General features: G+C 35.5%; 15 protein-coding genes across 36 annotated transcripts; 8 read left to right on the plus strand and 7 right to left on the minus strand.

Moving 5' to 3' along the window:
• Positions 1 to 12,654: 12,654 nt before the first annotated feature.
• On the minus strand, positions 12,655 to 13,456 carry LOC126777958 (uncharacterized). The gene has a single exon (XM_050501279.1). The coding sequence runs from the start codon at positions 13,375 to 13,377 to the stop codon at positions 12,655 to 12,657; it is 723 nt and encodes a 240-aa protein (XP_050357236.1). The 5' UTR covers positions 13,378 to 13,456.
• A 27,692-nt stretch (positions 13,457 to 41,148) lies between these two features.
• LOC126777878 (facilitated trehalose transporter Tret1-2 homolog) lies at positions 41,149 to 62,823 on the plus strand. 2 transcript variants are annotated; one of them, XM_050501162.1, is made up of 4 exons: positions 41,149 to 41,290; positions 58,328 to 58,648; positions 59,756 to 59,891; positions 61,469 to 62,823. In XM_050501162.1, the coding sequence occupies exons 2-4, from the start codon at positions 58,334 to 58,336 to the stop codon at positions 62,683 to 62,685; spliced, it is 1,668 nt and encodes a 555-aa protein (XP_050357119.1). In that variant the 5' UTR covers positions 41,149 to 41,290; positions 58,328 to 58,333; the 3' UTR covers positions 62,686 to 62,823. The 2 variants fall into 2 exon arrangements, with proteins under 2 accessions (XP_050357119.1, XP_050357118.1); XM_050501161.1 differs by lacking the exon at positions 41,149 to 41,290 and adding an exon at positions 49,037 to 49,184.
• Positions 62,824 to 65,315: 2,492 nt separating this feature from the next.
• Positions 65,316 to 71,890, minus strand: LOC126777912 (uncharacterized). Of its 4 annotated transcripts, none has more exons than XM_050501222.1 (5): positions 71,697 to 71,890; positions 67,432 to 67,731; positions 66,926 to 67,088; positions 66,167 to 66,380; positions 65,316 to 65,568 (listed from the first exon to the last, which is right to left on the minus strand). In XM_050501222.1, the coding sequence occupies exons 1-5, from the start codon at positions 71,781 to 71,783 to the stop codon at positions 65,451 to 65,453; spliced, it is 882 nt and encodes a 293-aa protein (XP_050357179.1). In that variant the 5' UTR covers positions 71,784 to 71,890; the 3' UTR covers positions 65,316 to 65,450. The 4 variants fall into 4 exon arrangements, with proteins under 4 accessions (XP_050357179.1, XP_050357178.1, XP_050357177.1 ...); XM_050501221.1 differs by having other exon boundaries at positions 65,317 to 65,583; XM_050501220.1 differs by having other exon boundaries at positions 65,319 to 65,568; positions 66,167 to 66,404.
• A 3,135-nt stretch (positions 71,891 to 75,025) lies between these two features.
• On the plus strand, positions 75,026 to 77,949 carry LOC126777959 (facilitated trehalose transporter Tret1-2 homolog). The gene is made up of 4 exons (XM_050501280.1): positions 75,026 to 75,056; positions 75,581 to 75,736; positions 76,306 to 76,451; positions 76,774 to 77,949. The coding sequence occupies exons 1-4, from the start codon at positions 75,026 to 75,028 to the stop codon at positions 77,947 to 77,949; spliced, it is 1,509 nt and encodes a 502-aa protein (XP_050357237.1).
• A 626-nt stretch (positions 77,950 to 78,575) lies between these two features.
• LOC126777888 (facilitated trehalose transporter Tret1-like) lies at positions 78,576 to 81,994 on the plus strand. The gene is made up of 4 exons (XM_050501178.1): positions 78,576 to 78,625; positions 79,014 to 79,149; positions 79,909 to 80,054; positions 80,469 to 81,994. The coding sequence occupies exons 1-4, from the start codon at positions 78,590 to 78,592 to the stop codon at positions 81,642 to 81,644; spliced, it is 1,494 nt and encodes a 497-aa protein (XP_050357135.1). The 5' UTR covers positions 78,576 to 78,589; the 3' UTR covers positions 81,645 to 81,994.
• Positions 81,733 to 105,985, minus strand: LOC126777825 (lysine-specific demethylase lid). 2 transcript variants are annotated; one of them, XM_050501007.1, is made up of 29 exons: positions 105,575 to 105,985; positions 100,167 to 100,244; positions 99,792 to 99,930; positions 97,785 to 97,963; positions 97,092 to 97,293; positions 96,815 to 96,963; positions 96,585 to 96,746; positions 96,398 to 96,514; positions 95,934 to 96,045; positions 95,319 to 95,455; positions 93,714 to 93,820; positions 93,192 to 93,344; positions 92,518 to 92,629; positions 92,176 to 92,370; positions 91,788 to 91,966; positions 91,536 to 91,707; positions 91,224 to 91,422; positions 90,965 to 91,080; positions 90,581 to 90,800; positions 90,027 to 90,409; positions 89,658 to 89,911; positions 89,416 to 89,537; positions 89,031 to 89,185; positions 88,677 to 88,846; positions 88,413 to 88,536; positions 88,085 to 88,303; positions 87,890 to 87,998; positions 87,390 to 87,497; positions 81,733 to 86,900 (listed from the first exon to the last, which is right to left on the minus strand). In XM_050501007.1, exons 1-29 carry the CDS (start codon positions 105,779 to 105,781, stop codon positions 86,752 to 86,754), a joined length of 4,728 nt encoding a protein of 1,575 aa, XP_050356964.1. In that variant the 5' UTR covers positions 105,782 to 105,985; the 3' UTR covers positions 81,733 to 86,751. The 2 variants fall into 2 exon arrangements, with proteins under 2 accessions (XP_050356964.1, XP_050356963.1); XM_050501006.1 differs by having other exon boundaries at positions 87,390 to 87,500.
• Positions 105,986 to 106,723: 738 nt separating this feature from the next.
• Positions 106,724 to 292,333, plus strand: LOC126777848 (calsyntenin-1). The gene is made up of 17 exons (XM_050501079.1): positions 106,724 to 106,979; positions 272,392 to 272,552; positions 279,573 to 279,694; positions 280,202 to 280,419; positions 280,768 to 280,914; positions 281,326 to 281,526; positions 281,992 to 282,072; positions 282,878 to 283,060; positions 283,460 to 283,587; positions 287,774 to 287,954; positions 288,034 to 288,498; positions 288,819 to 289,003; positions 289,288 to 289,404; positions 289,562 to 289,651; positions 289,747 to 289,867; positions 289,943 to 290,233; positions 290,312 to 292,333. Exons 1-17 carry the CDS (start codon positions 106,895 to 106,897, stop codon positions 290,377 to 290,379), a joined length of 2,844 nt encoding a protein of 947 aa, XP_050357036.1. The 5' UTR covers positions 106,724 to 106,894; the 3' UTR covers positions 290,380 to 292,333.
• LOC126777933 (isoniazid-induced protein IniB-like) lies at positions 178,798 to 180,149 on the minus strand. The gene is made up of 3 exons (XM_050501249.1): positions 180,125 to 180,149; positions 179,560 to 179,943; positions 178,798 to 178,859 (listed from the first exon to the last, which is right to left on the minus strand). Exons 1-3 carry the CDS (start codon positions 180,134 to 180,136, stop codon positions 178,845 to 178,847), a joined length of 411 nt encoding a protein of 136 aa, XP_050357206.1. The 5' UTR covers positions 180,137 to 180,149; the 3' UTR covers positions 178,798 to 178,844.
• A 6,305-nt stretch (positions 292,334 to 298,638) lies between the features above and the next one.
• LOC126777903 (fez family zinc finger protein erm-like) lies at positions 298,639 to 318,421 on the plus strand. The gene is made up of 2 exons (XM_050501203.1): positions 298,639 to 298,741; positions 317,080 to 318,421. Exon 2 carries the CDS (start codon positions 317,095 to 317,097, stop codon positions 318,211 to 318,213), a length of 1,119 nt encoding a protein of 372 aa, XP_050357160.1. The 5' UTR covers positions 298,639 to 298,741; positions 317,080 to 317,094; the 3' UTR covers positions 318,214 to 318,421.
• A 26,381-nt stretch (positions 318,422 to 344,802) lies between these two features.
• On the minus strand, positions 344,803 to 383,892 carry LOC126777940 (transcriptional activator protein Pur-alpha). 4 transcript variants are annotated; one of them, XM_050501253.1, is made up of 9 exons: positions 383,767 to 383,892; positions 373,279 to 373,326; positions 368,618 to 368,730; positions 363,751 to 363,915; positions 363,152 to 363,330; positions 362,516 to 362,639; positions 352,649 to 352,774; positions 352,140 to 352,196; positions 344,803 to 351,538 (listed from the first exon to the last, which is right to left on the minus strand). In XM_050501253.1, exons 1-9 carry the CDS (start codon positions 383,807 to 383,809, stop codon positions 351,506 to 351,508), a joined length of 888 nt encoding a protein of 295 aa, XP_050357210.1. In that variant the 5' UTR covers positions 383,810 to 383,892; the 3' UTR covers positions 344,803 to 351,505. The 4 variants fall into 4 exon arrangements, with proteins under 4 accessions (XP_050357210.1, XP_050357211.1, XP_050357212.1 ...); XM_050501254.1 differs by having other exon boundaries at positions 362,534 to 362,639; positions 383,767 to 383,889; XM_050501255.1 differs by lacking the exon at positions 383,767 to 383,892 and adding an exon at positions 383,328 to 383,745.
• Positions 383,893 to 386,170: 2,278 nt separating this feature from the next.
• On the minus strand, positions 386,171 to 426,946 carry LOC126777943 (trithorax group protein osa). 7 transcript variants are annotated; one of them, XM_050501265.1, is made up of 17 exons: positions 426,616 to 426,946; positions 406,262 to 406,894; positions 400,562 to 400,718; positions 399,112 to 399,243; positions 397,160 to 397,390; positions 396,655 to 396,848; positions 395,970 to 396,276; positions 395,693 to 395,879; positions 394,508 to 394,884; positions 393,808 to 394,023; positions 393,544 to 393,747; positions 392,227 to 392,377; positions 391,712 to 391,787; positions 391,423 to 391,499; positions 390,702 to 390,960; positions 390,445 to 390,625; positions 386,171 to 390,379 (listed from the first exon to the last, which is right to left on the minus strand). In XM_050501265.1, the coding sequence occupies exons 1-17, from the start codon at positions 426,651 to 426,653 to the stop codon at positions 390,257 to 390,259; spliced, it is 3,543 nt and encodes a 1,180-aa protein (XP_050357222.1). In that variant the 5' UTR covers positions 426,654 to 426,946; the 3' UTR covers positions 386,171 to 390,256. The 7 variants fall into 7 exon arrangements, with proteins under 7 accessions (XP_050357222.1, XP_050357220.1, XP_050357217.1 ...); XM_050501263.1 differs by having other exon boundaries at positions 392,227 to 392,380; positions 394,508 to 394,998; positions 395,693 to 395,882; XM_050501260.1 differs by having other exon boundaries at positions 392,227 to 392,380; positions 394,508 to 394,998; positions 395,970 to 396,291.
• Positions 426,947 to 435,635: 8,689 nt separating this feature from the next.
• LOC126777809 (endothelial zinc finger protein induced by tumor necrosis factor alpha-like) lies at positions 435,636 to 455,162 on the plus strand. Of its 3 annotated transcripts, none has more exons than XM_050500945.1 (10): positions 435,636 to 435,798; positions 435,873 to 435,976; positions 436,348 to 436,950; positions 437,181 to 437,271; positions 440,060 to 440,180; positions 440,253 to 440,355; positions 440,707 to 440,943; positions 441,184 to 441,318; positions 445,394 to 445,531; positions 455,106 to 455,162. In XM_050500945.1, exons 1-10 carry the CDS (start codon positions 435,691 to 435,693, stop codon positions 455,113 to 455,115), a joined length of 1,650 nt encoding a protein of 549 aa, XP_050356902.1. In that variant the 5' UTR covers positions 435,636 to 435,690; the 3' UTR covers positions 455,116 to 455,162. The 3 variants fall into 3 exon arrangements, 2 of the variants coding, with proteins under 2 accessions (XP_050356902.1, XP_050356901.1); XM_050500944.1 differs by lacking the exon at positions 455,106 to 455,162 and adding an exon at positions 446,041 to 448,015; XR_007670099.1 differs by lacking the exon at positions 455,106 to 455,162 and having other exon boundaries at positions 440,253 to 440,411; positions 445,394 to 445,515.
• Positions 455,163 to 460,770: 5,608 nt separating this feature from the next.
• On the plus strand, positions 460,771 to 495,722 carry LOC126777810 (hexokinase-1-like). Of its 2 annotated transcripts, none has more exons than XM_050500948.1 (11): positions 460,771 to 460,944; positions 476,469 to 476,655; positions 487,114 to 487,267; positions 487,983 to 488,094; positions 488,804 to 488,910; positions 490,014 to 490,234; positions 490,670 to 490,878; positions 491,967 to 492,104; positions 492,701 to 492,843; positions 492,951 to 493,084; positions 493,438 to 495,722. In XM_050500948.1, the coding sequence occupies exons 2-11, from the start codon at positions 476,488 to 476,490 to the stop codon at positions 493,525 to 493,527; spliced, it is 1,476 nt and encodes a 491-aa protein (XP_050356905.1). In that variant the 5' UTR covers positions 460,771 to 460,944; positions 476,469 to 476,487; the 3' UTR covers positions 493,528 to 495,722. The 2 variants fall into 2 exon arrangements, with proteins under 2 accessions (XP_050356905.1, XP_050356904.1); XM_050500947.1 differs by lacking the exon at positions 460,771 to 460,944 and adding an exon at positions 469,462 to 469,569.
• Positions 494,761 to 522,631, minus strand: LOC126777807 (epidermal growth factor receptor kinase substrate 8-like). 5 transcript variants are annotated; one of them, XM_050500939.1, is made up of 16 exons: positions 522,512 to 522,631; positions 508,217 to 508,531; positions 507,304 to 507,374; positions 506,694 to 506,911; positions 505,530 to 505,629; positions 503,091 to 503,653; positions 501,807 to 501,899; positions 501,419 to 501,568; positions 500,930 to 501,018; positions 500,662 to 500,786; positions 500,271 to 500,414; positions 499,912 to 499,951; positions 497,772 to 497,894; positions 497,318 to 497,436; positions 496,774 to 496,962; positions 494,761 to 496,100 (listed from the first exon to the last, which is right to left on the minus strand). In XM_050500939.1, the coding sequence occupies exons 2-16, from the start codon at positions 508,437 to 508,439 to the stop codon at positions 496,029 to 496,031; spliced, it is 2,319 nt and encodes a 772-aa protein (XP_050356896.1). In that variant the 5' UTR covers positions 508,440 to 508,531; positions 522,512 to 522,631; the 3' UTR covers positions 494,761 to 496,028. The 5 variants fall into 5 exon arrangements, with proteins under 5 accessions (XP_050356896.1, XP_050356898.1, XP_050356897.1 ...); XM_050500941.1 differs by having other exon boundaries at positions 508,217 to 508,509; positions 522,498 to 522,617; XM_050500940.1 differs by lacking the exon at positions 522,512 to 522,631 and adding an exon at positions 515,744 to 515,869.
• A 73-nt stretch (positions 522,632 to 522,704) lies between these two features.
• Positions 522,705 to 523,881, plus strand: LOC126777811 (Na(+)/H(+) exchange regulatory cofactor NHE-RF2-like). Its single transcript, XM_050500949.1, has one exon. It carries the CDS (start codon positions 522,781 to 522,783, stop codon positions 523,342 to 523,344), a length of 564 nt encoding a protein of 187 aa, XP_050356906.1. The 5' UTR covers positions 522,705 to 522,780; the 3' UTR covers positions 523,345 to 523,881.
• Positions 523,882 to 574,401: the final 50,520 nt, after the last annotated feature.

The raw sequence follows: 574,401 nt of genomic DNA on the forward strand, positions 1-574,401 counted from the left end.
GTTGTTTTTTATTTGTCTGCCTTTCTATAATAAAAAGAAAGATGTCAAAGAAAATAAGACATACCGACAATGAACCAAGGTGAAAATTAACCGCTTATATTTGTAAATATATGTATATCACGTTTTTAATACATAATGAGGAACATATAAAATTATATGCGACCTCTAAAGACGTTAATGAAACTAGCCGCTATTGAAGAAGCTAAAAATAATTCGTGAATTTCCCGTTTGCTCAGCCAAAGCCCAGTCCACTGTCTGACACACTGGCAATCGCACAAGAACGAAATGCTTAAAATAGACATTGATAAGAAGCTATTATTGTAATGCCTAATTTATACAATTCTAAGTTCGTTTCGTCTTTTATTCGTAACTTGTGAAATTATAAAAACCGATTTAGGGTGAGACGCTATTTTGACGCATGTATCATTTGAATGTTATAATCATTGTAGTAAATGTCGCACATCACTTGCCGACATTTCACAATCGTAGTTTGCTGTGAGATTCGAGTTCGCTCTTACAGATAGTCTACTCATCTGAAGTGTATCTTTCCGGGAATAGATTTTGCAAGCATGCAACATTTTGATAGATATATTTTTATATAATAAGTTCATCTGATGGTATGTGGTCACCACCGCCCGTGAAAATTGTTGCTGTAAGAAATATTAATAGTACCTTACATCGCCAATGCGACACCAACCTCGCAAGCGGAGATTCGATGTCCCTTGTTGTACCTGTAGTTCCCGGGATCATTCGCACATCAAACCGAAAACCAATACTAATTATTGCTCTTTCGTTAGAGGTACCAACCACCATGTTAGTGGTAACAATAGTTACTACAGTGGAACCAGCTTTTGCCGGCGACTTTTCCAAACCAATGTGACATAGAAACCTTCAAGAAAAGAGCGTACACATTAGTGAAAGACGCAAGTTCGATCCTGACCCCTTAATGCTATGGAATTAATTACACAAGCTTTCCGCTTAATTTTGGAGAAATGTGAATGTGAGTAATTCGCGAAAATTTCCTTTCCTTAGTTAAACAAAAACCATTAAGTCTATAACACGTTAGAATCTTTGTTTTTATGTAATTATATCTACACTGGCTCAGTAACAGTACAGTAACAGTAACAGCCTGTTAATGTCCCACTGCTGGGCTAAGGCCTCCTCTCCCTTTTGAGGAGAAGGTTTGGAGCTTATTCCACCACGCTGCTCCAATGCGGGTTGGTAGAATACACATGTGGCATTATTTCAATGAAATTAGACACATGCAGGTTTCCTCACGATGTTTTCCTTCACCGTCAAGCACGAGATGAATTATAAACACAAATTAAGCACATGAAAATTCAGTGGTGCTTGCCCGGGTTTGAACCCACGATCATCGGTTAAGATTCACGCGTTCTAACCACTAGGCCATCTCGGATTCTGACTCGGCCACTGGCTCACTCAACATTATTATTTGCGTTAGAATAGCTGAAGCTTCCAGTCATCCTGGACGGTTTCTATATAGAAGATTCAGCGCGTCACTATACCATTTTTAAATTACTTATGTAGAATTGGTTTGAAAGTAAATGACTTGTTTTGCAAAAAAATACGCAAATGACAAATATGTTTATCAATGTTTTGAAAAATAATTAGCACTGTGACGTAAATTGTTATTTTTATTCGTCAACGATTTATTATTTAACTGTAAGTTGATTATGTTTTCCTTGAGTTATATAATTTTATTATTTATTTTATTATATAAGATAATATGTATGTCTTAATCAATTTAAAATATACAGTTAAAGAGATTTATTTAAAGCAATCAATTTTGCTTTAAGTAACATAAATATTTATTTTGATTTAACGGCAATGTTAACATAACCAAAAATATTTATTTTACATCTTTTTATGAATTTTCTTGAATTGTCCTCATTTATCTGTTAAAATTATTACATTAATATTTGGAGAGAGTATGTGAAGTGTTGCTAGTGGTAATTTAAAATTTAATGTTTGACAAAGATTTTTAAAAATAATTGTTAAGTTGGCATATATAAATATTTTTCGCACGCAACTATTGACTAAAATCATTTTAACGATTTGTTTGATTTGAGTTGTTTTTCGATTGTTAAACGATTCAAAAACCTTTGTCTTCTACCAACGCCTCTTGGGATACATTTATCAACGATCTTGCACTCCACATGTAAATTGTTCAACATATTTTAACTAAACTTATCAATGAAGAAAATGTTCTATTATTCGGTTATACGAAATAGTTATTTACACAACTATAAAAAAGTATACAAGGTCCTGAAACAATTAACAATATTTTTTTTTTGGAAATTACCTAATATATACTTTTATTTCAATTTTTTTTAATTATATTTTTTTCATAATTGTCGATGAATACGGTAAATGCAATTGCAATGGCAACACTTGTTAAATCCATAAAACACAAATCTATTTCAACTCCACACCGGTTCTGCTAATGAATTCTAAATTTAAAATGCATTCAAATCGCTTAGACCAGTGGCGCCAGTGGCGTTAATGATGGCGCCGGCGCATGCGCTTGACCGTTCACTACCGGTTCTCTCGCTAGATGGCATTACTAAGATAATAAAATTGTATATCATTTGCTGGCACCAATCGTAAGAGGCATAATTTCATAATGCGCGTCCCAGTTATACCTGAATACCAAAGGTTTAAGTTGATTAATCTAAAGAGGCAGAGGAGAGGGAGTTTGACCAACATACTTGTCAATAACTAGTAATTTAAGTTTTAATATAAGCTTTAGATAAAATCGATTGTAAAAAAATACTTTATTTTAGTACGATTTTAAAATTTTATTGACTCGTCATTTTACAATTTTTTACATGTAATAAATATATGTTAATTAAAATATCTAACAGACCTTACAAAACATCTGAATTAATCTTTATTACCGACGTATGTTGCAAACTTATATAATGTATGTCTGTATGGTATCAGAAAAATAACAAATGCTAATGATTCGTTCACTGCGTTCAAATTCAAAATTTGAATTATTAAAAATCTGCATATAGATCGGAAGGAATTATCTCATCTTGGTTGTAACGGCGATAGATAAATTTAATAGATACGTACATATTAATTGTAATGTTATCGTATATAAAAATTAAGGTTATATTAAGGTATAACAATAAAAAAATATTTAAATCTGATATCCATACAAACAGACTTGTCATTAGCCACCCATTGATGCAATAGTATTCTTATTAAACTTGTAATGAATAGTATATTCGGCATTTGACCAAATATTTGACAAGTGGTGTGGCCGAATATCCGAATATTCGACGAAACTATTCGGCCTGTATTAATGCACGAATATTGGGAAAACGTTGATAATTCCTATGACTCATTAACTTCTGTTATTTTTGATAATAATAACTCACTTTTCAAGGCTATTACTTTAATTTAATTTTCTGATCGGCAAATAATAAGTATTAAGTTGTTTTATTTGCGTTTGTTGATTTATAACTAAACCACATAATAACTTACTAGTTGAGCATTTTGATCACTTAATATATATATTATTTGAATTGATTTTAGATACTTAAAGAGAAAAATTAGAGTGACGCCGGCGTTCAACAATAATTAACGTCATTTTTACCTCTGTTTTTAAGTATTCTTTATTCGGCCGAATAATGACTATGAGGAATACCAAATAATAACGGAATATTCGTTGCAACTCCGATACTTATAAATACAAATTGTAAAAAATATCGTACTTTCACCTTATTTTGTCAACATAACGTAACCTTAGACTCTTCAGAGAAACCGCAGTATGCTTTTTGTTGACATCAAAAAGGAGGTTGTCATTTGTCAATTCTATTGTTTTTTTGTATGCATATTACGTGATATCGTCATCAATTGTAAACCGATTTTAATACTTACTGTTTTTTATGGAATAGGTCGCAAGTCTAAGCAAGTCTATTAAGAAATAAATACTTTCTACATAACCAGCTGTTTTAAATAACTTTTTGGATGAGAATCATTTTAGTTCATTGATATTTTAAGGCATCTCACTGCCTCGTTGGTCTAGTGGCTTCATGCAAAGCCGCAGACCCGGAGGTCCTGGGAAATTCAAGGTCGGCCCAATAAAAAGTTATTGGGTTTTTCCGTCAGAAAATTCTCAGTAGCAGCCCGGTGTCTGGAAGTTGGAAGTATATACTGTTGGAATGTATTTCCGGTCGTGTCGGATTTTTCGTCCCATCGGATTACGAAAGTTAGGAAATACATAGTGCACCTGCGTTTGGGCACACACTTGTGTACTATAATATCTCCTGCGCAGTTGGCTAATCTCTCTTGAGATTGGCCGCTTTGGTCGAATCGGTCTGGAGAACATTATTATTATTATTTTAATCATCTTGATTCTAGAAGGTTCTTAGACTTCTTAACTTTACTGGATAAATTGTTTATTTATATTTCGAAACATATTTTTTTCACTTTAAAAGACATCTAATTTAGTAGTTAATCTTTAGTGCAAGCCCACTCAATGATCATTTTTTTTGTTTATTCATGACTTATTAATCTGCCTGTCTGTCTATATGAATAAAAAATATCTCGGAATAAGATCCTTATGTAGTAGAGGCAGCTAGTTTGTATATAACAAGATAATATTATATTATGTCATGTTACATAGCAACAACCTTGTTTAAACTATATAATTATGCCTAGCATTTCCATTTGACCTCTACAGCTCCATAACTTGAACTATTAATACAAGGGCCCTATAATTACTGTGGTAATGTTTGTCATAAAACTATTTTAAGAGCGCAGCTTCGTCCATGATAAGGCTTACAATTAAGGCGACATGTTTATCAAAATCATAGCCGATGGCCGATAACATGATGACCCAGTGGAAGAATACCTGAATCGTAACTAACGTAACGTGATTGTGGGTTCTAAATCATCTCGTCTCGGTTATTAAGGACATCGTGAACAACCTGAATGTGTCGGATAAAATTCTGTAAAAATTTTATCCAGCAAGTTGCATTGGAGCGTGATTGAATAAGCTCCAAAGCATAAAAGCCTTTGCTCAGCAGTGTGATATTTACAGGCTCTTATTTTTGGCCACATGTATAGCCATCAACCCAAATTAGAGCAGCGTGGAATAAGCTCTAAACCTTATCTTCAAAGATGAGGAGGAGAGGATACTTTGACGAAGAGAAATTTAGATACTAATTATTTCTGCTACAAACTGACGAAAGACTACACTAAGTTTCAACCGATGATTTTGGGTTCAGACCCACGTTTGCACGCAAAGATTTTCCTATGATTATTTCATTATATAGCGGTGATCACTTACCATAGTGTGCCATTTGTCTAACTATTTAAAAAATAAATTACAGGCTGTTTCTTTTATTTTACTTTATATATACCTTTTACAATTCTCGTGAAGCCGGGTTGTGCTCGTAATTACATAAAACCTACTGTAAATGCCCGACCGACACCAACCAGTTATAATGGTCCTTATACGTTGCACGTTATTTAATAGAAAAACGTTAAGCTGGTCTATAAATAGATGCGTATCATACGAGTCTTTGTAAGGCATTGCTTTGTATGAAGTTTATGGAACTAGAAGGCAGACAAGCCTGACGTTGGTGTCTTCTCTCCAGTAATATAATACGTAATACCTATATGTATAATTAGTAAAACAAACAGATATATATTTTTTAAGGAATTCTTGTTTAATATATATAGTCATTATAAATGCGAAAGTAACTCTGTCTGCCTATTATACTCTCACGGTTAAGCCACTGAATCGATTTTGATGAAATTTTGTATAAAGCAAGCTTAAAACCCAAATATCATAGGCTACTTTTTATACCTAAAACGTGCAAGCCCCCTAACACGCGAGTGAAGCCGCGGACCAAAACCATCGAGCATTAGATAAATACGAAAATTCAGTGGTGCTTGCACGGGCTTGAACACACGATCATCGGTTAAGATTCACGCGTTCTAGCTACATAGTACAACTTTATTTTTATATAACGAATGTTCTAATGTGAAGTACATATCAACACATTATTTTTAAGATATAAATCTATATTTATAGAAGTCCACGGACTTAAATATCATTGCGCACAAATAAGTTTTGATACAAGAACACTTATTTAAATTGACTACGAACATTTTGTTTATACTATCTTTGTTAACTAATTAACAAAGTTAGTGTTAACAAAATGTTGTTATACATATATATGTAAACTTTACTCTAGCGCCAAACAGCAATATGTATAACGTAGTATTGTTGCGTTTCGTTTTGAAAGGTGAATAAGCCTTTTTTTTTTTTTTTTTTTTTTTTTTTATAGAATAGGAAGGCGGACGAGCATATGGGCCACCTGATGGTAAGTGGTCACCAACGCTCTTAGACATTGGCATTGTAAGAAATGTCAACCATCGCTTACATATCCAATGCGCCACCAACCTTGGGAACTAAGATTTTATGTCCCTTGTGCCTGTAATTACACTGGCTCACTCACCATTCAAACCGGAACACAACTCCTACCTCTTTCCAACTTATAACAAAACCATATTTGTCTCCCTCCCATATTGATATTGGGATATCGTTCGACCAATCAACGACGACAATATTTTCGCGCCATTTTGAAGAAACTTCTAGAACGTGCGGCGGCGGCAGCTAAATAAAATATACATATGTGAAAATTCGGTGATTGGCCAAGGGAGCTTTTTAACATTTAGAAATTTAAAATAATGTTTGAGTGATCGAGAAGAACTGACTATTCAAGGCTGGGGACTATTTAAGCTTATAATATAATTTATCTATTATAATTACTCACGTACAATAGTGATCGGCATTTGCAAAACTAAATTTTATTGATAGCGCTCACTGGAATCCCATCCACGGCTATACCAAGGAAAATTTCTCCATCATATCCCGTTTTTTTTAAACAAACAAATAAATTTCCAAGAATAATTTTTGAACGCGTAACACGAGTACGTATTTACATATGCATATGTATAAAGCAATAAAAATTATCGGCTCACCAGGAGAGGTCGGCATTTTATTATGTTCGACACATGTAGCAGTCACGTGTAGCATTTCAAGTACATCGGAGATAATACAATTCATATAATATAAAACGTCATAAGTCGGAACAGGCAGGAACTTATGACTTATATAAAATCCATATAAAGTTACTCACCCCATACATTTTCCTTAAAATTGAGATTACCAAAAATCCTTTTTTAGCAGATGCTTAGGTTTTTACTGGTAGTAGGGGTTTGGTGCAAGCTCGTCTAGGTAAGTACCACCCACTCATCAGACATTCTACCGCAAAACAGCAGTACTTGGTATTGTTGTGTGTTGTTGTGTTCAAAGGGTGAGTGAGCCAGTGTAATTACAGGCACAAGGGACATAACATTTTAGTTCCCAAGGTCGGTGACGCATTGGCGATGTAAGCGATGGTTAACATTTCTTACAATATCAATGTCTATGGGAGTTGGTGACCACTTACCATCAGGTGGCCCAGATGCTCGTCCACCTACCTATACTATAAAAAAAATCTATGTTCCAAATTGCAGCTTCTAGACTGTCTGTGCGTTAATAGTCATTCAGGACTAATATATCTAAAATGTATCAAAAATGTTAACGCTCAAGTATCAAGACTGATTGTTCCATTGCTTGTGGAATATGGATATTATTTTATACAAAAATTGAAGTGTTTTTTTTATTAATTATTTTTATTGTTGATGAATACATAGTTTTGCATATGAATTGATCGGTTCATCGTTGTTAATTGGTTCATTATTAAATTTATATTATAGTAAAAACATTTTTAAAAACAAGCCTTTCTATAAATATTCTAAAAAAGAGAAAATAAAATATAAAGTAAGTAAAATCCATTATTTTGTTAGAAAAAACCATTTGATATTATATAAAAGCATTATCCGTGCAGTGACGGAGAAAGAATACATTTCACTGCCCCTCTCTTTCCCATGGGTGTCGTAAGAGGCGACTAAGGGATATCTGAGCGACCATCTGCTCATCTGGTGGTAGGATGCTAACATCCGCCTGGCTTGTTACCACCGTACGCATGGTGAAAAACTCGTGAAGTGGCTTGCAGCCGCGTTTCGAGGTCAGCCAGCGTACAGCCAGAGCCCGAGCGAGTATTGCCGCAATGGGTGTTGGTCCGGTTGGAGACGGCTGTTGAACCAATGCCGGGGGAAACTGTATTGACCTGCCGGTCAGGGAGACCCGAAGAAACGGCTGTTCCGCTGGCCGCCCGTGGCATAGTACAGGGGCCCGAGCGTGCCTAACCAGCTCGTGAGGCTGCCCCACCAGGCCACGCATAATCTCGGGGTGGACCGTCGTGCCGGTTGGTGACCGGTAGGTGGGGTCCCGGCGGCCACTTCCGGGGGGGTTCGGGGGCCCTTCCGTCCGGCGGGTCAGTGTATTTTTCCTTTTGGCAACCACTTGGGGAAACACGCCTCCACACTTTGCCCATCCCTATCGTGGCAATACATCGCTCGCTTCACGTCTCTTTTCCATTTCATTTTTCCCAAATGGCGCAACAAAAAAGAAATAACGGTCGTACAACGGTGCACACCCCCACCATACCCTCGCTGTTTGAGGTCGAGTTCTCTAACATCCGAGGACTCCACACTAACCTCAACGCTGTCCACCACCATCTCGAGACAGCACGGCCAGCAATTTATATTTTTATTTATATACTCTTTATTGCACACCAATATAGACAAAAATAATAGGAGTAAAACAAAAACAAAGAAAAGAAAAATGTACAATAGGCGGCCTTATCGCTAAAACAGTGATCTCTTCCAGGCAACCTTTAGTAGAGGAGAGAGATAGGATGGTAGGGGTGTACAAATTATTTAATACATAAAAAAAAATAGATACAATATATATATATGTATATATACGATACATAAATAAATATTCTATAAATATATAATTATATAATAATATAATATACATACACATTATAAATATATACATTTACATACTATAGATATATAGACTTCGAGAAGGAAGCCGATCGAAGAATTCGCTTGGGATGGGCAGCATTTGGCAACCTTCGTCAAGTCCTCAAGTCGTCTATACCGCAATGTTTGAAGACGAAAGTCTTCAACCAATGCGTCTTACCTGCCATGACATACGGTGCCGAAACGTGGACACTAACTGCGGGACTAGTCCACAAATTCAAAGTCGCTCAGCGTGCTATGGAGCGAGCTATGCTCGGAGTATCTTTGAAGGATAAGATCAGAAATGAGATTATCCGGAAAAGAACCGGAGTTACCGACAAAGCTTGCAAAATTAGCAGGCTGAAGTGGCAGTGGGCTGGTCACGTATGTCGTAGGACCGATGGCCGTTGGAGCAGACGAGTCCTAGAGTGGAGACCGCGAATCGGCAAGCGCAGCGTAGGGCGCCCTCCAGCCAGGTGGACCGACGACCTTAAGAAGGTGGCGGGCACCAACTGGATGCGGAAGGCGGAGGACAGGGAGCTTTGGCGCACCTTGGGAGAGGCCTATGTTCAGCAGTGGAGAACGATTGGCTGTTGATTGATTGATTGACATACTATAGATACTTACATAATAAATAAAATATTTAATTGCAGTATTTCTTCATGAAGCAAGATAGTGCTCTTTTATCATTTTTTTAAAAGAAGTAATAGTTGGTGCACGTCTTGCTTCTAGTGGAAGAGAGTTCCAAAGACGAATTGAATGGACTGTAAATGAGTCACTATAAAAAGATGTTGTATGAGGTGGTATTTTTAAAATCAAATTCTCTTCAGAACGAAGATTATGGCTATGTGAAGAACTAAGAAATTGAAAACGTTCTTTTAGATATGAAGGAGAAGACGGATTGAACAGAATACAGTACAGAAGTTGAAGGATGTGAGTATTCCTGCGAAGCCGGATTGGGAGCCACTTGAGCTTTTTACGAAATTCAGAAACGTGATCATATTTACGAAGACCAAATATGAATCGGATGCAAAGATTTTGGAGACGCTCAAGTTTATTAAGTTGCTCCTCTTTTAGATCAAGATAACATGCGTCAGCATAATCGAGAATTGGTAGTAGGAGTGACTGTGCTAACATAATTTTGGTAGGGATGGGTAGAAAGTTGCGTAACCTTCGAAGGGAGCCAAAGGCTGCAAAAATTTTTTTACTAACCTCACTTATCTGTGGTTCCCAAGACAGGTGCTGGTCAAAGGAAATTCCCAAATTCCTAGCTGTAGCACTGAACGGTATGTTAACACCGTTAAAGTGTACAACCGGGAGATCCGAAAAAGATATACGAGAAATTAATTTTGAACTACCAATAATCAGCACCTGTGTTTAATTTGGGTTTACTCGTAATCCAAATGCAGTAGACCACTTAGAAATATTTAATAAATCATTATTAACTAAATGTATAGTTTCAGGAAGGTTCGCAATTTTACTTTGTGAATAGATCTGAAGATCATCTGCATACAGGTGATAGAGAGAAGATATATGAGAAGTGATGGTACTTATAAGGACCGAAAACAAGAGGGGAGACAACACGCCACCTTGTGGAACGCCAGCAGTTATTTATTATATTGGGAGGATCATCTTACGACTAATGCAATCCGAACCAATAGCATCAGAATTTATTGCTAAAATGTTCTTCTTAACATCACTATCAGTAAATTGACTAAAGAAAAAAGGAGAATTTTCAGGAGTTGATTTAGCAGAAATTTCTTTTAAAGTATTAGACTTCACAGCAGTGTCGAAAGTTTGAGAGGACGAAAAATGATTATTTAATTCATTTAAATTAATATTGTGAGTATTTATATTTTTAGATGATTTTCCAACTCCTAAGGACTTGAGAAATTTCCAGACTCTAGCTGACTCCTCTTCCTCAGCTATAGATTTATGGATATGGCGTCGTTGACTATCTCTACATAGCCTGTTGCAGCGATTGCGAACATTCAGATACTTGTCGCGATTTGTGTCAGTCGGATTACACCTATACTTAGCCTTGGCAATATTCTTTCTTACTTGGAGCTTCTTTATTTCTGGGGTGAGCCAAGGTGCAGGAAGGTGTTTTAGCCAGACAGGACGAATTGGTGCATGTAAATCATACAGTTGAGTTAATAGGGAATTAAAAACTGTAACTTGCTCATTGACTGTATCAACATTTAAAATAACACTCCAATCAATGTTGGCAGCATCCTCCCGCAGACTATTCAAATCCATTCCACCAAAATTACGCTGCAGAAGAATTCTCGATTTTGCTTTGGGTGGTTTGATTTTATAGGAAAGATAAAGAAGATCATGATATGAAAAAGCAAGGGCGGAGCACTGCCCATGCTTTTCAACATGATCAACGGAAGAGACCAAAATTAAGTCGAGAAGAGAAGGGATAGAGTTAGGGAAGGAATGAGTAGCAGATAGGGGTAGGATTTGTAAATCTGCACTATTCAGTACAGATTTCAACAGACTAGAGCGATGGTCATTTTTTAAGAGACATGTATTAAAATCTCCCATAAGAATGGTATGGGCATACAACGGTTTAAATCGCTCTAGAAGGATTTCAAATGATGAAAAGTAATCGACTGTGAGGTTAGGACTATAGTAAACACCTAATAACATCTTAATATGACCAAAGATAACCTCAATAAAAAGGTGTTCAGCCCCTTCAACGGACAGAGGTGTCGATTGACTTATAATTGAAAATGGAATGTGAGAACGGAGATAGATCGCCACTCCACCACCTGCCCGACCTACACGGTCGTTACGGATCAAATGAAATCCAGGAAGAGAGTAGGAAGTAGAAGGTAAGCAGGGTTTAAGCCAGGACTCAGATACGAGGATAGCATGTATTTTATTGCAATCGAATGATGATAACATATCAGGATAATGTGCAGGAATACTCTGAGCATTAATATGGATAACATTAAAATATTTTAGACAGTCTGAGAATAAAGAATTTATAGTTTCACCGAGCGAATGATACTATGAAAGCTGTCATTACTGCTCAATCCATCAGAAGAAAAAGAAAGAAAAGTTTCGTCCAAATCGTCATTGTTTCTAGACATTTTTAAATTAAATATTCAGCAAATAAAATAAGTAAAAATATAAAGATAAATATATAAAATATATATGTAAAATAATAATAATATATATTAATTCTATAATTACAAAATAAAAATAGGTAAATGAATAATTATACGTTAATTAATTTCATATGAACACTCACCCGCCAATTGTCTAGGGATAATCACTTAAACACAAACATAACAAAATAGAAACAATAATAACATTAAAAACTAACATTAACAAAAAAAAAATCAGATATTTATCAGGCTGCCATAACAACAATTTTTACTAAAAAGGAATATTATTATATTATATCTATATTTATCTATTATCTATCTATATCGAATATGAAAATGAAGTAGAGACGATCTTTATAAATGTCTAGTATAGAACTAAAAAACTAACCATCCAAAGAAAGAAAACTATGGCGCCTGATTGACAAACGTCAGAATGACGTTAACTTTTAACTAAATAGATTCGTAAATAGTTTTACACAACACAAAAATTAAATCGAAAGCAGGTAGACAGAGAAATAGTTTTAAAATTATAGAAAAACAAACAATAATAAGAAGAAAGATAAATATAAAATAACTATTTCTTAACTACGCGCTTTGACCTCTGCAATACAACTTTATCGCTAGTGTTTGCCATGGGAATTTTTTGGACTGGGGACTTACAAGTTGAAATCGAGTCAAGATCAGATAAACATTCGGCACAATGTCTAGATCCATCTGGGGCGATAATGTGTATCAAACCGTCTCGTGTCCAACACTTGTTGATGCCGAACCGCTTCCTGGCCTCCAAAAACACATTGTGTCGGCTTTTCGTCAGGAACTCTGACTCTGTGACACCGGTGCCCTTCAACTTCGTTTTGGCGAACCAGACCTTATCCCTAATAGCAGTCTCGGTAAATTTGACCACTATAGGTCTGGGCTTGCTGTCCAAAGGTCTTCCCAAGCGATGACAAGATTTGATACTGCTGGTAGAAAAATTTGGCAAGTCCAAGTGCTCCGCAACAAGGCTGGTAACGCGAGCAGTGGCATCCTCGGATCTCTCTTCGCTAACACCATGGAAAAGAAGCACTTTTCGACGTCTCTGCATTTCAGTCCGATCCATTTCCCTGGCGAGAAACTCAATTTGTCGCTGAAGTCCACTTAGTGCAGTGAGAACAAAAGACTTAAAAGAATTGAACTCCGATGAAAGAGAAGGCACAGTTGCAGGTGTTGTTGTCCTCTGTAAGTCTTGCTGGAATTCATTCATACGGCTGTTGAATAAGTCGGTCATTGCAGCCAGAGACTCCTTGATAGATTCCATTGTTGTTGTGTAGTTTTAAAGTGACAAATAGTTCAAGTGATAAGTAATTTTAAAGAGGATTCACTATCTGGTGGGTAGAGTAGGTCATATACACATAATATATTATAAATTAACTTGTTTTAAATAAATATTTATACTATAAAAATAAAAAAATCTTTAAGAGCTTTTAAAAGTGGTGTTGCTTGTTTTTTTACTCCTACCCTTTTCTAGCAATGTTGTTTCTCACGGAGACACAAATACTCCGTCCTGCCGATACCAGCTACCTTAATTATCCCGGCTACACGCTTGAAGAATCCTTCAAAGCGAAAGTCGGAGTATGCTTGTTCGTCAGGACGGATGTTTGCTGTCACCGACTGCGCTGCTTGGAGGACCCCTCCTTCTCCATGTTGGTGGTACGTGTGGACCTGGTTCGTCAGAGCCGAGTCTACGTGTGCCTCTACAGATCCCACAATGGTGACTTGGAGACAAGCCGATTATTTGACCATCTTAGTCGGGTGGCAGATGCTGCGCAAGAGCAATTTCCTAACGCGGAATTGGTGTTTTTGGGGGATTTTAATGCTCACCACGAATCCTGGTTGAAATCCCTCAAAACTGACCATGCTGGAAAGACTGCTCATGCTTTTGCTCTCACACATGACTTGACCCAACTGGTTGATCAGCCCACCAGGATGAAAGGAAGGTGCTTGCCCATCAATGTCTGGGACATTGATGGGCAAGCACCTTCTCTACTGGACCTTCTGCTGACTTCTCACCCGGTGGAATATCAGGTTGTGGTTCAGGCTCCTCTTGGCTCTTCGGATCACAGCCTTATTTCTACCAGAGTGCCACAGGCCAAGCTTCCGCCACTAGCGGTATGCAAACGTCGCGTTTGGCACTATAAGTCGGCGGCTTGGGACGGTATGCGCGATTACTATGCGTCGGTCCCTTGGAAGGAACGTTGTTTCAGTGGGAATGACCCGACAGCTAGTGCCGCTGCTGTTGCTGGCGAGATCATGCTGGGAATGGAATACTATATTCCTAGCTCAGATCTCGTCAGTAGGAGTACGCGTAACCGTTGGTTCACTCGTGAATGTGCCGATGCTGTATCATCTAAGCAGGCGGCATATCGCAAGTGGATCAACGGCTGCATTAGCGGGGCATCTAACATTGACTCACTGAAAGCAAACTACAATAAAAATTCCAAGTCCTGTAGAAAGGCATACACGAGAGCGGATGCACAGCGCATTGTACAGATTGGTCATGACCTTGTTTCGCATCCTAGGGGCTCCCGTAGCTTCTGGCGTCTGACCAAGTCTGTGCAAAACAATTTCTGCCAACCTTCGCTGCCACCGCTCAGAAATCCGGACGGATCGCTAGCTCACAGTCCGCAAGAGCAAGCTGATCTCCTGGCTAAACTCTTTGCCGACAATTCCGTCATCGATGATTGTAGTGCACTGCCACCTACAATACCTGCATGTGGCCATACGATGCCTGACATTAAAATCAGGCAACGTGATGTGCGTGCGGAGCTGCAATCACTTGATGTACGGAAAGCTAGCGGTCCCGATGGAATACCAGCCATAGTGCTAAAGAAGTGCGCAGCGGAGCTGTCTCCTGTGTTAACGCGCCTGTTCCAACTTTCTCTCTCTTCGGGAAGTGTGCCGGAGGCTTGGAGAAGAGCTAATGTGCAAGCGGTTCCCAAAAAAGGGGATCGGTCTGACCCGGCAAATTATCGGCCAATAGCTATCACCTCAGTACTTTGTAAGGTGATGGAACGGATTTTAAACAACCAACTGATCCATTACCTAGAAGATCACTGTCTGATTAATGATCGTCAGTACGGGTTTCGACCAAAACGGTCCACAGGTGATCTTCTAGCGTACGTAACACACCTCTGGGGTGAAGCTATCGACAAGCATGGAGAATCGTTGGCTGTCAGCCTCGATATCTCCAAGGCTTTCGACAGGGTCTGGCACAGAAGTCTTCTCTCCAAGCTACCGGCATATGGTCTGCCTGCTCAGCTATGCACCTGGATTGCCAGCTTCCTACACAAGCGTAGCCTTCGTGTTTTAGTAGATGGTTGCGCTTCACAATTCTATGTAGTGAATGCTGGGGTCCCCCAGGGATCTGTGCTATCTCCCACACTCTTTCTTTTGCATATCAATGATATGCTCTCCCTTGGGAACATACATTGCTATGCAGATGATAGTACAGTGCATGGTGGATACCACGGACGCGCAGTGGCTGGGCGGGCGGAAACTGAGGAGAGGCGGGAGAATCTTGTCATTGAACTCAATAGGACGTTAGAGCTCATCGCCAAATGGGGCTCTGATAATCTTGTTGAGTTTAATGCCAAGAAAACACAGGTATGCGCTCTCACGGCGAAAAAGTCAACATTTTCCCCTCTTCCCTCCCTCTGTGGTACTCCGCTTGTGATGCAAAGCAAAATCGCCATGCTGGGGATTGACGTTCGCTGCGACCTTAGTCCAAGGGATTACATCGAGGCTGTTATAAAAACAGCTTCACGGAAACTCGGAGTTCTGAACAAGGTGCGGCGCTTTTTCACGCCACAACAACTGTGCCTGCTGTACAAAACACAGGTACGGTCTTGCGTGGAATATTGCTCGCACCTTTGGGATGGCTCCGCTAAGTACCTACTTGAGGCCTTGGACCGGTTGCAGCGACGTACCGTACGCATTATTGGCGACGTAAAGGTCACACCCTTGAACCTTTACAATTGCGTCGTGAGATAGCAGCACTGAGCGCTTTGCTCTGAGGAATTATTTTCTCTAATTCCTGCTTCCCCCTTCCTTCTTAAGTCCACGCGAGCTGGTTCTCGATGTCACCGCCTTACTGTTACATCAATTCCATCGCGAACAAAGAAATTTGGCAACTCCTTTCTTTGTCGCACTTCCAAAAAATGGAATTCCTTACCAGCTCACGTGTTCCCCTCCTCTTACAACCGGGGTTCCTTCAAACGAGGCGTGAAGAGGCATCTTGCGGGCCGGCAAGGCGATGGCGGCTAGTGCAGAACGTTTTTCCCGTCTGTACTGGCCGTCGTCGCGTTTGTACTCTACTACCACTTACCATCAGGTGGAGTAGAGTCATTTGCCCTCCCGGCGAATATAAAAAAAAAAAAATTGCAAAATTTCAGATCTTTAGGACAAATAGAAAAGAGATACTAAGAGCTTGCAAGATTATACAAACTTTCAAAAATATCTCCTAAAAGATTAAATACGTAACAAACTGTAAACGATCCACGTTAGAAGGAAATCATTTTTCTTCTATCAACCTGAACTAGGATAGCTTATTAGAATAACTCCGAGCCTTTTCGTTAAAAGGCGAGGAGGCCTTGGCCCAGCAGTAACATAGGCTGTTAATTGACATGATAAATTTTTTATGAAAAGTTATCACCGGTTTGGAATATAGATCAGGATTCTCTTCATCTTCTGTTCTGCTATTTCTGTTTTGCATAAATAATATAAAACTCTGTATAATACATAATAGCACGATTGAAAGTTATGTTTGATGACGTAATGATTAACATTTTAAAGTTGGTTGCACATCTCTGACGTAAGACTGGCTGTGGTTACAATCACATTGCAGAATTTAATTGAAGCTGAAGACGAAAGATGCTCTCGGTATTTGTTATCTTGAGTGGTCTTTATGATAAGTTTTAACATTAGAAAGAAATAACTAGGAGGATATCATTTCATTCTCAAGGTGTGCAATATATCTACTAACTCAATGATTGTACAATATAATAACCTTACCAAAAGGATGTATTTTGGATGTTTCCCAGGATGTTGATATATTTATACATTGCCTAAAAAAAGAGTTACTGAATTACATTGTGTTGCTACTCTAAGTCGCTAGTTTTGATTATATATTAATACTTTTTATACGTATTTAATATTAGAAGGGCACCAAGCATTGGACCCTACTCACATATAACCTTCTGGCGTACTGACAAATATATTAATACTTATCATAGACTTTAATATAATACTACGTTTCCGCCTACGGTTTCGCCTGTGAGTAGAGAGGTGATAGGTACCATGTGTTATGTTTATTAATTTACAACTCCGCAAAATAAATAAAAATGCATGTTGTGAGGTGTTCGTTTCGATACTTGGTAGTAGGGCTTCGTGCAAGCCCGTCAGGGGAAAATCTGCCGCCAAAAAACAATATTTATTATATCGTTGTGATGCGGTTTGATGGGTGAGTAAGCCAGTGTAGCTCCAGGCATAAGAGACATAACTTATTAGTCCCAATGGTTAATATTAATTATATCAGCTATTGTGATGCTATGCTAATTCCGCATATATTTTTAACAGCATCATTTATTAAATTAAAATAAGCATTATTTAAAAAAAATTAAGACATATTACTCAATATAAATAAAAATACGGAAAAAATATCAAGTTCGCATACTTCGATTACCACCATACCATACAACCATATAAACTTAATTGTATATATACATATAGTAGATTATATATTTCATTTGAGAAAAATAGTAACTACTGAGTTTCATTTCCGATTCTTCGATAAAACTACATTATGTGTTCGAATTTATTATATAACACTCGCCCTTTTGTGTTGTGTTAGCAATAAGGAAATGACCAACACAAGATTCGATAAAAATATCAAAATATATAAGCAATTGTTTCGTTAATTGTGTTTTTATATAAATTGATTATTCTCGTTTCCTTATAGCTTTTAAATTAGGCGTTTTTTTGTGATATATAAATTACGTCATGTTACGGTAGTGGAGTCGATTCGTGGTTTGTTAGAGTAATAGTTACTACTAGCAAAATCTGCGGCTTCGTTGCGTTCGTCGCACAGTTTGTGATGTGTGTGCCAATTTAACGTACAACAAGTACGTCGCCTGTTTGAATTGTACATCAATTAAAATATTTAAATTATTAGTTAGCAGCTGTAGATAAATTAAAAAATTAAATTATTTAGTTTTGGTAACTCACAAATAGTCATATAGACTTAAAAAGAGGCAGTTATTTTAAACTCACAGACAGAGCGTTCAATTTTATTTATTTCTATAGCTTTGTGTATTGACCGGCTATTTCTAGCTGGGCTGTTATTTGATTTAATAAATTGATAACTGTTAAGGAACTGGACTATTTATATAGTAAGCTAGGTTATCGTACTGAAGGCAAAAAAAAACGTAGTGTACTGACAGTATAATTTCACATCATATTTCTGCTATCGGCATTCAAGCTGATGTATTTTGCAACTAAATTTTGCAACTATATACAAAAACATGTCTTGTGGCGGGGATTGAATATATCAGTAATTGCATACACAAGTTGTGATGTCGCCAGGCAGACAGTCTACCGTAAAAATCTATCAAATATGTTTTTTATTTAAAATTTTCACGAAGTGGACCACCTATACATTAAACATGAAGTAGTTCTAGATTTTTTTTTTTATAATATCATCATGGAGAGTTACAGTTAGTCCTCAGAATAAAAATCCTATCTACTATATATATAGCCCCGGATTTATGCCTAGGCCTACAAGACATCGGCCTAGGGGCCACGGCAGTTATTCTAACCGCTTGGGTGGGCTCAAATATCAAATTATATAGCGTTGGTTCTCTAAATCCGGACTGCGTGGAATGGTGGGAAAAATGTTATCGTTTTCCAGTTAGGTCGCAATTCCGAACATCTGGATGAAAAATGACCCAGCTTTCCTGTCACCGATGGAGGCAATAAATGTGTTATTAAAAAAAGACTGTCCCACAAGTCGGATCGCATCTCCTTTTTGAAATGGCTTGGAGCTAACTCCACGGTGTATTCCTCACGATATATACACAAATAAAACATATAAATTTTAGTGGTGGTTTCTCGGGTTTGAACTCTGAATCATCGATTAAGATTCACGTCATTTAATCTAAGCCATCACGGGGTGTCTATAACCAACCAACTACAAACGGAACAAAGATATAATTTGGAGTTAGAGACGAAAATAGCTATTACTTGCACGTATAAAATAATAATATAATTGACTATGAAGCGCGTCCACTGTCTGGGTCCTGATTGAATTGCAAGCCTTGAAATAATTTTCCGCGGAACATGCTGAGTCAGAGTCTTTTCATAGATACAGTACTTGCTTCGCTTTCTGCCTAGCTTTATAATTCTGTTACTGGTTGTTTCTGCCGAGATGGCCCAGTGGTAAGAACGCGTGAATCTTAACCGATGATCGTGGGTTCAAAACCGGGCAAGCACGATTGAATTTTTATGTGCTTAATTTGTGATTATAATTCATCTCGTGCTGTACGGTGAAGGAAAACATCGTGAGGATACCTGCATGTGTCTAATTTCACTGAAATTCTGCCACATGTGTATTCCACCAACCCGCATTGGAGCAGCGTGGTGGAATACGCTCCTAACCTTCTCCTCAATAAGAGGAGAGGACGCCTTTAGCCCAGCAGTGGGACATTCACGGGCTGTTGCGGTTGTTTCTGAATAAATAAGCTTAGCGACTCTCCAACTAGTGGGTACTATCTCCTTATTATTTATGGGATTGTATATCGTCCGAGCTATTGTTTAAGCGTGCGAAATTTTAACTGATTGTTGGTAGCCGCAAGACAAGCTTGTCTAGTGTGGGGCCACTGGATGTTTTGTGACAATGTTAATCTTTTGTGTTAATAAATTTATTTTTATTTTATCTATTTTTCCATTTAGCAATTCCAATACGAAATAGATCAACTCAGAACAATAATAATAGAAAGATAGATAGCCAGAAAACCGGTCCTCCTCAGGGGCCCAGATACCTCACATCATTAAAAATAAGATATAAATAATAGATCTAGCACTATATTTGAAAACTTACAAAAGTATAATTTGATAATAAATTGTAATATTTTGTCAAATTGTAGACTTGTAAAGTTTTTTGGTATAAACCTTCTAGCTTTTTGCCACGTTAGAATATCTTTCATCCCAGGTTTATATCTACAGGTTTCCTCATTATCTCTTTTTAAATGCCTAGACTAGATGGATTACATTCATTCAATTAACAAATTCGTGGTACTCGGGTTTGAAGGTGCGACCTTGGAATTAGATCCACGTCATCAATTAGGCCGTCACGGTTCAACAATTTTTTTCGTCAATAAAAAAGTATTAAAACAACTTGTTATGCTTACAAAGATAGTTAATTATATCACCTATATAAATAAACGAGTCGACATAGCACAGTGGCTAGAACACGTCAATCGTAAATTAAAAAATGAGGGTTCAAATCCAAGCGAGAAATTCTGAAAGTTAACCCGCTCATGAATGTTTGTCACACGTGTATTCAGCATTGCAGCAAAATGGAACTGTAAACCTCAAGAGCAAATATCACTGGTTGTTTATACAGTTATAAACAAAATCCTACTCACTGTAAAAAATACTTTAAGGTAGCAAAATTAGAAGTTAAAGTACGATTAAACTTGTTACGAGTACATACATACACTAATGATGGCCTGTTACTAGATATCTATCATACGAGTAGGGGCGGTTTTGATTGGTTGTTTTTTTTTAGTTGGTGTTGCTACCTACACCTGTGGAACCGTCCACTTGTCCCTACAGATTTAATAATCGGAATCTCCATACGGTTAAGGTGCCCATTAATTTCGCTGCCCTAGGCCCGGATCTACAGGGAACAGCTTATGCAGCTACTGGGTAACTGCCATACGAGTCAACACGTCATTTCATCGACACGAACAAATGTAAATGACGATCATAAAAACACAACAAAATAAATGGGCTTGTCATTCCTATGTATATAGTTTTAATTCTCATTGAATTGTAAATATAATAAATTACGATACCTAATAAACAAAAACATCTTTGTATAAATCTCAGTGTAAAATATCTATTTGGTTTTTCCCACTTATATTTATACTAATATTATAAGTGCGAAAGTAACTCTGTCTGTGTGTTACTAAACCGATTTTGATAATACATAAGCTAAGCCACAGGCGAAAGTTAGTACTTAATAAAACGTTATTTTTCGAAGTTATTTATTTGTAATTTGTTACTTAAATGTATTAAACATAATCTCTAGACTCATTAGGATACAAAGTATAATCTGACCATATCCTTATCTATAAGAGCAGGACTGTATTTGTTTAATATATATACGAAGGCTGGCATTGTGCCACCTGATGTTAAGTGGTCACGACTGTCCATAGACGTTGGCGCTGTAAGAAATATTAACAATTTCATACATGGCCAATACTTGGGAACTAATATAGAAAATCAAGTAAGTAGACGGTATCGGACGGGCCCACACAAAGCCCTATCGCCAATATTTATCTTCTTAGCCAAACTTTGATTAATTCATGCAAATTAATTGATTTCATCATAATGCAAAATTTTAGACTTTTTAAGGACAGTGAAGTATGTAACTACAAAGCAGGACTTTCCCACTCAAAACGGGATGAATGGTCACATTATCTATGTATGTAATGAATCGTGTTTGTCACGCTGATGAAATCGCGTGTTAGCTATTAGATTATAAACAAGATAAGTGGACACTAATTAATATCGTTGGTAATTATTTTTTCTTTGACATCCAACATGAGTCATGTCATTGTTTGGTTGTTTGTACACGTGGTTGTTGGATTTTGTTGTTTGTTTTGAAACCTTTTACATCTGCGTCATGTATATGCTTTAATTTAACCGGTAACACATAATACTTTATATAAATACGATCGGAAACGTCTGTCGGAGCGCTTATTTGTAGTTCTATTTTGGCGATATAGATAATATCTGTGATTTAAAATACATCTTAACTGTATTTTTATTTAATGATATTTTATTAACTTTATCATCTTCGCTTATAGCTTGTGGCTAAATAAAATCTAAACGAACTAAATATGCTTTTATTAGTTTATTAAATATACATATAAAATAAAGAATAAAAATTCTTTCTAAGAAACTGGTCCACACTTCTGGTGACCCAAGAGCTGGCGCTTATTTAGGCGAAAGGCTGAGTCTAGCGGCGCAGAGAGGCAATATTGCCAACGTCTTGGGTAAAATGCCACAGGACTTTTAGACGGCGTCTTTTTGCAATAAATTTATAATGTGTATTTTGTTTTTTATTTTATTTTATATATTATAAAAATGACTGTACATAGTTACCTTAATAAACAAATAATATATTATTCATAAACAAAAAGATTTTTAAAATAATTACCTTATTTTAAAATAATAAATTATAACGCTCGCTAAGAAACACACTTGCAACACCTTCAATACAGACATTAATAATCAATTTATATCGCGTTTACACGAATCGATTTGGGTCGATCAACTACTAAATTGAAGGCGATATGAAATTTAAATAGGCTTTTAAATAAGCCAAATAAGAAAATGCTATATTTTAAATTACATTCTTTTAATTTCAAATTTTATTTTTGTTTGTAATATTTTTTTACTGGCCAGACCCTGGGAGAGCACCCAGGACCTCGGGATCTGCGGCCTTATAAGCTACCAACTACACCCACCGTACCGTAACCGTAACAGCCTGTGAATGTGCCACTGCTGGGCTAAAGGCCTCCTCTCCTCTTTTTGAGGAGAAGGTTTGGAGCTTATTCCACCACGCTGCTCTAATGCGGGTTGGTAGAATTCACATGTGGCAGAATTTCAGTGAAATTAGACACATGCAGGTTTCCTCACGATGTTTTCCTTCACCGTAAAGCACGAGACGAATTATAATCACACTACACCCAAGTGGCAGTCAAAAAAACATTATTACACAATCAAATTTTAATTCATTAAAATAATAATCTTTATAATCTTTTCTCATCGAAATACATTCTTCGCTCAACCTGATATAATATTACATTTATGTATTTTATTAATTATTTGCACATTATTGTAACTTGTAATACCCGGCACCATTTGTAACTCCAGACATTAAAAGAAGCAAAATTCATATCTTAGAGTTCAACCATCGATGAAAGCCTCAATATTACAGAATATAAATAATGTTGCCACGAGATTATGCAAAAAAAAAATACTAGTATTTATATTCAAGCATCTAGGATATGAGGCTGAATTCGAAGTTATAAAAACTGTTTATATTGCACGTTGTCAATGTGTCCTTTTCTAGTGTAATTCTTCTCAGGAAGATGGATAAATGGCTGGATTGATGGTGCAGCTAAAAGTCACCTCATTGAGATCGAGCGGGCCCAAGGACTGATTTTGTTCAGACCAAGATTATACACAACAACAGAGCTTTATAAATTGACATTTTTTTTCAGCTAGGCAACTGTTTATTCTGGTTGTTGTTCTTAGACAAAATAAAGTCTTACAGTTTGACCAAAATAACCCTCATGTCCCATGTCAAACAGAACCAGGTAGTCAGTAAAATTATTATATTTTTCCAAGGTGCTCGAATTTATAATAAATTGTTTGACATATATACGAACATATACAGGTATAACAGTAATAAAATGGCTTCTTATGCTTATATACGAGAACACAGAAAAGCTACTAAATAGACACATCTAAAATACTCCACCACAGACAAACACATACGCATACATACACACACACAAAAACAAGCTCGCGCGTGCTAAAACTATCTCGATATATTTATTATCATTAACAAATGCATTTGTTTTTTGAAATCCGAGAAAAGAAGACAGAGATATCAAAAATACAAGTTTTACTTATGCTCCTGTCTCTCTTCCTAATCAATTTTATTGTACAAAATATAATACGTGTTTTTTATATTTTAGTAGGTTCCACAGATTCATTATATTTATCCAATTATCTAAATAGATAGACTGTTTACGGTTCAGCTGCGTTTAAATGTCAAGAACTATTAATTAAAGTTATATTGTCTGTTTGTCTGACTATCAGTCAGACCGTGTCAAATTTTTTAATTATATTGTAATAATTTATATAAAAAACGATTGATGTAACGAAAATAACCCGTCGCGAACACTTCCTTGTTTATTTAAATGTCGGTTATATTTAAATTATTCTAAAATTGTTTTTTTGGTGATACTCTTTTTTCCCTCTTTTTAATAATTTGGTTAGGAATGTGGACGTCATCAAAGCGAAATACCGCCATCGCGGACGTTTTAGTAGATAAGAATGCCTTTTAATAAGGGAAGGTACCCTTGATGGCTTAAACTATTGGTTACATTTAACCTAAGCAAAGTATATTAAGATTGTTAAATTAAAATAAAGAAACATGTACATTGCAAATTATATAATATGTTTATTTTAACCTATTTTACCATAATTGGACGGTATTTCTAAATACATATAAAACCAATACCACCGTTATATAAACACATACATAGCCAATAAACACATAAATAACAGAATTATAATTACAAAATCTAGCTTGCAAGTAGCAGCAAACCCTCATTAAGTATTACTATAAAATAATTTTGCACTATCAGCTGTCCCAGATTGTCTGTCCGTCAGAACAAAGCGTTGGACTTTGTATCAGCGGTAGTTGACTCGCCTTATCAATTATTCCTTGTATTTATCAGTCACGTGACATAATATGTAAATAAGTAATTAATAAGGAATAATGATGTTCTATATTCATTATTATGCAAGTGCGCTTTATTGTTTCGTTAGTTTGACTGCCTGGTTGGATGAAGTGACAGTTCAGTGACGAATTATTCATTTATTTTGGAAACGAATCGGTATTATAACATTAAAAAATAAATAAAGAAACATGATTAAAACTTTACCAAAAACAGTTTTTGATATCATGTCGAATAATACAGCAAAGGTAATGGAATACATATGTGACATTTTCATAAAAATCCAACCCTGGACGGGCAATCCAACATGGTGTCAGATAAATTAAGTGCAGGGGCAACGGTTTCCGATGCATAATAATAATAATAATATCTTGGGACATTTCTCGCACACGGCCATCTGATCCCAAATTAAACTTGTACAAAGCTTGTGCTATGGAAACCAGACAACTGATATACTACTTTTCTTTTGTAAATACATACTTATATAGAAAATTACACCCAGACTCAGGATAAACAGACATGTTCATGCAAACAAATGTTTGTCCTGGGTGGGAATCGAACCCACAACCTTCGGCGTGAAAAGGCAAGTATCTATCAACCACGCCAAACGGCTCGTCATAGGAGTGTAAACACTATGAAATTTTTATCTTTAGGTTACTTAGAAAAACTTAGACAATAATATGATCTTATTACCGAGAATAGAACCAAAATCTTGCGCTTTGTACCCAAATTAAATAATCTAGCCACTAGACCAACGAAACTTATTAAACATACTAACAAACAAACAGGACGATCATAACAATTGCCTTTGTTTCCCGCAGTTGAGTTAATTATTAAAAAAATAATTAAATATTTAAAATTATTTAATAAAACAGTCGCGAACACAGCAAGTAAATAATTTATATACTCTAGAAAATCCGGAGTTCCATTTTTAAAACTTATATAATATTGCACATTACCTCATTCGCTTTGCAAGTGAAGCGTGAGACTGCGTAACACTCGTAATATACCTTAATAAAATCCGTTAAAATACAATCTGGACTGGACACGACCGTAAAAAGCCAAACATGTCAGGCTAAGCCAAAAATTAAATGATGGGTAAAACTAAAGCTTGACACCTGGCAACCAAATGTTGAATGCTAATCTAATGCTTGCCGCATTTAAGAGCACACAAACACGACACATGCAAGCTTATGAAGTTGACATTCGTAGCTTATGTGTGTGCGTGAATCGCCATTTACTATAATCTTTTTCACATATTATGCAAACCATGATCTCTGTGTAAGTCCATTCTACTTTTGTTATATTGAAATAAAAAGGGAGTATAGACAGGGATATCCAGATTTTAAATAAACATATTATAAGAAAAATCTCGGCTAAGCCGAGATGGCCTAGTGGTCTTAACCGCCGATCACGGGTTCAAACCCGGGCAAGCACCACTGAATTTTCATGTGCTTAATTTGTGATTATAATTCATCTCGTGCTTGACGGTGAAGGAAAACATCGTGAGGAAACCTGCATGTGTCTAATTTCACTGAAATTATGCCACATGTGTATTCTACCAACCCGCATTGGAGCATCGTGTTGGAATAAGCTCCAAACCTTCTCCTCAAAAGGGAGAGGAGGCCTTAGCCCAGCAGTGGGACATTAACAGGCTGTTACTAGAAAGAAAAATCGCTTCATTTACATTATAAATTATATTGTATTCTTAAACTTGACATATTACTTGGTGCGTGAATTAAAGATTTTAGAGCTTTTAATACTATCGATAAATTAGTTGTTATTTAATAAAATATTTGCAGACAACAAAGGTTGCATTAATGAATATAATTTGCCATGACTGATGTTAATTGACTCGAGTGGCGAATCGAGTTATTCATTAGATTTTTCATCTGAAAAAGAAATGTAATGTAAATAAATAAATAAATAAAAAAAATAAAATGTTATTTTATTTTTTTATCGTACATTTTCTCGATAATCCTAAGTGTCTTGTCTATTAGCAAGCATATAAGATCGCTGATAGCCTAAAATCGCTAATTTGCCACTAACCTCGGGAACTAAGATGTTATATCATCTGTGTCGGTAGTTACACTTGTTCACTCACTCTTCAAGCCGGTACACAACAATAATAAGTATTCCTGTTTGGCGGTATAATCTATGATAAGTGTGTAGTACTTACTCAGGCGGGCTTGCACTAAGCCCTACCACGAAGTAGGCTAGGGTAGTATATATATTGGTGAGGCAGAGGTTAATCAGTAGTATTTTATATAAATTAAAATATTACGATCTAAATGTGTCTATCTGTGCGTTGTGTATCGACGACCTCAAACTGGCCTTGCCATAGTATTGAAAACATCTTGTGATCAGTAGCAAACATCGTTATCTGTTATTGATTGTTATCTATGACTTTTCAGTGATTTAACCTTGTCCAAGTACTTAAAAAAATAGAGCAGACCTAATCATTGATTAATTGGATATGAAAAGTATATTACAATTTTTTATTGCAATAATCTGAATCAGGCCCGTATTAAAGATTAAACGCTCTGAGGCACTTAAACATTTGAGCCTCCATATTTCGAAGCGGTTAGAGTAAATTTATATTATTGTGGGTTGGTCTGATTACAAACGCTTTCTGTGGACGCTCTTTTTTCCATATTTGTTGTAGTACGTTATCTTCGGTTTCAGGTTGTAAACTTCGATAACAGACTTTTATTAATATAAACGATACAAAAAACATTTAATCGTTAATTAAGCCGAATATGATTTCTATGTATGTTTATATATATGTGGTATGTATGTATATAAACATTAAAATTGAAAATAACTAACTGTACAAGTCATGACCGCGTGGGATGGTAGCAAGAATATTAGCAGCATTCTCTCTTGAACCACAATTCAGAATCTCTAGTTACCATTATTCCACTCACCTTTAGCTGTAACAGGTGTTATGTGTCTTAGAACCGTAAATAAATAGACTTGGTTTCGAATCTTCTTCGAATTATAACAATAATAATGTCCTCCAGACCGATTTCGGCCACGGTGGCCAATCTCAAGAGAGATTAGCCAACTGTGCAGAAGATATTATATTGAACAAGTGTGTGCGCAAACACAGGTGCACTCTCTATTTCCTAACTCTCATTATACGATGGGACGGCAATCCGACACGAACCGAAAGAGTTCAGGCGAAGAACCAATTGGGCTTTACGTGCTTTCCGAGGCACGGGAGTGTATATACGGGAATGTAGTATGTACACTGCCAACTTCCAGACTCCAGGCATGAGAATTTTCTGACAGAAAAACCCAATAACTTTTTATTGGCCCGACCTGAGAATTGAACCTAGGACCTCCGGGTCTGCGGCCTTGCATCAAGCCAGTAGACCAACGAGGCGGTCTTATATATATGTATATCTGAAATTATATATGTATATCTAAGATGTAATAAAACCTCGTGTGTACTGAGCGCTTCCTACGTTTCGCCCATTAATGATTAGTCAATTGCTTAAATTATTGCGTAATGCTTTTGATGACAGATATACGCTCTCCTTTTTTATTGTCATTTAATGATAAGAAAACAAAATATTTACAAAAGTCAGTTTTTTGACGCTTTTGAACTTGAATACGATATCACGTGGTTAGTATGAGACTTAAGTTAATCGACTTGAAACTTGTCAAAACAAATCATTATACGAGTTTATTGGTTTTATTATCTTTGTGGTTCAGCTGTAACTGTCAATATACCTACGAATATATGTACATTTTGTATAAACCTTTGTTTATCACCTGTTGGTGTGTTCCACTCAACCTATTAATATTGACCTGACTTTTGGAAGTTATTATAGTATACTTAATATTAAATGCGAAATTATCAAACCTAAAACATTTTTGTTTTCGCTGGAAAAACGCGTTTACGCCTTTCCCCACTTGATATGGAGGGTATGTGGGACTCGCCGGCGCTGAGCATGCGCCGAAATACTTACTAAAAAACCAGTGGTTCCCATACCGACTTTTCGAGGGACGTCAAGGGATCGCTTGCGCATACTACCGTGACACCCCGACGGTTAGCCTGAGAGACGGTGGGCCTCCAAATCCTAGGGGGTTCTCAAGATACAGAGACCCCCTAGCCCCGGCAACACTTACTTACAACTTACACTTACGGAGAGAGTAGATGATGCGCGTAGCGCCTACATCAATCCTATAACCTGCCCTATCTCCCTAGTGCACTTAAGACAGAGTTAGGTACTTTATCATAAATATGATATTAATAAATATACATAGATAACACTTGATCTCGTTAATAGCTACCGAACCAAAAAAAAAAGGAAATCGCTACAAAAAAAGTACTTAACTGTTTTGTCTTTGCCTGTTTATATATAAATAAGAAAATGGGATCAAAAAAGAGAATATAACAAAGTCGATTTTAAATGTTTATCCATTATATAATATTATTATTATATTATATATTAAATAAGTTTTTTTATTGATGAATATCATCAATATTACCTATAACTATAAAGTGACATTTTATAATATTTACATTTTTAAAAGTTTCAAGTCATTTGTCATCCGTGTTTATTTTATCGAACGTGCGCAGGCGCAGATAGTGAGGGCCGGGACCTTAGAATAATTTCTTATTATAGCTGACTTCAAACGAAAAAAGCTTATCAAATCGGATTTAGCTTTTTATATATGTTCAGATTTCATTGATTATTCCTTATAATTTGGTCGGTTTTATATCGACGGTATTCACATTTAATACCATATTTATAGTTCATGTTTATAGTATATACTAAGAGATATACTTGGTGGTAGGGAATTGCGCGTACCCAGACGGTAAGTCCTATCGATGGTGGGAGATGGTGACTACTTACCTTCAGATGTATCATTTGCTATTTAATAAAAAAGCTTAATTCGCCATCCCACTCCACAGTGGATTGTGTAAACACGGCTCAGAATTTCTTTGCCCATTCATACATATACGGGGTTCGTTGTCCACCGAGGTCGAAATCAATTATAACAAGCAGATAAACAATATATAGTTTACTAGGAATTGAACCTTATCGGTTCCGCTTAACATCCACGAGCTCTATACACTGGGCCCAAACGTTAATTTTATGTTTATCTTTTAATTATTTCACCTTTAACCTTTCATTGATTGGAAAGTATAATGTAAACTAACTATATATACACATATATAGTATATAATGTTAGTGATGACCTCCCGCGAACATCTTTATCTGCGTATGTATGTTGGATCTAGTTTCCGCCCGCGGCTTTGCCCGTGTGTGAGGGGTGGGCGTTACGTTATGTATTTTCTTGTATCCCTGACAACGTTTATGCAAAATTTAACAATGATCCGTTCAGTAATTAAGACGTAAAAACGTAACAGATGATGATTTATAATATTAGCAAGGATTGATACTTCAAGAAATGGGCCGGATATTCGACCGAATATTTGGTTATTAGGCGAACAATATACAAACAGAACACATTTTATAGAATTTTATCACACATCCGTGATAAAAAATTTCGTAACAGTTGCCGGGCTGGTTGGTGCCGAAGATTGTGGGTTCGATTCCCACCCAGGACAGACATTTGTGTGCATAAACATGTCTGTTTGTCTGCTGCCTGGGTGTAGTTATCTATTTAAGTATGTATTTACAAAAGAAAAGTAGTATATGTTGTATATCAGTTGTTTGGTTTCCATAGTACAAGCTCTGCTTAGTTTTTAGATCAGATGGCCGTGTGTGAATAATGTCTCAGGATATTATTATTATTTTTATTACAGTACAGTAACAGCCTGTTAATGTCCCACTGCTGGGCTAAGACCTCCTCTCCCTTTTTTGAGGAGAAGGTTTGGAGCTTATTCCACCACGCTGCTCCAATGCGGGTTGGTAGAATACACATGTGGCAGAATTTCAATGAAATTAGACACAGGCAGGTTTCCTCACGATGTTTTCCTTCACCGTTAAGCACGAGATGAATTATAAACACAAATTAAGCACATGAAAATTCAGTGGTGCTTGCCCGGGTTTGAACCCACGATCATCGGTTAAGATTCACGCGTTCTTACCACTGGGCCATCTCGGCTTTTATTTTTATTAGTTCCTGGCTTACTAATCCTTGCTAGAACTATAACGAAATTAGATTCTATAGAATGTTCTTAAATACCAATAACTTAACGGGGAAGTTTTATGACTGATTTATATTAATCAAAATATCCGTATTTGAACCCAAATTATTTCACTAACTATTAAATTAGGCTATTCAATTTGATTGTTATCATTACCAAAATAAATTACCGAATAATTAACGATAATAAGAATTAAATGTCGCATTTATACAGACAAGTTTTGGAATAGGATTTTTTTTAACTAACCTTTACTAAGGTAAGCACGCGAAGAACATCCTTCTTTTATATTTTATTTATATAATAAAACAATAGCTAGCCGTTCCAGTTCGCACGTAGAATACTGATATACATAAAGCGTTTTAAATGTTTTGTTTTTGTTCCACGTTATGTACTTAGAACAGCTTACTAAAGTTTCATCATAATCCGATGAATATCTTAAAAACGCATATAAACAAACATACAAAGAAACAACAATTATATTTTATTAAGACTAATGAGATAGTCACAGAGATGAGTTAATGGCACACGCGATGATAAATTGAACGACATAATATTCTGGATCGATAAATTTCATCATTCATTTGTTTTATTAAGTTGAACCCCGAGTTCAGTTTATTTTATTATTTTTTTCACGTCGTGCGCATTTTCATCATGTAGTTACAAGTTATTTATATTCCACAATGAAAATAAGATAAGACACAAACAAGCGAGGCGAATCAATTCAAATCAACATGCTCTTAAATTAAATAAATAATTTATTTTTAAATGGAAAGCCCGTGTGACAACCGTAATCTCACTTTCATAGAACCTTTACTATAAATTTTCCGTGATTTTTCTGTCTTCAGATCGCACATGGGCGTATCTATTCGAGTTCTGTAATGTATGCAAGGGATGAATGTCATTGTCATAGGCAAGTCGAAATCGAAATGGCACAACAGCCGTATTTAAGCAATATATAGGGTGGTTATACTTCTATTTATCGTATCATAGTTAATGCTTAAAATGTTGCGGCGTTAGGGTGAGGCGTGGTTGTGCGACCGCCTAGGGCGCCAGAGATGAAGGGCGGCTCTTGTCCACGTATTCAAGAAGAATATTTTGACTAGATACATTGTTGGTGTTGGCTATTTCACCCACTTCTTCGAACTTCGAAAGAGAAGAAGACACATACATATAAAAAGTCGAAAACAAAAAAATATGTGAAGGGATGACAAAAGAAATGATTAGTGACCGAATATTGGCTACTTCGACCGAAACCTATTCAATAGATATTATAGTTCAAGTCTGTAGGAACAAACAAAGACATTTTACCCCACAGGCTGGCACTGGCTTAGGACCCATGGGCCTTATATTGTATATGAGATACACGAGTTTAGCAATGACTAAAGCTCTGCTGACCCAGCTGCTTAGACGTCAAAATCTATAACCGTATATGGATTTTTTTTAATTACGTTACATTTCACTTGTTTTAGACATTAAACATGATAAATGTATTACTCTTAAGTTAATTGTTTTGGGAATAAGAAAATATTTTAACATATTTGAGCCATTTCTGGGCGAGGTCTTTGTGATTTTTGCGAACACAACAAATAAGCTAGTAAGCTGTACAAGCACGGCTAGCCGAGATAGACGCCGCCAGGTGCCATTAAACATTGAATGTCGATTGACATGCCATAAATACCATAACTAGCTGTTACTCTCTTAAAAGTGCTAAGTGCGATTATAAATTTAGGTAAATATTATTGTATATAATAATAGTATAATTATATAATATAATTGTAAAACGTATAGTATATTTATAAAACGATCTTTAGTTTGTAGTTTCGTTTATTTTTAAACTATAATTTATATTATTTGTATATCTTGATAAATTAGCGGCCACGGTCATATTTTCAATTAATATCACGATTTGATAAGGAATTAATAATTTTATTGCAATAAAATAAATATTTACTGATTAGTTTCCTGGTTAAAGAGTGATATCATTAAAACGCAATAGCCAGTAACATTTGTCTATTATTTTAAAATAATAAGATATTTTGTTAATATGAGTGCAATAAAGAATATAAAAATCGGAACTGCAATTCAACAGGAAATTCTCTCACATTTTTGCTAACATCAATTTATAATAATAATAATATCCTGGGACATTTTTCACACGGCCATCTGATCCCAAATTAAGCTTGTACAAAGCTTGTGCTATGGAAACCAGACAACTGATATACTACATATACTACTTTTCTTTTGTAAATACATACTTATATAGATAATTACACCCAGACTCAGGACAAACAGGCATGTTCATGTCTGTCCTGGGTGGGAATCGAACCCACAACCTTCGGCGTGAAAGGCAAGTGTTCTACCAAACACGCCAACCGGCTCAAATTTATGATTTAACAATTATACTTATAAACAGACACACTGATATTTTTATCTTTTGTTTTATAAGATTTTCTGGAACGCAACGAATTGTTAATTTAAAACTCTTTCCTATCATATACATACCTGTTATAATATGTATTTACCAAAACATTATCCGTAAACACATTATTATTGAAAACGCTAAATAGCTTTTTGTTTGAACGCTCCAATCACTGGAACCATCAGTCGGAATTGAAAAAATATTCTTGCAATTGATAGCCCAATTATGGATCAAGGCTATTTAACATCACTAGGGTAGTAATGGGGATTGGGGATAAAATCGTGCTGTGCAGCTTTTATCTTTGTAAAAGTCTAGTATTTGATTTGCAAGCACAAAAGTTTTTTGTAAAGTTATATGTGATCTTATATGTGAGTCCTCACGTTGACACATGCAACGGAAACAAACATGTTTTACAAATTACGTTTACCAATCAAACAGTCAGACGCTGATCATTTTATTATCATTGAAAGTGGGCGTCGCGTAAATGAAAACAGATACTCTCTTTGTTTTATATTCTATTATATATATGCTTCAAAGAACAAGGCTTAGTCTGCTTAAAATAATGTTGAAAATTTATAGGATTTACTCGAGATATAAGACACACATAGATATTCTACATTTAAACTTCAAATTTGATCTTGCTATGCTCCGCTTTCAAGTGTAAGTAAGACAGTGTCACGCGCTCAAGAGTTACATCTTCAACGATTTATTCATGTTATAAAAGAGTTTAGATCACATGGCTTATAGTGCATTGATGATGTTAGGACATGCTTATATATTAATATTGTAATAAATAACTAAGGGTTAACTGATGGTGGGCCCATTTGCTTATCAAAAATATATGAAAATAAGAGTTTTGTCACTGTACAACTCAAAAAGCCACTGGCTGTCCACCTCAACTCGATACATTTTAATTTTCGTGAAATTTTGTGAAATCAATATTTTCATTTGTATAGAAAAACTTAAACGATAAAAAGAAAAGTCCAAATTGATAGATGTTATGGACAAACAGACAAACAGACAGAAGAACATTAATGTATAATTACGATCCGACCTTCCAAATCCATCTAATAGCAGGTTGAATTATTATTAGGATAAAATTTGTTATTTAACGAAAATTGAATGTGATAAATCTAAATCATACGTCATTTCCGTATTCTTAAAGACCAGCAGTAAAAAGGAGTTTTTAAAAAAGAATACACATATCAACAATTTCATTAATTATTTTAAACAATTAATAACTAGTATTAAAAAACAACTAAACGAAACGAATAAACGAAAATAGGCTATAACACCGTAATTGTAAGTATGTCCGAAACATATAAACTTGGCGCCAAAAAAGTAACATTTAACGTCTGTGACGGGCGACCGCGTTTTTTTTTTTTTTTTGTTTATTACACAAAGTATTGATACATTCGGTCAGAAGATTATTAAGAATATATACCCTTTTCTAAAACGAAGTTGACATCGATAATCACTATGTGAGTTTATGTAAGACGGTTTAAAACGATTAGCAGTTTATCAACGAAAACTCATACGATCGAACATAAAGAAATTGTTGTATCGATTCGTCGATTAAGTTTTTTGGTACAATTTAATACTTATAAGGATTGAACTTTCGATCTTATATCAAGTGATTATTAGTTTCGGTCTAAGTATGTCACGTACCTAAGCTACAAACAGCGCAAATTTCTCTCAATATGAGTGACGACCTTACCTTCAACCACAATCATCAATGTATAACTGTTATCAGAACGTACATACATACATATATATTACGGATCACACCACCTTTGAGTTATCACAAGACCTCAATTGATTTAATTATCACAATATACCTAAAACGTGTATATACAATTAAGAAATTAATCTTTAATAAATAATTAGTAATTATTTAATATTATGTAATAATATAAATATGTCAAATTATATATATATTATTTATTTGTGTAAGAGAGTAATTACCGTATTTCTTGTCGGATCTTTTCCGTAGGATCAACATTCCGAACCGGTGGTAGCTTAGCATTGAGTGTAATCCTGCAAAATGTCGATATAAATTTGTTGATTATATCAATTTATTTAGTCGATGAAATGATGAAAAATATATGGTGTTTATAATATTTATTTTTACATTTTTAATTACGTTTATTAATTACATATTAATAACGAAAAACTTTATTGAAAATTAAAAAAATTTTGATTAATATACCTAGTATGAGTTTTTTTATACTGTGTGTGTTCGGGGAAAAACCGGTTATTTCAAATTACTCATAAACTTGATAATACCGATAACTGCGACGCCATTTTAAAGGCACCACAATTCATCGTTCAAGCGCAATAAATTACGGACTAAATAACGAAAAAGTAAAGAGACTATTCATATTATGGTTTGTGTAGAAAAAACATCTGATCTCACTTCGTTAAGATTTTCAACCATACGGTATTTAGAACAGTTTTTTGTAAAGGTCTTCCTACCGTGTAGACAATATAAACTTCTCCTGGTCTTTTTAATACCAATTATAACTGCTCATTAAGAGTAATCGTATATATTTTATCTTAATTGCCTCTACTGATGACAGGAGGTCTGGCTCATTTTACGCCCAGAGAATTGGAATTGCGATTCATACCACGCATTCACGATTTGTACAGTAACTTTTTAATTTTTATTGGTATATATTTATTGGTACATAATTTTTATTGGTTTTAATGCAAATAAATCTGTTACAAATCTTAAATCTTGAATTCACGTATTAAAATATTTAATTCTCTTATTGTACTCCAAAGAACGAATCATTGAACCTATTGTTTTAATTTGAAGATTAAGGGATAGCGCCAGTAGCGTATTTACCCTATGTACGGAGCCACGTGTCCAGGGCGTCTAGTCTTGTGGTGGCATAGGCGCCTATCATAATCATTACCCATTTTCTGTTACTTTCTTTTTATAGAATGGGAGGGCGGACGAACATATGGGCCACCTGATGGTAAGTGGTCAACAACGCCCTTAGATATTGGCACTGTAAGAAATGTCGACCATCGCTTACATCGCCAATGCACCACCAACCTTGGACCCTAAGATTTTATGTCCCTTGTGCCCGTAATTACACTGGCTCACTCACCCTTCAAAACGGAACACAACAATACCAAGTACTGCTGTTTTGCGATAGAATATCTGATGAGTGGGTAGTACCTACCCAGACGAGCTTGCACAAAGCTGGTTGTTGAGTCAAATTTGATTATTCGAATTTTGAAAAGCTAAATCACCATCATCCAAGTAGTCCAACACTCATTATTAGTTACCTACCTACTCTTAATTAACAATAAATAATAATTATTCATATAATAAGCCTGCCTAAATTTAAGGGGTAGTTAAATAAATCTAAATTTAAGTAAATCTAATTTTATTGGTTTGCCTCCTTATTATTTAAGGAATTCTTCCTCTAAATCTCTATCCATATCTTATAGACTGTACGCTGATATAGTCAGATAGTCACTATATTGCTTTATATATATTTAAGTTATCCAATTCCTCGAATTGCCGAGACCAGAATCGGTCATGAGGACATTATTATACCTAACCCGAATCCCATATTAATGATAGCGTCGCTATTATTCATTCATAACTTCCCAATTGTCATGTGACATGTGTGTGTGTGTGACATGAGTTTTTATTATATAGGTTTATCCTCATAAAGTTATATGAATTGCAAATATATATTCCATTAACAATAAATATTTTAAATCATTTGAATAATTTATTTGGTACAGGCGAGATGGCCTAGTGGTAAGAACGCGTGAATCTTAACCGATGATCGTGGGTTCAAACCTGGGCATACATTACTGAATTTTCATGTGCATAATTTGTGATTATAATTCATCTCGTGCTTGACGGTGAAGGAAAACATCGTGAGGAAACCTGCATGTGTCTAATTTCACTGAAATTCTACCACATGTGTATTCCACTAACCCGCATTGGAGCATCATGGTGGAATAAGCTCAAACCTTTTCCTCAAAAAGAGAGAGGAGGCCTTAGCCCAGGTTTGGGACATTCACAGGCTGTTACCAATTTGGTTAAATCTACTTGAGGATGAATTTAAATTATATATGTACATACAATTGAAGTAGAAATATATAATGGAATTATTTTCAATAAATACTTCTTAAATGTTAACAACAACAACTGTCAAAAATAATTACGCAGAATCAAATATGGATCAATACTATCAAATTGTTACGTGCGTAGTGACGTCCCGATATTAGCGAGTAATTAGAGGTCAGGGAAAGCCAAAACTATATGACGACACTGCACTTAAAACAATATTGGATGGTATAGTGATGTGACATCAATATCGATATATTGATAATTAAATTGAGTTTTGTTTTTAATTAGGTTACAATTTAAATATAAGATTTGACTATCCTTATTTTTTGTCTTAATTTTTGTTGCAAAGGGATTATTAGAGAACTTTTAATAAACAATTTTAAGGAGAACACTGGCAGCACCTTGTCATATTGCTCATCAAGATTATGCAATCACCTTGAAGAAGTCATTTAAAGAAATTACTCTTAATGAGCAGTGATTATGATGGTTTTCAATTATTCACGTGAAATCTGTTAAATATTCAAATGAAATATGTATATGATACCAATATCATTTTAATTAAAATACATGATTTAAATAAACCTTTTATAATTATTGTATTATTGACGATCAAAACATGATTTCTTAACAACAAATTACAGTCACGACAAACAGCAATTCAAATATCAAGATTTGCAAACCAAGTCATGCTAATAATGACTAAAATTGATTACTAATTAATTTTATATATGTTCATTTATGTCATGTCAAGCCGAGATGGCCTAGTGGTAAGAACGCGTGAATCTTAACCGATGATCGTGGGTTCAAACCCGGGCAAGCACCACTGAATTTTCATGTGCTTAATTTGTGTTTATAATTCATCTCGTGCTTAACGGTGAAGGAAAACATCGTGAGGAAACCTGCATGTGTCTAATTTCATTGAAATTCTGTCACATGTGTATTCTACCAACCCGCATTGGAGCAGCGTGGTGGAATAAGCTCCAAACCTTCTCCTCAAAAGGGAGAGGAGGCCTTAGCCCAGCAGTGGGACATTAACAGGCTGTTACTGTACTGTTACTGTTACATTTATGTCAAATGTATATATTAATAATACATATATTCGTTTTTATCGATTTACTTACCATACTTTACTACTTTTTAAACATAGGTAGGTGGACTCGCAAATAGGCCACTCGATGATTTGTGGTCACCACCGCCCATAGACATTGGCGCTATGAGAAATATCAACAATTCCTTACATCGCCAATGCGTCACTGACCTTGGACCTAAGATGTTTTGTACCTTGTGTTTTTTTTAAATGTATGTATGTAGAGTGAATAGGCATATTCTAGGCAAGCGCGCTTCATCTTAGACTGTATCTCACTTTCCATCAGGTGTGATAACATTCAAGCGCTAGCCTAAACATTAAAAAAAAACCCTTGTGTCTGGCACATTGGCTCGCTAAATAATACCAATTAAGAATTGCTGTTTGGCGATAGAATATCTGATGAGTGGGTGGTACCTGGTAAGGCTTGCATAAATCCCCACCACCAAGTTAAATAAGACTAATAAATTTTAATTATATCAATTTAAAACACTTCATTTGATTCCTTGAACAATAAAAGAGACAATTTGATTGTCACGAAGTACAATAACAACGACCGATGCCAAATCTAAATGAACTATTTACATATATCATTCAAATTTCGTTTGTAAATCCTAGATTCCTCGTTCTCACGATTCAGTGGAAATTTTATTACGATTTAGTTCACATACGTGTTAATATATTGTTCAAATTAAAAACTTTATTTATTTTATATAAAATTGACACAATTTTAATTTTAAAATTAAAATTTAAAAAAAACTAATAAATCCTCTTTCTTTTAAAGTCTGTGTTAACAATGTTAGTCTATTAAGTGTACGAAAATGACAGCTACAAAGGAGTATTTAATGTCACGGAGCTCACGCCATTAAGATTAAGAAAAAACTTAAATTGACACTTCTGCATCGCCGTCCGCTGTCAACGAACACAATTTTTCACAATTTTATTACTCCATATTATTTTCTATATTGTTCGCTATTCACGATTCAAACGTAATATTATTTAAATACATATAAGTCGTCAAAAGAGTTTTACTTCCACGTACAAAGATACATTAAGCCACATGTATGGAACCTTGACGCCATAGTTAAATACATCATGCTACATCCATACTTTGACGCCATAGTCTACAGTCGGATAACATACCTTTTTATATAATTAGCACCTATATTGTTCTCCGAAAGTACACGTAAAAATTATAAGTCTAATACGTAGTTAAGAAACATATAACTGCTTCTATTTTGAAGTTGGTTAAGACTGTAATTAATTATTTCATTTTGTTAAGACTGTTTGATATAATTGTTTGTATTTAAATTGAGATTCAGGTTATCTAGCGGTGGGTTTACTTTAGGATATATATGATGCTCTAAGTTTATAGAAATAGTGACTTTTCTTTAAGACATATTATAATTACAGAGCGATTCTCTTGCAATATATTACGATATATCGCTTTCCAAACCTAGCCTAGCCTTAGCTTATTCTACCCCAAATCATAAATGTTTTATAATAATTTAAGTAATATAATCCATCACAAAGCATTTTTGCTCATCTGCAGTTTAGATTAATTAGAAAAGAAATTGTCTGATGAAGACATAACTAACAATGAAAACGTTGTAATTATTACGATAAAAGTATGCAAACATTAAAAAATATTTTTTTTTAGATATTGTATGCTAATATTAAAAAAAAATACTAGTAGTTAGTATGCTATGAGGCAGTTTGAAATACAAACTGCCGTATGAGATAATTTTGATTACTCTTTTAATTTACGTAATAACGTTATTTTTAATAAAACAAACACTCATATTTGCAGTGTTGTTATTTATTTGGGATTTATATCAAGAATAAAAATTTTATTTACCCCCTTATCGCATTGTTATAACAGAAACAGTGACATTGATAACAGAAATGTAATCAAATCTCTTTTCTCGACGAGATAATTGGAAAAAAAAGAAACTCGTTACGTATGCAGGTTGTATATATATTGTTGCTGGCAACTAACAGAGGGGAAATTAAAATTAGTCAATATTTTTCGAGTGTATGTGTTTCTTTAAAAATAAAATAGTGTTTTTTTTTTAACTTTGTGCAATTCGTTCTGTTTTTAAAAAATATTTTTGAATTATATATAAATAAATAAATGTAAGTATAAATTGGATATCCTTAATGAGTAATTGGGTTGCTTGTGCATCATATTCGTGTTGCATGGACGGTACTTCCGTGGCTAGTTTAAGCTTGACCCTGACAGTGCGTTGACCTTAACAACGTATCAAAAAGTCGTCAAACGTGTTCATTTATTTTACAAATAGAAGAAATACCGATTCAAACATTTACTTTGAGTAAAAAAAAAAGTAAAATAGGTGACAGGAAAATATTTGCATTTTAAAATTAGCTCATTGCCTCAACAAATAATCCTTGAATTTATGATATGTAATACATTTATTAAATTACAGTAAATATACGGGTAAAGGCTAAATCAATATCGATAAATGCATATATATCGACAGTGAGGACGTCACTAGCACTTGTGATCGCGAATTGCGTACAGCATCGTACGTTCATTGCGCGTATCAGTTAACGGGTTGTCGTACTCTGGCGCGTACGTGTAATATAAATACAGTTTTTTTTTATAGTGTTGTGATAAGTGGGCGGTTTTTTTTCGATATTTTGTGAAATATATTAAAAAGGTAATTTTTAATCTGCTTTAAATTGTTATTTTTATTATTAAAATAAATTCTATTCATATTTGTGAAATATTTAAATGTAGGGGTGTGTATTGAAAAATATATTTTTATGACATGGTTAGTAAGTTTAAGTGTAATGTCAGTTATTTATGGCGGGAAAGTCGATTTGTATTATTACGAAATTAAAATACTCAGAAACAATCTAACGTGCGCCTAGATTTTTCTAGATTAACGCTCGTCAAAAGTTTTGTAAGAATTAAATTTAGATTTTTATATTAAAAAAAATATTGTATTCATTTTAAAATAAATTTATTGTTTTGAATTAAATAAATTACATACATGTAGCCTTAAAATACGTCTAACATATAACAATATCCACATTTATAACGATCAATTTTAATAAAAAATATACCTTTTTTGTTATAGTAACTCAAAATTACATTATTCAAATAGAATTAAAGTTGTTTCATGATTGTCAAAAATTAATCACCGGTTCGGAAACACGTCAAACCTGAACGGAACCGGCAAAATATATTAATTGTATATAACTCAATTATGTAATAACATTATCCTGTATAAGATACCTATATTAGGCATATATATTATATATCTATTACTTTATATAATTTTTAATTTATCTAAACAAACAAATCTTTAAATACATATATGTCTCGGTTTCACAAACGGCTGTTACTATTTCGATAAAACTTAAAATATGATTTAGAGAATCTTAAATTTCAAAATAGATCTATTATTAATGGTGATGAATTGGTTGTCAACTTAAAAAGTTACCTCATTTATATACAATATTAAACATATTATGTACTTCTTATTCTTGTGTATTTAAAAGAGAATAGCTATTTCAAATTGCTTTATTCAATGTACAACTATTATATTATTTAATATTATTTTACTTGGTGATAGGATTTTCACAAGCCTGTCTTGTTGTGATCCGGTTTGAAGGGTGACCCAGTGTAATTACAGACACAAGACTAAATTCTTAAAGTTGATGTAAGAGATGGTTAATATTTCTCACAGCACCAATGTCTATGGGCGGTTTTCACATGGCCATTCGTCAGCTTTCCTTCCTATCAGAAGTAAAAAAATCCCTTTTCTGCGAATAACTAGAATGTGTACAGTTCAGTTTTAAGATATCGGTAAGGTCATTATGTATTACATAAAACCCTTTTATTCTGAATACAAGTCGTACATATATATTTATAGTGACAATTTATATTGAATATAACTCAATATTTCCTAGTTAATATAAAAAACCAACCGGACAGGTGTTATTCAATATATGTTTGTTACAATATTGCTTCTGTCAATAACCTTCCACAGACAAAAAATAAGGAAGCTTTTTCTCAATTGAGACTTATCTCTTTTGATTATTGTTATATAAAAGTGGAAGATCAGATAAGTGGACGTAGATATAACTGTTTTTTTTAATAATTTGAATAAAAAAACTTACTATATATAAAGAACGCAGCGCCTGTAAATCTCCCACTGCCGGGCTAAGATTTTCTCTTATTTTGAGTAGAGGGTCCGCGGTTAGTGTGTACGTAAGGTCAATATTCCTACGACATGCAGGTTTCCTCGCGATATTTATGTTCACCGGACTGACCACTGATTTGAGCCACATTGTCTATGCACTGGCTTATCTCGGCTAAACAAAAATAATGCTAACTATTTTGCTTACTTAAACGCATTTAAGTACAAGTTGAGGCAATAAGTGAAAGTAAAGAGAGCAAGTACTTGGTATAGATAGCAAAAACATATAATATATTATGAATCGATGAAGCTTTATAATAAGTTAGAATTATGTTGAATTAATAAAATATTGTCTATATTGATAATGTAATAAGATTGATTTGTTTTAGAGTTTTAAAATTTCATTATGCAAGTAAAAATAATCCATTATAATACAATGTGATAGTTTTTTTTGAATAAATATTCAAATTCAGGCTATTTATGTTCGGAGACTTTTTTTTGCTAACGGTAAAGACTGAATAAAGATGTGAATGTTGTACAAGTGAGATGGCAAGAGATTGCCAGCTAAGGAAAAAATATTAAAATAATGTATATTTATATATTTTCATGACTAAATCATTAATGGAATGCTAGAAAAATATATATTTTATACCGATGAAATATTTTTAATATATAAGAATGTTTTATATAGATTTTCGTCTGGTTTTTTTGTTGACTTGTTACATATATATAACAAAGATAAATACACATACAAGAACAAGAAATTCTTGCTTATCATATAACATGCTACAATAAAAGCGGTTGAAACTGCGAAACGCAGTTACCTGTATATTATATACTAAACCGTCACCAAAACGCGCTGTGTTATCCCGTATAAGTTTTATGTATATCGTTTTAGTAGTTATTGTAACTAAATATTTTAATAAATCAATATGTATTATGTCGATTTTCTGAGTTGCCGGGCCGTTTCTTCGGTAGAATCAGAAGTCTTCATTCAGAATCAGTTAAAATTAAATTTTAATTTATTCTTTTAAAAAAACATTCCGAAACTGCAAGTAGGAGCCTTCTTAAATAGAGTATAAATTGATTTTGACTCTTTGTTATCTAGAAGAAACTGGAATGTACCTGAAAACAAGTAGTAACCTCCTTGTAAAGATACTGACAACAAATGTTGACCAAGCATTGATTCTTTTTAATTCTGTGCCATTATAATCATTTCCACGGTTAAATTTACCGTACAGTGACCATCGGAATGTAGATTCTACTAAGAAGAACCGGCAAGAAACCCAGTAGTTATTCCTTACATATGCTGTATTACTAGCTCCTAGATTTTCTATAATTTACAAGTACAATTCTGTAAACTGTATAATAAAGATTATTTGTCAGTTTATTTTAACATGTTTTGAATATTGGTAAATTTAAAGAAAGTCACTTTACAGTTTATTTGTTACGTTTACTGGTGATAGGGCTTTGTGCTGTTGTGTTCCGGTTTGAAGAGTGAGAGAGCAAGTGTAATTACAGGCACAAGGGACATAACATCTTAGTTCCCAAGGTTGGTGGCGTATTGGCGATATGGACGTTGGTGACCACTTAGCATCAGGTGGCGCATGTGCCCGTCTGTCTAGCTATTCAATAAAAAAAAAGTCACGTACTGACGACCCCGTTACGTATTTATATACATATTAAGATTTCTCTCGCGACATCGCTTTTATACACGACGAAAAAATATATATTTAAATTTTACTCTAAAGTATTTTGTTATATGTGATTTGTGTTTATATAATATATAAATACTTTAAATACCATCAAGTAATTTATTCTTGTTAAATTTATTAACACTAACACACGCGGAAATATTAAAAGTGTCCACTTCCAAATTTAAGACCCGGGGTTCGAACCCTGGGCTTCGAGACCTACAGCCTTATAAGATAGCCACTAGACCAACGACGCAAGGCGTTACACTAGACCAAAGGCGGCGTGTTTTTTGTGTACTAGTAATGTTTTTGTAATTTCTTATTAAATAAAAACAAATTTAAATCAGATTAAGACTAAGTTTCTTGCCGGTACTTCGCGGTAGATACAATTCGAACCGGCTTCAGAATGACTTGTAACTTGCGAAATCTCTTACGATTCGGAAATGATTCTATGATATCTCTCTTAATGCATAAATAATATATATAATTTACTTTCTTGTTAAAAATAAGTATATTATTGTTTCCACGTAGTAATCGCGTTGGAAGGTTCAAGTATAAATACCACAGTGGTAACGTGTTATCGAGAAACGCGTTGTTATGGCAACCATCTCGCTAGGCGAGTTCGCGTTCGCTTCTTTATTTTTAGTCCATTATACTTGTGTATAAAAATAAGTACGAGTTATATGACAGTGAATACGTTTTCTTTGTTGTCAATTCAATCATTATTCATTATTGAACTCTATTTTATCATTTATAATGTGCTATAAAGGTGCTATGTTCTTAAAACATAAAACATATAAAATCTATTTCAACTTTTATTACATAGCAGCGAAGTCTAAAATAAAAAAAATGGTTTTTGTTTTGGTACCTGTCAAATAGCCATAAAATATATACATTAACTTTAAAAGTAGCTAATTTGAAATCACAGACACACTTCAATTTTATTTATTTTTATAGATAATCTTCTAAAATGACGATTGAGAATTGCTCGTAAAATTCGTATATTTATTTCGTATGTATTATATAGTAAAGGCTTTCTTTCATGAATATATAATATACGTACGTACATTGCACATATATATTTGAATAAATATTTCGTATTGTTTATTCACAAATCTCCGGTTTTGTTTGTACAACTTTATATTTAACAAAAAACCTGTCCCATACGAAACTAACTCTAAAGCCGTTAAAGCTTATAAAGACACATTCCTTATTACGCAACAGACACTATTTTCAAATGTATTTATTTTACATTGTAGACAATAACTATATACCAGAGTCGATTATTATTTTTTTATAATTCATCTCGTGCTCGGCGGTGAAGGAAAACATCGTGAGGATACCAGCGTATGTCTAATTCACCAACTCGTTGGAGCAGCGTAGTGGGATAAGCTCCAAAGATCCTCAAAGGGGATAGCCCAGCTGTGGAACACATTTCGTATTTATGGAACGACCAATACTAGACTGAAAAGAATTTAGACGTAAGAACAACTGCATTACGTACTTTCCGAGGCGTGGGAGTGTAAACAGAACCATTTGCCAAACTCCGTGCTGCTAATGAGGATTTCTCGTCTGAAAACCCGATAATTTTTCTGCGAGATCTGCGATCAAATAATCTGTGACTACTGGCCAGTGTCAGACATAAAGACAATTAAAAATATAATTCACGCTGAGCAGAGATACACGATGGCGTCGATCGCTTACACATTACAACCTGTACTAATATTATAAAAGCGAAGGTAACTCTGTCTGTCTGTTGTGTATTGACAGCTAAACCCCTGAACCGATTTTGAGGCGGAAGCAAGCTGGAATCCCAAAGAAGGATATAGGTTACTTTTTTATGTCAACACCTCCCCCCTAACGCGGGCGAAGCCGCGGACAATATCTAGTTTAAAATGTAAACATTAATTAAAACATCTATAATTCGTTCACATTTTTTAGAAGTTTTAAATAAGTAAGGCAGATTGATGATGACCGGTGGTGGCAGAGAGAATTGGCCGCCTGATGGTAAGTCGTCACCACCGCCCATAGACATTGGAACTTATCTACCTGTAGTTACATTGGCTCAATATAAAACAGTAACTATATAACATTCATAAATAAAATAACGAATAAAAAATCATTACTAACGTCAACTCACTATAATAAATTACTTACGAGAAAGAAAATAAAATAAATAATTAAATATGTACCTACAGATTAAACAATATTAATTACTGTACAATTCATGACTGTGCGTAGTGGAAAGAGTGTTGCTAACATTATCAGTTTGCATATATTTACTTTAAAGTCGAGATGGCCCAATGGTAAGAACGCGTGAATCTTAACCGATGAACGTGGGTTCAAACCCGGGCAAGCACCTCTGAATTTTCATGTGCTTAATTTCTGTTTATAATTCATCTCGTGCTTTTCGGTGAAGGATAATATCGTGAGAAAACTTGCATGTGTCTAATTTCATCGAAATTCTGCCACATGTGTATTCCACCAACCCGCACTGGAGCAGCGTGGTGGAATAAGCTCCAAACCTTCTCCTCAAAAAGGGAGAGGAGGCCTTAGCCCAGCAGTGGGACATTTACAGGCTGTTAATAAATAAATAAAAAATATCTTTACTAATATTATAATTACAAAAGTGAGACTGTTTGTTTGTTACTCAACAGATCATCGTAAAATTTTGTACAAAGTGTCAGATATACAGAAAAGGACATAGGGTATCTAAAACCTCCCAACCCTCACACGCGGGTGAAGCCGTGGGTGGAAATTAGTGAATGATAAAAAAAGCCGAGATGAACCAGAATAAAATAAGTGAATCTTAAGCAAATATTGTGGGTTCAAGTACGCGGGGAAGTTCTTATATCGCATATTATAATTTATTTGGTGCTCGGCCGGTGGTTGTCGAATTTCAATCGGCCACATGTTTATCCACCCGCATTAAAGTAGACTAGTGGAGCTCCTAGCCTTCTCTTCAGTAGGAGAGAATATTATGCCTAACTGTATAACAGGCAAGTTACAACAAGCAAAAATAAGTCATTACACCGTGATAAGTCACCCGTACTTTTTAATTAATTCCACTGGCTTACTCATCCTTCTAACCGTTACACAACAATAGAAGTTTTGATATTTTGCATAAAATAAATGTAAGTTGACTACCCAGAAAGACTTGCAAGCAACCCTACACCGGTATAATAATTAATAAATATGTATGTTTGTGTTTACGTTACAACATTCCCTAGAACGTGTAGACAATACCCTTTGTCTACTCGAACGCGGAAGCTCACGCGGTCATATTACAATTGCACTCGCCTTGACATTATTGACTTGTTTATCTAAATATATATTTTAATCTCATCTTTTATAAGTATAAACTACTATAAACGATGATGATGATGATGATGACTATAAACTATAGGCAGATGAACAATCTAGGTGGTAATACTTTTAAGCTATTTTAAAATTTACTTGGTGGAAGGCTTTGTGAAAGAAAAGTAGGTAGCTCGCAGCTCTGAGTGGTAGCTGAAGCTCTGGTTCCTGAAAAATCTCAGGACATTGCTGTCCCATCGAAATAAAAGTAAGGATATATAAAGTGGAGCATTATTTGCGCACCGTGATTTCTGTGCAGGTAGCTATTCTCCGTCGAGACTGATTGCCGTGCTTTTGTTTTTTAGGAACTATTGATATAGGCCATTTTGGGCATATTATTATCAGAAGCCTTTAAATTGCATTACACGTTAAAAAATATTCGCTTAAATATATTCAAAGCGTTTCAGAGAAAACTTAATTAAACGATGACTGGCAGCAATATAATCATAAAGCAATCGGACCAAGATTCGAAACGCCCGAAGTATAAAAAACAAAATAATAATTGATTAACTTCCTCAGTATACCGAGAATTAAGGAATAAACTTAATATCAAACAATCTAAAAAAAGTCGCATAAAGATTACCTGTGTAGAAGAAGCCAAAATCCATAGAAATGACATATGTATACACATATGTTTCTTACGTGATTAACAATTGTTGTATTACGTATATAAACACATACATAAAGCATTCGCTTACATTAGTGTATGCTAAACACCAATGGAATTTTCATGTACAACTGTTGTAAAATGACAATTTAAAAAACTAATTTGAACAAAATATATTTGAAGTCAGGTCATTTTTTTATACAGAATAAGAAGGCGGACGAGCATATGGGCCACCTGATGGTAAGTGGTCACCAACACCCTTAGACATTGGCACTGTAAGAAATGTTAACCATCGCTTACATCGCCAATGCGCCACCAACCTTTGGGTCTAAGATGTTATGTTTATGTCCCGGAACACAACAATACCAAGTACTGCTATACTGTAGTACTGCTGCTGCGGTAGAATAGCTGGTGGTACCTACCCAGACGAGCTTGCACGAAACTCTACCACCAGTAACTGTTGTAAAATGACATTTTAAAAAGCTAATTTAAACAAATTATATTTGAAGTCTGGTCAAAGTGTAAGAGCAGACATTAAATAAGTTTCTGATGTTCCATAAATATGATGAAACATCTTTCGTGAATGTGACGTAGTCATTATTTCGTATCCAGTGCCAAGAAACGTGAATTCGATTCTCATTCATAACAAACACATGTGGGTGGTAGGTGTGGTGCTGTCTTGTCACAAGGTAGTTCTAATTTTAAATTTTCACAATCACTGGGTAGCGACGCGGAACACACAATGATGGTAAGATAATTTTATTTCTATCAAACATTTTTTGTTCTCAAGCAAAACTAATTGATACTCAGCAACATCATTTAGGAATATTTTAGAAACCTTGTACTTTTAATTAAACCGTCTAGTCTAGTCTAGTCTAGTCTATAGCAATAAGCCGTACTCTCCGGTTTTTTTTAAGCAACTTAAGCATTTTTTGGCATTTCTCAAGCAACCGGTGCTAGATACTTGAGACTACTAATAAATAAAGTAAAGTATCTTGCTTCTAGATTGAATAAAGATCAACTTCATTTTATACCTTATTATTTTAATGTAACCTTTCTTTCTGTTAGAATTTTATTTCCAATGTTTTTTTTTCTAGAGTATATGAATTGCATATATTCATTATCATATTAGATTTGAAATATATAGGGATGAAACACCTAAGCGACAAAGCCTCACCTATATATCCTTGGCATTTCTAGAGCGATGTTTTTATTTTAGTGCTGTTTTCATGTGCCAATTTCACGTCCAAATCCATTTGATTACCCTTCCCTAAAACACTAAATACGCATTAATTATTATACTACGGAAACGTCAGGCATAGACCATAGCATGTTTTTTAATAATATATATACTAATCAGAGATATTAAGATCATCACGTATACAATTTACTACTTTTTAACTAAATGAACATATTCCTAACATTAAGGACTTTATCTAGAACAACTGACGTAGAATTATTGAAGAGATGGTGCCCTTCCCATTATTTACAACGAATGAGAACATTTTATTTATTTTAATTTTATTAACAATATTTTCTTAACCGAGATTAACAATCAAACAAATTAAAAGTTAATTGCAATATTTTATCAAAATATCATATAACCAGAAATTAATTTAAAAACCTGAATTATACCAGTTTTATTAGAAACATGATAAAGGCTATCAATTCTGTCCTTCAATATATTTATTGTGATAAGCGAGCTGATTTATTACTTTCAAATACTCAACAACGACAATGCATTTGTAAAAGATAAAACTTTTAATGATAATACACGTTAATCATTGTATTAGTCTCACAGCAGCATAGACTAAATTTTAAGAAGAGGTCAATAACAATACTCACCTTATGAATTGGATTATATATATTGCCTTGTTAAAAACTATATAATTACTAATAGTCATAATAATATAAGCGCTTGGACTGAACCATTATTAACATTTTATATACTGTATACTAAGTAGAACTTTGCGCTAGTCCATCTGAGTGGGTACCACTCGTCAGATATTCTACCGCCAAACAGCAATACTTAGTATTGTTGTGTTCACTTACCATCAGGTGGCCCGTTTGCCCGTTATTACCACTGAGCTATCTCTGCTGACTTTTTATCTATCACGGAGTAAATATTTTGTGCACATTATTGTCATTTTGATTATCATATATATTATTCCAGTTTTTTATGTCACAATCTTGCAATTGTCATAATTTAAACATTTGGAATTTCTTATATATTATCCAATATATTTGCATCGCCTTTTACTAAATAACTTTGAATATTATGAATAACTTGCGAAGTTTTAAATGATTGTTTTATTCTTATCTCCTTAGATATTACATCTTCATTAAATAAAGTTAATTTATTTTAAATATCCGCTATATTTACAATATATAACAAATAGTTATATATGATCACATATACGCAATGCAACGGCTTCACGTGCTTTCCAAGCCAGGGGACACAATTCCCACTTCCAGAGTCCGGGCTGCTACTGAGAATCTTAACAGATAACTCTAATAACTTTTACTTTCCCGACCTGGGGTTGAACTAAGAACCTCGAGATCTGCGGCCTTATATCTAGTCGCTAGACCAACGTGGTGGATATTTGTTAACACAAGCCGTTTTGTTATGGAGTATTTCCTAGTTAAATAAATAGATTACAATTAATAACATTATTTAAAATATATACAATATCATTCACGTTTCATTATCTTTTGAGAAACAGCGATTTTTAATACTGAAATAAGTTTCAAAGAACACTATTATGAACTGACAGATGAGTTTGCTATATAATACTCTCCAAGAATACTTTTTTCTCTGAAAACCTGACTCTAGACTAGTTTCACATTCTTTTGAAAGTCATGACCTTTGACTTTCAAAAGAATGTAAAACTATTAAATAATTTGAATATTATGTCACTGTTGTATGTATACTTGATTGAATATGCGACGAAGCGAAGTTGCATACCATTATATGTTGTTCATTTATTTAAATTTTACGCATTTTTAAATTCAATTTCTTTTTAATTAATTTTAGAATACATACTGGTAAATGACAAGCTGGCATGTGGTCACCACTGGGAACTGAGATATGAAAATACTATATAGAATGTGTCCTTATTTACTTTGAGTACTTCATTCAAAAATATTGCTACGGCTGAAAAAATAAGCAGCCCTTCTGTCACCAATGGAGGGAATAAGATAAAATTAAACTAGCCACCCATCCCGGCTTTGCGCGGGTCAAATAACTGTTGATTTACGAGGCGAACGGCACTAAAGCTCCTAATCGTTATGATTTTTTCTGACATCTTCAACAATTATCGTAATTTTTCAGTCAATTTACAAAAAAACTAATGAATTATATACCAAAACCTTCCTCATGAATTACTCTGTCCATTGATAAAAACCGTATGAAAGTCCCTTCGGTAGCTTATCGCGTTCAGACAGACAGACAGATGATCGCGGCGGCGATATTTTGTTTTATAATATATAGTGGTTTTTGTCAAATTCCCTTGGAGCATTTTAACTGCAAACGGATCAAAGATAATTATTATTTCTTTCGTAAATAACCGAGACAAGTATGCTACTGCTACTATTAACATAGTATCTTTGTAATATTAGTATCACATTGGGGATTTTGGCTAAAAAGTAACATTGTCATATACCGTTGACCTTCAATGAATTGATTATAAAAACTTATAATAAAATCATGAGACAATACAATAAATGATGAGACTCTTTATTCGAATTAATAACTGAAAACATCTACAAAATTAATATATATATATATATATATAACTAATATATATACCGAAAGACGCAGCGCATTTTGATTGCGCTACGTAACTTCAACCGCTTTAAATTTAGACAATTGTCGTGACAAGCGTTAATTTTATGACTTTGTATTATATACCTTAGTATAATATATGTTTTTCATTAATCAGAAATGTCAAATCATATAGTGTCAGTTAGAAATGTCTAAACTTTATATGTTACTGTAAAACATTTATATGAATACTTGAGTCAACAGTGTTTAATTTTTTTATACACATTTTTTTTCCTGCACTCCCTAAGGAGTCACATCCCACATTGTACAATACATATTCGTGTATATAAATAATACAAATATATATTAAACATTGTCAATATGATTGCTTTTTCGTTATTTATTATTCGAAAGAACGTCAGAAATATTTCGGGTAAGTTCATATGAGGTCATAGGTATATTCCGTGATCGTAAAATTACGCGTCACAACTTTATTTATGTGGTGGTTTATGTGTGTGTGTGCTCTGTATCGGCTCAATGCACATTGATGTGCTACAATATATTATCCTAATAATATACTTTTCATAAGTAGGTTCTTACTTATATTTGAATAATTAAATATTATGAATATATGATTAACGAATACTATATTATCACTTACAATATAATATATAAGTATAAATACAAATTAAATTAAAATAATTTATTCAATATAGAAGCGTAATGCTTCTAAGTTGAATAAAACTATCTTATTGATTGTCAAATTATGTAGAAACTGCAACCGGTTCGGAAAAGAAATACCCTGACCTGAGAATAACCGGCGAAGGAAAATCAGGATACAAAATTATTTATTCAATATTGAACGTGTGTTATTTGACTTATTGACAGACAAAATAAAAACCACTCAGTTCGGAATATATCCTAAGGATCACCGGCGGAAAAAACTAAACGATTTATTTTTGTCTACCATTTTTAATTTCTTGCATTATTTAATTCTCAATAATTGATGATAAGTTTTTGTTGAGAATTTGTTAGAAATAATTTCGATTCAAATCTCTCAATTAATTTTAATACGTGACTCGGCGGGACAGGATTTATATGAAAATGTTTAACAGGTTTAGCGCGAACAATAAAATAAACCTCAACTTGATTTAAGACATCATTTCATGAATAAAACTTTTATGTTTTAAAGAGACGACAATTTTCGAAATATTGTTTTTTTTTCTTTACTACGTAGGGCTTTGTGCAAGCCAGGTACCAGATACACATCAGATATTCTACACCTAAATAGCAATACTTAGTATTTTTGCGTTCCCGTTGGAAGGGTGAGTCAGCCAGTGTAACTACAAGCACAAAAAATACAATGCAATTTATAGAAAATCAGATGCGCTGGCGACTTTATTTTATAATATGTATTGATATACCACGGTATTTATCATCAATATAATATTCTACACCAGTGATGTAATAGTCTACAGCCATTCGCAATATCTAACCCAAAAAAAAATTGAACTAGTAGATTAACACGTTCAAACATTACAGCTTTATAATATTAATAAACATATAAATGCTTATATGTGTTATGGATATACATAAACGAATATATTATTCTCAACTAGGACACGCCACCCTCGCAATAAATGTGCACTTGAATTATTTATACTTCATTTAATACAATGAGTGATTATTATCTCGTGTCGGCACTACTTGTAATTGTTTCAAGGAGATTTAGTAACTCGACTACAATCACGGACAGACGGTTTGCAGCTAAACTAAAACACAAGACCTATCGCAGACTGCAATCATTTTCATTATCAACAAAAAAAAATGTCTATCATTTCATTGTATTATAAATAGATCGATTAGTATGCACTACGAAGTTATTTGAATATTGCGATTATACTACTAAATGAAGATGTATTTTGAATATTATAATTCACTATAATGGAGGGTATCATGACAATCTATTCTAATATTAAAAGTAACTCTGTCTATCTGTTTTTCACGGCTATACTACTGACTTTTATTTTTAATTTATATGTATTTATGTATTTGTCTGGTTTGTCGCCTGGAAGAGATCGCAGCATAGCGATAAAGCCGCTAAAGTTGTGTGCTATTTAGGTTATACCCATGTGTTATGTAACTTTTTTAATCTTTGTGGTGTAGTATAAAGTATATTCTATACATACCTAGCTTCACCTCGCATGTTACACAGTCCTCGTTTCTTAAGAAATAGGCTTTTTTCACGCTGGAAAAACGCGTTACGCGTTTCCCCCACGGGAACAGGGGGGGTATGTGGGGCTCGCCGATGTCCAAGGCGCCGAGTGCGCCCCGAACATCGGAATACCCACTAAAAAATCAGCGGTAATCTTGACGAGGAGCGCCACGGGATCGCTTTCGCATGCTACCGTGACGCTCTGACGATGTCCGTTAACCTGCGTCAACCTAAACGAGAGCATGTCACGTTTTCTTTTGACCTCGCGACTCAAGTGAGGATGTACCGCCTCCAATGTCGCAAGGCCCGCTGTGGGGGATCGCAGGTCCTCCTCCCATCGGGTTATCAGGGCTTGCTGGGCTAGAGCCCTGATCCGCCCGACTTCGAGGAAGAGGGGAAATATATTATAGTATCTTAAATGCTTTGCCAATTAAAAACAGAAATATATTTTTATTGGAACGACTAGACAGGCAAATGAGCTGACTGTGAGTCACCTTTACCAATAGATATAGACTATCACTATTAAATTCTCTCAAAGTTAATAAAAACGTTATACTAGCTTATTGATTAATAAATAAAATTAAATAGTGTTATATTTATATACTCAGGCTCAGAAAATCAACGAATATAAACTCTAAGGCTTACGTACGGACATTATGTTCGACATAACGCCCCATGACACTTGCGCTGCAAACTGCAGGATAAAAGCTGTATCCTTTATGTCACTAATTATATACTATTACACGAGACTAAATTATCAACAATGTCACTCAGCGAATGTAATATAGGCGTTGTATTATTATTAGGAGACGTAAGTAATTTTTAAAAACACTACTGCGTTACCAAGAATCAAGTTATGTTGCCTCAGCATGAAGACGATAAAGCTTAACGCTTAACCAGGATTATTTATGGAATTGCGTTACATCCTGCTATGGGATCATATAGGAAACAGTTGTTTGGTCTCGTCAATGTTAATTTTTAAAAAAGCTACTTCGATCTCGCGCAAACTTCTCCATCTTAAAAACTTAGTTCCTATAGAACATGGTGGTAGTTTCTCGCTGTGACGCACCTAAACACTTTCAGAATATTGTTGTTGTCATGGACTCACTACCCATTGCAACAATGAGACACTTCGTTTTCTATTGACAGCCGTACCCTGAATGCGATATTCAATTGTGTTCACATCCCGAGTGTGGCCCACAGACTGGCCCAATGACGGGCAATATGCTTAAAATACTTACGGCAAGGAATTAACATTAGCAAAACAAGAATAAAAAAATTAGAATCATATTTCATAAAATGGAGTTATTTGAATATATCCTTTAAATTACACAAAAATAAAATAAACTCGAAAAATGGCACAGACGCAAAATTATGGAGACAATTATTATTTCAAAAAAAAAAAAGCTTTAAATGTCTTTGAATAAATTCATTTCTAGTACCATGACATTTTTAAAACGTGTTTTTAAAAGACGACTAGATACTTTTTTAATATTATATATATATGACGTGTATACTTAGTGTATGCACATAGACAATTAATTAAGTTGCAAAATTTGCACACAATGTAATTTTAGGTCATGTTATATTAATCGTTGTAAGTAGTAAAATATTTGTTGTTTCAAATAAAACATTTTTTTTAATTTCAAACATGGGTTTTTTTACGTGGTAACTAAAAACATTATAATAGATAAACAAAGTATTACCATTATTACGGATGTTAACCTATAATAATACTACAAATGTGAAAGGAACTCTGTTTCATTGTTTGTTACGTTTTACCGGCTAAACCACTGAACCGATTTTCATTAAATTTGGTATTAAGTAAGCGTGAACCTAAAGAATATTTTTATACCTAGCACCTGATCCTTGTTAAGTACTTGTAGTTGTTGTTCAATGCATCTGCCAATACAGCTTTCTTTCTCAACAAAAGCATTTCCGATAACGATTGGCATCAGAATGACAATCAGTGTAAAATCCAAAGCCTGTTTCTTGAAAGTTCTGAAGCATAATATCGAATAAATACGAAGGCAAACGAATCATGATGGTTGTCTGTTCATGTCTTTCTATTATATTTTAGTACGCTTAAAATATTTGAATAAAGATATATTATTCAGGAAGCAAAGAGTTTTCAAATTATATTTCAAAACCGAAGTGCAGCGAACGAAGATATACAGATATAAATCATTTAACAAAATGCAAACACAATTTACCGTTGTTCCTTGTCATATATGTCTGATGCATAAATATCTATCACTCTCGCGTGATTGATTAAATGGATTAACGATTATTGATAGCAGCAAAGAAGTATGAAAACTTTAACGTCAATCACTAGTTTGATTGACGTTTCGAATTTCAAAATCATCATAGAGCGCTCTTTTATTATTGCCAGTTTCATTATTCGTATTATAATTTTAAAATCGTTGCTATAAACTTGTTGATGTTTTGTCTTTGTTATTTTAAATTCGAAATTGGAAGTTCTAAATTTGAAAGTTGATTTATAACATATATACTATTGTTATAATAGTTTTGTTGACGTTCTTTATTCTTTTACACTCTTAATCCGACATGATTGGTGTGACTTTTAAACTAAGCTCCTACCATATATTTTTCCGTCAGAAACGGAATTTGTAACTAAAACCTCGGGATCTACAGCCTAGCCATTAAATCAACGAGACAGTTATAATTATAATTTGAATATACCTAATTCTTTCTAGATTGGGAAGTAATAATGATTTAAATAATTCATTAACCTTCAAAATAAAAGTTACGGTGGTGGTGACAACTTACCATCAGCTGGCCTACTTGCCATAACCAAAGAATATCACAAACTTTGCATAAATTTCGCTCTAAAATATAAATCTCATTGTGCCCAAAAAGTTTCACATCACAAATCTTTTCATCTTATTATATAACGCATTTTATTTTCTGTCTATAAATGCTTAAACGTTAGAACCTTGAACTTGCTTCGTTCGTTAGTAATTACTTGTACGGTTTCTACGGAAACGCAAACAGTTGGGAAAGTGTTACAGAACGAAGGTAAACTACTTTTAATGAATGCATTACGTATGAATACCGGCTGTTTAGCTTGTAGTGCATATTATTAAAGCCACAGATTAATTAAACATAACATTAGGTTTTTACATATGAAATTTGCGTTTTGTCGTACTGACCACCTTGATCTAAAATATCTCCCCTTTGGTTAAGAATTCCAAATTCAAATTTATAAATTCATTTAGCTGGTACATTTGAGTTTTGAAAACAGTCATTCATTTGTTTTTTCCTCGTTATTTTTTTCTTTGGCGTCGCTTATTACCGCTCAATGGAAAACATGAAATATCGGTATATTTACGAATACGAATTCTACCGTGCTGCACCTGTGCTGCAGAAACAGCTCGAAGGATTAACGATGTGTACGGCACTGGTGTCGCAAAAGAAAGCACGGTACGTTTTTGGTTTCAACGTTTTCGTTCTGGAAATTTCGACCTTCAAAACCAACCCCGTGAATGGCAGGAGATCAAAGTGGAAAATGAAGAATTAAAGGCTATTGTGGAAGCTGATCCACCACAAAGCAACACGCGTCGATTGCTGTGTTACTTTGCTCAACCAACACAATAATGAAGGGATTTTAAATCGAATCATTACTTGTGAAGAAAAGTGGATACTGTACGATAATCGGAAGCGCTCGTCGCAATGGCTAAACCCTGGAGACCCAGCCTAAACGAAAATTGACTCTATACTATAACGCTATAAACGAACTTTATAACGCAGAAATATTTTTTCAAAAATATAATTGCCATCAAACAGAAAAATAAACAGTCTTCACCTTTATAATATTATTACATCGATGTAAAAATGCCAGGGTGACTAGAATATTCAAATAAATAATCTTCTAAATGTTCTTTCATTACAGATAAGTATGGGTGAAGATAGGAATGAAAATGAAGGAGACGTGACAGTCGATGACAAAGACACAAACACAAGAACAGACGAATCTCTGGAGACACCAGAACCAGACCCCGAAGATAATATGCAAAAGCAAATGAACGCAGCAGTCAACAAAGAAACGGCAATGAAGTACGCTGATAATGCAATACGGCAACGTGAGAACGAAAAGACATATATACAAAACATTAAGAATTCCAATTCAGGACTTAGTTTAGGCGATTTGAAGGAAGATGCATTATTAGCCGATTCTAAAACCGTTGCAAGATTCTCACCAGCTTGGAATCAGGTATTGTATAAAATTAATAATTTTATTTAAAAGTACCAAACAAAATGTAAAATACCTGATTCCATTATCAACGGGCATTTTTAAATCACGGACCCATTTCAGTCAATTTAATGATAATGTCCGTCATCTGAACAAATGAGCGCGCGAACAATCGTACACTCTCTATTCCTTCACTCTCATAATCCAATATGACGGCAAATCTGACACAATTAAAAAAATAAGTGTAACACTAACGGCTTCACGTGCTTTCCGAGGCACGGTAGTGTACTGCCAATTTGTATACTGCGAGCTGTTACTGATATTTTTTTGACATATAAATTTTTATTGTTTCTTCCCGCGTACTAAAGGATCTCAGAATCTGTAACTTTATTAGCGAGTCCGTTATTAAATCTACTTAATAATAACAAAACAAAGCTAAATAAAGAAACTGTAAAATATTAATAATATAAGTTTCTTAAACCTATTTACCTATATTATAATGAACATTTGTTAATAATATTTCGACTAGCTTACAGTATCGCTTGATTTATTGTAAACTGACAGTGCTTACAATTGTCCGATCGTCATATGGATTCTTATTTTTAATGCGTAATGATTTTCCTTTTTTTGGATATAAAATGTTTTTTGTTCTAATAATAAATAAAGATATTTGACAAATTGGCAAATATTATTCCAAGCTTTCGATGATAGTGGGTAATCGCTAAATAAATTATTTTATCAAGAAATAAATTATTCGTCTACTGTCATGACCCTCCGACAATATCTGCGCCTGCGCATGTTTGTTTAATATCAAAAGCATGTCAGACATATTAATCATTTGAAAGTGAAACTATATATAGTAAAACTGTTGTTATAAGTTTAATTGAACGAAAATCCAATTACATTACAGCGAAGTAGATGCTATGTGTGCTCGTATATGTATTTCTTTAGTTCTACCTGTCAATCCTTAAACTTATAAGAATAATAAGATATTGACTATTTGCTTAAAATTCCAAATTAATAGAAACTTCGAAAGTGACTGAAAATGAAAATAAGTTACCAATGAAATGTTAAAATCGTGTAAGAAAATGAACAACCATTAAAAAATTTGGATAATAAACTTTTCAGACGCTGGCATCTACCGCGGCAATTCTTATGACCTTCACAGCTGGTCTTACATCCGGGTACTCAGCTATCTTGCTGCCTCAGCTCAAGGAATCAGGCAGCTCCATACCTTGTGATGAAGGCACCGCATCTTGGATTGGTGAGCATAACCTAGTTGTAATTTTGAGCATTTATTTGTATTGTATCTTTGCGTAGTTGCGGCATTGATAATGCACAGGCCGTAATACATGTTCACTATATCAATAGCGACGTCTCATCGATAGACGTGATGAACCAATGCGCTCCGCAGTGTGCCTCTACAACCCGTCAACTTCCTTAACCAAATTGCATTCTCGCTGAGTAACCCTTAGGACGTTTGTCATTCTAAACCCTTACGCCGACTTTTCTTCACTGACTATAAGCAAATCACTATAAGCACTCCAACAGCGTTACCTGTCAAGGCAATTATCAACATTGACATACGTACATACAATTCCAACTACACAATAAACTGGCTTAATTATATGTTGATTAATAAATATGAACTAAAAGTCGTGGGTTCAAATCCGTGCGAGTTAATCCATGTGGTAGTTAGACTCTAAGCTTTTCCCTTGGAAGATTTTTGTCCAACGGGACATTCAAGGGCTTATTATACACAAGGTCTTATTTACTTACATTTTGTTGTTAAAAAGTTATTACACGAGTAGAAACCGTAAGTTATTCGCTTTTAAGATGTACATATATTATATTTACATATCATGGATAACAGTTTTACATAATTATTATACAGAAATTAGAGCACAAATAACGTGAAAAAAAACTCCTTAAATCTATTTCACTGATATAACTAAAAATATAGTTTATTATTCGTTTTATAAGTATTACAACAAAAGGAATGCTGGCTTTTGAACTCATAATAGCTCGACATTCTTTAACTAGCCGTCGGTAACTTGGCGAGGATTAAATGGTCGCCAATTCAAATCCGAATTTAACGTTTCCGATCGATCCGATCCGGACTCTCTGTTTAGTGTATAATTGTGCTGTGAAATTATTTTAGCGTGGAAATAGCCAGCACAAACAAGTAATTTACAAATGCTATAAAATATTTTGGCATCGTTTCTGTAATGTGCGCTATTTATAAATGTAATCCGGATTTATTTTCTCATATCAACCATATAATTGTCGACATTCATTGTAACCTTAAAATGTCAAATGTTTAAACTCAAACACAATTAAAGTTGTTGATGTTTGTCTATACATATTAGTTTAATATTTGAGATGAACCAGCAGCCCTGCTACCAATGGAGGCAATAAGATGTGCTATAGTTTTAATAGGTTTTAGTATAATTAATAAAGTTAGTTAAAGTAAAAGATTTAAATGTACCCACTGCTGGACTACTGTCTCTTTTGATGAGAAGGTTTGGAGCTTATTCCTCCACGCTGCTTCAATACGGATTGGGAGATACATGTAGCAGTATTTTAGTGAAATTAGGCACCTGTAGATTTCCTAACAATGTTTTCTTTTACCGCCGAGGAAAATATCGTGATTCATCAATTATAAACACAAATCATCAAGCAGATGATCATACAGTAGTGCGTTCTAACCATCTGGGCTATCTTGACTCAAGCCATTTTCATTGTTATAGTTTATTGAAATAAAATATTAGATATATACATTTATTGCTTAGTGAAATTTAGTGGAATTAAATACTATGATGATGTTAATTTGTGTTTCAGCGGCAATGGCTGCACTACCAATGGCTCCCGGTTGTTTGGTCTGCGGTTGGCTCATGGAGAAATTCGGCAGACGTAACGCCCACTACATAGTCTGCGCCCCGTTCCTTCTCGGCTGGATCCTCATCGCCTGTGCCAACAATCTTGCCCTCATCCTCCTCGGAAGATTCTTCACTGGGATGTGCGTTGGCCTGATTGGACCCCTCGGCCCTGTTTTCATCAGTGAGACATGCAGTCCACAATTAAGAGGAATATTCCTCGCAGCCATATCTTTAGCCATCGCTGTAGGTATTTTAGTATCTCACCTTATCGGTACATGGGTACATTGGCAATGGACCGCAATTATCTGCTGTATTTTTCCAATACTATCTGTCATTCTGCTAAGTGTAATCCCAGAAAGTCCAACGTGGTTAATATCAAAGGGTCAGATAGAAGACGGCGTGAAAGCTTTTAGCTGGTTGAGAGGATACGGCGACGAAGCCAGGTCTGAATTAAAGGCAATTATAGATAAACGTAAAGCCGCTGACTTAGAACCAACACCAACGTTAAGAGAGAAAATCAACAGTCTAAAGTCACCGGAACTCATGAAGCCGCTGTTCATAATGATAGTTTTCTTCGTGACTTGCCAATTTTCAGGAGTTAATGCTGTAGCATTTTATTCAATAGAAATAATAGAGAAAGCAGTTGGTAAAGGAATTGATCATTACGTGGCCATGTTGGCGATAGATTCTTTAAGAACTGTAATGTCAGTTGTGGCCTGTGTCACATGTAAGAAGTTCGGCAGAAGACCTTTATGTTTAATCAGCGGTCTTTTCACTGCCATATCAATGGTCGGGTTATCGATGTTCCTCTATTGGACTGATGGTAAACCAACGAATTTAACATGGATCCCGCTGTCATGTCTGATGGCTTACATATGTGCCATATCTATCGGACTCGTCCCATTACCCTGGATGATGTGTGGTGAAGTTTTCCCGACTAGAGTAAGAGGTCTGGGATCAGGAATCAGTTCTGCAACGACCTTCGTTTCCTTCTTTATAGTTGTTAAAACTGCTCCAGGCATGATGTCTGATTTAGGAGAGGTGTTCACTTTCCTCTTTTATGGTATTATAGCACTTATTGGTACTGGTATCCTATACTTTATTTTGCCCGAAACAAAAGGTAAAAGCTTGCAAGAAATCGAAGATAAGTTTAAGAGTGGAAAGATTAGCATAGCCTAGTTATATATTATATATATGTATAAGTGTGTAAGTATAAGAAATTCCATTGAAATTTACTCGCTCAAAGCGCAAATTATGTACTGTCTGTGATATTGTAGTTTTTAAAAAAGTAATAAATATACATATGTTACATTATCATTGTGATTTTTATTTCAATCTCTAAATTAATAAAAAATACACATAGAATTATATACCATGGGTTCAGCCACGATTAAGAGCACTCAAGAGGATAAGATGCCTATAATCAGCATAATTGGTTTTCTTTTCATAATTTTTCTTGCCTATAATAGAAAAAAAATTAGAACGAAGTATTTAATTTTGATCCTTTGTGATGTAATTAATTTATTTTTAAGTGTTGTATTAAATATTTCTTTTGTGAATCAGAAAAAGGTTTTTCTTAAAAATTATAGTAAACAAAAATAAGGTACATGTATATTGCATTTAAATTAAAAATAACAAATTATCGAGGTCAACTAACGCCTAACTTCGCTCACTAAGACGTAATCTGACCGTCGCAGAGCGCACTGACTTCCAAGAAATTCAACCATAACTTAAAAACATCACGACACCACAGCGTGATATTTAGCACTAGGTGCCGATACTACTAACAAATTGTCACTTTATCGACGTCGAATCGAAGCGTAATCGTTGCCGTTTAGCCGTTTTCCTATTCTTTAATCTAATTATCGACTTTTTTTTTATATAATAGGTAGGCGGACGAGCATATGGGCCACTTGACGGTGAGTGGTCACCAACGCCCATAGACATCGGCATTGTAAGAAACGTCAACCATCGCTTACATAGCCAATTCGCTACCAACCTTGGGAACTAAGATTTTATGTCCTTTGTGCCTGTAACTACACTGGCTCACTCACCCTTCAAACCGGAACACAACAATAACAAGTACTGCTGTTTTGCGGTAGAATATCTGATGAGTGGGTGGTACCTACCCAGACGAGCTTGCACAAAGCTTTACCACCAGCAATTTCGCATTAGCAACTAATTTAACACAGCAACTATTCGCATAAAAGTTAAGTTAACGATATAGAAAAAGCCAAGATGGCCCAGGGGTAAAAACGCGTGAATCTTAACCGATGATCGTGGGTTCAAACCCGGGCAAGCACCACTGAATTTTCATGTGCTTAATTTGTGATTATAATTCATCTCGTGCTTTACGGTGAAGGAAACATAGTGAGGAAACCTGCATGTGTCTAATTTCACTGAAGTTCTGCCACATGTGAATTCTACCAACCCGCATTGGAGCAGCGTGGTGGAATAAGCTCCAAGCCTTCTCCTCAAAAAGAGGAGAGGAGGCCTTTAGCCCAGCAGTGGGACATTCACAGGCTGTTACGGTTACGGTTAACGATATATATTGACAAAATATCGGTTCGGCTCCATCGTTTGATTTGGGAACGTATGGTAATCGTTATTGATTAGTAGAATTGGCCCCTGTTTCGTATGTCTTATTTCTTTTATTGTAAATGTACATACATCTTTAAGTAAACTACACACACATACATATTGAACTTCTATTATTTACTCAAAACCTATAGGATGGGTGAGGTACTTTTTTTTAAATTAAATAGACAGGCACACTAGCAAATGGGTAACACCTGATGGTAAGGTGTCAAATCGCTCCTAGACTTTGACCCTGTAACACGAGTATATTAACCATCCCAATTCGTCAATGCACCACCTATCTTAGGAATTAAAATGCTATGCCAATTGCGCCTGTAATTACACTGGTTTACTCACTCTTCAAATCAGAATACAACAACACTGACAATATTGCTGTTATTGGCAAAATATATGATGCCACTCATCATGCCCAGACGGGTCTGCACAAAGGCTGCCTCTCAGTAAGAATAATTTACATTAAGATTAGAAAACAATATTAAAATCTCAGAAAAAATAAATAAAGTTATTAATTATTAGTTTATGTAAGTTCTTTCGAATAGATTTTTTTCTATTCTCATTTCTAGTATTTTTTATTAATAAAAATAAAACTCGCCTATAACTAAAAAGCCTTAAAAAATTGTTTGACTAGCAGAGAAGAAATAAGAACTGAACCGTTTTTGCCTACCTTTATATACGAGTATATAATAGCTTAGTCGAGTATATAATAATTATTTTGTGTGATAGTCACTGAACTTCTAACCAACTTTACTGACTGGACCGATTTTAGTGCATGATTTTGATTTTACCCAATCGCTGCGATAATTTTTTTAATTACATCAAATTAATAAAATCTTATTTAACCTGTACAAAAACGGGACTAAATAAATTAAGACTTAATAATTAATTGATATTTTAATAAAAACCCTTTTTTATTTCTATAGACATATTTAATAAAGATTATTTGTAACAATAGGATATAGATAAAAAAAATATTATAATGAAAATGGCACTGAAATTATTAGTTATATTAAATATCAATATTTAAATGCAGACGGTACATAAAATAAATACAATAAAGATCATATTAAATATCTTAAAACACTTATGGCACGTACAAATTTAACAGCTAAATATTTAAAATATAAATTGAGTGTAATGACATTAATGAGAATTAATTAAAATTTATTAATATGATGATTTGAATAAATAGTAGTCGTTTTTCGACAGTTACGTAATTAAAATAATTATTAAACGAAATATTATTAGTGTATTCGGCCGTGAGACTTGAACAAAAATCAATTTAAAAGAATTGTTGGTAACTTTGCTGGTTTTCTTGCATTTGAGTTTGACAAACTGATATTTTTATTTTATTTAGAACGTGGCTTGACAAGTCTAGACGCTGGTGGAGCAAACTTGGCAAAACCCTGCTGGTCGAAGACTGGTAATAGGTCCCTCACCCGAGCCGACATAGTGCCACCCGTCACCCTGGAAGCATATGCTCTGAGAACAGAGAAATTAGTGGATTGTTAGGGTGCTGTTCTTTAACTACATTGTGTGTCGTGATTCGTGACAAAAATGACTTTGTGGTGTAAAACTATTAAAACGAGTGGTTTTTATGGGTTTGCTTTTTATGGGTTTGTTATTACTAAATTGCTATGATATAATCGAGATAATAGTAATATAGTTTTAAAATTGTCGTAATTACTAAAACATTGCTTGTATTGAATGGATCAGAATAGTACTGAATGATAGACGTCAAAGGTCGACAGCTTGTGTGCTCATTTTCTGGACGCGGTAGAATTTTGGAGATTCATTTTTGAAAAACGTTATGACGTCAAGTGTTATGAATTGGTGGATAAGAAAGCCTGTCGCGTTTTCTCCAAACAGAAATCTACAGCCTTTTGGCTGTAGATTTGTGTGCCTGAATCTTGATATTTAAAACTGATTTGATTCTGAATTTTTATATTAACTTGAAATCATTCAATAAAACAAGCCTAGCAGTTTACCAAATATATGTGTATAAATGGCATGGATACATTAAGCAGTATTTCCTTGTATTTGCAAGATCAAAATGTGATTTTACCTGCTAGGTTTGATCAGTTTAGCAGCTTGAGCAGGTGTCGCCAGTTCTGTCGGGAAGTACGTAGCGCCATAGAAGTCTAGACCATTATGCAGCAAAATGTTGGCTTCCTCGATGTTGGCTAAGGTCACACGCATTACACTGGAAGCCTCCTTCGGCACCATACTGCTGACCAACTCACCATCGATGTTGGTGATCGCACGGTTCGGTGTTTTTTCTAAAGGTTTCGGAGTAGAAGAACCTAAAATTATATTGAATACTTTTTGTCTACAGAATTAAGAAACTGATCTTGTTATAAAATATATATTTGAAAACATATTGACATGTAAATCGAAATTTTAACAGCATTTAAATATTAGTCTCTTAAAAACTTATTTTGTACTCGTTGATTTTCTTAATCATCTTAATAATACATGCGTAATAACAGATTAATGTAGAATGAGAGTTTTATTGATGTTGCTAGGTGTCGCTGTATGCACATTAAATCGCGATATTATTTGGTAGTTGATGTGTAAGAATGTAAAATTAGAATTTTAAATTTACTTTTTTGTCTAATTTTTTTATATAACTGTATTATCTTACAAAAACTTAGTTCAGTCAATATATACTATTATATATTGATTAAACTAAACTTTACTTTACTAACTAACTTTAGTTTTTCTTTCAGAACAGCAGTCGCTTCAATGTTATCTCGATCAAGTCATCGAAATTTATAAATCTTTTAGTATTATAATCAGCACCAATTACTTTCATTTAATGTACCAGTATTTCCATCACGGGGCGATCCTGTAAAATGCAACCGGACAACCTCTACCACAGAGGTATATTTGTAGAGAGCATGACGTACGTCCTCCTCTGGCACGTCGTCGGGGATGTCGTAGACGTAGATAGTAAATGTCTTCTGGGGTCGGCATGGTATGGCAATCTGAAAATAAGCCAATTTGACGCATATAGTAATGCTTTCCAGTACTTTGTCTTCTTAAGTAGTTTATGTAATTGTTAGGCTGAAAGCTAAGAGTGTCTGCGAATAGCTAAACGTTATATCAAAAAAGCAAGTTAGGATTATTTTACGAAAGATAATCTAAAAATCATAGTAAAAATTAAAATTAACATTAATGATAAGCTTAACAAAAATTTTAACTGCACATCTTTAATTACGTCAGACAACATAACTTACCTAGAATAAGAAAATAAGACATCATATAGGATAAGCAGTAGAAGAAGCAGCCAAGCATAGATGAAGGGCAGACGAAATTGGCTCATCTTACCTTTCTATAAAATCTGGAACCAGTTACTTTATGGAAACCTTTCTTGAATACCATTTGGTAATCATCGACGCTCGAGAACTTGAACAAGATGCCAGTAGCGGTCTTCGTGAGAGAGAAGCAACCTTTAAACTCCATTTTCTCGCAGATGGCTGAAGCCTTCTCCATACTGAGGCCGTGGGAGGGGGTAAGGAGGAAGGCCCCCTTGGTGAGGAAGTGCTCGGAGTCCGAGATGTCGGACTCGCTGTCTCCGCCCTTCATCAAGGTATGGATCTGCTCCTTCCACATATAAGGGTCAGACATCTGGTGAAGTTAATTGTTTGTGAGAATTTAAAAAAGTAACATTCAGTTAGATTTTGACAAAATAGTTCCAATACATAAAATTTAGACTAATATTATAAATGAGGAATTATCATTCTGTTTATTTGTTTTACACTGTACCACTGTACTATAAGAAAGAGGCTGAGAACAGTCGCGTAAATTATGAATTTACAGGAAAAGAAATGAGACACGAATAAAGTCAGTGGAAGCAGTACAGTACAGACCTTGTATAAAAGTATTCTCGCTGATATCTCGCTGATATTATTTATTTATTTTTTATTAGTATAAATTGTCAGTGTACTTAGTAGTACACTGACAATACGCATATTAAAACATTATAATTAAGAAAAAAAAACATTCACCAGAATATTATATGATGTATAAAAATGTAATATAGATAATTACCTAACAGTACAATGCATTGAAATACATAATTGAATAATATAATAACAGCTATGAAAATATGATATATTTATTCAAATAAGTACATCATTCTTTATTATTTTCATAAAATGAACACCGAATTCAAAATATTATTATTTTATTTAAATACGCTCATTATCACATTGAATCGTTACTTGTAATATATAAGTTACACGTAAGCACGTACAGCCGTTGGTCCTGCACCTCATTCCGGTCGTATCGGATTGCCGTCTCATCGGATTATGAGAGTTAGGGAATAGAGAGTGCACCTGTGTTTTCGCCATAATAATGATAAACTATTCATATTTAATTTTTATATGTGTATAAGTCGAGATGGCCCAGTAGTAAGAACGCGTGAATCTAAGCCGATAAACCTGGTTTCAAGCCCGGGCAAGCACCTCTGAATTTTCATGTGCTTAATTTCTGTTTATAATTCATCTCGTGCTTTTCGGTGGGTGAAGGAAAACATCGTGAGGAAACCTGCATGTGTCTCATTTCACTGAAGGGAGAGGAGGCCTTAGCCCAGCAGTGGGATATTTACAGGCTCTTACTGTATTAATAAGAGTCTAAACTAAAAATATTCAAGACTATAGAGTATCTGTGAGGAGATAACGAAATGGATTCAATCGAATTCGAAAGTACTTTGTAATAAAACAATGGCTGATAAATATTCGAAGACAGTAATGACCGGGAATCGACGCGGATCACTGGCTACACAACCGAAACATCTTCCCGATTATAATTATAGCATTGTTTCAGCTTCCGTTAAAAATATTATAAGTAGTTTTGATCGAAGACTATGTTACAATAAAATATCTATGAGCGTTTTTTAACAATTTAGTTTCGCTATGTAGAATCGACATTTACATAGTATTTTTTATAGTATAGGTTGGCGGACGAGCATATGGGCCACCTGATGGTAAGTAGTCACCAACGCCCATACACATTGGAATTTTAAGAAATGTTAACCATCGTTTTCATCGCCAATGCGCCACCAACCTTGGGTACAAAAATGTTATGTCCCTCGTGCCTGTAATTACAATGGCTCACTCACCCTTCAAACCGGAACACAACAATTACAAGTACTAATGTGTTGCGGTAGAATATCTAATGAGTGGGTGGTACCTACCCAGACGGACTTGCACAAAGCCCTACCACTAGTATAATGATGATGACGTATGAATAGTAGATATAGATACGTAGACAACTAAAGTAACAATTAAAGAGTTTCATGATAAGGACATCAAGACAGATGTTATTTTTGTAATTGAGAACAATACAGTTTTTAGCTATTTATATCAATTTATCAATTAGTTAACTAAAATATCACTTATTCAGCTTTGAAGGCAATTTGAAACAATACTCTATCGTCTAATCATTAGATCAACGAGACAGCTTACAGATGAGAATTAATAAGTAATTATTGAATAAAAGACAAACATACCGTGGAAAAATTTAATTGAATCTAATTATTGCGGAACTAATTAAATAAGAGATGCAATCAGAAGAAAGATGTTGACGGATCTATTTAATTTGGTTTGCATTCATAGATAATATTCAACGCAACAAACAGTAACCGAAATTACCCGACCAAGTTACAATAGGATTATTTAATTGTTATCAGTGGGCGTACAAGACTAATTCGATTGAAATTGACAGCAATTGACATCGTAATCCCACGCCGAGACACCATAACACCATGTTTGGTGTTGCAGTGGTCGAAGCAATTTACTTATTAGATCTTTAATTGCTTGTAAGGTTTAATTTGATGGGATTCCAAATAAGGAATGTATTGTAATCAAGCAGCTTTCAAAAAGTTTTTTTTAGTTTAATTATCACTACATATTAAAAAACAAGACTGCGTCTACTGCGTCAATCGGTCTAGATGCGATGAACTCAAAAACTATAAAACTGATTTTCATACGGTTTTCACAAATGGATACAGTTATTCATGAACAAGGTAAGTAAGTAAGGCTGAAACTATGATTGTTGAAATTGTCGAAAAAAATCATGCCGACTAGGAGCTATAATGGCGTGCGCCGGGTATACAATAGAGCTATACATATGTATAACGATATAAACGGTTTATGTGGAACCTTATTTAACCCGTGCGAAGCCAGGTTGGGTAGCTAGTAAGTTAAATAAATTAATAAATATATTTTTTTTTAATTTTACGTAATTTATCATTTATATATTATACTAATAATGAAATTGGAGTGTCTGTTAAAGTTTATTTGCGTGCGTTTTTCGTGTGGTAGATTCATCGGAATACACCGACCGATTTGGATGAATTAAACTGTATACAAAATGTTATATGGATAAATTTGTTCTATGTAGCTGAGCTTTTGACAGCTTCAGACAATCTGGTCAGCTTCTGTATCAGTTTGCATTTCTGGAGTCGCACTTTCATGTTATGTTGTAAAATTGCAATCTATTTCAAATTTTCGATTAATATTAATTGTTATGATCAGTTTAATTTTTTGTTACTACTTAATTTATAAAAAAATTAACTTTTTACAAAAACACATTAATATTAAATCAATATTAAAAACTATATTTTCGCGAAAAAGCATAACAACGACAATTTTACAGAATAAAATTAGTAGCTTAAAATTAATCAGCTTGGAGATGTTTTTACGTTTGTTGTAATTTGTAATATAATACACACCGTCTCATTCAATGAAATAGTTTGCTCTAACAACCACGAGCTTCGAACTCTTGCATAAGTACCGTTAGAAATGCCATGCAATTTTGTTTAGTAATCTTTTCTAATTTGTTCATTATCGTCGTTCATTCATTGCCGTTATATGAAATTAAAAAAACTCTGGGTGAAAAACGAACCATACCATACTTGTAGAAGCAATAATACAAATACAAAATTGTTTGTTTACTGTTACAATATGTTTATTGTAACATTTATCGGAGATATCGGTTTACACGGCCGATTTGGATGAATTAAACTGTATACAAAATGTTTATTTATTGATTTCTTTGCTGACATTCACTACTACAAACGCAAAAACGTCTCTAAACCGAATCGCATGTACCACGTTCCGTCGTCTGTCCTTATAACAAATTACAATTAATGAATTACATTATGTTCTTGAATCACCAATTATATATAAAGAAATAACCACGGAAATTTTCTTTAAATATATTATAGTATATAAAATAGTAACTACAATATAACAAATATAAATATATTAGCCAAACTGTTTATTCCTCGCTAATTCATAGTTCGTTTAGAGACCCAAGAGGTGGCTTCGAGTTCGGCTATCATCTGATTTCAGTGACAACAATGTTAAGGCTTAGTAGCCGTAGGCCTCGATGGAGTCGCATTGGTTACGATATTATTATTTATTTATATAATAATACTTTAAGCATCATATATAAGAAACAATTATAATAAAAACAAACAATAATGGGGAAGTGGTGAAATAAAAATTAAAAAATGTATTTATCATTTCTCTCCTCAACGATGTCGAAACGATTAAAATACACTAAATAAGAAAAAAAAAACATACCGATCCTCTTGGCTTATCTGTCTTCTTTTTAGAGTTCTCAGCTTCTTGCCTGTGTTCTGTATCGGAGGCGCCTTCAGCTAATGACATCTTGCGACTGAATTGCGCGTGCGCCGGTCCAGGGTATAGACTGCCACTGCACGGTCGAGCGTGCAACCGCGCCTTTAGAACATCGCATCTGTGGAGGGGCTACATTGTTTGTTAATTCGTAAATGATTTTATTACGATTAAATCCAAAATTGGTTTTTAAATGGCGAGTCCAGCATGCGCTTTGCAAAGGTTTTTCTTTATATTACATTTTCAGAAAAAACTTTTGCCAGAATAAATTATAATACAACATATATTTCAGTTAGAATATAAATAACTATATTGATTAGTAAAGTAACAGCCCATAAATGTTCCACTGCTGGGCAAATGTCACCTCTTGGGGAGAAAGTTTGAAGTTTATTTCACCACACTGCTTCAATACTGGCTATTACACTTGGCAGATTTTCACCCGACACATGCAGGTTTCCTCACGATGTTTTCCTTCAGCGCCGATTACGAAAATAATTGTGAACAATACAAATAGTAAAAAATAAATACACAATAACTCGGTGAAGTATGTCCTGGATTGCAGACCCAATCGTCAGTTCAGATTCTCGTGTTTTATCGGGCTATTGTTTTACTGAACCTCTTCGTAAACGAAAGTATATAAAAATTATTGTAAACCGTAAACATTTAAACACGTGAATATTATGGAAGTGCGCTATGTGTCTAAAATACAGATATTTATTTATGTAATTATTTCAATTTGTTAGTTTATTTTTTATAATGTAATTGCTTATTTGTTAATATACAAAAATAACATATAATTTACATTAATTTACAGTTTTATTATATCAGAATTGATTGACTAGAGCTAAAGCAATTCAAACCGTTTGTGTCTTAAGAACCGACTATAAGAATCTTCGCTAGGTAAACGAGTAAGTCAGCTCTTTAAACAGCTGTAGAAGATCACGGGTGTCAGGTAAATCGGGCCCTTGCAATAACTTCCACACCAAATACAATTTTAATTAAGATATGAGTATACGGTAATAAGGATTTGTGGATCGATTCTTGTATTGCTTCAATTAAAATAAGATTGTATTTTTGATCCCATTATTGATTGCTCTTGACCGCATTGACAATGTAAATAACTGTACTTTAAATTCAAGTGATCTTAGTCACAGCTTTTTAGCTATGACATACCAAGGTATATAGGAAATGTATAGGTACGTCAAACAACACATCTGATCCATGCCACTCTATCTAATTAATGATTAACTCCTATAACTCCGTGTTTTAACTCCAAGTAATGTATAAAAAGTGTCAAGTACTGTCTGTGGTAGATTTCACCACTTACCAACCAGTGGACCTCGACAGTTTACTAAAAATAAAAAGATCATACATATCGAGTTCCAAGCAATTGCTTTAATGCTTTAAAATAATCTTATATAAATAATCAAATATTTAACCAAAATGTATAACAAATCTTAAATATATTTTGTTAATAAAAATATTTATTTCAATGAAAATCGTTCCTCTCCACGGTTTGCTTGTTCTGTATTTTTATGACAGGAACTCTTGTCATCTTTGAACGAGCCTTAGGATAGACTACGACTATTTATCATTCATGAATGCTGATGACGCATAGACATTGTAGCTAAGCAAAAAAATCAAGAAGCTTCTCTAATTTCCTGAAAAAAGGGCAATTTTTTCAGTCTAATTATGCTTTTAATAAATATTATCAAGTATTAATAATTACACACTATTTAGACTTAATTTCAACGCATTAGGAAATGTTTCAGTTGATGATAGGGCTTTGTGCATGCTCGTCTGGGTAAGTACCACCCACTTATTAGATATTCTTCCGGAAAACAGCTTGTGTCTTTCAATTTGAACGGTGAGTGAGCCAGTGTAACTTCAGGAACGAGGGACATAAGATCTTAGTTCCCAAAGTTAGCGGCGCATTGGCGATGTAAGTGAGGGTTAATATTTCTTACAAATACAATGTCTATGGGCGTCGGTGACCACTTACCATCAGGTGACCCATATGCTCGTCCACCTATACTATAAAAAAGGTAGCAAATATAAGATAATATTGTACTTCCGGGTTGGATACGTTGTTTTATTTCGAAGTAATTTGCAGTGATTGGCAGCTAGGCAGATAATATGATATCGTTAGATTAAAATTTGTGTAGAAATGATAATTTCGCATGTCGTAAATATATCAGATTTACAATGTATTGAAAGAAGCAATGTCTAAAACGATACTTTAAATTTGTACAATAAAAACAAATATATTTCATAGTGCGTTTGGTTTACAATGGGATACAGTTATAATATATCACCGTTTACAAAGCAAGTGAGTTTATAAAATTATAATAAATATAACATATAACGTTACAGAAAAATAAGTATTGTGCACTTTAATATGTGTTATCAATTAATAAACGTAGTTCAAAGGCATATAGTTAAATGTTAGTGATATATAATTATTTTTTTACTATAAGTGTATTTATTTAACTAGTTGAAATATATATACATATTTAATATTTCTTTTTTCTTATTTATTTTAAAAAAGCTTAACTAAATTTATATAATGACATAATTTATAATTGCTATTTATTTTCTATATAAATTTAACTTTAAAGGACTCCAAAGCATTTCTATACGGGCATTTCATTTTAAGTTCTATATTTTTAGAGCATGTGATATATTATATTAAATAAAACTAAATGGAATACAAAAAATATATGACAAGAAACATTAATAAAACAAATTATATATTTTATATAATATTATCCTGGGACATTATTCACACACGGCCATCTGATCCCAAACTAAGCAGAGCTTTTACAATGGAAGCCAGGCAACTGATATACTACATATACTAATTTTCTTTTGTAAATACATACGTATATGGACAAATACACCTAGACTCAGGACAAACAGACATGTTCATGCACACAAATGTCTGTCCTGAGTGGGTATCGAACCCACAACCTTCGGCGTGAAAGGCAAGTATCTACCAACCACACCAACTGGCCCGTCCAATATGATACAAATCTAAATGACATTGCTGATATAGATAATTATACAATTTAAAACCCTGAAAAAATAGATGATCAATCATCATTGATTGAATTGGAACCAATTTTATCGTCGAGATATTTATATAAACAGTGTATATAAATATTATTATAAATTTAAAGAAACAATAATTGATCTTAGTAATATTTTCATTATGATTTTATTTACACGGAGGTGTAAAATCAAAATTAAGAACAGCTACTGTAGCTCTTGACACAATGTCAGCAAGACTGCTAGCAGCTTTTATCCGTTAAATCACAATTCTGATTATCTGGTCGAAAAATTACCCAGCCCTCCTAACACCAGCACAGAAAATAACCAATAAGACGTTACTTGTGTGTATAGAATTTGGATGCCGTTTTTACTCTATCACGTCTGAGCGACTGGACGGATTCCTGAACTAAGTTATGTTTATCTATCTGTATGTGCTTTCACGGCTTTGAGGAAATTTGGTAATTAAAAAAACACATAATCAAATATTTAAGCCAAGTTAAGAACCTGAACTAAAATACGAAATATATTATACAATTTAGTGCAGGTATAACAATCTCGTGTTAAAAATAAATAGTAGATAAGGCTTATTACACAATATAAGATTATAATTATGTAAGGATGATAAAATAGCGTTAGTATTCATTGATTTCTTTGCACGATATATATTTCTTTTAGTTGTTTATATCATTTCATTTGAGTATATTTGCGGCTGAAGATATTTTATTGTTTCACTAATATGAAGGAATATGTAGATCACGCATTGTAAGCACAATATTGAGTAAATCCGTTCTTTTGCCAGTGTTTCGTAACCGCCGCCGTGGGTATAAACATAATAGGTTTCGGCTGCATCTTGGGTTTCCCAGCCATCTTGCTGCCCCAACTGCATACCCCAGATACGCCCGTTCCGGTGACAAAAGAAGCAGAGTCATGGATTGGTAAGAAATTTAATGATCTCAAATCCAAGAATATACTTAAAACGTAAAATATGTGTATACACTTATTTTTCACATATGAACTGTGAAACTATATATAGCCTCCATGTCGGACTTCTGTTTTAACCCGTTCCTATACTATAAGCATTAGATCAAAAAATCTCCTACAATAATTAAATCGCTTCAGTACGATCTTTCTATAACATAAAAAAGTTAATTATATCCATAATGAATTGAAATAAATTTAGGATACATACAAAATCTAAGTTGTGTTTTCCCAAATTTCAATTCAGAATATTTAAATACAATCCACGTGTTCCATTACACCATCTCGGCTCAAACACAGCAATATTTGCTACAATTTGGGCATTTTCTTACAAAAATATTATTACGTTCCTATACGTTAAACTTTTACTATGTGTCCATTTTTTTTTTTATTATATTCGGATTTTTCTGATCAAGTAACTGGTCTGACTAATGGAGTTATCTCGTGAGCACAGACCTCGAATATATAATATACGAGTGGAAACATAATTTGTATCAATTAATAAAATAATCTTGTATTTACTTAGTTGCGGCGTTAGCTCTGAGTGTACTCGCTGGCAACTTTATCTCCCCACCGATCATGGACCGCCTTGGACGCAAGATGACACATTACGCGCTCACTGTCATTTTCTTGATAGGCTGGTTCACTATTATTTTGGCAACTAGTGTTGAGGTACATGCTTAAACTCTTGTCTAATTTAATTAATTTAATAAATATGGATTATTATACGTATTGAAATCCTAATTGGAGAACTTAGCACCTTTATTGGCCGCCTGGTTTTCACAAGCTCTCCAGGCCAGGCCAGGCATTTGTCCGTTAGTCGGTTTCGATTCCCCGCCAAATTCACTATACTGGTTATTGAGGAGCTGAGAGCTGATAGTTACACAAAAATGTATATGCCCTTATATATCATCTTTTAAATAATATATTAAATACTATTAATATCAGAAATTCATATTTAGTTTAATGTAACGTAATTATTGTTAATTTTTAGGCTTTGATCGTCGGAAGAATCTTGCATGGGATTGCTGGCGGTCTTCTGTCAACTTTACGGTCTATACTGATTGGTGAATATACAAGCCCACGAAATCGTGGAGCTTTTCTCACTATAGTATCTCTTTCACAAGCTTTCGGTATATTCATAGTACATCTCATTGGATCCTTCCTGAGCTGGCAAAAGACTGCATTCGTATGCGTATTCTTTCCGTTTGTAAGTCTTGTTATGATCATTTATACACCTGAATCTCCAAGTTGGTTGGTATCTAGAGGCAGATACGATGAATGCAGACAAGTATTTAAATGGTTGAGAGGAAACGAAGAAAATGACGAACTAGAAGACATGATTGAAGCAAGACTAGCGTTTGAACAGGCCGCTGTGAAAGAAAACAAGAATCAAAATTGGTTCTCTAAATTGGCTACAATAATACGAAAGAGAGAGTTCTATATACCTATAATTATCATGATCCACAGCAATATTTTATTGCAGTTCTCTGGTGGACCTATTATGTCATCTTATTCTACAGTCATTATGAACCTCCTAATGGGACCAAAGGCAAACGCATATTTTTGGATGGTCTTTATAGATACTCAAAGAATTATTTTTAACACTATAGCTATTTTTATCATCAACAGAACCAAAAGGCGAGTAATGATCTTCACAACAGGCTTGCTATCAGTAGAAAGTCATTTTGCGATTGCAATCTATGCTTACTGCAGAAATCACGGTTGGGATTATGATCCAGTCTGGTTACCAGCTTTGTTAATCAATTTGCAATACTTGGCAGTGGCTATAGGTACTGTGCCAATGCCACAAGTTATAGGTGGGGAGGTATTCCCTCTGGAGTATAGGAGTATAGGTGGTACGATTAGTCAGGCAGCAGGAGGAGTTGCGATGTTCGTGGCACTAAAGACTTTTCCCACGTTGTTAGATAAAACTGGATTACACGGCACGTACACATTTTACGGCGCTATTTTATTAGTTAATTTAATCATTGTATTGATCCTGCTGCCGGAGACGAAAGGAAAGACTCTTCAACAAATAGAAAATGAGTTCCGAGGACGAGCGCTGAAGCTGGAGGAGCTAGAAGCGAAGCAGTCACTTCAGTCAAATCCGATTGAGATCTACAAAAGAAAGGTGTCGGAGAGGAGTAGTAGTCCCGTTCTGCTTTAATTTAATAATTATTATTTACATTTTTAAACTTTACAAAATAAAATATATTTTTTACAAAAAACAAACATTTTATTTATCTCATGCCATAATTTCTTAAAATCAATCAAATTTATATTGTATGTTAAATAATTTAAAAAACCTTAAATATTATTATAACCTTATATATTGTTTTGAGAAAAATATGACTCATTATCTTAGTATTTAGTCAATAGCCTATGTTACACAGTATATCTAAATACACGAAATACCGAAATAAATAAACTACCGAATAAACTACTGTTGGGTTATTCTGTAAGAACAAACTCTGATATGCGACTTTGACCATTATTATAACATTTTAAGAATACACGCATCAAGATAATATATCACCACAAATCGTTTGTTAACATTTCATGGATGAATAATGTAGCGAGTTTTTACAGAATAGCACTGCTGTACTGTAGTGTATGAAAAAGCAAATAGATATTTCTATAGTCTAATCTAAATTTAATACAATATAAGATGTGATTGGCAGCTGCGCATTGATAAATCGATATCAGAAGATTAAATTTAGTTTTCTATCATCATTTTGCACATAAATATTTCATTTTAAAAGTACTTCCTAGACTTAACAAGATGTTGATAACTTGAACATAAAAACATGGAACAGAAAAAAATAACTCCTTTTCTAAAACAGGTATGTTCAAATTACATATTTATTAATAAATACTTTGGTCTTAATTTTTAAATGTCCTATGCCAAAGGTTGTCTGGAAATCGCTAGTAAGCGATCGCCTTTTGTGTTGCACATATTTTTGTTTCTGTTTTTTGCTTATTTTTAAATTATGTAATATGTTAAACAATAGAGTTAAAAATATATTTACTATAATATTTGATTCTTACATTGACTAAACGTTCCACGGAGTTTTTGAAGAGGTTCTGTAGTGGGAAAAATTGTGAGAAAATGTGTATCATAAATTGTCGGACGCTGACTGGAAAATGTCCTGATTTTGTGATTGTGACTGCTTTATCACTGGATTTTACTCCCAAACGTTACTTTTTGACACTTAATTTATTTTGTTTTAGTGTTTCGTAACATCAGCAGTGGGTATAAATATAATAGGTTTCGGTAGTGCTGTTGGCTTCCCAGCCATCCTGCTGCCCCAGCTGAAGGAATCAGACAGTTCTATTCCACTCACAAAGGAGTCAGAATCATGGATTGGTAAGTTATCTACAAATGTGCAAAGAAACGGGAGAGTTGATTTATTTATTTGCGCGAATTAGGCATATTACCAACAGGGCATCCTCTTCCAGTCAACGATTCGTCGAACAAAGAGTATATGGTGCATGTAATAATGTCCTCCAGACAAATTTCGGCTACGGCGGCTAATCTCAAGAGAGATTAGCCAACTGCGCAGGAGATATTATAGCGCACAAGTGTATGCACAAACACAGGTGCCCTCTCTATACCCTAACTCTCATAATCCGAAGGGACGGTAGTCTGACACGACCGGAAAGGGTTCAGACATAAGACCAACGGCTTAACGTGCTTTCTGAGGCACGGGACTGTATACACTTCCAACTTCCAGACTCCGGGCTGCTACTGAGAATTTTCTGACAGAAAAACCCAATAACTTTTTATTGGCAAGACCTGGAAATGGAACCAAGACTTCCGGGTCTGTGGCCTTGCATCAAACCACTAGACCAAAGAGGCAGTCAATGGTGCTGCGTTAAAAAGTAAATAAATAGTGAAACAACTAAAAACAGATACACACGCAATATACAACTTAAATGATATAAATGAACACACACATTTGTTGTAACAAGATAATAAAAACACATAATATAGCACCAACTAATTAATACATGTAAGTAGGTTTTTTTTTATGCCAAATTTCCTGATATTGTATTACCTAACTTTACCTACCTACGTATTATTTCCAAAATAAATTTAATTTATTTATTTCTTATATTTATTTAGCGGCAATTTTGGCTTTGAGTATGCTTGTCGGAAACCTTATGACCCCGCCCATCATGGACCGTCTCGGACGCAAGGCGGCTCATTACGCGCTTACCGTCATCTCTCTGATAAGCTGGTACATAACTATTACAGCAACGAGTGTTGAGGTATGTTTATAATTTCAGTTTTAATTTAATTACTTTGAATTATTATCTCATTTATATTCTTTATTTTGTTCTATTGTATAGGATAAATACGCTATAATTTTTTAAAATATAATTATAACGGATGGTAAAACTACTGGCACTGTAGAACATTGCATTTTTTTTTAATTGGAACTCCTGCCTTCCTGGTTTTACTCTTCAAGAACCTCACCGTGTCACCAAGAGTAATTAAAGGACATCATCTTCAAATCGTAATGGACGATATTCATGACAAGTGTATATGATATAGAAAAAACCAAATTCTTATTTTCATTTTATTTAGAAGACAAGTTGTAGCGAAACCAATTACCTTTGCGCCACCCAATAATTGTTAATAGAATAAGTTGAACATTATTTAAGCAAAAAAACTATTTTCAGGCTTTGATAATTGGAAGAATGATGTTGGGCATCGCAGGCGGTCTGCTGACCACGCTCCGTTCTGTTCTCATAGGAGAATACACGAGCCCTCGAAATCGTGGTGCCTTCCTCACCACCGTATCTCTTACACAAGCGTTTGGTATATTTTTCGTACATCTCATTGGATCTCTACTGAGCTGGCAGAAGACTGCTCTCATATGTGTTTTCTTCCCGTTTGTAAGTCTCGTTATGATCATGTATACGCCAGAATCTCCAAGTTGGCTTCTCACAAAAGGCAGATACGACGAATGTAGACGAGTTTTTAGATGGTTAAGGGGAACCGAAGAGGATGAAGAACTAGAAGACATGATAAAAGCAAGACTAGCTTTTGAGCAAGCGACTATTAAGGAACACGAGATAAATTGGTTTGCAAAGTTATTAAGAATAATTCGAAAACGGGAATTCTATAAACCAATTATGATTATGATTCACAGCAATACTATTATGCAATTTTCTGGTGGTACCACTATGGCCGCTTATTCTACCGTCATTATCAGTCTATTGATGGGACCAAATGCAAACGCACATTTTTGGATGGTCTTTTTGGATACACAAAGGATAATTTGTAACACTTTTGCTGTTTATATCATTAACAGGATTAGAAGACGCACGATGGTGCTCACTACGGGAGTTCTCTCCGTTGCGAGTCATTTTGCCATCGCCATATACGTTTACCGCAGAATCCATGGATGGAAATGTGACGCTATCTGGTTACCAGCTCTTTTGATTAATCTACAGTACTTAGCAGTGGCGGTGGGCACTGTTCCAATGCCACAAGTGATAGGTGGGGAGGTGTTTCCTTTGGAGTACAGGAGTATAGGAGGAACTATAAGCTTAGCAATGGGTGGAGGGGTGATGTTCTTGGCACTAAAGACGTTTCCTGAATTAATAGATAAAACTGGATTACACGGTACGTACACGATTTACGGTGGAATTTTATTACTTAACTTGATAATCGTGTTAGTGTTGCTACCAGAGACGAAGGGAAAGACCTTACAGCAAATAGAAGATGAATTTCGAGGGCGACCACTCAGGATTGTGGAGTTGGACGCGAAACAGTCGCTACAATCAAATCCAATAGATATATTTAAGAGAAAGATGTCAGAAAGGAGATGCAGTAGCCCTGCACTGCTATAAAATTGGCAGTATTGTAAAGCGACACTAATACTGCATAATGAGATTTGTTCCTGTTTTTAAAAAAAGGAAATCAAGAAAAAACCAAAAGTATTTTTTCAATAATTCTCTATATTATTTGGTACACATAACCGTCTCGCTGTCCAACCGTACTCGGTGATGTGAGCTTTCAAACTGTCAACAATATAGTATCAACATTAAAAGTTAAATAATCACTAACGCTCGGCTCACCGGTTCACTTGCACAACTGACCACTTAACTGATATCTGTACATTATACTAATGTTTATACATTCATGCTGGAATTATTTTTAACATCAGATCAGAAACAAAACTTAGTGACAGATTAAAAACCATAAAAGTTTTACAAGTTATTTTAATTGTACAATTTAGATTTATATATCTGGATGTATACGGAATTGTTTGTAATTCATCTGTGAAAATTTGGAATTTTAAATTTAGTTCAAGAGATAAAATAAATTCATTTTACATCAAATATATTTTTACACATTTTTATTACGATATACAAATCTGTACACACCCTTATAGAGTGAATGAAATGAACTTTATGTACACGGCATTAAGTTCACTTTATACTACATATTTATACTGAAGCAGAGATCGTACAATGGACCGTCTTAACTAACGAATTACAGCCATCTTGTAAATAAATAACGCAAAACTGTGTACCTTAATGATATTAAATATAAAAGTATTTTTCTTAATGAATATAATTCCGTTTTTAAAATATCTTAAAAATCCGAAGAAGCCATAGACAACTATGTAGATTGTTTTTAATATGAAATAAAAAAATCGGATTCCATTAGGTCGTCACAACTTTCGTTAAATGGCTGTACGTGTTCTATATAAGAGTGCCTAACGACAGCATAGTCGCGCACTAATAGAAACCAATTCATAAAAAATGCCTTAAAGATGTCCAAAATGCATCTAGAAAATTTTAAGTCGCAAAATTAATCATACTAAGCACGTACAATACATTACGAAATTTTTAAGAAGCAATAAAATTTATAGACACTTTATAAACTTATCTCTGACAAATTTGAGATTATTAGCAAATAATTATTAATAATAGTCCATTAAAAATAAAAACATCTGTTTCTAACTGAAGTAGAAATAACCATAATTAACATTGGTACATTATTTCCATAATATCTGACAATTGGGAGGACGGCACAGCTTAGTCGACCTCAATGAATGTTCCAACTACACTAATTAGACAGCACTAAAATATTGCTGTCTCTTTCTCATGTGCACATTACAAAGGATATTTATAGAGGAGCAAAGCAATACTGAACGCTTATTGGTCGCCGAATGCGTCATCGACTGCCACCGACCAATGATCATTCAGATTAAAGCTATGCTAATTAAAGTCAGATTTAATAAAAAATTCAATTTATTAAGTTTGACTTTAGTTAGCATTTGAAAAACTATTAAGTACTGTCAAATTAGTGAAGTGATTCTAAACAACAAATTCAACATCTGCAGTAAAAACTACCATTTTATAAGTTAACTATAAAAATGTTAATAATAATTAACATTTAACAATGGAAGGAACATAAAGCAACCGCCTTCCCCTTTTTAAAGGAACAATAAGTGAATTTAAGAATTATAATACTTTTGTTATATTACTTTGTTTGTTTAAAATTTGTATCCTGTATTAAATGACCCTTTGTAATAGTCCCAAGAGATTTTAAAATTAAAAGGAGATGGTATTGTTAATATGGATTTATTAAATAGACAAATATCAAATTACAACAATAATTACATACAGTTTGAAACAGAAGCACTTGGGGGTGATCCTTTACAATGAACGAACACAAGAACGACAGGATGCATACTTCATGCCCGGACAAATGACACTTACAATCATTACGTTAACATTTATCTAAGCAATCCATACAAAATCCGCACACACTCTACTTACAAAATTCAAGTTCTAAATACAATAGAAAAATTTCCTATAGATTTTCGTTTTAAAAAAATATTTACAAAATTTTGATGACCGTACATACTCTCTTATCAAAACCTTTTTTTTATAAAAACACGGACATTTCTGACATTTTCTTGCGTCGTCGCTTTTAAATTTAGAACAGCGCCGCTATCTTGGAAATGTCACGTCATTACATACTATACATACATCACAAATCGTTTTAAAGAACTTGTTTTAAACGTTCTTTATTTGAAATGTTCCATTTTATCGTCATAACCATTCCATTTATCTCAATCGTTATATTACTTCCTAGAATATAAAAAAAAGTCAAATTTATACCTACCCCCACCATACAACTTTTTTATTCTGCCTAAAACAGTATGTTACTGGCGACATTGCATCAAAAGCACCTCTTTCACAGTAACATTTCTTGAAAAAGTTGTTACACATTTGTTTCATCCAATACTCAAGTTTATAAAATAAATCAACAGGTTTTACTAAAACGTGGCCTTCATTAAACTAAATTAATGTTTTTTTTTTAATGGCAACATTCTTTCTTTTATCAAATTCAAAAAATTGTCCCTATTCCCTTTCAACGGTCTGCAAGAGGAAAGACTCTACATAGAACACTGATTACTATATGTGAGTGATTTAAAGTAGTAGTCACTAAACATCTTCGAGTTCATAAAAGAGAGCAGAGCGCTTGTGTGAACAGATGGAAAAAATAACAATTTATTATTATAAATAAACAAAACAAAACATAATTCAAATATTAGATGACGCGACGTCGTCTTACTTATGAATCGGTTTTTTATCTCTATTACCCTAATGGATATAGATTATATATCAAGATAAAAATTGATAACTAGAAGCTGACTGAAAAATATATAAATAGAAAAATATAATGTTTAAATTGGCTTTACAGCTCTCATAATTTAACATAGAAGTCAATTCAACTTTAAAAAATAGCATTTAAAAAAACTGTGTTATGTTATCAAGTTCACACCAACGCTGTATTATATTATTCTCCCATATAAACTCATCTAAACACCGATGTAACAATAATTTTAAAGTGTAACGAACAACATGTATTTATTCTATGAACTGCCAAAATTGTCAAAATGTCAACAACTAACAGCTTTTCATTTCACTGGACGTAAAACTTTAACATATAAGTAATAATTAGATTTTAATTTTGTAGATGAAATATTGTATCTTTCAATACACTATTTTTTATGTTATATAAACAACAATGTCGTTTAATGCCCATTTCATCCAACTAAAACGGTTCCCAAAATACATCCATAGAGTCTTAAGATTTTTTGAACCTTGTGGCATCTAGACTTAAAGTATACTTTAGCTCGGAACATTACAGCTTTAGGTGCAATTTTCCAGCCTATCTGTGATTGAGATTTTATTTTAATTACACAAACACTGTATTTTCTTTTATTATATTATAGAGCAAGCAACATTCATAGTTTTTCTAACATTTATTTATAATAAATAAATATTCGTATTTTTGTCATGCAAAATATTAATGGATAATATTTGTGCTATTTCAAGTGTAAATTGAATTCTAATACAAATCAGTTTTGTAAAGTGAAACGCTTTAAAATATATTTAATTAATTGTTCTTGAACATCAATTATATTAAACTTCATTATTGACGAAAATTGTGCAATAATCTTTGGTTATACGTGAAACAGCAATATTGAAAATACTTAACATTGTATTAAATTAAGAATCAATTTATGAATTTGATTTTATCAACATTACTAAGTGCTAATGTTTTTATATTCTCCTCAACGGGATCAAACAATTCACGATGTTTTATACTGTGTCATGTTTGTCTATCAATTATCTTGAGTAACAATCACATAGATGTTACTCGCTCGCAACAAAAGATTTTATAAACAATTGAAATAGTAACAGTAACAGCCTGTAAATGTCTCACTGCTGGGCTAAGGCCTCCTCTCCCTTTTTTTTTTTTTTGAGGAGAAGGTTGATTGAAATAGTATCTTATGTAAATGATATAGTCGAATAAACAAAGACACGAAAGTTCGCATTTTATTTTACGTTTTCATTTTAACATTTTATGATAACTTACACAAATATACGGAATTAAAATAAGAGTTATACTACTTTTTTTTTTTTAATTAAAACATTTTTAAAGTAAAACTTCTTCGAATTGTCTTTTTACTGTTTGGAAATTACCTTTGTATAAGCTATTATAAAATTACATGTGATATATTTTGATGTTTCATTCATGCTATGAGGGACTTAAGCGCTTGGATAACACTTTGCTGTTAACATAGATATGTCGGATCATCTACACGTATAGTGTGTCTGGGGATTGTAAGGAACATGCTGTTGGAAAAGACAATAACGGGGGCCGATATAGTCGACGTATCGATACAGACATAAGAACCACAACTTTTGGTAACTTACATTCTGAATCGATAGCTCGAACAAAATTAAATTCGTGAGGGAGAGCCAATAAACTGGTCTTCTTTTACTAGACTTCACGACTGAAGACAAAAGCGGGTCTAATAGCTCGTATTGCAGGTTATAGTTTGCGAAATATCTTTCATCGCTTGATCGTTAATGGTTGTGATATTAATTTTATAAACAAAATCCTGTGATTTGTTATGTTTGAGATTTTATGGACTTTTTGTGAAAAAAGTTCACCCAAATTATAATTAAGTAATTCGGATTTGCCTGCTCTTAGTTAAATATCGCACAGCGTTGATACATACATATCGTATTCATTTATATTTTTGTTCGTGATCGTTGAAACAGTTTTCAACACTGGTGACATAGTATTTTAACTTACAAAATACAGTTCAATTAAAAACATAGTTATAATGTTATGCCACTCGAGTGCAGGTCAACTACAAATACTTTACAAGATGTTTGACTTTCACAATCGCCTTTACGACATATCTCTAATGAACACAAATAATTGAAGCAGCTACCCGGGGTCACCGACGCATTGCCCACCCAGTGTATACATTAGAGACGGCACAGTGCACTCGGCATCGAAAATGTCCTTATAATCACTCTTTTATTGTCCGTATAGAAAAGATGTGAGCACCGTACGTTTGAGACGATTCTACAATTTCCTATATGATGTCCTACCATGCGGTAGTTAGCGTGGTGTTCAGTGTCGGTCGGCGCGGGACTTGTTCTCGGCGCAGGAGCCGCACACGTACTCGTCGTCCTCCCGCAGCGCCCCGCGGTTGAGCCCCACACAGTGCATGTGGAACCACTGGTCGCAGCCGCCGTCGCATTGCACCCAGTCGACTTTTCCTATTTAATTCAATCAATTGACGAGTTACATACATATTTATTAAGTATAAAATTGCCCTATGATTGCTGACGCCTACATTTTTTTATAGATTTATTTTGTAATAACAGTATAAAGAAATTCATAGAATACAAATTACATTTGTAATATTTATTTGAGTAATGTAAATTATTAAACTTTTAATTTTAAATCGAGTACTTGCAGTGTCAATTGATAATTTCATTTGCAAATTAATATCACTTTAATGTTTATAGAATACCGTTACAATGTAGGAGGATCGCGATTGTAGATATGATACATCGCTTTAAATACAATAAGTTGATAAGGACGTCGTGATAATGTTCAAGATTTTGAGGTAACTCGATAACCTACTGAGCGAGGAACGTTCGCATAACAAGTTACAAGGTGACAACGTGTCAAGGTAAAGAAGCGACGTGCTACGATTTGTGATGTGAATTGCCTCTGCGGGCCAGCGGCGAGCGCGCACGCACCTGTGGGCCGCAGACAGGCGGCGGCGGCGCAGTCCTCGTCGTCGTCGGCGGACGAGCGCGACGACGAGCTGCTGCGCCGCGCCGCGCCACGAGCCGCGCGCGCCTGTGCTGCTGGGGGGGGAGCTTTAGGTTAATGCTTGAATTTTCAAATGTCAGGATTTTTTTATTATTAGTCATATTTTTTGTAGACTATAACCAATCATAAAGATAAATGAGCAATGTCAAATACAATGTAGTTCAAAGTTTCGAAGTTGGCAGTGATGTCATTTTCAGACCTCGAGAAACATGTCGTCGGTTTTGAGTTTGAACTCTCTCCCGCTGTACCGGGTTGCCGTCCCGTTAGATTATGAGTGAGGTAAAAGACAGTGTATCTACGCACACACTCGAGTACAATAATATATTCTGCATAATTAGTTATTCTCTCCTGGGAATGGACGTCAGACATCATAATCTTACCGTCAACGTGACCAGTACCACCGTAAAAATATATAAGTCTGTACCTATTCTCGCCTGCCTCGCATGATGGTGCGCAGGAATGGCTCGCTTGCGCCGCTCCTGTCTCGCCATGTAGTGCTTGCGCATCATGAGGCCGGAGCCCGACGATACGCCCTGTCGAGACAATACACGAGTAAGTAAATCCATCTACACTACGTAAATTTAGTTCCGAGCGTAACGAACGAGCGAGTGACGCGCACCTGCTTCCTATTCAAGTAGTTGGTGGTGGCGGCGGAGGCGCGCTTCATGGCGGTCTTGGCGGCGCCGGCGGGGCGCGTCCGCTTGAGCGCGGCGTGGCGCGGCGCGGGCGGCGCGCGCTTGCGGCGGCCCGCGTCCAGCACGCGCGCGCCGCGCCGCCCCTCCGCCGCGCGCGCCGCCCACACCGCGCTCCACACGCACGCCTGCTCCGACAGCCGCACCTGCGCGCCCGGCGGTGGTTACGGAGCGGATCGGTTTCGAAGTTGCCGTCCTTCGTCAGAAAACTACACAAATATATGCATTGAATAACGATAGGGAGAGATTGATCACCTCGAGCAAATCTCCTTCCAGCATGAGGTCCTCCAGTTTCTGCAGCAGTCCGGGCGGTACGCGTGCGCCGGCGCCCAGCGCGCGCGGCGTGGCGCTGTAGGCGTGCTCCATGCTCGCGGACGACCTGCGTTTAACGTTGCTATAGTAGCATGGAATAAAATGTAATATAGCGAGAAAGAACATTTAAATATTTTAATAGTAGTCGATTATGTAGTACCCCATTTTATATAATAAATATCGACAAGTAACAGTAGTTCAGCGCACCTGGCGTGCGAGTCCTTGCGCTCGTGGTGCGCGCGGCGGGCGGGCAGCGCGGCCAGCAGCGGGCCGGCCAGCAGCGCGCGCGCCGCGTCCTGCCACGCCATGGCGCGCTCCGTCACGCACTGCAGCGCCTCGCCCTCCGCCAGCCGCACGGGCAGCTTCTGCAGCCACACCTGCCGCACCACACGAGTGTTACTTTCATTCGTCGAACGATTCACTTGTAACTCGCCGTTGACGATTTCTCTGATCTCTATATTATTGCTTGTATCATTTTTTGTTTAATGTCAAGGACGAAAGCCCCATTTTACCGCGAAGTGAAAACGTAAACATACGCACTATTACTAATAATGTACTCACCAGTAAAGCCAATATCCGATGTAGGCGCGGTCGCTTTGTACGAGTACAATCCGGGCAGAGAAATTTCGTCTCTGTGCAGGGGAAAGGAAGCTCTATCCTCTCTGGAGATTCCTCGCCCTCCTCTGTGTCGTCACGAGCGGACGCCACACATGATGCTGACACAAAAACGTTTACATTTAATAACAGTTGATAATAACTGTCTGATGTGAATTTTTGTACTGTATATATTTCTTTTGTTTCGAGACTGACTTTCAGTATACATCTGAATGTTATTTACGTTACTCCGAAAATGTTTAGACAAGTTTACAAAAAGTGCATTTAAAAATATATTTTTTTCCCATTTTATTTTCATTGATGTCTATAATGATGATGTTTGTGTACTTACCGTGGAACCAGTCCTTGCATAATTCGCACTGGTTCATAATTCCATACTGTCGCTTCTGACAAATGCAGAATGTTACTCCAGCTGTTGGTGGAGCCCTCACTTCTTTGCGCATGTTGCGAGCTCTGCATTATAATTTAAAAAATATATATATTAACCACGTGTTAATAACGATTTCCATCAGGAATGAAAGTACATTTATAATTATAAACATTTTATAATAGCACAAGCGTGTCCCGACTCACCGGAGCTCCTTGACGGCGGCCAGCTCGCGCTGCTCGGCCTGCTTGAAGGCGGCCACGATCTCAGTGGGCGTGGCGTCCTCGCTGAAGTGCCGCAGCAGCGCGGCCTCGGCCGGGGGCTCCCCGCGCGCGCGCTTGCGGCCCGCGCCGCCCGCGCCGCCCGCGCCGCCCGCGCCGCCCGCGCCGCCCTCGCCCTCCGCGCCCTCCCCCGCCTCGCCGCGCGGGGCCAGCGCCTCCAGCAGCGAGTACTGCCAGTTCTATGACGTAAATCAAAACAATCAAAATATGGCTTACGATTAAATTTGCGATTTTTTAATGGTTCCGCATTTCAAACACTGATAAGTAAAATTAAAGCGTAGTGCGATGCTGTACCTTCTTGAGGAACATGTCAGCTGCGCCTCGCTGCCAGTCTTGCGCGGAGGTGAGCGCGGCGGCGAGATGCTTCTTCTCTAGCAGCGCCAGCGGAATTTGCGCGCCCCGACGAGACAGTGCCTCCACGCTGTGCATGTACGGGTACAGCTCCTTCGACTGCATCTCCTCCACCTTCGCGAGCCAATCCCTCGCGTGCGTAGTCGCTGTGTGCAGCGTGTGGTAGGACGGCAAGGCTGCCTCGATCTCGTCTCCCTCAGCCAACAATGCGTCTAGTTCGGCGAGGGTGGTATGCTCGTCCGACTCGCTGAACGATTCTCTGTTCTTAGGTGTATTCGTGTCTATGAGAACTGCGCGTGCACGACGTTCCCAGTCTTCTACTTGTACTGTTAACAATTTTTTTTTTTTGTTTAATATGATACTCTTTAATATACCATAAATCATGCCATTATCTTTTTAATAAATATTTCATGCTATTTTTCATCATCTAGTGTTGTTGTTTCTATATTAGTGCCTCAGCGGTATTACTGGCTCAGGTGATAAAAAAAACCACTTACATTTGAGTTTGTATAACGCCGCCCTCTCCGCCTCAACGCGTCGATGCGGCACCACAGTCTCGGCTTCAGCCAGCAGCTTGTCGATGATTTCGGGCGAAAGTGTGGAGCAGTCCTCGCGGTGCGTGTGCACAGACACCACGAACTTCTCCTGTTGCAGGCGAGCTTGTAGCGCAGACAATTGCGGCAGCACGATGCAAAGACGAGACCCGAGATCTACCACCTTGAGATTGAAATGAAATATATTTTTAAATAATATTCATAAAAATAATATGAAGAAAGTATAGAGAATTTAGTTCTCTCACATTAATTATATAAGGATGGGATACTTAATGGGATATTAAGTAACGTTAATATTGTTTAAATTATCGACTGTGATCAACTCACTTCCTCCAACTCCCTGACAGAAGCCGAATCGCACTCGTCGAGCTCCTTACTCAGCAGCTCAGTGGCGCGGTCTTCGAATTCCGCGGTTTGTCGTAATACTTCTTTAACAGCTGAACCTGTACGTAATATTTTAACTAAGTTTTATAGTTAACGAATATTTATGACAAGGTGGAGTTAAGTCTAATCGTACAATTAAGTTTATAAATAATTTTTTTTAAGTTGTATACAGACATAAAAATGCTCGTTTATTTCTATTTACCCTCGGGCAGCACGCAGGCGAGTCCGTCGATCTCGGCCGCGAAGAGCGTAAGCTCGTGTATGGAGAGCCGGTACTTGGGGTCGTGGTGTCGCGTTCGCGTGCGCATCTTGTTGAGGTCGAGCTGCTGGATCACGGACGCGCATTTCTCCGCGTCCTCGATGGCCGTCTCCAGCGCGCGGACCAGCTCAGTCTTGTGCATCTGTACGGAATGGAAATAATATAATACAGGATATACATTGCTAGATAAATAGAGTTTATTCCGCTTACTTTCATTAGTTTCACTACAGGACTAACTTTTAAAATATATTATACCTTCAAATCATGCGCCCTCTTAAGATGTGCCCTCAATCCATCTAGGTCGCAAGTCTTGGGCGTGTCTGGATCGAGAGCATTCTGGACGGCCTCCGCCCACTCGCGGAACTGCTCAGACTTGCGTTTTAACTTTTCTAACATAGCGGGAAGCTCATCGAGAGTGTAGCGATATCTGTGAATTAATCACGCGTTAGACACTATTTAATATTGTATTTGAGTGCAGATTTTGTATTTTATAGTGCAGCACAGTACCTCAGTTTGTGCGCGGCGGGTGCGCACGCACACAGGCGGTCGTGGTGACGCAGACACGCGACGTGCGGCGTGCAAGTGCACGTGACGCACGACAGGAAGCACGTGGTCTTGCACTCGTGGCACTGTCGCTCGTCGTCCGGCAACAGCTCGAACGCCTCGCGTTCGGCCTCCGTCACACCCTGGGAGGGAGAAACGTGTAAATTAACAACTCATCGTGTCATGCACGGAGTTACTTATTAAATCAATTGGCGTATTAGTTATATTATTTGTAAAGATACACAATGTAGGCTTAAAATTATATAATAATAATAATGTTACTTATTGTAGAATATTTATTTAAAATAAAAAGAAAATGTCTGCGGCTAATTGATTACAAATAAAACCTTACCCAATCAAGGAGCGTCTTCCTCAGTTTCCTCTCATCGTGCAGCATGGTCCTCATGTCTCTGTAGGCCGCCAGCGCCACGGTAAGACTTAGTGAGTCCGCTTCCAGAGCCATCTTACACACGAGCTCGTCGTGCGAGAACACGCAGTATCGCCGCAGTGTGGAGTAGTGGGCGATACACTCGCGACCCATTTTCAGCTACAATTAATATTTATTTAATAAAAAAAAAAACTAACGAAAAGCGACTAATAGCACTAACTAAATAATCAAATTGAAAAATAAATCTTTAGAATATGGCTTATTATTGTTTTTTGACTATATTAGAATAAATATATAAAATATTACCCAATCGGCGGGCGTGAAGTTGACCGCCTCAGCGAAGTTGTATCCCTGGTTGAAGCCCGCGTGATAGGCTCGGGGGAACGTGATCACGAACTCGCCCGCGTGCTGGTCCGTCCTGACACATACGAGCAGCCATTACATTATTACACCGTTATTTATAAATAATATTATTCATTTCTTCGGACACTGAAAACTTGAGTCAATTTATAAATGAGATAATTCGACACCAGAAATGAATTTTACGCTATTTTAAATTATAATGTATATGCATAATTAGTAGTTATGTATAGTTAAATTATAATAGTTATATGTATATTTAACTTTGGCTTTTATGTACGGCTGTATGAATAAAAGACAAAATAATAGCACATGTATAATAGCATTAATATATATTACAAAAGAAAATCCCAAATGAATTATGATTATTCAATTTTTTTTTAATGGTATGAACGGTAACATTGTGAATGACTGGTTGACAATACTCCGGGTGTGTTAATTCCCAGAGGCTTTGACACGTTCGAAACAATACTAGGTGTGCATTGGTAACAAACTTATCAGTTATACTTCTGTTCAAGTCATCACAGATGTTATTTATTAATTTTGTGTCAAGATCCAGTCACATTACACAAAATATAAAAGTCATAAAAAAAAAAATTGAAAAATATATGTCATCTCACCTATACACGGGAACGCCTGCCTTCATGAGAACATTGGGGTTCATAATAGTGACCAACTGGTGCAACAGGTCCGGCTGTAGCTGGAACAGCTCGGGTGCTTCAGCTTTCATTGCTGCCTCAAACTGTTCAGCTTTCGAGCTAGGTACTCCATACCTAGAATGATAGTAAAGATTTTAAGTTTTACAGAAATGAACGTATACACTTATACTAATATCAGCAAGATAAAGTATTAATTGTTTGTGTTAATTGTTAATTTAACATAAATATATAGTAAAGTATAAAATAAATATTTTATCCTGTAATATATACACATATTTCATATCAATCTTAATTATCTAATTAAGTAATATTTGTTTACTTTAATGAAATAATAACACATATTATTACATTCATATATATACAAATGTTAGCATTATAATTAACATTTCAATGAAATGTTAAATATAAAAAAAAAATACAATACAATAGTTAGATTCTTCAAGACAGCGCAAAAATGAAAATAAACAATTATATTATTGTTACCATGTCTTGGGTTCACCCCAGTGCAAGTAGTTGATGGAGTAGCTCCAGTGATCTTCGTTGTGCCAGCAGAATGTCGCAAAGCACATTCCCACGTACAGCCAGGGGACCTGACAAACACAAAAATCATTGCATAAGTCACAACAATAATCCTTTATTTTATAAAATAGATATATAATAATAATAATATATATTTTTTTATTTAAAACTTGTAGGCATAGTGGCAAATTAGCCACCTGATGGTAAGTCGTCACCACCGCCCATAGACATTGGCACTGTAATATTAAACATCCCTAACATCATCATTGAGCCACCACCCTTGGGAACAAAGATGTTACGTCCCTTGTGCATGTTGTTATACTAGGTTACACACCCTTCGCGAAAAACGCGTCATAATTAAATACATATATACATTTCCATAATAAACCAATCCTATCCACGCCATAAATAATTTTAACCCATTAACAAACTCGAATGGTCAATCAGACCTAAGGCCCTTAAATATAAAACATTTATTTAATTTGGTTGTCATATGTAATATCATACATAAAAACTAAAAAAAATCAATTACCTCTACTTTTCAGTGTACTTTGCATTACCTCTATCAAACATGCCATAAAATTACTGAATATTTTATGAATATACATAGAAAATGAATCGTACAAATTTTATATGATACATGACTATTTATATAACTTTGTGCTTCATTATAAATTATGATGATTGAAACATATGATTGCAATGGGCTTGAATTATTTATTAATTATGTCAAAGTAACTCATATCCAAAACCATAAAATGAAGATACTCTGAAAATTTTTGTAACTGTGATGTTGTGTTATTTTAATATTTCAAGTTATGACTACAAACATCTTAAGTCATAGTGTGTAGGTATAATATCATTTTGTTGATAGAGTTCATGGCTGTTCAACAAAATGATAATGTAACTAACAGCAATCCTTGCTTCTAGGTTAATGAGAGCAATCATTTAACCTACAGACACACATACTTAATTTCACCGGTTTTTTTAATCACTGGTGATACCTGACAAGTGTAAAAATGGCTTATTTGTTTTTATTTAAAAAAATCTAATCCATCCTATGGCCTTGTTGACGGTACTCTGTCAGAAGTCATTACTCAAGTACCAACAATCGAGTATAAGAAGAGAGTCGAGAATATAAACGAAAGCAGTAATCATTTTAATATTTGTATGAAAATAAGATACCATATAAGTAACAGGTCTTAACCTCAAGTTTGTGGAACACTGTTCAAAGTTAAACTAACAAATGTAACTTAAATCTCAAAAGGTCATTGGCCGATGGTAAATGACACAATATTTATTTATTGGAAAATAAAAAGTTATAGCAATAGATAAAAACCAAATAAATTATCTGACATTGACAAAAGTTTCAGAATGTGGATAATGGTAATGGTTTGAGACATTTGTGCTGTAACAAATTTTAACCTTCGACCTGATGAAAAAAATTGGTAACAAGACCTGCCTGTACTTATACAGAAGCAGTTGCACTTCTAAGTAAAAAAAATCTGTACAAAATCTACCTAACTACTTATTGTACTGAAGATTTGAATTATTATAATCTTTGCTTACCTTCATTCCAGATATATCAGCATTGATGTGACCGAGCACAGAACCTTCTAGTACCGGCAAGTTGTTCAAGTTCCAACTGGATTCTGCATATTGTTGTTCACCCGGATACAGATGTGCGCTGGATTTTGTAGGGAAACCTGTTGATTGTTTCAATTATAAGATAACATTGAATATAAACCTTTTTTTATCACTGGAAAAACGCGTTACGCGTTTCCCCTACGGGAACAGTGGGGGGGAGGGGTATGTGGGGCTCGCTGGTGTCTAATACGCCGAGTGCGCCCTGAACATCGAAATACCCACTAAAAAACCAGCGGTACCCTTTTCGTCTTAACGAGGAGCGCCACGGGATCGCTTTCGCCTGCTACTGTGACGCTCTGACGATTGAATATAAACCTACCATAGGTTCCAAAAGTAGATTTTCATGTGAAAAACCGGCAAGTAATTCTGTAGTAACTTATTACACAAATTAAATAACTGTATATACAAATAAATTTATATGTAATTATTATGTTGTATAATATCATATATAAATATAAAAAAATCCTGTATCTCGACTATCTAAACAATTAATTTGGTTGTCAAAAATGTACTGTACAGCAAGTCCGAAAAGCTTACCCGATCCGTGGTCCATGGAGTGAAGGTCGGCGCCGTACTCCACCGTCACGTCTTCGTCGATGGAGCACACCACGCGCCAGAACTCGCGTTCTACCGTCGACGTGGGCACCATCTGTTTGGATGGTTGGCAAATGAATAAGACTGGCTTAGTTTTCACTACTCTGAGATTACACTGACTCAGTCATATTTAATTTTTCACACTCAGAACACAGCACTACAAACAAAAACTATTGCTGTATGGCGGTAGACTAAATTATAAGTGGTTGGTACTCTTTCAGAGTAGCTTTCTCAAAACTCTGCCATAAATCAAACCATTTAAGCAAACAATTGGTCATATCATGTCGCATCCCCTTTTTCTAAGCTACATGAAATATTTCTTAAACCGAATTACAGAAATAAATTCACATCTATGATAGAAACAATAATAATAATTTTGCTCAGCACGAGTATGCAATGAAACTCACATGGACTGGCATATTGAAGTAATCAGATTTAAACTGATCAGCCATCTCTCCGAACTGCTGCAGCGTGTACTCCCGAGACGCCTGCTCGAAGCCGAACGCCTCCGTCGGTTTCGACACCTGGACAGATAATACGCACACAGTTAAACATACGAGCGACCGGGAGGGGCCACGATGTCACGGGACGCACCTCCTCGGCGAGGCACACGGGGCAGCGCCAGTCGCCCTTGGGCACGTCGGCCAGCGGCGGCACGAGGCAGAACGTGTGGTACGAGTCGTCGCAGCCGTCGCACAGCAGCATCTGCTCCTCGATGTCGCCGCGCCCGCACACGTGGCACATGTACTTGGCGAGCTGCGGACAGGCGGGCGTTAGGCGGTCGCACGGCACGGGGGTAGGGGGGGGCAGGGAGGGGTACTGACGGGGTCGTCGGGGTGCAGCGGCGGCGGCGCGGGCGTGACGGACACGGTCATGTTGCTGAGGCGGTGCTCGCGCAGGCGCGTGGAGCGCAGCACGCGGGCGCGCGCGCCGCAGCTGCCCGCCGCCGACATCCACTTGTTCTCGCGCGGACCTGCCGAGCGGCGCGGTTGTACACAACACGTACACATACACGTACACATACGAATTCAAATTTGAAACGCGCATTTAGAAAGATTCTCGTTGTCTAGACTCTTATAAATGCAAGCTCGTGGCACTCACTCCGACGGGTCTCCCCGGGCTCCTCCTTGATGGGGGTCTTTTTGTCGTCGCCGGCGGGCAGAGCGCCCTCCGTGTGGCTGCCCTCGGCCGCCTCGGGTTCCGAACTCTTGAAGCGGCGCGCGGGGGGCGGGGTCGCCGCCGGGGGCTTGCTCGACCTCCGCCCTGCCTTCTCCGGCGTCTGTTCGCCTTTCACTTCAATCTTCTGTACAGAAAAGACATTGTATATGTTTAAAAATACTTCCCTTCAGTAAGCACAGGATATATATACATTTAGTGATATGTATGGTAACCATTTATTTTTACCATCAAAACATATGAAGTTTTCAAATAAATTGCATATTTATGTAATTTAATATGAAATCAATATTTATTTGGACAATTTGGGTTCTAAGATTGGGGTCGCAAGAGCAATACAAGGCTATTTATATTAACTAATAAATATTATTCATATAGCTCCACATATTTAGGAAAGACATGGCGACTTACCGATACATATTGTGCATTCTTCGATAAACAAGTGTAAATCGTACGATACGAGTTCATGTGACATTTGTACAAATGCAAGGTATCATATACATATAATGATAGTAATCTTGCAAAATGACAATTCAAAAGAGCTTGTAAGAGCCTACTTGAATTAAGTATTAACATATATATAAAGCACAATGTGGCGGTCGAAATAAAAAAACTCACCGTTTCTTTGTTATCACCAGCGCAGTTTACGGCGCCACTGTTCTTGAACACATCGTACGGGTAGAGGATGCGCTCGTAGTGATTCTTTAGTATCGATCCGATGCCCTTTCCCTGGGGGTGGCCCATACGCCGTGCTATCTTTGACCATTTCCGTTCCGCCGAGCACACTTCGAAACCACCTGCGATTTGTGGATAATTTAATACGGTGTACCTTGATACCTTATTGTTGTTACAATCATTCGTATATGAATTAAGAATTTTATTTTAAATGTTGTGTCTAATTGGAGTAATTTATGTATTTTTACCCATCCCTGGTCAAAGACGTCCCTTCCTCCTCAGATTGATGGAAACAATGTGGCAGTTTTTCATCTAACACATGCAGGATTCCTCACGTTTATTCTACATCTGGCGCATGTCATCGAGCGCAAGAATAAACACAAATCAAATATCTATAGCCTATTCCAACCACAAAAGGAGTAAACCCAAATAAACCACTTTGACACCGATACCATTGGTCGAGATCTTGAATAATCTATGATATTCACTATGGATTCGAGAAAAAATGGCGTTTTCAATGTCCGCGAAGTTGTAATCGGAACTTCGAAAGTTAAATTGATGTGTTTGTAACTAATTAAGTGGAATAGTGTTGTATTATAAATAAAGATAAATTAATCAAAAACTGTTTATAGTGCGTAATACAGCAGAACAATTAGAAAGTCGGATGCAATTTGTAAATATACGGTTTGTTTACATCAAAAATCAGCGATACTTAACCGGAATTGAAGTAATCTTCGGTTAAGATTAACGCGTTCTAACCACTGGGCCATCTTGGCTTTCGTACATCAGACTAAACCATATCGATTATTAACTTTAACGAATTTAAAACCATTATTATTAGACGATATGACCCAGTAAATACGGATCTTAGCCGAAAGTCACGGGTTTAAATTTCGTTAAAAATTTCCAGATATTCCTTTGAAAACCTAACTTCCAAATGCGAATTTCTGAATACTGCGCCATTTTATCTCTATCTGGTTTTAAATATTCTATTATAGTATTAGGCAGTGAGACAAAATTAACTGTGAAGTGTGTAACAGTGAGCTACATTTTTTCTTTATGTGAGTCAAAAATGAAACATGCCTAAGATTTTTTTTTTCTTTAATAGGTAGGCGGATGAGCATATGGGCCACTTTATGATGAGTGGTCACCAACGCCCATAGACATCGGCATTGTAAAAAATGTTAACCATCGCTTACATCGCCAATGCGCCACCAACCTTGGGAACTAAGATGTTATGTCCCTTGTTCCTGTAATTACACTGGCTCACTCACCCTTCAAACCGGGACAATACCAAGTACTGCTGTTTTGCGGTATATCTAATGAGTGGGTGGTACCTACCCAGACGAGCTTGCACAAAGCTCTTCCACCAGTGATAGAACTATGCGATTACCCTCCCCCGATTATCCTCCAACCGAGTGAATCATTTAAAAATAAAACTTCGGAATAAAATACGTTTCAACTATATATGCCAATGGAATGGAACATCAGACAACAGCCATATATTCGAAACCTCCATTGAACATAATTGATTACATCGCCTTACATAATGCTATTAAAACTTCCTCTTATTACTCCGTTTCGCAACTTTTATATTCGGTCAAAGATTATCCTCCTACGCTAAAATACAAGCTTGCGTCATTGGAATATTTTTTAAAAATTAAACGTAAGTAAAAACGTAATTTTTTTTTAATAAGAATGAAAATAGTTAAGACGCAAAATATTAAATTAATTTAAAAAAAAAACCTGATTGAGTATCAAATAAAAAAAACTTTAAACTAATTTTAACCATCTCTTTTTAAATATCCAAGGTTTTATCTTTATTTTTTAATTAGTTTACGGACCAAAGTGTAACTTAGTAAAATATATATCTAATAAGTCGCTTATAATAACAATATAATTAATTTACATAATATGTATTATATGAAATTTAAGCAATGAACATCTTACCAGCCTCTTTTACAATTTTGTGCAAGGCGTATAGATCTAGTGGTTTCCGTTCGACAGTGGGTATCTTGAGAACAGAGCCCTGAAGCTCCCAGAACTTGATAATCTGATCTAGGAAATTCAGCTTAACCCTTGTGATAGCCTGCAAAAGTTAATTTTATTTAATCTATGTACCAGTAACATATTACCATGGACATATTAACTATAAAAAAAAAACTTCTATTAAATTAGATCAATTTAGTAATGTGCATTTTTTTTTACATGTAGTTACATAGTATGTCTTCAAATGTTTTTAAATCATGATGTTTTAATTATCTTTATGCAGTATATACATACATACATATTATACCAATAGTTTATTGTGTTGTGCAAATTTACCTCTAATTCATTCAGCCTTTGTATTCTGGGCGTGAAACGCAGTCGATCCACGTCTACTGCAAACGGTGGCTGCCAATGCTAAACAAAAAATGGTTACTCGGTTTAATAATACACATTTTTTGTGTGAATTTAAAATGACCACAATCATTGCGTACAAAGTACTAAAAATTTTAATTTTCGTATTTCCTTGTGCCAATTTATTCCAACATCAAGAAACTTAAAAATTATATTTGAATTTGTTAGAAAAAAATAAAATAAGGTACCACAAATGCTTTTAATTATTTTAAGTTATGAAATTCCAAGTGAATTCCTCACCAAGCATGCAATATGTAATAAAAAAAATAAAGTAAAGTATTTTTTTATTTGAAGTCTTTTTACTTTTAATCCTCAAGAAACCTAGATATATTATGCAGTGGTTCATTTGTAATGTAACATAATGACCATGGAATCAAAGATCTACCTAAGACCTAATCTATAAACATGGTTACCAAGTGTTCGGTATTCCACTGGCCAGACTAATCAGTTAATGTTTTATCTGGAAATTACTAGTTATTTAATGATTGTGTCTAAGAAAGTTAATATATTCTCAGACTTATAAATATTATGTTTAATAAATAAACAGATTTTTTCATTTGTTTTCAAGCCTTTATTTTATAGTTATTTATTGGTAGTTTAGTTTGCCCTGAAGTTTCTATCACATCTGTTAATGTTGCTTCTGTTCAGTTTTTTTTTTAAAGTACATCTGCAAACCGTTTCTATAATAACTTTAAAGTTCAATGTTTGTACACATAAAGATCAAATTCATAAGAACATTCTTAAAAACAGGTGAATTTTTTTCTATAAATTTATTTGCTATGATTTTAATAATGCAAAAGATAACAAAAGATTAGGAGTAATATATATAGCATCACTTGTAGAATGCTTCTACTAAAATATAATTATTTAGATTCACCAACAATTACACAGCAGTCACCATTGTATCAATTTTCGTTGACAACCCTTTTTTTATATATACAAAACAGACCTGACACCAACAGTTATCATTACCTGTTGGTGCCTATTTTCCTTTTAAGGTAAAGCAAAATTGATTTCTTTATCTTATGTCAAATGTAAAAATATTTACACAACAGTGTCTGAGCTGGAATGTATTAATAAAAAGAGATGAGTTTGGAGATCGGATTATATGACAACATTACCTTAGATTGATCTGAATATGATCTTTGTATTTATATTGGGTATCTCCTATAGTATATACATTTATAGCAGTGTAGCAAACTTTGTAATTAAAGTTTATATATTATTATACAATATAATTTATTTATTTATTTATTATAATATCAACACCACCAAGAAGTACACTAATAAAGACAATTGATTCTTTAAACATGACCTTATACAAATCAACTGTCTCCTATATTATAGGTGTAGCAAAATATGTCAACATTTCGAGTGAACAAATAAATATAATTTTAAAAATCAAAATATTTATAACAAATAGAAAAGACATTAACAATTAAATTATTATAAAATTATCACTTGATTGGTATAAAATGAATAAAATATAAATATCTGAGAACATTTCAAATTTTTGAATATAAATTATTGATTAAAAGCAAACAAAAGTAAGAGATACATTAATACATAAAGAAAAAGATGTTAAAAACAAAAATTTATACATTATTTAATTGTAAAACAAGTTAAAGTAACTTGAAATTCCATAATTATTGAGATATTAATAACATAAAAAAATCACCATAGATAGCTCTTAGACACAACATGTGATCTTCTTGAGCAAGCAATGAGTAAACAATGAACCTCCATATGGTAATTGAATATGATCATAGGAAATGTAAGATATATTAATCATTAAATAGAATGGGTTGCAAACCACTAGACCTAAGACATAATGTTCCTTGTGTCTGTAATTAATTTTAATTTTCTCTTTTTAAAAGGACAAAAAAGAACAAAGCAACGCTTAGTAAAGCTGTGGTAAGTGTTGCTGCTCGGCAATGAGTGTACCACATAGCCCTACCACCAATAAACTACACACACAATGCAGATGGATAATGCTGCTATGTCGATTGTTTAACATGTTATTGAATTCAGAAATTTTATTTAGTATGTAAGTTGGTAGGCCGTTGTGCAATCTCATTTGGGTAGGTTCTATCCACTCATCTTTTATTCTTTGTCTAAATGGTATTTCTTAGTATTTTTTTGTTTTGGTTCAAAGTGAGTTAGCATAATATGGAACAAACTCTTAGTTTACATGGTTGGTGACGCATTAGTGTTGTAAGTAACTTACTTTACTAAAGTAATTGTTAATTTTTTACATTTAAAAAAGACATCAGTTTTTATTGTTAGACTTTAACACAAATATTCTTTTTTTTTTTTAAGTAAATGACAATAAGTCTCCAAGACCTTTTAGAAAGTGGAGAATGTATTGTCAAACTAAAACCACTCCAGAGATAGAAGGTGTCCCCCCTTTAGTATCAATATTTACACAGAATAAACTAACTACATATAACTAAAAACCCAAATAAACTATATTTGAATAAATACTTTTGTTCTAGCCTAATAGAATAATATTTATATAATTTGAAAGAAACATTGCATTTGCATAATACTTGCTAGTAATTCGTTTATAAAATATACAAGTATAAAATACACTGTGCATTTCTTATATTTTATTTATATCATTTTTTTTAATATATTTAAGATACATGGTGTAGGTACTTAATTACTAAAATGTGGTAGTCACACAATAATTTAATCCACTTATAAAAGGTTCTAAACCTCATAAATAATGTTATTAAAATGAGTTTCAAACACGTCTGGGTTTATTATACTAATACAACTTACATTTTTAAATATATCTTACACCATACCATATATTACAGTTCACAATTTTGTACACAATTATAACTATTCTCTTTTTCCTCAATTTCATAGCCCCATAGAATGGCCATCTTACTTTCTGAGCTAAGCTAAGCTTGACCACCAATTGACTTTTAATGGCCTGACAATGAGATTCAAACCTATTAAGTGGAGACATATAGCTCAATAAGCAAGCCACTAGACCTACAAGGTAGTTTGTGTATTCATGTTTGGAGTGACATGGTTTATTCAAATTTAACTTATCATATTTGTTGTACAATTTAGGCTAATCGATTAGTTTTGAATCTATAATTTAGTATTGAATCCGTCAAATGGTCACTTTAAATGCAGTAATAATTCTACTTTCCATTCAGTCTATAGATAATAGCAAGTTGAACATAATAATTTTTTTTTAATTTGCTAGTTTCGAATTGACAGATATTTTTGCACATTATATATGTAACTGTTAATGTGCTACAAACTTTCTTTCTGTAATTGTAAATTTAAACAATATTTAAATCTTTACATAAATTAAATGAAACTGCAATAGCACAAAAATAAACAGATCTAAAACAATGTTCAGAATAGAATATTCCACTCTAGTCTATTCCAGTCAGCCTCAGATCTATATTTGCAATGTAGGCAACAGTCTATGATTCCTGCAGCCCGTGAGAAAAACAAGTCAAAATAGTTATTTTCATGTATATAGTTGTATATTTATATATTTTAATTTGATGCTTTCTATTTTTCTTTTATACAATCAATAAATACATAATTAATTTAATATTAGATATATGATTATTGCTGAGATATTAAAATATTATGTTGATATAAGATTTCATTGTTTTCTGTCTATTTCAAATCCTAGGTGGCCTAGAGAAAGTGAGACTTCAAGACAATAGCCTTGCGGTTTCTATATGGCATAATCTAGTTATAATTTAATTTAGGCCTACAGATATATGTGGGTCAATTGATGTGGGTTAAGTGAATATCCCCATAGACATTAGTCTCGTAAAGACCATTTTTACAATAATCAACTACCCATGGGAATCATAATACAAAATAATGAAAAACTATACACATTTCTCATTGACTTTCAATTTGTTTACCAAAAGATCATGTTTTTTTTTTCAATTTTGTCAAACTTCAATCCAAATACATAATTGATTATGAATTTGTATGTAATTTTAAGAGATATAAAGAGTTTTGTATTTAGAAATAAGAATTTATAAGGGTTTGAAGCCATAGGATAATTTCCAAGATATTATTAAAAAAGAAAATTAATGCTAGGGATGGCAACTATAATAAGTTTTTAACATTTAGAATGTTTGTATTACAAAGAAATTCAAAAATTACACTTAGCAATATAAATTTGAGATTTGGTCATAATTAATTGAGGGTAACAGGATACCTACAGTAACTTACACTTTTTTTATAAATAAGCAATTATAGTTTTATATGTACACAATAGTACCAGAAATTGATACTTCAAAATAAATATAGAGTAAAAAAGCAAGTCTTTTGTATAATACAATTAAATTAGCACATTTTTTATACACTTATTTAAATTAGCACTCACTTAACATAAGTAATGTTATAGTTTAGGTAAGTGCAATTTACCAGATGAAAATTAGTGTGGAGAAACAAAAATTTCACATTGATAAAACTTGAAAGTTATTTATACAAGCAAATTATGGTAGTATCATAACAATTTTATATCTATTATCACAATATATCACAGTACTGCACTTATCATTTTTCTCATATAATTTGTTTATAAATAAAATTTAAAGGTCAATAAAAATTATGAAAATACAAAAAAAAACTTATTTACAATTGTATTTCTCTAGTTGATTGGTAAATACTGGGAAGTATAAGCAAAAGTACCCTCATAAATGTAACTGTTATAGCAATTTCTGTGAATTCATCATTAAAATAGTGTGACCTCATGCTGTACATAGCCTAACACAATATCCAAAATTATTACTTTGGATTATTGATTTTCTCTTTTAGGTATCTCCTAGGAAGGATATTATCAATTAAATATTTTAGAAAATTATTTTAAGTCCCATTTTATGATGCTTTAAATAGATTAATTATCAGTTTAATCAATATTTACCAGAAAAATGTGATATTTCGTGTAAATTTAATGTTCGTCGATTTAATTAAAACAATCAGGCGAAATAGTTATTTTTTTATCTAAAATATCGTAGGCAGAGGGCACGACACAAAATGGCAACCAGCCTACAGCAACAATATGCGAGTGCATTCGACGATAATTATATGCGCTTTTCAGTCAAAGTTGCAGTCGCAGGCAACTTAAACACGTATTATTTGTGGTTGATTGAATAAAATAAAACTTAAAGAACATACTAATTTGTCAAAAGAGTGTCCACGGTTGCATCACAAGGCATTCTAAGCATTTAAATTTAGGGTTAGAAATCCATAATACGATATCGTTTAACAAAAAGAGGACAAGATTTTAGAACAGAAACATAATGTTGCATCGATTTATGACAAAGAAAATAACTTACGGCGGGTGGTTTTATCTTGCATATACCCGACTTCTCAGCGATGGGCCTTATTTTGCTGATATACGCCAAAGGATCTAGGAACTCTTCAGGCGTGGGCTCGAAGACAGGAGCCTCAGGGGGTACGGTGAATGTAAAATTATCAGGTTTCATGGGGGACGCCGAGTCCCCCATACTAACTTCGACATTAGCTTCGTCACATTTTCCCATTTTTGAGAAAAAACCTATGCAGTTCTCACAAATTTAACTATAACTAACACTTTAACATCATCTAACGTTAAGGAATGAACAAAGCACGTCCACAAAGAAAAAGTAGCATGAAAATTTGCCTTTCCATAAGGAATCTCGAAAAGATAATAATTGAAATTATCACCAACAAATAACAGAGTTCACTTGCACGTCCGCCATGCGAAATTGAACTTTCGAAACTCCAGTGCTGCCATATTAAAAATACAGTCTTACATTTTTGACGATTGTGTTCATTGATTTATTTAAACAGGCTAAAAATTATAATGTAAAAATAAGATTTTCGTTTTATTTTATTAAGGATCTGGAACAGCCTATACAATAAAGTTTTTAAATTAAGAGATTTCATTATTTCTCAAAGTAATGTACAAAAAGTATTAAGTTTTTAATAAATACTTTAAATATATTTGGTATATAAATATAACTTACGAGTTTTTGTAGATATTAAGTTAGTTTAGTCGTTCATTATTTTCAAGAAGCTTATTGATTGTAAGTTGTATACGGTTTAACACTATAGAATTTCTTTTTCAGTACTCACATACATAAATAACTGTAGATTACGAAATATTTTTGTATCGAGTGACGTTAATATAAAAATTATGCAATGCAATTTAAATATTTCAAAAAAATATGTTTAATAATTGTGTCTATATATCGAAACGGATATAAGGCTACTATGGTCTATTAAAAGTCTAAATAAATATTTTTAAATAATTGTTACAATAGATTTTAAAACTAAATATGAATTAGTTTAAAACTAATTAAAAAGAAGCGCTTATTGATTTTATGAAATATAATATAAGTATATTTTGAATTAAGTATTGGGCAGATTATTAATAAATAGGTCTTAGTGTGACCAGAGACAAATAATTTTGACGCAAATAACAGACTTCACAAACGCGCAGACTCGAATGCAATCGATGAACACATCCGTCATCCTCCGCCATTTGCGAAAGAAAGGCCGATCGCTGCTCTGCAGCGCGAGTGTCATCGGGTCGACTATGTCGAGTGTTTAAAAAAAAAATTGTTATTTTCGAAAAAACTTGTGAACTCAGTGCTGTCATTTAAACAGTTAAAATGATTGTGAGATTTTTGGGCCTTCTGTGCTTAGGAGTTTTGGTAGCTTCGGCACACAACGGCGAGGGAAACAACGACAATGAAGGTAATATTTGTATGGCCTTTTAATAGAAAAAAAAACAAATGATTCACTATTAGAGTACCTTGGAGTTTTATTTATAATAATTATAAAATATATATATTCTAAAAGTAGAAAGGAATAATAAAATATTATTAGTAATAAAATGTCAACAAAGTTTAGCGGCGATATAGTTCGTAACATTTTATTTGTATGGTATTAATATTGTGTTAGTGTAGGGATGCGCCGGGTGATATTTTCGTATCGGAACTTTCGAAATTGTCTCAGATTATAATACGCGGTGCGATTGGTGTAAGAAACTGGTCGTGTAGGTGTGAGGTGAACCGGACTGACCACTTCTTGATGCACACACGACTCCGTGCTCCGCGGTGGGCGTGCGCCGCAAGATTTTGCAGTTGATTCATCACTGAAGTTTTCCAGATAATTGCGTATCTGCATATAATTTGTATTTTTAATTAGTTTCAGTGAGAGAAATACAACAACAATATTGTTGCCTGATAGATTTATATTTAATTCAATCACTTTTAAAATATGTATACATAATTATGTCAATAGAAAACTGATCGACACTGAAGTTATGAATTTTTTTATGACATCCTAAAATCTTTATTTCGTATTACGTGTTTCATTGCTAAAATAATAACATGCAGGTCTCACGTTCCGCAGGAAGTTTGGGGAGCTAATGATGTATCAATTAAGATGTTAATGTGAAAACTGAAAAGCATGACCGAATCTATGAACTGTTTGATTTTGACAATTAACATATTTTAGTTTTATTATGTTGAATTTTTTTCACATCTTACACATTTGTTTATTTATTATCCGTATTGTTATTTACATAATGTTATGAAATGTTTAACATGATAACATTTTACGAATTTTATTTAAATAATGTTATTGTTACAATTATTAATAGGCAGTAATGGGATGATAAATTAAAATACATTACATTATATAAAGAAAATATGTTTTTGTTGTCACTCTGAGCATGTATTCCATAAAAAACACTGTTGTCTTTAATGAAACTCCTAATGATGATATCTTCATATCATGGACCAATCATTCTAATATTATAATGTGCAAGTGTGTGTTTGAATGTTTGTAACATCAACACTAAAGGTCGAAATATAATGAATTTTGTTCTAATACCATTTTTATCCTTTATGTCGATTTTATCTTTCGATTCGACATAGCTTAAATAAATTCATAACAAGAAAAGAGTCATAAAACTTTCATTTCATTAATATGATCATAATCATTTAGCCAATTATAGGCTACAGCTTAACATAGGCCTTTCTTAAAGTGCGGCAAAACCCCCGGTTCTCCGCTTTCCGTACCCAGTTGGGTTCCGCCATCAACTTCGAAGTTCAAATCATCTGCCCACCTGGCGGTATGGCGCCCTACGCTGCTATTATAATAAGTTCTAATTAATCTAATTTTGCCATTATATAAGAGGGATAGCGCGGAAAACTGTATTTCGGATACGAGTCTACGTATCCGGAACACGCCAACTACTAACGAATAAAGGAAAAGAGATAGATTGTTGTTAGTTATTTTCGATTGAATGTACATACCGAATTTTCAGGATTAAAATAAAAATAAAGCGATCTCCAGACCAAGGACGCTGTAATTATTTGTGATGATATAATAGGCATATAATATATGCTTAGCTATACTGGCATGTAATGGCTTAGGTCATGTTTTTGTTCTAAAACTTACTCAGCGCAAGTACAATGAATCGAAGAATAATAGGATGATATCATAAACCATATTAATACTTGGATTAATCGGTGACTTATCATTCAAATCGCTGAACGGAGTAACAATTTAGTCAGACCCGTATTTCACATTAAATATTAATGGCAGGTCACTTAGGTTTTTGAATTCTAGCTATGTTAGGGCCATCCTTTTTGGTACGTCGAATTTTGGGCACGTTAACGTGACTGAATTAATACGGTATTTGCATAATTAGACTCTTAAAATGTTGGCCAGCGGGAACGCCTTTCAGTAATCTATTTTGGTAGGTTTTGTTTCACTTCACTGGAGTAATTTTTAGGTTTTTTTTTTAGTTTTGTAAGTCGAAAGAGAAATAATTTATTCGGACAAATTTTGAAGCTATTGGTTAGAAGATTTGAAAGGACGCAAATAAATAAATGGTAACGAGAATCAACTTGGATTTTAATTAACTTACGGTTATACTTTTAATGCATATATCTTTGAAACTGCTTACTATTGCTCCATAGAGATTAACTCTGTACGAAATCAAAATCATTACTTTCGTAGTTAATGCGGCGATAACCAACGTTGGAAGTTAAAACGTTATATCCCTTGGGTATGTAATTATACACACTCGCTCTGAATGAGCGAGCGAACCCAAACACAGCAAAAAAACGCTATTTGCGATAAATACAGCAGCTTGCAGAAAACCCTTACACCACGTTCACCGAATCGATGCGGTCCTAGATGGTCGCAGGTACACATCCATTTATTTAGGGCAACCTGAATTCCAAGGTCCGGAAAAGAAATAGCTAATGCATCTTTCGTTCGGTGTTTGATTTTCGCCTATAAGTGCAAGTAATGTTTTTTTTTTTTCTAATCTTCCCTTAAAAGCACGATTAATAGATCGAATAAAGCTTTATTGTGGTTTTAGTGTTTCTCTGAAGAAGTAATACGCCGACGAAGCTGTGGACATCCGATAGTTCAACAAGCTAGTTAAAATTAGATGAGGCACTGACGAGTTTAATTAGAGTTTAAAATACAAATAGTTTCATCCAAAGTTAATATCCTCTCATATTCATAAAGATGGAGGCGATTTAAAAAAAATTACAAGAATCTGAAGTTAAAAATAGTTTTAATTATTGTTATGAAGTTTATTTTTAAGTTTGTGTCAGTAATATAAATGAGTCATGTACGTATGACCTTATTATCGCAAACTCAAGAGTAGTATATTTAGTTAAAAATATATGATCAGAAGAGTGATATTCGTTGTTTATTCTTTTGACCCTTTCCAAGGGTCAAGCTCAATCATTGTCACTAAAATCGGTTTAGCAGATTAGTTGTAAAAACTTAACAAGCAGACGTAGACTCTTTCGCGTTAATAATTGACTTGACTAAAACCGAATAATAAGCATCGAAAAAGCATACTATAAAAACTCTGTTTATCTTTAATTTAAAACAAACAATGTTAAAAGCATACTTTGCTTATTAAATTATGAACGCATTTTAAATCACTAATTCGAAACTAATCGCAAATATTACGTAATATATGGTTGACTTATTACATCTACATATACATGGTAGTGTAATTAAATGCAAGGCGGAAAAATAGAGCCAAAGTACTCACTTTTGTTTCATATATTAACCTTTAGATTTAGGATTTAAACTCTGGGTTGGGTAAATGTCCAAGTCTTGAAGTTGGCGGTTGGTCCTGCGCCTTAACTCTTTCTGCATCGGTTTATGAGAGTGAGGTCATAAAGTGTATTTGGATTGATGCACACTTGTGCACTGTAATTGCTAATGTGCAGATTGCTAATTTACCTTGAAAATGGCCGCCGTTTGCAATTCCCACGGGCCAGCACGACTTACTTGTATTACGAGAACTGTTAAATAGGTATGCTTGGAAACAAACAACGCAAACTGAATAACCCTTATATATTATGTTCCTAATATTAAATAATAAAATATTCTAATGATCAAAAGTTTTGCATTACAATTTTATTTTACTTCAAATTAATATTAATTCTTATATTATGATTAAATACTAGCCACTTTCCTTCTCGAAGTTTTCATGCTTCGTCTAATTTATATAATTTCTTTGAAACTACATAACATTTAACATTTATATTAATTCTGAGTATAAACATTATTTGGTTTAATGTCCAAGCTATCTTCTGTGTTTAATTGTATTGTTTTTTTTTTTAAATATAAGATAAATAGTAACTAACCGCAACCGTACGTAGACATTGGTGCAGTAAGAAATATTAAGCATTACTTGCATCGCCAATGCGCCAGCAACCTTGCTTGGGCACTAAGACGATATGCTCTTTGTGCCCGTAGTTATACTGTCTCACTAACCCTTCATACCGAGATACAATAATACTAAAAATTGCTGTTTGGTGGTAGAATATGTAATAAGTGGCGGGTACAGACGTAAAGCCCTACCACCAAGTAAAAGTAAGAATAGAAAGGGAATTCCTTCAATAGGTGGTAAACATTTTAAATAAAATAGTCGCCCGGTATGTGATCTTTGTTTTATGTTCTATCTATTTACTTTAAATTTTGAAGACAATATAAAATATCAATAAATTAATCGGTACCAACCGCGGATATCACTAGATTCTTGCAACAGTGTAATCTGTTTGTTATTTAATATTAATAAATATATTTTATCTGTGGTATCAGAGTAAATAAAAAAAAATGATTTGGGCGGGGCTTTAACGATTGCTGATATAATCGTATAATTTGACACACATTGTTATCTTATCACGATTCCTATAATACATAAGTGCGTTGAGTGGTGCAGATTCTCGCCCAACGTGTAGGGGCCGTCACGTGTTCGTGTATTCATTGTTCTATTATAGACGATATGTAAGTGACATATTCCGTTACGGTATTATCGAAAAAATCTCTCTCAGCCCTATCATTGTTTACTTTGAGATCTTTCTTGTATTCATTAATAATTAATGGGAATTGTGATGTTTATGTTAACATCTTAGCCGTATCATGCGACTTCATCCGTATCCGATTTAATTTTCCTGTAAAAAATTCAGATCATTGGCTACCTCTGTCTCATGAAGATCAGTTCAGTGTTTTAGCCGCGATGACGTAAAAAACGAATATATAGAGTTGCTTTCGCATATACTACATTAGTCTAATATTTATGTATTCTAATAATTATATATTCAAACTGAGTAGAATTACAAAATCCAAGATAATAAAAAATCTCTTGTATTTTTATTTTACACCTATTTCATTATTATGAATAGAATATGATGCCTAAGAATAAAAAATAACAAAAAAAAAAGGATTATCGAAGCAATCTTTACTAAATTGCCAGAACTAAAAACCGTTTAATAAATAATAATCGATTCGACCACCAAGTCCAATTGTATTAAATTCATATTAAATTATATGCAATAGCGAGAACTGGGTACAAAGAAAAACTGATATTTCATACAGTACTGAATGCAGGACAGTTTGTTTTTTTTATTTATTGTTTACAATGTTTTCAACAAGAGCCGTGGAATATGAGAGCATGGTTGAACCCTTATTTTTTTCCCACTTGTCGGATGGCAGGTGCGTAGTTTTTGTTCACATTTCCGCAACGACCTGACGCTGAACGACATGTCCTTGTGTGTGCTTTTGTGTGTGCGTTTTATTTTAAAACGGGGTTGAGATAATTAGCGATGAAAGGCAGTTTGCTTTTGGTTGACAGCAATTATAATAAACAATGACATATTCGCTTGCATAGTTGGAAATAGCTCGCTGTTCGCTTAAGTCGACGAATCTCTCATTTATTCATATATTAACATACTCTACAAGCCTAGTAGGTGCTGACTCGTGATCATTATAAGGTATTTAGTTATATTACTTTGCAAATGCGTTGCCACTTAGTTTTCTGTCTGTATATTTTACAGACAGAAAACTAAGACTAACTATACATTACATTGAATGTTAAATAACGTTGACTTATGTACCAATGCAAATAACTAGTTTAATGGTGTTAGAGCTTTGTGCAAGCTCGTCTGGGTAGGTACCACCCACTTATCATATATTTTACCGGAAAACAGCAGTACTTGGTATTGTTGTGTCCCGGTCTGAAGGGTGAGTGAGCCAGTGTAATTACAGGCACAAGCGTCATTTTAGTTCCCAAGGTTAGTGGCGCATTGGTGATGTAAGCGATGGTTAACATTTCTTACAATGCCAATTTCTATGGGCGTTGGTGACCACTTACCATCAGGTGGCCCATATGCTCGTCCGCCTTCCTATTCTTTAAAAAAATGGTTATTAGCTTACGTGAGCCTGACAATTAAATTACAAGTAAATAATTATATTATCAGCTACATATCGCGCGGTAGACTTTATGCAGGCCAATTATTCTAGCGTCAAAATGTATTTCTATTGGTAAGTTCCGGTTTTTGAGACCGAGTGAGCTAGTAATTACATTGAGAGCACAAGCCGTACATAACGTTTTAGAACTTGATGGCGTATCGACGAGGTGAGAATTTGTTTATACTTGTGCTATATTTTATTTTTATTTTATTAATTCCAACAATAGTAATCACATTGATTTTTATTTTTAACACAAAAAAGCATTGTTATTTGGGTGCTACACAATCGGCGTATATAGCGTAAGTATAAATTCTTATCTCGAAGGTCGCAGATGGTCCTGTTGCTTCTCTGCCTCCGTGGAATGAATAATGAAAAAAGTTTCGTGAACTTACCACTAGATTCCGTCTTAACTAAACTAAATCTTTGACAGACATCTTGACGTCAGATTTGCTATCCCTTTAAGACACATCTAAAGAGAGAGAGAGAGAGCAATATCAATAAGTGATTGTGTATATCAAATAATCAAAGTTATTTATAATTCACGTTCTCAAATAATATAAAATATACCTCATACGTATGAATGTATCATATTTAAGCCATTGTTGAAAGTAGGTCATTGACCCGTGCTGGTTTATTAAAGACGAAACGGTTTTATTCGATTATTATGCTTAAAGTGTTCAAACATCTGTATCGGCATAAAATTGCCTACGCAATGTCCCCGTTGGCTGTGAGCCATCGTAATTAAAAAAAAAGCTATTAAATTTTAAGATCAACGTTTAATAAGTATTTCATCATTAATGTTATGAGTCTTAAATTTTAACTATATGATGGCTTCGCGCTTATTTATTATAATTAGTACACTAGCTACCCCTCCCGGCTTCGCACTGGTCCAATATAGACCTTCTATATGAATCGTTTACATCGTAAAAGATAAACGCGGCGCAAGCTAGTGTAGCTTACAGTCTACTTGATTTTTCTAACATTTCATATTTCAGACAATTTACACAAAACCATAATGAGATAAACACCTAAACCTTCCACAAGAATCACACCGTCCATTGGAGAAAAGTATATGAAAATCCGTGCGGTAGTTTTTGAGACAGACAGACAGACTGCCAGACGCTTCGGAGAGATATAAACATTGGATTTAAGACAAGATTCTTTGAATAAGATTTAAAAATAAGCTTTTTTTTAGTTGAACATACGCATGCTTCAGCAAAATTTCAATATACTCTCCTAAGACAATTGTTTTAATATATTTAAAAATGTTTATTATATATTACAAAAAAAACTTTATTTAATATATAATTTTCAGCTATAAATGCTTTCAATTTGTTTTCACGTTCATATTACTACATTCTTTAGTATTAGCAGGTTGTAAAGTTGTTGCAAAAAATATATTGTTTGAGGGATCACACAATTGAATGTATATATTTTTGTTCGCGGTAGCCACTAATGTTCCTATATATATAGCTTAATAAATTATTGGTATATTAGCAACCCTCGAGCTACTCACCATACCACATAAACATTAACCACATCCCATTGATATCACTAAAACAAGTAAATAAATAATATAGAGTACACGCAAAATTGTGTTCGTTTATTTAGTTTCGTCACGGAGCGAACGGTAAATTCGAATGAATTTTGTATTGGAAATGTAAATTGGAAGCGTTTGAAATAAGTACTATTTGTTTTTGTTGACATTGCGATAAACAATTATCGGTTTTCGTTTTATATCGACAAATTGTTTTTTATTTGAAACTGTGCACACTAATAATGTTCTCCAGACCGATTTCGGCCACGGCGGCCAATCTCATGAGAGATTAGGCTACTACGCAGGAGATATTATAGTGCACAAGTGTGTGCGTAAACACAGGTGCACTCTCTATTCCCTAACTCTCATAATCCGATGGGACGGCAATCCGACACGACCGAAATAAGTCTAGGCGCAGGACCAACGTCATTACGTGCTTTCCGAGGCACGGGAGTGTACTCACTTCCGACTTCCAGACTCCGGGCTGCTACTGAGAATTTTCTGACAGAAAAACCCATTAACTTTTTTATGGCCCGACCTGGGAATTGAACCCAGGACCTCCGGATCTGCGGCCTTTCATCAAGCCACTAGACCACCGAGGCAGTCACTAATATTGTTCGATAGAAGACATTGTATAACAATCAGCATGTATAAAAAATTTAAAAAATATATCGTTTTACCTAACAAAGGAAATTATATTTTATACTAAATTGGCCGATTAGAAATGTGTATTCGGTAACCTCCTCTCTTCTTGAGAAGAGGGTTTGGAACTTATTTCTCCATGCTGCTCTAATCCGTGTTGATAGATACACGTGAGGGAAAATTTCATCCGACACATGCAGGTTTCCTCACGATGTTTTCCTTTACCGCCGAGCACGCGCAAGTTAAAAAATGAATCCGCAATCTTCAGTTAAGATTCCTGTGTTTTAACCACTGCGAGCGCGGCTCATAATATTCTAAAGTGGACAAGAGGCCTTTTAAAATAGACGATATTTTATAGACCTCTTTAAAATCAATGCTAGCAAAATCATATATATATATGATGTTCTATATATATATATATATATATATATATTCTGATTATTATTGACTAAACATTATCAAAAGTTGTCATTGTTTTCGTTGACAATAGAACTGAAACGATTAGTGTAACAAAGGAGTGCGCTTCCAGCTGCTACAGGTAATAGAAAAACTCGTGCAAGATTAACTTTCCCCTCCAACCTTTCGTTTGTATTGATTCACTATGGTGGCGTAGGTGATGTGTGTGACCTACTTCACTAAGTTGCTGATTTGCTCCATTGTCCGTAACTCTTGACTATTACTTGGAAAACAGGAATTACCACAATCCGAGTTAACAAGGGGACATGGCGACGCTTCCGATGTCTATTTAGCCGACTTCAAATAAGGAGGTTATCAATATTGTTTCATTTTTTAAAGTGTATTATTATGTGCAATGCCTTCACCGATTGTTATCATATTTATTTTTTTATGGTTTTGTATATATTTTTAATAAATTATATCTTCTATTATATAAAGACGAATAAAAGAAAAACCAATTGAATTGTTTACTTACTTGACGAGCCGGTTGGCGTGGTTGGTAGAACACTTGCCTTTCACGCCAGGACAGACATTTGTGTGCATGAACATGTCTGTTTGTCCTGAGTCTGGGTGTAATTATCTATATAAGTATGTATTTACAAAAAAAGTAGTATATGTAGTATATCAGTTGTCTGGTTTCCATAGCACAAGTTTTGTACAAGCTTAATTTGGGATCAGATGGCCGTGTGTGAAAAATGTCCCAGGATATATTATTATTATTATTATTACTGTATATACATATTTTATTTGGTATTTTTACCAATTGTAGACCCGTTTTAACACAGAGTTACTTTCGCATTGAAAATATATAATATATAATGTATTTATATATTAGCGACACATTTAGAGTATTATGTAATGGTGAATATTTAATTTACAAAATTATAAAGTCAAACCCATGTCATATATCTCTAATTATATTACATTACAAGTAAACAAATTACAATTAAAACATGTACAACGAACTATTGTAGTGTTATGTGAACAAAAACTCATTTTAAAACTGTTAGTTGAAGATTTCAGCGCTGACGATAGCGTGTTTTACTTTTTAGTTTCGTTTCCAGGGTGTCACAGACTGTGAGTATATGACGTCAGAGTAAACCTAATATGGCGGTTGGTATCTGACATTGTAAAAGCAGTTATAGTCAGTATCCGTTTGTATTGTATTAACATTGTGTCCTCTAAAAATAAAGAGCACTTTTTTTCATATATATGTGTTTTTTTTTTTTAATTTATTACGTTTAGGTTAATTATTTATTTCCGTTGTGCGACTGAGATGAAAAACTAATGATCTATAAAAGAGCAAGAAACATTTATATCTTATCTTATCCTGCTGCGAAAACTCGGCACTTAATTTTAGACTTAGTCCAGACTTTATTTTTCACATTGCCTAATTAACTGTTACTCGGAGAAAAAATGTCCCGTTCCGTATTTTATTCCGAATTCTCTTTAGTCGTTTCCCTTGGCTTATATAAGGTAATCAAGAATGTATACTGACACAACTAATTGCCAACAGCACTGGTTGCATATTTAAAAGACAAGACTTACCTGTGCTTTTAAGTTCATCTATATTTAATATTACAACGAAGCGCATCGATGTTGATAACGTATAACGTTTATTATAATAATAATAATATCCTGGGTCATTATTCACACACGGGCATCTGATCCCAAACTAAGCAGAGCTTGTACTATGGAAACCAGACAACTGATATACTACATATACTACTTTTTTTTTGTAAATACATACTTATATAGATAATTATTATTACTATCTTTGAATAAATACATGTATGCCAAAACCATTGACGAATTTCCTCATTTTGCTAATTAGATGAATGATAAAGAAGATTCTTACAAGTGAGGCTGCTAAGTGATTCTCCGTTATCCTAATATATTTAAAATAGATAATAATGTAAAATCAAGATAGAGTCGCCATTTTGTAAACTGGTTAAATTATGGCACCTATTGTCCAAGTTTACGAATATGGACACATGCCAACTCGAGCGTATGACCTTTGATAGTCGTCTGGTTAAACCATTTATGGTTTCGCGTAGCACGAGCGGATTTCTATGATACATAAATGTAATTCTTTTTATTCCGTACGCAATATAGCTAATGACGAAACAGATTGTAGAATTAAATTTGGCAACATCCCCTAAAACTAGCACTCAACTTGAATTTTACCCAGATCCCTCCATACAAATTTCAAACGTAACAGCTATCTGAAATGTGAAATAAATTCAAAAGAGGTTTATATAACGACGCGTTTTATACTGTTTGTATGCAGTCAGCAAATCTGCCATTAATCTTGTTAGTCGCCAAAACTTGGAGACTTTTTTCGATGCGATTCACGCCTGAAAAGTGGGTGACGATAAATTATCCTTCCAAGACTAGTCGAATGAAGAGAGGGGAAGCCAATAGAAATAATAAAAGAAAACGCAAACGAGACCAAATTAGAAGCAAACAAACCATGGAAGAGAACGCTTGTGTGAAACTTTTTCATTTGGCAACTTTGATTGCCTCCGCTCGAATCGAAATGCCCCGCGAATATAAATTATCTTTTTTAACTCCCAAATTGTATGTTTAGTAGATTTTAAATGCATTACATCATGTTATGATTACATTGGATATCCAGATGTACCAGAAAAATATTCCTTTGATAGACCAGCTCTAGAGAATGCTGAAATTGTTTTCTAGCAGTCTCGGTATTTATAATATTATTGCATTTATTTGTTTTTATTTATATTGCTTACTGAGGTACTTGAAAATTATTGTTATTTCTGAATATAACATCAGTTATATTATACACATAATAGCTATTATATAAAAATCTCACTTTTAAAATATTATAGAAGGGTGAACCAACAAAAAACTCAGTAGTTACTCTTTTCCACCACTTAAAAAAGGGATACTAATAAAATACAATTCAATTAAAACCACCTTCTTGAAAAAACAAAACCTAATTCTGTTCTTTTTGTATTTAATATGATTTAATGATGAATTCTATGCTAAACAGCCGAGAAGGCCCAGTGGTAAGAATGCGTGAATCTTAACCGAAGATCGTGGGTTTAAACATCACTGAATTTTCATGTTCTTAATTTGTGATTATAATTCATCTCGTACTTTACGGTGACGGTAAACATCGTGAGGAAACTTGCATGCGTCTAATTTCAACTTCACTGAAATTCTGCCATATGTGTATTCCACCAACCCGTATTGGAGTAGTGTGGTTGAATAAGCTCCAAACCATCTCCTCAAAAATAGGGAGGAGGTCTTAGCCCAGCAGTGGGACATTCATGGGCTTTCACGATTGATACGATACGATACGACGAATTCTATGAGTTAATAAGTTTAGACTTCATCATAATGCAAACATTTTTCTACATACGGTAAAGAAATATTATTTATTCGACTAATTCATTCAAAGATTAAGAAGGACTAAGTTAATTTTATAGTTGTATTTCTCTAAGGTTTGTTTAACATTGAATATACCCGACTAAAACAATCAACCATATTCAGCACGTATATACATACATACATTTTAAAATAACATTTTATATATGAAGTTATTTGGAAGCTAGTTAAATTAAATAGACTATTCCAGCCCCAAACAGACATAGTGTTAGATACTTGGAACTGGCTGTTGACAGATAAATTGAACCCCGATCCTCGAATTGTTAGTTTAGGCTTTCCACTGAAGTGCGCATCTGTAATTTGTTAAAGGATTCAAGGACCTTACTACCTACGCGCTTTGCAACTTTGAGGCAAAATTAAAATAAATTATTTTACCAAATTAAAACCTTTATTTATTAATTTCAATGAACCGACATGGTCAAGTGGCTTGAACACGTGAATCCTAGCCGAAGATTGTGAAGTCAAACCCTGGCAAGCAACCTTTACTGGTGGTAGGGCTTTGTGCAAGCTCGTCTGGGTAGGTACCACCCTCTCATCAGATATTCTACCGCAAAACAGCAGTACTGTTGTGTTCCGGTTTGAAGGGTGAGTGAGCAAGTGTAATTACAGGCACAAGGGACATAAAATCTTAGTTCCCAAGGTTGGTGGCGCATTGGATATGTAAGCGATGGTTGACATTTCTTACAATGCCAATGTCTAAGGGCGTTGGTGACCACTTACCATCAGGTGGTCCATATGCTAGTCCGCCTTCCTATTCTATAAAAAAAACAACGTTTCCAAGTGCTTAATTTTTGTTTATAATTCATGTTGTGCTCAGCGGTGAAAGACCCTTCATGTGACGGATTAAATTCACTTACAATGTGAAACACAAACTCGAATTGATGAATCAGGTTCTAATATCTTCTTTAAGAGGAGGTTTTTGCTTAGCATGTAAAATAAATAATTATATTAATAAATTCGGTTAAAAAACATCACCTCAACGAAATATTAAAATCTTTTATATAATTGATGAATATGCTTCTTATCAATTTCGACCGCAGCAGCGGCCATCCTCGAGGGACACCAGCCAATTTGTGTATAAATTGCTTTCGAAATAATTGTCAATTAAATAAAAAGTTTAGCGTAGAGTACGTCCCTTTTAGTTTTCTATAATATAATATTCTTTTTAAGAACGATTCTTTAGCTCTAATCCATTGGTTGAACACTTCCCTTTTAAGAATTCTCTTATAAAACTAACAACTTTTACGTTGCTTTTTTGTTCGCGGCAAAAGTTCTTTTTTCCGATTAAAATGGTTCAGTTTCCAGTCTTTAAAAGTCTATTCTTTTAAGTTTTAAAAGTAGAACTTCTTGTGGTATAAATTTCCATATAAATTCCTTCTTCGAAATAACGTTATCTTTTTTTTGCGAATTTTAGAACCGAACTCATTGGAAGACACCGCCTTGAAATAAATAATAAAAAACCACAAATTCATTTAACCTCAAGATTGAAAATCCTAAAGCATTTGAGTTAAACAAAAGGAACATATAACAAACTTATCTTCGTTTTGTTCTATTAGCAATATATTAAATTTTCATAATAGTTGGAGTAAACTTAACAAAAATATCAAGTAGACTTTAACGGGTTTTAAATAATCATTATTACTATAATCGTATGTGTTATTGTAACATATTATTAAACATAGTAACACATTTAAACAATTTATTTTGACTGACTACAACATAACTTATATCCAAAACTACTGAGTATAGAAAGCTAAAATTTGGAACTTACGTTTACTTTATAAGAGAATTTTCGACCCTAATGTGAGGAGAAATAACTTAGCTTAAATTGTAACCTAACGAAGTCCAGCAATCGTTATATAATTGATAAGATTGTTATATTTTTTCAAAATAAACGTAGTTGTGTATCTGAGCGATTCTTCGCTCCCGTTTTATAGCCGGTCCCGTTATAGAGGTCGTCAATGAATCACCAATGAATGGGTCTAAGATCACTTGGTTCGCTGCCAGCGTCTATTTCACTGGAATGGTCCATCGTCACGCTATCGTCGAACGGCGTAAACATTATCGATTGTCTTTTTAAACTTTCGGTAATGTATGGATACCGCATAACATTTCCGTTTTATTTTATTTGTATGTCGATGACACTTGTTCTTGGTAATTTACACGTTTATATAACAATGATTAATATTAACAGGGAACATTTATGCTTTAAACAGAAAAAGAAGACGTAAAATAAATGATGAAAAAAAATCTTTGACAAACAATAGTATTCCGAAAAGCTAATACAAAGGCGCAACATTATATTCTGTCCAAGTATGATGTTCATTAAAATGGTTCTTAATTAAAAGCCAAAAAGCCTTCAAGCCAAATTGTCCGAAATGATTTAATTTTTTTTTTTTTAAGCGTTTATTTCCAGAGGTCAGAATCATGGACTTTTTACACGAACTACGTTGAGAGGGATTAATTTATAAATTATGTTAATTAAATCTATTCCGGGGCAGAATTATTTATCCTCTCGATCTCTAAAGCTAAGAGCAAACAAATCTTAAGGCTCGAACAAATAAACGCCCGATACCTGCATATTTCTCAGAATTAACATACACGCTACTATTGAAACTCGATTGGATATTTATTCGATTAAAAATTAATAAATATATTTATTTATTAGTAAGTCAACGTTATATACTAAGACATACATTTTCTTAACGCATTTATAAAATTAGTGTTACAAAGTATATACCAATTACAGGATAACATACAAATAAATGTTGTTGCTAACTTAAGTATACACTAATTACAAACACGAAAACTGTATTATATAATATAAACTGGTGAATAGTAATACGATCTTTTTTTATTTTTTGTTATAGTATAGTTAGGCGGACGAGCATATGGGCCAACTGTTGGTAAGTGGTCACCAACACCCATAGACATTGGCATTGTAAGAAATGTTAACCATCGCGTACATCGTGAATAACTCGTCACCTAACTTGGGAACTAAGATGCTATGTCCCTTGTGCCTGTAATTAAACTTGCCCACTCGACCTTCAAACCGGAACACAATAATACCAAGTACTGCTGTTTTGCCGTAGAATATCTGATGAGTGGTTGGTACCTACCCAGACGAGTTTGCACAAAGCCCTACCACCAGTAAAGTGATCTAACTATAAATCTAAAAATCAGAATTGAAATATAAATATGTGTGAACTTTAAACAGTGCGATATAGTAATTATAAAAAATTAAAAATTAAGAAGCACTTTATATATCGGTATAATTATAAAATCGTCGGTATGTTTGTCCTAATATATGAACGATTTATACAATATCTAACTAAACCTTTCCACTAATTACAAATTGACTAATCAGTAAACGCAAATGGAATTGAACTTTCACAATCTACGCTTACCTACCAATATTTCCAGTTATAATAAATGAGATAGAAAATTTTGACAAGTCAGACATAAAAGTAAATGCGTAGTGTAGCAATGTTCGAAGTTTATTTTTATATATAAATACAACCTGCGATTCAAGCGAGCAACTTGTGAGTTTATCTGAGTAACATTACCTACCTGGGCCTTTGTGTATTGTTTCATTATTCTTCTAACCGGTCTTGGCGTTCGCTGCATTTGTAAGTTCTTTAATGTTAAGACTTAAATCCAGCTTTGTGGATTTATTTCCTGAAGGTTATACGAGTGTGTGACGTCAACGTCTAAGCATGTTGTATAGGAAGAGGTTATTATTGAACAACTTTGCCATGATTCGTGAACTAAGATAGGTCATAAGAAGCGCCTATCCTTTTCACTTTCGTTATAAACATATCTATGCTACTTAATTGATGCAGGTAAACTATTGAGTTTCTTACCGTTTCTTCTCATAAGAACCTACGTTCGGAAATTTCCGTTCTTCACTTCAGGTGGTAGCGTTCCGTTTAATTTAATCTTGTAATATTCGTTATATTGTTTAAGTTCAAAAGTACCTTTGAGAGCCCACTTGAATAAAGTATATTTTGATTAAGAGTCTTTCTTATAATTCACGACCTTACTTGTAAACGTTTAGTGAGTGTTTAAGCGCTGTTTTCTTTTACTTTAGTCTATTATTCGATTTCGAAAGAACACAACGGACAACTTGTTTTATTTTTATATTTGTTTTGTTGTTTATTTTTTTATTAAGGAAACAAGAAAATAAAAACTACCTCTAACACTAACAATGTGTCGTCAAACGCGTGATCTAAGATATGACGGTTTGGCTGTATTATAACCGGCGAATGGGTTGGACCCATTCGGAAATGCCTGCACAACATTATACCGCTGGTATTTCGTCAAATGTTTCAATTACTGAACGCTCTCATCAAAATCATCTATTTAAATATTGTATATTTAATTAAGTCTTCGTTGCCGATTGAATTTCAAAATTCGTACAAAATAATTTGAATTTCTTCAATGGAGTTAAATCCTGGGATGAGTCTCAAGAAAATTAAATCAATCGAATTGGCCCTTTGCACCAACCTTTCAGACGACATGATTCTCAGAAGAGATTAATAAAATTTTCTTATCAAATTATTCAATAATGTTAAAATTTTAAATCAATAATGGTCGGGCGAATAATAAGAATTTGAAAAAGAGGTCGAGAAAAGCAGTTTGAAATTTTACGAAATGCTTATTTGATGAAATACCCAAATACGAGCGGAGGTCGTATAATAGACAGAACATGTGGATTTGGGCCAAAGACAATAGGTTCAGGGTATGTGCAAATGAGTGACTGAAAGCAAACATAAACAGGAGCAGGATCAACGTCATCAACGAGTAGTTTGGATTGGCCCGACCTGGGATTTAAACTCGGGAACTCGGAATTTGTAATCTTTTAAGCCACTAAGTTATTTAATTATCAGCCATATTAAATATTTATGAAACTAAATATATGTTATAATTTATATTGAACAATCTATTCTTTGAAATCATTGTAATGCAAATATCTTTAACAATAGTAAATTGACATCGCTTAGTTTCGCCCTTGCTTGTAATATTATCCACTTGATTGCGCAAGCGCATCTGTGCGGTGACCACAAGGTGTATTATTACAGCTGTCACAAACGATTGCAGTTTCTAAACATTTGATCTAGATTTTGCAGTGATTATATTTGCAGAAATATGTTTGTATATGTTAACTATCCATAATATGACCGGCTCGATTGATGTTAAGCCATGCTCCTCGTCAATGTCATTAGGTTTCTTCTATTTTTTCGTTTCAACGCGTAAATTATAATATATATATGTGTGTGCATAGCGAGCTGATATATAAAATATAATATATATTATTTAATTCGTAATACCGTTATTACGATTTGAGTTAAAGCCCAGTTAAATGAGCACATTGCAGACAAGATATACTGTGACAAAATAAAAATAAAAAAGTCTAAACGATATAAAAAAATTATAGCAATTGACTTAAAATAAAATTTCAATTAACAACGTGTTGTATGTCGTAAATCTTTAATTTAAAAATCGATTTTAATGCGATTTTTCTAGTAAAATATATTGTATTTTTATTAGTGCGATACGATTGAATACATACAAAATAGTTTTAAAAACTTAAGTTATTCAAATAAACATCTTAGAAAGGAGCAAGGCAAGAAATAATTTATCAGGGAAGTATTTCATCTGATTGTACAGGTGCTATTGAATTTCATTATTTTAATTGAGAACAATTACTTAGCTAGAATTGAATAGGGTCCATCGTATTAATTATCTTTAGCATTATTCGGACTGGGAAGCCAGCTGGGCTTCTGCATTTGTCCTGAACGTATAATCATTGGATTTATGACAGTTAAAATTGGAAGACAATTTGTTACAAATTTTTTTTATTAAACTTACCTTACACTTGTACTACATTTATGTTTGTAATACTTATCACGTTACTAAAAATGTAAATGTGTATATATACTCAATATAGTTCTGTAGGATTTTGTCGTCTTTTTTTGTTTGATCTAAGGTGGGTTCTTCGTCGCATATTTTCTCCCAGATATCTTCGGAAAGCTGAAAAACCAAAGCTTTTACATATAAGCTTAATATAATGTATATATTGTGAATTGATTTTTGACAAAATTGTATTATATCTATATAATATATATATAATTGGATTAAATGCTGTTGTGTACAAAATTACCTTAAACGTGAACGTCTCAAAGCTATTCAATATTTAAAATAGTTTCATTATATTAAATTTTGAATTTAATTCGCGAAAGGGCTTTGTGCAAGCCTATCTGGGTAGGTACCACCCACTCGTCAGATATATTAACTCTAAATTGCAAAACTTAGTGTTACGTTCCGGTTTGAAGGGTGAGTGAGCCAGTGCAGCTACAGACACAAGTAACAGTAACAGTAACAGCCTGTTAATGTCCCACTGCTGGGCTAAGGCCTCCTCTCCCTTTTGAGGAGAAGGTTTGGAGCTTATTCCACCACGCTGCTCCAATGCGGGTTGGTAGAATACACATGTGGCAGAATTTCAATGAAAGACACATGCAGGTTTCCTCACGATGTTTTCCTTCACCGTTAAGCACGAGATGAATTATAAACACAAATTAAGCACATGAAAATTCAGTGGTGCTTGCCCGGGTTTGAACCCACGATCATCGGTTAAGATTCACGCGTTCTTACCACTAGGCCATCTCGGCTTCAGACAGACACAAGGGACATAACATATTCGTTACCAAAGTTGGCATTACTTACATCGCCAAATTCTAACGGGCGGTGGTGATCACTGGTCATTTGCCCGTCCGCCTACCTATAACAATATATATATATATATATATATATATATATATATATATATATATATATATATATATATATATATATATATTTATTCATTGTCAGTTTTTAATAAATTAGAAATTTATGAAATAGGTATATTCCGAATTCGATAGTCCTCAATTATCCCGAAAATTTACTTAAGTTTTACTCCACAAAGACACTGAGTGAAAAAACATGATTTTATTAATAATTATATTAATAATTTGCTATATATAATATAATATTTTTTTGCTATATATAATATATTTTGCTATATATAATATTATATCATGTAAAGTGGGTGTATTTACTGTTATAATTTACTGACTTTCACCAGTGACTTCACCCACGTGGGTTATAAATTAGTCATATATGTATTTCTACAGTTTCCATATTTATGATAGTCTAATATTTTATTTCTTTTTAAACATTATACCATATTACTCCTATGAGGTCTGTATTTTGAAAAGGTTTATTTCTCCTCTTGGAGGTTTGATTCAAAAATTTGGCTCAAGTGTTTTTTATTTGCATTGATTTATAAGACAGTAAAGATATATTATTATAAATAAATTGAAACTTATTCGATAAAAAAAATCCTATAAATTCGTCATGGGAAATATATGTTAAACAACTACTTAAGAAAACTCCCTTACAATTCTTTTACCTATGACCCAACAATTGGTGTAAAAAATGTCATCAAACTCTTTTCCTCTATTCATAATTCTTAAATATTTAACTAAGTAGGTCATATGCCTTAGAAGCGAGCACGACAAGATGGCGGCCGACTATAAATCACGTTTCCTGCCTTTTTTGTTGCCATTTTACTGGCGTCCGATTTCACAGTGTCTATTTTCGTTAAGTACAAATTCGATGACAAATTGACGCGCCATTTGCCGCGGTTTCATGATCGATAGTTCCTGCTACATGTAATGAACATTGAACCAACAATTTTGGTCGGTTATAATCAGATCACGCCACAAATAACGATTTATATCAGCCTTCGGTATGTTAATCATTAAAGGCTTTATAAATTTGGTTCGTTTTTAATGAAACAATTTTGATAAGTGGCAACATTTACTTGAACAGCCGCAACACTGAAATAACTTATATGTTTTGTCATAACGCCATATACACAATTTTGAAAACCGATACAAATTAAATTAATAACTACGAAATGTCGAAACAACTGTAAATATATCTATAAATATACAAGTAAAGTATTATTAATATGTTTAAACTCTAGATGGTATTCAAGGTACACAAATGTATAGGGCTTAAAAAAAATATTAAAATGAAATATAAGTTCCGTGTGAGTATATTTTTTACGTACCGTATTTCCTATCTATTTACATCAATATTGATATTGGAAACATCTGCACGCTGAACAAAACGAAATGCTACACTCCGGTAATTGCCTATATGAAACAGTCTGCGGCGCAAGTTTGAAAACGTTTCACAGTAAACATACATAAGCGAAATATTGTTTTCCCTTTATCAAATGTAGAACATTGTTCGTCTTTAAAGAATTGGAATCTTTCAGAGCTATGAAATACTAGTAATATTTTTCAACGGAGTCTTGTCTCCTAAAAATTCAATACACTTAGACCCTCTGATCACTTGCGCACTAGACACTTGAAATGCTTCTACAGCAACGTCGTGAGCTGCTCCTTAAGCTAGGGTAAATAGGAAGAAGTCTCGGGGAGTTCGATCTGCAGAATAGGGTTCTCATTCAAATCATTCAAATTTGCTTTTTGAATGGTTCTCTTTCGCATTACAATTCCCTCGGCATCCAAAAACATAGGCTCCACAATCATTTGCGACAAAGCGATGTTCTACCCAATTTAAACTCTTTGCATCAGCGTGCAAATGAACAAGATGGAGGGGCACAGTTCTTCAATGTTTTTACATAGTCGGCGTGTTTTTCTTGTTTGTGTTTTTATGGCAAAAGTACTTTTTGACAGCTATACAACTTCGTCAATCGCTTTTTTCGCATAAACTTTCTGACTGCTCGTATTCAAATGACTGTAGTTCCAAAAAGTAAGTTATTTATATGATTTTTGTCAATTTTCATTTACCATTTTTAACACCTCTAGAGCGTACATTCTGTGCAATCTATAAACTAATCTTATATAACTAAAGACGAATTGTGAATGTATACCAAATTATTTAACTCTTAAAAAATACATACATCTCATGTGTGTTTTGTTTAGATCGTTTATTTAATCGTTTTTTTTAGATTACATAGAGTGTTACGGAAGACAATGTTATTTTATTTCGGACACTTGTATAAATACTGATTATATCAAATTCCATATTCCGTACGTAGTGCACGTGGATTTCACCCGAAGATTGATTACTAGCTATCTCGTTCTCAAGCAATGAATCAAAATATTCTTTATTCAAGTAGGCTTCTATAAGTACTTTTGAATTGTCATGCTACAATATTAAATATAAATCTTTGCGCCAGACGAAAAAAACCTCGTGCGAAAACAAACGAATGAGGCATGTGATATGTACATGAGAAATAGGTAACAAACACTTTTTAGAAGAATATGTTTTAGCCCAAGATTGGGACACGTCGAGACTGTACTGTATTGGTCCGTGTTATTGATTTAGAAATAAATTTGAATTGTAGTCTATTGTAAATTTCGCAGAAACCGTATAAACTATTAAAAGAAAGAAAAAGCCTAGTAATGTCAAACGCTCCTTCAAAATAAACTTATCCTAACTAAGTTGCAATACTTGTTACCACCCGTACATAACAAAGTTCGCATTTCTAGTTTTATTGTGTTTAGTTTCAAAAGCACCTCATTGTTCTTGAATTACCAACGACGGAAGATGTCAGTAAAGTTACAGAGCTAAGAATTTTAGATATGACACACTTAAACTTAATTTAACTTGTGTTAACGTAGAGTTTGAACGCTAGTGGGGTATAATGTTTCGAATTATTTGTTTTAATTTGTTTTGAGCATGTTTCTTCTATAAAAATTATCGGGCTTTGAGCTGAAACGTTTGGTCCGTTACCTTCCATTAATCGGTTAGTCTATCAATCCATATAAATGTAGTGTTGTAGTATTGCTGTATTCCGGTTTCAAGTGTTAAATGAGTCAATGCAAATATAAGCGGAAAGGACATAAAATCTTGGATACTGTAGCTAGTGGTATATTAACGTTGTAGGGAACGAATTATTCTTCTTCCAGTAGCTACATCAAAGAGCAAAGGTTATCGACTGCCACCGTGTGGTCCATTTATTTTTCTGCCTTTTTAAAATTAATTGCAACAGGTAAAATCACTTATCAGTTGTAGATACTATAATGTTATGATAAGTGAGGTACCTAATACATGTAATACGAGATGCGAATGACCTTGGACCTCCGAGAGAGATTGCTAACATTGAAATGTTAATGAGAATCTCATCTTGCGTCACTCTTGAAAAAAGTATGACGATGTAACCAAAAATACTTTACTTATTTATATTTAGACTTATGGGATGTGTCGATTATTTAATACATTAAGGTGATAATTAGCAATTCATTAAACCGCGCAAACTTCAATAACACGTTTTATTTACGAAACTTCAGGACCGTTTTGATTAAACTTTGCAAATTACCTGATGGTCCCGGCTGGGTCGGTACCACCCACTTATCTGATATTCTGCCGCTAAGCAGCAATACTTAGTATTGTTGCGTTCCGGTTTGAAGGGTGAGTGAGTTAGTGTAACTAAAGGCACAAGGAGCATAACATCTCAGTTCCCAAGGTTGGTGGGGCATTAGCGATATAAGGAATGGTTATTATTTCTTACCTCGCCAATTTCTATGGGCGGTGGTTACCACTTACCATCAGGTTTCTCATTTCCTCGTCCGCCTACCTAAAACCTAAAAAGATAAGTTCAGCCTTATAGTGAAGAAGTGATTTCGAACTTTACTTACGTCTAAATTACTTAATTCAATCCGTCAATTGTTGATTACGTGACAAATCTAGTACGCATATTATTCTTATACATTTTGCCCTTTTTAAAACGAAAAGATATTTTCCTCCTCAAGGTAAGCATTACGTAAAGAAATTGAAACCAATTTCTGTCGTTTTGAAGATTGAATGACGCGATTTTTCCAGTTAATCACTTTTCTACAGTCTAAAGAACGGACAAAAGAGGCCAATTATCGTTTTAAAATGGATAAAAAGGCGTTACTCTGAGTATTTGGAAGTTTACATTCCTTGAAGATAACCAGTAGAAATAAAGTGAGACATCGACAGGCGATTCAGCAATTTTCATTACTAATCGCCTTTACTCCGACGTGTTTGAAATACCAAAACCCGGAAGGCAGAGGCTTTCATACGTCAATTCATACCGTATAGCAGTATTTCGAAGTTTCCAACGTCCGCCACAGAGAAAAGCTTCGAAGACAATATCAAATAAGCTTTTCAAATTTTTTTAAATTATTTGTTTGTCTGTTACAATTTTGTCAATTAACCGTTTCGGTTGTGTTTCATTTTTACCTTTAAATACTCAATACTACTATTCTATTTATTACTGTACTATGTACTGAAAGTAAAAAAAGTTTTTTGTTCTGGCGAAATTTGTTTGGATAAAAGTATTTTTTTACTACATGTACATATTACTGGTGGTAGGGCTCTGTGCAAGCTCGTCTGGATAGGTACCACCCACTCATCAGATATTCTACCGCAAAACAGCAATACTTGATATTGTTGTGTTCCGGTTTGAAGGGTGAGTGAGCCAGTGTAATTACAGGCACAAGAGACATAAAATCTTAGTTCCCAAGGTTGGTGGCGCATTGGCTATAAGCGATGGTTGACATTTCTTACAATGCCAATGTCTAAGGGCGTTTGGTGACCACTTACCATCAGGTGGCCCATATGCTCGTCCACCTTCATATTCTATAAAAAAAATAATATATATATATATATATATATATATATATATATACACATATATATATATACACTGGCCGCCAAAAAAATCGACCCACCCGTATTTTTTTACTTACAAAGTTGTTATCTTAACTATGCGACGACCTAGGTGGATTGTTTTACTTATGGGACATACATTTAACATTTTATTACCCACTTGATATTGATTTGGAGGAGTTGTAAGTGTTATTGAGGATATTTGGAATATTTTTAAAGTATTGATAAGAAAACGTTACTTTGTGCACAAAGTGCATGGTTAGTTTATTTCCAGTTCTTAACGCGGAGTCATCTCGGTTCGATGTTTATTATTGATTAAGTGTATGAAACTTTGTTGAAACAATAATTTTAATAAGTTTAAACATAAAAAATGGATACTACTGAAGCAGAAGCTGCTCAAGTCGTAGCTCTTATTCATGAGGGGTTAAGTCAGCGAAATGTGGCTAGAACACTAAAATTAAGTCGTTCAGCGGTGCGAAGAGTGTACAAACGCTACTTGGAGACTAGGGAGTATCGCCGGAGACCAGGATCTGGCAGGGGGCGTGTCACGAACCCGACCGATGACCGTTTTATTGGTTTGACGTCTTTAAGAAACCGACATCTTTCGGCTGTTGACGTTCAAGGTAGACTCCTAGAAAGTCGTGGAGTGTCTGTGAGTGAAAATACTGTAAGAAAAAGACTTCGAGAGCAAAACTTAACCCCTCACAAGCCAGCAACAGGACCAAAACTCACAGCATCCCATCGACAAGCAAGACTACAATTTGCTAGGCAGCACGTCGATTGGACACTGGACCAATGGGAGACAGTATTGTTCAGTGATGAAAGCCGAATGTCTCTAGTAGGCTCTGATGGACGACGTAACGTCATGCGAAGGCCAGGAGAACGCTTCTTCTCAGTGTTGCATTCGAGAAACAGTCCGATTTGGTGGAGGCTCTACAATGTTTTGGGGAGGTATTTCTTTGACGGGACGCACAGAGCTGGTTTTTTTCCGTAATCGTGCTCTTAATGCTGAAACTTACATAACGGACATTCTGGAGCCTCATGTGATGCCTTGCGCTGGATATATTGGGGATAATTTCCAACTTATGCACGACAACGCACGACCTCACGTCGCTAGAATTGTTAAAGACTATCTCAGGGAAGTCGAAATTCCAGTTATGCAGTGGCCAGCCAATAGTCCGGACTTAAACCCGATAGAGCACCTCTGGGACCAGCTAAAACGTACGGTTCGAGCACGAAATCCAATTCCAGAAACCCTGAATCAACTGGAAGCTGCCCTAACTGAAGAATGGCAACGGACCCCACAGGAAGACCTTAAAAAGCTAATCAGGTCACTTAATAGGCGTATGCAGGCAGTGATTAGGTCAAGAGGAGGAAACACTCCCTATTAAAGTAAGATTTAGGCACCCAAATTTAAAAACAAACGGCATAATCGTTTTGTACACAAAAAAATAAAATTGCGTAAAATTTTGTGTTTTCGTGTTTTGTCACATATTTACCTAAAAACCTATTTTTTGCGCACTATTTCTGTTTTTGTACAATCCTACAATTGCATTTTTTCATTATCAATCTTAAAAATATAAATATGTGGTAGTTTAAAACCATACGATAGCTTTTTTACAAAAAATGTAGGTGGGTCGATTTTTTTGGAGGCCAGTGTATATACATATATATATATATATATATATTCTATAAAAAAAATAATATATAATATATAAATAGTATACATATATATACTATGACGTAACACATTATATATTATATTATAAGTTAATTTTCAAGGATATATGTTTTCCGGTTGTTTTTTGTAGTCTTATGTATGTCATTTTAAATACTTTTGTAGTATAATTTAGGATGGTTGTTATTTTAATCGACTTTATTATAAAAAACCTATTATTAGCTAGAAATATTTACAAATTAAATTAAATACGTTATTGAATTTTCCTGTAAGACAATAAAGATATTACTATGAAAATCGTAAACAAAATAATGATCCGAATATGAAATTAATAAGAAAGTCATTAATTTCAATTCCGCCATTAAAATTGAAGTCTTAAAGGAATCGCCGATAATTGTTCAAATTTCATATTTCACTGCGTAATCTAAGGTGGAAATACCTTGGCAAAAATCCTGAAAATACCTAAATAACTGAAGTTGTAATTAGATTTGGGACTGTTTGTCAAAAACATAACCTTCGGGGATGGGGACCTGTTGTTTATTATTTTATAATGAGAATTGATGAACGCCGTAGCTGACGATAATTATATAAAACACTGCCTCTTCAAAGTTTAAATTAATAAATAATATGAAAATTATATTTATTTATAAGAAGAGTTAAAACATCTGAACAATCGTATCCAAGATTACGGATTGAGTACCGGGGTAGCAATTATTTATTAATTTATGATAAATGTAATGGTCTTCGTTGAAAGAAAACATCTTTAAAAAAGGAAAGTGTAATGTGTGTGTGGAAAGTGTTAAGACACCCAAGACTCTAAATAAAGGACGGAAGCAATTCAGGAAGGCCTCCTTATTTCTTTACTCTCTTAATTCCTAAATACAGGAAAATGTAATCGTATTTATGAAGCTAGATAACTACGACCCAGCATCTCATTTTTTCGTTGATTGCTATTTATATTAATTGCCCAAGCGTTAAGGGCTAGAGCGAGCTCACGTTTTGATAGAATCGGTGCTATTCAAACAAGACTTGCGTCCGCGTCGAAGTGCACTCGAATTGAGTTTGGCAGATGATTCAGACTTCAGGACAGCCTCTTAAAATAAACAGATGAACCTAAATGCCTTCCATTCTTAAATTCTAAGAAATGTATTTTCTTTGGGCTCTAGATTAAGGAAAATGTAATACTCCTTCAGTTAAAGCACATTTAACTTTAGTAGCGCTAACAAGAAATTTATTAGCAACCTAACTTGTTTTAAATTATCGTACTTCTACGAGTACGTTTAAAATATTTAGAACTAATAAAGATTTAAAGTTATACCAGCTAATATATATGTCGTATTATATGAAACAAATATTTATTTCCAATAATTTATGTATTAAACTTATATGTTTTATAAACTTTAATAGAATTTCAAAAAATCTACTCGTTGAGCTGTTAAATTCGGATATTGTAGTCATCGTTTTTATTTGATTTTGAATCTTTAAAAACTAGTTACGTAACAAAACTAAGTATGTCTAATATTAGGAATAAAAAATATGTTATTTTAATTATTTTTATTGGGTTTCCTTAACATGTAAAAGAATGACTTCATTGTCCGCTTTTAGCTTTAATTAATGGAGTAATATAATACATCGCCATATGGCAAAGGAACTGGTTTATAGAGAAACGAGGTGTTTTAAAGATAATATAAAATTGATTTAGTTTAATTTTTGTGCTGTGAGATTTTGAGCCATAGCTGAAGTACTACACGAGGTACTAGTATGAACAACACTTAAGTCCGTTTGCTTTAACATTGAACAATGAAAAGTAAAGTACCAGCCCAGCCAGGCTTCCTCGTGATGTTTTCCTTCGCCGCTAAGCATGAGATGAATTCTAAACACAAATTTAAACTACGCTGCTCAAACATCTTGACCGTTTGGCTTTCATTGAACATAGAACATCGTTTTAAATAATGAACATTATTAAGACATGTTTCTAATACATACTTGTCTTATATGATGATTTTTGTAGATTTATTTATAGAAGTATATAGAAGCTTATATAAGAAAAAGCGTTGCATGTTCTGCGATAATTACCGTGTGATTGTTATAGATAAGTGAAAAAAAAACCTTTGTTTTGTTGATCTTTTCATTTGCAGGGATATTGTATAAGTTGCAACAATACGCCTGTTTCGTTCGCTCATTCAGCGTTTTTCTTTCATAGAGTGTATTCGTTCAATCGCTTACTTCTTCTTAACTAGGTTGTAATACTTACTATACTAATATAAATATGGAAGTGACTTCGTTTATTTGATAAGGACATGGATTACCGAACACCTCCCACTCTCAACGCGAGTGAAGCCGCGGGCGGAAACTACTATATATAAATAAAATAATACAATAAAATAAATTGTAGATAAATATCTGGTCTTAAACACTGTCACAACAAAGCTTCAATGCGGTTTGGTGAACAGACATATGTGGCCAGATGCAAATTTCCTCACGACGTTATCTTAACCGACGAACACAGAATGAACTATAATAATAAGATGAATCCTAACTTTTGCCCGTACGAAATCGTTACACGTTAAGAAATAATTGAATATTTTGAAATATGTTCTGGAAAATAATAATTAACTTCTCATATACAGATAAAGATGATTAATAGAGTAATTAGAGTTTGATAACTATAAATGTCATTTACCTTTAATTTTCTTATCTTTAATCATTCGTAATAACAAATTCAAAGAAAAAACAATGCGGAATAAAATTATGTAAAAAAACAAAAGCTTGATATTCGTTACGATAATGATTGTCGTCAAAACTAATACTTATTAATTACTGCATTTTTTTATTATCATTATATATAAATATATACTTTTAGGTTGTCTGTGAAATAATCCATATCACTTATTTACTTACTGTGAGAAAGCCACTTTAATTTAATATAAGGACCATAACATCGTGTAGGGGTCGCATTAACTATGTAAGAATTTATTAACATTTTCAGGTGTCATTTGCTATCGATATAGGCGGCATTCGGGAGGTTACGTCATATTTTTGAATCGTCGATCCCACAGTCGCTTAAGACCAGGGTCTTCAATCAGTGCGTTCTGCCTGTAATGACTTACGGTGCCGAAACGTAGACACTTACCGTCGGACTGGTCCGCAAATTTAAGGTCGCTCAGCGAGCAATGGAACGCGCGATGCTTGGGGTTTCTCTGGCAGATAGAATCCGAAATGAGGCCATTCGCCAGAGAACTAAAGTCACCGACATCGCGCGTAGAATTAGCTCGGTGAAGTGGAAGTGGGCTGGTCATGTCTCCAGGCGCATTGATGGTCGATGGAGCCGACACGTGTCAGAGTGGAGACCACGCTTAGGCAAACGTAGTGTGGGACGTCCTGTGACAAGATGTACCGACGATTTAAAAAAGGTGGCAGGTTCGGGATGGATGCGGACTGCCTAAGATCGGGATGGTTGGCGTTCAATGGGTGAGGCTTTCGTCCAGCAGTGGACGGCAAAAGGCTGAAAAAAAAATTGCTATCGTTCCTACATTGATTTAAGATAAGAGTTACATAATACAAAATTACTTATTGATAAAAGCTGCTTATTATTAGTGTTAAATTAATTGGTGGACAAGAGTAATCACTATTTTTTTTATTTAATGTTGTAATATGGCGAAATTGCTTGTATAAAAATATAGTTCAATTTTTTAAACACAGCAATCAAAATATATATAAGTCAAACGTTATCGAATTTTCCCGAGAACTAACCGGCCATCGAATATTAAGAGTAAGTCAAGGCTGACAAGCTCTCAGGCCTGTTTCTTTTTTTTATATAGCCTGGATATTATATTAAAGAGAAAGTGGATGACGGGATTCCAGATACCTGAATCATACAACGGTCGCTTGTGATATTTGCAAGTACGATTAAATGTTACGAGAAGTTCTTTCTGTATCGTTAATGTAGTTATTTTGCTCGTCAATATAGTTATTTAACAGCGAATCGATTTAATTTCGCAGTATTTTTAGTTGATTATGTTATTAAATATGTACTAATATCATTATTTGCACAGCATTCTAACTACAAATTATAATGTACTACGGACCCAATGACCGACCTACTTATACTGTCAGTATTATAACGCACCGTATAAGTTTGCCGGTGTGAAGTTAGTCGTAAGTGGGCGTAATCTTACTAAGACTAGAGCTGCGGTGACAATAAAGTATGTATGTATATAATCGACTATCATTATTATATAAATCGGTGTATAAGTAGAGACATTAGGTAAATCCATCTTATGTTATAATTAAAATTAAGGGTGGTCCGTCGATGACGTCTAACCACGATATGGGGGCTGCCCGTTTGACGTTCCGCCAGAGTGACGTAACAACAAAAAGCTATCACTCTCGTCTAAAATTCAATAGTCTATAATATATGTCTCGCCGAAATATATTATGTTATATTATGTATCAATATTTATTTCATATTTTATTTTGTTCATATTAAATGAAAACAGCTTAAAGTTAATTAAATTTAAGTGAAAACGATACGCAATAAATGCTGTTATTTTAAGTGTATCCGCAAATATAATTGAACAAATAGCACTCAAATTTTACTGAAATGTGATACCCTCAAAAGTAATGAAAATGTTTTATTGTTAAACCACCTTATTTATTTTACGTGTAAATAAATAAAACATATTCTCTTTCGATCTCAATGAAAAGTGTCAATTACACATGAGATATTATAGTGCTCGAGTGTTCGTGCAAGCCAAGGTGCAATATCTCTGTCATAATTCGATGGTACGGCTCTCCGCCAAGACAGGAGCGACCTTATGTGCAGGACCAACGGCTTTCAGCGATGTACGAGACATGGGATTGTTGTGTAGGCCAACTTTCAAACTTAATAATTTTTTATTGGCTAAGCCGAGGTTTGAACTCAACACCTCGAGATCTACAGCCTTATAAATCAGCGAATTATATACAAACACACGGGGGAGTTAGGAACGGTGGCGAAGAGGCCATGACGGCAGAAGAGAGAATCATGCTGTTTGCCGTCACGGCATACGAGTCGGTCTAACTCCCAAGGCAAAATGGTTTTATTGTCGTTAAGAATAATGCGATATACTGGTAATTTCCTAAATAACGCTACGTTATTCAAACCTGAGAGTAACGAAGCTGGCATTTGTGTACTAGACTTCTCCCTCCCTCCTACCCGTGGGGGTTCCTACCATTAATGCAGATTGCATGCACTTGTGGGGCGTACTGAATACTCTGGCGATTTGTCCTTGTTTAATATTCAATTTAGTTTTGGCTCCATTGTAGCCTCTAAATACCCTAACCATGTTATGTATAGTTTTATTTAAATTATATTCTTATATAAATTTTTAACTTAATATACCGCATTCAAATTGGCTCTTTAAAGCGATTTCGAGTCGACGTTTCACTATATTATATTTACTAATGTCAACAGCGGTTGGAGTATAGATTACACAAAAAACTAACAAAATCAGTAGTTACTCTAGAACATCAATTAAATATAATAGAAAATAATATATTCCACCTAAATATCAACAAATACTAACTAAATGTTTATTTAAAGTTAACTAAATAAATAAAGTATAAGCCTGTAGATGCCCCACTGCTGGGCTTAAGGTCTACGCGTTGAGGAGCAGGTTTAAATATCTGCATGCAGATTAAATGTCTGCAATGGAAATAAATAGAATTTTAATAATAAAATAATTTATGTTATTTCATTAAAACTTACGTAACATGAATTCATTTAATAACAAAGTTATTTTAAAAGGCACGCAATAAAACATTGAAATTTTAATATGAGCTGAATTTGTATTTCTACGGTGTTGTATACATATAACGCTTTTATTTGAATAGTTTTATATATTAATATTGTTATTTCTATTTTGTTACAGGTATGTACCATCGAGAATATGACAGAACAGAAAAAACAGAACTGACGTAAATCATTGAATCGTTATTAGAAAAATGTAATATGCAAATATTTTTTACTTTGTGGTAGAACACTGCATTGGTACGTAGGTGGGTACCGACTATCAAGTAATATTATTTCTACCACAAAACATCAATAATGTACACGTATTGCTTTGTTCTGATTTGGAATGTGAATGAGTCAGTGTAATTAAAGGCACAACGTATATAAAACGTCTTAGGATTCATGGTGGACAACGTTATTTCTAGAATAAATATAAATTATTATTTATTTTCTCTTACGATGTTATGTCCCTTGTGCCTGCAGTTACACTGGCTGACTTACCCTTCAGATCGGAACCTAACAATACTAAGGACAGCTATTTTGCGATAATGATAAAATATCTGATGAGTGGGTGTCATTACCCAGACGGGCTTGCACAATACCTACCCTATCACCAAGTGATATTGTTAGCAGTGTCCGAAATTCGAGTAGAAAAGTTTGAACGGATAAAACTTTCTTATTGACCCAATCCCGGATACGAACTTCGGAATCAGTGCCACCAACGAGCCACACGTATATACAGAATAAAACATTGATTAGACAATTTGAATTGTTATCCGCGTTCACATTAAAAGTCACGGGTAGATATTGTGATTAACAAATATGGTAATACCAATGACTTGTTTTAAAGGAGAAGTAAAAAACGCAGCAGGTGTGTTTTAGTCGTTCACCTTTTTATTTCTGTCTCGTTCAGCGACACGTTTTAATTAAAAAACTGAGTTGATTTTGTTACGAACTGTATTTTAATATTACATTCTATATAGACTTTGATCGAAATATATTAAGGTAAAAAATGTAAAACATTCGATATCTGTTTTTTTTAGTTTAATAAATTGAACTGCTACTTTGTATTCATCTAAATTATGTTTTTATTATTACTTATGATTTATATAAAACGAATGTTGAAATTATTGATTGTTCGTAATTTTTAAATTTTAAATTTGTCTCTCGGGCGCAGATCGTTGCTTCATTATTTTTAATTATCTTAAGATTTCATAAAACTATTGACACAGGGGCTGCCATAAACATCTTATATACATACTATCAGTTATATAATAATAATAATATCCTGGGACATTTTTCACACACGGCCATTTGATCCCAAATTAAGCTTGTACAAAGCTTGTGCTATGGAAACCAGACAACTGATATACTACATATACTACTTTTCTTTTGTTAATACATACTTATATAGATAATTACATCCAGACTCAGGACAAACAGACATGTTCATGCACACAAATGTCTGTCCTGGGTGGGAATCGAACCCACAACCTTCGGCGTGGAAGGCAAGTATCTACCAACCACGCCAACCGGCTCGTCAAATATATATATATCAAATATTAATCATGATGATTAATCATGATCAATATCAAATGTATATATATACTATCAGTACGCGAACCAAAGTATCAATGAGGTTATGCCTTTGGTTGTATACCGATTTACTTTATAATTATTATACCAATGTTATAAAATTAGTAACTAGTGAGTGTCTTGCCGATTCTTCATGAAATGTCGAGTTTGCTGATCAAATGTCTCCGAGCCTCTCGAGGATTAGGTTAAAAGCTTGTTCCATCACGCTGCTTCAATACAGGTTGATCAAATATGTACAAATTTATATTTCCCGCCCAACACGAGGTGGGTTGTAAATGTTGATGATGATATGATGTCGTTGTGACAAATTTCGGCCACGGCGGCCATTTTCAATGGAGACTAGCTAACTGCGATGGAGATGTTGCAGGTGCAGTCTATTCCCTCACTTCCATAATCCGATGGGACGGCAAATCCAACACGACCGGAAAGAGTTCAGTCCAGTACGAACGCACAGGAGTGCACTCACTTCCAACTTCCAGAATACGTGCTGCTACTGAGATTTTTTTACAGAAAGTCTCAATAAATTTTTATCGACTTGACCTGTGATTTAAACCCAGCTTATACCTAGCCACTAGACCAGAAAAGAAGCGCAAGAAAACAGTATAACAGTATTGCATGCCCGGGTTGACCCCTGGTAATAAGTTTGATCTTCTAGTAAGATTAACGTATTATTATTTGTCAAAAAAAAAACAAATACTTTATTTTAAAATTTAATGATGGATACGATGAACTCATGAACTTGTTTTTAAATTATCTTTTTATTCGAGAAATTGTAATTACACAATTACTTAATTGGCAGAGCACCTTTTATACCAAAGTGGTTTAAATTCGTGTTGTGTTTTAAAAAAAAAACAACACATCGGTCTCTTTTTGTTTTATAAATAATAATAACAAATATATGAAAATATTATCTTTTTTAGTTTTTAATTGAGGTAACGACAGATGCAGTCAGTTTTTTATCTTTGAAAAGTATCTCAGCTAGTTGCTGCGTTGTCAGGCTCATTTGTGATAATTGTGTTGACAAATTATATTTGTACCTTACGAAACAAATGATTAATATAACGGAGATAGAATTTACGTAAATGTGTTTATACCCGTGACAAGAATCCCAAGCAATATAAAGTACTCAGGCCTCGAACGTGATGATCTGGATTCTAGATAATCTGGAAGGAGTATAATTTGTCAAACGCCAACGCTGTGACGCCGAGTATGACAAATGATTAATTACCAAAGTTTTGTTTTTATTTATGTTTAAAATTTTTTTTGTCTAAGTACATAAGTAACGAATTGTCTTGCGCGCTTCTAACGTTATATCCAGTAATTTTATATAATTATATAAATTAATTCAGATTTTGACAACGATCACATATTACACGACAAAAGGCCTACCGCGCCTTTGTGTAAGCTCCACCCACTTAATATATTCTACCGCTAAACAGCAATACTTAGCATTGTGGTGTTCCAGTTTGAAGGATGAGCGAGCAAGTATAACTACAGGCACAAGGGACATAACATCTTAGTTCCCAAGGTTGGTGGCACATTGACGATGTAATGAATGGTAAATATTTCTCACAGCGCCAACGTCTAAGTGCGATGGTGAACTTTTATCATCAGGTAGCAAATTGTCAGCCTATTACACAAAGAAGGTCAACGAAATCTCTATTCATTTTATAAAACTGGAGAGTCAGTATGGTTGAACGATCTAATATCAGGAAATACTCGCACTAGTCCGATATCGATTATTCTTTGTGCGTTAGATTAACACTTTATTGAGGAAGTTTATAGGCTATAGAACTCAAGCTAGGACCCCAGGTCACAAGGCGCAGTAATCGTAAACGTTAATCAATGTAGCCAATCGTTTGGAGCAGGTGTGTCATGTATATATTTATATGAATCATATTTAACGCGATAGTTGCAGCTTGCAAGATATTTAGTAAAATATATAATATCGTTTAAGCGACTTAAAGCGGAAAGTCTTTATAATCTGATTGCTAACGGTCCATCAGAATATATTGTTAATTAATATGATCCGCAGATAATGTACAATTTTAAGATACATGTAATATAACTCCTAATTTGAGATATTCTTAAACACCGAAGTATTTTATCTTGATTTTGTCTTATTTATCTCTAACCAGAGATAACTTACCTACTTATTTAATCCGAATGTAATTAAAAATATCATTTTTTTTTGACTGAAACATAATGGTTTTTCGACATATTAAAAAACTAACTGAATGTGCTATTATTTTTTTAATACAATCCAGTTATGAATGTTAATCCGGACGAGTTCAATGACCAGCTAATTGTTTCTAGACGAAAAACCGGTACTAAAATGCTCTAGCTGCAATACCAAATAGAATACGATAACAAAACAATTATACGATTCAACTTTATTTTTAAAATAACAAGGTTTGTATACAAATAACAAATAAGGCTGTTATAAAACTTGAAATATGTTATATTTGCAGGATAATACAAAGTAATCATATAAAGTTTTATAGTGATACTCATTATATATATATATATATTTATTTATATATATATATATATATATATATACTTTCTATTACAGTTAGCGTGATAAATAATTTCAGAAAACATATTCGTGACGTCATGGTTTGCGTATATTTTATTCGTGAAACAGACTGCCTGCAAAAATTGTCTATTTGCATTTTAAAGAATGCCTACGTTGCCTTGACTAATGTTGACACACACGATATATTCTGTTGACTTTACCGTTTTATCGGTGAGTGTTTATTTTTGTATGAAGTGAGGTTAATTAAAGGATTACACGCTTCACTTCGTATTTCACGCATATTGTTTATTATGTATACAAAACTTCTATAGAAATATGAATACGTTTAAAATATATGTTTTCATAGTAAAATAAACTGATAGAAACTTTATAGTAAACATTATGTTTATGATGATGATGTAATAAAGCTTACAATATATAATAATTCAAATATCAGTGTTTAACTTGAAATAAAACACATATTTAAAATACGCACTTTACAAGTATGCTTAAAGTTTATATTTAAACAGCAATTTCGTTTTCATCAATTTTCTACCATTCGAACAGATTTCGTTCTTTTATAAGTCTAAGCTTAAGGCTCAGTAGTGATATCTGGCGTTTGCGCGGCATTTTTAAGTCTCATAAAGACTCATTATCTCAATATTTCTACGCAGAAGTAAAGTTAATTAGGTAGGGCTTGGGCTGTAAGGAATAGTTAATAATTCTTACATCGCCAATGTCTATGTGTCAATATCAATGCGGTGATCACTTATCATGTGTATTTGCCCGGATTATATAAACTTTCATATTTCCTTATATTGTAAACTGAATGACACCGTTCACAATTTTTCGTCACTTTACAATCTGTCTAGGTTTATTTATCCGTGCAGTGACGGAGAAAGAATACATTTCACTGCCCCTCTCTTTCCCATGGGTGTCGTAAGAGGCGACTAAGGGATATTTGAGCGACCATCTGCTCATCTGGTGGTAGGATGCTAACATCCGCCTGGCTTGTTACCACCGTACGCATGGTGAAAAACTCGTGAAGTGGCTTGCAGCCGCGTTTCGAGGTCAGCCAACGTACAGCCAGAGCCCGAGCGAGTATTGCCACGATGGGTGTTGGTCCAGTTGGAGACGGCTGTTGAACCAATGCCGGGGGAAACTGTATTGACCTGCCGGTCAGGGAGACCCGAAGAAACGGCTGTTCCGCTGGCCGCCCGTGGCATAGTACAGGGGCCCGAGCGTGCCTAACCAGCTCGTGAGGCTGCCCCACCAGGCCACGCATAATCTCGGGGTTGACCGTCGTGCCGGTTGGTGACCGGTAGGTGGGGTCCCGGCGGCCACTTCCGGGGGGGTTCGGGGGCCCTTCCGTCCGGCGGGTCAGTGTATTTTTCCTTTTGGCAACCACTTGGGGAAACACGCCTCCACACTTTGCCCATCCCTATCGTGGCAATACATCGCACGCTTCACGTCTCTTTTCCATTTAATTTCTCCCAAATGGCGCAACAAAAAAGAAATAACGGTCGTACAGCGGTGCTCACCCCCACCATACCCTCGCTGTTTGAGGTCGAGTTCTCTAACATCCGAGGACTCCACACTAACCTCAACGCTGTCCACCACCATCTCGAGACAGCACGGCCAGCAATGTTGTTTCTCACGGAGACACAAATACTCCGTCCTACCGATACCAGCTACCTTAATTATCCCGGCTACACGCTTGAAGAATCCTTCAAAGCGAAAGCCGGAGTATGCTTGTTCGTCAGGACGGATGTTTGCTGTCACCGACTGCGCTGCTTGGAGGACCCCTCCTTCTCCATGTTGGTGGTACGTGTGGACCTGGTTCGTCAGAGCCGAGTCTACGTGTGCCTCTACAGATCCCACAATGGTGACTTGGAGACAAGCCGATTATTTGACCATCTTAGTCGGGTGGCAGATGCTGCGCAAGAGCAATTTCCTAACGCGGAATTGGTGTTTATGGGGGACTTTAATGCTCACTACGAATCCTGGTTGAAATCCCTCAAAACTGACCATGCTGGAAGGACTGCTCATGCTTTTGCTCTCACACATGACTTGACCCAACTGGTTGATCAGCCCACCAGGATCCCAGACATTGATGGGCAAGCACCTTCTCTACTGGACCTTCTGCTGACTTCTCACCCGGTGGAATATCAGGTTGTGGTTCAGGCTCCTCTTGGCTCTTCGGATCACAGCCTTATTTCTACCAGAGTGCCACAGGCCAAGCTGCCGCCACTAGCGGTATGCAAACGTCGCGTTTGGCACTATAAGTCGGCGGATTGGGACGGTTTGCGCGATTACTATGCGTCGGTCCCTTGGAAGGAACGTTGCTTCAGTGGGAATGACCCGACAGCTAGTGCCGCTGCTGTTGCTGGCGAGATCATGCTGGGAATGGAATACTACATTCCTAGCTCAGATCTCGTCAGTAGGAGTACGCGTAACCGTTGGTTCACTCGTGAATGTGCCGATGCTGTATCAGCTAAGCAGGCGGCATATCGCAAGTGGATCAACGGCTGCATTAGCGGGGCATCTAACATTGACTCACTGAAAGCAAACTATAATAAAAATTCCAAGTCCTGTAGAAAGGCATACACGAGAGCGGATGCACAGCGCATTGTACAGATTGGTCATGACCTTGTTTCGCATCCTAGGGGCTCCCGTAGCTTCTGGCGTCTGACCAAGTCTGTGCAAAACAATTTCTGCCAACCTTCGCTGCCACCGCTCAGAAATCCGGACGGATCGCTAGCTCACAGTCCGCAAGAGCAAGCTGATCTCCTGGCTAAACTCTTTGCCGACAATTCCGTCATCGATGATTGTAGTGCACTGCCACCTACAATACCTGCATGTGGCCATACGATGCCTGACATTAAAATCAGGCAACGTGATATGCGTGCGGAGCTGCAATCACTTGATGTACGGAAAGCTAGCGGTCCCGATGGAATACCAGCCATAGTGCTGAAGAAGTGCGCAGCGGAGCTGTCTCCTGTGTTAACGCGCCTGTTCCAACTTTCTCTCTCTTCGGGAAGTGTGCCGGAGGCTTGGAGAAGAGCTAATGTGCAAGCGGTTCCCAAAAAAGGGGATCGGTCTGACCCGGCAAATTATCGGCCAATAGCTATCACCTCAGTACTTTGTAAGGTGATGGAACGGATTTTAAACAACCAACTGATCCATTACCTAGAAGATCACTGTCTAATTAATGATCGTCAGTAAGGGTTTCGACCTAAACGGTCCACAGGTGATCTTCTAGCGTACGTAACACACCTCTGGGGTGAAGCTATCGACAAGCATGGAGAATCGTTGGCTGTCAGCCTCGATATCTCCAAGGCTTTCGACAGGGTCTGGCACAGAAGTCTTCTCTCCAAGCTACCGGCATATGGTCTGCCTGCTCAGCTATGCACCTGGATTGCCAGCTTCCTACACAAGCGTAGCCTTCGTGTTTTAGTAGATGGTTGCGCTTCACAATTCTATGTTGTGAATGCTGGGGTCCCCCAGGGATCTGTGCTATCTCCCACACTCTTTCTTTTGCATATCAATGATATGCTCTCCCTTGGGAACATACATTGCTATGCAGATGATAGTACAGTGCATGGTGGATACCACGGACGCGCAGTGGCTGGGCGGGCGGAAACTGAGGAGAGGCGGGAGAATCTTGTCAATGAACTCGATAGGACGTTAGATCTCATCGCCAAATGGGGCTCTGATAATCTTGTTGAGTTTAATGCCAAGAAAACACAGGTATGCGCTCTCACGGCGAAAAAGTCAACATTTTCCCCTCTTCCCTCCCTCTGTGGTACTCCGCTGGTGATGCAAAGCAAAATCGCCATGCTGGGGATTGACGTTCGCTGCGACCTTAGTCCAAGGGATTACATCGAGGCTGTTTTAAAAACAGCTTCACGGAAACTCGGAGTTCTGAACAAGGTGCGGCGCTTTTTCACGCCACAACAACTGTGCCTGCTGTACAAAACACAGGTACGGTCTTGCGTGGAATATTGCTCGCACCTTTGGGATGGCTCCGCTAAGTACCTACTTGAGGCCTTGGACCGGTTGCAGCGACGTGCCGTACGCATTATTGGCGACGTAAAGGTCACAAACACCCTTGAACCTTTACAATTGCGTCGTGAGATAGCAGCACTGAGCGCTTTCTATCGACTGTATCACGGCGAGTGCTCTGAGGAATTATTCTCTCTAATTCCTGCTTCCCCCTTCCTTCTTAAGTCCACGCGAGCTGGTTCTCGATGTCACCGCCTAACTGTGACATCAATTCCATCGCGAACAAAGAAATTTGGCAACTCCTTTCTTTGTCGCACTTCCAAAAAATGGAATTCCTTACCAGCTCACGTATTCCCCTCCTCTTACAACCGGGGTTCCTTCAAACGAGGCGTGAAGAGGCATCTTGCGGGCCGGCAGGGCGAAGGCGGCTAGTGCAGAACGTTTTTCCCGTCTGTATTGGCCGTCGTCGCGTTTGGACTCTACTACCACTTACCATCAGGTGGAGTAGAGTCATTTGCCCTCCCGGCGATATAAAAAAAAAAAAAATTTAAACTAACAATCCTTACAGTTTTAAGGTAACATATACATATGTATTTTAAACGCGAATCGCGCCATAGGTAGCTTGTTTAAAATAATTATTTTAATATCTCTTTGTATATAGTATAGATCAAAGTCACTTTAATATCTTTAACTAATTTTGTAATTTTATGCATTTCGCTTAAGTTTTAATAAAAGTATATTTTTATAACGGAACCACGTAGCAGGATTACCATAATGCCGGAATGAAGCGGCCGATTAGCATAAAGTCGTTGGTCGACCGCGAGCGAAGTATAAGCTTAGCTTTAGCGATGAGGGCACGCTCAACTCGCTTAAGAGGTGTAATCCTACTAATTCTCTTAGCGATATTGAATGTTTTCTACTTTAAATATAGTATTAGTTGTGTCCTGTAGCTATGTTCAATGAAATTTGGAGAATTTCCTTTAATTAAAAAGTTTCTAGAATCTTCGAAAACCGTTGAAGATTGCAATGTAACTAAAGATGAGTTCGTGAATAATTCTCTGCTGGACGTAGCTCTCTTCTTATTTTAAGTATAAGGCTTACAGGTTATTCCTACACGAACTACATTGGTCACCGTCTCATGCTGGTTTCATTAATTATATCGGTCTGCGGAATTTTATTATAGGCATATAGATTTAATTTAGTATGAGTGTATTGATAAAATGTTCGTTAAAACGAGTTGTACTTTATTAAATTTAGGTATATCACCAGTCGGCTCTTACTCCGTCGGTTATGAATAATGAATGGGATTTAATTAGAAAGTTATCCAAGCAATTATACACTCAATTGATCGTGATAATGATTCCAGGAAGAGAGATAAATTATTGTTACATCCTCAGCCTAGATTTGAATCGGAAGATTATGTAACTGCTAAATGAGTACGCGTTTTGATTATAAATAATTGAATACGTATATCCTTCTCATTACTAATATTATTGAGTATGTTTGTTTATTTGTTACGCTTTCATATCTTAACTTTTCAATAAATAGGGTAAACCCCCCTGTCAAAAACGCGGGTTATAATAAATATATAATATGAATAGTTTATTATTATCCTCTTGTGATCCGTCGTATTTTATTTTAATCACACTTTAAAATGATTTAAGGAATCTTTATAAGTTAATTAAAGATATATTTTCAAATACCTTTTATAGAACGATGAACAATTTCCCCTTCGCTTCTTTGTTATAAATATATATCAATATGGCGTCACCAAATATATTCCCTATATTACGATATTATACATTTCATGATTCCATCGTAAACGGTAATGATCGTCAGATGCACTATACGATATTTGCAAACAGGCTAAAACAACTTAGACGACTTGGCAGCATACCAGTTGATAAGCAAATGCACGAGATCGCAAGCCAAGTTGTTATCAAAGTGTATTCAAAAAGTACTTTGTTGACGAATCCAAATATGATGCAGTCAGCATCCGTGAACTTTCGCATAAACTCGAAGCATTCATTATTTCGCATACTTCGAAGCTAAATAAACACTTCGAGAATCTGTTACTGCGATTTGTTCTCGTTGTGTTAGGTATAGGCGCTATTGTTTATAGTTTCTTCTTTTTCTTGAAGGTTCTTATAAGCACATACCAGTAGGTTAGATTATTTAAAAAAAACATACGGTGCGTGATATTACGGCCGATTGCGACGGACGCGAACCAGCCTGCACCGTCGCACCGTGGGAAGAGTATCGTCTGTGGAATCGCAGTAAAGTCCGTTAAGATAATAAAGCCGCTAGTCGGAAACTTTAAAGTTGGGAGAGCCGTGGCGGCAATGATAAGTACTTTTTCACTTTATATTTTGGACAAACAAAATGGCTTCGAATCTCAAGACCGACACACACTGGCACCACTGGAAGACCGTCTGTGCGGTGCGTGGGTGTCCTTGGTCCGCAAAATCACCCCGAACATACTACGGAATACCCACTAAAAACAGGCGGTACCCTTTCCGTCTTAACGAGGAGCGCCACGGGATCGCTTTTGTGTGTTACCGTGACAAATATACATATAGCTTATACCTTGACTAACGCCTGCAGGGCCCCAACATGCTCAAACGCGGCCGAAGCCTCGCCTAGAAATTAGATCAATAGAAAAGCATTACGCTTACTTATTGTTCGTCAAACAATCTCCCATCTGTATTGTTATAATAATGATGTATTTTACCGTCGACAAGAACATGTTAATCCTTTAATTTTAAAAGGAAAATTCTCGAATAATGGCTGTTAGAAAACTTTGTTCAGAGTTCGTAATCCATTCATACATAGATAATTTTTAACAAGTAAATAAAATAATAAATGAAACACGAATCAAGCTATCCTAACGACAGATAGGAATTATTTTCCATTACTAAATTAAATATAAATATAAAATATTGAAATATTATCTCGATTAAAACATTTTTAATATAGTAGAAATATTAATTTTATTCTATTTAAAATTATTTTAATAAACATATATGTAGTTTATCTTTTAAATAAATCCCTAATGAATATGATTTGTAAATAAATTGGCGATTATGAAATTAAGAAATATTATAATATGGAAACAAATCACCGCGTCTCGTTAGAGTGGCGTATAAGTTCCAATCCTTCTTTTCAAATAAGAAATATTAACAATTACAGAGCCAACATGCCGCCAACCTTGAAAGCAATTAGGATGTTAGGTTCCTTATTCGGAAGTAGGATGTACATGCAAGTTCAGACGTGCACAAAGCCCTTCATCAATCAATTTATTGTGAGTTGCAATTGGACAAGAGACATGTCAAAAAGTTGTGGATGTGTGGTATTGTATCGTCACCTGTATATAAATATCTTTTTTTTAACGCTTGAAAAGCGCATTACGCGTTTCTACCAAGCGGGAACAGTGTGGGGGGTGGTATGTGGGGCTCGCCCGTCGCCGGTGTCCCAAGGCGCCGAGTGCGCCCCGAACATCGGAATACCCACTAAAATACCAGCGGTACCCTTTCCGTCTTAACGAGGAGCGCCACGGGATCGCTTGTGCATGCTACCGTGACGCTCAATGATACCTCGTTCAACTCTCACATGGCACCGTACCTGTACCATTACCAAAATTACAGATAACGCTCCCATTAGAGATACATCAACTATTCAATAATCTATTTATTTTTCAATATCCTATAGAGGTTAAAAATATTCCGTTATAGTCTTTAAATATCCTACTGCTGGACAAAGACTTCTTTTCCTCTGAGAGGGTTTTTGGGCGTTTGCATTTACAAAATATTTAGAATCGTTATACGTTATACTTTAACAATATATAGATGTTTTTTATGTTTCCTTTCAAATATCACATTAATTTTATAACGATATAAAGAGAGAAATCAATGTTCAACTCTACACCCACTTTGTTAGAACCATCCAAAAGTTACACTCTGAATTCTCTCTTTCTAAAAAAAGAAGTTAAAGTATTGTATAACACAACAAGTATATACCACGATCATAAGTAAGGCTAGTTAGTCATTAATGGTACTACGTGATTTCTGTATTAACAATTGTAGTTATAAACTTTGTATCTTCGTTTGAAATAAACTGCTTCGTCGTGTGTATTTATCTTGTTTATGTACGTCTTTAATTAGACTGTAATTAAAGTTTAACGTGCAAACAAAATAAGCGTGATACAGAACGAATGACACGACTAATTGTTTTTACGATCGGATTAATTTTAAAGTCTGTGTCGTTTTTCCTCTAATTGAATTTAAAATTCTCTTTACTTAGTTACAATTCCGTTACGAAAGTATACAACTCGAAACTACTTTGTTTTATTAATTTGTTATTTGTTAGTTCAACTCACTCCTCGGAACAGGGTCACTTTATTGCATTTGCAAAGTAACCTTTCACTCGCCTAGAGTGTCAATCAAAATACTCGAAGATATTATATTTCAATTACCGACTTCGAAGGAGGTTTTAGTTATAGTTAACCTTTGTCTTATTCTGTACCCGTTTTCTGATCTTAGGTTGAGTAGTTAAGCCGTAAAAACAAACTCACTTTCGCATTTATAATATTAGTTACGATAATCTAACGTTTTATAATACATTGTCAAGCTCTAATGATAAAATTTCAAGTAGGAAACATTGTCTTTCTGCGAACACCATTTACATCAATAGCATTTCAGTGTACATAGTAATCATGTATTATATACGAACGGCGAGACCTTAATACAAGGAGCATAGAACCTATTTTTGTTCGTATCCTTCGATCAAATATTCAGGACGTCACGTCTGGGTCCTTGAAAAGAAAGCCAAGTCTTTGTTTCTCGGGAAATAAAACATCCCTGAAATTTATTGTTTCGTCCCTCGTGTAATTAAACATTTCTGTCTCTTCCTGGTCTATTTGGTAAGCTTCGCGACCTACGGAGTAATTATTTGGACCATTTTGTCATTTTGAAGTACAATGCCTTTCTTTTGGTAATTTAGTTTGTGTTCGGTCACTAAGGCCTATTCCTAGCAAATTTTAAATTTTAATAAATAAAATTGACACACTATATACGATGATACATAGAAAAATTTTTAGTCATCACTTCTCACGTTTCTTGCTAAATTGATGGATCTATATATCTATGGCTTGTATTGTAGCGATTTCGACACTGATAGAGTTGGCAGTAAATATCTGTTGACATCATTGAAGTAACCTTTATATATTCAAGGACAACATATACTTAATACAACAAGATCTTGACCTGATAACAGTCCTCGAGGGATCATTATTCAGACGCACCGTTCCCCACGACGACATCACGTGATTTTTGCCAAGTTTTCTAGTTTCGTATGAGTAGTGCGGTAAAGAGTCTTGACACTCAAGACATAACAAGTCCTCGTCGCCCTAACTGGATGCTTTTTTTGTAGCTACTTAATAGGTCGTTATGTCTAGATTCATATATTATGTTACGTTTCACGTTTACAACAAATACATTTTATTAATCGAGCATTCTTTACACTACAAGCTCAGTCAGCTTTGAGAAAAAAATATTTTGTATTTCAAAATCAATTATGTATTGGTTAATGTTAAATATAATAAAATATGTTAGATGTAATACAGACATGTTTGCTTTAGTTTCTGGATATGACGATAATATATTATCATTTGGGAGTAAGTGATTAAACTTTTCATTCATATTGGTATCGTATGAAGCTTATCGTATAAAAATATACCGTACATCATAAATGCAACATAAATCACGGGATCTAAGTTATTAGATTTTTATTTAATTAAAGAGCTCACCCATATTTCATAACGAATCTCAGCATTACAAAACGTTGCTAATTGGCGTTAAAAAACCTGCCGTAACAGCCTGAATGTCCCACTACTGGGCTAAAGGCCTCCTCTCCTTTTTTTTTTTTTTGAGGATAAGGTTTGGAGCTTATTCCACCACGCTGCTCCAATGCGGGTTGGTGGAATACACATGTGGCAGAATTTCCGTGGAATTAGACACATGCAGGTTTCCTCACGATGTTTTTCCTTCACCGTAAAGCACGAGATGAATTATAATCACAAATTAAGCACATGAAATTCAGTGGTGCTTGCCTGGGTTTGAACCCGCGATCATCGGTTAAGATTCCCGAGTTCTTACCACTGGGCCATCTCGGCTCCCACTGGGCCATCTCGGCTCGGTTAAAAAACCTGGTGCAGGTGGAATTACATACCAATCTATTTAGAAGGTGCGTTTTTTCTTATAAAATTAATTTCAACATTTCTGAATTTATGTTTGTGTATCGTAAGACAAGTTATATAAGTATATTTGTTATTATAAATATGTATCGTGAAATTTTATCAATCATTAAACAACCGAGCATAAACGAATTTAACTCATAAAGATAGTCGTTTCGGGAAACATGATTTGCATAGCGTCGATAGCAATCACAGCAATCAACTTTATGATGCGATTTGGTTTCAATTTTGCTCGGCAAATGTTTTAATGTGTTTTTTTCTCCTTTACTAGGTATATTAGTTCGTAATATATATGTACTTCCAGATTTATAATTATGGTTGAAATGGGACAGCTTTTTACTTGATTTTTACTTTGGTGCTAATATTAATAAATTAAAATACTAAAAATTTAACATTAGCATAAATATTTACCGCACGTCTAAACATTTAGAGGACATTTGGCATATAAGTCGATTATGTCATTAGGATATGGGGTACATTTTTGTTTAATTGAAATTATAAGAACTTGTCATACTTTAAATTGTGCTTATCGAAACGATCGTATAACAGTTACATTACGATAACTTTGGTTGCGAATGTCACAGATATATTCTTGGCATGCAAAATATGGGCAGACAAAGCGCAATATTTGCTTTGTGCAAACAAATATCGTCTGGCATCGAATCGAAGTTTCAATATGAAACCTTCGATTGCGAACGGTAAATTCACCGTACCGCTTTATAGTAAACACTTTTTTTCATTGATAATATTTAACATTATCTTATTTTAGATTTTTATGAAATGATCATTGGAATACATTTTAAAGTAGTAGTAATCGTTCCAGAGTTACTACACGAATTGTAAAAACACATTAAATCAAGGCACCTAAAATTCCAATTAATTTTCAGAATTTTCTTTCGATTATTGGTGAAGCTTCTTTTTTTTTATTTTTTTATAGAATAGGAAGCCGGACGAGCATATGGACCACCTGATGGGAAGTGGTCACCAAACGCCCTTAGACATTGGCATTGTAAGAAATGTCAACCATCGCTTATACAGCCAATGCGCCACCAACCTTGGGAACTAAGATGTTATAACCCTTGTGCCTGTAATTACACTGGCTCACTCACCCTTCAAACCGGAACACAACAATAACAAGTACTGCTGTTTTGCAGTAGAATATCTGATGAGTGGGTGGTACCTACTCAGACGAGCTTGCACAAAGCTCAATCAAATCAAATCAACAGCCAATCGTTTTCCACTGCTGAACATAGGCCTCTCCCAAGGTGCGCCAAAGCTCCCTGTCCTCCGCCTTCCGCATCCAGTTGGTGCCCGCCACCTTCTTAAGGTCGTCGGTCCACCTGGCTGGAGGGCGCCCTACGCTGCGCTTGCCGATTCGCGGTCTCCACTCTAGGACTCGTCTGCTCCAACGGCCATCGGTCCTACGACATACGTGACCAGCCCACTGCCACTTCAGCCTGCTAATTTTGCAAACTATGTCGGTGACTCCGGTTCTTTTCCGGATAATCTCATTTCTGATCTTATCCTTCAAAGATACTCCGAGCATAGCTCGCTCCATAGCACGCTGAGCGACTTTGAATTTGTGGACTAGTCCCGCAGTTAGTGTCCACGTTTAACAAAGCTCTACCACCAGTAAATTCTCCATATATTTAGTGTTGTTTCACATTAAGAATCGACAGTAAACGCAAAAAGTACTTCCAAGTCAGTCGCCGGACGTCCAAGGCCGAAACCGCAAAAACACTTTTAGAAACAAAGACGAAACTGATTGATCGATCGATATTAACAATTGTCTACGTCATTTTCTATTCGTGCATTGCTGTTCACACGACAGGCCGAACATAAATGTTTTGATGACTAACAAAGCCGTCGTTTAGCTGGATAAGTTTGTCTAGGAACGCTGATTGATTTTACGATTCACTTGCATTTGAATTCATGAGAAGCTCAAATCTTCCATTCTTGATTCAATATACGATAAATAGAAATCCTTTAGTCTTGATTTTATATATTTGCAAATAAAACATGTACTCAAAAGCGCACAACAATCCATTTGATTATTATAGCGATTCAATAACTACTTATACTCAGCTAGGCTCATGTTCGAGGGTTTATCGTTCTTCTGGTAATGGTAGTTGGAACACTTGTTGAATATTCTAAAGACGGTTTTGCTTATTGAACATTTCATAAATGTCATGAGATCGCGCTGAAAAGTGTACGGATTATTAAAATATCCAAGAGGTTGTTTGTGAAATCGTTATTATAGAAATTATATAAAATCGTTTACTGATGACTCTATTGAATCATCAATATGATGGTGGGTTAAACCCGGGCAAGCACCACTGAATTTTCATGTGCTTAATTTGTGATTATAATTCATCTCGTACTTTACGGTGAAGGAAAACATTGTGAGGAAACCTGCAGTGTCTAATTTCACTGAAATTCTGCCACATGTGTATTCCACCAACCCGCACTGGAGCAGCGGGGTGGAATAAGCTCCAAACCTTCTCCTCAAAAAAGGGAGAGGAGGCCTTTAGCCCAGCAGTGGGACACTCACAGGTTGTTGCAGATATTTAAATACATTTTTAAGATCTTATTACTTAATTAGTTTTAACAGTTTGCCATCGGGCGTGCTGTATATGTCTATTAATATATTTAAAATTATAAAATTAATTCATTCTAAAATACAAAAAAAAAATACATATAAATTGAATTTAAAAAAAAATAGTATGTATTTACTGTTATCAATTAAGTCTTTATTATTAATGGATATAAATATTTATTTATTGTGTAATAGTATTTATCGAAAATATCACTTAATTGTTTTTAAATATATCAAAATCTTTTATTCTGATGATCTCTTTTGGAAATTTATTGTCGAGGGCTTGATTTGTATATCGAAGAATCTGCTATAATTGATATCAGCTCTTTTTCACTTTTGATTTTAACATCACAATTATAATATATAGTAGCGATTTTTATCGTTTATTTGTATATAAATAAAATATATATATTATTAACCGTATAAAAACCGTGTAAAAACTATTTAAATAGTTTGTTTTGTCGTCGAATTGTACAAAACTATGCAAAAATAAATCAAGGCACCAAAAACGTTAAATCGAAGAGGATGCAGTACATTTTGCTCCATCTCTAATTGTTACATGGGCGAAATTCTCTAAATGTTTTCATTTTTTTATTTTCGGAGTTTCGTCGTCGAAATTCATTTAAAATACAATATGTTGCCTTCCAGATTTCATATTATCGTTTACCAGTTATTGTTGAACTTAGACTCAAGCATCACCTTACTTAGCTGATGATTGGGGTTAATTATCGGAAGTATTTATGATACTTTAAAATGAATATATGTACTTATTGTATATTGACATCAGTCTGCTTCTTTTTTAATTACAAAGAAAAATGAAATTATTATCGAAGTGCAAAGGACTGGTGTTCGGCTTATATAGAGTTTAGTTTTGAAACTTTTCTAGATATTGTAATAAATTCCCGACACGTTTCAGACTTCTCTACAGGATATGATTCTATCGTGCGGTTTGTGCATACCTAACGCATATAATATCATGCAAGTCCACGCTCGGATCAAATTTTGCGGTATTCTTGCACCAAAACTTTACTATAGACGTTTTGATAGTAAAGTTTGATAATTTGAATAGCAAAAATACTCTCAAAATCAAAGGTGATTTGCAGATATTTTATTGGCTTAGGCGTCTGTATATAAAAATCTGACTTAAGCATTTTCTTCTAAAAAATTGACTACGCCTATCGCTTTTTTAGTTGTAAATTTATCAGTATCATATTGAGGCAATAGATGCTTATTCTATTGTTTGTATATTTTATAATAAAAGCGAGACAAAATCGTGAAATACAACATGTAGCTTAGACTGGTACATCTTTTTAACTTGTAACATAAAGGAATGCAACCGCTTTCATAACAATATTTGTTTCCTAAGTTATCCGCCTTCCGTATTTATCTCTAACGATTTAGGTTATCTCAAACCTCAGGTGAACGGCCGATAAAATGATCTTTCCGTGACTAAAAGTAATTATATAATGAATCAAAACTCAAATTACAAGTCTGTCGATTCGTCTCAGTAACCGTGATTATGAAAATTTTGATTAATATATTCACTGCAAATATTGTTATCCTATAAACAAAAGCTTATATATATTAGGTCTTGTTAGGTTTGTAGAAGGTTTTCTTATACAGGTATAAGAAATCCTACTTTTTCTCTCACTAATTTACTTAACTATATTGTTGTTAGTTATCTCACAGTGCTTCACCACGCTTTGATAGTTAAATTGTATTATGTACTATTGTTACTACATTCAGATACTTTTTATAGCAGACCTGACAGCTATTTGCTTTCTTATGTATTTACGTAATGTGCTATTTTATAAGTACATTTATTTTCTATTTAGCGATTAACTTGTTCAATTTATACTTGAAATGAAATATAAATCCTAAAAGCGTCAAAGCCAGCCCCGGTCTTAGTCTTTTACGAGTTGTTTTTTAGAATTAATTGTAGAGTCCTCTTTCGGAGTATATTGGGAGGCATAGAGGCTGGGGATTTTAAAATTCACCTTCACTCCATACACAATATCCTTTGTCTAACGTTTTTAGAGATTTTTTTGCGAATTTAATTTTCAAAGTGAAACGAGTTAGCCGGTTATGTCTGTGTTATTTTCATTTTTATAAAATTACGTTTACATTATTATAAAAATCCTGTTAAATATTTAAACACTTAACATTTAAGCTGCTGGATTTATATTTTTATTAATTAATATATAAAAAAGAGTAAGTTTCATTTGTATATGGAATATCATAAAGGCAAACCATTTTTACCAAGCTTTATTAGACCTGATTAATAATGGAGTTCCGAAAGTAAGATACATTCAATTTATAGATTTAAAAACAAAAGAGATTTTCTCTTTCGTAATTCGTGACTTGTAATTTAAATTTAAACAAATAGATTAGTTTTTTTTTAAATATTTCAATTAAACATCATAACCTCCAAACCTATTCCTACCTTAAACATTCATAACTTGCTAACTTAAAATGATATGGAGTAATGTATATTTAAATAATATACAAAAAGAACTAATAAAAGTCCAAAATGCACAAGGAAAGACCAATGAAAAAATGAAAAGAAAGAACAGAAAGAAAGAAAGAACACTTAAAAAAAATTAAGACAAATCTTCTCATTATTTTTAGTGCCTGGCCTATATGTAGTATAGAAGCCGAACGCTGAATTGTGTGTTAATGACATCTCATGTTCTACGACCTAATTTTTGTTTTACGTTATTTTTTCGAACGGCCTGTATAAACGTCGTTTTTTTAGTTACGTTGCTAGAATGATACTTTAATTTGTGATTAAAAATTTGAATGTATCAGATTTAGTAGAATACAGCTACTTCCACAGAGGTTCTCATAAGAGCTCACTAAAGAAGTTTCCACTTCGTTATGCGTTAAGCACTTCCAACAACATTAGAATTTAAAATGGTGATTTAAGCTAATTTTTTTTATATAGAATAGCGAGCATATGGGCCAACTGATGGTAAGTGGTCACCAAACGCCCTTAGACATTGGCATTGTAAGAAATGTCAACCATAACATGAAATATGACGATTGATTGTTTAAGATGGCGGGCGCCGCGTAAACCAATCGATACTTATTAAAGTTACCTACATTAAGTGTTATTTACAATGTTATAATCTAACACTTTTTTTTATATAGAATAGGAAGGCGGACGAGCATATGGGCCACCTGATAGTAAGTGGTCACCAACGCCCATAGACATTGACATTGTAAGAAATGTTAACCATTGCTTACATCACCAATGCGCCACCAACCTTGGGAACTAAGATTTTATGTCCCTTGTGCCTGTAATTACACTGGCTCACTCACCCTTTAAACCGGAACACAACAATATCAAGTACTGCTGTTTTGCGGTAGAATATGTTATGAGTGGGTGGTACCTACCCAGATGAGCTTGCACAAAGCCCTACCACCAGTAATTTATTTAATGTAATTTATTTATTTAATGAAACATGTGTGTGCAGGCACAAACACACACTATTCCCAAACTCTCCAATCAGGACGGTAATCCAAACAAAAGCCGCGCTTTTCCACTAAGTAATATATGTACATTTCATCCAGGTTTCCTCACGAAGTTTTCCTTCACCGAAGAGCAAGAAATTAATTAATTACAAACACAAAAAAAGAAATAAAAATCAGCTGGAATTAAATCCACGTGTGTTATATTCATTAGACCACCTGTGAGCGATTGTTTCTATAATAATAAAAAAATGTATTCCTTCTATATCATATTCTTAGTTATATGTTTTATTCCCAAGCACAATCTCAATAACTCGACATATCGAGACATTTTCTGTTATTTGCTCAATTGCTTTTAACTGGTTCGAACCGGAATTTTCCGGTACGATTAGGTTTAATTTAGTTTCCTTGCAAGCAATACTAAACTTTATACAATTGTTTCAAGTTCTATTTTAGACGATTTCAACTAATAATTTACTATTTGCGGTTGTTTGTGCGGAGTGCGGAGACTAAGGTAAACGTAAAGGCTTGATAATAGACATAACTTTATTATTCTAGGCAACGAAGCATTGATGTGTACTGTGTAGCCTTAATATTTTTCTATTTAAATATGATTTATTGCTACATATAATATTGTGACGAATACGTATACTTGCTTAAACTGCGTTACGACACAATTAGAATGAAAATATTTAATGACATAATTAAATACCTAAATACTAAAATTAAATACTTAAATACCTAAATACTCTCTCGTAAATTGATTACATAACATCATATATACATAATAGTGAAATTGTGACTTAAACTGGTGTTGACTGATGTCAGTTCCTTCCATACAACCATATTGTGGAAACAGGAATTTTCCGGTTCGTACCGAATACGTGCAATTGTCTATATTCACGGGTATTTCGGGTTTAAGTTTTATAAAAATATCAAAGAAGAAACGAGTACTTACATATAAAGAATCTGCATTCAGTTCGTCTTTTACATTTGTCGTTATAATTAAAATTCAACATACGTAACAAGCGATTGTTAGTTGTCACGCAGCATGGACAGACGTCCGTGTAACCTTCTGTATATATGTATATACATATATGCGGGAAACACTCTTGATAATGCATGAGGATTGGTAATAAAAGTCAAATGTTAAAGCCCGATTAAAAGCGTAAAAAGACTACTCTAATCTATGTGTCGGATTGGTAATTTTTTTTAAGCTATCTTATAAACGTTGGCAGGTGAATGCTGTCTTTTTCTTTCGAATGTACGATCAATGATGACAGAAAGAGAAAAAAACAGTTTTTAACTAAAGAACCGCTTAACAACAACGGAATCCATAAAACACTCAATTTTTACATACGACCTTATGTAACTATATATTACTTTTTGTTTAATTAATAGAAGTAATTAAACAAAAAGTATTAAATTGCGAGATTCTTTCATTGGTTGCTCGCAGGTCCGAAGTACATATTTCGTGCCCAGTCGTCATAGATATTTGACAATAAATAGCAAACATAATGCTTCTATATTGAATGAATATTTTGCTTCTGTATAGTCTGTTTAAAATAAGCTGTCAATGACATCGTTTAATATTGATGTATCTTTTACAACATCATCGCTGTTTGAATCAAAGTTGTAGATGATATATATATATATATACATCCTGGAACACTTTTATAATTTGTGGAACATAAATTAAATAATGAATTGTTTTACCCAATTACCTAAATTCTATACGTCGTCATAAAAACAAAGAAAATGACTCACACAAAAAGTTCATTTCAATGAAACGTTCAATAAACGTAAATTTTCATACCGTTTCATTCGTTCAAACGGATATAACAATCTCTCAAATTCGTATTACCGAGCGTTTTGTCCAGAATCAGAAATAAATCCAGGGGTTTTGGAAGAAGATAAAATACATCATAAATACATTACACGATAATGTATTGAGGAATCTCTTTGAATCTCATTACAACGATTTAGCTTTTATATTTCGATATAACATATTGGAAATAGATTATTCCTACATATACTTGAGTAAATGACCCACTGCTGGGCTAAAGCCTTGTTTAGAGCTTATTACACCACGCTGCTTCAATACTTGTAGGTAGGAATACATTTGTGGTAGACTTTCATCCGTCACATGCAGGTTTGCTGATAATATTTTTCTTCATCGTCGAGCACGAGATAAAAATCCAAATTCTATGAAAATTCAGATTTACATAGAATCGATTAAAGGTACAGTATTGTATAAGATAAGTTCATAAAAACATTAAATAAACCATGTATAATAATCTCGTTTATCATCATTTACCGCAGGATATAACGGCCAGTCGATAGCAAACATTTAATTTCCCTTGCGGCCTATACAAGGCCTCAACGACATTTGCCGAAAGATCACGTCGAAAAGTAAAACATTTTGACGCTATATCATACATCAATATTGAAAATGTACATTTCAAAAACTATGTATTATCAATAAAGGGTGATGAAGTATTTGATTTTGCGACTAACGTAATAATTAAGGAAGTTGTATTCAAGCAATATCGAAATTAAAGACGAACGTTTCATTAAATATACTAAAGTATTACACATGTATATATGAGTGAAAAAATCTATCACATCAGACGCCTATAGCTTAGTATACCGAGGAGATTTGATGCAAGAAAATCAGCGGAATTATATCTATATTCGATTATTTACGTAGGCTCTTATAAAAAAATATGGAAACCTGACGTGTAACATGACTGTTACATGTCAGGAATAAATTAAATGAAAAGCTACATCCGTTTCGAAATACCGATTTTGCGGAAAAAAACTGACGAAACTAAGTACACATTCTTTTTTCAAATTTAATACGTATATTTATTATATTTATTTGACCTGTATGGAAATGAATGAATAAAAAAATTGCTATCACTAGAACTGACGCTTTAAAAATGTGTATTTTCTAAAATATCTTATTTTTATTAGGTCAGAATTTCAAGAGGTTTCAATAACTTAATTCAATTTAAGGCTGTCATGTAAATTACTGAAAGACATATTCGACATATTAGCATATACAAACAATTCATTCCAGCAAGAGCTCGGTTCACGATCCTATCTAAATTCCTAGCTGAAGTAATTATGTAATATGCATCGATACTAATACGAAGATAATATAATTTACTTTGCAAGTAAAGGAAAATCTTAAAGAAAATTATTAATAATAAATACGTACGAGTAATCCAAACAAATTCACTGAAATTATCGAAACTTAAGTTACCACTTAACTTCCCTTGATCTATTTTTTAAAACAAAAAACATAATTTCATATATATGAAAGGATCTGCTTATTCCAGCTGAATTTTTTGCTATTCCATTAATCATGAATAAAAATTAACTTGGAGCTGTTCCAACTGATATGGCAATTTGACAGATATTATCCTTCAATTTTCCTCGAAGTTTATCACGAACGGTACATCCATCACCTATGTGATGGATGGCTTGACGAAATGTTCTATTTTATAAAACGGAATTTAAAATTTTTAACAAACAATTCTTTAGTCTTTGTCACACTGCAGGACAGGAAAACAGTGATAAGAACTTTTTATTCCAGTTTGCAAGATAAATAAGAAAATTGAATACATCATGGTATATGTCCATAACCGCCATAGACATATAATGACAGTCAGTCATTGGTTGCCTCGTTAGTTAAGTGGCTAAAGCTGCACGTCCCGAGGTCCTTAATTAAGGAACCTGGACGCTGAACTTCTTAACATTCCCATGCCTTGGAAAGCACCTAAAGCCGATGGTCTTGCAGCTAAACTCTTTCGCAAACGTATCGCATTGCGGTTCCAGCGGTTTATGAGAGTTAGGAAATAGAGAGTTCATACGTAAATATAAGTGCACTATAATAAATCTTGAGCGGTTGGCTAGTCTTTGTTAAGAATGGCTAACGTGGCTGAAACCGGTCTGGTTGTTCTTGTAACAAACAAACAAACTTAAACCAGAACATAGAACAATTCCGTATGGTTATGGGTATGGTGATTAAATAACTGATAAGTTGGTATTGATATAAACAGTAACAGCCTGTTAATGTCCCACTGCTGGGCTAAGGCCTCCTCTCCCTTTTGAGGAGAAGGTTTGGAGCTTATTCCACCACGCTGCTCCCATGCGGGTTGGTAGAATATTGATATAAAATAAATACAAAAATCCTTACTTATGTTTTCATTAATGGAACTACCATTTATCCGGAACCATCTTTGAGCGTCTAATACAAGATTGAATTCAATTTATTTATAAGAATTTCTTGTAATTTAATTTCATATGAAACGCTTATCCCATTTTGATTTAATGGGTGTCTTGGAAAAATGCCATCGTTAAATTGATTTCAAAGTGTGCCATTTTTCCAATTTTGTCACGGTTCACTAAAAGTGTAATAAATGACGCTTATCCAGCTAGATTCATATTGCATTCGCTTTGGTTATTGGTAACCGCCGTACTAAAACGAGTAATAGGGCTGTCGTTTGTTATCAAAATATATATTTTAAAGAGCCGTGTCACAATGTGACTTTGTTGCTCTCGTAATTACAAACTACTACTATATACTATATATAATTTAACAACGTCTACTTATGTATAATATTATAATATAGTCTAACGTTAGATGAAATAGTTACAGCATAATAGAGTTACACAATATAAACTTATGTCAAATATAAACAATATGAAACTATATACAATGATGTTAAAACTTTCTACCAGAAATTGTTATTTATATCCAACGAATCAACGTACCTAATTAATGTTTCAGGAATTTATATAATAGAAGCGGACATGTGTTGTACTAGCTATATTTTATATTCAATATGGGAACTTTGAGCTTTGATACAATCACGTATTATGTAGCTTTTTGCATAAAAAATGCAAACCTACCCAATGAAATGTGTTAACTATATCTCGCTGGCATTAATTGCTTTTATCAATTTTAGGAAGATTGCAAAGGTGACGTATCTCTATCGCGGGATATGTTTAAAAGCAAATATATATTCTAACGACTCAAAATATTTGGAGCAGATTTGACAATATAAATAGACAAACATTGAAAATGTATCAAAATAATTTTGCTATATAAAAAGAAAATGTAAAGTATTTGAAGTTGACATGATTAATCCGATATAATAAAATGTCATGGTTGCAAGAAATTCAAACAAAAAGCGTTCAACTGCCAACCCTCTTCCGATTCGCCATCTTGCCGTCTCCAATCCACATGTAATCTATTCTGAGCGTCGACTCAATTAAACTGCCTTTGATGGTCTCTCCTTAGTGCTGGATCTGCTTTGTTAGTTGTTTGGTTGTTTGAATATTGATGACGTTTGAACAGAAATGATGAAGGGAAGTTCAAGGATAGCTTAAGGTTTATTTTTCTTCTATATTGTTACAAGAAGGGATAGGTGAGCGTCGATGGCACATGTATACGCTTTTACAACAGGATCCCATTTGAACGTTTCAAATTTTTTAATATTAAGGTTAAAAAACCGTCGAAGAACGTTTGTGTGCTTAAAGTTACTATAAAATTAACTACTTTTTATATATTCTTCTCACGTCTGTGGTTTTTCTATCCGAACCGGTGGTAGATTTTTGACGATAAATAAGACATAATGCTTCCTATATTGAGTAAGTCATAATCATTAGTTTTGAAGCATCTCCTATGTTGTTTATAATAAATGACGTCTTTGGCTGTTGAGAGATATATCGTCAAGAAACCTGCTCGTGTCGATGATATTCTGCCACAGTTGTATGCAATATATATCCAACATCTTCCTTAATCTACGGGAACCAAACCTCCTCATAATGTAAATAAGTTGATCCTCGTGTCTGTAGTTACACTAGCTCACTTATATTAAACAATACTAGGCATGCCTTTTAAGTTCTGTCGTTTCTATATTTCCCGGCAATTTTGAATTTGGAACTGTTCTATATTCGAATGTGTTAAAATTTTGAATCTCAAACCAGTTGAAAGTATTAGGATTAATGATATTGTTTAGACACAGCGTCGATTGGAATTTGTCAGGTTACGTACGAAAATGAATCTTTCTAAGGAAAATGTTCGAGCAATAATTTTCTACAACTTTAGAAGAGGCCTGACACGGTTTCAGTGTTTTGAAGAGCTAACATCTGTGTTCAGTGATGAAGCCCCATGTCTGTGGACTGTCGAACGCTGGTATTAAGAATTCTAGCGTGGACATACTAGTGTTTGTGACAAATCTCGCGAAGGACGCCCAAAATTCGCCTTCACTGAAGATAACATCATTGCTGTGAGACAACTAATTCTCGAAGATCGTCATGTGACGTATCGAGAGATAGAGGCTCTATTAGGCATCTCAGGGACAACCATTCAGAAGATCTTGCATGAAGCGCTTGGTGTGAAAAAGCTAGTTTGCCGTTGGATACCGCATCTGCTTTCCGACGATCACAAGGCGGCCTGCGTCAGATGGTGTAAGAAAACTCTGCAAAGGTTTAAACGAGGAAAGTCAAATCAAGTCTACGACATCATCAGTGGTGACGAATCTTGGATCTATGCCTACGATCTTGATTCCAAACAACAATCTACAATCTGGGCCTTTCAAGATGAGCCAAAGCCGACTTGTTCGTTGTTGACTTGTTCGTTCTCGAAGCACTTCATAGAAGATGGTAGCTACGTTGGTTGGAAAAACCGGCCATGTTGCGACTATTGCACTTGAAGATCGTAGAACGGTTAACGCTGAGTGGTATACCACAGTTTGTTTACCACAAGTCATCGCCGAACTTCAAAAATCTAATTTAAAGCGACGCATCATCCTGCACCACGAAAACGCAAGCTCACACAGCGCTCGTCAAACGATTGAGTATTTGAAGCAGGAAAAAGTAGAAATTCTTGACCATCCTCCGTACAGTCCTGACCTAAACCCTAGCGATTTCTTTACATTTCCTATAATTAAGAAAAGTCTTCGTGGTCAAAGGTTCTAGTCCGGTGAAGATGCAGTCGACGCTTTCAAGTCAGCCATTTTGAACACCCCCACTTTAGATTGGAATATATGTTATAATAACTGGTTTGAGCGAATGGAAAAGTGTATTAAGCTACGTGGATACTTGATACGTGAATACTTTGAAAAACAATAAAAAGTACTATAAGGTTCTAGTTATGTTTTTTTCTTCAAACGACAAAACTTAAAAGGCATGCCACGTACTACGAAGTAATCCTTTTTAGTAATTTATTTCCAACGTAATTATAGCAAAGACTTGATTTGTACGTTACGCATAACATTTCAAACAGTTTTTATACACACTTAAATCATTTTATCAAATTAAAATAATTGATCTTTTAAAATCGCGGGTTCTATATATCTGAGCTACATAGATAAAAGATAAAAAGCTAGTTCGTGTAGCTACGCTTTGAAAAAAATATATAATTAACGCAATAAATTTATGTGAGCACTTGAGATACGCAAGAGAATTTCGTCAAAGAATTTTTTTAATGTGTTTTTAACCTTGTTAGACGTCCTTAGCCCAAAGTAATATCTGCGTAATATTTCTGTAGTAATGACATTTTTTACAGGGCTCTGTGCAGACGAATTATGTTATATGCAGGCGGACGAGTAAATGGGCCACCTGATGGTAAGTGTTCACCACCCATAGACATCGGCTAGGTAAGAAATAATAACCATTCCAACCTTGGAAACTGAGATGTTATGTACCTTGTGCCTGTAGAAACACTAGCTCATTCACCCTTCAAACCGGAACGCAAGAATACTAAATATTGCTGTTTAGCGGCAGAATATCTAATGAGTGGATGGTACCCACCCAGACAGGCCTGCACAAAGACGTCTACTACACCACAACCACCACCAATATACATGTATTGCCACCAATCTATATGTATATAGGTACGAGAGTCATTTTGCTCCCATGGTGGCGAATCATTGACGTTTGAAATTAACTTCTCTTTAATAATGGAGTTTTCTTCATATAGCTATTTGTTAACATCAATTACGTTTTGATCTTTTCTAATTTAAATAGTGTTATTGCCACAAAAAATTGCTGCTCACAGAAGGAACAAGGTCCAGCACAAAAGGTATTGCGCAATATTACGTCATTTGCAAAGTTTCGTGAATGATCTAAGACTTTAGGCGTAAATATATAATTAAAAAAAAACATTTTATTACTATGAAGTTTAACGGCTTAATTAGAAGTTGTATTTAATGCTTTATTTTTTTAAATGATAGCGTTTAATAGAATTAACATTTACCAGATTTAAAAGTATATAAATTCCGTGGTTTATGGCATATTGACGTCATAAGAGGTGTTTTAATACTAGTGGTAGTGCTCGTACGCCACGTAGCCAAAGTTCTCGTCAACGTTGAAAAGTCTAATAATATTATGAATGAAATTTGTATGTTTGTTACGAAATCACGAGTTGTACGAATTGGACATATTCTGATCTTCAATTATATCTTCGCACGTCATATATCATAGAATACTTTATATTATTCAGCGACTAACCCACAGCTTGCATAAACTGCAATTAATTATTAAAAATACGACAAAAAGTTTGATTAGTATATTTCTAGATTATAAACAAAAAGGAATACGTATCATTTTACATTTACAAAACATTTTGCCAGTTTGCCAGTTCTGATGATAAAAGTTACGACCGTGAAACCGAAAGTAGCATGAAGCAGTTGTCAGGTTGAAGGTCTAAGGTTCAAGGTTGGACTCGTTAGGTGTCGCATTAGGCGCTCCTATTATACGAAGGTCGGACAGTTCCATATTTCGAGGATTGTAGCTCTAGCTCGCTTACACAAAGAAGTTATTGATATTTTTCTACATGTAAACAGTAGGTATTTATTTAATACAGCGTGTTTTTGAAATGTTTCTTTGTCGGCCGCTACTAAAAATGTTCTGAAGCGTACAGAAAAATTAAGGTCATTTAAAATATAACTCACTTGTGAATATAAATTTATGTATAAGTATTTTTTAACAACTTTATACTTATATGTTATCAACTCAAGGGTCCTCAATTTCTTTATAACATACAATGAAATGATACATAAAATGTGTTAAAATTATGTGCTTGAAAGAGATCTTATGGTATATAATACGTTAAAAACTTTAATATGCTAGGATTACAGATTTAAAAAAAAAGGAAATTAAATTAAATTTTATGATACATGAATGTGTTGATTAATAAAATTATATACATAATTCCCTTATATATAAATGTCTTTTGAGATTAAATTTATGAGTTGGAAATACCTTCAGGCACAGTATGTCTTTTGTTCCAACAATATTATTTTAAACAAAATTATGAAACTATTTAAATAAATAAACATGTAAAATATTAGTTATTAAACATGTGCGTCTACTATTTTCTATGTTTTGGTTTTTAATACATTACTTAGCGCGTGTAGCGTTATATCAACGTTGATTAATTAATTAAAAAATATGTTTACTCCTAAATGCGGAAGTTTTTAATTTAACTCCGATCAAATAATAAAATTGACATGTTTTATCTGAAAAAATCATCATTTTGTACTTCTTATCTGTTATCTTTTGTTTCAGCAAACAATTAAGCTCATTTTAATTATTTTGACGCACTTAAATCGCAGAACAATAAATAATTTTAAACAAGTCGCACGAAAAATGGTTGATACTGATTACTGAGTGTTTTCTTTTAAAGAATACCTTTTTATTTTGGAAACATTCATCAAAAATTTGTGAATAAGCATTTGAAATGATCAATAGGACGACGAAAAATTTAAGTTTAAATTTGTAATATAAAGCCGTTTTCTTCTGTCATGAATTTACAATACTCCGCAAACCGCAAAGTTCCGTGCTCGGTGGTGATATTTCACGTCCTTCGTATAAAAGTCGCGGGCCGTGTTCCAGGCTCTGTGGACCGAGTTCGGGGCAAGCCGTTCACTAAATGTCGAATGAAAGTTTGTAGACGAGTTACTTCGTACGAAATCACTACGTTATGTTTGTTATATACGCCGTGTGGAAACATTTGCGATTCCATTCTTAAGTTGATTTGAAAAATCGCCTTGTTCTAGAATTTTTACTATTTTAAAATATAAATGAAAAATGGCATCGAATAAGTGTTAACGACGTTGCTTCTGTTTCTAAAATATAAAATTCAGTTGAACCGTAACATGAAACTATGTTACATAAGATAAATCATCATATATATACGGGTTTTGAAAACATTTTTTGACGAGCCCGCATGTTATATTATGTTAGTTAAATTGTTATCATAAACAAACTTTTTTTATAAATAAATAAAATTTAATTTAAAATTTGCAGTATTCTGTGTTTAAAATCAAAATTAACTTTACCCAAGTAGACTGTTATAAGTAATTTATAAGTTTAACTATAATAATGTAAAACTACCCCCGATTCGGAATGTAGTATCTACTGAGTAAAACCTGGGTTTCTTACTCAGTAGTTCTCTTTATCATAATTCATAAACAATTAAATTCATGTAAAATCACGAATACTAACTTTTATGTATGATAGTTATACTTTGACATTATAAACGTAAACAAAGAGGCGAGGTGTTGTGACTTCAATTAGTACCTACTTAACATTGTCGTAACTAAACAGTCAATTCAATTGTCTGATGTCATAGTAACATCAAAATGTAATCATTTACGGCCTTACTTATCAACGTGGTTTAGCGGATGTTTGGTTAAACATTGATCCTCTCTTTCTGTCATCATTGATTTGACATTTGGAAGAAGTAGACAAAGCGTTGTTGAACAAATCACACCTCTAATCAACGTCTATACTTATTAATTCTATCAACACATATAATAATAATAAATTTTGCGCAAATTCCTTGCAACAGAAGGTGAACGGGAATTGCTTTAAAGGCTTAAGTTTTTAATAAGTATTTGCTCACTTGGCTTCGGCCCGTGAATACGACGTAAATCCCGGCTCTAAGCCGAGCTGTTAAGAATTACTAAATAATAATAATAATAATAATGTCCTCAAGACTGATTTCGGCCACGGCGGCTAATCTTAAGAGAGATTAGCCAACTACGCAGGAGATATTATAGTGCACAAGTATGTGTGCAAACACAAGTGCACTCTCTATTCCCTAACTCTCATAATCCGATGGGACGGCAATCCGACACGACCGGAAAGTTCAGGCGCAGGACCAACGGCTTTACGTGCTTTCCGAGGCACGGGAGTAAACACACTTCCAACTTTCATACTCTGGGCTGTTACTGAGAAATTTCTGACAGAAAAACCCAATAACTTTTTATTGGCCCGACCTGGGAATTGAACCCAAGACCTCCGGGTCTGCGGCCTTAATCAAGCCACTAGACCAACGAGGCAGTCACATATATAAAATTATCCAAAAAAAATCTGACACTTATAAAATTAAATAATTAAAAACCTATGGGGAGCTCCAAACTGTAGCCATCTCAGGAGTAAATAAAAAAATATAAATCGGAATTATGGCAATATAACAGAAGCAATATACATATAGTCTTTTATTTTTATATAATACTTGTAGTGCATTTGCCCAATATCTTTCCGTTTTATAAATTGTATAAATCTGCAATATTTAAGCATTTATGTTGTAGTGGATAAAACAGCTCGATAGATTTCCAACTAAATAAAAAAAAATATTAGTTATTATAATTATGTGTCAAATGGAACCGGTACATGGCATTACTTGATCTCGAGGTGTGTGATTTCATATAGAAAAATGATAACTTACGATTGATTAATACATAAATCTTTCTCAAAACGATTTCACTCTACGGATCCTAAAACGTGGTTTTCCACGAATATAATAATTTTGACAATAACTCTAACGAGAAAGTAAAACACCATTTTGAAACAAGAAGTAGTTTTTCTTTAATCCCTTTAGTCAAACGAATGAAATTGCCAAAAAGTCGGATTAATAGAATTAGGTGGAACTTGGTTAAAATTAATTAAAATACTCGACCCACATTTATTAACAATTAAGTTAAATAAAAGCTTGTAAAGTTGTAATCTATTAATACTTTCAGTTTTCTGAAATTGAATTATATTCTAAATGTTTCTTTTTTTTCCAGGTACGAAACTTCTCGAATCAGCTAAGCCTAACCGGAGTGTACGTAAGTAATTAGCCTCCCAGTCGGCGTCGAGGCGTGCAATATCTCATGCAGTAACCGCTGTCTCCGGTTAAATGCTTACACTTAATCTAAATGCCGTTTTTAGGCTACGTTCGTATGGTGCGATTAATAAACTGCTCTAATTTAACCGTCTTCTTAAGATGGGTTAGTTTTACTATCAGGCGTAAATATTAAAGATGACCTGACAATCAATTTGTTCTCTCATAAGTTTGCTTACACAATCAACAGCATTCAATTATAGCGTTCAGGTAAGTCAGTCAGACATACGTGTCGGAGGACTAATAATTTCAAACCACGCGGCGGATATAACTTAGACCTATATCTTAAAATGGCTGGCAGTGTCAACGATCCGAAGGTATGGACATACCAACAAGCCAAATGTTCATTAACCATATTATGTCGCTATAAACTATTTTCCTGTTCATAATTATAAATTTGATTGTTTTTTTTGCTAATTATTTTGGTATGAAATTTGGTATTTAAAACCCCAAACCTACTTTGCTTTGTAAGCAATAGAGCGAATTTCAATAATACGACTAAATCGGAAATCAAAGAAGGCGATAAGGGACGCAACAGTCTGTGAATATAGAAATAATCATTACAATAGACGACCTTCTTGAATGCTAATTTACAAGAAGAAGTAGACGAGCACAAATATTTATGGTTAGTCTAATTATCGCTTATGGCTTTTCGGAAAATGTATTGAAATACAAAATTATGTAATAGATTATGCGAGGGATAATGTAAGTAATGACCAGAGATAAAGATTATTTAAAAAAATTCTCCGCCCACCAAAATAAATGGTAAGGTCAAAGGTTTCGAGCTTATTCCCTCGCGCTTGTCTAATGCGGATTCGTTTGGATATGAATGCAGATATTTCAACTAATTAGGATGATGCAGGATTTCTCACTACAACTATGAAATATAAACATAAATTTAGGACATAGAAAATCGGCAGGGCTTGCCTTGTTTTTAACTTGCGATCTCTATTTGAGATGTACGCGTTTTAGCGACAGACAAATCTCTGCTCTTTATTCCTTGTAATTTGTGTAAAAATTGTGAGAATAAAACATACGTAAACATATTAACAATTATAAAAACTCATTATACTTTGTACTTATATTAAAATAACAATATAATACTTAACAATTAATGATTAAACATTTTATGTATTCATATATTTTATTATACATCATTCAAAGGCAAATAATCGATAATTTCCCTTTTCCCCTGTTATTGTTATTTATTCATGTAAAATGTCAATTCAATACGATTTTAAAAATCTATTTGATAGTGCATTTTGATTTTCATATTCATGTTTATACAATATTAGTTATTAAACAACAAGCCACAGTCGTAAATCCGGGCCGATCGGCTCGTAAAACTGTTACTAGCCAAATGTTGCCTTGACCTATATTTATTCAAGTTTGTATTTTGTAAAGCGACTTTTGTCTGATATTGCTTCGTCTCGTCTTTATTGACAATATATAATAAAACTTCAAACTAGGTCGGGTTTAGACGTGAAATATGAAAGCTGTTATAAAGAAGATAAAGAGTTTTTGAAAATAATAATGTTACCAACCGATATTGCTAGAGTATAAAAATCGAGTAGAGCTGGCCGAGCGGTTGGAACAAATGATGATAAAATTCTGACATAAGTGTATCCTCTAATCCGGATCTTATCCTTCTCCTCGAGAGGGGAGGAGATCTTTGCCCAACAGTAAGGATACCACTGAGAAATTTGATTTAGCTTAAATGAATTCCGGTAAATAAAAGCCTTTCCGGGCCGTATATAAATTATTGTTCTTTGTAAAATATTTTCACAACACACTCGATGAATCTATAAAACAGTTAACATACATAGAATGAGATACATTTTTGCCGTATATTTTACCTGAGAAGAGTTCTCAGCTGCATCGTTCAGGCTTATATAATTTAATTAAATTTACAAACCTTTTTGGAATTCCTAAATTATGCAGAATTTAAATTACGAACATATTTAAATAATAATTGGTTCGTTCTCGTATTTCTCAATTCACGTAAATTATTTGAAATGAAAGGTTAATTTTTTAATATAAAAAGCCTTTTCCATCAATTTATAGGCTGGAATTTAATTACCATTAACGTAGATCGAATATAAGTAGTAAAAGTGTTCACAACTGACAAATGTATTGAAATAAATTATTTTTGGAAGGCAGACGAGGAAATGCCCTCTTGATGGAAAATGGTCTCCTTTGACCAAAGCGATTGGCAATGCGAGAAGTATAAACCACTCCATACGACTCCAATGCATCACCAAAATCGACATCCAATACGTTATATCCCTTCTGCCTTACACTTAAAACCGAAGAGCAATTTGCGGTAAATGATGGGTGGGTGTTTCCCACGTTTCCCACCCAGTCTGCCCTTCCCGACATTTTCGGACCGATGCTATTGTACGACAGTTACGTCTCACTTATAAACGTTTTTTAAGCGGTGATTAGTTAAACAATGTTCCATCTTTATCTTTCGATTGTCAAATATAATGACAGAGAGGGATATTTGTGCTTAACTGGTGGTAGGGCTTTGTGCAAGCTCGTCTGGGTAGGTACCACCCACTCATCAGATATTCTACCGCAAAACAGCAATACTTGATATTGTTGTGTTCCGGTTTGAAGGGTGAGTGAGCCAGTGTAATTACAGGCACAAGGGACATAAAATCTTAGTTCCCAAGGTTGGTGGCGCATTGGCTATAAGCGATGGTTGACATTTCTTACAATGCCAATGTCTAAGGGCGTTTGGTGACCACTTACCATCAGGTGGCCCATATGCTCGTCCTCCTTCCTATTCTATAAAAAAAAAAAAAAAAAACTAAATCAAGCAACGTTTTTAAGTAGACGTTGATTAATAATTCTCTAATTATTTCTTATATTAATATATGAATTATTTATCTGTTGATATTACATTCATGATATACACTAACAGTAACAACCTGTTAATGTCCCACTGCTGGGCTAAGGCCTCCTCTCCCTTTTTGAGGAGAAGGTTTAGAGCTTATTCCACTACGCTGCTCCAATGCGGGTTGGTAGAATACACATGTGACATAATTTCAATGAAATTAGACACATGCAGGTATCCTCGCGATGTTTTCCTTTACCATCAAGCACGAGATGAATTATAATCACAAGTTAAGCACATGAAAATTCAGTGGTGCTTGCCCGGGTTCGAACCCATGATCATCGGTTAATATTCACGCATTCTAACCACTAGGCCATCTCGGCTTTTATTATTCCTGCTCTCCTCGGTAAGTTGTAAATACCTGTAATGACGTAGGTACGTCATGAGGTGAATTCGACTTTGACCAAATCATTCATGACATAATTCACTCGTATCAGATAAATATTGTAATATTGTTACGTTATTTGTACTTTTGGAGTGTAAATGGATCGACATGTGTTAGTTTTGTACGTAATAGTTTATTTTTGCTGGTCGTTGATGCCACTACTACAGCGCTATACTTTTTATTAAATTCGAAAATGTCTTTGTCAGTTAGTCGTTATAAACTATTGTTTATTGTTATACACATGTATTGTTATAAAATGATTTATTTCTTTCCATACTGTTATTTACTTCAGCGTTTGGAGTCTTTTTTTTTTGTTAAAGTATGTATTCTGTAACAAAGTTAATGCAAAGAAAATACTCACAAACGTAGTTGTTTGTAACAAAGTAATTAAAAAGGAAATATTTTTCTAAATACAAAAGGCTTTTAAAAGTTCCTTTGTACTCGATGTGAGATCGATATTAGCGATTTCGTTTGATCGTAACTAGTTTTATATCTGCCTACAGTACGTTAATATATATTTTTTTAATGTTGCATGTGATAATAAAACCAAACTGACACATTACACGTGAAATGTTCATGTCATAACGATGTCTGTCACAGCATTTGCTTAACCTTTCGATTTCATTACATTCGTGTATACATAACTTTGAATATATAATTCCAACAGATGTCCTATTAGAATTTATCCCACGATATTTTTTAAAGTCCCCGAGCACAAGACAAAGTTTTGAATACAAAACTTTTAGTTTAGGAATCATCGTGTCGAACTGAGCTATTCTGATACCAGTTTCCATGTATGGTAACCCTCCAACATGACACAGCCATCATTTTATGTTGCGTCGTATTCGCGTTGGACAAACTTTGGTATTTTAAAATATATATTTGAAAAAAAAATATGACAAGTAACGAAAGCAAAAAAATAATTAACGCAATATATTTACTTTTAATTGATTCCTTCCTACAATATCATTTCCTTGTAATATTTTATATGCTAATTAAAAGTAATTAATGATAAAAAATAACATATAATGCAAAATTATAGTTGAAATCAATTGCGTCAACATAATTGGTTTATTGAATTTATTTTTAAATACCAGATGTTTTAAAAATATATGAGTATTATACATTTGAGTTTGTATTTCATTTGAGAGAGAGTTAATAATGAGTTCTTTGTCGGTTCTTTTCGGTAGAATCTACATTTCTGTAACTGTACATTTTTTTAATTCATATCTTAACGGTACTGATAAGAAGCTTACTTGTATATTTTGATTTTAAGGAGAGGTAATTTTAGGAGTATTCTTTATTTAAATAACAAGGTTTTAAAAAAAGCTTTTTGTTCATTTTACATTTGCTAGTTTATTGCTAATTTAAATTTCTTTGTATTTTTGGAAAATAATCTTTTTTAACGTACTTTATTATAACATTTTAATGGAATTCCAGTTCTTTCCATACTTTTTATTCAACCTGTATGGATTTACGACGTGATATTGCTACAGAAATCCGCATCGCATAGGCTTAGCCTGACGTCAGTCTAGACCCACCCATTGCGACATAGTATGTCATAGTGCAGCATTCCTGGTAGATATATTATATATAATGATACAAATTCTAATAGAATTTTCCTTATGCGTCTCTTATATTTTTACACAATAAGCGTTGGTTACATTACATTACATACATGATTTGAAACCTTTCTTAGTAGTTTTAACTTAATAACATTATTTAGTATACTAGATTGTATGTACTGCACCAAGAGTTTTTACTAAATTAAAATAAATTTTATGGATGAAATTGGTTTCGGTACTAAGATGTATTAATACGGGTGAGCCACACATATAAACTTCAAATAAAAGTCAATACAAAACATTTATTTGCCTTTATTTATTTATTACGTATTTGGGCTCTCGTACCTCGCAGGTAAAAACAATGATACATTCTCTGATCTAAAGCCGGTCGTGTTCAAATTCCTGTCCGAATAGATTATGACAATGCATCTGTGTTTTCGAACAAACTTGTGCACTATGATTTTTTGAGCGTAGTTAGCTAGTCCTTTTTTTAACGCTGAAAAAACGCATTACGCGTTTCCCCCACGGGAACAGTGGGGGGGCGGTCTGTGGGGCTCGCCGGTGTCCAAAGTGCTGAGTGCATCTCGAACATCGGAATACCCACTAAAAAACTAGCGGTACCCTTTCCGTCTTAACGAGGAGCGCCACGGGAACGCTTGTGCATTCTACCGTGTACTCAGCTAGTCCTTGAAATTGAAAGTTGTGCCGAAATTATTTCTGAAGAATTTAATTCCTAATAAAATACATAGTGGATAAGTTTGTTATTTTTAAACGAAGTTTGTCGACGCCTACTATAAAAATCCTTTATAAGTCGTCAACTACTTTTCGTATAGATAGTGTTTAAATATAAGAAACCCTTTTAGTCTTTTTAATATTTATAGCCGTATATTTTGATCGTCGCCTTTATTTATATATTTCTGAATAAAATCTCAAACTGAAACTGGAATATTTGATAGTTAATATTTTGGAATTGAATATTAAAATTGAAATATTCTGTATATATAAATATAACCACTTGAATCGTCATGTTACAGAATAAATTATTGAATGCTAAACTCACACAACCGTCGTTAATGTAGATTTTAACGAGAAAAAACAAACGTAGTAATTATTGTTTTCTACTAAATAAATTTCGTATATTTAAATTAATATTTACCTTCAATGAAAATCAATGAGGAAAAACTCATATATATGTTTGTACGTAAATATATCTACCTCATTGTAAATAAAGACAGTGTGTGAGACAAGTTGCATAATGTCTTGGTAACGGGGCATTCAAGGGAAACCACGTTTACTGAATTCCAAATTAAATTGCACGCTGTATTGCATTTTATGTTTAATGTTTTTGCTTTCGTGACAAGTTAATAAAGTTTTCTTTTAAACGAAATAAAAGTTAATCGTCACTCTTTATATGCAATATTATATAATTGTTAAAAAAAAAATTAATGTGGGTTAATTAAATTTTACGGTATACTATTTATAGATTCTTGTAAATGTTCCGCTGCTGGGCTAAGGTGCCATTTTAAAGAAAAAGTTTGGAGCTCATTCCATTCCACGCCGTGGAATACTTGCAGGTTGTTACTTTTATCGAAATGATTTTTAATCGTGTTCAATTCATTGTTTTAATGGATTGTGGTTGTGCCCACGTTATGTATATTGGTGGAGATACGAACGACATGAACGGCGCAGTCGAGTTTACAGTATCAATTGAAAACACACATTGTAAAGCTAGTTGAAACTTTTGACGCTCGGTGATGTCATGTCATCCCAAAATGGCGACTCGTCAGTAGCGTGACGGTTTGAAGAATGTATACGTGTTAATCGACCTATTGTTGTATTTGTTTATTCTACTATCTGCCCGTTCCGACTTTACGGGTGAAAAATGAATCGTATATATTTAATTTTTTATGTTATACAAAAATCCTGGTACCCGATCGCAGGGTTACACGCATACACACAATATTTCAGCCGAGATGGCCTAGTGGTAAGAACGCGTGAATCTTAACCGATGATCGTGGGTTCAAACCCGGGCAAGCACCACTGAATTTTCATGTGCTTAATTTGTGTTTATAATTCATCTCGTGCTTAACGGTGAAGGAAAACATCGTGAGGAAACCTGTATGTGTCTAATTTCATTGAAATTCTGCCACATGTGTATTCTACCAACCCGCATTGGAGCAGCGTGGTGGAATAAGCTCCAAACCTTCTCCTCAAAAGGGAGAGGAGGCCTTAGCCCAGCAGTGGGACATTAACAGGCTGTTACTGTTACTGTTACTGTTACACAATATTTCACCAAAATCAAATGTTATAGATTCGTTTCAATTAAATTTTGACGTCGATATTTTACTCTCATCGCGGGAGAAAGCTATTTCATGTTAAGCAATATTATGTTGAAATTATCATTGAATTTTACCGAGTATGATGACAGGAAACAGAAAATATATTCATTTGAAGTTATGAAAACAAATGTTATATTTTTTTCTTAACGTAACTCTGACGTTATTGACGTGTAATTATATTTAAGATCAATCGTAATTCGTTCATATATTGGATACCTACATACACCCGTCAGGGTTTAACCACTTTTACAAAACTCTGTCATTTATAAAAAAGTATTTATTCCACTTACACATCCGTTATAAACGAATTGTTTTTGTATTAATTCTAATTTTATTAAATTTTTTTCTACTATCTGTTAACAAAATGAATCGTTTCACGAATATAATTATTTTTAAATATTTGTTAGTTTGTTCAGGTCAAATCTTACAAGCTGTATAAGAACTTCTTTCTCTTATCTTACGGTTCGACAAATGGACAATGCAGTTTTTAGGATATGTTTGATCTGATTCTATATAAGAAAGGAACGAACGAACTAACGAAGGAATTTCGCATCGCTCAACAGCATCGTCACGAAATTTTGTGTATAAAAGCTTATTTTTGTTTACTATTTCGCAAATTCCTTTATGTTAGTTCATATTTATATTGATTCCTAAATAAATTGATCAGGTACTTAAAATAGGTGACAAATATAATAACAATATCTTTCAAAAAATTTTTATTACATTAGAAATTACTTTGGAGTGAAGTGTTGCTAGAGCCGACCGTTCTCGTTCTGTTAATCTTTCTGCTAGATTCTGCTGACCTGTTAAAATATTATGTAAATTAGACCTTGATTTGGTGCTGCCTAATTAATTATTATTTATATTATATTTAAAATTTTCTGATATTATTAATAAACGAACATTTTTTGACGGCTTAATTCTCAGACTCTTAAGTCAATAACGTATTCAAATATTTCTAAATATATTTCACAAATTTAATATTTAATATGCAGAAATCGGATTTCATTCGTTGGTCTTAAGTTTTAAACATATTATAGGATTATTTTTAAATTATTAAAACAACATGTTTAACTTTTCAACTTGATGTTACTAAAACAACGCAAGGTACGAAAGCTATGTCATATAAAAGGACTTAATAGTATTAGAGATTATAATTAAAATACGGAATTATTCATTTTATCTGTCAGCAAATATTTTTATAACGTTATGAGTACTAAAATAATGTACATTTTATGTGGGATTTAGTAAAATCTACATTTCGAACCATTAGTAGCTCCACTCAGAAAATTACGTGTTATTTTTGTTAGCTTGTAAAGTGACAATTGCTTTTAAAAAATCCTACTCCATCGTAATACGATTTTGTATTAAAAATACATTTCAGAAGAAAGCTGGTTAATTTTTTGTCATTCTCTGCAGTTATGATTTTAAATATCTCGCGATCTTTAATGAATCAATGTTTATTATGTAAATAAAGAATATAAATTAAATCAGTTTACTCACATAGGGGCCTGGGTTTTGATGTTGTCCTCGATTGTTGTATCCTTGTCTGCTATGCTGATACTGCTGTTGCTGACGACGACCACTGCTCTCGTATCTTTGTACTCCATCATAAACACCTGCGAGGCCCAATCCGGCTCCTAAACCAGTAGATAATCCGGTTCCTACTCCTTCGACTAAACCACTTCCCAGTTCTGCCGCACCCAACCCTAATCCTAATGCTCCAAGTCCAATCGTTTCCACGCCATTAATTCCAAAACCAACGCCTCTACCAACGCCAACGCCAACGCCACTACCGATTCCAGAGCCAATTCTTTGGCCAAATAAACCAATTCCATCGTGTGGATACGCTTCGAGCATAACGGCGTAAGAGAAAAAGGCCAATATCTAAAAATCATAAACAGTTTATTTTAAACTATATACCATAGTTAAAAAAAGTTTATAACCATATTTTATATATAAATATGTTCTGTCTAAATTACAATACTTTTGTTAAATTTATAAATACTTACAATAATATACTAAAAATAAGGTATTTAACGAAAACAATTCATGTTTGAGTACTCACAATAAACTTCATCTTGCTGGCTCGTGTTTCGGGGTGCTGGTAAATTTTTCTGTATCACGACGCTTATATACTCACCTGTTAATTGTAACACATTAAATAATTATTAAACTTAATAGTCAAAGAATAATAGATTACTAATGACTTAATGTGCGACGACATGGATAATGTAATACAACTCACAACTCATTAGAGAAACCAGATTATTTAAAATTGTTATTTTGTAATATTAAATTCCATTCAGATCTCTCACATAATATTAGTACAATGTCACCCATATGCACTGATATGCAACCCGCATTTGGAGCAGCGTGATGGAATAAGCTTCAAACCTTCTCGAGAAGATAGGAGGCTTCAGTCCAGCCGTAGGCCATTCACATGATTCTAGACGTACACAAACATTCTTCTAAAACATAATCGAATTCTTGAAGGTGTGTCCCTCCATGTGTGACAATTGCATTATGTGGAAATATATCAAAGTTCTGTCTTTCGAAAAATGCCCCCTGTATACAAAGATTAATTATAGATATTTTGAATATTTCATGATATGATTATACGCAATATTTTTTTTGCATATATATAATATAATAATAATACTATAAATATGATTAGGAATTTTTTTAAGCAGTTTTACATTACTTTAATCAAACAAATGAAAGCTTTTCTTCATCCAGATTATCTTATTATAAATCAATGGGCTTATTATCTTAATCTCGATAGTATTGACATAATTGAATTCCTTCAACTCTGATCAAATCTGAGATTGTAATTGCTCTCCGAACGTAAGACAAACGTCCCTATTAGTGGAAGCAAATTGACATCGGAAAGACGGACTCTGAGAAATTGACTCTTTAGAAACGAAGAAAGTGTATTATAATGTTCTGTATTTGTGTGGTAGCTTTTAGTAGCAGTCCGTTATTATCTCGTGGATTGGCAATGTAGAGAACATTCTAAAGGTAAGTATCTGTAATTTTTCCATTTCGTAGTATCGTCCATGACACTTTAGCTTTTACATTACAAAGTAGTTTTCATATATGCATGCATATAACACTTTTTTCTTCAAAATGTTGGTTTACTCTCAATCAATGATATAAATACAATTGTTAATACGAATCACTGTTAAACAGTGATGTTCGTTGATCTTCCCGATCTTCGTTTAGTTTCTATTCTGGCTAATATTATAAATGCGAAAGTAAGTTTGTTAGTTTTTCTTGTTTTCTCTTTTGTTTCGTCTTTACTACTTAACTGATCATCTTGAAATATGGCATTAATGTATACATCAGAGGTACATTAAAGAACATAGGGTAGCTCCCACTTTCAGCCCCTCCACATATACACACACGGCTAGAAACTAGTCATTTTATAAAGTAAGCCTTATTATTTATTTATATATAAATGTTTATTTCTTATTTGCATCAATTTAGATAATTATTTATTACATTTTCTACATATATTTTAGTGTTTTGAGCCATAACGTTTAGTTTCTATTTTTCATATTTAATTTTTAAGTTTATTATTAAAAATTACACTTACTTATTTATTGTCAAATTAATAATAGATGACAAATCATAAGTGTTCTCTAAAAATAAAATCTGTGTTGTCTCTAAAAATGCGGATGCAGATAACTTCCATCTTAGAGGAAAAACTTCAACACACAATTTGGTCTACATAAGAAGTATCTGTTCTTCCTTCTGATACTGTAATTGGTACATATATCGATACATACGAATTTTTTTTGAAATTACAAGTTTAGTATATGTACTGTGGATGTGCCTTTTCAAATAAATAAATAAATATCTGATTTAGGTACTGTCGACAAGAAACGGCAATATAAGAATTCTTATATCCAATTAAAGTCAAATCATATTTTATTCGAATACTTGCAAAGACTTGGGAACTTGGTTTGTGTTGGAGGTTGGCCAAGTTTCTTTTCACTTTCCGAGTACAATACAATTTTCCATCATCGAGCTTCATAAATATCAGTTAGTCTACCTTTTAAACCGCGCATGCTGCGGAGTTGAGCGTTCCTATTAGGCACGATAAATGATGATTCACTCTACAAAAGCTTCGACTATAGCTTACATTAAGATGACAACAGCTCAATCGTATCGTAATCTTTGTTTTATCACTTTGAATATGGTAAAATATACGGTTTCTGTTGTGTTGGTGTTTGCCGATTTTTAAGTATTCGGTTTTTATATTCATTCTATATTTATAGTATTATCAGCAAACAATATTATATATATAATAATAAATAATAATATAATAATGAAATAAATAATTTAAGAATTCAGACAGGAATCATTTTAATTTATGATAATCTTGCTTTATGCTATGGCTTAAATTCCGTAATGTTTAAGCTTATAAATAAGGTCGTGTTCTACACGTGACAGCATTTCTCACACGCATCCTATGTTAAATGTCTATAATGCGCTATTCTCGTATCACGCGTTGAGTGACTTCTATTACGATAATATTTCTCACTATCAACAATAAAGTTTATACTGAAATTGTCGAAAAGTTAATTAAAGTTAAGATTTTAAAATCATATTTACTGAAAGACTCGGAATAATGACCATATGGAAATATAATTACTGGGATCTTTGTTTTAAATAGTTACTGTTGAATTGAAGATCTTTCAAGAGTATTTTAATTATTAACTTTATCTCTAGCCAATATAAAGCGTTGTTCCTACAGAATGGAAGGTAGGATTTTGATAAAAATGTTATCCTTTATGTATATAATATATATCAACAACTAACGGTATCAGGTAACGGTTACTTTAGCTTTGCATATGTATATGTACAATTTCTTAATGTTGAATACGTATTTAAGTAGACTCTACATCCTTAGGGATGGTATGGTATGTGCTACAGGTAATAGGTATTAGTTTAAAATAAAATACTTCTAAAATCTCTTAGAAATAGTCTTTAATTTATAATTTACATATTACATTAAAGTGAAGTGTAGTTTTCTGGGTATTATTGTTCTTTAGCCTGTTTGTTCTGCTTTGTTATCCACATCTGTCAAATAATATATAATGTCAATAAGACCGTCGTCGTTATTATAATAAACCAAAATATAAAAATGCTTAAATAAAATATTCAGATTTTCTCAAAAAAGTATACTTACAGAGGAGCCTGTGTTTTGACGTTGTCCTCGATTGTTGTAACCTTGCCACTGGTCACACTTTTGATTTGTGCTCCTTTGCCAATACCTGCGAGATTCAATCCAGCTCCCAATGCATTGGCAAGTCCGGTTCCTACTCCTTCGATTATACCACTTCCCAGCTGTGTCGCACCTAAGCCTAATCCTAATGCTCCAACTCCAATCGATTCCACGCTGCTAATACCGAGACCAACGCCTGTACCAATGCCATTTCCAAGACTAGCCCCGACTTCAGCGCCAAATTTTTTTCCAATAAAGCTAAGTCCAAATAATGGATGGGCTTCAAGCAAAACGGAATAAGAGAGGACGGCCAATAGCTGAAAATTACAAAACATTTTTGTAGTAATTGTTCAAGTTTGGTGGTCTGAATGTTTTTATTTTCGCTTGGAAATATCACAATTTAAATTTCAAGGTTACAATTGGTTTTCTTTTTTTATTATCTGTGTCTGTTGTTTTCCTTGTAATTGATATTAGCCGGATTCTTGATTCCTTGGCTTAGTTCTTTGGCGTAGTTTAACAGTAAACTATTTTACTGTTTGACTGTTTTAGTTACGATACTTTAGATAAACTTGGAAATACATAGAATTACTCGTGAAAGTTTATTAATTATTATTCTTTATTCAAACATTGATAGTCGCAATACTCACAATACACTTCATCTTGCTGGCCCGTGTTCCGGAGAGCTGGTAATTTTTCCTCTAATACACAACGCTTATATACTCACATGTTTAGTGTGTGAACACATTAAATACTTATTACTCTTAATAGACTTGAAGAAAAGTAGACTACTTAATGTGTGGTGCCATTGATAATGCAGAAGATAGGTAACTTACGTCTCAAAAGATAAACCATATTGGTACTAATATTATCATGTCCAAGTACTACATTTTACTTAGATTTGATTTTCTTTTAGAGATGTATTTAAATGTTTGTTGAATATAATGTTTCGATTTGTATTTAATGCAAGCTAACTAGTCAGAGAATTAATAGTTGACAAATGTTAAATTTGTTTGTTCACCTTATGCCTTTTAACCGCGAGAAATGTTAGTATAGCTTTATCTAAGTAAATGACGGTTTAAAAGTTCTTTTAAGAGTATATTTTATATTGTCATGGGCAACAAATACTAAAACATGAAACCTATGTATATAGCAACGTCAATGAACTTGTTCTTTCGTAAAGCGTTGGATTCATGTTTGTGACAAACATTTACATAAGTCGAGTATTGGCCCAACGTTTTTCATTCCCTAACCGTCTAGTTTTTGTTAAGTTTATTGGCACAAATATCTAATGACACTGCTATTGGCTAAGTAGGTGTATTTGAGTAGGTATCAGGTAGTTTCCACTTAAAATTGATAGCAATAAACAACGCCTGTAGTGGTCCAACCTGAATGATAAGTAAGGCATGGAATTTATCTTATACTCACAAGTAAATTTATTTAGATTAGCTTTGACAAAGTAGGTTGAACATTAAAAGTGTTTATTAACCACAAGTGATATCTATATATAAGGAAGTGGAGAGCGGTCGCTAAGAGGGAGCATGACGGCAAAAGAGAGCGTTATGTGTAAGCCTTGATCTTTTATGTTTCGCATAGAAAAGTTACGGTAATACAGTTAACCTTAGAAGTATTTAGTACCTAAATAGTACTTGTTGACATGAGTAGCATTAGAGTATATACTCTATATCAGTATATTTTTACGCAGATTTTCTTTAGAATAGTTCGAGGGGAACTATACCACTATTTATTATGTTTATATCCAAAATTGTATATATTGGCAAATCGCATGGAAGTTCTCAGGACGAAAATCGTTTTGCAAAAAATCCTCATAAATTATATACTCCTTGTGAATCGACTTGTTTATTCGTGAAACAGAACGAAAATTAACACGGTAGTAACAGACAAGCGCGAGCTTTGATACATATATGTACATATACAGATAATAAGATTTCTCACATCACACTTACGCCCGCGCCTATAAAATGAATTATTGATTGACACTGTGCTGAGTTTCTAACTAAAACTATTTATATATCTGTAAGCAAAAGTATTTACAATTTTTCTTAGTCCTATTTATAATGTACTTAGTATATAAATTGTTCACAATCCATATCGATTGTTCTCTAACAATTGTATTTATCGTCGATCGGACTAGATGACCGGAAACATCGGACACGGCTTTTCGTTATATGACGTGTGCTTTTAACTAGCAAAACCAGGCAGATTTGTTGTCTGCATAATATATTGAAAGTATTTATATATAAATCTTTTAGTCATCGTTTATAATTTTGTGAATTCATCGTAATTATATATATACGTCGTCGAGGACCTTTTGCACCATTGCTTTATTTACGTTATTAAATTATTCTCCAAGTAAAACCCTTTTATTTTAACTGAATAACATTTAACCCTATTTCTACCTAAAGGTTTATTTTAAATATTGGTAAAATATTTTTTGAAATCGGATAACGAGTTTTGAAAATTAGCATCTACATCATAACTTACAAGCATTATATATATTAAAACTATATTGCTTAATTTATTGCGAAATTTTAATTATCCGGTTCGAGTCGCTCGTGTCTTCATTATTGTATTTGTTATTGTACCTCGAAGGTACTATGTCAGAAACTTGCATACGCGTTTAAACAATAACTGTACAATGTTTCAACTCAGTCGGATGACCGATACATGATCGCGGTGTTGTCATTTGATAAAAATATGACAGTTCATTAATTTTAAATTCAACACTATTCACATTTTAATCTTTATACAACTAATTAAATAATTTAATTAGGTTAGGTTTGAACATAATAATATGACCGAGCCGAGATGGCCCAGTGGTAAGAACGCGTGAATCTTAACCGATGATCGTGGGTTCAAACCCGGGCAAGCAACACTGAATTTTCATGTGCTTAATTTGTGGTTATAATTCATCTCGTGCTCGACGGTGTAGGAAAACGAGAGGAAACCTGCATGTGTCTAATTTAACTGAAATTCTGCTACATGTGTGGAATAAACACCAATCGGCATTGGAGCAGCGTGGTGGAATAAGCTCTAAACCTTCTCCTCAAAAAGGGAGACAGGGCCATAGCCCAGCAGTGGGACATACACAGGCTGTTACTGAACAGAATAATATAAAAATTAAACTTTAACATTCTACATTTACGAAGTAATGCATATATATAAATCGATATATGTATATCCGTTTTTATTTGAACCATAGTTAAATATATATATATATATATATATATATATATGATTTGCCAAGTAATCCCCATACGTCTGTTTATTTATAAAATATTTGACGCCAAAATTGTTATCCTAATAGCGGTTGTCGACCAGATGCGCGTAATAGTGTAATCAAACACACGTTTCTGAGAAAAACCTTTTTGTAAAATATCCGAAACACAATATTCCAATAAGGCTAACCGGCAAACGAAATATTCTAAGTACTGATTAAGTTTTAAGATGAACATGGCCTTACTAATGTTATGTGTCTAGCAAAACTCGCGGCTTAGCGAGGTTGGAATTCAGTTCGTGTTTGTGCAACGTGAACATACCTATTTAATTAATAATAAATGGTCTAGTGGTTAGAACGCGTGAATCTTGATATCCACGATCCGCGTAATCGTGGGTTTAAACCTGGGCAAGCACCACTGAATCTTCATGTGCTTAATTTGTGTTTATAATTCATCTCGTGCTTGACGGTGAAGGGAAACATCGTGAGGAAACCTGCATGTGTCTAATTTAATTGAAATTCTGCCACATATGTATTCTACCAAACCGCATTGGAGCAGCGTGGTGGAATAAGCTCCAAACCTTTTCCTCAAAAGGGAGAGGAGGCCTTAGCCCAGCAGTGGGACATTAACAGGTTGTTACTGTTACAAACAGTGACTGTAAAATAATTTATTTTAAACATTTCCAAAGTTCAATCATGTAAACGCACAAGAGCGTTCGCATAGCGTTATACAATACATCAAGTATTAGCATCTAAGTGAATTGATTTATATTTTTGTTTTTCTTATAAGTCACTGTTACTTCAACTACTTTTTTTATGGCATCTCGTCAATAGCTTACTATAGAAATGATGGTACGATGTAAGGTATTTAGGTACTATTATAATAATAGCCCCCACTTGTCTAGACGATGTCTATATACTCTTGTCTTAAAGGTAAAATATAAGTAGCAGGACAAAGATCGCTCTATTTATTGCACACTATATCATTACCTTTTAAACCAGATTAAGTAGTTATTTATATCTGAGCTATAGTATGGAATAAAATTCCCAGAAACGCTGTATCTGTAACTTGGTTTTTCAAAAATATTAATTTACATTTACAATGTTTTTTTTTAAATGAAACCTTTGTGGATATACTTAATTTTGCTGCAAATATATTATGAAGACACTGTAAGCATTTTTTGTAAAAACAATCCGATTGGGAATTTCAATCACTAAAAGTACAAAAACTTTTTTTTGTATAAAAAATACAGTTTCTATGCCCAAGTGTTATTCAAATCACTATACATTATATGATATTAAGGAAAGCAAAGAGAATATACTGATAGAGTCTTATCAATGGCAGTTATTTGTCTCCTAACAGCGTATGTTGCGTAACCGAGACTACTAGTATGGGATGACAATTTTAAAGAACTATGATCTTTATTTTCTAACAAATTAAGCTTAACATTGAACGTATTTCTCGTCATAATTACTTCAAATTCTGTCTTTAAAAAGCAATAATTTTTCGTCATCAAATGATTTAATTGAGAGGAAAAGAGGACGAGTAAATATTGCTAATTAATATTAAATGTAACGAGATCCAGATTGTTTAAGAAGTTACTAAAAGATTCCGTTAATGCGTTTGAATTATAAAACGGATAAGACTTTAAGCCGGGTAGCTAATCGTGATCTATTAAATTAACATAACATCATAATGCAGCATCATTATATTGTACGGAGTTGAGCAGCTGGATGATGATATTGAAAATAATCATGCTATTAAAAAGCATACTATTTGCTACAAATATATATGTAGAAAGTTGCGTGCCTATCGCGGGCTAAATGTACTAGATACTTATAAAGAAATCATAACATCTCTAAAACTATGTTTCATGCAAATAAATTATTATTATTATTACGTAGTGTTACCTGCTAGTGGAAGTGGAGATTTTCAATATCGTACTTTTTGAAAATTAGCCAGCATGACTAGAAGGACATCGTTTTATTCCCAAAGTGTGCTACCATCTATGAAGTCATAGCGACGTAAACATGAATAACTAAAGACTACATCAAAAAGCGCGTACAAGTATAAATTTCTCATTCAGCTCCTTAGTTATTGATAATAAACGTCATTTATTTTGCATTACCCGAACAATCCAGATGAAGAGCTATTTATATAGGAGATAAAAATAAAAGAATTTAACCCTTAAAATACCAAAAGTATCTTTTTAGTAAGAATTTTTTATTATACAAATAGATTCCAACCCACACATATCAAGAAGTTACAAGCAATTTAAAGAATATATTAATAATAGCTTTCTCTGGAATAGTTTTCGAAAATATCTTCTCATCACCTCAGAAACTAAAGTATATTTAAACTACTAAAGCATAAACAGCAACCAATAACGACATGAATATAACTTTAGTCGCATATTTCGCCGCAGCTGTTTATTTATTATGTATTTTTGAAAAGATAATATCGTGTCATATTTGTCATCATTATATCAAGCATAAGTACAATTTTGGTCTTGGTTTTTAAATGTAAGATTTTTTAATTAAAGTCAACTAAATGGTATTTCGTCATTACTGCTGAATGCAGTGATTCATAAAAATACATCATTTCAAAAAATATCTAGGTCTTGCCCGGATTTTAATTCGCGATCAAATAAAAGGTGGTCTTCTAGTAGTTCATGACGGCTGTACTTATTTTACATTACTAATTTTTGTTCTTTTAAAAGTACGATATAATGTAATTTATAAATCTCGCAAAACATCTCAACATTTTCAATTATTTCCATTCGTGCAAGTGGAATTTCACAGAGTTTGACTGTGCATTTTTTTCTCTACGGTTTTTATATAGTACCTCTATATAAAAACGTTTCGTAAAAATTCATAAAATACCACGCTCTGTTTTCGTGTTTTCCCGCAGTATCAAAGTAAACGAAATTTAGTTATGCAGTTATTGCGTTCTATTTAAATATAGAATAAATTTAAAAACATGATTTAGATTATATTTGCGTAAACGTATTACATATTTCGCTTAAAAATGTATTCGAGATCAAAGGGTCCCTTCGACCCACCTCTAGCGGCGGAGTGTTAATTACAGTCGCGATGAACTCTCCTCATAAAACAGCATAAAATGAAGAGAACTCTACGAAATTGCGCTCCAAAATGTTCTTTAGCCATTTTCTTCCCATTTTTCACGCTATGGATTATGTTTCAAAGGAAATAAAACTCTCCTACTACGGATTAACGTTGATTTTTATGTGCTCCAATAATTTCAAAGAGACGTAGACGGTAGAATGTACATATGTGTAGAGTGTGGCGTTAGGACAGGTTATTAAAGGAACTTATTTGCTTGTTTTTTAAATAAGTATAGATGTGTGGCCGCGTTGGATACATATATATACTAGATACCAACTGCCTCGATTGTGTAGTGTCTGCTAAGTCAGGTCAGGATTGAACCTGCGACGTTTAAATCGCCAGACGACCCGTAAACCATTGCTCGATTGACGCTTAAGAATACACTTTCTTTGTTTTTTTTTTTATTTCAAAATCAAAATACTTCATTCAACATTGAAGCATTACTCTCGCTTATTGATAGTCAAACTAGAATCTACCACCGGATTAAATTACCATTTAAATCTTGTATAATGGCGATACAAATTTGATTAAAGTATACATTTTTTACTTACCGCATTGCGTGACAAACTATTATGAAAAACACCCTCGATCAGTAGAAAACCGTATAAATTCCCTCTACATACAAATGCCTAATTACTTAATTTCTTAAACACCCTCATTGTAGTACGTTTTTTGATTAACTTTAGGACATTGCATCGATTAATAATTAACAATGTGCGGTAATCGGCATGTTGTAACATGTCAAAGTGCGTTATGTTAATTATCTTATATATATATTTTATCAATCAATCAATTATAATAAATTATAATCATTCATTCAATCATTAATCGTGATTATACAAGATTGATACACGTTAAGCTACAACCGGTTCACACCGGTTGTAGCTTAACGTGTTAATCATCTTCAATCAACAGCCAATCGTTGTCCACTGCTGAACATAGGCCTCTCCCAAGGTGCGCCAAAGCTCCCTGTCCTCCGCCTCCCGCATCCAGTTGGTGCCCGCCACCTTCTTAAGGTCGTCGGTCCACCTGGCTGGAGGGCGCCCTACGCTGCGTTTGCCGATTAGCGGTCTCCACTCTAGGACTCGTCTGCTCCAACGGCCATTAATCATCTTGCATAGGGAAATAGGCTATCGAATACATGATATAAAGTTCCGTGTTCACCCTGTACATAAGGCTGTGAAGGTTAAATAACTAGTCTTATACAAATATTATCTTAGATTTATACGAATTTTATTGTTTTTTTATGATATAGTTAGGAGAACGGGCAAATTGGACACCTGATTTGAAGTGGCCACTATAACCCATAACCATTGGCGCTTAAAGAAATATTAAGCATTACTTAAATGCCAATGCACTACCAACCTTGGGAACTTAGATGTGGTGTCCCTTGTGTATAAGTATAGCTTTTTATGAGTGGATGGTACCTACGTAGACGGGCTTGCACTATGCCGGTAAATGAAATAATAATAATAATAATATCCTGGGACATTTTTCACACACGGCCATCTGATCCCAAATTAAGCTTGTACAAAGCTTGTGCTATAGAAACCAGACAACTGATATACTACATATACTACTTTTCTTTTATTAATACATACTTATATAGATAATTACACCCAGACTTAGGACAAACAGACATGTTCATGCACACAAATGTCTGTCCTGGGTGGGAATCGAACCCACAACCTTCGGCGTGAAAGGCAAGTGTCTACCAACCACGCCAACCGGCTCGTCGAAATATATATTCAATGAATTAAATGACACAGTCTCCCATCGATTCGCACAATTCGATAAGCGAGGCCGATTGGTCATAAATATAGTTTTGTGCCCGTAATAGGCATCGCGCTATGCACGGCGCCGCGCCGCCACTCGACGAATGAATTGCATTGATTGTTAATTATTGACTTGATTCGCGATTTAATTAACTTAATTAACTTCAAACTCTGAATCCGTAATATCGTTCGAGTTTTAAGAATTAAAATCCAACTTTCGATTTTAATTGTTAATATATTTTAACTTACATTCGCTGGTTTGTAATATTTTCTTAATCTGGTTTTAAAAACTCTTACAAGTGCATTCTTAAATATAGTAGGTACTGTAATGGAGATATCTTTTCATGTTACATATAGGTGGACTGGCAGAAATGCCACCTGATTTTACGTGGTCGCTACCGCCCATAGATTGAATATGATAGAATATGTGACGGGTGGGTGGTACTTACGCAGACGTGGTTTCACAAAGCTCTACCACCAAATAATTTTATTTTGATTTATCTTCATTTAAAATACATTCTTAATAATTTTTAAAACAAATATTCATTGTACTTCTAGAGAGGTGTACAAACTTGAATAATATATCCGAACTCTTAAACTTACTTCGCGCTAAAAGCAAAATACTGACTCGAAAAATCGGAGTTTCCAAACTTATAAGAGCGGCGCCGGCGTTAGCATTAACGCTACTTTATGTAATTGATACTGAGAACTAAGCTGAGAGCTTTATTGCAACATTTTGAATTTAATTTAACTCTGTTTATTAGAAGAAGAAATATTATTGTATAAAGTTACGCCTCGTTAATTCCCACGGCTGCATAAAGACCACTTCTCGTCATAAGGAGAAGGTCAATGGATACCGTCCTAGTGAATATAAACATGAAAGATTTAAATCCAGCATATGCAGGTTCTTCGCCTAACATAATATGAATATTAAAAAACAAATTATGCTCAAAAAAAACTCAAGCTCGCTCAGATTTAATCCACATATTAAGATCCACGTGATCCATCTATTGTCGTCTCGGCTTCTTTCGTTAATTATAGATTGTGGTTCTCTAAATAAGAAAAGATTTTTCCGTGTACTTTATAGTCATTTATACTACTGTGAAAAAATATATCAATTACAGAATGGGACTCCAATAATATTTTTGGTGTTATTCCAAATAAAATTAAATATTCCTCATATAATCTCGTTCTTCCTGATTCTTGGCTGCCACTCTACAATGCTACTATAATAATTCTATCTACTATATTAATATATTATACTATATTAATTAGTATATATTATGATATAATTTGCGTGGGAGGATATTTATTGTACGATTTGTGACCAACAGTCCGATGGGAAGGCAATCCAACACGACCGGAAAGATATCATACTCAACATCAATAGTTTTATAAGCTTTCTATGGCACGGAAGTACTTGTACTTAACTTACCACTGCCGACTACCGCACTTCCGGGCTTCAACTCGGAATTCCTTGATAGATAGACTGCAGAACTTTTCATTGGTCCTATTTAAATTTTAAGCTTATAGACTAGCCACTAACTGAACGAAGCGGTTAAAATACCTTTAGAGCTCACGATGTACCTCCTAACAGTAGTATCGGGAAACAGTCTCTACAATAATCAGACGATCTTGAATACGGAGAACTTTACATTATCTACATTATGAATCAGAAACATCGCTTCGTACTTACTAGTTCGGCTAAATTGTGGAATTAATAATCGGGTGACGGTTAGATATAGTGGAATCGAAGAGCATGATATCATCAGTACAAAGCGTTTAAATTGAAATTAGTTTTTATAAAATATAAAGCATTGCATTAAACGTTTAATAGACAATATAATAAGTATCTTCGACTTTGCAAACAAAGAACTCAGACCTGAGAAGAATCGACGAAGGAATGTCACAGGTTTTATTTCTATTTTTTTTGTTTACAATATTCTATAATATAAAAAGGTTCATCATCATCATATTCAGCCCACATTAATCCACTGCTGGACATAGGCCTCCTCACAGCCAGTTCTCCCGGTCCTGTGCTAGTCGCATCCATTGAGCACCCGCCATCTTCCTAAAATTGTCTGACCATCGGGCGGGTGGTTTGCCCACTGGCCTTTTTGCTTCTCTAGGCTTTGTTTTAATATCCTGTTGGATAGTCGTGTGCTAAATGTCCCACAAATGATTTAGTGACTCTGCAGTCCAGTAACACGTGTAATAAATTTGTTAGTACCTTGTATAATTGTTATGGGAATCATAATTTCCCAAAAAATCGTTAAGGGTTTCCGAAAGGTTATTACGTTAAAAGATACATGTGTGTGTGCGTGCGTGAGTCTATTAGTACCTTTGAATGCATAAGTTGTCATTTATAGTGCTACGTGTTTGTGTGTAGGATTAATTTGTTAAAATTATATGTTTGATGTTTTTATAATAGAAACGAATTTTACACAAAATGTTAGCTGTAAATATTTTTCGTTTGCTTTTAAATTATTACACTTATCACAAAATCATCTGTGTATTCATTTTTGTTTGACTTAGCTTCGTAAAAATGTAAATCTGTTCTTTGTTCCAGGTATGATTTTGGCGTGTTTCATGCGACGAAGCGGTTCCGAGTATTATTATTGCTTTAACAACAGCCCTATCTATTATAATATTTATGTCTGGTAAAACTTATCAGATATATAAGCTTATGCAATTATTAAGTACCATTCTTAGTATTATTCAAATTCGCTGGGTAAAATTTCAAGCTCACGTTTACAAATAATCACCTAGTGACCAGCCATAGGCATTGTTAAGAATATAAATATTTCTTTAATCCGTTAAAAGGATGCTATTTAAGATGTTATGCCCTATGTGCCTGTGGCTCTATAACAGTGGATCTCTTACCGCTTAAACTGGAAACACAGCTCCGGTTTGTCGGTAGTCTAAGTGATAAATGGTTGGTACATGTCGTAAGAGCGTTACACAAAGCACTATCACAAGATACCGTAGATAGACGACATCATATAGAGACATCGTTGCAGTAACTGTATCAATAATTATTTCCTCCATTCGAATTTAATTTCCTTTATGCAATATATAAGCAGCGGTTTAAAGCGGTAGGTGTTAGGTATAAAGTGTAATAGCCTATGTCCTTATTTGGGTTTTAAGATAGCTTCATACAAAATTTTATCAAAATCGGTTCAGTGGTGTAGCCGTAATAGATAAACAGAAATACTTTAACATTTATGATACATCAATACTTTAATAAGGGAGATTGGCTGTCGCCTTAGAGAGGGGATTTGACAGTCGCTCCGGGTCCCACTTGGCACAGAGGTTGTCCATTGCCATACAGCGCGGAAAAGCGACCTGCATTATGGGCAGCTTTTCGTCGGGTAGGAATCGGGAGGGACTATTTTAAAATTAAAAAATATTAATAGAACATTTATCTCTTGCAAAATATTGATTAAGTTTTATGATACTAGTATACATTATACTTATTGATAGTCTAAGTAAATGCTACCACCTGTTCTAACGGATGACCGAAATTCACCGAGTTTTTAATTTATATTAATCGCAAAATATATTTTATGTAAAGGCACTTCTCTATTATCATTTAAATTAATTTAGAATTTTCCATAGCAACAATAATAATACAACTTACCCCTTTAAAAACTATATCGCACACTACAACGCCATTGTAATATTATTATGGCAGATATTTAAAATTATAAATTTTCGTTTTACCATCATGAGCTATATAAGAATTAACTGTGGTCTACATGAAAACCATAACCAGGTAAACGATACTGTTACTGGGTGCTTATCCCGTGCTGGGTGCGCACATGGCGAGAAAGAACAAACGTTAAGATTTGCAAAGTATACTAATATTATTTATCATAATATGGTGTTCGCGTACGAACCGAGCGTAAATTGATTTGCATACGTCTTATGTATAACAGTGTGCATTGAATTGTGTTCCATAAATGTAAATAGATTTGGTGTGTAATAATTTTCTTATGAGTTAATTTTTTTCTGTATAATTTAAATTTACATTAACGCTGTTTCGCTTAATTATAAAAATGCTTACAATTAGATAGACACGTAGTTATTTGTTAAAAAAACTCAATTAAATCTTTTATTTTAAAGTTATCAGATATGTATTCTCCATGATAAAAATCATATTAAGTTATTAATGGCCTAACTTGATTTTCGCCGCCGCTTTGAAAAGCAGTTCATACCTGATTTGGTTATTGTCACACGTTTGTGACACGTTTGTGTCGTATTATAATCATTAGCACTCGATAGTACATATAATTAGGTGTAGGTAGGTGTATAATTCAACGGAGATACTGCAGGACTTTATGCTTATCGCAAAATCTACAAGTGTTGGAAGAATTGTCGCGACACGTGTTTCCCGTAATCCGCAGTAAAACTGCCGTAAATTCGCTTGCTTTAGGCTGTGCGGATTAAATTGCGTATCTCCTTCCGTTACAGGAAAAACGCCTCTATATTTTACTCGTAGTTAGATATTGACGAAAATTTTTATACTAAACTAGTTGCGGTAGTTAACCTGCTGCGGCTTCCGCGTGTTGGGGGAGGGGGTCAGCTGTCAAGTTTAAAAATAGTTTATGTCCTTCCTTGGGGTTCATACCAAATTTCATCAAAATCGGTTCAGCGGTGTAACCGTGACAGCTTAACAGACAGACTTACTTTCTCATTTATAATATTAGTATAGAAATACCCGGTAATGTTTAATAGTATTTGTTTCTAATACCTCGATACTGTCTATTCAATAATTCGTAATCGTTTACTTTCCTTTGATATAAACTTTGCGTAATAAGTTCTTATCATTGCGGAAATTATAGGTTATTCAACTTAAGGCTTTATATAAATAGATTTAGAAAGTTTATTTTATTATGTATCTATACTTTTAAAGCTATTAAATTATTTACATGCGATATTTAGTGAATTTATTTTAATAGCTTATTATGAAACGCATTTAAACTTGTCGTTATTTAAGTGCCATAAAGGTTGGCGCAAACTTAACACTACCCAAAGGGGCACCGACAATATTATATGTCATTAATGTATAATGCGAGGCCGATGTATCAACTTAATGGTAGAAATGTGTACAGCTATTATATTGAAAGATACCAAAAATATTAAAATTAGATTATAATATTATCTTAGTTCATTATTATCTTTTTTCAATCGACTCCCTTATTAAATTTTCTCTCCTTGAAATAATTTATTATTAGATCTAAAAAAATGTGATCTATAAAATATTTTTATTTCATTAACAATCGAAAGAAAAACGGGCCAAGATATTATATCTCTTAAGCCTTTAATTACACTGAGTCATTCAACATCCAGAACAGCAATATAAACGATTGCTGTTTAATGGTAGAATAACTAATTGAGTGGGTGGTACAAATCGGTTACTCGTATTAGTAACATATAATAAAGTATACACAAACTAATCATTCGATTGTATTGAGAATTTGTTAATAGAACCATCAGGGTACAACAGATGGCGCGCAAGTCGGTTCACTTTATATAATAGTTTAGTAGTAAAAATAAATTCGCATGTCGAGAACGACAAGTATTCGATGGTTTATTACATACTTACGTAAGCACATATTCTGTTTTAGATAAAGAATGCATCGTGTCTAAGATTTCGCCACTTCAGACGCTCGAAAGATTAATTAACTGAACACGCTGGCGCGATACACGGTCCAAGATCTGTTGAGTCTGAAGTAAGGCCAAAAACACATTCTTAAAAACGCGCCTTTTATGTGTCCGTGTATGTCTCTCGCCGAAAACTATGCATGGATTTTAATATAATTTGTCGTGGATAATCCTTATTCATACTGTATTCTTAATTTTTATAACTAGACTCGAAATGTTTTTATCTTTGAATATAATATTTATATAAGATTCGGCATATTATCATTAAATAGTAACTTTAAATTCTATTTCAATGTGAAATAAGACGCATAAAAGAGAAGTGTGTGAAGGAATTAATGGCGTATTAAAAAAAAATATATTTTCCAAAGACGATCAACTGCGAACTGCAGCAATGTGTAACTTTGAAGCCGTTAGCAAATGAAGGCTCATCAATATTCCTTGATTCCACGGAAACTCGCCTTCAACTAACTTGCTCTTAGTGTTCAAATAAACCATTTTACATTTCTTTTAACTTTATCAACGACTTAAATTTCTATCAAAAATATTCCTTCCCATTTTGTTTTTATAATATTTGTTATGCCTGTTAGTTTTTCATCTTTAAAAGACAGTTCAACTAATTTGCTATTATAAAATAAACGGCGTCAAAACTCATCGTCGTATTATATAATCTTTGATGCGTCTGTTAGTGATCATGGTACTGACTTGACAGTTTCACGTTATTCTAGTTATTCACACAATATATTTGTTTAGTCTAGACGATGGCTCATAGCTACGCTAGTACATATTAAGCATAAACATGATGGTATTATGAAAAATATTATGAAAGCTCTTGGACTGAATGCTATCCAAGTCAAAGAATGCAACAAGTTTTTATATTGAATAAGCCGTCTGTGCTAAAAAGGACGTCCCATAGAGTTCATTTAAATGTCATTTCCTATTTTTGTACATAAATAAGCTCATTGTATTTTGATGGTATTTGTGATATTGTATTTTTTGTTAATGATCATTATTTTTCAAATATGACAGAAAAACTAATTATGACGATGAAACATTGTTATTTAATAACGTTGAGCTACATGATGTTAGACAATTCTCAGTATAAATAATACTATGCAGTATTTCTAGGAATTTGTTTACAGACAAATTATTCCAGTAGATTTTACACAATTATATTTTCTACTAACTTTGTTTTATTTCATAAAACTAACCAAAACAAGCTCTAAAACAATTTTATGATGTTCGTTAATTCGTTCTTCTGTGTTTCGTGAAAGCGTAAAATAAAGACGGTCCCATATTGTACGGTTTGCCCTTTCAAAGTAAATAGGCCGTGCCGTGTCACAGCCTCATTACTTTCGAATGCTAATTGAATTTAACGAAGTTTTAAAACATTTTCTGAATTCATTGAGACAACTTTGCATTACAACATTATTATTTATAATAAGATAAAATACTAGGATATATTATGATGGAATTTTTGTTTTAGAGCTTTTAATATAAGGAAATAGAGGTCTAAAGTAATTCTGGAGTAAAACGTATAAATTGAGAATATCTGTTTATGTCCCACTACTGGGCAAATGCCTCATTTTCTGTTAAGTGGAATTTATATGTGTTGGAAGTTCATCTAAAAATGTACCTGCTTATACTCCAAGATGTTTTCTTTTCCATTAACCTTCAGTTAAGATCCTACTATGTTGGCCATAACACCTCTTAATATCAATATCAATCCTCTACTAAAGATTGGATTTAATTTAACTATTCGATCAATTTAACATAACCCCATGACATGAGTTAGTTTTGTAAGTGTAATTCTAACATTAAAAAAGCGTTTAACGAATATAAAATCAGAATGTTACATAAATAGTTTCCACCAATCGATTGCATTGCTAAATTATTCAATAACTGCATAAAGGCCTTGCAATAGATGGCGAATACCAATCAGTATAAATGAATCTAAATCGCCTTGAGTGTGTCTTGACTCAGGAATAGTGAATGTTGCTACAAAATTAATTCAGATCAAATCAATATGTACTTTATTGAAGTAGGCTCTTATAAGAACTTTTGAATTGTCATTTTACAATTTTAATTTTAATACAAAGCTACCACCAGCCAGGAGTGTACCTACTGAGAAGAACAGACAAGAAACTCAGTACATGTAATAATTATATACAATCATATTTATGTATTCATTGATGTATAAACATCAACGAATACTAACTCCAAGTATATATCGGTTACATAATTTTGTACAGTATAAAAAGCCTAATTTTTGTCAAACTTTTTTTGAGTTTTATTATGTAATTTTAAATATAATATGATCGGCATAATTTTGTTATAGAACCGAACTCCCAGCTCCACCAGTAATACAGAAACATTAACTTTGTGAAATCGAAAGCTTGGTGTTACAAGGTTATCATTACTTCTCGTGTTTATACAATGTTTATCACCGTTTCTATCAAAATTATTGATTTTATTATGGTTAAACATGATATTGTTATGTATACGAATCATTATATATACAATACAGTATGTACATAAAATTTGTCTGTAGTCATATGTTAGTTTATAAAATATAGATGATTATTGCGAAACTTTTCCTAACGGGAAACGGGGAGGGGCCTTATTGTAGGACGGTACATGCGTTGATATATTGGCTCCGTCTCATATCTGGGATTCAAAGGCCGGAGCCGACATGAAAAATACTGAAACGAAAAAGCGGCACAATTCGTCTATAATTCCAAATTATAACCATGTGTTGTTTGTAGTTGATATACTTAGAGGTTGGAGTGATGGTGCAAACATTTCTAAAACGTATAACACATCTTTTTATTTACGACGACGACGACGGCTCACGACGGCTAGTATGATTTTTCTCGCAGAGAATTGGAATTCCGATTAAACCGGGAAATAACATTCTTGCTACTATTCGCTCATTATACATTAGCATTGTAACAATTATTAACCATGTGGAAGTGTTGTTCCCATGTGTAAATACACGTTCCCACTGAGCATGAAATCTCTTCAAGGGATTAGTATGCCGTTTATTTTATTTACAAAAACTGATAATATTACGTTACTATGCAATTATTTATTTCAACTGTATCGTTGGCCTAATAATTTATTATATAATGGTTATCTTCTAACTAGTAAAACGCTTCTGAATCGTTACTATACAAAGGAAATCAAAATTCGTTAACAAACACATATCGACTCGGCGTTTGAATATTTACATTTTTCTAAATGATATCGTTACTTTTGTGCACGCTCAATATAACAAAGGTACAAAGATATCTGAACTCGATACCGATCGAGCGACGAGCGCCTGTACAAACTAAGTGCATTCGACGCGTTCACATTATTGCCTTTTATTTTTCACAGGCGTTTTGAATTCTTAAAGCATTGTATGAAGAAGCTGCCTGTATTCTATATAAAAAATACTGTATGATGTAAAAGATTTGTATATAATAGATAACTAAAGATTATGAAGTATAATTTTACCTTTCATTTTTTTGCTAAAAAATTACGATACCCGAAAACGACAAAAAAAAGAATTACATTATTCCTTTACATTACATTACCTTATGAAAAAGAATCCTACGCATAAATACAACATTTTACTCTAGAAAGATATGAAATGTCTACCATAATCTTATAACACTGTTATCAGTTATTTTTATGATGAACTGGTACTGTATATTATATGTATCTTAGCTGTTTATGCGTTATGTTGGCGTAAATACAGCGTAAATCACCGCAGAGATGTTCGTTACCCGAAGCGAGGCTATTAAATAAACGGCCGCTATTCACTGTGGTAAAGCTAGCTGGTCAGTCGGCGAGGAAGGGAGAGGAATACCATTTGAAGTGAACTCTATGGGTGCGTTGAAAATAATTTAGGTTGAGTTGACGCAAAATGGAACGTTAGTAACGTTTTAGTAAAACGTTTCTGACGTATAATTTTTTTTACTTCTGTTATGTATCTATACTATCCAAGATGTCGGAATCGACCATTTAATGGAGCAATCCAAATCTTCTTAAGAAAACTGAGACCGCAAAGTAATTTATTATATCAATTTTCTGAATACCAGTGTCAAATATCCGCCGATAAAAATGAATACTTTATATTCCTTCCTCAGTGCATTTGTCAGTGGCAACTAAGTAACAGCACGTAAATGTCCCACTGCTAGGATATGGCTATGTTTTTTTTAAACAGGGCCCCCTCTTTAAAATTAGCTTCACAAGTTGTCAGGTGCTTTCTCACTTTTGAAGCCATTTTCATCATTTAGATCCGAATATTCTATTCACTCGGCACGGCTTCGTGTCTATTATTTAGCATTGTAATTCAATAACGATATTTAAAATATTTAGTTTCGTAATAACGAGCAATTGAAGCACGTTTAATTGGCGCCAGAAGAGCCTGTTCAAATACATAGCAGACTTGAGATTGGATACGATTTTCAAATGTGACTAATAAACATGTAAGTGCTTACTTAATAGCAAGATTCATTTTAGGCTCCTTCGATATGAATATAGTGTATATCTGTCCCGTCGGCCCCATCTCCTAAACCGGCTGGAATCTTACAGTAATAAAACTAAACTAAAGGTTTAGTCAAAAATACTTTAGATTTACCCGATTTTCGATCGGTCAAAGGTTGACTGAGAAAATGAAATTTTAACGGTACGAGAAGAAGAACGGTAGAGAAGTCGAGATGGCCCAGTGGTTCTCGATGTTACCGCCTAACTGTGACATCAATTCCATCGCGAACAAAGAAATTTGGCAACTCCTTTCTTTGTCGCACTTCCAAAAAATGAAATTCCTTACCAGCTCACGTGTTCCCCTCCTCTTACAACCCGGGTTCCTTCAAACGAGGCGTGAAGAGGCATCTTGCGGGCCGGCAAGGCGAAGGCGGCTAGTGCAGAACGTTTTTCCCGTCTGTACTGGCCGTCGTCGCGTTTGGACTCTACTACCACTTACCATCAGGTGGAGTAGAGTCATTTGCCCTCCCGGCGAATATAAAAAAAAAGTGGTAAGAACGCGTGAATCTTAACCGATGAACGTGGGTTCAAACCCGGGCAAGCTCTGAATTTTCATGTGCTTAATTTCTGTTTATAATTCATCTCGTGCTTTCGGTGAAGGGAAACATCGTGAGGAATCCTGCATGTGTCTAATTTCATCGAAATTCTGCCACATGTGTATTCCACCAACCCGCATTGGAGCAGCGTGGTGGAATAAGCTCCAAACCTTCTCCTCAAAAGGGAGAGGAGGCCTTAGCCCAGCAGTGGGACATCTGCAGGCTGTTACTAGATAAAAGAGGTCTCCTCTCTTCTCGAGGAGGAGGTTTGGGGCTTATTCACCACCACGATTCTCCAGATGATGATCTGTAGATAGGTGGATGCTAATGTGGTAGAATTTCGTCTGATGCAGGCTACCTCACCAAAGTTTTCCTTTACCGCCGAACCGAGCACGAGGTGAATTATTACACAAATCAACCACGTCAATACTAAGTGTTGTTTTCGAGACAAAAGCGTTTCTCTAGTATATTGAGTATCTTCCAGATTATTATCAGTATACCCTACATTCTAAAATGTTTGCAGCAGTACGTTTTATTTTATCTTTAAAAAATGACTATTCAAACTTCAAAGGTATGAATGACTTTGAATGTGTTGAGCTTACGCAAGACCCATCTTGAAAGGTGAAAAAAAATGTCAAACGTTTAACGTTTGCAACGTTTGCGACAAAAATAATAATATTTATAATTGTAAGCATTATCAAAATCAGTACTTTTTTTGTGATATTTTACGACGAGATGTTTCAAATTTCAATCAATCAAATTTCATTTCATTCAAACGTTTTAACTAAAATTTCTGTTATTGACATATATAAAAGAAAGTGAAATAGAATTTATTTTCCGAAATGATCGCATTGCGTGCCGTTAATATTATGTTTATATTTTAGTCGTATCGTTCACATGCCGCGGTTGCTTTTAACTGTTTGACTTAGGAAGATAACATACAAGGCTGATTTTTACATAAATATTAGTTAGGTAGTAATACAATTATAAAACTGTAACAAGCCTTATTGGTTGAGCTCATGCTGTAACTATGGGACCGATTTTGATGAAGGGGTTTTTAAAGGGTTTATGCTTATCTTATCATGTTTAAAAACTGGTATGTCTCATATTTCGCTACGTTGACTTGAGTCGGAAATAAAATTATATGAAATGAGAACACTGTAATAAATTAAAATATATGCAGGAACGGAGGCTCGCGGGAATTTTAGTTTATAATGCAATCGCAGTGTACTACTGGACTGTGGCCTCTTCCGAGGCTCTTCTAAACTCGCAGGTCGCCTTCCGTATTCAGTCGAATCCAGACTCCCACCACCACCTTCGGGGTCGATGGTCGAACTAGACATTTGATACAAGTAACGTTGTTTTATATTTTCCGACAATACTGAATATTGCTGTGTAGCGTTAGAATATATGATGAGTGGGTGTTACCTACGCAGGCGGGCTTTCACGACGCCCAACCACCAAGAGAGACCTACACATGTTACGTTACATTCTGCTATAAATGTATCAATGAACCCTCAGAAGAGTAGTGGTGGGATTAAATCCAAGACTTCTTCAGACGAGGAGGCCCTCGTTCTGTGACGTCTTCAAATAGATTCATTAATCTACCAATTTATAATAACTCTACAATTGTATTAAATTTAAAACAAAAAGTTAAAATGTCCAAAGATAAAGCAGAATGTCCAAACTTAAAAAATATATAATCTTACAATTTGAAATTACCCCAAACGATACCATTAAACTTCAAAGTGTACAAAAATTAAAAACCTTAAGTCCTTTTGAGGGCTCAATGGTCATTGAGATCCGGGACAATTAATAGCAAGTTTTGATTGCAAGTCCCACAAAGTCGGAGGACCCTTCAAGTAGAGAAAGTGTACTCACAGTTGAGAAGTCAATGAAGAATTGTCGAACTGTTGTTACTTGGAAATATTTACATTCCTTTTCTACCTACAAATAAAAATCCAAAGATTGTTTGTACTTATTACGAATTTATTTCAAAGATAAACTATATGTTATTTTACATATTAGTATATGTATAAGGACTCGGCCGATTGAGATATATTGACGCAGTTAATTACATATATTCCTTTGGGTCCTGTGCCCGAACTCTTTTCGGTAATATTTGACTGCTATTCCCTAATTGAGAGTGTAAAGTGCACACACATTGTAATATCTCCTGCGCACTTGTTCCGTCTCCGTTGTAATTTGCCGCAGTGACAAAATTCGGTCAAGATGACGTCATTTTATGTTAGCTGTTCAACTAACTCTAACCTATGCTTGCGTCTAATAGATGGAGCTGCAGTCGCGTATTGTTTATTTAGATAGTTGCATGTACAAATTATAATTTAATTCAATTGCATTTAAGTTTAAATCAATGTATAATATAAATATATAAATGATTACAAGCTTAGAAGAATAACATCAAATATTTCAATGATTCCTTCATGTGTCTGTTGCCCGAGCGGTTACACTTTCGCGGTTAACATGACGGATCTGAGTTCGATTCCCAGCAAAGTGAATAATATATATTTCTTTAAATTTATATGCATGTTGCACAGAGGGTTGTCTTCATAGATTTCTTATCTGCAACAGCATGCTACATCATATCGGAAGAATATTTACGCGTCTCTAATACAAGAGTCGGGTTGTGTACACTTTCAACATGCATTTTTGACGTATATATAAGTAAATTTAACATTTTTTTTATTTTATTTTTTTAAATCATAGTTAATCTTGAATTAATGTTTATAATTATAGATAAATGGTGTTTTTCTTTATATGTATAGTTGTAAATTAGTTAAAATGTAATATAGGTATAAGGTATGCCTTAATAATATTTTTTTATTACTTTCCCTTAACAACAAATCGATGTGAATATTGTCGATACGTATTTTTTACAGTCAAAACATAAACATTGTAGAAGACAGCGGCATACGACATTATTTTTTTAGAATTTGGTTCATTGTAGAAACTGCTTCGTGTGTGAGAACGTCTGTGCGAAGTCTATTATATTGAGATATGCATTATAATTTGCATAGCGTTATCTTTGCCAAAGGCGGTTACTCACATAGTTTCCTACTTATGTGCTTTTCCTCAGGAATATAACCGTACCAACGGTATTTTTTATGTCAATATAAAATTCGAACGCAAGACCTCCGACGGGCTTGTATAACAATATGCATTACAATAGCTCAAGTAAAATGCAGTATTATAAAATATTGTAAACGAAACGACAAACAAAGTGCGAGTTGCAATATTCCGAAAACGATGTTTCCTTCGCGTATTCTGATTACAATATCCCTCTCGTCTCGGCGCCAATAAAAATGCTAACTATTGTATCGTATGCCTCGGATTCGCCTACAAAGCGATTGTTGAACAGAAATATAAATTTTCCTCCGCGTGCGATACATAAGGTCGGCTATCCAACGGATATCGCTGCTAATAATGCGATATCTCATCTGTACGCCTGTCTATGAAATTCTTCAAACGTGATTCTTAGTTTTAATTTCAAATCTTTAAAGATTCTGGTAAAAAACTGAAAAGTTTTTATAATTTTTATAAATCCTGGGACAATTTTCACACACGGCCATCTGATCCCAAATTAAGCTTGTACAAAGCTTGTGCTATGGAAACCAGACAACTGATATACTACATATACTACTTTCCTTTTGTTAATACATACTTATATAGATAATTACACCCCGACTTAGGACAAACAGACATGATCATGCACACAAATGTCTGTCCTCGGTGGGGATCGAACCCACAATCTTCGGCGTGAAAGGCTCTACCAAAATTATCTACCAACCACTCCAACCGGCTTTTCGAAAACGGCTCTAGTCTTCACTTGCTTAGTTCAATTATGTATAAAATAACTATAATTGCGTATAACACTCGAATATAATAATAACTTAGAGAATTGATTTACAATTATATAAAAGACAGTAGCACTCCGGGCTGCCACTGTGAAATACTTCTTAAGATAATTTTAAACTATCACAACACGGGCTTTGCGTTCGTCCTTAAGATCTGCGGTTTTATAAACTAGTCACTGTACAATAATGCAGTTAATAATACTAATGATGGTTTGTAATACAATACAGTTTTCCCAGTGTCAAAGTAGCAAGAAGTAGTACACAGAGTATTTTTTAAATGGTCCTCGACTACAAGGAATAGCGAAAAACGCTTAAAGGACTGATTTTGATAAAAACTAAAACTGTATTATTCGATTTTCAAATTTCGAACTAAGTCGCCGGCGAGAACCTTCTATTAATATTGATACGTTTCAAATGAATAATCGTTCTGCTGTACAGAGCGATATTAACAGTGGACAATTGACCTCAGACGCGATACAAGGGATTAGAATATCGGGCCTAAAAGACCTCTATTGAATTTTCAACGCTAGTTTCTGCCGATATGAATTCAAGGGTAAAACGTTAGAGGAAATTTCACGTCTTTATGGGATCAAAGGGCTTCGATGCAATATATTAACCCTTAAGTAATTCTAAACGGGTGCTTTTATATTTGTGGAGACGAATACGGTGGAATGAAAATATTTTGTTAAGACTCACATAGTGTCATGTTGGGCTCAGCAACATACGAAATATATTAAAAATATATGTTATTTATTTTGTTTTATAAAATAGGTAGGCGGACGAGCATATGGGCCACCTGATGGTAAATGGTTACCAACGCCAATAGACATTGGCAACGTAAGAAATGTTAACCATCGCTTACATCGCCAATGCGCCTCCAACCTTGGTAACTAAAATGCTATGTACCTTGTGCCTGTAATTACACTGGCTCACTCATCCTTCAAACCGGTACACAACAATACCAAGTACTGCTGTTTTACGGTAGAATATCTAATGAGTGGGTGGTACCTACCCAGACGGGCTTGCACAAAGCTCTACCACCAGTAAGTTTTACAATAAAGCCGAAGAAACAAAGCAATAAATGCCTCTAGAGGACATCGAACTCACGATTTATCGATCATTTCAATCCGACGTGATTTTTGAACGTTTTCTATAATTCTATGGATACATGAAACAATTCAAAATAATGTCGTAGTGTTATCCTCAAGTTATTTTATATTCATCTCGTGTCCCACTTGCGCGCGTGTAAGACGTATCGTTCGATCCCTATCCCGCACATGTCGATCTTATCTCTTATCTACTCTATTTGCAGTATTTTCTTTTTTTCCATAAACGAGTTTAGTTAAGGGTCGTTACATACGACTGTAACCATAGTAACCATGACTATGTCTCAAGTGTCTTAAGTGTCTTAAGGTTGTTTGCTATGTAAACTAAACTGACGTTTTACCATCGATCTCAAAATTCATGCACGGTTGTCGTCTTTTTTTTTGAATATGTTAAATTCTGCCGAGATAAAACTATAAGATACGCACTTATAACCTAATTTTTTCTACCAATTAAATTATATGGATATATGCTTTCATTACCCATTTAATACTCTTAGGGGATGAATTTAGTATAGTACAGCTGTTATAATTTGAATAGTTGAATTTTTATATATTGTATTCATTAGTTTTGTTGTAACGTTGAAGAGGGAACGAACAGAAATATTTACATCAACCAACTTCATTTTCATAAAGATCGGTACAGAGTAGGATAATATATTTATATAAATAATATAACAGAGTTGTCCCAAAATGGTACGCGTTTTGGTAAACATTATCTGTTGATCCACCTTTGTGTGAGGATAACTTAAAGATTAATCGAGAGATGAGGCTTAAGCGTTAACATTGAGTGTTTGTTAAATAGAAGAAAGAAATAATATTAGTAATTTGGGCAAGATAACTCGTGCCAGGCGTGGATAACACATTTGCATAACTTTCAAATCGCTATCGTCAATATTCAAGACTTAAAGCTCCAAGATGGAGAATGAGTATATAGGACAATTTTGTAAAAACTATTTGTTCATGGTTTTCGCGAATAATGCATTTTTAGAATTTTATCTGACCCGTCCTTTTTCTTTATTTGTATAGGACGGTATTCTGGGAATCTACCTTTGGAAAAGTTCTTTTGTCCATAATGTACCTTACATTACCTAATAAGAAATATCTCTATATCTGATGCCAAACATGAGATCTAAAATTTATTTTTTTGTTTTCAGGTAAGCGGTTATAGCGCTTCAAGAATTGTAACATTTTAAGGTAGTATAACAACATACATAAAGACATTTTAAAAAAAATATGTCTATACTGTTGCTTAAAATTAAAACTTTAATAAGTATGTTTAATCACACACGAGCTATAAATAAATTACATATATCGCAATACATCGATTGGTTTACGTGGCGCACGCCAGAAAAGCTCCCACTCGGCATGATTTTTTTCGACATCTTAAACAGTCAATCGTCATATTTTAATTTTCAACTATTTGAAACAAAACCCTAACGATTAAGACACCCTACACCTTCCTCGCGAATCATTCCGGCTATCGATGAAAACCGTATTAAAATCCGATCTGATATTTTGGAGTTTTGCGCGTTCAGAAAGACAGATGCCGCGTGAGGACTTTCTTCTTGAATATGTAGTGACAATAAAAATATTGAATTTTAATTCAGAAAATAGCGTTGAAAAGATGTACAAAGACGTTCTTATCGTTTAGAGAGCAATCTCGTCCACACAACGTTTGGATAAAAGAAGTGAAATTTAAATATGGAAAACGGTATGAACTTCACATTTTTTCATATATGTATATAAGATTGTAAGTATATAGCACTTACAATCTTCATTCAGTAGGATGTTCAGTTAATTACTGATTACTATCTGCCTGTCATCATTTAATATCGATGCGTTTCAGTACATAATATTATTATATAAGTAGCTGCGCTTTCCAGCCGCTTTATATTTATTTTATATATTTTACACTAAAATGCCCCTGCCCCTCCACTAAATTTTTCTATCATTTCTTAAGAGTATATAACATTACCAACGCAATGGATCATTGTTATTATGTTGCGTAATAAAGTTAGGTTTAAGTAAATATTTCAACGAACCCTCTCATAGCGGCTTAGCAAATACAAATCCACCATAACTGATAAGCAAACTAAGTTAAGATTAAACTGCCAACTTGTAACCGAGTCGACAATAATATTCGCTAATTCGTTTGCGGATTTTAGATGGTCCCATCTCGCCGACTATTAAACTTAGACAAATGGCTCGCTTGATTTGTGGATAAAGTTTCAATGATATTATTGCGGTTTTTTTATCTTTTAACGTATATTATAAAAAAATGTTTGCTTTAAATTAGTACTTATGGAGGTGATGTAAGGTTGAATGGTCGTCATTTCCATTTGTACGAAGTACAAACTGTGATTCTTATGTTTCTATAACTATCTTATCTATATCACGAATCAATAATGATTTTCAGATGTGACGTGCTGTACGAGTTTATACATTAAGATTTGCAAGTTTTTTTTTTTCCGAAAACTGCCTGTGAATGTCCCACTGCTGGGCTAAAGGCCTCCTCTCCTCATTTTGAGGAGAAGGTTTGGAGCTTATTCCACCACGCTGCTCCAATGCGGGTTGGTGGAATACACACGTGGCAGAATTTCAGTGAAATTAGACACATGCAGGTTTCCTTACGATGTTTTCCTTCACCGTAAAGCACGAGATGAATTATAATCACAAATTAAGCACATGAAAATTCAGTGGTGCTTGCCCGGGTTTGAACCCACGATCATCGGTTAAGATTCACGCGTTCTTACCACTGGGCCATCTCGGCTTTTTTTTTTTTTAAATAACTCCAATACGATTTGCCCACTATTGCACATAGATGGTACTATAATAGCAACCTGTGTATCTTGCGCACTTCAATAATCAACAATGACATTTAGGCTTAACTAATTATAAACACTTTACAACTAATGGATAACCATGGATACATAAAGCTAATACCCGTATTGCCTGCTCAAACATTTGTCACCGTCATTTTTGAAAAAATTACACACGCGAGCATGAGAATTCACGGTTTCTTTAAACTAACGTTGTCATCAACATTTTTTTCTTATGATCATTAAAATTAAAAAGGACGAAAATGGATGGACATATAAACCAGGGGTGGGAACACCGTTACCCACTAATATTTACTTTGATTCACTTACACTTCAATATGGAATAAAGCAATAAAACGGATTGCTACTTGGTGGTAGAATGTTTGATAAGTGATACCCCAAAAGGGGTTGGTAAAAACCACAACACGACCAGTTAATATACTTGCTGAAAATCCGTGACAGAAATTATTAATCCTAAACGCAATCTATATGCTGATGAATGTGTTAGGCACAAAGCACTGCCCTCCCCCCGTTGTAATTATAAGAACAGCGGGAGAGCGGGCGTGGCTTCGGTAAGAGCAAACCGCTGCTAGCTGGCGTGCGTTTGTTTTTTATTTGGAATGCAGATTACTCCAACCAAAATAAATGACATTCAATGCAATATTTGTACTAAACTTTAGGACTTTGTAATAAACTTTAGGATTTTAAATACAGATGTTAGAATCAATGTCTGTTTGCATTTATATTATTTTTATGACTACTTGGCTTTCCGACAGTAACAGTCTGTAAATTTCCCACTGCTGGGCTAAGGCCTCCTCTCCTTTTTTTGAGGAAAAGGTTTGGAGCTTATTCCACCACGCTGCTCCAATGCGGGTTGGTGGAATACACATGTGGTAGAATTTCAGTGAAATTTGATGCATGCAGCTTTCCTCACGATGTTTTCCTTCACCGTCAAACACAAGATGAATTATAAACACAAATTAAGAACAAAAAAATTCAGTGGTGCTTGACCGGATTTGAACCCACGATCTTCGGTTAAGAGTCACACGTTCTAACCTTGGGCCATCTCGGCTCTCAGCCTTCCGCCATCTTGGCTTCCTATCCTGGTTTAATTTTAAACGCTTTTAATACATTTGAATGACACCTAGAAAAATGAAGAATGAGATTAAACAGATATTGAACGACTCTTGAATTTTGAGCATGTACGAAATGAGTATGCTGTTTTCTATCAATATTTCCACAAAAGTACTACTAGTAACAGTTGTTCAATAATAGAATGCCTTTGTGCTAATAGTGACTACATTATGAGAGCACGGACATAGCCAGTGCGTAATTTACGATTAGTGTTTAGGGTGCAACAAAATTTGTAGAGCTTCCTTCCACTACGTCTATATACATATGTTACTTGGTAAATCTTGAAAGTAAAATAGACTGTAGTATATGAAAGAACAGTAATAGACAAATAACGGTATCGTTAGCAGTAAAGAAATGATTTCACCAGACAAGACAGCTGTTCACGAGATATTATCGACCACAAATGTCCGGCATCGTTTCTAACGCAAACCGTTTTTACTCCTGTCGCGTTTACTGAGTTTCAAACGCTTTAATACTTTTACTATTTATATATTGTTATTTTTTGTCTTTAGGTAGAAAGCTCATGCGAATGTTTCTCTAATTTGTTGAACGTGTTCCTGTTTCTAGTTTCGTACATTACACGTGATCGAAATACTTCACACGGAGTACATTACATCCCTCTCGCGTGATCTCTGAAACCAATTTGAGCGGTAAGTTGTATCGACCGATCGTGAATTACGTCTTAACTTAACATATCAACGTCGAGAACAGAAACCGCCGACATTTTATGCACTGAAACGCTATTAAATCAGTCCATGCCATTACACCAACTCTTCGTTCTAATACGAAAGGTATTGCCATTTTATCTACTTGATGATAGGGCTTTGTGCCAGCCAGTCTGGGTAGGTATCACTCATCCATAGCATATTATGCTGCCAAACAGCAATACCTTGTATTATTGTGTACCCGCACTGTACCCTCATTGTGTACTGGCTCCCTCTGCCTATAATATAAAAAAAATATTTAAAATGGTTTACGTGTATTGTGTGTATATCAGACGGCTGTTCTCTTTAACCTTAGAAATATACGAGAAATCCCATCACAATATCGTTGTTAATGAACAAAGTCGTTTTTTTTAAGGTTATGTACGATTTTTTTAAATATTATATATATTCGTGGAAACTTCGATGTTTAATATTTTTATTCAATATCAGTATAACAGTTGAAGGGATTTGTATAGATTGGGTTTATATAAATACGGAATTCGCGCGTATTTACATACAAATAAAACGTTAAAATATTTCGCGAAATTATTAGCTGCAGATCAAGTAAAATAATAATTGGTTCTGAAATTTAACCTCAATTAAAATGATTAATTATAATCCTTATTGGACTTTTAAATTGAAAACGTTGTTTGTTTATCGGGTGTTTCGTTAAACACCGATTTCTCTCTTTCTATTATCATTGATTTGACATAGGATAACACTGCTGACCTAAGGCCTCATTTACTTTTGAAGAGAAAGTTTGGAGTATATTCCACCACGCTGTTCCAATGTGGCTTGGTGGATCACATATGACAGTTTTTGTTTGTATCGTGTGTGCAACGAGATAAATTACGAAAACAAATTAAACACATGGAACACACACGCAAACAAAACTCAGCGATTTCCCGGGTTTGAACCCGCAATGTTCGAGTTAAATTCGCCTCTAGACCCGGCTTCTAACAAAATATAATACAATTCAATTATTCGCGTAGTGAGTTATAATTGTATCAATCAGGCACGTATTATTTCGGCAATGTCACGTAGACGGAAGGGCGTAGGGGATCGAAGCGGTCGAGATTATAAACGCAATTACATTTTGATGACAAACATAATGAGCTACTGATAGTGCAAAAAGTCGTATGTGCTTATTTAAAATTTATATTTTTATTTGAGTCGTAATCTGTAGGAATTACGTTATATATAATTTATTAAATATATTAAAACATACTTCACTTGTAAAATGTAAATAACAATACAGGCTTAGGTAAAGTCATAAAATGTATTGAAATAAAATATTATGTATTCCATTTATCATGTGATAAACAATCGAAGAGCGAAATTTATAACCGCTTCGACAATTGTCGAATGTTTTTATCTATTCCTTTAGTTTTGTTGATCTGCTGTTACTGTGACTTTATACAAACAAGATATCCGGGTGGATATGATAGTTTAAAGACTTTAACTTGGTTGAGATGTATAATGTTAAAGTTTTATATACCAAATTAAGAATACACTACAAATATTCCTTATTAGACTTTAATTAAACAAAAAAGAAAACACGGATAAGGAAAATGTATAAGAAGCGGCCTTATCGCTAAGACAGCGATCTCTTCGATCCTCTGGGCAACCTTGAGTTAAACGAAATAAAATAATAAAGAAAGGTCGTATTGATGTACGTTACCTACCAATACAAATCCTCATACCTCATTAATGCTTATCCCCTTTATTTGTTAATGATAAACCGCCTTACACGTCAATGTTAGCAAGAGTGACGGTCCCTTTATATTTCGTAAGGCACTATCATGTTTTATCTAACCGATGTTATTTAGTTGTTACATTCGATATCTGATATTATTATATCGAAGACCGTATTGCGGACCTTCGATTTTCTATTTCGAAACCGCAATCGGGTTGCAAAATACGAGATTGCTTACAAGGGATTTAGTTAATAAACCGACTTAATTAGTAACCTCGATGCTATTAAAATAAATAAGGGCTAATTAGTTGTATATACAACCAGACATTAAAATAGAAACAGAAATAAACTACACTATATAAAGTAGAGTACTACTATGTAAAGTATCAGGTTGAGGAAAAGGTTTGGAGCTTATTCCACACCCTATTGGATACATACGAGTATGACGCAGAGTTTTATACTGTAACTGTGACTTCCTACACAAATAGAATATCCAGATGGTAGGCTAAAAGTTGTTAGTATGTGACAAAACAAAATTACTAAATCACTACAATGGTGTTAACTAAAATTACAAATGCCAGCGTGTTCCCAACGTACAATGTTTGTTCTTTATTCACGCAAAAACAGAGCAAACGGTAGACGTGATGTTCCGCAAAGAGATAGTTTTTGGGCCGGATTGTAATATTGGCTACTTTCTGTCTCGAAAAACGCACGGTAGAGAATCCGCGGGTAAAAACTAGTAATTAATACGTACAAATACATAGAAATGGTTTTCCCCGAGAAACGTCAGAATATAACGCTGAGTAAAAAAATTTTAATTAACGTTGTAACATAAAAATCAACACTTGGAGGGGATATTTTGGCAATCTCACGCAATTCCATATATTTAAATAACCTTTAATAGCTACCAGTGGAACTATTTTAGTTGGTTTATTGCAAGTCTCATACTGTTCGAAGAGAAAATGGAAGTCATCAGCTTGTCGGTAGCCTTAGCGTTGGCGGTTCGTACGTTGTCATATTTATTTGTCGGTCACGACAAGACTTCTAAATTCAAATATCTTTAATTAATTTTATCTCATTCGCCATTAAGCCGATCTTTGTCATTAAGCTGATGTAAGTCGTGTAACTTTCATTACATTGAAATAATTGCAAAAACATTTATAATAATAATGAGTATCATATTTACATTGTTATTAAACGTATTTTAATCTTCCAATTATTAAGAAGCAATACGACGTCGGTGTTGTTGTTAATTAAGATGGAATGATCAATTAATGGACGAATCGCTCGTCCGTACTCAGTAACTTGTTCCCATATTAATGTCCGCTAATGGGTTTGCTCGCTTGAATGACAGGGGAATTACTGGAATCGAATATTTATATCGTTACTCCCGAGTTCCGTCCCATTGTTCAAGTTTTCGTTTAATTTTTCATCTGTGTTAACCGGGTTGTGTTTATTTTGGTAGAATGTACCTTTCTTTTTGAATTTGCGCTACTTATATTTTGGCAATTATAACGATCTACTATTTTACATAATATAGCAAATTAACATATCACATAAATATAATATATTTTATTCAATTGAACTTTTCAATTTTCATTTTACAAGATTCCTAATGTAGATTCGACCTAGACGATCCGGTAAGAAATTACTCTTTTTCGACGAATCAACAACCTTTTGCATATAGGTATAAGAGATTGATGAATTACGCTTGCTTAGTTAGATCTGTATATTCCATCAACTTTACTATTTTTATATAAAATAACCAGATACCTACATATTTTGAGATACACCGATTTGACCCAGTGGTTAGAAACCGTGTCCAAACCGTTGAAGCATCACTGAATGACGTTCTTAATTTGTGTCTATATATAATCATATCTTACTCGGCGGGAAAATAAAACATAATGATTAAACATGCATGTGTCTGATGACAATTTTATAACGAGTGTATAATACCTTTGGAGCAACGTGGCGGAATAAACTCCAGTCCTCCTCGCGGGCAGAGGAGACCTTAGACCTACTGCCCAGCAGTGGGACATTTACAGGTTGTTACGACTTTCATCAGCTGTTGCTAAATATATATATACATACAGTACATTATATTCGTTTCATTGCCGGTTCTTTTGCCCGATATTTTCACATAAAATTTTTGTTTCCTCGTATTTATTCAGGTTGTTAATGTTTTAGTAAACACGTCGGGCCGAGCTTGCTAATTTATTTATTTTTAAACATATTATATTTATTTTGTATCGTGTTATATGATTTTAAAATGTTTACTTCGTTTTAAATTTATTAAAAATATGCAGTGTTGCTATATTTTGATGCTGAAAACACACAATCAAGACTTAATATAGAAATTAGTAATAGTAGTAACAGTAGTTTCCATTTTACTACACTATATCTACAATACAAATAAACTCACACACTGTTAATATGTGTTATGTTATTTACTGTATTTTAAAAACTAAAATTATAATAAAACTGTAATATTAAAATAATGATAATAATAATATCCTGGGACATTTTTCACAAACGGCCATTAATTCCAAATTAAGCTTGTACAGAGCTTGTACCATGGAAACTAGACAACTGATATACTACATATAATATTTTCTTTTGTAAATACATATTTATATAGATAATTACACCCAGACTCAGGACAAACAGACGTGTTCATGCACACAAATGTCTGTCCTGGGTGGGAATCGAACCCATAACCTTCGGCGTGAAAGGCAAGCATCCATCAACCACGTCAACCGGCTCGTCCATAGTCGCCGTAAGCTAATTACTGTAAATAAATATTTACAATAATTAGCTTACGGAAATAAGTGCCCGGCAAAACCTCTTGTTAAACATAAATATTGAAATCTCTAGATAAGTAGAAAAATGTTCTATACCAAGTTATAAAAAGTCTTGTAAGATACCATCTAGCATCCACCATAAGATATTTTTTATGATAGTTTTAAAACCAAAACTCAATCTACTTGGTGGTTTTGTGCAAGCCCGTCTAGGTAAGTGCCACCCACTCATCGCATATTCTACCGCCAATATTGTAAATATTTATTACAGTGCCAGTCCTATAGCCGTTCTTGAACACTTACCATAAGGTAACCGCGTTTGCCAGTTTGCCTACCTTATATTTAAAGTATATAAAAAAAATTTGTGTCATTGACAAAGGGTAAATCCCTTTTCGGATATCAGCGAATGCTAACTCCATATTTTTTTATCTTATATATAATCTTATATTGAATAATAATAATAATTGCTTAAGTATTTTACTTTAAAAACTGACACTTCGCTCATGGAAGGGTGAATTTTCTTTAATCGTAATCGTAACAGCCTGTGAATGTCCCACTGCTGGGCTAAAGGCCTCCTCCCCCTTTTTTGAGGAGAAGGTTTGGAGCTTATTCCACCACGCTGCTCCAGTGCGGGTTGGTGGAATACACATGTGGCAAAATTTCAGTGAAATTAGACACATGCAGGTTTCCTCACAATGTTTTCCTTCACCGTCAAGCACGAGATGAATTATAATCACAAATTAAGCACATGAAAATTCAGTGCCCGGTTTTGAACCCACGAAGAGATCGTTTAAGATTCACGAACGCGTGAGACTTTCCGATGGTTAAGATTGACGCGTTCTTACCACTGGGCCATCTCGGCTTATTACGGAATTTTCTTTGCGGAGTGGAAACTGGATGTCACAACATTAAGAACACTTTTCTATTTCGAAAAGTATCATTTTTATTTATTTAAATCACGAAAACATTTACGAAAATAAACGCCAAATGTTTGAACATTCATAGTATTTTAAATGACTTTACTATTTAAAAGTTCTCGTTAAAGCTCGGTTAAAGGCTAATTGATTCAACTATACATGAAATTGGATTGGATGCAACGCGTTCGAAGTTCTATATAACGATCGGTTTTGTTTCAGGATAACAAATACATATCCGTGTTCAATCTGGGCATATCATATCAAATAATACCCCGTTAATCTACCACTGGGCAAAAGCGTTTTACCTTAAGTAAAATATACAATACATTATTCAAATAAACTCTCACGAGCATTTTTGATTCGTTATGTTACAGGATTAAATGGAATGTAAATATATCACTGTTTCGAAATTAAGATTCTACTAAGAAGAACCGGCAAGGATTCCAATAGATACTCAATAAATTCTTAAATTAAATTATTATATACAGTGGAAATACATATATCTTGTATGAAATTCAACAAATACTTAATGAACGGATTTTTATTACTTACATAACTTTCTTTTGAGTTATAATGCGATATTCGTTCACGTTTCCTCTATTTATATGAATTTATTAATTTTAAAAGTTATATCTTTAGCACGCTGCTGTAGTCCTAATGCTGGTTGTATAAAAATCAAGGCACATGCTACGCGATGATGAGTATAATCATAAGTTATACCCACCCCTAGATATTGATTCCATTTACAGCAAATGCGCTGCCAACCTTATCAGCTAACACGTCCTGTGCTCGTGTTCACTCTGGCGCGCTCACCCTTCAAACACAGAAATTCAAATTGTTTTCTCACAAATTTTTTTATTAACCGGCGACAATGAGGTACTTTATATTGATTGCAATGCTAGCATGCATAATATTGATGAGGCAGGTTGCCTGCTTGTAACTTCTCCCTACAATTTCCAGTTTATCTGGCATATTGATTATTCGCAACCATTAGCAAGAAACTAATGGGATTAGTTTTCGCCGTTAATGTTATAAGGTTTTTACAGGCTCGTCTTAATATGCTCTCGGATCGACTCGTTCATTCATTATTCAGTTGTGTACGAGATTGGAAATGTTTATGGCGAATAAAAAGATCATCATATAAATCGAAAAAGGTGAGTTGCACTTGACTTGAATTCTATATTACTGAACTGAAATTATGTGAATAATATAGGAAATTCTGGTTTAGAATATTATGAACTTTTATTTTAAATAAATGTATTTAGACTATTTTATGAAATAGGTAGGCACACCGGTAAGTAAGCCCCCAAAGGCAAATGGTAAGAAATTTTATATATTCCTTACATCGCTAGATATTAAGTCCCTTGTTGTGTAACTGTCTCATTCACCCTTCAAACCGGAACACAACAATGCTAAATGTTGCTGTTAGGCGGTAGAATATATGATATACGTTGTGACGTATATCGAAACAAAGAGCTTTACTTGAAAAATTGAGCAGACATGCGTATATTCGTCACTCCTCCTAGCTGGAGGGCGTCCTACGCTACCTTTGCCAAGGCGTAGTCGTGGTCTCCACTCCAGGTGACAAGATTATTACTTAGTAAATACCTACCACCAAGTGAAGTGTGCCTGACTATCCTCCTAAAATGAAATATAAAACACGAACAAAAAATAGTAAAGTAATTAAGTAAGTATTTATCTTAGTGTTTCTTCAATTAAAATATTATTGCCCACCTAGCTCAGAATTTTACATATGAAATTGATAGTGCTATCTACTAACGATTCTCTATATCTATTTTTTGCGATATAAGTAAAGGATAATTTTATATAAATATAAAATATATAATTTATAAAATTTGATACGGGAACCTCGCAAAATTATAATATCAAGCGATATATCCGGCAAAAATTAAGCGTAAAAAACGCCATTCGTCGTTAATATCAATATTCATAAATAAAAAGTAACAATTAATATTCATTCGAAATAAGTGTACTTCGTCATATCTCTCGAACTATACGAGTATCAATCACATACGTATATTGGGGATTGACGCGCTCGGGCGTGGTGAAGGATCTGTCGAATAATACGCGTTTCGCTACAAGCGGCTGAGTGCTGATTGCCAAGTGCTGTGATAAATATTGGAAAACGAATATATGCATCTCCTTCATATTGAACGCTAGATTACAACAGTGATACCCTCTCAGTTGGTGTTCGTACAATAGCTACCATGACGCCTCGGCGATTGGCGAGCTGAGGATGCCTCAGGGTATCGAGAATATCCTCAGGCCCGATTAAGCTCTTTTATGACAGAGGGAGTAAGTGCGCTTAGCTTCGTGTTTCCCTGATCTTTTGGGTAGCATGTCAACGGATGCAACTTCCTTTAGCGAGAGAACAAAGGTAAATAATCATTCAGCACACTGCTAATGAAAAATTATATATGTATATGTGTATATCCATATCCATAAACACAGAAACGTGGATCGTCCAGCAGCGAGTTGGGCTGCTCATCCATTAAGGCTAGTGCATGTCCCTGCGGAGACAACGGCTAGAGAAGGTTTCGGTTATCTGGACGATAATTATAGATATTACCCGCTACATCTATTGAAACGCTTTTATTCTGTCATCACCGAATTCAAATAAAATATTTAATTTGGGTCGATGTAACCGCGGGTCACTGGTTTTTAAACATATCCAATAATTTTACCGTTTTGTGACATGTATTCATATTCGATATATATATATATATATATATATATATATATGATCGTAATGATCTTATGTTTTATCCACTGGACGATTTCAACTGACCTCGTCACGTCATTATTATGTATATACATATAAGTCCAGTGGATAAAACATAAGATCATTACGAAATATCGCGGTTTCCAATCAGAGCCAGAACCACTGAGTAATCGTTTGCTTATTCTTTGTTTGTTAGTAACTTCGTACTCCACGGTAAAGCAAAATATTGCGGGGAAAAGGTAACAGTCGAATGAAAATTTGTCAATATTTACAATTACCCCTGACTGACTCGCCACCCACTTAATGTATCACATACTCTACAGCCATACAGCAATATTTAGTTAATGTAACTACAGTAACAAGGGACATACTATCTAAGTTCCCAGGGTTAGTGGCCTAAAGAAAATATAAGGGATGGTTAATATCACTTATACTGCAATGTAACAATGGCAGTGTAACAATCAATTAGCACAATTGTCAGTCTGCCTACATACAGTAACAGCCTGTTAATGTCCCACTGCTGGGCTAAGGCCTCCTCTCCCTTTTGAGGAGAAGGTTTGGAGCTTATTCCACCACGCTGCTCCTATGCGGGTTGGTAGAATACACATGTGGCAGAATTTCAATGAAATTAGACACATGCAGGTTTCCTCACGATGTTTTCCTTCACCGTTAAGCACGAGATGAATTATAAACACAAATTAAGCACATGAAATTTCAGTGGTGCTTGCCCGGGTTTGAACCCACGATCATCGGTTAAGATTCACGCGTTCTTACCACTAGGCCATCTCATCACTAGTGATGAGATGGCCTACATACATATTCTCAATTAAAAAATAATAAATTACCAAAAATTTAATCGGCTTAAAAATTGTTGCAATCCAAAAAAATATAATCGATCAAATTATACTCGAATGGACATTATAAATAATGGGACTGATCATTTCCATGATTGTCATTTCATTGAATTTGAAACACCAAAATTAAATTGACAAAAATCATTAAATTCACGACAAAATTAACGTCCATTGTATCCGCGCGTCGCAACGAATGTGTACGTAGCTAGGTACTAGTGAATAACAAATACCTTTAATGTCCTGTCTAATATATAAAAAATATCTCTGCATGTCTGTCATGTCAAATATGTTTTGGTTATATGAGATACTGTTTGTGTACAGTTTGCGATTTTAACGCATATACTCAAAATTCATTATCATTATTTAGCCAATCGCAGTTCACTGCTAAACTGAACTGCTTCTCCGCATGCAATCTGGTCCTGCCTGTCAAGTCTATCTGGCTAGAAGACGTACATAATTAATGGCTATTCCATTGTACTTGAAAAACGGAAAGGTTTCGCCGGAGTAAGTGTCCAAGTTTAATGTTTATTGAACCATTTCGGCTTCTTATAAAGGTAAGCTTATACAGAATATCAAAATTAATATAAATGTATAATATGTTGGTATTTAAGTCTATCTTTCCGAGTAAATTAGAAGCTCGGTAAGTCTATACGCAGTTTTGCCTCAGTTTAATTATTCTTTGCGCTGTTAGTAATTTAGAAGGTAGTGTTCGCGGGTTTAATATACTCGGCAGTATTGCATTCCCTTCACTATAATGACTACGAGTCGAAGGAACTCATTACTCGAAACTTTCTAGAAATTCCTGGAATCCTTGAAATTATCTAAGCGACATCGCGTTAAACTAAAATTTAACTCGAAATTGAGATATATTTTTATATTATTTTAAATAGTGCAACATATATTTCATATAAAAACAAACCAATTACATAATATATAAAAATATATACTAGGAAATTTGGTTCCTAAATGATCTTAGTATCGATGTATTATATATACATACACATCATCCAGTGGTCTGATCGTGTGCGGAATTCAGAAGTGCTGCGAAGAGCTAATGTAGGTGGCATTGAAACTTACCTTATGCGGCGACAACTTCGCTGGTGTGGTCACGTGTCAATGATGACGGATCAGCGTGTCGCTAAACGCATCTTTTATGGCGAACTTAAGGAAGGCAAGCGTAAGCATGGCGGACAACTCCTTAGATACAAAGATGTGCTTAAGCGGCACATGAAAAGGTGCAATATAAAAACCGCGCAGTGGGAGCAGCAGGCCGCCAATAGGGAACAATGGAGATCCACTATTAAAGCGTGGATCCAAGAATTTGAAGTGAGTCGCATCGCTGAGCTTGATGCCAGACGCGACCAGTTGAAAGCCCGACCACCCGCGGCAATCAACTACAATTATATCAACGGTGTGCTCACATGCCCGCTATGCGCAAGGATCATGAGTAAGAAGATTGGCTACATAAGCCACATGCGAGCACATGAACGACACCACGCAGGGAGTTGAAGCGGTCGCCGTGGCCGAAATCGGTCAAGAGAGTATTATTATTATTATACATACACATAAACTATTAATGTATCTAACGCACAGTGCAATTTTACTAAACTGACCGTATCTATAATTGAACATATATTATGGTAATATGTCTGGATGGAATCTGACGTATATAACGTATATAATAAAAAGTAAATGGGTATATTTTAAGCAGTCGCGAATTAAGCTCTTAACTTTATCTTTAATAAAACAGGCTGCTTTCGCTCAGCTATGGAACAATAGAAAAAAGATTTTTAATCATGAAGATGCGCCGGAGAGATTAATAAAAATTTTGGACAACAATATAAAATATATCCATAATAAAGAGACCCAATAGACAGGCCGGCCTAATAACATCTAGATCTGCCTAGAAATCCATACTGGACACGAATACGAAGAATTAACAATTTGGTTCAGTAAAGTCCCTCAAACGAGCCACCTATATTTCTTCACTATATTTCTTTTTTAATATGAAATGTAACTGTTTTATTTTGGACAATGTCCTGTGTATATTAGCGCGCTTCAGAACGACATAGCTATCGCATTTAATAATAGTAAAATAATAAATTTGTCGTCTAGTTTACTTTCAGATTTAATCCTCGTTTGTTACAATTTCAAATATGTTATATTCTAGTCTACATTTGTATGTTACACGACAGGTGATGTTCATATTTCAATAATAGTGTTGCATGGAAACTTCAATGGTTCCGCCGGTTTTGTCACAAAATTAATTTCGTTTCAAGTAATTGGATTGCGGACGGAGAAACGCAATTAAGCCGACAACCGCCGAGACGCGAATTTTAAAGGTAAATTTGCGTGATTTTACGTCAAATGTTTTATAGGTAATCTAGTCGAGATATAAATTGACGTTTTGTTGATTAATTACTCTCGAGGATAACAGGAAAGATGAATTCTGATTAAACATTTTTTTGTTTACTTTAGAAACGAAATGTTTCGCTGGTTAGAACGTAGATCTGAATTAAATTTTGCGTGTTCAATCCCGCAAATACAACATTTAACTTAGCAAGAAATGAGCGTGACATTGACATCATTCTGATACATGTATGTGTGTCGACCCTCAGTGAAGAGTACGAGTTTATTAATTTCCCTTACCGGCTTAATTGAGAGAAAGGCGTTGCCCAGCAGTGGGCACTTAAACTATGTATGCAAAATTCATATTGCTAAATATATCAACCAGTTTGAAGGGCGTATAAGTAAATTACAGACATTAAGATATAAGGAGTTGTTTATCCTTCTTACAGAGCCAGTGTCTTTTAAGGAGTGTTAGGTGGTCCATTTACTAGTCTGCCTAACTACAATATAAAAAAAAAATAAAAGAAATTATATGTTGCTAGAAACCGATTTTAATAAAAGGCTTAATACAATTACATACTTTGCTGCACATATGTGTTCAAAAGGCGAGCTCAATGCCACAAACATTTTCTACCAGCTAACCTTAAACGGACAAGAAAGAAATGTGGGCTGGCGTGCAAATTAAAAACGATTAAGAAAAGAAACGAGAAACAAAATAGTTTTTAACCTCTATCTCTTGTATCTTAAACAGATTGGTCTTAAAATTAAATTCAGACGCAAAGGCAGAGAAATTGTGCATCTTTTTGAAACACAATGATCGTAGCAATATCGGCTGCATTTCCCCTAATAAAAATGCCATAGGACATTTAATGTGGAAGTCGATAATCTATATTTCTTAACAACGAATGCCGTGGAGCTGTCTATTTATCAATCCATTGATATGAGGGCCCCGTTGCAATGTAGCCTCGATAGTGACAAAGAAACTCAGTAGTGTCTAAATAGGATAGCCTTTTAGGAGTACCCACATCCGTTTTCACACATTTAATATTTGGACAAGTTGTACATTAAGGTATTTTTATTATTGAACAGTAACTCACTGACACTATACATATATTTGACCAAATATAAAAGAGTATGATAAAAATATAGTACAGACACTATTTTTTTGTAACGCGGTAAAAAAATTATCATACAAAAGAGCACGCGAACAAATGGCAACATTGAGGGTAACGTACAACTCCATAAATAACAAACAAATCTAAATTCATATAGCGAATGAACATTTTGTTTTCGTACATCCACTTTTGTACTCTGTTTAAATTTTTAAAATGTATGAACGAATAACTAGAAAATGTTATATATTTTGGAGGTTACATAATTAATGTTGATTGCTTCTCTTCATTTTTGAATTATAAAGTATAAAGACCAATTGAAAACCAGTATGTGTTTAAAAAATAAGTATTCATTTTAGGTTAAGTGTATTGACGCTTTAATGACTTCAGTATTTCTTAATGGTATGGTATATGTATATGTACTTCGTGGCGTAGATTGGGTAGTTTTGCCTCGTGTTGGCTGAACTGGATCCAATTATTGTTATACTCGAATGAATTCGATGAATTTATTTATAATGTATTTTAATATATCGATAGATTTTTTGTCAACATACCCAACTACGCTTTCGTAACTTAGGTTGAGTATAGTGATTATTTATAACGTTTCATTCGAATAATATTAAATAATATAGAAACCAATATAGGTATATATTATATTAATATTTAATTAAGCAAGCAAATGATAATTAATGCCTCGTTGGTCTAGTAACTAGCTTATAAGTTTGTGGATCTCGAGATCAAAGGTTATTTGGTTTATCCGCAATTAAATTCTCTATAGAAATCCACAGTTGGCAATGCTTAAATTTCATTCAACGGAAAGCACATACAGTCGTTGGTCCAACGCCAGAACTCTCTCCGATCATGTTATCATGTTGGGTTGCCGTCCCATCGGACTTTAAGGGACTGTACATATGAACACGATGGTATCTCCTGAATAATTGGCTACTCATTGTGTAAATAAAACTGTGACTGACATCGATCAAGATGACATCATATCCAGCGTCGTATCTGGGGACTGGACATGCGGGCGGGAGCGCCCTTTGCAGACCAAACCTCTAGCTACGATACCAATCATATCACATAATTATTTGTAATTTCATACACTTTGTTTTGCCGCAGTCGAGTAAAAATGATTCTGAATTAAGATATTACGTCAAAGTAATGCTAAAAGTTTTGAAGAAGTGTTTCAGTCATTAGTTTCATCCCGAGAGCGAGACGTTGATTAATACGAGCCCTCGCGAACTAATTACAGCATCCGTAGCCGGGAAACCAACGGCCCGAAGGATCTTGGACTTACTTAGACTGATATGCAATATTAGGGAGAATGAAGGTAAAATCTCAAGGTACAATCTGTGTGCTGCTTTGTTATGTATAAAGTTTTAAGTGAAACGTATCTGACACGAAACAACATTAATTGTGTGCAATGTACATATAATCTATTATATACGATAATAGCCTTGTCTCAGAACAAGATTCTAAATGTGAATACTATGTCTCTCTTTTTATATCCTCAACATCACTAAGCTAATGAACCGATTGTAATGAAATTTTACATGTACATACCCTGGAACTTAGGAAGTAGGCGTAGGAATTACTCTCTCATCAGTCGTTCGCTCTTGACAGAGTGGTCGTGGTTGACGATGACGCATCGTTTTTAGCTATGTGTTGTCTCCATTTGATGCGGTCTTCAGCATCTCTAGAATATTGGACTATGGAGGTCTGTGTTGCTGCTTTTATAATGTCTATCCAACGCTTGGGTACTCGACCTCGCGACCGCTTGCCTTCCACTTATCCTTGGACAACAAGTCGTTCCATGGAGTGTTCATTTCGAAAAATGTGTCCGAAGTATTTGAGAATTCGTGTTTGCACAGTCGACGATAGTCTTTTTTTGATATTTAGTTCCTCCAAGATCGAGATGTTACTCCGAAATGCTGTCCAAGGGATCCGCAGCAGTCGCGGCCAACACCAAATTTCGAGTGCGTCAATTTTGCGTCAGTCTTTCTGTCGAACCGTCCATGTTTCTGCGCCGTAAAGAAATATAGGGAAGACCAGGCTTCTCATCAGGCGGACTTTACTGTAGGAATTACAGGATAGTATAAAAATATTGTATATATTAATAGCCTACGGTAACCTTTATGTTAAGTCAGTATGTAAGCTATCTCTATTCCAAATTTCATCCAAATCCTGAATTTATATATTTATTTATATATTCAGGCGCACAAACAGAATAGAATCAGGACTTACATTAAAATTAAGAATTTATACAATTTTAAGCAAGATCCAAAACATACACATTATGCCATAAAATAATATAAATACTATCAGTTGTTTATATAATATGGTTTAAATTTAATAAATTTAGTTAAAATAAAAATTAACTTATAACAATTCATCCATTTAAATTAATTGACTAAGAATGTCCTAATTTTAACATCCCAGTGCAGGGCTAAGGCCTCCTCTTCCTTTTGAGGAGAAGGCTTGCAGCTTATTCTACCACACTGCTCCAATGGAGGTTTGTAGAACACACATGTGGCAGAATTTCATTGAAATTAGACACATGCAGGTTTCCTCGCGAAGTTTTCCTTCCCCGTTAAGCACGAGATAAATTATAAACACAAATTAATTATAACATAAATTAATATGAAAATTCAGTAGTGCTGGCTCGGGTTTGAACCCACGATCATCGGTTAAGTTCGCGTTCTAACCGCTAGGCCATCTCGGCTGATATAATATATATAAAGTATGTACGTCTGTAAATATATCATTGAGCACAATTAGTCAATGATTGTATCGTATATATTATATGCCTTACAGTGTTTTTAAATTTTTAAATTGAATTAATGTAGTGTCCAGTTGTTTTTCAAAGGATAACAAAATTTCAACCTGTGAAACTTTCAGGTTTATAATATTAGTAGGATATGTTAAGTTTCCTTGAAGTGTTTAAGAAGAAACTAAATCTTTTCAGTAGTTATTTAGGTTTGTAGGTGTTTGCACACATGTATTATATATATTGTAATCTGTCAGTAGGATATCATCATTGTCATTTTGCTATTTCCTAAATAACGTTAGTTTCCGTGACTAAAGTGTATCGAAGTAACGGCAACTCATTTATTTCTAGCTATACTAAAAACTTTTCGTAAGCTAAACGCAATTTATATGCAAATCAAGCTCCGCCCGAGTGTTAAATCCTGTACTTACTCGTATATATTTTGAAAGAAATGTTCCCTCGATGTTTTACTGGATAAATAAATTACGATCATCTATACTAGTATTTGTCCGTTGGTCGAAATTCTATCAAAATCAGCATTGAAAATTTAATAAAAACATATGCATATGAATGAATTTGCATTTTTTTCTACTCTTATCGCGTTTTCTTTATAGCACTAAAGCTCATCAACTGCTGCCAAATGAAATAGTATAGTAATTTAATAGTTTTGCCTTTGCCTATTTATATATAAATTTATAGATTGATGTTATTTCAAGGCTGACTGCCTCATTGTAGCTGAAGATTTTGAGGTCACGCGTGGGGCCAATTAAAAGTTATTGAGGGTTTAAATTTTCAGTAGGTCGAATTTAAATTTTCAGTAGGTCGAAGTTTGGACGTTTTACAATCCTCTGCCTCGGAAAGCACCGGTGGTTCTGCGCCTGAACTCTTTCCGGATGTTTCGGATACCGTTCTTCCATAATTCGTCCCATTCGTTTAAGTTTGTCGTTTTTAAAATAATTTAAATGCAAATTTGAATATACAGGAACTTGAGGAACTACAAACATAAGCTAAACACAGCCAGTAAAGCACAGTAATCAATATTTATCGTAACCATAATAAGATGCTATCTTATCTTCTTTATAAGCTAATAATTAATTTTAATCAACCCGGATTAAAACCGGGTAAGAACCGCTGATTTCTTATTCATGTTTATAAGTCGTTGGTAGTTCAACGGTGAAGAAAAAAAACCTTGAGGTTTTCGACGAAATTCTTCGAAATGTTTGTTTATCCGCAGTGAAGTAGCGTAAGCGAATCAGCTTCAGACCTTATACTTTAAAGGAGGGGCTGTCTCCCAGCTGTAGGATGTCATTTTTCGGTTTTGCATAAATAATTCTATATAGTATATTACATTTTATATTTATTTACATTTATTCCTTTTCACGCACGCATACACCCACCCACACATACATATATACATAAATAAATGTAACAAAGAACGTCCGTAAGATTATGCGTTATGTAGATGCTGAGTTAGCCTTTGGTGCACATATATATTTTATATATAAGTTACGTATAAAACTATGTTGATATTGTATGCTACGTTGGCGGCATATTAAAACAAATAAATAAATACATACATACAAACATACACGTCCATGTCTCAGCACCAGTATATTTTATTTATTTATTTACTTATATAATTTTGTTAATTTTACAAGTAACTTACTATTTAAGTGATATACTCACGAGTAGGTTAATTTAAGAGCGTGGATAATATATCAGTGGTAGAAACTACTTTCTGCAATGCGTTCCTAGCTCAGAGTTTTGTGTCATATTATATGATCTTAAGTTGACGGTTAAATATTTGACTGCGTTAGACACTTTATTACGGCGCTCAAAGCCGACAAAGAAATTATTGAAAATTACGAGTCGTAGAACTTACATTCATAAACTCCGTAACTGCCATTACGACGTTTAACGGTGGAATATCGTAACAAAACCTCAGCATTATGTGAGGCTGGCTGTCTATCGGTGGAGCGTCTGTAAGCTCCTTAGGGTTGTCATCCATGAATATAATTACTTAACCCGTTTTGGGAGTCTTCGACAAAGATAACATTGTTATTTTCTTGTAAGGTAAAGAAAAAAAACGTGTTTGTTTTTTTAAACTCGAATTTTTGGCGTAAGCTTGCCTTGACAGCTTATAACCATTTCCAAATAATGGAGGTTTTTCGTGAGCAACGAACGAACTAGGTCGAATTTCATTTTCATAATTATAGTTAGCTGATTGGCTTTTATGTAAAGCAATTTATGTTATAATATAATTAATAAATAATTATAATTTATGTTTTGAAAATCAAAATTCACTCAGTAACACTTCGTTCTTAATATGCTTATTAAAAAATACAAGAATATATGATAAAAAAGCTTTGTTTTCGTATTCGTGATTTCCCTTCAGCGCATATAATAAATTTAATTATAATTATATAGTTATCTTTAAAATTGTATTTGCATAAATTGTAACCTCTTAGTGTACCGCCCGTTCTTTTCGGTAGAATCTTAACTTCAACCCATCGGTAGCTTTATTTTATTTTGAATAAAGTTTTATAACGAGTGTTCGAGTTTGAGTATTCGATAACCCTGTGTACTTTCAGCTCGAATAACGTTTTAACGTTAAAACCGTTATAACATTTAATACCATCTTCCAATATTTTGTAAAAACGCTGACGGCCCTCGTAAAAATTAAATTAGTCAGCAGATACACAGGGCTGGCTGGGCTGGCAATTCCGCAGTCTTGGGGTCGTTAACTTTATAACATTATTGGCTCTGTGTCGTGGCGGCTTAATACAATTTTTATTTCAGGGCATAATTTGCTACCTTAAAGAAGGGGGGGGGGGGGTTATTAATTGTATACTTTACCATGCGTTTAACTTTATGTTTATTTGACATCTGACTGTTGCAAAAAATATTTGTGATTGTGACAATAATCATTGTCACTTCATTTTATATGATCTCAGATTCGTTTTAACGGAAACAATTTTAGATAAATTGCGTATGATGTTATCCCAAAATAGATTCTTCAATACATTTAATGATTTATTATCGTAACAGAGACTAATCATTAGGAGATTATCTCCGAGAGTTAATTACAGAAATCTAATTATCTCTACGATCTGAAATTTAATCGTATAATATTGTATCGTAATAATGAATTAATATTATTATACAATACATTTATTTCCTGTTTGCTTAAACTAGAATAGATCGGTTGGCGAATGAATTTATATGTCATTGGTTAAAGAATACATGTACAAAGTCGGGACAGGTAGCTAGTCAAGTATGCTTTTATTAATATTTTCTACTTGGTTAATACTTCATTGTCTTAATTACACATTAAGATAAGAGAAGAGAAGTATTTAGTTTTAGTTTTTAGTACTTTTATGTTATGAATAATTACAAAAAGAAACTGTAGTTTTTGTTTTTATAATTTTTTATTTGCGTTTCTATAAACAATTGTGGTAAAAAATTAAAATTTCAATACGATGATGAAAATCGACTTGCGAAATTTTCTTCTAAATTTACAAGTCTGATATAAAAGCGTCAATAATCGTGTTGTGGTCTTCTTTATTAGAAGTAAGAAGTTAGAGGGCTTTGGAAAGTTGAAGCTTAAATATTGAAATCGAATTTTGAACCCTCATAGTATAAGGACCGCTATAAATGTCGTGTCAGCCGAAACCGTTGGGAATGAAATACCTTTTTTTACAAATACCTTTATAATTTAAATCAATCCCATGAGTAATAAAAGGCTTTCTATCTAGAGTATAGAGTTATGAAGCTGTATATATGTGACGTTGTCATCACGCGAATCCCAGATCAGTCTACGTCGTGTTGCTGGTGGTGTTTTAGATTACAACTTCGCTGGTCGCTGACAAATCCGTTAAATCATCTTCAACTATCTACAGTAAAATAGCTCAGGATCTTCTCTGAGAATTCACGTCGTATCTCACTCGTGAGATATTGAAAACCGATTTTTTTTTTTTTATAGAAGAGGAAGACGGACGAGCATATGGGCCAACTGAAGGTAAGTGTTCACCAACGCTCATATACATTGACATTATTAGAAATGTTAACCATCGCTTGCATCACCAATGCGCCATCAACCTTGGGAACTAAGATGTTATACCCCTTGTACTTGTTATTACACTGGCTCACTCACCCTTCAAACCGGAACACAACAATTCGAAGTACTGCTGTTTTGCGGTAGAATATCTGATGAGTGGGTGGTACCTACCCAGGCGAGTTTGCACAAAGCTCTACCACCAGTAAACGACTTATGGTGATACGTGTATTTTTTAAGTGTTATTATTATTAGACATATAGCTTTATGGTATTTCTCGATCGTATTTGCGGTGAGTTTCGAATTTAGTCTACAGGTCTTAAAAAATTCTTCTTTAATATAACTGTTCTGTTCCTTTAATATAAGTATATAACTTAGCAGAGCATTTCATAAAGTGTTCGCCATTAATCCCATGAGTCTTATATATTGAATTTTGTAATATAATATATTTTGTAAAGTATGAACAACTTTGTCTATAATGCGATTGATATAAATCCTGTTAATTAAAGGTCATGCCTAACTTGTGGGTTTTAGAAAGTAACATCAAAGTCGCAAATACTTCGGGTACCTTTATATTACCGCATAGACTTTGGGTTGGAGTTTCTTCGCTTTTAATTTTTGGGATAAAAAGTATCTTCTTCCAAGACTTAAATTACCACCATTCTTAATTACTAAGTCTTCACTGGCGGTATATTGTCAAAATTATGTTTTAGGTACTTTATGTAATAATTAAATCAAATTCTATTTTAATAGTACGCGAGGTATGATTACGTCTACTTTGTTGAAGTTGTATAGACGGTTACGGGATTCAAAAATAGAATTCTCGGACATAGTTTTTGCAAAAAATATTTCATCGTTATTTTAAGTGCATTTCAGTATCACGTTAAAACCGTAACATAGTGTAACAACTGTACAATACTGCTAACGTCGTTAAATGTAAAATTTTCGACAGCCCTAAAAGGCACTATGTAGATGCGTAAGCGATAAATCGACGCTTTGAAACGATTCGCGCTCGATTTCTCCGCCAACTCGATTCAGTGCAATGGATGCGATGTGATTGGAGCGTAAAATTATTGTGGCGCCATTCGTCGTACTCGTAATTACTCATGACCGTGATTAAGATGGACAGGCGAATATAACGAAGTGAATGATCACCAATTTTATTTAGTAGACTGTTTGTCAATTCATTGGATTTCACTCACTATCCATTTTGGAAGCGAACAATCAATAAAAGCTAAAGACATGTTAACATAGATTTCAATGTCATTTTATTCTATGTTATAATATATGGTTGTTACCTTGGAAATAGTAATACTGGCAAGTAGAACAGCGTTAATAATAATGTCCTCCAGACCGATTTCGGCCACGGCGGCCACTCTCAAGAGAGATTAGCCAACTGCGCAGGAGATATTAAACTGCACAAGTGTGTGCGCAAACACAGGTGCACAAATGAATGTTACTATTAAATAATCAAAATCACCATCCTTGTCTATGAATCAAGTAGGAAAATAGTAACTACTGAGTTATGTACCGAAAAGGATTCCGTTAGAATCTACATTTTGGACTGGCGGTAGTTTTATATTTATTTTATTCCTGTAATATGATTTACTTGAATAAACTTTATTTTGATTTTCATTTGTACCCGTGACAATCTATGTCTATATCTATGTTTATAGATTCCTAATACGTCGCTACTTAATTTTCGATTTGTAATAATGACAATTTATTTTAAAATCGAGTAGAAATACATCTATATATATAAATAAATATAAACAAACATTTAATTTACATATTCCATGCTATGCTAGACAGTCTGTGATTAATATATCTTTATTTATAATACAACACCGTTGCACCAAACTACTTATATCCAGTTTCATTCTGCTTCCTATACCCCGATAGCAAATTAGATTAGATTCAAACCGCCATTTTTTCACGAATTCATAATGAATACGACACTGCCTTGCTAATATTAAATAAAAATCCTAAATATAGTCGTGCATAATATGACGCGTTACGAGTATGGTAAAATTAAATTTATGAAATATATGACAAAATTTTAAAATATAATTTTTCATTTCAGGTAATTTCAGCGTTCCAGTTTCTTCCAACTCCAGTCTCGTCGTCCATTCGTAAATATTATTTATTTCATGAAAAAATGTGTGGTTCCAAAACAATTGGTAAAACGTATTTAATAAAATATTTTATAATATTATAAAATAAATAAAATTTTTTAAGCGTGAGATGCTTAGCGTCGAACACACAGTGTGACTATGTTGAAATTATGTTTATATTTGTAAGTATTTAATAATGTGTCACAAACCATATGTGTGTACTCGTATATGGACTGCCAGCCTATACACGACCACATACAAGTATGACTTTCAAAATCACGTCTGGAATTGAACTTTCTATTGTTAAGATTCTCTTCGTTCTCTGCGTTCTAACCATCTTAGCTTACAGGAGAATTTAAATGCGAAGTCAATTTATATCATACAGTTCGTGTTTATAAGAAAAGTGTATGAATAGAGCGTAGTAGTGAGGAATAACGGCTCTTTCCTGTTTGAGATCTCGTCTTAATCTCATTAGAGCGAAATAACGAAGTTTATGTTATAAAAGGCAAGTTTATAATGTAAATATTTAATTTATTAAAACAAAACTACTTCGAATGTTCTCGCTGTATTTAGCAAAAATGAGATAATGTAGTTTAAATTAAAACAAAATAATTGTTGACAATAACGTTAACGAGTATTTTTGTCGAATATTAGTCGAGGATAAAAACATTCTAATATCCGAAGTCTCGAGTCATAATCAATCATGACACTTGTCTTATGCCATAACTTTAAGTGACATTTTGTTTGACAACAAAACATAATCGCGTTACCATTTTTATCTGTATACCATAGCTGGTAAAACTATGATACAAAGTGCAAGGTTAGAGTAAGACTAATAGCGGCCACGTGAAGTGCATCTTAACTCGGAATACTTGCACAGATTATGTAACTGTTCTACATTGCATGAATTTCTAATGCGCCATTAAAATTCTGAATGGCTATTTATGCCGCTTTTTATTTTTATTTTAGATAAAACTTACTAAAAGTTATAAATCATATATCCTTATACTCATAAATCCTCGTACTCTTTCGTTATTTAGAATTAAATAAATTATATTTCAATCGCGGAATTGTTTTATTAAAATATCGAAATACTATTTATTATAATGGCCATGTTACAAGCTATATAAATTTAAATCTATCGACCTGCAAAATATATATTACCGAGAAGAACCGAAGGAAACTCATTAGTTACTTTTTATCAACAATATATATTCATAAAATATGTTTTATAGACAATATACAAAGCTTATATATCTTGTATGACAATCAACATAATAAAAACCGCTTTTTCATCGTCTATGTATATAAACTTGTATTGAACAATGCTTTATTTATCTATATAAGTTTTTAATTTATTAATAAAATAAAGACCATTCATTCTAAAAAAAATATATGATGCTGTAATAAAAAAGTTGAATGTATAATAATTTACAGATAAAGTGCTTTAATTTTCATATATACTATGTTTTCGACTCGGTGAACCTTGATATAATAACATTACTATGAAAGTCGCAAGAGAACGGAAAATCCGAAACAACAAGCTTAACATCAACTACTATCAGATGTAAGTTAACGTAATGATTCAACTTGGCAAAGTTTCCACGGGCTTCCGTTAAGTCTAATTAAGTTACAAAAGTTAAGTCATACCTATGTTGCGGTCCGTTGCGTTATTTACTTTAAAATGTCTAGGGATGAAAAATAAATAAATATCGGAAGCTGTATCTTGACATTTCGTTACATGGTCTAATGAAGACAACAATAACAAAAAAAAATCTGATCTTATTATTTTCTGCTTTCATGCCAATTAAATTTAAGTATCTAGTCAACTCAAGTTTGTTAAATAACATTAATAAAACGTATTTTGCTAAGTTAACAATTTTGTCGTGTTAAACCCTACCACCATACCCTTTGACTAAACATTAATTTATTTGGATATTGCATATTCCTCTTAAATACTAGTTAGCTACTTAAATATAGAGCCGGTATTGCCTAATGGTAAGAACAAATAAGTCTTAATAAAAAAATAGCGAGTTCAAACACGGGCAAGTACCCCTGTATTTCCATATGCTCAATATGTGTATATGACTCATCTCGTGCTCGGCGGTGAAGGAAAATAATCTAAATGTTTATCTACCATCACGCATTGGAGAGGAGGTCTTAGCCCAGCACTGAAACATTTACAAGCTGTAACGTTACTTTTTACTGTAATATATCCTATCTTTATAAAAGTGTAAACGCCCTCATATCTGCGCATTTTAGTGTTAACTTCATTCGAACACGTGCCAATTACAATGTTACGTGATCAACTTGCGCCGGGAAGCATTATAACTTGCTAATTAATTTTCAACGAAACAATTTCTCTAACATTTAATATTGGTGCCCGACGTGGGACTTTAATATTGCTTCTTGATTTCCTTACATAGTGTTTTCAATGTTTGTATTTACTACTACTTTGAGAGTAATTAACAAATATTTGGTGAGGTAATGTTATATAAATTGCTTCATTTACATGTTTTTTTACACTTTCTTATTGACTGTCAATCTTACATCGCTTCGCAAAGAAACACTTCAGACCTTACAAGAACCGAGAAACTCAGCGGAATTTTTTGTTATAAAATTGTTATGTTTACAACGATAAATTATTTATTTTTTAACAATAAATTATTTACATTTATAAAGTCGTTAATTTTATAATAACTAATAGCACACAAACGATGTTTGACGGTATTTTTTAAACTTACTATTGAAAATTTTTGAAAATTTTTTGGGAGCCTGTTGTAACACATTCAAAAGTTTGTTCGTTCCATGTATTAATAGCATGCACATCACAATTTCTAGAAATACGCTTCATATTTTTACATTTCCATTTATTTAAAGCAGAAGTCAATGTCTTTCTAAATTAAAAAGAAGATAATGTCACAAAAATAAATTAATGAAAAAGAATTCATAGTATAAATTTATTCTGTTATATTTTCGTCGTCTGGGTTCAGCGACATATAATTGAATATTTAAATAAGGAATTTGGATTATAGATTAATTAATATCAAAATCCGTGATAAAAATAGCAATGGTCTTTCATCCTATTCTGATATATAATGCTAATGTCCCATTCTATCTATCTCATTCGATAACCATTATTAGACTTGTACTGAAATTTAGCAAATAGACCGAAGCTAAACTATATTAGATTAGTTTTTGCCTGTAAATATACTTCAGGCATGCGAGGTTAATATAAGATTACTTAGTTATAAAACATAACTCATTATGTATATTATAAAATAATATAATGCCTAAATATGAATAAAGACTTGAATAAGTATATAAAAGCAAAATTAAAAGGAGATTTTGTATATATCCGAGCAAAAACTTTTTCATGTGCTTGATATGTATTTATATTTCATTTCGAGCTGCGAAGGAAATTTGCATGTTGCGGATAATAAACTAGTGTCCTAGTAATCACTTCTAAAAATGTTATATGAGCTTTTATATATTTTTTTATTTTATTTATAAAAGTGATTTATTTAGTGGCAGCAATTCTTAGTACTGTTGTGTTCGGTTTTGAAGGGTGAGTGAGCCAGCGTAACAGACAAAAGGGACATATCATAGTTCCCAACTACTTACCATCAGTTACCAAGTTTGCCAGTTTGCCTACCTAATACAAGACAAGAAAAGATTAAGTTAATTGAATAAGTAGTTTTTTGTTTAAGTCGGGAACAAATCTTTCATTTTCACAGAACACTAAACGCTTTTCTTTTTTTTAAATATATTCAGTGCATGTTAATGTATAGTATATCACACGTTTCAAAACAATACTTCGTGTACTTATTTTATGATATCTTTAAAACGTCGTCCCGTCATGTACGTTCAACAGTGCCGACAGCCTGATATATGATCGCACGAATTTTGCATATGTATTACATAAGTTGAATGAAATGAAAATTTATGAAGGTTCCATTTAAATTCCGAACAGACGGACGCCTCGTTTAATGTTTATTGTTATAATTTAATTCGACTTTTCATTTGTTACCGGCTTTGTTCACGTTACAAAAATATATGAATATATATCAAATTTTTTTATCATTCAAGCGTAAATTTATTACTATATATATAGATATGCGCGAACCACAATTAAATCTATATATTCATATGAACATCCTACATATATTCATAATAAATTATATTATTTTTATAAATATTAAGAAATAGGGAAATGAAGTTTTTATGATTCAAGAAAGATCTTCAAGTTTTGACTACAAATAGGTAAAACTGGTATTAAATTTTTATGTCTAGTCTATAGTGGATGCATTCCTGGTGCATCGAGCACAGTATTTATGTTTTGTTTAAGGTAAGGAAAATTAAACAGTTGCATCCTATAAATGTTCCACTTCTGGGCTTTGGTAATCTTTTAAGAAGATTTGGATTTTATTTCACAATGCTACTCCAAAGCGCGTATAAAATTGTCCCACTTTGTTAATGTAGAGTACAACCCGTAATGGTCTAGTGTGGTGGAATACGCTCTAAACTTTCTCCTTAACCAGAGTAGATTCTCCTTTAAAAACCATTTGTGGTCCCAGCTGTGGCAACTTTACGGTCTGTTACTGCTAAATTGCTAAGAACATTTTACGCAAATAAAAGCAAATTATTTTAATGAAAGCTTGTTGCTGGCTGAAGGCTTTCACTAATGACAACAAAAGAAAAACTTTGATAAATCCGATTTACAAGGAATTACTGAATGAAAGTATAATTTACGACGGCATTTCTGTACCTAATTGAGCGATTTTAACTGGAGATGTGTTAAAATTTATATTCGTTTACAAGACCCAATATCGCGTTTGTATATTTGTCTTCAAGAATTCGTTATAACAATCTCGCTTCGACAATGTGTGTACATTTTCGGTTGATTCGTTTCTATCTGCAGCAAAGCATCCAGAATGTATTGTATAATGTTCACGTTTGACTCTTTGTCGGCGCTAATTAGCCGCTTTTTGACGTCAGACTCAACCTCATCAATATGTTTACCGTAACAGAGCAGTGCAGCTGTTCGCTCATTAGACTGAATATCTATCTGCATTCTACTTTGAACGTTTTCAATTTAGATGAATCTCTTTGTACATATTTTCAATTTGTTGGATAGAATAGGAACGTGGACGAGCATATGGACCACCTGATGGTAAGTGGTCACCAAACGCCCTTAGACATTGGCATTGTAAGAAATGTCAACCATCGCTTATAGCCAATGCGCCACCAACCTTGGGAACTAAGATTTTATGTCCCTAGTGCCTGTAATTACACTGGCTCACTCACCCTTCAAACCGGAACACAACAATATCAAGTATTGCTGTTTTGCGGTAGAATATATGATGAGTGGGTGGTACCTACCCAGACGAGCTTGCACAGAGCCCTACCACCAGTAAATTTATCTATAGATACATTTATCTTGTCTAAATATTTATTTATAACCGCTTACTAAATTGATTTAAAACTTTTTTTTAATTCGTTTCGCTAACGCGTAGTATGTTATGCACCAATGGCTTGCTACTTAATGCTGGACCGCCCATGAGGTTTTTACACCATGAGAAATACTTAAGGTATGAAATAGTTTTCTATAATAAATTTACGAACACCTTTGATTAAGATCGTTGACCTTAATTTCGCAAACGATCACGTTATCGATAAATCGTAATACACTGAGTTTATTGTTTCAAATCAAGTAAGCAAGCGGTCGTGAACGTTTCCGATGATATCGGTGATCGTTCGGGATAAATATCTCGACGTGTTTTTGTAGTGTCACCATTTATTTATATTTTTCTACATTATTACAGTCTTTTGTTTGTATTATGTTTAATGATTATTGTTAGTTATGTTTTTACGATTATTGAGTTTTGTTTATCAGATTCATTTAATTTCGTCTCCGTATTACGATATGTCATAAATATGTTTTTTATTCATTTCTTGCTATTATCTAATTTATTTCACATTTATCTTTTTTTTAAATATAAAAAATGTGTTTTTTTTACATAATATACATATTAAAAAGAGATAACTCGTAATGTAATGCAAGCAATTTTTGTTCATAAAAAACATAAATAACATCAAAGGACTTCTTTCACTACGTTTCTGAACAATATCCGCTCGAAAACTTGGTATCCTCTCCAAAGTGAGACGTTACTTTCCTCCAGAACAACTGCTCAACTTATATAAAGCACAAGTGAGGTCATGTATGGAGTACTGCTCTCATCTTTGGGATGGCTCTGCCAAGAACCACCTTCAGGCTCTAGAATTGATTGAGAGGCTTGCCAGAAAGTTGATAGGAGACGACGCATTGGTCGAGTCTAGGCTCCAAAGTCTTGAACATCGACGTGTGGTTGCATCACTCTCAGTCTTCTATCGGATACATTTCGGAGAATGTGCTCAGGAATTACATGAACTGATTCCTCCAGCCCATTTTTATTATCGAACGGCCAGACAAACGCGACCAAAGCGCCATAGGTACACAGTGGAAATTCCCCGCCTACGTACGAAGCGCTTTGAGTCTACATTCATCATTCGCACTGCGAAACTATGGAATGCTTTGCCTGAGTCCGTATTTCCTGATAGGTACAATGTTGGTGTCTTCAAATCCAGAGTAAACAGGTTTCTTATAGGCAAGCGTGCTACATCTTAGACCTTGTCGATGCTTAACATCAGGTAAGTCAACGATTAAACGCTGGCCTTTTAATTGTAAAAAAAAAATATAATTAACGCCGTAATTTTTTATTTATTTCAATTCCATTCAAAAAACTAAAATAATAAAGCAAACTTATTCACCAAACATTTCGCACGAAACTGTAAATTGGATTCACGACACTGCAAATAAACCAACAAAAACGTTTGATGTAAAAAAACATTCCCTCTACCTTCCACCGTGTACGCAGGTGACGGCGGCGAGTTAACAAAGCAAACACGACTAAAGAACAAGGGGTACTAACTGGACTGAGACAATTATAATCAAATTTATGCCATAAAGTTAATACCATGTATTACTTATATATAATTAATATATATATATATATATATATATATATATATATATATATATATATATATATATATATATATATATATATAGACGCTTTAATACTGAGTTCCATCCAAAAATCGTATTTATACAAGCAGGTTATCTTAATTCGCCATTGAGATAGTTTATCAGTAAGTTACTCTTCTAGGCACTGAGCCATCTGGGCTTCCAAATATATTATTATGATCCAATTTGAATCCGAGATGGCCTAGTTGTTAGAACGCGTGAATCTTAATCGATGATCGTGGGCTCAAACCCGGCCAAGCACCACTGAATTTTCATGTGCTTAATTTGTTTTTATCATCTCGTGCTTGACGGTGAAGGAAAACATCGTGAGGAAACCTGCATGTGTCTAATTATATTGAAATTCTACCACATGCGTATTCTAAAAAGTAGTAGAAACCAACCCGCATCGGAGCAGCGTTGTGGAATAAGCTCCAAACCTTCTCATCAAAAGGGAGGGGAGCCCTTAGCCCAGCTGTGGGACATTCACAGGCTGTTACTGTTACTGATCCAATTTAACTGTTTAACAAAATAGTTCAAAGAAAACATTTGAAACGCTACAAAGTTAAATATAAAAGACGTTATCGTTAATAACAAAAACGCTTTGAGAATGGAAAAATCGACTTCTCATTATATAATTGAAAATTAACAAATTTTTATTAAGTTTTAACATTTGGGCTATTCTCTTATCTATTCCTAGCTTGAGCTTCGAATAGTACAAGGTGACAATATATTAATACTGCCTTGAATATAGGCAAGTCATCTTAAACATATGTATAAGTTGGTAATGAACACTAATTTACGTATAGTAATAATTCAATGAAAGGAAACTTGTACGACAATTTAAAAAAAAAACAATTCACTCATTAATTTTACATTAAATACTATGTTGTACAAAATTCTTGTTACGTCCAAGAGTTCCAACTCTACCTCATTGAGATTTTTATACCATAAAAACATTGTACATGACGGAAAATTCTCTTTCATAATCCCATGTTAACAAGCGATACACAAAAAGTTACCCCTGACGACAAACGACGTGTCAGAGAAGCGACACCACACGTGAGGGGCGGTTAACACACGATACTATGTGACATTAGTATCGGGTTCCCTTGAGGACCTTGAAACAATGGCTGGTTAAACATGGCTCGACCTATTTGAGAATTTATGGGGATATTCTGTGTTTTAGAGATCGTGATAAAGATTATGCTAAACGGATATATTTCGGATAGTTTTCAATGTCAGCAATCTCGATGACATGCGTATCATGTGTGGCCACGTAAGCGTAGAAGCTGGCTACGTAAATCTTTTACCCAAGATTGCGGGCTCAAACCTGACTTGGCAAATGAGTTTTTATTTGCATGGTTTCTGATCAACTGTGAAGGAAAACACGTAAGGAATTCAGCACGTATCGGTTGAAACATATGATGAGCATTGACAGTCTCCAAACCTTTTCTTCATGAAGGGAGTAAGCCTTTTCCCAGTGTTGTTACAATGCTATAAAATAAATATCAAGTATTTCCTATTACTTGACAATTAGAAAAACGTTTTATTTTTAAACAGCATGTCAAGCATAACCGCTAGATAGTAGAGAGACTGATGCGGAAACACAAAGCAGGTAGCCACGGAAGCTTAAACAAAATATCAACAGCTTTGTTTTCGTTAAATTTATTATATTTGTCACAACTGCCAGCGCCTGTAGCGCTCGTGCCTCTGAAAGATAAGCGCTGGATAAATCGCCCTGAGACCCAGTTTCGCATTGGATTTAAAGCGCGTTGTCTGTCATTATAAATGGATTAATTTATGGTTCCTAGAAATCCGGCTGAGAGCTTCGACTTGAATATTTTTCGGTTCTATATAATCGTTAGTTTTAAGTGCAGTATAGTAAATGCATATTATATGTGTTTACCTGCCTCGTTGAGGTCTAAGATAATCTAGGTTCAAATGACATGCTAAGTTCATTCGAACAGATTTTTCAAATATATAACCATATTAGGTACATTTTTAGCTTTTAAATGAAAACTGTTGCAAGTAATTGCAATTAAAATTATACACAAAATACATTTTTAACACTATTAATATTAAATTTGTTTTTATTTAACGCATACAAAGCCGTGCTCCGTTCGTGGCTCGATGGAGTTCTTCTCAGGGGAAGCACCTACCCTGTCTATCTAATTTAACAGCGTATTTTCTTACTGCAAAAATAACCTGCCATTTCATAAACTTTGGTATTATATTTTAAACGATTATTTAACATATGTTGCCATTCAATTTGAACCTTCATTTCAATTTACCTTTTATTAACCCAAAGTAATTAAGTCTAGAATTTCTAGCAATTTCCTTTAGTTGTGGCATTCTCTGAGTAAATTAAATAGAGGTGGAAGTGCACGTACTACTTGTTTGTTTGTTCTGGTTTTATTCGTTATCTACAGTCGGTATACATCAATCAATTAATTATCAACAACAAATACGTACGCTAGCGTTTGTGCTAGTTATATATATATATATATGTGGAATTCAAGTATATATATTTATATACTTGAATTCCAATATTCTTTGTGCTGCTTTCAATTTACAGTATAAAATATAATAAATTCTAAATTAAGCAAGTCAATTGTACATACACGTGTGCCAGGATTTATTAGTGTTATATATATTTAGTATATTATTGAGTATTTTATTGTTACAGTCGTATTAACTATATTTTATCTTATCATGTGTATCTCTATTTCCTTCATCATAATTAATATGGATACATTGTTTTCTGTAAACTAAGAGTATTAATAACTACAATGTACTCCATACGGTATTATTAACGACACGTAATATTCATATTCAGAATACCATGTTCCGCAATATTTTCGCGACAGTATATGGCGTTAGATTTGCCCGCCAACAGAACATTACTTACATAATGTAGGTTAAATCCGTGTACTCCATTTTATATTCAAACTACTGTATTCCCATATAAATAAGGTTCAAATTAACATCACCACAGGGCCATATTAAGCGGCCTATTTATCCTATCGCTAGAGTAATAGATGTTGACTAGGAGTGAGGCGTTATTTACGTATCGCGGTTGAAATACAGAAGGCTTTGTTAAATCTTGAATATTTAGAATGTACTTTTGATGAATCAAATAGAAGTATAAATGATATGAATTGAATGATCTCGCGAAAGATCGCGAATAGTCTTAATAAATAGACAAAGAAAAAATGTTTTATTGTATCGTGTAACCGAAAATTGCCAGAGTATCAAATACGTAATTGGAACACAATTGTGAGCTTAACGCGTCTTCCACATGACGCTCACTAATATGGGTCTTCATCTTTATCCCATCCCAATCCCGACCCGATCCTCAGTCCACAGGAATGGACAATGGGACTAAGGGATAAAAAGTATACGCCCCATTCAAAAGCGATTCACAATACAATGACTTTGCCAGATACAAAATTAATGAAGGCATATAGTCGGTTTTACATTGTTTTCCGAACCGAAATTAAAAATATGAATACCATATAACAATATGGCTTTTTGTCTTGTACCACAATGGGCGCCATATATATGTAAATATTTTTGTTTAAACAACATCTCATATATGTATTACTATCACCCAATTAACCAAAAATAACTATAAACCACATTTCGTATTCAACGAAATAATCGAATTCATTGTGATATCTGACATAATACTATATATGTCGCGCGCTTTAATTCTCCTTAAACGTTGCTGCTTCGTGAGTCGTTGAGTGATATTAGATAATACAATAAATGCTAAAATAAAATTATTTTTTCAAACGGTAATGCTTGATTCTGAGATCAGCGCGTTCAACATTATTTTTATATTATATAGAAACTTCATTTTTATATAATATAAAAATATATTCGATAAAATATATATTGAATTGTAAATTAAAAACTGCCAATATTATGATTCCTTAAGAATTCGAATGTGAATTATGGCGAAGGAGATTATAGAGCTTGCGATTGAAGTAGGCTACTAAACCCTCATGAGCTGTGTGAAGCACACGTCCATTCAAGTCCGACGGATTATATACCGTTGCGGGAGTTCCGGATTAGAGCGGACGCTAGGTAACAGATTACAAGATGGATTTATTCCTGCTTTTTCCATTAACTTTCCATTAATATAAACACATTTACTGAATTTATGGTCTCCTATATTTATTTAGTTGAAATAATATTTCGAAAACGAATGTCATAGCAGTAGTCTCTAATGGAATAAATACATAGAAAACATTTTATACTTAAGCCGTACTGGTCCATATGTTAGAGGATTATCTACTGAGTTTTAAATCTGTTTCCTCTATTTCGGGTTTTCTGCTCGCTGTGGCAAGCTAAAATACAATTGTGTATCTGTTTTTTCGGGAACTAACATAATTATTTGGGACAGTTTAGTTTCGCTCTGAAAGTGTAGTTTATAGTGAAGGTGGTAGTGCTATGGGCTAGTTTTCGAAAGCGAAAAATAAAAACATAAGAATGACTTAATGTAGTGCTATGGGCTAGTTTTCGAAAGCGAAAAATAAAAACATAAGAATGACTTCATAATAAGAATTATATTGAAATTTGAAATTTAAATATACTAAAAGTATTCAGGCGGTACTTTAAAATTTAAAAAACCTATTTGCTTCATAGTAAGTTTTCTGTAATGACTGAAATTATGCATTCAATGCTCTGAAGAATTCTCGCAAACGTCCCGCGGTGTCTTAAACGCTGCTTGATTCGGTTTTTCTTTTGAAAGCTAACAATTGTAAATGTTATTAATTGTAGGGGGTTAAACCTCGAACAAGTCTTGATAGTTTTGTTTCGAGATTATCGTCTGTAGCGACTAACTTCGTCAATCGTTTTAATAAATTGTTAATATTATGAAGGCTTTGAGGTTTTTACTTTACTTCGCCAATTACGTGTGGGTCGAATTTATTTTTAAATTTTCGTAATTTAACAAGAGCCGAGATGGCCCAGTTGTTAGAACGCGTTAATCTTAACCGGCGACGTTCAAACCCGGGCAAGCAACGCTGAATTTTCATGTACCTAATTTGTGTTTATAATTCATCTCGTGCTTCAAGGTGAAGGAAAACATCGCGAGGAAACCTGCATGTGTCACTGAAATTCTGCCACATGTGTAATCCACCAACCCGCATTCTAGCAGCGTGATGGAATAAGCTCCAAACTTTCTCTCAGCTGTGGGACATTCACAGGCTATTAGTACTAATTCGACAAGTATATTTCTCGATTTTCAGTGCCTACGTTTTTTGATATATATATATTTTTAATATTTAAAGTTATATAAAAATTAAAAAATATACTTATATAATAAGGAGGCTCTTACAAGGCATTTTTGATTATCGTCATTTTACAAGATAAGATTAATTAAAAGCTTGGTAGCTTTGGTGGATTCAGAATATATATTCTAGTTGTAGGAACCGGCAAGGTACTCAGTACTAACCCTTTTTCAAGAATATCTTCTTGTAGAAATCGTATACAATTAAATTATATTGCAGACATAATTATATACATATATTATGTATAAATTTAATTGTATACATTATATGTGATTTATAACGAATACTAACTCCAAGCTACTTTATCTTTAATATAATACTGAATAATACGCTTTATATATTAATACTCGTGTTAATTTAAGTTAAAATTATTTGTCGACCTTTTTTCATCTCTCAAAAGATGTTAGGAAGTAATTACTCCTCTGTTCACGTTTCTCGAGACCACTTACTTCATTAGGACGCTAATGACGGCGTGTGTAAATATCATTATGATTAATTTTTGTTGCTTACGTGAATATAAGAATTTACTTTAAATTTCATAACTTTTATTATATAATTGTTGTTGTTGTTGTGGGTTCAAACCAGGGTAAGCACCACTGAATTTTCATGTGCTTAATTTGTGATTAAAATTCATCTCGTGCTTGACGGTGAAGGAAAACATCGTGAGGAAACCTGCAGTGTCTAATTTCATTGAAATTATGTCACATGTGTATTCTACCAACCCGCATTGGAGCAGCGTGGTGGAATAAGCTCTAAAACCTTCTCCTCAAAAAGGGAGAGGAGGCCTTAGCCCAGCAGTGGGACATTAACAGGCTGTTACTGTATTATATAATTGTATATGCAAATTGAAAACGTAACGACTTCATATTAAAAACATATATTACAAACTAATAGATGTATTCTTTGTTCTAAGTCGGACTTTAAGTCGAGGCAGGTTTTCCAATTCTTTAACTATTTGAACCTGCCTCACTGCGACGAAGCCAATGAACCGATTGTAATGAAATTTGACGTAGATGTAGCTTGGGACCTGGACATAGGTAACATCAATTACGGATTAGCGAGTAAAAATGGTAGGGAAAACAAAATCGGAAACGGACGAAATCTCCGAGGAACGGCTTATTTAATTTATTAGATTTTAATTGTTTTAACTACATTTAAGGCGTTTGATAAAAACATTCCTAGTGTTCACTTTATATAACAACTAGCTGACCCGGCAGACGTCGTCCTACCATACAGACATATTTTCATTTGGTGACATATCGACAGCACCGCCACCTACCGTGTCCAATTGAGTTTTCAAACCATTCAGGAACCCATTGAAATATACACACAAATTTTCACCTAAATCGTTCCAGCCGCTTAGGAGGAGTTAGATGACAAACACACGTACAGAAATAATTATATACATAAGTACATATATAAATATTGAAAAAGTTGATAAAAGTAAAGCAATATGCCTGCCTGTAAATGTCGCTGCTGTTTTGTCTTGAGAAGTTTTAATGTCACGCTGCTTAATTACTGTATTTTGGATACTTTATCTTTTAAAAGTTGATGATTAAAATTACTCTGGTCTTATATAATATGTAAAATTTATTATAAATCACTCTTTGTATGTAAGCTACAGGCATCGAATGTGAATATTCCAAGAAGCTTAACGTCTACTTTGTAAAACTCCTGGTGTATAACCGGTAAACATTACTCGGTATTATATCAGATATTATACAACTGTTTAAAATTCTGAAAACTCTTAGACGTCGGCTGTAGTTTCATTATTTATTCCTTTTCCTAGAAGTTTCAACTACGCTAAGCTACAATGAAAATATAGAAGAAAATACATGAATATCTTCATCACGGAGAGGTAAAAAATACATATTTAAATGACAATAAAAAAATATAGCATGCTAAAAATACAATCTATATATTTTGCATTTAGTTAGAAGGTAGACGAAAAAAGCACATAGCATTGTAGATGTTATCCCCTTTTCTACTTTCTTCTTTCTTTTCCAGTTTGCGTGTTCCCCTCGCTCTCTATTCCTACTCTCAAAATCTCTTGGGACGAAATGACCAGAAATATTTTATCGACAGATAAATCCTATAAAATTAAATTTACATATATAAATAAAATAAATTTATTAAATAGTTTAACGAACCCACGATCTCGGGATCTGCGACTTTCTTATCTATCAATTTCTCTAATTGTTGTGTAAGATAATTAAGAATGTTCGAGTAGATGTAACAAAACTAATTAACCGTTTAACAATGTAAAATAAATACTATTTAACTTAGACGTCGTTTACGTTCCCTCGTTTTCTCCGTTACTCATAACAAGAGACGTCAGTTGAATAAATTTATCTCTGAAATAAAATTTTAGTAGAAGACAAACGCAAGAATAAATAACTAGAATTATAATTTCAATGATAACTCGTGGTCTCCGCTGTGAAGTTTTTGCTATAAGACGGCAACAGCGATAGAATTTCCAAGTTTATGATATTAATTATGATAATGTTAATTGTGGAGGAAATAATAGAACAGTATTTAACTCTCATATATTAGCTTAGATTGTACATTTAAGCTCGATGTATACGCATAAGAGCCGAGATGACCCGATGGTTAGACGACGTGAATCTTAATTGAATATCACTGAAGATACTGCGTAACGTCAAATTCGATGCTCGGCACCGTACAGCGAGTTCAAATACACAACTTCAATTGCCGTTATATTCTGTTTATAATTGTACTGTGAAGGAAATTAAAACCCATAACATTATTAGAATAACATCAAAACCCGGCAGACCAGGTATAGCAATGGTAACGGCAAGTTTTTATTGAACGCTTAGATGTATTTATTTCGCAGCGCTATTATTTTGGCAAGTTAAAATAAAGTGGGAAAAACTTTTCTATGACAAAAATACATAGATATGCCAAAGTGTTTTAATTTCAAACAGATATACAAAAAATAAACATGTTTATAAGTATAGAGATATGTATAAAAAATAGCTGCTTCTTATTAAAAATAAACAGTATATTATCGCATTTCAAAAATCCTTGCGATTGTGAGGGCGAGTGGCTCACGTTTATAATGTTTGAACCGCAGCATGTAAATTTGAATAACATTTAATGATAATTATATGTTGTGGTGAGCCTTTTTTCTGATGAATAATTTTGACAACATATTTCTGATAATTTAAACGTATAATTTTATATCAAACCAATAGTGAATAGTTTAGAGGACGAGATGTCTTAATTTAAATATATTTTTGGTAAAGGTTAAATAATTTATTGTATATATAAATATGTATATAATTACCTCAAAAATGATCTCACGGCTTATTGATTAATTGCTCCTTTGTCAACTCCATCGTTAATTTATAGGATTGGACAAAATCGTGGCGGATGCTGTCTGGAGATCGAGATAGGAATCAATCAATCTATCAAGGGGAAGGCTCACCAAGGTCTCGAGAGTGTGTGAAATATCTGGCAATGCGGTCGTATTTCACATGCTTTTTTATCTTCTCACAGCATGTGTCTAATCTTGCAGCTAATGAAGTTGTGATGTTCTGATGACAATACAAACTGTTATACTTAATTGTATACAGAGATGTTTATAATTTTTTATTAAAATATACTAGGCACCTCTTATTTTTCTCTATTAGGGCGTGAAGATCGTGGTACAATAGTACATGACGGGTCTCGATATATATGCTCCTTAAATTTAAATAGCTCGGGCAACAACAACACCGAAGGCTTTATTTAGCTTCATTGTCTTTGTTTTACGGCTACAGATCATTAAGGGTGTGTTAGCCCGCCTGCGCTTACTCACCCACCGGCTATTTCACCACCAAACTTCAATGTTGACACACACACAACGTTGACAGTGCCACAGTGACCTACTCGACCAACTAAATAATAAGTAAAAAGTCTAATGTGATAGTAGTGACAGTTATAACAGAATCAATAACCGGTATTTCGAAAGCATCTATCAAACTAAAGCATTTGCACTTATCGTTTAATTGAAATGTTAATAATTAATTACTCAGCGGGCGACTGGAAATGAAGTTTGAGTAATAATTAGTTGCTAAGTTAGTGGCGGTTGACTATATCTTCAAGTTTAGTTAGAGCTATTAGTTAACGTCGGTGCCGTGCGTGTTACGTACACACTCGTATGAGCTGTATGTACATATGTACCTGCACCGTACGTCGCTGACGTATTGCCGCTACACGAACGAGTATGTTGAGATGGAAATTCGTGAATTGGTTTTGTATGTTCGAACCCTTTCAAGAATTCCATTCGATAAATGTTTTGTATTTTTTTTAGGGTTGTTTAGAATGGATGCCTTTTATAACATTTTTTATTTCATTTGCAAAAATCGAAATGATTTTCGCTTTATAGGATTCGCTTTTAGCTTTTGGAATAAATTTTTTAACGAATTTATATTTTCTGAATACAAGATTATAATATATATGATAAAATAGCTCGACGTTAATATTTTTTAACTTGAATGCTACTACCCAGTTTATTGCCGGTAAACACAGTAGTTACTTTTTTATATCAATAAAAAAAATATATATCTATACTTACTAATGTTATAAATACGAATGTAGCTCTTTACGTTTGTTACACTTTAAAGACAAAACTGCTGAACCGATTTTAATGAAAATGTAATATTAAAGGAGATTAAACACTAAGGATATAGGCTAGTTTTTACCTAACACTTTACAACAAAACAAAACGCGGGTGAAAATAGTATTTTTTCATTTATTAATTAGGAAGTCAACGTTATATATTAAGAAAAACATTGGTTTATTGCTTATATAAAAACATTGTAACAAAATATGTATCAATTATATACTATATGTATATGTAACAATTATATACTATATGTATATGTAACAATTATATACTAACTTAACAATCAAATAAAAAAATCTGTAATTGTCGAAAAAATTAGTAATATTATAAATGCGAAAGTTTGTGGAGATGAATAGACGGATCGTGTTACACTTTCACAGAAAAACTACAGAGCGGATTCGTCCGAAATATCCATTGCTCAGCCGCGTAAGCTAATACGATTATATTTATATGTCCTTTATGAACATCAACGAACACCAACTCCAAGCTCTTCTAAAATGTATAAATCATGTCAGTATAATAAACCTTATATACTAAAAAAAAATAAACATTAGTTTTAATTGTAGTTATAGATAAATGTAAAATGGTCTTCTCGCTATTTGCGGTGGTAATTGAAACGTAATAGAATCCTGGAAAATGACAATTCAGTAGAGCGCCAACTCGAACAAAGTATATTTCCTGTTCTGTGAGTAAACATTTGTTGAATGTAATATCTCGTGTATTATTTTTGGATTAAATATTGTCTCTACATTGTTTTATTGCGATATCAGGTTTGTTTTCAAGAGACAAGTCTTTGTAAATTTTGTTTCATAGATTGGTATAAAAACATTTATCACTATTTACCTGATCAAATATATATATATAGCAGCTTTCTAATTTTGTCAGGTCTTTTCTTATTTTGTCTTGATGTATTTGTTATCAGTGAGAACTGGGAACATTTAGCAGCAATTAGAACAGCAATAGTAACTATCCAAGGATGGACTTATCTCGTCGGCTGACACGTGAAACGGGTTACTTTCAGGTACCGCTATGTTTGCCTGACTCCTTTTGTTTTGATTTTTTTAAGAAAAATCTTCCTCTCTTTTTTTAACTAATAACCTTTTTAAACAGTTTGTTTTTATATGTAACGAGGATAAAAGCAACGTATGAAAAACCAATACCTGGCTATAACTCGATCAACGCCGTTTCAGCTTGAAAATACTCCGTCGGAACCTCTTTTATTACATGTCGGAGTTTGCAATCAATTTTCCTTTAACACGTTAGCATCGTTTTTCATCTAATTTTCTCTCACGTCAACCCTCAAATGTCGTTTCCATAGACTGCTATAATGTGTCACGCTTTATACGCTATATATGACTTTATGACAGACGAATGAGCAATGTCATAGACATAGGTATATATATATTATAAGGTTAATTCTTTGACAAATATATATATATTGTCAAAGAATTAACCTTAGTGCTTAACACTAAGTATTTACCTCGTGCAATGTCTATAACTGCAGACATATAACATTTTCAAGTAGTTTTAACATGTATGTGTCACTCATGGTCAAGTCTCTTCGTCTATTGGGAAAGTTTGTAATTTATTCCTCATCGCTGTTTCACTGTTGTTTGGTGAATAAACGATCTTCCGACATATAAAGATTTATTAATGATTTTTTGAACACCACAAGACCAATTATAAATACAAATGAAGCACATAAATATTTCTTCTTACTTTTGAAGAATAGAATGCTATGCTACCTTCGGCTAAATTGGATTATTCAAGTAAAAGTAACTGATTGTCAGACCCTCCATATGTTTTAATTTTCCTCAATTAATCCGCATTGTTCAAGGTTCCCATGTAACGGTTTATTAAATTTCCGAAGTAAGCGCGTTCTATCCTGTCTAAGGATAATGAAATTAATGTAAGGTCGATGACTACGATATATTCGATTCTAATCCGTTTTCTGCTTATTTTTCTTACGCCTTTACTAAATTCCATTTTGAGTTCATATATTGAACCTTAAAAAGATTCAATGTATATGTTTTCATAGTAAATGGCGATTATTATTAAGAAACTGTTGATGTGTTTTCCATTTTCGAAATGGCCTCTTAAGATCCTTACTTTTCTCAAAATATATTCCCAGATAAGCAGATTTTCTGACAATGTTTTTTTTTCACAAAACGTGAAATTGGTTTGTAAATTGATTCAACGAGCAAGATCATGCTTAAATGTTTTTATCTTTAACACAACGTGAAGAAGTAAAATGTACTCGTGACTAGGTATAAAAGTATTAACACGTAGCTATTACTTGATATTAACGCTTTTTTTATTTCAAAAGGATATAGTACTTAAAAATATTTAAAAGATGTAAGATAATATGTCATGATATCAGTAAGTTTATGCGTGCTGAATTAGCCTTTAGGCGGGGCATATAATATGTTTTTATTTTTTATTTTATATATAAGTTACCTATAAGACTATGTTAATATGGTATGCAACGTTGGCTTCCTATTAAAATAAATAAATAAATTTAAAAGGTGTTTATTTGCCGTTTCTTGTTTGTTTTGCTTATATATATTTGTATGTAAAGAGCAGCCCCTACGGATACTTCTCAAAGTCAATCACCCTCGATAAAAACTTTACGTAGATCTAACAAAAAAGTTTTGGTAAAAATCCGATTGAAACGTGATTTTAGCATAGGATTTTCGTAAAGGTCAAAAAACGGCAAATAAAATATTGAAGTCACGCTTGCCACATTGCTATGACCATATTAAAGATTCACAAGATTTTATTTTATTTTAGATTTATATCCAAGATACATTAGTGAAATCGCCACTTGACGTTAATGAATTTTAATTACGATGTAAATTCAAAATGGAAGAGACATTTGAAATTATTGGCGCCCAAAATGGGGCAAATTATTAACTAATTTCAAATTCCAACGTATTAACAATCAGAATTCCACTGGTATTTGTATCTAAGCTAAGTTTATAAGCTAAGCCTTGAGATGCCCATTAAGACGACGTAAAGTCAACCGCAGGCGGCTAAACTAAATCGACACACAAATGTAATTCAGCAAGATGGCGGCCGTAATGGCGGCCTAATGGCACATGTAACGGTGCTGTAAATAATTTCAGATGTGAGGGAATCGTGGGAATATGTTGCTTCGAGTCGTAAGGAAAATAAATTTGTTGAAATGTCGACTGTAGCCGTAATAATATACGCATACGACGTGTTAGTACATGAAACGAACGTATGAAAGCATGTCTATATTGTGTCACGCACAGGAGCACGACTTGAAACAATAATGTTCTTTTATGTTTTATAACATCATTGGCGCTTGTATTAAAAATGAAAATACTCTACGTATTCCTTTTCTCTTAAAAAGCTGTCAAAGGAATATGTGAATTATAACAGCACTTTTAATACGAACTCCAAAATTTCTCTTTCTGCATAAGATTTATACACGAGAACAAAAAGTTACTTTGAGCGTGACTCCCAAAAGTGTAATGAAACTACATGGATATTACATAGCGGACTTAAACCGGCCAGAGTAAACCAGCAGTAATTAAAGTCGCCATACTTTTTGTTAGTTAGTTCTTCTTTCAAAAAAAAGGGGGCATTTTATTTTCGTATTAAAGCAAAGCTTAAACATTGTGCAGTACGTAAGTATGAAGAATGTGTATAATTTTGCCTTTCAATTATTTAAAAAAGATAAACATTATATTTAAATTAAAAGGTCCAATTATTTGATGAAAATTATCGCATAAGTAACGTTCTTTTATCGTGCGCTAATATTTCTATTTATTTTTTAATAATAACGGATCGTTCTATACGAGCGTTTCACGTAGATTATTTTATATGCAGATCTTCTTATCATTTATCTTTTATGGATATGAAAAATTCAGGCAGACGGAAACATCCTTCAGCTTAAAATATTTTTAATATGACTTCAATAGACAGTCCAATCTCTACAGTTTTGGATTTTTTTTATCGTATTATTCAATTAGATCAAAAAATGCAAAAAAGTACTGGTTCTTTTACAACGTCATCTCCGCTCGGCCGCTTTAAGAATCTTTAGTCTATTCCGATGGTGAAGAACGCAGTACGAGCTCCATTCCTTACTAATTGATGACGTCCATTGACATCGCCGATATTTCCCCTCGTGATAAAACGAATTTATTTCCCCAATAAAGATTCGGATTATTTTCTCCGACTGCTTCTTTTCGTTTTATTTGTATTTGATTGAGTGTTCGCTTTTGTTTGCAGTTATTTGATCGTTAAAAGATAATGGTTTCATTTAATGTGTATCGTAATTAGCAGATAATTATACCGATATCATTTTATTATATTTTAAGTTCTAGTTAATATTCTATACATAGGACTTAGTAGATTAACTTAGAAGTCAAAGTCAACTGGTACTGCTTTCGAATGAAAATACAATTTTTTAAGTTCTTTAGAAACTCACCATGATAAGGCTGTCTTTGAAAGATTGAATTATTGAGATACTAAGACATGGGTATCCGTCAATCTTCATTGAAATAGTTCAATCGTTTTTTATACTTTTTCTTAATTATATAAGAGGTTTTTTACTAGCATTGTCACATGTAATAATTGAATATTACTAAGTAAGATATCGCTATAATACATCTATTTTGCCTGAAAGAGATCACTGTAAGTGATAAGGCCGTCTTTGCATATTTTATGATCGAGCTGATCTTGTTTAATATATCGTGAGCAATTAAGACTGAAAAAGTAAATAAATAGTTCTATTTTATAATATACTTCTCCATAGTTGAGGTTGAATAGTTTTTCAATTAAACTTTTCAATAGATTGCTATACAGTTTTTATTTCATAAAACTGTTCCACGTTGACAATAGAATCTATCAACGCATTTTAAATGACATTCAAAACAAATTTGATCAATATATTTTAAGACTGAGGATTTTCTCATAAATATTATGCAGCGAAAAATTTAGCAAGTAACGTGGTTTCATTTTGCTTAATTTATTTCTTGTTTTGGTAATCAACTAGTCACGTACATTTAATTAATCAAAAAACGGAGCGTGAAATATAAAGAGAATCGATAAATACGAACATACTTGTTTAAATTAAGTACAGAAGCGTGAATACTTTGCCGCTCGCATACGAAATTTATCTTTCAGAATGTTTCTTTGACTGACTGTCCTTACCGTCTTAGGACAATTCAACATAAAAATAGACTAAACAGCGTCTTAGTTTAAATAGGTGAAGTTTTGGATTTGATTGATATCATACAAGAATTTCATAATGTTCGTAATAATTATGTAGAAAAACGCTAAAGGTTGTAGAGGTAAATAGCCTTGTGTAAAGATTAGTAACCTGTTGGATCTAGATTGAAGTCATGAACAAATCTTGGCAAAGTGCCGAGGAAATAATAGGACGAAGTAGACAGTATTTGCTCGGTTCCAAATATGCTCAAACATCAATGCCAAATTTTTTTCGTCGATGGGCTTAATTTATAACCAAAATAACTACATATAAAACTTTTTGGCAGGAGCTGGCACTAATTGTCTCGGTTACTCGATTAACTGGACTGTACTTCCTACTAATTCTGTTTTAGATGAAAAAAAATCTGGGAAATTAAATTGTTAGCTGAAAATATATATAATTAGTTTTTTAATATTTAAGCATATACCGTGACCGTTGCTTTATTGACGTTTGGCCGTGGATCGATCTCTAACCTAATATCTACGACGAATGTATTTAATTTGATTCGAATTGATTAACATCGTCTATCTTCGCCCCCTGACATTATCTATTCATTAGTGTATTTTATGTTTTCTACAAACTAATTCATCAGCTTGTAACATGTAACTTATCAATCGAGCTTTATCTTTCAATTCATTACGTAAGTAATTATTTATAAAATTATTATTTTATTCTTTTAAATATAGATAAAACTGGTATCCATTTACTCAGTGAAACATCAAACCCTATTATAATTTAATAAAGAGAATATATTTATTAGGTAACTTCTGAAAATAGTAATAGAAGCTCCAACGATATAAAATTGGATAGTAAAGTTGAGTTTAAAGCAAAAGTTTCGTCTGGGAAATTTTATAGTTTCGAAAGTGCACGAGTCTGTCTGGACATTACCAGATTTGGCCGTAAGTCATGTCGTATTCATCGGTTTGTTCTTAGTTCTTTTACTTGTTTACAATGTCTCAAGTTTTGCGGTTATATTGCAATTGCGAATATTGTACGGTCGTGTACAAGTTTGTGGTAGTTCTGCAAAGTTCGCTAGTTCTCTGAGATTGTTTGCTGCACTGTATATATCGTTTGTCCGTTTTATTTCTTTATTAGATTGCTATACTTTTCCTTAAACTGTATATTTAGACTTTATAGCGTTTTTTTTATTATGGTATCATTAAAATAATTTATATAAAACATAGAATTAATTATAGGAAATGCACCGTACCAATTACTATTTTTATTTCATAATAATACGAACAACAATGATAAAGATAAAGCAAGAAGTTGAGGTTATCACATATACCTTATATTTCCGGAAGATAATTACAGCATTTGTTATGAAATTCCATTAGTCAAAGTTTCTTGAATCAAAAGTTATAAAGCAGAAAATGATACTAAGAACTCGACTGACCCACTAAAGTAATTGCAAGCAGACCGAATCGCTAGTTACAAAACTACCTTTCATCTTGTTTCCTGAAATGAAAATATAGCAATATAAACTTTATTCTCTTAACAATAAGTACCATCCTTTCAAGGAGTGAAAGCTCTTAACATCGCTTTTATATCAACATTATGTAAACTAAGCCAGTTTTCTACTTTCCTGCGTGATTGGATGCGACTCGGACGTACAAAAATTACAAGTACGCTTTGAATTTGGTGAAGAAATATAACAAAAATAAATTAAAGTATTTTTAAGATACTCTTGAAACTGTCTCTAGTTCTATTTAGAAATATCGCCATATTGATGATTTCCAAAATATTATTAACTGCCTCGATGGTCTAGTGGCTTGATGTAAGGCCGCAGACCCGGAGGTCCTGGATTCAATTCCCAGGTCGGGCCAATAAACAATTATTAGGTTTTTCTGTCAGAAAATTCTCAGTAGCAGCTCGAAGTCTGGAACTTGGAATTGTGTTCACTCCCGTGTCTCGGAAAGCACGTACAGCCGTGGTCCTGCGCCTGAACTCTTTCCTGTCATGTCGGATTGCCGTCCCATCGGATAATGAGAGTTATTGAATAGAGAGTGCACCTGTGTTTGCGCACACACTTGTGCACTATAATATCTCCTGCGCAGTTGGCTAATCTCTCTTGAGATCCGAGAGGCCGCCGTGGCCGAAATCGGTCCGGAGGACATTATTATTATCATGTTGTTATTCAGATATTGCAGGCAAGACAAAAAATGTTTCTTGTAAATGTTTATTTTTTAATATTTCGGTTATTACCAAATAATTATTTAGTTGGTAATACCAAACTAAATCCAAATTTAAAATTCTTACTCTGAATAAGATATATTCCTAAATTAGTCAAATACCTGATTATAAATTAATTTAAATTTGACCAAACAATCATTTTATTTAAAATACTTTACCTACTAAATCGATGATTGTAATATCGTTAATAATAACGATAATATAAAACCGGTCAATAATACTCAATAGTTATCATCATATTAACTATACGACGATTCCGTACAATTTTTGATAGCTGTGCTGCGAATAAAATTTAAAACGTTAAACAATATAAAACATAAAATTTAAGCGTAATAATCAGAAACGACTACAGAACTGGTTATTCTGTTAAGTGAGAGAAAAAAACCTTTTCAATTACAAAAGCTTTAGAATCCATCGACTTCATTATTTTTGGTTGTATTTTTTTTTCCGTAATAACCTGTTTCTTTCCACTTATGTAGAAATAGTTTCCCTTGTGTAAATGTAGAGAAATGCTTGGCGCGTAATCTGCTAGCTATATTGTCGGATATACACCTTTCAGAGTTTCTAGAACACATTACTTTTTTCCAAAAAAATATTGTAAATTATTGTTCTATTTAAAAGAGCATCAGATTAAGTGTCATTGTATTAAAGTCAAATAGTAATCGATTTAAGGAGATACACGAACATCTCGGAAAAACATGTGTAATATGTTTTTATATGAAAATAACATAACATTTCTAAGATATATCTCCGGTATATATCTAAAATCTAATTTTATATCATAAACATATCAAAACAATTAAGTCAACCGAATACCAACAAATCGGGAAACGAGAAAAGAAAATGTAAATCATTGACAAGTTTAAAAGCATTTCCCTATACATCTTACTTACAATTTGTATTCTTTCTTTCTTCCGCACGTCTCCCCGTATTTCTTTGCACGTCTAACGTTGGTTGTTAGATGCCTAAAGCTTTTAGCATTAATCTTCTATAGTCGTCAATAAACATTTGTTTTATCTTGTAAAGCACAACGATCGTCCGCTTAAGTAAAAACACCACATACAATTTATTCAATTTAGTAATGAAGCAATACATTCTTCGGCATAATTTTTCGGCACAGGAGATTTAACTATCAGTTTTTCAAAGAAAATTGATTGTACGTCTTCCTTACTAATAAAAATAATTATTATTTAATGATAATAATATCAGATGTGATTCATCACAGTTTGTTGTCAAATTAATTAGAAACGTAAATATGAACAGTAAGAATATAATCAATAATTCTAATATAAAAGAGGTGATTCTTTTAAAATTAAAAACACCATAAAACCGATGAAAAAGTCTGCACCTACACACAAATGCTGCCTACGTATATTTATGCGTCGTTTATACGTATAATTTTATGTTTATTCTGACTAACACCAAATGTTAACTTTTCTAGTTGAGAATGTTCTCGATTATTATATGGAACCTAAACAACATACTTCTAAACGTTGCTTTGCGGCTGTTTAATTAAAAATACATAATCAACAACATAGAACTTTTATATATTCTAAAAGGAAATCAACTAATACAAACTATCCGCGCTTTTTTATTTATATACATTTAATTATATATCTTTAAATGTTATGCCTTATTTATACGTTGTTATTTTTGTAACATAATATTTAAATTTACTATAAGCTAAGCTAAAAATATAGTAACGAATACCTTGCCCCATGAAGGAGATGGGAGAGATGAACGCCACTCTCATCTATATACCAGTAGTGACATACCAGCTGTTGATGAGGTCGTGTATTTTGACCTAAATGTCAAAATTTCTAAGCAGGCAGCAAGAAAGTACTCCATATTTTGTGATTTCTCTCCGCATCTTTGTCACACACTCTGAATCGCTGACGAGCGTGAAGTGGAGCGGTTTGCAGACAATGCTCGGCCGCCATTTGCAAATGAAACACTTACTTAAGATGGCGGCGCTCTCGACTCGAGATCTGAGAAAATAATGTCGCTTTTCATAAATTGCTGTTTTTCTTTTTGTGCTTACTTTTGAATATATGTACTGAAGGTTATCATTCGAAGTACATTTTGAGTTACATTCTAATATTTATTTTCTTGTAATGTCCTCCTGAGCGATTTCGGTCATGAGGGCCATTTTCAAGGGAGACTCGCGAACTGCGCAGGAGATAATATAGTGCTAAAGTGTGTGCCACATAACATAAATGCACTCTCTATTACTCAACCTCATAATTCAATCCAACATGAACGATGTTGTTTTACTTCAGCTGACGTAAACATCATACATTTCGTTTTTTTATTGACTGTAAACTATTTTTTTATCAGAAATTATAAATGTATTTTCTTACTTACTCTATTTTTGTAATGTTATAATATATAACAACATACTATGGTTATAACATAACGATCGAATAATAGCTGAAGTGTTACTTTCGAAAAGCTAATAGCACCCCTGTGGAAGGTTGAATACTTCATTCCATTAATGGAAACTAAATAAATGATACTGGAACTGCAAGCTCGGCACAACCTGGTAGAGATAAGGTGTAGCGCCCCCAGGACCTCGGAAACTACAGCCTAATATATAATATAATTTATAAGTTAGTGTTCTATGTTGAATCTTAGGTGGTCATGTGATGGCGATAACACTTACCATCACATGAAATTTTTGCCCGTCCTATTTTAAATAACAGAAAAAGAATTACTATACATTTTTATTTCTCAAAGAACCGTAATGCAATCCGCAAGCAAGATCCGGAATTGGCCTAATGTTACTTACACACGTTCCCAGACCGAAGTCACGGAGCGCGTTAAAAATTCATACAAAGATCCTCTTCTGGTGACGCCAGTTGACGTACAAAGCGTATTTGTAGGGAAATATCTCATATATATCTCGTATGGCTGTAACCTTGTTCGTGTTTTGATTTTATGCTTCGTTGGGCTTACATTTAAAGCTTACCTCGGGTTACTATTGAGAATTTATAAATTGTTACTTATTTTTATCAACCTTATTGCTCGGCCTAATTTGAAGAGATATTAATCATAAATTTACAAATACCTAAACCGTAAAGGCGTAATCCAATTAGACTCCTACGTTATATTTCTGATAAATTGATTCTCAGAGATTATGTATAAATTGAATCGTATTATAGTAACATGCCTATATTGTTTTTATTTATTTATTTGGCGACCGTGATTTCACTTGACTTTTGACTTTTAATCAACGTGCTTGACGTAAGCAACGTTGTAAATACAAATATAAATTCGGAACGAATAGAAACAGGAATTGATGCTACGTACGGTCAAATTTCGAAGCAACTTTCAATACAGCTAATAACGATTACAGTGTGTTTGAATAATGTAGAAACGTAGTTGAAATGCTTTGATTGTCTTCGGTTTTTTTTTAGTTATTAGAGATTCTGTTAGTGATATAAACTAAACTAATTTGTATAGGTGTCATAATGCTCTTTCTTATATAGGAAGACTTTTAGTTCTAACTATACTAATCAATCATCATCATCAACAGCCAATCGTTGTCCACTGCTGAACATAGGCCTCTCCCAAGGTGCGCCAAAGCTCCCTGTCCTCCGCCTTCCGCATCCAGTTGGTGCCCGCCACCTTCTTAAGGTCGTCGGTCCACCTGGCTGGAGGGCGCCCTACGCTGCGCTTGCCGATTCGCGGTCTCCACTCTAGGACTCGTCTGCTCCAACGGCCATCGGTACTACGACATACGTGACCAGCCCACTGCCACTTCAGCCTGCTAATTTTTCAAGCTATGTCGGTGACTCCGGTTCTTTTCCGGATAATCTCATTTCTGATCTTATCCTTCAAAGATACTCCGAGCATAGCTCGCTCCATAGCACGCTGAGCGACTTTGAATTTGTGGACTAGTCCCGCAGTTAGTGTCCACTATACTAAATAGTAATTATAATAAATAGTATAATTATGATAGTATATTACTATAGTAGAACTACCGTGGCCGAACGGTATGGTTAAATATGTGGCCTTACGTATATGGCCCATGAAATATTTTAGAAAAAATGACATAGCCTAGATCAAAACCGATCAAGTAACATTAAGATATTATATGTAAAACAAAGAATCGTAAAGAATCTGTCGGATTAATTTCTGCCACATGTGCAGTGTTTTGGTATAGGCTTCGTTCCTTCTCTTCAAGAGGAGAGTCTTTGTCAAAAATTTGGACATTTACAGATTGTCACTATTTAAACAAATACAATATGATTCCGATATAGATAGGTTACTCTTATGGCGTTTTGTTTTATAACAGATAAATATTTTCACATTTATTTTTCTTTTTCTGTCACAAGCATTTTATTATTCGAAGGACACAGAGCAGTGTAACTATACAACCGATATACAACGTTTATTAGTAAGGGCATTAATGTCACAGTTATTTAGTATATTGTATTACATACATATATATATAGCATTATTTGTACGTAATGTAATATACGTATTGTCATGTCATTGCAGCATATAAATACAGATATACATATGTTTTCTTTGCGTTATAGGTTAAACCATTAACTCGAGAGGAAGAACTAAAAGACACGTTTCACGAAACGATGACCAATACGATGGTCTATTGGTATTGAGACTTTAAACAAAATGTTCATAAACTTTCATTTCCTCGAGATTATTTAAATCGTTAAATCCCCGTCTATTGATATGATCATATAAATAATAAAGCGAAAATACACGAAGATACTTTAATAGACTACACTAAACTACTTTGTATTCAAGCAATCTCTTACAAATATAAAACTACAAACAGCACAATGTAAACATACAAAAATATTAAAACCAGAAAAAGGACTATTAAAAGTAAACGCAAAAGAGTAACGTCGAACTAAAGATATTTTCAACAAGCTAACCTAACTCAGTGCCGGTACGCTGAGCGACTTGCTGCCAACACAACCTTATTCGAACGGAATAAGGGTCATAGTATCATGGCAGCTACTCACTGTACTTAACGAAACGAAGTCCATTGTAACCGTTCCCAGTCATAACAGCGCGGTGTTAGTTTACTCCGTATGTACACACGTATAGTGTGGTAGGGTTGGCCATTTCGCTGGCAAATAATAAAGATTAGTTTCCCAATTGTAAACGAAATTGTGTTTTATTTAAATCATAAATAAGAACGAATATACTTTGAAAAGTATTTCTTTTTTCTATTCTATTAGGTTTATATAATTGTTGTATTAATACGTCTATATTTCTCAATACTAAAAGTGAAGCTGAAGTCTTTTCACCCTCTCTGGGTGCGAAGTTAGGATTGAACGTTTTATTTTTAAACAATAAATGAAATAACGATTGGCAACACAATTGCCTCGCTACCTACCCAATTGACGTTCACTAACTGGTAGGTACATATATATATCGGGGAAACATTGCGGCTTTTAAAATGTTTATATTGGTGATACGAACGTTAGCTTTATCGTGTCAATACATGGTTGAATAGAAAAAAGCGTTGTTGAACGCTCGGATCGGCGCACACTTTTATGTTCATAGAACAAAAATGTATGCAAAAAATTAAAAATATTTATATAATACAGGATAAGTAAGTAACAGCTTGTGAATGTCCCACTGCCGGGCTAAGGCATCGTCTCGTTTTTTTGAGGAAAAATATTCTGAATATTATATTTAATAAATTGGTAACTATTCATGTCATTACCCGAAGTCTTATTACAATATAAACTGTACCTATAAATAACTAAATATTACTAGAATGTGCTAGAAAATAATGTATATAACAAAAGTTTAATTACCCTTTAGCTTTACAAACATGTTGAATCAGAAAGATAAAATATTTGAAGATGTATCTTATGTTCGTTAAATGACAACCCTCGTCGTACAGAGCCATGATTACAATGACACGAAATGAAAATAGCTGTTTATTCTCAACCCCTGAGATTGAACACTGAACTCAAAAAGTCAAAGGGTTTTTGCTCAAACGAAACGTGCTATTTCTTTTCTCGAAACATATTATAATATGAGCTTTTTTAATTCACATTTTTGCCATTCGTAAATAATATATATCGTGAAATAAAGCATTGTCAATTTATTACTTATATAAAAAATTTTGTAGGTTGTTAATAAGCTTTTTCATCCTTATTTAATCGAGTAAGTAAGCGCCTTAAACTTTACGATGGTGTTAAGCCAAACGATCAGCTAAATTATTCCAAATCATATAATGGGACTACAAAGTGAATAAGTTTTTGTAATTGCAGGACCTATTTGGTTCGGACACAGTCGCTAGTGCCAACAATAATTTGTAAATAGCAGTAATGCTTCTCTGTCCTCTAACTATAAGAAAATACATAAAAGGAAATTGTATCGTACTTTTACATCAGCTCATCTAGTCAGTCCTCTCTAATATGTACTGTCGCCAAGCAATCGCGGTGAAGTGTCAGAAATTCTTGAGTACCCTCGTCAAGTATTCACGAAATGTCTCTGAATAAACCAACTCCTAGCTTTCGGTTCTTTTAGGTCCTCGTAGTAAAAATTTACGATCACAATGAATACAGCTGGGTAAACTAAATAAAATTATTTGGATGTAATTTCTATAACTACGATAACTAAGATAAAAAGTTAGGAATTTAAGCATCGAAAAATGAATTAAATTTCGAATGAAATTATAATTCTACCACGTGTTATGGTTTTATGTATTTTCTTCTTTCGAATGACAAATCAATGATGACAGAAAGATAAAAAAATCTGTTTTAAATAACACATTATCTAACACCTAGTATATGTAAGTGAGGTGTTGCTAACGTTCCTATTATACAGGCAGAAGGCGAAGTCAACTATTAAAATATTTTAAACTTTTACAGTTCAGTTTTTTTTTGTGAAGATGGTTTAATTTCGAATCGATAGGAAATACGTGCCGGTTATTGCCAGAATCGTTTCATTCAGAATATAGTTTCTAACTTGTTTCAATGCTTCGTATCGAATTTTTGTCAACATTTCTAAAACATCACCGAGTACCGACTGTGAATTTGTAGTCGGAGTGGATTCATTTGCATATTACATACATTTACATACTATAAAGTTAATCGACATCCTATTAAATAACGCGAACACTAAAAACTTGGATATACCTTTGTGGATGGACCTTTTTTTAACATTTTACAATTTTTATTCAAAAATGATTATCTCCAATTATATTTGCGTCGAGAGGTTTTAAAATTCTGTTTATAGTTTTAGTCTTCAATAAAGATCTCCTAAATAAGACTGTCTCTTACGAAATCATAATCATCATCAAGACTGACAACTGTTTCCATATTAAAATAAATTATTTGCTTGAATTACGCAATATATTCAGTATCCACGGGTAAAATCTACACGAGCGTGTAGATGTACATCTAAATTGTGAACCACGTCACATACTGAGTTATTAATTACGAGTTCTTATATATCATATTTGATATAATTGAAAAGAACATAACATATTTGAATGAAGTTTGATTTTCGCATAAGGAACGATGGTTAGTTTTATAGGAGCAGGTCCTGTGGTTAGAGAACGTGGATCTCAACCGATGCTTGCAGTTTTAAGTTCGGTCAAGCATCACTAACTTTTAATTTGCTTTATTTGTGTTTATATTTCGTGCTCGGCGCTTGAAGGAAAATGCCGTGAAAAAACTTATCTTTTATGATCATAATATTATAAATTGTATAAAAATAAATTGTACCTAAATATTTTTTCTCATTTCAAGTACTTAACTTAGTCGTAAATGCTCAATCAAGGCGCGTACTTCTCATAAAATATACATTATTGATATTATCAGAAAAAAAGACTTTTTTTATGATCATATTCCGTAATATTGAAAACAAATTATTACTTGTGTCAATATTGTATGATCAAAGAAATATTTCAAATACATCCAGAACATTTTCCTCATTTTTATACGCTGCTTATGTAATATGACGAGAAATAAGAAATTTTAATTACTGTTCCATAAAAAATGTTCCTTCCTATATGTTATTATTGTGTAGATATTGAAAAATATGCCAATAAACGGTTCGAAGCGTAGGACCACAGTATGAACGTTATTGTTAAAATATATTCTCCGTTGGCCGTGCTTCCAGAAAAGTAACGAGAAAAATGTAATGTTGGTCCCACGTTGGGCGCCAGTATAATAAATAGAACAAAGTTTTTATGTTCTTGTATCACTTGAAAATATTAAAACGGTTTTTTGGCTTTTTATTGTTTCAAAGACCTAAAATTAAAACATGGTATACGAAGTATCGGCCTAAAGACAGAAGTTTTTAGAGTTTTTATTTTTTCGTATTATTAAGAAGAACATTATTTAGGTAGGTAGGCTTACTCGGTGAAAATTAAAGCTCATACAAATATTAATTCTCATTACAGATACGTAGAAAATTAATGAATTGTTTGAAAGTGAAGAATTATCTAGAATTAAAGCGTCACTTCGAGCAGGCGTGAGGAGAAAATTATATAAAATGAGACGGGTTTTTAAATTTCATAAATCGTTCTTGCGTTCACTTAAAAAGTAAATTTCATTATCTTTTTTAGCTTTTAAGTATGTTAGTAAGTGACCTCCATTTTCAAACAAAGGTATTCGTGCCAATAAAACTTTGACAAGGCGTTTTTGTAGTATTTTACTGGACAAGTTAAAATGTCATGTTTATTTATAACAAGCAATTGTTATTGACGTACATTCTGACTTTTCTCGTGATATTATGTGAACTATTAAAGTATTAAAAGTATACTTTAAACCTAAAAATTCTTTGAGAAAGTCTGATTTATTCAGCTGCCTTATGTCTCATCTGAGTGAAAGCGAAAGAATAGAGAATGAATCTGTGTTAACTCACATACTTGATTTATACGATAACACCTTGGCAGCGAGTTAATCTTTGAGATTCGTCCCCGTGGCTGAAGTTCCTTTTTTAATATTGTCTTGTAATAATAATATCCTGGGACATTTTTCACACACAGCCATCTGATCCCAAATTAAGCTTTTTTTTATATATTTGCCGGGAGGGCAAATGACTCTACTCCACCTGATGGTAAGTGGTAGTCGAGTCCAAACGCGACGACGGCCAGTACAGACGGGAAAAACGTTCTGCACTAACCGCCTTCGCCTTGCCGGCCCGCAAGATGCCTCTTCACGCTTCGTTTGAAGGAACCCGGGTTGTAAGAGGAGGGGAACACGTGAGCTGGTAAGGAATTCCATTTTTTGGAAGTGCGACAAAGAAAGGAGTTGCCAAAGTTGTCTTTGTTCGCGATGGAATTGATGTCACAGTTAGGCGGTGACATCGAGAACCAGCTCGCGTGGACTTAAGAAGGAAGCTTGTACAAAGCTTGTGCTATGGAAACCAGACAACTGATATACTACATATACTACTTTTCTTTTGTAAATACACACTTATATAGATAATTACAACCAGACTCGGGACAAACAGACACGTTCATGCACACGAATGTCTGTCCTGGGTGGGAATCGAACCCACAACCTTCGGCGTGAAAAGGCAAGTATCTACCAACCACGCCAACCGGCTCGTCAACTGTAGTTTTTAGATTGAAATTTTTCTTATTGTTATTTGTCTTCATCTTGTTTTGTGTCAAACACATATAAGCAAAACTATCTTAATATAGCAGGCGTAATATATTTATTTCATTAATCGATTTGTATGTGTTGTAAACGTTAGCAAGTACTATCGAGCTACGAAGCCTGACCTGAATTAATTCTTTATTATTCGATGTGACCCACAATGCCTTCAAGTTGAAAAGATTGATTCAAATAGCGTTGTATAACGGGTTATATAACTTTATTTTAGCAATTCTTTCGTTGCATTAAAACTTAAAAGAAATGACTGAATGGTTCACCTGTGTATTTTACGTAGATCGTAAGTTAAGTGTAGTTAAGCTACTCTTAATTAAGCGAAGCCAGTTTCATATTTGAAAAAAAATACTCTCAATACAATTATGTTGTGCCGATATTGTGAAGACTAATGTTCTAATTGCCAAAGCTCACTTACATTTCTAGTAGTAAGTAACAGCCTGTTAATGTCCCGCTGCTGGGCTAAGGCCTCCTCTCCCTTTTGAGGAGAAGGTATGGAGCTTATTCCACCACGCTGCTCCAATGCTGGTTGGTAGAATACACATGTGGCATAATTTCAATGAAATTGACACATGCAGGTTTCCTCACGATGTTTTCCTTCACCGTCAAGCACGAGATGAATTATAATCACAAATTAAGCACACGAAAATTCAGCGGTGCTTGCCCGGGTTTGAACCAACGATCGTCGGTTAAGATTCACGTGTTCTAACCACTAGGCCATCTCGGCTTCATTCACTTACATTTCAATTAGCACAAATCTGTACTAAGCTATTATAATATTATAACTATATCCTGTATTTATTTGTTCAAACTTACCTTCTAGCTCGTCTGGGTTCAAACTTACCACCCACTCATCAGATATTCTACCGCAAAACAGCAGTACTTGGTATTGTTGTGTTCTGGTTTGAAGGGTGAGTGAGCCAGTGTAATTACAGGCACAACGGACATAACATCTTAGTTCCCAAGGTCGGTGGCGCATTGGTGATGTAAGCGGTGGTTAACATTTCTTACAATGCCAATGTCTAAGGGCGTTGGTGACCACTTACCATCAGGTGGCCCATATGCTCGTCCGCCTTCCTTTACTATAAAAAAACCTAAATCTGAGGATCTTCTTGCGTTTGATACCCCATTTATTAAAAAAGTTTATCGACTATATTATATAACATCACGACAAGATGTAACTCCCACGGGAGTGAAGCAGTAAGGTTTATCGATCTCACGAATATAATTTAAACCAGTGAACCGATACTCTATCTATAAAGAACGAAGTTTCGTAATCGACTGACTATTAGTTTGTCATTACTTTTTACTAAATACAAACATAAGTAACAACAACGTATATGGAACATACAATATTTCTAGCAGTAGAGAGGCCTCGTACTCACTATAATACACGTTTATTAATATAAAATATAAAAAAACTGCCATGTCAACTTTAATTAACCCGTATATGTTATAAACGGTAACTGGGGCGTATTAAATTTTAGTATAGGTTAACAACAACGCATTTCGCCGCATTATAGCAAAGTATAAGCTCTTTAGACGAGGGGTTAACAAAATTGCTAACTCCGTGGAAAATGTAAATTCGACGAACTGCTGTTAAAGTGCTATTTAAATTTGAACATGTAATGAGATGTCACGGTGAATGCCCAAAGTTGAGGGTAAGCTCAAAACGAATCCACTAATAAAATTGTGTAATTTACTCGAGGCAGAATATCTCTATGCAATGTAATGACAGCGTGTGGAGGTGGAACAACGGGTGTAAGACGTATTGTCACATTTGTTTATACAACTGGGCTATATAATCAAAACTGAGCAACTGAAATATTGTTTATGAGATATCCGCCACAACCGAGAGTCCAAGCAGAAGTGAGTAACGCCAGCCTGACCGGCCGATGAGCTGGGCAAGGCAAGTCCTCACCATGATGAACATCACGTGATCAAGTCGAGCCACTAGGCCACTTATTGTTTATTATATATACTTTTTAATATATATATATATATATATATATATATATATATATATATATATATATATAAAGCAAGAGCTGTAAATCAACAATGATAGAAAGAGAAAAATCGGTGTTTATGTAAACACCTGCATAGTTATTTGATGGGTAGCGAAATGTTTTACCATTCCTTTGTTCTATATGAACGGTCCTATGTTGCTCTCGAGATCGTTACGATGTCTCAAACACCAATCCTTTTGTAAACAACCACCGAATGCCATCTGTCACTGCTCGTAAAACCCGGATTGATCCGAGGGTCAACTTTACGATAGTGATTTTCTAGAGGAGTCGACTTGAATAACCGATGGAGTTGTTTTGAAACTGTTCCCTTTAATCGAATGTGAAATTTGATGCACGGATTTATATTCTTCAACACATACGTTCTCCGTAATAACTCTTAACTAACTGATACTATTACCTACTACTACTCGTACTCGAATATCGTATTTGCTATTCCTTCGAACAAGTACTTATGGCGCAATTTTGCAAAGCCTGTGTATTTCCCACTACTAGGCAATGGCTCTCTCTTCTTCAGAAGAAGTTTTGAAGATTACTTGTAGTATATAATTGTAATATGTGCATGCTTTATTGGTCTAGTGGCTGCCTTATAAGGCCAGTTTCGAGGTACCCGCGTTTAAACCCCTATAATGGAAGTTATTCTAAGTACTTACACGGTGCCTCAAAAACACGTGAATTTGTTGACCTTGTATCTGAACTCATGCCGGTCTTGTCAGATTTGTCATCCCATCGCAGAATAGAGAGTGCACCTGTGCTTGCGCACAAACTTGTGCTCTATATCCTGCGCAGTTTATTAGTCTGTCTTAAAAATGGCCGCCGTGACCAAAATCTGTCACGTATTTTAATAATTCCTTCACAAAATAATAGACCATAATACGCATATATATTGTTATAATGTAATTATTATAAAGACATAGATGATCTTTTATTAATCTATTAATCTTAATTGCATTAAAATCTACGTTAAATGCTTAAACCGGGACAAACTCGTAATCGCTCGTTACGTTTATAGGACCCTTAATACGGGCGCGATTATTAAATTTACCGGGACAGAATCTGCAGCGGAATGGATTTTTACGGGGCGTTTGGGTGAATAAACGTTTTGTTAAATATATCTTATTATCGTGAACGCTTAAACTGATTATCCACAAATGCACTTTTAATGTCGCTTATAACATTTTCTTTCTGTGATTTTCGTAATACAAATGCTGTATTCGTTTTGATTGTGTACAAACTAATGGATATTTTATTATGCTCTTTAAGTATGCTTCGCATACTATTTCTGACAATCGAAATGTCGAGTGGATTAAACATTAGGGGCTTATTTATTATTTGTTTATTTTATACACGTTTTAATGTTTACCTATATTTTATTTTATTTTAATATTCGTTAAGTATTGTTTGTTGAAACTATGTGCTGACATTTTTATAATATACAAAATTACAATAAAACAAAATAACGAAATACACATTACAAATTTATAGCAAAAGCACGACATCTAAAATATTGTCCTGAGGCCTTGTAATATATATTATATTAACTCAATTACACAATTCTCTTTTTTTATTCGATGTTATACCTTGTTTGCAATACGTGCTATTTAAAATAAATTATTCTTTTTCTCTATAGAAATTAAATGGCTGGTGTAAAACTTTATGAAGCGTAAAATTTAATTAAATTCATAAACTATTAAGTCTATAAACTGTACAGATATTGGTCGTCTAGACCACTGCTCCTGAATATCTTAAGGTATTTTCGGAATGTGTGCAAAGAACAAATTCGAGTTAGAACCGCTGGTTCGATTTAGATTCCACGCCCCTGATATTTGCATTGGTATCGATTACGTAAATAAGAAAGACAACTCAATCCTAGACTTCATCGTCAAATATTGGAACACCTTATTTACAGAACATCAGACGTACATAGAATAAAATAAAACCGTTTTATCTGTCTGGTCAGAAGTTTTACTCGTTCTTTGTCAGTTTTGTTTCGAATGATATACAAAATATCGATTTATTGATTCGACAAAAATAATTTTAAATATGTTTTCTCTATCCGTAAATATAAATAAACATTTTCTAAAAGTAAATTTCTTATCCAAGTATTCTATTCGGTGGGGTGAATCAGCTGGAGATACTCTAGAAATTCTCTATTAAAAAATAATAAATGTTAATGAAGATAAAGAGAGTCCGAGAAAAAGTGACATTCTGGTCACTTTTTCTCGGACTCTCTTCGCCAATGCGTTGAAGCGTCATACGATAAATTGTAGCCGGTCGAAAATTCCAATTACTCTGTACATGTAAACAATTTTCATACATGTGCGGCGGCCGCACGAGGCGCCTGGCTGTTATCCAAATTGCAGGGGGCTGCGTCTGCGGCTTTCATCCATATTTTAGCAGTTGCATCTGTGCATTAATGCGTCCACGAAGAGCCTTCATGAGTAATGCAAGATTATATTAGTTGAACGAACGCTCGTATTAAACAGTGTGCGAGTTAAGTGTACCTTAACTCTATTGATTCGTCTAAAGTATGTACCTAATTGTTTGTTTTTATTATTGCAAAAGTTGAGCGAATGTACTGCGACCCCCTATTTTTATAAGTAATTGTTAAACTGTGAGTAAGATGAATTTGTTGTGTCAATTATTTGGTTGTGTTTTGGTGAACAAAGATAAATAAAATTTATTTTCGTGTCTAGTGTGCTTTCACAATCTTATTTTGAACGATGGAAAAAATTCATACATTTAAATTAAATATAAAAAAAAATCAATTTGATAGTTTTGATTTGATTTAGATTGGTTACATCTAAATGTCAATAGATGGCGTATATAACTTTTTTGTAATTTCTAAAGCGTTAGTCAATATTATTCCCATTATTCGTAAGTTTAAATGTTAACATTCATTCATTCGTATCGATTCGTTCGTTTTATGATTATTTGTAAACGACTCCTGTTTTGCCCCATCCCTTTTTGCCTAACCGCGGATTTTTGGACCCCTCGCGTATCGTTATTATTTATTTACTATTATAAATGTTTAATGTATGTAAAGATCTATATCTATCTATCTAATAGATAAATATATATATATAAATTAATATATAATGGCATATGTTTTCTTGTTTCAGACATTCCATACTTAGAGCTGGCTGAACCTGACGAAGGCTATCATGGGTTGATCCGGGAAAATGAGACGTTAGTGGAGGTGACGCCGGCCATCCGCGCCCGGGGTCCGCTCTGCTCATTCCTCATCTTGAACAATAAACACCATGGGGAAGCACCATTTGAGGTATGGTCTATATTAAAATTATACGTTATTTCATGCAGGTTTAAAAAAGGCAATATCCTCGTCAAAAGTTATCAATCAAACTCGAAACTACCTGCAGAGTACGAAACAAATCAAATAGAGGTCAAATAGAGACGTTGGTAATGCTAAGTATAATATTTAAAGGTTACGCGTATCAAAATAGCGTATCACCATAAGTCGGTCTTCAACGTTTCACGGATAAGACACGAAGTGAATACTGTCGAATCAATATTACGTTTATCTTATTGAATTCTAACTTCGTTCTCATGTATACATTTTAACGGCCCCGCCGTCTCTTTCGTTCGTTATTATTATTATTCGAAATGTCGAACAAGTTTCCTGAATCGCGCTAACGTTACGTTCACTGTAAAGATATAAAGACGACTTGTAAAAAAATTACTTGTCTCGGCGGTGAAAGAAAACATCACGTGACACACTGTATGTGTTTGATAAAACATTATTGGTTACATTCACATATAGCACATATGTGAATGTAACCAATAATGGTAGAAGATTTGGAAGTCAATCTTCTCCACCATCCATCGGGCTTAGACCCTTGCCCAGCTTTGGACATCCACAGTTTATTTTGTACTATAGCTCTACATAGGAATATGTTTACCATATCAATTTAGATATATATATGAGTTCATAGTTATATATGAGTTTCACACAAATGTTTCTATATTAACAAAGGATTAACACGGTGTTAATGAGATCTTAATAACAGCTAATGTTCCGAACTTGGCAGCGATAGTATTGGGATAAGCAACAGAGACTGCCAAGAGTCTGTCGTGCGGCTCGTCGTACCAGGGCTTACACATGTTATGTAAAACAGCCGATAATGTATAATAATACTAGTTTTCGCAAAATCGATTTAGTGGTTTAGATGTGAAAGCGTAACAGACTATAGAGTTACTTTTTAATATAGATGAGTATGAGTATGAAGCTCTTTATTTATTTGTTTTAACCGACATGTTTGTCCCATTTGAGAAAAAAACATTTCCGATAGTCGGCCTCTTTATGCGTTTTCCCTCCCGATTTCAACGGAGCCCTAAGCCGAGGTCCGGCCTCACAGGAGGCACCCTTAGGACGTCCGTCTCTCTTGAGCCCTGTGTGGCTCCCAACATCCGGCTGAGTTCAACTCGCCCATCCCGCCCGGTGACGCTGTAGAGGTCAGTAAGGCCAACAGTAATACACAAACCGAAAAAAAAGAATGCGTTTCAGTATTTTTAACGTGCGTGAGTGCGAGTGGAGCAGCCATATTATAATTTAATTTAGATACACATATATAGATACGATATATAGATTACGAGGATTTAAATTAACCTTAGATATGTATCATATGTTAGATTAATCTTAAATCTGCGTCCCATCGTTGCTAAACTACGGATGTTTGTTTATCCTTTTTCCCCTCAAGCGTTCTTTTGATATCGTGTGATCTTAGTACCAATAAAAATATTTCATTAACGTATTATTTTCAATTATAAAATAAAATAAAAATAAAAAATTATAATTGAAATTGAAGCTGTATTTCCTACACGTGTTTTATTATGAAGAGAAATTATTTTGATTAATGATAAAAATATATTAAAAACCAATAATCATTGTCATGATTAATCATCTCAACCGCGAAGCGCATAGCATAGTGTGATAGTAGTAGGACGAGAAATAGATAAATACCAACTAATGTTACATATTATTTAATTTATTAATGAGAAAGCCAACGTTATATATTCAGAAAAACATTGTCTTATATTGCTTATATGAAAATATTGTAACAAAATATATACCAATTAGAGGCTAACTTAATAATATACTAATATGTCATTTTCCAGCTCTGTTCAGTGGAGCATTTAAATCTAAATTCGTTTTTGAGAACTTACATTTAAAACTTTATGCATGAATTAAATCTTGAATTTACCCTAGGAGTCACTACATTTAATTCTTGTTTAAAAGTTTTAGGGCAATCTATATCTCCTGCTATAATTTTATGTAAAAAACAAAGCTATGTATAGCAGTATTCTGGCAATGCTTAACATCTCTATGCCAAAATCATAGTAATCCAATAAATGTCAGATGATTTAGATAATCTATTTGTTAAAAAACCTGATCGGATCTGGTCAATTGTATCAAATAACATTGACCTCCTGATAAAATTTCGGTCACGGCGGCCAATCTGAAACACTAATCAACTGGTTTGGATTAGAATCCGGGACGTCGCAACCTACAGCCGAACGTGCCGGCCACTAGACTAACGAGATAGAAAACCTAAATCTCGAGAACATAAATAATGAGAAAAAGAAATATATAAACTTTAAATTAAAAAATATCCATCTAACACAGGTATTCGTTAAGTTTACGAAGTTTTCGAGCGTAGATAATAAATCTTTGATCCCGTCTAGCTAATTTGATTTATAAGCCGTCAAACGAAAACCTTAAAATACTTAATGGAACTTAGTTTCGTTAGTTCAAAAGTCAATACTTTAAGTGATTCAGACGAAGTTTCGACGGAATAAACAGACGAACTTTCAGTTTCAATCACTCGCTGCCGTTGTACGCGATCGTCAAATATTGAACATGGCGGGTGCATTAAGTGCGTCCGGGTGATGGTTATGATGGACGGACGGATAGACGTCGAGTTTGAATGTTATATGTTATGTGGCGATCACATTAGATGAGTAAATAGCGATGTAGAGGATCCAGTACTTTGGGTTACTGTCATTGAATGGTTAGTAAGTCAGTGTAATTACACACAAGGTTAGTTCCCATATTTTAATGGCAACTCATATCGTCAGGAATGGTAAATGATCCTTTCAGCTCTAATGACAATGGACGGTGGTGGCCACTTTTATATAATATAAATTTGCTTGTCTGCTTTTTTATTTCATATTAATTTCTCGACTGTAGAGCGTGTATGCAACGTCACCGCTCTTATAATATTGTAAAGCGTATATTAAAAATAATACTACCGCTTTAAAGGATAGATAAACGTGTATTTATCTACGTTTTTATACAAATGAAATGAATGATAGTTTTCCAAGTAATCCCCGATGTACACTCGTGTATCTTCTATCCACATTTAAATACATTCAATAAATAACGTGAAATATAACTAAAACGATACATTTTAAACTTTTCCAACTTGTATCTAAACGTATTCGAGCTGCAATAAATAAAATTGAATAATATGTCAAAGGAACGCCCGGAACGGATTCAACGGACTTATTACCTACGTGATAAAGTTTATTATTGTGTGTATTAACGAAATTCTCAAGTGTTAGTCTAAGTTATAAAAGGTAGATATTTTGCAGTCGAGTTATTATAGCCGTAGATGTGAATTTCCCAGGAGAAATTATACGTCGCTAGTTCTAAACGTTCATTGTTGCGGATTCTGAATCGAGACGCAACTAGATTTTATTAAACTCAGATCTTTGTTGCGGAATTATTACCTAGTCGTATGTAGGTTTTTGTTTGTTGTGACCTCTGAAGATGAATGTTTTGTATATCTTTGTTCCGGTTTTAAGGGTGAATGAGTCAGTGTAACACAAAAGTTATGGTCGCATTAACGTTGTAACGAATGAATGTTTTTCACAGTGGTTAGCACTATGAGTGGGACTGACCACTTACCATCCATAATATATAATAAGCCCAAACGGCGTAGCTATTCAAAAATCACTATCAAATATTTTAAGGACAGTGGTGCAGTAAACTTGTATGAGGCTAGACGAAATTGTTTAAAAATGTGATTATAATGTTAGAGGATTTTACAAGTAAATTTACTTTTCTACATTTTACTTTTAACCTCATGCGGGTGATCCTAACCGTTTTCGGCGGCGAGGGTCATTCTCGTCAACCTTTTGCGCAAACTAAGGTGAAGTCTATTCTCTCACTTTTAATAGTCTGACGGCAATACGAAACGATTGAAGAGAGATGCGATAAATTACAACATCAACCTTTTTTATTGACTGGGTTTGAATTCAGATCCTCTGAACGTAACTAAACTAACGAGGCAGTCACAATTGACCAAAGAAAAACAAGTACTGAGATCGTTATTGGAAGTAACTTTCGCTTATCTTTGAACAGGTAATACAATAGCTCCTTGTTAAAGATAAGTTAATAAGGCGCTGTTTACAAATTCCGTCCCTGTTAAGTTATACTTACCCTTCATTAGAGATTCCTGCTATGAAGATCATACCGTTGATAATGTCTAAGGGATATCGTCTTCGATTTCGTTTCGGGGATTCGTTTGCTACGTTTTTTTGGAAAGTTAGAACTTGTCTATGGTAACACCTTTAATTATATTTAGCCAACAAAGTGATGATCTATTGCACAACGTTTATATATATATATATAGGTAGTAATTGTATATATAACAGTACAAGTAGCATCCTGTAAATGTCCCACTACTGTTCGAAGGGCTGCTTTTCTTTTTAAATAGGAGGCTTGGAGCATATTCCACTAAGCAGCTCAATTGTTTCGCATGTGGCAGATTTTTATTCGACTCTTGTACCTATGTATCCGTACAATGTCTTCATACGTCGCTGAGCACGAAATGAATTATAAACACCAATGGATTATTTGCATTTGTAATTTTTAATATCCCGGGAAAATAGATATGAAAATATAATTATTTATTTTGTTATTTATGGATTACCTGAAAATTGCCATATAAACTTTTAAAAGGGCAGTTGTAGCATTTATATATATATACCAAGTAAGACCCAAGAGAAGCCCGAGACTGATTATAAATATGTAATTTATAATCAGTCTTGGGCTAGCTCCAAATTTGTGGACACTGCATGCAATTACTGTGACGTCAGTCGTAATGACAGTTTACGTTGCATATTGGTCTTGGTTAGGTTTAGTGGTCACCCGTGTCAAGTCTGGTCTCGTAGTAATCAAGGGCCCAAATGTACAGCCTTAATCAATATAGCGAATAGCAATCACAGTTGTAAAATCGTGTAAGTGTCCGTAGCTTTGTTTATAGAATATTGTGTTGTTCGTATTTCAACTTAAATGAACAAATTGAGAAGTTATAGTAATATTGATTATATGGTATATTGCTGAAAATAAAATTCAATTTCCCCTCATGCAGCTTTAGATCTCTGAGAGACGATAAAAACATGTAGAAATTTAGTTAATGGTGTTCGTTTTATTTACAAAATTTAGTGTATATGCTGTTGACCGTTGATATCGTCTAGAGCCGATCCTGGGAGAATCAGGCCATGCTTGCCATAAAGATGTTGCCATTGGAACTGAACCAACATTGGTTGAACAAACAATAACTCCGTAGGATAAGATAACTTAAGCAAACATAGCAAGTTAAATAAAAGATTGTAAATATTAATTAACGTCTAAAATAACTCTGTCATTTATGCATAGTATAAAGAAAGATTCCTTTCTCGTCTCGGTAATTTCTATAAATAAAACTCACTAGGATGCATAAATACAATTTGTAAATACTTTTATTTTACTTTGACACAGCTTACTGGTGCGTCTTAATCAACGAACAGAACAGTAATGACAATCTATCACGAAATATTCTCAGAAACAGTTAAGGTGTTGCCAGATTTATAAAAAAAACACTCTTACGCTAAATATTAATAATACATTTCACTATAAATTCTTCGTTTTCTATTTAGTATTTTAATTTATACATTCGTTAACAATATACGGGGGAGTAACTGTACAACGCGTATGTTTTTATAGATTTGGTAGGGATGGTGTGATTTCTTATCGTTACAAAGACGCTAAATAATTAGAAAAGTAAATAATAATAAATGATAGTATTCATAATAGAAAGTAATATTACATATATATGTAGACATACAGATATATTTACTGGTGGTAGAGTTTTGTGCAAGCTCGTCTGGGTAGGTATCACCCACTCATCAGATATTCTACCGTAAAACAGCAGTACTTGGTATTGTTTTGTTCCGGTTTGAAGGTTGAGTGAGCCGGTGTAATTACAGGCACAAGGGACATAATATCTTAGTTCCCAAGGTTGGTGGGCATTGGTGATGTAAGCGAATGTCTATGGGTGTTGGTGACCACTTACCATCAGGTGGCCCATATTCTCGTCCGCCTTCCTATATATATATATAGGAAGGCGGACGGATATATATATAAAATCTATTAAAATTAAAATTTTAATTATCGGAGTGAAATAAATAGAAAAAAATCTCTAAATATACCGTGTCGTTCCATCAAAATCTCAATTAATTTTTAACTATAATTATTGAAAGCTATTTCTAGGTGTCTGTCACAATAGTAATTACCAGTACTATCGATTCAACTCGTGCTCAAAGTCTTTCCTCATAAAGTGCACAGAAATCCTTTCATGAAAGCTTCAAAGTGTCTATTTTAAAGCTCGAAATGCAATAAGTTTGAGCGCGGAACGTTCATTGCTTTGTTTTATTCGACTTCTCTCGTGTCATTTTATGTTTCCGCGGAACTGCACCGGATGAGGACGCTATTAGTCGTCAAACTCAGTCGCTAATAGTAATCGCTGCTGCCGACTTGTAACGTCTTCATGTTGTATTCAAGATAGACGCTATATTTAAATACGTTGCAATTTGAGCTGCAGATAATAGAAACGATGTGCAATATTCTACAATACGAAATATTCTCTCGGTGAAACCTTCCATTCAACATAATCTACCGCCAAACTGCAAATTCTTCGTATTATTGTTTTTTTAATAAAACATTATTAATAAAACAATAAATAAATATTAAGGTGACAGTTAAGCCCTTCTCTCCTTGGGGTTTTTTTGAGTGGTGGAAAAGAATGTTGTACGTTTTCATCTAACACGTGTAAGTTTCCTCATAATTTTTGTCTACGAATATATCGCCGACCACAAAATGTCTTATAAACACAATTTAATCATACTATGGAAGCACAGTGATGATTCATTTGTATCTGTAAACTTTAATTAAGTTACACGTATTCTTGACAGCAATATCGACTTAATAAAATAAACACAGCACTGTTATATTGTTTAGATAATGGTGATAGACGAGAACGAGGCGCGTCTGCGCGTGCGCTACCCGCTCAACTGCGAGAAGCGACGCAATTACAAGTTCGACATCGCCGCCGTTGGCTGCGACGGTTCCTACTCCAACACGTAAGTTACTTTAACGGTTAAGTACGAGAGAGTCAAGTAAGCTCTACTCTCCTGTACGTAATCTACATTTAATAAGAGCGTAATCTATAATTTCTGATATCATATCAGGTTCTGGTTATTACTAAAATATATGATATATTTTTTTAATAAATATATATGTGGGTGTGTACCTATTTCAATAATTTTTTACTGTAAGGTTTAAGTAAAAAGGGCTTTAGAAAAAGGAAAAGGGTAATCGTCAGAAAGGGTATCCGTGAATCCGTGATCACATTAGTCACTCACAGACAGTTTAATTAGAAATGAGATACAGACATACGATTAAATTAATACAACGGCTTACATATATAGAACACCTTCAATATTTAAAAGAAAAAACAATATTAGTAAGGTACATTATTAGTTCAATAAAAAAGTGCACACATACGAAAAACATTTCACTCTTAATGATCATGTCTCCGAGTATACCTAGTATATCGACTATATCTAATCATTGGCTCTTCCTTTCAGTGTACCAGTCCACATAACAGTGACAGACGTGAACGAATTTGCGCCCGTGTTCAGCCAAGCGGCGTACGTACGCTCCGTAGACGAAGGGAAGCTGTACGACGAGATTGTCCGCGTGGAGGCAACGGACCGCGACTGCACGCCGAGATACGGCGACGTCTGCAAATACGAGATATCGAACGACGGGGACAGCAGCCAACCCTTTGCGATCGATAACGAGGGTAGAGACATGGACTTATAATAAATATTACGCGACATTGTGTAGAGATATTGGCTAGTCTTAAACAAGATTGATGGAGATGCTCAGGTCTTGGTTTATAAACCCGAGGGGCCAGTACGGGTTTTCTAGTCAACTTTCTCCGGTTGTGTCAGATCGACGGCGGTCCTGATGGATGTTAAGTGAGGGAATAGAGACGACACCTGTGCACTTTACTAAAATAATTTGCAAGCAGATATATGACATTTTCAGAGTTGCATTTCCTTGATACCTCATTAGTAATATGTGAATATCTTTTTTTTAGAAGCAGCGTATAAAAATTAAAATATCTAAAAATATTTCCATGTGGCAGGTGTAATCCGCAACACAGAACCTTTGGAATACGACAAATCACATAACCACATACTTTCGGTGACGGCGTACGACTGCGGCATGATGCAGTCCGCGCCCGTGATGGTCACCATCAAGGTCAACAAACCCTGTCGTGCCGGATGGAAGGGTAAGCTCAGACACAAACATTGATATATTTTTATGTATCGCTTCCTAAAATATATCATTTAGATGTTGGGTGCCCCGTTGCGTCTAGTTGCTAGGTTGTAAGGATGCAATTCCTGCATTCCTGAGTTTATATATAGGCTCATTATTTTGATTGCTCTCCCATCGGACTATAAGAATGAGAAAATAGAAATTGCACCTGTGTGCACTACAATGTCTCTTACGCAGTCAGCTAGTCCTCCTCGATTAACGCTGCCGTGGCCGAAATCTGTCAATGTCTGTTTTTTCTAATTGCTTTCAACAGCTTTATACTACCAGGTTGTACAGTAATTCTGTATCCCGATCATTTGGGTTGTATTTTGGGTAGACTTTTGCATTACTAATGAGAGAAACTTCAACTCTGAATAACCGCTAGGTCTCGCGGAACGCGTCGACTACGCCCCCGGCTCCGGTCCCCTGGCCCTCTTCCCCGCAGCGAGACTAGAGGCCTGCTCCAGTGATGAAAGATGTCCCGGAGTGACGCGTATCCAGGCCGCTGTGACCCTGCAGGCCTCTCGCGCTGGAGTCGCTTGTGATCGCGACACGTACACCTTGCACTCGCAACGGACTATCTGTGGTAAGTGGACTAAATATATATATACCGATAGTAGTTTGATAACGAGACGGAAGACAAACGTTTTTTATTGTTTTTTCAATAACTACCGTCGACACAGAAATCCCTCGCGCCGGCCGAAGAACGATAGACGATCTCTGTGTATAATCTCTATACTCTATATGTAATTTATTAAAATGTCGAAAGTTCATAATAAAATTTTTGTTCGAATAAATACGTAATGAAAATGTACTTCTCATCCGTGCGATGGATGGTGCTTGGCCTTTTCCTAGATCGTTCTTAATAAGGGACATGACAGTGCAAAAAAGCCAAATATAAAAGCAGGCAAGTGGAGGCGAAGTTGGTTCTGCGTGGCGTTTTATTTGTGTGATAACTATAACACATCTGGCTCTGGTAAACTAGATTCGTATAGCATAGCAATAGCTATAATGATAACTTATAATTAATCATAAACGTAATTCCTTCTAGGTTTGGACTCGAAGACAGTCGATCTGCTCCCGAGCCCCGGCGTGGGTAACGAATGGGCCAAGTCTCTGAAACCGGATTCAGGTTGGTTTTGTAGTAATTGCATTAGTGAGCTGAACTGACTTTCGAGGTGGACGATAAGTTGTAGTTTGTGATAATTGCCGTTTGTACGCCCTAATTCTTAGTTACTATTATACCTCTTGTATGGATTGTAGATTTCCTTAGTTATTAAGAAAAATAAAAACGATAAGTATATAATGTGAAGAACATATAAATAAACTACCTTAAAAAAATTCACTGTCAAAACTATCTAAATATATTTAAGTACTATTCACTTCCGGCAAAATAAAATAAAGCCATTCTATCTCAAAGCTGGGAGTTTCGTTATGAGAAAAAATAGTTTTAAGTGCCATTCATTTGTATAATTAGAAACAGTGAGTTAAAACAATTAGGAACTAGTCCATCAGTAAAATCATAGCAAAAATAAATTGGTGTCACGCGGTCTGTCGAAAAGTCTACCGAATCGATATTTCTTGCTGTATCGTATCAACTATTGAGTCCAAAGCATAAATAGCCGCTCGAAAACTTGGTATCCTCTCCAAAGTGAGACGTAACTTTACTCCAGAACAACTGCTCAGCTTATATGCTGACACATTACGGCAGGAATGCTTTGCCTGAGTCCGTATTTCCTGATAGGTACAATGTTGGTGTCTTCAATTCCAGAGTAAACAGGTTTCTTATAGGCAAGCGTACTACATCCTAGACCGTGTCGATGCTTAACATCAGGCAAGTCAACGGTCAAACGCTGGCCTATTAATTATAAAAAAAAAAACCAACCGATCCAGGGCGAGCGATTGATGACTTATAAAATAATGAATATATGTTCCAGGGCGCGACGGCGAACAAATGTTCGAATTCGACGGCGAGTCCACATCGGCCATCGTGCCCGAGTCCGTCCTGCCGCATTCCTTCGGGAGCACCTTCTCCGTGTCCACGTGGATGCGCCACGCGCCGCCGCCCGACCACGACAAGCACCGCAAGGAGCACGTGCTGTGCTTGGCCGACGACCACAGTGAGCCAGTTCTTGCATCAGTTGTTCGATTAACGCTCGACGACAAATATGTACAAAACCATGGAAGTCTCGCGTATCACGTCAATACTTTGAATTGAAAGCGGATGAAACTGTGCAACTAAAATCTTCCTCGAAACGTGATGCATCTTTCTAAGTTTTATGTATATTGGTTTAGTAGTTTCTTCTGTTAGGCATTATAAATATAACGTCTCCTCATTCATTAGTATGGTACTTGTACCGCTGTACAATGATCACTTACCATTACTTGCCATCAACTATCACGTTTGTTCATCTGCCTTTCTCATTTTAATTAAAAGATATAATATTTAATTCATATCACATCCATAAGATATAAATAAGTTTTAATAAGTTGAGCTAACTAAATTAAAACGACTTCAGAAATGAACCGACACCACTACGCGTTGTTCGTCCGGAACTGCCGTCTGATCCTTCTCCTGCGGAGGGACTTCGGAGAGGGAGATCTGAACATCTTCAGACCCGCTGAATGGCGCTGGAAGCTGCCCGAGGTACGCATAATTTCACAGCATGTATAAATACATTTTTCATCATGAGCCCGATCTTATTAATGGGATCTTTAAGTGTCGAGCTTTGAAACAGTCTTGTCTATGATTCGTTCTAGTTGACATATAACCGTAATATATTTGGTTTTCAGTTACGGAATAAATAAAACAGAAAATTTTATTAATTATCTTGTATTTATTGATATACAAGCTTTTATTTAACTGGTAATATTTGTTGTACCAAAACTTTGGATTAAATCTTCTAAGCTGAATTGGAATTACTTCCTTTATTCTACGAAGTTAAAAATTACACGTTGGTTCAGTCTTGATAATAATGTGTTTTTCATGGTAATCATTCCCCACCATGATTGGCTCCAGACAATGAAACTCCTTAACGGTCAACAGTGGAGACATGAACTTACCTTATTTAAAAAAATGTTTATCTTTTTTATAACCGCGAAAGAAAAGTTATATAATGAATTTAATACTTCTGAGTTATATCAAAAAATTAAAATTTAGTATATTAACTTTATAATAATAGGCATGATGACAATATTAAAGAATTTAAAAATAAATGATTTTAGAGAAGAAACTATTTTAAAAGGATTCTAAAAAATGATCCCATTTTAATATACACATTAAGATTAATAAGATTTTTAATACAATAAAAGTATAAAATACTGCAATCGGCCATTTTATTTGAAACACCAATCAGAGCGAATGACGTCACGCCTCTGTATCTATAACCGTTTCTCTTGAACAGTTGTTGTGTTTACGCGTTTCAAAATTATTTTGCATCATTTAATTAGTTTAGTCGTTGATTATTCGCGTTTTTGTGAAGAAAATAAAACATCCAAGATCTATCAATGATGGAACAAGCCCAGGATTTGTTGATGTTAGGAGAGTTTCTTTCGACAAATGAAGACTTTTGCTCATCTGAATTTCGAAATGTGAAAACTTCCTTGTAAGTACATTTTGATGTATCTTTAGTGTTATCAAAGGTTTTTTTCTGTTAGCTATTGTAATATTATATTTTTTTTATATAGGTGTAGGGTAGGGTTGTAAAATTGTTAAGTTAAATTTAAAGTTCTAAAGAGAATGGAAAAATAGAAATTAAACAAACCTCTAAAGAATAGTGCTCCGGAAGTCAGAAAAAGTACCCACATTATTACAATATAGATTTACCAAATAGATAGTAAATGTATTTTCTAAATTATTAATTCCAAAATGCAAAATGCTCGGGCGCCAGGATGATTATATCCGATTAAAGCTAATATAATTAAGTTACATCTAATAACTTTTTTTAAATACTTAACAAATGTCAAAGTAAAATTTTACAAAATAAGTTTAACAAAACAATAAGTAGTAATTTAAATGAATGCAAAATTTATGTTATAAATATAAATAATATCAAAGCAAAACTTTCCAAACCAAATACAAAGTTACAATATGTCAATATTTTTTTTGAATCCTTTGAATCCCAACTTTTCCTAATAAAATATCAAATTACAGTCTATATATATATCACACGCGGTTCCACTACAACGGCGAAAATAATATGTAGAAATTACATACCATAGTCCAGTTCTTTAAGTTACTTAATTAAAGTTTAAACCTCCTTGAAGTCTTTCCCAAGAATATCATGAAGACAAAAAGAAATAAATCTTCCAAGAGTAGGTTTTATAAGAATCCAATTCGAATTTTATTCCCATGAGATTGACCAGGATAATATCAAATCCACGGTTATTTAAACAATCCAATATGGATTATAAGTAATTTAACCAAAATGTGGAATATTGTTCATGAAAACAGCACTTTTAAACAATATTATGAGTTTACAAAAAAATAAAAGCTACAAAAACTGCAAAAACTAATTTAGGTCACCATTACGACCCAATGACCCAATGATGAATGGAAGGGAAGTGAAGTCTTAGACAAAGGTCAAAGAGCATCTCAAAGATGATAAATTAAAATTAGCTCGAAAATGCATAATGCATAAAAATTTGCATTATGACGAGACGTCAAATTTAGCGGTATTTTTCAAATGTTGTATAAACATAATTATAGTCGCACCTGTCAAAGTCAATTGACACATGACAACAAATGTTTTTAGGTTACAAATTTTAATAAATTTGTCGTATTTATTTTAAAGCAAAGCAACCATGTGACGTACGCCAAAATTACGATACACTATATAGTATTACTCGCATATGAAGAGCCCTAATATTTTTACCGGTAAGAACTTTTAAGACAATATTTCATTTAGCTCCACAAGTACTGAATTTGTGAATTTACATATTTACGAATACTTCTATAATTCTAAATATATAATAAATCTTTATGAATCTCTGCCTCAGCTTGCAATTTCTTCAAAATGTACTTACTCATACTTACTTACTTATACAGGTGACTGGTGAATTACTATCAATATTTAAGGACGTAATATTTGACTATCATATATGACAAAAAAAAACATATAACATAAATATTGATAAACTTCTAAGTAAAGTTAACCAACAATTATGTAATTAATTACGCATTGTGTGGACACCCTAGCTGCGCTGTCGACACAAAACAGGTATGTAGGTAGGTACATTTAATTATCACGCGGTAGTATACCTACGTCCAAACGCCGTCACGTGTTAACAGGGTAGCAGGCTACCTTTGATAAACAAGCATGATCTAATCCCCCTTCTTACTTTAATTCTGGCTTCGGACAGGCAAAAATACCAAGACATTTCACTCGTTTACTCGTAAAGCCGAGATGGCCCAGTGGTAAGAACGCGTGAATCTTAACCGATGATCGTGGGTTCAAACCCGGGCAAGCACCACTGAATTTTCATGTGCTTAATTTGTGATTATAATTCATCTCGTGCTTTACGGTGAAGGAAAACATCGAGAGGAAACCTGCATGTATCTAATTTCACTGAAATACTGCCACATGTGTATTCTACCTATCCGCATTGGAGCAGCGTGGTGGAATAAGCCCCAAACCTTCTCCTTAAAAAGAGGAGAGGAGGCCTTTAGCCCAGCAGTGGGACATTCACAGGCTGTTGCGGTTCACTCGTTTAAGCAACAAATTTTGTTGACTAGGTAAATTATATGATCTCGGGACAAAAATTAATATGAACTGTTTACCTATCTTGGTATTTCTGGCGTATTTAAAAATGGAATCATACTTATTTACAACGATTGTCAATCATGAAGCTACCTATTTACATAACTACACTAACTTTATTCGTGGCTCGTAATCGTTGGCACTGAGTTCTTGTACATGTCGAAAATGATACGGGTGTAGCCCTTCTTTGTGAAGTAGATTCCACACAGTCCACTGAGATACAGGTCACACACGACAGATTAGATATTCGCGTAAGATCGATCGCTAGGCGCGCGTGCGGGAAAACAGACGTACGAACTTTACGGCGGCGCTCACCTGACTAATTGGCCGCGGGGCAGGTGTTGCGGGTGGCGAGCGGCACAGTACAACACCGCGCCGCACACGCCGCCGGCTTGTGTCCACACTTCATTTATTTAAATTTAAAATTATGTAAATTTGGTCAAAGATTAAGTACCTATTTTTTACATAATTCGAATGAGAATCATGTACCGAGTATCCTCCTTAAATATTGATGGTAATTAAGTCATATTCCAGAACAATCTTCAGAAGCAGAACGACCATATACAGGTATATGGTCGTTCTGCTTCTGTAGATTGTTCTTCGATCTGGTTGGCATTCGAATGTATTTTTACACAGAGGGATCGCAAACCACTTGGAATTCATTTTTAACCTTAGGAAATACGCAATATTTTCTGCCTTTCTTCGTTGAGTATAGACATAATACAACATTTACTGTCGTTTACTGAGGCGTGACGTCACGTGCAGGTGCCATGACACCCGCTGGTGTTTTCGAGCGAAATTCAAAATAGGTAAATGAATGCAGTTATTTGCGTTCACGGTTAGTTTATTACTGAAATAAAATTATTTTCAGTAATAGTAGACGCGTACCTACCTTATAAAAGGTTATTTCAAAATCAGTCATCATGCCTATTGAAGATTTCAAAGCAATTAATAACTAAAGAGTTGTTACAACCACCGAATATATTAATTAGATCAACATGTTATCTTTAAATCAGTCGTACTGCTACGTTTTATTGAGTAAATAATACAAGCGTCGGGACTGTGCGTCTCAAGGTATGCGACAACGAGTGGCACCACTACGCCGTGAACGTGCGCTTCCCGAACGTGGAACTGTTCGTGGACGGCGAGCCCTACCGCTCACCGGACGGCAAGGGCCCGGAGGTGATCGACGACTGGCCGCTGCACCCCGCGCACGGCGTCAACACCACCCTGGTCGTGGGGGCCTGCTGGCAAGGTAGGACACGCTGCGCGCCACGTGTGCCCGTACACACACGTGCGTGGACGACACACGTAACGGTGCACCGTCGGCGCAGGCACGGAGAGCGACATGAAGCACCACCTGCGCGGCTGGCTGGCGGGGCTGGGCGTGCGGGCGGGCGGCGTGCAGGCGGGCGGCGCGCTGCGCTGCGCGGCGCGCTGCCGCGAGGGGCTGTCGCTGGCGCCCGGCGTGTTCCTGCGCGCCGTGGCCGTGGAGGGCGACGGCGCCGCCGAGCTGGAGACGCTGCTGCGCCGCGTGGCCTACGGCGACGCGCGCGCCTTCCCCACGCCGGGCCGCCGCAACGTGCACCTCGCCACCACCATCACGTGCGACAACGGCCGCGTCATCGAGGCGCGCCCGGCCGAGTCCTACGTCATGGTGCTGGCCCCGCAGACGCCTACCATCCTGCTGAACGGTAGCGCGGACGCCGCGCGCGACTACGCCCACTTCAGAGCCGGCCTGCCCGTCTTCCCGGACCTGAGAGTGCAGGTCCTCGCCAGGTCCGGAGACGACGTTAGAGGTGAGATTTCGGTGCCAAAATATTCAATGTGTGGGACGTTGGATGCGACTCGCTCCAACTTCGACGTCTGCTCATATTACACGTAATGTAATACCGCTCTGAAATGGTACATTACACGACCTTATTTATTGAATTATCGTTAAAAAAAAGAAATGCAAATACTTGTATGTATTAACAACCTGGCTGTGGCCTCACCGATTATTATCTTGACCGAATTTCGAAACCCGGATTACTAGTTAGTTAGTTAGTTTACTAGTCTCCATCGAGAACGACTCCGCAGTCGCAACCGGTCAGTATGATGACTCATTTCGTGCCCGTAGAAGCGGAGAGCCAGAAGCTGGATTCATGCGTGGTGTCGGTGTACCCGGCGCTGAACCCCGACCACGAGTCGCTGTCCCTGCGCGGCGCCCCCCCCGGCGCCCCCCCCGTCGGCGACATCCGCGCCGCGCTCACGCGGGACGGCGTCAGCCTGACCGGCGCCGACTCCGTGCACAACTACCAGCAGGTGGGGGATGTGGCCGACTCACTGGGAAGTGATTCCTTCCACAACTAAAATATATCACAGTTTGCCTGTGATCGGTTTATGTATATGCTTATTCTTATATAATCTATATAATATTATCTGAATATCATATTTTAGTATATATTAAAAAGTAGAAGAAATTGATTTTCTATGATACAGAACTAAAAAAATAAAATACATTTCAAATCTAATATATGTATATATGAATAAATGTTCGAAAATCGTAGGGATAATATTATTATCATGAGATGAATCGTCCCATTCAGATACTCCGCGAGATCGAGTACAGCAACAAGAAGCCCGCCTACTATCTCAACCGCGTCTTCAAGCTGACCTGCTCCGAGCTCAACGGACGATTCACCAGCAACGAATACGTGCAGACCGTAAATAACACGCTAGACTATCAGAGCGCCCGCCGATACAATTCTTAACATAATTTTTCACATAAGTTGACAACTCAGTTGAAATTTATACAATACGATATCGCATACATCCAATCGTACTCCTCCAAGCTCTGGACCATTTTGACCTCATTCGCAGTTGACCGTCGTACATCCGCGAGCGGCCGGAGATGCGCATGCGCAGCGACCCTCCGGGCTGGCCGACAAGCTGGACGTCGCGAGGGATAAGGTGCGTTTTTTACAACCGTCCTACTCGATCGGGAGTCCGAGACAACGAATGCTCGCTTTTAATATGATACGATATCGACTGTAACCCCCCCGCAGTCCCCGGCGGGCCCGGCGCAGGCGCCGCGCGCGTTCGCCGCGCACGCGCTGCGCTCGGCGCACGCGGCCGAGCTGCCCGCCGCGCGCCTGCTCGAGCTGCGCCCGCGCGACCGCGCCTCGGGTGAGTGCCGCCCGCCCCGCCCCGCCCCGCGCCGCGCCGCCCCGCCCCGCCCGCTCTACGACTGACTGCCCGCAGGCAACGTGGCCGTGCTGATGGGCGCCGTGTGCGTGGGCGCCGTGCTGGTGCTGGCGGCGCTGGGCGTGGCCCGCGCGCGGTCCCGCCCCCGCGCCCCGCCGCGCTCCCCGCGCGCGCCCGACGGCGAGATGGCGTGGGACGACTCGGCGCTCACCATCACCGTGAACCCCATGGAGGACTCGCCGGCCGGCGCGCGCGCGGCGGGCCCGGCGCCGGCCGACAGCTCGGACGGCGACTCGTGCTCCGAGTCCGACTCCGAGCACGGCGACTCCTCGGACGACGACGAGGAAGGTACGGACGACGACGATTTTTGTTATTTCCAACTTACTCGTTGCGCATTAACGAGCGTGATATTCGCGTCCATTTCAGTTGTAGCGGGCAAGCAGCACAAGTACAGGAACATCAGCCAGCTGGAGTGGGACAACAGCACGATGTAATGCGCCCGCCGACCGCACTCTCCCCTCTCCCTCTCGCCCGCGCACGCTCTCGCTCGCTCTCGCCCCCGACCGCCGCCGAGGACACCCCGGCCCGCACCGGACCGCACCGGACCGCACGGTCGGCTTCCGACGATGTAATATACTTGTGAGAAATATGGCAGCGTCCCGCAGCCGCGGGGCTCGACGGCGGTCGTGCCCGAGTAGCCGAGACCTTTCTTAGCACTCTTTTATAATGGAATTGATTTTGTAGACAAATCGAACACAGAATTTTCTAAACGCAGAACGTTTTATCTAAATTTATTAAGGAAAGGCACAAATTAGTTAATCTAAATCGCATACTTTGACCGACATCTGTCCCGACGAAAGTGAACTCTATCAATGAGGCGCAAGGTTCACATTGCAATCGTAGACGTGATCGTGGGTGTATTATAACTTATAAGTAAGTCTCAAAATTGATCATATCAAGTTTATACGTAACGAAATACGATTCCCTCGCTTGCTTTCGTAGACTCTCCGGAGTCGCTGGGCTCTGGTACTCTATCCGTACCTATGTATCAAACAGTAGTCGTTATGTCGTATGGAGTAAGATGAGTTTAGTGTTAAGCGATAAAGTACTATGTATTATATATCTAATATAAGACGCTTCGCCCGATCGTTTCATTCTGAACGCCGTTTCAACGGCCATCGTTCATTTAACGCATTTATTTAGTACAACGCGGACCGACGGTCTGCGCATTTTACGTGACGGTACAAACGATTCACTCGTAGATTAATGTTTTATGATAACGGAATGTCCACTCTCACCCTTTACGAGCTTCTCGAACGAATCGGCTTAAATGTATATTAGGCACAGAGTTATTTGAAAACAAATAGATGTACTATAAACTATACACTTACTTATACCGACGATGTCGTTAGGATCAGCAACTATATTGTATAACTACATATAATTATATATATATTTTGAATGCGTTAAGGGATTTTTACTAACAGTTAGGTACTAAGTGGCTACGTGTTAGTGTCGCGGGGAGCCGCTAGCGTAAGAGTAGATAAGTTTCATCCTTCGTTTCGGCCCGGGTCGTCCGTCTCTGTCGCACGCGAGGGCCCGCATCGCTCCGTCTCCCTCGGGGGTTTGCATATCAGGATAGTTTGCCATATTAGAATAGAGTCCGACTGTATGTACGTCTGTACGACCACTGAGCAATCTTTGTAACATAATCATTGGTGTATCCGTCTCTAGTTGACGTCGAGTGTTGTTCGTTCTATCTCTTTCTATCGGAGTTGGACTTTTGTGTATTCGCACGTTGATTTTTAGGTGTAGTCTGTTAGTGGGTCACGGTACCGTGAGATATCAAATATCGTAGCTTTGTTAACGATTTGTAATTTTTGACAAATTTATATAAATTTGAACCTTAGTGTATTGCAAAATGGTTTAAAATCATGAAATCAATTGTAAACGTTTGTCAGAAATACATTCGAGGTGACGTGACGTCTAACAGATTATACGTCAGTGCGGGTTGCGGTTAGGGATCGATAAGATATTGCGATGGCAGTTTACATTATTTTTTGTGCCATTTAAATATTTTTACAACTATATCTCTGCAAGATCCTAAACGCAACGCGCCATTTTGTTTTCTATTGGTTATTTCGTTGAGTTTGCTTTTTACTCGACAACCGTCCAATGACCATTTCCCATTTTTTTTTATAGTTTTTAAGATCTGACTTTAAATTTTGGCCACAACTCAAAATAATAGCACAAAATGCAGGAGTTTTGATTTTTTTTTTCAAATATGTATTATAAGGTAGCTACTTATTTTACTTTTATATGATTACATAATTAATGTTTTTTTTTCATTATTTTGTATTTTTGCGGTATTATTACTGTATACTTAGATATCTTCTTTGATGTATGAATTATTATATTTTAGCTAAAAATAAAGTTGGTTTAAAATAATTGATGTTTTATTTAAATACCTGTTTGTTCTGACTCAGGAATTAAATTGCATAATTTATTTACATGAATATTTAATATGTTTCAAAATGTGTGTACTAATTACTGGTGAAATAAGAAACTACCATTGCTTATTACGATTCACAATGATTACATTTTATTACAACGCTTTCGGAATCCACCAAAGCGATAAGTTAGAAATGTTCAGTCTAGACACGTGGGTTAGCAATGTGGATTTATCCTCTCACATTAAATGCTCTTTAGCCACAATTGACAACAGTAAAAGTAATTATAATAAAGCAGTTTTAAAATTATTATCTGAACGGGCAATTACAGAAATATATTCTTCATTTTATCAAGTGTTTACAGATGCTTCGAAAGATAACTCTGATATTGGTGTTGCTTTTTATGACCCCCAAGCTAATACATCGTCGACATAGAGTAGATACTAAGATATCAGGAATGTGTGCAGAGCTATTAGGCATTGTGGAGGTTTTATCATACTGGTGGTAGGGCTTTGTGCAAGTTCGTCTGCGTAGGTACCACCCACTCATCAGATATTCTACCGCAAAACAGCAATACTTGATATTGTTGTGTTCCGGTTTGAAAGGTGAGTGAGCTAGTGTAATTACAGGCACAAGGGACATAAAATCTTAGTTGCCAAGGTTGGTGGCGCATTGGCTATAAGCGATGGTTGACATTTCTTACAATGCCAATGTCTAAGGGCGTTTGGTGACCACTTACCATCAGGTGGCCCATATGCTCGTCCACCTTCCTATTCTATAAAAAAATATATCAGTTCTATAGAATGTGATGGATTTGTAATCCTATCAGATTCTAAAACTGCTCTCCAGCATGTGGCTCGGTCTACCTCGACCTTTCGAGGAACTCCGATAGCCTATAGCATCTTGAAATCTATTCTAAGTTTCTCTCGTCAAAATAAAAAAGTAATGTTACAGTAGATACCTGCTCATATTGGCATAGAAAATAATGAAAAGTTTGATATACTAGCAAAAGATGCAGCACGAAATGGTATTTTCTACCATTGCCTGCCATATTATTCGGAATTATTATATCTGGCTAAAAGCCAGATTGTACAAATTTTGGAGAGAGTGTTTTGATGAGCGATCGCATACTAAGGGGGTCTGGTACAGAACAATGCAGCCTGGCCTATGGAAAAGTCTTTGGTTTGATGGTGCCAATATGACCTGGTCAATTGTTACAGTTCTTCGACTTCATTCCGGACACATTCCATTAAATGTTGACGAGCCGGTTGGCGTGGTTGGTAGATACTTGCCTTTCACGCCGAAGGTTGTGGGTTCGATTCCCACCCAGGACAGACATTTGTGTGCATAAACATGTCTGTTTGTCTTGAGTCTGGGTGTAATTATCTATATAAGTATGCATTTACAAAAGAAAAGTAGTATATGTAGTATATCAGTTGTCTGGTTTCCATCGTACAAGCTCTGTACAAGCTTAATTTAGGATAAGATGGCCGTGTGTGAAAAATGTCCCACGATATTATTATTATTATTAAATAACTTTGGTATCCTTATGGATAAAACACCCTCACCTAATTGCAGTATATGTAATATCATAGAAGACACGTATCATGTAATAATGGAGTGTGCTCGAAACGAAGCTGATAGAATATTTTTTTTACGTTTAATTAATTATTGCGGAGAGGTGGGGTCATGTAACAGTGTCCTCGCTGACCCTACATCAGAACCAGCGAAAGTTTGTACAAGCTAGTGAATGATCTTATTAAGAATAGATGTAATTAAACAATGTGTAAAGTTTAATATTCTGTAAGCACTATGAGGGCGGCATTGTCTTAAAGAAAAAACCCTCTTTAAAATAAATGGAAAAAAAAGAATATTTAAATGTTTGTTTGATAGCTTCAAACACTAAAACGCTCCGAGTCTTTTTAGAGACAAAGATCTATCACGTAGTGTCACTTTCGTTTATCACAAAAAATAAATGACTGCTTGGACTCTCTCCGGCCGGTCGGTCGTGTGTTAATGCTGTCCCATTAGATAATGATATCAAAGGAATAGATTACAGTATAACGCTGCGCAGTTGGCTCGTCTCCGTTGAGATTGGTCAATCAATCAATCAATCAATCAACAGCCAATCGTTGTCCACTGCTGAACATAGGCCTCTCCCAAGGTGCGCAACTGGGGGCCTTTTTTTGGGCGCATCTGCCATTTAGGGAGGGGTTTGCCCATACTCGCCGCGCTGGGCAGGCGTGTTGGCGAGCGCAGTAGGGGGTAAGATGTTTATGGGAGGGGGGACGCTGCTGCCCATCCCCCCTTTTCCCCGTCCCTCAGTCGCCTCTTACGACACCCACGGGATGAGATTGGGGGAGTACTATTCTAAGCCGGTACTCCACGGCATGGTCGCCGGAACCGAAATCTATCAGGACCATATAATCAAACTTGCTTATCTATATTGTAAGGGGAACCATTCACAAGATCACAAGCCAATAAACAAATTTAATAATCCTTTATTCAAGCCGGACTATACGGGCACTTTTAAATCGCCATGTTACAGTATTAAATTAAACGTAACACTAAGCCGGTTCGGAACATTAACTCCCACCGAGAAGAACCGGCAAAAAACTCAGCAAATTAACTTTTTACCGTTTTTATAAAAGAGTTAATTAAATAAAATTAAAGTTATATATATCCTGTTTGTAAGTCAACAAATACTAACTCAACTATGGAATATTTCCGAGTTATACATATTTACTTTCTTACGATAACTATTCTTGTCTCATCTTTAAAGTGTACATTTTCAGTACAGTACAGTAACGGCTTGTTAATGTCCCACTGCTGGGCTAAGGCCTCCTCTCCCTTTTTAGGAGAATTTTTTTAGCTTATTCCACCACGCTGCTCCAATGCGGATTGGTAGAATTCGCATGTGGCAGAATTTCAATGAAATTAGACACATGCAGGTTTCCTCATGATGTTTTCCTTCACCGTCTAGCACGAGACGAATTATAAACACAAATTAAGCACATGAAAATTCAGTAGTGCTTGCTCAGATTTGAACCCACAATCATTGGTTAAGATTCACGCGTCCTAACCACTAGGCCATCTCGGCTTATGTATGTACATTTTCATGTGAACAAATAATAATCGACCACTCGATAGTAACCCTTTTCTCAAGCCGCATTCCAGTTTGCATTTTAGAATTTAAAATTGTAAATGTTTTATGTGCTTATACATTTATAGCACTGTATTATTATATAGAGAACGGAACAACTTCTCACAATCAACACAACCGACTACGACGACGACCACAAATAAATAATTATAATTTAATTGATATTTTGCTATAACGGCGCTTATTTTTATAACTGCGTAGGAGGTATTATAATGCACAAACGTTAGCGCAAACACAGACACAGCATTATCTAATACTTCGCTCTCATAATCCGGTGAGACGCAGGACCAACGGCTTTACGTGCTTTTTGTCTTTGCCTCACCTGTCGATCTTTTGTAATACACATATATATATCATAACGGGGAAAACTATCCATTTAATGGCACTTTACTTTAAGGTTACAGTTTCAAACTCAGTAATTTTTTTCATTCAATTATTGGCATACCTACTTCGTCTAAATTTTTGCCAACTCGTATCAATAAATTATTGTGAGGTGCTAAATCTAATTGTAATATAAACATCAATAGACTTACCTATATATACTTTAAACTTTTAAAAATAAAATTGATACATATAGGTACAATTGACAGTTATTATATTTTCTACGACCTTAGTTCGATGGAATTGTAAGATAGTTAGTTAAATGTATTAATGCTTAGCGCACTCTATTGGTCGCTATCGTTACTATAACATAGGACGAAAACTTTAATGTCCATTCCGCTAAAACTTAAAATTAAACTTCATTCAGCGCCATCTCTCGGCAGTAACTACTTATACTTGACACTACTTGGCAGCTGGCAACGTTCTGGACACCTATGCTCTATAATAGGAGGTTCACTTATAGACAAACTCTTTGTAACAATGACTTCCTAGCAATTAAATGTAATAACATTATGTATTAAGTAAGTGTGGACACTCCCGTACCTCGAAAAGCACGTAAAGCCGTTGGTCCTGCGCCTAAACTCTTTGCGGTCGTGTCGGATATTTCTCCGCTACAATGGCGCACGAATCAATGTTTTTTCTTGTTGCTCATTCTTCACAAATTAATTCAAAGAAAGTTTTTCTTTTAATTAGATAATGCAAGATGATAATTATTACAAACATAGTGATATTTCTATCCGTAGTACACGTAATATGCAGTAGAAATTATTTAAAAAAAAATTAGACAAATACTATAAAGTTTTTATATTAATAAATAAAAATATATTGGCGTAAAAACGCTAATACATATCCCCCATATTATGTGTACCTAAATCTAAATAATTATCGAATGTTTGTTTCAATTACTTACGTAATTTCGAGTAAGTATACCTAAATAAAACAATAATAATACCTAATACAAACAAACAAAAGTTGGAGGTCACTTTTTGATCAACCATAAACTTATGATGGAGTTATACATAAGTGTACTTACTTTATTTAAGATTACCAGTTTTGCTTTATATTCGCTCTTAGCAAACATACCTCTCTCGATTAAGAAAATCAAGCTTTATAATAGTAGAGTCGCGAAAACAAGTCACCGCACAGCTGTTCTGTGTAAAGAAATCAATGTTATTATAACTAGGTCAGCCGAACTCCACATTCGAGGCTTATATAAATGGTCGTAGAGCTATATACCTGTTCACCTAGTTATATCGCGGTACGAGTAGATACCTCGGGAATATTTTGTTCCTCGTTTCTCTGTAATAATTACTTCCTTAGTACTAATAGGTCAATAGCGAAGTACGATTCGTTATGAAACATAGTACAGACATATACACATCTAATGTAAGCTTATCAAATAAGAATAGGAACGACAGTATATCTCAAATTAAACTAGTTAGATTTGGTAGGGTAAGCAAAACAAATATTTATAAAAAAAGATTTATTCCCAGTATAGCCTATGTCATATTTACCATCATCCGCGCTTCTATCGAACATTAGATGATAATTTATGTACCTAAACTACTGCCCTGATCGTTATTTAAAGAAAAAAAATATATTACCAACATTTAAAATATGTAATTTTTTCTTGCTTACTGTACTCAAGTGCCGATTGACAGATCGAGGTCTTTGACGATCTTATTCGGATCATTGTATAATTCATTATTCCTTGATTTTGAGCATTAGGTAGGTATATCTATACCTAGTTAGTAATAAGCCTACTCTTTGATTCGCCGTTGACTCTATCAGTTACTTAGAAATATACAGTCTCCTCTTAACAAGAAGAATTGGAGCATACTTATAGTTTATTATAAGATCTTCTAACGCGAAGTGGTGGATAGACACGTGACAGAATTTTATCCAAAACATTCAGACCCTATATCTGATCTTTTCACTATGTTTTCTTTCACTTAAGAAAGAAAATATGTCAAGAAGACAAGTCGCTCGTAACTGTCACTGAGTCATCGCGATTATTTCTAGATACATACATATGAAAATAATAAAACACCGTAGTTGATAAAACAACGGTGTTTTTAAATTGTTAATTTAAAAAATAATAATACAATCGTATATTTAAAGAAAAAAATATTTGCTGTTTACTTTTTGATGAGACTACAGGTGTGGTTTTATTAACTACTATTTGATTTTTCATTTCGCGCCACAATAGAGTTACCCCCACCAAGTACATTCCTTCCAAGATATTTATGAAATATAAAACATAATCTTTATCTAAGTTGAATACCAGCCACATGATCTTGTTGTAGTGAGGTGAAACGATATCGAATCTATGTCAATATAATAATTAATTGTCATATAAAAAAAACATTAATACGAATTCTCTATCATTCTCTACTCTGCTCAAAACTGCGCAAACCTCATAAAACGTTTGCCAAACACGATGCATAATGTACGCGGCGAGACCCGCCTGGCGAGCGAGAGTAGGACGCAAATACAACGATGCCATAGAGCAGAGTGAGAGAAACGAAACAATAATAGAAATGCGCAACAGAACAGAGCGAGACGGCATCTCGTCGGTTGCGTAGAGATCGCTGTGAAGAGAGAGAGGGAAGGGCGGAGTTACCGCTTGAATTATTGAAGGCGTCGACCGTCGTTTGGGCTGCGAATGCCGGCTAAGGTGGGAGGGGGACCCGTTTGGGGGTGCGGAAAGGGCGCGGGTGTTTGCCAGGGCCACTTTTCGCGCGCCTTTCGCGGTCACAAATTTCGCGTCCGCGCAGCCATCTTGCTGCGTCAGTGCAATGACCGTGACGTGGTCGGATGCTCACTTGGTGCTAGTGTCTGTGATGGAAGAGTAGCTGGCAGGTTGGTGATCACCTTCATATTTAGTTACATCTTACTGTGCACGCTTTAGCTATTTTAATGTGTGTCAAATGCGAAGCAACCGTGGTACCACACCAGGTCACCAAGTATTAATCTCTAGTACCCACCTACCCTAATACGTATCGAGTTTTGATGCTCTACAATAATTACGCGTCGACAAGTGTGATAACCGTCTTATATATTTTACTACATAACATAAGGTACATATCTAAATCCACAACATAGTAATACAAGAATTGATAAAAAAAAAATCAATTCTATAGTTCTCGTTAAATAAATAGTGGGGTGAAGAACCTATCGAATAATACAAAAAATCTTTAAATTAACGAATACCTATTCTTTTACTATTACTCAGCTAATACACTGGTGTCTGTTGCTAGCTGAACCCTGAGACCGTTTTATATATTAGCAATTATAAAAAAATATATTTACCTATCAAATAACCAAGCTCGACTTCAAAAGTCTAATCAAAAATAATCTATGCTATACCTACTGATTTTATCTATAAATGAAAAAATAACGAAGTCTATCTCTATGTATGTCTTCTTGAAGACTTTTCTTGAAGACTAGTCTTGACTAATACATTGAACCGATCGTAATGAAATCTGACATAGGAATAGCTTGAAACCTGGATATAAATTCAGGCATCATAGACATAGGATTACAGATTTATGACTAGGCCTACAAGGCACCGGCATAATAGGTATATAGGCAGATATACAAGCATAAGGCATAATATATTATGTTTTTCTCCAGCAATGGTAAATAAAGTCAAGCTACAGTGAATAGGTATTAACGACTATTCGTTTCATTTATGTAGTTCTAAATTACCTTAAACTATTTAAATTAATTATATATAATATTGTTCTAATTCGTATATAAATTAATTGGAATTAAAACATATGTTTAAATATTTAAAAAGGTAACTAGATACCCACCGATAAAAAAAATAGAAAATAATCTAAAAAATATATTCTTAATTGTATCAGCAAAGAACATAACATAACCATTATTTAAGCGCAGTTAGACCAAGTGAATCTTAACTGAAAATTACTGGTTCAAACCCGGGCAAGACCATCGTGTGCTTTTGTGCTCAGAAATAAAAGATAACATTGTTAGGAAATCTGCAAGTCTGTGTCGGATGTAATTCTACCACATGCGTATCTACCAATCCTTAGCTTGATGAAACAAGAAATCACATAGTTATTACAAAAGATTTCAACGATACACCGCATGACCGCAATGTTAAAAATGGCATTATCGACATCCTTTCTAAAGCATAGGTCAAAATAGGCCAACGGGCAAATAACAAACATAAATCATCCTTTACATCGCCAATGCGCCACCAACCTTGGGAGCTAAGATGTTATGTCCCTTGTGCTTGCTCACTCAGCCTTCCAGCCAAAATGCCAACAACAATAATATTAGCAAGTATTGCTGTTTGGAGGTAGATATGAGTTGAGTGGGTGATTCCTGGAACCCAGACGGGCTTACATAAAACCCTACCACCAAGTCCTGTTCTGCTGGTCTGTTTTCCTGGGATCATCCCCGTTGGATGTGTCCGAGACACAGTGCCCACATCTCATATCAGGAAAACAATGTTAAAGGAACTGGAACTACGCGGAAAATGCTAGAACGAACCAACGGCGCAAATATTCTTCTCTAATTCCAAATGATACCTTTAAACTGATTTTAGTCTGTAGACCTTGGAGTGATAGTGCAAAAACATTTGTAAATTGTCATCTCATTGCCTTAACTGGGAGTGGGGCTGATTAATTTTTCGCACCGAGAATCGGAGTTGCGATTTAACGGGGAAATGTTGCCTAGCATTCTTGCCACCATTGCACGCGGTCATAACTTATGAAGTAGCTTTGGTAGATTTCAATTTTAAATTTCGCAAATTTGCTGCCGTAGGCATAACCTATAGCTATCCTATTTTATAGTCTCTCGGTTTAATTATTAAAATGTGTAATCGTTTATTGAATTCAACTTTGGTTCTTATTTGGTAATCTTTATGTATATTTATCTATATATTTCCATAAAATAAAAACCCAAAAATAATCTTATGAGGCCTATTTATTTTACTTAATAACGTAAAATAAATACTTATATTTCGTACTTAAACATTTTCTTTGGTCGTTTGATTTTTCACGGTGCTTACTGTATTTTTCTGGCTTATATATTGTAAATAGAAACGGAGCAGTATAAATAAATTATATACATTTAAATGGGCTATCACCCGCCGTGATTACAGTTATTTAATAACAAACGAAAGTATTTTTCCTTTGATATTTATATACTTAAGATGGTAGAACTTTATCCTACCGCCAAACATCAGTTTCACGGTTTAAAGGGTGAGCGCGCCAGTGTAATTACAGGCACAAGGGCCGTAACATCTTGGTTCCCATGGTTGCCGGTACATTTAGAGCGTGTATAATGGTTAACATACCAATGTTTATTGGGCAATAGTGATTTACCATGGTGGCTGATATGGTCCTATATAATTTTGATACTAACCTAGAAAATCGGCTACAAGACGAAACATTTACGTTATTGGATATAAACTGTAAGTCAGCTTCCATTTTTTCCAAAAGCATTAAAAGTAAAATTTTCAAAAACAGTACCTACCACACATTCCATAAACTTGACAATGCGCTCACAACAACAAGTGCAAGTCTGTGTGTCTAGTTTTAATTTTAATACCGAATACAACACTACAGACCTATCGCTGTTTGTTGGTATTATAATTGGTGACTTTCTACCTAAGGACATTGCACAGAATCTTGCCATGGGAAAAAAGCTATTCACTACATTGCTGGTATAATAATAATAATAAAAATCTTAATTTTAAAGGGCATCTAAAACAATTAAGTCAGAAACTCAGAAAACTTACATATATTTTCAAAAATATAAGACATACCGGTGACTGGACCCTCATCAAGACTGTTTATATATCATTATGTCAAAATTTAATAGCTTACTGTATAACTGTATGAGGTGGCTCTAACAAAACGCACATAATTGAAGTTGAAAGAGCTTAAAGAATGATACTTAAAGTAGCTCTCGTTAAGCCACGCATATTTCCTACTATAGACCTATATAGGGAAGCAAATGTTCTGCCCGTCAGAAAACTTTACATATTAAATATCATTTTTAAAAAAACACTCCATGATTAAGACCTCACTGATTGATATAGTTGACTTAAAAAGGTCCTATGAAGTATGTAAATCTGTGATGGTCAAAACTTTTTTTGCCCAAAAATTCTATGATTTTAAAGTAGCAAGGCTTTACAATAAATGAAATAAATTACTCTCTATTTCAAATTTACTAAAACGCGCATGTATAAGAAAATTAACTGACTGGCTTTTAAAACTAGATTATGAAGAGACAGAAAAATTATTAATAATACACAAGCAATTGTAGTAAAAAAGTAGCATGTACTAATTTAATCTACTCACCCATAGCATATACACATATACCCCCATACATATACACACATACATACACGACACACACACGCACACCTACACACCCATACACATAAAACTACATACACATGCGCTCACACGCACATATTCCCAAGCATACATTATCTTTTTATTTCTATTAGCATAAGTACTTATTACTAGATAATATATTGTAAAAGCTTCAGAGTTTCTCCTGTTTTCTATAAAATTAAATAAATAAATAGTTCCTTACCCAGAGGGGGAGCCAGAAGACCCTTAGTACAGGGCAAATTAGTTTGGGCTCCTGCCTCCCACATATAACTGTATTTATATATATATATATATATATATATATATATATATATATATATATATATATATATACATAAATACTGTATATAAATGTGAACATTATTGTCTGTGGGAGAGAATAAATAAATTTATCTTTATTTATTTATCTTAATGTGATTCATAAGCAATGTAAAAACTATGAAGCGGTAACATTAACTACCAACCGAGACCTTTTATATTGAAAATGTACAAAGTGCTGTATAAGACACATGAATCGCATTAAACCAACTCGTAACACATTAAATAGCAAATGTAGAGGGGAAGACAAATTATAAGATATAAGGATGATAACTGGATCATAAAGGAGTAGAAAAAGCATGCTTGGTCATGAGCATGATTCGATAGACTTCATTGGAAATAATTAAGTCACGTAAAATATTAATTAGCAAGTCAAGTCAAGCTATAGATTAATATTATAATAATTTGACGAGCCGGCCAACCACGCCTTGGTTGGTAGAACACTTGCCTTTCACGCCGAAGGTTGTGGGTTCGATTCCCACCCAGGACAGACATTTGTGTGCATGAACATGTCTGTTTGTCCTGAGTCTGGGTGTAATTATCTATATAAGTATGTATTTACAAAAAAAAAGTAGTATATGTAGTATATCAGTTGTCTGGTTTCCATAGCACAATCTTTGTACAAGCTTAATTTGGGATCAGATGGCCGTGTGTGAAAAATGTCCCAGGATATATTATTATTATTGTTATTACACGTGTCTCTTAATCACAATCATTCATTATTATTAGAAATGAATAGCAATAAAAATTCTTTGCCGAATCAAACTTCGATTTGGGATTATTCCCAGTTGATTGTTAAATAAGAAGATTCTCTCATCTAATACATAATATATTTACATTATACATAAGACACGTTTTCATCTTCACATCTATTCAAACTTGTACTTATTTCAATACTTGAAATTTGTACTTAGTTTGTACCTAGCTAATTAGATGTAGTTAGGTGTTTTTTCGTTAATAATAATGTCGTTACTAAAATGTAAAATAAACCTTGGTATAACTAGGATTAGTACCAATAAAAACTAACTATTGACTTAATCAAGCACGATACCAAATCACCATAAACATCGTAGACTAGACGACGTCTGCACCTGACGTCAAGTGTGATCAACTATAGGTTAGCTCTATAATAGCTCTCACCAGTATAAAAAAAGTATTCGTTAAACACGTTTTTACAAAAACTCTTTTAACACTTTCACTAATAGAGAGATTACCGCTCGACCAGACTTTACAATCCTTCAACAAAACGTGCTAAGCTCTATGGATATATTTGTACACAAAGTGCAAACACCGACAGGAACTACAACCGTATTCAACGAGTACACCGGACATTGCGTTCGAAAGTATAATTCAAATTTGGAAACTTTTTTCTTTGGAATCCTTCCAGCCATGCTTATTTCATGTTGTAAAATTGTGTTAAAAATATAAATACTTATATTAAAAGTAATACATCTCATTTAAAAAGCCCTTCTTGCGAAGTGTGTGTGTAATTTTGCTGATACGTATTGACAACAATACCCATGAAATCTATTATTTATATGATTTTTTTATAGTATAGATAGGTGAACGAACATATGGGCCACTTGATGGTGAGTGGTCCCCATAGACATTGGCATTGTAAGAAATGCTAACTATCGCTTACATCGTCAATGAGCCGCCAACCTTGGGAACTAAGATGTTATGTCCCTTGTACCTGTAATTATGAATACATAAATGAATACAAAAATACAATACTTTGGAATAAAGCTGTAGATATTAAATCTATTCTTATCATTCAAAAAAAGCTGTCTAATCTGTTTATAATCTTGGAACTCGAGACACCCTTCGGGAGATTTTAAGATTTAGCCTCAATCAATATAAAACAATAGTAGCTACGGTAAGCTTATTACATACAACAATATACAACAATATAATTAATAAATAAGTGTATAGTTAGTACTTATTGCTAGTTTATGTAAATACGGGATATATAATTTGTGTAGGTATCTATTTTTAGTTGACAGTGTATTTTATTTTAGTAAATACTTGGTATAGGTACCTACTTAACTGTTGAGCTTCTTGTCAGTACTTCTCAGTCAAGTCTAAATTCCGTACCAGTGGTACGCTTACAGTCAATTTAATTCTGTAACGTGAAGATTCAAGTGCTTAATTAGAACCTGCTTGAATAAAGTATAATTGGAATACATAAAACAAACGATGAGTCATCTTAATAAAAATATATTCTAAACAAGTAAGCTTTCCCAAAAGTCGAGAGGACCCAGTGGTTAGAACACGTGAATCTTAACCGATGATCGGGAGTTAAAACCCAGACCACTGAATTTTAATGTGCTTAAATTGTGTTAAATAATTCATCTCGTGCTTGACAGTGGAGGAAAACATTGCGAGGAACCCGCATGGGTCTAATTTCATTGGAATTCTACCACTTACGAATCCATCCGAAGAATCAGCTTCATACCTGCTTCTCGAACGGAGAGAGCGCTTAGCCCAGCAGTGGGACATTCATATAAATACTTTTAAGCTTTCACAAGCCCTGAATCGTCACTTTGGATATTAAATTAAACGAAGCCAAAGTATCGATTCGTACACATGACTCTACCGAGATGAATCGGCTACTACTTAGACTTAGATAACTAAGACTTTAAAAAATTAAGCGAGTCATATATACCAAAACTTCGCGACATTGTTATGTTTTGTAATAAAAGACCTCTTTAATAGACACAATTTCTTATCTATAAATCGATATAATAATACTAAAACCTTCCCATAAGCATATGAATTTCCCCAGAGACAGATTATTATAAAAATCGGTCGTATAGTCTGTAAAAAATCGCGCTCACAGGTACAAACATACGGCGGAACAGTTTATATTATAAAAGCGTTATTGATCGAAAACCGGCCATAAAACTACCCTTATATATGTATATACCGATAGATTAATTATTTTTTTTTTTTATTTCATTCTATTTTTAATTAAAAAATAAAACTTTATAAGGATCAATATGGCTATGTCTGCCATATCACATCACGTCACGAATATAATATGCTTCAATTAAATCTCCGTTCAGCGCTTTCACAGTAGTTAAACAAATTGTAAAGAGACATTATTTATCCGACACTAATCTAATAACCTGCGCCCTCCGCCCTCGGCCCTCCCGACAACCCTCCCACCGAACATCAGGTGTTAATGGGAACAGATTAGCACGTCATTAAATACGCTCTTTATTATTGGTTTTGCCTGTGACATTTACTGCGTTGATTTTGGAATGTATTTGTTCGATGTCAATTAAATTATAAAAGGTCTGATGTATTTCTTTCTGGTTCGTAAGAACTAGTCTCAAAAGATAAGCAAACTGGCAGAAATATTAAAAATATTTTAGATTGTTTAAGTGATCATTATTTCTTTATTATTAATGCTATATTTACATATACATAATATATGTACTATATAGTACTGCTCCTGAAATGTCGATTATGATTATGCGTGGAACCAAAAACATGCAGACACGAAACTCAGTCGAATAATAAAAAAATATATACAAGGCGGATGACACGTCTGTGGAAATTTCAAAGGTTAAAAAAAACAACTATCTAGATAATCAATCGAGTGCCTTAGGGGTTGATAACTCAAAGTTGAAAAGCATCGCAATATCGGGTAGTTAGGCTAATAGAAGGGGTGACAGACACAAACACAATGGCGGAGGTGTTGAGATGGGGGCGGATTAAATTAGCTCGCTTTGATGGACAATTCTATTGCTGACGGTCAAGTTTTAAAGGTTCATTTTAATTTATGTGAAATGTCTATATATTGCTTATCATTTTACGATCCAATAGGAAGAACTGGCTTAATAATAATAAGATAAAATTTATTTGAAACAAACAAAGAACAATTAATAGTGCCTATATACCATATAGTATAAAATATTATAAAGTGAATAAAAATATTTTAAAAACAATGTCTGTAGTCGTGGCGCGTCGCGTTTAAACATGTACTCTACCTATCTCATTTTAGGTTAGTGAATAGTTATTTTTCTGTAAAGACTTTCTCAGTAGCGGCCAGAGCTCGGAGGTTGATAATATTGACTCTTTCGTGCCTCAGAGAGCACGCTAAGATGTCGGTCCTGTGCCTGAACACCTTGCGGTCATTTCGGTTTTGTTTTTCCATCGGGTAAGTGTGGGATTAGAGAACTCACTTGTGTTGCACACATCTGTGCCCTAATATATTATGTCTCGCACAGTAGACTAATCTCTCTTGAGAAGTGCCCCTGTCGTTCAAGTCGGTCAAGAGAATGTTCTCTTGACCGAGTTGAGGAATTATTATGTTAATGTTAACATCATAATTCCTCAACATTTTACTTAAAATCCTCATTCGTATATCAGTATTTGTGTTTTTTACAATTCTTCATAATTATATTAATTAAGCAGTTCGTTGAATAAATATACATTTCACTTCAACAGAATCCAACGTCACACAAATATAACGAAAATGTGAAACTTAAGTAAATGTTTGGATAACAGACTTTTTGCTAAACAATTTGAGTTTCTTCCTTATTCTTGACGGTAGAATCTGCATCCAATTTACCATATTATTTGTTTTTCTTGAATGTTTAAAAATATATTTTAATTTTATTGACATCGATTTCCAAATGAACGAACTACACATATATTAAAAAAAGGAAATGAATGACTTATGGCATTATAAAACAAATTATTATTATATTATTATTTAAACAAAGCTGTATCTTCTTCTTTCGAATGTCAAGTCAATAATGACAGATCGGGAAAAACAAGCGAGTGAGTATGTAGCTATGTATAATAAACCAATTTTTCGTACCCTTAACTATCTGAGATGAGCCTCGCCCCACCCCTCTCTCCTCTCGGGGTTTAATGTCGAGCGACAAATATTTGTTCCTTGTAATTGGTCTGCGGTTCGATACCCGGGGGTAAATATAACGTCGGAGTAATCCGTAAATCGAAATATAAGCTCAGTGTTGCTATCGTAATTAATTATTTCATAGTTTATTGTTTATAAACTTATTTATAAGCTTTGGTTTATTTATCTAAATTATTTGTAAAGTATAATATCTAAGGTAATGGATATAAGTAAGTATAAGAAAATAATGAATAGTATCTACATTACTTACTGGTGGTAGGGCATTGTGCAAGCTCGTCTGGGTAGGTACCACCCACTCATCAGATATTCTACCGCAAAACAGCAATACTTGATATTGTTGTGTTCCGGTTTGAAGGGTGAGTGAGCCAGTGTAATTAGAGGCGCAAGGGACATAAAATCTTAGTTCCCAAGGTTGGTGGCGCATTGGCTATAAGCGATGATTGACATTTCTTACAATGCCAATGTCTAAGGGCGTTTGGTGACCACTTACCATCAGGTGGCCCATATGCTCGTCCACCTTCCTTTTCTATAAAAAAAAAGAAAAACATATATCTAATATAATAAAGCTAAAGTAATCTGTTTGAACGCACTAATCTCTAGAACTAGCAGTCGAATTCGAATTTGTTTTTGTATTTAATAGCCCAACAGTGCAGCCGTAGCCTTATAATTACAATAACAAAAATACAGTAAAAAAATAAAAAAAATACCAATGTAAATAATTAATATATGGTGGTAGTAGCTGCTACCTACGGCGACATAACGTGTGGTGACGAGTGACCAAAACTTATGGGTTATTAAATTTTTTTCATGCCTATCGTAACCAAAATGTCAATATTCCTCTAGCTTATATTTTGAATGCTATAAATTAAATCCACTTCGCCTATCTCTCAAGGGCTATTCAACCGTTGTCACTTAAACTGGATGCGAGCTTCCGACGGAAGTGTGGCTTGGATTTAAATCACGTCAATTCGTGGTGAAAAAAATGAATCTGTCAAATCATATTTCACTAAACTCTTCCCGACGTCACACAGATAAACGTAGATTTTTTTTTTCATTTTGCCTTTAAATAATGATATAATTAATAAATATTATAATAGAAACCGTATAAATTAAACCCTTAATAAAGGGTATTTTGTTGAAAATTTCTCAGCAGCAGCCCTAAGTCTATTAATTGCCAGTTTATATACTCCCGTGCCTCGGAAAGCACGTAAAGGCTTTGTTTGTGTACATGTATTATATGTCGTTACATAGATAATTAATTGCCGTACGACTGTATTTGTATATCGTAATATTTCTTTTTGTTGAATCATATGAATTCAATGCCTCTAGGCAACCTTCCATACTATTATGATATAAACCTTCATGCTACTGCAAAATTATACTCCGAAATGCGACACGCATTTTAATTCTCGACCAATGATATCATTTCAATTCAAGGTCGAATTTGTCGTCTGAACTCCTCTTTCCATTGGAACTAATTGGAAGCGTTAATTTGTATTATACACGAGTGTTTATAAAGAATATGATTCTCATAAAAACATGTATAGAACCCGATCATTACGTCGCGCACCGACGAAGGGTCGTCGAACACTTGACGTCAGTCGCCCCGACAGCTCGCGACGGGCTCATTACCGCGGACCGAGCGAGACCCCATCGCTGTCACGAACATTTCTTAATCGGGTGTGAATGTTTTCTGATCTGTGATGGGATAAGTCGAGATGGCCCAGTGGTAAGAACGCGTGAATCTTAACCGATCATCGTGGGTTCAAACCCGGGCAAGCACCTCTGAATTTACATGTGCTTAATTTCTTATTATAATTCATCTCGTGCTTTTCGGTGAAGGAAAACATCGTGAGGAAACCTGCATGTGTCTAATTTCATCGAAATTCTGCCACATGTGTTTTCCACCAACCCGCACTGGAGCAGCGTGGTGGAATAAGCTCCAAACCTTCCCCTCAAAAAGGGAGAGGAGGCCTTAGCCCAGCAGTGGGACATTTACAGGCTGTTACTGATGGGATTTGTCAAATTTTGGATAAATTGTTTGTTTTAATGATCCCTAGAAAAATATAAATTTAATTTATGATTCATACGATACATTTTATTTAGAAGATTGTTAAGCCTCTCTGTCTATCTGTTGCTTTTTTAAATGAACCTAACTTTGTAGAAATTTAGTATGAAACAACCTTGAAACTAAAGGAAGGACACAGGCTTATTTTTATATTTTTTAAATTTGAGCGAGTCCGCGGACGAATACTAGTTAAATGTAAAAATAGTATAGTAAAATAAAAGTATTATTTATTTGGATTAACATTCAATTATATGAAGGGTGGTAGGGCTTTGTGCAAGCTCGTCTGGGTAGGTACCACCCACTCATCAGATATTCTACCGCAAAACAGCAATACTTGATATTGTTGTGTTCCGGTTTGAAGGGTGAGTGAGCCAGTGTAATTACAGGCACAAGGGACATAAAATCTTAGTTCCCAAGGTTGGTGGCGCATTGGCTATAAGCGATGGTTGACATTTCTTACAATGCCAATGTCTAAGGGCGTTTGGTGACCACTTACCATCAGGTGGCCCATATGCTCGTCCACCTTCCTATTCTATAAAAAAAAAAAAAAAAGGGCACAAAAACTTATAGACATATGAAAGTGTAATATTTTTGATATTTCCGAACCGAAAGCGCATTTCGAATCACAATAAACACTCATTACAAGCGAAATAGAAATGGAAATGTCAACGTATCAACGACCAATAAACAATTTGCGGCTTACAGTCACACAAATACATCACCCCATAATTTTTCCATTACGGTATAATACGACCATGCTACGTTGACCCTTGAATTTGATATACGTCTGTTAGAAATTTGGATAAAGTTAGATTGGTCTGCATAATGGTCGTTAAATACGAAATCTGGCAACATCTACAAAACTTTGAATGGAATTATTATTTATATTTTTATTTATAAGGCCTCTATATGCTGTAGCCGAAAATGTTGGTAACAAACGCAGAGCCGGTGATTATGGGTTTTGAACACAAATTCACACATTGTCAAAGTATAGGATAATCATTATGTGAGCGTGTGTAGGCGGCCTTATATAAAGCGGTAGCTTTTCTTTTGTTTACAGAATTTAATTACTATTAGGATATAAAATTGCAAGTGTTGAAATTTTGAGGAAAGCATATATATTGTAACCATGTATATCATATCTGAGAATAAGTAGTACAAATATACTTACTGATGACAGACCTGGTCATCTCATTGCATACGTACAACTTTCTGCTGGCTAACATTCCTAATATTTTGCTATTTATTTAATAATTAGGGGTGCTCGCGTTACCTCTGTATTTAGCGTGTCTGTACTGCTTAACTCCTTAGGGCCGTAGCTTTAAGTTATCAAGCCTATATCCACCTTAATAAACGTTCTATCTAGGGAGAGGATAATAATTCACATCGGCCAGGTTCCTGAGATGAAAGCGTACAAACAAACACAATTTCGCTCCCGTGGGTCGTAGCGTGATATAGTCTACAAACTTTGTCAATAAATTCTCTCTTTAATATTATTCCTATCGGCAAGATAGATTGGAATATTCCATAGTAACATATTTATTTCTCTATTTTAACGAACAAATTCATCAATATCAAATGTTGAGTCCATAAAAGCAAAAATAATTCGTGTTTATTCTCACTTGTAATTGATGTCAGAGCCATACTTCAGGGAGACCTCACTAAGCTGCAGTAATCGCCAAAACCGTATTACGAAGTATTGAGAAAGGGATGCATATAGAGCTAAACGATTGCTAGAGAGAGACAGCTCATTAATTACATTGTAATGGTGTTACGCGTGTCAAAGTTATACAAATAATTCCCCTTATTCGTTGGAATATCAATTGCCAACAATAATTTTTTTTATAAATATTGTGTTTGTATATTTGTTAATAAGAAATAATAATCCGTACCTTTATAAGCAAACAAAAATGTATGTACAAACAAACTACAATAGAATTTAAAAAAATGCTATAAACTTATTAACGGAAGAAATAATTAAGATGAAGGTAGGTACTCGCGGCGTGTGTAAGTCCGTCTGGTACATCTACCCTGTCATCATACTAATCAGATATTCTACCGTCAAAAAGTAATACTTAGTACTTTTACGTTCCGGTTTGAATGGTAAGGATAATATCTTAGTTCCCAAAGTTGGTGGCGCATTGTCATATAAAGAATGGTTAATATTTCTTACTTATTGCGGTGAAGACCACTTACCATCAGGTGGCCATTTCCCCGTGTCCCCTATTTTATGTAAAGAAGAAACATTATTACTCGCTGCACTTCTTTCATTTGATAACAGTTTACAGGTAGTATTAAGTAATTTAACACTGATATTGAAAACCATAAAGAAAAACTGGTATCAGAAATATTTTAGGAAAATACATTTCAAAATCTAACACATTCCATTGACAGAAGTAATGATGAAAAAAACGTACATTTAAATATTTTATTGGATATGCTAATAGATCTGCTATTTTTTTCCATTGCAAATTCCAATTCCTTATTTAAAACTTGTTTATTTACAACAAAACACCGTTCCTCTTAACTATTTATTTTTAATGTTTCTTCTAAACTTCCTTTCTTTCACCTGCCATTGGAATAGGCTATACGTCGAGTGGGATGCATCCCGGTATTTCCCAAGCGGGTGCGGTTAACGATCACCATTAATGATGTCTTGTGCTGACAGACGTCAAACCCAACGTCACGTCACAGCGTCACGTCTGACGTCATGCCAAGACCACTGAACAAAGAGATTACGTTTTGTAAATTGATAACAAGAACAAAGCAAGCTTACTATTGGTATATAATGACAAAATTATAATAAACATGTGTAAATGCGATTAAATCATTATATTCATTATTTTTAATGTTAGTTTGAGTTATATAGAACTAGTGGTAGAGCTGTGTGCAAGCTTGTCTGGGTAGGTACCACCCACTCATCAGATATTCTACCGCAAAACAGCAATACTTGATATTGTTGTGTTCCGGTTTGAAGGGTGAGTGAGCCAGTGTAATTACAGGCACAACGGACATAACATCTTAGTTCCCAAGGTTGGTGGCGCATCGGCTATAAGCGATGGTTGACATTTCTTACAATGCCAATGTCTAAGGGCGTTTGGTGACCACTTACCATCAGGTGGCCCATATGCTCGTCCACCTTCCTATTCTATAAAAAAAAAAAAAAATGTAAATTTTCGGCAATTTAGTTTACTCCTGTCATAAATATGCAAGTTTTTTATATTGTTATTAAAAAAAATTATACTGTTATTAAAAACACGAACACCTCAACTTTGGTACTTAGTTTAATTTACAGATTAATGTAACTTCAACTTAAAAGCCTACACAATAAAGAAAAAAATCAGTTGAATTTGATATTCCATATTAACCCTACGGAAGCTGAGGTGAAGAGCTGCATCAAAGAATAACAAAATTACTTTTGTTTCCATTTAATATTATGCTTTATTGTCTTGGCTTAAAGTAGATTTTTGTTCAACAATAATTAAAAGTGATGTGCCTAATCAGTTATCTCGTGACTTGAGAGGCTGTGAGAGATTAGATGCGATCGTTACGGATAAGGCGCGGTTTACACGATAAGTGTAATTATGATATTGACTGAGATTAGCTTCCGAAGAGTAAGCTTATTTCATAATGTGATCTCCTGATAACGTTCTAGTGGGTTTGCATCGTGCAACTCTACTAAACTGTGGAGGGAGGGGGATGAGACGGGTAATATTATTATCATATTAGAAACACTAGTGAAGATAGAACAATTAAATCACAAAGTATATAAATATATATAATAATAATAATGTCCTCCAGACCGATTTCGGCCACGGCGGCCAATCTCAAGAGAGATTAGCCAACTACGCAGGAGATATTTTAGTGCACAAGTTTGTGCGCAAACACACACTCTCTTTTCTCTACCTCTCATAATCCGAAGAGATAGCAATCCGACACGATCGGGAAGTTCAGACGCAGAACCAACCAACTTTACGTGCTTTCCGAGGCACGGTAATATACACACTTCCAACTTCCAAACTCCGGGATGCTACTGAGAATTTTCTGACAGAAAAACCCAATAACTTTTTATTGGGCCGACCTGGGAATTGAACCCAGGACCTCCGGGTCTGAGGCCTTACATCAAGCCACTAGAGCAACGAGACAGTAAATTATAAAAATTACATTATAACAGACACATATTAGACACGTTTTATATCTACATAAAAAAGTTTTTGTACTTAGAATGTTACTGTATGTTTGTTACTCAATCAAGCCCGATAGTGCGGAAATGTAATAAAAAGTTGTCACACATGCGCTCTACGTCGCGGTAGAGTTTGGTCACGAGCTGACTAGGAGATTCACACGCCCTCCAATGCCGGATACGAAATTGTTCTTCTTCTATCTTTATATAATTTTCTTGTTTTAATTTCTACTGCTATGCTGCGAACACACACACAAACGAACAACGTTCGCACAAAAGGGTTTAATTGCGGTTAAACACCGAACATAACTAATATATAAAATTAATATTACTAAAATTTATTTAACGCCGATCATAAGGCTTGTTTAAAGACTTATTTTCATACCTTATTTCTATTATATTAATTATTATATATTAATCGACAAACACAAAATAGTTCAATATATTTTCTCAATATCTCAATTTCATATATTTATGTTTTCCTAAAAATTAATTCGGGAACTCTACTTTTTTATAAGCGAGCAAGGACCGTGGGGCCTGCGAACGTTTCGCAAAACAATAGTCAATATTAATATGAAATCTAAAGAAATTTAAGCTTTCACAATAAGCACCGTTAACCATCAAACGTTTGAATTAAATGAGGTACTTATTACGACTAACAAAAGTCGCCGGTCTGCCTCGCTATTGTGTCGACTCACACGAGCTCACATTGTTGTGTCAACAGTACACCTGGCTTTACTTCACGGTACTACTAGAGGGTCGGATGAAAGCTGTTCCTCGTCTGTAACCTACATAACTTTAATTTATTTTTAAGTGTTTTACTTTGATATTCATCATTATTGTATTAATGTTTAATTATAAAAGTATTGCGTAAATGTTTGAAGCTAATTTTCTTAAAACACATTTTAAAATATAAGAGATTATGTTACCAATGTAACATTAAATACAATATATAAATATTGGTTTTTTTTTTTTTTTTTATAGTAAAGGAAGGCGGACGAGCATATGGCCACCTGATGGTAAGTGGTCACCAACGCTCTTAGACATTGGCATTGTAAGAAATGTCAACCATCGCTTACATATCCAATGCGCCACCAACCTTGGGAACTAAGATTTTATGTCCCTTGTGCCTGTAATTACACTGGCTCACTCACCCTTCAAACCGGAACACAACAATATCAAGTATTGCTGTTTTGCGGTAGAATATCTGATGAGTGGGTGGTACCTACCCAGACGAGCTTGCACAAAGCCCTACCACCAGTAAGAAACCTTATTATTTTTATTTTTTTTGAGTAGGCGGACTGGAAACCACCTTATGGTAAGAGCGCCATCAATGCGCTACCAACCTTGGGAACTAAGAAAATATGCCCTTGTGCCTGTAATCACACTGGCTCTCTTACCTTCAAACTGCAACGCAACAATATTGAGCAGCGTTGTTAATCGGTATAAAAAATGAAAAGTGGCTGGAGCCTAACCTGACGGGCTTGCACAATGCAGCAAAAACATCTCAAATTGATGATAAAAATAAATGAGCCCTACATCTAAATATAATAACTCGAGACATATTTTTGTCAAAAGACGATTTAATATTTTACTTAAAGAAAACACTACCAACTACACAAGACAATTGTGGAAATCTATAGGCAGAATATCTATGATTAGATACTCTAAAATCTACACGATTGTTATTCACACGAGCGTGATCTGGCTGTCTATAGCCAGCAGATATTACCTTCATGTTGTGGAGAGCATGTCAATATTTCAATTAATAAACATTATTCTGAAATAAAAAAGCAACAATACAATTTGCTTATTTATATTTAACACAGGCTTTATATGTGCTACTAATTTTACAAAAAAAAATATCTACTGTTGAGGAGAAGCTTAGAGCTCCACCACGCTGCTCCACATTGTATTGTACTTGATGTAGAATTACATAAGACAAGTTTGATTTGGATGTTTTCCGTTTAGTTTAATTTAGTTTTAAAAACACAAACAGGTAAGTGAAAAGTCAGTGGTGTTTCCCTGGAATTGCGTTAACATCTCTCGCCACAAAGCCATTCTTTTAATTTATTTTAGTTGACAATATTCGAGTAGAATTTATAAATGTTGTGTGTTTTATTAATATACATTTTTTTGCCGGTTCTTCTCGGTAGAATCTACATTCCAAAACAGTGTGTACTTTATATTTAATTTATTTTTGTAAAAAAAAGATTTAAAGTTATTGCGGGGGCCGACTTAAATAAAGTATATTAATTTGATAGTTCAGATACGATAAATCGACTTTACGTTTTAAAAGATATCGTGAAAAAATGCTTATTAATTACCAGTGTGAATGAGGTTACCCTCCCACATAGTATTGATGTCCACACGACCACGAACATCGCTCGGTAAACCCCCGCCGCGCCGACCAATTAAATTGCCTCAAACAATAAAACCAGCCGGCGGATACAGTGCATATTGCTTACGTTACGATTTAAGCTGCTTGTTTTAATTGAACGGTACTTTTTAAGGGATGATTACTGAGCGATATTGATTTAAATTGTCTTGACGCATGATGTCTTGATTTCAATTAAGAAAAGATTAATTTTTCGGAATTACAATTTAACCGGAAAATGCTGCTTGCATTCTTGACACCATACCACGCGATCACAAGTCATGATCAGTCATCAGACAATGGCTATTTTTAATGTTTGCTTGTTTTTACTAATTATGGTCATCGATACTAATAATTCTTATGTAAATATTTTTTATAATTATATAACATATAATTAAAGGGTCATTTAACTCCTCTGCTAAACGCAACCTCATCCTCTTTTGGGAAGCTGGTTTGTAGCTTATTTCACCACGCCGCTCCAATGCGGATTGGGGGATTATGTATAATTTAATAAATATTAATTTTGTTCAAATAAAGTATATCAATATTGACTTCATATGTGAATGTTCTGAAATGGGAAAACCTAATTTAGCCGATTCAATTCTTACTATATTGACGCTTTTAGCATATTTCAATTAACATTTAGTTTGTAGTTTCACCGATCGACGAATCGAAGTGGAATGCATTTTTGCACCAAACAAACATGCCTCCTTCCTTAATTAGTAGCAAAAGTGGAGTTCGGGTTTGAATACGCATTGAAGGGTCCTTTTCCATTTCGTGCTATTCACAAAACGCAATCCGAACGAATGTTTGCAAACGATTTCTCCACAAAGGCGCCGCGACAAATCGAAAAGGGTACACCCCTTGCAATTTACTTAAAACAAGCGACACGCTTTATGTCCTAACCGCTCCCACAATAGAACACTCTCGCGCGATTGAGACGCCTCCGACTGACTACAACTAAAAGTATTATTCTCTCTCCGCAGGTACTTGTCGCGAGAATGCAGCCGTTTCAATCGTCAGCCCGCCCCGAGGGCCCGAGGGAGTCGTCCCCCGAGAGGGCCAAATCCCCCGATACACCCACGGCACCAGTCCTGAATTTCTCCATAGCTCGGCTTATGGAACCAGACAGGAAGAAGTCAGTGAGTCCGGAACTACCACCACCGCCTGGTTTCTTGTCATATGGGGCGCATTTACTGGATTCAGCGTTCAAACAGTACATACCGGCAGCGAGACGACAGCTGGTATCACATTACCCGTTACTGTATTACGGTCCAGATCTAGTTTCATTGACATACGCCCATCAGCTGCACTTGCCCAGACCTCCACCGGTGCAATCTCCTGTGCAACGACCACCGAGTCCACGCGCTCCAGCGGCCGATCACGCTGTGTCTTCGACGACCGGTCCAACACCGTCTCCAGCGAAAAGCAAGAGCTTCGCCTGTGGCGATTGTGGAAAAGTATTCAATGCTCATTATAATCTAACAAGGCACATGCCCGTTCACACTGGAGCGAGACCGTTCGTCTGCAAAATCTGTGGAAAGGGGTTCAGACAGGCGTCAACATTGTGCCGACATAAAATCATTCACACCTCTGAGAAACCTCACAAATGTCTCACTTGTGGGAAGGCGTTCAACCGTTCCTCGACTCTAAACACTCACGCTCGAATCCACGCGGGCTATAAACCCTTCGTTTGTGAGTTCTGCGGGAAAGGGTTCCATCAGAAAGGTAACTACAAGAACCACAGGCTCACTCACAGCGGTGAAAAAGCTTACAAATGTAACATTTGCAACAAAGCCTTTCACCAGATATATAACCTAACTTTTCACATGCACACACACAACGAAAGAAAACCGTTTACGTGCAGTATATGCGCTAAGGGATTCTGCAGAAACTTTGATCTCAAGAAACACACGCGAAAGCTCCACATGGGCGCTGGCAGTTCAAATAATGACTCCTCACTAGACACGCAGGACGAGTCGACCCAAGAGGCGACCACGAGTCCAAGCGACGAAGCGAGCCGAGCTGCCTTTAGACCGTTCATAGGGACTTCGTATCCTCGGATCCTGGACCCCGCTAGGATGACAGCTCCTAACACGTTCTTCTCCAAGCTCTTGTGACCCGAGAACTATTTCAAGGGTTACAACGAAACAAAGGAATAAGCGAATTGATAGTGGATTTGATATAATTATTATCATCAGATGATATCCTCGTATAGTCAAAAATATTTATATTTGTAAATATTTTAAAAATATCAGTAGATATTTAAGATATTTATATAGTTACGAAATGCATGTTGTTCTTAAATAACTTAGATTTCTCAGTTGACAGGCGACATTATCGAATGTTCCTTATCGCATAAACATTTAACAAAACTAACGCATTTATTGTGAATTATATTTAGAAAAAAATAGTATAATAATTGTGATAGTAAATATTGTAAATAATAAATCATTGTACATATTTTCATAATTAGTAAATTTTTAAATACTTCGATGTTTTGTAGAAGTAAAAATCCATGTCAGTAGACAATCGCCATATTTATAATCTTATCACTTAACGAAGCAGAATTTGAATTCTTAAATCAAGCATGTTTCAAATAACTACTTATAGGCTATATTACCTTTGTAGTGTTATCGTATTTCCTGTAAAGCTTAGAAGGTAGAAAGATATTTGATAACTGTAATTTTGTGATTGAATATTAATGAATATTTAAGTTAAAATCGTATCGGAAGTGCTATTCTGTAAGAACTCACTTTGTATTTCAACAGTGAAATGTTGTACACAACGGTGATACACTTTTTCGATATATTTTCAATGTTATAATTACTATAGTCAAAGTCGCATGTAACTTTCTGACATTCCTTAATTGTGATCTGTCGTGAATTTCGAGTTTAGTTTTTACAGAATAGCTCCTCAGAAATGATGACGCTTTTAAGCGCGACACACACTATTTAGATACTATATTTTTCATTATTTACTAAGATGAAGTTACGAAATACGTGTAATTGTATACGTTTTGATGCTATAATAAACTTCCAAATATTGAGATAATAAGTTAAATGGATATTACCTCGTGTGTGTTGTTCGATTCTCGAAGTCGATTTCTCGAAATTCGATGATCGAAAATCGAATTGAAAAGGAGATATTTCATTTTAAGATAAATAATAGTAGTTTCATAGTGTGTGATTCGTTTAAGGCCTCTAAAAACTCGAGGGTTAAGTTCAGCTGCGTCACCATTTCAAATTATTTGAATTTGAATATTACACAACCCCCTAGTGTGGATTAACCCGTAATTACTACATATTATGTAATTTAATACATGGTGTTCTGCTTTCTCAATAAAACATAGTTCTTGATAGTTCTAAATGTTGTAACGCGATTTACAGCAAAACTATTCTGTAAGAACTAAATTTGAGATTCGATTTTCGTCCTAATAGAAATATGTTGGAAACTGACTTGCAGCCCAAAAACGAACCTCCGATTACGAGTTCAGAGCGATCCATTAATACAAGATCAAGATCGATTTTAACGTGCATCTTAAGATCTGCAATAATTTATAGTTATTATAATAACAACAACAACAACTTCGTCTAAGAATACTCCCAAAAGATTATAGACCAATCTTTCCTCTTCCGTGTGATCTGTTTTGGCAGTCTGCAATATGAATGCGATTTGTATGACTAATTGATATCTAGACTTTAAGAACTTTAAAACTTTATTGAATTATATTCGTTATAAAACATTATTAGAATGTAAAAAACTATATATAAAACAAATTAAATTTTGCATATATGTCTTGGAATGGTACATTTGATAGAGTAAAAGATTTTATTTCACATAACTTATTAGTATGATTGGGTAAGATCTAGTAACTTAACTTAAAAACCAAGCCAGCCCTGATCAAATGACTTATAATATACAACATTTTTTTAGTTATATAGATTAAATAAAATCTTGTTCTTTTTTGATGCAAGTATCGTTAAAATACACACTAGTCTATGTCGCATTACAATAATGTTTCACGATCGAATGCGACGTCGAGTGTCTAGTTTGTTCTTACATAATAGCTCCAGTGGTTATCATGTACTGCGAGTTCACCTAGTATAGAATAGATGTAAGCTGTAGAGTGAGTGTACATATTGTTAATATCCGACGTCCGCAATCCGCAGTCCGCAATATGAGTGTATCGACATATATTATCGAGATTATAATAACTATTATAAAAAATATTGTCATTTTATTTCATTATCTTTTAAATTGCAAAAAAATTGTTTGAGTGTTTTCGTTATGAGTGATATACATAGGTGATATTATATCCCGTAGGAGTAAAAATACAAAGCAATAATTCATTGGTTTTAAAAATATGACAATTGTATCTGTTTTATACAAAACACAGCGTATTTTATAATTTTTTTTATTTAAGGCAGACTGATATATGGAGCACCTGATGGTAAGTGGTCTGGGTCTGGTCTGGGTGGCCCCTCTGGGTAATAATAAATATTACCCAGAGGGGCTTGCACAAAGCCCTACCACCAAAGAATATGAAGGTCGTTAGTATATAAACACTGTTTCAGATAGAACCCTTACCACGTTCGGACATTTAGGTAATACTTTCTCAAAATATCTATATTAAATATTATTACCTTGGTTATCAAAATATTTCGTTATAAAACGGTTTCTCCGCGACCCCTGATTACCGTCGCAGTGGGAGGCGCGGAGTGCGCCGCAGTGCCACTGTCTCGCTGCTCTTTGTCAACTGAACAGTCAAATTACAGCCTTGAGCCGCCCTTGAACGAAGGGCAGACGTTCTTAACCGTAGGACTTGAGTGAAAGTCTACAAAAATAAAAATTCCCTACTTATTATATAAATATACAAACATTTATATTGATAATTTTATCTTCATATAAATATTTTTAATATTAGGTATAAAGTTTTTTTTAATATTTAAAACAATTAATATGTATAATTAATCAATCAAACAAGTTTGTAATTAAGAGTCATGAATATTGATTTTAATTAAAAAATGACGTTTTATATGAATTTCTCATAAACACTAAAAATACGAATTACTAATAAAAATAAAAAAAACTACCTGAATTAAGTGAACTAAAAAAAATGTAAAAATGTTGACTTTCTCTGCTTGGCGAACTTAAAACGTCAACTACCGTAATTCAAGCTTCGAGCTTTGTGCGATAATAATTATTGTTCGTTTATAAATAATAGTGCAGTCATATCGCACTGTGCTTTTGTGCGCGGCGGAAGCGGGCGTCGAGCGCGTGCGCCTGCGCAGTCTCTCCCACCTTAATTAAACTCAGAACAATGAAACCAACGAACTTTCTGACTTTCAAATGAACAATGAAGTGCTTAGGAAAAAACATATTTTATTATAAATCCTTCGTCTCCGGTGACTACAATAGACCAGACGTTTAATGGCATGCGGTAAAAATATTATTCGAGAATCAATGTTTTAAAAGATCTGTTATTGAAATAATTAATTTACTGCACTAATTATATTTTACTGCAATGAAATTGAAATGTTTTATTATTTACATTTCAAATAACATTTGAACATAATAACATTTGATGAATTGTATTATAATTCATTCTTTAGTAGTGATGGTAGAACGCATCAATTTGACATTGGTAGAGGTATCGGATTGGGGCGACGATAACCAAGTCAAACTTAATCCTACCAAGATTAGAATGTGTTTGTTCACCGCTAAGAGGAGTCCATTCCCCCTGACTTCGACTTTCCGTAATGTTTCTGTACCTATCACCGACAGTATTGAGCTTCTAGAAGTTACTTTAACATCCAAACTCAACTTTGGACAATGCATTGAATCCAAAGCTGAAACTGCTGGCAATAAATAAACTTACTCAATAAGGTCAAACAGTACTTCACACCGAAGCAGCTTCTGACTTTGTATCAAGCCCAAGTCAGATCGTGCATGGAGTGCTGCAGCCATTTATGGAACGGCTCTGTAACTAGCTCTAAGTACCAGCTTGGTGCTTTGAATTCAGTGGATCGTCGTGCTAGAAAACACATTGGCGACCAGACACTGGTCACAAAACTCCAGACCTTAGAACACCGTCGTAAGGTCGCCTGTCTGTCGGTATTCTACAGGATATATTTCGGAGAGTGTGCTGAGGAACTATTTAATTTGGTGCCCCCGTCACCTCTTTTTACCACAAGACTGCGAGGCATCGAAAAGATCCACACCCGTACGTAGTTGACGTATTTAAGACACGTACGAAACGATTTGCTTCCTCGTTTTTGATACACACTGCTAAGGTCTGGAATACCCTCCTGACCTCCGTTTTTCCCACCACCTACAATATGGGTCACCTTCAAGTCAAGAGTGAATAGGCATCTTCTAGGCAAGCGCACTCCACCTTAGACTGCATCTTCACTTTCCATCAGGTGTGATAACAGTCAAGCGCTAGCCTACACATTAAAAAAAAAGAAAAGTTTATTTTAATCACGAAATGAGTAACTGTCTACAAACCGTAAATTAAGATATTGCAAGTGATTTGCTGATAGCTATATTATGCACTACAAACAGTTGTTATCTTCATTTGCAATACAGCAATATTCCACTTAAGTGCTTAATTCTACATTAAATTCTCTTCCTAAGTTCCGAAAACAGTTTTGGCGATATTGAAGGCGCCATTTTTCGATGAACTGACAATGAAATTCAATGAATATCACAGATTTTGAAGATCTCGACCAAGGACGAACGCTAAACGAACGGCGAACGAACTTCGACCAACGAATGAATATGTAATATAATTAAAAAATATATTATTTTAGTTTTGTCAGAAATTTTAGATATTTTTAAAATTGATATTTGTTCATTAATTTGTATATAATATGTAATATAAAATATTTGTAAAAAAAAGAAAGTTACCTAAACGTCCGGAAAAGATGTTATTATCATGTAAATTAAAAAATTATTCTTTTTAAAACTTATATAGTGACAACATTTTGTATCTGTTTTTTGTTTTTTTGTTTAATTATATTTCTGTTTTTATTTTAAGTTGAATATAAATTTGTAAACCCTTTTCGTAATTGTGGTTGGGAATGGTGTGTTCTCCTGTAATTGATTGTACATAATTAGTTAGGTATAAGCAAATGTAAAGCGTGTTTTGGGTGCATGTTATCTACAACCGCTAGAGATCCAAATAAATAATTAACTTAGGAAACTTACATAAATATATATAAAAGTTTAAAAGACATTCACAGAAATCGGTTAAATTAATATTATGTATTTATTTTGATAATAAAAATTAATATTATTGGCTATTAAACTATCTTACAGTTGTTATTTTTTGAGCTTTTTTTAAACCTAAATTCATTTACTATAGTTATCTAGAATATGCAGTCATTGGCTTTTCTGTAGATAATTTTGATATCAACAAATCTCTCATACAAAGTTCGTTGTTTTGTGTCTGTTATAGTTTTGGCAAGGATCGCCTCAAAAGTACCTGGACCGACAATTTTCTCTCCGACTACGTCAACATATCTCAAAAATATGCGACATATTAACATAATATACTATACGGCCTATGTCCGACCTGAAACTATAAACTAAAATAATGTAAAAGTTCAATACCATCCTTATTTGTAGTTTTAAAAAAAAATGCAAAAAACAAATGAATAAAATCTTAACTCTACATAATATTATTATGACATCCTACCTACATAAAATATATGTCGCGGATTCAAATGGATTGCCATGTAAATGGCCGCCATTATCGGCCAATATGTTGATTTTATTAAATCAGTCAGTGCGCACGTCCGGCGCTGGCGCTGTCCTGAAAGCAAGAGATCAAGGGAGTCGCTCGACAAACGATCACACGCGCTACTGACAGACACACCATTACATTTTATCATATATATTTATCAGTTGGCTGATGGAAATATAAAATATGGACTAACCTATATCACTATATGACTTACATCACGTTGTGTGATGTTGCTTCTAATAAGTGACGTCGTATACCCGCTTAAAGATATTATCTCTGAAATATATATATCCAGACTTAAGATAAATAGTACTATTTATTCCTTACTAGTTTCTTACTGGTGTCGTACCACGTGGTAGAGCGGCGTGCAGACGACTGGGCACTTTTCTACCACCAAACATCATATTTCCCCGCTGTTCGGTTAGAGTGCCGATATAGGTGCCACATAACATTAGATAGTTGTTGGATGTCTGCAAGGATTGGCGAGTGGTCTATACGAAGGTACGAAGGACCATAAGCGTCAGGTGTTCTAAAATAATGTAAGTAAAATATTATCGTAGTTATTTCTAGAGTATCATATGTATACATCTGTACAAATAAATGAAATTGAAGTGTCTGTCTATAATTTCAAAATAAATGCCTCTTTTAAAGTAAATATGACTATTTGCAATATACCAAAACCAAAACAATCATTTTTTAATTTTTGTCTGTCTGATTAAATTAGCGGTTTCAAAGATTACTTTGAAACCGCTAAAAATTACAAATTGAACTAACTGAATTATTATAAGAAGTATTTCGAGGTTCCTTTTAGCTAAATTTAAATTTATTTCATCTAAATTTGTCTATCAAAAGTTATAAAAATTAACCCATAGATGGCGGTGTACTAAATACGCTAATTTCTCAATCGCGGTGTCCAGATTTTCCTTCTGCCATAGTATATATATATATATATATATATGCCTATCATTTTATATATATTAATAGAATTATTTTAATGTACTATTAGTATGGTCTGTGTTTAATATTAATTACTTGCTAACAAATATATTTGCTTACCAATCGTAGGCGAAATGTATGTATAAGATACGTATTAAGAAATCATAACATCTTTAAAAGTACATTTAATGCAAATAAATGAATAGGCATACTTACATATTAACATTCGCGTTTCGTTTAAATTTGCGTTGTCGTTATTCTGTCGTCGTTTCGTCTGATTGTTTTGTTTTTTTTTTTATTAATTTAATTATTCCATTGATTTTTATAATTGATTTACCTGGTGGTAGGGCTTTGTGCTGGCCCCGTCTGGGTGGGTACCACGCACTCATTAGATATTCTGCCACAAAGCAGCAATACTTCATATTCTTGTGTTCCGGTTTGAAGGGTGAGTGATCCAGTGTAAGCACAGGCACAAGTGATATAACATCTCAGTTCCCAAGGTTGGTGGCGCATTGGTGATGTAAGGAATAGTTATTATTTCTTACATCGCCAATGTCTATAGGCCGTGGTGACCATTTACCACCAGGTGTCCTAGCAGTTCGTCCGCCTGCCTATAACATAAAAAAAATTGATAATATTGATAACTTTGTTGTTGTAAAGTTGTTGTTATAAAAGTTTATAAAAAAACCTTAACCAAATATATGATTTCGGACACTGCGGCAATTCTCACGAGCGATTTTGATTTTTTTTCCAAAAGAATAATAGCAATGCCTTTTTAAGGGTTTACTTATATTCCTATTTAACCCCCCAATTAAGCGTATAGATTTTGTTAGGAGCGGGGACGAATAGCCTAAAGGACCAGTATAACTCTTGCTTACATAGACGCCCCCCCAGACCCTCCTCCTGTTACGAACGAGCAAGCCGCAGGCAGAAACTAGTCAATTGTCATAATTTTTATTTCTTAAATTATTTCTTCACGTCTTATCACAGTTAAATATGACACAATTAAATTATTTTGGCCTTTTTATCCCATTAAAGTGGATTATCGATAACAGCGCAATGTCGCGGGCTAAGCATTAGTGTAAAAATTAAATAGGACTATGGAAATGGTCAAGCATGAGGAGCATATGAATGTGTCCCATACACATTTATTTATTTTAATTACTTGATACAATAGCAACGGATACATCAAGGGAATTAGTCGTTGTCCCCTACCCCCTACTTTGGGTATAATAAAAAATAATGTGGTTGTAAGTTACATTGGTAGGGCTTTATGCAAGCTCGTCTGGGTAGGTACCACCTACTCATCAGATATTCTACCTCAAAACAGCAGTACTTAGTATTGTTGTGATCCGGTTTAAAGGGTGAGTGACTCAGTGTAAATACAGGCACAAGGGACATAACACATTAGTTCCCAAGATTGGTGGCGCATTGATGATATAAGGGGATGGTTAATATTTCTTACAGTGCCAATATCCAGACAAAATTTAGATCCAGAAGCAAAATTGCCTGTCCACACTATCAACAATAATTTTATCATTTTAAAACATGATAAAGTTAGTTTTCGGGAATATTGGTAAAAGAAATAGTAATTTAGACAATTGGAAACAAGGTAAGTGAAAACATTTTATACAATTATAATATGTCAAACCCTCGCAGTTAATTTAAATTTAACACATTGCGAATTCGTTAAAATACAAAATTGAAAAATATATTTAATATTTGTGATTTAATTTTTAATATTTAGTAGAATAAAGTGGAGCACAGTTCTGAGTAATATTAGAAAGGCTATTAAATCTGTTTTGAATGTAAATCTCTTCAGACCGCAGCCCGGCCCAGCCGTCAAAACAATAAATATAATTCGGAACGAGGCTGATGCGAGGCGACGTGGAGGGCTGTTATGAGGAGCATATTGCGCTGGTTTTTATAACCCCTTGGTAGGGAGGGAACAATAAAACAAATCTGCGATCTCTTAGCGCGGCCCCCGGCGGTGCAGAGATCAACATGGTAGATGCGACACTACGAAATTATTTAAAACAATATTTTAATTGTACATTAGTTTAAAGTAAATAATACGCAAATACGTATAAAATGTTATATTTTGTGACTGTGACCAATACTTTTAAATAAACATTAAATATACATATTTTTACATAACTACAAAGCGACTACAGTAGGTATATTTCAATTCTATATTTGTTTAAATTGGACCCTGCAAATAAAGCTTGTTTATAAAACTGTCCTAAAATCAGATAGATATATATAGACTAAGACCCCACAGCTTAAATGTCAGTTTTTATTTTGAATATCAAAAAAACATTTCTATATACTGTAACTATAATAAGTGTAGGTTAATTTATAAAAATTTCTTCTTAAAAAAATATATAATTTTTGAGTTTGTTGGTTTTTCCCGGTAAAATCCACATTCCGAATTATATTCATAGGTACTTGTAAAAGTCTATTTCTATAAAAATAATGAGATTTATTTGATTCGATATATCGAATACAGTGAGACTTTGAATTTAAATGACGTTGTCACATCTGTATCGCGCAATCTATGTGGCTGTTATGATTTTTCCGGGTCGTGTTTTATGTGATTTGCTCATTGGAGTGCAGTTAACGCAATGTTTATTACTGTTCTTTGCGTAATGAACCGGAGCTGGGGTCAGTCTTATTACAAATTATATGTTATTACTCGTCGAGGGGCCTCGAGACGAGTCGTTTACTTTCAATTGATTTAAAGTATCTTTTATAATTCATTTGAATACATAAAAGCACTGAAATCGACCAGCGGATAATACGTCTTAACTGAAAACGCGGTTTCAACTCCAGACAATCACCTCGGATATTTCATGGGCATCATTTTTGCTTTTAATTTGTTTACCGCTGATAAGAACCACTGTTTCAAAGACAAATGCGTTAATAAGCTTTTAAACATCTTGAGAAGAGACAAGACTTGTCCCAGCAGTGGGATTTTTTTGTTTTATATGCACGATCCTTTAAACATTTATTAATATATTCTGATCTGGCCTCAATTACCATTACCAGAAAAATCTTTAACGAGGCACGAAAAATACAAAAACCAACTATGAATCTAATCGTTCACATTTTAGTAGCTTATTTTTGAAATTTAGTGGTCACCTCTACACACTGCCACTGCAAGTATCAGCTTAGATTTAGTATTATTGGTGTAATGGTAAATTTTACCATGTGCATAGGTGGTAAAGTCTCCGACGTTCTTGCTACTTTATAACGTGAAAATAAATAAATAAATAAATTACTTTTATATAATACACAAATCATTGAAATTATATAAAAAAATAATTGATAAATATAGTTCGCAAGTAGCTTATATGATTCTAGCACAATCAAATATTATAACAAATAGATCCTGTTCAAATAACCATGTGTTCAAAATTCAAAGCAAAAAAATAAAATGAAAGAAACATTCCCGTAACAATCGCAGAGTCCCTCGCAAATTTGTGCAAAACACGAGTTTTCCACCCAAATCCGCAGACAATGATCTAATCCTGCGTACTGTCACAATACGAGATCGCTAAGCCTATTAGCGAGGTCCCGGAGCGTCCACTAAACGTTTGAAACACGGCGCGGGGGCGAACAGACACGTCACGCGACAGCAGACGTGATTGCCTTTGTGTTCAAAGGAATTACATACTTACTGATTGCCGCGTTGGTCTAGTGACAAACATAAAAGACTGCAGAACCCGAGGTCCCGGGTGCAAACCGGATCCGGCCAGTATAAAAGTTATTAGGTTTTACTGTCGATAAGTTCTCAGTTGCAGTCGGAGTAGTAGCGGTGCTTAAAGCGAAATATTTATTGCATTTGCCGTTCCATCGGATTATGAGAATGATGGAATAAAGAGTGCTCTTATGTTTGCGCTCACACCTGTGCTTTAATATTTCTTGCGAATTTACTCTCCTTTGAACGTCCGTCGTGATTGAAATAGGCTGGATATCATCATTATCGATAAAGCAAAAATTTTCTTTTACAGCCTCTGCTACATAAATCAGAACCAGAGTATGTTATTAATGAGATTTATATAATACTAGTTTCCCGTCTTGGCGTCATTCGGGTAAAGTTACGGTTTTATTTTAGGATTTTTTTTAAATATTTAAGCACGTAATGACACTATATTACAATCAGTATACAATCAACTGTTTTTTCCTTCCGTAGATACTAATGCCAGTATATCATAACCTATGCTTACATGCTTTTATTTGACTTCACCCTTTGTTTCAGTCAAACCTTGCAATTGAGGCTTTAACCAGACCCACTCAACGCGATTGAGCTGAAATTTTTCACACACTTGGCGCTGGTGGTAGTAAAATATAGCAGAGTCTTAGTTCGTGGAATTGATTAAATTTTGTTTAAAAAAAATGTTTTCTTCGTTTAGAATTATAATAGACTAATCTGTCTTTATCATTAACGCTATTGTATGTTCACGTGTTTTTTTTAATGTTTTTGTTGAATTTAAGTCAATATTACTCATATGTTCTATTGTTTATGTATTTAGTAATTGCCTGTGAGTGAACTAGCGCTAAGCAATTTACATAAGCTACGTATTTTGTATATAATTAAACGGCAAAATAAATATTTAAAATGTTAGTACTTATTATTCAAATTGTTTTCTACGTAATATTCCTAGTATACTATAATTTTTTTTACCCCTTTCCATGCGAAACCGACTCGCTCTTAACCAGTTTAAAAAATAATGTACCGTCAATTTTATATTACAAGTATTTAATATCTTTAAAACTACTGGTGAAAAATATAAACGGCATTTAAAAAATTAATATTTATCTAAATATTCTAGATAGACTATGTCATGACATTATTCATGACAGTTTCATATTAGTGGGAATTCCACCACGGTGCTCCAATGCGGGTTGGTGGATACACGTGTATATATATGTTTTTGTTAATTTTATTATCCGAAAGCAAACAATATTGTTATAAATTATATTTAACAACAAAAATATAATCAACAAAGAACAAAATAAAAATGAGTAATCGCTACGAATGCGAGCTCGATTTCCAGTCACGCCTGGCCTCGACAGGCAATCTGGCCAAATGTCATCCGTGTCGGCCGTTATCTCCCGCGGGCTATCAGTCTAGCGTACACCTCAGGTTCTCGACGATGCTTCGCACGAAACTCATTCCCCGCACGTCGATAATGTATTGACTATTGATCCATTATGTACGTACATATACTAGCTGCGCTCTGATCTGATCCGTCAGTTGGTAGCGTATTGTTATATATAATCTCTATATCATTTCTCAATAAAATCGAACGCAAATCGATTATTTCCATAATTTAGTTAGTCTTATTTTTTATAACATTGTTTTTGTAAACTATGTTTAAATAGTAAGTTTAACTAAATACATAAATAGTTATAATATATTACAAGCACTCTATTAAAAAAAAAACGATTATATTATATACTGACAAAGTTCAATTACAAGAGCAATAATGTGGGGTTTGTCGCCGAATGTAATCCGGAACTCGGACATAAGGACAACGTACCGTATAATCTGCTACTCGGAACGGTCTTTGAGCGATCGGAAGCGGTTCGGTGTCCGGATTAGACGTCATTATGTTACATTAGCAGTGTGGCGGCGTCGGTCTGTGTGTTGTGTTGTGATCTGTATTTGTGGGTGTCGGCACAAATCATCGCTGAATGTAGCGAACCGACGAGAGGTGTTATCTGGGATTAACGTTTTTTTCTTTATTATCGTGTAAATTTGACGATATTTGAATCGATTTAAAGTTACAGGTTATATGGTAAAGTTAAACTAAATATTTTCGGCCTTATTTTTAAAGGTAAAGCGGATGTTTAGGTGAACAGTGATTTGTCTCTTTCGGACATCATTGTTTTGACGTTTAAAAGAAGACAGCATTGTTCAATCCAGCACTAACGCAAACGCCACCAACCTTGGGAACTAAGATACATACGTCCCTTGTGTCTGTGATTACACTGGCTCACTCACTTAAAACCGGAACACAGCATTATAAATGTTCCTGTTTCACCCAGACGAGCTTGCACAAAGCCCTATCAACCATTGGAAGTACCAGCCGTAAATGTCTCCCTGCTAGGCTAAGGCCTCCTTTCCTCGTATGGAGAAGGTTTAGAGCTTATTTGATATTATAATATTAAATACAGTACAGTAAAAGCCTGTGAATGTCCCACTGCTGGGCTAAGGCCTCCTCTCCCTTTCTGAGGAGAAGAATAAGAAATATTAAATGCCATATAAAATATTATCAATATTAGGCGGACATATATAATAACAACATCTCATTACATTCGCAGACGCAGAAACGAACAAAGGTCGCGACGGAAGAGGATCCGGCCCTTTGTGAGGAGTCTTAATGAACATTATAACTGAAGTATTTAATAACGTTGCAATTTGAGGATCGTTAGGGTTTCATTTCAGATAACTAAAAAAAGAAAATAAAGGACAGATAATAAAAACTAAAACAACAAAAATAACTCTTATTGTCAAGTTGAATTTAAGTCTAAGTATGATTTTACACTAAGATCTAAAATGAAAATAATTCGGAAAAGAAACCAAGTCCAGGGGCCAACTCTAACAAATTGTCACTTTATCGCAATCGAATCGAAGCGTGATCGTTGCCGTTTTTCCGTTTTCCTATTATTTTATTTTATTATCGACTATTGGTATGTAAGTTAACAATTAAGTTAGTTTTGACGTAACCGTATATGTTAAAATCATATGTTCGGTTGCGATCCGAATAAATGTAGAATAGACAAAGTTGGATTGGAATTGAATCGCGATCGTATCGTAATCGTTATAGATTAGTGGAATTGCCAGAAAGTAATAAAAACCGGCGAATGAAACTCAACTCGAAATAATTCGTAAATATAAATTATTTGTGAAGAACATTTATAAAAACATTTTTAAAACGAAACCAACATGTAGGTACCTAAAATTCCAACTCCGTAAGATAAGATGTTATTTTTTATTTAGCTTGTAAGATTTGACATAAGCAAACATTGCATTGCAATAAAAGCTCGTAAAATTGAAATTATGAAATAATATTATAATCGATATAGCGTAGGACAGTCGCTACCTGCTTACATTCATTGAAAATTACGTTTAACAGTCAAATGATTTACCTCTACATTTAATATAATTGGCATTTAACAGATAAAAAAACTACTCAAGATTTTCGGTGACAAATATAATAAAAACTTTTTTACCATAAATATTATCGAGAAACGAAGTCCGGTAGAGCGGAAGTGATTGTGCAAGGATTATTGCGTCACAATGCGTACGAATATTTGAAAGGCTACCGTCCTTCCTACAACATTCAATAAAATTCTTAGTTTATAAGAAAAAAATTGCTATTCGCTACGATTTAATAATGTCTATATGATTTTTTCAACTTTGCTTAACTGAGGTTCCGTTTTAATTCTTTTTATATTCAAGTATCACAATCCAAAATTTTGGATAACTTTTATTTAATTACTTTTATAAGTTATAATAAATATTTGATTGTATAATATTCAGTAATTAATAAATGTTAAATAGATTTACTAAAATAAATATTTTGATCACATATCATTCACTTCATCCTCTATGAAAATGATCTAGGGTAAGTCAGTATTAATGCATGTAGATATTTGACTAATTTCTCATACTAATATTATATATGCGACTGTTTCTATGATCGTTACTCGAACTTTGGAATGACGTAAAATAAAAATAAAATACGACGTAAAGTATTTGCAAGCAAAAATTATGAATGTCATTTACATTTAGACGCGTAACAGTTGGTAAATGTATAATTAAAATGACAGCAAACGAAGTACTAAAATCAAAGTGTATCTATCCTATGTCAGTTTTCAACATTTGAAAAGTGAGATACGAAGCGAATGTACAATAGAACAGCAGCTATAATGTAATGAAGAGCTCAATAAATGTTAGAACATGTTTGTTTTCAGCGCTTCTTAATTTCAATAACATATATTATAAAAACCGAGATGGTCCTGTGGTTCGAACGCGTGAATCTTAACCGATGATCGTGGGTTCAAACCCGGGCAAGCACCACTGAATTTTCATGTGCTTAATTTGTGTTTATAATTCATCTCGTGTTTGACGGTGAAGGAAAACATCGTGAGGAAACCTGCATGTGTCTAATTTCATTGAAATCCTGCCACATGTGTTTTCTACCAACCCGCATTAGAGCAGCGTGGTGGAATAAGCTCCAAACCTTTTCCTCAAAAGGGAGAGGAGGCCTTAGCCCAGCAGTGGGACATTAACAGGCTGTTACTGTTATATTATAAAAAATAACAATATCTTTTTTCTTGCCATAAAATATTTTGAAAGTAAACGAACATACATAGTTACGTATCTCCAATCAATACTAATTCTGCCGCTCCGAGTGGCATATGCGCGAATCCCGACGGGACGCGCTTGTTTACTCCCTTAATTTGAACAAACATTTGGCAATAATTATAAATGTTTGAACAAATCTATGTGTACTTGACAAACGTATCTATAAGTCTATTCCAATCAAAATATGAGTAACTAAAAACTTAAATATTTCAAAAAAATTAAATATTCCAAGTGATTTGCTGATAACTCCGCTATAATATGCACTATAATTCAATATTCCACTTAACTCCACTTTAATTTTACTTCCGAAATTCCGAGAACAGTTTTGCCGACATATAAGAGACATATAAGACACCATTTTTCGATAAACTGACAATGATTATTAACATTTCGACCAAGACGTTCGCTAAACGAATCACGTCATATTTTGGGAAAATTATTGGTAAAATGCGTCGCGTGAGTATTTCCTTCTTCACTTCATAATTCTACCGAGACGAGCCGACAAAAACTCAATTGTATATATTATGTTTTAATATATGTAATTTTATATGTATTGATAATATAATTTATTTATTGATATATAATATGTATATTTTATATTTAGATTTATTTATTAGTTTGTTTTAATTATAGATTAATGTTATTTTAATTATTATTACAGCACCACCTACCTCATATCCTAGGAGTTATTATTTACGCCGTTGGTTGCCCAGAAACCTGGCCCCTTGGGCCAGAACTAAGTGACACGACGGATGAACCGTCGGGGAGGAGCAGCCCGGGTAGGGGGGGCAACCCCGAGGCCCGTACCCAGACTGACCTAGGCCTGTCAGGAGGACCATTGATCGATTGCCCAGAAAAGATCGCTTTGTAGCGATAAGGACGCCAAAATTGTATGCTACTTTTATTTAGGCTGTATTCATGTTTTGTATTTTTCTCTTTGTGGTGTACAATAAAGTATAAAGTAAAGTAAAGTAAAATAGTTACCTATACTCATTAATTTTAATGAAATAAAATTTTGTATAACTGTGTAAAAAACGTAAAAACACCAGGTAGGAAACGAACTCGACGTAGGTAATATCAACATTATTACTTGCCTACCAAATACCAATAGGTAGGATGAGTATTTGGTAAAATACTCATTATAAAGTTCTCATCGTTTGAAACAAAAGCAATTTCCGACACGCGTTCTGATTCCGATCAACCGAATCGTTTTATTAAAAGCTTTATAATTATATGTATATTGGTAAGATGATATTATTATTTTTTGGTTATTGTAGCTCAATTCTTACCTACCGAACTATTAATATAATTTGCTAAATTGCACTTTTGTTAATAGTTTCTTGAATATATTCTATTAAATAGAGATCAAACTTTTATTTGTTATTTTGTTTAGCTCACCGATAAGCGTCTTATTCACAGTTCGAACATCCTTATATTAATCATTCAAGCCTCCGTCACATTCTTGTTATGTACCTATATAATTAATTAAATTACAATGTAATAAGTATTTCAATGGGGAGAAGGTTTTATGGAGCTTATTGCACCACGCTGCTCCAATGCGGGTTGGTAGAATACGCATGTGGCAGAATTCCAATGAAATTAGACACATGCAGGTTTCCTCACGATGTTTTCCTTCACCGTCAAGTACGAGATGAATTATAAACACAAATTAAGCATAAGAATACTCAGTGGTGCTTGTCCGGGGTTGAACCCAGGATCATCGGTTAAGATTCACGCGTTCTAACCACTAGGCCATCTTGGCTTAACCTCCTCGAAATGGAGAGGAGGCCCAACAGTGGGACATTAATAGACTGTTACTGTCAAGTATTTCAATAAATAATTAATACCTAACACTCGTCTCTTGACTTTGTGATACAGCCTAATTCCACCAACAACTTGCTTTACAAAATAGTAACATTCAAACTAATTCAAAGAACAATACACAAAGGAAAAATCAATTTTCCTATTAAGTAATACATGACGCCACTCAATATTGTTCGAAATGTTTAAACTAACCATTAAACGATACATCCCGTGCTTATCCACAAATTACATTATACGGAATATTCGAAACTATTGCATTATCATCTTTAAATATAATGCATAAGGTTGGTTTTGATTTGGAAGGGTGAGTCAAGTGATCGTATGCGGGCGAGAACCGAACCAACGAACGGAATGGGTTATTAAAATCGTTAACAGCAATAATGTTACCTCGTTGAGTTTATAACTTATTTACAATATTGTTTAGGTATTACAACACGAACGTTTGTTATTATTGAACCCTTTTTTATAATTGCTTTAATATTTTGCCACAATATTAAAGCGTATCTGTGTAGCGACACACGAGTCAGAGATATCAGAGACTAGACGAAGAAAAGATATTTTAGTGCAATAGTTTGTGTGGTGTTTGTGCAAACCCAGGTGCATTTTCTAGCTAGGTTTAAGTCCTACATGCTTTCCGAGACGCAATAACGGTAATTTCCTAACTCCGCACTCCTACTGAAAATAAGTTCTTATTCATACCCCTCCATCTCATACTTATCTCAATCTCGCATTCATGATGTATACAATAAGGTCCATGGACGGGGGCAACACATAACATTATCTGGCCCATTCTCTGTCGCTGTCTGCCTTTCTTTTTTAAATCAAAACAAATCACATTCAAAGTCTAATTGGTGAAAAAGACTGAGCTTCTTGCCGGTCCTTTGTGGGATACTCCTTCCGAGATTAGTAGTGGTGTTGGTAGCTTTAAATTTAAAATAAATAAAATAATTTTGTGAAATGACTGAATGAATTTCGAGCGACCTGACAACAAAAAATACTGATACTGCTCGGTAACTGGCCCCATTAATGAAGGAACTAATTATCGCAAGCGGCTAAAGTAAAATATCGTCATTGGGAGCCGCGTGTGCGCCACGCGCCGCATTCGACACCCGCCAGGACGCGCGGCCTATAACCTAATCACCGGGTTGATTGCTTGTTGTCAGCTGTGGTGGGTTGTCGTGGACACCTTCGCTGTTTGTAATAAACATAAGGGTTCGACACCGAAAATATGACGTCACGTGCCAATACAAGATAAGTAGATATACCTACATGACAAAATACTGACGCAAATATATCTGTAGGAAAAACAACTGTGGGTCAGTTCCAAAGTTAGGACTTTACACTGGATATTTCTATACTAGCGAACATAATTATGTTCCCTATTTTCCCGATTACGGCGAAGCCAAAAGGGTATTATAATTTCAGCAGGCTATGTATATATCTGTATATAATATATTCATATGTTCCCACATATCTTGTGAGCTATCGTTTGTACGGTAAGAAGTGTTTGGATCGTCTACTGTATATTGGCTAAGTGACGTCACACTCAATTAAATAGGTGCAAATACTAATAAATAAATATATTTATTAACACAAAAGATTTACATTATCACAAAACATCCAACAGTGCACTAGGCAAGCCTGTCTTGCGGGTACCAACTACCGGTTACAATTTCGCACGTTGCTCGCAAGTTGCTCGGAAAATATATAATACCCATATATAATTAAATATATTTTTTATACGAAATGCAGAAATATATATGAAAAAATATAATATTATTGCTATCTACAAATACCAACAGAAAAGTGTCTGTTAAAAGCCTGAGGTATACAGGCAAATAACAATATTCAAAGTCGATATAAATTAAACCATAGACAAAATATAATACTAGATGTATAGGCACGCTACTCGTAGTCAACAGCGCGCTAAACGCGGGGCGAGGGCATGGGCCGCGGGCCTCCGCAAATATTTGATGAGAGTAATCGCTTCGGGAGTGAGAATCGAACTCGGTAACGTCCCAACACGGTGACGGATCGCTTAATATAGCTTTCAAGCCACATCGATTGATAAGTTTTAAATTTAAAATTATATTTTTTACATTGATAGCGTATTAAGATCAAATTTGGCGAATCCATTTGGTGTTAGTGTAATTGGATTTTATAACACATACATATATATTTATTTGTAATTGTAAAAATTATAAAAATGCAACTTTTTTTACTTTAATAAAGCAGCAACACCAGATGTTTTCCGATATATCGTCATTCATTTATGACAAATAAAAGTTATTGATTATTAGGTACAATACGACATAAATATTACGGTAGAATTGTAATTGAATCGTTAAATATAATACTAATATCAGATATTTTTTCGTACCTACTTTACAAGATAACTTTACAATGTCTATACACGAATATCATAAAAATAAATCCAGTCATGATCTTTACAAAAAATTTTATTAAAATTTTCAAGGGTCCAAAACTGAGGTCTAGCAGGTACAAGTCCAACACCAGTTTTAACCTAAGCGGGTTGAAAGTGCTATTTAATTATCTACCAACTAAACATCGTCTCCTTATCCGTGAATACAAACATATTATAATGATTTCCAGAAACATTTCGAATGTGAATACCATTTTTTTATTAAATTAATGAGCGAGATATATTATTTATTTATTCAGTAATAGTCTGTGAATGTCCCACTGCTGGGCTAAGGCCTCCTCTCCCTTTTTGAGGAGAAGGTTTGGAGCTTATTCCACCACGCTGCTCCAATGCGGGTTGGTGGAATACACTTGTGGCAGAATTTCAGAGAAATTAGATACATGCAGGTCAAGCACGAGATGAGCTATAACCACAAATTAAGCACATGAAAATTTAGTGGTCCTTGCCCGGGTTTGAACCCACAATCATCGGGTAAGGTTTACGCGTTCTTACCACTGGGCCATTTATTTATTGAATTTCAAGATTTCTCCTGTGTGAAATAAAGTGTGTGCGCGTACACATTGCCTCAATCCAACAAGACCGTAGAGAGATCAAACCCACGACCTAGGGATCGGCAGTATTATAAGTATCCTCTAGACCAACCACGCTTATGTAAGTTGATACTAATGTAAGAAACTCGTAATAATGTTAGTATTATGTTTCGCCCGTCGTCTTGTTATAGTAGAGCAGCTCGTCGACTACTCGCCGCAGAACTCACTTTAATGGTGTCCAAAGTATTTATAAATACATCCAAGAGATACACGTTTCTTCAGATGTTGCTGTTCCTTTATTCATGGCATGATTAAGAGCTTAAAAAATATATATTTTGACCGACTTATAAACATATATTTTGACTTAACTAATGTTAATAATTAGAATAAGTATATCTAAGCTTAATAAACTTAGGTAGTCATACTAATGCGAGTCAAATGGAAATAGCACCGAGATTTAGGTATATCTGGTAGGTGCAAACCAGAAGGTTATATTAAATTAATTTATATCGAATACACTTGAAATATAATCAACAGACAGAGTAACCTTTGAGTCTGTTATATACTTTATAAGTACCTCGCTGTACATGAAGACGTAAGTAATATGAGCCGGAATATATAGGCAAAGCTTTAACTGAATGTATACATGGTGGTTGTCAAGCACATAAACAAAAAAATCGTTTCAGTATCTGTGTACAGAGGCGACAGAAACGAGTGCTCGCGAAAGGGCGGTCGCTCTTAAATTATTCACCATCCAAGCAACACTGAGCATCTATATCTCTCCTGCTCCTACCCTCTCCCTAGCTATAAGTTCGTCTTTATCTTTATTGAATAGTAGGTATTGCGCTTTCGTCCGCCACATACGGTCGTCTCGCTCGTTGATGTAGTAAGGACATAAGTGCGTCTCGCTCGCTCTCATTAGGTTAGGTCCACGAGTCATGTTTGCACTACGCTTGCCAGTCGCATTTTGTTTTGTGTGGCTCTGTACAGAGTATGGAATACATACAGAGCTTTATATTATTTAATATTTCTACAATTGCTCCAACTCGAAAACTATTAATCAAAGACCAATACAATATATATCCAGTGCCCACAAACGTTATGTACATTAGTATATACATTAAGGAATAAATTTAAGGAAATAAATATTGAGTGTTGTTTCATATTTTATTTTCACTAATGTTACAGAACAAATCCAAATAATATTACCGATTTCGTGTTTGAAATATCATATTCATAACATAGTACAAGAAATAATCACAAACTTATTCAGGTAGATGTTTTCCACATCGTGTTTCTATGAGATGAAATTCATACATTTGTATTAGTACAAACTCCGCACTACAGTAGCTTGGTGGAGTAGAACACAAACCTTCTCAATAAGACGAGATGAGTCTATTTTAGTGCAGCGGGACATTTACAGGCTTTACTTTAATCAAAATTGTGATGTATAATGCTAAATGGTCGTTAGGTATATCCAACCATATAGGATACCAAAAAACTGAATGTTATTGATCATTTAGTTTAATTGTCCGACATACTTATACATATACTCGTATGATATTATATATGTTCATAAAACCTTTAACTAATAACTCCGGTGATTTAATTACAATCAAATCCTCATGAAATGAAGATCTTGTCAATTTATGTACTTAGCGAGCGAACAAAGGCGCACTCGTCGCTTCCTGTCGGTGCCGTCAAAGCGCGGAAGAAGTCGATTCAATTAAATAAATCCTTTAATAAGCAAACAAGCAGAAGCGAGAGGTCGATGAGATCAAAGCCCTCTCGATGTCAATCTTCGTCCCTCGCGCCCTCTTCTCTGAATTATTACTTCACCACTGGATATGCATCACGGGGGGATTGATTCGAACAAGTTGAGCGTTATTTTAAAAATTATCATTGGAAATTATTAAAAAAAATATATTAAAATAACAGCCTGTAAATGTTCCACTGCTGGGCTAAGGCCCTTTTGAGGAGAAGATTTGGAGCATATTCCACCACGATGCAATATGGTTTGGTGGATACACATGTGGTACACTTTCATAAAACACGTGCAGGTTTTGCACACGGTGAATTATAAACACCAATCAAATAACATATCGCGCGTCAAATGTAACAAGTCACCACAATTAACTTTTTGTGATTATGAATAAAATAATCGAACACATTAGGTATTACCAACGACAGTGTTGTACTGTTGGCATAACGGCTTAAAGAATAAGAAGCTTAAGAAAAGAGATTAGGTATAGTTATCATTTTCACATTTTCTGCGTGCAAAAAAGTGCGTAACCACGGACCCGGTTAAAACTACTCCGAGTTTAATGTTTGTTTTTTTTTTATGTCAATAATTAAAAATACTTACTTTATAGTAAACAACACTATTTTCACCTTCATGAGGTACCTACCTAGTGTAGTTAAATTACATCGGAGTTTTTCAATGGCTTGTAAAAAAAATAAGACGTAATTTTTATTGCATACTTCATTATACTTAAGTAACTACACATTCAAAGAACACATTACAAAACTATCGAGGTAATTTACTTCCCCCCAATAGTTCATCAATAAAATATGCCAAAGCTCTTACAAAGTGCCCTATGGACACTTAAGAAAGTTATTTGTAATATAAAAAATGTATTCTTATAATACTCGAAAGACCAAAATTTTCATAATTAAACTCTAAGTGAGTAGATATGTACTTATGTTCTTACAGATTGATCATTATAATGTATGTCTGTGTGTGTGTGGATTACGTGTTAATGTAAGTTAAACCTCACTTAACGCCTCTTTTAAGCTCGGCTACTTCGCACGAGAGGTTATTCTCGACGTAACTTTGCATGCAAGTAAGAGACACCCTCGCCGCCGTTTGTGATGCAAATGTCTGCAGGTGGCGCTGGCGTGCTCGTTTATTATTCTTTTGATTATAATAAACACGACTTACTGTAAACACGGTTCTTTGTAGAGCGCCCTTTGCATTGATTCTCATTCATTAACATTGTGTAGGACCGGCGATTAGACATGTTGTGACATTTTTTTTTATCAATTGCACAAAGGTCGGAACACATTCAGACTTAACATTTTATTTAATTATTTATTCAAGAATATAGCATTACATATTAAAATTGAACCATGTGGATAGGTGATGAGAATCTTATCCCGTGACTCTGAGTTCAAGCCCGGACAAAGACTAAGAATTATCATGTGCTTAATTTACATTTATAATTTATCTCGTGCTCGGCGGTAAATGAAAACATCATGAGCAAACCTCTACTAGGCGGAACAATAATCTAGCACGTGTATGCACCAAACCGCATGAGGAGCGTGGTAGAGCAAGCTCTGAACCTTCTCCTCAAAAGGGAGAGGAAGCCTCAGCCCAACTTCTACAGGCTGTTACTTTTTTACGTTTACTTTATTTATCAAGAACATTTAAATCAATAGCAATTAGCATTAGACCTCAAGCGACATTTATACCTTATGAATAAATACCGTACCTAATGAATTAACATTCCAAATTTAAATAAATTTAAGCTATTAATGACGTTATGTATGTATTATATTTAAATATAGCTATAATCTTCTGTATGCGGTACCAATTACTTTGACAAACTTATTGTAATTACAAGTACTAGGCATCACTTCGAGAATAACATAGAGTTAGACAAAAAACAAAAAGCATGCCCTTGTTAGCATCAGGTACTTCGTACGGTAATTATCACAGCTTTATACGTGAGACCTATTTCCTCGGTACAGATACCTCAGAAGTCCTCGGTCTGAATCCTTGAGCACGTATCGCAGTCCTCAATGAGAAATAACAGCGCGGATCAATCGTCGCCGTCTGTCGCCGGTCGCCCTCGAGGTGCGCTCATGCACACCCTCTCCACTCCGAGCCGTATCAAAGATATCGGATGCATAGCGACGCTGGGAGACATTGCCATTTTATTTTAAAATAATTACTGCTTGTACGATCAAAGAAATGATGAATCATACAATAAAGTGTTTTTTTAATTATTTATTATTCATTGTTGTTAGAATAACTCTCCTTGACACTCCCTACAAGTTACTCCAACGCGAGGTTCCAGTGTAAATCCTTCTTCATTAGAAATAAGTAGAAAGGTGCTGTTATATATATAATAGTACATTTATAAGTGCTATTCATATCTTATATCATATTTACTGTATTTCGATAACGGTTGTCTCAATTGGGCTCAAATTTGGTATTATATAAGGTTACTGATTATTGAATAAAATTTTGCCACATATTCATCCACGAACCAGTATTATAGCACCTTAGTGGAGTCGGCTACAAACCATTTACATACGTGAGATATTTACTAACCTAAACTCTACAGATAAGTAAATTCTTACTTACTACTTTCGCTGTCCGATTATGGAACAAAGTAAATGAACATATTAGAAAAGCTTAAATTTACTTTCAAGACTCGTCTCCGTGAGCATATTTTGTCAGAAAGTTTTTAGTTCTTGTGATCTTATGACATCTATAATACACTATTATTCATATGGTTATACTATATATATATTAGCTATGTATTTATTTTGTTGATATTATATTGTATGGTATATTTTTTGTGCTGTTGATTACTAATTACCGCCTTCACGGATTTTTGCTTAGCCTAAAGTTTGCCTGGCAGAGAATGCCTTCAGGCATTAAGATTGCTTTTTGGTCCAACTACATATTGTGGTTGTCAAAAAAGTTAAAAAAAATCAAAAAATCTTATCATTATTATAATTTAATAATATTTATGTTTATTTAAATAAAATTTAAAATAATTGTGTTGGTAGATTTTTTTTGAACTTTCATATCTTACTATTGAGGCTTATATTATTTATAAAGCGTAGTATTACTTGGCTTCTATCAGAATTATATAAATTCTAATAAGAATGAAAAATCTACCTATGTAATATCAGCTATAAAACATATTTCGAAAATCAATTATTTTACATGTAGCAAGCATTAAACTTTATTTTAAAATAAAATCCGAACTACCTCGAATACTGGTAGGGCTTTGTGCAAGCTCGTCTGGGTAGGTACCACCCACTCATCAGACATTCTACCGCAAAACAGCAGTACTTGGTATTGTTGTGTTCCGGTTTGAAAGGTGAGTGAGCCAGTGTAATTACAGGCACAAGGGACATAAAATCTTAGTTCCCAAGGTTGGTGGCGCATTGGATATGTAAGCGATGGTTGACATTTCTTACAATGCCAACGTCTAAGGGCGTTGATGACCACTTACCATCAGGTGGTCCATATGCTCGTCAGACTTCCTATTCTATATAAAAAAAGAATACTCTTTCAGCGCCATCTAGTGTATAATTAAGAATTTTTTTTTTATATGCGCCGGGATGGCAAATGACTCTACTCCACCTGATGGTAAGTGGTAGTGGAGTCCAAACGCGAAGACGGCCAGTACAGTAAGAATGTTCTGTACTAGCCGTCCCGCAAGATGCCTCTTCACGCCTCGTTTGAAGGAACCCGGGTTGTAAGAGGAGGGGAACACGTGAGCTGGTAAGGAATTCCATTTTTTGGTAGTGCGACAAAGAAAGGAGTTGCCAAATTTCTTTGTTCGCGATGGAATTGATGTCACAGTTAGGCGGTGATATCGAGAACCAGTTCGCGTGGACTTAAGAAGAAAGGGGGAAGCAGGAATTAGAGAAAATAATTCCTCAGAGCACTCGCCGTAATACAGTCGATAGAAAGCGCTCAGTGCTGCTATCTCGCGACGCAATTGTAAAGGTTCAAGGGTTACTGCACGTCGCTGCAACCGGTCCAAGGCCTCCATTAGGTACTTAGCGGAGCCATCCCAAAGGTGCGAGCAATATTCAACGCAAGACCGTACCTGTGTTTTGTATAACAGGCACAGTTGTTGTGGCGTGAAAAAACGCCGCACCTTGTTCAGAACTCCGAGTTTTCGTGAAGCTGTTTTTATAATAGCCTCGATGTAATCCCTTGGACTAAGGTCGCAGCGAACGTCCATCCCCAGCATGGCGATTTTGCTTTGTATCATCAACGGTGTGCCACAGAGGGAGGGATGAGGGTAAATGGTGACTTTTTCGCTGTGAGAGCGCACACCTGTGTTTTCTTGGCATTAAACTCAACAAGATTATCAGAGCCCCATTTGGCGATGAGCTCTAACGTCCTATCGAGTTCAATGACAAGATTCTCCCGCCTCTCCTCAGTTTCCGCCCGCCCAGCCACTGCGCGTCCGTGGTATCCAACATGCACTGTACTATCATCTGCATAGCAATGTATGTTCCCAAGAGAGAGCATATCATTGATATGCAAAAGAAAGAGTGTGGGAGATAGCACAGATCCCTGGGGGACCCCAGCATTCACTACATAGAATTGTGAAGCGCAACCATCTACTAAAACACGAAGGCTACGCTTGTGTAGGAAGCTGGCAATCCAGGTGCATAGCTGAGCAGGCAGACCATATGCCGGTAGCTTGGAGAGAAGACTTCTGTGCCAGACCCTGTCGAAAGCCTTGGAGATATCGAGTAAACCCGTACTGACGATCATTAATTAGACAGTGATCTTCTAGGTAATGGATCAGTTGGTTGTTTAGAATCCGTTCCATCACCTTACAAAGTACTGAGGTGATAGCTATTCGTCGATAATTTGCCGGGTCAGACCGATCCGATTTGTTTGACCACATTTTTGTCAACGTTCGGTACTTTCTACGAGGTTCGGTTCGGCGTGGAGTAGTAAAATTTTACGTAAGTTTATGCTTTGTTTTGTCGGTGATAGTCACTGGCTAGATTTATATTCATATTACTAAATTATGTTATATATAATAATTAATAGGACATTAAATAAAACAAAATGTGCATGTTTTTTTTTGTAATTTCTTTATTTTTTCACCATTTATCATAAAACTTTCCTACGGCACACCGCGCGTCGCAGTCGCGCACCAATATTCCGCCTTGTGTATGTCGAGCGATACCCTTCATCTTTATGGCCGCTTGCTATCACTAACATACATCACACCACTCACGTCACGATGGCTCCTCACACGCAACACGGCACTATTCCAGAAATAATCAAATGTCGTAGTAATGGTTTCATGGGTTAATCTTAGAACATGATTTTATTAAAAAAACTTTCAAGAATAATGACAGTGTCACGTTCACAAATATACCTTATAAAACTTAGTTAGACGAAAATTATAAACAAAGGCATAGTATCTATACCGAAATTTTGAATTTCACTCATATTAGAAAAATAAATAAGCGTAAAGATTTATTTTCAGAAATATAGAAATTATATATAGTATATCCATCGTAAGTACACACAAGCACCATATCGCCGCAGTTTGACTGCCATCCTAACCAATACAAACGATTCTCCGCCCACAAATCACGGTCGAAAATGCTTTGCAACATTCGACCCACAATTTATTGCCCGATGCAAAAAGACATTTCTGATTTGTGCGCGGATTACATTTCCCTTATCACTCCGATAAATACGTAAAATATAAAAAGTGACAGACACTGGCCCCTGAATAATACAAAAATGCCGATTCCAATATTAAATTAATAATATAATTTCATTACTTCAAAATGTTCGTTAATAATGTTAGTACGAGTGAGCTCTTCAGGAATATTCTAGTGTCTTCCACTTTACAAACTGTTCACTCACATATACAAAATTATAACAGCTTTAATAATGATTAATTCGATCGGGAGATCTGTCAATGTTCCAAACATTATCAATAGTAGCTAGTGTCAAACAACAGAAAATAACAAGTATATAATATACCATTATAATACAATAAAAACCTATAGGAAAATTCATCACACTTTGCAATCTTTGGATACAAAATCTCACTGGCGCGTTTGCTTCGTAGTCTGATACCTCTGGTCTCAGTCTAGCTATATAATATTGAGACCAAGTTTTACTGCGAGCGTTTGCTTACAATTTCTGGATAATAGGGAATTAGTCTCAGAGACGGATATCCACGTTTATGAGGTTTCACATTACGTAACAAGAGCGCCTGGGACAGGTGAACGGGGAATAAAAGCATCGATTTAAACGTGGCAGAAGTATCACTATACCTCTACTATTAATTTATTGCTCTCCCTCAAGGAACATTATAATATTATTTTATTCCCCCTTCCCTGCGCCAACACAAACTGAACCAGTCTCAAGACAAACGATTCGTGTTAGACACGATTTAAAAAATTTTGAAATCATAATTTTAAAGTCCAAAAAATTTATCCTCATCACATGAGTCACGTCAGTCCCACGGTTCCGTACATTACGATATCAAATTACCAACTACTCCTCTACATATTGGGTGCCCAGTCTATACTCTTTATTGATAGCTCTCTCATCTTTCAGTGTTACCAAAGAGAGAAAACCAAACTCGATGGAACAAAACTATTTCAAAGTCTTTAAGATAACCATAGTCTGCCATCCAATATCACAAAATATCATCCCCCTCTTCATACACAACACCCAATATGCCATCATCTTCATGCCTCACACCACAAATTATATTGCATTCTATTTTTTTTTTACAACTTAGCTTTTCGCGAACATAGTTCACGCCTAATTTTCGCGGCGGCCATTTTACGCTCCAGCTCGACGATCATTAAAATGGCGACTGAAGCAATACTAGCCCGGAGCACAAGATGGCCGTCGCGTTAAGTGCAAACCTATCTAGACAACGCCCTGTCGCTCGGTACACTACAGAACACAGTTTGTATCCATCGTCCTCACCCTAAGGAAAACATTTACATGGTAACCGATCACGTCCCAATCGCACGCGGATCGATCGCGCCCATCGGAAGTGACCGGATCACCGCAAATACCAATACTATACATAAAATATGAAATATTTAGGACACAATATTTCGAAATCGTTTAATTCTACAAATCATTATCCATTATTTAATATAAACTACAATCGATTGGCAGTATTCGTTCACCATCACCTTCACATCCATGATATTTAACGCATCACTCGTGACGTGATCACGCGCATGCGACGGGATAAAACTCCCGATCTATACACACTTAGCACTTACTAACAAATTATACACCGATGTTATCAATTATAAAAGACAGACTTAAGTCGTTGCCTGCACCTCCTGGACGCTAAACGAGTGCCCTACGGCACCGTTTGGAGGTCACCGCGTCGTCGACGACAGGTCGACGGCAGGTCTACGACACACAGTCGTCCGTAAGCGTACTCCGACACAACTGTACAGGCGAGCAATCTCAGTTAGTCGTTTCGTTCCTACGGCTAACTTCTATCACCTCGCATGTGATCCCTTCAACCGTTTACCCTAACCCGCACTCCCTTACCTCAATCTCGGCGACCGGCCGACGGCAGCTCCGACTCGGAATGAAGAAGTGTAACGTCGGAGTGCCGGCTCGTTGCCGGAAGTCGGTGCCCGTTCCTTCGGCCAATCGGATGATGTAACAATGAAAACTCAAACCAAGTAACTAACCTTACAACAATGATTCCTGCGAACTATCCTGCGCGAATGCTCGACACCGCTCTAATTCCAGTTTTGAATCTAGCCAACGTTACCGTTTATTATATTTTTCATATCTATCATTTTCAGGTACTGGTATTGCTTAAATGTAATCGAATTAACTCTGAGGTCACTCGTAGTGGCTGGCGAACGTGAATGACGTGGCCTGATCGGAAATATATCATCTATATTTTAAACAACATCGAATTTCGTTAAAATAATGGACAAGACGGTGATAACTCATGATAGGCGTATATGAATATAGATATTTCCTTACATTACTTAAGTGTGAACAAATAGGACCGGCAGTAGGTCAGGCTGTCGCGACTCGCGCATGCGCAGCGGCTCGCGCGACACCAAACGTAACGCACTGATAAATTATCTTTTAGCAAAACATCAATCAATATCAGAAATATAATTAAAACTAACGAACTATTATAATAACTCTGAATCTTTTTATTATTTTTTCTTTATTTTCCAGTATCGATCAGTATCTATTACGTGCTATGTATGTAACGCGGGGAGCGGAGCGGCGGCTCGTCGACGTCACACGCGAGCGCCCGAGGGGGGGGGGACTTCTTCCAAAATAACTCATATTGTATCTTCTGTTCTTCATTTCCAAAACGATTCCGTCTGTTGTGTAAATAGTTTCTCTTTTTATTAAAATCTTTTCACTCGTTAGTCTGACGTCGACGAAGCGAATGTTAATGAATATTATAATAATTGACTATCACTTCACACACACCTGCCGGCTGGCGGCGGCTCGCAAAGTCACGTTCTACAAGGACTACACCGCAGTCACTCGGTATTATCGCCTGAGCTACTCGATTCATTCGACAAACTCTCATTAAAATATCTACTTCGCACAGCAATCGCATTATTAATCGCATTTATTCAAGCGTATTAAAATTAATTGTAATGTGTTAACATTAACAGACCGTCAATCGAATGAATGGGACCGTCGACGTGACGTATGACGTTTGTTCTCGTACAAGTCACTGGTGACGGGGCTACGCCTTCAGAAAACAGTGTGGGGACGTAGAGGAAGACGTGGACTTTGGGAGCCGCAATGAATTATTAGAAATGCTTCAAGCGAGATCTCGGTATCCGGTTGCATCCGTGTGTAAGGGAAGATTGTCGGGAGATATGGATCAATTCGATTTGTTCAGAAAATGAGGCTTTATATAAAAACATTTGTTAATAAAAATGTAAAATGAGAGTATTTGTAAATAAAGATGTCGTTCGCGAGACGATCACAGATAAAATTAATTATAAAAAGTAATTACTATCATTTCGATGGGACTTTACAGAAATTGTTAAATTAAAAATCTCATTCCATCTCTACGAGCAGTTCCTCCCTCTAGCACGCGGAGATCTCGCGAGAGTCAGTTCTCGGTAAAGCGATGCGAGTAAGAGACGAGACGAGGTATCACAGGAGGCAGCTTCGAGCACTCGGCGCCGGCCACAGAACAGTCCCGAGCCTCACCCACCACGCACACTGCTGCCCGTCGCCGACGTATTAGACTCACGCGTTAACTAGCTTCACGACGTAGATCCTATTTTAACATTAACATCTCATATCTTCGTACATATATTATTCATAATTATATCCGACCGACCGCCGGCGATCGTTCGATCCTCTAAATATAAACTCTGTAAATCTTAAACGTCTATGGAACTAAAATTACATTTTGTACCATAAATTGTTGTTAAAATTAAGCCAGTATCCCTGAGTGCAGCGGGCGACTCGAACAGTCGCGCACCGGACTACCCTAACTTACGATACACGACGCGCCGCTCCGGCTCCGGATAGACTATTATTTATTCGTATAGAGAAGTCATTTAAATATGTATTTTTTTACTTTTTTTCTATATTTTAACGTTATCGGACGTCACCAACTTATCGAACTCTATTTTAGGGGTCGAGGAAAAATGTACTGTAAATTAACCTAGCTGGGGGTCGTTTCAGACTGCTAACTATGTCCGTTAGGGCGACGACACACTACGTCGGCCCGGCGCCCGAGCGGCCCTGCCGCCGGGGCGGGGTCACTCGTGTGGGGGGCGACTAATATTTTACGACTTAAAGATTACGATACCGTCGAAAACATCTTGGAATGGGAGTTAATGTAATATGTATTGCGATTGTCTCTAGTTACAGAATAAAAAAACAGACCGAAAATATAATTATCTCTACGGCTTACAGAGCGAGTAATCTATGCAACCTAGTACATATATAATAGCTGCTATCGGGACAGAGTATCTATATAAAAACAATGATATATCTTTCTCGAGGTGTACTTCATGTATCGTAACACGGCAATCGGTATTTCGATGATAGAGTAAAACTATTGCTAAAATAAATATACATCTCATAAGTAATATTCACTGAGGAACAAATTCCCATAAACGAGTGTGTCGAAAAATGAACCATAATACGTATATAATAGGGATCAGCTTCCGGCGCGCTTCGTTTATGAAGTTTTGTGTCGTGTGGATCACGCACTGTACAGATAACGAGAACAGGAAGCGAAGGGGCCCGCGGCGGGCTGCCAGCCGGCACGCCAGCAGCCGCGGTCGCGGTCGTGCAATATATTTACATTACGCTTTAAACTATATCGATGTGTGGCAACTGACAAGGTCGGCCGCTGGCCAGTGTACAGCGTACTATACGAAGCGAAGCGCGGGAACGTAACGACGACGACCTTAGTGTATTAGTAACGTACTACCTACTTATCGTAAAACACTTAACAGCCTAAACCTTTTTTTGCTGTATTTTTGTATATTTTTTTTATTATTAATTAAAGAGGTGTACAAAAAGTTAAGAAGGGTACGACTCGTTCGAGCGAGAAGCTGAAGACGGCGAAGTCTCGGGGAGTGATGCAACGATACGAGTCTAGTTATGATTCGAATGATAGTAAATAAAAATGCATAAATAATGTAAGGGGGGGGGGGAAGGCGCCCGCACGCACACGACACGCACACGCACACACACATATATATATATATATATACACACGCACACTCTCGCTCGCCGCTCGCTTGCTCTGGAACTATTCACTGATAAAATCACTAACCAATTATTTCTTTAATCTGTCCAACGAGATTATAAAAATAACTTGCCAGTTTTTCATTAACAATATATCTTATAAACTATTTTCAATAAGCGCTTAAGTCTAGGTTCCTCGGTCTAGAACAAAGTGTACCAAACAATACAATGAAATCATTCGTAAAATATCATCGATAGTACTTAACAGCTCGTATATTGCCGATAGCGAACTTAGTTTTAATTGTATGATTACTATACATATATCATTTTTATTCTGGTAATACTTAATAACTAAATAATAGCAACACTGGTGTTAATTTTCACAAAGAATATGTTTTAGCGGTCCAACTTAAGAAGCGAATGTATTCCGATGTCATAGTTCCAGCGCAGCGCGTCGGCCCACCCGGGGTGCTTACAAACCCAACTTAACCTACCCGACGGAGCAGCCGCCACACTCGGCTCGGCACGGCACCGCCGAGCCGTTAAAACTATACCTTGCATTGTCTTTTCAATTTTATTACTCTCGAACAGACAAATGTACGAAATTTTGAATTTCAAATAATTATACCAAAATATTTATAGACATTTACGTCTTCACGAAGCGTTAATTAAATTTTACAAGTCTAAATTCTCTTTAAATTTGTCGGACAAAACGCGCCGACTCGCCAATCACTGGGAGTTCGGAGCCCTCCCAAAAGTATAGCACGGTACTCGGCGTAATTGAAATCGAGGCTACCTGCAACTGAAAACGTGCGGCCGCCCCGCTCGCCTACGAGTATATCACAGCAGACGCCACGCGGCGGGGCGCGGCGGACGTAATACGCGCTTGTAAGCACCCGGTGGCCGCTCCGTGCTCGCACACGACGCAACAGACAGACCGACTACTGAACAAACGATATCGACGAAGTAGAGCTACGAGGGGGCCTCGTCCCGTCGCGGGGCCCGCGGCGGGCTGTATGTGTAGGGCAGGCTATGTACAGTGGGGTAGCGTCACTGCGGGACGCATCAAATCCGAGGCGCGCTGCCCGAGAACGCCTCCTGCGGAAGGGAGGGGGGCGTTAGTTGCGCCGACACTGCACTCTATATATATGTATGTACATTTAAACACAATTTATGCTCTTTTATTTAAAACAGAGCAGGTTAAAATAACTTTCAATTAGCAAATTGGCCGCTACTCTCGATATATAATTTTTTTTTCAAAAAAAAAAAACATACTGTCGATCACAGATCGCATCGACGGCGAGATCGTTTTGTAATTCGTTTGTAAAGTGAATTACGAGTACATTTTACTTTTTTAATAGTTTACATCGACGATGGAAAAAATGTATCGACGCTTCGCTCAAAAAATAATTTTAGAAACTTTTTTATAAGAAGGAAACAACGAAGACACTACCGATGGCGATACATCGACAAGCGACCGCGGACACCGGGGACAAGAGACCTAACATCCCGGCTCCCGAGGGAGGCATCGTCGACGGAAGGGCTGGCTAATATATCGGCCGACGCCGGCGGGACCGACTCGGGGGTCTTCCCCCTTTCGGGGGGCAGAAGCGGTGTCTTTTCTTTTAGAGGAATTCTCCTCGGACATTTAAACTCGTCAGTGGAATTAAAGCGGGTGGGTCCGCAGGCGCGTACGTACGTCGCGGGCGGGCGCGCGGTCGGGCGCGCTGGCGGCGCGCGCGGCGGGCGGCGCGCCCTGCAACACACACGCGCGCGGTTAGTGCGCACACACACTGCAGCGACTATTTCTATTTGCAAATAAAACAATAAAATATTCTCCTATTCTATCCTATATTGCAAAAATTCTCCCGCTGAGTTTCTATCGCCGACTCCTCGCAGGTCTGAGGTGTCTCTTGTCGGCGGTAGATTTGTGACTATCGATGAGTAAGTGTAGCGTTTCCATGTCGAGTGAGGGCCTCGACCGCGACTCGTCCTACACCTTTTAGAATCTTTAAAACCACTTTGACCATCAGATGACTCGTTTCCCGCGCTATTTTAGACAAAAAAAGTCACTCCAGCTGCGTCATTGTAAGCGACGACTACGCCTAAAAATTTTGTTTAAAAAATGAAATCACTATTTTAACTTATATATTCGATGAGACTAGCAAAAGAAAATATCGTATTTTGCAATGACGTAAGCTCGGCTACCTGGTGGTGGTCGGCGGGCTCGGCGTGCGCGCGGTTCATCTTGTCGCAGTAGTCGGCGAGGATGTCCCGGAAGCGCGTCCAGCACTTCTCGGGGACCGTGATCGCGGTGCGGAAGTTGCTCTTCACCTGCGGACGGACACGCTCGTAAACGCCGCTTTGTTATGCTACACGACTATCGGCCCTCGACTTCATTTTCTACTAAGAATGCTATTTATTGTTATGTTACGTTATAATAAACATGTCAATCTTAACAACCGAACGAGTACCTTCTAGTATCTCGTACTCGGCGGTCGAGGAAAAAATCGTGAGGAAACCTGTCCGGGATGAAAATCTGCCACGTGTATATCTACTGACCCGCATCGAAACTGCGCCTAATTTCAGACTTTCTTCGTGACGAGGGAAGGCAGGCCGGGGGACATTTACAGGCTGTCACGCCATTTTAACGATGCGGTAATGCGGCTGATGAAATTATAGCGTCACGTCACGCACAACGAACAAAACGAGGATAAACAACGACAGCTATATTTATGGTGTGAGGATTCGAATAATTCAATCGCTCGCATTATTACATCATCAACGATAATAAATAGTAATTAATATTATTAACAAATAATAAATAACCAACGAGTCGAAGCAAATAAAAATAAATTAATTATACGATACTATTTTATAATTACCAAAAAATTGCGTTATCTGTAACTAACATTGAACAACTTTATGACCTGTAATTACATCTCCAAATTAAGGCAAAAATCAATATTAATTAATAAATTGAGAAAAGGAGAACTATCGCGCTGGAATTCGATGCGAGAGACGCTCGTGTTATGTGAGGTATCTAAAAATTTCATTACGAACGTTCACTAACTATTCATGTGTTGTAAAAATTGTACCATTTCTGATAAATACGGTAAACCACTAATTTAGGAGTTTTGTCTTCTAGAAGTGTTTGTAAGCTTTCGGAACAAAAGTGGACCCTGTCGCCCCAACAAATACTTTTTTACGATAGCGACAAAACCTTACTCGCTAGTGTCGCCAACCGGTGAGACCAGACAATACAGATCATTATTTTATTTTTTTTGTATTTTTTTTATTTTTTATTTTTTTATATATATAAGATAGGTTATTGAGGATGCTCAAAATGAACCACAAATTGTTTCTCTGAAAATACAAAGAAACGACATTTAAAGTTCACTAATATCAATCAATCAATCAATCAACAGCCAATCGTTGTCCACTGCTGAACATAGGCCTCTCCCAAGGTGCGCCAAAGCTCCCTGTCCTCCGCCTTCCGAATCCAGTTGGTGCCCGCCACCTTCTTAAGGTCGTCGGTGCGGTATAGACGACTTGAGGACTTGACGAAGGTTGCCAAATGCTGCCCATCCCAAGCGAATTCTTCGATCGGCTTCCTTCTCGAAGTTGTTCCTACCGACTTGTATTATCTGTCCTAGGTAAGTATATTCACTAACAACTTCGAGAGGTTTCCCCTCGACGTATATCGGTCCCGGCACGACATGCCTATTGAACATGACCTTGGTCTTGTCCAAGTTCATACCGAGACCGACACACCGGGAAGACTCGCCTGGGCTACGCAGCATTTCGGTGAGTTGTTCCAGCGACCCTGCTATGATGACGATATCGTCGGCAAATCGAAGGTGTGAGATGTACTCGCCGTTTACATTGACTCCATACCTAGTCCAATCCAGCGTCTTGAAAACGTCTTCCAACGCGTTGGTAAACAGTTTCGGGGATATTACATCCCCCTGTCTCACCCCTCTGCGCAGTTGGATCGCCTTCGTCTTACAGTCCTGGATGTGGACAGTCATTGTAGCGGCGTTGTACAGACATCTCAGTACCTCGATATATCTCCAATCGATATGACATCTCTGCAATGAGTCGAGCACTGCCCAGGTTTCGATGGAGTCGAAGGCTTTCTCGTAGTCCACAAATGCCATACACAGCGGCTGATTGTACTCTTCAGTCTTCTGCACAATCTGCCGAACAGTATGGATGTGGTCCACGGTGCTGTAGCCTGATCGAAAGCCGGCTTGCTCTGGGGGCTGGAACTCGTCAAGTAATCTGGCGAGACGGTTCGTGACGACTCTTAAGAACAGCTTATACACGTGACTCAGGAGGGAGATTGGTCTGTAGTTTTTCAAGAGGGTTTTATCACCTTTCTTGAAAAACAGTACCACCTCACTCCCGCTCCACGTTTCCGGGGTCTTGCCATGTTGGATGACGGAATTAAAGAGGCTTGCTAGCTCTTTCAGAACCGGAGTCCCGCCTGCCTTAAGCAACTCTGTTGTGATTCCGTCATCTCCCGGAGCTTTGTTGTTTTTAAGCTGTTCTAGAGCCGCCCTAATCTCTCCTTGGTCAACGACCGGGAGCTCCTCGGAGTAATGGCGCATAAGAGGGGCGCGCTGGTCATCAATACTGATTCCCACGGGTTTATCTTCCGATCCGATCTTGAAGAGAACAACTGCCCATAAAACCTCTCTACTTCTCCGACAATCTCAGGCCTAGAGGTAACGACCCCATTTTCAGTTTTAATTTTTGTCAGACGCGGCCTCCCAAACTTGCGAGCGAACACTTTCGATCCCCGATTTTGCTCAATCGCAGCCTTGATGGCACGGGTATTGGAGCGTCGGAGATCGCGTCGCGTCAGCGTTTTTATTGTTCGGTTTAAGGCCTTATCTGACAAAAACGATGGTAGTTCTCGTCGTTTTCTCATGATCTCGAGTGTCTCAGCAGAGAGTTTTGGTGCGTTGTCTCTTCTCTGTGGCGGAAAACACTTGCGGGATATGTTTTGCAGTATTTTGACCAGCGTGTCGGTTCTCTCATCAATGCTGCTTGTGGTTTCCAACGCGGTGAATTGATTTTGAAGTTCCATTTGGAACTTTTCGGAGCCTTGAGCAGCTTGGAGCATGGTAGGTCGGAGAGTAGACCTCATCATTCTCGATCTTTCGGCTTTTAAGTTGATATTTAGAGTGCCTCGAACCAAGCGGTGATCACTTCCGGTATTAAACCTGTTGATCACTGAAACATCTCTAAATATGTGCCTTTTATTCGAAATGATAAAGTCTATCTCGTTCCTTGTCACGTTATCGGGGCTTCGCCAGGTCCACCTCCTCTGAGGCTTCTTTTGAAAGAAAGAATTCATCAAAAAAAGCCCCTGCGCTTCGAGAAAGTTTACCAGCATTTGCCCCCTGTGATTTCTGCAGCCCAAGCCGTAAGGTCCGACTTTCGATTCACCGCTATCTTGTACTCCCACTTTAGCATTAAAGTCTCCCATAACAACATTGTAGTGGGCCTTCGAGGTGTCGTTGAGGGCCTTTGCGATGTCCTCGTACATCGCTTCGACCACATCATCAGAGTATGTCGAAGTTGGCGCATATACCTGTACGACCTTCAGGGAGTACCTGTCGGAAAGTTTTAGGACAAGGTACGCTACCCGGTTCGACACACTACTGATTTCCACAATGCTAATAATGAGATCCTTTTTGAATAGAAAACCGACACCACCCTGGGAGAGGTTATCACCTTCGCGGAAGTAGAGTAAGTTACCGGACTCTAGAGTTATCGTGTCCTCCCCCTGTCTTCGGACTTCAGATAACCCCAGTATATGCCAGTTTATATGACTTAACTCTACTTCTAATTCGGCGAGGTGATGGTCCAGCCTCATCGAGCGTCCATTATACGTTGCCATGTTCAGTCGTTTTATACGGTAGCCTGCCGTGAACCGGTGATTCTTAGCAACCCCTGCCCTGCCGATACCGCGACCGCTACCTTGGTCGGGCCTAGCGGGCTTGCCGGTAACTGGGAGCCTTTTTTTGGGCGCATCTGCCATTAAGGGAGGGGTTTGCCCATACTCGCCGCGCTGGGCAGGCGTGTTGGCGAGCGCAGTAGGGGGGTAAGATGTTTATGGGAGGGGGGACGCTGCTGCCCATCCCCCCTTTTCCCCGTCCCTCAGTCGCCTCTTACGACACCCACGGGATGAGATTTGGGGGAGTACTATTCTAAGCCAGTACTCCACGGCAAGCCTTTATGAGCCTACTTAAAGAATATTTGTATTTGAAATTATGTAGTTGTAAATATTTCTTATATGAATATAATATTTTAATATCAGCAAAATCCTAAACCAAACGAAAACTACAGTAAAACTAAGATTTTAACAATTCAGTACCAATTAACAATATTTTTAACTTTAAAACGCCCTAAGCACAACTATGGCATTTATATAAAGAGTTTTTTAGGGTTAGTTCTTGGCATATGCCCAATGCGAACCGCCTTCTTTACCACCCTTCTTTCCGTGTTGGGCGTGGTGTTGATTGTGCTCTTCATGGCCTGCTTTTCCCTTATGACCCTTGTGGTCAGCGTCTAAATGCTATCAGCGTCTAATCACTAATATCGCCTCCTCTATTATATCTCTTTATTTTCTTACAAAATCAAAGTTCAAAATAATCTAAACATTATCCGTCATTCTGTCATTCAACCATCAAATGCGCGGCAAACTGACTTTTAGTTACAGATTAAAAACGCGCGGAGCGCAGCAAATTTGGAATAATGAAATGTCATTTCATTACATCTCCCCCTCTAAGAGCGAAAATTCTAAATAATATAATCTACTATAAACGAAAATTCTAAATAATCTAATCTACTATAAACGAAAATTCTAAATAATATAATCTAGAAGTTATCTTCATATTCGTTTTCTTCTACCTCATCTGCTGTGATAGGTTGTAATTTTGTTATGTGAAATAAAGTTGATTCTGTTTTCTTGTTGCCAGTGTCAATCCTATAAATGGATTTTGATATTTTCTCTATTATCTTGAAAGGGCCTATTTTTAATTCGTCTAATTTTTTTCTATTCAGTCTATTTCCATTTTCTACATATACACTGTCTCTCATCAGTGTCTCATCTCAAACTCTTGCATTTTCCTATTTCTATCAAATATTTTCTTATTGTACTTATGGGATTTTATTGTATTCTCTAATGCTAATCTTCTATCAGCAATCCACTTGTCTTCGGTTTCTATTGTTTTAATTTCATTTGGTAGAATACTAACATTTGTTCCGTCCAGTAAATATTTTGGTGCAAAACCTGTAACAGAGTGGTCTGTTTCATTATATTTCTCTATACATTCTCTTGCTATTGTTGTCCATGTTCTCTTATTATTTTTCTCATTTATTTTACATCTTATTTTATTTACAATTGTTTGGTTTAATCGTTCGTTCAAGCCGTTCGAGAATGGTGTATTCACAGCTGTAAAAATTAGTTTAATGTTATGTTATCCTGCAAATGTTGTTTAAATTCTATTGAATTGATGCCTGGATATTGATCTGTCAGAATTATTCCAATCTCATCTGTCTCTAGTACTTTCTATGTTAATTTTATAAAGTCACTTGCGTTCTGTGTTTTTGAAGTTGTAATAAAAGCATATCTTGTGTAGTGGTCTACTAAAAGGTGTAAGTATTTTTTTGTGGACCTAGATCCCCCGAAGCCACCTATAGTATCCATTGACATTATCTCAAATGGTTTTGTCGCTGGTCCCAGTTGTGACATTAACCCAAATTTTCCTTGACATCTTGATTTATTTTTTATGCATATTTCACATGTTTTACAAATATTTATTATATTTTTTGTTAGGTTTTTAGCTGTATATATTGGACTTATTTTTTTCTGTAATTGTCTAATTCCAATATGACAATAGTCTTCATGCACCTTTTTTATTAATTCTTTACTAAATTTTTCTGAGAGTATAATCTTTTCATGTTTCTTTATTTTTTTATAATAGATTTTATTTTTTTGTAGTAAATTTTGTTTCTTTTCTTGTTTCATTTTTCTCTTGATCTTCAACTATATCTTTCATTTGTATTAAATTAACTATTTTCAATATTTCCTCCTTGTTATCTTCTGATTCTAATACAGGGTTTCGGCTCAAACAATCTGCTTCTATATTTTCTGTACCAGGTATATATTTTACTGTAAAGTCATATTGAGATAAGTAATATGTGAGGTCACCCAATTCTTCATCTGTCCTGCATTTAATATTCATGTTTTCTAGAGGTTTGTGGTCAGAGTAAATAGTGAAATGTTTTCCAATTAGCCAATGTTGCCAGTATTTAACCGCTTATTTCATAGCAAAACATTCCAAATAAATAGCCTTTTTCCGTTTTTGAGATTCGTTTAGTTTTTTTGAAAAATATGCAACTGGTTTGTCTTTACCATCTAGTTGTGTCTGTTTTAATATTGCCCCAATACCCTCTAAAGAGGCATCTGTAAAGATTTTTATTGGTAAGTCTTTATCGAATATTTCCAACACAGGTTGAGAACATAAATATCTTTTTATTTGATTAAATGATTCTTCACACTTCTCTGACCATACAAACTTTTCATTTTTTCTTAATAAATTGTGTAACGGGTCTAAAATAATTGCGCTTCTTGGTATGTATTCATGGTAGAAGTTGATTTTTCCCAAAAATTGTCTGATGTTCTTTTGTGTCTTAGGAGTTGGAAAATTTTTAATTGAGATCAAATTGTCTTTTAGTGGTCTTACTGAGTTGTTCTGAATTACATGCCCGAGGTACTTTACTGAGTCTGAAGCAAACATACATTTTTTAAACTTTAATCTAAAGCCTTCTTTTATTATTCCTTCTAATACATTTCTTATGCGTCTTATATGGTCTTCGAAGGTGGTTGAGTATATAAGAATATCATCAATATAATTTACGGAATATCCTGTGAGATTGTGCTTTCTTAGAATATTGCTTAAAATTCTCTGAAAAATAGCTGGTGATGTTTTTAAGCCAAAAGGAAGGCAGGTCCACTGAAAGTGGCCATCTTGTGTCACAAATCCTGTTTTACTTCTATCTTCTACCCGTAGTGATATAGCCCAAAAAGCTGAGTTTATATCCAGTGTAGTAAAATACTTACAATTTCTAGTTTTAATAATCAAATCATCTATTAATGGGAAAGGTTGAGCTTGTGGAACAACAATTTTATTCAGTTCCCTGAAGTCTACACATAAGCGGAATTTTCTATTTTCACCTTTTTTAAATGCCAATGTCACTGGAGCAGCGAAAGGACTGTAGGATTCTTCTATTAAATTATTCTTTAATAACATGGATATTTGCTCTTCGATTTCTAATTAATCTTCTATTGTACATCTGTATGGTCTTTTACTGCAGTATCTATTTGTTAGTAAATCTATGTGAGCTTCATAATCTCTGACTGATCCTATATCATATTTGTCCTTAGCGAAAATTGTTTTATATTCCTTTAATATTTTCTCTATCTCAATTTTCTTTTCATTATCTAAATGGTCTGTCATACTTACAAATTCTTCTGTTTCTATGTGTTCATTAAAATTTATTGCAAATGTTTTTATATTCTTTTCTTCATTTCTGTTATCTTTAGACATTTCATCTATTTTATTTGTTATTTTCTTTTGTTCTACTTGCAAGTCCTCGTTTTGGGTTCATTTGAATTTCTTTATCATATCCAATCCGATTATAAAATCATCAAAATCATCATTTTCTACTATATACACATCCACCTCTTCTTCTTTTATATCAAATATTTTTATTTTTATTGTTATCAAGCCATCTGTTTTTTTCACACCATTAACCGTTTTCATGTATGCTATATTCACATTTTCCTTTTTTTCTTTTAATTTAATCAGTCTTGAATTTATTAAAGAGATCTGTGAGCCTGAATCATAAATGCCGCTCACTTCTAATTTTTTCTCTAATAAAAGTTTGATCTTGATTAATGGTGTACTTACTCGTTTTTTTTTCTCAGTGTTTATATCTACTTCAATTATGGAGTTGTTATTTACATTCCTGGGTTTAAAAACCTTTTCAGATTCATTTTTATTTTTCTTGAACCAACATGACTCCTCCGGATGATATCTAATTCCTTTGTCCAGAGATTCACAGGTCTTACATGGCTTCTTATCATTAGTTTTATTTTTATAAAGGAATGTACCGCTTTTTATTGTAGTTGAGTTTTTCTTGTACATCATACCTTCATATTTTTTTATCTCATTGAACAAATCAGTAATGTCATTGAGTTCATCCCTGTTTAATTTATTTAATATAAACCCAGGTAAACCCGTTGCAATAAGATCTATCATTGTTTTAGAGTCTATAGATTTATTTATATCTAGTAGAAGTCTTTCTTTTTTTATAGCGTAATCAATTAGTAGTTCTTCTTTATATCTGAATGCAAGAGCATATGTGACTATATTCCATCCTCGGCTTTTAAAAGTTTCTAAAAATTTGTCTTTCCATTCAGTCCACTGTGCTTTTATTGTAAGTTTTATGGTCATTGAGCTATACCAATCTAAACAAGATTTTTCTAAAAACAACCACAATATGTCTATTTTTGTTTCATCTTTTCAAAACTCTCGATCCATTGCATTGCATTAGAATTCTTACTTGTGAATTTTTCAATAATAAATTTCTCTGAAATATGTTTTAGGTTATGTTGATTTTCTTTCTTCGTAGTAGTTTCTATTAATTTTTCCAAGATATATTGCAAATTGTCACTTTTGTCTACTGGTTGTTTTAAGCTCATTTCTTCTAAATATTGATCTAAAAATTGCATATTACCTTCTTCATCTAGATACGTTTTCTTAAGATCTTCATCCAATTTTATCCATATTTTTCTACTTTGATGCCTTTTCTTTATGCTATTTTTTATTTTTGAGAAAGTGTTCATCTTGATAATATATGTATGATGAGTCACCGGTTTCAGCTCCTCAGGTAAAACATAACATTTTCCTTCTTCTGTAGATATCGAGGTTATGGCTAATATATTAGATTTGCCATCATTTGAGGCTATCATCGTAAATTCGAATTGCAGCCGGTCCATTTTAGTTAACGAAAATGTCGTTTTATAAGATAGGTTATTGAGGATGCTCAAAATGAACCACAAATTGTTTCTCTGAAAATACAAAGAAACGACATTTAAAGTTCACTAATATCGCCTCCTCTATTATATCTCTTTATTTTCTTACAAAATCAAAGTTCAAAATAATCTAAACATTATCCGTCATTCTGTCATTCAACCATCAAATGCGCGGCAAACTGACTTTTAGTTACAGATTAAAAACGCGCGGAGCGCAGCCAATTTGGAATGATGAAATGTCATTTCATTACATATATTTCTACGCCATTGACTGCAAATGACGAAAACTGATTGGTAGCAATTGACGCGCCGCGCATTCAGTGTCCATATAAATACTAGTTATTAACTAATAAAAAATAGTAGTTAACAGTGTTCGCCCACTGGTCAAAATACCACGCCCATAATCATAGTTGATTTTTTTCTACTATTATTTTTAAACATTTTTTTAATGATAACACTAGAAGTCGTCAACTAACTGCCAAACGAAAAAAAAAATCGGCTGGCAAACAGGCTGAGAAGAAAAGATGAAAAGGTAGCAAGCTGTTTAGTCTTTACCTGTTAATGTGTTTGTATATAGACTGGATAATCATTTATTTACATAACATTTTGCCTTATTTTTGTAAAAAAAAAACGTTTTTTGGTAATTAAAAAGATAGTATAAAACCGAGGTCAAAGCGACTCGATATTAAAAACACTATATTTGCAATACTTGTACAAATGTCCTTCGCCTTCAAGTCTCGAATTATAGAAAATATCGTAGAAAGTAAATTATTTTATAAATATCAAAAGTTCAAATGTAAATTGTATAAACTAACTTAGAAACGAAAAATAAACGAAAGATAAAGAAAACACTAGAAATTAAATCGCAACTCAAATCATGCGGGTAGAACTAAAATGGTTACGAAATGGTTATACAGTAATGTCATGCAATAGTGAATGTTGTGGCGTATCACAATTACTTGCAACGATGGTACCACCTCGCTGACTTTCATGTAGATGCCGCGGTTGTTCTGCCCGATGTCGAAGTAGAAGTTCTTGTTGTCGACGCGCAGGTGCCGCCCCTCGGGCAACTCGCCCTTGAATCTGATCAATAGACCCACGTTTACATTTGTACTTCAACATAAAGATCTTAACAATATATGTTTATAAGCTGATGTAGATGTTTAATATAAATTTTCGAGTTTCTAAAAGTTTTTATTTATAAAGCTTTGCAATACCAACTGGCACGACTTCCTGAGTGTAAAGTTAAGAATGATATTATATAATAGTTTTATTTATGCACTTGCTATCGAAAGCTTTTTAAGTTGTTTTCTGTTGAATATGAGATCAACTAATTAAATACTAGCAATTGAAAGTAAATAGTTATTGCACGCGTTATTTACTTCACAAAGGAAAAGGCTCATTATAATCTGGAAGAATAGTTATCCGAGCAAACTGAAAAAATGAGTATACGGTACATCGATAGTGGAGCAGAAGCGGTCCTATCGGAACGGAAATAATGTCAGTCAAAACACAAAGACACGTCTACGTCACAGGCCGGTCGTGGAGAGTGGGGGAGGGTGTGGGAGGGGTGCGGGGGTGGTGCGCGCACGGACCCGCCGTCGTCGGTGCCGAAGTCGTCGAGCAGGTCGGTGAGCGCGTCGCGGAACTCGATCATGCCCTGCGCCGGCAGCGCCACCTGCGAGCGCGGCCCGCCGCGGGTGATCGTCTGCGACACGCGCAGGAAGCGGCCGCGGGAGTTCTCCTTCAGGTCCAAGTAGTACCGCCGGTTGTCCTGCGGACGTACAGTAGTCTCGCTGATTAGGTTCCATTTAGAAATTATACCACAAAAATATACATACTATAGTATAAAAAATAAAAGAAAGAGGTATACTCCAGAATTTCGTCAATACTGACAGGTTGTGTTGTGTCTCATTTATTCCTATAAGCGAGACTCCACTGTAGCTTTGTAATGCAAATCTCGTTTGACAAACTTTTATTTAACTACACCTGTTAGTGTATTATGCAGGTCAAATCTAGCAACTGAATTTTAAACCAGTAACTATCCGTTGAAACTAAAACTTTGCATACCCTTTTGGTATTCCTGACTATACCAACTCGTAAAAAATATTAACAATTTTAGGAATATAAAAATATTTGTAAACCCATATCTGGGCTATTTTTCAAGTGCTGCAATGTAGTCACTTAACCTTACCTTGAGCATCATCTCAGACTTGAGCTTGCCGTCGTCGGGAACGCTCTCCGGGTTGGGCGGCCCGAGTGACGAGTAGAAATCACTGAAACTGGACAAGTGGTCGCGGAACTCCGCCGCTGTCGACATCGCCAGGAAGATCTGACTACGGCGACCATCTGCGCCGATCTTCAGAACAACAAATAGATAAATAGCTATTATTGTAACATGACCAACTTTCCTACTAGCTATATTAATATTACAATTGCAAAAATGCGTTTATAAATTTGGCCTTTAGCAACGGATTGAAGCGATTTGCTTAGAAACCGTTTACGAGCTGTTGACTGACTATAGGCTGTTTATGTGGACCCGAAACGAAATTAGAAAAGGAAGTTTGGAGCTTATTCTAGAGTTCGCTACTCCAATGCTGGTTGGTGGATATACAAGTGGCAGAATTTCAGTGAAATTAGACACATGCATGTTTCCTCAAGACACCGCCCAGCATGAGATAATTAAGTCGCATACAATTAATTAATTAGTCCAATTATACGGCACCGCAATCAATGCACATCTAACATCATAATTATATTAACGAAGCAGCATAATATAAAATTTCACTAGTGATACTACAGTTGCATTGAATTTCGTCAGCTCTTTTAATGATATACAGTGTCAGTATTATAATTATTTAGTGTCAGGAGGCTATTACACATACATACATATAACTTGTTCAAGGCGAACCATTAGCATCGGGGTTTTCTGTCGAGAAATTACTATACCCCCGTAATATTGATTTCTCAAATCGAATCAGAAGCCCGAGGTCTGGATGTTGAGAGTGTTAACATTTTAATGCCTTGAAAACACGTAAAGACGTTAACCAAGAAGCTTTATTTCATTCCAGTCTTCCGGTTTCCTGTCCCATCGTATTATGTGAGAGCAGCAATAGAGGGCACCTGTGTTTGCAACAAAACTTGTGCACTATATAATATGTCCTGCGCGGTTGGCTTAAAAATGTCCGGCCGGAATCGGCCAAGAGAACATCATCACCATCATCGTGTACACAATTACACACACATACATGTCGCAGGGCAGTGGCTAATGTGATATTAAAATTGCACGTATTTAAGTCAGTTGCCACAATTTCGTACAATATCACTGACCAATTCTAATTAAATGTTTATTGCACTGGACGCATTCAGTGTTATTACATACCGTAACAGCCTGTGAATGTCCCACTGCTGGGCTAAAGGCCTCCTCTCCTCTTTTTGAGGAGAAAGTTTGGAGCTTATTCCACCACGCTGCTCCAATGCGGGTTGGTAGAACCCGCATTGGAGCAGCGTTGGGGGTCCTGGTCTCCTCGGTAAGTCGTATATACGTGTCAAAGCGTATATACGACATGAGATGATTTCACTTTGACCAAGTCATGTTATTACATAAGTAGCCCTAATTAAATAATCAATAGTAGTAACACTAGGCATGAAGCCCGGCGTGTTTTGATTGGTCGCCTATTTATTAATAGAAGAGGGTTCACACGAACGGCGCTGCTAATAATATTAGTAAATGATAACTCCTTAAATCTCACAATATTAACGGAGCAAAAAACGCATTTTGTGATAGAAATAATTCAAGAAAATTCAGTGGCACTAGCCCGGGTTAGAATCCGCAACCCAGAGCTAAGACGCACATGTTCTAACCAGTAGACGTTAACTATCACGATTAAAACTCAACGCTGCGACATATATTAGCCTTCTGACATTGTAAGGGTAGAATGTGCAAGCCTAACTTCAGGCACAGGGGATATAGCATTTAAGTTCCAAATATTGGTGGCGCGTTAATGATGTAAATGCTTCTTATAGTGCCAATGTCTATGGGCGGTGTAAACCACTTACCATCCACCAGGTAGCCCATTTATCAGTCTGCCTACCTAGAATATATAATAAAAAAAACTTACAGCCGAACTTTGCGATAATATATTCAAAATAGATACCGTTTAGTTATCTTGATATCTGTTGCATCAACGTGTGTTATCTTTTCACGTAATATCAGTTGCATATGACACGATTCTATTGTAAATTAAGACTAAATACCAACCAGTTTAGAGACTTTTTTATTTTGTAATCTTTACCGCTGACAAGATCTCGCATTTATTGATTCTAATCAATAATAAGTATAATCAACCCAACACATAGACACTCGTATAAGACTTTCGTTCTTTTGATTTTCCTTTCAAAATACCATTCGTTTTACCACATCGAGATACATAAATATGTTTTACGAAGACTGAATGTCGCGCTGAAAATGCTCTAACATATTTTTAAAATATCCGTTAAGGAAAGTCTATATGATTAAGTCTAGTTTAGCTAGATGCACAAGGAACATATCATCTTAGTTACCAAGGTTGGTGGCCTATTGGCGAGGAATGGCTAATACTTCTACCAGAGCCAATGTCTACCGGTATAAATATATAAATATATGTATAAATGGCGGTGGTTACCGCTTACTAAAAGATAAAAATTTAATTAAAAAAAAAGTATATGAACATGGTAAATTGTCACATCATTTTAATCGTATAACGGGGTGCAGTCGGCACTAATGAGTTTCTTCCCGGTTCAGCTCGATAAAGTATATTTTACTAATTCGTAGTATCATTAAATTTCATTTATCTTGTAAAGTGATTGATTTGTCAATTGAATAAATTATATTTGCGCTGAAGATTGTGATTTTACAATAATTGTACTGTCAAAGCCGTGACGCATATCAAAGATATCTACGGAGATCCGCGGCAGTTTTTTATCCGTTGACGTTACAAATAATAAAACAACAATGGCGTTCCTCCAATTTCCTGCATTACCAGGACTGAGCTTACAATATCCTCCTACTGGCAAGGATTGTTTATAAAAACATTGCTATTGACATATAATATTTTCACTGCTGGTCTAAGGGCTACACTCCTAGAAACTTGAAAAAAGTTTGGAACTCATTATATAAAAAACGATGCGAAAATATTACGAACGACCGCCTAATTTTACTTGGATGTTAAGTCAGCACCAGAGACAGTAGCACTAACTTATTCTTACAGCTTTGCTTTGCTTCTTAATATGCAGTCAATCATAGAAACAAAGATATCATGTCCCTCATTAGCCATACGAGTACACGACGACGTGCATCTAATTTTGAGTGATTCCCGCCGCCTATAAACATTATCAGTACCACCACCAATGCATTGATGGCTTTTAATGATATTGATCTGCCCCTTGAATGACTACATATTGTTATATAAAATAAATTGATGATGATGATCTCCTCCTGACCGATTTTGGTCACGGCGGCCAATCTCAAGAGAGATAAGCCAGGTTATGTCTAGTCACTACAGCAACGAGAAAGACATTAATTTTATAGAGCATCAAAACGCAGCCAAATTGGTGGTAGTTAGTGACTTACTAAATCGAAGACTGCGGGTTCAAGCCCGAGCAAGCACCCTTGAGTATTCATGTTCTGAATTTTATTAGTAATTAATTTCACGCTTGATGGTGAAGAATAAAATCGGAAGAAAATTAGAGCGTATCCATCAAACTGCAATGGAGTAACGTGGTGAGTAAGCGCAAAACCTTCTCCTCAAGAGAGGAGGCTCAGCATTGGGACACTTACAATTTGTTACTATTTTTGTACTTTATAAAATGGCAACTGAATCCACCGATATATTTTAAGATCCACTGAAAGACAATCCTCCAAAGGGTATAAGATTTTGTATCAGTAATCTAATATCAAAATACCAGGGATATATTAAAAATAATGATGATGCCTTTCAAGCCTTATTAAATAACTCTAGCTTACAAAATGACTAAATATTTTAATTCGCACAAATTAAAATAGCGTCATAGATAGATAAGCCCATGACCGCATTCTTACTCAAATAAATAAAAAGCGATCAATTTTAAATTATAGCGAACGATCTTTAAGAAATTGCGACACCAACAAGGTCTTCTGCTAATATTCTTTACAATTTTATTCAACTCTAACATTGCGTTTATCGTCGACTTAAAATACCATGAATTCTGGCTAACTGATGAAACTGAAGATTCCGAGGCCATGGGTTTCCCGAAATTACGGAATTATGAAGTTGTCAGTACTACTCGATTGCCGTCTCATCGGATGAGAAGGGAAGGGGATAGAGAGATTTCACAGCATTTGGCACACATGGCTTGTCCTTAAGATGCCAATCTAATATAGCCATGACAGTAATTCAGTCGAGAGACTTATTTTACATATATGTAAGAAAGAATACGTTGGTCGAATTTAAAATGTATTTAAGACTAGTAGAATTAACATTTGTTAATATTAGGGTACTTCAGAAAAAACTCTACGAGATATTGCCGAAGGGTTACCGTTGTCACATATACCCGACATGAAAAATTACAACTAAAATATACCATAATATTACGAAGCCACGAGGATTGAGCTTAAAGTTATTAATCCAAAGTCCAACCGTATTGTAATTTATATATATGCATATGATGTATGTAAGTAAGATGTGCCGTGTGATTTCCGGCTGAAGATAATAGAACCACGTCATCTCAACCCGTTTCAACTAAAAGACTAATATAGATCTTTTTCTTATTAATTTCAAGAACCCGTATTGTGGCCGAAAATCAACCCAGGTTTCACCTAAACAGCCAAACCAAAAATTATTTCCAAACAGATCGCCGTCAACCGTAACTCTGCCATATACATTTTGTATTTATTTTTACCGTGCCATTTTGTTTGTTTCCATAAAAAAAAAATTATCGTTGAAAAATATATATGAGAAGTATGTATGTCTTAAAAGTTATATATTTGAGCATATATACCACAAAACAATCAAATTAATAAGTAATTTAAGCCTATAGCTCACCTCTGCAACTTTGATAAACCGTCCGCGGCGATTCTGCTTCACGTCGAGATAAAATCTCTTTGACTGTATCTGCAACATTTTTGTCGCCAACTCCTGCTCCTGTGGCTGTTGACCTGAACACAAAAAGAAATTATTTCCTTTTCATATGTATATATTATAAAAGAACTACCAATTTTCGTTTTCAATACTTTACTAATATTCGTATGTTCTCCTCCAGTTAGCACGAAGCTTGAAATTTGGAGAGAGGACAACAATAATCATAGTAGGATCGACCCAGCGACTGTCACTGCCTAATATTTAGTAAATATAATCCCATATGTCCACTATCACATTTTTTTAGATTTAAGGTAGTTTGAGGATATTTCGTTCTAGTTCCCGGATATTTCCAAGTTCGGTTGTACTTTGTAGCTTGACTCAGACCTTGCTTACTCCCAAAAGTTGTCATTCAATATTTAACATAATTATTGATTCAGCCTTGACTTATAAAGTACACAATTGTTATCGTAAATTCCGGATTTGATAATGAAAACAGTAAACGTTCAGAATACGTTAATGTACGGAGGCTAATTTAGCGTAAATATTGTTTTTGTCTCGACAAAACCAATTTGCAAAAACAGGATCAAGTATATCCGGACCCTTGTCATCAAACTTTAGGAAATGTGTTAATTGACTCAATCTACGATTCAATACCGAAATTGTAGAATCGGCTTATCGCTTCATTTTCATTGTATACGATATTATTTTAAAATTTGTTAATAAATCAACCAGAGCGCCGTGAATTGAGTCCAGTTTTACTATTTGGCATTACCATATTTTTAGCAACTAGATTATATCGTGATACCGAGTAATTTTGTTAAAAAACCATCAAGAAGCATCGTCTCAACAACAAAAAAAGAGGTGTGACTATGACCTCAATAGGTTAAATAATTCAGAATTGAAACGTCCCCAAACCACATTTAACCCATATTTTATATAAAAAAATCAATTTCATAGTTGACAAAAAAAGCCCAAAATAATTTTATTACCGTCCTAACTTAAGTCTTTAACTTTTTTAAATTAATGAAGAAAAAAATCGGCAAAAAATATTTCCTAATAAGAACATTGTGAAAACTTGAAGGCCAAGTCAATTATATGTCGAAATAATATAATTAATTTTATGTTTGACAATCACATATTAATACACGCAACAGCTGCTACTTGGCCTTTTTTTGCGTTTACTAATTAACATTAGATAGGGCTTAGGACTCATTGATATTGTTCAACTGATTTATGGTTTGCACATTGTAACATTGCTATTTTAGAAACTATAATTGTTATTAACAAAACAACATTAAAGTTGAGTTTCTCTCGCCGGTTCTTCTCTGGGCCGAGTCCTTTGCGATCCGACCGTACATTTTGGACAATCATTAGGCAAGTGCAATTAAACTATATTTAATAAAGACAGATGGAAGTTTTTATATAACCGTAATACCGTAACAGCCTGTGAATGTCCCACTGCTGGGCTGAAGGCCTCCTCTCCTCTTTTTGAGGAGAAGGTATTGGAGCTTATTCCACCACACTGCTCCAATGCGGGTTGGTGGAATACACATGTGGCAGATTTCAGTGAAATTAGACACATGCAGGTTTCCTCACGATGTTTTCCTTTACCGTAAAGCACGAGATGAATTATAATCACAAATTAAGCACATGAAAATTCAGTGGTTAAGATTCACGCGTTCTTACCACTGGGCCATCTCGGCTTTTTTTTATATAAGCATTGTAACAATCATATAACTTGCCATTAGGGTCTTTGGCCTATAGTTCATTAACATCAATATTTATTTATTTCTTAAACTATTATTGACTAATAAGTTTGCGATAGGATTTCGTGAAAACCTGTTACATAAATAAAACATTTGTGTATATCTTAATATAAATCTAAGGTGCCAATTAAAACGGCTTTGCGCTTTTAATTTGATATGAATATACGTAGATAGACACATATGAATGTAAACGGATAATTGAATTTTCAACTTCATAATAATTATAGGCCAATCAGCAATAATTATATGTATAAGTGTTAAAACTGGTTTTTATTTAAACTATTTAAAAAAATAAACATTATGACAAACTTGATTTTAAGTATCGAAGAATTAGTTTTCCACTTATGAAATCGTCAATTTCATTTATAAAGTTTTATTTTTCGTTAGTCAATGATCCGAAGCAAGCAAGTGATGTTGAAACTGGAGTAGCCGTAATTAGAAATCGCGATCGATTACACAGCATTACAATGCATTACAGACAGACACGCGCCGCTGCGTCCTTTGCCTATCTACCAATTCTTAGGCGTTGTTATTCATTATTATTTGACTCTGGTAGCGTTAATTAGATACCAATTTATCAATTCAAAATCCTTTTTATTTGTAAAGACTTGGCTTTAGTATTCTTGAGTATATCGATAGCTTTTGTAGAAGGAAATAAATAAGCCTTCTGTCCATACATAATGGATAGAAGTTTCAGAATGATCGGTTCGAGAAATAAAGAAACCCACATAATAGAATATAACATTATTGAAATGGCCGGTCTTAGCGTTACAAACGTCTATATGGCGTCCATTAGACGAAAGGTAGTGCTGACATTTTCATGGTATAATCATTGCATGACTGACGGATGACTGATGTATGTACGCAGTTCATTGATAATAATTATGGGAATATTAAAAAGATTTTTGATCATGCAAAAATCAGTTTTTTTTTTAAATAATATTTCACTAAATCGAATTTTTCAAGCGAAATTAATTCGTCTATTCTTTATTCAATTGCGAGTTCCAAGCTTTAAACAATAAGTTTTATGGATATATAAATATCCCGTTTTAATGCCGAATCTTTCGTCTAACAATTTCAATGAAATCTCAATACAATGTTTACTTTTATGAAATCTATTTTATCTCGAGTTACGCATTCGTGGAAATCTATAAAACATTGCTTTGAATGATGATCAATCGTATGGTTATAATTTCAGTACGTCATAGTGACTGACGCCTGCATGAGCCTTTTACGGACGCCTATGACCACTAACCATTAAACGTCCCATCTATTTGTGTCTTGTGATTTTCCTTTAAAAAGTTCTGTAACATCTTTCCCTGACCGCTCGGTTATGAGTCCTAGAGAAAATCATATTTAATATATTTCACTCTATTTGACTCTGTCCGTAAGAGTACACACAACACAGAACGCTTTTAAATTGAGTTCCAACACGCTTTGGCACACCTTTATTGTTATTACATAAAAGGTATTTTCCAATGAGTATTTTTAAGATTACACATTATTTTTTTATACAATAAAGAATCAATTACTTATAACCTACTAAAATTTCCTTTTTTATTATTACTTATATTAGGAATGCAGACGAGCGAAATCTTTTTTATGATATGATCAACTTCGTCCATAGACAATGACACCATAAGAATAAACAACCCCTTACACCGCCAATGGATCATTACACTGGCTCATTCACCCTTCATATGGAAAACTTTACATATCATTTGTATTTAATATACTTAAAGTGATCTTATTTGGATGGATCTTAATCTTAATTAAAAGTCAATATCACTGGCATTGGTATTTACTATTTCCGTTTTTGCAAAGTTGATTTCCATTTAATTCAATTACGTCTTGCTAGTTCCTGCTGTGAATCAAATTAAAATTCATAAAATAGCTCATGCTTTTAATTCAATTATTTTATGTGTGATCTTAATGAAATAATTCATAATTAACACGAGCTTATATATTGCATGGAGACATTGCATTAAAGTGTAATTGTATCGAACATTTTTAATATCAACCGAGATATTTGTTTTTATTAAATCTATGTTGTTGTTTTTCTTAACATTTTATAATGTTTAGATAAGAGTAATCTTCTCAAAAACATTAAGTTTGTTACCAAACCTTTACTGAATACGACACTTTTCCAAAAACTCCTACTGATTTTTGTAAAAATTATACAACCTGTTGTATAATATTATACTATATTTTATAGCTATTTGAGTCAGTTGCGGGTGTTTGTAATATTTGCGACTACGACAATCGCATACAAAATGACAGTAAGCATATCGCTTTCTTTGACCTTTGGTGATTACGCTACGTTAAAACGCTAAACCAGACGAAGTACCGCCTTTATGGTTTCCGGCGGCATATCTATAATAGATATAAGAAGCTAATCTGTTGTGTCCCAATTTAAAATTAAGCTCTATAACACTGAGTAGAATCATAATAATCCATTACAGAATTTTGGAGCAAATCGCGTAACAGAAATTTCTTATCTTACTTTGAGCTCTGGAGATTATGTATCGATACATTAATAGCAAGATTGAAGTAAATTTAAACATTATAAAAGGACGGGGGGTTACATAGACAAACAGAAAAAAAAGATAAAATATCGTGCAAAAAAAAACCACGTATACTTCTACACTACTAACAATCATTCCATAATTTAAAAAACTCAATATTGATTGAATTAAAACGAAAGTTAAAAAAACGTTATTTAAAACATTGAACATTATACAAAAAGTTTTACCTTGCGATTGTTTGTTTATAATTGACTGTATTTTGTTGATATCGCTTCACCGTAGTAACTGGCAATAGAAAAACCGGTAATTATTATAAAAAAATCATCGTACTTACCGGAGTCAAAATTATTCCCACCCGCGTCCATGCCTTGACCATGATATTCTGTAAAAAAAATACGCAAATAATAAGTAAACCATAAACATACACAAATATACTAAGCAGGTTTAAATAAAACAAATGTAGCTTCAATGTACAAAAATAATTTAATAGAATATACTAAACTTACACACAAATATACTTAAATAATTAAAATTAACATTTAAACGCAACATTTAGTCGATTAGTTGTCAAAAACATTATTTGTAATGGTAACGGTTACTTACGGTCATTAATTTAGAGTATGTAAGATACTGGTAAATCAAGAAAAAAAAACTCCTATAATCTGCATCAGTATTTTTGGCTACGTATCATGTATTGTAAAAATCATAGCTGCATTGCAAACATACACAACAAAGGTGTTAGAGTAGAGTATCCAAATAGATCCGTCTGTTTCAGTAACATTTTGACAATATCCTGCACATCAAAAGCTGCCAACCTTAATACACAGTGTAGTCGACCTCGTCGAACCGAGGGTTTGCCGTTAGAAAAGTAAGTAGTAGTAACACTGCCTGTAATGTTATTTTAAAAATAAAAAATGTAATCTTATAATGTTATGTGTATAGACTAGATTAAAAAAACATTGCCACAAATTTACATGAATTTCATACAATTTTCGTAACGATCGCACGCAACGCGATGCACTTGATTGAGACCCGCGAGCACCATTTGCAACTCTGCCCTGCTTAACTTATATTATAATCAAGCACGCGAGGCTATTTGTTCGCTTTGTTAGACAAACCGGACAACATAAATAATAATACTACAACCGCTGTGGAAGATTCTATTATTATATGTTAACAAGTAATAAATAATAGCCTTCTTAATTGGACAATCTTCTTCTACAATTAACGATCTTAAAATTTAATGTCTTATCGTATGAATTCTTTAAAAGCAATCTACAAACTCATTAGAAATTATAAAATATTATTATGATTACTGTCGGGTCGTATTTTATATTTTTATATAAATAGCGTTAGTGTATTAGAAACTAAGCCTCTAAATACATTTTTAACAAATTAGATGTCTTTGGTTTGAAAGCTGTTCAAGCGACACTACAGAAACATTACATTGTAATGGCGACCATTACTTGGCCTAGTGTATAACTTCGGTGATCAATATATATTACCAAAATATTTGGTATTTTCGCCAATAATACAAACACGAAATAATATATCAATAATATATATTGATATATTAATCTTATTTGTGGGGTCAACCAATTGTCAGGGAAGTCGAATTGGGAGAGAATAAACTTTATCTTATAAGGTTATATGTTATAGTATTTCTAAATATAAATTAATTTGGCTCTATTATAGTTATGTAATAAAGACCATTGATGTAAGAATATAAGTTATCTCTTTTATAAAAATGGTAAGTCTTTCTTAAAAAAATTTGGTACAAAGTTGGTGAATATATTTTCAACTGCGAGCTTGGTATACTAAGTCGACATTTATACCGAAGTGTGTATCCTGACGGTATGATTTTGCGTTTTGTACAAACTTCTTGTTATTTACCAATAAATTTGCATATTTCTAAAATGTATACATTTTAGGAAGGGTTAGAATATTATACATTTTAAAATAAGGTTCGCAAACGCAATTTGTACTAAAAATTCTATGGGTAACATCGTATACCTTCATGCAACGGCAATTGCACAAAAAATAATTGTGGTAAGCACAATTTGTAGACTAGTGCTTTTTCCACGAAGGACACACGATTATGTTTAAATTATTTATCGCATTATTTATGTCCGTGTCTAATAAGATAAGATGGTAAAGCAAGTAAGATAAATTCATTGACAATTTGTAATTTGATCACTTAAAGGTAAAATCTATATTTAAAGGTGTTTGTGGTGGATGAGTGGAGAATTGGTAGTTTCATTTAAATAAAAAATAATTAACATAAAACTATCATTCGATATATCATTCGCGAATAAAACACAAGGTCCTTCTGTGGATGTTAGCAATTCGTTGATATAATGTAAACCAGAAATAAGAGACATTCCATTAAGCTTTATTAAGGTGTTGAGGCATTAATTGATTGGGTACCGGAATTTTGTATTTAGTTGTTTAAAAAAAAAATTTTTTTACTATTTGATTTCTGACCTTGAAGTATAATAAAAAACACGCGTGAGCCTTCCCGCGAATAACTATTCCGTATAATTTTTTATTAAAGTAAATAGTTTTATACCTATCCATAAGCTTTGATCGAGTCTAGTAATTTTCTTAGTTTTTTTTATAATTAAATTATATTAAGCGCATCTTATATATATTTACCAACATAACTAAAACCGGCCTTGGACGAAATCATATATTTTTGGCACTCTTGTGTAAATTGTGATTTGTCTCCGTAAAACAAATTTAAAATACAAACGAGCTGTACAACACACACACACTTCAGTTCGAATCGGAGCAATAGGTGGAGTGTGACCGTACACGGACGAGTGGATCTACTCGAATTGCACGCTACAAGGACAGTATACAAAGCGGCTTAGGTACAGCTGATATCGTCACCCAAACGTCTCGAGCTCAACTTTTCAATAAACTAAGAATAAATGTAAGAACGACGAATTTATCGAATCTATGAAAATTTTATTTTCTTGGAAAAAAGTTCTGTATGTCTGAAATCAATACTCGTTATTGTTTCGTGTTTCCTAACTAGAACTATTTAAGAAATTTTTACTTAGGATAAATCCTAATAATTCAATTAAAAAATAATGACCCTTTCAGGGAAAAAAATTAAAATCTTTTTTCTGTTACGACAGAGGTCGCCATATGTCACAAAAGACGCAGGCACGTTTGACTAATTAAGTCCCCACTTTAATATCGAAGCAGCACCAGGACCATATCAGGACAACCAGGTCAATGGAGGAGTTTGACTCACAGAAGAATATGTAATGAATCGTTAAGACAATAGCAATGTAATATATTACGCAAAGCTTATCCGAGTATTTCATAGTATCGGTTGTGGTTTCCAATCGCTTTTAATATTTCAAGTTGTTGTATTGATTATTTTCTTGCACAACGTTTCCACGTATTACGTTCTTGTGGCGTCATATTCAGTTGTTAGAACCTAGTCTGTTTTTTTAGTCTATGTCATACCAACATTTAACTAACGATAAGGTCACAATGCCGGCTATCGCACAACAGTTCCGTTCTATATATTTTTATGATAAATTTCGATGAAAACGCCCAAATCTTTTGATGTGCGTCATGCTCACCTAAATCCTAAAATGTGTCTATTAAAAGAATTACAATTCTAGGTCGGCGTCGTAAAGCTAGTTCTGTAGTATAAGAACACTTATAGCGAATGTGGACTATCATTTCCAAGAATATAATTTTTCGAGGCTAAACGAACTTATTATTATATCACGCTTATAAATAACAGCTTTCATTTTAATATTCTTCGATAATAAAACATAATAACATTATTATGCCATTATATATTGCAGGAAAACTGTCAGACATCCAGTAGCGCACAAAGCTCGCGAAGACAAAGGAAATCAACTGAAGTTTCACTGTAGTTATAGTTTTAATTACTTCAATATAACATAGGAACTATAAAGCAACTAGGTAACAAAAGCACGCTATAAGAAACATCACCGATCATATAAAGGATTGACCGTTACATCCAATTAGCGTGAGCTACGCTCAACGTAGGGGGCAGGCTGGGCGAATATTTGAAGGCATTTACAACAGATTACGCAATACAAAATGCTATTATAACAAGCGTTATTACTAAAAATATTGTCTAATGCTTGCAAGCGCGTAGAATGGTATAGTGGATCGAATAAGGTGGGCTGAGAGTCAGATTGAGTCGTTATGTAAGTGGTTCAAGGCGGGTCATTGGCAGCAGACATAATTTTGCCACAGACACAAGCCAGACGGACAAAAAAGTGAAACCATAATTTTTTCTTGAGAAATCACCAGCTCAGCTCGTTCCGCGCTCGCGAAGGGACCGTTCTCATTAAACGCATTTTATTACTGAATTGACGTGTTTCCTTGATTAATTACTTGAAGCACGAATAAAATGTCGTCATTTTGGTCGCGCCTTTTATTTGAATGTAAAGAAACCGGGATGATTATTGTAATTAATTTGTGTGAGTAGTAGACATGCTATTTTTTCTTATTTTTAAACAATGAAAAAAATATATTGCCTGATATTTGGAATAGTTACAAAAGTTTATACTGATACGTTTTTTTAAATATTAAGAGTAGGTGATGGACAAGTAAGCGTGTAGTACATACAAATATTTCACGTACATAATTACAAAGCTTAAGCTAAAACAAAGGACAGCTGTAATATAGACGGCTCCTTATAGAATGACAGTCATGTTAATACACCATGACGCAATGGCTGGGTGGAACAAGTTCGCGCTTCGTGAATAGTTCCGTTTCACAATAGCCAGCCGATGTGTTACAAGCCGAACGGCAATAGGTGGAATTGAAAGTCAACAGATTAGCAGAAAAAAATGTACATACATACTTAATTGCGTTATACAAAAACATCGTTCCACCCGTCAAAAGTTATGAATGATTTTAATAACTAAAATAATATATAATTTTGATTAAATACCTAATTGCAAACATCGCTCTATTTTTTTAACCATTAATAGAACCTACACACGAGTGTTAACGACAAGTTTCATCTGAATTTGAATGAAGAATATAGCCAACGCAGACGGAACGAGCAAAGGAATCCATTTATTCCCGATCTCTGTATTAATTGTTAACGCCTGAAAATATTGAATACATTATAAATAACAATTCCATATCGCCATTCTCACTGTTGTCTTTGTTCCACGGTATCGCGAAATGGCGAAGAAAGTTTAATCGTTATTATTGAATATTTAAAATCTATTGATCACAACACGTGCAATAAACTCGCTAACAAAGATGCTAGCATAACGTAACGTAATCAATTATATAATATTCACGTATGACGTTTATTCTAAACCAATATGGGCGAGTTTTTAATTTTTTTTAGGCAAAGTTACTTTTCCAAGACTAAGATCTACTATAAAACTAAAATACAAACAATATTGCAAAAAATAATCATCGATGTGTCGATGACCTCACATCAGAAACCGGAATTTTCCAGACAATGAAAAATTTAAAGATGAATAGTATCTGATATAGAATTCACGATCGTACATACCTATTAAATGCGAACATCGGAAACAATTGTGTGTGTATGTGTTCGTGTGGATAATTGGTCAGCAAAAGTTCTCTATCTTCCTAACTGTATCTTGCAAACTGTTAATCTTTTGTTGCCATAATTAGATAATCTATCAGTCTGCTTGTTAATTATAATTCGTTAAATGCGAACAAATACACTAATAAGGTTGAAGAGTTATTAAAACGGTTTCATATCAAAAAGTTCTATTTGAAAAAATCTTTATACATTAGATAGCCAATTTATTCAAGGAAGATTAAAGTCTATATTAGGTAACACTACGAAGCTCATGTAAAGTAACTCCTCATGTTCATGCACACAAATGTCTGTCCTGTCCAATGCGAATTGGTGGATACAAGTGAAAGATTCACATCCTACACATGCGAGTTTCCTTCACCTCCGAGCACGAGACGAATTATAAACACAAATTTAGCACATTTCAGTTCAGTAGTGCTTGCTTGGATTTAACCAGCAATTATCGGTTAAAATAACTGTTTCTAACCACTGAGCCATATTGGCTTTTATACGAACCTAATAAAGAAAACAGTCACCATAAACGTCAATTAATTTAGTAGAGTATTCATCATTGTGTGAAAATTGATATAGAAATGTATATCCTAGTTTACTTAGTGGTAGAACTTTATGTAAGCCTGTCCGGGTATGTACGGTTGTGTAACGTATACTAAATGGGAATATACCTTGGATCCATTATTCACACAAGGCCATCTGATCCCAAACTAAGCAAGTCGTACTATGAAAACCAGGCAACTGATATACTACTTTTCTTCTGTAAATACTCGTACATAGTTTTTTATGTATATATAAAACTATGTATCTATATATATGTATGTATCTATGTATATATATGTATCTATGTATTTATATGTATATATATATATATATATATATATATATACATAGATATATATAACAAACAGACAAGTATCTACATACCACACCAACCGGCTCGACGGTTAATATTTCTTGACATATCTATGGTCGGTGGAGACCACTTACCATTAGGCGGTCCTTTTGCCAACCTATCTATCAATTTAAAATAAAAATAAATAATTCAACGAGTGCGAGACCGTGGGGCACGACTAGGGCATAATATGTTATACTAGATAAACATATATACTCAGTATTGCCGAGATGGCCTAGTGGTTAGAACGCGTGAATCTTAACCGATGATCGTGGGTTCAAACCCGGGCAAGCACCATTGAATTTTCATGTGCTCAATTTGCGTTTATAATTCATCTTGTGCTTTACGGTGAAGGAAAACATCGTGAGGAAACTTGCATATGCCTAATTTCATTGAAATTGTCCCACATGTGTATTTTACCAACCCGCATTGGAGCAGCGTGGTGGAATAAGCTCCAAACCTTCTCCTCAAAAGGGAGAGAAGGCCTTAGCCCAGCAGTGGGACATTAGCAGGCTGTTACTTACTGTTAATTGACTTTGACCTATGATCAGATGTAAAATATTTATTTCTTAATTTATCTTAATGTTTATTAGACCTTTTTAAGGATAAGATACCCAAGATACCCTGATTAAAATTATGCAAGGTTATAAGGCTACAACTATTTTACAAAAATATTAGTACACACCATGCCTTGGGTACATTTTTAAGTGTTCTCTTTCATTTTAAGCTATGGGCCCTATTGATCAGCCAAGTAGCAATACTTTCTTTTGATAAATTTGGTTCAAATGGTGAGTGAACCTGTGTAATTACAGGGACAAGGGACGTACATCTTACATAAAATGGTTGGCGGCACAGGACTGAGCAAGAAGTGGTTTGTATGTCCTACAGAAGTATCTATGGGCGACGATAACACCATATAATCAGGTAAAAGGCTGAACTTGCCTTCCTAAAATAATGAAAAGAAAAAATCTATATGGTAACCGTAAAAATTATACTAAATATTGTTTACTTTTGGTGGTGTTTTGTTGCTCAGTCTAACTCTGTAAAGACTAATCAGAACATTTTGCAACACCATCTTTAGTATTTATATTTTTAATATCATATTATCAAATAGGATTCAGTTTCAACAATATATCTTTAATTGCAGAACTGTATTGCATAACAAATGTCATATTGACCCAATAAGAATTGGTAACCCTCAAAATGCAGGTGATAGAGGTCACAACTTGTATAATATGTAAACTTGTAAATATAGGTATAATTGTTCCTTGTATTCATGGTATGTGCATCTGACACGACAAGAAAAATCTGTCTAGAAAATGTATTCTTAAAAACAATGCTTATGTGATTTGAAAAATAATTACATGGACAGTACAAGACAGACAAGCACAGTGCAGTACAGACATATTATGAAACCATACAAGACTTGCATTTAATATTATTTGCTTTAAGAACTGATTTCACCCATTAGTAATAATAATAATGATATCCTAGGACATTATTCACACACGGCCATCTGATTCCAAATTAAGCAGAGCTTGTGCTATGGAAACCAGACAACTCATATACTACATTTACTACTTTTCTTCTGTAAATACATATTTATATAAATAATTACACCCAGACACAGAACAAACAGATATGTTCATGCACACAAATGTCTGTCCTGGGTGGGAATCGAATCTACCAACCACGCCAACCTAGTATGTGTAGATCCTTTTTATATGAATTTTAAACCAGTTCCACGAAGCGGATTTAGCTGAAATTTTGTATATGTTTACCTTTTTTGACATAAATTCTAGTTATATTTGATAAAAGCTTGTTTTAAATTATATTGTTTTTAACAATTTAAGTAAGGTAATATAAAACTAAAGTGATTATAATTTGTTAATGCAGGTACATATTGCATATCTTAAATCATCAGCATTATAAGGGATACCCAATGCCTCTAACAATTCCAATGACCCACGAGACTGCCTTTCTATTTATTAAATAATATATTCGATTTAATTTTACATATTATTAAGTGGTTACAGATTGATTAGTTAAAATCAAAAATTAATGGAAGCCTTATTTTTTAATGTAAATTATTGAATTTCAGTCTTAGATATCTAAGTTTGTGAAATAATAATAAAATGAGTGGGTGGTACCTACCCAGGCGAGCTTGCACAAAGCTCTGCCATCAAACTTATTCATTATAAGAAAATGACTATGAAATGATTATCATTAAGGACACTTCCTATACATTCTTTTGTAGTATGAATGTGTGTATAAAAAATATTACACACTACATATACAATAACATCATATTAATGTAAGTTCAAAAAAATTGTAATTTTTTAACTTTCATTTCTTTTAAATAAACTGACATGAAGTGTCACTTTAAAGTAAAAGTTCATCAGTTCAGGTTGGTAAGTTTTACATTTGCTTTTAAATCATCAATATATACCAAGGTTTCTAAAGAATGTGACTACTGACCTGATTTGCAACAGAGACTCAAATAATTTAATTCTAATATTTTGCTTATTCTAAATCCAAGGTACGTTTCTCATATCTTGCTACTACATAGTCTGTGTAGACAAGTAACAGAATGAATATATTTGCCAGTCTTAACCATCTCATATCATTATTATCAAAAAGAGTCTTTAATTTGTAATAAAGTTTATTTTTATATGTATCATTTCCATAAATAAATTGTATATTACAGTAACAGTACAGTAACAGCCTGTTAATGTTCCACTGCTGGGCTAAGGCCTCCTCTCCCTTTTGAGAAGGTTTGGAGCTTATTCCACCACGCTGCTCCAATGCGGGTTGGTATAATACATGTGGCAGAATTTCAATGAAATTAGACACATACAGGTTTCCTCACGATGTTTTCCTTCACCGTCAAGTACGAAATGAATTATAATCACAAATTAAGCACATGAAAATTGAGAATTGCATATTAGGGATGTTAAATTATTTTCCTAATATATAAACTTAAATACTTCTGAAAAGATAAAGTCAAAATGTCAGTAAATATTTTCAATATAAGCTTTTAAAACTATGAATTACACAATAAGACTGTAGAAACCCATGAAAGGGTGACCTAACATAGCTTGTTGCTATGTTTTATTCTTTAAATAAAAGAAAGGTTTAATGGTTTGGTATATGGCACCAGTGAATATTATTTTATAGCCCTTTGGTCGCTCTTTTAAAGTAAAAATAAGTTGATTATATTTGAATGTAAAAATATTTCCGTAATATTTACCACAATATATGTCGAATCCTGGAAATCACCCGCTCCATTATAAAAAACACACTTTCACAGCCAACCACAACACTTACAAGCAACTGCTAAATAATCTTAAAAAATACTAAGTATTAGAAGTCTTGCACAACTTCCCAGTATTTAAATGTAGAAATGGAACATTTCTTAAATATGAATCCCTCAGTGCCTAATATATATTCAACTTTTAACATGGGTTTAAGGATTTTAATGACAATATTTGAATTCTACATTCAAGTAGAATGTTTATCATGTATAAAATCTTAAGTTATCACATTTTAAGTTGCAAAATCTAATCAATACAATGTTGATGTCAAAAGCACTAGAGATGAATGTAATTCCTTTGTTCCAAATAAATTTATTGTTTAAGCTGAAATATTGTTGGTTTAGATCTGTAATCACTGGATTGAATATCACTGTCACTTACACACACAAAGCACTGAGCACTTTACCTCACAATAATCACACTGTCACTTAAAGTAGGAACAAAGAAACACAACACAGGTAATCTTTTAAAAGCAATTAAAAAGTAAGTTTGAGCCACAGGAGTTTCGGAGACCATGCAGCGGAGGCATAGATACGAATAGCAGGGCAGTGGATATGTACGGGAACTATCCCTGCGGGAGCGCGGCCACTGACCTGCCATGGTGCTGGCGCGTCAGCTGACGATGACGCGGCGGAGTCGCCGCTTGGGGCGCGCAGTGCAAGCGCGCTGGCGCCTCCGCCGAGTCGAGCTGCCACCCTCGCACCTTCGCCGCCACCAGACACCGGCCCGCCCGCCAACGAGAGGTCGCAGACAAAAAAATCGATAGGTCGTCAACCTCCACCGGCGCTAGCACTGAGCCGGGCGGGCCGCCGCGCCGTCGCCCGCCACCTTACCGATATCCCGCACCAAAAACCCACCGAGGCCTCAAAGCCCGAGAAATAACAGACCCGAATTCGCCATTTTGAAACGGGAACAATGAGATATTTACTTTCGAACGTTACGACGACTCGAAATGTCGTTCACGACGGTAAACGGAAACGGCGCGAAACGAAACGCGATTTAGACGCTACGCCGCTGTAAATAAATACGTACTCTGACTAGAAATCCCCTCGTCACCGCTGCCGATATCCGACATCTCAATCCACACCGAAATCTACAGGCAATCCACCGATCTTTTCGGAGCCTCTTGGACAAGTCAAATTGTCTATGGTTTCGAAGCCATCAAACTTAGGTTCTTTATGATGTACATAACACAAAATAATAAAAGGAGCTGTTTGGTCAAAATGGTATTCAACAGATGAAAATAAATGAAATATACAGAAATGCTTCAAAAAATTCAATAATTAATTTTTCAATAGCCACTTTTAAAATATTTTTTCTGAATGTTCAAAGAAAAAAAAAAGTATAAAATATAGACCAAAACTTGACATTGAAAGAACCTAATAACTTTGTAGTCAAGCAGATTTTTCTACATAAACATAATAAATATATATGTCTACAATACCAGCTGTGGCAAATTACAAATCGACCTAGGTCAACTTACATTTTTAAAGGTTATAAGAATATGTCAATTTTCAATTTTTACTAATAGTGTACGCTTAATAAATGTAATTATTTTATACATTTTTACGATAGTTTACACATATTTATACATTTTTACGATAGTTTACACATATTTATACATTTTTACTAAGATTTCAATTTTTAGTTTATTTAAAAAATAGCTTAATGAACATATTAGATTTTTATATAATTTTATTTCGGAGACAGAGAATTAGTTTCTCTGTCTACTTTTTATTTGTTGTTTACTCTATGGATAAGATGTTTCTACTTGATATGACAGTTCAACATCTGCTTTTTAATTTGCCGCTCAAATTTAAAAAACTAGCTGACGTAAAATTGATTCAAGTTTTAGATATATTTAAAGAAATTTGTTCCAAAGCTTAAAGGTTAGACTTTTACTAATATATTATTTGTGACTAGTCAGATTGAAATTTTAACAAGGTTAAATTATTTTTTCAAGAAAATTCAAACAAGTCAATAAATTCTCATATAATGTAATGTAGGAACATTAAAAGATGCATATTCAACAACTATAACGCGAATAAAATGAACTTTGGTTAAACATCAATATTTTTGTAAGTATGAATTACTGCTTTTGTTTCAAGTAAGTTATTTTAGCGTAAGAGCCGGACTGACTCCTCCGTTTAGTCATAAGGGCCAAAATGTAGTTTACTCATGATACCAACCAATGTACTAGTTGCGAATTATGTGCCAGATTAAATGTTTTGTCGATAATAGTCTCTGAAATATCTAAAAATGACACAGATACCTTCAATATAAAAGCGTATGTAAAATTGCAAGAAGTTTTTTTTTTCTTAAAATATGTTATGAAATGGTTTAATAACTACACTTAATAAACTAAAGATGTTGTGTCGTAAAGAATGTACAGAGCGTCATTAAATATACAAACATGTCCTTTTATTATGTCTTCTCTGATGTGAGATGTCTGTAGTATGTCAAAGGATCCGGGATGAAGACCTTCATTGTTAAGTAAAGAAAGCATTAATTCGAACATTATTATTATCATTTTTTTTATTATTATAATGGTAAATTTAAAAAACAATTCTAATAATAGAGCTTATTCCACCACGCTGCTTCAATGCGGGTTGGTGCAATACACATGTGGGAGAATTTCAGTGAAATTAGACACATGCAGGTTTCCTCACGATGTTTTCCTTCACCGTAAAGCACGAGATGAATTATAATCACAAATTAAGCATATGAAAATTCAGTGGTGCTTGCCCGGGTTTGAACCTACGATCATCGGTTAACATTCACTCGTTCTTACCACTGGGCCATCTCGGTTTGCCTTCCAATAATAAATTATAATGTAGAAGTGAATGTTCTTTCAAAAAACATCTATCGTTACAAGAATGATTATAAGTAAATAAATAAAACAAAATAAAATAATTACTAAATCATTCGCGGTTTTCACGCTCACGCAGGGCTGAAGGTTTTTTTATGTTACAAGCGGACGTGCAAATAGGCCCTTGATGTTAAGTTGTCACCACCGCCCATAGACATTAGCGATGTAAGAAATATTAACCATTCCTTAGATCGCTAATGCTCCACCAACCTAGGGAATGAAGACGTTATGTCCCTTGTGCCTGTAGTTACACTAGCTCACTCACCCTTCAAACCGAAACGCAACAATAGTAAGTATTGCAGTTTAGTGATAGAATATCCGATGAGTGGGTGGTATCTACCCAGATGGACTTGCAAAAAGCCCTACCACCTAGAATTTTTTGAAAAAGGTCATTTCTAACCAAGTATATAAACAATATGATACTCACACATAATAATGTATTTAAACAGAAATGTGACGAGACTCAGGGTATGGATAGTAACATACATACTTCGATTGAAGCGAAACAAAAGCTTTCGCTTCACATGACAATACAAAACAATAATATAATTTAAAATAAAACATCACTTTAATATTACAAATGACTATAATTTTGTCACAATTTTTCCATACAATGTTAATAACTTTTTACCTTACACCTATTTTTATAATACATTACTTATTATTAATGTTGTATTTTAATATTTAAAATTTTCCTGTTTACATTCTAATTACATTCTACGGAGTCAGTTTCGAATGAGACATTTAATATTATATTTTAAATCAAACCTCACAAGAACCGTACAATCTTAAATGAAATTTTGAAAAAACCTCGAGTACTTCATTATATTACACTAAAATGTAATTCGATTAGATCTTATAATATACTAAAATAATTCTTGCTTAGTCAACTACGAGAAGTTCGTTAAAAACTGTACAAACATATCAACTGTGTTACCGCTAGCGTAAACATTATATAAACGGACACACGAACCGATCTCGATCAAATGAAAACATGCGACATCGCTCAACAGTGACAACAGTGTAGCTACTATATAATTAATTAATTAATAATAGAGATAAAGTATATCGATAAATTGTACTTTATAACGCGCGTTACGGGGACGCGGCCGGCGAAGGGAGGGGGGAGGTGGAGGGGTCGAGGGGTGGAGGGGGTTACGGCAAATAATTGACTAATATGTATCAAATGTAACACATGACTGATGCACCCTTACACTAAGTTTGACGTTGCCGGGCCGGGAGAGCAGCCGCGTCCCCGACTATAAGAAACAAGCACCGTGGGTAAAATGCGAGTCATTCGAGTAGCCTACAGTGGTGTACGTCAGTCGGCTGGCGCCACTGACGCACGGGACCGGGTCTGGGTCTGGGTGATCGGTAATGTTTCGGGAACCAGCCGATAAAGAGTGACTCGATATAATTAACTATGAATAACAAGCGAGTCGAGTTACAATAATAAATTACAATAATTAAGTATCAATAAAATTGAGCTAGATTCGAACTCCGTCACCTGTCGGAACTCTGTTGTTCACCACTAAACGGTATCATCACGTATCACGTATCCCGTAACCGAAACGAATCATTATGACCTACATGATAATTTGTCGTCGTCTTTGCCGAAATGCATGAATCGAGTGACAGCCAGTGTTCCTTTAGAATTTAAAATGACACAATGATCAGAAACGCCGAGTATTCGCTATACAAACATCCGACACGAACTCGAACGTAATCCACAGAGTTTATTGCTTTTCAATTGAGATATAAATCGTAACATTGTATAATTATTGCTTCGGAGCTCCTGCGTCGGTGAGCGTTTGGCACGGCAATACTGCGACTTCGGAGCGCGGTTGACGGAGCGGAGCGACAAGCGACATTTATTCACAACCAAGCGGTCGACATTAGCGACATACGACTACCTAACTAGACTGCAGGGAGCTGGCCCTCGACCGACGCCAACGGGCGATCTCGCTCCGTTCGTGCTAGCTTCGTCGATGCCCCGTTGGCTCGTCATCGAATCGTCGAGACGATCTGATCTACCGGATCGAGTCAAAATAATCGCATTTAACAATTGTACTAAGTATCAATATTAGAGATAAATTTTAAAATTTTATAATATTGCCACAAGTTAGAATGAATTTTACAAAAATATACATACTGTACAAATAGTCGAGCGACTCAATGCATCGCACTGGTCGTCGCCGACAGTCGCGGGGGGCGCCCCCCGCACTAACCCTAACTCGTTGATAGAGACTTACACTAACGACTACGGCCGTCCCTCGGCCGGGCGAGCGGCCCGCCGGCGCGGCGCCGGACACATCGAGTAGGCCGGTCGCGACGCCGGTCGCGACGCCGGTCGCGACGCAGGTCGCGCCGGGACCTTGCGGCGCTTACTAGCGACAACTTATTAGTAAATCAACGAAAATAATCGGACCTTTTGCTAATTATATTTACTGTGGTAAAAAGTGGAAGTCGAACAAATTCAAACGTACTAGCGTGTTAAATACGGGCGCGACTGGGCGACTGCCGCGGCGCGACCTGAACACCAGCGATATTCATACAGAATGTAAAATGTATTGTACAAAAGCAAAAATATAATAGTATCGTAGTAGATTATAAATAAAAATATAGTAATATCAAAAAGCGTAATAAAGCACTCATTATGTACAAAGGCAAAATATTACCGTTGAGGCCAACCTCTACGCTGTAGCTTTGAGATTCTACTCAAATCCCGTCGCCGTGACCGCGTATATTATCGTAGCGGTCACAAGATAACGAATCAGCGTAAAAGCGGGGTCCAACGGACTCCATCTTAACATTCACCATCTTCACTATTGCACTTCATATTATTTTATAAAATATTATAAGATAATTTAATAAAGTGAGCATGTTTATTATAGAATAAATGAAGGACGAAGTGTCGACGTGCGAGTGTTAAGGCGAAGCTTACATGTGTCAATACAATAAACAATATCGGTACAGATAAGTAATTTTAACACAACGACGCGAGCGAAAAGACGCGTAAAAACCATAATAAATATAAAATAATATTTCTTAAGCAATCTTAAATACCCTGTTGATTTCATTTATAAACTTATCAAATTTTCTTTTCTGATTGACCAAATAATAATAAATAAATAAAAAAATAATAACGCATTAAAATAGTGAAATGATATGCTACAAATGGTGCAATCGGTCGACAATACCTGCAGATTAATGAAACGTATTAGATTTATATATATTTATTTACAAATTTATTTAAAAATGAAAGACAATTTGTGCAAACGAAAGTGTTTTACCGTAACATGTCATTTTAGCTATCTAACGCGGACAGCTCGCTGCGCTGCGGCGCCGACGGCCCGACGGCCGACCGCCCGCGACCACTTCCCGATCATCACTATAGTATATATAAATTCTTTCGAGTAAACCTATCATTAACGTATATGTCTTTCTTACGTATGTTATTTCGTTTTTACCTTATATTAATTTTATTTATTCGTTTGTGCAAAAAAAATAACTTTGATAAGAGAATTTAGTAAAAATGTTTGCGCTCGGGCGCGGCGATAAATATCACACGCGGAGTTCGTTTCCGCCGAGCGCGTCTGCGGTGCTCGTGTCCAAGGAGCCCGAGACCGCGTGTCCCTACTTACAGTCTAGACGTTTCGTAAGACACATCGTCTAGTATTTACCAACAAAATCAAAATAAAAACTTCAACAACATACTAAAGACTTAATAAATGTAACCGTAACGTACGGCGACGCCCGAGCCGTACAGTCCTACGAGCTCGTCACGAATGACGATCTTCTTAACGACAAAACAATCGAACCCCTCAGCACCCGACGTAAATATTATGCATTAAAAACATTAAATTAAAACTAGAGGGCGTAACCGGCAACTCGTACAACGAGGAGCCCGGGGATAAGATGGCGCACGATTCATAAAAATAGATTACGATACAATGTAAAATTATGCTAGTCACTAGCGATCCGAAGCTATGTAACTGATTCGGTAACATGAGTGTCGCGAACGACGGCAAATAAGTACATATCAAGTGTATTATGTGTAAAAATGCTTAAATCGATTCGTAAATAGCGTAACCGACTCCACGTAACGTGTAACTAAACCTAAATAAAAGTATACATTACATATCTCATAGGCCGCTCTTGTGACTTAGATAAAAATATTTTTACCGCACGGCTCGCTCGCGCGGGGGCGGGGGAGGCGCTTTACAATTTGACTAGCCGACACGAATTAGTAACTGACTAGAACGCGAAACATTTCATTGGCAAGACTTTTTTCTTCCGAGGCTCGACCTTCCGAAAATATATAATTTGCTTCGAAAACGTAAAGGTTTTGCCCGTTTCGAACCAGTTCCACGACCGACACCGAGGATCACAGACATTCCGAATAAATTAAGTACGACGCGCGCCACCCCCACCCGAGCCCGCGCGACCCTCACGAGCGAGGCGACCGAGTGAGTTGAGAGAGTGTGATGGATCGAAATAAATACATACAATATTTACAAATAAATCCTAAAAATTAAGCTCATCAGTTTGAAAAAGATTAAATTACATCACTAACGATCGCTTCACAAAACGTCGGCGACCGATCCGCCGCCGGTCCGGGGCGAGGCGAGATTCAGTTCGGCGGGCGCGGCACTAACAGAAGCCGCCGAAGCCGACGGACGGCACGGACGGCACCGACGGCACGGGCGGCACCCCGCCCGCGTGCTCGCCGTTCTTGTGCAGGTCGATGAGCGGCGGCGCCGACAGGTAGTGCGCCTGCAACGAGACGGCGGTCAGTGGCGGTCCGGCCGGCGCGGCGACTACTGGCGGCGGGTGCGCACCTGCTGGTGGTGCGCCGGCGGCGGGCCCGCGTAGCCGTTGTAGTAGGGCGAGTTGTAGGGCGCGTAGGCGGGCGGCACGCCGGGCGCGTAGCCGTACTGCCAGTCCGGCAGGTAGCCGGGCGCCGGCCGCATGAGCTGCGTGCCCCAGCCGCCGCCGTAGCCCACGAACGGCCCGCCGTACCTGCGCAGAACGACCCGTGAGCGGGCGAGGGGCGGGCGAGGGGCGGGCGGTCGGAGGGCGGTCGGGCGGCGCTCACCCGTTGTTGCCGTAGGCGGGCGCGCCGTAGGCGGGGTAGGGCGGGTACAGCGCGGGCGCGTAGTCGGGCAGCGCGGGCACGGGCGGCGCGCCCTGCTCCGCCGCCGCGCCCGCGCTGGGCCCGTCCGCGATGGACGGGATCTGGTCCACGAGCGACTCCAGCCCCGACAGCGACTTGGACGCCACGTCCTGCGACTTGCTCTTGGGCGTGCCGGGCCCGGACTCCCCGCCGCCGGCGCTGCCGTACTCGCTCGGCGAACCTGTGCACGGCCGATCTGTTAATTGCTAAGGTCGCGGTCCGATATAAGTCGTCGGCTAGCTTTCCCAAATATTTAATAGGGCCTTTAATTGGTAATAATTATGTAATTTTATTTTTCTGAGAATAGCTTCATAATACCCGAATACATATAGAGATATGTGCAAATAGGGAGTCGAGATAGTCCAGTGGGTCACATGGTCCAGTGAATCACCACTGAATTTTTATCTGCCTTATTTGTTTTTATTATTCATCCCTTACTCATCGGCGAAGGAAAAATATTTTTACCATGAGTGTGTCTTACGAAATTCTGCCATATAGGCGTCCACCAGCCCGCATTGGAGTGGGGTGGGGAATCATTTCCAAATTATCTTCTCAAGAGGAGATTGCCTAGCAGTGGGAAATTTACAGACAATTATGAAGCAATATCGATAGCGACGAGCGGCTATATGGAGCAGTCAAGTACCGGCGGGCGGCGGGTGGTGGTCGCTGCGGAAGGCGGCGCGCGCGAAGCCCGCGTCGCTGTCGCCCGTCGGCGTCGACCTGCAACACGCGCCACACGCGCAGCGGTCAGTCGCAATGTACGTTCGATATTATTCACATTTTATTCATGAACATTTGTAAGGACTCGTGACCTATCAAGGCACAGTAGAGATCATTATGGTCCACACCCAGAATGATTAAAAATCTAAGCAATATGTTTTAAATACACCACAATTAGGTAACTACTATAGATAAAAGGTAGACACATATACCTATTAAAATTGCTAGGATACATGGAGGGATGCTGATGTAGCTGGTCTAACCGGGGACTGTCTCCTACACCGTTGCCTGAAACATAATCGTTTAAAAATCTGAGTTATTGTTCTATGAAAATCGATGATTTTTATTAGCCCAGTCTATACTATTAATAAAAAATGTATTTCCAAATATCTTTAAACGTTTTCTTTGAATGGACATGGGGTACCTAACAATTGCCCCTCCCCCATTACGCGCGGGCGAAGCCGCGGGCGGAAACTAGTTTATCCACACTAATATAACACAAGGAGCTACTTTATAATTTGCAAAAATAATTATTTAAAATAATCAATATGCTGAAAGTTTTAATACATGGCTAATTTTAACACATTTGTTGTTATTTTTCTCTCAAAAGTAAAAATTAATAAAGTTACATTACAAAGAAAGAACAAGATAGTTATAAACAAGTTTCTTCGTTATTCGCATAATTTATTAGAACGAGGCATTATATAATAAGGGGTTCAGTAAGGACCTTGCTCCTGCGCGTAGTAGTCGGACTGCAGGCGCGCCTCTCCGTCGTAGAGCGTGGAGCCGAAGGGGCTGGCGCCCACGGACACGCCCACGCCCACGCCTGCGCCCACGGACACGCCCGGAGACAGCTCCGCGCCGCCAGGATTGCTTTGCTGCTGACAAAGAAATTTTGCGTTCAAATACACTTAAATAAAAGTGTCCTACAGCTGGGCAAAGGTCTCTTTTCCTCTTTAAAAAGATTTGGAGCGAACTTCAAGAGCTGCAAGATTATCATATTCTCAGTTTTGTTGTTTTCAGATGTTGTTTTTTTTTGTATTGACTCGGAATTTGTCTTGATTGACTTCCTTGAAGGGTAGGGAAGGGGTGTTAGTTGTCTTTGTGGGATTCTGGGTTCCTTAATCGGTCTGAGTGGTATTCGGCCACTGTGTTCATAATCGGGTTATCTCTTGTATGGATCGCCATTTTTAGTTTTATCCAAAGCCTCCTTGGCAGTCGCTATTCTTCTTCACTAGTAATTCCCAACGCGTCTCGTCTCGTCTCTCTCATTAAAAAAAATGCTTTTCGTGTGACTGTATGTGTATGCGTACAATTGTAACTTTCTCGTTGCACATTTGATGAGGATTATTTCGTTCTCCGTTGGATCCTTCTCCTTTGAGCGCAGACCTTTGGACCTGGATGGTTTTTTTTCTGCCTGTGTATATGTCAAGAACAGAGCCTTAAGCTGGCTCTTGGGAACTTGGTTTGGTGAGTGATGATATGCCTCCGTAAATTTCACTGTCATATGCTGCATATATTTCGTATCTCTGTATGTACAACAGTTCTTGTGACAAGAAATTTGGACGAATATATATCAGCTTTAAAGGACTGTCACGCGCGTTATATGGCGCCATCTAGTTAAAGATTTTACAAGTTATCTATGTATCTGTTGTTTTAAAAAATTAAGTATAGTCTGTTGATTGATACTCACTCAAAAAATCATAATGTAAAATTAAATAAAAACTTTTTACTTGCTGAATAGTGCAATAATAGTTATCTCCTGTTTTGAAAAATAGTTGGTTTATAAACTTATAATGCAATTATTCATAAAACTATAGCCTTGAAGCCATTGAGCGTTTTTATGATACACTTTGTAATTTCGGATTTAGCCATCAACGCCAAAAGTAGAAATGGACTTCAAATTAATCTCTAGAGTATTAATATTTAGTACAGGTCCAGAACACTCGATTTGATTAATGGAAGATGGATAACGTCGCTAAGCGATATACGAACGGATGAATATATTCTGAGATAAAGATATAGCATAAGGTCGTCGGAGCACCTTGTTGTAGTCGGAGAGCGACGAGTTGCTGTTGCTGCCGGGATGCATGTCGGTGCTGCCCATGGGGCTGTTGTCGTCGCGCGGCGGCTCGAAGTCCAGCGCCGCCATGCCGGGCGACACGGGCCCCGGCGACGAGATGGCGGCGCCGATCTCGCTCGACAGCTCCGCGCCGTACGCGCCGCCGCTCGAGCCGCTCGTGCCGCCCTGCGGGAGCCGGGCGTTAGCGGGGCGGGCGGGCGCGGCGGGGGGCGGGGCGGCACTCACCTGCGGCGCGAAGTGGTGCGCGTCCGAGTAGGCGGGCGTGAGCGGCGCCGGCGCGGGCGACGAGTGGTGGCTGTACGGCGTGTGCGCCGGCGACGGCGTGTACGAGTGCAGCGCGGCGCCCGCGGGGGACGCGGCGGGGAACGGCGTGCTGGCGCCGCCCACCACGCCGCCGCCCGCCGGCGCGGGCGAGCGCGCGAAGCCGCCCGCCGAGCCGCCCTGCGGACGTGTGGCGATTGATATGTTACCATTTGAAAGACGCCCCGTCCGACGTGGGTTTCGATGCTCCCTGTGCGGTCGATTGCACCGACAGTATTGCAACGTCTGCATTTATCGATAAAGCGCGTCCACAATATAACGCAAATGTAATTATTTTAGTTAATCGACGTCTTAATCGATAGCACGGTGAACGCGTCTCATACCCATCGAGCATTTAGCATTAGTGTAGTTTAAGTATATGAACAATGTACATATTTTAACATTGACGTCAATTTAATTTCATATCATCATAAAAATAGATGCTCAGGTAGTCAGCTTATACAACTTTATGGTCCTTCGAGCCGGATTTCTAGTATTCGTTTCGATATCGAGATCGACGTCCACCGAGCTAGAGGATAGCCGAGTAATCTTAAGGTACAGGTAATTTTAATTACATATGTATCGAGATGAAATCTCAGATATACTGATCGGGGGTGGTGCTGACCTGCGCGGTGTCTCGCGCGAAGGGCAGCGGCTCGTGGCTGAAGCGCGGCTGCGGCTGCGCGGCGGGGCTGGGCTGCTGGCGGTAGGCGGCGGGGCTGCTGGCGTAGAGCGGCGAGCGCGCGGCGAAGCCCCGGGCCGCGGCCACGCCGGGGGAGCCGTAGCCGGCGCGCGGGGGGGAGGGCGCGGAGAAGGCGGCGGGGCTGGCCGGGAACTGCTGCTGCGGCTGCGGCGTGGCGGCCAGGCGCTGCGGGCCGGGCGAGTAGGGCTGCGAGCGCGGCGACGCGTAGTGGCGCGGGGACGCCGCGTAGCCGCCCGGCGACGCGTAGCCGCGCGACAGCAGCGCGCCGCCCACCTCCAGCGGGGACTCCAGGCCGCTCCCTGGCGACGGACTAGCGCTTATATTCGTTCTAGAGCCTACTTCGCGGCCATATCGGTCTTCGAATGAACTCGAGCCGAAACTGATGTCCGAAGCCGCTCGGAAGCCGTCGACTGCTGAGGGATATGTTTGTACAACATGTTAATACACACGAATTTAATTTATTACACTACAACTAATATTTATGAACCATAGGCAACATTTCATTTTCAACATTTAGTCTATGTAAGAATGGAGATAGAAAAGATATGCGAATTAAATGCCTTCAAGTCTAATGACTAATTGATACAGAAATTTTTCTGAAATATTATTGTCAGAATCACAAATAACCTAGCGGGAAACCACAAAAACAGCACGCACACTTCATTGAGACATTACTCAACTCTAAATAAAGTTCTATGTTCAAAGATCGTTTCGGAACTAACGAAATTATAATATTTTTTTTGGCCATTCTAGTTATCATTAAAAATAATCGACTGTGTATCGATTATATCAGAAAGATATCTAAAATGCTTGACAAAGTTATTTGTCCAGCATTTTGTATGGTGAACAGATTTATTGCTTAGTAATTACTTATGTAATATGACAAAATTTTCGACAGTTGATCACGGTATAATTGACACATGATATAGTTACGTCATAATCATAATATTTGGACTTTTAGTTGACAAACGAATATCACTTCGTTTTGCCCCGCGAGAATTACTATTTAAACTTGCACATCGCACTGAGTATGCCTCACCATCGGAACTACTATTTCTAATTGGATATCACTATTACTAGATTTAAGAAATACTACGAAAAAATTACCCGAATTATTAGGCTGGTAGTACGGCGAGCCGTCCGACAGCTGCTGCTGGTGCTGCACGCCGTACATGACGCCGCCACCCAGCGGGGACGACATCTGTGGGGGGAAGTCCCCACCCGACGAGTGCAGGAACTGCTCGTGCGGGAGCTGCGACATCGACGACAACTGCGGTTGGAGCATCGAGTTGGTCTGCTGGGGAAGACGAATTGTTCACATTTTAGAAGGAGATATCTCTTATTAAATGAAATAAGAAATACTTAGATAAGCAACGGCACTCACTTGTTGCTGTTGCTGCTGCTGCTGCTGTTGTTGCTGCTGTTGCTGCTGCTGCTGCTGCTGCAACAGGAACTGCTGCTCCTCCGGGCGGATCTTCTTGGGCCGCCCCCTCTTCTTCTTGGGCGGGTTGTCCCCCGAGGGGTCGAGCGCGGGCGGGGGGCGCGGCTGCCGCGGCGCGCGGGGGACGGGCGGCACGGTCTCGCCGTTCTCCAGCTTCACCTTCTTGGGCCTCCCCCGCTTCTTCTTGAGCGGTACCTCCGTGCCGTCCTCGAGGATGATGGTGTCGCCCGGCTCGGGCTCCATCGTCAGCCTGGAAGTGGACTCGCTTTGGTGCAATATTTTTAATCTGTCGTTTACGAGTCATAAATTTAGATGTCGCCAGGGGATTCTAACTCGGTCCTACTACTTTGAATCGAATCGAAATCGAACGAAAACGAGCTCTACTCGTTTTTTTTTACGTTATATGCAGGCGACGAGCAAACGGGCCACCTGACGGGACGGGGTGACTACCGCCCGTGGACATCGGCGAGGTAAGAAACAATAACCCCTCCTTACCTCGCCAATGCGCCACCAACCTCGGGAACGAAGACGTCATGTCCCCTGTGCCTGGAGTCACACGGGACGCCCCAACACTAAGTATCGGTGAGCCCGCTCAGACGAGACCCGGCACGAAGGTCGGACAGTGTACCTGCGGATCTCCATCTCCTCGTGCGGGCGGCGCGACGTGTTGTCGGGGAACACGAGCTCGGCCTCGTCCACGTGCGCCACGAGCCCGTTGAGGAAGTCGCGGAACTTCTTGAGCGCCGCGTAGAACGGCACCTTGTCGGCCGCGCGGGGCAGCTGCGCGCAGCGCGCCGACGACGACGGCATCACCCACATGTACTGCGGACACGGACGGCGGAGGCTAGGGCGCGTTTAACTGTACTCCCTACGGGTATGCCCGTGTGGGAGGTTACTAGATCTCTAAGGCACCTGTGAGAATGTTCGCGACGCTATGCATCTATCTCTTGTGAATCAGACTGACGACTTTTATGCTCAATAAATAGACGATAAGCCATTAATTAAATGATCGATAATGTTCTGGTTCATATCGCATGGTTCGATGTTAATAATATCTTGTTATCGAGATATTTATTATATACAATCTGCGCGAAGTCGGGTCGGGTAGCTGGACGCGTATAGAGTGTCCTCACCGTATTAGTCCCGGCTATGGTGTCCGGTTGCTTGCCAAAACAAAAATCTTTTTTCCCGGAGAAAACTTCGTAGATGAGCTTCCCGTTAAACACGGCCACCTTCGGCCGGAACGTCTGTAACTTCTCCAGTAAAATGGCGGACCCCTCCTTGATCTCTCTCCGCGTCAGGTCCGCCGAGCCCTTGGTGGGTCGCGACACCATGTTTGTGAAACCTATGCCGAAGTTCAGCAACTGGAATAGAAAGACAATAAAACTGTTTAGTATCTACGTATTAGGAAAAGTTAAATGGCCGTTCGTTACCACACGAAAAACATATCTCGATCAATTCTTTTGTTTTGTATATAAGAAGGAAGAAACGAATTAAATAAGCGGTAAGATTCGCTGTTATACTTCAAAATAAGTGTATAAACATTGAGAATTGTTTTCTATAATAAGATTCAGCAGATATTTTTACTTTAAGATATTAAGATAAAACTTATTGCACAACACAGGAATATATACATAATGAACAAGTAAAATCATCTTTGTTCTATTTCTATGTACAAATTTATTTTTATATAGTTTACTTAGTAATTTCAATTGACAATTTTTGCCAGTTCTTGTTGGTGAAATATCCACTTCGAATTTGTGTCCATATAAGAAGTTACTTAAATTAAAAAATGCTTATTTAATTTAATGCTTTGCTAGTATATTTAGTTACATCAGTTCAAACACAATTTTATTAAATATTAGTAATGACATGATATATTTTCTTATTCCCCGTGCGATAATTTACCAATTCAACGTCCGAGATTCGATTTTTGATCGAAGCAAATATTTGTATAAGTCACAAATCTTTCAAATCCGAGTGTATTGACCTAGCCGAGGATTTACCCTTCTCGTTTCCGAGAGCATAGGTCATCGCCTTACCTGCCAGTCGTGTTTAATTACTAACTTTTCGGTAAAAAGTGTTTTATTATATATATATTGAATTAAGAAATCATACAGAAACGAAAACCGTCTTTAAATAAGCATGTTTATAAATAAGAATAAAAAAAAAATTATTTGACTTTTTATAAGTTAATCAGTTTCTTGTGATTTTGAATTTTCCGAACATTTATTAACATCATCAAACGGCGTGTTTATGGCGCCATCAAAAAACTCATATTTATTTTATAATAAAAATAAAATTTAAACAACGAAAAATGTTTAAGCACAACAATGAAAGGCTTCCGCATGTTAAGTCAACATTTATAAAAATAAATTTCATAAGAAAAAAGGCGAGACGTTCAAGAAGTATCCTTAGAACAACTCGTGCATGCTCGATAGGCATCTCTATTTCCATCTTCGTCATAAATTATTAAAAAAAAAACTTCGTAATGTACTAAAACAATTATCCAGTAACCAGAAGTAGGAATAAATAAGTTATCGAAAAGCAATTTCCATCAGACTGCGAATCGAGACTAGCTCGTGCAATATATCAGTCGAGTCAATATAAACAACGCGTCGAGAATATTGGAAAAATGAAAAATATCGTACAATCTTAACTCCATTAAATAAAATTCAGCGATTTGTCTAAATATTGTAAATCGTATGGCGATGGCCTGAATTCGGCTTTAACTGAACGCGAATATTCGACCGAATGATCGCTATAATATATTTATTAGAAGTTTAAGCGCTAATCTCTGGACATCTTGAGAAAACTTAACTACTAGCGTTGAAACATTCTTTAAACACACGAAAAACAAAAAATCAAACGATACCAAACATTACATTCCAAAATACTCGAGAAAATACTAATGTCAAATGTGTGACTTGTGACGGAAGACGGAAGGATTCCTCTGGATGAAAAGTTTTAAAAAAGTAATTATTTTGTATATGAATAATTTATATTCAAAAGAAACACAAATTTAGAAAGAAATTCACAAGAAATTTAGAAAGCATGTACGGTCGATGTGGCACAAGCAGCTCACCTTGTAGTCCTCGTCCGCACTCATCTGCTCGCGCGTGAGGCCGGACAGGTAGAGGCACTTCCAGAAGTGGTTCCCGGGGCCCGCGTAGTGGTGCCCCTTGTAGGCCGCGAACAGGCCCGGGTTGATGCCGATCTGAAGGGCGACGGACTCCATGTTAGTACCGAGGTCGTGGTCCGCGGTGGGAGGGGATATACGTCATTATACGGAAAAGGTGTTCAGTGTTTTTCCTGATACTGAATTTAACTAATTTAATGATGTCCATAAAACACATATAGCATAACACGTAGGACTTGCCGTTGATCTTAAAACCTTCGTGTGTGTGTGTGTGTATGAAGTTTTATATTAAAGTTTGCATGACGCACATAGAGTCTAAAGCGGTCGTTTGAATATCTTAAATAACTTTATTATTTCGTAGATATACATATATCAATATTGGCTCTCAAATGTGAATGAATATAAAGTTATCGAAAGCATTTTTCATATATCATTACTCAAGCAAGACAAAAGCGGCGCGTCTAATTAGTGCAGCAGGAAAGCGTGATCGCACTCGCAATGATAACGCCGAGGTTTGTTCGAGGTCACCGATGTGACGCCGCACTTTGAGCTCCCGGTCACTTCCTCAACTATGTAACATCACCTCAGAATACATCGCCTCCATGTGTACTACATATGTTTGGAAACGATACGTCCCAGTAAATAGAAACACGTAGATTTTCACCGAAGGTCGCGGGTTCAAATCCGGACAAGCAGCACTATATTTTTATGTGCTTATTGTGTATTTATAATTCATCTCACGCTTGGTAGTTAAGGAAAACATCGCGAGTAAATCCGAATGCGACCGAGTCCTGTAAACGAGGTTTTGGAGCTTCTCATTGTACTCTACATTATTGGATACACACAATTAAAAAAAAATATAGTGTGTAGGTTTCCTCACGATGTTTTTCCTGATTGCCAAACGTGAAACGATTTATAAACACAAATTAAGCACAGGAAAACTTCACCAGCAAAGCTCGTCTGGATTTAAACTTGCTACTTTACGTATATTCTATCCACTGGGCCATCTCAACTCAATCTACCCAGTACTAAAATAATTTTATTTATTAACGGTATATTTTAATGTAATCATGTTAGTCTGACATTAGTAAAAAGTATTTGAGTGAAATAATATCAGGAAAAATTGTAATTCAAAGTTCAGTGACCTCGGCTAATTTGTAAATTCTGCCAACTCTGTGTTAGGGTCTGTGTTATATATGTAACTATATTAAAATAACTGGGCATATAATTACTGCCGTAGTACACGAGTTATATTATACTACGAAGGTTCACCAGGTGGTGAGTTATATCTGTGCGTAGTAAGACGTCAGCGCTCGTGACAAGCTCTATCCTGTAGCGTTAGTGTTCGTGTGTGCGTGCAAGGGGACAGGGGTCGTCGTTGTGCGATCGTACTCACAATGATGATGTCGAGGTTCTCGGCGAGGTGGTCGGGCAGCGTGCGGCGCGACACCTCCTCCTCGCTCATGCCGTTGAACCGGTCGTGCTTCTTGCGCTCCTTGACGGGCCGCACGGCCAGGCCGCCGTCCAGCACGCCCTCCACCTTGATCTCCATGCTGGAAAATATCAAAACACGCTTTAATCCCTCACATCGTACGATGAAATACATTCACATTGAAATTTTGGGAAGATTATTTGAAATGCCGGATTTTATCGGCGATATAAATTTTTTTTTAATTATGATCAATGAAAAGGAAAATTAAATAGCAAAAATATAATAGGTATAAAGCATCATATTGGCCTAAGCGTATGGTCACGGCGGCGTATCAACTGCATAGGAGATATAAAAGTGATTAAGTGTGTTCGCAAACAGAGGTGCACTCTCTATTTCTTTACTGATATAATCCGATGCGACCGGAGGGATATTTTGCACAGGACTAGTGGTTTTACGTGCTTCATCGAGGCAACGGAACACTGACAACTTCAAAATTTCGGGCTACTGAGTTTTCCTTGTAGAAGAAACCAAAACCTTTTATTGGTCAAGCGGGGTCGGACATATTCATTCATTGATTCGATGTAATTAGCCATTTTTTAGTCAACGAGACAGTCTGTCTAAAACATATAAATGTAATTCTTATCTTAATTAGGCTTCGCGCTTTTAAATTTTCCATATGACATTCCATACTCTTTCTCTATACAACCACGCTTTCGCTTTTATAATAATAGTACGGATGATTGAATAGAGGTTCCTTTATGTTTACGCACGGTCGTATATGTTCTGGACAAATTATCTAGTCTCCCTTAAGAACGAGCGCCGTGGCCCGTGACCAAAGTTAGTGAAGAGGACATCGTTATTAGTAGCTACTTATAGTATCGATCGCGATGTAACATTATTTATGTATATTGCATTAAGAATCATCGAGAGAACATTAACGGAATTACGTTATTCTTTAAGACTACTTCATTTTACACGTTACTTAGATTTTATTCGTTTTATGTAAACAAACATTGTCTAAGACTATTGTCTGTTACGTGAATCGATATATAACGAATAGTTTGAGTGTTCATCGAAATTCGAATCTGGTAACGCATTTCATGTTTTAAATAACTAAGTTTGTTTTAATAATTGTTCGCAACATATTTTGAAATTTCAATGTTTCAAAATATACTTCTGACACAAGTGTTTGGCGATACTTGTATTGCAAAGATTAGTTTCGAGGCCTTCGCGTATATAGAGGACTACAGAGAGCCCGCGGCTGACTTGAATCCCTTTTTCGGGATAAAAGTGGCCTCTGTACCACACAATCCGACCAGTAAACTATGTCTATGTAAATCAAGTCGATTTTGAAATAATAATATTATAAATTTGTAGTCCCCGTTACTAATTTTCAGTTTACTATACAACTATAACTTATATTCAATTAGATGTCTAATTTGTTTAAAAACAATTAATATCCGAGACCGTGGTTCTCAGTCGTCACATCAGTTCAAAGTCAACTATAATTGTAGAAAAAAAAAACATTTTGGATTAACAATGCAATTAATTACTGCTTATTAGCAGAAGCATGAGATATTTTAATCTTTTATAAGATTTGCGAAATTCCTAAGAATATTTATAATTTAACAAAGACTTCATACCGCAGTTTCTCAGAATTTATTCTGGGTTCGTTAGATTACAATATACTGTCTGACCACAGCGTGCACTTTAAGGTTAGATTACGAACTAGATTTTGTTTGTCATCACTTTTCAACGATTCCTGAACACTTAATCGTTCACCGCGACCGTTACGAAAGCTATATTAATTTAAAAAAAAAACTGTTTGACTGTGCCTCTGTGAGCGCCGGCCATAATTCTATTAGCTATTGTATCCCTCACAATGGTTTTCGCTACAAATTTCTCGTCGTAAATGTCTCGGTTACTTCGACGTATAGTTAGGCTAGGCTTTCGACCACTAGTTCTACAAGATATTCTACCTACGCAAAGGCTTCATTCCTTTTAAAAATTCTTTCGTACTCATGAAAGGATATTTCTAGTGGGCGCTACACAAACTGTTAACCCCAATATAAACTTTCCCGAATTCGCTCGCATAAAAATAATGGGAATTCATTTATTAAGCGGTTATCCGATACGGTAATGAATTCGGCGATACGAGCAAAATAAACTAATTATATTAAATTATGTGAAGCGCTAGAGACAACGGCTCCTGCTACATTTTTTCTAAATATCTAATATTATTTACGCATAACTATCATACAACAAAGGTTTCTATTTCACGGTCCGTATTAATAGTTATCGAATGGCAGCTTTTGAATAATGATTTAAAAGTTCGACGCGTCTGTTGTTGTTTCATTACACGTGCTCGTTGCACGTTACTCACGACGCGGGGCCATAAATTAGTCTAACACGGTATTATGTGTTGTTTTGACGAGTTATTACATTTTTGACGTACCAAAATTCATAACATAATAAGCCGAATTTGATATATTATAAGCACTTATCTGAATAAAACGGTTTCGTATTAAAATAACGCAATAACAATCGAAGTATTTACATATTATTTGCAAGAATCGTGTCATTAAGAGCGTAATAAAACGATATTATAATATTAAATGTAGTAGGTATTGAGGAATTCATTTCCAACTGATTCCAAAATATGATAATTTTTTGTTCCAAGACCTCGAATTCATATTTGTGTCGGTGGCTCGGGAGCCATTTGCATGCTAATTGTCGGCCAAGTATATTTAAGCTACTATTAAATATTGGTAGCAAAAAACCTAATTACCTCGATATGAAAAAAAATTAACAAGCGGTGTGCAGACAAACATCAGAAAGTTTAATCACACGAGGTTTCCGATCCGATGTTATAAATTGAGTTGGCGACGCGTTACGTACAGATAATATTTATTGAAGCCGGTTTTGAAGTAATTACATAAAATACACATATTAATAAGTGATATACACAACAAGTGAAGTGAATAATTTTAACATCCGAATAAAATGAGACACAATTAAAGCGCCTCGTAACTGCAGAGACGCAGTCGTTAGCGCTTTTCACGTGTTTCGATGAAGTTTTTCGGTATTATTTTTTCGAGGTGGAATAGCGGAACACTACATAATTGAGGCTAAAACGATTATAATGTAGAAAGCATTATAAACGTTCGGTTTGGACGATTCCACCTTGATCTGATTATTTCGCTCGAATTTTTGGCTAGCGATAGCGCGGGCTTCGGTTCCGGTACCGAAATACTTGCGACGTAAACAGTGCGCGAGCTGCGCGCGCATCCTACTGGCATTGTTCACGCATTCATTTCGGAACGCTACGGACCTACACGACTCTCATCTCTCCAAATCAAAAATTATACTCATTCATATAGTACAGAGAAAACGACGTCAATAGCAATTATAAGCGCATTTATCAAACGCCACCTAAGCCTAAGATCCAGCGAGATCGTGACGCTGCCTGATCATTAAGATCACCTTTATTTGCTCGCGGAGCGTGCAGCGGCTCGCGTTTATTGAAAATTTCGTATTGTCATTAATAGACACTAACGATGTAATAAATTGCAATCATTACGAAGCCTGTCACAAGACGATGTTGGAAATGAGGTTGCGGTTGATGAGAATAAAAAAAACCGAAGCAAAGTTTAAGTGAACATTACGGATCGGAGCGATACGAAACACAGCAGTCGTTTCGAGTTTATTTGGAACAGTGAGTGACTACTGTATCAAATCCTTGCGGACTCGTTCTCGTTGTTTGGTCATTCGAGAGTGGCCTTCCTTTTAAGTTGGGCTCGGTCGACTCCTTTCACTACCCTTAATTTTAATCATTGTGTCAGATTTATCGAAACATAAATGTTTAGCAATTAAAAATTACTGGAAATTGGAAACGACCTTCAAAACGTTCGAACCAGTCGCGGAAATCGGTCGCGTCCCATTCGTTTCACCTTCCTTCAGCGGATGAGGTCATCAAAGCTCGCAACGAGAGGCTGCATTTACATTTATGCGCAGACCACACTCGGCAAACACACGTATACGTAATGTGCCGTTATTTTAGCGCTCATTAAAGTGGACGTAGTTTCCACTTTCAGATTATTTAATAATAATCTCCCTCGACTCTAACTTTTAAACATCGCTATGGTTTTCTCTTCGTAGTTGGAGAGCAATTTTAAAGTTTCAAGGGTATACAGAGCTAAGAGTCTCGATTAGGCGCACAGTAGTGGTTTTGAAAGGCGGTTCAAAGACATGAAATCGATTCTCAACGGCTCCGATGTTTTCGAAGCTGACGCGGCGACGTCACGCGCGGCGCGGCTAGCACGCCATCGCTCCGACCGCTACGTGACTGCGGCGCCTTACTCAAGATCACTCCGATTGCGTTACTGATATCATCCGAACTGTACGATACTGCTGCCATTGTCTTTAACTCACATTAAACAGCTATGACTACTATTCGAGTTATGCTCGTTAACAACGCGATCTATCAGATAACTAATCGGTTTACATTCCCTACCCAACGTCCGTAAACTTTATCGTATCGAGCAATTAAATTATAATTTTTTTGTCTGTTTACAATTAAAAAATATGCCTGTCTACTCGTTGTGTAGTGTGTAATTGAAATAAATTATATATTCTGGTAATTAATTTGACATAGTGCGTACTACCTCAAGCGTGCTTTAATTATATTGTGTTTTGTAATTTAAAGAACGACAGATACAATAATTATTAGGTTACTATGTACTTTTCCGATTCTTTGTTATACCAGAATACCACTTACAGGAAATGGACACCAATTATCATTAATCATTTCGAGTAACTAACATGTTGGGTATAAAATTTTTACAGTTTCTTCATCTGTGCATATATTTAAAGAGCGAAGATATTTTAGTGTTCGCGTCCAACGCTGGGACGGCCCCGACTGGTCGGACCATATATCACAGATGAACGACACGAACTAGTCAGTCGCCCTGCAGTTAATCTTACACATCGCCTTGGCTCTATAAGTGTCAATGGTGGGCAGTCAAGGATCTTTGTCGAGTGAGTCACGTCACGAACTCATGGAAACAAAACTGTTTGCCGATTCATCAAACTTTAGTAATCGTCGACTCTAACAAATATCACTCGAAACGAACGCGTAGGGGCCACTTAAAACTTATCAAATTATTTATAGTTCCTGGACGCGCATATAGATGACACAATCGACTGGTTTCGCATTTGGTTATACTACCGCAAACGAGTTTTTGGAGACTATTTTAAGACTATCTCCGTTTAGCTATACATCCTGTCGAAAGTATAATTTTGCGACTCGAGAAGAGCTTGCGCCACGTGGACATTTGTTTTTATAGATTTAGGGAACAGATAGTCGTTAGGGGTTAGTCGTCGTGCGTCGGGCGGTGGTGGATGTGGGTCGCGGGACTAATTCCGTCGCGGGGTCACCGGCCGCCGTCGGCGCACGCCTGCCGCCTACATCGTGTCGCTGGATTGCAGAGATCACGCGCCGCACACTTCCCGACCTAGCCGCGAACCGCTTACCGAGAGACCGAGCACACAATATTCGATCTTACATTTGGAGAATCGTTACAGAAACGCAACTGTATTTCGATTGTTCGAAGATATCCGAATCTGTCGGTTACAATAACAGCATTAAAAAACGACTAAACTTACCCATTTTCGTCTTTAATTTTTTTCTTTCGCCCTCTTTTCTTGGGTTGATTGAGCATCATCTGCTGCGGGTGCATCTGCATGTGCGGATGCTGATGCTGATCGTGGTGCTGCATGTGCGGCGGCATGTGGTGCTGCTGGCCGAGCATCGCGCACATCGCCTCCTCCTCGACGAAGGAGTAAGGGTCGTCGCATTCGCGCTTGACGCCATTGTAGAGGTCGTCGTCACGCTTAGGCGGCGCATACTGGTTGTGATGCTGCTGGTGCTGCAGCGACTGGTGGTGGTGGTGCTGGCTCATATCATAGGGCGCGTCCGGTTCGCGCTTGAAGGCGTAGGGGTCCTGTGGATACTTGGGGAAGGGAAAATGCTGGTAGGGCTCAGGCTCGTGCGCGGGCGCAGGGGGCGGCGCGGGAGGCGGAGGTGCGGGCGGCGGTTCGAAGTGTCGGTATGGAGAGGGGAAGGGGCGCTGCAGCAGCGGCTCGTAGGCGGGCTCAGCGGGAGGGGAGCGCGCGGGGGGCGGCGCGGGCGAGCCCTCCGCGCTCGAGGGCTTGCGGCGCGCCGCCTCGCCGCTGTTGCTCGTCTCGTACCCGTCGTCCTGGCTCTCCGCCGCCTTCGGCTTCTCCTCGCCCTCCTCCCTGTCGAACACAGAGTACTTTATTGATATGTGAATACGATGAAACTCGCTCGCTTGCTCTATCACAGGAGACAGCGCATCTCATTAGACTCATTCGAAGTCGAGTATCCGCGAGATTACGATGACGTGTGATTATCTATCGTATATTAATTAGCCGGTTGGAAAGTAGTCGTGGAGTGACACCCGTATTGATTATCTGTAAACGACTCGTTCGAATGTTTTATTTACGGTGACGTCAGTATGCAGGTGCGTTCGACTTCAAACTTCGAATTATCGCTAGCCACATTCGAGGATACATAATTTAAAGCTTGTTCACACTTAGTGTTTACGCTGTGTAAATACGGGTCTAATTTAAAAAGCTAGATTCTCAGTCGGTAAATTAACAGACATGGACGTTTCGATAACAAATAATGCATAATTTTCAAACGTCGGTACGTCGGCGGCTCGGTTCGGCGCGACGGAGTGCAAGAGGCCACATGCGGTGTGAAGCGGCTGTCTTTGATAATATTTAGATTTTCGTTTAGCGATAACGGGGGCGAAGGCACGTGAACGTCTGAATGCAGGTGATTAGTCACCTGTCTCGGTGGAGCTACTCCGCAACCTCGACGAACGGAACGGAGCGGCGCGGATACGAGCACCGGCGACCTTTAAACAAAAGGCTTAGACAATGCGAAGCGCTTGCCATTTGAGGAACGCGTGTGTACAGCCAGCTCTCGAATGTGACCTTTATCATGGATTATGTGACAACACATCCCCGCAGTCTCTTGTGACGAGTACCTACCTACCTACCTACGTATTCAAAGAACACTCAGAATTAACGTTTTCGTATGAACTTTCAACTGTAGGTATACGTTGTATAGATTTTATCTTTTTCCTCGTATACGTTCTGAATATTCACGTTTTGGTATTTTATTTATAACTAAGCAATATAAATTATTTATTTTTAACATTTAAAAGATAATATGATGAAACAAAAACATCACTTAAGTGCATCAGCTATTATTTGTTCACTATAATTTTCTTACATGTAGTAAATTTTACTGTTTCTACAAGTATGATCATTTGTGTACAATAAAAGAATTAACAAAAACAACGTCCTTTATGTTAAATATTCTTATGGATTCTTTGTTTAAATACGGCTTAGGAAGGCAGGTGAGCAGACAGACCACCTGATGGTGAGGTAACTTCGATCACTAATCGATACTGTGGATGAATCGCCTAGCACGGGATCTAAACTATGATATATTGTTTGATTTAATATAAACTCCACGTTAAGAAGATGGACGACAACGTGACTCAAAAGAAAACTCAGTTAACGAAACAATTTATAGATTAGAAGCGTATTATTAGAAGTGTAAAGTCAATTACATCGTTCACAGCCATTGCTGTCCCAAAGCAATCGATCTTTTCCGATACGAAGGACGTTTGAAGTCCTTTTCTTTCCGATTCTTTCTCTCTTTACTACCCTATTTCACACATTGGTAATGAAGGCCAACTTATTAATACGTTAAGGTAGATTATAACGTGAAGTTTTCGAATTGTCACATAAAATCTTCCGGGGGCAAAATACTTGATTCTATAATATAATTCAACCGATATTTTAAATTTTAGAAAACAAAACATCAATAATAAAAGCATATTACTCAACATAATCTTATATAGATGATGAGTTAGTATTTGTTGATAGTGATTTAATCGGTTAAACAGAGTAACTACTGAGATTCTTGTCGGTGTACTCAGTAAAATCTAAATTTAATATAATTTTGTAAAATAACTATTCAAGAGAGGTTGTGGGTGTATATGAATATATTTTTTTTTATTTGAAAAATGAAAAAGCTGCAAACGCATTCATTTACAATATTAAGTTTGCTCCGGTGGTGTTTGTCAAGGCTATACTCACCGGACCCCAGGTGAGTGACGTTACGGCCGAGTATTATTGAATTAGCTGAAGTAATAGTACCCAATCATCACGTATATGAAACAGGCATGTATAATTATAACGTAACTAACATATCTAGCAACATTATGTCATATTGAAATATATATATAGTCGAATCTGATTTTATAAGAAAAATAAAGAAACTACTGAGTTTATTTGCACATTCGTGTTGGTATGATCAACATTTCTAGCCGATGCTCGCTTTACATTCAAATGAATCCTGTAACATGACGATTCAAAAGTTCTTATAAGAGTGCACTTGAATAAATAATATTTTAATTTACGATAGAACATTGAGCGTATATTTCTTATATATGTCTGTACTAATATTATAAATGCGAAAGTAACTAAGTCTGTCTGCTACGCTTTCACGGCTATTTTTTTATTTTTAGATTTTGATTAAATTTGGAATAAAACAAGCTTGAGCCCCAAGGAAAGACGGCTACGTTTTTTATTTAATACCTGGCCGCTTCCCACTAACAGGCGAGTGCAACTGCAGGCGAAAAATAGTATTTTTATAAATGATTATCTCGCTAGTAGTTATAGTAGAAATAGATTTTATAAATATTGTCACCGTCAAGTTGCAGAGGCACGCGTGTCGCGTCACACAAAGAATCGATCTGAAATCGCTTGAGCTTAACCGCCACAAAAACAAGTTTCCAACTTATTTGCACGCCTTTGAAACCGCCTTAACTGCCTCTATCAGGTGCGATTGTTGTACTTAACCGGAACGATGGTGATAAGGCAAACCTACATTAAAAATTCAAGCAGCAATTTGCGAATGTACATAAGTTTAACTTTCAACTGAAAACTCATTATTTTCATTCGACATTATAATAAAAAAATATGTATATACATATATATATATAAATAAAAAAGTAGCCTATGTCCTTCCATGGGGTTCAAGCTTCTTTCATACTGAATTTCATCAAATTCAGTTCAGTGGTTTAGCCGTGAAAGCGTAACATACAGACAGAGTTACTTTCGCATATGACATCGGTACAGATTTTTATATTATAACTCGATAATCTGAGGAAGTTTCATTCGATTTGATATATAAAATTTGACTTTGTTGTTTGAATAGTTCTTCTACATAAGAGCGTTATATAAATTCACTTCGCGACTATAATGATCAGTAACAGCCTGTTAATGTCCCACAGCTGGGCTAAGGCCTCCTCTCCCTTTTTGGGGAGAAGGTTTGGAGCTTATTCCACCACGCTGCTCCAATGCGGGTTGGTAGAAGTCACCGTCAAGCATAAGATGAATTATAAACACAAATTAAGCACATGAAAGCTCGCTATTTATATTTATAGCACCTCTATTGTATAAAATAATAAGTATAAATGAAATCATGATTTTAATATTAATCGCGGACTCTGTTAGCGATTGATCTTTGAAAATTTTACCTGTTGTTAATCCGAGAACGATAAAACAGTGCTTAATTTATTTATGATTCAATTAAATAGGTATAACGTAACTACTGCAACGTGAGTCGTGTGATTATATACGTAGTCTATAACATATCTCAATAAAAAGGCTGCCTAGCAATGCAGCCTATACAAGTTGATATATGATATATATATATATATATATATATATATATATATATATATATATATATATAATATATGTTATAATAATGTCCTCCAGACCGATTTCAAGAAAGATTAGCCAACTACGTAGGAAATATTATAGTGCACAAGTGTGTGCGTAAACACAGGTGCACTCTCTATTCCCTAACTCTCATAATCCGATGGGACGGCAATCCGACACGACTGGAAAGAGTTCAGGCGCAGGACCAACGGCTTTACGTGCTTCCCGAGGCAAGGGAGTGAACACACTTCCAACTTCTAGACACCGGGCTGCTACTGAGAATTTTCTGACAGAAAAACCCAATAACTTTTTATCGGCCCGACCTGGGAATTGAACCCAGGACCTCCGGATCTGTGGCCTTACATCAAGCCACTAGAGCAACGAGGCAGTCATATATGTTATATAACCTACCTTAAAATGTAATAGTGTATATAATATTTGTTTATATAATCAATCAAATTAACAAATCAAAGGAAAAGTGAGTATTTTTGTTTCTCCCTCTTTTAAGCAGCTACCGAAGTAAATTATCTAATTGAATGTTTCCCGAAAAACAAAATAATAAGATCATGTAATATGTAATATGTTTTGTATTTTATACCGAAGAGATACGCGTAAATGTGTATTTAAATACATACACAGGATACACGTTCGTATGTTTGAAGTTAAAGTAAATATGACATTATGCGTCGTTGTTCCGGTATAAAGTGTGATCACGCCAGTGGAGTTACTGGCATAACGTACAAATAATCTTAATCCCCGTGGATACCACAACGGACAGTGCACTGCGAGGGTATATATTTCTTACACATTCATTGGCTATATCAGATAAACAATACTATTAGGGAAATTTCATTGAACAAAAATTATAAATGATTGAGAATAACCGATGGCTCATTGCAAGAATCCAATGAATAACAAAAAAAAAAAAACATAGAGTACGTTAATTTGTCTCAATATGATTTTTTTTTTTTTACTATTAATAGGCCAGCGTTTAACCGTTGACTTGCCTGATGTTAAGCATCGACACGGTCTAAGATGTAGCACGCTTGCCTATAAGAGACCTGTTTACTCTGGATTTGAAGACACCAACATTGTACCTATCGGGAAATACTCAGGCAAAGCATTGCAAAGTTTCGCAGTGCGAATGATGAATGTAGACTCAAAGCGCTTCGTACAATATGATTTGCGTAATGTTTACACTATTTTTTCTACAGTTCGTATAAACTTTATTAGTAAAACCAATAACGTTTGTATACCGCGTTAATAGTATAAATCATGTATAATAGATATATAAAGGTAATATACAATTACCTTTATATATTTCCAGAAAGGCAGCGTTCTTGGGACGATGTGGGGTACAAGTCTGACCTCGACCGACTTGTCAGTGCGGCTGGGGGTGCGGATTTGGCCAGACTCAGAGCGGTGTCGAGGGCCGAGTCTGGAGCTGGGTTGCAGGCTTTGCCTTCCCCCTACTTTGGGACTCTTCTCGACAGTGACTCTTTGCGTGTGGCTGTGGCTCTCCGCCTTGGCTGCAATGTTTGTCATCACGCATTGAGTTGCGGACGATGCTCGGGGAGATTTCCCCGACACCACGCTCTAAACGACATTGTCCGGAGGGCCTTGGTTTCGGCGAATGTCCCATGCGTCCTGGAACCACCAGGTCTCAGTCGCTCCGATGGCAAGAGACCGGATGGCTTGACACTGGTCCCATAGCAAAGGGGAAGAAGTTTGATATGGGATGCTACCTGTGTCAATACCTTCGCGGCCTCTCACCTGGCCCACACAACACGGACGGCTGGGGCGGCTGCTGAGAGTGCAGCAGCGAGGAAGCGGGAGAAGTATGCCCCCTTGTTTAAAAATTATTTATTTGTGCCACTAGCGTTCGAGACGTCGGGATCTTGGGGGTCGGATGCCCTCAGTTTAATAAGGGAAATTGGCTGTCGCCTTAGAGAGAGAGGATTTGACAGTCGCTCCGGGTCCCACTTGGCACAAAGGTTGTCCATTGCCATACAGTGCGGAAATGCGGCCTGCATTATGGGCAACTTTGCGTCGGGTGGGAATCGGGAGGGACTATTTTAAAATTTGACTAAAATAATAAAAATTAATAACGTAATTTTAAATCAAATCCTATGTAATGATCATGATAATATTACTTATTATAATAAACAATTAATCAAATTTAATATTTTTATTCAAATAGACTTAGAAGTACTTATCGCACTTCAAGTTACTCTTTAAAAAAGTGCAGTTTTGTTCAAATTACATACAACAATTGACTTCATCATGAGATCCAGCAATCATACATTTTTGTCAAATATTTATAATTATTTTCTAATACAAAGTAAATAGGATTTATTGACGCAGGTATTTTTACATCAAATCGATGTTTGTTTTAGTGCAAGATCCAGTATAATCGACGTCATATTAAAAATGCGCGTAATAACCATTGATTTATTAGGTTATCCCACGGATTATATACAAAAGTAATTTTATTATATAGACTGTATTATAAGTGATAATACTGTATTATAAGTGATTTACTTAAAGTGATATATAATTTTTTTGCAGATAGTGCCTTTAAAAAAAATAGGCAATTAATAGATTTCAATATTATGAAAAAAATATCATCATTATAATCATTACAAGAGCTTGTACCTTTTATTATTTCAGTCTAAAAATATACTCAATAGCCATTTATAACTAACGATTTTACTACATACTTATTTCTTATGTATATATCTTGTATCTTTTATAAAGCAGATAACTTATAATTTGGATAAATGAACAAAAAAATGTAATTTATGATCATACCGATATTATTTAATTATCGGAGAAGATCAGATCAACGAGTTTTTTATCTACACTGCAGACGGTAGCTTTAAATTCAATTTAATATTGTAAAACAATGATTCAAAAGATAATAACCTAAATGAATGGAATATATGCATATATTGATTTGAATATATTAAGCCCTACTACTTATATATTTTTTCTTGCTACATACATATACGTATGTTGATAATTCACCTCCTACTATATATGTACGTATATAATAGTGTTATGTGTGTGTTTAATTAATGACGACATTGAACTGAGCGATGGCGATGGTAATACCTAGGTGTGTAATAATTTACGAGTCACAATGCCATTGCCGTTACACCGCGATCATGTTTTTCAAAAGCAAGCGAATGATATGAATTGGAATTAATATTGTACAAAGCGGCTCTCCGTGCTTTCACGCTGATGTGAAACACTCTGCACATAATAAATACAGTAATAATAAGAAAACTTTGATCAGACAGATTTGAATCACGTGAGTTAAAGATATTCTATGTATTACGTTATTACAATAATATATTTACATATTATTACGAGCGGTTTTACCCGCGGTAAATGTTGCTGCTGCGTCCCCTTATATAATATAGGCTACTAGTTTTCGCCAGCAGTTTGGGAGGTCAGGTGTTAGATATGTAATAACCTTTGTTGGGGTTCAAGCTTGCTTCATATGAATTTTTATCAAAATTGTTTCGTAACATCCAGACAGACGGTTACTTTCGAATTTATAATATTAGTACAAATAACCTTTTTCTATAAATGGCCTATCTAAAGCAGAAAGTTTAGAGCGTTCACACAAACAAAGTCTTGATTTTATATTTTAGTATAGAAGAGTATAGAGAGATATACATAGTCTGTCTCTGCAAAATCGAGACATCCTTCTTTATATAAGTACAAGGATTCTATAGTATATTCCCGCATACACTTTTACATTTGTCGTGTTGCTATTTGAAACTTATATTAAAAAAATCATTAATAGACAAGTCATGTACTCAAGATTATATGGTCGATATAACGAGTGTGTATATTTATTGAATTTCGTTTAGGACATATATATGTTTTTATTTGATACATCTAGCTACTATTACTATTATTTTGAGTTGAAATTTACGAGTCTATAATGGAAACGGATAAACAGCATCAATGAATAAGTATGTTTTTCGTCTCTGCTTTTATCACTCGGAAAACACATATTTTAAAAAAAAATTTTGATATACAACACATCTAACAAAAAAAAACTTTAATAACTAGTTAAATTGATATATAATTTGGAGTACCACACATTCATAAACGATATCTTTCAAGGAAACTACTGAACTCATTGTGACGCAACCTTTGCGGTTTGAAAGTGTTTGATAGTGATAAAACAAGTCCCACATTTAAAACGTTACGCCAAATTTAATGCATAATTATTGGACCGACAGATTTTATTTGCCTCGAGTATTCGTTTTATTCTATTGATGAAAAAAAAAACTATCAGTTTTAACTTTCGGAAAAGTTCTGTCCTCTTCCCACTTAATAAGTTTACGTATGTGTAAAGGCGATAACAATATGATTGTGATATACAAAATAGTTCCGTCTGAATGAGTTGTATAGTAAAGTTTTACACAAGATACGTAGCCAATATTAATAAATGATCGCGATGGAGAACGTTAGATCATAAGACAAATGGCGAGACCAGTGATTCGCTAATTGCGCAACATCAATACAGAAACTCGATCTCGCAAGGTCGAATTTAAAACTTGAGGTGCAAATCCAGCGCCGAGGTCGAGGGTGAATAGTGGTGTGGTAATCTTACAACCAGCCGCAGTCTCCGTCGGTAAATTGAAAAATCTTTTGGTTTCGATGTGAGACTTTGGTTTCTTGATTAAACTTTTGTTTGTGTACGAGGTTTTCTTTTAGTGTAAAAGGAAATACCAAACAAATTGTATAGATAGTATAAATTCCGGTCTTAATATAAATATACCTTAGACTCTGATGCTTTCTGATTTAAGAATTAAATAGAACTCGTAAAGGAATTATAAAAAACAAAAGAACAACCGTTAAATGTCTCAGAGCTGGACAGGCCCTCTCTCATGTTACGAAGGCTAATAGCTTATACTACCATGCTTCTCAAATGCGGATTGGAAGAGACACATGTTACAGGATTCTATCCGATGCATTTTTCTCACGAACTTACGACCTTCAGTTAAGGACCACTGTTTTATCCACTGAGTCATGTCGGCTTAAATCTGTTTGTCCCATGATATATCGATGAACTTCCTACGTTCTCAAGTAGTTGCTCTTTCCGTATACGATTGATTCAAAATCCAATTAGCTTGTAGCTTATTAATTTTCGGTTATTAAATAGTTTTAAGAGTTTTTAAAAGTACATATAATATACTTTTATTATTATAAACTATATAATGTACCTCAGACAAGATGTTGTCATTTTATTATCAAAGATTTGTTTACAAGATTTTGACACATTAAATGATCAAAAATTATCCGGATGCATTTGTACTTGTGTTTATAATAATAGTATAATATAAATAACATTCCTACTATTTATTTATATTATTAAGTAATTACTTCAAAAGTAATTTAATATCGTATAATTGGCCATGCTCTGTCATAATTGTCAGCAAAGGCAAACATTATTATTCATACCTTAAAAAAATTGGCTAAGACTATCGTTTCGTGGCAGTACTGTGTAAAGCGAGATGGTATTTTCAGTAAGTAAGTAGATATTGTTTGTTATTTGAATATACTAATAACTCGTTTTTATTTTATCACAACTTACACCTAAATTAAATACAGACAAATATGGCACTCACTATACTATCACCAATATAGTATACAATATTTTTCAAATTATTATTTTAATCCTTTATCTATAATATATAATCTCTTTTATATAATCAAATCTCCACAGACGTGTCGTCCGCGCCTTCGGTGTATCTATTCCATTCTTTACAACGAAATATTTAAAATAAATACCTCATTTTTGAAGTCGATTACAAAGCGATAAGACGATATTTTAAGAATGTTTACAAAACGACGTTTTTTCCAATATATAAAAATTACTACTAACGCCTGACAGCCGCACTATTATTGAAATTAATTTGTTACTATAACAATTACTGAAACTTGATTACAATTTAGGATTCTATAATATTCTCTGCACGACTACAGACTTGCATCCAACAAAATAATTATATAAACGTAACTTAATTCATAAATTCAAATAATTATTATTAACGATCGTTTGTTTTGATCGTAAATATGATTGTTTAATTGCCTTATTAAAGCATAAAACGATTCGTGCGATCATTAAAAACTCTTTTACAAAAAACCAGTACTTAAATGTTAAACCTTGGTCAATGTTTTGTTATATTCGTATCTCGTACGCGGCATGTTAACTGACGTACAAAAGCTCCGTTATCTCAGAAGGCACCTCTATTATGTAAACAGTTCTGATGGCAAAAAGTTAAACTTAATGTAAAACACAAAGATGTACATATACATTACAACTATAATTATATTCTTAATTAAAAAGTAAAAGGGCCTATAGTTTAGTACAGACTCAGCACGTAATCAATTATAATATTAATTTGCAAGATGCACGGAGAACTACTTCAAAACGTGTACCGGCATAAATGAATAAAAACAAAATAAACAATACGATTACCTATAGCATAACTGCAATTGAAACTCGGACAGCATTTAAATTTAAAATGCGGCGTGCCGGCGAGCGGCAACAAGTCCATAAATCAAGATATCATAAACAAAAGCGACGCGTCTTCGATCGCGCCTCCGTCAAAAGGCAACAGTCGCGTCGAACTAGAATCGGAATCGGAAATAAACAAAACAGCTGATCGCGATCGCGCTATCGAGTCCCGCGGAGCTGCTCGCTGCTCGCATTGTGCCGCAATAAACATAAACGCCACTCTGAATGGACTTCATTCATAAAACTGCTCTTGAATTATTACCCACGCTACTATGGCCGATGTAAACAACGCATGTGTAATGTTAATACGTGTTTATTGCTTCTGCCCGTCCGTCAAATCGACGTGTCAATTCGATCGAAGGAATAACGAGCGGGCAATAAATGTGATTTGTGTGCGTGACGTTATCTTCACGCTTTACGAGGGCGACGGCGGAGAGGCTGAATGCGAGCTATGCGGATCGCGGATCGTGGACTAACCGCTGCGTTTATATTCGTCGAATTGAATCATTACAATCATCAGTCATTCTGTAACATCAGTTATTTATAATAAAGATACTAAAATTAGTTTTTATTAAAAAAAATGAAATTATGTAATGGCAATTAAATCATGTATCCGATATAGGGGTGATTGTATTGTGGTATTATAAGTTTTTGAATAAATTATGTTATTCTGAGTTTCAGCCACAGAGGCCACGTGCTTTCGAGGGTCAGCCAACTGCGCAGGAGATAATATAGTGTACCAGTGTGGGCGCAACACACTGCCCATTACCACACTCTGATAGTCCGATACGACCGGAGAGACAATCGACGACTTTACGTGCTTACAGAGACAAGTGAGTATCAAACACTAACTTCCTGTGGTTTACTAATAAGAAAACTTCAACATCTATTCGTTGGGCCAACTCGTTATGGGAACTCAGGATTTTGGAATCAAACTTATAAGCGACAACAAGCCAGTTACAAAAGTCAGTTTTACAAGTAGACGAACATATCATGCGTCGTATTATGTACATATGTCGCGACTCGCGGAACACCTGCCATCGTCAGCGTCGCGTGGTCGGTTCCAAATCGAATATATATATACAGCAATATTTATACAGCCCATAGATATATTCGCCGAAAACAGCTGAATGGTACGACATACATTTGGACAGGTATGATGATACAATGGCATAAATGGTGTTTATTGAAAAAACTTGAAAGGCTATAACTGATAAAATAAAAAATAAATTACTTGTTAATAATTTGTTATTTATTTAACTTTTTGCTATTAACTTCTTGTCTGTTTGTATGTCCGTTCGGTCAGAGATAGATTTACAAATGTGCCGCCTACATGCTGACCTACATCGTCGTCGTCTACGTTACGATTCGATTACGAAAATAAAAAATATAATGAAAGGAGCTGCTCCGTGCGGTCTCACCCGCGGTAAACGTAACTGCTCCGCCCCCTGGGTCGTACTGCGACGTTATATAGTCTACAAGCATTCTCAATAAATGTCCTATCTAAAGCAAAGATATATTTTCGATTCGCACTGGAGGATGTCGAGATTAGCGTTTTCAATCGAATCAGCAAACTTTTCAGCTTTATAAACTAAGCATAGAAATACAAACGTTACGCAAACGTTAATTAGGACCATATCAAATGCAACAAAAACATTTGTAATATAATATGCATGCAAACAAAATAAAAACTTCTTTGAATATTAGCCGCCAGAGCTTGCCTAGTAACGTGGCAGTAGAACGCTGCAAGTGGGCTCGGTAAAAATTATAAAGTACTAAGCCGATATAGCCGAGATGGCCCAGTGGTAAGAACGCGTGAATCTTAAACGATGATCGTGGGTTCAAACCCGGGCAAGCACCAATGAATTTTTAATTTGTGATTTTAATTCATCTCGTGACCTGCATGTGTCTAATTTCACTGAAATTCTGCCACATATGTATTCCACAAACCCGCATTGGATACATTTTTAATTACCCGTCGCACCCTGTAATTTCGTCTCGTAATATTTTAATCATCGCTGAAGAACTAACACAGCATCCACTTGACTTTGAATGGAATAGAAAACCGAATGTTAATCATTTAAGTACGGTGTACTGTGTTCCGGAGATGTCCTCTAGCCAAGCCGAGCTGAGCTTAACAGTTGGGATAACACATTGCAATAGTCTTTGTTTGATTAAAGTATTTTATTTATTAACAGAAATAAATGTATCTATTTCTTTTTTGTATCTAAATAATTTTAAAATTAAATCAAATTTAAAATTGCACAATATTTGGAACCATAAATATCTAAAGTTTATAAATAATTTAGCTAGGATTTATTGAATAGTGCCGTTGAAATGGTCACTCTGGCTTGTTCGCATGAGCGAGCCAGCCAAAGGCGCACGTAGCAGTAACGAAGCGTGCAATTATCCACCTAATTATGTATTTAATATGCGCGCACAGGCGAGCGGCATGTAGGGTTACCATGTATCATATATCCGCTTTTTATATATTATCATTTCAAATGAGATGTGATTTTTCTGCATTCGTAAAACAATATATTGTTATATTTCCGGTGCAAAATGAAACCTTCAAAAACTTTCTATATTGTCCCTATTATTGTGACACCGTAAAAGAAACGAACTTGTCCTTACACTGATGGCATGTTTATCGATGTTAAAATTAAAAGTTGATTATAATTATTAACGATAAAGATATCGTGATAATTTAATAAGCGCAATGTATTATTCAATTAAATTACGAAATCACTTCTTGTAACCTTCTTAATTTTCGGATATAATACAAATGATTCGTGTATTATTACTATAAATGTTCACATATAATATGTTTAGTTTGTCACAATGGGTGCGACACGGTAACCCTGCAGTGCAGTACGCAATTCCGTGCAGAGTGCAGCGAGCAGAGGATCAAGTACAACGACCCAGTTCTGCGAGATAACGAACAAGCGATATCGACTCACTGATACCCTCAGCGTACTACAGCGCACCGACATGTTCTAGAACCATCGAAATCTATCGCTCGACGACTTTCGACTACGAAACTTTATGCGCTTTTCATTAATTTCCTACACATCAAAGTAATTGTAGAACGTGAGTCCGTTGGCAACGCGCACGTCGCGTCATTACCGGTACGAAACGAACTAAGCTGAAAGGGTAATTTATTCAGATACGTTAGAGTTGTTTGTGGCTATAGAGATACGAGTAAGAGGACAGATTGCCTCATACGAGACGTGACTCAGAATTGTACACTTCACATACGTACCCGACTATTCTATTGCGAGTTGCGACTGTTATCTGCAATAATAGCTACGGAATCGTTGACATGGTTTTTCCCATACAAACAAAAAAAAACGATATCCAGATCACTCGATTCGTCCGAAAACAATCAAAACGAACATTCATGTAACTGTACTTTTTCGATGAACAAACAAACAAAATCTATAGGTACCGATAGCATACGGTTGGACAGTTCATTTGTTTGTTTTATAGCGCTCACTTCAATTGATCAGACAGATCCACATAGTGAATATGAAAAAAAAATTTTATTAGATAGCCCATTCATTGTAAAAAGGTTAGACTAAGTAACATCACGCTACGATCCTAGTATTTATTATAACTAGTATATTTTATTTGCAGTTACATATCATTTCTACTCAATAATAAAAGCTTTAAAATATGAATTTATACATTTAGTTATTCGAAATTTGTGTAAGAACATCGATATTTATATATTTAATAGATAATAATGGAACTGATGTATACATTTTTATTTTATTTCATAATGAAACGATGAACTTCATTAAAATCCGTTTAGGTTTTAGTAAGTAATTAAATGCCTGTAAACATACCATTGCTGGGCCCTCTCTTCTTTTGAGATGGTTTTAGATTATATTCCACCACGCTGCTTCAATGCGAGTTGGTGAATTCATATGTGGCAGATTTATATTCGACACATACGGGTTTCCAACACCGCCGAGCACGAGATGAATTATAAACACATGAAAATTCAGTTGTCCTTCCCTGGGTTCGAACCCGCTATCATCGTTTAAGATTTATTTGTTCCATACCGGAGTTAACCAGTTACTAAAACACGTGAATCTTCACGTGCTTTATTTTTGTTTATAACTCCTATCGTGACGAAACCTGAATCTGGCTGATGAAATTCTGTCACGTGTACCAACACCTGCTCGGGGCGGCGTAGTTAAATAAGCTCCGAACTTTCGCAAGGGGAGAGGAGCCGTTGTCCAGCTGTGGGACATTTACCGAGTACTAGGTACTTTATAATGTACAAGGGAAACATACTAGAACCCGTAGTTGCGGCGCATTAACGGTATAAAGTTTATATTTATTGTATTGCCAATATCTAAAAACTTTAAAAAAAAAACAATATTTCAAAGCCCACAGTTAAAATGTTTATTAAGCAACCTCTTTATTTATGGTAAACTTATCAGATAATCTATATAAAAAAGTTGAAATTAATTTTTATTTTATAGATATAGTTTTTTATGTTATAGATGGGCGGACCGGCAAATGGGCCACCTGATGTTAAGTAGTCACCACTGCCCATAGACACTGGCGACGTAAGAAATATTAACCACTCATTCCATCGCCAATAAGCCATCAACCTTGGGAACGGAGACGTTATGTCCCTTGTGCCTGTAGTTACACTAGCTCACTCACCCTTCAAAATGAAACGCAACAATACTAAATATTGCTGTTTAGCGGTACAATATCTGATGAGTGGGTGGTACCCACCCAGACGAGCTTGCACAAAGCCCTACCACCTAGTAAGTGTTAATGATTTCACTTTTTCTTAACCGCCAAGCACGAGATTAATTATAATCACAAATTAAGCACAAGAAATTCAGCGGTGCTTGCTTGAGATTGAACCCGTAATATGATTCACGTGTTTCTAGTCACAGGAACGTTTGGAGCTTATTCCATCACGCTGCTCCAATGCGGGTTGGTAGAATACATATGTGGCATAATTTCAATTAAATTAGACACATGCAGGTTTACTCACGATATTTTCATTCACCGTCAAGCACGAGATGAATTATAAACACAAATTAAGCACATGAACATTCAGTGCACAATACGAGCACTTTTAGTATATAGTCCTAATGTATTTTACATGAAACAGATATATCTGTTACAGTGTCTACTGAAATAGTTGGCAATTTTGTGAAAGTCTTTAGAAAGACACCAAACTTGTTTTAGTTATTTTTGGGTTTGAGCAATTTTTGTTGATCCTCTTTAACTACTTAAGATAATTACAGAAACTTCTTTGACCAAAGTGTATTGACAACAGAAATGTAAGAACACAATTTCCTTTTAGTGGACTTTAATATGCATTTTAGAAGAAATTAAAACATCATAACTATATTGTTCATTATATCTCTAGTAATAAATTATTATTACATATCATTTTATTAGAATCACTAACAAAGTTATATGTATGATGTACAATGATGTTAAGTTTAGGTTCTGAATATTCATACAATATCATGTAAAGGCTTGTACAACATGAATTTAAGAGAAAGTAAATCAAATCATTATATACAGTTAAGTTAATATAGTAAATAATATAAACCATAAGGCCAAAAAAATCGAAATGGTAAGTTTCCCTATTTTTATTGATAAATAGCCCTTTAATTTAATTAATAATAGTTCTTTACTGTTTTATATTAATGAGTTAGTTTAGCATGACAATGGTGTTAGATTGAAGAATAATAAAATTTTATTATAATTGTGGCTATCAGTGTCAAGTGACAAAGGGTCACCGTTCAAATTGGGGGAATTGACAATGCTTTTGCCTTATAATTAGTCTTCTACAATTGCTTTGGTCACTTACTGTAGTATATCAAAGATATGAATCTTTGTTTAAACTTATTAGGGAATGTTAAAAATACCTAATTTTATTAAAACTTATATTTGTTTATTGAGCTTAAAAAAAAGATATCAGATTCGCATCATTCCTTATTATTTATTATATTATTATGAATGTTTTCACTTAAAAACCAAAAGTAAAGAAAATAGCAAATTAAGATACCCAGTACAACTACCATACTGAAAATAAAAAATTGTTTATTTTTTTTTTCTAGAATTCTTTAAAAATGTATGTTTCAATTTCCATTGTGTATTTTCAAAGATACAACTTAATAAAACACTATTCACACAAATTGGACAATTATATTTGTTCAAAATACTACTAGAATAGTATAACTTTACTAGGATATACTACACATATACTACAATAAACTACTACTTCTGGAAAGAACAAATTGAATGACCAAAAATAAAAATACAACCTACCCCTAAGCCTACCTACAGATTGCCAACAGAAAAAAGTAGAGAACAGCTGTTTCAATATTAAACTATTATAAAATATTACTATTATCCATAACTAAAAAGTTCAATTGCATTATATGCCCTTTATTTTTTTTTAATTCTAATTAGAACAAATTGTATACATTTTACATCTATAAATCAGATATAATTATTGCAATTTAAAATAAACATATCAATTACATCAAATGGAACATTTCACTGTAATTTTAATAAAAAAACTTTTAACAATGTGAACTTTGAAAATGATCAATTATAATGCATGCTTGAAACCATTATTGGTTACATTAAAATAATTAATTGATTAATTCCTGAACTTGTTTTATACATTCAATGTCAGTTAAGAATGTGTATTTTTTTAAACATTTAAATTCTGATATTTTACTAATACTACTCTGTATGAATATGTAACGATTCCGATTACAACAGATGTCACAAATATGAAGATGAGTAGAAACCTCACTATTATTGTTATTATAACAAGTAGGCTTTTAAAACATATGAGCGTTACTAGTTTACGGTAACAAATTTGCATAATGAGATGTTAAAACATTTAAGATATTACCTAATAAGGTTGCTTTTGTTATTATGTTTATACTAAAATTTTTGATTTGACAGAAAATTTTAAAAGTTAAAATTATATAATTTCATTGTATGGAAATAAAATAGGAAAACTTGGAGTATTTATGATATGACAATAAATTTGTTGTTACAAAGCTATTTTTATGTTTTTTATAGCAAACTTTTACCTGTTTCACCTGTTAGTATGTTTAGGTTAAATCTTGTAATTGAATATTAAACCAGTTCTACCAAAGTGATTTACCTGAAATTTTGCACACATTTGGTGCTGCTGTAAATGCAATTTAAGTAATTTATGTAAAAATATTTAAAAAAATGTTTCTGTTATTCCAAAAACACATAGATAATTATTGACTTGCATCTATACCGAAACTCAAAATGTTTTGTGAAGCCCGAACCCATACATTGCAAATGTACTTATATCCAAGCAGAAATCCTGCTCGAAAGAATCTTATGTTAAATAAATTAAAGTTGGTTCATGGTTAATTGTTTAAGTAATGCACATATTATTATATCCAATGGTGATATGAACTACATTTTTAATTCTACACCATAGCAACATGTGTCAAACCCAAGTTATGTTGTCAACTGTAATGAGTCATAATAAAACGTTGAAAACATGCCTAACCCCATACTGGGCACTAACTTCATATTGTGAGTAATGACTATCATCGGATCGCACAGTATGTACTATACAAAAGAATATAACCATAAGGAAAAGCATTTGTATATTAATTATATACACAAAAATTTACTTACTCTTTTACTCTGGGTAATTGATTTGTATTATTATATTGAAAAGTTTAACATCAGAGATTAAATAGGGTTATTTTAACAACAGTTTCAGTCATATGTGCTAATAATAATATAAAGGCTATTTATTTATATACACAAAGTATCAGCACGCTATTAAATCATTCTTGTCCCGAATCGTTTCACTTAACATTTCTGCCACTACAACCAACAGTTTATTGCTATTTTACCGCATGTTATATAAATCGTAATCAAATAACTTGTTGATCACAGTACTCTACAACACCTATCATTTTTGTAACCTCTCATATCTTTAATCATGTGATTTATTACTTCATGATCATGATCTATTGATTTAGTTTAACAACAATTACACTGTTATTGATTTTATTATATTATAACAAATTTAGCTAAACAACAAAGACTTGAGACAAAATATGAAGATCATAATCATGTATTAACTGAACTAGAGTGATTACTGTTTATAATTTTGTTAATTTTAATGTTTTAAAACAAATTAAACTTTCAAGGTTTATATTAAGGATTTATATTAGTAAATCAATTGATAAACTTTATTGTTGAAAATAATTAATTAGAAGTAACTTTTAGATTAATTTATTTAATTATGATATAAGACACATCAAAATTATTTATGTACCTATCACTATCAAATCTTAGAGATTAAAATGTAAATATTGATACTATTATTTATTGTTGAACAGAAACAATGTGATGAATTATAATGAATTTGTAAACAGTGGAGGCTATATTACTATGAGTATGCTGTGAGTGTGCTGCTGAAAGAGTGAACATCACCTGAACATAGAGTCGATCTTGCTCACATGGACCACAAGGGGCTTCCACTTGCCACACCGCAAAAAACACACTCTGATACCACTTTTAACACTAGTTATAAGTATTTTATTGTAATAAAACTTGAAATAATTGTATCTAATATCTTATAAGACTGTGCACTGAGAGATTAGGTACTTTTTTTGACTATATACTTTTGACCCATCAAACACATTTCGTTTCTCACACTCGACTTCGGAAAAAGCGAATCAATAAATTTCGAATGTTTCGTCGCATAAAATTTTAGTCCACTACACTCTTAGCACACACTGATGGCGTAAATCACGGCCTAACCTCAAAATGCACACTTTAATACAACAATTGACAAACACAGATGTTTTTAAACTCGCGAATTACTTTTCGCATATAAACACTACACTAGCTTTGAAAGAATTTTACAAAGAACGCGAAATCTGGCCATGTCGGGTTAGTATTATGGATTTGTGGGCAAATGCTTTGTTTGAGTAGGTACGTAGTTACAGCCTTCGCTGCACTATAGATAGGTAGGCGCGTACGTTAGGTATGTTATGTGTAGTGCATGGTGTATATGCACCTAGCCATAATTCACTCGATTGTCTTGTGAGTGCCAGGCGAGTCCCGGCCGAGCGCGAGCCGCGGCCTCTCGCGCTGCCCTTACACAAAGGGCGGCGCGACAGGTAATATGCGATTTGCAAAAACTGTAAACATTAATCTGATTTACGACACGATCTGCGACCATCATTTACGACATAAGGACGACACGAACGGCTCGGCGCTCGTCTGACGGACGAGAGGCGGTGGCGGAGCGGTCACGCTCGGCCGCCGCGCTACGAGATAGCTATCGGCGGCGGCGCCCTGCCGCCCTGCCGCGGCTGCGATGTCGTTGTGCCCTCGCCTCGACTCGCTCTCACGGACGATCCGATCGCTCGAAATGGCGCAACGTTGCGGAGGCCGTGACGCTGCAAGACCGAGAGAATGTCGGGTCTGCGCTAAAGCGAAAAACGATCGCGCACGGTTTCGCAATATCGAATGAGCTCGCGATGACCAAAATAATCCACCACGTAAGAAGATGACCCAGACGAAATGGGTTCATAGGCAATGATAAGTAACGAGAGGTCGAAGACGCGATACTCACGGCCTGACCGCTCGTAGCGGATCGGCGGCGGCGTCCATGGCGCGCCCAGGCCCTGGCCGCGGCCAGGCTCCGGGCCGTCGGCCGAGCGACGCAACACTCTCTCCAAATCTCACTCGGAACACGCCGAGATATACCGTCGCACCATCTCGACGACACTACACATCGACCGCGACGTTTTATTACGCGTATAAACACTCCGCGAACGGTGTTTTGTTACATCGGTTGACTTTTCTTTGAAAAATCAATATACATTTTCCCAGAGTTAGATAGGGACGAGTCGATGTCCAGCGCAGGTTATGTGCGTGAAGTTTGCAAGCTTTTTTAGCGCACCGGTGTTACCAACATTTTTTTGCCCATTTTTTGTTGAGTGTTGTGATTTTTTTCTACTGATTTGTGATGCACTTCGGGTTAGTCTGCGTAGCATTGGGTCTTTCATAATACTCGCATGCGCGTACTGTGGCGCCACTTTGTACATATCGGCGCCATTATTTAAGTTGTATTGCTTATAGAGACTTTTTGTGTGTTATCAAATTTATTATATATAGTTTATCAATAAATAATATTCTGTTGTTTGTTTCGGGCTTAGTGTAAAAAATAAAAAAACTGGATGGAAGATATTATTTATTTTTACAATTCTACAGTACTTATAATATTTTTAATTCATATTTAATAATTATCCACCATATTTTTACACAGGCATATGCACGAAATAAAAATAATTACAATTCAATTACAACAGCTGCAGGATCGACGGTCGACGAATTTTGCGATTCAGGGTTAAGTTGGAGGAGTTGAATCTCACTTTAAACATAAAAAGTGAAGAGATCACACCTCCACTTAATCCTTAACGCCAAAATATTTTGCAAAGTTCAACACGTAGACGGTCGATGCGAAGTTCGTTGTAGGAGGGCCCACGCGTGAGCTGGAAAGATAGATCTGGCAGCATTCAGTATCAAACTGTCAAGATCCCCTGTCCAACTCAGACGTGAAGCCTAACGTGAGCTTGTTTCCACTGTTTCTGAAATACGATTACGAAAAATAAAACGACATTAGCGATGCTAGAGTGTTTGCTCCGTGTGACAACCAAAGTGCGCGTGCCCGTTATAGAGTCGCTCGGCGCGCTATCACCGCTTGAAAAGGTGCGGCTGACGTTCTCTGATAAGAGCACTGCTTTTCCCCCTCGCGTCAGCAATTCTATTTAATTCTATATCAAGCGTATATTTAGTACCTACTAATTAAAATAAATCAGTATAATTTATTTTCTAAAACGAATAATGTTCAGCTTCGTAAAATAGGAAACACGAGTGGTATTTGGTTATGTTATTATATAATCATTATTTTATGTTACATAGACACTTTTTGGATATATAATTAGAAAACACTGGAATTCGCACTATTAAAAATGTTTTTGTTAAAGATATTAAAATCTAGCACTGATTCAAAAAATATTTATATTTATTTATATATATATATATAAATATATATATATATCAATTTGTACCGTGACTTTTTACCAAACGTTATAAAATATTGCGGATCACTACGGCTATAAACGAAACAGCCAGCGAGCACCCTTAGTTACCATGATGTCGGCTGGGGCTCCAAGGAGGACACAGAGTGGTCTTGATAGCCAGTCAATCTTAATCACAGCGCAAACTTCGATAGAGACCCGATCGATCGATGGTCCCATATTTATACACTCCATGATATCTTCAGATACGATATCAGAAACTGACAAGAGGTATGAATGTCCACCATGATTGTGATAAGATTCGATGAAACGGGGAATCGATTGGTCCCCGCGAGCCGTATCAGCTTCGCAAACACTTCACTCCACCAATCGGCAAGGTATCGACGATAACATCGCTGATGACGGTGCGATCGGGCGCACGTAGGGCTCCGCTAGCGGCCGGTGCTCTGTGCCCGTCCGTGCCGCCACCACCGGCCCGCTATCTGCTAGCGACTGTTCCATCACAATAACTAGTTGTTTACAATGAAGATATACGTTTATTACGTTATATCTCGTTGGCAATAGATAATTTCACTACACTTTCCCATCAGCAAGCACATTCGGAGTTTGAGGTTTTGTTAGTAAATGTTTCTCGTAGTATCTTAGAATGTAAATAATAAGGAGCGAAGTATATTATTAAGATATTCGATAATATTAATAATTTCCTGATATATTCGAAATTATAAAAATTACAACTAAAATTAATACTAAAAACGTGTTTTGCAAAAAATTGTGCGTTATCGTAATTATTAAACTGTTGACGCGTTTGAAAATAATCAATTCTTATCAATAGTATTGCGTTAACACCTTGATATTTTCTATATATTCGTAAACGCCACGTTTATACGCTCAAAAGCTTTACCTATTTATTATATTCAATAATTTAATTTAATAAAATTTCAACATTGATTTAAAAGCGTCTTTAAAAATACGAATTGAAAGATACTGTAGATACTGTATCTCTTCGAGATATACAAAATTGCTGTTAACTAGAATAGGTATGTGATACGTGGAAGAATTTCGACATGACAGATAAGAAGGCATAAGGCGCGTATCAAACGGTGTCATTTGATAAGACACGAGGTGTGTGTATTCTGGAGCACTTATAGACAGGTGTAATACATTTATATAATATTTTATTAGTATTATATCCACATACACTGCGATTATAATAAACTAAAGTCGAAGTAGTGTATATTAGTAGTAGTAGTATTCATTTTCCTACATCCTTATTGTGAAATTAGAAATGATACAGTTACTCTATTAAAATATATTTTTATTATAAACCAAAAAATACATCATGACATCGACTCCAAGTAATAAAAACATATAATATTGTATTATTATTGTTTATTAATTTAGGAAACATAACTTTTCGCTCATATATTTTGTATTTTTATTAGTGATAGCGATCCTGCGGTAAGTGAAAGCGATATTATTTGCCTTGAAGGAAAAGAAGTTTGGCTAACAATCGGAGACAGTGGGCGGCCGTGGCGGCGGCGGCGGCTCGGCTCGGCGAGGGGTAGGCCGCGTGGCGCGAGGGTGGCGGGTGGCGGCGGCCCGGTCGCCTCGCGGCCGTGAACTGGAACTTCGAAAACTTCTACCGTATTGTGTTTACATTGAACTTTGTTATGTGGGTTAAAGTTAAGCCAGAGTTCAGAGCCGTGTGTGGCGCTCGTTTCGCTAGATTGCAAAGTTGACTCGCAAGTTTGTCGTATCGATTTTCATCTTATGTTTATCAAATGTTTCAAGGTTCCTACTCTGAGAGGTCATGTTTGGGTTCATGCCTCCACCGTATGTCTGAAAATAACATTACTTTTATAAATTTGCAGATTCTATTAGGTTAAAAATCAATACATAAAATATACAATAACAACACAAAAATACAATATATAATATACATTAAAAAAAATTACAGCTTAAAATAAACCTCTATTAAAACAGATCTTAATTTGGCAGTCAATTTGAAATTATGAAAGGATTACAATATATAGTGTTCGAGATTGTATTGTCAACAGAACTGGCTTATAGTTCAGTAGCAAGATTAGAATCCTGACGTATTTTCATAGTCATAGCGGCCATAGCGGCCATTCTCAACGGAGAATAGCCAACTACGCGTGATATATTATAGTATTCGAGTGTGTGCGTAAATACAGGTCCAATCTCTATTTCCTCACTCCCATTATATTTTGGGATGACTATCCGATACGACCGAAGGAACAACGAACTGTTTTACGTGCTTACCGAGGCACGGCACAACCAACTTCCAAATTCAACTGCTGCCGTGATGTACTCGATATTTTTTTATTACATGGCCCGGGATTGAACCCAGGACTAGACCATTGAGGGAGACAAGAGAACAATTTAACAAAATAATAAAACGTACTTTCTTTTATTCTCACAATTCTCCAGCCAGGTGGACCGACGACCTTAAGAAGGTGGCGGGCACCAACTGGATGCGTAAGGCGGAGGACAGGGAGCTTTGGCGCACCTTGGGAGAGGCCTATGTTCAGCAGTGGACAACGATTGGCTGTTGATTGATTGATTGATTGAAAACGTACTTGACACTAAGTATATAATTATTAATGGTGGTAACTATAAAACGAATGATTTTTTTACTGCAAATTAATAATTAATTGTTGTTGGAATTATTGGCTAATAAAATATCAGTTGGGGATCATACTTAGATTCGAGTCGGTAAACTCAGATTTTTAGACGGAGGTTGTTTCGCAACATGTGTCGCCACTGCCCTCTTGCCCTCCTGCGCAATCGTTCTCCGCTATAGTATATACTGCCGTGGAGTATGGACTCACTAATTTTATTTAACAATTAACATATAGAAAGATGCATATAGAAGTGTGCAAAGTAGCGTGGCTGTAGTTCATGAATCTACGGATCATCACTTTGAAAATGTAAGATTAGATTATAACTTCTCACAATTTTTCTCTGAATAACCATAGCATAATTAATTTATTTAATTTTTTTTAAGAATACCTAGACGTCAAGTTACAAACCATTTAAAAAAAATGCTGTACAAATATACACTTGGTCGTATCGATGACGTAAAAGGGATTAACACGTAAATGGTTAAACTCCAATCTATGTTGTGTTAAATCAAAATCAACATAGTTATATAGTTTGCGCGACATACAGTGTATATGAAATGATTCTTATTTCTTTTTTGATACATTACATTTGGCTTGTATTACCTAAATAACTTGTAAATGATCGGCATTCTCAATAATTATTAACAAACCTATCTGCCGAGATGGCCCAGTGGTAAAAACGCGTGAATCTTAACCGATGATCGTGGGTTCAAACCCGGGCAAGCACCACTGAATATTCATGTGCTTAATTTATGATTATAATTCATCTCGTGCTTGACGGTGAAGGAAAACATCGTAAGGATCGTAAATTTCTGAAATTCTGCCACATATTTATTCCACCAACCCGCATTGGGGCAGCATGGTGGAATAAGATGCAAAAATTCTCCTAAAAAAAGGAGAGGAGGCCGTAGCCCAGCAATGGGACATTCACAGGCTATTACTGTTACTGTAATGTATACCTATCTGTGTTATATAATTGATCTAAAAAGAGTATCTAAAATGTTTCTTGCCGGTTCTTCTTGGCAGAATCTCTAGTCCGACCCGGTTGTAATTACGCATTTAATATAATTTTATACAATGACGTTTCAAAAGTGCTTGTAAGAGCATACTTCGATAAAGTACGATTTGATTTGATTTTCATTAAATTCGTATATATGTAATAATATTGATTGCGAGCAAGGAAACATTCATTTTTATAAGCCTACTTTAATTTTTTATATTTGATATGATGATGAGTTGATACAAAACTAATACAAGTATAAATTATTTGGTATTCATTTTCACGCTTCCAATATAGTCAGAGAATATCACTGATAGGCCACACCTGAACCTATTTTTTTTCTTATCGAATTATCAAATGGGTCTCTGATAAATTGCAACAATTCACACACGCACAGGTTACAATGGTGATAATTTTTAAGGTTAAGAAACGAAAATGGCCGCGATAAGGTAACGGGGACAATTTGTATGTATATAAATAATTGTTTTCAGAATTTTGATTTTATCGATATTCGAAAATTCTAATTACGTCAATGCTAGTGTATACAAAATATATGCGCGATATAATCTAAATAGAATATAAAAAATACACTTTATTTTAGTCGATACCTACTCACTTTCACGAATTAAATTATATTTTATTTATTGTTACATTCATGGTGTAAAACGATTAACTATTTCTCTTCTTCTTCTCTTCTCTATCTTTGTAAATCTTTATATAATTTACATTTTATATTTATATATCAATTTATATTTTATATATATATATATATATATATATATATATATATATATATATATATATATATATTATATATATATCACTTTATATAAATTGATATATGGTTAAAAATATCACGTGCTATTCTAATACATTTTGCAACTAATTCTTCAAGCACATGTGGTCGCCATTTTACAAAATAATAAGTATATATATATAATAGGTTGGCGGAGTAGCAAATGGGCTACCTGATGGTTACTAGTCAACAAAGTCCATAGACATTGGCATTATAAAAAATGTTAACCATCGCTTACATCGCCAATGCGCCACCAAACTTAGGAATTAAGATGTTATGTCCCTTGTGCCTGTAATTACACTGGCTCACTCACCCTTCAAACTGGAATACAACAATACCAAGTATACTACCTACCACCAAGTTTTACCACCCTTTCTGGTGAATGTTTGCGAAGCTAGAGATTGTAAAAAACATATGCCTCACCTTACACATATAACTTCTCGTCTCTCAAACATACAACCACACTATCCTCTCCTTAAGTCAAGTCGGATAAAGAACAACAAATTTATCCAAAACTTTGTGTGTCGAATAGAGTAGAGAGCACTGATTGGCACACCGCATACGCACAGATCGATGAACTGAAAATCTAATATATCTATGGATCCTTTACGTTTGCATAGGAATGTATGCAGTCGTATATAAACAGAAGCCTAACAATTGTAAGTATACAATACAGCTTTTATACATAAATCACTGAAATTGCCTTTAAAATAAGAATAGAGAATAAAACTTAGTAGTAATCTTATAATTTACTATTAAATGAATAAAAATGAATAAACTTTGCTTTTAATTGACTATTAAATTGATTTAAGTCACATAGACATGTTATACTTTTCCAAGGTATCCATAAAAAGATTACTACAAAGATTTAATTTAAGCGGACAGATGCGGGCGAGTTGCTGATAGCTTACTATAAATGTGAAGCAAATAAATTTGCTTGTACACCATTGAATCAATATTTTTATTTATTAATATATATTACATATATACTACTATAGTAAGAACTACTACCGCATAGGTCAAACCCTCTGAAGCTCATGAAATGGCATAATATTGTTAATATAATAACGTACGTAAATACGTATTCTTTACATTTTTAAATAAGGGTTAGCACCCTTCTTCGATTCAATTCAATTGCCTAATTAGCTACAAATCTCCCTTTATGATAAAAAAATAAAAAAGCCTTCATAACCTTTCTCAAGTAAATAGTTATAATGTGTAAAAAGATTAATCTGTATTTTTTATATTCATATTTCCTTACACGGAAATAAATTACTTGTTATAACATTTATAAATTTATAACAGTTACAGTAGTCGCCTGGTTCTCCTACAGTTGAACAACACATCCCACGTCCTACAACGAGATGCTGGGTACACACTTGTGCTTAGCAGAATTTCAATCGATATAGGATTCCTCACGTTGTGTTCTTTCATCGCTGAACAAGAGATGAACTAGAAAAACAAACTAAGCACGTAAAACTCTCGTGCTAAAAGCTGTTAAAATCTACGCGTCCCCACCATAGGGCCATAAAGTACAAATCCCTTCGAATTATATAAGCAACTAAAAATATGGAATTATGTATGTACAATAGAATAAATTGTTTGGTTTTATATGTTGTTCGTCTTGAGATATAAATGTCGTAGATTCGATAATTACTCATAGGTTTATTTTAGTTAACTGTTGTAAATAAATAAGTGTAAGTTTTTGAATACATATATATGATATGTATTCAATAACTAGTTGCCAAGATGAAATAACTTTTAAATATTCCCAAAAAAATGGTCTATATATTGTGCCCTTTAAATAATTATTTATATGTAAGTAGTACTTATTTTTAATTCATAATAAAGTAGTTATTTGAAGTAGAAAATAATAGAATTTCGTCGATGATTTGTGTATCAGGGTGAGAAGTGAGTGAAATGTAAGCTAACGTCATGTCGCCTACAATAGTACTTCGTTTTTATCTCGTTTTTTTACACTTTATTTGTTGAAGGCGCACGATAAAGATAAAGATAAGTGGCAGTCGACGCCTTTATCGCTGGCTATCGCGTAAAAAGAGCTCGCTTTAGGAAGTTACGGTATGCCAATCTGAAATAATATCATTACAAAATGTACCTTTATTGTAAATCTAATTATTATAATGACGTTGCTGATTTAACAACTAATTGCTATATCAATTTACACTGAACGTTTCAAGGGTAAAAGTCATATCGTATGAAAATCTTTTGCTTGACTTGCATTACTTGAGATGTTACAAATTCATTTAGGATATGATATAACAGTATCATACTCTAGTTATATTGCAAAAACAAAACAGAGAAACTGTTGTTTAAAAAAAAACGTGTAAGTTTTTGACGTAAGTATGTATTTATAGTCATACACAAATATTAAGTTAATTACTGTGAAATATTTTAACTGAAGCCAGCATAAAATTTTAGCACATTATATTGTGATTAGAAATATACTGTACGTAATGATAGGTATACAATACCTCATTTTTTAACACGCTAATACTTAATGAAATTTTATATCTAAATACCAAATAACATCAAAAAGTGTGTCATTTACTTGAAACATAGGCAATGCTTACTAGTAACCCATAGTAAGGGATGATAATGTGTTCTACGAATTTATGAATATTAATGATGCACGATTGTAACCATTTATGTGCGTCTATATTTAGTAATAGGCAAAAGTGATACTAGTAACATAAATAAATTAACACACACAGTAAGTAAAACGAATGATTGGTTAAATGTTAATTTGGAAAATAATGTCTAAAAACAGAACAGAAAGCGTTCAACTTGAAAGCCAAGTTTACAATGTTTTGAATATTTGCAATTTAACTGGAGTAAGTTAACTTTACAAACGTTGTGTTCATTAATCAAAAGTTTGGCGCAGGCCCCTGTCGCGCCTGCCTTCTCCGCCCACCCTCTTGTCTGCTTGAATTCTAACATAGATATCCCTCTATGTATAGTATTAGTAGTATTTAGAAATTCAGGTCTCTCGTAATGCACAGAATGATTTTATTTAACTTGCAACACTGGGCGGGTAAGGTCAATATTGACAAATGGCTGAATTAGCTGTCACTTTCGTAACGAAAGCGGATAAACATCGTGTGCTGTGTTAATTTATGCTTATAAATATTGTTTTGTTTAAAACATGGATGATATTTGCCGTCTATGCTGTTCTACACATTTTGTAAATAATTATATTTTTGACGAGGAGAACGCTTTATTTTTAAAAATGTCTCTATATTTGCCAATAAAGGTAGAGTATATTGCATTTGTTATACTTAAATGTGATATTATCTGAGAAATTTAATATTTGTGTGATGTCGGCAGGTGTTTAAAAATGATCGACTACCTCAGAAGATTTGTGACAAGTGCAGTTGTAAAGTGAATGATTTTTACCAATTCTGTAATGAAACTATTGAAGTTCAAAACAGGTGAGCTTCGCGCCTGACCGGGTCAGCTGTAATTAATATAATATGCGCATATTTTTATGAATTCATTCAAGACGACGCCAGTCGCTACTTCAGTACCTTGCTGTACTGATTTTACCATTTTCAGTATTAGTTTATATGACACTATGTTTGGTTAATATGAACTATTAATTTCATTGTACCTGTTAATGTATGTACACTTATGTGTAATGATTAATTAAAATAGGGAGAAATCAATATATATTAAGTGACATTTTTGTTATGACTTGCTAATGTTATGGAAGGGCACTGTTTCACAAGAAATTTTAGAATGTATTAAGTGAACAAAGTTAAAGCTACATGTTAATATACACACTTGTGATTTATTATTACAGATTAAAGGGCATTTTGTCATCATCAAAAATAGTCACCAATGATAGATTGGACTTCACAATTATAAAACAAAATGCCAACTCACCACCTCCTCCTCACACTTGCCACCAGGGCACACAGACAGAACAGCAAGGAGACATCAACAGTGAACCTAAAATCAAAACTGAGCCAAAAACATTACCACCGGAAATTAAAAAGGAGTGTGATTACTTTGAAATAGATGACTTTGCACACATAGACATACATTCAGATAACAGTGAGGAAGAGTTCCTTATTGATATTAAGAAAAAGAAGAAAAGTAGAAAAGACAATGATGACACTAGCAATGGGGTAATAAAAGCTAAAAGAGGGAGGAAAAGGAAAACAAAACAAAGCGAGCAGGAGCTCGGTTCACAGTCTATAGCAAATGGACTCGCACTGATCAGTGAGGAGTCTGGAGTCGATTTAGATCTCGTCAAGGAAGAGATAGAGATGAGGCCGCAGGAGCTGGGGAAGGTCTTAGATAGTATTCAAGGGCTGAAACCAGAGACTAGTGGCGATGTATTTTATTGTTGCATGTGCTTCGCCCAGTGCAGCTCGAGACTGGCATTGTTGAAACATTACAAGTATGTTATATTTGTATTTTATTTTGTACTAAATCATTCATAATTTGACCAAACTTAAAATTAAAACAACATAGTTGTTAAGTGCCTTAAGTTTTAATTTGAAGTTAATGTTAAGTTATTGGTTTTGTACTTATAATGTGTTTCATTTTAAACAGTTCGTTTCATTTAAAACACAAAAAGTCAATGATAAGGAAAGTTTTGTTATAATTCCCGCCGATGGGCTGTTGCAGAGAGCACGGACGCAAGTGCGAGGCGTCGCAGGAGCCCGCGCCGCCGCCCGCGCCGCCCGGCGACGCGTCGCGCTGCCTGCGCTGCCAGAAGGTACTCCACTGACCATTACAATAAAAATAATAATAATAAAATATAACAATTAGCCTTACATTATTATGGCAAGTATATTCTATGTAGAAGCTTAAAATCGATTGGGACAATATTCTCTTAATCTGAGTGAAACAACGGAAACAAATATATTATTAACAGATTACAAAAAAAAGTTTAATAATAGTTACAGTAGTTTAATTGTTATTAACCAGTGATAAAAAACGACATTTGACTTAATAATTATAGTGACTGTTCTATTTATACAAGTAACGTCTGAACGATTCGGCAATTTTAATATTTTGCAATTATAACTCGTTCGGTAGCTGCAAAGCGAAGGCAAATATTTACTCCGAAGGCATATTCCCCGATAACTGTTATATGAATTATGACCCTAAGGAAAAACTTCACGTCGCAACATTTAACTTTGCCGCTCTGAAGTAGACACCGATTCAAATATCTTCCCGGGACAAGATAAGTTGCTTTGCTTTAATATTAGGTTTTGAGATTTTCCATGTATATATAATACAAATTAAACACGGTCGATATATCGGGATGTAGCTACCACTTTCACTTTAATATTGACAAGAGTGGTCTAATTCAATTACAAATAACGAAGAGCGTTAATAACAGCATTGTATATAAAAAATATATATTTCATTTTTGATATAATTCAATCAGCGCTTTACCCGCGGCTTGGCTCGCGTCATCATTCAGAATCGTTAAATACTAATTTTCATGGCTTTTTCTTCAAAAATGAAGGATTTTCATACTAACTTTCATCACATTACATACATTTTCAAAACTCCTACCTTAATACTGACGTACTCTGTGAAAGGAACCCGTATGGTGACTTACATGGTATTAGCTGCATTAGTTTGAGCTGTGCGCTGATATGTCAGTTATTATTTCATATCATCATCATCATCATATCAGCCGAAAGACGTCCACTGCTGGACAAATGCCTCCCCCGAGGATTTCTATATATTTTTTTTATACATGTATATAGTCTGAAATGTATTTACTTATGAAACACTACACTACAGCGTCTGATTACATGGAGGGGGGGGGGGGGGATAGTAACTTACGTGACATATCCTTTTGACGGCTTAGTATTAATAATGCATACACTAAGGTATCGGTTATAGTATTAACCAGTGAGTTATAATCGAATGTATGTTGTGTTCACACAAGAGTGGGCGTCATAATCACTTAATTATTTGTTTTTATGCAACTTACTGATAGAATCCGCAGTCACTTTTCAGTTTTGGTGGTGACATATGAAAACAAAGTTTGGTACGACTTTGTCAAAATATAATAAAAAAGTTATACATAATCCTGTAAAGAGAACTAAAAATGTTACCCCGTTACGTCGCAAGTGGATATTAGCTATAGTTTATAAATATTTATTTCAATGTCAAGTATACCTTCCGAAGAATTACTTAACATTACACTACTCAATGATTAATTAGTGACATAGTCCCAACTGAAAATAAACTCCGTCTAGTTCTGAAGTTATTAGACTTATTTTGAGATTGTTCATTACCGGCACCCAGATATATTCGGTAACACCATATAATAAATATTTCCTTGAAGTCAAGAATATTTCCAGCTGCATGTAAATTAGTACATATTCGTAAGAGGAGTCGTCTGGATATTCCTCACCTACACAAATCAGGATCAAAGAAACAAGTTGAAAACTACCGTCCTGCCCGTACTATATCGTCTAGTTTTCTTCAAAAGGATTATTTGCTACATTACTTACCCTGGGCTTTTTTTTTCCGAGGAAATTGATAGTCGCTCTCAAACAGATCCCACTTCCGTAAAGTGTTTTAAAAGGTTAATATATTGATTTTTTAAAGAAATTTACTCTGTGTGATATTAATATTGCCATTAATTTTCCTTATCTTTCGAGTAGATAATAAAAGGTTGTTCTAAGTGCATCAAATCCTATGATTAGTACATCAAGAATGCTTCAAAGGTCACTTTGTTTGGACCAATTCTTTATATTCTTTACCAGTTCACGTGTCCTCTTACAACCCGGGTTCCTTCAAACGAGACGTGAAGACGCATCTAGCGGGCCGGCAAGGCGGGGACGGTTAGTGCAGATAGTTCTTTCCGACTGTACTGGCCGTCGTCGCGTTTGGACTCTATTACCACTTACCATAAAGTGGAGTAGTCATTAGCCTTCCGGGCAAAGTAATAAAATAATATTATTTTTGTAAAGGATATCAGTGAGTGTTCTTACCACACTCTCTAATGTGTGCAGATGATTAAAAGAAGACTTTAAAATGTGAAACTGTTATTGCTTAAAAAATGACAAGCATATGGCATACGATAAATGTCAACACGTATCATTTGTAAGAAAACAAAACATTATCAAACCAAAGAACACTCTTGGTGACATTCTCGTAAGTTTTTGGAGTGTATTTTGACAATCATTTAAATGATGAAAAAATTATTATGGTGTAGTATTTCGTAAAACAAAAAATTATATACACAATAATAGCTCTTGTAAATAAAGCCTCGTATAACTGTTTAAACTGGTCCTATCTATGCATCTACTTAAAAAAGTAAGAATATTAAAAAAAATTGGTTGCCCTACAAACATTATAAATAACAATAAAGGAATCAAAGGTAATCATTAGGAATGCTACTTCATCGCTTGTGTCAGTTGTTGAATAAGTTGGAAAGCGTGACTCTAAAATTACAGACTAAATTTAAGTTTTTACACTAAGAGATTGATCGAGCATAAATTTAATATAATTTCCATGTGAATCGTTCGTGGTAGGTGGTACCCGCGTCACAGTGGTCGGAGCACTGGCGGCGACACTTTGCACGCGACACGCATCCCTTCCGCTGCGCGCTTTGCGAGGTCACCTACCGCGACCACCATCGGATACTGAAGCACGGTCAGTGGGCGAGCCTCCAGCGAGACGGTCAAGTAGAAACGCGCTCATTCGACGTCCGTGCGTCCCCGGCAGGTCTGACGCACGACGCGCACGAGCTGCGGCGGGAGGAGAGCTCGCGAGCGGCTGTCCCGCGCTTCGTGTGCGACGTGTGTCCGGAGGGGTTCTACTACATGAGGTACGTCAGCGCGCGCGTGGCGCGGGGAGGGCCGAGAGTGACCGCTGTGCCCGCAGGTGCCTGCTGGCGCACCGCGAGGCGCGGGGAGGGCCGTTAGTGACCGCTGTGCCCGCAGGTGCCTGCTGGCGCACCGCGAGGCGCGGGGAGGGCCGTTAGTGACCGCTGTGCCCGCAGGTGCCTGCTGGCGCACCGCGAGGCGCGGGGAGGGCCGTTAGTGACCGCTGTGCCCGCAGGTGCCTGCTGGCGCACCGCGAGGCGCGGGGAGGGCCGTTAGTGACCGCTGTGCCCGCAGGTGCCTGCTGGCGCACCGCGAGGCGCGGGGAGGGCCGTTAGTGACCGCTGTGCCCGCAGGTGCCTGCTGGCGCACCGCACGCGCGCGCACCCCGAGGCGGCGGCCCGCGCGCTGTCGCTGCGCTGCGGCGTGTGCGCGCGCAGCTTCGCGCACTCCAACTCGCTGCGGCGCCACGCGCGCGTGCACTCGGGCGAGCTCAACTACCTGTGCAACGTGTGCGGGAAGGCGCTGTCCTCGCGCGAGCACCTCAAGTTCCACATCCGCATCCACACCGGCTACAAGCCCAACGTCTGCAAGTACGTGATGGGCTCGAATCGATCGAATTCAGTGTCGGGAACTCGATGAGATGAGATAGTTACATCGTAGTAAACATTAAGAATTCAGTTTAGTACCTACCCCCTCACTGGTTTGTGAATTCGATTTGTCATTTTTCCGAAAGGGAGGATTTATAAATAGACTAGATTTTCGAATTTAATATAAATATTGTTTTTAATGTAACGTCACGTTTTCAATCCTTGGTCTCCGGTCTCCGGCAGGGTGTGCGGGAAGGGTTTCGTGAAGAAGTGCAACCTGAAACTGCACGAGCGCGTGCACTCCGGGGAGAAGCCGCACGTGTGCTCGCACTGCGGGAAGGCGTTCTCGCAGCGATCCACCCTCGTCATACACGAAAGGTAAGTTCGATGGACTCATAATGATACTCCCCTCTTGATCAAATTTTATCCACAGCAGCCTATCTCAAGAATTAGATATTATACTCTCATTCTCCTTCTGATGACCGATCAGGTGATGTGGTAATGCTAAGGTATTCTCAGTATAGGTAAAGAGATAACTAGGTATGTTGGTCCTACGACCGGATTTTAGTGCTCACTGAGGCAAACGAGTCAACATTGTCAACTTCATAACTCTGGGCGGCTACTGAGAAATTCTTAAAAAAGGCAGTGTTTATTGACCTTATTCTAAATTTAATCTAACGAGTGATTAGTACTAGCACACGAAAATAATTGTATTTTTGGGGTTAATTTCTCATCAAGAAACACATTCACTAACATGAGAACATAATATTACTACAACAATTGCCAAGCGGCGCGGCAAAGCAGCATGTATACATGATATTATTAAATGATAGACAAATACAATTTCGAAGAGGGTATCTGTGAAAACCTTGCATTATTGTCGATAGACTGGTCTTATCGCAAATACCCGGATTAAGTACAGCTGTTTTTAGGAAGTGGTATGTGAGTGAGTATTTATTATTATTTATTTATTTTTTATTGCTACTTTTTATACTATTAACTTTAATAAATTATTTTAGTTGTTTATAACATACTGTTATACCGATGGCCGTTAACTTTTGTAATAACAGATTGTGGCTTATAGTGTCAAAAGCTTTTTTTTTTTTTTTTTTTTTTTTTTTTTTTTTTTTTTTTTTTTTATTTATTTTAAGGACCACTAGTAGCTACTACATGTTTTAATGACAAACGTAAAACAATTTAGTGAAAATAGCTAACATGTGAAGCTTTTTAAAGTAGCCACAACAATTACAATATTTGTTTTAAAAATACATTAACACATAATTATAGCAACATGAGTAGAAAGATTAAAAAAAAAAGTCCAAATTGGTACAAATTAAAGATCATAAAAAAATAAACATGCACTTAATAAAATTAAAATTAATAACACAAATAGTTTGAAATTGATATAGGTACAAATTAAAATTAAATAATTCATTAAATTCATGCAAAGTTTACGTTACAAAAAAATTACTAAAAATATACTAATTAATACAAAATAAAATTAAGATAACATTATTTATTATTTATTTATTTATTTATTATTTATTTGCATCTCTCAACAATTCTAGCGCCCGTCTACGATAAATCATGGCAGAGTCATTAAAAATATCTAGATCTTGACAAAAACCATTGTACAACCGTGATGATCTAGGCATTGGTGCATTACATCCTAATTTCGTTTTTGATATTCTGACATCAAAAGTGCCCAGAAAACTACGAACATTGCGCCTTGGAATACGATAGTATATTTTTTCAAGTAAGTAAGTACAGTCGATCTCGTTACGAATTATCTTAAATAGGAAAGAGAGATCTAATAATTGTCTGCGTACAGAGAGACTATCCATATTAAAGTCTTTCAAGAGATTGCTGTAAAGCTTTTTTAAGGTCAATAAATATTCCTAATTGTTTGTTATCAATACATTGTTTATTATATAAGAAATGTTGACTACTTAAATATGTTTCTAAGCGATAATATAAAATTCTTTCATAAATTATTAAAAGAATCAGAAGAACCGATATAGACCGATAATTACTGGGATCGGATTGACTGACTGTCTTTAATATTGGCGTAACTTGGCGGTTTTGAGACTATCTGGAAATGTTCCATCTTTAAGGTTTTTATTGATACAGCTAGTAATTTCTTCAACTACTAAGTTTGAAATAGATACGCCTATATACGATCTATTCCTGAACTAGTATTGGAACCTAACCTCCGTATGAACACAGCTACTTCGCTTTCTGTAATCGGTGTAAGTTGGGTTAGCGTGGTTGTTTTACACGAAGGCTTACAATATATCAAATTATTACTGTGAAAATGTTTAGGGGTTCGATTAGCTAATGCCGATCCTATATTTGAAATAAAGTCGTCGAAGCATTCACAGATATCTCTTAGTCCGTTACACATTTGTCCAATATTTGAAGTTTGCTTGGAGCTACGATTTCCTTATGTTTGTTATTGGTGAGACTGTTTATTAAATTCTGCAATTTTTTAGGTTTGTTCTTGCAATTTTTAAAGGCACGAAGACAGAAATTACTTTTTGTTTCTTGTATTTTTAGAGTAACGTCATTTCGATTTTTTATAAAAAGTTCTTTACATTTTTTATCATGAGGATTATTTTTGTAACTTTTCTTTATTTATCCATTCTTATCTAGGTGGGTTCAATATTGTAGTTTTGGTAAATTTTTTTCTTAATATTCGTAGTAATTTTTTATTCCAATATTCGATACTCAGTTTTTTATGTCACTTTGTTTACTTGCCATCATTTTGTACATTTCGCTATAGTTAACTGCATCATATTTAATTGAAGGTGTAGAGTTTTAATAGTTCTTCTTGATTTCTAGATATAGTATATGTTTGTGATCCGACATCGGTGTATTTATTATGGCAAAGTGGATTTTTTTTTCTTTTTAATTGGAGCATAAGTGATCAATAATGGTATTGGTATTGGCTGTTTCTCTAGTACAGTAATCTGGATTGATGTTATTCAAAATATTATATCCATATTCTTGTAAGATTTCTTTGTAGGACATAGTCAAGTTATCTGAGCTTAAAAGGTTAAAGTTGAAGTTTCCAAAGACGATTCCTCTCTGCCTGTGATACAGCTGGTAACTATAAGTGTCGAGAAAGTTTTTAGCATTTGTTAATGTTATATTATATTATAACTCCGATATCCAGAAAATAATTCTTAAGATGTACCCAGAGGTAATGATTGTCATTCAAGCATTTTTCTTCGATTAAATAATGATTTAGGTTCTTCTGTATAAAAAGAGAAACTCCGCCACTTCGTGCATTATACCGGTGATTGAAATAGTGCACAGAACCAGTTATTTGGAGTCCATAGTTTGATTTAATCCACTTTCCGTTACAACAATTACATCCAGAGGATTGCTAAATGACTGAATTACACATTTCAGTTCATCTAATTTGGTTGATTTTACAAGGCTCCGAGTATTTATATAAAGAAGTTTAATAGATTTTTGCTACTTAGGACATTTTCATAAGAATCAGTAATCTGGTAGGAGATAATGTTATCGTTTTTTTTTTAATATATAAGCTAGCGCTTGACTTTATCACACCTGATGGAAAGTGATGATACAGTCTAAGATGGAGCGCGCTTGCCTAGAAGATGCCTATTCACTCTAGACTTGAAGGTACCCATTTTGTAGGTGGTGGGAGGTCGGGAGGGTATTCCAGACCTAAGCGGTGCGTATCAGAAACGAGGAAGCAAATCGTTTCGTACGTGTATTATACTAGATCTAAAGGTGAAATATATTTATTGTGTTGATTAGCTTCTAATTTTCTTAGTTTTTTGGTGCAGAATCAGTGATTTTAGGAACTCCTTTTATATATTTTAATTTTAAGATGTTATTGCCTTTGTCGTTTTCGTATTTAAGTTTTTTTTGTAAGTCTTTTAATTGTTTTTGCTGTAAATGTGTCTGATCAGAATATATTTTTAAATCAGTTAGACTTTTCTTCTTGCGTAATAAGGTTAATGTTGTTTCTTTTGTCTTCTTATTTAAATATTATTTTAATAGGACGGTTATATTTAGGATCATATTTTCCAACCCGGAAGATTCTTTCAGGTTCTGGACACTGTAACAATTCTTTTTAAGGCTTTGCTTACCTCTGTCTTATCTTTCTCTATTCTTTCGTCTTTATTGGTTGCAACTTGTTCCGGAATTCCAACAAGTAATATATTTTTACTTCTTAATTCTTGTTCATTAATTTCTGTTATTACATTTTCACTGATATTATAAGATTCTTTTTCTAAAGATGAATCTGGTTTTTTAACCAAAGATCTAGATAATAAATATAAGATAAAGTTTTCTATTTTACTCCCTAGTTATAGTATTTTTATTTTTTAAGTATGTCGATTTCATCAGCCCTTTCCATTGCTGATGGAGCTACATTGTGAGGACTATAATAGTTTGCATGAGCGCGCTCCCCCCGCAGATACCACAGCGGCGCGCGGCCGTACGCGTGCTCGCTGTGCGGGCGCGGGTTCGTGGCGCGCGGCCTGCTCACCATGCACCTCAAGACGGCCTGCGTCGACGTGCCGCGAGCGCGCCCGCCGCCGCCGCGCCCGCCCAAGTGAGTCACCACCCACCACACGCCCCCCCCGCTCCCCGTGCACCTCAAGACGGCCTGCGTCGACGTGCCGCGAGCGCGCCCGCCGCCGCCGCGCCCGCCCAAGTGAGTCACCACCCACCACACGCCCCCCCCGCTCCCCGTGCACCTCAAGACGGCCTGCGTCGACGTGCCGCGAGCGCGCCCGCCGCCGCCGCGCCCGCCCAAGTGAGTCACCACCCACCACACGCCCCCCCCGCTCCCCGTGCACCTCAAGACGGCCTGCGTCGACGTGCCGCGAGCGCGCCCGCCGCCGCCGCGCCCGCCCAAGTGAGTCACCACCCACCACACGCCCCCCCCGCTCCCCGTGCACCTCAAGACGGCCTGCGTCGACGTGCCGCGAGCGCGCCCGCCGCCGCCGTGCCCGCCCAAGTGAGTCACCACCCACTACGCACCACACGCCCCCGGCCCCCCGCTCACCGTGCAAAAATGTTTGTTAAAAATAGTAAAAAAATGTTTTTTTCTGATTTCAGATTAAGTTCGCGTTGAAAGGCGTGGCGTTAGGATAATACTGTCGACTGCTATTAATTATGTATAAACCAACAAGTTGGATTGTTTTTAATTACAAATGCTATTTCTTTGAAGAATAATACAAATACTTTCTATATATAATGTTGGTACGTCTGAAGAGAACGCGTTCCTACTGAACGATCACTCCGATAGAAGTATTAGTCGAACAGTAGAGATGAGGGTCCTCCTGACTGGCCTAGGCCAGTCTGGGTACGGGCCTCGGGGTTGCCCCCCCTACCCGGGCTGCTCCTCCCCGACGGTTCATCCGTCGTGTCGCTATATTTTGGCCCAGAGGGCCAGGGTCGTCATGACCCAGTGGCTGCTTGTCCTATATGGTTTTTCATCGTTTACGGGTGTTATCGTCCTACCGTGTCTCCAGATCGTCGTCGTCCTCTTCATCGATGCCCGCATCGGAGGAAATGGTCGGCGACAGTAGGAGCTCACGAGGTAACGGACGCCCCTCAGGTGGTCTGGCATGAAGCGGTGCTATACCGTGGAGGTGCACGCTCGCACTGCTATCCGTCTTTGCGAATAGCGAGCGGGCGAGCTTGCGGACGAACTCCTCCACGGTGGGCGTCCTGGTGTCTCGGTGAATGACGTCATTCCTGACGTACCTCGGAGCTCCTACAATCAAACGCAGGCATCGGTTCTGTTGGATCTGAATCCTCCGCTTCTGGTACGCTGAGCAGAGTGCGCACCGTAGACCCTCAGTCTGGTCTTCATAGGAAGCCGCGAAGTGAAGAGGGTGTACAACTTAGACCGGGCAGCCGCGGCATGACTCACCACCTTGTTAACGGTGGGTATCATGCGCAGCCTGCGGTCCAAGTGACACCCCAAGTAGCAGACTGAGGTCTGCCACTCCACGTCCTGGCCTCGGAAGATGAGCCGACGCATCGGCTTGTCAGCACCGACAAGCAGAGCGGCCGTCTTACCAACGTTGACAGCCATCCTCCACTTGTCTAGCCAATCCGGTATCAGATCCAACCACACACGCTGCATACTGTTAATAGCGACGATCTAGTGGTAGGACGACGAGAAATATGCGCTGTCGTCCGCGTACAGGGCCAGCATCACGTCCTCTTCACCGTCTCGCAGATGGTCGCGGAGGGTGGGGATGTCGTCCGTGTACACCGCGTATAAACGCGGCGACAGACAGCTACCCTGGGGTACTCCGGCTCGAATGGGGCGCGGTTGGGAATCCGCGCCTTCCACCGAGACATAAAAGCTTCGGCCTTCCAGAAACGACGCCACAACTCGCACATACGTGAGAGGCGCCAAAAAAAGTCGAACAGTATATTTGTTTTGCTGATAAGTATGCTAGGGCTCGATAGATGGCGCTGTATTTGGGTTATCGATGATATCTCTGAATATATTAATATGGATACAATATTCACAATGTATCTTGGTTTATTGCCAACATTTTTTTTTCCAGCCTTTTGCCGTCCACTGCTGATGCTCCCCCATAGAACGTCAACCATCCCGATCTAGGGGCAGTCCGCATCCATCCCGTACCTGCCACCTTTTTTAAATCGTCGGTCCATCTTGTCACAGGGCGTCCTACACTACGTTTGCCTAAGCGTGGTCTCCACTCTAACACGTGTCGGCTCCAACGACCATCAATGCGCCTGGAGGCATGATCAGCCTGACCTTCCACTTCAGCGAGCTAATTTTACGCGCGATGTCGGTGACTTTAGTTCTCTGGCGAATGTCCTTATTGCGGATTCTATCTGCCAGAGAAACCCGAAGCATCGCGCGTTCCATTGCTCGCTGAGCGACCTTAAATTTGTGGACTAGTCCGTAAGTAAGTGTCCACGTTTCGGCACCGTAAGTCATTACAGGTAGGACGCACTGATTGAAGACCCTGGTCTTAAGCGACTGGATCGACGATTCAAAAATATGACGTAACCTCCCGAATGCCGCCCAGCCCAAACGTACTCTTTTTTTTTTTTTTATATTCGCCGGGAGGGCAAATGACTCAACTCCACCTGTTGGTAAGTGGTAGTAGAGTCCAAACGCGACGACGGCCAGTACAGACGGGAAAAACGTTCTGCACTAGCCGCCTTCGCCTTCGCCAGCATGGCGATTTTGCTTTGCATCACTAGCGGAGTACCACAGAGCGAGGGAAGAGGGGAAAATGTTGACTTTTTCGCCGTGAGAGCGCATACCTGTGTTTTCTTGGCATTAAACTCAACAAGATTATCAGAGCCCCATTTGGCGATGAGCTCTAACGTCCTATCGAGTTCAATGACAAGATCCTTCCGTCTCTCCTCAATTTCCGCTCGCCCAGCCACTGCGCGTCCGTGGTATCCACCATGCACTGTACTATCGTCTGCATAGCAATGTATGTTCCCAAGAGAGAGCATATCGTTGATATGCAAAAGAAAGAGTGTGGGAGATAGCACAGATCCCTGGGGGACCCCAGCATTAACTACATAGAATTGTGAAGCGCAACCATCAACTAAAACACGAAGGCTACGCTTGTGTAGGAAGCTGGCAATCCAGGTGCATATCTGAGCAGGCAGACCATATGCCGGCAGCTTGGAGAGAAGACTTCTGTGCCAGACCCTGTCGAAAGCCTTGGAGATATCGAGGCTGACAACCAACGATTCTCCATGCTTGTCGATAGCTTCACCCCAGAGGTGCGTTACGTACGCTAGAAGATCACCTGTGGACCGTTTTGGTCGAAACCCGTATTGACGATCATTAATTAAAGAGTGATCTTCTAGGTAATGGATCAGTTGGTTGTTTAAAATCCGTTCCATCACCTTACAAAGTACTGAGGTGATAGCTATTGGCCGATAATTTGCCGGGTCAGACCGATCCCCTTTTTTGGGAACCGCTTGCACATTAGCTCTTCTCCAAGCCTCCGGCACCCTTCCCGAAGAGAGAGAAAGTTGGAACAGGCGCGTTAACACAGGAGACAGCTCCGCTGCGCACTTCTTCAGCACTATGGCTGGTATTCCATCGGGACCGCTAGCTTTCCGTACATCAAGTGATTGCAGCTCCGCATGCACATCACGTTGCCTGATTTTAATGTCAGGCATCGTATGGCCACATGCAGGTATTGTAGGTGGCAGTGCACTACAATCATCGATGACGGAATTGTCGGCAAAGAGTTTAGCCAGGAGATCAGCTTGCTCTTGCGGACTGTGAGCTAGCGATCCGTCCGGATTTCTGAGCGGTGGCAGCGAAGGTTGGCAGAAATTGTTTTGCACAGACTTGGTCAGACGCCAGAAGCTACGGGAGCCCCTAGGATGCGAAACAAGGTCATGACCAATCTGTACAATGCGCTGTGCATCCGCTCTCGTGTATGCCTTTCTACAGGACTTGGAATTTTTATTATAGTTTGCTTTCAGTGAGTCAATGTTAGATGCCCCGCTAATGCAGCCGTTGATCCACTTGCGATATGCCGCCTGCTTAGATGATACAGCATCGGCACATTCACGAGTGAACCAACGATTACGCGTACTCCTACTGACGAGATCTGAGCTAGGAATGTAGTATTCCATTCCCAGCATGATCTCGCCAGCAACAGCAGCGGCACTAGCTGTCGGGTCATTCCCACTGAAGCAACGTTCCTTCCAAGGGACCGACGCATAGTAATCGCGCATACCGTCCCAATCCGCCGACTTATAGTGCCAAACGCGACGTTTGCATACCGCTAGTTACGGCAGCTTGGCCTGTGGCACTCTGGTAGAAATAAGGCTGTGATCCGAAGAGCCAAGAGGAGCCTGAACCACAACCTGATATTCCACCGGGTGAGAAGTCAGCAGAAGGTCCAGTAGAGAAGGTGCTTGCCCATCAATGTCTGGGATCTTGGTGGGCTGATCAACCAGTTGGGTCAAGTCATGTGTGAGAGCAAAAGCATGAGCAGTCCTTCCAGCATGGTCAGTTTTGAGGGATTTCAACCAGGATTCGTGGTGAGCATTAAAATCCCCCAAAAACACCAATTCCGCGTTAGGAAATTGCTCTTGCGCAGCATCTGCCACCCGACTAAGATGGTCAAATAATCGGCTTGTCTCCAAGTCACCATTGTGGGATCTGTAGAGGCGCACGTAGACTCGGCTCTGACGAACCAGGTCCACACGTACCACCAACATGGAGAAGGAGGGGTCCTCCAAGCAGCGCAGTCGGTGACAGCAAACATCCGTCCTGACGAACAAGCATACTCCGGCTTTCGCTTTGAAGGATTCTTCAAGCGTGTAGCCGGGATAATTAAGGTAATTTAAGGTAATTCTTCTTTTAGCCTCCTTCTCAAAGTAGTGCCGGCCAAGTTGTATAGTTTGGCCCAGGTAGATATATTCCTGAAACAACTTCAAGTGGAGAGTCATTTACGACCACTGGTCTCGGGGATACATGTCGATTTGCCATAATTTTGGTCTTTTCAATGTTCATCCCGAGACCTACTTGTCATGAAGAATCGCTCAGGCTGTTTAGCATCTCTTCCAAATCCTGCAGAGTCTCCGCCATGATGACAACGTCGTCGGCAAATCGCAGATGTGGAATATGTTGGCCATATATATTAATGCCGCGTCCGTTCCAATCGTCTTGAAGACGTCCTCCAATGCATTGGTAAAGAGTTTCGGTGAGTTCACATCTCCCTGTCTTACCCCGCGATGCAATTGGATTGATCTTGTGCTCTGATCTTGTACTTGGATGGTCATGGTTGCGGCTTCGTACAAACACTTCACCAGCTGGACATACCGACAGTCAATTGGGCATCTCTGCATGGATTCGAGAACAGCCCAGGTCTCGATGGTATCGAAGGCTTTTTCGTAGTCCACAAACGCTAGGCATAGAGGCTGATTATATTCCTCGGTCTTCTGTATTATTTGTCTTAGTGTGTGTATGTGGTCTACGGTACTGAAGCCTTTTCGGAACTAAGCCTGTTCCACGGGTTGGAAGTCATCGAATTTTCGGGCAAGACGATTCGTGATTACCCTCGAAAACAATTTGTAAACATGGCTTAAAAGTGAAATGGGGCGGTAGTTTTTCAGAAGAACTTTATTGAAAAACAGCACCACCACACTTCTGCTCCATATCTTCGGTGTTATACCATTGTGGAGGACGGAATTAACGATGTTAGCCAGCTCTCTCAGATTTGGTGTGCATCCTGCTTTGAGAAGCTCTGAGGTAATTCCGTCATCTCCTGGAGCCTTGTTGTTTCCAAGTTGCCCGAGAGCAATCATAATCTCGCCCAAATCGATGTCGGGAAGATCGTCTAGGTGGCGTATAGGTGGCGTGTTAGTCTGGCTCGTGGGTCATCCACACTGTTGGACTCAGGTGGAGGTACTCGTGATGAGTATAAATCGCCATAGTACTTTTCAACTTCAGCTAGAACCTCTGGTTTTGAGGTGACGGTTGTGCCTTGTATGGTTCTGAGTTTTGTCAGGTGACAACAGGAGGTATGTAACTTTGCAAGAACCTTTGAGCCCCTATTGAGTGCTATAGGATCTTCAATCATTATTGGGTATTCGCTCGTCTTGTGTCACGCCTTATTAGTTTTTTAACCTTCCTATTAAGTACCTGACACTCAGATGGCGTCATGTTCTGCTGTCTCCTCGTTATCTCGTTCAAAGTCTCGCCTAAGAGTTTCGACTTACGTCCATTGCTCTTTTGTCGAAAGTAATTTTGGCCTACCTCATGGATGACACGCACCAGACTATTGGTGGCGTCGTCAATGCCCTGCCTGGTTTCCAACATGGCAAATCGGTTCTGTAGTTCCAGCTGACTGAGTCGACTTCATTAACCGCGATCATTCGTATATTCAGGGTGCCTCTTACCAGGCGGTGATCACTTCCAGTGTTTACCCTGTTGATAACGGAGACATCCCTGAATATTTGGTGCTTATTGGATAAAATGAAGTCGATCTCATTCATCGCTATGTTATCGGAGCTTCGCCAGGTCCACTTCCTTTGAGGCTTTTTCTGGAAAAATGAATTCATTAGAAATAATCCCTGAGCCTCGAGGAAGTTTACCAGCATTTGCCCCTGATGATTTCTGCGCCCATAGCCGAATTTTCCTACCCTCGATTCACCATCATCTTGTACTCCCACTTTGGCATTGAAGTCACCCATAACAATTGTGAAGAAGGTATTGGTACGAGACATAGCTTTTACTATGTCTTCGTACATGACTTCGACCTCTTCGTCAGTGTATGTAGACGTTGGGGCATACACTTGTATAACCAACCAAGGCACACCTCTCGGTTATCTTTAGGACAAGGTATGCCACCCTCGCCGACACACTGCCAACCTCCACGACATTGCTTCTGAATGACTTGTGGATCAAAAAGCCGACGCCACCTTGGGATGGTTGGTGTCCTTCTCGGAAGTAGAGTAAGTGACCGGCATCTAGTGTCATCGTGTCCTTGCCCTGTCTTCGGATTTCTGATAGACCTACTATATCCCAGTTAATACGACTTAACTCTACTTCCAATTCTGTCAGATGTTCGTCCAGCCGCAGAGAGCGTCCATTATACGTGGCCAGAAACAGTCACCGTTTGTGGTACCCTGCCGTAGCCCGGGGATTCTTAGCACCCCCCATCGCACCGTTACCATGCCCGGTACCGTGGCCAAGAATAGTGCGATTACCGGGAATTGGGGGCCGTGAATTTGTATCGTCGCTCATTGGGGGGTATTTGCCTTAGTCACCACGCTTGGCAGGCGGGTTGGTGACCGCAGTGGCTGGAAATCTTTCACTAATAGCGCTGCTGCCCGCTATCAGGATTTGCATTTTCAGATTCCAGCATTTGTGTGGTTATACCGCCACGATTTCGGTCGCCAGAGCCTCGTTCGTTGATTAGCAGAATGTACCACGAGCAGGTGAGGTTGACGGTAGAGAGCTTAGGTTGTTGTCGGCTCCCCTTATATCCCCTTATATCTTATTGCCAACATACATTGTGAATATTTAATTTTTTTAATTATTTTGATAAATATCGAAAAATGTTTTGTGAAAATATATTTTTAAGAACATTTTTAAGGCTGAGACATTTCGTAGCCTTAACATTTTTAGGTTTAGTCCCATTGATAAAAAATGTGAGTGTAAAACGGGGAACGGTTGTATATTTTGGTAATTTGTAAAGTACTATTAATAACTTATTATTATTAGCATTTCATTTATAGCGGTCAGAAAATATTAAAATTTTGAGATGATCGATAAAAAACAGATAAACCAACATTATATATAGTGGTCATTACTGTCGATAATTCTCTGAATCTACATTTACAAACACACCAACTTCTTGATTTTAAAGGATGAAATGATTTTCCTATAAGCATTACTATTACCTCATACTTCGTTATAAATTAGTTTTAAGTTTAAACAAATTCTATTTGAGGCTGAAGGTATTGTTTTCCTGCTTCCACTTGGCAAACTAGAAAGAGATAGCACGAATCATATGAGACGTGGGTAAGATCCTATTTAATTTTTAACTCTTATAATATAGTTTTCGTGTTGTTCAATTTTACCGCGATTGTGTATTTGACTTTTGGACGACTGCGAAATATATAAATTTTTTTTTTCTAGAATAGGAAGGCGGACGAGCATATGGGCCACCTGATGGTAAGTGGTCACCAACGCCCATAGACATTGGCATTGTGAGAAATGTTTACCATCGCTTACATCACCAATGCGCCACCAACCTTGGGAACTAAAATGACCCTTGTGCCTGTAATTACACTGGCTCTCTCACCCTTCAAACCGGAACACAACAATACCAAGTACTGCTGTTTTGCGGTAGAATATCTGATGAGTGGGTGGTACTTACCCAGACGAGCTTGCACAAAGCTCTATAACTAACGTACCGTGCTACTTTTGGTATCATGGGTTTATTAAATATGAATATTGACGTTATAAAAATATTTTTAACTAAACGATCATCCAGTTCCTAAAACGCTGTTCAAAGTCAAGTTATTTTGATCTGAGTGCAATTTGTCAATTGCAACCGATGGGTTTCAGAAGCTGCCAGTTGCTATACTTGTCAAACTTCATGCATTAGAAAAAGAAGGATTTATTGGTCCCCTCAAGTTAGTTCTAGAAATTTAAAATAAATTCGGTTCGATGTTTAATTCTTCGTAGAAGATTTTTTGAGTCCGAGATGGCCCAGTGGTAAGAGCGCGTGAATCTTAACCGATGATCGTGGGTTCAAGCCCGGGCACCACTGAATTTTCATGTGCTCAATTTGTGTATTTATATATTGTTATAATTCATCTCGTGCTTGACGGTGAAACATCGTGAGGAAACCTGCATGTGTCTAATTTCACTGAAATTCGCCACATGTATATCTCGCATTGGAGCAGCGTGGTGGAATAAGCTGCATATATTTTCCTCAAAAGGGACAGGAGACCTTAGCCCAGCAGTGGGAAATTAACAGGCTGTTACTATAGACGATTTTAATTGAATTTCTTGAATAATGTTTTTAAGTTGAAATATGATTGTTCCTGTATTACTTTTAGAATATCACATGGACTGCTACGTATCGTTAGGTGTACGATAATTGTTAATTTATTGAGTTTATGTCAATTTTGTAAGTTACTAGTAGTTAGTAATAACTTACAGGAGCGGATTTAGAATTAACCCTTATGTTTATAAATATAAAGTCCAAAGTCGATTGTATTTTCCATCGACCATAACACTAAATTTTAGTACCGCTGTCTTGCGTTAAGTATTAAAATTGAAACAAAAACATTTTAAAAAATAGTTAATTTACTTACATAATAAAGTATGTAATATCAGACGAAAATATTATATAATATATAATATATCAAGCATATTGTGAATGTTGAAAGGGCTCTTTCACATCAGCTTTGTTATGACTCATATTGCGCATAGTTTATAAATATTTTTCTTCTGATCAGCCAGGGTCCATCCTGCAACTACCTGCCGGGTTATCTATTACTTGACCGGACTATTATCGGACCATACAATTTATTACCGTCAAACATTTTATTTTCCTACACTCTGTGTCAGAAGGCAGCTATTAGATCGTAGAAACCAAAATAAAATCATGTACATTTGTCTGTTACAGAACTATCTAACTGCCGGTATAATCGGTTGGAATATGGTCGCAGGTCATTCGTCTCATTAAGAAACATATAGGCATTCATTTTCAATCCGCTCCCGATAACTCATCGAAATTTACAGAATGTTTCGGAACAAATATATTGTATTATAAATATTCGTTAGTTTTATAATTGAGACTAAACCGTAAGTTAGGAACAAGTGCCTCAAGTTGTGATACGATTCCCTTTTTATATTTATTATTGTATATAAGCTAAGGCCTATTCGATAAGTTCTCAATGTTGTTAATGTATAAGAAAAAAAATTAACCTTAACTTTGTGTGGTAAGGCTGAAAATTGAATGTTTTGAAATACCAACGATATAAGATTACAAGTTCCAATAAATTGTATCAGAATCTTTTCTTTCTTTTTTTACACACACATGCCCTTTGTATATGTAAATATGTATCTTAATGTAAGAACTTTATGGTACTTGACTGAATGTATATCTATTTATATTATAAAATTGGGGAGTTGATGTTGTTGGACTCTATAAACTCGGAAACTACAATTTGTCTGATTTGAAACATTTTTTGTAGGAGAGCTTATTTATTGAGGATCTTCATGCTACGACTCTTACTCTTTAGTAGTGAGCCAGTAAAAAAATAATCGACATGTACCTTATTCAATTAGGCTATAAGGTAATAGCCACTTTTGAATCGTCATATTGCAGGATTCAATTGAATATAAAGTCACCAGGTTGTTGAATGTCTATTATGGTAATGAATGTTTATTCTATTCTATTCTGTCAATAACTATCTGTGTAGAACTCAAATTAGCGACCCGCCTAAGCAATTAAGCAAGCAAGAATATATTAAGTAAGTATATTTATTTCAAAATGATTATTGCTTTGTTAGTTTATATAAGTGCGTTATAAATTATTAATATTGATAATATCAAAATTGATGTTAGTCGTGATTTTTTCCGACCGCCCGTTTCGCAGCGCATTTTTGTTATTGCACATATTTTGGAATTGGTGGTACCTTCCAAAATTTTCAGTCGAATGATATAGTGGCGTAGCTATCGTAGGGCCAGGCGGTGCAGTGCACCAGGGCCCCGAAGTTCAAGGGGCCCTTTAACTTGAGCTTTGAAAAGAGAGGAGCATAAAAGAAAATAAAATCTTGTGGACGGGGAATTCTGTTAAAAATAGTTTTTTTTCCTTTATTGATCCCATCTGTATAATAAATATTCTGTATTGTCATGTGCGTCGTTGTTTATTTATTCCCATTTTCTTCTATTAAACACAAACAAATTCTACCCCTCATAGAGACGACGTATGGATTTAGCCTATTAGGGATAAGTTAAGCTAACCGTTTCCTATTCTTGTTCCTATTTAATTTTGAAGGCCAATATAAGTTCAAGCTAGGCGAAAAGAGGGGATGAGGGCCCGATTCTTTCCTTGTGCACCGGGGCCTTTGTCAACTTAGCTACGCCTCTGTGTAAAAGACAATTTTAATCTATAGCCTATTCCAACCATAAAAGAAGTAAATCCAAATAAACAACTTCGACACCGATATCAACGGTCACCGATATCAATTGACGCGATACCATTGGTCGAGATCTTGAATAATCTATGATATTCACTATGGATTCGCGAAACAATGGCGCTTTCAATGTCCGCGAAGTTGTAATCGGAACTTGAAAGTTGAATTGGTGTGGTTACAACCCGTTAAGTGGAATAGTATTGTATTATAAATAAAGTTAAATTAATCAAGAACTATTAAAGTGCGTAATACAGCAGAACAATTAGAAAATCGCATGCAATTTGTAAATATACGGTTTGTTTACCTTTACTCCTACTCCGATTGTAAAAGAGTATATATGAAATGCTCAAAATAAATAATATATTACAGAGTACATAATTAGCTTCGCAAATAACTGTAAGCTTTTTTTTCTTCTAAATAAAAGATAAGAATAATCCGTTCGGTGGTTTAGAAGAAGTAACAAGAGTAACAGACGTAGGACTTTGTTTAATACAGTGTAGAGAAGAAGATTAAATACGAGTTTATAGGTATGGAAAACAACGAATGTAAGCTCCACGCTTTTATATCGTCTATATAGTCACGTCTTGTCTTTCTATTAATGTATTTTAACAACGATGATTTAAATATTGCGTAATTTTAAATTCATAACCTTATTGTGTTGGCGCCAATTTGTCGACAAAATGTTTTCAGTTGACGACGGCGAACGTTCAATTAAATATCAATTCAATTTTATTGAGCTGTATCGAGCTATCACTATTATCACACACGTGTATAAAATATTATTTAGAAAAAAAATATGCGTATTTTTCAAAATAAATTGACTTATAATAATAGATGGAATGGCAGATCCGCTACGGTTAGGCAAACCGTAAATTTGATATGGGCTTGAGCCGGATCATCAGGATTTGTAGTTTAATTTTTTATTTGTCTAAAATGTTGCCAGACCTAAATAATTTATAATAATAAAGATAAAGGTTTTCTTTATAAAGCATGAGAATTATATATATATATATATATATTATATACAAATCAATGAGTATCTCAACTCCTCTCGTTTATTTATTAAATACTTACTGCACAACATAAAAATAACTTAAGAATAATTGGTAAACAATCCAACTACAAATGGTGCGCAAAAGTGGTTTTATCGCTTATAGCATTTTCACAGAAAACCTTTGGTGAAAGAAGTTTTGTAAGAGAACAGGTTTGTTAGATCCCGATTCCATAAAATATATTAATTTATTATTAATTGTTTTATTTACTTAATCATTATTCAAAATCGGAAACATGCATTTCTTCAATTGAATTTAAATGTTGATACATTTCAAATAGATTTGACAATATTCATATCACGCGTTACTCGGGAATGTTATAATTTCACTAAATAACTTGATAATACGTTTTCGTTATAGATTTTAGCTTAAGTGATTAATAAAAGATAATTTTGTTTATGAGATATAAATTACCTTATCGGTTTAGATGTTAGGTATAAGTCTGCATATCCCAAGTCACTGAGCTCAACCCCCCCAGATAGAGTCAATATACAGCTATTGGTTTTTTTAGACAAGGACTTAGCAGCAGTCCTTGTACTCTCGCGGGTACACATCGGAGATCACGTAAATCCGTTGCTCTTTTACTAGAACTGTTTCTGGTCAAGCTGGATTACTGTCCCATTGGACTATGAGAGTGAGGCAATAGAGGGTGCATTTTTACTTACGCACACACTTTTACATAATAATACATCTCGCGCATTTGGCTAGTCTCTCTTGAGAATGTTCACCGTGGCCGAGGTCGGTCAATAGGGAATCCTCATCATATTATATGGTGTTTTTCATGAATAAATAGTAATAATAATGTCCACCAGACCGATTTCGGCCACGGTGGCCAATCTCAAGAGAGATTAGCCAACTACGCAGGAGATATTACAGTGCATAAGTGAGTGCGCAAACACAGGTGCACTCTCTATTCCCTCACTCTCATAATCCGATGGGACGGCAATCCAATACGACCCGAACGAGTTCAGCTACTGCTACAGCTACTGAGAATTTTCTGACAGAAAAACCCAATAACTTTTTATTGGCCCGACCTAGGAATTGAACCCAGGACCTGCGGGTCTGCGGCCTTACATCAAGCCACTAGACCAACGAGGCAGTTTTCATGAATAACCACATAAAAAAAAGATAGATATACCACCAAACATTTTAATAGTTTGCATTTTAGTTTAAGGTGTGATGTTTGAGTGGTTCTGTAAAACTACAGGTACACATATACACATCTTAATTCCTGTGCTAGGTAGCACATTGTGTGTGTTTGTTTGACTTTGTTCTTTATATACCTAATTATATAACTACTCGCTTGTCTTCGCTCGGAGTATATGACGTCGGCGCCATGTGATTAGAAAAGGGGATTGTTCGAGCAAGTCTACGGCACAGCATTGAATTAAAAAAAGAATAATTATTGTTTTCTTAATTAACGTGACAAGTTCGAAGGATGCATGTGATGATGTTCTGTATACATATTTGACTGAAAAGAGCTGGTAAGAAATCAGTACATGGTTACCGATTTTCTTAAGTCTTTCTGGTCGAAGTCAGGTTATCATATCTGATTTTGTTAAATCTGAACATTCATTGGTTGCATATTGCGTCATCTGTTTCGACCACGACCAATGACCATTATTTATATAAGATTAAAGCCAAATTAGATAATAATAATAATAATATCCTGGGACATTTTTCACACACGGCCATCTGATCTCAAATTAAGCTTGTACAAAGCTTGTGCTATAGAAACCAGACAACTGATATATTACATATACTACTTTTCTCTTGTAAATACATACTTATATAGATAATTACACCCAGACTTAGGGCAAGCAATAAAAGTAACCAACTACGCCAACCGGCTCGTCAAATTATAATCAGCGTATCAGACAGTTTCGAGGTAACTGAATTAAAACAATAGTTAGAGATAAGTTTTTATAACTCGAGTTTAGGCTGATGTATCTTTGTATCGATATTTACTTCTCACGCGACTTATCTTATCAACAATATTGAAAGTACGAACAGGTCCCATTACAGCTTAGATATAATATTAAAAGATAATTGTCGCTGTATTTACGCGAATGTTCTTTTACATGTAATAGGTATTTATTAATATATACGTAGAATAGACTGACGAGCGAATATAGCGTAAACCTAATGGTAAGTAATCAGGACCGCTCAATGACTTTGACAGTGTAAGGAAAGGTAAATATTCATATCGTCAGTTTGTTGTGGAACTATCTGAACTATTTGATATTATGTGTCTCTTGTACTCTTCGACTTTTAAGTACCAAGCGCTTTTTTAAAGTATTCTTGTTTGATGTTTGTTAAGTATGTGATCGTTATTATATAAAGAAATCGCTAGAAATATTAGAATTTGTTATCATGTTTTACTAAAAGTTTATAAATATTTAAATATTGTATGTAATAAAACAGTATGTTTATCAAAATAATTCGGGTGAAAAATTACTATAAACAATATTGTTTTTCTTACAAGGTAGAGTTTATCGGCGTGTTATTTATTGTTTAATTTGATACTGAGCTCGTAAAACATAAAAGTATTTAATTGAAAATCATAAATTGGCTTCCGAATTTGTGTGAATTCTGATAACTGAACAGTAAAAAAATAATTTATATTTTAGAAAAGTCAGAATATTTCAAATTTGCATTTAAAAAAATTTCTACTGCTCTAATTCTACAGTATCTTCTGCCGTCAATCGAAATTGATACACCCGACTATGCCAGAGACAGTTGAGGCGCCGAACCAACGGTTTTACGTGCTATCGCAGGCTGAACTTTGAGGCTCCACGCTACTATTAAGAAATTATTAACAGAAAAATTTAGTTTAAGCATTTATTGGTTCGACCCTATAAGCAGGTCACTAGAGCAAAGAGGCGGGTTATTATAATGATAGCCCATTTAAGCCAGTGGCAAGCCAGCAGACATTCGCTGCGACTTTTATCGAATATCACTATTGTTTTTTGTGTGAAGGCTGCGAAGACCGGCCTCTTGCAAACATTGGTGTTATTGTCAATGTTATATCAGCTGAGAGGTTGGAGGTAATATGTTGGATGTTGGTGTCAATGTTGGGTGTCATAGTGTATCGCAGGAGCAGTGGCGGCTCGGTCGCTGTAGGAATTGGACGCACTTGACGGGCTGACGGCAGTGTTCGCGCTAACGTCGTTGTAGTCGCTCGTTCGCGGTCGCTGCTCTGATATAATATCTCGTCGGCCTTGGTATCTATTTTGAATCGTTGTGGTGCGACACGCACTCCGACCCACGTGTGAGTATCTTTATATATTCTCACTATCGATTTCCAAAATAAGTGATCATCAAGCGAAAAAAAAATGTATGAAAACTCTATCAGGTTAAATATAATATTTAATAGTAAAGGATAAACAACTTCTTATAAAATATTTACATATTTTATATGTGTAGGTATCTATATTGTGAATATTTTATTACATAAATTATATTCTCTAAATAGAGTGGTGGAAAGTTCACAATTATTATGTTTGTCATAGTTCGTTTTTTAAGTTTTGAGTAATGTAAAACTATGAAAGAAACGTTTTATAAAAACAACAAAAAATACAACTAATAAATTATTCGCATGATCGTCAGTCGCATGTCGACAACACCGACATTCCAAGCTAAACGCTATATAATGTAAATAATACATAATGAGGCCCGTTTTCTGCTACCAGCAATTTGCGTCGCCGAATAATTTTAGATCATAAAAAACAGATAAAAACATCTACGTTATAAAAATTAATATATAATAAATAATCGTCTTAAAGGTAATATTACGCGAAGTTAAAACAGTCTATACTGATTTTAGTACCTATTTAAATTTTGACATTCTCGTTAATGAAAAAGTCATTGCCCCTTACGGCTTTACTATTGTACAATTTTCGAATTTTTTACTATTGTACAATTTTTGAATTTATAGCAATTTATTTCTTAAAAAATAAATATAACAAACATAAAAAAATACTGAAGGCTCTTGTTCTTAAATGTAGATTCTACCGAAAAAAAACCGGCAAAAAATTCATAGTTACTTAAAATACTACATCAAGGGTTTTCAAATTAAAACCAACTTTATCTGTTAAAATAAATTACTACAAAACATTTTATGGCTTATCGTTTGACATTTAGTTGTTTTATATATTTTTTTTCTTACGCAATAACTAAATGCGTTATAATTTTACGAATTGCATTTTGCAAGTCGGCGCCATGCACGAGTGATTAAACCCGAGTCCGGAATTATTTTATCCGATCCTCGATCCTCGACACGTTAGAGACAACAACAAATTATATATTGGATCTCCGATGATGCGTGATTCGCGTCATCAAAGTCGCTCGTGATTAATTCATAAAGACCACTTGTAGAACGAATATTTTATAATACACATTTATGTTTATGTTATTTGTGTTTATAATACATCGTGAGGAAACCTGGATGTGTCTAATTTCATTGAAATTATTCCACCACGCTGGTGGAATAAGCTCCAAACCTTCTCCTCAAAAGGGAGAGGAGACTTTAGCACAGCAGTGAGACATTAACAGGCTGTTATTGCTACACATTTATTGTGAAACTAGTTATAACTCGTTTTCTCACTTTTCTGTTAAAAGATCATCACTTAAGTAATAAAATAATGGAATTCTATCGCGACCGAGCCGCGTTGTGGCAAATTATAAATCAGGAGTAGGACACTATCCTGACCAAACCTGACAATGGTTGGAAAAGTATGTTGAAGAATATAACATATAATAAATCTGTAACTGATCGCTGTCTGTACATGGAAGATATATGAGTAAAATTATTTCCGGTGGCCTTTATTGACGCAATAGAACCCAAAACAATGATATTTTATTATTATTAGAATTTTTGTCTGTTTGTCTGTGCACGCTGATCTTAGAAACGGTTTAACGGATTTGAGTGCGGTTTTCACAAATGTGTTTGTATTATTTCAATCGGTTTATAAATAATAAAGTGTCATGTCAATTTAAAAAATCACGTCGAACATTTAATCGATACAGTTGCTATAAAATAACTGTTCTTCAATGTAAGTTGAAGTTAGATCTATATGATCAATTATATTAAATAGGGTTCCGCATATGCTGGTATATCTCGGTTAACTCGCCCATGCGTTATCTTTTTTAAGGTTGACTATAACCTTTTGTATTGTAATCAAATTTGTTCTAAAATAATGCATTTATTGCAAAGTCGTTTTTATAAAACATGAATTCTTCAGTTTTTAGTACTTTTTATAGTTTTGACATATTATTACAACGGGTAGTAGGATGTTTGAAATACAAACATACGTATTTATTTTCGGTTTGTAAATGACTTTGTAAGTTAAAGTTTATAGGTTAGGTAGGTATTTCGTTTCGTTGCCGCATATATATATATATTTCATGGTTTTGTTAATTTTATGCTTAGTCAGTTAGTTTGACAAGTGAAGTAAAGCCTTTAATTTTTATTTGTATATATTTAACAAATAAAAATTAAATATAGTACAAATCGTGACGGCGTGGAATGGTGGCAAGAATGCTAGTAGTATTTCCCCTTTGAATCGCAATTTCGATTCTCTGGGCGAAAAATGAACCAGTTCATCGGTTAGTTAATAATAAGTACTTTTAAAAAATAGATTTATGTTTTAGTTTTAAAAGGACAAAAATTCCTGTGAAGGTATCGTGTGCAGTCACAATAAATAAAGCACAGGGAAAGACATTCAAGTATGTCGGAATAGATTTAAGGGAATGCTGTTTTTCTTATGTATGTTCCCTATCTAGATCTGGGTGCGGTAAAACCGAATAAATACTAATATCCCACGAAAATAAAACTAAAAAAATGTTGTGTATACTGAAATATTATAAGTCTGCTCTTAGTGATTTTTTAAGTTATACGCGGGTTAAACCGCGGGTACTGATATTAAATAATAATAATAAAAGTAATCTGTCTCCTAAGTCTATAAAGTATATCCATGTAAACAATTACCTTATACGTTTTTTCTTTAATCCACGGCGCGTTGTTTCCTTACGCTTTATCATATAAATGAAATCTTGATCAGTTAATAATGCTTACTTATAAAATATTAATATTATAACAAAAAGGTTCACCTCGTTAGACGTCCCTGTAACGTTAGATAATTTAACACACAAGGTATAATAGAAAAAATGTCGCGAAACTCAAACTGTTACACTTATTTGACCTTAGTGTTTCGTAGCGAAAAGGAACTGCGTCTCAAAACCTAATACATTTGTATGGGTCCGACGGTGAAACCAGGATTTGAGCGAAGAACCTCGGGATCTACAGCAAATATATGATGGCGAGATCAAGTGTTTTTTTAATTAATTTTTCCTATGTTGTCTTGTAGTCTCCATCTAGTAGTAGGTTTCATCTGGATGTTCGGTTATCCTGCCTATGATGGGGTCGTCTGTATTATGGATCGCCATTGTAAGGTTATAATCCAGAATATCCTTGGTAGTCGCTGTTTATGCCCCAATCACCAGTTTTGTATGACAGTATATCCCAATACGCTGTCGTACAATTGTAGTTTTTTCTAACTTAGACCCTTGGCTTCATGTTTTTTGAGGATGTTTGATATGAGAACCCTTCGCAGTTGCCGTATCCTCGGTTTTGTAGAGATTCTTTTTCTGTTTGTGTAAATGAACATTTACGTTTGCGGTAGGAGTTGTTTGCAGGAGCGAGGCGTGGTCGACGGCGTTCTGGAGGCTTGTTTGTGGGAGTCGCGCGTCACGCTACGCCCGACCTATGTAAACATGTTGATCACGAGAGAACTAACGATTATTAATTGATTATCTACATTACTTTGATAACCGATCAAACAAATATCGCTACACTTAGTGCAAAGAGTGCTCCTCTACAATGTATATATCATTTTAATGGTCTTTTCTATATAATAATAATAATTCTTTCTCTTTCTTACATATGATGTTAAAAAAGAACATCGTTGTGTTAAATTCGCTTAGGGTTAGCACAACAAAATCATATGTAAATCATAAGTTTACCTGCATTTCAAATAGTAAGGTCCAACTAAAAAATCAGCTTAGAGAAGTTTTTGCGTTGGCGGTGATGTACCGTCATCACATAAATAAAAAATAAAACATTTTATTTTATTTTTTATGTAATTAATATAATAGATATAAACGTAATTTGACACCATGGATTTCTTCAACTTCGTAGTCATCCCCAGGTCGGGCCTACAAAAAGATGTTGGGTATTTCTGTTGAAAAAATATCCAGTACTACTACTACGTTCCTTGCTGTCCCGATAATCGTGTAATTAGAGTAAGGAAATAGAGAATTCTGTGTGTTTCCGCGCAGTTGGCTAATCTCCCTTGACTATGGCCGTCGTGGCCCAAATCGGTCAGGAGGACATCATCGTCTAGTCATTCCCGAGGACTTATTACTAAGAATTTTCGTTTCGTATGATAAAAATCTATTCTTCAAGGTAATTTTATTTATTATCTCAAAAATAGTATAGTATAAATTAGATATATTTATTTGTTCTCTTTGCAATAGCGAGATTGCAATTTCTTTTATATATATGGCTTCTTGCGTCCTCGGCTAATAGATTCGACCGCGGCGCGCGCGCATCGGCCGTTGTTGCTCCCTGACGCCCCTCGCTTCTCCGACGTCAATCTTCATTTATTGTGTCTATATAAAGTTTATATTTATGCATTGTCTATTTTCAACTTGCAATTTTTAAATATCTAAATTACTGCTATTGTATTCCCATTGATAGTTTATTTGCATTACTTCATAGAAAATAAATTATATTTTCAAGATTCTGTTCGTAATCATTATAAGAAGCCTCATAAGGAGCATCGCTACAAGTCTTAATTAATTTGACAACGTCATGACTTATTTTGTGAGTTTGACTCACACAGTTGTTAAGTTGTCGCATGAATTTTTTTCATGTTTTGGTGATATATCAACTATTTGGTCAAAACACAGAAATAAGTTAAATACAATATAAAAATAAATATGAATACCTAGTATATAAACTAATAGGCGTTACGAACTTGATCAAAGGTAAAACTTTGAACAATTTGCGTCACATACCTAGATAATGTATGAATTAAAAAAAAGAAGAAAGAAATTATATACCAGACATTCATTTTATCTTGTTATGTATTTTTAGACTTAAATCCTCAAACAAATTCGATCATTTAGTTTTATTTTCGATCTTAAACCAACCGCTTTATGACCCTTGTTGTACCCGTGTACCCGTTAAAGCACGTAAAACCGTTGTTCCTGTGCCCAAACTATTTCCGGTCATGTCATGCCGTCCCATTGTATTATGGCAGCTAGGGAAGAAAAAAGTGCACCTGTGTTTGCGCACACACTTGTGCACTATAATGTCTCCTAAGCAGTTGGCTAATCTCTCTTGAGATCCGCAGTGGCCGAAATCGGTCCGGAGGTGATTATTATTATTATTATGTACCCGTGTGAGGCCGGGACAGAAAGCCAGAATGATATAAACGCGATTAACTGATAAAAACAAGAAACGAGGCGTCTGAGTTACGTTATCACATAATTTTCAATTTGATATAATACGAGTGTGTAATTATGACCATTATGTTTTCTCCAGCTCCAGTCAAATTATATAACTCTCGATAGCCAGCCATATACAAAGATATAATTAAGTATATAATTATTGCTCAATAACAGTACTTACACGTGCTGTTAATAAGTACAATACGTTACCTTTATTATTATTTAAATAATTTGTCGCTTGGAAACAATTTTAAGAATAAGCGTTTTCATAAAACTGTTGCTCGTATTGTTTAAGACTTGGAAATATGTATGTAATAAATAATATGTGGGCTTATTTCAATTACCGTTTGTTTTCGTAATTATTCCTTTTTTTATTCAATTACAAGATTTTTTTATTGACATCAGCATATTGAAAAATACAACTGCAAAAGCCGAAGGTTCGCCGGCTTTTCTTTTGCAATACAATTTTCATAATGTTAAGGATTTTTTTCTTATAAGTATTACATGCGCTCAAATTACAATCGTAATCGTCTCTCGTCTGATGAGTGCGTAACGACCCACTGCTACAGGTACAAGTGTCTGTCGGTGTTTTTTATCTGGATGTGAACCTGGCGAATTAAGTTCCATGCGGTTTTTTTAAATTATAATATCATATATTATTTTGTAAGTTTTATATTCAGGTGTAGTCTTTTGCCGTATAATTTGTCTGCAATAGGCGTTGAAGCCAATAAACTATTTTTCCTTTCTGTGGTATGTAAACTTGGCAAAATCTTTTATTTTAAAATATATACTGCCGATAAACTTTCCACAAAAAGTGAATTATAACGCAGACATAAGTTTGTGTTTCCCAGTTGCTTACATTCCCCGAACACGTCGATCGTGTGCTATCGTTTACGCATGTACTTACTTGTTTACCTCGCACAGCGCACTGAGGACGGTCAAGTTCACGTCGAACGCACCACTCGAGTACATGTATTTGATATTAGCAGTATCAGAAGCGATATATGCAACAATAGTGTAGCAAACATGGCTTATTTCTGAAAACTCTTAAAAGATATTGTATTACTAACTTATGCGTTACAATGAATATGGTTATGTTGTCAAGACAGATGTTCATGATGGCCATTCTCACTGGTGTATAGCTAATGGTGACAAACGTCAACGCAAACTCAATGGCGATCTCTTTTCCGACAATCAGATTACGGATCTGATGTGTTGGCAGTTCGATCGGATAGGGTTCAGGCGCAGAAACAACGGCTTTACGTTCTCACATGGCACACGATCTATCTCTTTGTTTAAAACAGTGTTTTAAGCTTACGCTCTAAAAGTTTTAGTACTGTTGTAGTTTCGAGTGTGTGACCTATCCAGATATTAACACTCAACTCTACACCAGAAGTGAACTTATAAAGTATTTGTTTCGTACCTGATATAAAGAAGTTGTAACATGCTGCATTCTGCACTTGGTACTTATTTACGGGTTTGAAATATATTATTATAATAAATAAGTATATATATTATTATAATAAAAAAGAACACAGATGTTTAAAAGTGTGGAGTTTGTATTTGTTTATTAATTTAATTTTATATGGTCGATTCTTTACTGGATACTGCCGAGTTTCTTACTAACAAGAAAAGAGCTTGGATAGACTCTGTATTCAAATATTTTATATTCTGTTTGATAAAAACCAATACAAATGTTAGTATAATTATTAATAATAAACGAGTTTCGCTAAGTTATTATTGAAATTAAATAATATCAATGAGAAAGTGAATATCAAAGACCTAAATATATAAGCCATGGATGATTCGTCCCACATTTTTTCTGGGTCAGTGTCACGCGAGTGCAGTGCTCTGTATGAAATTAAACTACGTTCAATGTAGGCCAGTTCCAGATTCGATATTTATGGAAAATATTTCTCTTGGCGTTCGATAAAATCTCCCTGGACTTGTACAAAGTAATTACCTGTTTTGATAAGACTGTAATTTTAATTTGTGAAGTATAAAGGTTAATATTTGCTTATTTTTATTTTAAAAAACACTTTTTTTTTCATTGAATAACCTGGTAAATTGAAACATTTTTTGTAAAAATATTTTTATTAATCGGTTAGTAAGCGTATATTATATAGCATACTGAATGTACATTTTAGATTTTGTTTATAAATATATTTAAAATAAAAACCATTATACTATTTACTACTGACTGGAGTCGGTTAGGGGATTGGCTAGTCTTTTTTTTATATAATAGGAAGGCGAACGAGCATATGGGCCACCTGATGGCAGGTGGTCACCAAAGCCCTTAAATATTGGCACTGTAAGAAATGTTAACCATCGCTTACATCACCAATGCGCCACCAACCTTGGGAACTAAGATGTTATGTCCCTTGTGCCTGTAATTATACTGGCTCACTCACTGTTTGGCTGTTTTGCAGTAGAATATCTGATGGGTGGGTGGTACCTACCCAGACGAGCTTGCACAAAGCTCTACCACCAGTAAAAGCTTTATGCAAGCTCGTCTGGCTCGTCTTATTTGGTTATTTATATTAACGGTTTTAACTATGTATTAATGTATATAATATATCACGCAGAGCGGTAGAAAGTAATAAATGACGCCAAATGAGTACCAAATATCTACATAAACAAAACGCACTCTGTTATTTGTTTATCCGGAATTCAACATATCTTGTCTATTACGTAAAGCCGCTTCATTTGTTATTTCACCATCGATGTAGGAATTGTGTTATGTCAATAAAGGTAGACAATGTACCTGGTACCTACCTAGGTGCTGATTCTTTTGAAGACGAACAATGGCGAAGAGACCACAAACGTCGCTTATCTTGTAGATCCTGAACCACAGCCTAAAAATTACGATCCTTAATAGAGATGACATTATTGAATATCAAACTGGCACACAATTGGAAGAAGTCGTCGCTGTAGAGTCAAATTAAAATTTGTATAGTCATCAAAAATTCCAAAGTTTAGATTGTGATGCTGTCTGGAAATAAAAACATACAACCACATTCTAAATAATATATGTACAAATAATAGGAAAGATTCACACGTTTGTGAAAACGTTAATATTCACAAAATATTTAACATTCCAAGTTTGACTTCGAATAATCGAAAAGTATCAAAATCGTGTCGCACTTGACCGCTCGAGACTCGATAAGATCTGAAGGTGTCTAGTTTGCGACATCGCTATTATCGGAGGTCGAGATATCGGCTATCCGGAGGCACGACCCGCTGATAGCCCGCGGCCTCCGAGCGGCGGCCTGTGGGAGCGTTACTCTGCGACGCAGTTCTGACGCGCGTTAGTAGCACAGAAGTTCGCGGGTCGCGTCAGTGAGGTTTATGTGAACTTATTGGATCTTGGTGGTCATATGAGGTAACGTTCATTACCATATTTTAATACATGGGCTAGTTATTTGAGGAAACAATTTCGAGGAATATGAATCGAGATATTTTTAAACGTTTCATTATTATTATTGTCGACTAACGTACTTGGCTAATACAATTCGAACATCATACAAATAGGTCTAACCTCAAAATATAATAATTTCTAATATTTTCAGTTACAAAATCAACTGATTGTAATAAACATTTAAAGAAGCGATAAAACAATACATATATTATTTTAAATACATATTTATTCATTGAAATTCGTTTGGATACAAACATTGTCAATTTTATATCATAATATAGACATTTGGAAACCAATTAATTATGATATATAATAGAGATAAGAGATTTATATGTATGTAGATTGTAGGTATGCAGTTACCTCCTTTTGGTACCGGTGCGGTTATCTTCTTTCGTAATTACCAAATATTCGATTATCGCTATTTGTAAATGTTTTACGTGCGCGAGTGTCTGGGAGGCAAACTTATATGGCGCGGTGTTTAAGTCAATGAATCTTTTGCGACGTTGACGTTCCACGGGGGAGAAGATTGCACTCGGAGAGGATATTCCTATTAAGATTAGATTGATAGAGAGATATTGTGAACCGTTTTGTAGTTTAAACCACTGACACGACTTGAAGGGTTTCATCCTTATTGTATTCATCATGAGATGAGCACATAATAGTTTGTTGAATATATTATATTATTAAGATATTTTGCAAAAAGAAGTCAATGTCGAAATCTTTATTCATTATAGAAGCGCTTCACTTGGTTGTTAAAAATCTACCACCGGTTCGGAAATAGCCACCCCAGACCTGAGAAAAACCGGCAGAAGAAACGTAGAGTTTTTATTTATCGAGCAACGATTTAAATTAAGTTAATTTTATAAATAATACCCTAATCTTTCATACCTCGATGACAGAAAAACGATATTTAGGTGTCCACACTATTACGAATTGACGCAAATTCTAATAATAACTATCATTTACATTTTGGTAGGTACGTATTCTATGCGTTTACTTATTATACTTTGTTAAAGTTTCTGAGATATCATCACTGTGGTGGCGCGAGTTATGGGTATCATATAATTTACTGGTATTAGCTAGGGTTAATTACAAAAAGTTTATTATAATAGTCTCATTTTAAAACAGGATGTCGAAAACTTTTGAGAAACAACACCTTTAGGCGTGTTTGTATGTGCTCTCTAAATTATCGTATTAGAATCAGCGACTAATCCGGCGTCGGCGCGATAGTGTGCTAATTAATATCATACGAGTATGTTCCGTTCATTATCAATACCAGTGACGTGGGCCGCGCTCGGTATAAATACAACGGCACTCGGCAGTAAGTCAGGATCACGGGATATATCTTATGGATCAGTAATTACAAAGTTATATACTAATCCCTCTTTTAATATTAAGTTAAGGCGTTTGTTGGCTTATTATTCTTTCATGCGGCACCGGAGTAACGACCGACGTCACTCCACAAACACTAGAACGTAAGCCGAACTTTGCAACGGAATTAAAACGCAGCTAATTCAGCTAAAACTTCACTTGTTAACAATACAATCTAGTATTACAAAATTTTATTATAGTGATTAAATATAAGATTGTTTTTAAAAAGTTTTTTTACTTATTTAATATAGATATAGTTTATGGCCCGGAGAGTGAGAGAGAGAGACAAAACGTGTCATGTCGTGCAAAACAACACGTGAAAATGTTGCAGATAATTTTTCTGACATAACATCTGATTCAGCTCTTGCGTAACAGCTGTTACAGTTGAATGATAACGATTAAAACAAATAATTTCGTTCTTCAATTTTTATTTTTATCTCAGATAGTAACCTGATATGTGTGGTGTGAAAACGCGGGTGGCGGGACCGACGTCTTTAGCCGTTATTGTTGTTCATTGAAACATGACTTATTGAATGATTGCTTAATGCGTTTAGTTAAAGTCCATTACAGAGATACGTTTACAAATGCGTCGTCGATAGGATGAACCAAATCGTGCAGTTACAGTTGCAGATCTCGAGGTCCCGGGTTCAAACCCTGGGTCGGGCTATGAAAAGTCATTGAGTTTTTCTGTCAAGAAATTCTCACTAGCAGCCCCGAAGTTTGGAAGCTGGCAGTGTTTACAACTCCGCACCTCGGAACGCTCTCCAGTGTGATTCTGAATTAATTTAATGTAATTTGTATTCTTTAATCATACACATCTACTCAAGATTCACTCGTTAATTTGCGTTAATAAAGATATGTACGGATGTACGCATGTTGCTCTTATTACCGCGGCTATGAACATTACCTATTTATTAATATTTCACGGTCAGGGTCTGCCTGGCGACATATAATGATATGAGTTGTGAAAAGTTGACGTATTTCTTGGTTGGTTCCTAGTAAATTAAAAATAAAACTTTTTGAAACAAGCTATTGTGTAAATAATATAGCGAATACAAATTAAAAATAGTCTTTATTCCCTCAATATCTCCTCTCAGAACGCGACGGGACGAAAATTCGACAGGATCGAAGCGAGTCCAACGATGTCTTGCCCGTAAACTTCGTTTCACGTGGTTTCCGAGGCACGGGACCTTAATCAATTACAACTTCCAAACTTCGTACTGGTGATGACAATTTGACATTAAGCCTTATTAACATTTTACTTCCCCGATCGAGGTTTGCACTCAGGAAATCGGATCTGAAATCTTAATGTAAACTGGGCACTAAACCAACATACTTAAATAATAATAATAATAATAATAATAAAATCATTTATTTCGACCAAACAGGGCTCATAAATACAAATCAATAAATAGTAAAAAGACAAAAACTACAATAACAATATTCTACAGGTTTTACATATTATGAATTAGATTAAATTAATTCGAATTAAATTATAATACCAAATTAAACTAAAATTATTTAAATCAAATCTAAATTAATTAAATCAAAATAAAATTTGAATTAAATCAAATCAATTCAAATTCACACTAATCTAAAGAAATAAATCATTAAATTAGACTAATCAAATACATAAAATAAAATTAAAGCACATTAAATTAAAGTACATTAAATTAAATCAAAAATAAATTTAAATTAAACAATGTCTTGAATGTAATTATTGACAATTTACACATTAATATTAATTATTAGTCACTACATGAATCATATTGCAATGATTCAAGTACTGAGAGTCAAATTTGCATGCGAACATTTTTAGGGTGGTGATGGAGCTGTCCCGAATCCTGCGCAAAAGAGATGTGCATCGCTTACGCATGGTTGCATAAAAACAATCGATTCGCGAATCTGCGAACAGCCCTCATGCACTACAGTTTGTCAAAATGACACGTGCATTGCTGTATGTTGGTCTCTGTTATTATTTTATTATAATTGAATTATCAATGATAAGTCTACTTAGTTGTTCCCATTATTTGTGGTGAAATAATATTCAAGATATAGTTTCATGTTACTTTAAACATTGCTCAGTAAACCTCTTAGAGTAATAAATTATAACTTAAGTGTTATCAAATATTATATATTTACTGATCACTTATATTGTTATTAAGTTTTGTAGTTTTCCGCAAAGTTTGGGAATTTGTCCAACGTTGGTTACCATTGTGGCGTTGGCTTTTATAGATTTACATAAAAAACAGCCAAGTGCGAGTTAGGCTCCGCTCCCGCTCTATAATTTCCGTACGAAGTTTGGGTTCGGACTTTTTATCGTTATTATTATTTTTTAATTCCAGTGAGAGAGACAGATAATACTATGACAATTTGTGCTCGCAAGTGATAATATTATCTCGTGATAAATATTCCCATGTCTTTTAATAACGCGGTTGCATTACAGCAATATATTATTTGTTTAAATATTTATCAAACGAGATATTTATTATCAAACACAAAACAAAATTTTATTCCTTTACTAAATTGTATATATTTTTTTTTTTTTTTTTTTATAGAATAGGAAGGCGGACGAGCATATGGGCCACCTGATGGTAAGTGGTCACCAACGCTCTTAGACATTAGCATTGTAAGAAATGTCAACCATCGCTTACATATCCAATGCGCCACCAACCTTGGGAACTAAGATTTTATGTCCCTTGTGCCTGTAATTACACTGGCTCACTCACCCTTCAAACCGGAACACAACAATACCAAGTATTGCTGTTTTGCGGTAGAATATCTGATGAGTGGGTGGTACCTACCCAGACGAGCTTGCACAAAGCCCTACCACCAGTAAATATTGTATTGTAAATATAATATTGCATTGTATAACAGAAATAAAAACTTGTGCAAAACTGCAGCTCCGTTGCTTGGGTGAAACTGACCTAAAAAATCACTTGCAAGATTTGATCCACGCACACTATCGGATAACTTTAAATTGTGATATATGTAACTGTAACTTGTAATTGTAACGTTAGATTGTGATAAACTTTGCTGTTGCTGAAATAATATAAGCATTCCGATTAAAAAAAAGCGTTAATGTCTTGAATTATATAGCTGGCAGAGTGAGTGACATTCGCGCAGGAGGTGGGCGCGTCGCTACGTCACGGCCGCGCCGCCTGCGACTGTGAAGTCGACGACACACGTAACACGACCGTTGTGACCTGCGTGCGCTTGTTATTAATAACATTTTGAATATTTACTTGAAATAAAATCTTCAAAGACAATGTCAAATATCAATTGATGTGAGACCATCCTCGAGCGATACTGACCCAAAGCAAAAATAATCATTAGAATCGGTTCCCAAACAACAAAGATATTCGAATGTTATAAATGACGATAAAAAAGGTTTTAGTACTTAGATTAAATTAAAGTTTTACATTTATCTTGATAACGTGTAATTCCAGGTACGTGTTTTCAATAAAGCCTATTCTAATCAAAGGAGTAAAGAAAAAAAAACATAGATTTACTTATTTCATTATGCACTATAAAGTATTCTTCATTAGTAAATCTATAATATAATTTATTAATAGCCACCCTTCGCACGGGTTGAATAAGGGTTTACATAGACGTGTATATCGTAATAATATACTTGGTTTAAGGGGCGCTCGTCAGTAAAGCTCCGGTCTGCATGATTTTTACCAAACTCTTCAACAATCGTCATGTTTCGGCCAATTTACTCAATACCTCAATTCATTATACACCTGAACCTTCCTCATGAATTACTTCATCCATTGGTAAAAACCGTATGAAAATTCATTTTTTTCACAGAAATTTGTTTTATAATATTGTATTGATAGGATAATATTCTACATAGCTGGTTATATTCACTTTGATTTTGATGTGGCCTCAATTCAATGTCGAAGTTGTTTATTTACTTCCTGTTGTAGTTGAAATAAGCTCTTCTTTAGATGAGTAATACTCGTATTATGCTTATGATAAAATACTACCCTCGTTATGTTAAAATATTTACTTCCACCGATGTTATAAAAAATAAAGGAAATTGCGACTTTAATGTGAACGTAATTTTCAATGATTTATGTACGTAATGGTTGTTATTATAATAATCTCTATTTCCTTTCAGGAAAAAACCTCGTTATACTTTTAATTTACGTATTTTCATTGACTACAGATTACAAAACAAAGTGCTATAAATATATATCTTTTTAAAAGTAAATAAAATAGTTACCCCTTAAAGTACGAAACTAAATATTAAACCTGCAACTTCTACATCGCTAAGCGGTCCGTACAACATTACGTTAAGTACGCTTTAAATGTATATAACTTATTTACTTCTTAACTTAGGTACCAAGGCGATATGGCCCAGTGGTGAGAATACGTGAAAATTAACCGAAAGTTCAAATCTGGTTAAGTACCACAAAATTTTCTTGTTCTTAGTTCTTATAATTCGTCTCGAGGTTCGAAATTCGGGGCCGCACAATCTAAAGCCTTATAAGCTAACCACTCGACTAATGAGACAGCGCCAATAAATTAAACATAGATAATAATATCTCCTTAAGTAACATTATTCAATTGAAGTATATTTATCAGTTATGAAATATTGGGGTAAACTGTGACGCTGAACGTCCGCTGATAAGATACGCGAGAAAGCTACCGAGTGTCTGCCAACTAAGTCGATTATTTGGAAAGCAGACCAGGGAGTATTCTAGACTCAATCATGTCATAGTCTTGATTTTATCTTATAACTTGACGTCGTGATATCTGTAAATGTTCCACAGTTGGGCTAAGACCGTCTAGTCTTTTTCGGAGTTTGGCTTACTTTGGTGGATATACATGACACACACTTCAGATTTTCATCTGCCTACCATTCTAGGCCTTTTCTTTATAATGTACTGAAACTAATTTGAATGAATAACAGCGGTGATAACTTGTTTTATTCCGAATGACAATTACAAAAATTGTTATCTAAATATTCTTTGATTATAATATTTAGGCAGAATATATGACATACTTAATTATTCATAATTAGGTTTAGGCTTAAAATACATTATATAGTTTTAATCCGTTGGGTTTTCACATATATTCACGTTATTTGTATTGTGAGTAAACTATTTAGTTTATTTATTTCTTCACATAAAAATGGTAATAGTAAAGCAATAGTCACTGAAAAACCCACTATTAGGCAAAAGCTTATTCTCTTCTTGAGAAGATATGGAGCTTACGTGTACACGTATATGGGTCTCTATTTATTAAAGTGTTTATATCGTGCTCAGCGGTAAAGAAAAACATCACACAGACCACGTGTTTTATGATATTTTGCCAAATTTATACACACGAAGCCAGTGGAGCAGTGTGGTGGAAGGCAGCTTAAACCTCAAATGATCGAAAGAACTATAATATTAGGCTCACTACGAGGTTCAGTTAAAAGGTTTATCTACAATGTAATGTTATTCCATTATAAAAGTTAATTGTATTTGGTTTGTTAACAGATTAAACAACAACACAACAATGTCGACGGCAATAGAAAACAGTTTGACGGTAGACACCCGTGTCAACGGACACGCGGGATACATCAATGGCAACGGCACGAGCAACGGCACCCCCACCAACGGCTCCTGGGAGCAGCAGTTCTTACCGCCCCCTCTGCAGCTCGATGACAGAGCACGAGCTATTAAGGTAACGTAACGTATTTGTATCCATCAAAAAATTGATTATTATTATATATTACTTTAAATAAGCTTATATTTATATTAGCTTACCCTCGCCTAACATGTTGCTCAATTGATAACACCACTTATAGAAACAAGTGATAAATCTCTTTATTTAAAATAAATTCATCGATTCATGTGTACAAGTCGTAGCGCATTTCAAAAATTCGAGCAGCCTCCTTATTTTCGACGTAGTCGGTTAAAAAATCCGACAACATCATCACTGGGTGGAGTTCGTCGGCTTTAGATTCCAAATACGGAATCAATATACTTGTATTTCAATATATTTACGTTCTTATGATTAATTAATGTAAGTTACTGGTGGTGGGGCTTTGTGCAACCTCGTCTGGGTAGGTACCACCCACTCATCAGATACTCTACCGCAAAACAGCAGTACGTGGTATTGTTGTGTTCCGGTTTAAAAGGTGAGTGTGCACAAGGGACATAACATCTTAGTTCCCAAGGTTGGTGGCGCATTGGTGATGTAAGCGATGATTAACATTTCTAACAATGCCAATGTCTACGGGCGTTGGTGACCACTAACCTGATGGTTAGTGGGCCACCTGATGGTGGCCCATATGCTAGTTCGCTTACCAATTCAATACATAAAAAATAAAAAAGTTAATTAATTAAAAAGAGTAACAACATATTTTATAGCCATTTATCAGCGGCAGTATCTCCATTCCGAAGTTGGCTTTGTTTGATTAAGGAACATTTATTTGCATATTTATGTTGCACACTTAACTAAGTATTATTTACCGACTCACGGTGAGGTGCCGTTTCGGTGTGTATCCTTTACATAGACAATACAATGGTATTTCTGACATTTCACGATCATGTTCTGCAGTTCGCTTAGAATTTCTTACATAAGAGCTCTATAGATTCTTAAAACATTAATATTAATAAATTTCTAATAGTTTTTTTATAATTAATGTTCAATTGAACGAAATTTTATTGATTGTAAAGAAGTATAAAGTCTTTATTTATTTTCCGTTTCCGGATCCGATAAGTACATATCGGAAGTGTCTTTTCTTGTGATACAAGAAATGTGGCATATTTGGACTGAGACTTAGCGGATTTAATTTATATTTTAAACATTTACTATTAAGAACAGTAACAGCCTGTGAATGTCCCATTGATGGGTTAAGGCCTCCTCTTCTTTCTTTGAGAAGAACGATTGGAGCTTATTCCACCACGCTGCTACAATGCGGGATAGTGGTATTAAGCATATAAATTTAAAAACAACTCATGAACAAATCATGACCGCATGGAATGATGGAAAAATCTAGCAGCACTTCCTCGATGAATCGTTATTCCTATTCTCAGGGTGAAGTACATCTGTATACTAGTGCAAATTGTAAAGTATAAATATTATTTTATTAGTAGAAATTATTTTAAATTAATATGTTATTTGTTTTGATGTAAGGGTTAATACTGCGTGTCAAATAATTTGATCTTAAGTTATCGTGATCGGGAAGTGGGCGGACGTTAGTGAGTAAGCGTTGATGTAAGCTGCATCACTACACACACACACACACACACACTACCCAAGGCAGACTACTAAGACGAAGAACTAAAATAAATAAAAACTTACGTTGATTTTGTCATAAGCTGTATAACGCAGCTGAAATCATCAGCTTTCATATTATTGTGAGCGATTTTGCAATAAAGTTCGTGTGAAGAAAATACCTGAACAGCATACATTTACGACTGTCTAATTTAACGTGATTTTTCTCCGTTTTCTGTAAACTTATTTATTTTTACATTACTACAATAATTAAATAAAAAAAATCTACACATAAAACATTATCTCTTTTTGTTGTAGTCAGTTTAACAAACAAACAATTAATATACGTGTAGACAATTTATTGTTAAATGAAAAAATATGAAAAAACAGATTATATATTGATTGCCCCTTCGCCCGAGGTCAACCGAAAACTCCGATTTTTCCTCATAGTGATAATAAGTTTATCTTAATTACATACGAATATCTACGCGAGTAAACTATGCGATAGTGAGATGCGCGAATTACAACTAAACCTCAAATCCCAAAACACAAGTCGTATAAACATAATAATTATTATTTTATTTTTAAACAAATTTAAATAGAAAATTGTTTTTTTTTTTTATAAAAAAAAAGAATATTAGCAATAGGTTTTCGAAGAATTACTCATATTCTCTTTTATTTCCGTCCCATCGGATTATGACAGAGAGGGAATAGAGTGTGCGCTTGTTTACGCACTTGAGCTCTATAATATCTTCAGTACAGATGGTTAGTCTTTGGAGTTGGCAATCATGGTTAGAATTTGGTTCAGACGTTATTATCATACAAAATAAATATATATTGAATAGATTAGACAAATAAATTATTATCATATTCATAACTTACGTTTTCGAACTTTTCCTTTAGTTTGCCGACATAACTTTCAAGCTTTTTCTCACAAAACATTGATTATAATAAAAGGCTCGATTAAATATTATTCAGACGATTTAAAAGCGTTTAGTCTGTATTCGTTGATTTTCATGCAGTATAAAAAAATAATAGGCACAATTGATGATGTAAGGAATAGTTAATATTTCCTACAGTGCCAATGTCTATGGGCGATGGTGATCAATTGCCTTCAGGTGGCCTACCTGCCCGTCCACCTACCTATATTACAAAAAAAAGTTCTTAAAAAGTTTCTTAAAGTTCACCTCGGTAAAATCTACATTCAACGATACAAAAGTATTTTGTTTCAAAAGAGCCTTTTTAAATAAGGTACTTTTAGTTGTTTTTTTTTAACCGTGTATATAAAAACAATGGGTTTAAGTGGAAGTAAGTGCTGCACGTGCAATTATTTGACGAGTTACGATTCGCTGCACTCAATTGTGACGGATGGCGCTTTAATTGACGGAGACTTCGGTAATTGTGGAGAGTTAAAAGATTCCTACTATTCTATCCAATAGTTATTGAAATATTCTTACGCTCGAGATCGCCCAGTGGTTAAACTACAAGAATTTTATCTACAAGATAATGGTATCAAAGAACACTAAGTTTTCACGTGCTAATTTTTATTTTGGTTATAATTCGCTCTTGTTTGATTAAAACCTGCCTCACATTAAACTTAACATTTGTATCCACAAACCCGCAATAGTAAATACCTACGATAAAAAATAATAATATGAGCTTGACTCATGTTTTCCAATTTAAATACCTTGGAAATATACTAACCACCAGTCTCAAGGATGATAATGACATTGAAAGGGAGAGGAGAGCATTGTCAATAGAAGCTAACATGATTTTCAGAAGATTTGCGCGTACGTCAAGGCCTGTAAAGAAAACATTATTCCGCGCTTACTGTACCTCTTTTTATACATGTAGTTTGTGGGCTAATTATACATTAAAATCATACAATGCTCTTCGTGTCCAGTACAATAACGCCTTTTGATTGCTGATAGGGTTGCCTTGCTTCTGTACTGCTTTAAGGATGTTTGCTGAAGCGAATATAGACTGTTTTTACGTATTAATGCGAAAAAAGTGTGTATCCTTGGTTCACAGGGTGCGGGCCAGCTCCAACAAAATTCTAATCATAATTGCTAACAGATTAGACTTTATATTTATAAACCACTGTTGTAAAGTTTCAGCTGGACCAGTAAATTGTATAAGTAGTAAATAGTAGTCTATTTTATTTTATATTTTGTAATTTTGTATGAGTTGTTACTTGAATAAATAAATTATTATTATTATTATTAGAGCAGCGTGGTCGAAAAAGTTCCAGGTCTTCTCTTTAAGTCTCTCTCTCCTTTTGGAATCTTTACCCAAGCAGTGCGACAATGGCAGGTTTTTCATCATAGTGCATTCGTCACCACCAACAATGTTAGTTTATATTTATTTGCTCATCAAATTATTTACATAATATTAAATCAAAAATTATCAGAGTAGCGAGTGTGCGGGGGTTGGGGTTCGGGGGCTGCGGGACAATTCTGTAAGAACATACTTCATTTCTCACTGTGAAATGTGGACAACCAACTTATGGTGATATATTATTTTGATGCGTGTATTCTTGAAATGTTATAATTATTATCAATGTTGGTCATCACTTTCTGATATTTTACGATCGCTTTCGGCGCTGCGTTTCGAATTTATTCTTACAGAATAGCCCTACTGGACCGCGGACGAGGCCACACTCGGAGTGCAAGTCGGCCGCGCTTTGATTAATAACAACTCGTTTCAATTCAAGAGCTATTGTGCTCGTAAATGATTTGTCAATCTCAAATTGTTAAGCTGTTTAGAAATAGAAATATTATTTATTTACAGTACTGTCTTCACAATAAAAATAAATTAATAATATATAATAATAATAATAATACTTTACTGTTATCCAATACATACATAATTTAAAAAGTAGCCCTGACTCCTGAACTGGTGTTACCCGTGCGTCAGAAGTCAGTTCCTTCCCATTCAATTATTAAAAAGTATTACAAAAGGTCTTATTACTAATAATTGTAAGTTAATCCAAACCGTGTGTGCGTGAGTGTGTAAATGTGTGTGTGTGTGTGTGTGTGTGTGTACTATAATTGAGCGTGTGATGTAGATGATCATTTATGAGGTAGTTAATAGTTTCTCAACATTTCATAATTAAGTTGTTTTAGCCATGTTTTAGTTTTGCCTTTAAATTGGTAGTTATTAATGTCCTTTATTCTTGAAAATTGATTTAATTTTTTATAAAATCTAGGTGCGAGACTGTTATATTGTTGCTGTGCAAATTTACTTTTAACATTATTGTTCCCTACAAATCGATCTCTTCTACTGAAATTAGTTGTGGGTAGAAATGGGACAACTGTTTTATGGTATTTTTGTATACATAGGTGTACAAAAAGTTTTTTCACAGATAATTAAAATCAATTATAATTAAAATCAATTAAACACAAATTAAAATCAATTATAATGTAATAGAGACAATTTCTTATCAATTGCGCAGGATAAGTTATTTCAAAGTAAATGCACAATGCGTCATTAAAGAAAAGCCATAATGTCGTTTATATTCTAGGAAATACTAATTCGTTAATGAGTCGAGAGGTACTTCAAAATTCCGTGCATTTTTATACAAACATATTTCATAAAAACACATACATAAGCAAGGGACAGGCAACATTTATAGCTTTTTTTATTTAAACGAGCTTAAGTTATAAAGCTCAAAGCTTCTGACGTATTTACATTTATCAAAATTGCCCCAAAATTTAACGCCATACTTTTTACTGAAATCATTAGAAGAGAAAGTTTTAATATATAATACGTCTGACCACGGTCTTGCTAATTTGCTTATATAATATTTTTAGGAATCAAGATGGAAATAGGTTTTTAAAGAGATAAATCAAAACAACTATACAACTATAAAAAAACGTATATCGCGACGTACAATTAAGACACAAAAATAGAGCAACTGAAAAATTATTTAAAAGATATCCACCACAACCGAGAGTCCAAGCTGAAGTGTCGCAACGCCAGTCTAGCCGGCCGATGAGCTCGGCAGGGCCAGTCCCCACCACGATGGTCATCACGCGATCAAGTCGAGCCGCTAGGCCACGCCCCTTCGGAAGACATTCCTAACAATATATTTTTTAAATTTCCACAAATTTAGCGTCCGTGCCCTTGTTTAAATTGATCGGCAACATTAAATATAATAAAAGATATAAATATTAAACGCAATAAAAATAATATATTTCTGATCACGAGGTTATGATTTACGTCAACTTAGAATATGCTATGTATGCGTGTAAACAAACAAACACTTCGGGTTTATTATATTTGTATAATATTGTGAATTTTCAGCGCATATAACGTAGATACGATATCTTAATTATATGCAATTATTGCTTCGATAGTGATGTTTGTTACAACAAGACCGATGAAACAAACTTACGCAAATTCATAGTTTACATCATACAATAAGATAACTACGCCGCTGATACTAGCGTTACGTTAGAGAATCTTAAAAAGAGCCAAAATCTTTTAAATTATCTTTTATGATGTGGTGGTGATAGAGTTTTGTGCAAGTTCGTCTGGGTAGGTACCATCCACTCATCAGATATTCTACCGCAAAACAGCAGTACTTAGTATTGCTGTGTTCCGGTCTAAAAGGACTCACCTTTTTACCCATTTGAGCCATTGTAATTACAGGCACAAGGAACATAGCATCTTAGTTCCCAAGGTTGGTGGCGCATTGGTGATGTAATCGATGGTTAATATTTTTTACAATGCCAATGTCTATGGGCATTGGTAGACACTTACCATCAGGTGGCCCATATGCTCGTCCGCTTTCCTATTCTGTAAATAAAAAATAATGTCTTCCTGATGGCTATCTTCGTACAGGAACCACAAGTATTACATTTGTATTCCCTCACTCTAATAATCCGATGGGATGCTTTACACTCCCGAACTCCAGGCTACTAAATAGAAATTCTCAACAGAAAAACATATTTTCGTTTTTATTGTCCTATCCCGGAACTTGAATAAGGCCTTCAAGTTCGGTGCACGGTTCAGTGCAGGCGGTATGGAGTATCCTGGAGCTCGCCGTGGGTACCACCATCGAAGCGATTCAGATAGCGCTAGAATCTAGTGTCAGTAATTTATTAACTTTGACGTCACACCGCCTCGACTTATACTTCAACAAATACTTTAATTGTGTGCAATTTGCTATATTGTCTTATTCGTCGGCGGTCGTGTTTTATAATTGCCATAAAGATAATTTTAATTTCATTGCAAATGTTAGATAGATACTACTCTAAGCTTTATATTGTCATAGGGGATTAACTTTGCCGTTATCAGGTCCCTATCTAACTTCAAGCTAGAATATTTGATAATATTCTACGTGATACCTAATCTTCGTTGAAGCAAACGAATTCATAGAGTTCGTTTTCTTTATTTACATATTTATATAAATAGATATATATATATATAATTATATATTAATATTTTTACCATTACTTAGCAGAATTGCAAATCATGTATGGCTTCATGTATTTGTTTTAAAATCAACGTTGTTTTAATCCGTTGTTTAATATTTGATGAGTGAGTTTGGTGTTACCCACATGGGTATACATAAAGCCTTACAACCGATGGATGGTGGAAAGAAGGCAACTTATTCTTTGAAACCAACTCATGTCTCGTCTAGATCTCAGACAGTTATGAAATTGCGTCCTCAATATTATTAATAATAAATTAAAAAGTGTGTTAACTGGCTGTTAATAAAAATGTCAAATAAATCAGAAAGGGCCATTATGTCTCGAGAATATAGTGATCATATATCTTCATAACTAATGGCAGAATCAAATGTAAGATATGTTCAATAACTTGGTCATTATGTTATCAAGGGCCAGCTCGGGCGAGCTCTGCGCAGACGCAGTGCGCAACTACCGATAACCTGCAATTGATTTAATTTTATATATTTTCTATGCTATCGTTAATTCCGAAGATATCAATAATGTGATACTAATAAAGGTTAAGGTTTATTGATAATTCCTGTTTAAATTTTAGATAATGCTGTTATATAAAAATAATGTTGATAATTTAATTTATTGTTACTATACAAATAGCGCAATATATATTTATATTTCGTGCATAATTTATAATTCGGAGATGACCCAGAGGTTAAGCACATCAATTTTAACCGAAGTTTGATGAAAATCTGGAAAGCATAACTAAATATTGCCTAAATATCGTCCCCATAAAAATCCCCATCACCGTATTGGAGCAGCGTGGTAAAATAAACACCAAACCTTCTCTTGAAAAAGAGAGGAGGCCTTAGGCCAGCAGTGGGCAATTAATTGTATAATTACGTAAATTACTAATTGAACGTTTACAATTTGTTTATTTTATTTTTGTTACGTCCGCGAAAGTAAGCTGTATTATTTACACAAAAATAGTTTACCCGTACTCATACATGCGAATACACCTACAATATGTAAACATAAATACCCATATATAAATGTGATGCACTTAAAATGAGTTATATAATATAAAATTGAATATAAATTCTGTTTCAAGTAAAATTGCTTACAGTATGTTTTTCCAATATGACGGTAATCATACTAGACGGACGAGCTGCTATGAGTATCAATATAATAAAGACAATCTCCTCACACCACTTAATATTATAAATCATTTCAGAAAAATTGATATATCATCGAAAATGGAAGATATATTACAGGTTAGCTGATTACGACTCATTTAGTATATTAAGAGACCGCCAAAAATTAGAGAAAATCAGATGTTATCATTATTATATTTATAAAGCTGAGTTAAAAATACGCAGCAAGGGATATGGCCCTGACGAAATCCCACCTATATTTTAAAACTTTGTTACAGATCACTTGCTTATGCAATTTTTATTCTGTTAAAAAATCACTACGTAGCGGCGAAATTCCGGAAATATGGAAGAGATCATTCGTTATTCCCATCTATAAATCTGGAGATAAACATAACGTTCAGAACTATAGACCAATACCCAAATTGTGCACAATTGCAAAATTGTTTGAGAAAATTGTCTATGACAGCATCTTTCCCTTCGTGAGGGGTACGTTGATTAATGAACAATATGGTTTTGTGAATAGAAACTACTACTACTGAGACAAATATATGTGAGTTAACATATCATGTTGCCATGGCTATGGATAGATGGCTAAATTATCATTCAAATTCCATATAGATTATATAGTTGCCAAGGCATTTTGAATGCTTGGCTTTATGCTCAGGGTTAGTAAAGATTTTAAAAATGACACAAACTTGGTCCTGTTATATAATTGCTTTGTCCGTTCATTATTGGAATATGGTTCTGTAGTCTGGAATCCACAATATAAAACTTATATTGATACAATAGAAAAAATTATCATAAATTCATTAAATATCTTAATTCTAAATGTTTCACTCTGAATCAAAACCCGCCTAAAATGATTTCCTTACTGGATCGTCGTACAATGCGAGATTAAAGTTTTTTATTTAAACTAATACATAAGTTGAATGATAGTCCATATCTTTTAAGCAAAGTCTTGAACATCGACGTGTGGTTGCATCACTCTCAGTCTTCTATCGGATACATTTCGGAGAATGTGCTCAGGAATTACATGAACTGATTCCTCCAGCCCCTTTCTACTATCGAACGGCCAGGCAAACGCGACCAAAGCGCCATAGGTACACAGTGGAAATTCCCAGCCTACGTACGAAGTGCTTTGAGTCTACATTCATCATTCACACTGAACTTGCCTGGACTGGAATGCTTTGCCTGAGCCCGTATTTCCCGATAGGTACAATGTTGGTGTCTTCAAATCCAGAGTAAACAGGTTTCTTATAGGCAAGCGTGACTACATCTAAGACCGTGTCGATGCTTAACATCAGGCAAGTCAACGGTCAAACGCTGGCCTATTAATAGTAAAAAAAGCAAAATTTACTTTAGATGTAAAAAAGTGAACACACGCAATAGTGCTTTATTCCACTTATCCTCCACTCGAACCAATGATTCTCAAAATGAATTTATATATCGCTCTTGTAAGACCTACAATAGGAAGTTTAATGACTTGGACATGTTTTCTTGTGCGCTGAATATATTTAAAAAAAATAGTTTGTGTGCATATGTCAATTTAGTCATTGTTTTTTTTATTTTATTTTTATTATATATATATTTTATTGTTATGCTGTTTGTTTACTTTTTGAATCTTCATAATTATTATTTATAATTTACTTGTTTACTGTCTTACATGAATTAGTTTTAAGTGGAAACTTGATTGGTGTGTGAAAGATTTAATTGTTGTATAATGTATGTGGTGTGTACTGTATGTTTCCCAATTATAATAAAAATAATAATAAAAAAAATTCTTGGCAGTTCTCGGTACAATCCAATTTCCGAACTGATGTTAGCGCTTGACGATTCATAAGTACTTGTAAACGTGATTGATTTTGAATACTAAGTTTAATTATGATAAAAGTTAGAGGATTTACTATTGCATTAAGGTTTACACTAAAGACGCATATTTATTTTTATGAAAGCATTCCTTAATTCGAAATCATTTTATACTCAATCAATAAACGTTATTCGATTCGTTATATATTTATAAAATGCTTATGTGCTCCATTGATTTACCTACTACCTATACAAACTTTTAGTTTTATTTGCCAAGCTGGCTAACCTTTTCTTTCTTGTCTTTACGGGGAGCGCTATGGGATCGCTAGCGCGTGCTACTGTACGAACGTGGCTAACCTTATTTAGGTTAGCCTCCAAACTTTCTCCTCAATCGGAGATGAGCAGCATTTATAATATTATTTTCAGAAAGTCGGAGATAAGTTTACTTTTGGCACAAGGCTCTAACTTTCTCCGCTGTGTTTTTATTACAGTGACTTTTTTCTAGACAAGACCCTAGCAAGAATTACAGTAGATTATTTTAACCTTTACAGATAGACTCCCGTCTCGCAGGACTGGTGCTCTGTGGGGCGACGTTGCGTCGTGTAGGCGAAGTTTTTTCACGAGAAATTGAAAATGGCCTGCGCGAGCGACCTTCTAGTCTCCAAATGGAGAACACATATGTTCCTGAGCTTCCTGACGGAACTGGTGTGTGCTCCTTTTATTATATTATTACAATAATATTAAGATTTTAGCTGTCACATAAGTCTAATGGTGAACTTATAGCTAATAAATGATTGCGTCACTATAAAAAGGCTTCGATCCTCAAAGACGTAAGCTGTTGGATAAGAGAGGGAAAAAATAAATTGTTTTTGCCTTTCTGGTGCGTTGCTTATGCCATTTTTCCACAACACTTATATCCATGTTAAGTTTCTTTCTTCTTCTTCTTTATTCAAACCCTTTTCCCAGTTCAGCTGAGGTCGGGTCTCCTTGTACATCTTCGCCAGAGAGCGCTGTCCTGGGTTGTCTGTGTACTCAGATTCTCTTTCTGGGCCTCTTTTTGTATGTTTGACCATATCACCATATATATACCAGATATATTTTTTACCAGCTCACGTGTTCCCCTTGTCTTACAACCCGGGTTCAAACGAGGCGTGAAGAGGCATCTTGCGGGCCGGCAAGGCGAAGGCGGCTAGTGCAGAACGTTTTTTCCGTCTGTATTGGCCGTCGTCGCGATTGGACTCTACTACCACTTACCATCAGGTGGAGTAGAGTCATTTGCCCTCCCGGCGAATATATATATAAAAAAAAAGGTTGCGGGCGGTCGCCATCTTCCCCACGCTATCCCCCATGTTAAGTTTCTTTCTCAATAAAAAAATGAAATGAAAAAACAAATTATAAGAGGTCATGTTATTTATTTTAGAGGAAGGAGTGTTCCTGGCACTCGACCTTGGAGGTACTAACTTCCGCGTGCTATTGCTGGAGCTTCAAGCCGGTCAGCTCGTTCGAGAAGATGTCAAGCAGTATCATATTAGGTACTTTTTTGTAAGATTTGAGTCCTTCTGAGAGTTACTAGCCATAGAAAATATTTTTTAATTAACACTACGAGAAAGATGAAATATGGCTTAATGGCTAAAAATATAAATATTGACTGATGATTGTGGATTTAAAATTGGCAATCAACACTGCGTTTTATGTGTTTAATTTTGGTTATAATTCATCTCGTGCTCGACGCTGGAGGAAACGTCGTAACCTGTATATATCGGATGATCGGCCTCTTGTAGGTGTTCAGACCCTTATTAGAAAAGTCTGGTGAAATAAACTGCAAATATTCTCATCAAAAGCAGAGAAGAGCTTTGCCCAGTTAACCTGTTACTTTTTGCTTTTCAATTGTTAATTGGTTTTAGTATGTTCAAATCTATGTCGAAGTAATTCCAGACATACAAGATAACTGAATAAATTAGAGAATAATGAATGTACGTGAACTCAGTTAGTTAATCGCAATAAATAATGCCCATGATATAAATAATATTCATGATAAGGCTGACTTACGTTTAGTGATATTTAATGTACTGAGTGTCATATTACTTTATCGTCTTGCTTATAACCAAACATAGAATAGAGTTGTTGCATATTACAGAGTATAACTCAAAAATCTGGCACCGTGGAATGAGTTTGCTAAGGCAGTTGATTACATTTTGATTATTATAATATATTTTTTTAATATTGTGTTTACGTTTCCAGTGACACCCTACGCCTCGGACCAGGCGAAGATCTATTTAACTTCCTGGCTGACTGCGTGCAGGATTTCTTGCGCACTGAGGGCATGGAGAATGATGAACTATCCCTGGGTATGTTAAGAGCGCTATTACATTACAACCGTATTTTTTTATTAAGCGGTCAGTAGTAGGTGTTCTTATTCTAAGAAACTAAATGACTGAAATACAATTATTTTAACATATTGACAAATTAAGAACAGTTATTTGTATAGATCATTTGGGTTTAGCTATTTATACGAAGTCAAAATTCCAAAACAAGTTTAACGTATAATGCGCGAATGCACTTTTTTGAGTTCGTAGATTGAACAACAGTAATGACCAATTTGATTGGAAAAAATATAATACAATAGTTAAAATAGTGATTTAGTCCAGCGGCCTCAAAGTTTGATATTTGTGTGAATTAACTATAAAAAAAAACACATTCAAAGTCAAAAACTACTAAAAACGCTCCGAAATAGTTGTGAATTTCTCCTTATTAGTATTTATTATTAAGAAAAAATATACCAAAGAACATTACTTCATATATATATATTTTTAATTATTAAAAAAATATGTAATTAAAAGACTTAAAAAACATAATAACAACTTCTAGAATACTACGAAATGCCATGCGTTGGGCGTTTTAATTCAAAACCAAACAACGCCAAATGAAAGAGCGTGAACTGTATTTGATTACTGGTGGTAGGGCTTTGTGCAAGCTCGTCTGGGTAGCTACCACCCACTCATCAGATATTCTACCGCAAAACAGCAGTACTTGTTATTGTTGTGTTCCGGTTTGAAGGCTGAGTGAGTCAGTGTAATTACAGGCACAAGGGATATAACATCTTACTTCCCAAGGTTGGTGGCGCATTGGCATTTGACATTTCTTACAATGCCATTGTCTAAGGGCGTTTGGTGACCACTTACCATCAGGTGGCCAATATGCTCGTCCGCCTTTCTTATCTATAAAAAAAATAAAATAAAAAATAAATAAATACCTAATTTTAATAAAAGTATATAACTTAACCTACTAAAATATTTCCGTTATAGAAAATGTTCGTTCAAGATCGTAAACTTGGTGTTGTAACTTTATTCTCATATTATTACAATTATCGCTCTTTTCGTGTGATGAAAATGGTTACAAAAAATGACGTAATTATCGAAATTCATCTTTTAATATATTCTTTTGTCACCAGGATTCACATTTTCGTTTCCAATGAAGCAGCATTCGATATCATCCGGCGAGCTGATCACGTGGACTAAGAGCTTCAAGTGCGGCGGTATGGAGGGTGTGGACGTGGCGGCACTGCTGCAGCGCTGCCTTCGCGCGCGCGGTCTGCGCGTCACCGTACAAGTGCTGCTCAACGACACCACGGGCACGTTAGTTGCAGGCGCTCAGCTCGACCCTGAAGTTGCGGTATGTTTACTCATTAATCAAGTGGTTAGAACGTTGAACATGAGTGAGGCTTAATTGAAGATCGCGGGAAAAAATCAGCTTAATTCGTGTTTATAATTTATTATGCGTTTGGGTTCTGTATCAGAAATATTACTTATCGATCCACTGCTGGGCTAAAGTTTCCTGTATTCTTGAGATGAAGTTTTTACCACCACGCTGCTCCAATGCGGGTTGCTGGATACACATGTGGCAGTATTTCATCCGACACATTCAGGCTTCCTTACATTGAAGTTTCTCTGCCGATTCTAAAATACATTATAAACACAAATTGAGTATATGCAAATGTATTTCTTATTTGGGTTTTAACTACCGTTTTTCCACTAAAATCCACATACTCCATCAACTGGGTGATTTCAGGCCAACAGTTTATACGATGCGTTACTATTACACTTCCAGATCGGAGTAATAATGGGCACTGGCTCCAACGGCTGCTACATGGAGCGCGCGGACCGCGTGCAGCACTGGGAGGCCGCGCACGAGCGAGTGCAGGACGTGTGCGTAGACATCGAGTGGGGTGCCTTCGGGGACAACGGCTGCCTCTCTTTCTTACGTACTGAGTGCGACAAGGAGGTCGATGACAACTCGCTTCTCGCTACATCATTTACGTATGTATTATATAGTATGTTTTATTTTGACAGTGTAAATGTCTTTTTTTGTGTTTTCATTTGCGTCCGTTCGTTGAAAACTTATAAGAGTTTTTTACTTATTGCCTCTTAATGATTTTTGCGTTCGGAATATTACTTTATGTTCTAACTTTCTACTTCAAATAACAAATTCAGGAAACCTCTGCATTTCGTAAATATAAAAATTACGCAGATGGTGTGGCATTTGAGCGTCACGTTAGCATGCGAAGGGGATCCCGTGGCGCTCCTCGTTAAGGCGAAAAGGGTACCGCTGGTTTTTTAGTGGGTATTCCGTTGTTGGGGGCGCACTCGGCGCATTGGACACGCGGCGTAGCGTAAAGCGTTTTTCCAGCGATAAAAAAGATGGTGTAGGATATATTATATTAATGCAAGTTTCATAATATGTAATCATAATAGTAACAGCCTATGAATGTCCCACTGCTGGCCTCCTCTCCCTTTTTGAAGAGAAAAGCTTTGGAGCGTATTCCACCTCAGCTCCAATGCGAGTTGGTGGAATACACATGTGGCAGATTTTTAGTGAAATTAGACACATGCAGGCTTCCTCACGATGTTTTCCTTTACCGTCAAGTACAAGATGAATTATAATCACAAAAATAATCACATTAAAATTCAGTGGTGCTTGCCCGGGTTTGAACTCACGATCATAGGTTAAGATTTACGCGTTCTTACCACTGGGCCATCTCGGCTCGATGCTATCATAATATTGGTTGTTAACTGCCTTGGTGGTGTAATGACTAGATTCGGAGGCTGCAGATCCGGGGTCGGGTCAATAATAAGTTGTCATGTTCTGACAACTCGTAACCGTCCTCGTATAGGGTTATGAGATTTACGGATAGATATTGAATTTTTATTTGCACACACACTCGTGTAAACACAGTTGCAATCAACATATTTTGGAGCTTAGTTATCTAATGTCTATTGACAATTGAAAGTCCATGTGACCGAAATGGGTCAGGACTCAAAACTTAGGAGAGATATAAAATATTGCATTTTCAATGTGATCAAATATTATCCAAGTAATATTTAAAAAAATAATATTTAAACTATAGTTTTGAGAAGTACATCGGCGGTAAATACCTGGGGGAGCTGCTGTGTGCGGTGCTGGGCGGGCTGGCGCGGGACGGTCTGTTCCCCGCAGCGCCCGCGCGTAGCTCGTTACTGTCGGCACATGTCAGCCTCTTCGAGGAGTGAGTTATCCACACACAAAATATAAATATAACAGGATAAAACTGAAAAACTCCTATGTCGAATATTTTATAATTTTATTATTACTCTGTTCAATTAGATTTTACTTCAGCTTAAATTCTTATTTAATGAAAATTCAGAGGTACGAGTACATGAACAGAAAAAAAAAGTACGTAACGGGTATCGTGGACCCAAAATATAAGTAAAAAACTTACCTCTTGTAACTATATAAAAATAACAGTAACAGTAACTGCCTGTAAATGTCCCACTGCTGGGCTAAGGCCTCCTATCCCTTTTTTGAGGAGAAGGTTTGGAGCTTATTCCACCACGCTGCTCCAGTGCGGGTTGGTGGAATACACATGTGGTAGAATTTCGATGAAATTAGACACATGCAGGTTTCCTCACGATGTTTTCCTTCACCGAAAAGCACGAGATGAATTATAAACAGAAATTAAGTACATGTAAGTTCAGAGGTGCTTGCCCGGGTTTGAACCCACGTTCATCGGTTAAGATTCACGCGTTATTACCACTGGGCCATCTCGACTTATAAAAAATAAACAAACAAATAAATTTGTAAAAATAGACGTTTAATTTCCAGAGAGAACGTGGCGGGCGCGCATTCGCGCACGGCGGAGGCGCTGCGGGACGCGTGCGGCTGCGCCGTGTCGCGGCAAGACGCGTTCGTGGCGCAGCACGTCGCCAGGGTCATCTCCAACCGCGCCGCGCAGCTCGTGTCTGTCTGTGAGTACGACCCGGATACTACATACGTTGCTTTTAATTGGTGTTTGCATAAATAGAATATAAGTTTTAGTATATATTTACTCAACATCGGTACTCGCGCCTGTCAGGTATCGCGACACTGTTGCGCCGCATGTCGCGCGCTCACGTGTCCGTGGCGGTGGACGGGTCAGTGTTTAAGCGTCATCCACGTATCCGCGCGCTCATGGAGAGGTATATCGCGCTGCTCGCACCAAACCATAAGGTATTTACCGCTTACTACGAATTACTAATGTAATTTAAGTAATAATAATAAACAATGTCCACCTTAATGAATTACGGCCACGGCAGTCTAGATATTCTAGAGCACAGGGATGTGCGTAAAATATACCTGCGTGCAATTTTCTTCCCACACATAAGCTGACACGACTAAAATGAGTTCAGCCGCAGCATCGGTGGTTTTACCTACTTTTTGAGGCGCTGTAATGTAAACACTGTTGACTTTCAAACGCTAGACTGCGGACATAATTATTTCATGTAGAGGCACTACAATAGGGGGTAAGTGGGTGATACCTATCTAGACGGATAAAGCCTTAGATGCTATTTTGTTTATAACAGTTTACGTTGCTGGGCGCGGAAGACGGCAGCGGCAAGGGCAGCGCGCTCACCGCCGCCATCGCCGCCAGGATCGCCGCGCGCACGCCCTAGTTCACCACCTTCCACTTACGGGCGCTTCGACCATCACACTCATTCATAAATAAGAATTGTAGTCATTTCAGAGAAGTGAAAGAGAGCGCGAAAGAGAGTTATGTTATGACCAATATTATATTGACATTGCAATTAGACACAAGACAAATTGTTTTATGTCTAGTTTCTGAAACATTGGTCAAAGCAAATAGCTAATTACTAAAAACTACAAATGAGTTGTTTATTATGCAACCATAAAGTTACATATTATTAGCAATATTATATAGAGCTACATATTGTCAGCAATATTTCCTTTATTTTTGAATAGTGATAATGCTATTTTTAATTTTATTTATATATCTGTATAAGCTCAAGAGACATTTGCGTACAATATAGTCTGTGAACTGCGTGAGTACATTTCGACTTTTAAAAGATTTGACATCGTGATTACACTAACTTTAATGCCATGTTGTATAGTGGACTGTTAAAGACATTAATTGTATTGAAGCTGCAGCACCTTGAACATTTTAAAATATGTATTATATTTTTTCCTGATCGTGTGATTTTAACAACCTCGGGCTCCGAAAGATGTCCATCCTGAGGGCGTTTCCTATAAGATCACACCTCGGGCCTGGATTCGGATTAACTGTTCGGAGTAATACGTGTTCAGTTGGATCTGTTGCATTGACAATAATTTGTAATGACGAACATTTACACATTCCACGAGATTTTGCAGTTCTTATTTATACATAAGATATTTATCTCTGCCTACTAAGCCTTCAATCGCCGTAAGATTATTATTATTCACATATCTACGACTATTATAAACATTTCCGGTATCATCATCCGCGCCGTGATTCAACGCGTCTGCGCCATGACATACTTATGGAACAGTAAAAGTAAACTACATTTAAATATCCCAAAGATGCGTTAAGGCGGATGCCTTTCCCCTTTTGAGGTTAGGAACTAATTCAATGAGGGTTGGTGGATATTGGAACAGTGATACCGGAATAATATGTTGTAAAAAAATTAATGGAAACCGAAATAGTTCATTTTAATATAAACATTTTTTCACAAATTAATATGGCCATGTCTCGTTCTAAGGCTAGGCCCCAAAGTCTGAAGTGTTGTGTGCATGCGTGTGTGTTTCGTAGCTCGCGGGTCGAGTTGTTTGAAGTGTTTTTTGTAGTAAAATATACAAGAAATAAATAACGTTAGTTATTAGAAAGTAAGATACTATTTTTCGTGCCATACTCATTAGATATAGTTTTAATCGGACGGGAAAGATTTATATTAGATTTGGTCGTAAAATAATTGTAAGAATTCAAACAGAATTAACAGAGGATAAATGTAAGTTTGTCCCTTTCAAATTGTTTGGTCGAAAGGCTGTGACGTCACAAATTAGGTTCAAATTCGACATTTTACTGTATTGTTTTAGTAATACTTGAAATATTATAAGTAAACTATAATTGTATTTATATTTTACACTACATGCAAGCATTATATTGTTTTAGAGTAAGGTCTTCCAGATTGTGTTAAATAAAAAAAAATTCAAGACATTTTGACACCTAAATAGTCAATGCATTCCCTGGATTACTTAATTCAACCAGTTTAAAATAAAATAGATCCAATAAAAAAAAATCATTAATTATCATCAATTATGCTATTAAAAAAAACTATTTGTGACGTCACTGATGTGCTTAACAGTTTTCATTCATTGGCAAAGTGACATCAGAGTGAGGTTACTCCAGTGATTTTTTGTAAGATTTAGACGTGTTGTTTAAATATAATTAATGCATTACATTATTTCATAAGTATCAGGGTTGGGTAGGATAGATATTAAATGAAAACAAAAGACTATTTTACGGCAACTACATAAATATATGGATATTGTATTTTATATAACTATTTACATAAAGTTACAACAAAATGTTTATAATTAGTCTGTAATAGAAACTCAAAATGGAAATAAATATAGTTCTATTATCAAAGTTAGTACTCTACTTAGCGTAGCTAGCAAGATCGGTGATGTGTTTGTTATAGTAACACATTAATTACATTCGTTTGTTAAAAGTGTTTACTACATACTTATTGTAATTAATTATATTTTACATTATTAAAAATAAAACTCGCAGCTTTATATTTTAATTTTATCTGTGAAATTATGTTGTTTTATAATTTTAAGACAAAAATGAATAAATAATCGAATTTTCTGATATACACCGTTTTATTAAAACACCCATCTCTGACTTATTTCATCGTTATTTAGAAAAAAAAAGTTGATTAACAAAAGTAATTAAATATTAAATATCGTAAGGACATTACATTAAAAAATATTAATTATTAATTTATTATTTTTATAAGAAAATTTATTACTGTTAAATAGGTACTTAAATTATTAAATTAATATTAGCAATAAGAGGAACTTCTGTGATAATCCGGAAGGTCGAACAGGTCATGAGTTTTCTCTGAGTTTCCTGTAGCAGTACTGTTTAACATGTGCAAGTTCCGAGACTCGTCGATCAGGAGACTTCGACCTTCTCGCGCACCTTGCGTAAGATGCTCTGCAGCTCCGACGCTGATGTCGTCTTGTACTGTGCGCGTGAAAGCAACCAACACAGAGATAGAACATTAATTATTCAACTTTGATTAAACTATAAGACCGATTTGATCCAGTGGATCTTATCGAAGATCGGGGGTTTTATTTATAATCATGGAACTTCACTTTCGAGGCTTCTTTCGGTATGTATTTTTTTTTAATTATATCATACTTATTATTAAATGTCAATGTCTTCCAACACAGTTTTTTGTAATTCACAAAATAGATCAATTTCTAAAGATAAAATAAAAGCATTATAAAAACTCGAGAAGTAAAGGTAAATTAATAACAGCAAGTTTTTGACTTCGCCACGACAATACATTCTTAATTTACTTGATTGATAGCAATACAGACATATACATTAAATTGCGTATAGTAAGATGACGATAGCTTTGTATTCACTTTGCAGTGCTTATACAAAGCTTAATAGTAAAAAGTATGTTTTGGTTGTAATTTTAATGCCTTGAAGCATATTTGTGTGTACGGTAATGCATGATGAATTATGTATCTCGTGCTCGACGGTAAACATCGTGGAGTGCAGGACTGCATGTGTCGCCAAGCCAATTATTTCAAACACACAGTGATTGCGGCGATAATTGTATCGATATCGTATTCATGAGCTAATAATATTCCATTGAGATGAATATTCTTATCGTTAAAATGTTTACCCCAGACACGTTTCTCTGCACAAGGACTTGGCTGTAGAGACGTTTGCCTTCGTCCTGTCCTAGCACACGCTCCAATTGCGTGCGTGAGAGAGCAAACAGCTGATGGCCAGATACCCGCAGCTGTTTTTGAGCCGTCGAGCTGAATCCCTTCGCTTCTAACCAAGCCGCCACTTCGTCAGGATTCGATTTCTGAATAAAAATAAGAGTATTTGTTAATGATTGATTACATATTTAGTTCTTTCGTTCGGTTCGGTTATTTAGAAATAATTAATCAATAACTCACCATCGGTATTTTATGTGAATATTAACAACAAATACTCTTTATAATGCAATTAATAAATAAATACATAACTATTACATACAAATATGCAAGGCAAGATATTGTACAATGTAGATCTTATTACACAATTTTGGGCATAGGAATCAATGTACCAGCCATTGTTTGAAAATGTGCCGACTAACTAGCAAAAGCAAGGAAAAGTCCTAACTTCAATAAATGATTGAAATCATTTTAGTGTTGTTGAGAAAGTTGTGCACACCATACCTGATGTATGAAAATGTCTGGGGTTTTTTTGAAGTCGAGCCGGCGTTGCTGGATCTGAGGTAAAACCATCTTCAATTCCTCGTGAAGGTCACTGCCGGTGCTCTTTACTGACTTCGTCGCTGTTTATTGAGAAATAATTAAATTATAAGATGAGCCGAGATTGCCCAGTGGCTTGAGTACGTTAATCTTACCGAAGATTGCGGGTTCCAACCTCAACAAGCACCGTTGAATTTTCATGTGGTTCATTTGCATTTGTAAATGATCTCGTGCTCGGCGGTGATGGCAAACACCGCGAGGAACTCACATCGGAGCAACTTAGTGGAATAATCTCCAAAACATTCTCCTCAAAAAAAGAGAGGCGTTCTTACCCCGGGCAGTGGAATATTTATGGGCTACATATCGGCATAGTAGCAGTACGACAGATCAAAAATTAGGTATCAGGGATTTGGCTTACACTTCATGGTGTCAGTTTTAAGTGGCACGATTACAGGTGCTGGCGTTGGAGGTTCTGGTGGTGGTGGAGGCGGTGGTGGAGGTGGAGGTACCACCTTCTCGACATTACGTGGTGATTCTGGAACTGAGATATGGAAGATGCAATGTGGGACATTGGTTCAATAAACTTACAGAAAGTATATCCTAGGTAGAAGTTTACACTTTAACAAATAACCTTTTAAATATTGTTATACAGTGTTATGTTATATTTTTTTATTTCTCCAGTTTTTTTATAACTTCATTGTACACCGGGTGGAAACATTACAGAAAAATACTGAAAACTAAAATAATATTATTATTATTCTACAACACCGCTGTGTGTACAAACGGAGGAATGAACTTAACATTTTAAAGACTTACAAGATTATAGTTATATTAAAAAATATGATGCAAATAACACACAATGTTAGCATAACACTTACCGGCACTACACGGCACAGAGAACACAGCCATAAGCAAAGCACACACAGATCACTCTAACGATTATAGAAAATTTATAAATTATAATTTCAGAACGAAAATATGTAACATTTGGAAATGTAAAGTGTTATTTTATTTTGATATATTTAAATTAAATAGGAAGGTAGAAAGAATAGACTAGTTTGAGTATTTTTTAAAAAGTTTATTCAAGGTATAAAGTGTAAATATAACATGGAGTATATTCAGTGGCGAGGGGAGGAGCGAGCGGGACGGGGCGTCTCTGCAAAGCTACTCTGTATGTAACAAATATGACACTCGGCCCGATCGCAGAAAGTTCACAATCGTCTTACGGCGATACGATATTTTAAAATTATTGAAGTCAATGTTTGCGACATTAAAGGTTATTTTTAGAGAATAATAGCTTTGATTTCAACGATAACACTATATAGTTATTAGAGAATGCGCTCCTGGCGTCTGTTTGTTGGTCATATTAGTCACTACGAACATAACTGTTGACATAACTTTGTAACGGCCCAATATGGGTTATAAATATATTGATTTCTCATTTATATCGTTTATTGTTAATTGTCATAATGGTATTTTCGTCAGTAAGGCAAACAAACTATTCTTTTCGTGCGTTCGTCCATTCGGTAACGGACCTGTTAGAAACGCGTTCTCTCAGCGACCGGACATTAGGTTAGTCACACTATATACAATGTACCTGAGAACTATTTTCGAGATATCAACTATAGGTAATCGCCTCCTCCTCCCCCCAATACAAAATACATATGAGTTTAGATAATAATGAGTTGATTTACAAAACATCTATCATATAACTTAGACGTACGATAATAATTTAATATGGATGTAAAAATATAGACTCTGTTAATAAAACAAATATTCTAAGTTATATATTATATAACTCCAAACTCACTGTATTAAATAAAACATAGCACTATTGATTAATATCAGACTTGTAGGTCACTTATAGCGCTGATGTTGACAATTCCTTTAAAGATATATTATATTCTATCGAAATGTTGAGTGTTGAAACCAAGTTACAAGTTTTACAACGCTGATACGCAGACGGTACATCAAGCGTACATAACTCTCGCAGCAACGACTACACATATACAAAACGTTAGACGCGTGAGTGAATCATCATCCGAATGATGCAGCCGTCATGTGTAGTCGGTACTACGTCTTGAAGTTCCCAGCAAATAGCAACACACACACGCAGTATTGAGACAGACACGACAACACGCACACACGCACGCGGGCGACGCGTTCCGAACTCAGCGCCGTCGACTCGAAGCGAACAAAACTACTGCCACGTATGTATCTACAAGATTACGAGCGTACATGACGCGGAACAATAAATATCTTAAATCGATATATATATATATTATGACTAAGCGATGTCCTGTTGGACTGCACGCGCGTGCGTTAAGCGCTTTGGTAGAGGACGTCCAGAAATTGGGAAGTGAGTACGTGTAGCGTCACATACGATTACAGGGAGACATGTATGTAAGGCTACAGGTTCAAGTCGAGTTATCGGCGGCGCTAGAAATATCGGAACTCGCCCTTCTTGCCGAGGCGCTCGCGGCGCACCCAGTCGGCACCCCCCGGGCCCGCCGCACCACCGCCACCTGCACCCCCTGCCGCGCCTCTACCCGCCATACCGGTGGGACTGCTGCCGCCGGAGCCTCTTCCGCCGCTCTCCTGATGGATAATATGTGTGTTTTAAGACTTATATAGTAATTCATAAATAAATGCAAATGTGATACATAATTGACGATAGACCGTTAGTCTAGTAGCTAGCTTATAGGGCCGATCCTCGCAGTCGGAGTCGGCGAAATGGTAGTGTTTATCCTCCTGTGCCTGAACTATCTCGGTCGTGTCAGATTTACCAACCCATTGGATTGTGAGAGTAAAGGAAATTAGTCTCCCTTGAGACTACCCGCCATGGCCGGTCGGAGCATGATTATACTGATAAACGAAAATACTTTATTTAATTTATAGGTCGAGTATTAAACATTACTTGATAATGTGTGTAGATGGGGTTGGGGTAGAGGTGCGGGGAGGATGGCGGCGACAGCGCGGGCGCCACGATGGTGTGCGGCACGTGCGCCGTCACGCCGCGCCGGTTGCGTGCCTTCCACCACTTCCGGGAGTCATCCAGCACCTGGGGTTATATCACTGTTAGTTTACTAGTAACATGATTATCTAGGGCTAGTTTGTTTCCAGAGTTTTGCCATGTTAAGGGTGTACACTACCCCAGCTCCAATTTAAATATTGAAAAATTCTTCATTGATGTATGTCAAACTATTATTAATTCAATACAAGATTTTTTTTTATTTCTAAGAATGTTTGTGTTTTTCTATGGAATCGTTTTTATTTCCTGCGGGTGATGTAAGCTCTAAAGCCAGTACCTCTAAATACTCCCCGCGTACGACGGTGAGCTCCTTGTCATTGTTGGCGGTGCGTGGGTACGTGACGCGCACCACCCGTCCTCCACGCGCAGACACGCCCCGCGCCCACGCCTCGCCTAAGTCATCTGGAAATTTACAATATAGAATTGAATTTAAAATCACCATCGGTTTGCACTCCATACTCCAACGAGAAAATCCAACAAGAAACTAAGAAGTTACTATTTTTCGACAGTTTAGTCGTATAGGGATGTTAATTAAAAACGCGTACCATCGTCGCGATCGCTCCTGTAGGCTGCCTCACGCTCAGGCGATGACGCTGCCGAGACGGAGTCCTCGCGAGCCATCGCTCGCGTGTTTCTGGAACATTCGCCAACTCAATAAGTATTCAATCAATGCACTCATAAATTCTTACTTTGCACAGTATAAATATAGATGAATGATTTGATGCCAAACATTTTTATTCATCAAATATTAGACTGAAAAGTTCTGCTAGAAGTAATTTGGTATTGTTATATGATACTGAAAATTCTAGTGAGAACACACGCTAACCTTCGATAAATTAACTCTGTAAGTGTGTGTCAAGACAAGGAAGTGTATAGTTTTTAATTTTCAAACACCGAGATGCTGAAAATTTTCATGACATACAAATTTAATACTTTTTTAACCAGACTCAGAATTTGAACCCAATATCTCAAAATTTGTTAATTAAAAGCAAGTCACTAGACAAACGAGACAATACAGACAACGGAGTACAAACCTGGGAAATGACGCATATTGTTCTCCATACAAGTCGGGCTCATCTCTATCATATCCGAAGCCTTCGGAGCGATCAGCCCTCCCGGCTCCTTCCTCCTCTACCATAGCCCCATCCGTTCCCCGACCGGCCTCGTTTCGCCGAGGAGACGCCCTTCACCACACAAAAACACTTATCACAAACAAAAAGCAACAAAACATTGAATGACATAAGAAATGAATATGAACAGAGAATAATAAGACTGATGTGTGATGATACACAAATGGTGAACGGTAATGTTGTAAATATTGATAATTATATCATTTGTTATGAATAAGGGAGGCTGCAAGCGTATACATACTCGTTACGTGGCGTACTACAGGAACAGTTATAAAGTTCGTTGCGAACTCACCGACGCAAAGGTTGATCATCGACTTGGTAGTCTGGAGACCACCCATCCATGAACACCGGTTGGTATGGAGGTATTGTCGTCTTCCATTGTTCTCTAGAATAAGTAAGCAAAGTTTTTAATTATTATGTAGACTATATTCGTTGATCTGTATATATATTATTTTTTGAATAATTAGTTTTAATATTAAAATCATTGCCTTCTTTAGACTGCCTCGCTGGTCAAGTGGTGACCTTACAAGGCCACAGACCTCGAGGTATTTCCTGTACTAGCTTTCTAAGGCACTGGAGCACTACCAGTCCTCAGACACCTGCCTACTATTGAGAATTTCTGGACCTCTAACATTTTTATTGGCCTGACAAACCCAGGATAAAATACCGTTGCAAGCTAGGCACTAGGAACTAGACCAACAAGGCACTCAACATACTGGATAATGAATCGTAAATATTCATAAAATTATTATTGTTAGCTGTTTCCTCTTCAAACACATTATTTTTTATCGGAAAATGCTCGAGAAATTGTCTCCCCGAAAATTATCGAGCATTCCACGATACATAACTCCATAGGAACTAGCACAGCTGATAATATTTAAATAATATAACGTAATTAACAGATAACAAAGGAATGTCATTAGCGAAATTATTGTCAACAGTGCTACTTGGTAAGAACTTACTTAATCAATGAAATACATTCGATAAATGTTGAAAAACAATTAAGACGTATGCGATTCTTATGCGTGTATACTTTAAATATTATGATTAATATTATTATAGTCAATGTCGCATATTATTTTCTGTTATTTCACTATCGTATTTCGTGGTAAGTTTCGAGTTTGTTACAGAATAGCTCGCCCACGCCCGCTATGTATAGATGCTTTGAATGATGCTTTTTATCTATATTGAAGTATATGACTCGTTTATAAATGTATATAATGTAGATCCTGATATATATCTACAGTCTAATTATTAGATCAAGTTCAATTGTGCATAACAACGCTAATTACACAGTTAAAACATTTATGCCTATATTTGTTAGTCCGTCAGTTAGTAGATTTATTTTGAAACAGATTTGTTCAATCCAAATTTAATGCGTCCTAAATCATTAAAACACACATTACAGTTATAGTTTAAAATTTGATATAAAGTCAGTCATTATTGTGATACACCTTCTTTTCTACACGTAATTGAGTAAATTTTAATTTTGTCGTACAGCTTAGTGCATTATACAAGCATTTCACTATCAAATAAGTGCCTGTTTTGTGTTAGACATCTTATAACGATTCGTTACCTGGGTATGAGCCACGCGTCGCCGAGTGAGTGCCACAGTTCAGTTTCTTTGCTCGTGACGCAATTAGCGAGTAGGTTGAGCGCGTCTCGGGTCAGGAGGGGCTGAACAACGCGCGCAGGTAGCCTCCCGTCTGCGACGTCTTGCGCCGCGTCCACGATCAGCGCTAGTGGCGTGAACAGGAAGTGGACTAGCTCCGGGGCGTTCGGGTCGTGGATGTGAGCTCGGAGCCGCGCCAGTAGGTTGAAGGACAGCTTGAATTTTTGTAGCACGTCCACGAAGTCGCGTTCTGGAGGTGGCCTAGTGCGCAGTGCCAACATGCCCTCGCCGGTGCCGGCCGCGCGCTTGCCCCCTCCGCGCGATCTTCGTCGCCGCTCGAGCTCCCGTGACGCAGCCGCTGCGTGCTGAAGGCGCGCTATGAATTTTTCTATGTCATCGAAACACCGATTCAGGATGGCGATATCCTGTTCATAGAGTCGCTCCGAACCCGTCGAGGAGGCGTCGTCTCTCTCCCCTCCGGACCCGCCGCGCTCCCGCTCTCCGCGCCCCAGTTGAGCTGACATTTGCTAAAAGTATTCGATCTAAATGAGAAGCTGACAGTGAATAGCGTATTTCGTCGTTAATTTTCGATTATTGAAATTAGTCTGATTCATAGATAGGAAAAGATTAGATTATAAACTATTTTTAAATTGCGCGTATAATATAAAATATTTCTGTGCCTAATTATTGTAGATGATAGGTTTTGTGAAACTCACAGTGAGGACCGCCTCCCACTGCTGCCGCGTTAGGGTGTGATAGAGCGGCGCCATGGCGGCCGAGCGAGGCAATGATGGTGATGAAACTGACCAAACTGGTCGCCGCGACCAGTATCGCCGTTATCATTGATAAGGTGCTAAGGATTATCTCCGCTTAGCAATTTTAACATTTTCTGTTCTATTACTTGACTAATACTCGCGTGGGAAATCCTACCAATTCCAATATATATGAATATTTATTTATTGTCAATTGCTATGTATGTTCAAGCGATCTGATCGTTTGTATGCACTGTGTAATCCATCTTACCGAACGGCTACCGGCGCAAAGTGTACTGACCTCATCACATTCGTTCTTTTTAATACCTTGCGATATCTCATAAATTACTGATCTAAATTGCAAAGTGTAAATGTCAATTTATATTCACAGAGTGCCTTAAAATTAATATGTTTTGTCTTTTTTAAGCAAAAAAATGGATACTATGGCTTTTATATAAAATATTTTGTATATCTGATGAGTATACATATTATATTATGTACATACTATTGCGGAATTTTCTTACTACGACCTGGAACTTACCAGTACAGATTTATTTAGGCCCAAAAGTCGTAACGGCTTTATTACGAAACATTAAAAACACTAGATAATATTAAAGAACAAACTTTTTATAGAAATGTATTATACAATAAAACCTACATGAAGTAATTACATAATTATTCAAGTGCGCCGAATCAAAGTCAATCTTGTATCATGTCAGTTTAGAAGAAACGAACGAATAATCCGACGGACGAAAAAACGATTTTATTTTATTATTTTTAATGATTAAAAAACTTACTACCTTATGTAACTATATTATGTATTTATTTGCTAGTATGTAGAATATTCATAATAATTAGGTATTATTTTTAAGAAAATGAAAAAATAAAAATTCTAATTCAAATATTGAGCACAAATTGCGGTGTATAGATTTCAAATTATGTATTATATTAATTCTATTTTAAAAAGATTTATCGGTAAAAATTATTATTACTTTTGAGATTAAATAAATTGTGAATATTAATGTGCTTGATAGCGGCATAGCACAGATATAGTTTATAATTCATATATATAATTTCACGTGCGATAAAAATACTTCGTATTAACAAAAATTTCTATATAAATGTTTGTGCTATGTCGGAATTTAATCATTTAGAATGTGCAATAAAAGCAATCGATTGTACACCCTTATCGGAGATGATAAGACGATTGATAAACGATAAAACAAACGGCGTGTTCTAGAACAATATGAGTTACTTACGTCGGCATTGTTCTTGTAAATTTAATATCATTTAAGGTCACACGTCGGTTTATTTACGAAGGATATTGAATTTCTATTATATTTTTTGATTTAATTCAATTATATATTATATAATAATATATATAATAATATATAATAATGAATTGTAAAAACTTAAAACCACAATTTAAACTACAATACGCCGACCATTGCGACTTAGTTATATTCTTTGCGCCTGTAACTACTGTTGTCCTACAAACCGGAACACAGTCTAAAACAGAAATACAATCTATTGCTGTTTGGCGGTAGTAACCGGTATGAGTAGGAGGTACTTTACCAGACGATTCGCAGAGAACTACCAACAAGTGGGAGTCATATCAAATAATATAAGTATTGAGAAGTTTCTTAGTTACCTGTCTTCGTGGTCTTTCCATTTCATTTTCACGCTCTCTTTCCCTTTCGCGTTCAATAACAAAGTCTCGGCCTCCCTCAGATCCACCGCTACCGACTCCCCTGCAATCGCAGTATCATTAACAACTTTTCTGTAAAGAGCAGCACTTAAGATGTCCAAAAAAGATTGTACCAAGCGAGCACGAATCGTATGAGCGCGGCTATATCGACCGTACTTATATTATGTAGGTATTCTATCAACACCAACATTATCACCATCGGGCTACAGAGAGTTAGAGTTTAGTATCGAATCAACGATTCCAAGAATATTTTATTCTTAAACAATATTAATCGGACATCTATGTTACACTTGACTTTTAACACTAGTAAGTATAAGTATGCACACCAGGTGTAGGCAGAGACGGGTAATGGAAAATAGAAACCTTTATTGAACATATGAAGTGTACACGAGACCGTTTGCGAGTTCACTGCATCTTACATCTGACAAGCAGCTCCTCTTCATCTCAGTAGGACCGCGAGATAAATGATAAGATTAAGCGTTCCACGCGTTTTTACGCGATGAATAATATGTGGAAGATAACATTAAAGTATATATTTATACGATTCAACGAGAAAATCATTATAGCGTTGTTGCCACCATTCCACGTTTTCTTGATTTGTGCAGCAATTTTTAATCATGATTTTTGAATCATTACTTAATATCATAAAAAATCTTTTTCTGGGAGATTTCCCACAATTATAAAGAAATATAAATATATATATATATATATATATATATATATATATATATATATATATAAAATATATATATATATATTATAAATTATAAAGAAATATAACATATTCATTGATTGAAAATATATAACAAATGAAATTAAGTATTGTCACTAGCACGAGCATCTTCGAGTCTAACAACTCGAGTCTTCGTTATAATAATATAATGAGATATTCTTTTAAAATACGACAAAAGGAACAGAAACAGTCTAATACTATGCAGGGCAGAGTAAAGTAATAACGTTTCACTAATTCATAACCTACCAGCTATACCATAAACGAAGTATTTGAGCTTGTCTAATTGACAATGGCAGTGCTTTCCATAATCGAATGGCCTTTGCAATAAAACATTATTTACAGCGAAATAAATTTATAAATATATATAAACTTACTTTAAAGCATTTAATTCTTCAACCAGAGTCTGAGCTCCGACGTCATGGCATTGGAATATGTGGAGTTCACGTCGAGCGTTCGCAGGTGAGTTGCCACCGCTGTTTTCCGGAGCGCCAACTACGAAGGCCAGCACGTTGTTGTACAGTTCCGCAGGCTCAGGGGAGGTAAACGCGGTAGGAGAATGTACCCATGAGGCCGGGAAGCGTTCCATTATGGACTGTAACAGGAGAACAATATATATAAATATTACTTGTAGGTTGTTATATCAATAACATCCGAATGATGACGATTTAAATTTATCTTATTAGCAAACAATTTGATTCCAGTAAACATATAACATAACTAAAAAAAGCTTAACATGGCTTATACTTCTTAGATAATTATTATCATACCTTACTTAAAAAAATAACTTTTGATAAAAATAATTTGTCTTGTAACTAACTATTATCCGACCATTGCTATACTGCTTGAAAATGTTTCATACACAATTCTGCGTTACGATTTATCTTGATGGTATTTATGCAGAAACTGTCAAGCTCTAACAACAACTGTGTAGTTTCAACCCATTCTGGTGAAGAAAAGCAATATATTTAATAAAAAAAATCTCACCCCAGTTTCGTAATCCATTACTAAGACCCATTGATCTTCTAAACAAAGCTGCATTTTTTGACTCCATATTCCTGAAATTAAAGGACAACCAAGTGAAATGAAAATATTCTTTATTCGAGTAGGTAGGATGAACGCCGTTGTCTCGGAAACTTCTGTCCGTTTTAAAGAAGCTAAACAGTTTGAAGAAGTTAAACAGTCAGTTTCTTGAGGCAAGTTATGAATAACTTGAAGCCGACCGACGACCCTAAAGAGAGGAGAAGGATTAAACTATTGTTTGAATAAAAGTATCTTTATCAGCACTTGAATAGTCATGTAACACGATTTGGTAAATCCAGATTGTACATCCAGCGTCGATTCGAAATTTAGAGATTCTTTTAAGAAGCTCTTACAAGAAACCCTTATTCAAGGATAAAAACCCTTACTAAAGGATTCACTTAACAATATATACCTATAAAAAATTTCCATATACTTATAATTGTTGAAGTTACAAATTACAACTTTTGTTAAGATTACTTGAAAATGCTCTGATAAGTGATTGTGTAATTGCTATTGTAGTTATAGATACATTTTGTATGAAAACTTTGCGAAATATATACTTTAACGTGTATTGTGTGTTTATTTTCTCTTTGTAAACCTGCAGATCTCGAGGTCACAGTATTGCGTTTTTCTGTCTAGATATTCTCAGTAGTATCTCGTTGTTTGATAGTAAGCCTTGTGCCTCGGAAAGCTGCAAAAGTTGCGCCTACGCCTTATTAGTTAGGTCTACGACTAAACTCTATCCCACCCTGTCAGATAATCATCCCATTGAACTATCGTAATGAAAATCATCATCATCATCATCATTTGAAGCGATGTGAATGCGATACATTTGGAGAAGCTTGTGTGTAACGAAGTTATTCTATTCTAATATTACCGTTGCTCTTTTCCAACTGCAACAGCCGTCTCATGCCGTCTGCGGGATACACGATGCCCGTCTCGCGTGTGACAGTGAAGGTCGCGAGATGCTCCAAGACATAAGCACTTCTCCTCAACCCTGCCAGGGTATCAAACTCGTCCAGGGCGCGCGCCGCCGTCGCGTCCGACGTCCTCCCCCGCGCACCGCCCCCTCCGCCGCCTGCGTTCCTCAGCGCCATCATCAGCTGGTTTCACGCCGACTGGTTCCACTCACGCATCACGATAGCTTATTTTTGGTAGGAACGTTAAATACTCGATATGCTTTTTGTGGAATCTGCAAACAAAGAAATGGTAATATTATAATCAAATTGCTCGTCTTTATTGTAATATATAATTTTCAGAAAAACATACCAGTAAGTAAATATTCTGACACGAACATTATAATAGAACAAATGAAAGCTTTATAATATTGAAATAACACTATAAACGTATTTGCATGGACACGTTTTGTTCAAATATTGAATTCTGCCAGTTGCGAAATAATTTTATTAACAATATACGCGACACAAGTGTAACGAATCAACTGCCGACACGGCGAGCACTTCGTGTCACCGCACAATGTCGTGAAAGATCTTTGTCTTTGGGTTTTGTTTACAAAACGTGACTCGACATGACAACAGTAGTGATGCCGCTTGCATGGACCCAATCTATTATTTACAAGCTTCTACTTCTATGTAACTTTTATTCGAATTCAAATCAATTCTGATGCAGTAGCTGCTTATAAAGCGTGATTTACAGGGCTAAGATAAAATACATTCGATGATTGTGGGAAAGTTCTCGTAAAAAGTAAAGAAAGACTCGATTTTAATTGATTAACTGAATCAAAATGAATTTGATTAATCTGAATAGACTTTCAATTAAATACGCGCGTATTATGTATACTATCAGAATAACGAGAAGCGATTCAATTAAATTTTGGCATCTTTTAACATTTATGGGGAATTTATTATTCGCGATAATTGTTAATCCATTAAAGTCGTAAAGCAATTCCGCCTTCTTCAGGACATCGGTCCATCTTGATTGAAGGATTCATTATTCAGTATTTACTTTATCTTCTACTAGTGGGCAGACTATTAGGTAAATAAAATTTATTAAAACTAGTACATTTACAAATAAATTATTTACCTTTTGAAAACCTTTTGCGGTTTGCTATTATGAACAAAATAAAATCTGTCGGCCGGAACGGACATCGGATACAGTTATAAATTGTTTTGACAGTGACGATTGTTGAAATTATGAAAATGACTTCGATATTACAAGCGTAAATTGCTGCGTGACTGTTATAATATACCGTCACTAATATGTCAAATTGAATTTACAGGCTAAGAGTCTAAAATGCCAATTTTTTTTTTATTATTTTTTTTTTAAATTTATTTAATAGGAGCACTAACAATATACATATTAAATGGTGGCATACATAACATTCAAAGAGAACAAATCAACTACTGATATGTATATCGTTTATAAGCGTACACAACATTCAATAATGAATAACGTACTAAAGATTTTGGTTAAATAAAAGTATTTATAATAACTAAGTGATTTAATATAATATGACGTGACAATGAAAACGAATTGAAATTTAAAAAAAAACAATACACAGTAAATGCCAAGCTGGCATATTGCATATTTTTTAATGTTAATACGGCGTAACATAATATGTTAGGTTACTTACCATACACGAATATATATTCTACTCCACAAGCCTACACGTAAGTGTTAGCAAATTAACAAAGTTTTAATTTGATCGGATGAACGGTGCTTGTACTCATTAACGCATACAATACGAAAAAAATAACCCATTAATTTATATAAGTAAAACGTAAAAGATGAAAGACAAAAACAAAAACAAAGTAAACCAATTATTAAGTACCCGTTGAAATTGAACCTAATAAGAATATATTAGCTTCAGTGGCAGGTTGTTTATAGATAGCAGATAGCAGTGGGTAATGTGTTAAGTTTGTCCGCGCCGCAGGTGCGCCCTTCATTGCGATGCGCGTCGTGAAAGAGAAACCTCCCACCTCTCTCTCACGCACAATATACACATTCATATCCTGACTCTTTCTCACAATAGAACACAAGTCGCGTTTCTAATAATTTCTTGTCTCTGCGTACGAGCATTCTTGCTAACTTCATAGTTATTTTAAACACAAATTCATAAGGTATGTGTTTATTGAGAAAGTTTAAGCGCTTTCTTTGCTGTCTTACGACTTTATTTACTGAACGATTGAAACGACCTTGCGCTTATACTCGGTTTAACGTTATAGAATACTAAACCGGAGATTAAAATACTCTTCCAGTAACAGAGCCGGCCAGACTGTCCAGAAGTTAAAAAAGGCCTTACTAGGCCTTTGCCTTTTTTAGAACATTTTCGGACTGTTACTTTTTGTTTTTTTTAAGCGTTACCAGTAAGCAAAGAATTCTTGCTTTAGTGTATAAATTGTGGTACTCGATGATTTTCAAACAGGACTTATGTATGTATAATATACAATTATGATTTGTGTGCTGAAATTGATGAAAAGAGTAACTACTGAGTTTCTCGCTGGTTCATCTCGGTAGGATTCAGCTTCAAATTCAATATATAATAAGATTAATTTGTATATGTTTTGTTAAGGAAAACACATTAGATACGTAGCTACTAATTCGTGTATTACGTCACAAGACAATTTAAAATAACTCAGCTCGGAGGCTGCGGAGTGCTATCAGCTAACAGGTTCCAAGGCACGCATTCCAAAGGAGTTATGCATATCAATGTTATGAGTTATGATAAATAAGTAGTACTGCCGACCTTCGGCGCTATAGCACGAACGTGTCTATTTGAAACTTTTGGACAGACAATGATAACTTTATTTTAAAATATATTTATTCGAAAACACTCAAGATTCCGCATTCACGATAATAATATTATTTTTAAATTACTATACCTATTTATAATATTATTTTTAATGGTTTTTGGTTTATGAGTTAACTTTTAAACAATATTGTGTGTATTAAGTAGCAATACGTATACTTGCTCCAATGCGGGTTGGTGGAATACACATGTGGCAGAATTTCGATGAAATTAGACACATGCAGGTTTCCTCACGATGTTTTCCTTCACCGAAAAGCACGAGATGAATTATAAACAGAAATTAAGCACATGAAAATTCAGAGGTGCTTGCCCGGGTTTGAACCCACGTTCATCGGTTAAGATTCACGCGTTCTTACCACTGGGCCATCTCGACTTGTGGTGGAATAAGCTCCAAACCTTCTCCTCAAATAGGGAGAGGAGGCCTTAGCCCAGCAGTGGGACATTTACAGGCTGTTACTTTTACGTATACTTGTATGTGTGGATAACGTATAGGTAAAACCCCTGTCAACATTGATTGTGTTGAAAATCCAAAATAGGATTTCATTTAAATATAAAAAAGGGGACGTTTTAAAATAAAAATAAAATGTTGTATTATGAAATAAGAATACAATTCTTTATATATTTTTGATGTATAGATAAAAAATTATTGCGAAGTAATATTAATAGAACAAGTATATTGTTTGATAGGACACATTAAAATGCTTCCACATCGATAGTTGCCATTTTATATTGAAAAGTAAATGTATTAATCAAAATGCAGTGTGCCATTAACGTACATAGAAATTCAATTAAAATTTGTACATTCTGCAGATTTTTGTTTCAAAATATTTTAACCAATCGGAGTGAACGTGAAATACGTTTTATGTCTAAATTAAAATGTAAAACTCGGTTCATAGAAAATAACAAATCTGGGAGGCCAATTATGTACTAACTAAGAGTAAGTAACAACCTGTGAATGTTCCACTGCTGGGCTAAAGCCTCCTCTCCCTTTTTGAGTAGAAGGTTTGAAGCTTATTCCACCACGCTGCTTCAATACGGGTTGGTGGAATACACATGAGGTAGAATTTCAGTGAAATTAAAAATTCGTAATTTAATATGGTCGAAGGAAACCGTATATATATATATTCTCTATTTAGTTGGGTCACTGGCCCTACTGGATCGGCAGCATTACCGGTTAAGTTGCAATTATGTACTGAAACTCAGCGGGATCTAGCCAGGAAAGATTAAAGACGGAACAAAAAACTACAAATTTTAACCAAAATAAATTATCCCTTTATTAATTGGTTAACCTTCTCCTCAAAAGGAAGAGGAGGCCTTAGCCCAGCAGTGGGACATTAACAGGCTGTTGCTTATTAAGTTGTAAAACATTACATATATCACACTCATCAACTCGTTTAAAGTATGCTATGCCTGATGTGCGGGCGTCAATAGATTTACTCTTCGTTACATGTTATTGGTAATTTGTTTCTGTGTGGGTTTATATATGTACGTGTGTGGGCTTGCTAATGAATTGCGGATTTGCGAATCACCTTCCAACGCAGTTAATTATATTTACACCAAGTATAGGTGTTCGTGTCGCAATGTTTATCGTTGTAATCGATACCACTTGAAAATACGTATTGGCTCGTATTTAGTTAATTTTTTATTTACTTGTGTTCTCTAATTGTCTTGTCCATCTTTACTATAAACAAACAAACAAACAAACTGCTAATATTATAGTATTAATATGCATTTGAAGAGTTAGCAATTGAAGTTATCGTGTACTTGTTTCCTTTACATTCATATATAGAGGTAGTGTATAATACTACCTAATGTATGTTCATATCGGTCACACTCAAAATCTTGATTCAATATACAAGCATTAGATTTGCTTATAGACAGTAAAATACTTTTCTTCCTAACCTTATCTGTTAACACACAGACATGAAGTTATATCCTTATGTCTGTGAATACACAGAGTCGCCCTTCAAAACGAAATGCACCAATACGGCAATTCAAAATATTTATGTTTGGCAGAAGTAATGATAAGTGACACCCAGAGTGGGTCTGTCAGAGGTTATGTTTTGCTCTCACTAATGACTACGAATAACTTTGTGTAATATACATAATTATAAATTTAAATATAATTTTAAAGTCTTTCATAAACTTCGAACACACAAATTCATACACCGCATGTACATAGCAGAGCCATGTATACATGTCCGTACAATAACAATTCCTCTGTCATAAAATATGTCTTTTATTTATATTTGACACTCAAACAAAACATTTGAAACATTTTCACTGTGTCCACGTAGAAGTCACATGTTATGAACACGTTGCTATGTAAATATTATATGTTTATGTGACCAGTTTATTCTGAGTCTGAGTCTTATTCCAAATTATATAGAATAGTACTAGTTTTATTGCTTACTAGATAGTAGAGCTTTGTGCAAGCCCATCTGAGTAGGTACCACGCACTCATTAAATATTGAGTGAGCAAATGTAATTACAGCCACAAGGAACATCTCCGTTCCCAAGATAGGTGCCGCATTGACAACGTAAGGAATGAGTAATATTTTTTACAGTATCGATGTTTAATGGTGAACACTTACAGGTGGCCGATTAGCTCGTCCGCCTACCTATTACAAAAAAAAAAAAATTTCTTCGATGACAGGTATCCGCTCTAAGAATTGAAATTGCAATTCAACGGGGAAACGCTGCGTATACGTACCAACAGTAAACGGGCCAATACTTGTACAGTAGCTATTTTTAGTTTTGATTTGTATATATTTATTTAAGTCATTATTGTAAATAATATTGTTCTGTTGTCTAGGTCTTTTGCAAAACTGCATCACTTTGTACTGCAGGGTTTCGGTTTGAAGGTTGAATGAACCAGTGGAGCGCCAGGCACGAGAGATATAACATATTTTCAATAGTCCATAGAACCACCATCACATTTCGCTGACCTTTCTCTCGTTAATTAGAAAGAATATAAATATTTTGGTAACGAATCTGATTATTCCTTCCTCGCTAGTGCTAAACAAAGATTATACACGCCAGTGTGTACGTAGTGCAGGTAGTTCCTGAGATTAGCACTTTAAACCACAAACTAGTAGATTTTTAATGTAAATATATATTGTATATTGTTTTATTTTTTAATTTATATTTATGGTGCAACGTCCGATTTTATAAGTAATTCGCAATCTAATATTTCTTATTACTCATCATAATTATTCTTGATTTCACGTTTTATACATTAATATTATACATATGTTATTAATTCTAACATTTGCATAGAGAATATCAACTATTCAAGGACCTTTCGATGTTAACTGTGAGAGGAAATATCGCCACATTTATATGCAAATATTACCGTTTAAACAAAAATAAAAAAACATATTCACTAATCATATTTATAATACTTTTTGTTAAAAATACTATCAGTAAAATTAAATTAAATTTCTGTCATGGTCTCTGTGTTGTGATGATGATGAGCTGAGAGTCTGGCTGGTATTGACGAGTGAATAACAAAGAGTAACAAAGAGTGAACAAGTGGTTTTCAAAATCAGATATTATACTTTATCTAAGCTCTTCGTTTAGTTGAATCGTCGTTTTACAAGATTAAGATAAAGTTACCAACGGTGCGGATAAACCACCAAGATGCTCAGTACATGCTTATTTTTTTTATAGAATATGAAGGCGAAGGAGCATATGGGCCACCTTATGGTAAGTGATCACCAACGCCCATAGACATTGGCATTGTAAGAAATGTTAACCATCGCTTACATCACCAATGCGCCACCAACCTTTGAAACTAAAATATTATGTCCCTTGTGCCTGTAATTACACTGGCTCACTCACCCTTTAAATCGGAACACAATAATACCAAGTACTGCTGTTTTATTAAATTATCAATTGAATTATTATTGACTCTGCATGGAATTGAACGAATGCTAACTCCAAGCTTTTTTATCATCTATGTAATCTTTTATCGAGTTTAGACCTAGAGTTATTGATTGACATTTTGTTTTTACATGATATTTAAATTTATTAATTGGCAAATCTAAAACTATTTAAGGAATTTTAATATAGTAGCAAACACCTTTGTCAATCATAATATAGGATTGCGAGTGCATCGAGCAAAATGGACTTGAAGATTATTCCACCGCGCTACTCTAATGCGAGTCGATGGACACAGAGCTAATTTCATGCAACACACGAAGATATGATCTCTATATTTTACTTTGCTGTCGAGCGCGAGATGATTTTTAAGGATTAGACAGTGTTTGAAAATTGTTACGAATATTAGCAAGATAATGTAATAACAAAGATAATCTGACTAAAAATCCATCTCTATATTAAAAAAAAATGTATTAAAATTTCTCTTCATGAGAATGTCTCCTCGATTCGGTCAGATCAATCGATTCTTAATATTGTAATTGTGAAATAAGAACGAATAATACTTTGTATAGCTAAGTTTTGGATAGAGCGGTAAATGAGGCAGTGTAGAGAATAGTGTAAGTCACGAGGGAAAACCCATTTATAGCAATGGTTGGCGGTGCATTTACTATGTAAAGAGTGGCTTATATTTTAATCTGAGGGCGAATACAGAACGTTTTTCGTAGTTACAATAAATGAATAAAAATTACATACCATAGATTCCCGTTTATTCCCACACCAAAAGGTTCGTTAGATCAAGTTTTTAATCAAATTTAATTAAAATCAAACTGTAATTAATAATTAAAATGGCTAAGTTGATATAGGACTGTATTCATAAATAATACAATTAATAATCAAGACTACAGAAAGCTGATATATTTGAAGTAGCGACCACTTATCAGAGATAACGTAATCGTGCAGCTACGAGTACCTACGACGTCTCTACGTGTGCATGTGCCTGTGTGTGCTTGAATATATAACATATTGATTTGTTGTACAGCAATCAGGTCTTTAGTATATTTTGAGGAGAAGAAAAGGTAAATAAACAACTTTGACCTTGACGTTACAGTTTATCGAGTCAGGAGTGAGTGATCTCATTATAACTGATGAAGCTTTTGGTTTTCACACACACATAATTATAGTCTTTGACTCGCACGTCATAAGACCTGTGAAATGATCGTAGGATTGCTCTATGAAGAAACTAATGTATATTTTTGCCTTTGTTAATTTTTGAAATTTCAATCATTAATTAATAATACCTTAAAATGCATTGTTAGGTAGCCGGTACTTAAGGGCTATCCTCTAAAAATAACTCTGTAGCGAATAGATAAATTTCCAACAAAAATGCCTTCCTGTTTGTATTTGTCTTAGTTTTTAAGGTATATAAGTGTGGTTGTCTCATTGGCACAGGTGGCAGTGAACCCGCCTTCCGCTCCGGAACTGCGGTTTCGATTCGTATTAATATATTTATTTAAAATTATATGATATACAAATATGTATATTAGTCGGCTGTTGCCCAAAACACAAATTGCCTACCTTAGGAACATACGAAATATACATATACAGATATATTATACACGGTCTGAAGCATCACGCCAAAGTAACATACCGCGGCATGATACTATAACAATATACAAAATGTAAGTACATGGTGTAAGAAACTTGTTTTTTAAGAATTTTATTTGTAATTAAAATATTATCACGAGAAAATATCTACAAAATACTTAATATATATAATTATGTAATAAAAAAATTTGGTTGATTAAATATTCTAATTTTTACCAAGTATTAAGATAAATTTCGAGTTAAGCTTTCTTAGGAAACCATTAATGAACTAATTGTTATATATTATATAGCGTCAAGATTTGTATGTACGTATTTATTTAATTGACTTTCAAGTATGAACTGTCTGTAGCAACGGGCGATGCTATTATTTCAATATTTCAAGGGTAGCGATCTGTTTATAGTTGTCAGTATGGAGTTTATGAATCATCTTGTATTCGTATAAGACGTGTCGTCGTTGATGTCTTTTGCAGGCTCGTCGGGCGCGACGCACGCCGTCTCGCTCGAACGGGCACCGTAGCGTGATCGGCAGCTTTCATATGCGGCGATGACAGTGAGGTAATGTGTTCTATAACTGTTACGATACAATTAGAACAGACGATAGATTAAAGCGCCGATTACATTACTATGGTAACATTGTGAGGTGTCTGATAAAAAAAAAATCTTATTCGTCTTAATCCGTACTGATATGACTAATATGTGTTTTTTTTAAATTCATTTCAATTTTAACGTCATCGCTGTAAAAACGAAATCTTTATTATGATCGAAATAATTAGTTTAAAGCTGACTTTTACGATATGCTTCTGAAATAGATTATATAGCTACTATGGTCAAGTTTATCGACGTTCGATCTATCATATGCCGGGATAAAAACAATAATAAAAAGTACAAAGGCTTAAGTATAAAGGCCTAATACGGGTCGTATTTTAAAACTCTTTACAAACTACAGAGAAGGTTATAGTTTAATTTTACAAATTTTATATAATGTTAAATAATAACTTTGCTATGTATATGATATTACTTGTCATTTCAATCACACTTACGTTTGCGCGAAATGCAAACATCTGTGCAATTATATTATTATAACATATCTACAACACTTCACGATACAGGTGACAACTGTATCTTGGATTGTCCGGACCTTAGTGTCTACTAAAGACTGGTAAGGGATACTACATTATACTACTGCGATATATTATTTTATGTAGGTATTTGTAAAGATGTATTACTATTTACTTAAACCGAGTAATATCGATGCCGCAACGTCTCTAACGTTCACGCCGACAGGTTGCTGGTCGGGGGAAAGTGAGGCGGGTTCGGCTCCTCGTTGCGTTATTGTTATTTGTCGCCACATCGACTCGCGTGGGAAATTTGCGAAGAAATTATTTATAGGGTGGTCTTTATTCTGTTGTAAAAAGACTGAACGGTTCTTATATTTTATGAGTTATTATGCCATATAGAGATATGTTACTTATTTATACAAGTATATGTTGTATCTATTACTCGTGTTACCTAACTTAACGACACCTCACGCGACGGTAGTTTGTACTTATTGGCCTTACACATTGGGAGAGTACGAATTATTAACTCCTTCCATTAAGGGCCAATGCGCCGCTTCCCATAGGAAGCAAGATGTTCCTTGCACCTGTAGTTACACTGGCTCACGCAAGGTCGGCCCTGGTCAATCATCAGTAAAATATCCATTCCGTAATGGTGGTCGCTTTAAACGTAATTTATAATATGACGATTCTAAAATGCTTGTGATAGCCTGCGTAAGTTTATATTTATTTATTTCATGTGTGGGACTCTAGTATGAGTGTATTGTATTTTAAACAAATAAAATTAAGGAGATCAAAAATAGTATTACGATTGTCTATTTCAAACACCTACCGCCTTCATGCAAGTGTTAATTTTTAATATAAAACTAGAAATTATTTTTTTTCTAGTGTTTTGTTTTGATTATTATAAACATGGTAACAGTAGTAACAGACGTCCCACTGCTGGGTAAACGCCCCTAAAAATAAAGTTTGTACATATTTTTATTTTTATTGGACCGTTTCCTAAGCTTCTCATCATGCCATGTGTATCATGATTCACTTCACCGCATTGTGCTTGTGAAAATCCAGGCGATTTGAGGACGCAATCTTTAAGATTAATGTATTCTATCCACTGAAATATGAGTGCTAATATAATTGTAATATAATTTTAAATTCTAAATACAAATATATAATAAGAATACTATTTTTGTATTTGGAATCTTATTCACTTTATGACTACAGATAAAAATTAGATAGCTTTTACATGTTAGTTCGAGTGCGTTGTTGTCAAAAGCGGAGCATTGCGTGGCTGTGTGAGGCAGTCAAGGCCGTCGACTGTCACACCAGTGCCTCGCACCATACCGCAGACTAAGAGTCACTAGTATTTGACACATACCTACAATTTAATAAACACTCCTAATGAAAAATTCAACTTTTGTATGATGTTAGGAATTTTTGAATAGAGGTTTATTAAGTCACTGTTCAATATAAAATATTACGTAGATTTCATTGGATTTGAACAAAATATTCATTTTTTCACCAGTTATATACGATTTTAGAAAAGTCACGTATCGTTGGAAACGATTGCAATAAATAGTAATGTTATGTGCGTGTGTCTGTGTGAAACGCTACCTGCGTGAAGTCGAGTCGATGAGCGCACGTCATCGCTCGGGAATGTCGAAGCGAACGGCGTGTTTACTAGTTACTACATCATTGAGCCTTAAAAATACTCCAAGCGCTGATGTACGAGTTACGACCCATGTTTGAACAATAAACGTAGACATTTATGTTACAAATAAGACAGAAACCGTATCGTAATATCGATTTATAGTTTGGTATTATTTGTCATTAAGACATATTAGAGAAAGAGCCGAGAAGGGTGGATAATAAGAGTGATTCGTGAATGTTTACCGAATGTGTTTTTTATAGTGGTTAACGGAGAAAGTAAATAGCGTGAGAACCTACATGTTTCGAATGAAAGTCAGTCCTCGTGTCCACAAACCCTTACTGGAACAGCGGTGTGGAATTGGTTTCAATCCTTCTACTTAGGAGAAGACACCTTTATTCGGTCGTGGAACATTTATGTGCTGTTATTTATTGTAAGGCGATATATAAATTATATATAAAATAATTTACTTTAAATACAATTTGGATTAACATTTAAAAAGAATTAATGAAATATATCGCTAAACAACTCACGTATGTCAGGGTCGCTTTAGTAGTATTCCTCGTTGAGTAGACTCATAGAATAAAAAACTTGGTCTCAGTAGTACCGCGATGGTTTCACCGCAACTTTCGCAGTGTGACTCGTGTCTGCGGGCGAACGAACCAGCTCCGGGAAACCGTTTTTAGTATCATCTGCTATTTAAACACACTGGATCGAGAACTAAACAGTGTTTTAGGTAATGTCCTTGTTCTTTTATCATTATTTGGTTTATTTACAAAAACAATAATTTACTTCAATCTACCAATTAAAATTATCTAAACGTAAGCTACGTTATCACACAACTGATTCCTGTCCCAATGCTCACGATATAGATTATTTAATAATTTTAAATGACACCTTCTAGGATATACATATCATACTATAATAGGCAAAATATATCTAATTCATGTAAGCTTCTATTGTTACTACGTCTTTGGCACTTTAAAGTTTAAATATACCACCGGTCCGAAATGTAGATTCTACCGAGAAGAACTGAGAAGAACCAACGAGAACCACTTAGTAAATAATTTCTACAAATTAAATCGCACCGGTGCTATAATCATTAATTTAACACATTATATTTCAAAAACATTTAATAATTTGTAGGAGTTAAACTTTATGACGCCTTTGTTGTTTTTAATTGCAATTTTGGAAAATAAAACTGTAAAATGAAATATCAATAAAATAACAGTTTCTTAAGTTCGTTAAAGATTCTGTTCGCGATTGACATACCCATTGGTTATAATTACGGTTTTGTTTAGTATTTCAAGTTTATCGTAACGAGAGCTTACATTTGTAATGTCATTTGACTCATCGATGCGGTTTCGCAGAAAAATTTAATCAATTGTACCAGTCATTGGTCATTATATAATCATTAGACATACATATAATATTTAAATATAATTGTTTTACAATAAAATTTATAGTCATTGAAGATCAATCGCTGAAATTATTTCATTAAATGTTTTATTTAATATTTATCATGACCATTTATGTAATCATATATATATTTTTTAAATGTAATCCTATATCATTTGTGCGCTATACGTATACTACGTCCAGCTGTACAAAGTGTAGACTTTGTTGGCAGTACTGTTGAGAAGAAGGTTTGGAGCTTATCGCAGGTGTGGCTGATTCTCAACCGACCCGATCCATGCAGGTTTCCTCACGATTTATTTGATGAAACACAAATTAAGCAATTACAAGTTTAGTGTTGCATGTTGTAATATAATCCACACTTCTCAGTTAAGATTTACGTATAATCCATCTCGCATATAATACGTACAAATACAATTTAAGAAGGGCCGACTAGAAACCTAATATGTTACTCTATTGTATGTAGAGGCAGTTCAAGTATATTTACTACTAACAAAACCCGCGTGGAATTCGAAGCTTACTGCCCATATTCCTGGCACTTTGCCGAAAGGTGAATCATTTAAATAAATATCTATAGTCATATAGGAAAACTTAAGTAAATATATTTTAGAAAAGTATATATTAAAATCGTGTATAGATTTTCTAATTAGAATACATATTATAGTGATAGTAACTTTAAAAACAAAATTATATCGACAAAGCGCTCCGAGTGTTGCGCGCGCGGTGTGACTATGAATTGATTAATGGAAGGCTTTTGATGAATCACGACTTCTGTACGTAATGTCGATCACATCACTTGAACGAATAGCTATTCCTCAAAGTTTATCGATTATTCAATAATAATATTTTAAACACCTAATTATAGTTTTATTTAATTAATTTAAATTTCACATATTAGTTAAATTAATTTGTATTTATGATATCAAGAATGTGTCCTAATCGAAGACATTCCAAGATAACTGTAATCTTATCGAAGATTAGTGTTGTTGTTGACACGTATGTAACTGTTGCTTGTACGAGTCATGAAATATTTTAAGCTAAACCGAACCGCGCACCACGTTATGCGTGTGCTCGTAGCTAGTGAAAGATAAGTAATAAAATTACTGTTCCCAACAATACAATGTGACATGATGCGCAGACCGATATCTACTTCCTGTGCGGACGATGTTTTATAATTATGACGGTCACGGAGCACGTTAAATCCGTGCACAGGAACTCCATACAAGTTCTCATAGCAACGGTCCGTGGAAGGGAGTTATCCTGTCTCGTAGTGTAGGTTTAGTTCATCCTGTCCTAGGAGTTGCGACTTATGAAGTAAACAGTAATTAGAATTCAGCTGAGCGAGGCCTAACGTGTGAGAGTTGAAGCAGATCAACGACCGTCCGACCGCTACTACCGCCATCTAGCGGCCGCGCGGGCACCCCGCGCCTAGCATCACTACGTGAGTAGTGAGTACATGTTAGTAATTAATTCGAAACATTTCGAGTGAATGTATCTAAACTATGAATTTAGGGTTATCTAATGCAAAAAGTACCGTAGCCGGGTTAAAGTCGTGGACTCTCTCTTTCTCTCTCTCTTAATTATATTTAATTCTTAAAATAAACCAAACACAGTCCCCACAGTCATTTAAAATGGCATTTTGTTTAAAGGAATATTTTAATATATAAGGAATACCATCGCGGGAAAGCGGCATACTCTCGAAGCGACCTCGATCCCGAAAGGTACAAGCGTTATGACGTGTCGCCCTTAGACCTATGCTCCTGTCGTTGGAGCTTGTATTATTAACAGTTCCGAACTCACCGTTCTCAAAGTTTGATTGGAATCCCTCTCCTTGTACTTGCAACAACAAATCGTGCACACACTACACTCACGACGATAGTTCGCGCCTCAGCGGCGACTCGGTATACACTGGAGGCAGTACTCATATTCCCCCGCTCCGCTCGCCCTCGGTGCCGAGCCGGAGCCTCCACAGGTGAGGCGGAGGAGGGTGTCGGAGGTGTGCGGCGCGGACGCGGGTGGCAGTGGCTCGGAGTGTGCGGTAGCAATCGCGCGCATTCACAGTCATAGTTATGGCTGCGAACGGGTCGGCGGCCGCGGAACCGCGGCTCTGCCACGTGCGGAAGGTGCCTAATTTCGATGGGTATGGATTCAATTTACACGCCGAGAAAGGCAAGCCTGGACAGTACATCGGCAAAGTTGACGACGGTTCCCCGGCGGAGGCAGCCGGCTTGCGTCGCGGTGATCGCATTTTAGAAGTCAACGGGCAGAGCATCAGCGGAGAAACTCATAAGCAAGTAGTGGCGCGTATCAAGCAACGACCTGATGATGCGGAATTACTTGTAGTAGCTCCGGCACCGGGTGAGCCCGTTCCTGATCTGGATGCTCCCGAGCGACCGGCTTCGGCAGGATCAGTATCCGCGCAGTCTGCAAATGCTTCTTCGCCAGCGAGTACAAACGATTCTTCGCCAGTTACTGACCGTAACGAGTCGCCCTCGTCAGAGCCTCCACCGCGCCTTAATCTTCAAATGACAGCCGCTGAGATGCGCGCACAGCTTGCTGCGAAAAAAAAAGTTGATCCAAAGAAGGTGCCAATGGATCTAAAGTCGAAGTTTGACATCGTGAAGAAACTATGAGGTGCTAGGAGCGGTAGTGTGCGTACGAGGGTGTAGTGCGTGTCGTAGGCTGCGTATGCGGCGTCGCTACATGTCGTACAGTGCTGAGTGCTGTGTGGCTGTGTGCGTGGGTCACACCGGCGACGACGGGCGCAGCGCCCCCTTGGCCGCGCGGCAGGTGCGGACGAGGCGGCGCGGGGCGCTCTCCGCTTGCCTCGCCCCGAGTTGTTATCGTTGTACGGTGACATCAGTGCTCGTCGAAATCACGTTTGATTTGCGATCTTATTCACTAGTACAATAATTTTAATAGTTTTAATGCGCCGCTGCTTCACCCGACAGAATGTAACATATCGTGCCTTTCATTTATTGCCATTGAATGTTGTACATAGTACATACTACTGATCGTTGTTAAGGAATTCTATTGAAATTTAATATTATTTTAATTATATTTTAAGAGGAAAATCGATTTTTATGAAATGATTACCTAAATGTGTAGTTAGATTTAGAAATACTAAGTGCAATTATTGTTGAGTGATCAATAAAGGATGTTTAAAACGATGTCATGTTACCTACCGACGGGAGCGCAAGGCTGCGGCTGCGTGTCCTTCGGTCTGTTCCCGTCTGCAACGCGAACCTCACGCGAACCGTGTACCTGCTCCGACACATTGCTCGTATCTATGTGTATACAATTAAGATTACTGCACGCCTCATGTCCTTCTCTTTCTATCTTTCTCATGCATTCAAATATATTGTTACGTAGCACCTCAGAAACTTAAATTATATTATTTGTCATTTATTAGAGAAGAATAATGTGTTCCAATAAATTGTGATTGGTTTTCAAGTATTAGAAGTAATCTTTCAGTTATCTATAAAGTACAAATCTATATTTTAAAATTTTGCTGTTTCTGCTATTCATATGTAAAGTTTTAAACAATCGAATCATTAGCAATCATGTAATATTTGTTTGAATCAGGAAATAACATCAAACCGATCTAGTTTTTATTAAACTCTTTATAATATTTGTATGATTGAAAAACTAATGTAAAATAATAAAATTACTGAAAGCTATGGACAGTAACTAAGGTTACTGCTACTTAGTACACCATCTATTTAAATGTTTAAATATAAAAATAAAATCTGATTAAAATAATGTGGATTATGTGTTACTAGTTCTTATAGCCTGTTTCTAATTTTTTTAACCAACTTTATTAAAAAAGGTGGCTCTCCATTCATCTGTTGTATGCTCAGGAATAACTTTTCCATTTAATAAATAGATTTTGGTACTTGCTTTACTTTGAGTCCAGTATTGCTCAGAGGGGGTTTCATCTGAATTTCGTTGGTATTTACATTTGTTAAAATATGCAACCTTAAAATTAATATAATGAAAAACCTCAAATTACATAGTGCCGGTTTATTGAGGAACATTCCGCACATAACCTTGCCCTGTTTCACCACAAGCCCCAAAGTATGTAAGAATGAAAATATAAATAATAATAAAAGTTATGCCATATTTAGGAATCGAGCCAACATCTTTGAGGCATAATAAATACGACGCGAAGGTTTATAGTTTTATGCGTTCTTAAATAACGCAACCGGTTTTATATCTTCAACGATATAAGCCACACGAGCCGACCGAGAATATAGTTCAAATAAGAAGGCAAATCTTTATATAAAAGCAAGACCAACTCTTGTATTTCTAATTACACTGAATCCTTGCACCTGGAATTACACTGGCTCACTCACCATTCAAACGGCAACACAATAAAACAAAATATTGATTTAGCGATAGAATAAATAACAGACTACCTACAATTAAATAATTATTACCGTTAAGTGTAGTGGAGAGGTCTTTGGTCTGCAATGGGATTCTACGTGTTCTGTTATTAAACTGTTCATTCTAAAACTGGTAAAAGTGAAACGTTACTAATAGATGCTTACTAAAACTAAGTTATCTTCAACTTTGTATTGATCGCTGCCTAATGAAGCAACTTTTCGGGTGTCTACTAATTAGATATTTTAGAAAGAAATCATAAAAAATATCTTCAAAATGAAACGTAAAATTAGGTACGTAGCTCAAGTTGAACCTTAAAATATTTACAAGATGTATTTATTTATTTGTAAAGGCATCTGTACATATAGGCATGTATATTCAAAACAATTAAGTAGCAGTATCAATAGTGTCTAGCTGTTTGACAGAAATAGTTGTAATAGCTAATTTTTTTTATGTAAGCACTGAGTTTTCTTAACTAATAAATAATTTTCTTAATTAACATAATATAGTACATAATGATGATTTTAAAACATAATGGATACAATATAACTTGTATTTATCGAATCAAAATTAAAAATAGTTTTAAATGTTTTATACAAAACAGCTTTATAAATCAGGCGCTGCAGCGCTTAGAACAAACAAACTGAAACCTGTTTCACCTGCATATTCAAAGCTAAAAATAACAAAAAACAGGCGAATGTCATTGGTTAAGTTATTTATATTAAAAGGGAAATATAGAATCAGAAATCAAAACATATAAAATTTCAAATTTGTGATACGTTTATTATATGAGGAATAATTTAATTTTAGTCTACCTTCTCTGTTTCACTTTCTGTCAAGAAAACGCTTTGGACATCTACCACACTGCTCCTCAAAAGGTCTCAGTAAGTGAAAATTTAAAAATTACGTGTATAACATATATAGTACAGTAAATGATCAGTAATTGATCGAATGGGCTAATGCCATCTGGATTTGGGAAGGTTTGGACCTTGTTCCACCACGCTGTTCCAATGTTGTTTGGTGGCAGATTTACGAGACAATGTAATTACAAGAAATTCGATAGTACTTGAACCGTACAACTACCGGGTTAGAACCTGAGATCGACGATTAAGATTCACGTGATCAAAGGTCGCGCTGTCAGTATTTTATAGTTAGATATTCACTACCCAGGAAAGATAAAATACTTATAATAAAATACAGTTGCTATTACTACCCTGAAATAAATATCAATATTCTATCGTATTCACAAATGTAGACATTATCTATTTTATATCATTGGAAAAATAATTCTAAGTATATTTTATTTGCTTACAGATAGAAGACTTGAAGTTTGAAGAATTTAAGTTACTATTTTTATTAAAACTTTATTATCTGTGATTTCCATACATTTACCCTACTATCCGTTATTCTTGCCTTTTTTTTATTCCGTAACTAGCAAGCACAGGACAAATTCTGAGTTAGGCGTCCTAGACAATTCATCTATCAATAAACAAAAAAATTCAACTAATCATAACAGGACTAAAAAGTTGTGTTAATCTTTTTTTTAGAAATGCAAAAATTACCAGCCACGTTATCTACTATGTCATGTCCCTTTGTGTATTAATATGCTGGCATACTTTTCCGAAAAACATGGACACAGCAATACACACGACACAGTGTATATTGCGCAAGTGTGCAAGGGTCTCTTTATTAACTCGTTTTAATATAATTTATTTATTTTAGTTTTATAATTGATGTAGTATAAGCATCGCTGTTAATTTCTTAAAAATTCAATTGATAACACTGTGAGTTACAACGTGTACCTATAAAGTCTATTGTATTACTTTGACAGTACAAGTGTCAAGGTGTCGATAATATCCTGATTACAAAACTAATAAATAGATTAATACTTGATATATTATTAATTATAGTTATATTTCCTTTTATAAATTTATATACTAATATAAAAACGAATATTTCTTTGTTTGTCTCGTTCGTTCCTATAGCAAACAGATGATTGTGATGACTTTTATCAGTTGTGCGTGTCCATGCGATGACTACTGAATTATTAAATTAGTTTTACATTTTTTAATCTTTTTTATCAATAAAGTGCAATATTAACAGAAAATATCTCGCCAAACTTTAAAATAAGTTTGTTGGTGAGTAAGTGCCCATTTAGTTTTTTTAATTAATGTACCCTCTGCTACATTGCATTAATTTAATATAAGCTAAAGATGACGCAGGAGTCAAAAAGATTGTAGTAGCGGGTGAGTGGCTCGTATGATATGAAACATGAAATAAAAAGTAACCAATAAATTGGTTTTTATAAAACTTGTTCGTAGGTATTTGATTATTTACTTGATTGTTAAATTAAGTTACATCATTGAGAGGGAATACATTAATTTAATTAACATTTATAATAAATAAATAATTTAAGGCAATTTTTTCAGAAATTAAAAATCATTAGCAATAATGCATTGTGCCTGTTCATCCTTGGTTTTTGCTAGTACGAGTTAATCTCACGCTGTCGTACGGCCTTTACCGGCTCAGCGCGTCGGCCTTGTTCGTCACGAGATGCGAAATGACTCAGATCACCAATCTTCATTCGCCCTAAACGATAATTGTAGAAAAATTAAACAGAAATATTTTAGTGACGTCATCGTGTCTGCAAATGATTAATTTTTAAATTATACCTCAGCTAATATAATACGCAGTGGACGGAACACGTGAATCAAAACATACATCCGGGTTAAAATGAAGACTCAACTGTGCTCGGAGATTAAAGTAATAGTAAGAACTTGTATATGTACCGCTGCTTGGCTAAACCCTCCGCTCAATTCGAGAAGAATTTGAAGCTTATTTAAGCTTGTTTGAATGTGACATTTCGGTTAATATACACGTTTTATGTCTCGGCTTTAAAGATACAGTAACACGTAAAACGTAAAAAAATATATTTTCTAAATAATATTGTTCGAATGTTTAAAACCAAACGTAGTTATGAAATGTACTTAGCAAGTACAAGTAGCAAATTATCAACTCAATAATTGAGTTTCAATGTTGCATTGTAATACTCTTCATACAATGAGAGCAACCAGATACTGCGTTAATAATATCCTTTACTAGCTGGCGTGTATAAATTGTAGTTAAATTCATTGGTTTCCATTGTCGTGGTGAGACCGGCGCGGTGGCGCGGTGTTCGCAAGGTCGTGTGACGCTGATAGCGGCCGATATGACTCACGTACGGCTATTTCCATTGTACTACATTTCTTAGAAATAACTTTATATACGATATTGTACGTAAATGCAAAGTCACTTTATATCTTATTTACAACCTTAATAAATTAAGACCAGTACTCGTAGATTTTCATTAAAGGATTTTAAAAAACTTTTTGTATATAATTATATATGTTGAATACATATATAATTGCATTGTAATTATTTTATTGTAGTAACTACTGAGGAATATCTATATATTATACCAGCTAATTCTATATATATATATATATATATATATATATATATATATATATATATATATCTTTATCTGCTAGGTCGCTCCCAGGAGGTTAAAATAGGTGACGTTATCAGCAATGAGAGATTTGTCACTTATGGAATTCCGCAGGGTAGCATTTTAGGCCCAACTCTATTTCTTTGCTATATAAATGAACTTTGTAACCTAAAGCTAAGAAAGTGTAAAATAATATCATATGCAGATGATACCACACTTACATTTCACGGTAAAACATGGAATGAAGTATTTGAATTTGCACAAGAAGGTTTTAATACAGTTAATCACTGGATGTCTTATAATACCCTCACTCTGAATCCAAGTAAAACTCAATACATAGTTTTTTCAATACGCAACACTCCTAATAATACAATATCACATCAATTAGTAGCTCATTCGTGTAATCTAGCAGATCATACCAAATGTACCTGTCCCATTATTAATAAAATAGATCAAACTAAATACTTAGGTATAACAATTGATAAAAATCTTAATTTTAAAGAGCATCTAAAACAATTAAGTCAAAAACTCAGAAAACTTACATATGTTTTCAAAAATATGAGACTTATCGCTGACTGGACCCTCATCAGGACTGTTTATATATCATTATGTCAATCTTTAATAGCATACTGTATAATGGGGTGGTTCTAACAAAACGCACATAATTGAAGTTGAAAGAGCTCAAAGAATGATACTTAAAGTAGCTCTCTCTAAGCCACGCATATTTCCTACTGTAGACCTATATAGGGAAGCAAATGTTCTAGCAGTCAGAAAACTTTACATTTTGAACATCATTTTAAAAAAACACTCCAGGATTAAGGCCTCACTGATTGATATAGCTGACTCTAGAAGATCTTATGAAGTATGTAAATCTGTAATGGTCAAAACATTCTTTGCCCAAAAATTCTTTGATTTTAAATTTCGCATGTAAGAGGAAATTAACTGACTGGCTTTTAAAACTGGACTATGAAGAGACAGAAAAATTATTAATTTAATACATTAATAATAAACAAGCAATTGTAGTAAAAAAAATAATCTACACACCATATATGCACATACATACAACACACAGGCACAAACACACACACACACACACATACACCCATACACATGCACTCACACGCACATATTCACAAGCATACATTGTCTTTTTATTTCTATTAGCATAAGTATAACATATTACTAGATAATATATTGTAAAAGCTTTAGTGATTCTCCTGTTTTCTATAAAATTAAACAAATAAATAGTTCCATACTCAAGAGGGGGAGCCAGGAGACCCTTAGCTCAGGGCAACCTAGTTTGGGCTCCTGTATCCCACATATAACTGTATTTATATATATTATAAAAAAAGAAAATGTAAACATTATTGTATGTGGGAGAGAATAAAAAAAAAATTCTTTAGGTATAAAGACATCCATTATTATCATATCTAAACAGGAGTGTAGTTGTTCACGCACAGTCCACATCCTTCGGTGTATCAATTTAATGTTTTATTGAAAGACAGCGTCGCAATCCAATTACTAGCTTCACTGATGATGGTACAAATTTTAATCAAATTCAACCTTGCATTGTGTCTTTCGTTATATAGTAGTAGTATATATCTATTTCCACTACTGTCCTGAGTCTCATCTCACGACGCGCGAGGTTACCTGTAAGAGATTGCTCTTGGTTATCAGGCCGTTTTTGCTTGCAATGTCATTTTCTAATTTTCGTAAAATTTAATACAAAATACTTTATAGCCCGTATTACGATTTCATACATATATTTCGAATTTGGAAGTCGATTAATAATAACGTTATCAGTATTTCATGACATTAATATCTTCTTTTTACATCGTCTCATTCTCTTTATTCTCTATATGGGCGCAGTTCAAGGTTTTTGAATCACATATTATATTACATAATTTATGATGATGATGTTGTACTCCAGATTGATAACGTCACGACGCTCATTCTATGAAGAAGAAGAGCGTGTTCACACGAAACAGACAGTGTTGAGACGTAGCTTGCAGACTCCAAGTCAATGAAGAATTGAGAATTTATCGAGACTGGACCATGAAGTAAGCGCTTGCTGAAGCGGGAGGAGTGAAGCTCTCAAGTATCCGAATAACATCTACATTGAAAATCATTGGCTTCATAAGAGGCCTACATAAGAGAACAATTTTCTGGTAGGGAGAATAATTTGATGAACGATCAAAAGAAAAGGGTATTTGGTATAGAAAAGTGCAACCACAATCTTGGAATAAACCCTGGATAGATAATTGTGTCCTTATCAAGACCTCATCACGGCGTTAATTATAATTATAAACTCATTTGTATTCGAATGTGTTCGGAGCGAGTCACTTAGACATATATTAATCAGTATTTTAAGACTACGTTAACTAATGTTCAATGTATAAGTTTTATGGCATTTCCTAACACTAATGAGGCGAAAATATTGTACAAATCAAATAATAAATGTTTACGTTTCAGAAAATAAAAGTGTAATGTGCAACTAACAGAGCGAAATAGTCATAAATGGTGACAGCTGTATACTGGTGGTAGGGCTTTGTGTAAGCTCGTCTGGGTAGGTACCACCCACTCATTAGATATTCTACCGCAAAATAGCAGTACTTGATATTGTTGTGTTCCGGTTTGAAGGGTGAGTGAGCTAGTGTAATTACAGGCACAAGGGACATAAAATCTTAGTTTCTCAAGGTTGGTGGCGCATTGGTTATGTAAGCGATGGTTGATTTTTCTAACAATGCCAGTGTCTAAGGGCGTTGGTGACCACATACCATCAGGTGGCCCATATGCTCGTCCGCCTTCCTATTCTATAAAAAAATATATAAATAAGAGAACAATTGTCATGTTATTATTATTGGCAGTAAGCAAATAAAATAATCTTGCAATAAATTAAACGCATGCGGACGGACGGACGTTTGAAAAAACGGAGTTATTACAAAAAAACCTGCGCTTAAAGTCCTGATTTCGTTTTCGAGCTTTGTTCGTTTCGTATACGTTCCTAAACTATTTTACCGATTGAGTTTAAATGTACGGTACATGTATGTACAGTTGTCGCTAACACTTACCGCTTGCGTGATATTTCTGACATACCTACTAAAATCGACATACATTACGGCCTGGCCATGCAATAACAAATTCAAATCGAAAGATAGAAAAATATTGAATGGTTTAAGTCGTAATCTTTATTTAATAATAAGAGCGTCACACTCGCCCGTGAGCACATCTTTTTTTTATCAAATTACCTTGTTTTTGTGATAATAAAAAAGATTGTCATAAACCGGTTTTATATATTATATAATCTGTTATGTAGACGATTGTTTTATTCCCATGGTACGTTATTTAGAAGTAATATATAAAGCAGAAGTGTTTGTTTGTTTTTTGTTTTGCGTTTGATTGATTTGATTGAATTGAGCGTCAATTCGGCATATAAACATTCCTTAATAATGTTTTATTTTTTAATATAAAATATTGTTTCCTTTCCATATCCTTATCTATAAGTAAGTAGTATAATATATGTATATAGCATATGAGATATTAAATGTCTGATACAAAGTACTAAAACTACCGATATATAAAGTAAATCATTATATTATATACCTCACACGTTACGCCGTGTTTAGGTTTTTACTTGAAATCCTCAACCTGATTTACGAAGTAAAAAACAGCTGGATTCGTTTAAATATAAACAAATATCTATATTAGTATCCTATTAATACTAGTTTACTTATTAGTGCAGAGTAGGATTCTTTGACCAATTGCGCTGGATCTGATTAAGTACCAAGATTATATTATAAGCTCTAATTAAGCAAACAAAACTTGCCAGGGATTGAATCCGTAATCTTCGTAAGATTCACGTGCTCTTGCCACTGGACCAATACGGCTTAATAACATGTAAAATGTCACGTTGCGTGTTCTGCTTTATAAGACAGTAGGTTAAAGTGAGCCGAGATGGCCCAGTGGTAAGAATGCGTGAATCTTAACCGATGATCGCGGATTCAAACCCGGGGAAGCACCACTGAATTATCATGTGCTTAATTTGTGATTATAATTCATCTCGTGCGGTGAAGGAAAACATCGCGGGGAAACCTACATGTGTCTAATTTGACTGAAATTCCGCCGCATGTGTATTCCACCAACCCGCATTGGAGCAGCGTGGCGGAATAAGCTCCATACCTTCTCCTCAAAAAGGGAGAGGAGGCCTTAGCCCAGCAGTTGGACATTCACAGGCTGTTACTGTATTGTACTGTAGGTTATAGTGATAGCTTGAGACTCGAAAGATGTAACTCGTAATTGCATAAAATAGAATTATGCGTCATAGTGTTGATTCTTAGATTTTATACGTTTAAGATTAGCTTTATGATGATGGCGATGATGTCATCCTGACCGGTTTCTGGCCTATCTCAACTGAGAATCAACTGCGAAGAAGATATTACAGTGCAGGTGTGTGCGCATGCCAAGGTGTACCCTCTATTTGCCCACCTATATCTTGATCTAATAATCCGATGGGATTTCTATCCTATAAGACCGGAGAGAGTTCAGGCGGAGGACTGTGAACATTATATGATTTTTACACGTCAGTGTAAATACAGTGTCAACTTCCAAATTACGAAGGTACATATAGAAGCCGTAGACAGAACCCTAAGAGACCTTATTCTTCTTCTTCGAGTGCCACTCCGACTAGCGAAGGTTGGCAGTCAGCTTTAAATATTCCTTCTTGTTCTTCGCGGGGCGAAAGAGTTCGGTAGCACTCGCGATTCCCGTCCATTCACGGATGTTGCACAGCCAAGACTTTTTTCTGCGCCCAACAGCTCTCCTTCCGGCAACTTTTCCCATCATAATCAATTGCAAAAGTTCATATCTTTCATGCCTAAGCATGTGTCCGAGATATGCAACTTTTCTCTTCTTGACAGTCTCCAAAAGTTGCCGTTTTTGGTTGACGCGTCGCAGAACTTCCACGTTCGAGACCTTTTGAGTCCAACTAATGGCCAACATACGTCTATAAGCCCACATCTCGAAAGCTTCTATACGTTTTTTGAGGTCTTCTTTAACTGTCCACGCCTCGCATCCGTAAAGAAGTATAGGCCAGATGTAACAATGTAGGAGTTGTATGCGCACAGGGATCTTAAGTTTGCGATTGCAGAGTACTTTTTTCAACGTGCAGAAGGCACTTCGAGCTATTTCGATGCGAGTCTTTACCTCCTGTTCACAGCTCCAGGTGTCATTAAGCCATGTCCCCAGATATTTGTACTTGCGCACCCTCTCAATTTTTTGGCCTGCTACAATGATAGCAATGTCATCGAAGCTATGTTTAGATAACACCATGATCTTCGTTTTTGATAGGTTCATCCTCAGACAAGCGTTTTCACTGTACTCATTAACACGGCTCATATTTAATTGCAGCTCTTCAGGAGATGATGCTATTAGGACTGTATCGTCAGCGTATCTGATGTTGTTAATATACCGGCCATTTATTTTGACTCCACATTCTTGGCCTGCAATTGCTTCTGCTAATATTTGTTCCGAGTACAAATTAAATAGCGTGGATGATAATATACAGCCCTGTCGGACTCCTCTCTTTATTTCTACCTCATCAGTCTCCTCATTGTCAACTCGTACAGTAGCCTTCTGGTTCCAATACAGATTATGGATAATACGTACTTCTTTGTCATCTAAGCCGATATCATGTAATATTGCAATTAGACGGTCATGCAGTACTCTGTCAAAGGCTTTTTCGTAATCGATGAAACAAAGGAAAACGTCTTGTTGCATGTCTCTGCATTTTTGTACGAGAACCTGCATTGCAAAAAGAGCCTCTCTCGTGCCCACTCCTATTCGAAAACCAAACTGACTATCTGCGAGATGTTCGTCGCATTTAGCTATTATTCGCTTGTGGATGATATTCAGAAATAGTTTCAATACTTGGCTCATAAGGCTAATCGTTCGAAACTCGTCGCACCTTCTTGCGTTGGTCTTCTTAGGAAGCGTAATAAAAGTTGAGGTTAGCCAGTCTTTGGGTAAGTGGCCAGAGTCGTATACCAAGTTAAAGAATTTAACTAGGAAGTCAATTTTTTCGTCTTCAATAAGTTTGAGTACCTCTATGGGAACATTATCCGAGACTTAAGAGACCTAATCTTAAGAAATACAGAAAAAATTATGGGAGGCGTCAACTTCGTTTGTTGTTGTTGATTTTTTTTTTGATGATTTGTTGTTGTTGATTTGTTGATTTTCGTCATACTTCCTTCGATTTTTGAAACTCTTCTGAGGGGCCTAGAGGAATGCGTGCAGATATGCTTAATGCCTGTTTAAAGGTGTCTCCTTTATGTAGCTCCCTACAATTAATCACCTTAATAACAAACACAAGAGCCCCATTAGGAGGTGGGGATACCCATTTCACGATTTACAATTTAGTTTTCTAGAATGAATAATTGAAACCAGATACTTTTGTTTTTCTTCTTTCAAGGACACTTATGTCAAAAAGAGTTAGGAAAGTCTTGTTCAAACAATGCATTTAAAAGTATTCAATACAAACATTTATTTATATAGGGAATATTAACAACTTAACTTAACTTGAAAATATTCTAAGTTAAATTGTTGCAAGCATATCGTTGTCCTCGCAAGTAACAATTATCCTATATTTATTGATTTGGAAAGTATTGACGAAACATTCGTCGCTATTGCTGCGGCGAAGGATCGGCTCAGTTCCCGGATACGAGTGAAACTGTATTCATTGCCGAGTGTCCCAATAAGTATGCTATTTGTAATCACGGCCGCGCATGCGCCCCGCGATGTCCGTCCAGCGACGCGTGGACGGCTACTGATGAAAGTCTCTAAATTTCTATTCGTCCAACATTATTATTTCGACTCGCATATGTTCTATACAGTCGTTTTCTACTTTATCTTTGCGTATTTTCATGTCCTTTCTTACATTAAATCATATGTTATGGTAAGCTTAACAGAAGTACTATTTTGTATAATTCTTTTAGTGTGTTAAGTAGTAAAGTAACTGCCAATTGTGCCACTACTGAACTTAACCTCTGTTTTTAAGGTGAACATTTAGAGTTCATTCCAGCACGCTGCTATTACTATTATTTATTAAACGACAAACAAAAGAATAAATTCATTATTTACACTTGAAATTTATTAGGTAGGTGTAAATATAATCAAATTGATACGACAAAGAAGAACAAGAAAAAGTTTATTTAGAAAACAATCAAATTACTAAACTTAAAAAAATTAAAAACAGCATTAGATAAAAAAAATTATATTGAAAAAAATAATAGCTTAAAAATACAATAAAAATAGGTATATAGAAAATAATCGTTACGAATGCCATATGTAATTAAGACTGAAAGAAAACTAAACTGAAAACTAAAAGACAATAAAAATAAACGTTGAATTTCATGTTGTTGTTAGTAAATAAATAATACGAGTACATGGGCCAATCATCGAACTACCGCGTACGCGAATGGTAGATCTTGCTAGTAATGCGCTCTTCGTATAGGCGTATATTAAATAGTTCAGGAACATTTTATAGACTACAATATTTATTTTACGGAGCTGTTCGTAAAACTTAATTCCTGTCGCATACATACAGTCATTCCTCACATAGCATACAAATATACCTGAATATATACTCATAGACCTATGGTGACTTTGACAGTAAGCAGAACAGCTTATCGGATTCTGTCTGGTTATAGGATTACTGTTTATTTTCTAAAGCGTGGAGCTACTATTTGTTGATTTCTAAGTACGATAGGCATACATTGAATTGTATATTTTACATTTAATTTAATACTATAACATGACGATTCAAAAGTGCAATTATAAGCCTTCTTGAATAAAGAATTATTTGATTTCATTTGACATCGTACTATAAGAATGTTGACCGGTAAATAGCGTCACTAGTGTTGCAGATAAGATTGCTATGGTGGTGTATACGAGTACGTGTGTATATAGAGTGACTTTTGAAATCATTGCTTAACACTGAACTAAGCTTTAAAATAATTTAAGGAATACTTGAACTGAATTTCAAATTAGATGAGATAAATACAAACTAAGCAAGTAATAAATTAGCAAATTATCACGTGGTTACGAGTCGTCGTATATAAATCTACCAGTACTAGTAAGAAGTGGCTAGACCGCCTAGGTACTAGCATGACTATATTGTTATACTTTATACGTTTGTATAACAGCTAACATGTTCCGCTACAAAGCCCGAGGTTTCGGGTCGACTCCAGGTTATAAGAACTTTTTTTTCTGTCTTATCTCTGCCCAAATGGTGCCTCATTAGCAGTCCGGTGTTTAAAGTAGGCAACACATAAAGCCGTCGGTTCTTGATTGTCGTCCTATCACTATTAGTGAAAGGTAAGTAGAGTGCAAATTGATCTGTGGAGATTGATTGTGTCTGTGTTTACGATTATATTGCCTGCACTTACGGTAGTTTTTGAGGTCTGCTATTTGGCGGAAATTCTGTAAAAAAAACCTTTTTATTATATTTTAAGCTAAGTGTGGTGATATATATATCCGAGCATTTATACCCTAAGCAATTTTGAAAATTGAAAAACCAAGGTGGTCCCAAGGTGGTAGGGCCTTGTGCAAGCCCGTCTGGGTAGGTAGCACTCACTTATCACGTATTCTACCGCCAAAAGGCAATACTCGGTATCTTTCTAATTTGAAGAATGAGTGACCCAGTGTAATTATAGGCGCAAGGGACACAGCATCTTAGTTTACCAGGTTGGTAGCGCATTGGTGATGTAAGGAATGCTTGATATTTCTTACATCGCCAAGGTTTATGGGAGGTAGTGACCACTTCCCCGTCCACCTATGGAATAAAACAAACTAAAAAACTCACATTTTGACCAAAGCTAAACAAATATTGTGTCTATTTGGCTACAAATAGTTATAAAAAGTATTGCAATACAAGTTATACAGTTGTGTCGCTACGTGCTTATCGAAGCACATTAAAGTATTGGCACAGTCGCGTGTTCTCTCGCTATTCTGTTGTTCACTGAAGGTTGCACTCGACTCTAATCTATACTCGTTAATAAGCGTGTACGTGTATTCCAGCAAAGATAATTGGATATAAATAATAAATATTACAATTTTATATAACACACACACTTTTGTATAAAGCGATTTATTAGATATATCAGTTATAAGCCAATTCTCCGGTCCCAATATGTAAGACCTTGAATAAAGAGCAAAAATTTTATGACTTGGAAATCCTAAACCTGATTAATTTAAATTATTTATCGCTAAAGTAATTTAATTTTACAACTTTTAACTTCCCTAGTATCGTTTATGTAAATGTAAATGAAATGTATTCTTTATCCGTGTAGTGACGGAGAAAGAATACATTTCACTGCCCCTCTCGTTCCCATGGGTGTCGTAAGAGGCGACTAAGGGATATCTGAGCGACCATGTGCTCATCTGGTGGTAGGATGTTAAACATCCGCCTGGCTTGTTACCACCGTACGCATGGTGAAAAACTCGTGAAGTGGCTACGCTGGCTGAAAGCCGGAGTATGCTTGTTCGTCAGGACGGATGTTTGCTGTCACCGACTGCGCTGCTTGGAGGACCCCTCCTTCTCCATGTTGGTGGTACGTGTGGACCTGGTTCGTCAGAGCCGAGTCTACGTGTGCCTCTACAGATCCCACAATGGTGACTTTTTTTTTTTTTATAGAAAAGGAAGGCGGACGAGCATATGGGCCACCTGATGGTAAGTGGTCACCAACGCTCTTAGACATTGGCATTGTAAGAAATGTCAACCATCGCTTACATATCCAATGCGCTACCAACCTTGGGAACTAATATTTTATGTCCCTTGTGCCTGTAATTACACTGGCTCACTCACCCTTCAAACCGGAACACAACAATATCAAGTATTGCTGTTTTGCGGTAGAATATCTGATGAGTGGGTGGTACCTACCCAGACGAGCTTGCACAAAGCCCTACCACCAGTAAACTACTTGGAGACAAGCCGATTATTTGACCATCTTAGTCGGGTGGCAGATGCTGCGCAAGAGCAATTTCCTAACGCGGAATTGGTGTTTTTGGGGGATTTTAATGCTCACCACGAATCATGGTTGAAATCCCTCAAAACTGACCATGCTGGAAGGACTGCTCATGCTTTTGCTCTCACACATGACTTGACCCAACTGGTTGATCAGCCCACCAGGATCCCAGACATTGATGGGCAAGCACCTTCTCTACTGGACCTTCTGCTGACTTCTCACCCGGTGGAATATCAGGTTGTGGTTCAGGCTCCTCTTGACTCTTCGGATCACAGCCTTATATCTACCAGAGTGCCACAGGCCAAGCTGCCGCCACTAGCAGTATGCAAACGTCGCGTTTGGCACTATAAGTTGGCGGATTGGGACGGTATGCGCGATTACTATGCTTCGGTCCCTTGGAAGGAACGTTGCTTCAGTGGGAATGACCCGACAGCTAGTGCCGCTGCTGTTGCTGATGAGATCATGTTAGGAATGGAATACTACATTCCTTGCTCAGATCTCATCAATAGGGGTACGCGTAACCGTTGGTTCACTCGTGAACGTGCCGACGCTGTATCATCTAAGCAGGCGGCATATCGCGCGTGGATCAACGGCTGCAATAGCGGGGCATCTAACATTGACTCACTGAAAGCAAACTACAATAAAAATTCCAAGTCCTGTAGGAAGGCATACACGAGAGCGGATGCACAGCGCATTGTACAGATTGGTCATGACCTTATTTCGCATACTAGAGGCTCCCGTAGCTTCTGGCGTCTGATCAAGTCTGTGCAAAACAATTTCTGCAAACCTTCGCTGCCACCACTCAGAAATCCGGACGGATCGCTAGCTCTCAGTCCGCAAGAGCAAGCTGATCTCCTGGCTGAACTCTTTGCCGACAATTCCGTCATCGATGATTGTAGTGCGCTGCCACCTACAATACCTTCATGTGGCCATGCGATGCCTGACATTAAAATCAGGCAATGTGATGTGCGTGCGGAGCTGCAATCACTTGATGTACGGAAAGCCAGCGGTCCCGATGGAATACCAGCCATAGTGCTGAAGAAGTGCGCAGCGGAGATGTCTCCTGTGTTAACGCGCCTGTTCCAACTTTCTCTCTCTTCGGGATGTGTGCCGGAGGCTTGGAGAAGAGCTAACGTGCAAGCGGTTCCCAAAAAAGGGGATCGGTCTGACCCGGCAAATTATCGGCCAATAGCTATCACCTCAGTACTTTGTAAGGTGATGGAACGGATTTTAAACAACCAACTGATCCATTACCTAGAAGATCACTGTTTAATTAATGATCGTCATTACGGGTTTCGACCAAAACGGTCCACAGGTGATCTTCTAGCGTACGTAACACACCTCTGGGGTGAAGCTATCGAAGCATGGAGAATCGTTGGCTGTCAGCCTCGATATCTCCAAGGCTTTCGACAGGGTCTGGCACAGAAGTCTTCTCTCCAAGCTGCCGGCATATGGTCTGCCTGCTCAGCTATGCACCTGAATTGCCAGCTTCCTACACAAGCGTAACCTTTGTGTTTTATTTGATGGTTGCGCTTCACAATTCTATGTAAAGAATGCTGGGGTCCCCCAGGGATCTGTGCTATCTCCCATACTCTTTCTTTTGTATATCAATGATATGCTCTCTCTTGGGAACATTGCTATGCGGACGATAATACAGTGCATGGTGGATACCACGGACGCGCAGTGGCTGGGCGAGCGGAAATTGAGGAGAGACGGAAGGATCTTGTCATTGAACTCGATAGGACGTTAGAGCTCATCGCCAAATGGGGCTCTGATAATCTTGTTGAGTTTAATGCCAAGAAAACACAGGTATGCGCTCTCACGGCGAAAAAGTCAACATTTTCCCCTCTTCTCCCTCTGTGGTACTCCGCTGGTGATGCAAAGCAAAATCGCCATGCTGGGTATTGACGTTCGCTGCGACCTTAGTCCAAGGGATTACATCGAGGCTGTTATAAAAACAGCTTCACGGAAACTCGGAGTTCTGAACAAGGTGCGGCGCTTTTTCACGCCACAACAACTGTGCCTGCTGTAAAAAACACAGGTACGGTCTTGCGTGGAATATTGCTCGCACCTTTGGGATGGCTCCGCTAAGTACCTACTTGAGGCCTTGGACCGGTTGCAGCGACGTGCCGTACGCATTATTGGCGACGTAAAGGTCACTAACACCCTTGAACCTTTACAATTGCGTCGTGAGATAGCAGCACTGAGCGCTTTCTATCGACTGCATCACGGCGAGTGCTCTGAGGAATTATTCTCTCTAATTCCTGCTTCCCCCTTCCTTCTTAAGTCCACGCGAGCTGGTTCTCGATGTCACCGCCTAACTATGACATCAATTCCATCGCGAACAAAGAAATTTGGCAACTCCTTTCTTTGTCTTACTTCCAAAAAATGGAATTCCTTACCAGCTCACGTGTTCCCCTCCTCTTACAACCCGGGTTCCTTCAAACGAGGCGTGAAGAGGCATCTTGCGGGCCGGCAAGGCGAAGGCGGCTAGTGCAGAACGTTTTTCCCGTCTGTACTGGCCGTCGTCGCGTTTGGACTCTACTACCACTTACCATCAGGTGGAGTAGAGTCATTTGCCCTCCCGGCGAATAAAATATATATATATATATATATATTTTTTTTTTTTTCAGAAAAAATTGGAAATGTCTCACTGCAGGATACCTTCTTTCATCTTGAATAGGTTTGGTTTTTAGCTTATTTCGTTTATTTTTTTTTTTTAAGTCACCGACTTCTCTATTATCCATTGTGTATGTTGTGTGTTGTGTCTGTTCAACTCTGAGTTCAAAACGATGAATGTTAAAGATACATTGAATAGACGTTAAATGAAGCAAATGCAAGTCTGGTCTCGCGTTGGCAGACCGCCGACCGCCGACCGTAAGCTAAATGGTGTGAAATTTACTTACTTTTAAATCTTTTTAAATTATGTTGATAACTTAGCCGTAGCTTGAAAAATAGTGATGTGATTCTAAATAATTTTTACAAAAAAACTCTTTCCAGTCAGAGAAAATTAGAGGACGTTAATAGATCTGGAATTTCTAAACTATCATACAGGATAATCTGCAAGAGCATAATATTACGCTGTTATTCGTATAATGGCACAGTGAACACATGTTTACAACATGCGACGATGACGACGAAGTCACAAATAATATTTAACTATATTAATTATAATAAACTTAATTGCAAATCATGTAAAGACTACAACTGAATATATTATTTAATTAATAACAAATTACATAAATACCTGTATTTTTAATTTGTAAAATATTCTTACTTTATTTAAGATATAGCAGTAAAGCAGGCGGCACCGGATTGTAAGGAGTCAAAAGTTCATAGATATTTCCACAGTTGTAAAAGCAGCTAAATCACTTTTAACATAATCAAAGATGTAACGTAGCTTGTCCCTATAAATATTTACCCAGGTATGTTCATCTAAGCTCTTTTATAAATATATGCTACTAAAATCAGTAAATAACTAAAAAGGCTTCTCCTTTTATGTGAACATAAATCCTACTAATTATGGTAAATTTATATAATTAGACTTTATTCTATAAAGGCCTTCATTATATAATACCTAGTCCTATTTCCACATATCTTGATTACTTAACTAATAACTGCGGTATATTATTAAAATATTCGTAAATCACAGAATTATTGTTATCGAAAATGGGTCATTAGGTTTTTAGTTGTGAATGAGTTTATATGAAATTATCACACACTTACTGACGTACGCTCACATCCTGATAACTCCGGTTCAAATTATTATTTGACAAACTATATTAATCCTTATCAATAATCAGCTTATGCAGCCACTCGCAAGTCTTCTTTACTAATATTCAATAATACAATTTATATTTTTTAAATTACATATATAATTTTTTGTATGAAGTTGTTTATATTGTTGAGTGAAATATACACTGTCATAGTTCGGTATTTAATCTTTTAACACGCAATGCTATTTTAATAGTATCACTCCACTGTTCACTGTTTAATACATTTCTGTTCTGTACATGTCTGGTCGATTTTTTTTTTGTTTTACTCGTGGTTTAGTTTCCGTTTTTGGATGGTGCGTGTCCTTTTCACATGATGGGAGGGTTTTGTGCGAGCCCGTCTGGCAAGCAATAATCACATTCACGATGATGTCGTTTTTATGTTATTATCAGTAACAAATTATACTGGGATATTACAATAAAACAATACATTATCTACTGGGATTGAACTATTATTTGAAATATCTTGACAACTAAGTTCAAAATTGTTACGAATAAGTGGAATAGAGATTTTTTTGCAATTATTTGATCATTATTGTTGACCACTGTTGTTAACATTTAAAACTTGTTTAAAGTTACCTCGAAGTAACTGCACAGCACAGTCCACATTTTGGAAAGCGAAGTTTTATTTTTAAGAACGAGTCGCTATCACAAGCAGGCGGCACCGGATTGTAAGGAGTCAAAAATTCATAGATATTTCCACAGTTGTAAAAGCAGCTAAATCACTTTTAACATAATCAAAGATGTAACGTAGCTTGTCCCTATAAATATTTACCCAGGTATGTTCATCTAAGCTCTTTTATAAATATATGCTACTAAAATCAGTAAATAACTAAAAAGGCTTCTCCTTTTATGTGAACATAAATCCTACTAATTATGGTAAATTTATATAATTAGACTTTATTCTATAAAGGCCTTCATTATATAATACCTAGTCCTATTTCCACATATCTTGATTACTTAACTAATAACTGCGGTATATTATTAAAATATTCGTAAATCACAGAATTATTGTTATCGAAAATGGGTCATTAGGTTTTTAGTTGTGAATGAGTTTATATGAAATTATCACACACTTACTGACGTACGCTCACATCCTGATAACTCCGGTTCAAATTATTATTTGACAAACTATATTAATCCTTATCAATAATCAGCTTATGCAGCCACTCGCAAGTCTTCTTTACTAATATTCAATAATACAATTTATATTTTTTAAATTACATATATAATTTTTTGTATGAAGTTGTTTATATTGTTGAGTGAAATATACACTGTCATAGTTCGGTATTTAATCTTTTAACACGCAATGCTATTTTAATAGTATCACTCCACTGTTCACTGTTTAATACATTTCTGTTCTGTACATGTCTGGTCGATTTTTTTTTTTGTTTTACTCGTGGTTTAGTTTCCGTTTTTGGATGGTGCGTGTCCTTTTCACATGATGGGAGGGTTTTGTGCGAGCCCGTCTGGCAAGCAATAATCACATTCACGATGATGTCGTTTTTATGTTATTATCAGTAACAAATTATACTGGGATATTACAATAAAACAATACATTATCTACTGGGATTGAACTATTATTTGAAATATCTTGACAACTAAGTTCAAAATTGTTACGAATAAGTGGAATAGAGATTTTTTTGCAATTATTTGATCATTATTGTTGACCACTGTTGTTAACATTTAAAACTTGTTTAAAGTTACCTCGAAGTAACTGCACAGCACAGTCCACATTTTGGAAAGCGAAGTTTTATTTTTAAGAACGAGTCGCTATCACCCGGGTTTTTTTTTTTTAGGTTTAAGAATTTATTCTCAAAAAAAAAAAGATTCACTTACATGAGAACAGTATGATAAATGTAAAGATGACAAAAAATATATTCGCCTTATAGATACTTAGTTAACGGAATGTAATATAGTAAAATAGATGTGTGTATTTTAATCGGTACAAAAGTGGGTATTCTCTAAAATATATTTTGAGAGTTGAGACTTGAACCCGTTAACTGAGCTTACATTTTTTATATAAGATGGTAATTTGTTATATAGTTGTGCTCCATCGAAAGTTATATTTTTTTTTTGCAAATTTGGTTCTAATTTTTGGGAGTACTAATAAGCTTGGTCTACGGGTGCTACGTTTATTGTTTTGTTTTATAAATGACAATTCTGAATGTATCGATTTATTAATAATTTTTCTAATGAGAATACAAGAATTATATACATAAAGTTGTCGTAAGTTCATAATATTTGTTTCTTTGTAGAGTTTAGTTGTTGATGTCAAAGGTGAATATCTAAAAAGTATTTTAATAATTTTATTTTGTTTTCTTTGTAGTTCTTGCAGTTTTGTTTTTCCAGTATTACCCCATATTTCTATTAAATACAATAAATGCGATTTTACTAGCGAATTGTAGATGTTATACTTTATTTTTTTAGGTAAGCATTTTGAAATATTTGTTAATGACCCAATTAAAGAGGTTACACGCTGTTGTTTAAATTCTCCTTCGAATTTTAGACAAGCTCCACCTTTGATGTTGTGATGCTATGTTATGGAAGTGTAGTACGTAAATACTTTAAAAAGTATCGACCGAACCCCGTAACGCTCCACCGATATCAGGAGCGCTGGCTAAATTGTCACATCACGTAATTTGGATTGCGATTCGGTCAGGAAATGCTGCTGGCTGACCCACTATTTCACGTGACTATGTTGTGTACTGTTTATTTATTTGTTATAAATTAAAACTTTTGGTATATAACTAATTCACATCGAATTTTCAATAGACGTAATGAGTTGCCAATAAAACAGATTTATATATTTTGGAGGATGAGTCAGGTGAGTGTAAAATGCGTATGGGTTGTATGATGTCGTGTATGATGTTCGTGTTTCCTGTGAGACTCGTCATAAGTTAAAGCAAAAAACTTCTTACTTCGAATAAGATTTATCAGAGATAACCTATATTACACAATTTATTCTTAAATATTAGCTGCAATCAAAAATATAATACGTAATGGGTACATACGGGAGTGTTCAGGCGGTCCTATAGCTTCTACCAACTCATTGTAGGGAGTTGCGTAAAATATATAGGGTTAATATAAATAATAATAAAACTAAAATTACGAGATTTGAAAGATTTATTTAAATATTGTATGGAAAGTTATATTTAATTGTACAAAACTGGTTGCCTAAGAAGTAATATAATGTTTAAATTATTAAAAAAATACTAATGAGGTGTCGTGGGACAGCCGACGGAAACGGAGTTTGTTACGCATTGTATGTTAAACGTAATTGAATAATACTATAAAAATAGAGGTAATTTAAAATAAAACATGGAATGAGTTTTATAACAATTGTGTTATCATAATATGTTATAAGGAAGTTATATAATTATAATAATTATTATGTGTGCTGAGCCAATGAGACTCGCCACTTCGGTAAATCTATAATAATGAAAAAACTTTACCTAATATCTTTTGATGTGTTTTAACAAATATTATATAGTATGTGAAGTTAAGGCCTACATTTTGAGTTAAAATGATTCGATATAACTCCTAAAAATGGATTCGGTTAAAACATAAATACACCAGTTTTAGCAAGAGTATGTAACCAAGACAGGATGAGCTTATCTCGGCGCCTCTACCATAAATATTTCTTAAACAAAAATCATCTCAATTCCTACGAGTAAACATGTTTAATTGTACATGTACTATGTACTATATACAAACGCTTTATAATATACTTATGTACAGACACAGTTGTATGTATAAAGGCTGAATTATTTACTTTTATACGTAAGGAATAATGCCTCGTTGGTCTAGTGGCTATATGTAAGTCCGTAAATCAGGAGGTCCTGGGTTCAATTCCCAGGTCGGGCCAGTAAAAAGTTATTGGGTTTTTCTGTCAGAAAATTCTCAGTAGCAGCCCGGAGTCTGAAATTTGGGAGTGTGTACACTCCCGTGCCTCGAAAAGCACGTAAAGCCGTTGGTCCTGCGCCTGAACTCTTTCCGGTCGTGTCGGATTGCCGTCCCATCGGATTATGAGAGTTAGGGAATAGAGATTGCACCTGTGTTTGCGCACACACTTGTGCACTATAATTTCTACTGCGTAGTTGGCTAATCTCTCTTTAGATTGGCCACCGTGGCATAAATCGGTCTGGAGGACATTATTATTATTTATACTTTTTGTATGTACGGAATAAAACAATATATACTTTTGTTGATAATAGATAATGACTTATTTACTTTATAAACATAAAGAATTATGCATTATATACTTTTTACATAAGGAAAATACCTTATATACTTTCAGTACATAAGAAATAATGCCTTATATACTTTTTGTACGTAAGTTTGTCAATGTCAAAATCAATCTGTCAAACTGTTAAAGTCAAGCTGTCGTTGTCAACCTGTCAATGTCAATCAGTCAATGTCAAGCTGTCAATATCAATCAGTCAATGTCAAGCTGTCAATTGCCAATGTCAATCTGTCAAAGTCAAGCTGTCAATGTCAATCCGTCTATGTCGATGTGTCAAATCAATCTGTTATTGTCAATCTGTCCATGTCAATGTGTCAAAGTCAATATGTCAATGTCCATTTATCAATGTCAATCTGTCAATTTCAATGTGTCAATGTGTCAATGTCAATCTGTTAATTTCAATCTGTCAATGTCAATGTGACAAAGTTAATAATTCTATATTATAATTATAATTATTATGATATTTTTATATTATTTATATGTTGTATTTAAATATTTTCTTATTTAATTACAATATTTTTTTTTACATATCTACTGTAGATACATAGTTTTCACTCATCATCATTAAACGATTCAAAATTTGAAACGGAAAAATCTCATATACAACATAATTAATAATGCCTTATGTACTTTTTATGTAAAAGACTAATGCATCATTTATTTTTTGTACATAAGGACTAATGTATTAAGGCTTTTATCACATAAGGAATAATGCATTATAAACTTTTAAACATAAGGTATAATCTGTTATATATTTTTAGTACATAAAATATAATGCCTCATGTACTTTTTATGTATAAGGACTAATGCATTATTTACTTTTTGTACATAAGGGCTGTCTTAAGACTTTTTCACATATGGAATAATGCATTATATACTTTTAAACATAAGGCATTATTTGTTAAGTATTTTTCGTATATAAAAAATAATGCATTATATACTTATTATGTATATTTATTTATTTGGGAAACATACAGCATAATATAATACATAAACATTTGATAACAAAATAAGTCTCACATAAGCCAACAAAGTTTCCACTTTTACATTCAAACATGGAGTGAACCTAACAATAACAAGTTATTTAACAATTAATTAAAATATATGAAAAGTATTTAAAATGTAATTTAAAAAGCAGAACAAATAAAAAAAATATATAGGAATATTAATCACAAATACAGTTAAGGCTTCTAAGAACTTAAATAAATTTTCCTTAAAGATATCTATATTAGAGTAGCGTTTATTATAATTGTCACATGCTCTTACCAAAAAGCGATTTTTAGCATAGTTCGTTCAACACATTGGGACATAAAACGTATGTTTTGAACGGGCAATGGAATGTGAACACTTGAAATAAATATTGTTGACTAGCTACATTGAATCGACAAAATTATTTACAATTTTATAAAGAAAAACCTGATCTTTGCATTCCCTGCGTTTATCAAGCGACAAAATATTAAGCTTATTAATAGAATTGGACCCAAATTTACGCGTTAGTCTTCTAATAAATTTATCCTGTACATTTTCGATAGCCCATATATACTTAGAGTATTGTGGATTCCAAAACGTTGAAGCGAATTACATCTAGCATACGAATTATACAGCACATATTAAATGTATTGATATTTTTAAAGTCTCTTCCCTGGCGAAATATGAAACCCAACATACTGTAAGCTTTTGCGATAATTTTATTCACATGTCTGTCAAATAATTAATTAGAATCTAGAAGCACTCCTAGGTCCCCAACCTCGGTTACCCTCTTAACTAAATGGTTGGAAATTGTATAATCAAATAAAATTGGATTTTTTTTTTCTAGAAAATGTTATTATATAACACTTATCAAAATTAAGATGTAGGCCGTTAGATGAACAATATTGCACTAAAATATCTAAATTATATTACAAATTTGAGCTGTCATCACTTTTTTTTATGATTTTAAATAGTTTTGTATCATCGGCATATAGAAGTATGTTAGGATTTTGAAATTTTTTCAATATATCATCAATGAAAATGTTAAACAATAGGGGGCCGTGGTGAGAGCCCTGAGGAACCCCAGATGTTATTGGGACAAAACTAGATATGTATGAGGTTTTATTAAAAGAAACAAAGTATCGTAAATAATCTTCTCAAATAATTTAGGTATGATTGACAACATTGAAATTCTACGATAATTTTTGACATTATGCTTATCTCCATTTTTAAAAATGGGAACAATAAGGGATTTTTTCCAAACAGGTGGTATTATGCCCGAATATATGGATTTGTTAAAAAGTAGATGTAAAGGAATTGATAAAGGTTTACTGCATCAGGTCTTCTCGTTCTGTCTAACTACAGTTAGACAGAACGTGATTCAATAGTCTATTATTACCATTAAAAATCCCATTATACTGACACCAGCCAGAGAAGCAAATAAAAGCAAATAGTTGTATAACTAAATTATTTTCGGATGGGTTTTGGATAGTTAGTTTTATTTCATTTTTGTCGACTACATCATAGTTACTCATAATTTTTATCCTTTGTTTTTAAAATAAGCTTGAAAAAAATAGTTTTAATTGATCTATTTTGTAAATACGCTAATACTTTATCTGGATTATCAAATTGTCTGCTTATGTACCTTAATTGAATCGACTATATTAGTCTTTCGATTAACATTTTTTTTTTATTTATCTCAAATAAATATTTTGTAGAATTCCCTCATAATTTTAAATTGAAACTTTGAAATGATAACTTAAGTAATATTGGTATAATCCGCGAATCAAATTTATGTTGCGTGTTTACTTAACACTTAAATTAAATAATTCTTAAATGGATTTCGGGCAAACAACAAGCATTAGACGAATTCAGAAAACAGATTAGTAACTCGACAACTAACCAATACTTGCTTTGTATGACCGATATTTCGATACAGAGATGCACACCGATGCTAGCAAGCGGAAATAGGTGCGATACTACTTCTAATACAAAAGACCAATGATCTAAGCATGTAGCATATTTTATTCGTCGGACTTCTTCAGAGGAACAACATTTCTCGTTCTATGAATTAAAGACGTTGACAGTGGTGTCTGCTTTAGTTAGATTTCGCCCTCTTGGGAATCAATTTTACTATCGGTACAGACACAGATTTGTTTTTGGATTTTCTCTTATCATGTTTGACATTCTTAATTATTTTATTACACTTTTTATATTTCTTTAGATTATGTCTCAATATTGTTAAAATTACATTTTAATTCAATTAAAAAAAATTATCATCAATACTAAGGCATTATTCCTTATGTACAAAAATTATCTAAGACATTATTCCTTATTAACAAAAGTATATAATACATTATCCCTTTGTAAAAATAAATAAAGCTTTGTTTACTACTACGAGAGTTGTCAAATTAAACCACACTCTACTTGATGAGAAGACACGCTATATATGTCAGTGTACAATTTCTGACATATATCATGTGTATAGTATAAAAACTTTTTAGAATAATTATTTTACATACTTTATTATAAGACATTCCGCCCACCAAGAAAACCGTTCTTTCTTATTTATATGAAAATGTAGATTAGATTGAGTGAAGGATAACATATCTAATCAACCGCCCACCGTGCGATAATATCTTAATAAAAACATTATGCGGAAAATGTCCATGCAACATAAAACTAAATAAAAACATGATAAAGATTAAAAATTAAGTAACAGTAAATACTCATGAATTCCATAAAATACTTGAGAGATAACTTTAATAAATTATAAATTAAATAACTTAACTTTAAGACATAAAGCAAAAACACTCAATTATATCTTTTCCAGGATATTTTTCAATGACCCTACCTAGTAACCACTTAGCAGATGGTATATTTTGATCTTTTACTACCACAATGTCATTAATTTCAGGTTCAGATCTTTTCATAGACTATTTAAACCGTTGATTTAAGTTCACCAAGTATTCTTCGGACCTTCTTTTCCAAAAGTTATTCAACCATTCTTTGAGTAAGTGCACACTTCTAAGTAAAATGATTCCAATAGTCATTATAATTCCCATCAGGAATTGTAATAATCGGTTCTCTTATGACAAAATGTCCCAGAGTAAGAGAATTTAAACACGCCTCAACTTGAGTAAGAACCGTCGACAGTTCTTCGAAGATTGACATTGACAGATTAACAAATTGACTTTAATATTGACACATTGACTTTATTAACACATTGACTTTGACATTGACAGATTTATTATGACACATTTAAATTGACAGATTTACTTTGACACATTGACGTTGACAGATTGACTTTATGTGCAAAAAGTATATAAGGAATAATTCCTTATGTACAAAAAGTATATACGTATGTTGTTGTTGTTGTTGTAGTAGCCGTAGTAGTAGTCGTAGTAGTAGTAGTATTTATGTGCAAAAAATATATAACAGATTATGCGTTATGTACCAAAGTTTATAATGCATTATTTCTTATAAAAAAGTCTTAAGACATTAGTCCTTATGTAAATAATGAATTAGTCCTTATACATAAAAATTACATAAGGCATTATTGTTCATGTACTTAAAATACATAAAAGATTATGCCTTATGTACCAAAGTAAACAATGCATTAGTCCTTATACATAAAAAGTACATGAGGCATTGTTGTTTATGTCCTAAAAATATATATCAGATTATGCATTATGTACCAAAGTATATAATGCATTATTCCTTATGTGAAAAAGGCTTAAGACATTAGTCCTTTTACATAAAAAGTAAATTAGGCTTTATTGTTTATGTACTAAAAATAGTACAGTTGCGCGCGCGCTGTCTGTTAGAGCTGGTGCTGTGTTCTTTGTTCCCCGTTTAAAAATTTTTAATCCAGTATTTTCGTAATTAATTCTTAATGTTCTTTCGTTAATTATATTATTTAGTGTTAACTTGAACCTTGATAATCAATCCAAAGTGCTTTGTGAAAGGATTCTTTACTTATTTACGAGTAAAAACGGCAAGTGGTAACAAATCAGTGACATTGAATTGACTTTGATTGCAATCATACGGTCTTGGTCATTGAACCCTGTTGGTGTGGGTCTCTACGTCACATGAGGTCTACAATTTCGCCCGTTTACTCAAACACTGCATGGCCCTGTGGCAACTGTGACTGCTTTTTACGCTCGCCCTTTGAACGCATCTCGTGCGTTCTAGGTTCAAACCTCAGCCAAGCGCAAAAAAATATTTTCATATTTATTTGTGAATAATTATTTATCTAAATGAAGTACGCCTGCTGCAAATCAACGTCAGGGGGCGCCACCGAGGTAGTTACATGCGACAGTTGCGGTCAAAATTATCTCTACAATTGTCTTAATCCTACGGGTACAAATAAAAACTTAACGCAAAATAGAAACAAATGGATATGCCCGGATTGCTTGCGTACCTTACCCAGTACCCACTTACAAATAAACAGTGATAATACACCTGTACGCGGTCACAAACAAAATACAACATTAAACTACAACGAGAACATCACACTGCGCAGAGGTGGTTCGACCTCTACTATGGATATATCTTACCAACCCGATGATTACAATGCTTCATTTTTGGATCAAGTGAAATTAATAATATCCTCAGAAATCGCTATCCTCAGAACCGAGCTTAAATCTACCATTGCTCCTTTGCAAAATGACTTAAAAAATCTACGAGAAGAGGTTTCCAGCTTTAAAAACTGCTTAGAATTCTTAAATAACAAATTTGAAGAATTTAATAAAAGAATAAATAACAGCGAGACTGAAATCAAACGTATATCTGAGTAGTGTCTGGAAGTCAATTCTCTTAAGTCAAAGGTAGAAGCCATCGAAGTCGAAAACAATAGCCGCGAGCAATGGTCCCGTAGATCCAACGTAGAGATATATGGAATACCCGAAAAAAAAAACGAAAACTTATTCACCATTTTACAGGACATCGCTGGCAAGGCCGACTTCAACCTCAATGTTAATACAGACATAGATTTCATCACAAGAGTTGCTTCTAAGGACAAAGATGTTAAAATGTCTCGAGTGAGAAAACTTAAATTGAAATGCCATGACATCGGCTTCTTATCAAATAACAAGAATATTTATTTCAATGATCATCTTACAAGTACAAATAATTTACTGCTACAATTGGTAAAGAAGACTTGTAAAGAAAAATCCTATAGATACGTATGGGTTAAAAATTGTTGCATAATGGTACGCCGAAATGATACCAGTCCGGTTTTACATATAGTTAATTCTTGTGATGTAAAAAAAATTGTTTAAGTACTATCGTATATTGCAAAAAAAGTATTTCCTATATTATGTTGTATTCTCTTGTTGTTATTTTGTATGTTATAAGGCAGGCTCTGTATGGCTATTCAATATTCTTATACTGCATTTTATTTATGTATCATTATCCTTATTTGTTATGTTTATTCCAAGTGTATTTCGCTGTACTTGCTTCTAGAATAATATACTTAATGCTTATATTGCTAAGAGCGTATTGGGCACTTCGCAGCTACATTATTCAATTATATTATTTGCAAGAGAGCGGTAATCACTTATCAGGTGTTACTAGTACATTTGCTGAACAATTAGCAAATATTTTAAATGATATTTTATTGTGCACAATTGCCTTTTCCGCTTATAATGGCTAGGGATCTTAGTATTATTTATCAAAACGTTCGTGGACTCAGATCTAAAACTAATATTTTTTATAGGAACCTTATTCATGTTGACTGTGATATTATATGTCTTAGCGAAACCTGGCTGAATGAGTCTCTATTTGATTCGGAATTCTTCGACACACGGTATTCTGTATACAGAAGCGATCGTGATTACACTTTACGAGGAGATAGCTTAGGTGGCGGAGTTCTGATAGCTATAAGATCTCATCTCAATATTCACTCCTCATCTAAAATAAATTTGACAAATTCTGCGTCTGAAGTGATCAAAGTTAGCTTATCAATTAACTTGCTACCAACATCTAGATTAGTGCATATATACTGTTGTTATCTCCCTCATGGTAAATACCACTATGAAACATTATGCGAGTTTTTCGAATTAGTATCGTCAGAACTCATTTATAATCCTGACGACATTTTTTTAATATTGGGAGATTTTAACATTTCAAATGCTAAATGGAGTTACTGCCAGAATAGTATGGATCTTCAGAATATTTCTGACAATGACCTTCTTATTGACTCAATACACCATTTTCTGAATTTTAATAACTTAAAGCAATACAATACAGTACCTAATATTAATAATAGATTTCTCGACTTAGTTATAAGTAATTGTGAATGTTCAATAGTAAGACACAGCGACCCACTTGTACCCGAAGACTCACATCATCCTACATTACTCATTTTACCTAAGATAACCGTACCGCGTGCAATTTCTAAGGCTTCTCGCACCATACGCATGTTTCATATAGCCGATTATACAGCAGTTAATAGAGCTCTGGGTGACATTGATTGGTTTGATCTCCTTAGTGAATCAGATATTACAAAAGCAGTAGATTTATTTTATGAAACGGTTAACAATGTTATACGTGAAATGGTGCCAACAAAAACTGTTGTATGCAACCGTCATTATCCATTCTGGTACTCAAAATCATTAGTAAAGATTATTGCTGAAAAACTTAAATATCACAAAAAATGGAAAATGTACAACAGAAATATTGACTATGATACTTTTTGTTTATTGCGGGAAAGACAAAAAAGGGTTCAGATTTATTGCTACGACAGTTACATTAATTATTCCGAAATTCAAATTAAAAAGAACAGTAAATTTTTCTGGACTTTTGTTAAATCGAAACATGCTTCTAATTGCTTCCCTGAAACTATGTTTTATAATGATTCAGTTGCTACTGGTGGCAATGATGTTTGTCAACTTTTCAGCCAATACTTTAATTCGGTCTATGAAGCGACAGTTTTTGGCATTTCTGATCATGATTTAGATAATGTATCATCCAAGACGCATTTAAGTATTTGCTCTATAACTATTACACAAGAGATGGTCGAATGCTATCTTAAAGGTCTTGATATCAGAAAGGGATACGGGCCTGATGGCATTTCTCCTTTATTTTTAAAATCATGTCGCGCTACTCTATCATATCCGATCTATTTGTTATTCAATAAATCGTTGACTACTGGTAATATGCCTTCTGTATGGAAGCGATCATATATAGTACCAATATTCAAATCAGGTAATAAGCACGACATAAAGAATTATAGACCTATTTCTAAATTATGCGTCATAGCGAAAACTTTTGAGAAAATTATCTATGATTCTATCTTTCCTTTATTACGTCCAGTTATTCTTGAACAACAACATGGATTTGTTAACTGTAGATCGACAGAGTCCAACCTCTGTGAGTTAGTGCACCGTGTTTCTTCATCTATGGATAAGGGCAACCAGGTAGATGTAGTTTATACCGACTTCTCCAAGGCTTTTGATAAAATTTCACATAACATATTACTTAAAAAATTGAAAGAAGTCGGTATACACGGCGATTTACTTCGGTGGATAAGTTCATACCTTCGAAACCGTAGCCAGGCTGTGACAATCAAAGGTTATTGCTCATCCTTCTTTCCTGTCTCTTCAGGTGTACCTCAGGGATCTCACCTTGGCCCCCTGCTTTTCAATTTATATATTAATGACGTCAATGGCATAATTAAAAACTCATGTATTCTGTTATACGCAGACGATATGAAAATTTGTAGAGAGATTGCGACTCCGTTGGATTGCTCACTTTTGCAAGAGGATCTACACAGATTGTGTCTATATTGTAAACACAATTCTCTATATTTAAATATAAATAAATGTAGCGTCATTCCTTTTTCACGGAAACGCGATCTTACTATATATGATTATCGTCTAGACGGTGTTGAGATTAATAGAGTGACCGAGGTGAGAGACCTGGGTATACATCTGGACAATAAATTGACCTTCGGTTTGCATATAAGTAAGACAGTGGCTAAAGCTTGTCGAATGCTTGGTTTTGTGTTTAGAACGTCGAAAGATTTCAAGAAAACTAGTACCCTAACTCTTCTATATAATTCCTTTGTACGACCTATCCTCGAATACGCTTCCACTGTTTGGAATCCGCATTACAAAACATACATACACCGATTGGAAAGAGTCCAAAATAAATTTATAAGATTTGTGCGTTTTAAGGAATTTATACATAATAATGAATGCTTAAATACGTTATCACTCGCTGACAGAAGAGCGATCAGAGATCAAATATTCTTATTTAAATTAATTAATAATTTAGTTGATTCCCCGTTTCTCTTAGGTTGTATTAGTTTCCGATGCTCTCGAATCACCACACGTAAGTGCTTACTTTTTAATCCATCACTCACCCGAAGCAAGTATGCGCAAAATATATTTGTATACAGAGCCTGCACCGATTACAATAAACGATTTAGCGAAATTGATTTTTTTACAACAGAGAATGTTAATAAAATAAGAAAATTATTGAAAGAATACTTGTTTAATAAATAATTAATAAAATTAATATTTTTTTGTAAATTAATAATGTATATGTATATTGAATCAATTACTTGCCATAAATTGATGATTTATGATGTTACTTTAATTGTTGAAATCAAATTTAAATATTTTTAATGACATTGTTTATATTTATGTTCATTAATATTATTGTAATTTAACTTCTTGATTTTTTTTTTAACTTTGTAATTAGTCGATTTGATTGTACTCGTAGATTGCATTGTATTTTTGTCTCTTTCTGTTGTCTTTTTTACACGCATACTCTAACATTTGTACTATTTTAAGGGGAAACTTTATTGGTTTATGATTTAGTAATAATTCCTTAATTCTATGTAATAACACACTGTATGTTTCCCAAATATAAATAAAATAAAATAAAATAAATAAAAAATATATAACAGATTATGCTTTATGTTTAAAAAATTATAATGCATTATTCCTTATGTGAAAAAAATCTTAAGACATTAGTCCTTATGTATTAAAAGTCAATAATGCATTATGACATTGACAAATTGCTAGCTCGAAGTACCGAGATGGCCCACTGGTAAGATTGCATGAATCTTAACCGATGATCGTGGGTTCAAACCCAGGCAAGCACCACTGAGTTTTCAGGTGCTTAATTTGTGTTTATATTTCATCTCGTGCTTGACGGTGAAGGAAAACATCGTGAGGCACCTGCATATGTCTAATTTCACTGAAATTCTGCCACATGTGTATTCCAACGACCCGCATTGGAGCAGCATGATAGAATAAGCTCCATACCTTCTCCTCAAAGGGAGAGGAGGCCTTAACCCAGCAATGGGACATTCACAGGCTGTTACTAAGCTCGTCTGGGTAGGTACCAGCCACTCTTTTTTTTCTCTTACTTATCAAATATTCTACCGCAAAACAGCAGTACTTGATATTGTTGTGTTTCGGTTTGAAGGGTGAGTGAGCCAAAGTAATTACAGTCACAAGGGACATAAAATCTTAGTTCCCAAGGTTGGTGGCGCATTGGTTATGTAAGCGATGGTTGACATTTCTTACAATGCTAATGTTTAAGGGCGTTGGTGACTACTTACCATCAGGTGGTTCATATGCTCGTCCGCCTTCCTGTTACATAAAAAAATAAATTGACATTGACAGATTGACTTTGACACATTGACTTTGATAGATTGACATTGACAGATAGATTGACATTGACAGCTCGTCTGGGTAGGTAGCACCCACTCTTTTTTTTAACTCTTACTTATCAAATTCATGGCAGCAAAATAGATACAGACATCTACATAATATCAATTTCCAATCAGGAGAGCACATTAAGTAAAAAATAGTTACCATTTCGACATTTATGTATCAATTAACTTGAAATTTTCCATGATGATTTAAAATAACATTTTTTATTTATTGTTAAACGGGTTTTATCGCTATTTCGTTGTTTTTCTGAAATAATGTAGATGTATTTTTTTACATTGTAAAAGCCTTAACGTAAAAGAAAACATCTGCCTGATATTTTATGATACTATTGATATTATTCGTTGTAATCAAAATAGAGCTCATTTTAATTAAAATATTTAAGAAATTAAGGTAACAACCTCCGGAACAATTTTTTTAAGGATATTTAAAGAAATCTAAGCGACATAAAACACTATTTAACATTTTTAGACAAAAATTTAGTAGATGTCTTCATTTACTTTACATATAACATTTCACGTAGCTTCATCAACGTCTCTCAGTTAAACTCGTTTCATTTCCTAAATCACACAAATGTTTTGTTTTAATAAAAATACATATGCAATAATACTGTTTTATTTATTATTTATTCATTATATACTTAAATGCATTGTATAATGCATTATATACTTTGGTACGTAAGGCGTAATCTGTTATATATTTTTAGAACATAAAAAAACACTGCCTTATGTACTTTTTTTACATAAGAACTAATGTCTTAAGACTTTTTTCACTTAAGGAATAAAGCGTTATATACTTTGGTACATCACGCATAATCTGTAATATATTTTTAGAACATAAAAAACAATGCCTTATATATTTTTTATGTATAAGGACTAACGCATTATTTACTTTTTGTACATAAGGACTAATATCTTAAGACTTTTTTCACATAAGGAATAATGCATTATAATCTTTTAAACATAAGGCGTATTCTGTTATATAAATTTTAGGACAAAAAACAATGCCTTATGTACTTTTTATGTATAAAGACTTTTTTATGTATAAGGACTAATGTCTTAAGACTTTTTCACATAAGGAATAATGTGTTATGTGCTTTGGTACATAAGGCATAATCAGTTATATATTTTTAGGACATAAAAAACAATGCCTATGTACTTTTTATTTATAAGGACTTATATCTTAAGACTTTTTTCACATGAGGAATAATGCATTATAATTTTTTAAACATAAGGCGTAATCTGTTTTACATTTTTAGTACATAAATTAATACCTTATGTATTTTTTATGTATAAGGAGTTTTATGCATTATTTACTTTTTGTACATAAGAACTAATGTCTTAAGACTTTTTCACATAAGGAATCATGCATTATATACTTTTAAACATAAGGAATAATCAATTATACGTCTAATCCGGTCAAACGGGTCTAGGATTATATCAGAGTATCGTATCCGTAGCCCGTTAGAAGTTGGCATCTGCTCTTTTGAGTAGTCCGTGGGTAAGCGGTGGGCGGTAACTCTGGGTGGTATAGTCGGGGTCTTGCTTGATAGCAAAGACCATATTGATATTATTAGAGTCGTGAGATGACTTAGCATACCATGTGGCATGGTAGTACAGATAGTTATAGACCGCAGATTAGATACCTGGGGTTTGAATTAATTAAATTCAGTTTGGTGATTGAAGTGAATCTTTATAAAACATCAATGCTATTTGACCTCAAGGCTATTTAATGTGATACATTAAGTCTAAATTAGTCCTGTTAGTGAATTAGAATGTACAAAGCTTGTAACCACGGAGTTTATTTTAGTCTGTTGTAGTTTTCAAATAGTAAAAGGAAACTTGAATGACCCGTAGTTTTATTTCCTTTCTAAAAAGAAAATAGATCAGGTTCAAATCTATGATAAGCCAGGATTGGCCGAACGAAATCTGGTTTGTGGTATGACTATTACAGATTAACACACGAGGACGTGTATCACACAGGATGACCGTGTCGCATCCGGTCAAAAGGCGCACCAACGGTTGTGGACTTGACTCTGGTGTGGTTCGGCAGAACTTCAGTGCGCAGTGATGGTATCGCTCGGGTCCGGGCAGAACACTCTCTGCAAAGCATCGGTCGAGTGTGGTTTTGGCGTGCAGGCTATCTTGAGATACTGAGGCGTATATTGTTGAGAGACGGATCCAGGTATGAGGCTAACCAATACTCAAAGACCAAAGAAATAATATATTTTTATTAACGACATGTCACAATTGTTTAAGTACCCTGTACTGATTGATTGATTAATGTATTACAATATTCGAATAAGAAATTGTTATGATTTCGTCATCATGCCAAATACGGAGTACAACTAAAAAGGCGATGTGCTGACGGCACATAGCATCCTCCTTTGAAAAAAATTTTAACAATTTTCTTAAAATAAACAAAAACCTGTAACAAACATTCAATACCTACAACAAAAATTTATGTATAACACTATGAACTAGAAACAAAAGTAACCAAGGTACTCAAAAAAATCTTAAAAACAATTAAAATCTTTAAACAAAAAAATTATAAAAAAGCAAAAAAAAGGTATATAATATGATCATTTTTTTGTGTGTATAACATCAAAATATTTTTATTAATTACAATTAATTATATTTAAAAAACTTACTGAATATTTCGTATCTTATCTGTATGCAAATCTCACGACAGGTCTAACTATACGACCAGATCTCGTCGTCATAGGCTTATTGTTTTTATTAGCTTCTACCTTATTTGGATTTCGATCGATGCTATCTTCGCTGATAATTAGAAACGCCGGCTTAAGGCGATCGATGCTTACTATTTTTTCGATACCATTAATCACTATCTTGAAATGTTTCGCAGATTTGCTTAAAACTTTAATCGGTCCAGAATAGGGTGACGTAAGTGGTTTCGAAACTCTATCACATCGGACAAAAACGTGTGTACACTCACTTAATTCTGGATGTACAAATATACCGTTTTGTCTTAAATCTCGTTTCGGTAGCGATGCAATTTGTCTGATCCTATAACGCAAGTTTTGCGTTATAGGATCGCTATTTGGCATAATAAGTTTCTTAAACTTTAAGTTCTTTGAGTCAAGTAACTTTTTAAATTCATTATCTTTTTCCTGAGCTTCTGCGAGTTTTTCATAGACGATCGGCGATGGCGTATCGATGGTGGATATTCTCGATAAAGCGTTGGCTACAATGTTGTCGGTTCCGCTGACGTGTTCAATCGATGTGGAAAATTGTAAAATGAAATCTAAATGTCTCAACCTTCTCGGTGTATCATTTTTTCCGATAGCGTTCTTTTTGAAAGCGTAAACCAATGGTTTGTGATCCGTATAAATAGTCAGAGGACAACCTTCAATTACATACCTGAAGTGCTTTATAGCCATGTAAATAGCTAAAAGTTCTCTATCATAAGTACTATATCACTGTTGCGCTTCACTTAGCTTACTTGAAAAAAATGCAAGTGGCTTCCATGAGTTCTCTTCTTTCTGCTGTAAGACGGCTCCAGCACAAGTGGCAGGACAATCAGTCACGAGTGATATATCAGCGTCTTGAGATGGAAAGGACAATGTAACGGCGCTTTTTAAGCTTTCCTTACATTGTTCAAATGCATCTACGGAGTCGTCAGTCCAAGGAATAGGCGTCTTGTCTTTCTTCTTTGCGTTGCGCAGGAAACCATTAAGCTTTTCCTGAATGCTTGCTGCCTTGGGGAGGTGACGTCAACATCCCTAAGAAGCGTCGTAGCTCGTCAACCGTATGTGGCCTTGGATACTCCGAAATGTTTACACTCGATCTTTAAGTGGACATACACCTTTTTCTGATTCGTGAAATCCAAGGAAGTCAAGCTCTTTTTTGCCGAACTCGCATTTCGACAAATTAATCGTAAGTCCGAACTGATTAAGTCGTTCAAAAACTTTCTTTAAATGAACTTTATGCAAGGACGTTGACTCTGATGCAATAATGACGTCATCGATGTATGAAAATAAAAAATCCATGTCTCTAAATACGTCGTTATTGAGAAAACGTTGAAACGTTTGCGCTGCGTTTTTTAAACCAAACGTCATACGAGTGAATTCGTATAGTCCAAAAGGAGTCGTTATGGCCGTCTTCTCGATGTCTTGTTCTGCAACTGCTATATTATGATCTATCAACGGACTAGCCCAGCAGCTCTTAGAGGGCCTGCAAATTCCCATATCCATCATACGCTGAAATTCGTGCTTCACATTGACATATTTATCCGATGGTAAAGGTCGCGGACGTTCAAAGACAGAGGATCCTGTCGTCTCAATATAATGGAGAACAGAATGGCATGGAGTCTCTTTGAAACACATTGGTTTCGTTATGTTAGGAAACTCTGCTAATAAGTCGCTATATTCATTAGAATAGTCAATAGTTCTCACTGATTGTTGAGTATTTAATGTCACTGAAGCTATCACACACAAATTAGTAACTTTGTCTATTAATTTCCTTTTATCAATATCCACTAATAACTTATGATAACCTAAAAAATCTGCACCTAATATCGGTTGCTTTACGTCGGCCATCACAATAGGCCAACGGTAAGGCCTTCGCAAATTAAAATCTAAATCTAGAGTCTTACTACCATACGTTTTTATTTCACTACCGTTTGCGGCATATAGTTTATAATTGTCACATTTATGATCACTAAATAGTTCCTTAATATAAGGTAACACGGAAATGTACGCATCAGTGTCCATTAAAAATCTAAGTCCACTCTTACTATCAGTAACACAAAGGCGGTGAGAAGGAGTGATGGTGATCGCACCACTTCTAGTTTCCCGAATTCTTGTCTTTTTTCCACGAACACGGCTCTATACTATGAAACCTGTGATGATAATAACATAGCCAATCAGCACTTTCGGGCGTACGTCATATTGTATTACGCTCTCGCGAGACTGAACGGCGTCGTTTTTGCATACTATTGCTTAAATTTCTCTGCCTTGACTTACTCTCCATATCACGTATGCGCAAGCTTAATTTAGCGATCTCAGCTAAAATAAATGCGTTATCACTCGAACCAGGTGTTTGAATCGCGAAAATATTTGCAGGTCTAGAGTTTTCCATCACTTTGTCGGCCATAGCAGCTAATTTTTCGAGGTCTTTAACTTCACTTACAGCTAAGACAGCTCGAACCGAAGCAGGAAGATGACCTTGCCACATGATGAGAAGCGTATCGTCCGGCATTTTTCCACGCGCTAGATTTCTTATTCGACGCAAAAGCTGTCAGAGCTTTTGATCGCCTAGATCCATACCGCTAATTAATTTTTGAAATTTGCTGGTTTCCGATTCCTCTGTAGCGGAGTTGTGAATGATGTTGTAAATGAGGTTTGATTAAAACAAAGTTTCTTCCACTACTAATTTATTTCTTGTAGAAATAATAAACACAAAGATAGGCACAACACAGAGTAGAATGAGAAGAACGAAGTATGAAGATAAGTTTAGATGCAAGAAGGAAGTATGACTTATTACAAAGACTTAAGGTGCAAAATCGTGTAGCAAATTACAAGCGAGAAGCGACGTGCGTTCAGTACGAGATCTAGGATTCGACTCGTTGGTGGAAGGCGGCCGACTGCTGAGTCGATGCGCTTACGTTTCTTTGTTCAAAGTAACGGTATTTTATTTAGAATAGACATTTCTATTATACGATCGCGCGGCGACTGCCTTCCGACATTACATAAATTATTATATTATATTTTAATTATTTATATGATTTTAAAGTGTAAATATTTATATTGTGTATTACATGTATATGTATAATATATAATATATAATATGTATTTATTATATAATTTATATAAGTATATAAAGTATTTTAGTATATATAGTATAGTTATATGTACATATGTTATAGTAATATTTGTATTTATGTTACATTTATTATTTTATGTATGAAAAATATATAAGATATTATATGATTATATATATAATGTTTTATTTATATAAGTTATATAGGTTGTAGGGATCTGGTAAGTGTCGCGTTCGCCACACCTCATACACTGCCAACAATCGGGTTTTCAAAGATTCGAATTTCTTTGTCTCCGGTGGACTCAAAAGGATATCACAAACTTGCTGAATGACATCTTTGCTTAATTTACTGACGATGAGGTTAAGCTTCGTGTCGTCACTCAGTTTTTGTGGTCCTAAAATCGCGTCACACTGCACAAACCACAACCTTGGCTGATCGTGCCAGAAATCCGGTATCCTTGAGACCGAGACGAGACCGTCACCGAGGCAAGCTCCACAGCGGCGTTCTGAGATGCTGTATGAATTGCACATCTGCTCTGCTGCGCGGCGGGGATACTCATTGTTGCTTTCTTGCGAGTCAGTACTTAGAAGCAGCCGGAATCTTTCAAAAATCACGTCGGTCTCTGGATGAAGTCGGCCTTCGGGCTTAGAGTGTAACTTCGTCCTTTCTTGCGTTGAGCCTCAGATCACGTCGGGGTCACCACTTTGGCGTGTAGGCTATCTTGAGATACTGAGGCATATATTGTTGAGAGACGGATCCAGGTATGAGGCTAACCAATACTCAAAGACCGAAGGAATAATATATTTTTATTAACGATACGTCACAATTGTTTAAGTACCCTGTACTGACTGATTGATTAATGTATTACAATATTCGAATAAGAAATTGTTATGATTTCGTCATCATGCCAAATACGGAGTACAACTAAAAAGGCGATGTGCTGACGGCACAAGGTCACGGAACTGTCTTACCGTTCCATAAAGTACTTTGTGCGTGATATTAACTGTGAAGTGTATCATTTCACAATAACCCACTGCACTGCATAATGATCAAAGACCTGATGTCCCCTCCGACATATATATTTTTAGGACATGAAACAATGCCAGATTTGGTCTAAGTCGAATTCATCTCATGTCATATTTACGTTTTTACACGTTTTTACGACACTGCGGAGACCAGGACCCCCAACCCTGACCATGACCTTAAGAAGGTGGCGGGCACCAACTGGATGCGGAAGGCGAAGGACAGGGAGCTTTGGCGCACCTTGGGAGAGGCCTGTGTTCAGCAGTGGACAATGATTAGCTGTTGATATATGATATGATATGAAACAATGCAATTTATAAGGAATTATGCATTATTTACTTTTTGTGCATAAGGTCTAATGTCTTAAGACTTTTTCGCATAGGAAACTATCACTGTCAAATGTCAAATTGTAAATATATCAGTTAATTTTTCGAAGTAAATATGTCTAAGTCAATGTGTCAAAGCCAATCTGTCAATGTCAATGTGTTGAAATGAATCTGAAGATGTTTATATACTTTGGTACATAAGGCATAATCTGTTATACATTTTTGAGACATAAAAAACAATACCTTATGTATTTTTTATGTATAAGGACTTATGCATTATTTACTTTTTGTACATAAGGACTAATGTCTTAAGACTTTTTTCACATAAGGAATAATGCATTATATACTTTCTCACGTAAGGCATAATCTGTTATATATTTATAGGTCAAAAACCAATGCCTTATGTACTTTTTATTTATAAGGACTTACGCATTATTTACTTTTTGTACATAAGGACTAATGTCTTAAGACTTTTTTCACGTAAGGAATAATGCATTATATACTTTCGCACGTAAGGCATAATCTGTTATATATTTATAGGTCAAAAACCAATACCTTATGTACTTTTTAGTACAGTACAGTACAGTAACAGCCTGTAAATGTCCCACTGCTGGGCTAAGGCCTCCTCTCCCTTTTTTGAGGAGAAGGTTTGGAGCTTATTCCACCACGCTGCTCCAGTGCGGGTTGGTAGAATACACATATGGCAGAATTTCGATGAAATTACACACATGCAGGTTTCCTCACGATGTTTTCCTTCACCGAAAAGCACGAGATGAATTATAAACAGAAATTAAGCACATGTAAATTCAGAGGTGCTCGCCCGGGTTTGAACCCACGTTCGTCGGTTAAGATTCACGCGTTCTTACCACTGGGCCATCTCGACTTACTTACTTTTTAGGTATAAGGACTTATGCATTATTTACTTTTTATTCATTAGGCATAATATGTTATATATTTTTACAACATAAAAATAATGCCTTATGTGCTTTTTATGTATAAGGACTTACGCATTATTTACTTAAGACTTTTTTCACGTAAGGAATAATGCATTATAAACTTTTAAACATAAGGCGTAATCAATTATATGTCGCATCCGGCCAATCGTACGGACACTCAATGGAACGAAAGGAAAAGGCACCAACGGTTGTGAACTTAACTCTGGTGTGGTTTGGCAGAACTTCAGTGCGCATTCGACAGAGTCGTGATGGTATGGCTCGGGTCCGGGCAGAACACTTTCTGCAAAGCATCGGTCGAGTGAGGTCTCGGAACTGTCTTACCGTTCCATATAGTACTTTGTGTGTGATATTAATTGTGAAGTGTAATCAAGTGTGATTATATTAAGTTTAAGTTGATCATTTTACGATAACCCACTGCACGCCCACATGATGTTCGACGATAATGATCAAAGACCTGATGTCCCCTCCGACATCAGAAGTGGGATCAAATCGTGAAAATGAATCTACTCACGGTACCAATCATAATGACTCGCAATGGCGACTACTGTTTGAAATGCAGAATCAACAAATACAAGCGTTGATTCTAACATTGAAATCTCCAAATGTGAACAAGAAAGCGAGTTTGCCAGAGTTTAATCCCGTTAAACGTGATTCCGACGCACGATCATGATGTGCAACCGCCGTTATATGCTTAGAAGGATCTGCTACAAAAGGCAGCCAGCTCATCATAACTATGTAAGCTATGTTATTTTAAGAAAGGTATGATTTACATAAATATGGTTTTGATTTCGAGAAAATCGACAAGAGGTTAGTCAAATAAATTATAAATTAAAGTAGGGTTAAGTGTTTTAAAAAGGACGGTGTAAATTGATTTGCTCTCAATTCGTTTGGTGCATCGGTAGCAAAATCAACTAAAGGTGAGGTTATTGTACTATCTTTATATTTACTGTATTAATGTATAATATTATAATGTGGTTTACAAAAATGAATATACTTAGTGACGTGTGTCTTGTTTTATTTTAAAAAAAGAATAGTAGATGCTAATAAATTCAGAATTGGGATCGCTCTTCACGCGCAAATCTGTTGCGTACCTTTTATCGTGTTGTTATGTAACAAATTATGTCCAAATATTTTTAAATATTTCAGTAAGAATAATGAACGATTCAATGGAACAAAATCGTCAGTCAAGATCTCCAGGGTTAGGCTTTGTCAAAATACATCGAAGCAGGGTGGCCTGAAGCAGAACTCTTTTCACGCCACTGCGCCGCAATCGACAAAGCGCTTATCTTAAGCGGGAGAAATCGAAGTTGAAGTCGCTGCCGGAGCCGGGACTGAGACAGTTTGTATGAAATTACTATGTACCCACATTTTTATGTATAAAATAAAGAGTATAAAAGGGTCTCAAACGTTTTTCGAGATCAGTTTTTATCGTTACGCTGCCCGAAGGCAACTTAGTCGTGACATTCATAAAGTGTAATCGCGATTTAATTAAGAACTAATAATTGTGAAAAGAAAACCGTGTTATAATTGTATTATGATTTAAGAGTGATTGATGTGTGAAGTGATTTAAAATAAAATTGTGTGATAGTAAATTGGTGTTTTAAAAATTATAATCGCCACCCTCGAAGGAATTATTTTACAAGTTGAAGCGGTCAAAGAACGTGTAATGTCGGCAGGGAGTGACATCATTCACGGAGACCCGCAACATGAAATCGATCTCGAACTCGTGGAATGTGGATGGATTCAGCGAGTGAGTTAATTTCAAAATTCACCGATATTATTCTGAGTATAAATGGTAGTTACAGTAAGGAACACTTTTCAAGTTCTAATGTTGTCCCAGAGTTCGACCCATCTAAAATAAATCGGACAATAAGTAATAGGTTAACTAAGGTTAATGTGGTTATGTGCTATTTTGTATGGATGGAGTGATAGACAGATTATACATTATGCGTTAGTAAAACTAAGCGGTGTACAAAAAAAAAAGCAACAAATGCTATGAGAGATTACCAATTAATATTTTTGTTTACGTAGGCAGTGTGGCAAACTAAATTTTTAAATGCGTTCAAGTCAGATGAAAATTATGGTCAGATGTTATCGGATACGTTAGATAAGAAATCAATCAATCAATCAATCAACAGCCAATCGTTGTCCACTGCTGAACATAGGCCTCTCCCAAGGTGTGCCAAAGCTCCCTGTCCTCCGCCTTCCGCATCCAGTTGGTGCCCGCCACCTTCTTAAGGTCGTCGGTCCACCTGGCTGGAGGGCGCCCTACGCTGCGCTTGCCGATTCGCGGTCTCCACTCTAGGACTCGTCTGCTCCAACGGCCATCGGTCCTACGACATACGTGACCAGCCCACTGCCACTTCAGCCTGCTAATTTTGCAAGCTATGTCGGTGACTCCGGTTCTTTTCCGGATAATCTCATTTCTGATCTTATCCTTCAAAGATACTCCGAGCATAGCTCGGTCCATAGCACGCTGAGCGACTTTGAATTTGTGGACTAGTCCCGCAGTTAGTGTCCACGTTTCGGCACCGTATGTCATGGCAGGTAAGACGCATTGGTTGAAGACTTTCGTCTTCAAACATTGCGGTATAGACGACTTGAGGACTTGACGAAGGTTGCCAAATGCTGCCCATCCCAAGCGAATTCTTCGATCGGCTTCCTTCTCGAAGTTGTTCCTACCGACTTGTATTATCTGTCCTAGGTAGGTATATTCACTAACAACTTCGAGAGGTTTCCCCTCGACGTATATCGGTCCCGGCACGACATGCCTATTGAACATGACCTTGGTCTTGTCCAAGTTCATACCGAGACCGACACACCGGGAAGACTCGCCTAGGCTACGCAGCATTTCGGTGAGTTGTTCCAGCGACTCTGCTATGATGACGATATCGTCGGCAAATCGAAGGTGTGAGATGTACTCGCCGTTTACATTGACTCCATACCTAGTCCAATCCAGCGTTTTGAAAACGTCTTCCAACGCGTTGGTGAACAGTTTCGGGGATATTACATCCCCCTGTCTCACCCCTCTGCGCAATTGGATCGCCTTCGTCTTACAGTCCTGGATGTGGACAGTCATTGTAGCGGCGTTGTACAGACATCTCAGTACCTCGATATATCTCCAATCGATATGACATCTCTGCAATGAGTCGAGCACTGCCCAGGTTTCGATGGAGTCGAAGGCTTTCTCGTAGTCCACAAATGCCATACACAGCGGCTGATTGTACTCTTCGGTCTTCTGCACAATCTGCCGAACAGTATGGATGTGGTCCACGGTGCTGTAGCCTGATCGAAAGCCGGCTTGCTCTGGGGGCTGGAACTCGTCAAGTCGTCTGGCGAGACGGTTCGTGACGACTCTTGAGAACAGCTTATACACGTGACTCAGGAGGGAGATTGGTCTGTAGTTTTTCAAGAGGGTTTTATCACCTTTCTTGAAAAACAGTACCACCTCACTCCCGCTCCACGTTTCCGGGGTCTTGCCATGTTGGATGACGGAATTAAAGAGGCTTGCTAGCTCTTTCAGGACCGGAGTCCCGCCTGCCTTAAGCAACTCTGTTGTGATTCCGTCATCTCCCGGAGATTTGTTGTTTTTAAGCTGTTCTAGAGCCGCCCTAATCTCTCCTTGGTCAACGACCGGGAGCTCCTCGGAGTAATGGCGCATAAGAGGGGCGCGCTGGTCATCAATACTGATTCCCATGGGTTTATCCGATCTTGAAGAGAACAACTGCCCATAAAACCTCTCTACATCTTGCTTCTTTTGAAAGAAAGAATTCATCAAAAAAAGCCCCTGCGCTTCGAGAAAGTTTACCAGCATTTGCCCCCTGTGATTTCTGCAGCCCAAGCCGTAAGGTCCGACTTCCGATTCACCGCTATCTTGTACTCCCACTTTAGCATTAAAGTCTCCCATAACAACATTGTAGTGGGCCCGCGAGGTGTCGTTGAGGGCCTTTGCGATGTCCTCGTACATCGCTTCGACCACATCATCAGAGTATGTCGAAGTTGGCGCATATACCTGTACAACCTTCAGGGAGTACCTGTCGGAAAGTTTTAGGACAAGGTACGCTACCCGGTTCGACACACTACTGATGTCCACAATGCTGCTAATGAGATCCTTTTTGACTAGAAAACCGACACCACCCTGGGAGAGGTTATCACCTTCGCGGAAGTAGAGTAAGTTACCGGACTCTAGAGTTATCGTGTCCTCCCCCTGTCTTCGGACTTCAGATAACCCCAGTATATGCCAGTTTATATGACTTAACTCTACTTCTAATTCGGCGAGGTGATGGTCCAGCCTCATCGAGCGTCCATTATACGTTGCCATTTTCAGTCGTTTTATACGGTAGCCTGCCGTGAACCGGTGATTCTTAGCACCCCCTGCCCTGCCGATACCGCGACCGCTACCTTGGTCGGGCCTAGCGGGCTTGCCGGTAACTGGGGGCCTTTTTTTGGGCGCATCTGCCATTTAGGGAGGGGTTTGCCCATACTCGCCGCGCTGGGCAGGCGTGTTGGCGAGCGCAGTAGGGGGTAAGATGTTTATGGGAGGGGGGACGCTACTGCCCATCCCCCCTTTTCCCCGTCCCTCAGTCGCCTCTTACGACACCCACGGGATGAGATTGGGGGAGTACTATTCTAAGCCGGTACTCCACGGCGATAATAAATAAAAATAAAAATAGATAATAAAGCAAATTGACAATTCTTTAGGGGATTACGTTTACGAAAAAGTAGCACTAATATATCGCTGTGACATTAAAGGGAAAAGAGCCGTAGAATGTCTTTTACATGGAATAGAAGATAGGTCGATTCAATTAAGGCACATAAGCAGACAATTTGATAATCCAGATAAAGTATTAGCGTATTTACAAAATAGATCAATTAAATCTATTTTTTTCAAGTATAATAAAGGTAGCAATGTTTTATAAAAACGAATATTTGTAGCAAAACAACTTTAATTAAGTATTATAATCGTAAAGATGAGTCATTCTGCTTTTAAAAGCCAAAAACCCTTAAAAAATGCATAAAATGTTTAATGTTAGGACACTTGGATATCGAATACCTTAGGAATAAAAAAAGCTGAAAAAAAGTAATACTTTCTTTTAATAAACCAAAATTTTCGAAATAATGTAGACAAATACATAAGATATAAAAATAGTAACATTAGAAAAATCGGATTTATTGACTTAGGGAGTGATTTAATATCGATATATGAAATTTATAAAAATGGGATAACGGTGATAATTAACCTACGGTAGGATTCAGTGGCACGGTTATTCATTCGCTGGGATCGGGTATAGTTAATATAAGTATTCAGGGCGATAGCGCTGATCTACGTAGTTATATATTGTTGTATCGGATTCGATATTGAAGTATTCTTTACTTATAGGTCAAACTTATACCCCATGTTAATATTTTAAAAACAAAGGATATAAATTGAAAATGAGTAACTATGATGTAGTCGACACAAATGAAATAAAAATAGAATTAAAAGTTGCTTCTAACATTACAATTAAACAAGAGGCCAAATTCTACTAATTTATAATGATTACGATATGTTCCCGATTCAATTCCGATCAAACTATGACTAATCTATATTTATTCGGATCGGAACCGAACCGAACCGATATGATGTTAACATACACCGTTGTGTCAAAACAACACTTAATTCTTAACCCTTATAGAAATAGTCGATAATTAAATTGAATAATAGAAAAACGGAAAAACGGCAACGATCAGGCCGATACTTCGATTCAAAGTCAATCTGGTCAAAGTCAATTTTTCAAAGCCAATCTGTCCAAGTCAATGTGTCCAAGTCAATATGTCAAAGTCAATGTATCAAAGTCAATCTGTCACTTTCAAATGTTAAATTGTCAATATGTCAGTCAATTTTTCAAAGTCAATCCGGTCAAAGTCAATTTTTCGATGTCAATCTGATATTCGACAGAGTCGTGATGGTATGGCTCGGGTTCGGGCAGAACACTCTGTACAAAGCATCGGTCGAGTGAGGTCACGGAACTGTCTTACCGTTCCATAAAGTACTTTGTGTGTGATATTAATTGTGAAGTGTAATCAAGTGTGATTATATTAAGTTAAAGTTGATCATTTCACGATAACCCACTGCACGCTCACATGATGTTCGACGATAATGATCAGACCTGATGTCCCCTCCGACATCAGAAGTTGGATCAAATCGTGAAAATGAATCTACTCACGGTACCAATCATAATGACTCGCAATGGCGACTACTGTTTGAAATGCAGAATCAACAAATACGAGCATTGATTCTAACATTGAAATCTCCAAATGAGAGCAAAGGCTTGACGACTTCCAGCCACCCAAACAAGCCGGATTCCGGAAAGGCTTTAACCTTTAACCATAGACCACATACATACGCTGCGGTAAGTTATACAGAAGACTGAGGAGTATAATCAGCCACTTTGCTTAGCGTTTGTGGACTATGAGAAAGCCTTTGATTCGATCGAAACCTGGGCCGTGCTAAACTCTCTTCAAAGGAGCCAAATTGATTAACGGTATATCAGGATGTTTAAGTGCTTGTACACGAACGCCACCATGTCGATCCGACTCCAGGATCAGAACTCAAAACCTATCCAACTGCAGAGAGGTAAGATTTGGAGACGTGATATCTCCGATACTGTTTACCGCTGCATTGGAAGATGTTTTCAAGCTTCTGGACTGGAACGGACTTGGCATCAATATCAACGGCGAGTACATCACTCATCTTCGATTTGCCGATGACATTGTAATTATGGCTGAGACCTTGGAAGACCTCGGCACTATGCTCGATGACCTCAGCAGGGTTTCCCAACAAGTGGGTCTAAAAATGAACATGGACAAGACGAAAATCATGTCGAGCATCCATGTTGCACCCACTCAAGTCAAGGTTGGAAATTCTGCACTCGAACTTGTAGACAACTATGTCTACCTAGGTCAGACCATCCAACTAGGTAGGTCCAACTTCGAAAAAGAGGTCAATCGTCGAATTCAACTCGGCTGGGCAGCGTTCGGGAAGCTACACGCTATCTTCTCATCCCAAATACCGCAGTGTCTCAAGTCGAAAGTCTTCGACCAGTGTGTGTTGCCAGTGATGACTTATGGATCAGAGACGTGGTCACTCACAATGGGCCTCATAAGAAGGCTCAAGGTCACTCAAAGGGCAATGGAGGGGGCTATGCTCGGAATTTCTCTGCGAGATCGAATCAGAAATGATGAAATCCGCAGGCGAACCAAAGTAACCGACATAGCCCGAAGAATTGCTAAATTGAAGTGGCAGTGGGCGGGGCACATTGCTCGCAGAACCGACGGCCGCTGGGGCAGAAAGGTTCTCGAGTGGAGACCACGAACCAAAAGTCGCAGCGTGGGCAGGCCGCCTACAAGGTGGACCAACGACTTTGAACGAGTCGCGGGAAGCCGTTGGATGCGGGCAGCGCAAGATCGGCAAACGTGGAAATCCTTGGGGAAGGCCTTTGTCCAGCAGTGGACGTCTTTCGGCTGATATGATGATGATGATAATAAAAATAATCAAATCAAAACCATATTTATGTAAATCATACCTTTCTTAAAATGATATAACTTACATAGTTATGATGAGCTGGCTGCCTTCTGTAGCAGATCCTTCTAAGCATATAACGGCGGTTGCACACCATGATCGTGCGTAGGAATCACGTTTAACGCGTTGGATTAAACTCTGGCAAACTCACGTTCTTGTTCTCATTTGGAGATTTCAATGTTAGAATCAACGCTTGCATTTGCTGATTCTGCATTTCAATCAGTAGTCGCCATTGCGAGTCATTATGATTGGTACCGTGAGTAGATTCATTTTCACGATTTGATCCCACTTCTGATGTCGGAGGGGACATCAGGTCTTTGATCATTATCGTCGAACATCATGTGGGCGTGCAGTGGGTTATCGTAAAATGATCAACTTAAACTTAATATAGTCACACTTGATTACACTTCACAATTAATATCACACACTTTATGGAACGGTAAGACAGTTCCGTAACCTCACTCGACCGATGCTTTGCAGAGAGTGTTCTGCCCGGACCCGAGCCATACCATCAAGACTCTGTCGAATGACAGATTGACATCGAAAAATTGACTTTGACCGGATTGACTTCGAAAAATTGACTTTGACATATTGAAAATTTTACATTTGAAAGTGACAGATTGACATCGAAAGATTGACTTTGTTACATTGACTTTGACACATTGACTTAGACAGATTGGCTTCGAAAAATTGACTTTGACCAGATTGACTTCGAAAAATTGACTGACCGGATTGAGTTTGGATCGAAACCTGATCGTTGTCATTTTTCCATTTTTCTATTATTCAATTTAATTATCGACTATTTCTATAAGGGTTAAGAATTAAGTTTGGTTTTGACACAACGGTATATGTTAACATCATATCGGTTCGGTTCGGTTCCGATTTGAATAAATATAGATTACTCATAGTTTAATCGAAATTGAATCGGGAACGTATCGTAATCGTTATAAATTAGTAAAATTTGGCCTCTTGTTTGTTTAATTGTAATGTTAGAAGCAACTTTTAATTCTATTTTTATTTTATTTTTGTCGACTACATCATTGTTACTCATTTTCAATTTTTATCCTTTGTTTTTAAAATATTAACATGGGGTATAAGTTTGACCTATAAGTAAAGAATACTTCAATATCGAATCCGATACAACAATATATAACTACGTAGATCAGCGCTATCGCCCTGAATACTTATATTAACTATACCCGATCCCAGCGAATGAATAACCGTGCCACTGAATCCTACCGTAGGTTAATTATCACCGTTATCCCATTTTTATAAATTTCACATTCATATAGGCCTCTGCATCTTTGACAGATGATTTAAGCGGCATCGCGAAGGCACTTGCGTTCATGACTGAAAAGACCAATGCGAGAGAGGATCCTTCGGCAGCACTTCCGACAAGTGTATGCGCCCCCAGATGGGCGGGGGTTTGAAGCCCGCTCATGGCGCCTAGTGCGTTTTTCTTTTAGTAATTTAGACC

The sequence above is a fragment of the Nymphalis io genome, chromosome 24, assembly GCF_905147045.1.
Source record: "Nymphalis io chromosome 24, ilAglIoxx1.1, whole genome shotgun sequence".
NCBI classification, from domain to species: domain Eukaryota; kingdom Metazoa; phylum Arthropoda; class Insecta; order Lepidoptera; family Nymphalidae; genus Nymphalis; species Nymphalis io.

What these genes read in the sequence shown, in the direction of transcription:
- LOC126777958 (XM_050501279.1), bottom strand. Translation starts at nt 13,377, where the DNA reads ATGGAATCTATCAAGGAGTCTCTGGCTGCAATGACCGACTTATTCAAC.
- LOC126777878 (XM_050501161.1), top strand. An exon ending in TCTCACCAGCTTGGAATCAG is followed by an intron (nt 58,649 to 59,755) that starts GTATTGTATAAA and finishes TAAACTTTTCAG; the next exon opens with ACGCTGGCATCTACCGCGGC. An exon ending in AGGCACCGCATCTTGGATTG is followed by an intron (nt 59,892 to 61,468) that starts GTGAGCATAACC and finishes TTTGTGTTTCAG; the next exon opens with CGGCAATGGCTGCACTACCA.
- LOC126777912 (XM_050501219.1), bottom strand. Translation starts at nt 71,783, where the DNA reads ATGTCATTAGCTGAAGGCGCCTCCGATACAGAACACAGGCAAGAAGCT. An exon ending in GTTCCAGATTTTATAGAAAG is followed by an intron (nt 67,089 to 67,431) that starts GTAAGATGAGCC and finishes GCTTATTTTCAG; the next exon opens with ATTGCCATACCATGCCGACC. An exon ending in GCCCCGTGATGGAAATACTG is followed by an intron (nt 66,405 to 66,925) that starts GTACATTAAATG and finishes ATATAATTTTAG; the next exon opens with GTTCTTCTACTCCGAAACCT.
- LOC126777959 (XM_050501280.1), top strand. Translation starts at nt 75,026, where the DNA reads ATGTCAGCAAGACTGCTAGCAGCTTTTATCC. An exon ending in AGAAGCAGAGTCATGGATTG is followed by an intron (nt 75,737 to 76,305) that starts GTAAGAAATTTA and finishes GTATTTACTTAG; the next exon opens with TTGCGGCGTTAGCTCTGAGT. An exon ending in TTTTGGCAACTAGTGTTGAG is followed by an intron (nt 76,452 to 76,773) that starts GTACATGCTTAA and finishes GTTAATTTTTAG; the next exon opens with GCTTTGATCGTCGGAAGAAT.
- LOC126777888 (XM_050501178.1), top strand. Translation starts at nt 78,590, where the DNA reads ATGGAACAGAAAAAAATAACTCCTTTTCTAAAACAG. An exon ending in GGAGTCAGAATCATGGATTG is followed by an intron (nt 79,150 to 79,908) that starts GTAAGTTATCTA and finishes ATATTTATTTAG; the next exon opens with CGGCAATTTTGGCTTTGAGT. An exon ending in TTACAGCAACGAGTGTTGAG is followed by an intron (nt 80,055 to 80,468) that starts GTATGTTTATAA and finishes AACTATTTTCAG; the next exon opens with GCTTTGATAATTGGAAGAAT.
- LOC126777825 (XM_050501006.1), bottom strand. Translation starts at nt 105,781, where the DNA reads ATGGGAAAATGTGACGAAGCTAATGTCGAAGTTAGTATGGGGGACTCG. An exon ending in CCCGCCGCGCACAAACTGAG is followed by an intron (nt 91,708 to 91,787) that starts GTACTGTGCTGC and finishes ATTAATTCACAG; the next exon opens with ATATCGCTACACTCTCGATG. An exon ending in ATGCAAGGACTGGTTCCACG is followed by an intron (nt 89,186 to 89,415) that starts GTAAGTACACAA and finishes TTTTTGTGTCAG; the next exon opens with CATCATGTGTGGCGTCCGCT.
- LOC126777848 (XM_050501079.1), top strand. Translation starts at nt 106,895, where the DNA reads ATGATTGTGAGATTTTTGGGCCTTCTGTGCTTAGGAGTTTTGGTAGCT. An exon ending in CTTTGCGATCGATAACGAGG is followed by an intron (nt 280,420 to 280,767) that starts GTAGAGACATGG and finishes TCCATGTGGCAG; the next exon opens with GTGTAATCCGCAACACAGAA. An exon ending in GCAACGAATACGTGCAGACC is followed by an intron (nt 289,405 to 289,561) that starts GTAAATAACACG and finishes CCTCATTCGCAG; the next exon opens with TTGACCGTCGTACATCCGCG.
- LOC126777903 (XM_050501203.1), top strand. Translation starts at nt 317,095, where the DNA reads ATGCAGCCGTTTCAATCGTCAGCCCGCCCCGAGGGCCCGAGGGAGTCG.
- LOC126777940 (XM_050501253.1), bottom strand. Translation starts at nt 383,809, where the DNA reads ATGTCGGATATCGGCAGCGGTGACGAGGGGATTTCTAGTCAGA. An exon ending in CGAGGGGATTTCTAGTCAGA is followed by an intron (nt 373,327 to 383,766) that starts GTACGTATTTAT and finishes TTTTTTTTACAG; the next exon opens with AATATCATGGTCAAGGCATG. An exon ending in AGGTGGTACCATCGTTGCAA is followed by an intron (nt 352,775 to 362,515) that starts GTAATTGTGATA and finishes GTCCGTCCGCAG; the next exon opens with GTGAAGAGCAACTTCCGCAC.
- LOC126777943 (XM_050501258.1), bottom strand. Translation starts at nt 426,653, where the DNA reads ATGGACGCCGCCGCCGATCCGCTACGAGCGGTCAGGCC. An exon ending in AGAACCTCGACATCATCATT is followed by an intron (nt 399,244 to 400,561) that starts GTGAGTACGATC and finishes GTCGCCCTTCAG; the next exon opens with ATCGGCATCAACCCGGGCCT. An exon ending in CGCACCACTTCGCGCCGCAG is followed by an intron (nt 393,748 to 393,807) that starts GTGAGTGCCGCC and finishes CGGCTCCCGCAG; the next exon opens with GGCGGCACGAGCGGCTCGAG.
- LOC126777809 (XM_050500944.1), top strand. Translation starts at nt 435,691, where the DNA reads ATGGATGATATTTGCCGTCTATGCTGTTCTACACATTTTGTAAATAAT. An exon ending in CTCTATATTTGCCAATAAAG is followed by an intron (nt 435,799 to 435,872) that starts GTAGAGTATATT and finishes TGATGTCGGCAG; the next exon opens with GTGTTTAAAAATGATCGACT. An exon ending in ACTATTGAAGTTCAAAACAG is followed by an intron (nt 435,977 to 436,347) that starts GTGAGCTTCGCG and finishes TTATTATTACAG; the next exon opens with ATTAAAGGGCATTTTGTCAT.
- LOC126777810 (XM_050500947.1), top strand. An exon ending in AGCTCGACCCTGAAGTTGCG is followed by an intron (nt 490,235 to 490,669) that starts GTATGTTTACTC and finishes TTACACTTCCAG; the next exon opens with ATCGGAGTAATAATGGGCAC. An exon ending in CTTCTCGCTACATCATTTAC is followed by an intron (nt 490,879 to 491,966) that starts GTATGTATTATA and finishes TTTAAACTATAG; the next exon opens with TTTTGAGAAGTACATCGGCG.
- LOC126777807 (XM_050500939.1), bottom strand. Translation starts at nt 508,439, where the DNA reads ATGATGGCGCTGAGGAACGCAGGCGGCGGAGGGGGCGGTGCGCGGGGG. An exon ending in CAGGAGCGATCGCGACGATG is followed by an intron (nt 500,787 to 500,929) that starts GTACGCGTTTTT and finishes GTAAATTTCCAG; the next exon opens with ATGACTTAGGCGAGGCGTGG. An exon ending in CGGCGGCAGCAGTCCCACCG is followed by an intron (nt 497,895 to 499,911) that starts GTATGGCGGGTA and finishes TCCATATCTCAG; the next exon opens with TTCCAGAATCACCACGTAAT.
- LOC126777811 (XM_050500949.1), top strand. Translation starts at nt 522,781, where the DNA reads ATGGCTGCGAACGGGTCGGCGGCCGCGGAACCGCGGCTCTGCCACGTG.